At 37.9% G+C, this 473,285-nt stretch overlaps 2 protein-coding genes across 2 annotated transcripts; one reads left to right on the top strand and one right to left on the bottom strand.

The window, feature by feature from the left end:
* The first annotated feature begins 164,666 nt into the window (after positions 1-164,666).
* On the top strand, positions 164,667-456,416 carry LOC5571970 (SKI/DACH domain-containing protein 1). Its single transcript, XM_021850814.1, has 6 exons — positions 164,667-165,753; positions 186,072-187,033; positions 359,822-359,931; positions 443,009-443,983; positions 456,041-456,209; positions 456,272-456,416. Exons 4-6 carry the CDS (start codon positions 443,500-443,502, stop codon positions 456,414-456,416), a joined length of 798 nt encoding a protein of 265 aa, XP_021706506.1. The 5' UTR covers positions 164,667-165,753; positions 186,072-187,033; positions 359,822-359,931; positions 443,009-443,499.
* On the bottom strand, positions 288,130-301,195 carry LOC5571975. The gene is made up of 3 exons (XM_001660021.2): positions 300,970-301,195; positions 300,499-300,911; positions 288,130-289,622 (listed from the first exon to the last, which is right to left on the bottom strand). Exons 2-3 carry the CDS (start codon positions 300,876-300,878, stop codon positions 288,242-288,244), a joined length of 1,761 nt encoding a protein of 586 aa, XP_001660071.2. The 5' UTR covers positions 300,879-300,911; positions 300,970-301,195; the 3' UTR covers positions 288,130-288,241.
* Positions 456,417-473,285: the final 16,869 nt, after the last annotated feature.

Raw genomic sequence — 473,285 nt, 5'->3', positions numbered from 1 at the left:
CCCTCGGGAAATTTAGAAGGAATTCTCTCAGTAATATCTGTATCTGAGTCTTTTGGGAGTTTTTCGAAACAATTCTCGATCAACAATTTTGGAGTTCCTACTGCAATTTTCCGCGAATTTTTCTATGCACTTATCTAGAAATTTACCTGAAGATTCCTTCAGCGTTTCCTTTGGATTTTTTCAGTGAATTATTTTAGGGCAATTCAGAAGCTCCCCTCAGGTAATTACTTTAGGAATTCCTGTAAAGAATTACTCCAAAAGATCTTCAGACAATTATTCCCAAAATTCATCCAGGATTTTTTTTTTTTTGAAAGAGAAGAGGATATCCTGCGAGAAATTTTACAGGGAACTTCATTACAGGGAATTCCACCAGGAATTTCTATGTGAATTCATTCCAGAATTCCCTTGTGAATAAGTTCTAAATTCCGCTGGAAATTTTGTACAGTCAACTCTCCCTTATTCGATATTTTGTATCTCGATATCGCGTTTAAGGTGAAGATGAATCGAAGCCAAACCTCAAATTTTCAAGAGCACAAATCTAGAGAACCGAACACCCGCTTGAGCTGAAAACTTAATCGATTAATTACCACCAAGTTAGTTTTCATGGCTACCACGATGGTCTCTTGGATCGCAGTTATACTGGTTCTGAGTTCTGTAACTCGATACTTCCCTAACTCGATGGTCCCTTCAATATCGAGTTATGGAGAGTTGACTTTACAAGTTTTCGCCTGAAAATTTCTTCAGGTGCAAATCCCATAGGAAATCACAAGAAGTTCCAGAGAAACTTCTAGAGGAATTTCCAAACGAATTCCTAGAGCAACTTCAGTAGGAACTACTAGAAGTACTTTCAGAGGAACTCATAGCAAAACTGCCGAAAAAACTCATGGATCATCATCCGGATGAAATTCTGGGAAATCGTGCAGACGATCTCCTAGCGAAATTTCCCGAAGAAATCCTTGCGGAACATATGTAGGAACTCCTAACTTTTAGTGAAACTGCCGATGAAACTCATGGGTTCACTTCCGGAGGAACTCCTAGCTGAACACCTGGAGCAACTCCTAACTGACCTTCTGGAGGTATTCGTGCGGAACTCAGAGGAATTTTCAGAAAAACTCTTAAGATAACTTACAGACGAACTCTAAGGAGTGCTTCCGGAGGAACTCCTAGAGAAACTTCTTGAAGGAATCCAGAATTGGGAAAACATCTGGACGAACTCCTTCTCAATTCCTAGCAAGAGTTCAGAAAGAAATTCTGAAAGAACTTCTGGAGGAACTTCTAGAGGACTTTCTGGGGTAAATCCTGGAAAATTGTGCAATGTAACTCTGAAGAAAACTTTTAGAAGAGCCTTTGGGAGAAATTTTAAAGAAGCTTGCGGAGGAATTCCCGAACTGGGAATACTTCCAGACGAATTCCTTGCGAAACTCAAAGGGATTTACGAAGGAACTCCTAGCGAAACTACCCGTGGAAATTCTTGCGGAACATCTGGAGGAACTCCTAACTTTAAGTGAAATTGCCGAACAAACTCATGGGTTAACTTCCGGAGGTACTCGTAGGAAATTTTGCGGAGGAACCCCTAGCGAAACTTCCGGAGACAATCCTTGCGGAATATCTGGAGCAACTTCTAATTGACCTTCTGGAGGTATTCGTGCGGAACTCAGAGGAATTTCTAGAAGAACTCTTTAGATTACTTGCAGAGGAGCTTTCAGGAGAGCTTCCGTAGGAACTCCTAGAGAAACTTCTTGAAGAAATCCAGAATTGGGGGAATATCTGGAGGACCTCCTTCCCAATTCCTAGCATAAGTTCAGGAAAAACTATTAGGGTAACTTCTTCTTCTTCTTTCTGGCGTTAGGTCCCCACTGGGACAAAGCCTGCTTCTCAGCTTAGTGGTCTTATGAGCACTTCCACAGTTATTAACTGACCATTTTTGCATTCGTATATCGTGTGGCAGGTACGATGATACTTTATGTCCTGGGAAATCGAGAAAATTTCCAACCCGAAAAGATCCTCGACCAGTGGGATTCGAACCCACGACCCTCAGCTTAGCTTAGCTTAGCTTAGCGCGTTTACCGCTACAGCTATCTGGGCTATTAGGGTAACTTCTAGAGAACTTTCTGGAGTAAATCCCGTGAAAACTTTCGGCGTAACTCTGAATAAAACTTTCAGTCGAATTTTTAGAGACACTCTCAGTAGAAATCTTAAAAAAAACTTGCGGAGAAATTCCCGAACTGGGAATACTTCCAGATGAAATCGTTACGGAACACAAAGGGATTTCCGAAGGATCTCCTAGCGAAACTTCCCGAGGAAATCCTTGAACATTTGAAGGAAGTCCTAACTTTTTACTGAAACTGCCGAAGAAACCCCTGGGAAATTTTTCGGAGGAACACTTAGTGGAACTTACGGCGACAATCATTGCGGAATATCTGGAGCTACTCCTAACTAATCTTCGTACGGAACTCAGAGGAATTTTTAGAAGAACTCTTAAGATAACTTGGGAAGGAACCCCTAGGAGAGCTTCCGGAGGAACTCCTAGAGAACCTTCCAAAACAAATTCAGAATTGGAGAAACATCTGGAGGAACTCCTTTCCATTTCCTAGCAAAAGTTCAGGAAGAACTTTTAGGCTAACTTCTGGAGGAACTTCTAGAGAACTTTCTGGAGTATATCCTGTGAAAACTTACGGTGGAACTCTTAAGAAAACTTTCAGAGGAACTTACAGAAGAAATCTTAAAGAAACTTTCGGAGGAGCTCAAGAACTGGGGATGCTTTCAGATGAATTCGTTGCGGAACTCAAATGGATTTTCGAAGGAACTTTTATAAGAACTTCCTACCGAAACTTCCAATGCAAATCGCAGAGAAACTTTTGGAGAAAAACCCAAAGGAGCAATCAGATGTAGGAAGGCGGAGGAAATTGTGAAGGAATTGCTAAAGAAACATTGAGATGAACTTCCACAAGAAATATTAGAGGAATTTCCGGAAGAACTTCTCGAAAACTTTCCAGAAAAACTTCATGAGGAACTTCCGGAAGATTCCGAAGATAAACTTTTGGGATAAACATCACCGCAACATTCAGAAGAACTCCTAGTGGATCTGCTGGAGAAAAAAACTTTGAGGATCTTTCGGAAGAACTCCTAGGGGAACTTTTAGATGCACTTCTGCAGGAACTTCCGGAGGAAATATCAGTGAAACTCCCTCAGCTTCTTCCGTAGAAATTCGTACGGGAACTTCCAGGGGAACTCCAATAGGAACTTCCAAAAGAACACCTACAGGAACTTCCAGAATAATTCCTATTGGAACTTCCAAAGGAACTCCTACAGGAACTTCCAGAAAAACTCTTACAGGAGCTTCGTACGAGAACTTCCAGAGGGATTCCTATAGGAACTTCCAGAGGAACTTCTACAGGAATTTCCAGAGGAACTCCTACACGAACTTCCAGGGGAACTCCTACAGAAACTTCTACAGGAACTTATATAATATATGTAACCCTTATAGGAACTCCTACAGGGCCCAGATAGCCGTAGCGGTAAACGCGCAGCTATTCAGCAAGACCAAGCTGAGGGTCGTGGGTTCGAATCCCACCGGTCGAGGATCTTTTCGGGTTGGAAATTTTCTCGACTTCCCAGGGCATAGAGTATCTTCGTACCTGCCACACGATATACACATGCAAAAATGGTCATTGGCATAGTAAGCTCTCAGTTAATAACTGTGGAAGTGCTCATAAGAACACTAAGCTGAGAAGCAGGCTCTGTCCCAGTGGGGACGTAACGCCAGAAAGAAGAAGAAGAAGGAACTCCTACAGGAATTTCCAGAGGAACTCCTACAGGAACTTGCGGGGGAACTCCTACAGGAACTTCCAGAAAAACTCTTACAGGAACTTCCGGATGAACTCCAACAGTAACTTCCGAAGTAACTCCAACATAAGTTTTCGAAGTAACTCCTAAAGGAACTTCCAGAGGAACTACTTTAGGAAATTCCAGAGGAACTTCTACAGGAACTTCCAGAGGAAAGATCAGTGAAACTTCCTCAGGTTCGTCCCAAAAAAAACAAACGAGGACTTCCAGAGGAACTCCTGTAGGAACTCCTACAGGAACTTCCAGAAGAACTCCTACAGGAGCTTCCAAAGGAATTCCTACAGGAGCTTCCAAAGGAACTCCTACAGAAACTTCCAGAAAAACTCTTACAGGAGCTTCGTACGAGAACTTCCAGAGTAACTCTTATAGGAACTTACAGAGAAACTCCTACAGGAACTTCCAAAGGAACTCCTACAGAAACTTCCAAAGGAACGCCTACAGCAACTTTTAGAAGAACTCTTATACGAGCTTCTTACGAAAACTTCCAGAGAAACTGCTACAGGAACTTCCAGAAGAACTCTTACAGGAGCTTCCAAAGGAACTCCTACAGGAACTTCCAGAAAAAAATCTTACAGGAGCTTCATACGAGAACTTCCAGAGTAACTCTTATAGGAACTTCCAGAGAAACTCCTACAGGAACTTCCAGAGGAACTTCTACAGGAATTTCCAGAGGAACTACAGGAACTTCTGAAGAAGCTCCTACAGGAACTTCCAAATTTACTTCTGAATGAACTTCTGCGGGACATTTCGGAGGAACTTTCAGTGAAAATCCATCAGGTACTTCCGAAAGAACTCATACGAGAACTTCTAGAGGAACTCCTACAGGAACCTCCAGAAGGAACTACTGGAACTAACTACTCTTACGGGAACTTTTGGAGTAACTTCTACGGAAATTTTCAGAGGAATTCATACGAAATCTTCCAGATTACTACAGAAACTTTCGGAGGGATTCCTATAGAAGCTTCCGGATCTCCTTAAGAAATTTACGGAAGAACCCTAAGAGGAACTTCCAGACGAACTCGTAGAGCAACGTCCGGATAAAATTCCAGAAGTCCAAGCGGAACTATCAGAGGAGCTCCTAGGATAATTTACACCGGATTTTTTTAAAGATCCAGATAAATTCCTAGAGGAGCTTCAGAAGGAATAGCAGAATTAACTCTCGGAGGAACTCGAGTAGAAGGTTCCGAAGACAATGTTGAAGGAATTACTGAAAGATTTTCCGGAGGAATTTCTGTAGATACCACTTAAGTTTAAACAGACGTTAGAAAGTAAAAAGGGCTTGGCAGCAGCTAGAATTTTGGCAACAGTGATATTAGGTAAGAAGGAGAAGTAACTCCATTATATAAGCTGTAAACAATATCACCATAATATCTAGTGTGAACGGGTTTTTTGATACAGTTATATCACGTTGCGTGTACAACTTATAGCCAACTTCGTAGTCTGAACAAGGTATTACGCCGTGGAAAAAACAGAAACCTGAGAATGCTTCTGGTACAAAACTTAATAAAACTAGAAGATTTGCGAATGTTACCTGATTCGTCTTCTTCTCCTTTGTCTTGACCATCGGTGCCCTATGTCATATGTTCCATTCATGTGTTCGTCGCAGTGCTGCATCCACTTTTCAAACAACTCACGTCAGACCCATTTAAATCTCAGTTTGCGGCCTGAATCGTTTCTAAATTTGTAGAAAACATTTAGAGTTTCCAATGAACAGTTTCTTAAAGCCTTTTGTAGAAACATGACTGCTTAAATAATAATACATCTCTTGCATATACTAAAGCATGATCTTGATAGATTACGGCTCCTAACAAAGCACAGAACACACCTCTTAACAAATAAGATCCTAACAAGTGGTCCAACGTTGATCATTGTACATCACCAAGAACAAATCACATCGATTCCATTAGTCTTGATCCATTACTATACACAAAAGAACCTAGATTACTAGAGAAAGCCTAAAGAGTAAAGCAGTGGTATTCACTGGAACGCGTTGTTGGTACGATAAAGAGTAATTTTTACACCAAATCATTGAACGAAAACGAAACAGATTTTGATTCGATTCACTCGATTCAGGCACCACAAACAGCCATGCTACCACTCTTTCTCCCCGAAACAGGAAGCCAAATTTCAACCAACTGATTTCTGATCCAGAGACTAACCCAAAAAAACTTAGCTAAACAAAATGATCTTATCGAAATCGATGTGTGTCCGAATATACATTTATTGCGTAGTGTAAGAGCGAATCTGTTTTCGATCGTCGGTCGTCTCATTGTTCGAATAGGGAGGTAATTGTCGTTTTGATCGTCGTCATCGTCTAGTGTACATTTTCGTTGAATTTTTCTTCGTTATAGCGGTAGGGCTTATTCGGAAAATCGTAGTGAATAAGCATAATATAAAAAACCAAGTATTATCAATCGTTTTTTTTATGGAATTTATTCTTGACAGTAAAAAAAATAGTAATGGAAGCTAAGAATACGGCAAGAATCCAGTCAAAGAGGGTAAACTAAGATAAGAACAATCTTTTTTTTTCGAAATAGAGAATCACAGTATCATAACGGTAAAAACTACTCAATCACAAATGAAACGACGATCAACCTGTAACACAAGAAGGTCTACATGAAATACCATTGAATTAGATAAGCATTTACGGGAAAACATGTCCTCCGTGGGAGGAATCGAAACCGTAACACAACCAACACACAACATTCCTTAGTTGTACGACAAACGAATAAAGCGGGAACGGGCATGAAGGAAGAATCCTACCAAGTCATTGCTCAACCAACCAGTGTAGAAAGTATGTAATAGGTTTTCGAATAGGACAGCCGAGAGGGAATAGTTTAAATGATGTGCATAATTTATGTGTTTATAACTTCGACTCGGACAGATAGATATTCTTGGTAATTCATCGCAACAAATGGGATCTCGGACACAGCAAATCACGGGCGCATAAATAACCAAATATTTTCGCTAGAATCAGAACCAAAGATTTCACAATCGGTGGGAGATTTCAATTTCTTATCATTCATTTGAGGCTTTCGGCTTTAGAGAATAATTCTTTTATTTCTACCCAGAACTTAAGTTACTCTTGGTCAGAGAATTATACTTCTGGATTTATTTGATGAAAAATGAATTTATGTACTGGAGATTCCATGATCTTACTGAAAACATGAAAATGATCAGAATAACAGTTTAAAAGATTTCTATCCACAATTTAAGTAATCAAATTTGTTCTTTGATTCATTTTTTATTGAAAGTAAACTTTTTGTCAATGAGATTAACTCAGGCTTTGAGCAGATAATTTTGAGAGTGTAACTCGACTATCCAGTACACCCACCATGTTTAGCATGGTCGAAAACCACACTTACCTCGTCTTACCATACATCCCTAAAGGTTTCTGCTCAGAGACTGAGAAGGACTTATACTTACAAAGGAAAGGATAAGATTATTGTTTTATTATTCATTTCCCATTAGCAGTGTGGCAAAGATTGAGCAGACCCAGTTTTAATAAAAACGCAATAAAAGGGTAAAAAGTCAAATATTTTCTATTTGATTCGAACTTGGATTTAACTTTGTTTAGAAATCTTTTGAAGTGTATACAAGTTAATAGCAAATCAGACGTTTGAAATGAGACAGTGTTCCCAAAAGTTTTCAGATCCGTAGGAAAATCTATACATGCCATGAGAAACGCGGCCTTAAGGCCCAAACGCAATGATAGCGGAACGGCAACGGAATGCGGAACCGGTTCGCCAGCGTGAACTACAACGAGCTTGTCGATTCAGTGTTGGTTCAATTTCATTCGTTGTCAGCTCAGTCGAGATGGTGTGATTCATACTGGCGAACCGGTTCCGCATTCCGTTGCCGTTCCGCTATCATTGCGTTTGGGCCTTTAGAATAGGTAAGTGGTTGAGAGTTATGGGGTCTTTTATGAATGTTAAGATGTTGTGTTGTAACATCCCTGCAACCATAATTTCGCTTCGATATTTTCCCCCGATTAGACTCAACGTTTATCACAGTACGATTTATTGCATACAAATCAAACAATTTAGCACAGTAAGATATGTTTAACTAGGTAGGCTAACTTGCCAACTGTCAAAAAGCTGAAACAACCTGTCTTATGACAGACCTTGCTTGTATACATTTGCACTGCGAAATTGTATGCGAGATTTGACTGTGATAATAAGAAATTTGGGGTGAGTCTAAATGGATGCAAAAGTCGCAATATCATAAGGACGCAAGATGGTGAGGATACAATTAACCATAACTCGTTATCGAGTTATAGAATCATAGTAAAAGTTGTTTTTCATAGTCGATGGTCCCGTAATTCGATAGTTCCTTAACTCGATGGTCCTTTCAGTACTAAATTGGAGAATTTTGACTGTAGTAATACATACCTGAATGAATCAGGTTGCTGCTAAATATCTCACCAATAATTCTTCTGGGATTATACATTTCTCTAAGAATCCATCCTTTTCCGAAACATTTCTCCATAAAAAAATGATATTATGCCACCTTTGACTCATCGAAAAATTCGTCTACAAAAACCCCTGAAATGCTTCAATAAGAAGGGCTAGTCGCAGGTCGCTTTCTACAGACTTGGTAACTATTTCAATATAAGCCTCTAAAAGTCACTATGGTAACAGGAGATCTATATCTATAGTCCTTTTTTAAGCAAGTCACTTTTTATTTCATTCTCCTCCTTATAGTGAACTCTAGTTTAATCCAGTGATATCAAAGATACCATCGGGCAATCTTATACGGCTTTTCTACAGCTTTTCCGGAATTTCGCCATTCATTACTTCTAGAATGAATTCAGATACTTTTGACCGATAATACCTGCAAAAAATCCTGCAGAGATTATAAGTGTAATTCCATCAGAATTTGATGCAAGGAATCCTTCAGCTGTCCAACGCTTATTTCCATAGGTCCTAATCAAAAAAATCTTCCACTAATTCATTCAGGATTCAGAGATTATTTCAGTAATTCTTCTACAGATTTCTCAAGTTGTTACTCCAGGAGACGTTTCAAAGATTCTTGCTGGAGTTAAAAAAAAAAAAACAAGAAATTAGCTTTAAGGAGTCTTCATTCAAAATTTGCGATCATTCCCGGAAATTTAGAAATTCTTACAATAATCCTTCAATAAATTCGACCAGTGATTCCTCATGAAATTTCTCCAGGAATTTTTCCCAAGAAAATTTATCTATGGATTTCCCCAGCATATCCTTTTAGAATTGCTGTGGCAGTTCTTCTGAAGATTTCTTGAGTAATTTCTTAAACAAATAATTCGAAGATTCCGCAATAGCGCATTTAGGGTTTCACATCAGGCAATGCTAAAACGGCTATTCTTGTATTCTTCTGATTATTTCAGCACAAATTTTTCCAGAAATCATGCAGGATTTTATTCAGAGTTTCTTCTGCTAATTCATCAGAAATTAATTTAGTAATATCTCCAGGAACACTAACTTGTTTTAAAGATTTCTCCAATAATTTCGGGAAAATTTCCGTGGAACTCCCCTGGTTTAATTAATTATGACAATGGTAAACATCTGGAAGAATCTCAGGAGGAATTTCTGTAGAGGTTTCTACAGTATTCTGAATGAATCCTTGGCAAATTCTCGAGGAGTTATGACGGAATCCTTAAAGGGATTTATGTAGCTATGCTTAAAGGAATGTTAGTAGGAGCAACTGAGGCAATCACCGTTTGTATTTATGGAAAATTTCTAATGCGATCCTTAAAGAAATTCTCAAATTAACTTTAGTGGTGCAATTTCAGTGATCTGGGAGAAGTACAGTATAGCCCATAAAAAAAATGCGAAAATCGTCATATCGGCGTGAGATTCTTCACAGGTCTTGTCTCCAGCAAACGCCCATATCAAAAAATAGAATCGGTTCATACCTGGGTAATTGGAGACTTAAACATATTTTCGAAAAAAAACGGCTCATTTTGGAGAGCTTTGATTGAACCTTCATATAAGTGTGACAAGCGGCTCCGTTTTGCTCAAAACCTGTGAGCTTGTATTGATATAAGCTGTCTCTAACCGAAGGAACAAATTTTATCCTCAAAAATCTGTTATAGGCCTCCGTATTTATTTTTTATTCAACTTTAACAAAAAATAAAGGCATATCAAACCGACAAGACGCAAATGCCCTCAAAACTATGACCCTGGCAAAATATTTCATTGTGATCTTGAAGAACACGTTCTCTAAAAACTCCTCCATCCTCTGATACCAAACAAACTAAAATTTTCAACAATGAAGTGTGTTTTTTGAAGGTGGAAAGTTTATCACCAGAGTATACGACAATCAGACGCTGTTTCTAGCTTTGGGCGGAAAAACTCTTTGAACTTATTTGCTTTATTACATTATTTAGGACAGTAAGAAAAATATGACAAAAATTGTCCTGGATAGCGAAGTTGCGTCAAAATATACTACAATAATCAGAAATTACATTCACTATCAAAAACATTGAAAATAACGCCTGTGAATGCTATATTCACGTTCAAACAATTTTCGCATTTTTTATGGGCCATACTGTATCTGAATAATTCAGGCCCAAGTAAAAATGGAACAAATGTCAAAAATGAAAAAGCTGTTTTCGCTGTTAAAATTGACAAATCAAAAAAAAAAACACACAGCTGTTTTATTTTTAAAATAAAAAGGCTGTGTGTTTTTATTTTTTTCCGATTTGATGTTTTCAAGAGCAAAAACTGCTTTTTCATTTTTGACATTTGATTCATTTTTACTTGCATCTTAAATGAGTAGCTCGTGTTAATACTGAATGAATCCAAGAGAGAAACTGAAAAGTGTTCTCAGAGGTATCTTAGGACGCACTTTTGGACATATCCTTGAATGCATTTTATCAAGCATTTGCTGAAAAAATCATTAGTGATGGAATATGGGATGTTCCTTGGCATTACCTCAGAATAAATATAAGAATTAATGTCTAAAGACATGAATTTTAAGATTGAAAAATGCTTCCTTGAAACAATGCAGTATCCTTGAAATAATCCCTAAAATAGTATGTTTAACGTTACAAAATATGGTATTCTGTATGTATTTCCTGGCGAAATTCAAGAGGAAATATTTGTTGAGAACTTCGTAGGTAAGCCTTCAGTAAATTTTTTGAGCGAATAATTAGTTAAACCCATGTAAAGTTCCTTGAAGTAGTTTGTATGCCTTGGGCTTTTAAAAGCAATCTCAGAATCTTGAATCCTGAAGGAACCCTGGTAGATTCCTTGAAGCAATCCTTCAAAAAAGATATTCGTGTTCAGTCGAGAATGGATCAAACCAATGCACGTGTCGGCATGAAGCCTTACTCCTGTTTTATACAATTTATAAAACGTACTTTTCTATTTTGTCAGTACTAATACTTCTACTTGTCAGTTCGACATAATGCATGCCGACGTACTTTTTTATTGAATCTTCTGCCAATATCTTTGTACCGCGATACAACTATTCAAAACTAATTCTAAGTAAGAGTAATATTTTTCCTCCTTATCCATGGATTGCATCATCGACCAAAGGTGACTCAGATCTTTTTCCTACCTCACTAACAAACACCCTTGCCGTTGTGATTGTGGAGATGCAGAGGTATTCTCGGTCTCTAGGAGCAACAATCACACACTAACCTTCCTTAACAATCCCAACTGACTGTAAGGACTTGGCCAACGTCTATATTGCTTAAGTCGAGAAATTGATTAAAGTCACATTTTGTACTCCGTTCTGCTACATTGTACTTTACTCAAGCAGGGTTTACTTCCTTTAGCTTAATGACATTGGGTCGAAAGTACATTTGGTTGAACGGCTTGGAAACAAAATGTCGAAAGCCAAAACGTCGAAAGGATAACACGTCAATGATATCAAGTTACGACAACAATACAAGAGGTCAATCGTTGGGGAGGGATCTGGACTATCAACTTAAATCCTAATCGTTGCATATTGAAGGCTTGAAGATTGTTCAAGAAATTTCACGAGTACACCAAATCAGATTACTTGCACTCTATCATGTTGTTCTAGCATATGTAACCTCCAGTAACAGCATGTGCCATATATGCACTCCCCTTATTAAATGACCCCAACACTGTGTATTGATGTCAAATGTCACTCTGTACGATAAACTGAAAAATCCCAATTCGGCAAAATTACCAACTAAATGTCCTATCGATCATATGCCTTATATGCTGCCTTAAGCAATTGAATTTTGTTTGGCCAAACGTCCATCGCCTAAACGTCATTTGACCAAACGTCATTCGACCAAACGTCATTCGACCAAATGTTAGATTTCTGCCTTCAGTGTGCTACCACAGACAAACAGATGTAACACGTAGACCAATTTCCTTTAAAATCCATAGACCACTTCATATAACCACCATCTGGTTGCCAAGTTGCACGAACTATTGTTATGCACAACAAGAGCTGCAGAAGACGTAAAATATCAAACATGAACTCTGGATTATTTATTTTATTTATTTATTTATTTTAACAAAAATTTTGGAAGAGGGAAAAACCCCTTTGAGTGATTTCGTACCGAAATCTTTCTCAAAGAGGCACAAAACCTCTTCATCTTTTCATACAACATTACAAAACAAGTTAAACATGAACTTAAAACTAAAGGCTCATACGGCAAAAATATGACCATAGCAGAGCCACAAACTGCAACATGAATCCATTGTTAAATGAAGTATGGGTTGACTTCCAAAACAGGATGAGGGAGGGGGTCTGCCAAAAAAGAATCCATCTTCATATCTGAAAATAAAAATAAAAAAACACACACAAAGCACGAGTATCAAGCAATATATGAGATTTCATTCAAAAAACCAAATAAGAGTTTAAGTATATGATAATATCTTGTACCCAGTATATCCCGAATAGATACAGGAATTGGATGACCATAATTTATTATATTATTAAAAAGTTTATTTCTCGGTAGAATGAACCTAGAACATTGAAGTACAATATGATCAATGTCTTCATAAGATTCACCACATTCACATAAATTTGAATCTACAATATTGATACGATATAAATGATTGTTACAAATATAATGATTTGAAATCAATCGCGAAAATGTACAAATAAAATTTCTGGACCCTGGTATATTTCTAAACCAAGGAAAATGATTGACTTTTGGACAAATTGAATAACACCATCTTCCTTTATTACTGGAGTTCCAGCAAGTTTGCCAATTATCAAGGGAATGTATTTTTAATTTAGTATAATGTTCAGAAGGAAAAATATCACGATCATAAGTTATACCCCGATCAACACCAAGTTTAGCCAATGAATCAGCCTGCTCATTACCGTATATTCTACAATGAGCAGGAATCCACACAAATTTAATGATAAATCCTTTACTATGCAAATTGAATAATATTTTTTTCATCATGAATAAAATATGATGAGTTTTGAAATTGAAAGAGATGGAACTCAAAGCACGAAGACAACTCAAGCTATCAGAACATACAATGTAAACATTTGGTGGGCAATCCTTTATCAAGTTACAGGTAAAGTATAATGCAATCAATTCTGCAATGAATATGGAGCAAGGAGATTTTAATTTGAAAAAATGAGCCAAAAATTCATTGTATACTCCAAAACCCGCGATACCTTGAGCTAAAGATCCATCAGTGAAATAAAATTGTGAAGAAGTAATTCCATCAAATTTACGCATAAATAAAATATTGGCAAAAGAAGAATAAAGATGGTTTGGAATTTGTTTCAGTTCATGGAATAGAGAAAAATCAATCAAAGGTTGAAAAGTGTGAATATTAATTTCAAAATTATAAAAACTATTATATGAAATTGGTACAATATTTTCAGATGAGCAATGAATGTAAGATTCCATTATTTTGATCGTTGGGTTAATCTCGAATAAGGACTTCAAAATATTGATAATTGGATGATTATTTGATAAACAATTCATCAAAAATTTACAATTCAGTTCTTGAAATCGAATTTTAAGTGGTACAACACCAGTCAATATTTCTGTTGATTGAGTATGAGTTGAATTCATAAGTTTCAAACAAATTCTCAAACAACGAAATTGTATTTTTTCAAGTTTGATAAAATGTGTTTGCTCAGCACTTCCAAAAGTGAAACTACCATATTCCATTACTGAACGAATAGTAGTTTTGTAAAGTGTAATCAAATCAGATGGATTAGCACCCCACCAAGTACCTGTAATAGTACGGAGAAAATTGATTCGTTTCGAACATGTTTTTTGAATTTGTTTAATTTGAAAGTTCCAATTTAATTTAGAATCAAACCATATGCCAAGGTATTTAAATTCATCAACTTGTTCAATTTCGATTCCATTAAGATATAAATTAATGGAAATGTTCGAATGTTTTCTCGAAAAGATTATATATTTAGTTTTTTGAACAGAAAACGAAAATCCGTTCTCATGAGCCCATGAATCAATATTATTCAAGGCACATTGCATAAAATGACTAATGACTTCTCTACTTTTGCCGCTGATAGAAATAACGTTATCATCAGCAAATTGAAGCAAATAACAGCCATTAGGAATTATTGATGCCATATCGCTGGTAAACAAATTATATAAAAATGAACTTAAACATGATCCTTGTGGAAGTCCAAAATAACTATATCTTAATAATTTTGAGTCTCCATTATGGAAAAAATTCATAATTTTGAAAGAAAATAAATTATATAAGAAATTAGAAAACATACTGGGAATTTTGAAATTATTCATCTTTTCAAACAATAAGTCAATTAGAACAGAATCATAGGCTCCAGAAACATCAAGAAAAGTGGAAACTAAGTCCTGTTTTTTATTAAATGAAAGTTGAATTTGTGAAGCTAAAAGTGAAACACAATCGCGAGTACCTAAATCCAAATTGAGATGATGAAAAAATGTTATTGTTTTCAGCCCACAATTCAAGACGATTCAAAATCATTCTTTCCAAAAGTTTACGCAAACAAGATAATAAACTAATAGGTCTTCTGCTATCAGCTGAAGATGGATCTCTGCCAGGCTTTAGGATACTGATAACTTTGATAAAGCGCCATTCATTAGGAATGATATTTTGAGATAGGAAAGTATTATATATTGAAAGTAAACGAATTTTTCCATCATCAGGTAAATTTTTTAACACAATAAATTTAATGTTATCAATACCTGGGGCAGTATTTTTAGTAATTGATAATGCTAAATTGAACTCGGGTAATGAAAATGGACAACAAAGCTCAGGAAAATAATTTAGTGAACTATTTTTAAATTTAATGGAACGTGGGGAAAAATCAGGACAAATTTTTGAAGCAAACTCATGTATCCATTCTTCTGAATATTCTAAAACAGTAGGAACGGCGGGATCATAATTTCTTAGATTTCTGGCAACAGTCCACAAGGTAGATAAAGAAGTTTCTCTATCTAAATTTTGAACAAAATTTTTCCAATAATTTCTCTTTTTGGATTTAGTTAGTCTTATGAATTGTGCTTCAGTTTTACGATATGCAAAATAATGATTTATGGAGCCTGATTTACGAAATAATTTAAAAGCATCAGATTTAGTTTTGAAAAATTATTGTAATTGTCAATTGGAGATACCGAATCAATAAGATGAATTAATGAAAAGGATACAAGATCAGTAAATTTCGTCCAATTGACATTGTTACATATATCAGGAAGATTAGAGTCATTAACTAATTTACCACGAACAGGATTTTGAATTTCAATTAAAATTGATAAGTGATCACTACCATTGGGATCGTGAATAGTTTTCCAAAAAGATTTTAAAGATAAACTATTAGAGCATAAAGACAAGTCAATGCATGAATGATGATTTGGTGGTACAACAATCCTAGTAAAAGATCCATCATTTAGGATATGTAAATTTAAATCATCGATTAAATCCATAATCAATGAACCTCTACCGTCCGTCTTGTTACTACCCCAAGCAAAATTATGTGCGTTAAAATCGCCTAATATGTAAAATGGAGGAGGAACTTCATTCAATATATTTTTGATTTGCGATAAAGAAAACGTAGAATTTGGAGGAATATAAAAGCAAATAATTGAAAATTCACACTTTTCTTTTTTAATAGAAATAGCAACATATTCAACTTGTGAATGCATTGATAAATCTAAATATTTGAATTCTATATCATCACGAATTCCAATAAGAACTCCTCCATATGAAGAATCTCTATCTTTTCGAATTATATTAAATTTTGAAACATGAAAGAATTTGGATGAATCTAACCAGGTTTCATTTAAACAAAACAAATCTATATTATAACTGCAAATCAAAGCTTTTAATCTATCAAATTTTGGAATAATGCTACGGCAATTCCATTGTAAAATGTTCATATTATTTAAATTAATTGAAGCCATCACAGAGAGAAAAATGAAGATAAAAGAGGACCAAAAGAATTCAATTTATTTAAAATGGTAGCCAAAATAGGTAAAAATAATTTAATTATTTTTTTCCAAAAATCGTTCAATCCCAAAAAATCTACTATTTCTTCTAAAATGTTCAAAATAGAATTATCAGTATCCTCTTTTGCTTTCTCTTCTGATAAATTGTTTGTATTTTGATTTTTACTGTTAGATGTAGGATCTGTCTCTATTTTATGAAATCCGGGAATGTTTTTAGAAGAATTAGTACCATTTAAAGGAGGAAAACTAACATCAAAAGAAGTAGACGGTTGAGGTTCAAAAAATTGATTATGATTGTTAGAAGTTTTATTGTTCGATCTTTTTCTTTTGCTAGGAGGTTTGTAAACATAATTGCCAAAATTTTCTTGGTTAGCAACACCGTCATCATCTGACAAAATTTCAAAAGTATTTGCGGAAGTAATGTTATCTGTCGATTTCATTACTTCTGCATAAGATAGAAGATTTTTATTTTTAATTTTTTGATTGAATTTTGATTGATTTTCAATGTAAACAGCACATTCTTTCAAAGAATTGTGTTTCTGTTTACAATAAATACACAAATTAGATAGGTTTTTACAAGTGGATGAAGAATGAAATTCACCACACTTTGAACATTTTTGTTTATTTGAACAAAAATTTGAAGTGTGACCAAAAAGAAGGCATCGGTCACAATGCATGAGCTTTGGGTAATAAATTCTCACGCGAAAAATTACATTATCAACATTTACGTAATCTGGAAGTACAGATCCAGAAAACGTAATCTTTATGCAATTAGAATGTACATATTTGGAATTATTACCATCAATAAATAATTTCGATAAACGGACGCAATCCAAAATCTCGACAGGAGAAATAGATTTGTTCCGAAAAAAACCTGAACCATGATTCCTAATGTCATCACAATTCAATGATTCGTCATATATAATTCCATTTATTTCGCATGAATCGCAAGGCGCATACACACGATAGGAATTAAAAAACAATTTGGATTCCAAGAGAGCATTAGCTTCATCTCGTGATCCAAAAACTATTCTCAATTTATCTAAAGAAAGTTTTTTGATTTCCTTCACAGATTTATATTTTTTATAAATCTCTGAGGAAATCAGTAAAACATTAATGGGTTTCTCCTTTTTTCGGAAATATACGACAAAAGGCCCAGAAAAACTAGAGGGATAAACTTTTACACGAAAAGGCTTGGTCAAGGAAGTGGATTCTGAACAATCAGTATTTTCTTTAGGGTCTCCCTCATCCCCGTCAGTTTCCATAATGAAAGCTGATCACAGAAATTAAAAACTATGTCTAACGAGAAATACAAGAAAAGGAAAAGAAATAAATAAATAAGATAAAACTATACTCAAGGTTTTTCAGCGAACGAAACTCCAAAACAGCAAAAGTAACGAAAACTTGAAATCCAAATCCTTGGTTTACAACTCTTGAGCGGCAAATTCGGATAAGGCTTCAATTAACTTCGGCAACACCAGTAAAAGTAGTCCAAAAAGGCTGAAACACCAACACCTACGAAGAGTCTTGCTATCTGAAGTTTCCCAACTGCACAGCACGCCAATTACACCTTCTCTTCAAATGCTTTACACACGAAATCCAAATTGTAAAACTCCGGGGTAAAAATTTACCTGAAAGTAGAAACAAATTGACAAGCGCAGAAAAAAACCTGTAGCCCGGTCAAGGCCTACTTACCGAAGATGAATGAACTCTGGATGTGAGGTACGAAAATTGGAATTCTCACTTACCTTTCTTTCCATCGGACGATTTTCCACTTTTATGATTCTTTTGCTTTATGGTAACGCTCCAGAATTAAATTGTACTATTTATGAGGTGTTAATGTAATTCATTGGCTATGAAGAATTTAAGACGAAGAAAAAAGTATAAGTAAGTCCGGCTCTGACTGGGCTGTTGCTTTGTCCCAAAAGAGTTAAGATGAAACAGTTTGGAATCTACTTCTCAGTTTGCACTGAAACTTCAAAGGTTCATATCTCGCGAAAAAAGCATCGAATAACAGTGAACTTTCTATTTTGGCATTGTGCACTAGCAGATAGCTTAAAATAAGAAGATCAGAAACGTTTGTGAACTGTTTCTCCATTGTTCGAATTATTCGAACCGCCTTTTCGAGCCCCTAGCTATGTCCTTGTAAATTATATGGGAATGAATCCTAGAATTTTATCTCTAGAGGCCTTTTCATGTGACAGATCCGTCTATGCATTTGTTTACATCGGTGGAGGACCGGTGCTAACACGGGCCTGTCATTTTCATAGAAGAACTGTCAAAGTGCTTCCCGATCAGCAGATTTGAGACGTCATGTGAATAGGCCTAGACTCTGGTACAGACCAAGTAGGTTTATTTAGCAAAATTTTATCTGTCAAAAATTGTTCTCAAACGTCTGATTTTCTGCATTTTGAAGCGACTCCAACATGTCAACATTCGAAACAATCTTATATGCTATCTCCTCCAATGAATTGAAAGTTAAACACAAATAAAAATGGGTCAATAAGCAAAGCATTTTACGATCCCTGGCCAAGACCAACTCAAGATCTGAGTAGAAATTTATCTAAGTGCTGAGCAGAGCACAAGGGAACGACACTCCTCCTTACACAGTGTTCCTCAATTTTTTTTATAAGCATCACTCCGAGTAGTCCTTGTACATCACCCCCACCCAGATGGAAAATTCGTTTTATTTAAGATTTTATTTAAATAAAACTGAAATTATGCCATAAAACTTTAACACTTCAATATCACCGCGAACTTAATTTACGCCGAAACCAGAAACGTGTACATTCTAATGAAACAAGCATATATTAGCGTACGTAACTGTCCACGAAATAGGAAAAACAATCGAATCATAAAACCGAGAAAAGCAAGTAACACGATTTTAATTTATTTTAAAGGAAATCTTAAAAACAAACAATTGGTTTAAGAATTTATGTTCTGTTATAGAGGCAGAAATCAACCGAACAAATCGAGTAAGATACTAATCGTATAAGCAGGAAGAAACACCCAAAGAAAGAAAACTACTACAACGACTTGAATCCGTTTTGGTGTTTGAATTGGCGCAGTATAAAACACAATATACACACGTCGGCAACGGCAGTAAATATTCTTATGATCGTAGAACATTGAATAAAAATCATTTAATGTCGCAAAGTTGAGCACTAGTAAAAGTCGAATCGAACAAACTCTCATCACGAAACTGTAAGACAAAGGGCATTTTTTACGGACTTTGTTGCACTCAAACCAAGCTCCTCACTGAATGTGGGAAACTCTGTCCGAGCACACATTCGCAAAATCTCTCATTTTAAGTAACCAGTCAGTCGCATAAAGATTTCAGTCGAGAAGAATTTTCAACTTTTTCGGGGTATTATTCACGAGAGGCAGAATCCATAGCGAAAACGTGCGCGGTTTAGTATCATCGCATGATCAACATGTGTTCAGTGTATTGAATGCTGCTATATGAGAGAACGGAAATCGGCAAAAGGAAGGAACGTGACAGCCACAAAACTTTTTTCATAAAAAACTACTACAATACAAGGGAAAACCAATATTGATAACATTACTTTTAAGTGAGGTCGGAAGAGCGAAGATAAAGAAAAAAATAAATTTTATTACTTTACTATCATGAATTCGAATGTCGATACATTTTCTTGAAATTATGATGACATCCTTGAGAATACACCCATAACAACAGTTTTCGTTTACCAAATAGGTTGCACACTTGCCGCAATTAGTACGAATTTCAACCAAACTGGATCTCGTATGTAAAACTATTATATACTTTTTTCGCCACAATAATTTACACATTTGAATAGTTTCAACATCTTTTAATAATCTACCTTTTAAGGCCTGTACTCGAAAAATAAAAATGAATCAGACAAAAGTGTTCGCCAAAAATGTATTTTAAGTCGGATTTTCTTGAAACTTTTAGGGAATGACCTAATACATATGGATTATGTTTCGGCATAATTTCTTCATTCAATGTCCTTTCCTTCGCTAAAATCCCGCACCTTTCCCTTAGGACCCCATACTACATTTTGTGCAATGGTGGACCCAACCTTTGTGGTCACTTTCATCCATGCTTTCTTCAATTTCAGCTCGATTTCAATTTCAGCTTCACTGTAGCCTAAAATCTTTCCACCGGACGAATTTCTGGTAAATATGGGGAGTTGGCGGTTTTTGTCTCTGTACCAATCCAACGTCGATCGCGCGTTATGGCATGATGCCAGATCCGACCAAAATAATGTTTCGCCTCCGTGAGACCGCAGGAAGGGCAACAGACGCATCTGGGGGCACTCGATGCGATAAATTTCGCTGTTGATAATACCCGATTTAATGTACGGTTTACTCAGTTTACCACATTGGCATATGGCCTGCCAGCGCAAGTATTTTTTTTGGCAAATTTATCCATTTTGTTTTCTTCCCTATGTCTTCCGGAACATCAAACCGTGGTTTGGTAACGTAGAACTCCAGCCCCGGTATCTGCTGTGCGTCAGCCTAGATGTAGGTTTCGTCATTCATAACCACATATTTCGGTTTCGTTAACAACTCTCGATACAGCTTCCTTGCACGGGATTTTGGCCGCTTTGCTTTGATGATCTTCTTCTTGGCATTAACGTCCTCACTGGGACAGAGCCTGCTTCTCAACTTAGTGCTCTTATGAGCACTTCCACAGTTATTAACTGAGAGCTTTCTTTACCAAAGTTGCCATTTTCGCATTCGTATATCGTGTGACAGGTACGATGATACTCTATGCCCAGGGAAGTCAAGGAAATTTCCATTGCGAAACGATCCTGGACTGACCGCGAATTGAACCTAGACACCTTCAGCATGGCTTTGATTTGTAGCCGCGGACTCTTATCACTCGGCTAAGAAAGGCCCTTCCAGTGCCTTCAGGAGCTTGAACACACGAAGTCCAGCTGGTTTAATGGTTTGCTGAACGAACCAGGCGAAACACTTGGCCTTTAGAGCCGCGTCGCGAATCAAAAGGTCCGGATTACACTTGAAATAATCCAACACCTTCTGGGCTTTCACAGTGTCAGCTGTCTCCGATTTTCTTTCACTTCCAGCCCGCAGCTCGGTCGTCTGGAAGTCTTTAAAAGATTTTACCACCCGAAAGACAATTGTATGGGTGATTCCCAGTTGTCTTCCGATCCATCTCATGCTCGCAGTCGGATTTTCCATGACGGCGCGCAAAATTCTCCGGCAATTTTCTTCTTGTTTCGATGCCAGCTCAATAATCACTGAACCGTTTGTTATGAAATTTTGCACATGTAAACACTCATGTACTTCACATGCAGTATTCGAAAAGGAAAAACCTCACTTTCAATTTTAATGCTCGTTCAGAGTTTTGATATTTAAAATATTTTTGAAATGTAACTCATCTTGTATTATTAACTATGTAAATACCGTTAACTGTGAATAATTTATCATTCATCCTCGTAAAAAGTTCGAATATACGGTGCGATATAGAAAAAAAAGCTTGTCGAAAAATATTTTATAAATTGAGGAGACCCTCTAAAAGTCCTCCAAAATTCACCAGCAAATTATTAGCAGGAACAGAGAAATTCGAAAAGTCAATTGTACCGCTCAATCTCAATGTCAGCAGTATTTTTTATGAGATTTTCTACTTATAATCTGGAATGATCCGTATCTAACCTAAATTATCTTTGATATTTTTTTGCGAAAACTTCGTCAATTCTGCTAAAATTAGTTGAAAATGAGGAACAGACATGTCTTTTGAGTGTACTTGCTAAAGGTATCGGCAGGTTCATTATAACGTCTTTAAATGATTTTCATAAACATTAATTTTAAGAACACCTATTGTTAGGGGTCCGTGGGATGTGAGACAAAAAGGGTCGTAGTTTAAAAAAGATTGGGAACCACGGGACAATATCATATTTGAGTTTCAATTTAAAAAATGGTTCGAAATTTGAACCTTGATACCTTTGATCATGTTTGACATGTACTTAGTTGACACAAACGCCACATAGGTTTTACTTTTACACACTGGGATTGTCCCCATCTGACATTTCGGAATGTACACGGAAAACAAAATTCACCTAAAATTAGAGTTCAAACCAAAGTTTGGGCAAAATCTCAAACACCCGAAAACAATGGAAAAAATAACGCTTAACTTTACTACTTATAGTATCTACTCATAAACAAAATCCATTGAATATGCGAAACTTGTCGCAAGTTTTATAGTTCTTAACATTTTTTAATCCCAGTACTTAAATTCTGGAGAAATAGGGTCCTAAAGTCCTATTCCAATTTTAGTACCAAACGCTTAAGCTTAGGCCAAAAACACATGTTTACTCAATGTTTAATGCTTTCCGTTTGTTTGAGTCCAAAAACAATTGTTTTTTTTAGATTTTGTCACACCCCTTGGCTTAAACTCAAAATTTGGGTGTATTTTGTTTTCCGTGTCCCTTCCGAAAAAGTCAGAGGAACAACCCCAGTGTTAAAACTAAAACCCCCGTGGTGTTTTTGCCGACTAAGCGAACGTTAAACATGATCAAAAGTGTCAAGGTTCATTTATGTGACTTCTCTTTTGAAGCAGCTGGCTTCTAGAATGCCCCTTCTTGCAACGATCATATCTTTTGATGGATAAATTATCCACAGAGGTCGAAAATATGATTTCTGTTCTACACTGGAACTGTCGTAGTATTATGCCTAAATTAGATAGTTTTAAATTTTTAGTTAGTAATTTACAGTGTGATGTTTTTGCGTTATCAGAAACATGGCTAACACCTGATGTGACCCTTTCTTTCCATGATTTTAATATTATTCGCCTGGATCGATCGTTGCATGTCAGGTGACTATCCGAGGCAAAAGCATCAATGTCGCCTCCATATATCTCCCTCCGAGATCTGCGATATCTCGCAGAGATCTCTCTCACACTGGGGAAGTTACAGGAGTGGCACCTCCAGCTCAAGATGGAAGTCCTAGGGATAGCCTTTTAGACCTCTCAATATGTTTAAGCTTGTTATCGCTGGATTGTTCATGGAGGGTAATCCAGGATCCCCATGGTAGCGATCACTTGCTGATCGTAGTTTCAATTTCCAATGGAACACAACAGTCTTCATCCATCGATCTCGCCTACGACCTCACGAAACACATTGACTGGGGAAAGTACGCGGAAACGATCATTGATGGAGAACAAGCGGTAGAAGTACTTCCTCCGTTGGAAGAGTATCGATTTTTATCTGAGTTGATTCTCAACAGCGCGCTTCAAGCACAACGCCGTCCTGTGCCAGGTCCGTCGGTTCATAAGAAGCCTCCCAATCCGTGGTGGGGTGACGAGTGTAAGGAACTCTATCGCGAGAAATCTGCCGCGCTTAAAGACTTTCGGAAACGTGGTTCAATTGACAACTATGAGCGCTATTCTTCCTTTGAACACAAGTTTAAAAGCTTGGTCAAAGCGAAGAAAAGCGATTATTGGCGTCATTTTGTGGAAGGATTATCACGTGAGACCTCGTTGAGAACGCTTTGGACCGTCGGAAGAAGAATGCGTAATACATCGTCGGGTAATGAAGATCGAGAGAGCTCTCCTCGGTGGATTGTCGATTTCGCTAAGAAAGTTTGTCCGGATTCCGTCCCTGTTGATTGCGTGCGACGAGATATTCCGGTGGATAGGGACGCCATGGATAGACCATTTTCGATGGTTGAATTCTCACTTGCTCTCCTTTCATGTAACAATTCCGCTCCAGGAATGGATCGAATCAAGTTCAATTTGCTTAACGATCAACGCTCCGTCATCGTAATCATCGTTATCATCGAAACTTCAAAAGCAGTTTTTCTGTTCAAAACTAAGAATTATTCGATGAAAATGTGTTCACTGTGTTTCGGTTGGAGATCAGAACACAGTGAACACATTGTCCTGTAAATTTTCTTGATTTCGAATGAAAAAACTGTTTTCAAAAATTCCCAAATTAATGACGGATCCTGCCCCCTTAAGGGCCTCCCTGACGTCGCAAAGAGGCGCCTATTGAACTTGTTTAATCATTTTCTGGAGTGTAACATTGTTCCGGATGACTGGGGGCACGTGAGAGTAATAGCCATCCAAAAACCCGGGAAACCCGCGTTGGACTATAATTCGTACCGTCCAATTGCGATGTTGTCGTGTATTCGCAAGTTGTTAGAGAAGATCGAAATGGCATGCTGTCAGATACGCAGTTTGGTTTTCGCAGAGCCAAAGGAACGAACGACTGTCTTGCGCTGCTTTCTTCAGAAATTCAACTTGCCTTTGCCCAAAAGGAACAGATGGGTTCAGTGATTTTGGATATCAAGGGTGCTTTTGACTCAGTTTGTGTTGATGTCCTCTCAGATAAACTCCACGCAAGTGGCCTTTCATCAATTTTGAACAATTTGTTGTCCGACAAGCATATGAGTTTTATTCATGGCAACTTGTCAGTTTCACGAATTAGCTACATGGGTCTCCCTCAGGGGTCATGTCTGAGTCCCCTTCTTTATAATTTTTATGTGAGAGACATTGATGACTGTCTCATGGAAAATTGCTCGTTAAGACAGCTTGCAGACGACTGTGTTGTTTCTGTCACAGGACCAACAGCAGCCGAACTACAAGGACCCTTACAAGATACTCTGGACAATTTGTCTACTTGGGCCTTAAAGCTGGGTATCGAATTCTCTGCGGAGAAAACTGAGATGGTTGTCTTTTCAAAGAAACACAAACCTGCCAAGTTTCCGCTTACACTCATGGGTAAGACAATCACTCATAGCTTGTCTTCTAAATATCTCGGGGTCTGGTTCGACGCCAAATGCACCTGGAGGAAACACTTTAACAGGAACATGGTGGGGAGCCCATCCGGAAGATCTGATCAAGCTTGTCGCTCTTAGAGTACGGTAGCTTTTGCTTTCAATCCGCGGCGAAAACACATATGCTGAAGATACAGCGGATTCAGTACCGCTGTCTGCGCATCGCGCTAGGCTGCATGAACTCGACTCACACAATGAGTTTAGAGGTACTTGCAGGAGTACAGCCCCTGACAGATCGTTTCGCGGAGTTAACACTCAGGTTCCTCATCCGTTGTGAGGTTCTCAATCCATTGGTTATTGAAAACTACGAAAAGCTGCTTGAACATAACCCTCATACTCGTTTCATGAGTGTGTACTACTGGTATATGACGCTGGCCCATCTTCGGTTAACACCAATCGTGATAACTTCCTAGACTTCGACTGTTCCTCTGTAGTATTTGATGTGTCCATGAAGCAAGATATCCATGGTATAGCAGATCACTTTCGTTCATAATTTATCCCTCCCATGTTTGCAAGTAAATTAGGACATGTCAGCGAGAACCGACAGTTCTTCACTGATGGGTCAAAAATGGATGATATCACTGGTTTCGGTGTTTACAACGTTTTTCATAGCGCCTTCTTCATGCTTCAAAAGACATGTTCTGTATATGTTGCTGAGCTAGCAGCTATACATTACGCCTTAGAGCATAAGTTCTCTTCCACCCGAGCACTTCTTCATTTTTTCCGACAGTCTAGCTCTCTGGAGAAATGGGTAGATGGCTGCATTCCATATTTCCACAGGTGTCGAAAAAACCATGGTTTAAGGGGTTGGGCATGAGCCGTGATTTCATTCGTGTCATGTGTCGGCTTATGTCCAATCACTATTCGTTAAGCGCGCATACCCACCGTATTGGGCTCTCAGAAAGCAATCTCTGTGTTTGCGGCGTGGCTTACCAGGATATCGAACATGTTGTGTGGGGATGCGGTGAGCATCGTGGCATCAGATCTGAACTGACTGAAACTCTCCGGATCCAAGGAAAACAGCAGAAACCTGTCAGGGAAGTCCGCCAACACTTCTTTGATTTGGAATATATGAATTTAATCTATCTGTTTTTGAAGCGTATCAATATCCGAGTTTGATTGTGTTCGTGCCCTGTCTTTCTTTTTCCCCTTCAAATTGTCCTCTTCTCGTCGTGTCTCCCACAAACCGTTTCTGTTTAGTTTAGATTACAGATCTGGTCATCCTGTCCCTTCAAGCTTAATCAGCTTAGTAGTCTAAGTAGCTTAAGAAATCCCAAAAAATCCGTTCCTTCCCTGTTACAAATGTATTCACTAACCTTAAAACTTCCGCATACTAACATAGTTTTTAAAATAAGTTCAATTTTCAAAATATAAATAATGTAAAAAAAAAAAAGATTTCGGCTCTGTTACGCTCTACGGTACCTGAACCTGCCAAATAAACGAGATAAGTAAAAAAGTAGGCACTGTCTCATTGGGTTTGTTATTCCAGGAAGAATAAGAATATCCAGATTGGGCTACATTTGGTCGGTCGGTTGGTTCTTGTTCCATTCGCTCTCTGTGCGCTTCACTACTAGGGTCCTACCAGTCAGTGAATGGATAATGAAGTGCGAGGGAAATTCACATGGGAAGATACTACTCGAAAGCATTACACGATGACGGTAGAACAGAATTGTTTACACGGTTGTAACCAAAGTTGAATGCACCTTTATCTGTTTCATCTGCTGCTGCTAGACCGAAGTGGGCATTTCCAACACGATGTTTATTTTGTTTGCTGATTGGTTCATTTGTTGATGCTCATTTCTGGCTTTCTGATGATGGTATGACCTAACTTCAGAAAGGAAATTGAACAAAGGAATTCTATGTTAGTTAGTAGTATGACACTCCATGTCAGAAGAACCAGGATTCCATTTGAGTAATTAAAAAAAATGACAATATAAGGTACTGTATAATAATCTTACATTTTTGTATATATAGCTGTACAATAAAATATTAATACAGTTTTCATGTTGAATTTAGTTTCGAGATGATAATTAAACTTTTGCTTTTGCTTTTGCTTCTGCAAACCTTGAGCGTCTGTACTCCATGTTAGGAGCGGCTCACAACAGCGTCTGTTCCCCATGTCAGGGGCGGCTGATCATCGTCCGAGTGCCAGAGAAGGACTCTAAGCTAAACTGCGCACTATGGTCCTCCGAACATTTAGGGGGAATGGTCCTCCGGAAATCTAGGGGGTTGGTGTCAGGCCCTGCAAGCCAGCCGTAAAAAAATCAAGCAACGAATAATCAACGAGAGAATACGAACCGGGACAATCGGCGAAGACCACAGCGACGTAAAGGGACTAGCGATTGGAAGCTCGGTACGTGGAACTGTAAATCTCTCAACTTCATCGGGAGCACACGCATACTCGCCGACGTGCTGAAGGACCGTGGATTCGGCATCGTAGCGTTGCAGGAAGTGTGTTGGAAGGGATCAATGGTGCGAACGTTTAGAGGTAACCATACCATCTACCAGAGCTGCGGCAATACACATGAGCTGGGAACAGCTTTTATAGTGATGGGTGATATGCAGAGGCGCGTGATCGGGTGGTGGCCGATCAATGAGAGAATGTGCAAGTTGAGGATCAAAGGCCGGTTCTTCAACTTCAGCATAATAAACGTGCATAGCCCTCACTCCGGAAGCACTGATGATGATAAAGACGCTTTTTACGCGCAGCTTTAACGCGAGTACGACAGTTGCCCAAGCCACGACGTCAAAATCATCATAGGAGATCTAAACGCTCAGGTTGGCCAGGAGGAGGAATTCAGACCGACGATTGGAAAGTTCAGCGCCCACCGGCTGACGAACGAAAACGGCCTACGACTAATTGATTTTGCCGCCTCCAAGAATATGGCCATTCGTAGCACCTACTTCCAGCACAGCCTTCCGTACCGATACACCTGGAGATCACCACAGCAGACAGAATCGCAAATCGACCACGTTCTGATTGATGGTCGGCACTTCTCCGACATTATCAACGTCAGGACCTATCGTGGCGCTAACATCGACTCTGACCACTATCTGGTGATGGTCAAACTGCGCCCAAAACTCTCCGTCGTTAACAACGTACGGTACCGACGGCCGCCCCGGTATGACCTAGAGCGGCTCAAGCAACCGGATGTCGCAGCGGCATACGCGCAGCAACTCGAGGCTGCATTACCGGAAGAGGGTGAGCTGGACGAAGCCCCTCTTGAGGACTGCTGGAAAACAGTAAAAGCAGCCATCAACGATGCAGCTGAGAGCAACGTCGGGTACGTGGGACGGAGTCGACGGGGGCCCAGATAGCCGTAGCGGTAAACGCGCAGCTATTCAGCATGACCAAGCTGAGGGTCGTGGGTTCGAATCCCACCAGTCGAGGATCTTTTCGGGTTGGAAATTTTCTCGACTTCCCAGGGCATAGAGTATCTTCGTACCTGCCACACGATATACACATGCAAAAATAAATGGTCATTGGCATAGTAAGCTCTCAGTGAATGTGGAAGTGCTCATAAGAACACTAAGCTGAGAAGCAGGCTCTGTCCCAGTGGGGACGTAACGCCAGAAAGAAGAAGAAGAAGGAGTCGACGGAACGATTGGTTCGACGAGGAGTGCCAGGAGGTTTTGAAGGAGAAGAATGCAGCGCGGGCGGTCATGCTGCAGCAAGGGACCCGGCAGAACGTGGAACGCTATAAACGGAAACGGCAACAGCAGACCCGCCTCTTTCGGGAGAAAAAACGCCGCCTGGAGGAGACGGAGTGCGAGGAGATGGAACAGCTGTGCCGGTCTCAGGAAACGCGTAGGTTCTATCAGAAGCTCAACGCATCCCGCAACGGCTTCGTGTCGCGAGCCGAGATGTGCAGGGATAAGGATGGGAGCATTCTGACGGACGAGCGTGAGGTGATCGAAAGGTGGAAGCAGCACTTCGACAAGCACCTGAATGGTGCTGAGAGCACAGGCAATGAAGGACGGGACAACGGAGGAAATGCCTTCGTCAGTACTGCGGAAGATGGAAACCAACCAGCCCCCACTTTGAGGGAGGTTAAGGATGCCATTCACCAGCTCAAGAACAATAAAGCTGCTGGTAAGGATGGTATCGGAGCTGAACTCATAAAGATGGGTCCGGAAAAGCTGGCCATTTGTCTGCACCGGCTGATAGGCACAATCTGGGAAACAGAACAGCTACCGGAGGAGTGGAAGGAAGGGGTAATCTGCCCCATCTACAAGAAAGGCGACAAGTTAGACTGTGAGAACTTTCGAGCGATCACCATTCTAAATGCGGCCTACAAAGTATTATCCCAGATCATCTTCCGTCGTTTGTCACCCGTAGTAAACGAGTTCGTGGGAAGTTATCAAGCCGGCTTCGTTGACGGCCGATCGACAACGGACCAGATCTTTACTGTACGGCAAATCCTCCAAAAATGTCGTGAATACCAGGTCCCAACGCATCACCTTTTCATCGATTTCAAGGCGGCATACGACAGTATCGACCGCGTAGAGCTATGGAAAATCATGGACGAGAACAGCTTTCCCGGGAAGCTCACGAGACTGATAAGAGCGACGATGGAAGGTGTGCAAAATTGTGTGAAGGTTTCAGGCGAACACTCCAGTTCGTTTGGATCCCACCGGGGACTACGACAAGGTGATGGACTTTCGTGCCTGTTGTTCAATATTGCGCTAGAAGGTGTTATGCGGAGAGCCGGGCTTAACAGCCGGGGTACGATTTTTACGAGATCCAGTCAATTTGTTTGCTTCGCGGATGATATGGACATCGTCGGCCGAACATTTGAAAAGGTGGCAGACCTGTACACCCGCCTGAAACGCGAGGCAGCAAAAGTTGGACTGGTGGTGAATGCGGCCAAGACAAAGTACATGCTAGCTGGTGGGGCCGAGCGCGATAGGGCTCGCCTAGGTAGCAGTGTTACGATAGACGGGGATACGTTCGAGGTGGTCGACGAGTTCGTCTACCTTGGATCCTTGCTGACGGCTGACAATAACGTTAGCCGTGAAATACGGAGGCGCATCATCAGTGGAAGTCGGGCCTACTATGGCCTCCAGAAGAAGCTGCGGTCAAAAAAGATTCACGCCCGCACCAAATGTACCATGTACAAAACGCTCATAAGGCCGGTAGTCCTCTACGGGCATGAAACGTGGACGATGCTCGAGGAGGACTTGCAAGCACTTGGAGTTTTCGAACGTCGGGTGCTTAGGACGATCTTCGGCGGTGTGCAGGAGAACGGTGTGTGGCGGCGAAGGATGAACCACGAGCTCGTCCAACTCTACGGCGAACCCAGTATCCAGAAGGTGGCCAAAGCTGGAAGGATACGATGGGCAGGGCATGTTGCAAGAATGCCGGACACCAACCCTGCAAAGATGGTATTCGCTTCGGATCCGGTTGGTACAAGAAGGCGTGGAGCGCAGCGAGCTAGGTGGGCGGATCAAGTGCGTATCGATTTGGCGAGCGTGGGGCAGAACCGAGGATGGAGAGATGCGGCCACGAACCGAGTATTGTGGCGTGAAATTGTTGATTCAGTGTTATCTGTGTAGATGTTAACTAAATAAATGAATGATAATTAAACTCTATCATCTTACTGATTACTACTTAACCCTACACACGTCAATCAAAATTAATTTTTAATATTCTTTCAATTCTATCACCCTTGATGAATATTTGAAGAACGCCCTGCTCTTCATACAACGTTGAATATAGGTAACAAAAGGTAAAATAGTAAAAGAACCTTTGCAATATGCCATTCCATTTTTGTATGCATCGACGCGCCCCATCTAACCACGAAGAAAACTAGAAAGTTACCTGTGTCGGTTCCTTTGTTTAGCAGCTATTTTTGGATACATTGACACCAACTTGTGTGGCAGTACCAGAACAAAATATCCTTTCCATATTGGTGGTGTCACCGTGAACCGGAGACATTTTGTTCACTTTTCACATACCAACAGATCTGCATGAAACAGAAATGAACCAGCTTCTGGCTAAAAATCTCTCTGATAAAGATAAAATAAAATAAAATAATCTGTATGGCAGCGTCCATTTATTACGTAACGCTAAAATTTGAAATTTTGGACCCCCTCCCCTCCCCTCCGTAACGCTTTTTGTATGAAAAATTTCAAATTTTTATATGAGCCGTAACGCTTGAGCCTAGTCCCCCCCTCCCCCTAGAGCGTTACGTAATTTGTGGATGCCGCCTATGCCATAGTAAAGAAAAAGATAAGAATAGGTAATCAAGTCAATTTAAAAACAAATATTTTTTATGTGCACCGATCGAAGTTGTAAAATAAGAAACGATATAGAATTCTAATGGTTCCATCGCTCAAAAATGTACTATTTTAAATGAAACGATTGTGCTATGCGGCCTTTTTTTATCTAACTAATACTCTACATTTTTTAATATCATTTTTGCTATCTCAATTAACTTATCCTAAACTATCTCAATTAACTTATCCTAAATATATAACGCATTAATCGTGGTAATAGAAGATTGCAACGATTTTCGTCCAAAATTATAAATAATTTTATTCTACATTTGTTCCAATGTTTCAAAATTTGATATTCAATGTAACTTATTCGTACTATACCAGGGAGCGAACTTCAAATCGCGTGGAAGCACTTGTTTTTTTGCTAAGAAAGATCTATATTTCAAATTTGGTGAGATTTTTTCAATTTTATTGGTCAACAATCTGCAGAGCCATGATGACTAAATTTGCCCCACTGATCAATGTCTCGTTGCTTCACGGTACCCACGGTAAGCTAAGAAGCCACACCTAACCGACGAACAACTGTTTTCCACCCGAAGTTGGTACGTTCTGAATATCATATCTGCGGTTTAGTCCTGGAAAAGTTACACTTCCTTCGACGACGACGACGACAACACCATCAATGTTGCTTTTCTCCACACAATGGCGCACGAAAAAACCATCAGCAACAAAGAGTAGCTAGCTATACGATACGATACGATCCGGCGTGCTTAATAAAAGATTGTAAAGTTTCACTTACAAAGTCCACCCAACCAACAACCAAAACGGGAGCAACAAACAACGCCAACAGTCCATCGCACAGTGGCGGAAAGCCGGACAAACTTCCAGCCTCGTTGGATGAATGTACGGCTCGTGCTGGAAAAATCATCATTTTGCAACTTGTTGCATAATAGTAGTTTACGGAACAAGTTGCAGAATGATGATTTTTACAGCACGAGTCGTAAATTTTTCCTACGAGGCTTGCCGAATAGGATAATTACAACGAGTGCTGTAAAAATCGAGTTCTGCAACGAGTTACGTACAACATTTTTTGCAATTTCGTTGAATACCACTTGAGGGTATCAGAAATTATATCGGAATGTATTCACCATTATTTTACAATTTCTGAAAAAAATATTGTATAATGATTAATTACGCAACTCAAAACAGTTGCATAATGATAAAGCGTTGCGTAATGAGTCATTACAACGCTGATTTCAGTTGCGTAATGACTTTTTTGCAATTTCTAATCGTAATAGGCTGTTTTTCATAACGCCATTCTGTCATGAAACGGCCTACTTTCCTGCACTGAAGTATGCAGTGTGGGAATATTCATTACGCAACTGAAACCAGTGTTGTAATGATTCATTACACAACGCTTTCTCATTACGCAACTGTTTTGAGTTGCGTAATGAATAATTACACAACATTTTTTCAGAAATTGCAAAATGATGGTGAATGCATTCCGATATAATTTCTGATACCCTCAAGTGTTCTTCTACGAATTTGCAAAAAATGTTGTACGTAACTCGTTGCAGAACTCGATTTTTACAGCACTCGTCGTAATTATCCTACTCGGCAAGCCTCGTAGGATAAATTTACAACTCGTGCTGTAAAAATCATCATTCTGCAACTTGTTCGGTAAACTACTATTCCCGCACTGTATACTTTTTAGTGCAGGAAAGTAGGCTGTTTCATGACAGATTGGCGTGATGAAATGCAGCCTATTACGATAAGAAATTGCAAAAATAACTATTATCCACTTATTAACAGAAAATCAAAAAAAAAAAAAGAAAAATTTAATAACATGCTCTTGATCTTCAAACAAATGTTCAGGCTAGGAATTAAGCTCTGTTGAGGATTCAAAATACATTTTTTAAATGATTTGGTTTTGTCCGAATTTTCTATAGATGGTCGCCACTGTACATCCGGTTGGACTGGCCGGTGGTGGTGGCCGGATCTGCTGCTGTGCCGTTTTTCGGTGTGCACTTTTTGCTGTTCCTAGTTCTGGACGGTCAGAAGTTTTGCACTTGAGCACGAGACATTGTTGGGACGGAGGATTTTTGTTGGTTTTGCTGGAGAGGTGTTTGCGCAAGTGAAAACTTTGCGAAACGATACGAGTGATAATCAGAGAAAAACAGATTTGTTGGTTTTGCGAAGCTTCACGGTGACGACAGGAGTTGTTTTGTTGTTTTAGAAATTAGAACACCTTTGGGCCAGGTTTCGAAACGGGATAGTTAACAGAACTACAGGGGAAAGGCAAAATGATTGAGATAGGCAAAATTTTGCAAATTTCAAATGCTTATAACTTTATGAAAAATGGATGAAATTGGATGCATCTGGAAGCAGTCGACGGCAAATTTGGTCCAGTTTTAGGAACTTTCTTGGCCATGCATATTGGCCACTGGACACCGGAGATGTTCCGGATTTTCTGAGGTCATGTCCAAATGTCATTTTTTCTGTCGCTTCTATTTTTGTGCGGTGTAAAGTTCGATAGATGTTTGCAATTTTCCTAGAAACTAGAACTAATAGGAAGTTGAATGCCGCCGGACGCATTAAGATTGGTTGGAAATCTTCAGAAATATGACCATTTCCGTAAAACTGGTTCTTGAAAGCATGGTCAGTCATGTTTGTATTTCCAATCATGTAAATATTATCCGGAGCTATATCCAAGCGGACACTAACCTTAAAAATGATGATTCCTGCAGCATATTCATAACCATTAGATGCACAGACTACACTATAGAAGGTTCCAAGTACCCTGGGGGAAGTGGTCAATTAGGAACATATCCGGAACCATATCAATATGGGCATCAAACTTCATGATTTTTAAAGGTTATGCTTTCCGAAGCATTTCCAGCATCACCGGCTGCCATGACCACTTTATAGTAGGTTCCAGGTACCCCGGGGAATGTGGCCGATTCGGAACATGTCCGTTCATCTGTTTAGAATCACATTCTACCATAAACAGTAAGATCCATGGGACTTGGAAAATGGCGATCATTTTCAGAACCACATGATGTAATAACCACTCTATAGTAGATTCCAGGGGCTCCTAGAGATGTGGCCAATTCGAAACATGACCTCATCCCCCAGGGCCCATGGAACCTACTATACAGTGGTCGTATAAATAAGTTGCGATGTAAATACTTCTATTAGCATCACCTTCAAAAATCTTGATGTTTATACCCATATTGATGTGTTTTCGGGCATGTTTTGAATTGGTCACATCCCCCGGGGCACCTGGAACCTACTATAAAGTGGTCATGGCAGCCGGTGATGCTGGAAATGCTTCGGAAAGCATAACCTTTGAAAATCATAAAGTTTGATGCCCATATTGATATGGTTCCGGATATGTTCCTAATTGACCACTTCCCCCGTTGTACCTGGAACCTTCTATAGAGTGGTCTGTGCATCTAATGGTTCTGAATACGCTGCAGGAAACATCATTTTTAAGGTTGCTGTCCGCTTGGATATAGCTCCGGATAATATTTACATGATTTGAAATACAAACATGACTGACCATGCTTTCCGGAACCAGTTTTACGGAAATGGTCATATTTCTGAAGATTTCCAACCAATCTTAATGCGTCCAGTGGCATTCAACTTCCTATTAGTTCTAGTTTCTAGGAAAATTGCAAACATCTATCTAACTTTACACCGCACAAAAATACAAGCGAAAGAAAAAATGACATTTGGACATGACCTCAGAAAATCCGGAACATCTCCGGTGTCCAGTGGCAAATATGCATGGCCCAGAAAGTTCCTAAAACTGGACCAAATTTGCCGTCGACTGCTTCCAGATGCATCCAATTTCATCCATTTTTCATAAAGCTAAAAGCATTTGAATTTGGGCAAAATTTTGCCTATCTCAATCATTTTGCCTATCCCCTGTATGTGCTTATTTCATTTTACAAAGGTGAGATTATTTGGCCCTGTAGGGTGGGTCACAATCTTTTGGGTGTACCGGCAAAACAGCAAAACAGAAAGTGGCCAAATTTGAACACGAACTAAATTTGATCCATCAAAACGAGTTTTATCGTAAATTTGATTATGTAAATACATTGAACACCACTGTATGAATTCCATATTTAATAAATGGTTAATGACTAGCAACGTCTAACAAGGACAAAACGTTGAATGACAAAACGTTATAAAAGAAAATTTCAGAAGACGCGAAAGCTCTAGGACGCGAAAGAAAAAAAGTTTGCATTGCAGCGCCACCTATGCGGTGACATTTCCAACTAACATTTATCATTTAATTAAAGAACAAATAAATTCAAGATAAAAGTCTCTTTTGACACCAAACCGAAAAAATACACACTTAAAGTGCTAGAGGTTTTGTCTGGCTAAATTATGCATTGTGCATTATATTTGTAAAATCAAATCAATGTTTGTAGTCGATACAACGAGCGATAAGGGCTGTATTTTTTTTTCCAGAGAGAAATTTCCTTCAATACTTAAGTTACAGTCAATTCTCACTAATATTGGGATATATTTATGAATTTGATTTTGGAACTTATTTGAATTAATTTACACATAGTTCAAACTAACATGTTGAGATCGTTTAGTCAAACTTCTGGTAGTTCATCAATCTCGTGGCTGCTACTTTCGCTCGAACAACATCCAAATCTCCATGTTGCATATAAGAGAATGTGAAATAGAGATAAGAGCTATAGAGTGCGAATGTCGCTGGTGTTCCTTTTGTTCTCACTCAGAAATTTTTTGGATACATAACTGTCAAACTGCATTATTTATATAACAAAAAAAAGGCAAACAAAACTGATTGTTTTGAATATCAAGTAGTGCTGTTTTTATTTAACATAATTTTTTTCCATGGACCTATGCAGAACGGTGAATAAGCCTTACAAATTATTTACATAGCTCTAGTATATATGAAACTAATGAAACTTGCCACAGGCGGAGCAGCGATTTTTTTTACTTGACGATCTTTAAATATGATGTCTTCGGCAAAGTTGTAGACCATTCAATTTCAAGCAATTCTGCCGATTTTTTTTTGTGTCGCTTAAATTGACCGATTTTGAGCTTTTTACCTGCGGTGACATAGGGTGGTCCAAACAAAGCTGGTTTTCTGCCTCTAGCGTTTTCAAATCTCATCAAAGTAGTCTATTAAATACTTTAAGAGCTTTGAAAAATGCGTAATTTGGTGATTGAAGAAACTAGCAATCTCCTTCAGTTTGGAAGTTATTATTGTTTTTCTCACAAAAACATGCCTACTTTGAGAATCTCTGATTGGGGCAAACATAAAAAATATCAAAATAAAATTGTATATCATATCAAAAAATTACAGATGTGTTATTTTTTTATCTCTAATGAAATGCCTTGAAAAACAAAGGACGTTTAGCAGAAAAACTTCAAAAGCTTTTGAAATAAAATACATATCATCAATATTTTTGCATGAAAATTTTCGTATTCCTAAGTTCTAAAGGTCGTTCATAGACTACTTTGACGAGAAACCTGAAATAAGAAAGATAGGGCAATAAAACTATTTTGAAGATTTTCATCATATGTATTTTTTTATTACAATTAACTCTTCCTTACTCGATATTCCGTATTTCGATATCGAGTTAGATAACCATAGTAAAAGTTGGTTCCCATGGCTACCTCGATGGTCCCTTGGATCGCAGTTGCACTGGTTTTGTGTTCTGTAACTCGATACCTCCTTAACTCGGTCCCTTCAATATCGAGTTAGGGAGAGTTGACTGTATTTTGCATTTTAAGCATGGAAATAAAATTTTAGATAAGAATTATCTTCTACAAAATTGTTTATAAAAATGTAAGTTTTTATATTGTGTTATTTAAAACTAGGGTGGTCCACAATATCGCATAAATAGTATAATCAACTTTCTTATTTGCAAAAATAATAGTATATACTCTTTTTCAAAGTAGTAGAACATCAAATTTTGATCAACTTTACCAAAAAAATAAAATTGTAGCTCAAAGTTTGACCAATCTAAAGCATTTTTCCTAAATCATCGTAGGGTGTTCCAACAAAAATAAGTTTTTCAACTCTAGTTTTTCTAATAATACTTCTCGTCAAAGTAGTCTATGAAAGACTTTTAGAACTTAAGAATACGCAAAACTTCGTGCAAAAATATTGATGATATCTACCTTAGTTCAAAAGTTATTGAAGTTTTTCTGTTAAAAATCCTTTGTTTTTCAAGGCATTTCATTAGATTTACAAAAATAACTGTTGGCGTAGGGTATTCGGCTTCTTTTAAGCAATACCACCGATGATGTTGGTGATATAAGCGCTAAAAGCTAAGTTCATTTAATTAATTCTTGGTTACATTTCTAGGATAGTTACGCAGTAAACTTACATATTTGTCCGCTATCCCACTTGTGGCCAACAAAAAATATAGTTTTAGCTATTCTGCTGAGTTTCGCTCTAAAATTCAATCTATTAATTGCTGGTCATTTAAAAGGTGTACAATATATACTTTTAGGTTACAACCAGGCTCGTTAACTTGCAGAATTATGCTGTCTTTATAGGGGCTTAAAAATCTACATAAGATTCGGAATTGAATTCAAAATATTCATATTTTTAATATTACTACTTACAATAAAGGAAATTCAATATTATTTGCCAAAAACTGCTTTTAAACTAAATTAAATGCTGAAATAACTTCTCGCTAGCTACAACTGACTCATAGAGGTGTTGATATCTATTTTCATTCTTTGATACGTCTACCTAGATTCGTGAGTAATGACAGATGTCAAAAGCTAGCGCACTACGTTCGTGTCAGACCGAGGGGTATCCAATGGGACGTTGCTATCCACCGTAACAATAACACATCTGTAATTTTTTGATACGATATACAATTTTACTTTGTCTTTCGAATGCCGAATATATTTTTTATGTTTGCCCCAATAAGAGATACCGTAAAACGGGGTAACTTTGATAATGCGGGTAACTTTGATAGTGCGTAACCCACCACATACTAAACGAAATATCATAATTTCTGTTAATCAGTTAAGAAAAACGAATGCAAAACTAAAGAATATTAGTATGCCACTTCATGTAAGAGCGGTTTTCATCTGAATAAAGAACATTTTAGGTTTTTTATACGAATTTAAAAAAAATACACAGTTTTATCGTTTTCGAAACGCTTACAAACAATCTGTTCTACGATCACTATTTGATGTAGTTTTGAATAGTTGGCCACTTAGCTTCGACAGCCTAGTTATCATAGAACTTGAATACGGTCTCAAATCTCTTAGCGAAAAGCATTTTCACAAACCTGGACCATTTTTGTATTCTAAGTCAGAAATTTCCATATAACGTTAAACGCCTATAGGTATGCAATGCCCTACAAATGTTCGTTATTCATTCAATTTTGTTCGAATCATACTCCATTATCAAAGTTACCCCAAAACAAAAAAAAAACAACTTTCGATTATATGACAAATTATATATCAATTCAAAATAAATCTTTTGCCAATTTATTGACTGTAATCGATAGCTAGGATACCAGTACTTGTTTTAAAAATATAAATTGTAAATCTTTGAAACAGCATGCAAAAATATTCAAGCTTCCTTCGAAAAAACTATCAAAGTTACCCCGTTTTACGGTACTCACAATCAAAGTAGGCATGTTTTTTGAGAAAAAAACAACAACTCGCAAACGGAAGGAGACAGCGAATATTTTCATTCACCAAATTATGCATTTTTCAAAGCTCTTAAAGTGTTTCATAGACTACTTTGATCAGATATTTGATTTGAAAACGCTATAGCCAGAAAACCACCCTATGTTACCGCAGGCAAAAAGCTCAAAATCGGTCAATTTAAGAGATACAAAAAAACTTTTTTTGGCAAAATTGCTTGAAATTGAATGGTCTACAACTTTACTGAAGCTTGGTGGGATAAAAGTTCGACCTTAGTGGTATGATCAAAGTTACCAGAAAAACAATAGCAGTTGAAACCAAATAAATACCATATAGTGAACCTTCATCATATTGGCTTCATATATTGACAAACTTGTGTCAACATATTTACCCAATTTTAGTTATAACAGTTTCAAAAGTTATTGTCTTAAACAAACTTTTGCCCCACACCGCGGCAAATTTTCATCAAAAAATTTCCCCAAATAGGATTAATTGGAATATACCTAAAAACAGTGTTTTTTCGCAAAATTAAGTGGAAATGCAAAATTTTTGTAATATTTTGTGCCTTTGCGCAATGCAATGTGCCTTTATCGCGAAATTTGAAGATACTATGTGGCTTTAGGGCAATTTGCAATTTTTTTCCGTGAGGTTATACATGAGTCGAACTTTTGCCCCACTATGGGCCAAAAATTGTTTTCGAGCATTTATGCAAAAACTAATACACCTCAAAGCATCTTTATGATAGGCCTAGAAACGCCCTTAGGGGTCGTCCATAAATGACGTAGCATTTTAGGAGGGAGGGGGGTCTTCACGAATTTGTGACGATGTGTGACGAGGGGAGGGAGGGGTCCCAGCTTACGGACGTAGCATTTTGAATAATTTCGGTAAAAAGGTTAACGCTGAAAAAAAAATGACAAACGGTTTTTTTTTATCAAACTTCTTTGTCTGAATTATTAAACTTAGTTGTAAAATTATAATTCAGCTTCAAAACATTAATATAATAAGTTTAAAAATTTCTTATTAATTTCACTAAGAAATTTTTAATTTTCCTGAAATCAAACAGATGTTGTGAAGCTTTAAATATTTATGTAAATATTATATAGTATTCGTGTCCAACCTATTTAATTTGCAAATAAACAAACTTAAAGTTCAGTAAGTTAAGTAAAAATCGATGCTTTATCGACTTGGATTGTTTTTCCATTTTTTAACAAGATATAGCATCAACCGTTGAAGTTCAATTCATATTTTCTGTTGGAACTTTATTTCCTCAATAGTATATTATATGCTCATTAAAGAAAATATTAACGTTATTATAGTAAAACAACAGTACGTTCAATGTTGCAGGAGATTTCCACTCAGTCCACTCAACGATTTGTTTTGATATATCATTGCTCTTGATGGAAAAGCCTGGAAGATATTGAGGACATCAAATACGAGTGTTATTTTTAATGTGTTAATTGTTCTATCATTAAGTTTTCTAAATCACTCAATAATTCAGCAAACGAGCATTTTTATTATTTCATTATGTCATTATGAGTTGTGTAAGAATATTTCAGTATGGGTGACAATGATTAAGTTTGGTTGAAATATAAATAAAGATGATTGTAAAGAAATAGCTGATTTTTGAAATATTCCAAATATTGCAATTTTTTTCTCTCTATCTGGTAACTTTTTGCTGAATGGATTTGAATTTAGAAAATAATGACGGAGATCCATTCCAAATTAAAGAATTTTGTTGATCATGTTTACTTAAATCTGTTTCTTAACCACGAATAATTTAAAAAAATCCTCTTATTTTGAACCCTTATTCCTTGCTGTTAGTTTTATTAATCTGCACAAGATTTTTTATCTTTTTTTTTCTACATTGAATAAACTTGTTCTAGGTTTTAACAACATCAAAAGTACTACATATCAAATTTAACGCAAATTTAATCAAATTAAATTTAAACTGGGAACCAAAATTATGTAACTTAAACAGAAAATAAGTTGGTTTAAACTGTTTTCCAAATGATTTTTGAGCGCTACAGTATATAAAACTATCATTTGTCAGATTTTCCTGACGTTTCAGTCAGTACTTAACATCAATTAATATCAAACTTTTGAAATTTTGGATCTAATTTTCGGTTTAGCCCCGCGCGAGGAAAACAAATAAAAAAATTGAAGGGGGGTGCTTGATATACTACCTTTTTTCCAAGGGGGGGTATCAGATTTGTGACTAAATGCTACAGGGGGGAAATATTCAGCGAAAAAATGCTACGTTATTTATGGACGGCCCCTTACATAGGATATTGATATAGATTTTATCTATATATGGTTTTTTTTAAGGCACTCTGCTCGTGGCCACTACTGTGCCGGAATCAGCTGATCTGTAGGTTCTTCTTTACCGATACAGATCTATTTTCAACTTATCTATATTTACATCTTATTTTCACTCTCTCCTACTCTTTTACTCTCACACCGAGCAGGTAGGAGAGAGCTCTGTTGTTAGTGAGGCTAGCTGCCTGCGAAGAGGGTCAGTTTGTCTCAGTCACCATCTGATACTGACGGAGGATGGATGTGCTCCCCAAAGCACGGTCCTCCGTGAGGCGTCTTCTGGTGGCTGGACGGGTTTTTTTTTGTGGAGGGGCTGGGATTCGAACCCATGACCTTCCGCTTATGAAGCGAAAGCGTAACCTCAAGGCTACAGACCCCCTTAATATATGGTTTCATGCAATTAAAGTTTGACCAAAAATTACAATATTCACGTCAAAAAACAACAAATTGCCATAAATTTTCCAAATCTCAATCGATTATTATGAAATTTGGAGTGGAAGTTTCTTTCTCGAATAGAATTTGGACCACCATTACATATATAAGTTTTGTTTTGAATTGAGCTAGAAATCTCAAAAAGAAACTCTTGCCTCACTCGAACTTTTGCCCCACTTAAAAAAAGACACTACACTTTAATGTTTCCTGTGGGCTATTTGCTCTTTGAAGGAAGCACCACACTAGACAACGGACTAGCATGCAACTTTACTCTATACTATAATTTCTACAAATCAGAATGCAAGTTACACCATTTCTATGAAAACGTGGACCACCTTAATTTTCAATAACACCAACCTGTTGCGTTCAGCCCTCTATTCAACATTATATAAGAGGGTTTACATGGAGGCATTTTTATAAATTATCGGACAGGTTTGGGCCGGAAGTTCACCGATTTGTATGAAATTTTCACCAGAGGTAGAGCTCGTGCATACATGAACAAAAGTGAAAAAAAAAATTATGGTGGCCTTATTTCCCGGAAAACTCTAGATTAATTTTCACGATTTCCCTATATACCTGAAACTTTAAAAATTCATATCTTCTGAACTATGCATCGTAGAACAAAAATCTTTTAGTGAAATCGAATTTTTTTTTCTTAGCAATCCATAAAAATATAAAGAAAAAAACATGTCTCGGAAAATTTTTCATCATGGAGAAAATTGTCGGACTAGTAGCGGAAAAACTATCGTCTGTATCATGACAACTTTTCGAAAACATATTTTTTGTTTCATCAATCCGTACTATAACTTTCGTCCATAGACGCCAAAGTGGTATCTTTTGGGCCGGACACCCAACAGACCAAAGGAGAGTGCTCCGATTGACGAAAAGCTTCTTCTGACTGGAAAGGGAAGAATGGTTTACTGCGTTACACTTCTTCTTCTCCTTCTTTCTGGCATTACGTCCCCACTGGGACAGAGCCTGCTTCTCAGCTTAGTGTTCTTATGAGCACTTCCACAGTTATCAACTGAGAGCTTACTGTGCCAATGACCATGTTTGCATGCGTTTATCGTGTGGCAGATCCGAAAAGATCCTCGACCAGTGGGATTCGAACCCACGACCCTCAGCGGCTATATGGGCTATATGGGGGCCTACTGCGTTACACTTACAATGCTTGTAAATGACTGCCGCCGTTAGCGCACGGTTATGAGGCCCACAACCCGAGCAAAGTCGAATAATAACCGCATAACATAGTGATAACACGTTGTACAGCATGATTTATTTTTGTTATTTTTTTGTTATCAATACAAAGACTCTTGTTATTAACGATTTTTAAGCTGTCAGATCGAGGATACCATCGACGGGTGAATTACGTCAAATGTTTGTTATCATAATTCGATCTTTATAACTAATTGATAACATAATGAGTTATCAATGAGGGAAATTGGCTGTATAACAAAACTTGTTATCAATGTGTGTCAAATGATAACACAGTGAGATATTTATATGATATCTTTAGTATAAACTTTTGTTATCACGTTTGTTATGTTACCTGCTTATTCAACCAAATTGATAACAAACTATGTTTACAAATGCTTGTTATCGGATAACACAACTTGTTATCATTTTGTTACTCAACTTTGCTCGGAAATAGAACACATTTTCCTATGGGAAGTGTGCGGGTGGTCGGTCATCGGTTTATCAGTTCTGTCGCCTAAACGGTAAAAGATACCACTTTGCCGTCTATGGACGAAAGTTATAGTATGGATTGATGAAACAAAAAATATGTTTTTGAAAATTTTTCATGATACAGACGATAGTTTTTCCGCTATTTTTCAGAAAATTTTCTCCGTGGTTAAAATTTTTCCGGAAGATGTTTTTTTTCTTTATATTTTTAATGGATTGCTAAGGAATTTTCCTTTCCATTTCACAAAAAGACTTTTGTTCCACGATACATAGTTCAGGAGATATGATTTTTTTAAGCTTGAGGTATATAGGGAAATCGTGGAAATTAATCTAGAGTTTTCCGGGAAAATAGGCCACCATATTTTTTTAAATTTTACTTTTGGTCATATATCCACGAGTTCCACCTCTGGTGAAAATTTCCGATAGTAAAAAAAATCCCCATGAGGTATGACCAACTGCTCAGCAGGCAAACATGGATTTCCTGGCGGTAATAATAAATAAGTATTTTGTAAAAATACTTAAAGTTTTAAAGTGTAATCAGTGGTTTTCTTCAACCTTTTGTGTTCAGTCTACTGACTCTTTGCCATTGTTTCTCAATTTCTTCTCAGGTAAAATTTTCTCAGCAGTTCAAATAGTGGTTCTCTTAGGGCCGATTTCTTCACCTTCGCTTAAGCCGTAAACCACGTTTACCCATATGATTAAACTAGGTTTAAGGCCTAAGCGGGGGTGAAGAAATCGGCCCTTAAACAAATATACTTTAATAATCCCTCCATAAATTTGAAGAAGGGAAGAAAAAAGGTTGGTCTTTTTCATAGTAATCCTCAAATAAACAATAAAAGGTGTGAGCAAAGCCAAACTTCTTCCTAAGGAGTGTATCGAAAAGTAGTCGCAAACATTCAAAACGGTATATCTCAGAGCATAGTTCATCTTTTTAAAAGCTTTTTTCACGCAAATCTTCATCATGTCATTAAATTTTAAAGCAACTAAAAAAATATTGAATAATATGCAGTCCTAATATAAATACAACAAGGTTTATAAAGCATAGAAAATAAAATCTTGCACAAAATTACATTTTTGAAGTGTTTTCTGAAGATTCGATGATTTGTTTATTTGTAAATGTATATCAAACAAAATAGGTTGAAAAGCTTATTCTATCGGAAAATATGTTTACTTCACACAGCACGTAAAATGGATTTCGAAAAAATAAATTATTGCTCTAAGAAAGCTCAATTATTGGAATACGGTCGGTTTTAGAAAGTCACTTTTGTATAGTCAACTTTTGAAGCTCTGTCATATACAGTGGCAATTATATAGAGTACATTTTTGTGCTTACGTTACTTCATAAATATGCAAAGAAACTTTTCCAATCAAAAATTATTTTTTTATTCGTTACAATCGTTCGATATTACCATTAACGTGTAGAAAGAAAAAATCAAAAAACGAGGTCCCTAAAAATCGACTTTTTTCGATTTTTGTATTTGCTCTCAAATGCTTGTTTATGCATTTTTCGAAATATTTTTCACACTATGTCATGAGAGTTGTGGCACAGAATATATTAGCATGAACAAAAACCATTTTTTCTTAAAATATAACACATTTATTAACATATCATTTTTTTCAGAGGTGTGCAAGATTTTCATCGACATCTGTTAGTAATTTGCAAATTTATCATACAAAATGCCACTTCATTGAAACAATATCACCGCATCATAATTTTTAAATACATTGTAGAGCATTTCTGATCAACAAATTGTTAGTAGGTTCAACCCAATATTTTTGAGACTATTTTGAATGTTTGCGACTACTTTTCGATACACTCCTTAATATTACATACTTTAGAGAGATGAATCAAGGGATGTAAGTCTCTCGAGCAGAGACAATAATAATAATAGTACAAACTTGAGAGAATGATGTTCACCGTGTAAACACAAGAGGGCAAAAAATTCAAAATTTGCTTCAGTCCAATACCCATTCTGTGATATGGGTTCGGCCAAAGATAAATGGCTCCAAGCACTATATTTCTTTCGTTTGAGCTAAGCATGGATGATGTGGAAGCATACGATGGATGATGTTAGGGCTTGTTGAAAAAAAAAATCCTTTATCAAAGCAGCGAAGAATATCACAATAAAGTTTTAAGTTATCTGAAAACGATGGTTCAGAAAAAGAAATCTTAGCACTGATTGATGAACTAACAAAAGTTTTACGAGTTGGAAGTGAAATTTTAAACGGTGAAAACCAACGCAACACCACTCCCAGTGGAATGGCTTTTGGATGTCCAGGTTTTACGACTGGAGATTTAATTTCTTTTACCCATGCACTCGAATAGAATGGCATTTTCTTCTTGATGGCAAACACTGAATCACAACCCAACAGGGGTAAAGCCTGCTCTCGCTACAGTGCTTCTTGAGTACTTGCACGATTTCACTTCTAGAGCTTTCGAAAATTAAGCCAGTGCAGATACTTTTACATCATCTGTGAATCTTAAAAAAAAAACTTATTTTAAAAAATATCAGAGCTCAGAAATGTACTGAACCGACCGGAAATGAATTTTAGAAACTTTGCTATAAAAATCGAATCGCCAGATCGTAAATAAATTCTCCAGAGTGCCTGGACGCCTGCTCTGCAATGTGGGTTGATCCGGATCAAACGACCTATTGTAGAAAGCACCACATACACAGTCCGTAATTGCATATCAATCCCATGTTTGATGGATTTTCCATTCACATAGGACAATTATGCTTTCACGAACAGTATGTCCTACTGTCGGATTGTGTTTCCTGAGCTGTATCATGTTGAAGCGTCATTCCAGCTGGCGATTTCCTGTTTCTAGAGGAACATTAGGCTCCGACGACTCAAAAACATCCAACTGGTTTTATTGCTCACTTTTATTACACTAGTAGGGCCTCATTCCGAGGAGTGGACGCTAGACCACTCCTGATTCGGACGAGTGTGTAATTGAATTGCGTTTAGCTTGTTTCGAAAAGCTGATTTGCGAAATCTGTTCAGTTGCTTTGTGGTTTTAGGCTTGAAACGGTTATGAGCTAGAAGGAGTTTAGTTAAGCATTAATTATTATCGAGACGCAGGGCTAGTAGCAGAAAAACAAAAATAAAGTGGATATAATGACAAAAATAATTGAAATAATTATCAAAATAATCAATTAAAAAAAAAGAAAATGTTTTAATTCATTTAATCCAGATTGTTGAAACAAATTAAAAAAATCTATGGAAAAAAACGTTCTAGAAACGCGTTTTTGGTATTTTCCTAAACAGTCAACTTTGCTAAATAAGAAAAACAAAATTATTTTAAATTATTTCTAAGTCAAATAGAAAAAATAAATCTCAAAAAACTGGTAATACTAAATTCAACTGAAATTTGTGTGGAATCACAAATAGACCCAAGAAATAATTGAGATACGTATTCCATAAGATTTTATTTGTTAATTCCCTCCTTTTTCCTCTTAATCTCTCCAGAACAGATTCCTAGAAGAAATGGCTGAACAGGAACATTCATTTACAAACAACAGGACGGAAAACAAATTCCCCTTGTTATCTTAGTTTTATTTCCCAGCTAATGGAGTAAACTCAGTAAACCAACATCACATGAACGAAACAACACAACAAACTTGTTGCTCGGCTCTTGAATATTCTTCGCTTGAGTCGATACAGAATAACACTTGTGCCGAATGCTGACTGACACATGAGAGGGCAACCAATGGAAAAGAAACTTTTCCTCATAAGATACACATATAGGTTTTTGCAGTCGTTCTCGTTAAATTAAATCACTAACCATGTTTCCAGTCCTGCGACATAATGACTGAAAATGTATTTTTCCTTCCTTCTACTAGCAATGGTGCTGAGGGCAAGAGGCTAATAGAGAACTATTCCGTTACTCCCGAATTGCTCATTTTTGGCTATATGATGGTATGGGAGATGTAAATGAGTCCAAGCACCAATTAATAAAGTAAAAATGTGTTGAAATAACAAACATTATAATTGTAGTTAAGAAAATGGTACCGTTCTTTTGACATTATTTTCACATTCTTCAACTTTGAGGATTTGTAGCTCCAAGAAATATGCAAAGATTTCGATAATTCTTGCATACCATGCACCCCCGCTAATTTGAACGGTACCTCATGCAAACCATCGGGGTTCATTTTTAATTTTTCCTTCTAGTCACACAACGCACAACAGAAAATCGTACGTCTGGTTACCACTTTGGCTGTTTTATTTTGATTTTGTTCTCCGTTCCATGAGCAAAATGACGTTTGAATCTGAATGATGTGCAAATTAGCAGGGCACAAATTAAAAAGTGTTCAGATTAAATGTGGTCAAATTCCCGGTGTATCTAAGTTGTATAACACTCTCAAGGATAATACAAGTTCTATTCACATATGTCGTTAGCGTTCCTAACTTCTGAATGCTAGAAGTGATAAGCGTTAGGAGCTCTAAGTATCTGAAAAAAGGGTAAAGGCATTCGTTGTGCAACCCAAATCCGAAGCAAAGCAGATCTGTTTTTTTTTTCCAAACATCAGTTAGCTTAAGTCGCAGTTGAGTTGAAGATAAAGTTCTCTCATGATACTGGACCCATTTTAACAGGAAAAAAAGGAAGCGGCCAAGTTTCAGATCGAAAAAGTTTCAACAGCCTCTCTAGTGGTGGAACGAAGATTGTTCGAAAAGTTTTCAGCGGCGGTAATAGTGTTGGTAAGCAAACTTCACTCAAAAATATAAAATTAACACCAAAATTTTCTTGCAGCTTCACAGCATCTGATCCTATCTAATCTAATAAATGTTCTTCTCTTCTGCACTAATTGAACGTCCATAAAACACCACCCTTTACTCCCTCGTGATCCGATCAATCGGTCGGACCAATGCATGGAAATTTATTCACTCGGATTAAACCGGATGAAAGCTCACGGCAAGGCTTTCGCAATCAACTTCCTGCTGTCTAGGGTAGAGCTCGAGTATTCCCATACACTTTTCCACACTCGTTCCGTTCGCTTTTGAAAAGAGTTTCGCCGGCTGTGCTGGCTTTGGCTACGTAACGTTACACCACCAACTTCCATCCGTATGAAATCCAATCCTTGCATCATGTTCCTCCTGTGGGAGAGATCAAACTAGAAAACTTTTGCGCTTCTTTACTTCCATTGACTTGCCATCCACCGCGTAGGGTGTGGCTTATTTATCGAAAGTTCTATAAAGCAAAAGTTTGTGTGCTCTGCTGACATCAAACCACATGTATAAAGAGCAACATCAAAGTGTGCGCCAAACAGATTTGAAGGTGTCGCAAGAGGCTTGAAAGAGAATTTTCTAGTTAAAAATTTCAATATTTTTTTTCTTTTAGCACAATTTCCTCCAATACAAGCAATGAAAAGTTTTTGGAATATCAAATTTGTCTAAAAGTAGAACTAGAATGAGTTAGAAGTAATTATTGCGATTTTTTTCACCACTTAGACTTTAGTGATCTAAATTTCGTCTTTCTCAGATTTCGCCATTGATTTCACTGCCCCTTTGCGATCACCGCCGCCCATGCAATTATCCTGGTTTTCATGAGAGCAATTCTCGCTGAAACCAGGCCGCCATCGGCACCCATCGTTAGAATTCCAATTTTATGTCACTGATCGCTAGTTTTCGATAAAACTTAAGGGTGGTCCTTTCTGTTTTCTCAAATTGGTGGACCCCTCGTACGCCAGCTAGCTGAACAGTTTGCGAAAAAGCCCATTTTAGATAAATCTAGATCTTTTTTTTCTGGCAACCCTGCCTGTTATTAAGTCGTGCTCTTCCGTCGCTCCAACAATTTTTGCGTCAATCTCATCGAAACCGCCACCCGAAATCGCTTAAAGTCGCATCAAATCGTCCGCAACCGCTCAAACATCCTCCCACAGCAGTTTAAAGCAGCGTTCAGTCAGGTAGGATTAGTGAATCCAAGTTATTCCGAGCTGGCTAGAGCGTGGTTTGAGAAAAACTGCCCACCGCCATTGCCCAAATAAATTATCTCCCACCTCGCCACTCTCCATCTGTTCTGACCCGCTACTCTGTGTACAAACATCGCTCGTCCCAACTGTCGTATTCTTTCAAAATAAAAACTATTTTCTTTAAATTTTGCGACATCGGCCGAATATTATATTTTTCTTTTTAAAACGATCCCGACCACAAACCGTCCGCGTTTAAATTCGTCATTAGACTGAAGTTGCGCATCGACAGATCCCAATGCGAGTCCTAGTGCGCTGCCGAAAACATTCCATCTCCTTTCCTCTTTCGCTTCTTCATTTCTTCCACCACCATATTCCAGTGCTGTCTCTATCGACGCATTTCTCTACTGCGTCGATTCGGCTCACTCGCTCTCATTCGTTCTTATTGTTAGAATGCATCTTCGTGTTGATCTTCTATCGTTTGTGCTCGGACCGGACGTGAAAACTGTCGTGTGATGCTTAAGATTACACTGAAGGAAATACACTAACGGTTTTTATTCGTGTATACAATGACAATTGAATTTGTGTATTTTCATAATCATCGATCGTAAATAATTTATTACTGTTTTTCCATTTGCTCTATAATACTACATTCGACTCATGACCAACGATACATCTTATTTTTAAGCTACAGCCAAGCCATTACAATTCTACAAGCTAATCCATCTGGTCGATTAGTATTTTATAAATAACCTCATGGCATCTCCCTAACAAGACAAACAAAAAGAAAAAAGTGTCTGAACTTGTATTATTTTATCTGCATTTAATAGGATTATCTGTTTCACAACCTTGAGAAATATTATTTGAATTTATCTGTTGAACAATACATATTTTTTTATTAAAAATTGGTAGTTATTTTTTTTTTTTACCTATTATCATATATATTTTACTAATCGATGGCAAAATTTGAATTTTATTTTATTAAAAAAAACAATCAATAAGTACATACTACTTATCAACGCCTCTACCATCGATTTTATGAATGTTCAAAATGAAATAGTTGCTAAAATAATCTACTTGTATTCATTGCAAAACGATTTAATATTTCGTTTCCTCCAAACAGGTCAAGTCATCTATCATATCAGTTCTACTTACCATTATTTATAAAGCCCTTTTGTTATATTTAAGAAATCACAGGTATAACAAATAATAATATTGAAAGAAATAGCTCCTTGATGTTTTCCAATACTTTTGATTTTTATTTTACGTAAACTCGAATTTTTTTCTCGATAAAAACATATCGAATAATTCATTGTAAAATCTAGATGTAATGTCAGTTAACATCTTGCTAGTTTATTTTTCATGTTAAGTCTTATTTTATCGGTAACAATATATATTTGATAACAAACATATTACAAATATTACCTTAAAAAAAAATACTTCACACGATCTCTGGAGATTCCTTCCATACATTTAGACTTGTTTGTTTTGTTGTACTTTTTTTCAAAAATGTTACTGAATTGAGTCCTCTCAAATCTTACATACCCGGTATTTGCATGTCATCTTAAAATATTTACTCTGTTTGATATGAATTTGAAATTCTCCTCAAAGAATAAATTGAGATATTTATCACTCAATCCATATAGAAAATCAATTTAGCGAGCTTGCCAGACTAGCCGATCTATTTTTAGTCCAGTTCATCCTGAAAACTTTTAGCAAACCAAATCTATGACTAAGTTGTGATTATTCAGAAATTCTTCTCCGTTTATTTAATCAAAAGTTAAAAAGTTCAAAGTTACACTACATATCAATTTTGTTTAATCAAATTGTGTTCAGCGGTGTCATTTTTAATATATGTAATTTACTAATTCCATGCCGTTCATTATTCTCTTTTATTATCATACGAATTCAAAATCTTCCTAGAAAAGTCAATTGAGAAAATAAATGCTGAAGCCGGATAGAAAATCAGTTCAACGAGCTTGCCAGGCTGGCTGATTGATTAAAATCCAGAACAAAACTTCAGTTATTAAATTCTGTTTACTTAATAAATTTCATGTTTATCATAATCTTTAGAAATATACGTTTCAGACAATTCAAATGTTGTTTAAACAAATTTCACTAATCGATATTCTCTCAAATGTATTTGTAATCTGGTGTTTCCATCTATTCCATAAATTGAATAAAATTTCTACGAATTTTAAATTCTTATAGATAGAGATTGATAGACATTGGCTGATCCTAGAGATGAAATCAATTTAACGAGCTTGCCAGGCTGGTCGATTGACTTTAAACCCAGAATCAAACCCTATCCAAAACAATCTGTTCAAATATCATTCAAACCCGAAATGTATTAAGAAGTTTCATGTTTTTATCTATCTCTTTCGTATAAATTGAAGTATAGTACCTGCAAAACTGTGATAAATGATAATAAGTTTAAATTTATACAAAATCAAACCTTTAACATCCTGTTGTTATAAAACAAACAGTAAAGTTTACAGTATATTCAACACTCTACTTTTGTTATATTTATTATTATTTTATTTTTCTTTAAGGCGAAGTAGGCCGTAATTGAAATTTGTACGCGTCGTTAAGGCGAAGTAGGCCGTCATTGAAATTTGTACGCGTCGTTGATGATTGTTGCTAATTCATCTCACGATTTCGAATCAAAAAAATCAGTTGGTTTTGCACTGACACAGCTGAAAAAGTATCAGCATTCTTTATACATGTAAGCGCGTACAGTGATACTTTTTCAAGTCAATATAAGCTATCAAGACTGAGTTTTATCACTTTGAAAAGCAAGCTGAAAATTCATCATTGCTGCCAAAACGAATGACGGGCTACTTAGCCTTAATGATTGTTGCTAATTCATCTCACGATTTCGAATCAAAGAAAATCAGTTGGTTTTGCATTGACATAGCTGTAAAAGTATCAGCATACTTTATGCATGTTAGCGCGTACAGTGATTCTTTTTCAAGTCAATATAAGTTTTATCACTTTGAAATGCATGCTGAAAAGTCATCATTGTTGCCAAAACAAATGACGGGCTACTTAGTCTTAACTGCACGAATCCACTCATCTGCATCTGCAAGTACCACTCTTCTTCTATTTTTTTCTTTTTTTTTTGCGAAACACTATGCAGGAATAGTCCATTTTACGAGACGTTTTTTGAACAGCTGATCGCTTGTTTTATGAATGAAATTTTGACAGTAGGCGGTGTCGTAACGTGTGAAAGTAACAGCAATAGCATCAGTGTTGCCGTATCGTAAAATGGACTATCCGTTCATCTGTATAGTTTGAAGTAACCCACTCGCTCTGCTTTTCAAATATGTTTTACTTACTCTCAATTTTTAAGTACCATGCAGGAATCCGCTCATCTGCATAGTCAGCAGTAGCCCACTCGCTCTGCTTCTTTTATTTATTTTTTTCTCTTTCATTTCTCTTATCTGTTTTTTTTTGCCAAGCACTATGCAGGAATCCGCTCATCTGCATAGTCAGCAGTAGCCCACTCGCTCTGCTTTTCAAATAGTTTTCTTTCTCCTTTTTTTTTTTCTTATTATTATTATTATTTTTTTTTTTTGCAAAATACTATGCAGGAATCCGCTCATCTGCATAGTCAGTAGTAGCCCACTCGCTCTGCTTTTTTTTATTTTTTTTTCTTGTTCTTTTTGCCAAACGCTAAGCAGGAATCCGCTCATCTGCATAGTCAGCAGTAGCCCACTCGCTCTGCTTTTTAAATAGTTTTCTTTCTCCTTTTTTTTTCTTTTTTTCTTATTATTTTATTTTTTTTTGCAAAATACTATGCAGGAATCCGCTCATCTGCATAGTCAGCAGTAGCCCACTCGCTCTGCTTTTCAAATAGTTTTCTTTCTACATATTTTTTTTTCATTTACTAATTATTTTATTTTTTTTTTTTGCAAAATACTATGCAGGAATCCGCTTATCTGCATAGTCAGCAGTAGCCCGCTCGCTCTGCTTATATTATATTATTTTTTTTCTTGTTCTTTTTTTTTGCCAAACGCTATGCAGGAATCCGCTCATCTGCATAGTCAGCAGTAGCCCACTCGCTCTGCTTTTCAAATAGTTTTCTTTCTGCATATTTTTTTTTTCATTTACTTATTATTATTTTTTTTTTTTGTAAAATACTATGCAGGAATCCGCTTATCTGCATAGTCAGCAGTAGCCCACTCGCTCTGCTTCTATTATTTTATTTTATTTTTTTCTACTTTTTTTTTGCCAAACGCTATGCAGGAATCCGCTCATCTGCATATTTAGCAACAGCCCACTCGCTCTGTTGCTCAAATATTTCATTCATTTCTATAATTTGTTAAAGTGCTATACAAAAAAATCCGCTCATCTAAACTGCCAAGCAAGAGTCCGCTAATTCTGACCTTAAGGAAAAACATTAACTTCACAAACACCATCATCGTACCAGTAACCATTCATGCCTGTATATCAAATCACTACTTTCAACAGTAAATTTTCGTTTAAAATAAATACAATAATTTTCCCTCTGGTATCTTATAGTAACTTCGAAAAAATTTATAGAAAGCCGTCTGAGATTATTTTCATTCATTACAATCATTCCTTGCTCAAAACATAAGGCCTTTCAAGCAACTATCGAAGCATTTTTTTTAATTACCATGCAAAAACATAACATTATAGTTATGAATTCAAATATAGCATTTTTAATATGATTCTCATAAAATTCATTGGTATTTTTTTTTACCGTGAGCGGAAATACAAACCTAAGATGCAGTACCAAATGCAATAGTATTGCTTTTCTCTGGAATTTTGCTATGAACTTTAATTGCTGCTTATTGCATAAGACTGAGAAATACTGTATCAAAATAGTATGAATCGGCTTAATAGTTATTTTATAACAAATGTTTGAACACAACGAACGGAATCTGATGCACTAATAGCAACTGCTTTCAGTTTCTTTTAAAAGTTAATAAAAATCAAGCACAAATACCATGTTGCACCCTATTCCAAATTCACCATCTTTTACGTTTTTATTGCCAACATTATATTTTTCTTTTCTTTCAATAGCACTGTCTGCTTCATTGAACTGCCTGTTCCATGACGAAATTATTTATCAATGTCTCTACGAGCCTAAGTGCAATTGTTTTATGTTATAAAATTTGATTTTCTTTATGATAAATTAACTGAAAATGAGGTGACATATTATAAAAATAATAATAAATGATAATTAGAAATCTCTCTGAATATTTCCTTCTTGAAACAGTCTGACCAATCTCGTCAATATTACGTCACTATTCAATGTTGAACACCTTACCTTAACTCCTCTACCACCTTCCAGCACCTATTCTGCTTTTCAACACATCAAGCGAATAAAACCGACGACCGAAATTTTAATCAGCTCGTTTCAAACATAAACCATCTTCTTAACACTTCACACCATATCACTTGTAAAATTGAACATACCGACTGCGCCATGTCGTATTCTTTCAAAATAAAAACTATTTTCTTTAAATTTTGCGACATCGGCCGAATATTATATTTTTCTTTTTAAAACGATCCCGACCACAAACCGTCCGCGTTTAAATTCGTCATTAGACTGAAGTTGCGCATCGACAGATCCCAATGCGAGTCCTAGTGCGCTGCCGAAAACATTCCATCTCCTTTCCTCTTTCGCTTCTTCATTTCTTCCACCACCATATTCCAGTGCTGTCTCTATCGACGCATTTCTCTACTGCGTCGATTCGGCTCACTCGCTCTCATTCGTTCTTATTGTTAGAATGCATCTTCGTGTTGATCTTCTATCGTTTGTGCTCGGACCGGACGTGAAAACTGTCGTGTGATGCTTAAGATTACACTGAAGGAAATACACTAACGGTTTTTATTCGTGTATACAATGACAATTGAATTTGTGTATTTTCATAATCATCGATCGTAAATAATTTATTACTGTTTTTCCATTTGCTCTATAATACTACACCAACATCAACTGCCATCGTTTGCCGAGCATATACCTCCTCCGAACAACGTCATATTTGCATTAAGCACCCTGCTGTAACCAAGATCAAGCCAATACACTACTCCTGATCTTGCCCATCTTCTCACTCAACAATCCGAATAGACCACCGCAGTCCCACCAGAAATAATCCGTGGTAATTTATCGGTTCCATTGATCGGATCTCATCGTAGCCATTCATTCAACGATCGACGAAGGTAAACAAACATTGTGCCGTCAACCATTCCAAGAACCGACACTTGTGTGAGTGCAGTCATTTTCGCATCTGTCCCTGGCAGTGTTGCCAGTTTAGCGGCTAACATCGATAACGCTGTAACGCTTGAGTGACGCTTGAAATTCGATTACGTTTTTTTAAATCGACAGTTGACATTATGGAAATTTGCAACAGCTGCGCAGTAAGCATGACCTCGTCTGAAGTGGTGTGCAGTGGCTTCTGTAAAGCAAATTTCCATTACAAATGCGTCCACTTGTCGGAGTCGTTATATAAGGATATTTGCGGAAATGCTTCTTCTGGCTTTGCAAGGGATGTTGCGAAATTATGAAAAGTGCTCGTTTCAAGAATGCTATGACATCAACGCATGCAGCTTCTCTAGAACTTCGAGATGCATACCAGAAGGTGGTTCTAGTTCTGAAGGCGGAAATTAAAAATAGCCTATTGGCCGAGTTGAAACAAGAGATCCAAGGAGGATTCAACAAATTGTCTCCTGCTATTCTTTCACCAGTCCCACGTCGTTTCCAGTTCAGGGATCGGAACACACCCAAGCGAACTCGTGATGAAGAATCCGCACAATCTTCGGAGCAACCATCGAAAATATTCTGCGGCACCGGCCAATCAGCTGGGAGTACATCAGAAGGACTGGCAGCGAATGTTGACGATAAGTTCTGGGTGTATTTGACAAAAATATCACCCGAAGTGTCTGAAAGTGATGTTCAGTGTCTTGCTCAGGATCGACTAGAGACTGCCGACGTTGTTGTGAAATCGTTGGTACCTAGAGGAAAACCGCTTTCGATGTTGTCGTTTGTATCCTTCAAGGTTGGTGTACACAAGGATCTCAAATCAAAGGCTATGGATCCTGCTACCTGGCCTGAGGGGATACAATTCCGTGAGTTTATCGACCACGATAGCAATGTTCGGAATTTTTGGAGACCAGCGCTGCGCTTAGATCCGGGAGCAGTAATGCAGCCACAAATCGCTCTTCAGTTTTCTACGTAGAAGAACATCATTCCGTACTCCAAAGTCGTCCATCTTGCTCGGCAAACTCATCTCCGAATTATCTGACGTTGTATTATCAGAACGCCAGAGGCATCCGTACTAAAACAAACGAGTTGTTCTTGAGGCTTTCGTCATGCGACTATGATATCGTGGTCCTCACAGAAACATGGCTGCACTCAAATATATCCAATTCGGAACTCGCTACAAGCTATTGCATATTTCGTTGTGATCGGAGTTCGGCCAGCAGTGACCTTCAACGTGGTGGCGGAGTTTTAATTGCGGTTAAAGCCTCTCTCAACTGCAAGTCTGTGGCATTGCAAAACTGCGAGAACCTCGAACAGGCTGTTGTATGCATTAAACTCCAGAAGTCGTCGATCTATGTATGTTGCATTTATCTACGTCCCAACTCGCATGTCACTTTCTACTCTGCACACTCCTCAGCAATCCAGTGCATATGTGAAGGCATGTCGGAAGTTGATACGATCATCGTCGTGGGCGATTATAATCTTCCTCGTCTAAGCTGGGAAACCGACGACGATATTAACGCATTGCTGCCCTCTAACGCATCATCCGAACAAGAAGTCGTCCTAGTTGAAACGATGGTAGCTTCGGGATTGCACCAAATCAATAGCTTGCAAAACACGAACGGCCGAATACTCGATTTGGCATTCGTCAACGAACCAGGTGATGTTGAGTTAATCAAACCGCCGGCACCTCTCCTCAGGATTGACAACCACCATATGCCGTTCGTTCTTCGAATCAACGCAGAAGATCATCAATCGCAGTACGTTATGGATTCGAATCAAACTACGATTGACTACGATTTTCGTCACTGCAACTTCGCGGATCTCAACACCGCCATCTCCTCCATCGATTGGACTACGCTGTTTCACGGTAAGACAACAGATGAGACGGTACGTATGTTCTATGATACTCTGAATGGGATTCTCAGCGAAAATGTACCGCGAAGACGTCGTAGATGCCAACCATTTAAGCACCCTTGGTGGACTTCCGAGTTACAGAACTTACGGAATGTCCTCCGGAAGTCTCGTAGGCGTTATTTTCGGACAAGAACGGTTGTTAATTATGACAATCTCCGTTCAATAGAAAATCGATATAACGAATGCCAAACGGAAGCATTTCGGGCCTATATTTCACGACTGGAGACGACTGCTAAACAAGACCCTTCTTCGTTCTGGAACTTTATTCGTAACCGCAAACGCTCAAATCGGATACCAGCTGAGATGACACACAATAATTGTTCCGCTAACTCTCCTGAAACATTAGCTGACATGTTTGCAGATTGCTTCGAAAACGTTTACCGTAACAGCTCGCCACCGTTTATTCCCGATAACCTCAGGCAGTCTCCTGTGTTTGATATAAACTTCCCGCTGTTAGAATTAACTCAACACGATGTTTCATCAGCCTTGAATGAACATGATATTTCCAAAGGACCAGGAACCGACAATCTTCCTCCAGTGTTCCTAAAAGAATGTTCCGCATCTCTGCAATTGCCTCTATGCATTATTTTCAACAGATCGCTCCGTGACGGCACTTTTCCGCAGCTGTGGAAAATAGCTTCAATAAGTCCAATTTTCAAATCTGGTTCCAATCGGATTGCCGAGAACTACCGCGGCGTTTCCATTCTGTGCTGCGTGGCTAAAGTCTTCGAAAGCTTAGTTCATAACGCTTTGTATGCAGCTGCTCAACCGTTAATTTCAGATTCGCAACACGGTTTTGTTAAAAAGCGATCAACCACTACGAATCTGATGTTGTTCACTGATTTCGTATCGACGGCCCTCGAGAACAGACAACAAGTTGATGCCATCTATTTCGACTTCTCCAAAGCTTTCGACAGAGTTCCACATGATCTCGCTGTTGCAAAGCTGAACCATCTGGGATTTCCACGCTGGATTACTGATTGGCTCCATTCATATCTGACAAACCGTGAAGCATTCGTCAAAGTAAACGGAGCAAAATCTCGAAATTTCGCTATTACATCTGGCGTGCCTCAAGGTAGCGTCCTAGGGCCACTGATTTTCGTGCTGTTCGTGAATGATCTCTGCTTCCGGCTTAAATCACCCAAAGTGCTGTTTGCCGATGATCTGAAAATTTACAGAACCATTTCGTCCCTTCTCGACTGCTGTGCTATTCAAGCCGATATTAACGAGATTCAGCTGTGGTGCGTTGAAAATGGAATGGAGCTGAACACCAAGAAGTGTAAACAAATTTCTTTCACCCAACGCCAGTCCCGAATCGACTTTGAATATTTGGTGGGCCCAGATATCTTGGAGCGCATTGAATCCATCCGCGACCTTGGTGTCATAATCGATTATAAACTGCAATTCAACGAACATATCAGCATCGCCACTGTCAAAGGATTCGCTGCCCTCGGATTCATTCGACGTAGTACGAAACATTTTCAGGATATCTACGCTTTGAAGTCGTTGTACTGTGCGCTAGTTCGAAGCGTTCTGGAATATGCCGTTTGTGTGTGGTCTCCACATCATACTACGCAGATCATACGAATGGAAAGAGTTCAACGTAGCTTCGTTCGGTACGCTCTTCGCCAGTTGCCTTGGGCAAATCCAACTGATCTGCCGGATTACAGAAGCCGGTGTAACCTCATCGCTTTGGAAACGCTCTCTGCCAGACGTACAAAACTACAGAGACTGCTTGTTTTCGATCTGATTGTAGGAAATGTCAATTGTCCGTCGCTGTTGGAAAATGTGTCCCTGTATGCTCCGTCTCGTCAACTACGTGAACGTAATCTGCTTTTTGTTAGACGCCATAGGACTTCATACGGTTTTCATAACCCTCTAGATAAATGTTTTCGTGCGTTCAATAATGTGAGTGTTGTGTTCGACTTCAATATTTCAAAGTTTGTTTTTAAAAATAGAATAAGGAACTTAGAGTAAGATACAGTCTGGGGAATTCATTTTTAATTCAAGACGGTGATAAATAAATAAAAAATATGTCCCATATTTCGCTTGGAACACATAGCTAACTTAGTGGCATCGTATAGAGAAAGCATATAGCTTTCATCTGAACTCGATAAAATTTTGGCGGCCATTTTGAATTTGGCCGCCATCTTGAATTTTGTTAGAAAAATCGATTTTTCACCATTAGCGCACCGCTAGTTTTGAGTTCTGAGATCACCATCAGAAAGCTGAGGAAAAATGGCGTAAGATAGGCTACAGAAACTAGGTGAGCAATGGTATTTACCCTATCAAATGAACGATTTTCTAAATCATGTTATACGATTTTGACGTATATGGCGAGTGCAATCAATACAAACATCATTTTTTGTAGAACAAAGAAACAAGTTTTTAACCTTGCGTTGCGCTAATGGTGAAAAATCGATTTTTCTAACAAAATTCAAGATGGCGGCCAAATTAAAAATGGCCGCCAAATTTTTTTCAAGTTTAAATGAAAGCTTTATCCTTTCTCTATACGATGCCACTAAGTTTGCTATGTGTTCCAAGCGAAATATGAGACATATCCCGTGAAGAAATACCCAAGATTTATCTAAAAATGGGCTTTTTCGCAAACTGTTCAGCTAGCTGGCGTACGAGGGGTCCACCAATTGGAGAAAACAGAAAGAACCACCCTTAAGTTTTATCGAAAACTAGCGATCAGTGACATAAAATTGGAATTCTAACGATGGGTGCCGATGGCGGCCTGGTTTCAGCGAGAATTGCTCATGACAGTTTTTCCGGCCGGCCTAATGTTTACCTATTTTTTCTTTGTTCTCGACTCACCAGCTGGTCTTGTGTACACAACAAAACCAGCTGGTCCTTCGATGTTTACAATCATCGTCATTGTCCTCATGATCCAGCTGATCGTGTTCTCGTGTCAAAACCAGCTGGTAGTGACTGAAATCAAGGATGAAAGAAAGATGGTGTTTGAAAATGTACAATCAGTACATTATTGGCAGCTTTTCAATTTCGTCATGAAAGTCTAATCATTCGTGAAAATTACAATAACTCCAAGAACCATTTGTGATTTTCATGTGTTTAACAATTAGTTTTTAAAAGATTTCCCTTAGAATACAAACGCGAATTTATTCATGTTTTTTCGTGCCTTTTCAGGGCTTTACCAGTCTTTCTTGAGTTCCTGCTGGGATTTCCAAAGAAAATAATTTCCGGGATTACACACTTAATTGTCAAATTTGTACTTGGCCAAACAAATCAACGAACTTGGCCGGTAAATCCTAATTTGACTGAATTCTTGTTGAAATTTGATACTTGAACCAAATTGACAGATGTGAAGTGCCGAAAATTGGTAGTTTGTACTAATTACCGAAATTCAGTAGTTTATTTTCACAGAGCATCCGGCAAACGAATAAGTTTACCGGAAACTTGAAAACACGTGAGCGGTTCCACAGAAAATAACTTTTTTCCCAAATTTCATTTTTATATTTTTTGATTTGGATGAAATTTTGCACATGCTTTCTTTATGCCCAAAAATGCTTTTTTGCATCATCATCGGTTCGCCATTTTGACTCTAGCCTTACTTTTGAGAAGGGCCTAAGAACAAAATCCCTAATAATTTTCAAAAAAATCATAACTTAGAAACGGTTTGTCCGATCAGTTTGGTGTCTTCCGCAAAGTTTTAGGTTATTGTTGGGACTATCTGGAAAAAATATACACTGTAAAAAAATGTTGTAATTTTTTATATTTCGAAAATAAAGCTTAAAAATCAATTTTCTCAAAAATCGTATATTATTGATTTTTTAAATTTTTTTATATGTTAAAGTAGACAAAAAATTAAGTCTTTTGCAAAGTGGGTCAAGATGGTGAAATCATGGACAAAAAAGTTATGATTTTTTAAAAAAGGTGATTTTTTGAAAATGGTCATAATACACTTTTTAAATGTTTTTCAACTCGATTTTATGAAACTACGCAAAATTTACATCAAAAAAGGTATATGGGAAAATCAGGCTAACTTTTACCGTTTTAAAGATACAGCTATTTTAATACAAAATTATGATATAATTTTCAATTTTCGGTCATTTTCGAATGTTTTTTTGAGGCGCATAAGCCTAGAAATTTGTTCATTGGCTGAAAGAGCAGATAATTTTTGACTAAAATGTTGGAGAAAAGATTGATTTGGTAATTTCTTCATTATATGAAGCGAAATAAAAAATGTGCCCTGTAAATATGATTTATTTATTTTTTTAACGAAACACAACTTCAACATTCAACATTATGATATTTTGATATGTAATTATCAAGAAAATATGGAACAAAATGTTAAAAGTTAAAAAATAACAAAATAACGAATATAAAGCAATCAATGCGTGAAATGCATTTATATCGATTTAACATAATGCAATATTTCCATTCAAAAACAAAAGCTTCATGAATAGAGGAGTAACGTGCCCAGTTGTCTCACACAAATATACCTGATGTTTTCTTAAAGTACAGCACGTTGGTATATTTGTGTGGTCGGACAGTAACGTACCTAATAGTTGATTCAAGTACCCATGTTGGTATAAAAAAGAACTGATGCAGCAAAGACACAAGCAAGTGATAATCAAGTGAAAAGTAAAAGATAGCTTAGAACAATGAAGTATAAAATGAACACCATCAACAAAGGTTGTGAAAATGTGTTTTCAAAAAAATGTTCAAAAAGTTACCGAAATCTCATGGAAAGTAATATTGCCAAATTAGTTGAACTAGGATTTGCAGATGAAAATCAGCTAAATAAACAATTTAAAATTTGCGATTTGTGTCGTTTACAATTGGCCAAAAGAACAGCATCAAGCAGTGATGACTTATCAAGTAATGAAGAGGAAGATGTTTGCATGGAAGAGGAAACAATAGAAGCATCAGCATCAGCAACTTCAATACAGTCAACGGATTCCAATATGAATATTAGGAGACATTAGAAGCAACGTCAGCAACATCGATTGAGGCAACGGATTAACTATTCAGGGAACACAAAAATACCATTCATTTATTCCAGTTTCCGTAGATAAAATAGAAGTCAGGCAATTTTCAAACTGTAATGACAGTAAAAAAATTGTAAACATTATGAAAAAGTAAGAAATCTGTATCAAAATAGGACGCTCCATCATTGTTTAAGACAATGAAATAAAATGCTTTCAGAAAAAAAAATATTCTTTTTTTTTATCAACTCGAAAAACATCCGAAAACAACCAAAAGTTGTGAATTTTCAGTAAATTTAATTTCAAAATCGCTGTATCTCGGAAACGGTAGCAATTAGCAAAATTTTCTCATGTACCTTTTTTGTTGCAAATTTTGCGTACTTTGTTGAATGGTTTGTCACAATGAGTGTCGGCATACTCTTATTTATGAATTATTTGTGTTTTACTTATTTTATTTAAACACATCTTTCCTATACCTTTGTTTTTATTATTAAAGAAATACTTTGAATGATTCGACACTATGAGTGTAGATATGCAAAGGTTTTACTTTTCAACGAACTGTTAATGGTTTGCCACTGTAAGTGTCGGCATAAGACTGTTCTGTGATGCTCCAGCCAATAGAGTTTTTTTTTTATTTTCATGTAACTAAAATATGATGACAGCTTCAGGAATGGTGCGTTCAGCTATTTGTGCAACAAACTTTGAATGGTTCGTCACTTCAAGTTCATTCTTTTTTCACTTCATCTTCGACATTATTTTCTTCTACTGGGAAATTTCTCATATCAATTAAAAATATTATATTTAAAGGCATGTTTAATGAATCAATAATTCAAAATCCAATTTGCTACGGGTACATGTTATATGGTTTTATAAACGAAACCTGTTGAAGCCATCTCATTTATCCTGACAGGGATCATGCACAAATTACGTCACGCTCCAAGGGGGGGAGGGGGTCGAGCCAAGCGTGACATGTCTTACAAAATTTTCGCAGGACTCATACAAAAAGTGTGACAAAGGGGGGGGGGGGGAGGTGGTCGAAAAAGTTGAAATTTAGCGTGACATAATTTGTGTACCATCCCACAGCTGAAACAGCATAAACAGAAGTGTTGCATTTCTTAGTCAGTGATGGCTATGATGATTTTAAGGGTAAGTTTATCGATCGACAACAGTAAACTTTCCCGGAATCAAATTTTTTCTTACAACGCGTAATATATAAATTCTGAAATTTTTCAAAACTCCTAGCCTTTTTTGCTTTAGGTTCTTTTAAGTGGTGCTTCAAGTATGAAAAGATTTATGTGCGAAGTTCCTCAAGAATGTGTCATGCGAAGGAAGGAGATACAAAAAATGTTGAAGCATGTAAAGGGCGAATACGAAATTATTGCGACACCGAAAATGTCATGGCAATTTTCTTATAATGTTTAGAATGAAAACAAAATTTTAGTGTAGTTTTATACATATATTTACTTCAAAAATCAAAAGAAAAGTTAATCGATGGAGCCTTGAGTATAAAATTGAAGGCATTTTCGCTTGATGCCCTCCATCAAAGTCTTTACAGTGTCATCCGGTACCAGTTTCTCAGTTTTTTTTGCGGATTTATGTCCTTTGGAACAAAATGGACAGAATTGGCCTCATACCACTCCAGGATACTTTTAGAATCTGGCTAAATCTGGCCAAAATAGCGGAGCTTCATCGTGCTGCTGCAAGAACGGAAAAAGGGGCTTCTCGAGGCACTCAGATTTGCAAAATTGTCATGAAAATCACAGGGCGCAACATTCTTCTTCTTCTTCTTTCTGGCGTTACGTCCCCACTGGGACAGAGCCTGCTTCTCAGCTTAGTGTTCTTATGAGCACTTCCACAGTTATTAACTGAGAGCTTTCTTTGCCGATTGACCATTTTTGCATGTGTATATCGTGTGGCAGGTACGAAGATACTCTATGCCCTGGGAAGTCGAGAAAATTTCCAACCCGAAAAGATCCTCGACCGGTGGGATTCGAACCCACGACCCTCAGCTTGGTCATGCTGAATAGCTGCGCGTTTACCGCTACGGCTATCTGGGCGCAACATTGTTGCAACCTTTTCATCTCGCGATTAATCAGTTACTTTAAACACAAAACCAAACTTGTTTTATGGATGCTGTCCGATAATGTGTCAATGTTTACCAACAAGGAGAAAGTTCTCAAAAATTGCAATACGAAGCCCAGAAAATTGCTGCGCACGTGGTGATCGATCATTGTCATATTCTATTCAAGTGGTGATAAACTGATGTTGCGGAATAAAACTGTTGCAACAAGAATGAGAGATGGCAATGTCTTTGTTGCTGCTTTTTTGGTGACAATCCATTCACTGCTGAATGCACAACTCCTTTCAAAAAAAAAAGTGTTATTAAACATGACCAAAATTAATGAAAGGACGTTATTCTCTTATCAGCAGGTAAAATCAACTCACCTGTAGAAAATCTGAACTGCTACGGCAAATGAAATGTAATATGTTGTTAACAAAATATTAATAAAATCCTAAATTTGTTTTACCAAATTAGGATGATAGTGTTGTCTAATAGCACAGAACACCTAGATATAAGAAATTAATGCAATGTTTGGTATGATACTAATAATGAAATTAAAAAAAAGAAAGGACGTTTCTCCGGAATTCTTACCGTTAATGATGATAATTGCATCGACATGAGCAATCAGTTCGATGCTCTAAACATCAAATCGAGGAAGCGAAGAGTGCCACCAATCGTGATCAGTTGTTCCAAATTTAGAGGATTTAGACAGAAGATCTTAAACTCCATTAGGATAATCACGGTTTCCTTCCAAATGGCAAAGAAAGGAGACTACCGCTTTTTGCCGGAAACTCTTAAAGACCTCGAACTTATTCTTTGATGTTTTGAATCTCACGAACTTTTGGTTTAAAGACCTTAGGAAAATTAAGCCGCACCCTAATCCACACTGTCAGGATGAACCGATATGTGCGGCGATGTTTGAGAAGTAATTGAACAGAAAATCGATACTTTTCCTTTCGATGTGCTCTCCGTTGGATAAATTCGATGATTGCAATATGGATGTTTTATATATTCATGAAAATGGAAAAGAGATAACCAAACTGTCTCGTTCGTAACCGGTCGCAGTGGAAATAATTTGCCAAGCTGTTGTGACAGATGGCATTATTCACGACGATGTTTCAGTTTCGTTACAAATTCCCATCCATTGTTCCTCTGCAAGGGAAAGCCCAATGATGGACGGTTCGACTAATGGGTAGTAACGAGATGGAAATTTTCCACGCAATTCGAAACTCCGGACCGAATTAATGGCCGGTAGCCCACCTCCACCTTTGCGGAAAACAATATGCCACTCTTTTAGATTACACACTATACACCTTTGTCGGTTTCGCATTCGAATAAACACGCAAGTTTCCTCCTCGGGAAAAAAGGACTTCTTTGCTTGGGCGGCGTTCTCCCAGAGAGGACCGCATTCCGATGAATGGGCGACTGGAAAGATTGTTGCGTGCAGATTATAAACTCATTGTACAACGTGATTGGCACAAATGGAGATCGTTAGCCCTTCCTCCTCTTACAGTTACAAACACACGAATGCCTACCGAGGAGATTAGCTGATTATGTTAAATGACCAGCAGGTGTAGGATGGGGTCGATGATGAATGGCATGTTTAATTGTTTTAGCTTCAGTCACGTGCGAGGAAGCTACGGGGACAACGTTATACCAAGAAATTTATGTACAGTTATTTGCGTTGAATTTGAATATGCAAATATTAAATTTTATAATGTTTGTGTAGTAAAATCTACACGGTACTTCCATTGATCTGTAAGTGTTTTTTTTTCTTTAAATGTATCACTCCAAGCATTACATTAATTTCGTATATCTAGGTGTTCTGTGTTAGACAACACAATCATCCTAATTTGGTACAACAAAATTGAGCTTCAATTAACATTTTGTCAGCAACATTCTTCTTCTAGGCATTAACGTTCTCACTGGGACAGAGCCTCATTCTCAGCTTAGTGCTCTTATGAGCACTTCCACAGTTATTAGCTGAGAGCTTTCTTTGCCTAAGTTGCCATTTCGCATTCGTATATCGTGTGGCAGGTACGAAGATACTCTATGCCCAGGGAAGTCCAGGAAATTTCCTTTACGAAAAGATCCTGGACCGACCGGGAATCGAACCCAGACACCTTCAGCATGGCTTTGCTTTGTAGCTGCGGACTCTAACCACACGGAAGGCCCCAACATATTGCATTTGATTTGCCGTAGCAGTTCAGATATTTTACAGATGAGCTGATTGCCCCTGCTAATAAAGGAGAGAAAAAAAGTTTTTAATTTACTTGACCAAACTTTACCTAAATTTATAACACATCAATCGTGGCATTTGAAGATTGCAACGATTTTTGTCTAAAATTGTTAATTATTTTATTTGTCATTTGTTCAAATGTATCAACGTTGGAAATTCTATGTAACTCATTAGTACTATACCAGGGAGGAAGCTTCAGAATTATTTTAATTCTATTATTTTGAATCCTTTTCAGAACTTTCTTCCTGGTATTACAACAGCTAGTCTATATAGATACAGCATACAACAGGACTGGCCTGAAAATTTGTTTAATGATCGAAAGCTTGTTCTTAAGACAGAGTTTTGATTTCTTATTAATAAAGGGGATAGAGACATTTCACATATTTATTGCATTTGGCTTCAATGCCCTCAATGTGATTTTGAAAATCAAATTGTTATCTAGCATGAGCCCTAGATACTTAACTTTATCTGACCAATTTATTGGAACCCCTCTCGTGACAACATGTCTACTTGAAGGTTTCAAATAAAGAGCTTTTGGTTTATGTGGGAATATTATAAGTTGAGTTTTGGAAGCATTAGGATAAATCTCAAAATTTTGCAAGTATCAAGAAAAAATATCCAAACTTTTATGCAATCTACTACAGATGACACGCAGGCTTCGTCCTTTGGCGGAGAGGCCTGTGTCATCCGCAAACAAAGATTTTTGACATCCCTGAGGTAGCTCAGGTAAGTCAGATGTGAAAATATTGTATAATATTGGTCCCAAAATGCTGCCTTGAGGAACACCAGCTCTTACAGGAAGCCTTTCAGATCTGGAGTTCTGATAATTAACCTGAAGTGTACGATTTGACAGATAACTTTGAATTATTCTAACAATGTACGTTGGATAATTTAAGGGTTTTAAATTTTACGATCAAACCTTCATGCCAAATACTGTCGAATGCTTTTTCTATGTCTAGAAGAGCAAGACCAGTAGAATAGCCTTCAGATTTGTTGGAACGGATCAAATTTGTTACACGTAAAAGTTGATGAGTGTTCGAATGTCCATTGCGGAATCCGAACTATTCATTGGCAAAAATTGAATTTTCGTTGATGTGGACCATCATTCTGTTCAAAATGACTTTTTCAAAAAGTTTACTGATGGAGGAAAGCAAACTGATTGGACGATAGCGAGAAGCTTCTGCAGGGTTTTTGTCTGGTTTTGAAATTGGTACATCCTTAGCATTTTTCCATTTGTCAGGAAAATATGCTAATTGAAAACATTTGTTGAATATGTCAACTAAAAATGATAAGCTACTTTCTGGAAGTTTCTTGATGAGGATGTAGAAAATTCCATCATCGCCAGGAACTTTCATATTTTTGAATTTTTTAATAATAGTTCTCACTTCTTCCAAATCAGTCTCCAAGGCATTCTCGAAAACGTTCTCTTGATTGTGAATATTTTCGAAGTCCTGAGTAACTTGATTTTCAATTGGACTAGTAAGTCCTAAATTAAAATTGTGCGCACTTTGAGCTTTTTCGCAATTAGTTGGTAATAATTTGTTTTCCTCTTTCAATGCCGGTATTGGCTTCTGAGGTTTTTTCAAAATTTTAGATAATTTCCAAAAGGGCTTACAGACATACTCTCCAATTGAGTCCAATTGAGAAACTTATTTTCAAAATTTTTGTTTCTTTATTGTGCAAAACGTTTCTTGATTTATTTCTGCAAATCCTCCAAATAATATTCATAGCAGGATCGCGAGTGCGTTGAAATTGCCTTCTCCTCAAGACGGATCAAGACTTTAAGATCATCGTCTACAATCACGGATTCAAATTTTACTTCACATTTTGGAATTTCAATGCTCCTGGGTCCAACAATGGAATCTTTCATGGTGGTATCTTCCTTCACTGGACAGACGTTTTTAGCGTGAGAAGAACCTCCGCAAATCATCTCTTCGGGTGACTTATAGTCACTTGAGAGATTTTTCTAGACAACTTTGAACAAACGTTCAGTTTTGTCTTTATAAGTAGAAAATTGTGTTTCTTCTCTTCAAGATTTTTGAGAAGATTTTCGCGATCTTTAAGAGTTTCCGGCAAAACGCGACAGTCTCCTTTCTTTGCGATCTGGAAGGAAACCTTGATTCCCCTAATGGAGTTCAAGATCTCCTGCCTAAATCCCCCAAATTCGGAACAACTGACCAGGATAGGCGGCACTCGTTGCTTTCTCACTTGAATCAAAGAGCCTAGGCTAGAGGCTGCTTCGATTTGGTGTTCGGAAAATTTGTCTAGAGCATCGAACTGATTGCTCGTTTCGATACAATTATCAACATTATTCATTTCGCCCTTGGAAGAATGTTCGTATTCCGGAGAAACGTCCTTTCTTCCATTCTTGCCCCGTTTAGTGACAGTTTTAAATCCCACTTTTTTGGAAAGAAGTTGTGAATTCAGAGATTCACCCTTCCTTTTGCTTGTTGTTGGTACGATTTTTAGTTAATAATCGAAAGAAGACGTGACATTCGAGAGGTTTTTTCCCAAGACGGTGTCCAAGAAGGATTACCACCGCTAGCTTTTGCCAACGGGTCCAACGAAAAATCGAAGGCACGGGTCCAAACAAGGATCGTAAAGGAATCAATAGTAGAAAAAAATAGTACTGAAAAGTTCTGTTTTAGTAGCACTGAAAAGTACCGTTTTTAAATTTAGCACTGAAAAGTACTGTTTTGTTACTTTAGGTAGTTTTTAAGAAAACTTCCAAGAGCAGAGAGAATTCGTGTACGCACAGCACGAAGGTACGATGCGCACTGTCGTGAAGGTCTGATTTGTCACTTTCTTGCATGTATGGCGACCGACTATTCCTTCTCCACACTACCTACGCCAGTTGGTCCGTAGACGGTCCATCCAAGCTTCGACCTAACTGCTATCGGCTCCTTCGGTCGGCCAATACGCGATTCGAGCGGCGCGTACAGATGGATATCTTTCAATCCGATGAGTATCTGCGGTGCGGCTTGATGAAAATTTGCAATCGGTATTCCTCGAAGGTGAGCGTACTATTTTACCACTTCCGATACAGCCTGTGTGTGGTGCGGAAGCTTCAATCTTTCCACCGTGTGGGTGTTCTTAATATGGAATATGGATCCTCTAGCAGAGATAAAAAGACTCACGCACTGCGAATCCTTCTCGAGCCGGGAACTATGGCGGTCTATATCACTCGGAGTGGCTGCGGAACGCCACGTACTCCTAATCGGCTGAACATCGCGGCTGATCAACGTGACTGGCATCATGCGGAAAATGACAGTAGGCTTCGGTTGCATTGCGTGGATGTTGCTGTTCAATACGGCGACTGGCCTGGTGAAATGAAGCAAAAGATTGTGGCGCTCCCCGAGCAAAGTTTGAGATCATATTGAAAACTAATTTTGATGTTGTGATGTCGCGAATTTTGATAACTCAGTTTGCTGACATTTTGGTCGTTTTAACGGTTAAAATATCAAAACTGAGAGCAGATAAATGTTCCCATGAAATCAAATTGGAAACTATTTTTGATATCAGTTACAGTAAATTGAAAACTGTTTCTGCTATCATGAAGGGGAAATTGAGAACTCATTGAGATGTACATATTTTCGATTGATATTGAAATGAGTCTGCTACAAAATAAATCCTTCGTTTTTAAATTTAGTGTATACATGTAGCAAGTAGAAGCATTAACCTAAGAATGCTAATGTCGCTAGTGTTCGTGTTACCAACATCTAGTTTGCCACGCGCTGGCAGCTTTTTAAATCATTCACTACAACATGGCATCGAACAAACTTTGAAAAGATACAGTTAAAGGTGATAATAAACTAATTCAGTTTTGTGAGAACAGCGCCATTAGCGTTCTACTACTAATATTTCTATTATGTAGCACGAATAAATTTATCTATCTATCTTTTTTTTTTCCTTACTTTTATTTGTTTAGGCACTCCGTGCACTTGGCCACTACTATGCCGAGTATCATATACAGAATTCTATTTATATCCTTATTGCTATTTTCTCTCATACCGAGCAGGTAGAGGAGAGTGCTGCCGTTGGTCCAATACATATCCATGTCAAAGTCCATTGGTGTGCGGTGGTTCATTTTGCCATGTTTACGTGTGAGGCAACAGCCTACAAAGAGGGTCAGTGTGTCTCAGTCACCATCCGATACTGACGAAGGATGGATGTGTTGCCCAACACACGGTCCTTCGTGCGGCGTCTTCTGGTGGCTGGACGGAGTTTTTTGTGTGGGGGGATTGGGAATCGAACCCATGACCTTCCGCTTACGAAGCGAAAGCGTAACCTCGAGGCTACGGGACCCCCCTTATCTATCTATCTATATAAATTAAAATGGAAAGTTGTTTGTATGTCACGAAATGGCTTCCGAACGGGTCAACGGATTTGAATGATTATTTTTCCGTTTTGTTTGTCAAGTGTTCCGACGTGTTTGTGTGTATAAAAATCCCAGGATTTTCATCGGGAAATATCGGGATATCAAATATATCAATGATAAATTGATAAATATATCAATGATAAATTGATATCAAATTATGAAATCAACTTGTTGCTGATAACAGAATAAGTTTTCGACGTGCTTTCTTGTTGATGTTGGACTTTTCTCGGGTCCTTACATCCTTCGACATTGCAGTGGAAACTGAGTTTACAGCCGGCCGATCCGCTGACACAACTTCCACTTGCGAACTGCATCTCATCGATCGGTGAGCTGAAGTCTCTGGAAGCGTTCGCAATTCCGGATTCGGTGATCCACTCTGCCGCAAATCCTGCAAGGCTTTCTCTTTCTCGCGGGTGAACTTGAACTTCTCTTTTCCACCGCATCGTGAGCGTGCATATGAACCAATGCACGAGTTCACTAATTTGACGTTTGAGCGGTGCCGTATTCACTCGTTGCCATGGTCACATAAATAACACGGCACCGCTCAAACGTCAAATAATGAACTCGTGCATTGATCCATAGCGATAATGGACCTATGCACGGGTTCATTATATGACGTTTTAGCGGTGCCGTGTTATTTATGGGACCATAGCAACCAGTGAATTCGGCACCGCTCAAACGTCAAATTAGTGAACTCGTGCAAAGGTCCATAGGCCCGGAGAAGTGGATGAACTTGTCATTCATTTTTCTGTCAAATCTCATACAAAATCTACTTTTTCTTTGACAGAAATTCACTCTAGGTGAACCACTTCCCCTGGCCTATGTGCTCCGCTTGTCGCTTTCCCTTTCTTCGGCTGGTAATCTCCGGATCGGGACCCTTCTCCGTACGCTACTATCTCGCTTGCGTCCTTGAGGATGCTCAACAGGAAGTTTGACAACGTGCGCAACGTCACCACTTTGCTCCCACCCACTCAAGCTGCATTCCTGCTGGCAGCTTCTCTGTTAGCTCTTGTATGAGCATCGGGTTCACCAGATGAGTGGTCAATCCAGTAGCCTCAAGATGATCGGCAAGCTGTTGGACTACACTGAGGCAATAAACCTTAGGTTTTCCATAAATCACGAATAATAAACCAGTAAAATATGGTTTCATTGAACGCTTAAAAATTTCGCCTGTGGAATCATAAGTTTCATAAGTGAGATCTATGAATTCTTTATAATTCAATATTTGAAATAATTCTCATAGCAATCGCTAGCAGAACTGCTCCGCTTTTGAAGCTGGGTACAAGTTAAGTGGAATTTAGGAACATGTTGCAGAGCATGTCAATTTTTGAGCATGCCTGAAGTAAAAGGCAAATGTTATCATTGATTGATAATTCAAATTACATTATTATTATTGCGTTCATTATTTAGACATTGAGTAATGAAATTCTTCACCAAAATCATAAGTTAAACTTACAATTTTTAACACTAAACGTTGTGGCGCCAAATCATTATAATTCCTTAAGAAATTATTAACACTCTCGAGTCCCTTCGAATCTCGCAGAAGGTTACGGCCTTTCGTGTTTACTGTTAAACATTGCATTAGATGGTGTGATAAGAAGAGCGGGGATGGACACAAGTGGCACGATTTTCAGAAAGTCCATCCAGCTACTTGGTTCCGCCGACGACATTTATATTGTGGCACGGAACTTTGAGACGTTGACGGGTACGTTCATCCGACAAAGGGCTCAAACCAGGCGAATCGGACTGAACATCGAAGTGTCGTAAAAGCAAGGGGCTCAAGAGAGGACACGGCACGGTCCCTTCTTCGAGTTCATATTGACGGTGGTGAAATTGAGGTGGTCGAAGAATTCGTGTACTTGGGCTCACTGGTGATCGCCGACAACGACACCAGCAGGGAAATCCAGAGACGCATCGTTGCTGGAAATCGTGCCTGCTTTTGACTCCGCAGAACTCTTCGATTGAGTAAAGTTCGCCTTCGCACTAAGTTAACCATCTACAAGATGCTGATTAGACCGGTACTCCTCTGTGGGCACGAAACATGGACCCTGTAGTAGATTAAGGTTCTTTGATAAATTTGAGAAAAATTATGGGGCTAAATCTTCAACGGTTAATTGTTAATAATGGTTTAAAAGTAAAACATTAAAAAATAAAAAAAATACTGTAATATCAAAAAGGAATATTAATACTAAAAAAGTATTGTTAAAATAGTTGGTAAATATCCCATGAAAATATTTGCAGTTGAACAAAATATAAAACATGAGTAGATAATTTTTGAGCGTGTTTGATACCGTTTTGATTCATATTACGGACACTTAAGGCTTCAGTAAAGTACAACTAATCACTACACATATAAATTGAATCGTTCTGTACAAAACTTTAGCGTAATCAGGCCTTGCAAACACTTAAATTTCGATTGGTGGGCGAAAATTCGGATTCCACATCTTTAATTCATTTTAATCAATAAAAATGTTCAGTCACTCGATGATTTTTATTCCCGACACAACCACACTTTCGCTTCATATTTCGGACACTTTGTTTAGAATTCCGGACAGCTCTTGAAAAACACAATCAGAATAATCGAATTATTAATTAAACGCACTAATCCGTAGGAAAGACGTCAAAACTAGTTAAACATTGTAAATTTTCATAGATTGCTATGTAAAATGTTTATAAAAATCATCATTCAAATTGGGAACTTTTTGACGGCGCATTTTGAAACATTTCGAGTGAAATCTTTCCCATACAAAGCAGTGTGTCAGGAATTTGAAGCTGTCCGGGATTCGAATCAAAACGGTATTAAACTAGAAAACATAATTTGTTACACGAAAGAAAAATGGCAAACGAAAGAAAACGCGTTGTGTGTGAGTGACCCTCTTCCGAACCATCTCTGCAGAGAGGCAGAGAGCATTACTAGTTTAGAAGAGGGAAAAATTCGGATTGCAAACGGATGACTAGATGATGGTTGGTATATGAACGCCTCGGGTTGAATAGAGCAGAGAGAATATGGTATAGGCTTCGTAGGCGAATGTGAGTGTGTGGGTAGACGGAATGACGAATTGATGCTTCGGAAAGCATCAAACGAGGCTGCTCGTAACTGATCCTTATGTCGAATTCGTTTTTGAACCTAGGTTGGAACTGGCGCAACCCGTTCTGAATCACAGTTTCAACCCCAACCCGATTCAGGTTCGACCGAAGTACAATTTGCTTGACGTTCGTTTGTTTATGTGTTGATCACCGACCCAGTTCCTAAAAACGAAAACGACATTAGTGTAGGGGACGCACTAGCGTTTATGATGAGAGTCGATCATTCTGTTAACTAATGTCATCTCGATAGGACGTTGTTATCGGTCGTTGTTATTTCGCGGAAGATTTATTCCACGTGGCGGTAGAAAAAATTCAGTTTTTGCCGGATATTTTATGGAAAAACGGCCCAGTGTTACGACAGACCCTACGTGCAGAGGATCAAAGCGCCCTAGGAGAAGACGGATGAATCATGAATTGCACAAGCTGCTGGGAGAACCAACCATCGTTCACCTCGCAAAAATTGGGAAGTTCGGTGGGCCGGGCACGTCACCAGAATGCCGGATAAAAATCCGGTGAAAATGGTTATCGAAACCAATTCGACCGGCACAAGACGACGTGGTGCGGGGAATTCCGTTTTGTTTTGTTGCATGACCCCACTTTTAGCACTGAGAGGGATTCTGGAAATTTTCTCCAGGTTTCTGGAAATGTTGACTAGTCTTGCACATAAATTTAGCTTTTTCAAAAGCTTCAATATTATTTAGATCACTTTTGTTCAAGTGATCTAAATGATATTTTTGATAAAGCCCTTTCCGACCTGGGGGATGCGAACTGGATATCAACAAGCAGCCAGGCTGCTGTCAAGCTAAATTTTTCATGAAAATGATTCGAGTATGCCTGGTAGTGTGGGGTAATTACCTTGTCACGCTAAAAAATGTTATGCATGTTATGTAACACAAAAACTTCCAAATTTTGAAAAGAAAACGTTATACTTGGTTTTATTTATGCATGAGTTTATAAAAAGTCTGGTAAAATATATTTCTCACTAAGGTACGGTCAGAAACTATCTGATTCAGTCAATTTGTTGGACTAATTACCAGCATCAATCTGCAGTAGTTTTGTGTGATGTATGTTAAGTGTGCACCTTGAAAATAGCTTCCTGTGAGATAAGCAAACAAGCAACGGTTAGCACTGGTGGAAAAAGTTTTGTTCAAATTGAAAGGCCAAAATGTTGGAGTTCACACCCCTTAGTTTCCAACAAATGCCTAATTGGGCTCTCTTTTTCATTTTGATTAATTGGACTGGGGAAAAACTAAGTACATTATTTATTTATACTCTTCAAGATGTTTGAGAAGAAGTTCGTGATCTTTAAGGTGAAGATAAATTGAAGCCAAACCTCAAATTTTCAAGAGCACAAATCTAGAGAACCAAACATCCGTTTGAGCTAAAAACCTAATCGATTGGTCACCACCAGCTAGTGATCAATCGATTAAGTTTTCAGCTTAAACGGATGTTTGGTTCTCCAGATTCGTGCTCTTGAAAATTTTAGGTTTGGCTTCGATTCATCTTCACTTTAAGAGTTTCCGGCAAAACGCGACGGTATCTTTTCTTTGCGCTTTGGAAGAAAACCTTGATTCCTCTAATAGAGTTCAAGATCACCTGCCTAAATCCTCTAAATTCGAAACAACTGACCACAATTGGCGGTACCGCCGTGCGGGGTGACATGAATCTCATGGCTAGTGGGAATGCCAAAAAACTAATCTGTGACCATTTATAACGTATTCTTGAAGCTTGACACATTGTTTTCGTTATTCTGGCATTAGTTTGCTGTAAAAATATTGGCCCAAAGTCACCCTTGTGGACCAATGTCACCCCGCACGACGGTACTCTTTGTTTGCTCACTTGAACCAAAGAGCCTAGGCTAGAGGCTGCTTCGATTTGATGTTCGGAAAACTTGTCCAGAGCTGGGAGGGAGAAACCAATTCAAAATTTCTGTACGCCATAGTGAGCCGAGATTCCGCTGTCACGAACTGTCACTGTGAGCCCAGATCTCAAACATTGGACTAACATGAAAAAAGCGCGTAACTGATTAAAACACATTTTCGCATTTTATCAAAAGTGCCAAAAATCGAATGAAAATCAATTCATGCACATAATGTAAGTAATGTCACGTGAGCACCTTTGAATCTGATTGAATATAAAGCATGGAAAAACGTACCGTCAAACGGGGCTTCTTTTGACATAATTTCCACATTCTCCAACTTTGAGGATTTGTTGCTCTAAGAATTATGGATAGATTTCGATAATTCTTGCATATATCTTAGTCGTATATGTGCGTAATAAATGTGCAAAATATGAGGCAAATCTATCAAGAAATAAAAATATTGATTGAATAGCGAAAAAAATGTATCCTTTAAAACAAAAAAGGGGCTACTTTGGACACTTTTAGAAATTAATACAATTTGATGATAAAATCATTTGTTCTCATAAATTTTGAACAGATTCTATAGATTATCGTCCATTATCGTGTTTTTGAATGTTTTTTCATTGACAAACTTAATTTAGAAAATGATAAAGCTCGTAAAAATTACACATATATAACACTTTTTTTACAAAACATGCTCCTCTCAATTTTTAGATTGTAACTGCAAGTTTGCCTTCTTTTAAATAGAACTGTCAGTTACGAATGCTTCACTGTTTGAGTTCATACACACGAATTATGTAACTGCCAATTACTGCAATGATTAATGAGTTTTGTACAAAAAACATCTGTTCTGATTCTTATTGTTATGTATATATATGGAGAAGGATATCATAAACTCCTATAATTAAAAGTATTTTTCATTGAAAGTACAACCCATAAAGTAAAAGAATAATGTTTCGCAAGATCGTGAACAATGAAAATTTAGCTTATCTTACATGCATTTTGGTTCTCAATAGTTTTAAGATGACGTAAGAGTAGTTTATTTGTAGCAGATGAAGTACGCAATCGCTTTGTACTGAGGATTATCGATTTACATGATAAAGTTGTGAGTTTACTGTTTTTAAGTATTGAAATATACATGTTTTATGGTTATCCACTGTTCTGAATCCTTAGTTTAATTTTATTTGTGTTGTAAAATATACAAACCAACATTCTAAACTAAAATAAAGGTCGTAAAATTAAGACCTTTGATCGATTATTTTTCAAAACAACAATTTTCAACATTAAATTATCAAAAATTTCTTTGAAATATGAATATTTGATAGTTTTGTGATGCTCACAACAACTTTGCACGATATGTGAAAAATTATAACAAAGATTACATAGCAAATGTTTTGTACCATGCGATTTTTGTTCGGACTTTTTTGATATATTTTGTTGTTTATCCTGTTATTGTTGATGTTGTTCCAAAAAATGTTCATGCCTGATTGTAGAGCATATATTGGTTAATAAAAGTACTGAAGACACAAAATGGCTCAGATTAATATTTATGCTGCAAATAAATCCAGAACGCGAGTGTCCAAAGTAGCCCCCGGAATCAAAAGTAGCCCCGTCTGACGGTATCGTTTTACTTTTTTTTTTTTTTTTTAATGAAAATGAATATTTAGTGCATAGAAAACTGTGACCCTTTTTTCATGTTTGTCAGGAAAGATCGAAGGTACACAACGAAAAAAAACTAGCGATTTTACCCAAGCCTGCCTTGATTGTTGTTGGCTAGCTGGAGTTATCTTGCAGTTAAAAAAAAACGTTGTTTTATATTTCGTGTGTAGTATCTGTGCCTCCCTCCCAGGTCCAGAGCATCGAGTATCTTGAGCAAGGATGGAAATCTAGTGATCATGACAAAATAAATGATGCATCGCGGTTGTTCTTTATCATGCGAGCATAGCAACAATGATAAACCACCAGTCGTCAAGACCTAACAACAAACTCCGCTCCCCAAAAAATGAATCGCTCGGCATGTGTGCTAACGATCAATTGTTAGCAAACCTAAGTCATAACTTTTCGAGGATTTTAAAGCTTTTATTCTGCGATCTGTCTTCTGGCATGCCATTTCTGATCAGAAAATCAACCGGGCATGGTTTTGGCGGAAAATTATGCCGTGAACGCATTATGATTCATGTTAATCACAACATGTTACAATATCTGACAAACGGTTTGTCCCGCGACATACTGTGTATCGGATGCTCCATATATCAAGACTAACAATTCAAAAGGCCTTATCTCCAAAAAGTAAACAATGAGAATAATACAATCTTGTTTTGTCAAACAATAAATCAAATTTAAATTATGAATTTAAGCATTGTATGTTAATTTATCATCCAGAAAGCCGATGAATAAACTGATTTACAGCTATGAATATTCATTACTATCATTTTAGCAAAAAATCCTGCTAAAAAATGAGTCAAAGGAAATGAGGCTTTTATTTCACCAAAAGCTGTGCAGCCCTTTTCATTTGTGCCCATAGACGCCAGCCGACGCTGATGAGGCCTGTGAGTTGACGCCTTTGTTTACTCTAAAATGTGTTGAGGCCTTCTAGTTGTGGCTTGTTTTTTCATCATCTTCTGATGTGGCCTTTTGAAAATCATTCAAAATTGATGATGAAATAAGAAATTTGAAGTGTAGAAGAGTGTTAAGTGGTGAAGTAAAGTACATGGAGATCCCTACAGCAAGAGAAGATTCGTGCGGTCGTATAAATGTGCGATTGATTGAACCCTTCGTCATCCATGATTATTATGTATGTGGTACGCGAGTTTGTCGTCGAGAAAGTGTATGGAAATATTGGTTCAATTGAAATAATATTGCAATTGAACGTTATTTTTCATGCAATTGAAACCAAATCGTGTTTTTGTTGATAAGTTGTGAAGTACAGACAGGCTGACACAGGTATTATTTGGTAGTATGATACAAAATACATCAGTCTACCGGAACCCGACGGAAAACTTGATAATGTTCGCCGTTTAGACAACCACTGTGTAAAATAATATAAGGAGCAGTCGTTCCGTAGTATAACCTGCATCTACTTAGTGAATTTAAAACGTTTTTCGCAATCTACATTGCAATTTTGATGTTTGTTTAACAGGCCTCAACTCGGTTTCCGTCAGATATAGAAATGAGGCCTTTTTGAGAAAAGGCCGCATTTGCGATGAATAGCCTGGTTAGCGGAAAATGAGATGGGGCCTTTTAGAAAAATGTTACTTTTTCAACTTTTATGCATATTTTTAAATGACTATTGTATGTTTTAGTAAGAATAGGCTCTTATACACTGAAATCAGCAGAAAACCGATTTGTTTACATTTTGGACTTGAGGCCTTTTCAATTGTTGGTCTTGATATCCTTACTATGCGCGCGTAGTGAGCTGTTCAAATCATGCTTCTGCAAGAGCGACGGCCATCTTAGACCATTAAAATACTATGTTGTTAGTCGCTAGACGCGATTTTTTCCATCCTTGATCTTGAGAAACGTACTTTCTTCCATTCTTGCCACGTTTTGTGTCCGTTTTACAACCCACTTTTTGGAAGGAAGTTGAATTTCAGACAATAAGAAGTTATTTTTACTTCTACGTCGAAGCTCATCGTTTCAGATAGGGAAAATGGAAACGAGCGCGAACAAATTTTGGCACTTGACCGACCTTGCTTCTGAAGCAGTAATTTGTTTAATTTATTCCTTCTTGCCCGTCAAAAAAGCCTGCGAAATCAATAGCTTTGTCATCAGTCATTCGCTGATGCTACCGCCTGTAGGAGACATTTGTGAGACCGGATCGCAGTGCTATCTGATGATATTTTCCACTCTACGTAAAAGCTAAGGGCAGCCATGCGTCTCCATTGAAAGAGCAGCATTTCGCTCACACCACGAAGCTTAGACGATTCAATGACGAATGGTGATCCATCTGGAGTGAGTTGGTTGGTGCACCACGATCCACACATAAATTCAGTGTTGTGCTGTGGATAATCACAAAGGCCAGCACTACCTCATCAATTGCATGCGTTTGAGTACGTTGATGTGCTATGCGGCTTATGGGGTTTTCCTCAGCCCAGTGGTTAGAGCCTGCGGTTGCTAAGCAAAGCCATGCTGAAGGTGTCTGGGTTCGATTCTCGATTGGTCCAGGATCTTTTCGTAATGGATATTTCCTTTATTTCCCTGGGCATATAGTATCATCGTGCTGGCCAAACGATATACGAATACTAAAAAGGGTAACTCTTAGTTAATGACTGTCGAAGTGCATTCAGAACAGTATGCTGAGAAGCAGGCTCTGTCACAGTGAGGACGTATTGCTAATAAAAGAAGAAGTGCTATGCAGTTGTTACCTATCTATCGGTCAGAAGAAAAAAATCGACTCAATGACGTCACCGACTCATATTTATACACCCAGCCAACAGAGCAAGGTTTGAATAATTCATTGCCACCCACACTAGGTTTAGTTGGGGAGGAGATTCATGGCAATTCCTAGTTTCGCAGCTGGTCGGGACCGTATACATATTGCGGAATTATCAGCACACAGCTTTTTTACACCTCCTAGTAATTTGGATTATGGGTAAGCCGTTATGTGCACTAATACCTTACCATTGTAGGGCTGGTAGCAAGTATCTTTTCAGACACTTGGTCAATATTTTAGTACAAATCTAAAAAAAGGGTCTAATTTCAATGTTGCCCGGCATTAAGAAGCTTCCGACGTCGTTATTATTTGTTATAATGATAAGAGTATCAGTACTAACACATTGAGAATGCTACTGATCCCAAGTTGCATCTGTTGGTTGCAGCCGAGGCGCAGTTGTTATTGCAATATCGGACAACTGCGGGCGGTCAATCATGTTTATACTCTTTGTTCAGGGAAGAAGTCTCTAAAGCTCCTATATTCAAGACACTACCAGCCCTGTACCATTGAAAGTAGACGCTTCGCTCGCTCGAGCAACCCTTATCCATTGTGGGTTCCCATTCCATCCACAGCACTTCAGATAAACGATGTGATAACGTACACCAAAAGCCACCCATTTGTAGGTCAGTACTCGGTCCCGATTCGGCTGTACGGTGCGTGGCTGCGAATATCGAGCTCAGCTATCGCACTCAGCTGATGAAAAGTGGCACTTCAGGAAGGTTTACCTCCATGCTCCATCATTACTCTAAGCGGATAGTGATTGCTGGCCGGTGCCATCATCGTGGCTGTGAGCTACCGTCTGTTTACCCTCCATGAAACATATTCGCATTAGGTCGAGTTGGGAATGTATTGGGCGTTTGATTTGGTCAGCCAGCTGGTCTACGGTTCATGCTTTCGGGAAACGGTCGCGGGTTGGGATGCATCAATGTCGATTGTATATACTTTGGGCTCTTTTCGCAACCGGCACAGTAGGAGCCCATTTAGTCGCATCAAAAAAGGTGCAAGTATTCCGGAAGGGGGGTAGGTTCGAATGGCGTTTCGATTGAGAATCTCTTAGGCTCTAAGTGTTGTAAATTTCTTCGACTTCCAATGGCATAGAATATCTTCGTGCTTGCCATACGAAAAATGGCGAACAAAAGCTCTGAGTTAGAAGCTGTGGAAGAGTACATGGAAAATTAAGCTGAGCTACAGGCTCTGTCTCAGTCAGAACGTAATGCCAGAAACAAGAAAAAATACGCACAACATATTTAACAAAGATAGTAGCCCAAAAATAATGGGTGAGTCGTGTATGAAACACGTTTGAAAGATTGGCGTAGGACACAAAATTATGGCAAAGTAATCAAGACTGGTTCACAGTTCGAACAATTTGTCACGAGATTTGGATGCCGTGTTGAAGCACAGAGCAAGAATTTAAATCCCATGATGGGGAATAAGTTTACATGAACAAAAATAAAATGAAAATGACAATTATGCGTTGAATCCTAATTTATAGTGATCGAAACATGGATTGAAGTACTTAAGATGTACTGCTGCCGATTGTACTTGAACTCCATTAGGATTTCCTTCTAAATCGCAAAGAGAGCCCAATCTGGTATTCGTCGAAAAGGGTGTCTTCAAGAATATTATTTAGAGCACTTTACCAAAAGTATTATTTATATCACTTTTGTTACTTAAAGCTTTAAGAAAAGCAAGATTTGTGTTGCGATGTCCGTGTGACATGGAAACTTTTCCAGAAACCTGGAGGAAAGTGCCTTCGGTGCCAAAAGTGGGGTCATCGTACCAAACTTTGCCGCATGGATGCTCAATGCACGATTTGAGGAGGTTCTTCTTACGCTAAGAACGTCTGTCCTGTGAAGGAAGATACCAAAAAGTTTGTATGCGCAAATTGCGTGGGCAACCATGAGTCTAACTTTTGGGATTGCCCTTCGCGCAAACGAATCATACGTGCTTAGAAGAACGGCATAGACCTGTGCGCCGAAATATTTTCAGTCGGCGGCGGCGATTTTTGCATCGGCGCGGGTAGCGTCATCGGTGGTACACCGTACCGTGGAAAATCTTCGACGGCGGCGTACATCGGCGTGAGAAAAAATGAGCATGAAAATCTACAAATATATGAACATATGGTTCAAACAACGAAGAAGTTGGAAAATCCCATATCCTATACCTGCATTACAAATTTTACTATTATATTGTTTATCTTTACTTGAATGGCTTTTCGCCCTTGGCACACGTATTCAAAGGAATCAAAGGTGGCCCAAAAACAAAGATAGTTATTTATGTGTATATACAAAATCCTGAAAATAAAATACTCCAATAATACTTCCAATACTGGTTAACATCCACTATCATACTAAGATACAATACTTAGCCATATCATTCAAGCTTTTATGGACAACGTTGCGGAATGAATCATTTTATTTTGTTCAAATTATATTAGAAGTTTGGTAGAATTTTACTGGAACTATTCAAGGAAAGCATTTTTCTTGGCATTTTTTTTTTGAATCGCCTTATCATCTCATATCTGTAGAATCATTCATAGTGCTTTACAGTTATGAATCACATCTTCGAGTAACAAGGTTGACATTTTATTTTCTTCTTACAAAAATTAACCAAATTCTATTTTAACTGTTTGCAAAGCTGTACGAATGATAGGCTTACGTATATAACACTTTTTTTTTGAAGTAATCTAAAAATATAAATGTTGAGTGTTAATGTATTTCATTAAACGTCGATCCATATCTTTTTGGGTAATTGTTTCTTAGAATGATACATATATTTAAACTGGAGTACTAAGTTTGCTTATCTTCAATAATATTCAAAGAAATTCTTAGATTGCTTTTGTGAGAATTTCCATAAGTATTTTTTTTTGACAGGAAGAGAGTGAAGAACTAAGCAAACTGTATTAAAATTCACATTAACAAAGTTAAAAAAATACTGGAAGAAAATCTCAGAAGGAATTTCTGAAATAAAGTTTAAAAAAGTACTTGGAGAAATTGCTGGTGAAATCCCTGTGAGAAGTTTCAAAGTAGTATTTCTTTTATGGAAAAGACTTACGGGAGGCCATGTTTAGCCTAGTGATAACGTCCGCGACTACAAAGTAAAGAAATGCTGAAGGTGTAGGGTTCAATTTCTGGTCGGTCCATGATGTTCTCATAATCCAAATTTCCTTAACTTAAGGAGATATTTTTGAGAAACTCTAGGAAGAAAAATGAGAAACAATATTGGAGTTTGTTTAAGGAATTCTTGCATGAATGCTCAAAGCAGTTCTTGATGATTTTGTTTTTGAGATCTTTTCTGGAAAATTTCTTTATTTTGATAGTCTAGTCTGCATGCTATAATTGAAAAACTTAAGGAAATCCTCGATGAAATATATGGAAGAATTGTCTCAGGAATCTTACGTACTGGAGAGATTCCCTAACCTTGCAGTTGTTGCTCGGTTTGTCATAGTCAAAATCACCACGCTGCTGTTGTGTACCAATAGAGCGAGGTTTTGCTAGCGATATTGTACTAAATACAACAGCTCGGCTACTTAAATGTTAAGTAATAGCTAAAATAATTCTTGGATAAATTTTCGCAAGAATTCCTGTAGAAATTTGTGCATGCTAGTTCGAAAAAATCCGGATGGAAAATTCTAGCAGAAATGTATGGAGAAATTACACAAAGAAAGAACTTGTGGAGAAATCATTGGAGGAATCCCTGACGAAATCCAAGGAAAACTAAAGAAATATCCCTAGAAAAAAAAACATTTAAGAATTATTGGAGGAACTCCTTGAGGAATCTTGAACGAATTTCCTTTGAAAAAAAAGTCCAGAAAAAAAAAACCTTTGGTAGGATTCCTTAAGAAATGACTTAGAGATATACCTGGTGAACCTTTGGAGATACAGTTAGAGGAAATCTTTAGGACATCTTTGGAAAAGTCAATGTGTAGTAATTTATGAACCCTCCTAGTTCATCATGGTGATCTTTGAGAAATTTTAGTTTTGGCGGAGAGCCGGATCCTATTCTAATTATTTTTGATACACAAAATTTCAGACAATTCGGGCAAGAAAAACCTCTCAAGACGATGTTTTTCTCACAGATATGATAAGTTGAAGAAATTTTTGTAGGTATCCTATAAACAGCTCTATAAGAGTTGCTGAATGAATGTTTTATTTAATTACCAAAGGATATGACAGAAGTATCTATAAGGCTATTCACAAAGAAATCAACAAGGAAATCCTTTCAGAATTTCTGAAACAATATTAGAATGATTTTACATGCAAAAGGTCAAACACATGGTGGGAGTTGAGGAGGCGTCAGCTGATCAACTGTTTTCGTCATTTGAAACAAAAGTTTTTGAAACTTTAGGTGTTTCAGTTGAAACACAGCTTGGTAAATATACTTTCATAGCTGCCTATTTGCCTTTTCAATGCTCTAAACAGCAAGTTAATTTCCTCCAAATTGACTTGCGAAAATTGACTTGCGAAAATTGACTCGCAATTAGTCAAAAATTTTTGTCATTGGTGACTTTAATGCCAAACATCGGTCATGGAATAATTCTCAAAGTAATTCCAACGGCAGAATTTTATTTGATGAGTGCTCTTCAGGATATTTCTCAATTCAATACCCTGATAGCCCTACATGTTTTTCCTCTTCTAGAAATCCATCTACGATTGACTTGGTCTTAACCGACTCTAGTCACCTTTGTAGCCAACTGGTTACTCATGCTGATTCTGATTCTTCTCATGTTCCTGTTACATTTCAAATATTCCATGAAGCGATTCTCAACCCTATCAGCTCCACTTTCAACGAGCCGACTAGAATCCATATATCGATTGTATTCTGGATGTTAAACTTTCTTTACTAACAAAACTTGATATTGACAATGCTTTTGAAACTTTAACAAATTCCATTGTTGAAGCCAGGAGCATTGTTATTCCGAAATGTGAAGTAAAATTTGAATCCGTGATTATAGACGATGATCTTAAACTCGTAATCCGTCTTAAAAACGTGAGGAGAAGGCAATTTCAACGGACTCGCGACCATGCTATGAAAATTATATAGCAGGATTTGCAGAAAGAAATTAAAAAACGCTTTGCATAATTCAGAAACAAAAATTTTAAATATAAAATTTCTCAATTAGACCCTGGCTCCAAGCCCTTTTGGAAATTATCTAAAATTTTGAAAAATCCTCAGAAGTCAATACCGGCATTGAAAGAGGAACACAAATTATTACTAACCTATTGCAAAAAAGCTCAAAAACTTGCTACGCAGGACTTACTAGTCCAATAGAAGTTACTCAAGACTTCGAACACATTCTCAATCAAGAGAACGTTTTCGAAAATTCCTGGGAGACTGATTTGGAAGAAGTGAGAACTATTAGGGTGCAGAGCTACTTGGGCACTTCCATAATTCACTTTGGCATGGGGGGTTTTTCTCGATCGAATTATCTAAAACTTTACAATAAGAAGCACTTCAATACGACGCATATTGAGGCAAAATATAAGCTCAGTAGCTTTCAAAAAACACCATTGCCGAAGTGAATCAAAAGTGCCAAGAATCCCTATTAGAAAATTCAAAAATATGAAAGCTCCTGGGGATGATGGAATTTTCTACATCCTCATCAAGAAACTTCCAGAAAGTAGCTTGTCATTTTTAGTTGATATATTTAACAAATGTTTTCTGTTTACATGTTTTAATGGCAAATGGAAAAATGTCAAAGTGAACCTAGTTCAAAACCAGACAAAAATCCTGCAGAAGCATACAGCTATCGTCCAATCAGTTTGCTACATCAGTAAACTTTTTGAAAAGATTATTTTGAGCAGTCCACCTAAACGAAAATTCAATTTATGCCAATGAATAGTTTGGATTCCGGCATAGACATTCGACCACTCATCAACTTTTACGTGTAACAAAATTGGTCCGTTCCAACAAATCTGAAGGCTATTCTACTGGTCTTGCTCTTGACGAATTCCATGACAAATCGGTCAGTCACAGAATTCGACCATCTTCGATTTGGATTAAATTTTGCACATGGTTTTGGTATGGTAGAATAAGTGTTTTCCATATAAAAATTTATCATTTTGACTCAAGTGTAACTTTTGAAAATGGCCTATAAATTTTTGCATGCAACTTGTTTGAAAAATTCTAACTCCGAAACTGTTGATTTTAGAGAAAAATGTTCTATCAAGAAGTTGTAGTGAACTGTTTGGACTATAAGAAAAAAATATACACTGAAAAAATGTTTTATTTATTTTCATAGAAAAATCAAAAATAAAACTTGAAACCCCATTTTTGACATTTTTTTATATTTTCACCATAGAAACTTGATAGTAAAAAGATGTTTAGGACAAAGTTCAATGATGGAGAAATTTTTAATCAAAAAGTTTTTCTAAGAACACTTCTTGGTCAATTTTCAAAATTTTGATTTTTTGTCAAAATAAATACGTTATGATGATACAGTAAGTATCTTGAAATGATTCTAAGCCATAATGATAATAAGAATAATTTTAAATTACACAAATATCCCATTTTTACTATTTTTTAAATTTTCAAGCATCTTGAAATGATTCTAAGCCATAATGATTATATCAATAATTTCTCTAGAAGTAACCATTTTCGAATTATATCGAGTTTAATGCAAAAAATATTGTTTAAATATAAAAATAGGCCATTTTCATAAGTTATTCGCGTTTATCCATTAGTAATAATACGTTTTCGAGAATAGAGACCATATTTCTTTCCACTTACTCATTTTCCTTGATGGAGAACCACGAATAACTAATGAAAATGGCCCATATTAATATTTAAATAATTTTTTGCATTAAACTCGATATAATTCGAAAATGGCTACTTCTAGAGAAATTATTCATATAATCATTATGGCTTAGAATCATTTCAAGATGCTTGAAAATTTAAAAATATTAAAAATGGGGTATTTGTGTAATTTAAAATTTAAGTTTTATTTTTTATTTTTTATGAAAATAAATAAAATATTTTTTCATTGTATATTTTTATTTAGAATTTTTCAAATAAGTTGCATGCAAAAATTTATACGCCATTTTCAAAAGTTACACTTGAGTTAAAATGATCAACTTTTCTATGGAAAACACTTATTCTACTATACCAAAAACATGTGCAAAATTTAACCCAAATCGAAGACTATCGAACACGATTTTTATTTTTTCGACTCATTCTGGATGCAATTTGTCTTTTTTAGACATAGCGAAAGCATTCGACAGTGTTTGACATGGAGGCTGGATTGTAAAATCGAAAACTTTTATTTTCCAACGTATACATTGTTAGAATAATCCGAAGTTATCTGTCAAATCGTACATTTCATATTAATTATCAGAACTCCCGGTCTGCAAGACTTCCTGTAAGAGCAGGTGTTCCTCAAGGCAGCATTTTTGGACCAATATTATACAATATTTTCACATCTGACTTACCAGAGTTACCTCAGGGATGTCAGATATTTATATTTGCGAATGACGCAGGCCTCTCCGCTATAGACGAAGCCTGCGTTTCATCTGTAGTCGATTGCATAAATGTTTGGATATTTTTTCTTCATACATGTATATTTGGAAGATTTCTCCTAATACTTCCGAAACTCAACTAATAATATTCCCACATAAACCAAAAGCTCTATATTTGAATCCTCCAAGTTGTTACGATGAGAGGTGTTCCGATAAATTGGTCAGATAAAGTTAAGTATCTAGGGCTCATGCTAGATAAGAATTTAACTTTCAAAAATCACTTTGAGGGCATTCAAACTAAATGTAATAAATATGTAAAATGTCTCTATCCCTTTATTAATAGAAAATCAAAACTTTGTCTTAAGAACAAGCTTTTGATATTCAAACAAATTTTCAGGCCAGCCATGTTGTATGCTGTACCAATATGGACTAGCTGTTGTAATACCAGGAAGAAAGCTTTGCAGAGAATTCAAAATAAAATTTTGAATATGATTCTGAGGCTTCCTCCCTGGTATAGTACCAATGTGTTACATAGAAAATCCAATGTTGAAACATTGGAACAAATGTCGAATAAAGTTATTGATAATTTTAGACAAAACTCGTTGCAATCTTCTGTTGCCACGATAAATGCGTTATATTTCTGGGTTTAGTTAGACTAAGTTAAGCGTTTTGTTCTCATATAACTCACCTGTGAAAATTTATAGAAAGTTTTCTAAAACGTAGTCCAACGCCAAGAACGTAATAGCATGTATTGGAGTCTACTCTCAAACACACACTGCCTGTTGGATGGGTGATGTGAGCGAACGGGCAGTCAAGTATCAGAGCTGGAATTCAACGATGCCGATGTTGTTGTTGTTGATGCTGCAATGAATGAGAAAATTAAGAGCCGAAGGAAAACAAACATGATCGGCTCTGGTTTGATCATTGTACGGAAAAGAAAAGTTTATAAACGATAGTCGACGGCGATGTGTGCGTGGGAGTAATGTGGAAGCGATACCTGATATTCTTAAAGTTGTGACTGCTTCAACCTGCCTATATTCATTCTGAAGCTGTCATTTTTTTATACTAGCATGGAATGGTAGAATGGTAGAAATGCTGAAATCCTTATCTACCGGAAAGTTTATGCAAACATCACCATTGATAAACTGATTGCCGATCAACATAACCTTCCGGTATCGTCTGTCCCCTTGTCAATTATGTTGATTTTTTTCATCCATTATCGACTTTCTCCCCTAACGATGCGATTCGTATCCCGCGCTTTCAATGAAAACGCTATCAAATTTTATAGTACCACTTTTATTCGTACGCACGACCAGACCATGTATCCATCCAATTAAATCTCGCGTCGTTTGAACAAGCTTCCATTATCCTTGCCTTCGGGATCATTGGTCCCAGTGGGGAAACGTTCTGTTTGTACTGGAAGCTTTGCTCAAATTAGCTCAATTAAATGTATCGGCTTACCTCTGCCTTGCATTCTCGGTAGAGTTTCATATACAGTGGAATGGATTTGTCGGTTAATCCATTTGGATCGAAAAATCGAAATCAAAATCCACAACCAGCCGAACATAAAAGGTCCGCTGGGGTGCTTCCTTTCCACACACCAACAACGCAACGGCTCAATTGATTGTTTATAATATTTTCCCCAAGTGAGTCAACGAGTGAACTCGTTCAATGTTCCACCGCATGCATGCAAACGATTTGTAGTTGAAGCCAGTCAATGGCTGGTTGGACTTGGAAAATGTTCCATAGGTGTGCGCAGAATTTTGTAACAATTTGAATGACCTTGACTTACTGATTCTTGGTATCCAGGGTTTTCTTCCAAATCACGAAGATAAAGACTGTCGTTTCTCCGGAAACCCCGCTTCAAGACCGCGAACTACTTCTCAAACTCACAATGCAATCTTGAAAGAAGAGGTAATCCCCTCAATAATAGGTACTTCAAAGCATTCCTTCAATAAGGACTGTTCATTTTATAAAGTGGACACCTTGTGCATGCTGTATCTTTCTTATTAATCAATGAAATTTCAATCGGTTTTTTTGCACATCGTTCGACTAGTATTGTACAATGTTGTGATAATAAAAATTCTCCAAAATAATTAAATTTCACACGAATATGGAACAACGATTAGATCGGTCGATTTTTTGAGGTTATCAAAATCAATGATTGTAAGAAATTGGCTGGAAAATTCGATAATTTATATTTTCTATTTTCAAAAAAGGCTTGTTCTTCGAAAGCATCATCAATCAGAAGCCTGATGGAAAAAATCAAGTTATTTTTGGAGCAACAATTTTACAGATTTAATAAAATCAATTTTCCCGTATATTTTTAATTTTTTTTTTTTAAATTTGATGGGAATTGATATGAGTAGAATTTTTTGTGTAAAAGTACGTCCTGACGGAAGTCCTAATATAGTATTAATATGAAAAATAACTTACGCCTTTATAGAGTTACTTAGTAAGCCCCACGTCACATTCAAAGCACAACAGAAACACAATTGTTTTATTCTTAGAAGACCTATCAAAGTACATTGACAATCATCAAAATTGGCAACACTGCTGTAATAAAATCGATTTTATTTTCCACATATTATTTTCATAATATGTTATTCTGAGATTACCAATTGAAAAATTCGGAGAAAACTGTTTACAATTTGCTGTAGATCGATAAATATGCGTACATGATTTTAAAAGTATGAGACTTTTTAGTAAAACTACCATAAACAGTAAAATTTATACTTAAGACTGTAGTTTAATCTCACGATTTAGCTTTCGTTTATACTAATATAGTTTCTTTAGTAATCCAAACTAGTTTTGAACACGCTTTTTACTTTTCTCTTTTGCTGGGAGTGAAAGGATGGTGTATCAGCAAATTTGGCCATAAATGGGTAAATCACTAAAGTTACCTAATGTCATAGAATGGTGGAATATAATTGATATTTTAAAGCTTTACCTGTAGTAGAATAGTAAAGGATACAAACATAAAATTTGTTCATAAAAATAAGGATTTTTGTTTTGCGAAAAATAATGTTAAACTTTGACGGACAGCTTTTTTAAAGAGTTTTTGGAAAAACTATTTAGCTCTTCAACCAAAAGCATTTTCAAAGATTTTATATTTTCATAGCGTTTTAGAATAATAGGTCAACGATACACAGAAAACCGATTACGATGTTATCAATAAATAAAAAAGATATAGCATAAACAAAGTGTCCACTTTATAAAATGAACAGTCCTTAATTCCCCAGTCAACATTTTGGTTGGTATAACTTTTGTTATACAACATTCTATATAAACCAATTCAAACGTATATAATGCATGAAACGGCAATATACCTACCAAAGTGGAGGCTACTTGGCACGAGACTCAGACTCTCTGCGATCAGATATACGACGCCACAAAATTTGGAGGAAAATAACAATAAAGGGAGTCTATAGAAGCAAATGATGGAAATGAAGAACGGTTCTATCGATCGATGACTGATATTGGGAATTAACACGCAGTCAGAGATGGTTTGTCTCTATCATGTGTGCTCACACATGTTAGAGACAAACCATCTCTGACTGCGTGTTGATTCCCAATATTAGTCATCGATCGATAGAATCGTTCGGTTGATTGCCGTCAGTATAACAGCACATTGAAGCCTCCTGTATTTTGCCTGTGTTGGTATCAAAGCTCAAAGCTTTGAGCCAACCCTTTTCCAGTAGAGAAGCTAGGCAAAATACAGGACGCTTCGATGCTTGCTGACTTTTAAATGGTTTGCTCAACTTTCACCACCTAATTAAATTTCAATCTTGTCGCTCCCTTGCGACGCCTATCCACCTATTCATTTCCATCATTTGCTTCTATAGACTCCCTTTAGCTTTGAGTTCCATGACCGCTACACTGCCCATAACTGCATAACAGTCACATTCGCCATTTTTGACAAATTGGAGTTAATACCATGGAGAGTCATCAAATGATGAAAACTTTCGATCAACTTATTAAAATCTGTGAGATTGTTCTAGAAAATTCGAAAAAAATACCAAGTTGTTTTGTCACATTGATAATTAAGGAGTGTATCGAAAAGTAGTCGCAAACATTCAAAACAGTCTCAAAAATATTGGGTTGAACCAACAAACAATTTTTTGATCAGAAATGCTATGTACAATGTACAATGTATTTAAAAATGTATTTAAAAATAATGATGCGGTGATATTGTTCCAATAAAGTGGCATTTTGTATGATAATTTTGCATACTAACAGATGTCGATGAAAATCTTGCACACCTCTGAAAAAATTCATATGTTAATAAATGTGTCAAATTTTAAGAAAAAATGGTTTTTGTTTCTGCTAATATATTCTGTGCCACAATTCTCATGACATAGTGTAAAAAATATTTTGACAAATACATTAACAAGCATTTGGAGCAAACACAAAAATTGAAAAAAGTCGATTTTTAAGGACCTCGTTTTTTGATTTTTTCTTTATTCGCGTTTATGGTAATATCGAACGATTGTAACGAATAAAAATTGTTTTTTGATTGGAAAGGTTTCTTTGCATATTTATGAAGTAACGTAAGCAAAAAATTGTACTCTATATAATTACCGCTGTATATGACAGAGCTTCAAAAGTTGATTATACAAAAGTGACTTTCTAAAACCGACCTTATTGCAATAATTGAGCTTTCTTAGAGCAATAATTTTTTTTTTTTTGAAATCCGTTTTACGTGCTGTTTGAAGTAAACATATTTTCCGATAGAATAAGCTTTGCATCCTATTTTGTGTGATATACATTTTATTCAATACAAATAATCGAATCTTCAGAAGACACTTGAAAATTTAATATTGTACAAGATTTTACTTTCTATGCTTTATAAATCTTGTTGTATTTATATTAAGGCTGCATATTATTCAATATTTTTTTAGTTGCTTCAATATTTGATGACATGATGAAGATTTGCGTGAAAAAAGCTTTAAAAAGGATGAACTATGCTCTGAGATATACCGTTTTGAATGTTTGCGACTACTTTTCGATACACTCCTTATAACCGCATAACAGTCACATTGAGATTATAAATGAACCTCGTAATGTAATAGCAATGAAATATCTATCAGAATTATTTTCTGACTATTCACCTAGTATGAGATATGAGTTGTACAAAATATCAGCCTCAAATAACCACTTTTGAGTGTCTGGTAATTTTTTGAAATTTTAGTTTCCTTCCATACTGCCATGAAATGCACACTTGGTATTCAATTTACTCAATGCCTACTTTTATCGAATGTTACAAATATGTATGAGATTTTGAGTTCGATCTATCAACACTGCCTGACGAATGTATTTAACAGTAACAACGTTACTCTAACCCTTAAGAGCGCGTGGGCAAACACTATGATCGATTTCACGAATTGCTTGCTATTTCCATATAAACTTTGAAGGGCTTGTGCAGTCTAAGTTTTCATTCAAATGAGCTCATAATTTTAGAGGACACTCAGAATTTGATTTAGAATCGAATGAGCAAAAACGATTTTTTGAACCACCTTAATGGTTACCTCCAAACGTTCGCACACCTCCTGCAGCGCTACGGTGCTGAATCCGTGGGTTTTCAGTATTTGGAGGGTCATAGTGTGCAGTTTAGCTTAGAGTCCTTCTCTGGCACCCGGACGATGATCAACCGCCCTTTACATGGGGAACAGACGCTGTTGTGAGCCGCTCCTAATATGACGCTCCTGGTTTGCAGAAACAAAAGCAAACCCCCTCTTCCCTGTCAGCATACAACCAAAATTCCCACCGGGTTTAATTACCCGATTTTCCCTAAAGTTACTCGTAACCCGGCCAGTACCACGAGGAGGTAGGGATAGAAGTTGCTGGGCAAAAGGCTAAGGACCACACGAAGGGGTTTATTTTATTCCTGCAGGTACGCGAGGTATCAATCGTACGCTATGCCCAGCCATTTACCGTGCCGATTTGTAATGATGTACCGTAAAACGGGGTATCTTTGATAATGCGGGTAACTTTGATAGTGCGTTACCCACTATATACTAAAAGAAAAATCATAATTTCTGTTAATCGGTTAAGCATAACTAAAGAATATTAGTATTACACTTCGTGTAAGAGCTGTTTTCATTTGAATTGAGAACATTTGATTATATACGAATAGCAAAACTCGATACGATTTTAGCATTTTCGAAACGCTTACAAACAATCTGTTCTACGATCATTATTTAATGTAGTTTTGAATAATTGATCACTGATCTTTGACAGCCTAGTTATCATAGATCTTGAATATGGTCTCAAATCTCTTAGCGAAAAGTATTTTCACAAACTGGGATCACTCTTGTAATCTAAGTCAGAAATTTCCATATAACGTTAAACGCCTAGAAGTATGCAATGCACAATGAACGTTACGTAGTTTATTCAATTTTGTTCGATTTAGGGTGATCAAAGTATTTTGGACAGAGCGTTACGCGTATATAATTTAGCCATTAACGGCAAAATCAAATGGAAGTGGCCAAATTATATACGCGTAACGCTCTGTCCAAATTACATAAATCATCCTATACTCCATTATCAAAGTAACCCCAAAACAGAAAACCAACTTTCGATTATATTTAAAATTATATATCAATTAAAACTAAATCTTTTGGCAACCTATTAATGGCAAGCGATAGCTAGGATGCCAGTACTTATTTTAGAAATATAAATTATAATTCATTGAAACAGCATGCATAAATATTCAAATTTTCTTAGCTTAGCTTAGCTTAGACTGACTACACATATCAATGGTTGCTATTCCGTGATTGACCGAGGTCAGTGAAAATGCACAAAGAATCAACTAGAAGATCGGCTGGGATTGGCCATAATCTTCTTCAGTGTGCATAATTCAGTGCCTCTATTTATTCATGGTCAATAACGGCGCCGGCCACGTCCTTGCAGTCAGGTGGGATTGGGGGAAGGAATGTTAGTGTGTAACCTTTGCTATTTGGAGACCGTGTTTGATTCTGCATCTCCACAAAGGTTACTGGGAGGGATGTTTGTTAATGGGGAGGATCGTTGGGTCACAGGATTCACTTTGATAAGCGATTAGACCATGATAAATAATTATTTGTGAGCTATAAATATGCTTATATGTAAATATAATATTTTCATTTGGTATGAACAATATTCATTAAAAAAATTATGCCGACACTTGAGGTGACGAACCTATCAGAGTTTGTTGAATAAAGTGAACCTTTCGCAAGTCTACACTCGTAGTGTCGAACCATTTAAAGTTTTTTTTCAATTACAAAAATAAAAGTAAAAGGAAAAAGATGTTTTGAGAAAAAAAAATTGGACGTAAATAATTTATGAATCAGAGTTTATGTCGACACTCACAGTGACGAACCTTTCATAGTTTGTTGAATAATCATATTTAAGTCTCACCGTTGTAACGATTAATGGTGCAATCATACATATTTTATAGATTAGAAATAGTAGCATGAAACGAGCTCACCAATTGATCCGTCATCCTCGTTTGCTCGGCTATATAAAAACACACAGAGAAAATAGGCGCGCGACCCGAGAGGGAAAACAACTGACGACTGCTCGGGCTTTCTTGACGCACTGCCCAGGAGCAAGCGTCAAGGTCGAAAGATCAAAAAGAACTTATCGAACGCGGCACTTTTTCACTTACCCTAACCGAACATACCGATCACGCCAATGTCGAAGGATCAAACACAACTAAATGATCACGGCACTTTTTCACTTTCACTCGACCGGCGCGACATGTTTGATCCTGCCCTCATCGCCGGCCCCCGCAGGAGCAAGCGTCAAGGTCGAAGGATCAAACACAACTCATGCATAAATATTCAAATTTTCTTCGAAAAAACTATCGATGATACCCCGTTTTACGGTACCTACGAAATTCATTGAGGAATGCCTGGAGTGATTTTTGATACAATAATTGGAACTGGGAAGATTTCCAGAAGTTATTTATAAAATAATCCCAGAACTGGAGTAATTTCTAGAATTTGAAAAATGGGGAACATATGGATGCATTTCTGGTGATTTTTCGAATGAATCGTGTGATGAAATCCCAGGGAAAATAATTATGTAATTTTCTGAAGAAGCTCGTGATCAAATTCTTGGATTTTTTTAAAGTATTTTCACGGAAGAGTGTTTGAAACATCAGCTGAAAGTATTTCGCATTATAAATGTTGTAGCTTATTAGGAATTGTTCGCATACGAAAATTGCATCGCCACACCTTCTCTGGGTGACCAGTCATCGTTCGTCAGCACCAGCTTTTTATGTTGATCATCTTGGCTCCCTTCGGAAAGGTGCCATTCCATTCTTCCGACAACCGTAAAAGGTTGGAGTAACCCATGTATAAAAGCAGAATGATACACGCTCTTGGACTCTTATTTCCTCGAAAACACGACGCCTGCCGTCATCATCAGCGAAGTAGTGGACAATAACAAACAGAAGAACTTTCGTCTCGAGTACAGTGAATTTGAAATATTGTAAGAAGTGAAATAAAGTAATAATTAATTGAAAAAGAAAATTGGTTCTGAATAGTACGGTTAGTAAAATAAAGAACCGTGAATTTTCCTGTAAATTCGACTAGTGCTTCAACATGTAAATAAAGAAATAGAAGAAGAAACATCTGATCGTGTCAACCCCGTTGTGTGCAGTGGTGGGTAAAAAGTGAGCACAGAAACACAGTCGTTTGCTCTTTGGTGTTATCGAACAGGAATGTTAACCCTCTAATACCCAACCCCGCCTTTAGGCGCGCTACACTTTGGAATTTTGTATATTTTTTCGTAGCTCGGAAATCAAAATGTTTTTATTTTTGGCTTATACTTTGACTCATAACAGGCATATTAGAAAAGTTTTTTATGATTTTTGAAACTTTTTTTGTATTTTTAGAAATTGTTTGAAAAATTGCATTCTTATATGACCTACAAATGCCTGGGGTTCATTTAACGTGTACAGTGATACCTCCATGAGTCGATGTTCCATGATTCGATATCGACTCATGGAACCATACTAAAAACATAATTTCATGGTTACTATGATGGTCCCTACAAGCAGCTTTCCAAAGAATTGCTGTTCCATGACTCGATATTTCCATGAGTCGATGGTCCCTTCAATATCGACTCATGGAGGTTTCACTGTAATATAAAAAATCGTGCTTTTTATATTTTTCTACGATCAACCTATCACAAAATAAGAGCCTGGTGGTATTAATATAATTTCAAACCTGTTTTTCCGTTAGTTACACGGAAAATAAAATATGCTCCGAAAAAAAAAATAAAAAATGTTATGTTTTCAAAAGTGCCGTAAAAATTTAAATTTTTATTATTGCCAAAAATCAACAACCAGAATAGGCTTCAAGCAAAAATGAAAAAAGCTAGGGATGCTCAAAAGTAAAAACCAAAATTTAAAAATTTGCGAATAAAAATAAATAATTGCCTAAAACGTGTTTAGAACGATTTTAGATAACGAAAAATAATACTTAAATCGAAAATAAAAATTTGGGTATTAGAGGGTTAATTTTTCCGACAAGGAATTTTCGTAGAAATTTCAGAATATTTTTCTCCGAGATAGTTTTAAAGGAATGCGTTAAATTTTGCCACCTCCAAGAATATGACTCTTCGTAGCATCTGGATCACCACAAACGAAATTTCAAATTGACAATGTTTTGATCGATGGACGGTACTTCTCCGATACTACCTACCGACGTCAGAACCTATCGCGGCGCTAACATCGATCCATGGACCGATGCACGAGTTCACTAATTTGACGTTTGAGCGGTGCCGAATTCATTGGTTTCCATGGTCACATAAATACGGCACCGCTAAAACGTCAATAGTGAGCCTGATTTGTTTTTCGTCCCTGGTCTAACGTGTCGTAATAATCATTCAAATCGGCCCACTAAGCGTGTGCTTAGCCACCTGACACAACCGAACGTCGCCACTGCATACGCACAGCATCCTGAGGTAACGTTGGCGAAAAAGGGAGAGCAGCTGACTCGCTCATCCAGGACAAAAGCCCCGCTAGAAGAAGCGGGATGTCAAAAAATTGAGCTGCTACATATTTCACAAGAAGTGCAATAGTTCTACGAGAAATTTGACGCATCTCGAAGAAGCTTCGTACCGCGAGCTAAAAGGTGGCCCAGACAACTCGTTCATCCATACAAAACACACCACACTTGTACTACACTGTGCATGTAATCGTCTGATTGATGAGTTTTCTTGCATTAAACGCTTCTTTCGGAGTTCATTTGTACATTTCGTTTCGTCCCGTATACTCGTACAAAGTAAGTCGAATCAATCCGTAGCAGATGTTAAAACAACATTTATTATCATATTTTATGCACTCGTATAGTGGGTCATTTTTCATCATATAGAATATGCGCATATATCGCCTCCATTTTTGTACGTATAAGGCCCTTACATGATGTTCTATACGTGGAAATGTACAAATATAAGCATCGCATAACGCAAAAGGTGATCGCGTTATGTGTGCATTTTGGTTGCCTGGGTGAAAGCAGTACTATGACGAACACCTGAATGATACGGAGGACACAGACGCAGAGGGTCACGACAGCGGAGAAAATGTGACGTAGTCACTGCGGATGAAGGAAACCAACCTGCTTCCACACTGAAGGAAGTTAAGAATGCTATTTACCAGCTTAAGAACAACGAATCGGCTGGTAAAGATGGTATTGGAGTTGAACCCATCAAAATGAGCCCGGAGAAGTTGGCCGTTTGTCTGCGCCGGATTTTTGGCTGAATCTGAGAGACGCAACAGCTACCGGAGGTGTGGAAGCTAGGGGTCATATCGTCCCCTTAATGCTACAACTAGATAACTTGAAAATTGGAGGTTTTGACTTGAGTATACCAAAATATTGGTCTTAACTAGCTCTATAACATATCCAAAGCTCATAATCGTGTGATTTGAAACAACAAAGTTATAGTATATTTTCAAAACTAGATATCTCAACGTAGAACAAACGTATTTTGTGCTAAAACTAGGTAACTCGAGTTACCTAGTTTGAGCTCTGAAATTTGCTCTCATACCATTATGCTCATTTTGGGTGCTACAACTGGATATCTCATAAAAAATTAAGAAACAACTAACTACTACGAAAACAAAATGGAAAACTAGTCTCGTGTAGAGCTCCTGCAGTATCTATATGGTCATAAATTGGTCAACAATTGAATGAAAAACTTCGAAATTATTTATTGTATGCTATTTTATTACATATTTATGAGAAGTTAAATCATAACTATTCATACAAACATAAATTTGAATATATTGATGTGAGTTTCGGTCATTGAACTAAAAATAGCAATTTCGAAAGATGTGCTTCATTTCCGTACACAATCTTTGAATGTATCGGAGAGATAATAATTGTTTTCATTGCATGCTTTTACTTGAGATGAAATTGAGCGTCTTCGACATAGATGTGGGTAATTTGAGTTAGAGTTGATTAGCTAGACGTCAATTAATAAACGTCTTAATATGTCTAAGGCTTATACCATTTACTGTGCTGGTCTTAACGTGCAGCAGCATACCTGTTTTATTGTATGTCTGAAGGTATGGTCGGCAAAAACAAAGAAAAATAAGTGTAGTTTTAAGCCTGATTCGCTGCTAACAAGTAATTTCATGGCCTATCTTGATGCATGGGAAATTCCTGCAAGGAATCGATCAAGAAAGCGCTTTTTCTGATCGCAGTATGCAGTTGAATAGAGATGTCAGTTCAAACGGGCCATCAGCCGCTGTAGAAAATTTCTGCAAGGAATCGACGAGAAATTTCTTTAGTGATTCCTGTTCAGCAGCAAATCAGGCTTTAGACACTAATGTGAAAGTACGTATGATTGTCTGCAATATATCATTGAAAATGAACTGGAGTACAAAATCATGCAAGACCAAAACTATATTTTGTCCACATTCAATTCAAATGGACTGCCGAACGCATTCATACTATCAATTTTTTATTGTTTTTGATTATGATTTTGTGATCAAAATTAATTTTCTCACAAAAATTTTGTTAATAGTGTTTAAAAATTTGACGTACCGTCAATGTTCAACGGTTTCGAACCATTGTATTTGTTTAAACTCGTGCATGGTTAAATATGTATTATTTCACGAAAACAATGCTCACTAAAACAGTTCCCGTTTGTCTAATTCAGCACCTTGGAGAAATATTTTTTGAACATCGTTCGATACAGGAAGGTATCCGGTGACTGGAAATCCTCCATTTAATGCTTATTACCATTTAAGTGATGCAAATCATCTTAAAAGATATCAATTATGTAGCATTTGAGTTATTTTTATGCATTGGTTTAAACTAGGTATCTCGGAATATGAAAAAAACATTGAATGATTGTACATGCTACAACTAGACAACTCGCAAAATTTTCAAATTATGATTTTTTTTCTCGGTTAAAAATAATTCTGATGCCTGAATTTGTACATGATAGAAAAAAGCATGAGATAATTAACGTATGTATCATAAAATAAAATTAAAGGAACACTCCGGAACGGAAGACCATGTCCTTGAAAAACGGTCAAATTTTCAAAGTCGTAAATCTCAAAACGTCGATTTTCGAGTTATCTAGTTGAAGCATTAAGGGGACGATATGCCCCATCTACAAAAAGGGCAACAAACTGGAATGTGAAAACTTTCGTGCGATCAATATTCTAAATGTTGTCTACAAAGTGCTTTCCCGGATTATCTTCCGTCGTCCATTACCAATAGTAAATGAGCTTATGGGAAGTTATCAAGCTGGTTTCATCAACGGCCGCTCGATAATGGACCAAATCTTCACTGTACTGCAAATTTACCAGAAATTCCATGAATACCAGGTCCGAACGTTTCACCTGCCCTCTTAGAAATAATGAAAATGACTGTGAACGTAATTCTGCTTATGATTGAATGACACATGATGTAAGTAAGTGATGGAACGACACAAAAACGTGTACTTGAGGATGCATTGAACAAAAAACATAATTTTACTCGTTAAAGGGCACGAAAACGATGGAACTGTGATCAACATTTCCGAATCAGACAGTAACGTATTTAAAATTCGACACAAATTTACGTCATTAGGCTCGCTTCTTCTATGTGCATCCCTAAAATCGGGCTACAAAGAAAGTCTATCGTCAACAAACGATAGGTTGCCAATAAGGTTTCCCGAAAAAGCTACAAGCAGTAAGATTTTCACTTGTGAAGAAAAAGATGGGTCTCTCGCTCCCCGTACAAGCCAAGTAGACCGCGCCATCAATACCAATGAAACACATTAAGTTCCTGCAAGTGAACCTCCATCATGCAAAAGGTGCTTCTGCTGTTATGAGTCGGAGGTTCAAAAAGGAGAGACTAAGCGTGGCACTACTCCAAGAACCATGGTCTAATAAAGGGAAAATACTAGGTATACAAACGCAGAACTGTAAGTTGTTTTATGATGAGAAGCAGAGTTCACCTAGAACTGCTGTTTTAATAGATAAAACACTAAATTGCTACCCCATTACAGAATTCTTCAAACGGGACATGATTGCGATCATGGTCGAGGTACCAACTTCCAGAGGAAAAACTGAGGTCGTCGTGGCTTCAGCTTACTTTCCGGGTGATACTCCTGAGGTGCCTCCTACTGAGATCGATTCTCTTGTTCATTACTGCAGAGCAAACAACAAATCATTCATCATTGGCTGTGATGCCAATGCGCATCATACCGTGTGGGGTAGTACGAACATCAACAGACGAGGTGAGTGCTTATTAGAATATCTCTCATCTAAGAGTATAGATATATGCAATAAGGGAAACGAACCAACTTTCTCAAATGCAATTAGACAAGAGGTCTTAGATTTGACACTGTGCAACGGTGCAATTTTTGAACGAATAGCAAATTGGCAAGTCTCTGAGGAGACATCATTGTCAGATTGTAACAGTTGAAAAATCAGGCGTTTACTGTTTGCCAGAAAACGCCGAAATTAAAAATCGATGAATTTTATAGCGAAAATAACCATGTGTAATCGGGCAGCTCGAATGTATAACAGATTCATTCGAATAACCTACATGTAGGCGTGAGCACTTTAAAATACTAAAAAAATCTACCTATGATCAAATAACTTATATGGGGCACCAATGTATTGGGGTTCGCGACGAGATTTGGACAAAAAACTAAAATTCAAAACGAGACAGGCAATCGGGAACAGGTTCAATAGCATATTGGAGGAAGAAGGACAACTGTTGATAAAAAAAGGAAAATGATGAACTTCCGCCAACGATCGCGTTCGTATTAGTAAAATTTCATGGTCAGATGGGCCATATCTATCTCCAAATTCTTAAAACTCGTCCATTTCTAAACTTCATCTAGAAGCGACAAGTTGGTCCAAATTATTTTCACCAAAAAGTTAGTGCGTTCATAAGAAAGTTAGTTGAAACCTCTGAAGTTTATACTTATACAAATAAGTTAAAAAGTAAGGGAAAGTTTAAAGCAAATAAATAAAAAAAACAGTATTTCAAAGTGAATTATCAAAATAAAAGGTGAATTTGTGTAGTGATATAATCACCGGTCAGGTAAAACTTGTAAAGTACATGGAAGATGTGAAAATAAGTGTACAATGTTTTAACTATAGATTTGAGGTTTTCAAACGTCACGTTTAGAACAGAATCGCAGACTACGCTGAAAGCGAGAGCGGTAGCAAACAGAAAAGGTACCGTGAACGTACCATATTTGACGCGGGTCCAAACTTGACGCATTTTGTAATTATTTTTATTATAAATTAATTCTAGTTCAGAATAGCATTCAAAAATTTATTCTTTAAGCTTCATTTACATGTTATTGAAAGATTTCAATCAAAAAAAGTTTATTTTTTATTAATAATAGGCAAAAAATACAAATTATTGGAAAATGCATCCGACAAGTGCGTCATTTTTTTCATTCCTTAGTGAATGTGCTAAATATTGTTAATCTTTTTTCATGCAAATATTGTGCTGTTTTACAGCAATATCATCAACAAGAGTCCGTAATATTCTTTTATTCATAAATTGACGTCGAAATTTTTCTATTTTTAAGGTTTAAGACATATTTTTGTATGAAAATCTTGTGCGTCAAATTAGGCACACAATGTTCCTAATTATTTGCTGTTTTGTTCAGCATGTTTTGTTGAATCGAAAATAGGAAAAGAAATATTTATGGTGATTGCATTCAACAAAACCGTCCTCAGAACAACCCAATGCTTTATGTAATCACATGTAAAGGGTCATCCATAGATTACGTCACGTTTTTGGAAAGAGGAGGAGGTTCAAAGAAACGCCACGATTCATACTAAATATTCGCACTTTTCATAAAATAAATGTGGCCAAGGTTGAGAGTGGTTGAAAATTGAACAATTTATCGCGGTTTATGGACGTCCCCTAATGTTTCAAGGAAGCTTCAATAAATGCGTCAGGAGGAGGTGAGGTGTAGGTTCAATGGTTTGTTTTGTATAATTTATACAATAGGGGGTGTCCATGAGATACGTGTTACAAAAAAATACCATTTTCTAGAAAAAAAACCCGCCCATCCGCCCTACGTCACACTTTTTATATGGAGCCTTCAAAAAAATTATATGATTCGTCACATCTTGCAGAACACCTCCTACACCCTAATAACATGACGTACTTTATGGATGACCCATATATGGTTCTCGAACTATTTCGAGGCCCATACTGCCGTTATTTCTACGCATATTTGTCCCGCGGTCCATAAGGGTGACATAGAACATGGGACAAGTAGGCGTAGTTCACGTGTTATAAGTAACGAAAATTCTCAAACGGACATTTTTGGAACCGGTTGTTTTCGTTCTAGTTTTTGACCAATTTGTCCTTATTTTAGCAACTACCTTTCCCGTTCCAGCGCAACGTAGTTTTCAAACCTTTCCTTTGTCTGATATCGCGACGAAAATATATAAACTAAACAACAATGCTTAACTATGGATTGAACTCAATCGCCGGTTTTATTTTCTACATCAACTAAACGCATAGCAAAAGTACTACCGGATGACGTCATTCAAAACCTTTTCCAAAGCTTTTAACTTTTATGTCCACTCTAAAGCACTTTTTTCAATTAATTGAACTATTGAATACTGAAACTCTTGTATATTTTAAACTTTAGCAATTATTTGTAAGTGCGTCAAATAAGGAACAGAGTGCGTCAAATTAGGCACATTGAAGAATTGATGCGTCAATTAAGGAACCTAATGTGTTCCACAAAAAGTCAATCAAACATGAAGAAAAAAACGTTTAATATTTTTTTACTGATTTTTCCCTAATTCTATAATAGTTGAGCTAGCATGTGTTCAAATTTCAACAAAATCGGAAAGATTTAGACGATTTGACAAGTGTTTGAATTTAGAATTTTCTTAACCGCGTCAAATATGGTACGTCCACGGTAGTATTTTGTGGCTTTAAATGTTGGGTGTGTGTTAACTGTTGTGTGGCTTAGCCACACCACGTGGCTTTTCCTTTGGTCTGGATTTTATCCACAGTAATTGGGACCCTATCCACTGACGGGTGGAATATCGCTTTTTACGATCGAGACGCTTCCCACGACGCTTCTCAAGCACGTGGCCGATCGTACTCATCCTCGGTAATCGTGAGCCTGGCGTGCCGACGCAGCATACGGCGTCGCAGGCGATCCGACGTGAACAGAAGACGACGCCATCGACGGGCACGAGCCGATTCTGGCACGAGATGAGGTTGGTGTAGCCAGCACCTGAGATTCACCTGCACGACGAGCGAACCCCATTATCCGGCGGTCAACAGAAACGCCTAGGATCCCAGCAACGAGAGCAGTTCAACGAACGGCCGCAACGTCATCAGGTACCGATAGTATTAAGCCACAACCACACCCCTAGGGAAAAAGTAATAGTAAGCCAAATTGTGCAAATGCGAGAAGTTGATAATACATGTAGGCCTAAAACACACATTGAACGTTTAGCGGTGTATTGAGTTTTAATAGTAAGGAGAATTTGCCTGTTTAGTCTTGATCGGTCCGAATAGGATTGAGAGAGATTTGATATTTCTACGGTTGAGTATTTTCGTTGGTGCAAGTTCCGATTTAGTACAAATGGTATCAGGGGTTTGAATTTGAGAATCTAATAGGCTAGAGAACCTGCCCTGAGTGCTTCTCTCGGGTTAGTCGGGCACGCAACTACAGTACTGGCATCCTTGTTAAGCGCAAGGTTGGCGCAAAAGTCAGTACCGGAAAAAGGTACTATTAGAAAACACTCTCACTTTACAAGATCATAGACATATTGTATTTGAATGGAAGGGGGAAATCGTCCAACAAACTTATTCAGAAACCCAAGGAAAACTAACTGGGATCAATATCTCCTGCACTTGAATTCGAATTTATTTACAGAAGGTGGAAAGATTGATTCAGTTGAGAAATTGGATTTGCTTTCCCAAAAGGTAAATGATCAGATTAAAAACTCTTTCAACTTAAGTTGTCCTATCAAACAATCATCCTCAAATAGGGACGTTCCGTGGTGGAACTCTAAATTGGAAAATCTACGGAAAACTTCTCGTAAGTTTTATATCCTGCAAATAAAAAATAAAATAATATGTTAATCAGTCCACAGTTCGGGAAGTCTCTCCTCTGTGCCTACGGTATCCAGTATTTATAGCTCAGAAATTCCGTAGGTACGAACAAGTAAAAGGTACCAGAGTCATTAAAAATATCATTTGAGATAGGTAGACATGACAGTCCTTTCCCCTTTAGAAACATTCTATCAACTCTTTAAAAAGCCGCCTTCACGTTACAACAACGAACAATCGAAAATATACCCAACAAATTCCACAGCTGTAACTTCAAAGTATTTATTTTATGACTACAACAAGACATTCAAATCATTGGATTCATACTGCTTTGCTCAACATTACATTTGACAACACTAAAGAACAATTTCGTTCATCTCAATATAGCAATCGCTTCACAAAAGAACAACTATGTTCACAATATACGACAATTTCGTCAGCTCTGAAGAACAATTTAGCACAACTCAAATTGGTAATTTCACCACACTCAAATAAATAAAATTGGAAAACTCGCCACCTCAAAGAGAAACGATAATTTCACACATTTCCATGATCCTCGTCGCCACTTTTATATCCTGCAAATAAAAAATAAAATAATATGTTAATCAGTCCACAGTTCGGGAAGTCTCTCCTCTGTGCCTACGGTAGCCAGTATTTATAGCTTAGAAATTCCGTAGGTACGAACAAGTAAAAGGTACCAGAGTCATTAAAAATATCATTTGAGATAGGTAGACATGACAGTAAGATGTTCAATAAAGCTAAAAGATCAGCAGATTGGACTTCTTATCGGAGAGCACTAAATGAGTACAATAATGAAATAAGAAAATCTAAACGCAGATCTTGGATTCTAACATGTGAAAATATAAGCAACACACCGGAAGTCGCAAGACTTCAAAGGGCTCTTGCAAAAGATCACACGAGCGAACTAGGAAATCTAAAAAAAGTAAGAGGTTGTTTCCAAGATACGACCGCCAAGTTGACGTTGGATAACGTTAGCTTCTTCTAATTCGTGGCTTGAGACCGTCACGAACTTATGAAAGATTTCTAGGGGAAGAGCACCAATTTTCGACCCAACACTGCTTTTCGACCTTTTCATACGATTTTGGCCTACTTTGTATCAAAATCCGAAAATGGTCACAGAATTCTTGTAGGTCAAAATTAGTGCTGATACTGATAAACATCTCATCATTTTCACACTATTTGTTGCATGTCAAATCTGACCTATTATGGACATTGTGTGAGCGGTAACTTTTGCTCTCCAGACAAATATTCCGGTTGAACGTTAGTTCCACGCATGATCCATTAAGATTGGTTGCTTTAGTGCGTTCCGAAGCCAGTTTGAGGTTTAAGTACTTGTCCATGAAGTCCGCTAACTCCATGTTCTCCTCTTTGCTCAAATCGATGTTGAAGTTTCCTGTCACGATGATTGGCATGGTCTCCTTTAGGTATTTGAACAAATACCGCGCCATGAAGAACTTCTTCTGCTTCTTCGTTCTATCCGGGGAAATGTAAAGATAAACCAGTAGTGCCCGACAATTCATTGTAGTGATCTCGGCAGCGTAGATGTCACCATAATCATCTGACAAGCCCAGCTCTACATTATAACTGGTGCAGAGTTTGCGGATCGTGTGCGGCACAGCTGATCCGCAAGTTGCCATTCCAGCATCTGGCTGTGAAATCGCGCAGGACTTCTTGATCAAGACCGATCTGCGATTCCAGAGCTCGGCCATCATGGCCCTGCAGAAAGCGAGCGTGGCCTAACTGGTCGGTTTGTTTGAGGACACCAACCTGTACGCGATCCACGCCAAGCGTGTCACCATCATGCCGAAGTACATCCAGCTGGCTCGTCGTATCCGTGGCGAAAGCGCTTAAATTGCATTGAAGCACAATTTCAAACTACAACCCTTTACAGGACCACAATTGATTAATTAAATAATTTAGTTATCAATTGTAATTTCGAATGATAAGTTTTCAACGGAGATAAATGGCAAACAAAGTTTTATCTAGGTTCCCGTCGCACAGGTCGGGCGGCGGTAGCATTTTTGCAGTCTTCTCTGTGTGTGTATTTCGATTCGACAATTTCTTACCAAATCAAAACGTCAACAAAGCTGTTGCTGATAGGTTTTAGCTCTTTGTTCGCCAAGTTGATACTGATCGCTCTAGCATGCGACGACAGTCATAACTAAATGCGAGGTAATGGATTCTTCATTCAAGTGCCGTTCGCGATTTATCCGACTCATGCACACACTGTCGACGATTGTCAGCGCGCGCACAATGGGAATTTTATTTCTTAACACTGTGATTCTCGCGAAGCATTATTTAGCCGTGATAAATGATTGCATGCAAATTACTGACCAAAATCTGAATCAATCACATCCAGTCACCAGTAATGTCGCTCTTCACGGTGTAAAATTCTCACAACTCTTTCAAAATGAAATGGTCGTCCTGAAAAGGACGGTTGGGGCTAATCACCGTCGATCAAACTGGGTTGTCAATCCATTGTTAGACAGAAACACACCAAAAGATTACCAAAGACGATAAAATCGAAATGCGGTCGGTAATTTTGTGCTTCCTTGTTTTCGTTGGTTTTCTCACTCCTCCGACGGCAATTTTCAAGGTTTCTAGACGCGTTCTCCACGAATTTAATGGTCTAGCTTGATGCCCATGGCCTTGATGAGCGATTTCGCGGAACCCGCAGCATTTAGCTTGGATTGGGAATAAACAAGAGCAGAAGCAGCGGAAGCGACGAATGTGTAAAATTTATTCCGATAGGAGTCCTTCTCCAATTGCTGGTCGACGATTGACTGATGTGCGCGGGGCTCATTGAAGCTTGGTTGGCTTTGACTGAAAACGATAGAATAAAGAGGAGTAAGAAGAAGACCGAAAGGGGCGTTTTCCTTTGCATGACGAAAGTGGCTAAGATATCGAGCAATGATGTCTGTGCTAGGACTACACAAGAAAAATGTGCTTTTCTATGGAAAATAAGACATGCCTTGATATTTATCAATTTTTCAAAAGTTTATTTATGAAAATAAATAGTTTTAATTATAGGAGCCGATTCGTAGAAAGATTTCCAATATTCAATGGTTAGCTATTGATAATCAATAGTTTATTTAGTATGAAGGAAAATTTCTGGTGCCAAAATGATGAAAATTGTTCTATGAGAATTTCTTTTCAGAAGCATTCTAAATATGTCGCAATTTTGTTACATATGTTCTCATAAAATATGGCAAGTCTAAGAAGCTGTTGGAAATGACACTCTATTTTACAATCGTTGTTAAATGTAGAGCACTCACCCCGACGGCACTGCAGCTGCATCCGCGAATACAGTATCAAATTGTCGTGCCATCAATTATTCATGACAAATTAAAGTTTGAAGCTGTGAGATTGATTGAGAAATATAAGATGTAATAAGGTCGGGAATATTATTCTTTTAACTCTTTTCAACACATTTGATGGCCCTGAAAAGCGCCGATTTGCTTATACGACGAACCAGCTAAATGTTTCAAGACGTGGATGGCGCACAAGACCAGCGGGTTGTGGATCACCGGGCATAAGTCGAAATCTGGAAACGATGCTCACTCTTGAAATCTTGTGCGATTTCACCAATCCGACGCTCGATTAGCAGCAGCTCCTTGGATCAGCAACTCAGAGGGCCTGCGGTATTTCGTTCCTAGCGGGCTTACTTCTTGACCACCGAAGCTGAATTTATCACGAGTCGAAATCTGCAAGCGCGGATAAATTTGCGGTGGCAATGACGATGGCTTGAGCGCTTTTCCGAGCGGCAGTAGTTTGCCGCTCGGAGAAGTTCCAAAGCGATCGTCATCGCCGCTGCAAATCAATCTTGCGTCTTCCTCTTCCGACGACACAAATTGAACTGTGAGGCGGGTGCAAAGGCAAAGCGAAAATGACTCGCCCGACCGTGTTCACAGTCCGACCGCAAAAAGAAGAATGAGGGAAGAAGCAGGGTGCGGTGCGCTTTTATAGTGGGAAGCGGAACCGAAAAATGTGCTTGAACGTGATTGGTTAGATAAGAAAGGGGTCAACGTTTTACGATTTTTCAATAGTTTGTTGCTAATAATCAATAGTGTCCTCCATTTGAATCAACGCGTAGATAAATTTCCAATCGATTCATGGATAAATATTGAAAATCTATCGATAAATGACTGAGTTATTAGCGGTCAAAACCTGACCATTTTTCGTTACATGCTCAATTTTTCGTTTTCCTGAATTGTACCCCCATATGTTGCCGTAAGACGTTATCCAACGTCAAAAAGAAGATGGAGCTTTTACAAAAAATCCTAATGAAACGTTAAAATTGATTATGGAAACTCATTTTCCTGGATCGATTTTGTGTGCTGATCCAAAAAACGGTGGATCAGCTGAAGGTGAAAGATGTTTTACACATACACCTCAAAAATCTAATGAAACAGCAAACGCTGGACCAGACCTGGCTGACAAAATCTTTACGAAAGCTAGAGTAGTCAACGCAGTGAGATCTTTTCAGCCTTACAAATCTGCAACCGGACGGGATATTTCCAGCAATCCTTCAAAACGATGAAACTAAGCTGATTCCGCCAATAATTGAAATTTTTAAGGCAAGTCTAAAACTCAACTATATTCCACATGCGTCTTGTCTCCATGTCCGTCTAAGGCAAGTCTAAAACTCAACTATATTCCATCTTGTCTTGTCATCTTTATTCCCAAAATAGGGAAACGAGATAAAACGCACCCTAAATCATACCGACCTATCAGTCTTTCATCAGTTTTACTGAAGACTATGGAGAAAGTGTTGAACGATTTTATCAACTCTAATTACATGAACAAGCATCCACTTTCAGAGTTCCAATTCGCTTACCAGACAGGTAAGTCAACGGTTACGGCACTTCATACAGTGGTATCCAAAGTAGAAAAAGCTTTTTGGCAAAAGAAATAGCACTCTGTTCTTTCTTAGACATTCAAGGTGCTTTCGACAATGCATCCTATTCGTCTACGGCCCGTGCCATGAAGAAAAGGAACATCGATACAAGTATTATTAAATGGATTCACACCATGCTTGTTAAAAGGGAAAGCACTTCAGAGTTGGGAAATTCGTCTACCACAGTGTGGGCAACGAAAGGCTGTCCACAAGGGGGAGTTCTCTCGCCACTTATGTGGTCCTTAGTAGTAGACGATCTTCTAAGAAGCTTAGAGGAAAAAGGTTTCGAGAATGTAGGCTTTGCTGATGATATTGTCGTTATAGTGAGAGGAAAGTTTGACAATATAATTTCAGAGAGGATGCAATGGGCTCTAAATTTTACCCAGTCATGGTGTATACAGGAGGGCCTTAGCATAAACCCATCAAAAATTGTAATTATACCATTTACTAGGAAAAGGAAATTCAATCTGCAAGTGTTTATGCTTGGAGGACTGAAAATTCATTTAAGTAAACAGGTCAAATATTTAGGAGTGGTACTAGATGCCAAACTGAATTGGAATGCGCATATTGAGTATGTGATCGGTAAGGCGACTAGTGCCTTCTGGATATGTTTTAAAACATTTGGAAGAAAATGGGGTTTAAGACCAAAAATGATCATGTGGACTTATACTTCCATAATTCGTCCAAAACTAACATATGCTTCTCTTGTGTGGTGGCCAAAAACGAAAGAGACTACTGCACAAGCAAAGCTAACAAAACTTCAACGACTTGTGTGCATTGCTATAACGGGAGCTATGCACAGCACACCTTCAAAATCGTTGGAAGCAATTCTGAATTTGCTGCCTTTGCACGAATATGTGCAATTAGAAGTGGAGAAGAGTATGCTAAGATTTAAACAATTTAAAAACTTCAAGTCAGGAGACCTTGTAGGTCATCATTTCAATGTGAGCCAATGATGAATATGATTGGAGACTGAAAGAAACCCGAGGTTAATCATGACATTCCCTTCAATGTATGTGATACATCACGTATAGACTGGGAAGTCGGTGGTCCCTCAGTCCGCTCCGCTTCCATAAAATTCTTTACAGATGGCTCAAAAATTGGAACAAAGACGGGAGCAGGAATCTTCGGCCCTGGGGTACAAATCTCAGTGGCAATAGGCCACTACCCAACGGTGTTCCAAGCGGAGATTTTCGCAATCACGAAATGTGCAAATGTTTGTTTGAAAAGGAACTATAAACATGCAAATATCTGTATTTTTACAGACAGTCAAGCGGCACTAAAAGCATTGAGTAGTTATAAATGCTCTTCAAAACTTGTCTGGGAATGCATTCTTTCACTGCGAGAGGTGTGCCAAGAAAACTCCGTAAATTTATACTGGGTTCCGGGACACTGTGGCATTGAAGGCAATGACAGAGCAGACGAGTTGGCAAAACAAGGTGCAAACTTACAATTGATTGGACCTGAGCCTTTCTGTGGTATATCAGATTGTTTCATAAAAATGGAATTAAAATCTTGGGAAGAACAAAGGGTGATGGCCAACTGGTTGGCCACCAAAAAGTGTGCTCAGTCTAAGAGATTTATAATTCCAAGCCCTTATATCAGCAAAAAGCTACTAGAACTCAACAAGAAAGTTCTATGTACATATACTGGCCTAGTAACCGGACACTGCCCGAGCAGATATCATTTGAAAAACATCGGCCAGCTTGAGAATGATATCTGACGTTTCTGTAACATGGAACGAGAAACCTCGGAACATCTGCTCTGCAGTTGTGGTGCTTTGTACAAGCGCAGATTCAAATTCCTAAACAATTGTTCTTAGCAACCTAGAGAAATTTGGACTGCAAATCCTGGAAAGGTTGTTGGTTTCATAAACTCAATTCTTCCTGACTGGGAAAAGACGCGTCTTTGATTGTTCACTCGAAAAATGGTGATCAACTCTGAGATGCGAATAACAAACAGGGGTATACCACAAAAGTTCAACTCAATGGACGCAGTGGTTCTACGCCCCAACAAACAAACAAAAAAAAAATGTGCATCCCTAAAGATGTAAATTACATGATTTTTTGCGAGTTTGAACGATAGAATCGAGCGCACACAAGACTAATAAGAGCAATGATGGACGGTGTGCTGAATAGAGGGAAGATTTTGGGTGTTTTGGTCGTTCGAAAACCTGCCGGGGACTTCGATAGGGTGATGGATTTTTGTGCATGCTGTTCAACATTACTCTAGAAGGTGTCATGCGGAGAGCTGGGCTTAACAACCAAGGTATTATTTTTTTCAAGATCCAATCAATATGTCTGCTTCGCGGATGCTATGGAAATTGTCAGCAGAAGATTTGAAACGGCGACATTTGAATCTTATGGAACACTATTGTCGGCTAACGATAGAAATACGAATCATTGGTGGAAGCTCTAGAAGCCCTACCCACGCCCATGGTGTGACCTATCCCACACCGCTTTTTCTACGCGAAAATATGATCCGTGGTATTAACGGACGAGCAAAAGCAACGAGGTATGTATGTTCTACTAACCCCACGCAAGTGCAGCGCACCATGTGGCTTATGTTATTAGGCTATTCGGCTTCGCGTTTTTTCCCCATTTACTCGGTTGGGATTTTTACGATCGTCAGAGGTTTTGTGCGCTCCAGTGAGAAACGTTTCCTGCTGTTTTTTCCCTCACCAACAATTATGTACTATAAAGCTATACAGTAATGTCTAATACATTCGCAACTATTTTTTCATGTTTCATACGAAATGTTCTACTTTCATGGCTTAGATTTGAATTATTTGTTATAATTAATAATTTTCATAGATCTTCAGGCATAATAAGAAGTTTCACATATGTATTTGAGTTATTTTTTCTTATCACTAGGTAAAAACCAATGAAGGTTTGACTAGAATAATCTTTTTGGCAAATTTTAATTATTAATACAATTGAAAAATAAAAGTATAGCTTTGTGATCTTCTTCATGGCATTATGTCCTCACTGGGACAGAGCCTGCTTCTCAGTTTAGTGTTCAATTTTGCACCTTCACAGTTATTAACTGAGAGCTTTCTTTGTCAAAGTTCCCATTTTCGCATTCGTATATCGTGTCCAGGGAAGTTAAGGAAATTTCCATTACGAAAAGATCCTGGACCGACCAGGGATCATACCCAGACACTTTCAGCATGGCTTTGTAGCCGCAGACTCTAACCACTCGGCCAAGGAAAGCCCCTATAGCTCTATGATATCTTCAGCAATGTTGTAGATTTAGTCGAGTTGAATAAGTATGCTTGAGAAAATTTTTGTGTGGGACTTTCAGATAAATCATTTAGCCAAAAATGCTCAAAACCATGTGTTAAAATTCAAGTTTTATCTGACTTTTTTTTATAAACTTAATTCGAATTGGTTCATAAATAACAGAGATCTCGTCTACCATAGTTTATCATTTAGTATGGAAAACCGAAAAAAAAATGCAAATGTATTGCCCAATACTGTGTGTATTACTTCATGATGTACATCAATTGCCCGGTGCAATGATACCTCGGTGAATTCCGGTCCCGATTTGAATCAAACCGGGGTGGGTTTGAGGTTGTTTTGTTTTCGATTTGTGTGTATGGTGTTAAAAAGTTGCTGTAGCTCCTGTGCTTCCGAAACGGCCAATGACGGCGACGGTGGAATCCATCAAATGCCTCACCCGTGTGGTTTGTTTGTAGCGATCAGAACGGTTGGTCATTGTTTGTTGCCATGAAAGGCTTGATGGGAGTATTAATCAGCGAAAGTGATATCAAACACTGAAACTATCCGAGCGGTATGACTAGAGTTTTGTTCAGTCCCCACTAATGGTTAGAATGTATCGATCGTTTCACTCGGCAATATGTTGAATGAGATTCAAATGTTTATCGTACAAATGTTTTAACAAAATATTGTTGACCACAGACAATCCAAAACCTTCAAAGATACAGAAGATGCAAAGAAAAAAATCTGTTCTCGTATCCGTGAACAGCAGACGTGAACTCATCAACAAGCAAAAATACACCGTGAACTAGATGGTAGTTCATGGTGTAGTTTTGACAGTTCACGTTTTCCAGAATTCTTTTTTGAGCGTGTGGATCAGCCTATAGATGAAAACCAGCCTACAGTCGATAACAAATATAATAAAAACAAAAACATTTAAAGATTAGACATTTCTAGTCTAGTGGCTGGTTACTTGTGCGAGGAAATAAAAATACAATTATACCCAGGTAGAGGTATCAAAAACAAACTTTTCCATCAGCACGGATTTAGATATTTCTTTGATATTCACGAAAAGCTGAAAACATGCAAAGTGCGCTATTATATCTTAGTATTTTATTTAAAAGAAAATGGTTCAGTTATGGTTTGTTTTGCGATTCTTATTTTACCGAACCACTGGTTTGTTACCAGTGGTTCGGTAAAATAAGAATAGCAGTGGTTCGATAAAATAACTAGCAGAAATATAATTTTACTTTAATGCTCTCAATAATTTTCCAAACCTGTACACTTCTTGGTAACCTTGGCTTCGTCAATGATTTTAGATCATTCCACTGCTGTACCTCTGGTCACTACTGGACTCCACAATGACAAAACACCTAAGGTTTCTTAAGTTTCATTGGCACAATTTTTCCATTTCGTACTACATCACTGAGTATTGATAGCATAATAATAAAATTGCAAAACCATCGGCTAATGAATTACTAAAAAATAATATTTCATAGTAATAAATACAATATGACCTACGTCTGAATCGTATCATCATTTTCACATTTTTTTCTTCACATTTGTCTAAAAAGTTGTGTATGGGAAAGTTATAGATATTGTTAAAACCTACAACTTTGGTGAGGGCAGCACATCGATAAGTTTAAAATATTGTATGTTCTGCTTCTACTTCTTCTTCTTGGCATTAACGTCCTCACAGGGACAGAGCCTGTTTCTCAGCTTAGTGTTCAATAAACACCTCCACAGTTATTAACTGAGAGCTTTCTTTGCCAAGGTTGCCATTTTTGCATTCGTGTATCATGTGGCAGGTACGATTATACTCTATGCCCAGGGACGTCAAGGAAATTTCCATTACGAAAAGATCCTGGACCGACCGGGAATCGAACCCAGATACCTTCAGCATGGCTTTGCTTTGTAGCCTCGGACTCTAAGCACTCGGCTAAGGCTTGTATGTAACAGGCGAGTTTCTAGTTTTAAAGTGTATTTTTGAAGTAAATTTTCTAAATTAATAAACAATGACATTCTTACAGTTTTTGCAGCAAAAGTTGCCTAATGTCTGCCCTCTCGGATTGAGCTAAAAGAAAAAAAAGTCGAACCAACTCCTAGAGTTAAATGATGATTTAATAGTTTTTCACTTAAATTTTCTTATAACTTCGAAATCACAAGGATTACAAACTTACAATGATCAGCAAAAATGTATATCACTACTTCCACTACAACTTTTCTGAAGACCACATCCACGTGAAACTGTAAAACAAAAAAGTGAGACCAAAAAACTGATTATTCGTGTCACCCAAAAACTTTCAGAATCAGTTTACTTAGCTCAAATGAAGAGTTAAATCAAAAGTGTCTTCGACAAAGTTGTTCATAAAAATGTTTTCTAAAAGTTCGCAGAAGGTCGTAACCACAAATTTCCTCAAACTAAACAGTTTGAGTCAAAATTTAAACCTAAATAAGGGCCACTCTATTATTATTTTTTATTTGAAGATGCATAACTCAATTATGAACAACTTTTCTCAAAACATCATACGTGCGTACTTACAAATTACGCTTATAGATAGAATATGGTAAATTTGGTTTACCATAATTATATGAACTCACTTGAGCGTAAACCTTGTTGATTTATCGTCAAGAGATTACTGGTTACGTATGTTGATCTGATGACCTAAGCTCAACAGAGCTCAGGGATAAGCCTAGAAAGCAGTTAGGCTTCAAATTTTGTAGAATAGGTTTGTTGGAGTCTGTTCGAGTATAAACCTTATCCATTTGTCCATAACGCGGGTAGATCACATTTTCGAGGGGCGTTACGAGGTAAGATCTACCATGTTGTACTCGTGTTGTGTATGTTGTTGTATGTATCTGCTCGTGTTAATACTGATAAATTATGATCGGAAGAGTATAAGAGAGTAACTAGTAACTAAGTCCACCTATTTGTCCTAGATGATGAGGAGGTCGAAGTGGAAAATCACTCAATCAGCATCTGAGGTATCAATTCATTAGACAAGTTCCGAGTTCAAGTGCTTATCTTTGGATAGGTAAACGATTCCGAATCAGTGGAGTACCAGACCTCCTACATTCTAAAATAAGCTTCTTTTTTCGAGGAATCTAAATGTCTAATGCGATGAAACCTGTTCACAATTGCAAAAAACGACTTTGAACCTTATAAGTAGAAGTAATAATTTGATTCGCTTGCATGGTCAAAATCAGTATCATTCAATCAGCTTAGTGGCTGAACCTGTATTAGGGGCGCGCTTTTGAGAGTTTAATCAGGTCCGTCGCACTCGGGTTCAGATTGGGTACCACTTTCTAGTACTGCATTTGGTCCCTTGGAACTGCAAAAGGTACCCATGTTTGACAGATTGCAGTACACTTTTCACGGCATTCTATATTACCTTATGAGCCATAAAATTTTGGGCAACTGCAAGGGACATGGAGGTCTTTATTTTGTCTTTGGTTTAATGGTGACAAACTGTTTTCTCCATAAGGTATCCAGCTTTTTACGCTGGCTATAAAACTGTGAGGGGTGATTCAATTTTGTCATTAATGAGCCTCTGTACGTGCCATAATTTTTTTTGTTCTCGTGACTTTTACTGTGCGCCATGTGTTGGTGCTGTCTCGCTCTCTCTCACGGGCAACTTGAAAACAGGGCACACAGTAAAAGTCAAATGTTTTATAGCATGCATAGGCTCATTGCCAACACATTTTATAGCATGGTCTTAGTAGGCTTAGTTTTTTATTTGTTGATCGAGCTGTCAATAATTTTCACTGTATTTATTTTGGAGTTCAACTTTATGTATATCGAAAAAAGTAAATTGAAGATTAATCATTTATTTCCAGTAACTGCATTCTTTTTATACAAGACCAAAGGACCTTTAACAAGGGAAAAATGTTACTAACATTAATAAAAAGGAAGTGGAGCTTAATCAAATAAATTACGACATATCTTATTTAACACACCATATTTGGCCCAACTATTCGGAATGAGGTCTAGATAGTTCCAGTCGAGTTATGTTACCGTTTATAAATCATGTGAACTTTTTGGGAAAAGGGTATCAAGCCAATAGTCCAGGGGACGGTGTACTTTAATGTGTTTGTATTTCTAAACAAACATAACGGCCAGTCCTTCCTCATCCAATCGTGCTGATTTTCTCCAATTAGTGAGCATTATGCTAAACTCGAGGCCATTTTGGTCAGAGTTCATCAGAATGAGATGCTTAGAATATGCAAGAAAAAAATGTTCTTCGATGTTCGAAAATTTTTCTAGGTTAGTTCTATGTTGGTTCTAGTTCTATGTTGGTGATGTGCCTCGTTATGCATAACTAACATGGTGTAACATCAGCATAGTATTTCCGTTTGTGGCTTACCATAGAACTTTCCATGGTAGCATGTAGGAAGGTAAGGACGGTTCTTTTTCTGGTTCATGATACGTCTCAGTGAACGCATCAACGTAACATTTAGAACGCAAGAGTTCGAAAAAAGATAGTTTGGAATAATCAAGGCCGCACATAGAGATGTCTTATTTAGTAATAATAATTCATAATTTCATTACAGAAGCACTTGATTCGTTCATCTGTGTAAAACAGATAAACGTTCAATCATCAGCAATCATCAAAAATGAAAAACCAGTTTTTTCGTTCAAATTTAAAGAAATCCTCATGGAAATCTATCATTGCATTACAGATAGCAAGTGCAAAAACTGGTTTTGAAAATTTGTAAAACGATGATGGTTATTTTCCTCTTAAATAAAAAAAAAAATAATCCTCAACAATTTCGGTACCATTTTCGTAGCTCCACCGGCAGCTCATTCACATGCATATTGAGAGCACCTATTGTACAGGCACAATTGAAGTCAATTCCTCTCACATGGTCACGAAACCAGAAATAATAGAACCATTAGGATATAATGATAAAATGGGAAATATTATTGTTTTCTCTAATACACAGCTAACATCAAAATGAAAATATTTGACGTTACCAACATAATAGTAGTTTACGGAACAAGTTACAGAAAGATGATTTTTACAGCACGAGTCGTAAATTTATCCTACGAGGCTTGCCTAGTAGGATAATTATGACGAGTGCTGCGAAAATCGAGTTCTGCAACAAGTTACGTACAACATTTTTTGCAATTTCTGAGAAATTGTTGTGTTATAATTCATTACGCAACTCAAAACAGTTGCGTAATGAGAAAGCGTTGCGTAATGAATCATTACAGCACTGGTTTCAGTTAGGTAATGACTATTCCCGCACTGCATACTTCAGTGCAGGAAAGTAGGCCGTTTCATGACAGATTGGCTTGATGAAAAACAGCCTATTACGATGAGAAATTGCAAAAAATTAATCACAACTCGCAAAGCTTACTAGGGTAACGTATATAACTTGGACATGCATATAATTTGGACAGGCTGGTCGTTCTATGCTCATATGCAATGAGATGAAAAGCAATTTATGTACGTGAAATCATGTATTGTATTATTAATACACTATGCTACTTATTGATGATGGCTATTTTCATAACAATTACAAATTGGCTTCAAAAATATTAAAATTGTAAATTGTATCAACAGAACATCTGTGAAACCCACGAATGCAAGAGGATGTACAATTCAAGAACATACATGAAACCCAATAATAGCGCTCGGAATTGGCACTCATAAAAAGTTTAAAGGGTGCAATATGATAAAATATGTCTTAAATTGAAGCTAAGTTAATCCAAAATCTTACGGTTTTTGTTCAGTTGATATAATCTGATGAACCGCTCTGGAATGTCGCATGCATGCATACTTGCAGGCGTATTTCATGGATCTGATGATATTTACTTGCATTAAATGAAATTATTGATTATCACGAATATACACTTCCAATAAGCGAAAAAAATGCATAAGTCACATGCAAACCCTTAAAACATTATGATATGACCTTTCTTTTGAGAAACTATTGAATAGTTATTGAGATAACGCCCCTGTCCAAATTATATTCACATGAGGGTGTCCAAATTGTATATTTGATGTCCGAAATGTATAACAGACAGGCCGCTAGAAAATGCTATTTTGGCAGCTAATGCTACAGTTTGTAAGCTTTTTCTCCCCAGAAACTCAAATTATAATGAGACATTAAGCATATAAGTATCATAACGTAACAAAATATTAGTATCTAAGGCAGTTAATCGATCGCCGTTTCCAGACATATCCTTAGCCTGTCCAAAATACATAATTTACCCTACGACCCAGCTATAAAAATTATGGTGTACCCAAGAAATGTCAGAGAGGGGTGAATCAAGGTTTATAGCAAGCTAGCGTAAAAAGCTGGATAAATAGCGGTATCTTTTACTAAACAGACTCTATGCAAAATGGTAAAGAATGATAATTGTACAAACAAAAATGTTTACTTCATTGTTTCTCAATAACGGCTCGGTAATTAGTTATTGATTTATGTCCAATCGCAAATTCTTCTACAGTGCTCATTTATTATCTGAACAGGCAATATTGCTTCTTTCGGCACGAAAGATAACACACATAAACCATGGCTACTATGTTTACCTAATTTATTAACGTCAGAAAGGTCACTGATTATCCGTGTACACTTGAATAGGCCTCTGCACTGTTTTGATTTTGTATGGGATTTTGATTTTTACTGGCCTTGTTGTTTACAAATTTTATGAAAGAGTGAAAGGGAGAGATACATTTTTGTGCAGAGCCCTATTCCGGAATTCGAAGGTGTACTTGAACAATTTTAGATATGAGTTGAACGGAACACATTATAGATCATAGTTGTTTGATCTTAAATGAGCATAAATTGCAATGATAAAAATCCCGATGTGCATTGGTTACCTATATTTGTGGGCTCAAGAAGATATACTTTAGTTCAGTGGTTCTCAACCTTTTCAGAGCCTCCTTTGAAGCTTTAAAAACGTCTTGCGGATCCCAAAAGACGGTTTTTAAAATTAACTTTTCTGGAAGTACCGAATCTCTCAAAATGATTTACCTTTCCAATCGTTACGTGATTGACCATCGCCAGAAGCGCCACACTGTGCTGAAGACGAAAAGCGAGGTTTTCTCAACTATGCTGTGTAAAATACAGCTTTAAAGCACGGAATGATTATTATTATTATTTATTATAGAGGTTTTAACTGATGTCATTCGCCTCTGGGCGGAATGATGATAATGTATACTCTTTGTAGGGGAAGTCATAGATTTGATATCTTGGATGTAAAATCCGTCATAAAACACCATTTATCATCGGAAACTCCAAAAAATCAAAGGAAGAACAGCAATGACCACGGAGGGGAGTGTATTATTCTAGATTAGTAGCTTCTTCAAACTTTCCATATCATAAATGATCCGTGATCCTCACGGAAATATGTATCTACTACCACAATTTGGATTTGAATGTGCGGCCGCCGTTGATCGTTCTCCATCCTAAAATAGCAAGCAGTTGAAATGAAATAGAAAAATAACAAATACTTTTCATTTCCATGTTCCGAAAAACAACAACAACAAACAATTTTTGATTTTCAGATTGATTGTATCGGTAGCTTACTTTTATCCAACCATAAACATAACACAGCGGAACATGATTTTGCCTCAAAGACCAAATTATGTGTCTCTGAAGGTTTTTGATCCGCTGAATCCAAATCTGACTTCCTTGCTCCAAATCTGACTGATTTGCTCCAGCATGTCACAATTTTTAGATATACCTCAGGCTAGCTTGTAAGGGATTTATTTCGATAAAGTTGACTTAATCTAAAATGCTCAAAACTTTTGGAAAATTTTTTTTAATTCACAAATTTTTACATAAGTAGACAGAATAAATGTTGATTAACTGATTTTGACATTGATTGCCATGAAATACAATTTGCATGCTCAATGGCTGTCAATTAAATAGCCCCCAAAATGGTAATATTGTTATATAAATCGAGCTATATCTCAAAATTGTGACGTGCTAGAGCAGATCTGAGGTAAGATTCGGATTCAGCGAGCCAAAAACTTTCAGAGACACATAAAATTATCCTTGAGACAAACCATAGGCTAGTTTTTGTTCCGCTGTGTAATTATAGTGTATGCAAGAAATGACAGTTAGGGGTGATTTAATTTTTAATTTTGAAGATCACACTACACAGTAAAAAATAAATAAATCAAATTTACTTGGCACGTAATTGTTTATGATAATCATGTAAAAGGGGTTGTAACTGAACATGCAACTTTAATTAATGTAAACTGTCTCATTGCATTCGAAAATGCTTGCAATCTTGAGTGAAACTGAAATATTTCATGATCTTACATCCAACATTCGCCAATATTGCATGCTATCTTGTATCTTGAAAGTGAAATTGCAAACAAGAATGCTCGGTTTACATGATTCTAAGCTGTATATTCTGTTATATATAATGCACCTAAATCGACGGCTTGTCATGTCATGTGCATTATTTATGATTGAATTTTCAGCTTGAAAATCATGTAAATCGAGCCGTTTTGCATGCAACATTCTTCGAGAGAAGACGTTTCGCGTTCAATATTAAGGATTTTGGTAACAATGTTGATAATAGATGTGTTTATAGGTTTTACTATTGAGCAATACAGGAAAAATGGCTTTGCATGATTGAGGTAAAAATTAAGTTAAGTGTAAATCTAAGACTTTTTTGGTGTGTAGATAGAATTTGAATGGGTGTTCGTTGAGTAATAAGAACTGACTTGCAATCCTTAACTAACAGGATCACATTGAAGATATTTCCCAGTATTTGCACAGTTGACAGAAACAAAATAGGTTTTCTTCAAAATTATTCATCTATTAAGAAGGACGACACTTGCTCACAATAGCTTCGCGGAACACCTGAGAACTATTCACGGCCCCCTATGGGTTCGCGGACCACCGGTTGGGAATCCCTGCCTTAGTTAATCACGGAGGATATAGCTACCAAGATGTTCCCTTGGTTTAGCACAAGTTTCAATGTTCCGAGTATACTAAACATTCATAAAAATTACCAAACTTAAGATGCGTGACCTCAACTTAGCTTAGCTTAGCTTAGACTGACTACACATATCAATGGTTGCTATTCCGTGATTGACCGAAGTCAGTGAAAATGCACAAAGAATCAACTAGAAGTTCGGCTGAGATTGGCCATAATCTTCTTCAGTGTGCATAATTCAGTGCCTCTATTTATACAGGGTCAATAATGGCGCCGGCCACGTCCTTGCAGTCAGGTGGGATTGGGGGAAGGAATGTTAGTGTGTAACCTTTGCTTTTTGGAGACCGTGTTTGCCTCTGCATCTCCACAAAGGTTACTGGGAGGGATGTTTGTTAATGGGGAGGATCGTTGGGTCATAGGATTCACTTTGATAAGCGATTAGACCATGATAAACAATGATTTATGAGATATATACATGCTTATACGTAAATATAATATTTTCATTTGATATGAACAATTTCTATGTAGAGGAAAATTATGCCGACACTTAAGGTGACGAACCATTCAAAGTTTGTTGAACAAATACCTAAATGTAACATTCCTACAGCTGTCAGGACGAAAGCATGTGTTATTATATTTTACTCATTTGAAAAGGAACAAAAAACTCGATTAGTTGGGACATCATAGAACACTCTTATTCTTATGCCGACACTTACAGTGGCGAACCATCCAAAGTTTGTTGAATAAAGTGAACCTTTCGCAAATCTACACTTGTAGTGTCGAACCATTCAAAGTTTTTTTTTAATTACAAAAATAAAGGTATATAAGAGGTGTTCTGAAAAAAAAAATGTTAAACATAAATAAATCAGAGTTTGTGTCGACACTCACAGTGACGAACCATCCATAGTTTGTTGAAAAATCATATTTACATCCCACTTTGTAACGATTGAATGTGCAGTCATACATATTTTATAGATTAGAAATAGTAGCATGTAACGAGCTCACCAATTGATCCGTTATCCTTGACTGAGCAGCCACAATACACTTTCGGCTTCACTCGTTTGCTCGGCTATAAAAAAGCACTCAGGAAAAAAAAATAAGCGCGCGACTCAAAAAGAATAAAAAAAAAACTGTTCGGGCTTTCTTGACGCACTGCCCAGGAGCAAGCGTCAAGGTCGAAGGATCAAACAGAACTAACCGATCGCGGCACTTTTTCAGTTACTCCAACCGAACTCACCGATCACGCCACTTTTTCACTTACTAGACCAACGCGCGACATGTTTGATCCTGCCCTCGTCGCTCGCCCCGGCAAAAGCAAGTGTCAAGGTCGAAAGATCAAACAGAACTCCCAAACTTAAGATGCGTGACCTCAAATGCATAAAATTTCAATTTACGTAAAACGAGGTTACGTAAACATAGGTTTGGGTGTATTTTCATAACATCTGTTAAAAAATACTTTTTTTTAGATCTATTGGAGAAACGTAATCCATTTATTATTTTATTAGTTAATTACACGCCATCTTCTGCCTTAAAAAACTTCCTGGTCACCTTAACGGCACACTTTATGCATCGTAACGTTAGATAAAAATAACAGCCCAAAAATGTATAGTCAGCAAAGTGCAATCAGAAAGGTACACAAATCAAAACCAAATCCAGTCAGCGTTTCTCGTATGTAAATCCACGTGCAAGCAAAAAAAGGGCAACTGATTGCAATCATGACCCTCCCCAACGCTAAACATCCATTACTGGCATAATTTTCCGCGAACGTTGAATTCCCTTGGAGGGCTCCAAAGAACGAAACACTTTGCATATGATTCCGCTTATTCATCGCTTTGCGCCCACCCATCATCGGCAGAACATTTGCGCCATTATCCTGGTGCAAAATCAATCATGACACTTCACTTTCTGGTTTCTCCCCACCCTCCCAACCTTTTTCCACTACTTGCACGGGAGAAGTCAAAGAACTAAATGCCAGCTGGGGATGGGGAACGTAATAACGACTCCTACAACGTGTATGCTCCTTTGTGTGTATGTCCATATTTCCATATTTTAGTTGTTTTTGTCAATCTGAAATGTATGTACATGATATTCATAACCTTATGGTTATATTATGCATGCATAACCTTTTTTGTTCTTCTTTGGAACCCTTTCATGTTCACGTCTTGGAAGAAGACAGGCAAACGGAGCTCCCCAGACCGTTATTATCAGAAATAAATAGCCATCAAAACTTTTAAAACCAATTTGTAAGAATGTAAAAAATCGCTTTCATTTTACTTAACCTGACTCTGATATATAACGCATCAATCATGGAAATAGAAGATGGAAACGATTCTTGTCTAAAATTCTTAATGATTTCATTCAACATTTGTTCCAATATTTCAGCATTGGATATTCTATGTAACTCATTAGTACTATACCAGAAAGGAAGTTTCAGAATCATTATTTTCATTTTTTCGTTCTACTACTATCGCAGTGTGCAGACGTGAAATAATCAGCCGAATAAACCTCTATCTAAACCTGTGAAATATTAATCAATGCGTAATAAATCATACATCATAAGACGTTGTGAGCAAAATCCAGTTGAATGGTGTACATTACGTCGGAGTACACGCAAAGTGAAGTGAATTATCATCAATTTAATTTCATCGCGATAGTGAAATTACGATTCGCTTTCAACTGAAAGTGCCTACAGAACAAAGCGGCCAAAGCAAGCAAATAAATAATGCGGAAAAGGTTCAAAGTGACGCAAGAGGAAAAAGTTCCCAAAAAACACTGGACTGTATGGTGCGAATTAAACCGGCGCTACAGCAAACTAATCAGCAAACAAAAAAAGAGGTAAGAAATAAAATTAATCCGTCCCAAATGGGTATCAAGAGTGTGCGAAATGGCATGAATGGATCAATTGTGGTTGAATGTGGAACAAAAAATGAAGCCGAAGGGCTATTGGACAAAGTAAGAAATGAACTGGGAGAAAACTATATGGCAGCAATTGAGCAACCAAAAAGACCAAGGTTTAAAATTATTGGTGTTGAAGATGAATTGTGCTTCCTTCAAAGGGCATAAATGCCCACTGGAAGCATTAACGTGTCAGTGTCTTTCATAAATATGATTCTGATGAGCTGAGAAATATTTAAAAAAATCAGAATAACATTGAAAATGATCAATTTTTGAAAATTTTGAAGACGCTGAAGCATCGTAGGGGTGTTTATACGGGATTCACGCTTATTTGTGAATCAGACTCAAGTATTTTTGAGCAAATTTAGCGTAAAGGAAGACTTTACATCGATTTTGATAGTTGCAGAGCCACAGAAAGTGTTGATATATTTCGTTGTTTCAAATGTTGTGGTTACGCTCACAAATCACAAGATTGTAAAAATGGTTTACATTGCGCAAGATGTGCCGGGAATCATGATATAAAAGAGTGTTCGTCTGAACAAGAAAAATGTATAAACTGCGCAGTTTTAAATAAGGACAGGAAAACAAGACTAGATGTTGATCATACTGCATGGAGCTCTGAGTGTCCAATCTACTTGAGAAGGTTAAGACTATCAAAACAGTATATTGATTATAATAAATAGCAATCAAAGGATGTAGCGGATATTATTTTGTTGAATATTGCTGGAATAACTACACATTTTGACGAATTGGAACTTCTTGTAGATTCCAAGAAACCAAAATTGGTTATGCTTACTGAAACACACTTGACAACTGATATAGATATTGCGGCATTTAGCATAAGAAATTACAAAATGTGTTGCTGTTATTCAAATTCGAGACACACTGGTGGAGTTATGATGTATATTCATGACTCTATAAAATTTCATGAAATCAATAATTTGATGAAAGGAATGAATTGGTTCTTAGCAGTTAAGATAGTCAAAGGACTAAAATTAGGAGTATATGGTTTGCTCTATCGTTCCCCAAATGGCAATAAAAATGAATTTTTAGAATATTTGGAACTAAATTGGTTAGAAAATACTCTAGACGATAATCAGATGAACTTGATTGCGGGAGACTTCAATATAAATTGGAAGGACTCAAGTGACAGTGAGAGCCTGCGCAACATTACACAGTGTTTCAATTTAAATCAGAGAGTAGAAGATGCAACAAGACGTACAAGACAGTCCGAAACGATGATAGATTTAGTTTTTTGTAATAATGACGATGTTAAAGTTTCAATTGAAGAAAACAGCAAAATATCTGATCATGAAACATTTCGAATTGATCTTGGTCAGAATGATGGATGTGTTGAAGATGTTTTGACAATAAAATGCTGGAGAAATTATTCTAAAGATGCATTACTAGCATTGTTGAGAAATAAAATGTCTCATGAGAGTGCAAGATTGTTAGATGAAAAAGCTGACGTTTTAGCTACTGTTCTTAAGGAAAGCGTGAACGAACTTGTTAAGGTGAGAAAGATTAAATGTCGATCCCGAAAGAAATGGTATACAATAGAACTAAAAAAACTGAAACATTCAAGAGATGTAGCTTATAAAATAGCAAGCCAAAGTTGGGATGATGTTGAATGTTGAATACACTCAAAAAACAGATAAATTTAAATAGAGGCAATAGTAAACAGCTATGGAAGACGCTTAAAAATTATGGAAAAATAAAGAGAATTCAGCTAATTGTATAAGTTTCAATGGGTCAAGCGTAGAAGATGGTAATGAAATTTGCAATAAATTTAATTCGTACTTTGTTGATAGCGTTCAAGAAATAAATAGCAGCATAGAAAACGTTCCTGATACCTATAATGATCAAAATGAACATTTATCAGATCAATTGAGTGTATTTCGACAGATTTCTCTGGATGATCTCAGAAAAGTAGTATATAGCATAGGTAACTCATCTGGTGTTGAAAACGTGAATCTTCAAGTACTGAAGGACTCGTTTGAGGTAACTGGCGAATTTTTACTAAACATTGTTAACGAAAGTCTCGAAATTGGCAAATGCCCACAAAGTTGGAAACAATCAGTTGTTGTACCAATTCCGAAAATACCTGGAACAACTAAAGCGGAAGAATATAGACCAATTAATATGCTACCGATCTATGAAAAAGTGTTGGAAGTCATCGTAAAAAATCAGTTGTTGGATTATTTGAACAGTCAAAAGATATTAATTGAAGAACAATCTGGGTTTAGACAAAACCACTCTTGCGAATCAGCTCTTAATTTACTTTTGTACAAATGGAAAAGAATGATCGAAGAAAAAAAGTCAATAATTGTGTTGTTTCTGGATCTTAAACGAGCATTCGAAACAATTTCACGCCCTATCATGTTAAACACTTTGCGTAGATATGGAGTTGCAGGAAAAGTCCTAAGTTGATTTGAATCATATTAATCAAGTCGGACACAAATATGCCAATATAACGGATCAAATTCATTGCCCAGAGTAGTTCCTTTAGGAGTACCGCAAGGTAGTGTCCTTGGACCATTATTATTCATTCTGTATATAAATGACATGAAAAAGGCTGTCAAGTATTGTGATATTAACCTGTTTGCAGACGACACTGTTTTATTCATTGGTGAAATCGACGGATTGGAAATAGAAAGAGTAAATGTATTCAAGTATCTAGGTGTTTATATTGACGATAGACTAACCTTCAAAGAACATATTGATAATGTAGTGAAAAAAGTGGCAAGAAAATATGGTATGTTATTACGTCTGAAAAGTCAGCTTACATTTTGGAGTAAATTGTTTTTGTATAAGTCTTTAATTGCGCCTCATATAGATTACTGTTCATCTGTTCTTTTTCTGGCGAGTGATATACATCTGAGGAGACTACAGAAACTTCAAAATAAATTCATGCGATTAATTCTTAACTGTGATAGATATACTCCAATCCAAACAATGTTAGATACACTACAGTGGCAATCTGTTAAGCAGCGTATAATATTTAATGTTCTTTTGCTCATTTACAAATTGACGTAAAATAAGTTACCAGACTACCTCAATGATATTATTGTAAGAGGAAGAAATATACACCAACATAGAACGAGACGAATTGATGATTTGCGTGTTGTACCCTTCACAATGTCTACGAACCAAAAATCGATATATTATAACGGAATACGAATTTATAATCAGCTACCATTGGATATAAAAAACGCAAGATCGATTCAAGAATTTAGAAGAAAATGTTCTGAATGGGTGAAGAATAGTTTTAGTATAAGATGAAGAATGTATGAATTTGTAAACTTGTAAATTATCATAAGATAAATAAATGAACTATTATTATTATTCATTTTCAAAATTTTATTTTGAATACTCTGCAGAGCTTTCTTTCTGATATTAGGTATAACAGCTAGTCCATATTGGTACAGCATACAAATGGCCGGCCCGAAACATTGTTGGAAGATAAAAATCTTGTTCTTAAGACAAAATTTTAATTTTCTGTTAATGAGTGATAAGAACATTTTATGTACCTATTACCTTTAGTTTGTGAGTTATTTTTGAATATCCAAACGTTTTGCAATTTACTACAGATGACACGCAGGCTTCGTCCTTTGGCCTGTGTCATACGCAAACAAAATTTTTTGGATGTTAGGGTATTGAATTGAAAAATAACCTGAAGAGTATTCATCAAATAAATTTCTGCTGCTGGAATTACTTTGCGAATTATTCCATAAGTGATGTTTTGCATTAAATGACGCTTATGAATGATGATTGCAACTACCCCACAGGCCCCATCAAGTCGATCATTACGAAAAACAAAAAAGTTTGGATCTCTTTTGAGTTTGAATCCAGGTTTGAAATAAGTTACGGTATTAACTGCTTGATGGCTATATATTATTGATAACAACAATCTGGTGGACACCGTGAGGCAATAACGTTAAAACCCAACCTGTTCGGTGCCATAGCTCAAGCAAATATGTGCGGTAGCTATGTCCGGCAGGCGGGTAGGCACGACACACAGGTCCTGACTGTGACAACACCGAACCGAACCGAAGGTATTCTCAACCGTAACAAAAAATGAAACCGGATACCGGCCCGACAAAGACGAACTGGGAAGACCTTCTTTCTCTCGGTTAGTCACTCAGTCAGTCAGTCAGGTATCAATGGTCGGGAAAAACTTATTTGCATGCTTTCTTCCTCCTTTATTGCATTTGAAATGCCGGCAAATGGCCCCGGAGACGAGCCAGGAGCCAGTAAGCGATATTCCTTCCTGGTTTGATGAATGGAGAAATATTGAACCTCAGCTGGCACTTTTGCGGAGTTGAAGTAGGTTGTCTTGTCGTGGGGATTTCTTGAGCACCCCCTTAGGGAGGGGGTATTTTCCATATGCAGTGCAATACACATGTGTCCCATCGTATCGGTGATGGCATTTTGAGCCGACGATGACACTGAATATATCTACTGCTCTTCCTGAATGGAACTTGAGCGATGAAAAATGTCATATCTGTCGAGACGACGGATGCTTGAGAGCGGAGAAATACGAACATGACAGGCTTAATGCTTACCCAGATTTCATGGGAAACTGTTCGACGATAAACTACGCCTTGACTCTAAATGCAGACTAGATTGACTTCTCTTTGGCCACAGTGCCACATGCCACTTGCAGCTGAGCCTATCCAGAAATGATTTGGGGATTCCATAAGTAGTCTACTTCTTTCTCCATTGGTTCATCGATTGGTTTTCGGCGAGAAATAAAACCAATCGATGAACCAATGGAGAATCAAGTTCGCGGCGATTGAACCATAGAAACCATAAGTAGTCTACGAGTGTCTTCATGGGCCTTCTTCACGGAATCTCCCTGTTTTTCACTTTTAAGTCTGTCTCACTCATTTGATAGCTGGCGTCACTCAACTGCTCCCAGAATTATCAGATTTTCCTCGACCGTGGTCGAAGCTTCATGTCCCTAGAGATTCACCAGATTTGTAAGCGATTTTGCCTTTCTTGTTCACCTTGTATACTAAAAGGCGTACTACAGAAGAGGGTTTGCGATGTGACCAGACAAATTGATATGATGTCCAGTTTTTAACCTGTTGTTACGATGAGAGGAGTTCTAATAAAATGTCCAGATGAAGTATGAAGACTTATGCTAGGTGAAAACTAAACTTTGAAAAATCACATTGAGTACAATCAAACCAATTTTAATAAATATATCAAATGTCCACTCTTTGAAAAAAAAATCATAACTACCTATGCCTTAAGAACAAACTCTTGACCTTCAAACTCAGGCCCGGATTTGGGGGGGTGCCGAGGGAGCAAATGCCCCGGGCCCCCCGATCAAGGGCCCCCCCCCCGAGGAATGAAAATTAATGAAAATTAAATAGGGTTAAATGATTTATTTTTACATTACCGTAATTTCGGGTGAAATTGATCATTTTTCACTGTTTTCTTGGTATGCTTTCTAAAATTTTATCAATATTATACAACTAAATGCAGGAAAACAAGTACGACGGTGAACCTAATTGGCTCATGCACCGAAATTTTCTAACAAATGCGGTATTAGTACCAAAAATCAGCTCTAAAATTAAAAATCGTGGGATCCCATTTCGGGGTGAAATTGATCACTTGTCAATGTGATTATTGTTAGTTTTGAAATCAACCCTACATACTTAATTTGGGCCTCCTGAATTCAAATATGCTTGCCAAATTCTTAACGAGACAATATTTATGGAAATAATCAATAATTAAATTTCAAGAATACCACAAAGGCCTAAATGAAGGCAATTTCCAAAGGATTTCTGTACGTTGTAGCAGAAAATCAAATTTTACAACAAAACGAGCAAATTGGTAAGATTCGATAGTAAAATCTGTTTTGGAGATATATTTTTAGCATCCTCACAAACTTTCAGGTTTACACCATGTCCAACTCCTTGTTTAGAACTATAAGTTTATGGATGGCTATCAATTTCACACCAAACTTGATTCTGGAAATTTACATTATTTTCATAAAAATAAACATTCTGTGACACAAAAAACTTCACTTTACACAAATATACATTATTTGAGACAAACACCGTTCATTTACTATAGGTTGTATTGAATTTGGTGCACTATTAGTAAGAAATAAAATCGTTTGACACGGTGATCAATTTCACCCTACTGATCAATTACACCCGAATTTACGGTAATGATTTTACATTTCAAATAAAAATTCAATATGATTTCTAACAGAGATATTCTGCCATGAGATTATTTTATTTGATAGTTAGTAGCTAATTTTATACGATGATCATATGAACTATTCCGTTTCACTGAAAATTCTTCTATTCTCTAATGAAATTTAAAACTTTTCTCTGGTTAATATACAGCAAATTGACACAGCTTTTTGGAAAGATTCTGTCAAATTAGCAGTGCCCTATGCTAATTCATACATTCTTGATTGTACCATCAGGATACTGAAACTACTATTCTATCGAACACATCTGAATTATACCAGAAGCACGATATTTGTATATATTACAATTTTAAATTGTTACAGGTTTTTTTTATTTCATATTATTATTTCCATTGCTTTGTTTTAAAATTGAAATTTTTGCTTAGAGCTTCAAATTTACCATAAATTTGACCAATATCTACAGAATTTAAATAATTACAGAATTTATAGCATCATCTGCAATTTGTCGTGCATAGTTCTTCCAAACTTTTGAATATCTGGAACATTAGAATTATGAAGCAAGGAACTTAGTCATGAGCCTTGGGGAAAGCTCATACATAGTTGACCGAGAGTGAGCCTATGTGCTTTCTGAAAGCATTTGCTCCTTGTCCGCAAATACTAGTTGAATATCTTATTAAAGTTAGACAATCGTGTGTTCCTTTGCTGTTAAGAACAACAAATTGAGTATTTCAAAGCATACTGTTCAATGCAATAATATTTTTTTGACAATAAATGCAGGAAATCAAGTATTTCCTATTTATTTAATTGTAAAAGTAGATATATATTTAGGAATAGCATTTTTTTTTCTACAGTTTCATGGCGCTTTGTTTCTACTAAAATCTTCTACTTGTAACACTAAAAAAGACTTAAGTCTTACGTTACATTATTTTCACAATGAATAAATAAAATAAAATAAATAAATCATTAAATTTCTACACAATAAAATAAAATAGGTTAACGATTTGCTTATTGCTTCAATAATGCCTATCAATCAAGTTCATTTATTGGAAATATCTGCGGTAAAATTGAAAAAAATATGAATATAATATTTGCTATTGTTATTCAAGTCTCGATTAATCAGATAGTCTTCATTTCAACTGAAATATTTTTAATTTTGGACTTGATTGAAAACAATTCAGTCAAAAATCAATCTAATCATGGGCTATGTGTGACTTTTCAAGAATTTTATACAGATGGTTTATTTTACATAACATTCAAGAAGTGATATGGATATAGTCAAATTCGAGTAATATTACAATTGTTTTGATTTTCCCGGATTTTTCATTTTCATTGAACTTAACTTTTATATGCTTAGCGTTTTCCGCTCATTTAGTGCCAAGGGCCCCCGTCAAGAGATCTGACCCGGGCCCCCCGAAGCCCAAATCCGGCACTGTTCAAACTATTTTTCAGGCTGGCGATCAAAATCATTCTCTCATGATTTGAAGTGATTTGGATGAAGTTTGGTTATGGGAACCAAATTATTCTGGAAAAAAAACAAACCTTTTGTATTCAGTTAGAGGACTGCTCGCCATAATAATCTATGGAAAAGTGAACAACGTCTTCTCGTGTGCAATCTTCTCAGCTGCAACTTTGCCGAAGACCATTTCTACGTTTAGGTGACAGATTTCTACGTTAGGTGGCAAGAGACGGTTGACTGCTTATTTCTTGAAAAAGTCCAATACACGGAACCGAAACAGTGGGCTTAGCTAAACAAGCCGTTTTAAATTATAAGACTGAGAAAGCCATTAAATTACAACTATACTCCCAGTCGCAACACCATCACTAATTCAGTTATAATGACATGAAAACTTTATCGAACATAGGTTATTATAAAACTGATGCAGGATGTAGTTAAAACAATTAAAAAAAAGAAAAAGATATATACATTGTTGTATAAATACAACTAAATATGTTTCAATTATATTAAAAAATATCAAACCCAGTTAAACGCGTTCGATAAAAGGTATTATGAGAATTAATTATAATACAGTCTAATATACAGTATTGAACAAGCAATTTAAAATTTGGCTTATGTCGCACATATCCATTTTCAATCACTTGCACTTAGTCAATAGTTAAGTGATGATCATAACATTCCGCATTGTACCTTAGCTTAGCTTAGCTTAGACTGACTACACATATCAATGGTTGCTATTCCGTGATTGACCGAGGTCAGTGAAAATGCACAAAGAATCAACTAGAAGATCAGCTGGGATTGGCCATAATCTTCTTCAGTGTGCATAATTCAGTGCCTCTATTTATACATGGTCAATAACGGCGCCGGCCACGTCCTTGCAGTCAGGTGGGATTGGGGGAAGGAATGTTAGTGTGTAACCTTTGCTATTTGGAGACCGTGTTTGCCTCTGCATCTCCACAAAGGTTACTGGGAGGGATGTTTGTTAATGGGGAGGATCGTTGGGTCACAGGATTCACTTTGATAAGCGATTAGACCACGATAAATAATTATTTGTGAGCTATAAATATGCTTATATGTAAATATAATATTTTCATTTGGTGTGAACAATATCTATGTATGGAAAAATTATGCCGACACTTGAGGTGACGAACTTATCAAAGTTTGTTGAATAAAGTGAACCTTTCGCAAGTCTACACTCGTAGTGTCGAAGCATTCAAAGTTTTTTTTAATTACACAAATAAAAGTAAAAGGAAAAAGATGTTTTGAGAAAAAAAAATTGGACGTAAATAATTTTTGAATCAGAGTTTATGTCGACACTCACAGTGACGAACCTTTTATAGTTTGTTGAAAATTAAAGGTGCAATCATACATATTTTATAGATTAGATATAGTAGCATGAAACGAGCTCACCAATTGATCCGTCATCCTTGAGCAGCAACAATCCACTTTCAGCTTCACTCGTTTGCTCGGCTATATAAAAACACACAGAGAAAATAGGCGCGCGACCCGAGAGGGAAAACAACTGACGACTGCTCGGGCTTTCTTGACGCACTGCCCAGGAGCAAGCGTCAACGTCGAAAGATCAAAAAGAACTTATCGAACGCGGCACTTTTTCACTTTACTCGACCGATGCGCGACATGTTTGATCCTGCCCTCATCGCCGGCCCCCGCAGGAGCAAGCGTCAAGGTCGAAGGATCAAACACAACTCTGATCATAACATTCCGCATTGTAAATCAATTACTCTTGTTTTTCTAATGAACAAGATGTCTAATGAACAGAAGTCTAGGATAAAAGGAAAATTTTAAAATAGTGTAATTTTTTTTTGAAAAGAAATAAAGTTTATCAAATTGTATTACAAGTTTGTTAAAAATGAATAAAAAAAAATATTCAAAATAAATGTAACACAGTTGATAAATTTTTGTTATATATATTTTTTGTGTACATAATGACCTTCAACAAAATTGTATCATAATAAGATTTGCATGTCATGTTTTGGTTAAATTTTATTATATTGTAGTTATGCTCCTCTAGTCGGAAAACTTGAACACGCTATCCAGACTCATAAAAAAATGCATATGGAAATATTATACAATCTGAAATATTTACACCCAGATTCTGCGTATTTTCGAGACAAAGTGCATATTGTTATCGAACTCGACACTTGTTATGCAATCATTCTTTTTTTCTTTATTATCGAGATTTTTTTCTCTTTTCACACACTCTCATAAGAGCGGTTCCATTTGAATTTGAATGTCGGTTTACTTTTGTATTTTTTGATTTGGCTGAAATTTGGCATATGCTTTCTTTATACCCAAAAATGCCCATTTTTACCCTAGCGTTACTTTTGAGAAGGGCCTATGAAAAAAAGCCATAACAATTTAAAAAAAAATTAAAACTAAGAAACTATTTGTCTGATCGGTTTGGCGTCTTTCGCTAAGTTTTAGGTTATTGTTCAAACTATCTGGAAAAAATATACACTGTAAACAAAATGTTGTATTTTTTTTATTTCGAAAATAAAGCTCAAAAATCCATTTCCTCAAATTTAGTTTTTTTTTTTGACTTTTTTTATTTTTTTATATTTTAAAGTAGACAAAAAATTGAGTCTTTTGCACAGTGGGTCAAGATGGAGAAAAATGTTATGATTTTTTTTAAAAAAAAGGTTGATTTTTCAATATGGTCTAAATAAACTTTTTGAATGCTTTTCGATTTCATGAAAGTACGTAAAATTTGCAACAAAAAAGGTATATGAGAAAATTTTGCTAATTGCTACCGTTTCCGAGATACAGCGATTTTAAAAACTTTTGGTAGTTTTCGGATGTTTTTCGAGTTGATAAAAAAAGATTTTTTTTTCTGAAAGCATTTATTTCATGTTCTTATACAATGATGGAGCGTCCTATTTTGATACAGGTTTCTTACTTTTTCATAATGTTTACAATTTTTTACTATCATTACAGTTTGAAAATTGCCTAACTTCTATTTTATATACGGAAACTGGAATAAATTAATGGTATTTTTGTGTTCCCTGAATAGTTATTGCTTTCGAATATTGTTCATTACGCTGCTCCTTGATATGTTCATACTCTGTTGTAGTTGCATAAGAAAAGAAAATTTGTGTTAGTTGCTCCTCCTTTCGCTTTTGAGCCCAATCAAATGATTCCTTCACGCAGAAGAATTTCTGTATGTTAAGATTACAATCCTGTCAATTACTTTCACTTACGCACAAATAGTTGTTTCGATATAAAATTAACTTACGCCAACACTATATTAACGTCAAATCAAATACACACACTTCTTTGATTAAGCTATCCACTTGTACTTATAACAATTATAATTTTGATAATTATCACTATTCGGAAACATTCACCTCCCTAGACTTCAAGTCATGCTCACAAATCTACTTACTTCTAACTTGCAAGGAATAGTGTAGGTGCTAAGATGACCACCTCTCACGCAGGAGACCACATATCAAGTTTGTCAACTCGCCCTTTGTTTTCATTTTTGCAATGTTTTTTTAGATCGATAAAGCAGCACCGAATCTTTTCAGATATGTTGATAAAGCAGAACAAAATGCTGAGTAAACATTGCAAAATATTGTAAACTCAATAAAATTCACTTTGAGTCAACTAAAATATAGTTAAATTTTGACGTTTGACGTTTGTAAATTCAATCAAAAATATAGTTGTCAACAACTATATGGTATAGTTATGTTTAAAATTATACTGTCAATTCAACTATATTTTTAGTTATCTCCAAATTAACCTTAAAATATAGTTAAATTGACCGGAAAAATGATTACAAACACTATATTTTGTTCTCCGTGTTGGCATTTTTGATGGGATGTTCACGTTCTTCAGCTAGACTAGCCCTTGTAGCTATGCGTTTTATTGTTCCCCCTATTGCATCGCAAGGCCTTTTGTCATGGGATGTTGTGAAAAATTGCCATACAACATCTATGTCATAGTTTTTCTTAAATTGGCAAAGACTAGATAAGTTCTTTCTATTTTTATATTGTGATGCAGCTCCATCGGACATGAAATAAATTTTATGGTAGGGGGGCACGTTACTCCCCTACTCATGAAGCTTTTGTTTTCGAATGGAAATATTTCGTTATCTTAAATCGATATAAATGCATTTCACGTATTGATTGCTTTATATTCGTTATTTTGTTATTTTTTTACTTTTATCATTTTGTTCCATATTTTCTTGATAATTACATATCAAAATATCACAATGTTGAATGTTGAAGTTGTGTTTCGTTAAAAAAATAAATGAATCATTTTTACAGGGCACATTTTTTATTTCGCCTCATACCATAAAACATTACCAAATCAATATTTTTTTCGAACATTTTAGTCAAAAATTATCTGCTCTTTCAGACAATGAACAAATTTCTAGGCTTATGAGCCTCGATAAACATTCGAAAATGACCAAACATTGAAAATTATATCATAATTTTGTATTAAAATCGCTGTATCTTTAAAACGGTAAAAGTTAGCCTGATTTTCCCGGATACCTTTTTTGTTGTAAATTTTGCGTACTTTCATAAAATCAAGTTGAAAAACATTTAAAAAGTTTATTATGACCATATTCAAAATTCACCTTTTTTAAAAAATCATAACTTTTCTGTCCATGATTTCTTCATCTTGACCCACTGTGCAAAAGACTTCATTTTTTGTCTACTTTAACATATAAAAAAATAAAAAATTCAAAAATACGATTTTTTAGAAAATTGATTTTAAGCTTTATTTTCGAGATATAAAAAATTACAACATTTTTTTTTACAGTGTATATTTTTTTCCAGATAGTCACAACAATAACCTAAAACATTGCGGAAGACACCAAACTGATCGGAAAAACCGTTTCTAAGTTATATATATTTTTTTTAAATTATTAAGGAATTATTTCTTAGGCCCTTCTCAAAAGTAAGGCTAGAGTCAAAATGCATTTTTGGGCATAAATAAAGCATGTTCAAAATTTCATCCAAATCAAAAAATATAAAAATGAAATTCAGATTTCTCGAAGGAGGGAAAGAGAGCGTTTTCTGATTACGTCACCGTGCAATCTTATTTTGTACGCTCTCTGAGAGCAATGCTGTGCGATGCATACACGGAGAACAAAATATAGTGTTTGTAATCATTTTTCCGGTCAATTTAACTATATTTTAAGGTTAATTTGGAGATAACTAAAAATATAGTTGAATTGACAGTATAATTTTAAACATAACTATACCATATAGTTGTTGACAACTATATTTTTGATTGAATTTACAAACGTCAAACGTCAAAATTTAACTATATTTTAGTTGACTCAAAGTGAATTTTATTGAGTTTACAATATTTTGCAATGTTTACTCAGCATTTTGTTCTGCTTTATCAACATATCTGAAAAGATTCGGTGCTGCTTTATCGATCTAAAAAAAACATTGCAAAAATGAAAACAAAGGGCGAGTTGACAAACTTGATATGTGGTCTCCTGCGTGAGAGGTGGTCATCTTAGCACCTACACTATTCCTTGCAAGTTAGAAGTAAGTAGATTTGTGAGCATGACTTGAAGTCTAGGGAGGTGAATGTTTCCGAATAGTGATAATTATCAAAATTATAATTGTTATAAGTACAAGTGGATAGCTCAATCAAATTTGATTTGACGTTAATATAGTGTTGGCGTAAGTTAATTTTATATCGAAACAACTATTTGTGCGTAAGTGAAAGTAATTGACAGGATTGTAATCTTAACATACAGAAATTCTTCTGCGTGTAAGCCACTTTGGTTTCTCTACCTTCTTGAAAGAACAAAGATCAACCACTGTTGAACATACCTTGTTTTTCTTTCTACATAAAATCAAGCGTGTGCTGGAATAAGGGCTTGAAGAATGGCATGATTGATTTCTCCTAATCGATTCTCTCTTCTGTGATTAAAAGTGACAAGACGCAAGTTTGTCAGCACTATTACACATTATTCACAGAAGAGAGGATAACTTAAACGAAGAAAACGATATCTTTGATTGATTGATTTGATTGATAAGTGATTTGATTGATAAGCGTGTTGTTTCATAATACACTAAACAGCTATACAGCTCTGTAAAAAAATCTTCCTCTCTCTGTCGCTCTTCTACAAAATGAAAACAATAACGCCAGTAGAAGTCAAAATAACTTACCAATACGAACAGTTCAATGCCCCTATGGCCATTCCTCATTGATCACATACATCCCAATGTTCTACAGGAGAGGTCCGGTTCATAGCACATGTCTGCTTGTATTAGATGGTGACGACAAGCACACTAAAAATTGGGTTGCGGCTTACTAGACATGACGTCATCTTCGTCAACTTCGTGAACTTTCGGCTCGCCGAAGTTGGCATCGCACAACTACCACTTCAAAATTGAAGTTATCACTAAACTTATTTCATAAAATATTTTGTAGTGTGAACTTCTCCTTCTTACTACTCCATGCAAACACTAATCATGTGGTATGTCTGTTAAAAACTGTACAACATTGAAATATGTGCTATATGCGAACATAGAGCCAATATTGTGCATATTCATTGCCCGTAGGTATGCATCAAGCTAGAAGTATCAATATGTGTAGGGTGCAGAACTACTTGGGCACTTCCATGATTTACTTTGGCATGGGGGGTTTTTCTCGGCCGAATTGTCTGAAACTGCAATAAGAGCGCTTCAGTAAGACGTATATTGTGGCAAAAAAACTGCCGAAATGATTCAAAAGTGTATCCCTATATGCATATGAAGAGCTATTATAATGCCTAAATACATGTCTGATGCTGGTTTGGATTTTTTCATGCTCCTGGTTATTTAGATGATTTTATTAGAGGAAGAATAAAAAAGTGAACGGATTTCGTTACTATATTATATAATCTAAATGCTTTTATCCACAGGAACATTAATCCTTATTCAAGACTAGCACATATTTAAGTAGGATCATAAGAACCCAATACGACATCATCATTAATTGGATTCCTGAAACCTATCCACCTGTTGCTGGAATGCGTCATCTCAGTGGGTTCCCCAGTTTATCAGAAGGGTAATTCGGTGCTTTTTGTTCCACTTAATCTTCCCAGCAGTGCAGTCTATTTTTACCTTGACCTCCTGTACTTCCGCGCCATCGTTGCAGCCCTTGAACTTTACCTCTGCTGCTAGTATATTTCGGGAATCCAGTTTTATTTTTAGAACCAGAATCAGCAGCAGCAGCACAGCAGCAATGTTCCATGTGCCGAAAAGCATGCAGTTCAAACATCAAACTCCAACTTCCGACCGGCTGAGTCTGGCTTTCGTCGAGTTTTCTATGAGTTTTCCATCGTCGATTGAGAGAGTCATTCCCGATGAGAGTCGGGTCGTGTCATGGGCGTTGCCAGGATTTCTATACGAAGGGGAGGGGTGAACGAACCAAATTTAGTTTATATACTTCACATAAAAATTACGCTTTCTTTGTATGAATTAGCGTACTAAGTAAGTTCTAATGATTTCAAACTTTTGCACGATACATAAATTTTATTGAGAGATGAACCCAAACTTTTGCACGATAACTTGAATTATTGATCTAATAATTTGGAACAGCTTTCAGATTTTTCCGCCAAAATTTTGCAATATTCAAAGATTATGAGGGGATGGGAGGGAAATGTTGACGTGTAACTTCTTCTTCTTCTTTGTGGCGTTACGTCCCAACTGGGACAAAGCCTGCTTCTCAGATTAATGTTCTTATGAGCACTTCCACAGTTATTAACTGAGAGCTTTCTTTGCCGATTGACCATTTTTGCATGTGTATATCGTGTGGCAGGTACGAAGATACTCTATGCCCTGGGAATCGAAAAAATTCCTTTACTAAAAGATCCTCGACCAGCGGGATTTGAATCCACGACCCTCAGCAAGGTCATGCTGAATAGCTGCGCGTTTACCGCTACGGCTATCTGGGTCCCTTAACTGGCCCCCTGACGTGTTACTTACTTAGCTTTTATAAAGCATCATCATCATTCAGCGTCCGACAGTCAATCTGAACGGAAGTGTTAGTTGCGCGATTGAAATCGTTTATCAGTTTTTGCGTTGTACACAGTAGTGCCAAGCCATTCCGCGTCCCTGAGATCAGTTTCCCGCGCTTGTCAACCTCATCGGTGTCACGTTGTTGCAACAACCTTTGGCCAGCAACCTGCGGCCCATAGCAGTTGCTGCAAAACCACAGCAGATGGCGCCGTCCGTCTTCAACCAACATGGCTCCCAGTCCATTTATAACCAGCAATCCAGTAATCCGAAATTTTGGAATTGCCAGAACACGCCCCGGTAGAAATCATCAGCGAGTTATGGCTGGCCAAGCTGAAACTCCAGAAGGTGTTTCCCATCAGAAGGGAACCAGGAAGCACCCGGCGAGATCAGCTATACCTGGTGCATATCGAAAAGGGCTCTCCCTTGTGAAAGTCCGGCACCTCTTAGAGATGGTAGTCGTGTGGGAGAAATACCGGCTAAAGAAGAAGGATGACACGCAATGTGTGGCAAGTACCTTGCGCTCGGCCATGGAGCGAAAAACTGCCACTTGCTTTCATGATGCGGCAAGTGTACTGGTGCGCACCAAATCGAGACATGAGCCCCAATGGACGAGAGTGCGGAGCCAAAGTGCGTCAATTGAGGAGCACAGCACGTCGGCAGACACCGAAGCAGACCAAAGGGGGCCAAGTACGAGATCCAGAAGAAGAAACTGCGTGGACGTGAAAGGCGTCCTCCTCTTCCACCGCTCATCGAGGGAAATTTTCTCGCGGCTCTGGTACCAAGTACCAAACCATCGCCAGCAAACTCCCAAGTCGGAATCCGCCGGCCATAAGCCATCCGTCCAGCAACGCTTCGTGACAGCCGCCGCAGCTCCATCCGTGTCAACCATCCCACCTCCCGGCTGGTCCAACCAGAGACGTTCCCCAACCGTCGACCCGTCAAGCTCGTAAGCCTTGACCGGTGCGACCCAATCAAAATCATCGCGGCGTACTGCCCGATACAAACTACCATCAACGACGGAACATTGGCGGCCCTAAAACAAGACCTCATCAAGCTGACTCGGCGGCAGGGGCAGTTCATGCTGGCTGGTGACCTGAACACATGGCACGAAGCACCCGGCGGAACAGAAATGGCCTCATCCTACAACAGGATCTGGAGGAAGCCTACTACGCTATCCTGAGCCCAAATTCGCCCACCCGCCTGAGCCGGTCCGGGGCTCACTTGACCATCGATGTCTTCGTAGCCAACATGGACGGCAATATGTCCCAGCCGATCGTTCATCTGAACCTCAGCTCGGACCACTACTCGGTGGTGGCTGAAGTTGGTTTCCTGATCAACCGGCATCGAGTAACCCCGTGTTGTGTCGACGCCAATATCGGTTACGGGGCTCTCCTGGTGTCCATTGAAGGCGTCGATAGCTGCAGGGCATCGAAGAGGTCATCTCCGTCGACCGAGAGCAGCACATACCAAAATTTGGTCAGGTGAGCAACACCCTTTGTATCAATCGAGTTATTAAAGAACTTATTCGTTTTTGTAACACCTAACATAGGCAGTACCAACACACTGGTCTGCCTACGTTAAACAGCGAAGTTAATCGCATTTCAAAAATTATCAAGGCCAGAATTGTGGACCTTAGAAACGAAGATTTTTCTAACAAGATCCACTCTCTCCCCCAGATTGTGCTAGACCATTCTGGAAGATGACCAAAATTTAAAAAACCAAACCCAGGCCCATTCCACCAGGCCATGGTGTATAAGCTGCACCGATACAATCTTCCCATCTAAGGCGGATCCCTATCGCTGTTCGCTTACAACACCTCAGTCGTCTATAGCGGTAGATACACGGTAGATACTCCAAATAGGCCTGACTGTCTTGTCAGATTACTTGAACTGCTTGAAGATCTGTATCAACTCGGTGAAGACTTTGGGGGATTTGGAGTCGGGGAAGAGGATGACCTGGATCTTCGCCGCGTTAATACATATTGATGGGTAACGGGCGACTCACAGGGTTTGTAGACGGGGAGGGGTTCTCTAGTCTTCTTATTTGCGGGTTTTTCGACGAACAGCTATTCCACGGATGAAGGTACACTCTACCAATAACAACGTGGAATCAGCCACAGCAGCAGATGGGAGTTGTGAATAGCGGCCAGTGGAGTTCTCCCTGGGTTTCTTAGCGGTTTAAATCCTCTACTGAGGGCACAAATTCACTCGCGGTATTCTCTTCGACCGGCGGGAAATAATTTCAAGGGCAAATTCCGGGCGCAAATATCGGGAATTTTCGGGACGGTGAATAACACTTGCGTTCACGTTCACTTTCCTTATACATCTATTGAGCGAGGCAAAAAATTGGTGGCACAATGGGTCGATCTATATGCGTTCTTCTATACAAAGATAGCAGTAGTGAACTCATACGAGCAAAGCAAAAAGTTCGTGTAATTTAGAACTGCGCAGAACTTAGGGGAAATAAATTTAATTCTATTTACGTCATACCATTACCGGCCACCTTTGAAAAACTGTTTTCAAACTTATAAAGAATTCACAATCTAATACTACAAATGATCATATACAAACTAAAATTCAGTTTTCAGCGGCACACTCCAAAGGACATATCTTGGAGACAGCTCTCTTCAGTATTCCGGAGGGTGTACGAAGCGTAACTACACGGGTCACGCCATCAGGTCCAGGGTGGGTTTCGACGACGCGGGCTAAAGGCCAGCGTGCAGGAGCGAGGGACTCATCCTTCAGGATGACGATATCGCCAATGTTGACTTGGTAGCGCCTCGGGTTGAAGCGGTACTGTTGGTTCAACTGCTTTAAGTACTCGTTGCGCCATCTGTACCAAAAATTCTGGGCATATTTCTGGAGCTTTTCGTATTGGTTGAGGCGATTCAGAGGTATGTTCCGCACGTCAGCTTCCGGAAGTGGGCGGATCATATTCCGCACAAGGAAATGTGCTGGAGTGAGAGCACCCAAATCGTTCGGGTCGCTCGATAGCGGCAGTAATGGGCGAGAATTCATGCAGCCTTCGATTTTTATGAGCACTGTCGTCAATTCTTCGAAAGACAGTAGTGATGATCCGAGCTGACGAACGAGGTGAATCTTGGCAACCTTTACAGCGGCCTCCCACAGGCCCCCAAAGTTGGGAGCACGTGGAGGGATCAGGTGCCACTGGATGCCATCTTCGGCGAGACGCTTGCTGATTTGGTCGCTATCGGGTCCGGGCTGGAGCATCTGGTACAGCCTGTGTAGGGCATTCTTTGCCCCAATGAAATTTGTACCATTATCGGAGTACAGTTGCTGGGGTCTGTTCCTTCTCCACATGAATCGATCAAGAGCCATCAAGAAAGCGGCGGTGCTCAAATCACTGACGAGCTCTAGGTGAACTGCCTTTGTACTCAGGCAGATGAAGACACAGATGTAGCACTTTCGAGCAGCAGCTTTGCGATGAACGGGCTTGAGAAAGACAGGACCGCAGTAATCAACTCCGGTACAGAGAAAGGCTTCATTTGCTGTAACTCTGGCAATCGGCAGCTGGCCGATTGGCTGCTGAATTGGCTGAGGGTTCATTCTGCTGCACTCGTAGCAATTCCGGATAGCACTCCGGACAGCTTTCCGGCCGTTCAATGGCCAGAATTCATCGCGGACGACCGAAAGAGTCATTGCGATTCCACCATGGACGTATTTGCGATGATAATGTTGGAGAAGAAGTCGGGTGAAGGGATGAGATCCGGGAATCACGATCTGGTGCTTGACGTCATAGGAAGCGTCCGCTAATTGCAACCGGCCACCAACACGAATCAGTTCTTCAGTGTCCAAGAAAGGGCTTAACAAGCGGAGAGACGATTTGTTCGATACAGTGAATCCTTTCTTCAACCGCTGAAGATCATCAGGAAACGCTTCACCTTGGACGAGTTTCACCAACGCTAATTTTGCCTTTTGGAGCTCCGACACGGAGAGCACTCGGCTAGAATTCCGCTGCTCCTTACAACGGGAATTGTGACAAAATCGGAAGCAGAATCCAATTACGTTGAGGAGAGTCCGGTACGAAGAGAATTTCTCGAACAGTGAAGCAGGGATATGAGTTTGGCTGGCTAGCATCACACCTTTCTTCAGTTCCAGCTCCTCAACAGTGAATTTGTTTTCAGGAAAGTGTTGCGTGGGCCAGGCTGACTTATCCTCGCGCAACCACGTTGGACCGTACTTCCAAAGTTCACTGCTAATTAGTTCTTCGACGGAAACTCCACGAGAAATCATGTCTGCGGGGTTTTCTTTCCCGGAAACATGGTGCCAGTGAGAACCAGAGGTCGTAGCTTGGATTTCAGCGATCCTGTTCGCTACAAACGTTTTCCAAGTTCGCGGCGGGGATTTCATCCACTGAAGGACGATTGTCGAGTCAGACCAGAAAAAATATTCGGAGAATTTCATTTCGATGGAACCAACGATCTTTTCGAATAAGCGAGCGGCAAGGAGCGCCGCGCACAGCTCAAGACGCGGGATGCTGAGTGGCTTCAGAGGGGCCACTTTGGATTTTGAGGCCAGGAGACTCACTTGAACGTGTCCATCGGCGGCCTGAGAGCGTACGTATATGCATGCGCCGTATGCGACTTCAGAAGAATCGGCAAAGCAATGCAACTCCGCGACGTGGAAACCTGGGGCAAATGCAAATCGTTCGATGCGAAAGTTGGCAAGGCCGGGTAGTTGTTTGCAGAATTCTGCCCACTTGCGTTGAAGATCTGGTGTGACTATATCGTCCCAATCCAAGGCAATTAACCAGAGGTGCTGCATTAGAATTTTCGCCTGTACGACGACGGGAGATATTATGCCAAGAGGGTCGTAAAGCTGAGCTATGGCGGAGAGAATGGTGCGTTTGGTCGGAGATCCTTCTTTCAAGATGACGGAAACGTCGAAACGAAATACATCAGCCTCGGGTTCCCATAGTATTCCGAGGGTTTTGATGCTTTCTTCGGGATCGAACTTCAATGCTGATTGCGTCCCGAGTAAATCGGGAGGAAGACCCGCGAGTACTGAAAGCGAATTTGAGCACCACTTGCGGAAACGAAATCCACCCTTCTGTAGAAGGCTGGTCAATTCTTCACGAAGCTGGATGGTTTCCTCGATACTCTTGTCACCAGAAATGAGATCGTCTACATACACGTTCTTCTTGATGGCCGTGCTCGCTTTCGGGAATGGGCTGCCTTCGTCATCTACGAGCTGTAGAAGCGTGCGGGTGGCGAGAAATGAGGAGGGGGCGAGGCCATAGGTTACCGTGCTCAACTCATAGGTCTGGATGGGTTGTGACGTATCAAAACGCCACAGTATTCTCTGAAGTGAGCGATCAGCTGGATTCATCGAGACTTGGCGGTACATCTTCTCAATATCCGCCACCAGCGCTATCGGAAATGTTCGAAAGCGGACAACGAGATTGAGGAGTTCGTCCTGCACCACTGGTCCAACAAGTAGGGAATCGTTGAGCGAGTAACCAGAGCTGGTCTTTGCAGACCCGTCGAACACTACTCTCACCTTCGTGGTGGTGCTCGACTCTTTGATGACAGGGTGGTGTGGAAGATAACAGGCTTTCAAACTGTCATTCTCAGCTTCCTGGACAGGATACATGTGGCCCAGAGTGGCATACTCCCTTTCGATAATCTCAGCTCTAGGCTCTTCAGCCTGCGAATAGCAGACGGTTTCGATGCTCCTACCATTTGATCGTGCTCAGGGTGTTTGGGCATCCGAACGACGTATCGACCGGTCGGGTCGCGAGAAACTGTTTCGCGATAAAAGTTCTCGCAATGCTGCTCATCGACGGAGTAGTTCTGGCCATGAAGTTCCTCGATGCGCCAAAACCGCTCTAGCTGCTCAGATAACGAAGTAACTGTCGCCACATGACAAGTTACGGCGGGTTGCCTGACTGATTCTCCTGGAATTTCGAACTTTCCAGCTACGATCCAGCCGAATACGCTTTCAACAAGCAAGGGACCTTGTTCGGGCAAACGGAATCGTCCATCTCGGAGGAAAGAATAAAAGTGAGCAGCTCCGATAATCATGTCAACTCTTTTAGAAGTGTTGAAGTCGGGATCGGCGAGAGGGAAGTTTTCGGGAATGCTCCATCGGGTGGTGGAGAATGACGCTGCGGGTGTGTCACTGGTGACTTTGCGTAGTACCAGAAACTCCAAGGATTCGCTGAAGTCCGCCAATCGGGAACGTATTTCAGCTCGAACTTCATGCTTTGCGTTCGTAATTGTGCTATCGACGCCTGCAATCGGGACATTGACAACTTTGCGAGGAAGATGGAGTAACTGGCAGAGTCGTTCGCTGATTGCGTTGGGCTGGGATCCTGTATCCAGCAATGCACGGGCGATATGTTCTTGGCCGTAAACGTCAACGACGATGAGCACAACCGTTGTCAAGAGCACGCTGGTGTTGGACGACTTGGCAGTTGAAACAACTTCCGGTATCGGGGTAGCGGCAACAGCGGTTACCACACTGGAAGGTCCAATTTCAGCGCTGGGGGTGGGCTTATCCATTTCAGACGGTCCTGGGTGGATCATCGAATGATGTCGTCTCGAGCAGTGCTTGCAGTTGTACTTCGATCGACAATTGCGAGCAAAGTGGTCAGTGCGGAAACAGTTACTGCAGAGCTTCTTGTCTGTTACCACCTTCATACGCCCTTTCGCGTCCATTCCATTGAACACGGAGCAGTCGAAAAGCGAGTGCCTCTGCTTCTCGCAAGCAGGACAGGTCGGGAAGGACTTCGTTGGGGCTTCCATGGCGGCATTCGAACTCAATCGTGGCGGGTTGTGCTTCTTCTGGGCGGGAATTTGACTGGTTGGCTTGGAAAATGAATGCTGAGGACGGTTGATAGAAATGTTTTCCAGAACACGGGCTCGCTTCTGCAGAAATTCGACCATCATGGTGTAAGTTGGCTGAGCTTCCATCGCGATGAATTCCTCCCAAGCAGTGAGAGAAGCGTCGTCCAACTTGTCCTCCAGTAATTCGATTAAGATGGAGCTAAACTGGTCGACGGGCTCGCCTAGTTGTTCGAGGACCTTGGTATGGCGTTGGAACTCATCCACGATCCGATGCAGGGCGTCAACGTTGTTGTTCGCAATCTTCGGATGTTTCAGCAGTGCTCTAATGTGCTTCTTCCGGAGAATAGCCTTGTTAGAGTAGCGATTGACAAGCGTAGTCCAAGCGACGGAGTAATTTTGCGCCGTAATCGTGATCGACTGAATCAGGGTGGCAGCCTCACCCTTCAAGGCCGCTCGAAGATAGTGGAATTTCTGGACGTGGGAGATCTCCGTCGAGGAATGGATCATCGACACGAACGTATCGTGGAACGTGAGCCAGTTATTGAAGTCTCCGTCGAATTCTGGCAGTGAAATCGTCGGCAGCTTCACATTGGCGAGAGTAGATGGGCCAGCGGGTGCAACAGAGGGTGCCGCAGAGGCAGACGCAACGGGAGCAATCGGAGCTGGCATCTTCGATACTAAACCGGCTTTTACGCGGAAATAAACCTCTTCGACCCTTCCACGTAATTCCAGGTTTTTCTGCACAAACTCCTCGGCATCGTCCATTTCCTCGTACTCTTCTTGGATCGTTTCGTAGGCGCTCCAAACTTTTTCTAGGCGGTCCATGCGATGTACAATTTCATGCTGATGTTGATCGGGAACATATCCTTCAAGAAACTTGTCCAGACGATTGAGTGACTCGATGGCGTGCTTCAGCTTCAGCTCTTTCGCCTTGCGTCGCTTATCATCCGCCATGGTGGCAGTTCACTTCCAACACTGCAGAGCTGAAACGGGCAGAGAGGACACAGGAAGTACCGCAAAGCGGAGGGTTGAGTAATTGGAATGGTACTCGCCTGGTACCTCCAATCTCAGGAGGCCTTGTATTGAATACAATATCGAATGTCTGCAGCAGTCGGTTGTTGAAGTTTTCGGATGAAAACGGTCTGAAGATCCGGATGGCACTGGTACACGAAGATAGGGTTTGGTTCCGATGAACTAAAAACAGTCGAAGAGAGACCCAGAAGTACCGCAACAACGGCAGTAAATTAATTGGAAAGGTACTCACCTGGTACCTCCAATCTCAGGAGGCCTTGAACTAATCAATTTAGTGGCAATCACCCTAGATTGCGATCGAATATCCTCACAGCAACGAAGTTGAGGTTATGTAACAGAGCGAAACGTGGTCCGGGACGGGAACACCAGTATCCTGGTCACGGCACCAAAAAATGATGGGTAACGGGCGACTCACAGGGTTTGTAGACGGGGAGGGGTTCTCTAGCCTTCTTATTTGCGGGTTTTTCGACGAACAGCTATTCCACGGATGAAGGTACACTCTACCAATAACAACGTGGAATCAGCCACAGCAGCAGATGGGAGTTGTGAATAGCGGCCAGTGGAGTTCTCCCTGGGTTTCTTAGCGGTTTAAATCCTCTACTGAGGGCACAAATTCACTCGCGGTATTCTCTTCGACCGGCGGGAAATAATTTCAAGGGCAAATTCCGGGCGCAAATATCGGGAATTTTCGGGACGGTGAATAACACTTGCGTTCACGTTCACTTTCCTTATACATCTATTGAGCGAGGCAAAAAATTGGTGGCACAATGGGTCGATCTATATGCGTTCTTCTATACAAAGATAGCAGTAGTGAACTCATACGAGCAAAGCAAAAAGTTCGTGTAATTTAGAACTGCGCAGAACTTAGGGGAAATAAATTTAATTCTATTTACGTCATACCACATATTTTTCAGCTGGTGAGGTATGCTGTCAAGACATCCAGGCCTCGTTGAAGTTTTGCCGTAAGCGCTCTGATCACTCTTCCGCTGTAGACGATGGAGGTGTCATCTGTGCCTCCTGTGGGTGCGGGCATGTCGGAGGTGAACAGACTGAATAGCAGGAGCCTGAGGATACTGCCCTGGGGAACGCCTGCGATGATGTCGTGCGCATCGGAAGTTGCTTCATTTAGCGAGACCCGGAAGGTCCTCGCTGACAGACAGTTTTGGACTATTTTCACCTGGTAGCTGGGAAGATTGTACTGGTGAAGCTTGAACACCAGGCCATCATGACAGACCTTGTCGAATGCTTTTTCAACATCGAGCAGAGCCATGACAAAGGTTTTGGATACCGACTTGTTCCGTCTGAGGATGTTGGTGACTCGGGGCAGTAGGTGCACGGTTGATCGATCGCGTCGGAAACCAAACTGTTCCTCGAGCAGGATGTTGTTTTGCTCAACAGAAGCAAGAAGTCGGCGATGAACTGCCCTTCCGAAAAGATTTGATAACGCTGATAGAAGGCTGATGGGGCGATAGCTTTTGGAAGCGGAAGGATCATTACCAGGTTTACTGATGGGGATAACTTTAGCTGACTTCCAGGACTATGGGAAGTAGCTAAGCCGGAGACACTGGTTGAAGATCACCGCGACCACCAGTTGATCATAGAACTGGACACTAAAGTGTTTGAGTTTCAAGTTCATGATGCTATCGAAACCTGGGGCCTGCATATTTTTGGAGGACTTTAAATAGGTCGACAGTTCGTCAGTTGTGATCTCCAACTCCTCCAAGAAGTCCTTGGGAATCTAATGGAGGATGTTTGCAAGCTCATTAACAGCAGCTTCATGCGGACTGATGATGTTGCGTCCAAGATAATGTAAGCTGACGAAATGAGGACCTATTTCGGCTGCCTTCTCAGCAATTTACCAGGCCATTGTTATCTAGTGGAACCAACGGTGGAATGGGCCTTGGTTTTGTTTTTAAATTTTTTGTTAGCTTCCAGAACGGCTGAGTACAGTCTAGGAGAGCATGGATCTTATTATAGAAGTTTTGATATCTGAGGTCCAACATTTTATTTTTTCCTGTTCAGATGCGCCACTGAGACCATTACTTTGATTTATTGTGGCATTACCCGTATCCTTAGTGTATAGTGCATGCCGCATTACTCCATTTCCATTGATAGGTGATGAAACATTGATTACTGTATAGTTCGAATGTGATGAAAAGGTCCCGCTATTTACACCCTTCATAGAGACTTATATCTCAGCGAAGGCGCACCCTTAGCAAACATAATCAATTTGATTTCTAAGGAACCAAATAGGTACTACTGATATATGACCATGCAACGGAACTCTAGTCTCATCCTTGTTTCGCTTTTAGTTTAGTCTCAGAAAAAAAGGGCTGTATGCTAGTAGCAAAACCGCATCAAGCTAGAAAATTTGTTTAGTAATCAACATTCACTAGAATCCTTGAATAGGGTCCTAAAGCCCTGTCCCAATTTTAGTGCCAAACGCTTAAGTTTAGGCCAATAACATATGTTTATTCAATTTTCTAATGTTTTCCGTTGGTTTGAGTCCAAAAAACATTTTTTTAGATTTTGTCACACCCCTTGGCTCAAACCCAAATTTTGGGTGTATTTTGTTTTCCGTGTCCCTTCCAAAATGTCAGATAGGAACAACCCCAGTGTTAAAACAAAAACCCCTGTGGTGTTTTTCCCGACTAAGCGAACGTCAAACATGATCTTAAGTGTCAAGGTTCATTTATGGACCGAATTTTTAAATTAAAGTTTAAACATGATATAGCCGTTATTTGAGCGGGAAAAAAAATGCTAAAGTAGTTGCAGTAAGATGCTCTCTCGTGTTATTGAATAAAAACAAGATTTCATTAAACATTTTAGGACCCAATTACCAGAACATATTACCCTAGCCCGACAAACAAGATGAGACTAGGGTTCAAATTGGCAGATCTTACCCCGTAACGCACCACGAAAAGATGATCTAACAGCGTTGCGAGTAGTTTTGTTGGATATTAAACCGATTCAATTATCTAAGAGTAGAGATCAAACATAATAGCTCACTAAAATGTGGCCACTTTATTGTAAATTTGAGGTATCCTACACGGGTAGAAATCAGAATCCAAAAACAAGATTATGACTCATGATATCATGATGCTAGTGTGTTTTCATCTTATGAAAATACACCATGATTTGGACTCATGATATCATGAGTCAGATTGCCATTCCGCAACACACGCGTTAGGTTTTTGTAGCTGATTGCTCGGAATTATGATTCAAACGCCAAAAATGCTGAGTCGCGCATCCGTTTATGATCGACAAAATAAAAAAAAAAGTTAAAAATAGCATACATTGAGATTCAAGCCAAGAACCTTCCGATTGTAAGCCTCGTACTCTACCACTCAACCGCTTCGTCATCTTGAATTAAGCGTGATCGATACGAATGAAATGAAGCAAAGTGCACCGCTTAGTGTTTTCACACTGGATGTTACGCTTATGAGGAATCATGATAATGACTCCAGGAACCATGATTTGTGATCCTGATATTATGACCTAACCAATGTATGAATTTCATGGTTTGTAAATCATGGTGTGGGGATCAGATTTTTATCCAGAAAATTATTATTTGTAGGATTTCAAATGCATGATGCACGGTTATCCATTTCAATCGTTTCCTCAAAAATATTACTCTGACGCAGGTTTACCAGATGGTATACCTTGGGAGGACATGTCCTCCTTTTTCATATAATGTCTTCCCGTCCTCCTTTCAGTTTAAAATATCCTCCTATAAATATTAACTTTGTTTACAATGATTTCGACAGCACTGTTCCCTTAAAAGCTTATACGTCCATCAAATTTGCACTGGGGGTACAAAGCGTTTCATATTTTCATTCGTTCCCGAGCTCCCGATTCGTTTCTCTATTTCAATGTGCTCCAGTCCAAAGGTTCAGTGGAAATAAATCAGGCATCTCTTTCATTCTCTCTATGTCCTCATGTGATTGCAGACATGACGCCAAGTTTGTCATTGCCTTAGAACGCTAGCGAATGAAAGAGACGACTAGTTTCCTTCAACCGCACCTCTAGACTCGTGCACATCACTTCAATTCCCTTCATCGAGCTGTCAAAAAAAAAAAAAAAATCAAAGCAACTACCTACTGAAACATTTTCGGGTGTACGCGTATGCGATCTCTTCGTCATCGGAAATTTGTAGAGAAATAACTGCTGTTTGCCGATATTCAAGTGTTTAGTTTTTGTTATCATCGTTTTTTTTTTTGTTTTGCTACACGAAGGTAAGACAAATTGTATGACCATAAATAGTTTTTACTTGAAGTTTTTTTTTTGAAATCTATAGCAACATGCAATCGATGAAACGAAAATGCAGATTTTCGGAAATTGGCAGGTCGAAATATCCCTGCTTCGTCAATGGATCGGATGATTACTCAGCAAGATGCGCAGTGTGTGAATGCACAGTGGACGTCGGCAATAAAATGTTCAAAATTGACGAAACGCTCAAGATAGTTCCTTTTGTATCGGTAGCTACGGATGCCAGTAATCACAAAGCAGAGAAAATGTATCCGGTTGTTGTGCAGTTCTTGGAATTCGAACAAAACTATTAGTACTAGATTTGTCAACATTGCCAGATGAGACATCCTAGACTGTTGCTCAGTTTTTGGTTATCACTTTGGAGAAACATGATCTTAAATTAAAAGTAGTTGCTTTTATTGGTGACAATGCAAATGTTAATTTTGGAGGAATTAACAGGAAATCAGGTCGTAACATTTTTACTCGCTTAAAGCAGCATTTAAACAATTCAGGATTAGTTGACATAGGCTGCCCTGCTCACGTTGTCCATAATAGCGTACATCATGGTATAGATCAGGGGTGGTAAATGACTGGACAATGCGTACCATTGGTACTTCGCGTACCTGCAGGTATAAAATAGATCCCATCTGTGGTCCTTAGCCTCTTGTCCAGTAACTCCTATCCTCCTATCCGTGGTGCCGCCTGGGGTACGAGTAACCGTAGGGAAGATCGGGTAACCAACCCTGGTGGGACCTTGGTCGTATACTGACAGGGAAGGGGGGCTCCTCTCTTCTGAGGGTGTAGCTTATCAGAGCGTCTGTCCTCCATGTTAGGAGCGGCTGATCATCGTCCTAGTGCCAGCGTGGGACTCTAAACAGTGCTGTGCACGATGATCCTCCGGCGAGACAGGGGGTTGGTGCAGGCCTTACAAGCCAGCCGTAAAAATCATCAGTACAGGAAGCATACAATGTAAATTCGGACCGGAACAATCAGCATAGACCCAGGCATCGAAAACGGACTAACGATTGGAAACTCGGATCATGGAACTGTAAGTCTCTCAATTTCTTGGGAAGTACCCGCATTCTTTCCGAATTATTGAGGGTCCGCAAGTTCGACATCGTAGCGCTGCAGGAGGTTTGCTGGAAAGGGTCGACGGTACATACGTATAGGAATGGTTATACCATCTACCAGAGCTGCGGCAACAGACATGAGCTGGACACAGCTTTTACCGTGATGGGCGAAATGCAGAGGATCGTGATTGGGTGGTGGCCAATCGACAACAGAATGTGCAAGTTGAGGATCAAAGGCCGTTTCATCAATATCAGCATAATCAACGTGCACAGCCCTCACCTAGCAAGTGACGATGACGATGAGGACGCTTTCTACGCGCAGCTGGAACGTGAATACGACGGCTGCCCAAGCCATGATGTCAAAATCGTTATCGGAGATCTCAACGCTCAGGTTGGCCAGGAGGAGGAATTTAGACCGATTATAGGGAAGTTCAGCGCTCACCAGCTTACGAACGAAAACGGCCTTAGACTGATTGATTTCGCCGCCTCCAAAAACATGGCCATACGTAGTACCTACTTCCAGCACAGCCTCCCGTATCGGTACACGCAGAAGAATTTCTGTATGTTAAGATTACAATCCTGTCAATTACTTTCACTTACGCACAAATAGTTGTTTCGATATAAAATTAACTTACGCCAACACTATATTAACGTCAAATCAAATTTGATTGAGCTATCCACTTGTACTTATAACAATTATAATTTTGATAATTATCACTATTCGGAAACATTCACCTCCCTAGACTTCAAGTCATGCTCACAAATCTACTTACTTCTAACTTGCAAGGAATAGTGTAGGTGCTAAGATGACCACCTCTCACGCAGGAGACCACATATCAAGTTTGTCAACTCGCCCTTTGTTTTCATTTTTGCAATGTTTTTTTTAGATCGATAAAGCAGCACCGAATCTTTTCAGATATGTTGATAAAGCAGAACAAAATGCTGAGTAAACATTGCAAAATATTGTAAACTCAATAAAATTCACTTTGAGTCAACTAAAATATAGTTAAATTTTGACGTTTGACGTTTGTGAATTCAATCAAAAATATAGTTGTCAACAACTATATGGTATAGTTATGTTTAAAATTATACTGTCAATTCAACTATATTTTTAGTTATCTCCAAATTAACCTTAAAATATAGTTAAATTGACCGGAAAAATGATTACAAACACTATATTTTGTTCTCCGTGTACACCTGGAGATCACCCCAACAAACTGAATCGCAAATCGACCACGTTTTGATTGATGGAAGACACTTCTCGGACATTATCGACGTCAGAACTTATCGCGGCGCAAACATCGATTTGGACCACTACCTAGTGACGGTTAAAGTGCGCCAACGACTCTCCGTTGTGAACAACATTCGGTACCGACGCCCGGAACGACTCAAGCTACCCGAACTCGCAACTGATTACGCGCAAAGCCTTGAAGCAGCGTTGCCGGAAGAGGGAGAGCTCACCGAAGCTCCTCTTGAGGACTGTTGGAGTAGTCTCAAAGCAGCCATAAACAACGCAGCGGAAGGTGCCATTGGGTTCGTGGAAGCAAATCGACGGAACGGTTGGTTTCGACGAGGAGTGTCAGACGGTTTTGGACGAGTAGAATGCAGCGCGGGCGATGATGCTGCAACAAGGCACCCGTCAAAACGTGGAACGATACAAACAGAAGCAAAGACAGCAAACCTATCTATTCCGGGATTAAAAGCGCCGCCTGGAAGAGTTGGAGTGCGAAGAGATGGAGCAGCTGTATCGTTCTCAAGAAACACGAAAGTTCTACAAGAAACTAAATGCATCCCGCGAAGACTTTGTGCCGCGAGCCGAAATGTGCCGGGATAAGGATGGAGGTATCTTGACGGACGAACGTGAGGTGATTGAAAGGTGGAAGCAGCACTACGATGAACACCTAAACGGCGCAGAGGAGGAAGATCAAGACAGCAGGAGGAATGGCTTCATCAGTACGGCGGATGAGGGAGACGTGCCAACTCCCACAATAGGTGAAGTTAAGGATGCTATCAAACAGCTCAAGAACAACAAAGCAGCTGGAAAGGATGGTATTGGAGCGGAACTTATTAAAATGGGCCCGGACAGGTTGGCCACTTGTCTGCACCGATTGATAGCCAGGATCTGGGATACAGAACAGCTACCAGAGGAGTGGAAGGAGGGAATAATATACCCAATATACAAAAAGGGTGACAAGTTAGAATGTGAGAACTATCGAGCGATCACCATTCTTAATGCAGCCTATAAAGTGCCTTCCCAGATCATCTTCCGCCGTCTTTCGCTACTGGCAAGCAGATTTGTGGGAAGTTAGCAAGCCGGTTTTGTGGATGGGCGATCGACGACAGACCAAATCTTTATGTTGCGGCAGATCCTCCAAAAGTGTCGCGAATATCAAGTCCCTACGCACCACCTATTCATCGATTTCAAAGCGGCCTATGATACCATCGACCGCGAAGAGCTATGGAAGATTATGGACGAGAATGGTTTTCCCGGGAAACTGACTAGACTGATTAAAGCAACGATGGATAGTGTACAGTGCTGTGTGAAGATATCGGGTGCATTATCGGACCCGTTTGAAACACGCAAAGGACTTCGACAAGGCGATGGTCTTTCCTGCCTCCTGTTCAATATTGCGCTAGAAGGTGTTATGAAACGGGCGGGCTTCAACATGCGGGGCACGATCTTCAATAAATCCAGCCAGTTCATTTGTTTCGCTGACGACGTGGGCATTGTCGGAAGAACGTTCCAGGTGGTTGCTGAACAGTATACCAAGCTGAAACGTGAAGCAGATCGGGTTGGATTGAAGGTAAATACGTCGAAGATGAAATATCTGCTGGCTGGAGGAACCGAGCGCGATAGAGCTCGCATAGACAGACGCATGACGATCGACGGGGTGGTGGACGAATTTGTCTACCTCGGATCATTGATAACGTCGGATAACAACTGCAGCAGAGAAATTCGAAGACGTATCATCGCCGGAAGTCGTGCTTACTATGGACTCCACAAGACCTTGCGGTCTGGTAAACTTCACTTCCGTACTAAGTGTACCATGTACAAGACGCTAATAAGACCGGTAGTCCTCTACGGGCATGAGACGTGGACAATGCTCGAAGAGGACCTGCAAGCGCTAGGAGATTTTGAACTACGGCGCAGTTTTGATGATGTTAAGTTGTATGACCAGTTTTGTAATCTGTCACAGTTTGTTAAAAGTCAGGACGAAGCTTTTTTTATCATATGGTTCATAAGTAAAGTAGTGTTTTTTTTTTTTCAAACCATGAATGTTTTTCGGAACTGCTTCGAATTTCGTAATATTTTTTTAGTATTTCAGCATATAATACTCAAAGAATTTTCTCATTGATTAATTCACAATAGCCAAATGAACGCGGAAGGCTTCGTATTATTTCTGTAAAGTGCGAAGCTAAAAATAAAATATCTCACTGTTGTTCGTAGGCACGCTTAGGAGAGTCGAATTGGGTATCTCAGAGAGCCGAAGGAGGTTCAGGGTTGTGAAGGAGAAAATGGGGTCGTGACGGACTTTGGTTTCATGTAGGCCGATTGCGCTGCAGAATCGTTACCCGTTCTGTGGCGTAGCTGGTTAACGCGCCCAGTCTAGCGTATTGGGAGTCGTGGGATCGAAGCCCACCAGAACGATTCTATTATTTTTCACAATCTTATTTTTCAATTTGTCCAAATTGACTTTTGTGTCTGCTAACTTCAAGTATTTTCAAAACACCGTCAGCTGGTTAAGCCGTAATAGACATGACAAGCCTAGTTGAGTAAAGTAAAGTAACTCAGTATAACTAAAGAAATGACATGCATTGATTTCCACCATTACATTCAGAAGAACGATTCCTTACTGAGCGCTATCGGGAAATCCGATAAATATGACTAATTTCTAAGTACATATTGTTAGGAGCTAGTTCATACGAAAACAGCATTTGAAACGCGGAAAAATGAAATTGTTATTGCTGTGTGCGTTTGAAATGCAAATATCAAATGCGGGAACACCAAACGCGGTAAGATTTTTCACAAGAAATGCGATGTCAAAGATAGATTTTTCTTGCTAGGGCGGCGGTGATTTATGTAATCGTTGCTAGGTGTCCTTTGATTATTTTGTGTTACCGCATTTGGAGGACATTTACTCAACACTTGCATCTGAAATGCAAACAGCAATATAAAACTAAAATACACGTTTTGTAGTATGAGTTTTGTACCGAGTTGTGTTTAGCTGAGTAGCGGAACGCGAAGATGCAACATTTTTATGTATTAAGGTTTGCAGATTAGTATGTTGCAGAGCATACAAGCTTGTTGATTGTTTGTTGTATTGGTTTGTTTACATGTGACGCATTTCAAGGGTGTTGGCGATTTTATTAGTAGAAGGAGAGATGGAGTAAGAACGTTAATTTTAGCTCGGTTCGCTTTGGCAACGAGCCATAATCCAATGGTTTTTCACGATACCTACGTTCCAAAATATTGCAAAATAGTTTATTGATGATATCATATATTTTATTGCTGAATGTACCGGTAAATTTTAACTGCATAAAATGATAGAAGGACAATATGGATTGATTAGAATTTCATATTATGGTTTATTATATCATATTGTTTTACATTATATTATATTACATTGTGTTATTTTATATTATTTCATTCTACATTATGTCATACAGTAAAATCTCCGTATCTTTATAGTTTGTGTCTCGATATATTCATAGTAAAATCTTGTAACCGTGGCTACTTAGGAAGTCCTTTTAATCGCTATTGCACTAAATTTGTGCTCTCTCGATGGTCCTGTAAATATCGAAACATAACAAATATAACATACTACAGTTTAATATATAATACTTGAATATCGAACTTATCATCCGATTTTTTTTTTGTTATTAACTGCATTGTCTTCTAGAGTTCGTTAAGCACACTAGCACCAATTGTCTCGTTTAATTTTGTCATATTTATACATTTATTTTAATTACCAGTAGCGGCAAACATTATCTCGTTTTCAATGGAATTATCTACAATCATCCTTTTCCTTGAGTTTATTTTCTTACCTGTCCAAAAATAGGCTTTGTCTATCTATAAGGAAATACAGTTTAACATTCAGGTTTTTCTAGATAGCAGTTGCCACATAACTACCTCGCAAATCAGTCCATTGCGGTGATACACACTATCATGAGTATAATACATTAATCTAGAATATTACCAGTACATAAGCCGTCTTTTTACACCGCACATCAGAACATGTTGTAATTTTTCATTTTCTTTGTTTAGAATTAAATTTCCTAAATTTCTCAATTCCATTTTTATTCATACAGTATGCACCCAATATAACAATCCTCTTTTTCAGACAATCGGTGAAATGCATTTTTAATTTAAAAGTTGAAGTTTAAAGTCTCATCATTTGATTAAGTTTGCTTATAATTTTAACCATTATTTCAACAATTGTATTCCAGATGCTGACCGCCGGAAGTAAGCTGCACTTAAAATTCATATATTTCTAATTAATTTTATTTTCAGGATATATCATCAAGAGAAACACATGACCCTTGAATATTCTATTGTTACATCAAGTATGTAAATAACTCTTCTTTAGGGGTTCTAGGACAAACCTTCAAGTTGCTGCAAAATTTCTCATTTATGGATACTATTATATTTTTGGGCTTTTGGCCCTTCATACAATTCAATTCAATAATAAAAATTGACACCGCTATCCAGTGGAACCGCATGCAGAGCAACAAGATAGATTGGTGGCTATCTACAAACATACATACATACATACATGGTCGTTGTATTTTTTACAGGCTTGTTGGAACAATCTGTTATTATGTATTTAATATTATTCATCCTTATTTCATAGATTCTCGGTCAAACCATCGAGTTATAGCATAATTTCCTATATTTTTTATTTTTTTCAATTATTGTATTAATTTTATTATATAACAATCATTTAATTCAATCATATAACATGGGTGATATTGGGAGGGTGCATCAGGGCATCATTGAAGTTAGAGCTGGACAATGGAGTGGAGTGCCAGCAGGAGTCAAGGGTTGAAGTAATCGTAACATCCTTGTAGATGGGTTCTTGTATCCCAACAGTTGTAATGGATTTGACGCGCCCTTCTTATAACAAACCATCCCGTGGATAACTTGACAGGTATTGCAAATTTCATTATACTCTCCGTTGGATCATATTATTGGAAGGAGATTCTCTATTTCCCGCGGGTTTCGCGTAAGTGTCTCTGCTTACGGGTCCGCCACACCCCATTTTGGCCCTTCATACAATAGTATGTTGAATTCAGTTTGATAATGAAAATTGACTGTACTGTTAAGTGGAACCGCATGCAGAGCAAGACTCAAGCTAGGATGGTGGCTACCTACATACATACCTACATACATACAATATACACGTTTTATATTTGTCCTCCTTTTTGAACAGCTCTGGAACCAAATGTCCTCCTTTTGTAAGATATCATCTGGTAAGCCTACTCTGATGCGATTTTCCTAAAATTCCATGATGTAGTGGCCGCATTATAGCCGATTCCAGGAATTACTTATCCATGACGAAGAAAAAAGCAGCACAACGCCCTTTTCACCCAACCTGACCCATTGATCCACCGGAACAGCTCCGGCCGAATCTATGACAAAAGGTCGAAAGACAAAAAGTCGAAAGGACAAAAGGTCGAAGGACAAAAGGTCGAAAGGACAAAAGGTCGAAGAACAAAAAAGAAGGGACAAAAGGTCGAAAATCTTTTTTCAAAGAAGGAAAAAATTCCCACCATGCAAATCGTTTTCGACCTTTTGTCCTTTCGACCTTTTGTCTTTCGACCTTTTGTCCATAAACCGCTCCGGCCACAGTAACATGCCCCATATCTCTTCGCCACTTTTAGATACTAGATATGTGTACGAATATACTGACAACAAATAATTGAAATCCGTTATACATTCGCTGAGCAGCAAGAGCTTTATATTTTTTTTCACTTAGGCCTATACGGGTTAATCAGGACCAATTGCTTTCAAATCTAGCGTATTTTCCGGGTCGGCATTCGTCAACCACAAGCAAAATTCAAACTTTCTTCCAATCTCAGATATTTTCACTTCACTTTCACTAATTGAACATTGTCACAAAAATCAGAATTTCAGAATCACAAAAATTAAGTATTTTCAGAAAATTCTAGAAATTTGCAGTATGCATGAAAAGACAGAACTCAAATGAATCAACAATTTAGTTTTATGTACGCAACAAAATCAAGAAATTCTGAAAACACTCTCAACAAACTTTTTGTTTTATAAGTTCTAAGTTATAAGTTGTCAAGATGTTAACTATACGTCCATTAAAACTACTCTCTAAATAAGCTACACAATATCTTGCTCTTCTAGGCCGACGTTTGTGTTTTTCATACATCCTGAAAAAATCGATTTTGTGCTGATATCTGCTTCATTTTCTCATACTTCATGATACATAGATAGTCTTAGTCTTGAGGAGTTTCTGTTTGAATAAATCATTCCAGAAGCAGATTTTCCGGCATGTGTTAAAGTTACACCCCTGTTGTTGTCTAGAACAGCTCTATTTTGTGCGAACCGTACTCAATTCTGTGTAAATTCGTTTAAACGTGTGAGACTTTTGGAAACTTGATACCAAAACATGGGGGGTCACCCTTCCCTGTTCCCCTCCAGTAAAAATCTTAACTACGCTAAGAAATACCCACTAAGAATTTTCGCAATTTGTGCAATTATTTCTTAATGATGAACAATTGGGTTATTTAGCCATGAAAAATTAACAGTTTTTTGTAGCTTGACCGATAAAGCACATTTTTCTAAGTACAACAAGACTTCATTGCGCTTCAATATATGATATTATGATGCGGTGATTCAAAAGTGATTTCTACGATTCTATGACATTTCCCGGAAAACCATTTCCCGGAATGCCATTTCCCGGAAATTATTTCCCAGAATGACCCGTTTCCCGGAAACCCATTTCCCGGAATGCCACTTCCCGGAATGCACTAAAAAAAACTTTCGGGGAACCCCAATATTCTTAGCGATTAACGAGCAGCTGTTCAGCAAGACCCCAGCTAAGCATCGCAGGTTCCAATCCCGCCGGTCGAGAATTTTTAGGAATGAAACATTCTTCTACTTTTGACGGCATAGAGTTTGTTTGTCAATTGGCGAAGAATTTTCTCAGTTAATAACTTTGGGAGTGCTAATATGAACATAGAGTCGAGAAGCAGTTGAAACGTCATGCCAGTAAGAAAAAATAGAAGACGATGATATCAATTCAAACACTATCACAGCATAAAGTTCAAGCTAGTGTTTCATTCCGAAGGTGCGGAAGGAGTTGAAGGAAGCGTCACAAGCCATATAAAATTGACAAGAAAGGAGTTCAATATGTAAAAAATGTGCGCGACATAATTTGTGTGTAATCCAGGGTTGCAAAAAGTCATGAAATTCACGCTACCAAGCAGAGTTAATCGCAGTCAGCGAAGCCAGTGAAACCGAAAGCTTAAGGTGCTGTAGGCATAATGCCTAGAATGTAGTAAAACACCCGTTGCTAAAGGCAACCCAAAACTTCTGTAGCAAAATGTTCTATTATCCGGAGCATATTTCCCCCATTTACAGCCTTCGATGACACTAAGCGATGTCATTCAAGCTTACTACTATTACCATTCGCAGCCCTGATATAATCCAATTAATCAATAGAATAACCTTAGTTTGAAAGAAGGGAAATTTTCTGATGTTCAATATTAGCAGTCTTCTCGCCAAAAATTTGGAAGAACGGCAAACTTCTAAAACAAGGGTGATTCTTTATGAAAATGCAATAGCTATAACAGGAATGTATGTTGATGGGTTTATTCATCAGTTTGAACATTATTAATTGTTCAAACAGCAAAACTCGAAAGAACAGCGTACAGTCACCCCACAGTTATGGATAGCACACAGATATGGATCGGAGTTTAGTTAAAACGAGAATATTTCATCAAATACAGGTGCAATTTTGCAGAACACATTTTACCTACGTGAACCATAAATCTGTACAGCATCATAATCAATCGTAATATGCTTAAGTATATTTTTTCCGTCTGTAAGAAATAAAATGTCAATCGTATTCCCAGAAGCGTTGATTCATAACTGTGGGGAATTGAAACCCATACCACAGTTATGAATCAAAGATAAGACGATTCCGAAAGAAACGCCAAAACGTATGCTTTCACTAACACATCATTCGTTTACCTCGCAGATAAATTGCTGTTATAGTATTTTGATCCATAATATGAGTCGATTTGATCCATAATACGGATCCTCCTCTCTCACTAATCCACATCTGTGAGGTGGACATGATTTGGGATTTCTATCGAAATCGACATTTTTTGGTAAATAATCGCGAATTTTGATGTGTATTATCAAAAACAACTATATTCTGCAGTGTTAGGAAGGTAATTTTGATTCGTACAGCGTCACCATGATTTTTAATCATACTTTGTTCTGAAAAACGACCCTTAGTTGATCCATAACATAACCTCGATATAATAAAAAAAACTAAGAATATGTTGGATAAAATCATTAATATATATTTTTTCAAAATATTTATTAATAAAGCTAAAAGCATGTTGTCTGTTGCTAAATTATTAAATTTTTAAATAGTTTTATTAAACATGAAAAACAAGGATGCAATTAAGCATGCAATGAAATGTTACCGCCGTGCGGGGTGACTTTGATCATTCTTTTCGATACATTTCGTGGCTGGAATGAACGTCGAAAAACTAATCTTTGACAATCTAGTGACTATTTATAAAGTATTCTTGGAAATTTTCCCATTCTTTTCGTGGTTCTCACATTACTTTGCTTTAAAAAATGGTATAGAACCGGAAATTACTTATTTTATTTACCATTGAGTAGCTTTCCGGGAAACGGGTTATTCCGGGATATGATTTTCCGGGAAATGGGTCATTCCGGGAAATGTCTTTCCGGAAAATGATGTATCCGGGATACGTCTTTGCGGGAAATGGTATAGAACCGATTTCTACTAATATACTAATAATGATACTAATTTCAAACATGTTTTAAAAATAGTTCCAGGTCACGGAAAATTGAGAAACTTTGGATTCTAGTTCAATTTTAAACGTAGATTCAGATTATGTAATAAACTGGATACCCTTAAACAAGCCAATTTTAATTTATTTAGCACATCAGTTAATTTACTCGTTTTCGTCTGCCAAAGGGGTAAACGCCCCATTCTACTCCCTCTTTGGCTTCGCCCATGGGTCGTGCATTAACGGTGAGTTCCCCCAATGTGCGTGACGTGGTCTCTCCAAATCGTGTTCACGTCATCGGAGCGAGAAGCGCGAAGCGGGACAACACCAAAACAGAGAGCGCGAGAAAATGAGACGATTTCGCAAGCACCATAGGATTGAAATGGTGGGAAAAGCATTTTCCGCCAACGCGGGACCCCCTCTCATATTATCATCTGTTCGCTGTTGGGGTTCGTTTTGTTGGGTGGGTGGTGAAAGTCTTCGTCCTCGTCTTGATCGACGTCGCTGTCGTTGGCGCCGTGGTTGGTTAGTGTTGTTTCGAACACGACGCCGAACACGACGCGTGTAAAAGTGAGCCCCTTCGGGAGGAGACCCTGTTGTGCACTTTTAGGGGTGCAAGGCAGTTGTTCAGCAGCTCTTTTTTTTCCTGGTCGGCCGGTCGGTCGGGAAAGCGTCGGAATCGGGACAGGGTTGCGAAAGACCGAGGCCGAGTCAGTGTTTGGAGGAAAAATCGTTGCAATTGAATGAAGTAACAGTTCGCGTTGGATTGTGTCTTATCGGTGTTGGGAAATCTTTGTGATCCGATTATTTCGGTGTCGATTTGGTTTTTCGTGGAAAACGTTTTGATTTTCGGTTGATTGTGAAGATATTTAATAAATACAAATAATAGATGTTCAATTAGTGCTTAGTGCAAAATAGAAAGTCCTATAAGCTTACCGCTTGCGTAGAGTGCCCTTTCGATAGCTGTTATCTGCAAAAGGTAGTGTAAATGTGATAAGCATACATACAATATTCATAACGTGGAGAACAACGGCAAAATTTGATCGCAGTGCTTGATGAAGAAGCCGCTTCTTGGAAGGATGCCATCCATGCCGGGAAGCAACAATGTGTCGCTGTTAAAAACGATTACACTGCAATCCCAAGAAAAGCCTTTCTGATGTGGGGGAGGTTGGAAGTACGTGCATTTTTAATAAGAAAGCTTGACTCGACGATGAAAGAGCCTTCTTCAGGTGTTCCTCGGTGCGAAAGTGTTGAAAATTGTGCGGCTTGTATCTGTATATACGACCAGAAGTAACGGAGCATGTTATTGCGTATGGTTGTCGTCGTCGTTTCTGCTGCTGTTTCTGCTGCTGGTGGGAAATCCAATTAGGAAGAAAACGATAGTTTACCTGGGAGTTGAGAACAACAACCTGGAAAATTTTCCTGAGGCGTTTGCGTCTTGCCGAGGTTTTGTGCTGCAGAGGGAATTGTGAATACTTTGTGGAAGGGAAATTACGACATCATAGATTTTATGTGAGAGAAGAAATTTGATGATGAACGAAAATTGTGTTACCAGTGAGTGCAGACTGCGTTCCAGTTCTTGTGGATACCTGCTGTGAGCGTGGAAAACTATCAGGTCAGTAAGCGCATTTTGCGTCGGATGTACAATGAATAAAATATGTCACAATGCACGGAACAACATTCATCCTTGTCGAGTTTTTCTTTTTCGTTTCAATGGCATTCAATCTTTAATTAAGCTTCTAGTACCGGAAAGCTTTACGGTTTAAAAGAATTTACAATAAGAATACTTTAAAGAGTTTAATAATACAGTTTTTCCACTGACAAGGTTGAGGATCTATTGACTATTACTTCTGCTACTGAAGCTGATCGTTATGGGTTCAATCCTGGAATCGCTCTTCGTAGCAATTCTCTACCTCAATTCAACACCAATCATTATCTTCTTCTTTCTGGCGTTACGTTCCAACTGTGACAGAGTCGTCTTTTCATCATACTTCCACAATTATTAGCTGAGCGTTTACTTTACCAACTGCCCTTTTTTGCATTTGTATATCGTACACTAGTTACGAAGATACTGTATGCTCTGCGAAGTCTAGAAAATTTAACACCCCGAAAGTTTCTCGACCGATGGGACTAGAACCCACGACCATCAGCTTGGTCTTGTTGAATAACTGTACTGTTGAATACTTAGTGCCGTAGCGTGCGGTTGACCAGGTTAGCACCCGCCAAGGGCACCAGTCTACAGGGGGCGCCAAAATGCGTGAATAAATTGGTAAAATCTTGAAGATGCATGGTAAATGAGGGCTTCTTATTAGTAACAATTTCAAAAGAATTATTGGACATGAAATTGAAATATATAAAACAAATTCTGAATTTTGTTTAACAAAATATGCAATAGGCATTTCAAAAGATATAGGTCATTCCTTGTATATTTTTTTTTAAACTTGAAGCTCATATAAGGCTGATACAAATATTAATTTTCTTTTATGTCCGAGACCACTTGGATGCCACGAGTGGGTGGGGGGTGGAGAATAATACGGAACAAGAAAAAATGCAAAAAAACTTTTTTGAGTTTTTATTTTTAACGATCGTTGAACTTTTTTCAATAGTCCTCTGGATTGTCATTTTACCTGTTTTTACTGCGAAAGCTGACAGTTCTGTCAAAGTGTGAGCCAATCGAGCAGCGAGAGCTTTCAAAGCGTGAGCCAAACGAACATGCGTTATGTTTGTTCTGGACTTTTCTTGAGGAGTAATGTAATCCGCTTGACATTATTTCGGTGAGAGTTGTTTTGCATATAGGGTGTCCCAGAAAGTATGGGCACGACTTTACTATACTGCCATTTCGAAACTAGTGAAGATAAGAATCTGATTTTCACGCATATTAATCTCGCACTTATTAAGAGCAGATTTTGAATTTTGAGTGATTTTTTTCGCTACCTATTTGTATATGGTGTAACATTTCTGGAAGCTCATCTTATCAGGTTTGCACAAATCGCGTTATATCCGAGCGACTTTGTTGAACAAAATTTGTGCTAGTTCATAAAGTACGTACAATAAAAATCTGAAAAAAGGTATTCATCATTGCTGATACGAATAATGATCAGACTATCATTTATTGTAATGGAAATTATTAACTTAAGTATATGAAATTCGAATAGAAACTAAGAATCCGTTTTCTGCCGCGGTCTGTTTTTAAAAGGGTCAAACAAAGTCCTTGTATGATTTTGTAAATTTATCTTATGTGGAGAAAAAAATTATCGATTTTTAGAATTCTATAATTTTTTCAAGTGTTTTCAAGCAAAGTTGAATAAAATTTTAAACAGAAATTCTTGTGGAACATCTTCGATACAATGTACTTGAACTCACCACATCGAAGGACTTCGATAAAAACTTTTATTATTAGTTAAGTTCCAACAAAACACAAAAGTATGGTCTGTGCTGACTAGATAAGAATTGATTTTTTAATGTCAAAAATTTTAATGTAAAATGATATTTTGTCAAACAAAATTTTCACAGGCATGATTTGAAATGCCCCAAGAAAAAATCCAAATATATAAATATTTTTTTTTTGTTTGGAAAAATATTGTGACATTCTTTATCAAAGTCGTGCCCATACTTTCTGGGACACCCTATAGAGCAAAATATATCATGTATTTATTTTTTTTGAATTTTTGTCTATGTAATATTATTTGTTGATTTGTTCTGATGTTTATTAGTTTGGAAATGTTGCTCAACGATCTATAACGGAACAATATACACTTTTTAGCAATGAGGAAATCATGTTAATGTTACAATATTTTTCTCGACGCTGCACAGTGCGTTGAATGTATGGAGATGCGGGACAAAAATCAAAACTGGAAGATCAAGCCATTTGAGCACCTTTGTATGGAAGGGAAAGTTGTTTCTGGTCGAAAGAGCTACAATTTGCATAAATGACATATAATATATGCATAATCGCAAAACTGTCCTTAGCGCCAATTTCATTATTTTTCCAAAAAAAACTCGCTATTTGTACTTTTATTGCTCATAATAATGCAACAAGTTATTTGCAAATACGTCTCTTCTCACTCGTAGCTAAACAAGTGACTTATACGCATTTATGCAAAAAAAAATCGCTTTTTTTGTTTATTTGTCAGCTTTTAATATAAACTTTGAATAAAATCGTGAAAACTACATTTAAAATATATTATTTCAAGCATAAACGTGCTCTGGTGTTATGTTTGGTTGAGCCAAGACCACATAGCGTTGCAAGATTTTCGGATCATTTACCTTTTCCTACTTGTGCTGGCTAAGGAGTATACCAATAAATAGTCAAAAATCTCGAAAAGTTGCAGTAAGTTGCAGCTGTATCTTTCAGACCTCTTAGAGGACACTCTAAGAAACGGTTGTGCTACTTTTCCCCGAATGTCGGTTCCCCGAATGTCGTTTCCCCGAACGCCAGTTCCCCGAATGCCTGTTCCCCGAATGTCCCGTTTCCCCGAATAACCCACTTCCCCGAACAGTTTTTGGCAATCACAATTGTCATAACTTTTTACATTTCAGGTAAGTGAACGTACTGGTCATCTGATATGCACCCTTCTTTATTTGATTGGCGGTTCTTAGGAATTTTACCGTCCTCAAAATTTTTGGCAACATGTGTATAGTCTAGAAAGACCAAATACCTCCTTCTTTCGATTGCCTATCGTTCTTTCTAGTTCACCATCTTGCTACTAAAAACTATTAGAGCTCCTATTCGAACAGTACCACTTTTCGGGGAACTGGGTCATTCGGGGAAATGGCATTCGGGGAAAAGGGTCATTCGGGGAACTGGCGTTCGGGGAACCGACATTCGGGGAAACGACATTCGGGGAAAAGTAGCACAATCCTAAGAAACATGTCTGTGAGTGATTTAGGGTGGAACTCGGTGGAACTTTTTTTGAATCGATAACACTGCGGAACACGTTTTTGTTTCAAGCACAGTGAATAGATTGTCACCCAACACCCAGCAACTAAGACATTGTCATCTCCTATTCTTGTTGCAACAATGTTATTCCCCAACATCAGTTAATCACCACTTGAGCAGAATATGACAAAGATCGATCACCATGTGCGAAGCGATTTTCTGGGCTTCGCATTACAATTTTCGAAAACTTTATATGTGTTGGTAAACATTGGCACACTATCGAACAGCATGCATAAAACAAATTTGGTTTTGTGTTTAAAATAACTTATTAATCGCGAGTTGAAAAGGTTGCAACAATGTTGTGCCCTGTGATTGTCATGACAATTTTGCTTCTGATTGTATCCCTATCCGCAAAAGTATGGATAAACGGGTTGTGAGCGACTTGCTTTGTTGTTTGTTTTTCGTCTCCTTTGATGACAATTTGATTCACTGTTCAAGCATCAAAATACCACTATTTACTTAGTTAAGAATTGATGAATCCATTATCATTTTCATAAATATCATAGCACGTCTAGTTTTTGAGATATTCACTGTTGAAAATGCAAAATTTTACTATATCATACAACTTGCGTACAAGTTTGCCAGCTTGTATGGCCATTTATTTGCCTAATTTGCCACAGAGATCAAATTTCATGTGTTAAACAACACTTACCATAAGAGTTCATGATAGTGTCGGTGCTCAAAAGTTATTTTTTGCAATTCCGTTGCAAATCAGCCTACTTTTTATCAAGAGAATTGACAACATAACGGCCTACTTTTCCTACCAAAAAAACAGTGCTGAAAAGTGCTACGAGTGATTCAGTATCGAAAAGTAGCACTTTTCAGTATTGTTTTGGGAGTAATCAGAAAGACGTCAGATTGCATCCATACGTCATTTATTCAATTGTTCTCAATGTTGAACCGAATTGAGTCGGATTCGAATTGTAGATTTGGATTTATAATCAGAAGCTAGTTTATTGTGAGGGATTCTGAGTTGAAATAGGATGTACCTATAGGAGCCAGTAGAATGTGTAGATTCACAACATAACAGACGGGAGCTTTATGGGGCGATTTGTCTATTGAAAGTAGGGCAGTAGTTGAATTGGTCCCAAAATGATCAGCACGTTCCTACACGGTTTGTGTAGGAAGATTGGCACATGAGAAATAACTGTACAACACAGAATAATATTTCATGCGGCATCATACCTTGTCCGTTCACGAATTTAAAATCTACGTAGATCAGTTTAATTTCGAGTGATGCGTGAAAATTTGGGACTGTCATGTCTTTGGTCATACTGCTGCATCACAGCCTACCTGATTGAAAAATATCGAGTCGCTGTGGCACATGGTGCCATGTGGATTCTCTTGTGTTCCTTAAAATGATCTAACTCAAACGGCATTTTTCGTAATTGCAAAAAATGTTGTATGCAATGCGTTCCAAAACTCGATTTTTTCAGCACTCGTCGTATTTATCCAACTCGGCAAGCCTCGTCGGATAAATGTACGACTCGTGCTGAAAAAATCATCATTTAGGAACTTGTTGCATAAATAACTATTTTGATGGTTTAGAAAAGTATTGTATTTTGCCATATAAGAGAAACGAAGAATTTTGTATGGAGACTGCAAGCATGTTGGGAAAATCGATTGAATCTAAATTCAATCGTTCAATTTCAACCAAATTATATTTAAGATGGAAGTTCAAGCCCTATTACAAAAAAGTTTGATAAATCATACTTTAAATTTTATGTAAACATCAATAAAACCAGCGTTTTATACACTTTTGGCGACCTGTAGCTAAAAATTGTGACGTGCTGGAGCATTTCTGAGAACAGCATCAGATTCAGCAACCCCAAATCTACACATAATTTGGTTCTTGAGTGTAATCGAAGTTACATGTTAGTATTTCATAAGTTTGATTTCATAGCCAACTTATCATACCGATTTCTCATATTCAAAGCTAAAATTGATATGCTTATCCCATCAAATATACCTTACTAACCTTCAGTCATGTTCTCTTTTAGATTTTGATTGAATACATTGGTTTCAATACTCTCCGTGCTAGTTGAAAGGAATGCTGAAAACATGCGACAAAATTTAGTTTTTTCTGCTACTCCAACAACTGTTACTTTCGACGCTTGTTGTAGTAGTTTTAGTGATTTGTATAGCTAATAAATACTTGTTTCAATAACGGATGATATCTTTAAACACTTGTAGATACTTATTATCGCCGGATAAAATAACTTGAAATTTGATTTTTGTCTATGGAGTAACGCACTGTGCAGCGTAATAAAAATCACATATTTGCATGTCTCAAGGATCAAATTATGTGTCTCTAGTTGATTTGGGTTGCTGAATCTGATGCCTTTCTTAGATTTATTCCAGCAGTGCGCATCGTACCTTCGTGCTGTGCGTACACGAATTCTCTCTGCTCTTGGAAGTTTTCTTAAAAACTACCTAAAGCAATAAAACAGTACTTTTCAGTACTACAAAACAGTACTTTTCAGTACAATTTTTTTCTACTATTGCACTGTGTTTTATTTTCTCGATTTCATGCGCTTTTTGAATAGCGCCCAAACCGTTGATTTTAGCGATATAGTTTGTTCGGAGAAGTTTCTTGGTATATTAAAGCGCATCTTTTGACGAAAAATGTTTTGTGATCCATCCACCTAACAGTGAGATAGAAAAACTATGTTTTTCAAAATCTTTAGATAGACATATGGTGTCTTCGGCAAAGTTGTAGAATTGGCAATTTGAAACAACTTTGTCGAATACACGATTTTTCTATCTCTTATACTTTTTGAGATATATGCCATTGTATGTGAATGGCCCCTAAAAGTCATACTTTTTATCATAACTTTTTTCCAAGATTTTTAACATTTTTTGTGTTTTCTACAAAGTTGTTTGTCTTTTGAAGTAGCAAAGTTATTCATGAATTACTCATTTTTCAAGGGGTAGTTTTGGCCTCAATAACTAGGTTCGGCGCAAAATGGCGCAGACAACTCTTACAAATCATAAAAGAACCATATTTCCTCTTTCGGCATTTGATAAAAACTTTTGTTTATAAGCGTCTTTGCATGGGTTGTTACTATCAAACAAATAAGCCTTAACATTTTTCATGTCTTCTACAAAGTTGTTGAACATCTTGAAACGCGTGTTTTTGCTAAACATCACACCTCTCTATCTCTTTAAATAAAAGAATTATCAGTCGAATTCGTTTTAATAAGCCTTATTTGATTGATAGTAACAACCCATGCAAAGACGCTTATAAACAAAAGTTTTTATCAACTGCCGAAAGGAAAAATATGGTTCTTTCATGATTTGTAAGAGTTGTCTGCGCCATTTTGCGCCGAAGCCAGTTATAGAGGCTTAAACTACCCCTTGAAAAATGAGTAATTCATGAATAACTTTGTTACTTCAAAAGATAGAGCAATAATATGTTCAGCAAAAACACGGGTTTTCCCATGACAAACACAAAAAATTTTAAAAATCTTGGAAAAAAGTTATGATAAAAAGTATAATTTTTAGGGGCCATTCACATACAACGGCATATATCTCAAAAAGTATAAGAGATAGAAAAATCGTGTAGCTTAGCTTAGCTTAGCTTAGACTGACTACACATATCAATGGTTGCTATTCCGTGATTGACCGAAGTCAGTGAAAATGCACAAAGAATCAACTAGAAGTTCGGCTGGGATTGGCCATAATCTTCTTCAGTGTGCATAATTCAGTGCCTCTATTTATACATGGTCAATAACGGCGCCGGCCACGTCCTTGCAGTCAGGTGGGATTGAGGGAAGGAATGTTAGTGTGTAATCTTTGCTATTTGGAGACCGTGTTTGCCTCTGCATCTCCACAAAGGTTACTGGGAGGGATGTTTGTTAATGGGAAGGATCGTTGGGTCACAGGATTCACTTTGATACGCGATTAGACCATGATAAATAATTATTTGTGAGATATAAACATGCTTATATGTAAATATAATACAGTCGACTCTCCACATCTCGATGTTCTACATCTCGATATCTCTCCCTATGTCGATGATTTTTTCGGTCCCTTCATTCTGCATACATTTTCGCTCTCCATATCTCGATATCCTCTTTGTCTCGATATCTCCTTATCTCGATGGGATTTTCGCCCCCAAATTTCTCTCCGTATGTCGATATGCCCATTATCAAAGGTTACTAGACTAGATTTTAGAGATTCAAAACAATTTGCGAAGACGAAATGACGTCTGTTTGTTTTCAATTTTCTTGGCAACGAAGTGATTTTCAATCTAGTATTCGTTAAAAAATGTTCTATGTCTCGATCTCTCCCTATCTCGATGGTCCCTTCGATATCGAGATGTGGAGAGGCGACTGTATTTACATTTGATATGAACAAGGAAAAATATGCCGACACTTGATGTGACGAACGTTTCAAAGATTGTTGAATAAAGTGAACCTTTTGGAAGTCTACACTTGAAGTGTCGAACCATTCAAAGTTTTTTTTTAATTACAAAAATAAAAGTAAAAAGAAGAAAGTGTTTTGAATAAAAAAAATTTAGACATAAATAATTTATGAATCAGAGTTTATGTCGACACTCACAGTGACGAACCATTCATATTTTTTGAAAAACCATATTTACGTCTCACCGTTGTAACGATTAAGGGTGCAATCATACATATTTTATAGATTAGAAACAGTAGCATAAAACGAGCTCACCCATTGATCCGTCATCCTTGAGCAGCAACAATCCTCTTTGAACTTCACTCGTTTAATATACTATATAAAAGCACTCAGAGAAAATAGGCGTGCAACCCGTGAGGGAAAACAACTGACGACTGCTCGGGCTTTCTTGACGCACTGCCCAGGAGCAAGCGTAAACGTCGGAAGATCAAAAAGAACTAATCGAAAGCGGCACTTATTCACTTTACTCGATCGACGCGCGACATGTTTGATCCTGCCCTCATCGCCGGCCCCCGCAAGAGCAAGCGTCAAGGTCGAAGGATCAAACACAATTAACGGATCATGCCACTTTTTCACTCTCACTCGACCGACGCGCGACATGTTTGATCCTGCCCTCATCGCCGGCCCCCGCAGGAGCAAGCGTCAAGGTCGAAGGATCAAACACAACTCTATAAGAGATAGAAAAATCGTGTATTCGACAAAGTTGTTTCAAATTGCCAATTCTACAACTTTGCCGAAGACACCATATGTCTATCTAAATATTTTGAAAAAATAGTTTTAAATCTCACTGCTAGGTGGATTGATCACAAAACATATTTCGTCAAAGGATGCTCTTTGATATACCAAGAAACTTCTCCGAACAAACTATATCGCTAAAATAAAAGGTGGTAATCTTTCTTGGACACCGTCTTGGGAAAAAACCTCTCGAAGGTCACGTCTTCTTCGTCACGTTTATTCACTAAACATGCTATCAACAACAAACAAAAGGAAGGGTGAATCTCTGAATTCACAACTTCCTTTCAAAAAGGTGGGATTTAAAACTGTCACTAAACGTGGCAAGAATGGAAGAAAGGACATTCCTCCGGAATGCGAACTTTCTTCCAAGGGTGAAATGAATAATGTTAATAATTGTATCGAAATGAGCAATCAGTTCGATGCTTTAGACAAATTTTCCGAACACCAAATCGAAGCGTCGGTGCCAAAAGTGGGGTCATGGTACAAAAAATGTCGCATGGATGCTAAATGCATGATTTGTGGAGGTTCTTTTCACGCCAAGGACGTCTGTCCAGTGAAGGAAGATACCACCAAGTTCATATGTTTTAATTGTGGGGCTAATCATAAGTCAAATTTTTGTGATTGTCCTTCACGCAAAAGAGTCGTTGAGGCTCGTGCCAGGCAGATGAAATATAATATTCGTTACGATAACGGTCGTTTCCGGACTGTGCCTGGTAGAGTATCGAGCAATACTCATTTTTCAGTTAATGATCGCTTGATTAGGAATCATACCCTTCAGGAAGATCATAATCATGCTCATTCACAAACTAATTTTAATCCGACGGGTAGCCGTTCGAATCTTTCAATTTCGAATGTAGCTACCCACGAGAGTAGGAAAGTATAGAAATTTGACGTTTTCTATCATGTACCCTCCATTTGATTCCCATGTAATCCGGCTCGCAGCTGACGTGCCTATTATAAACCCACACGGAAATGCTAATTATGGACCCTCTTGTATGGTTTCATTTACAAAACTGTTCAAATATCTGTATTTATGCACCTCAAACCAAATGTTTTGACTGAAACTGCCCCGGTGGATTTGTATGGGAATAGGGTTGCTTTGAGTGTTAATTTTATGTTATTCTGTAGGGGATCTATAATACGCAAAGCGTCCATAACCGGCATCAACTCCTTAACTAAAAAGAACAGCCTCTGATTAAAAGAAGGAAAAACACTGATGAACGTGTTAGCCATTTGAAATAGTAGTAAAAAATACAATTGACAATGTTATTTCGGCTTAACGACATTTGGTCTAACGACCTGCTCCCTATTAAGATGAAGTGACATTCATCTTGAACAGGTGGCCTCAAAATAGCTACCATTAATGCTATTTTGCTTTATTGGTGTGTGTGTAGTTATACACTTCATAGCCTCTTTTAGAGTGGACTCCCTAAGTAACAATGACAAAACCTCTTTTCTCGCTCTCTTTTATTATGACGAGTAATACTGAAGCTTTTTGAATGTTTTTCACCATAGATCGCAAGACAATATCCTTGGCTAACGAATCATACAAAAAGCGCATCGTAATATGTAAATGAGGCTTAGATATTGATGTAAAATAAAGCAAATAAAGCAAGGCTGTCAATGTTAGATAAGTCGTTTAGAGAAGTTCAGCGAGATGTGTTGAAAACTGTGTGCTTATCGTCAAATTGAGGAATAAGGAAGGTATATCGGATATGACTGGTTTAGATAATTGGACAGATTTAGGACACAGCCGTTCGAAGCAATACAATGAATCTGTAGCAATAAACATCATTCAATAATGTAGCAAACTATGAATAGTGTTGTAGGAAAGTTTAAGAATTCCAATATTAACATAGCACAGCATAGCATAGACTGACTGTACATTAGGGTGCGGCTTATTTTTCCAAAGTTCTCAAAACCAAAAATTCATGTGCTCTACTGAATTTAAATCACATTAAAAGAGAAACCTCAAAATTTGAGCCAAAAATATCAACATTTAGAGGTGGCGCAAGCGTCTTGAAGGTGAATTTTCAGGTTATAAAAAATGACCTTCAATGAAGTATACATAACTTTGTTCTTTTTCAATCGATTTTAAATCTTTTAGCATCAATACCTTCGAAATTAAATTGATGAAAACTTTGTAGAACGTCAAATTTGTCTAAAATCAAAACAAGTAATAGTTAAAAGTAATTTATTCCAAATTTGTCCTCATTTTACTAAAAAATTAAACTTTGTTTGATCATAACTTCATGAATACTCAACCGATTCCAAACCTTTTTACATGGTTTTGAAGCTAATTTAATTGTTTTCAAAACTTTCATACATCACATTTCACTTAAAAAAATGTCTTGACCAAGTTATTCAGCAAAAAATGCACAAAAACTTGATTTTTAACGAAAAACGCCAGTTTTTTTTTTATTTTTGCCAGTTCAATATTATGTCTAAAGCTGAAACTTGTATTTCTCATTTTTTAAACCTTTTAGAAGGACTTTGCAACAATTTTTAAATAATTTTGAAACAAAAATATATTTGCATATGTTAAAAATGTATGCACAATTCAACTCGTAATTAAGGCAAGATGCTTAATATATTTAAGTTTTATGGTAAAAACGCAATTTGCAGCGAAAAAACATAAATAATTTAAAGAAATTTGTTTTTTTTTTCATAAAAAAATCATGTTTTTGTTGAATAACTAAGTCAAAACCATTTTTTAGAAAAAAAAATGTCGTATGAAAAGTTTGAAAACAATTAAATTTGCTTCAAAAACATGTTAAAAGATTTGGAATTGATTGAGTATTCAAGAAGTTATGGTCAAACAAAAATATTTTTTTTTAGTAAAATGAGGAAAATTTTGGATTAAAGTATTTTTTACTTAGACTAGTTTTGATTTAAGATAAATTTGATGTTCTACAAAGTTTTAATTAATTTTATTTTAAAGATAATGGTGCTAAAAGTTTTGAAATTGATTGGAAAATAAAAAAGTTATATTTACTTCACTGAAGGTCATTTTTATAACTTGAAAATTCACCTTCAAGACGCTTGCGCCACCTCTAAATGTTAATATTTTTGGCTCAGATTTTGAGGTTTCTCTTTCAATGTGATTTGAATTCAGTAGAGCACACGAATTTTTGGTTTTTTGAACTTTTGAAAAATAAGCCACACCCTACTGTACACGTCAATGGTTGCTACTCTGTGATTGATCCGAACTGGTAAGAATTGCACTTCGATCCAAATAAATATGGTATGGGACTTTCCGCTTACTCTCGTAGTTAGCAGCTCTCATATTATTGATCAATAACGGCACCGGCCAAGTCAGTTTGGTTGTGGAAGGCATGTTAGTGTGTAGTGAATGTTGCTTCTAGAGACCGAGAATACCTCTGCATCTCAAAGGAGAGAGGAAAAGATTCGGGAGTCAGCTTTGGTCGGTGATGTAATCCCTGGATAAGGAGGTAAAATACGGCACTTGCTTAAAACTAGTTTTGAATAATTTATCTGTTCAGTCGAAAGCATACCGCCGTCGCGTTCGAACGTTTTTCTGTATAGCTCTGAACTTATCGAATCGAGTTTCTTTGTTGCGCTCCGAAACAATCAACTATCGTCTAGTGTTCTACGCTGGGGCCGATCCGGTGTCGGAGCATTTTGCATTGTCTCCCGGAAGATAACTTGGGCTGCACACAGGTGCCCATTGTTCTCTGTTGGTTGAAAGGGAATCCACGTGGTGTTGCTAGTCGTAACCTTAAAGCGGTGTTTTTTTGCCTTTTTTGCCTCCCAGACTAAGTGCGACTCGCGTGCAGGTGTTCGATGATCCACTGAGTTGAACACAGTGGTCTCCAATTTGCTAAGACGGACTACAGTGACAGTGTGAGGGTGTTGTTCGAGCGCAGGCCTAAGTGAGTTGTGTGAGAAGCAATCAATTTGGCGTAAGGTGGTGTAAGTTGGTAACCGCCGCTCTGCCAGTATGGACCTGGCAAGCGGCCAAAATTTTCGCCCTGGGGATCCAGGAGGGCCCGGAGGTGGGCACAAGCTCGGTTTAAACTGGCGTCAAGGGTAGTACATGAGACCCACACTCCCAGCGTTTATGGACCGGGATGGTACTGCGGGTTCGCTCCAGTACCTTAGGATGCAGACCACGGCTGGAACGATGCCTCAGGATCCTTTCCTGCTGCGCATATCTGTTGAAAAACACCTCGGAGCACGGATTGAGGGAGCGTTCAAAGAAAAACGGGGAATGTCGTATGTGCTAAAGGTACGTAGTTCAGCCCAGTTTGATAAACTGCTCCGTATGGAAAAACTGTGTGACGGAACCCCGGTATCCATCAGTGAGCATCCCCAATTGAACCAAAGACAGTGTGTTGTCTCTAATCAGAATGTTGCTGGTCTCAGCGACGAATACCTGAAAAGCCAACTTGCTGCACAAGGAGTGAAGGACCTTCGTCGAATACGGCGCCGTCTTCCGGATGGTTCGTTTATGAACACACCGACGATCATTCTAACAATCAGCGGCACGGTCATCCCAGAACACATCGACTTCGGATGAACAAGGTGCAAAACGAGAAACTACTACCCGTCCCCGATGCTGTGCTTTCGTTGCTGGACTTTTGGGCACACCGGTAAACGATGCACTGAACCGAATCGTATCTGCGGCCGATGCTGTAAGGTTCACCCGGAACATCAAGCCCCTGTTTCTACGCAAAACGGAAATGAAGTAAGTACATCGTTTCGTCCAGAAGAACTCCCTAGCGAAAACCAGGACATGAACAGATTTGTTTGCTCCGAACCAGTCTTCTGCAAAAATTGCAAGGCCGAGGACCATTCTGTATCTAGCCGGAAATGCCCTATCTACCTAAAAGAGGTAGAAGTTCAGAAGATAAGGGTTGACTGTAACATCTCTTACCCTCAAGCTCGTCGCGAATTCGAAGCACGTCAAAACGCCAGTACTAGTGCCGTTACCTTCTCCGGAGTTGTCGCTGGTAGTAAGGACGTGGAGATTGGAAGTCTCAAAGCAGCTATCCGACAGATGCAGGCAGACGCAAAAGCTAAAGACATGAGGATGGCGGAAATGAAGACCGCTCTTCGAGGACCAAGCGTTGGCGAACGCCTAGATATGGTTCGTGAACACGGAATTATTGAGCAGCTGATCAAGCAAGTAGCCGACCTAACTGCCACTGTTCAAAAATTGCAGCAGACGATAGAGCTTAAAGACGAAATCATCTCTAAGTTGATGGTCGAGCGAAAGTGCACAACCCTCAACGAATCACCAACGGCCTTCTCGATTGCGGATTCCCATGGAGAAATGCCAGTTTCGCAGGAATCGAATGAAGTTATCCCGGCAACCGCAAACCCAAAATTGAATGCGAAAGTTCAAAAATGGATCGACCAAACCACCTCAGGCAGCAAGAAGAACTGTGTATTGCCGAAAGATACAGGGACCACTGTGACTAAGGCTGACAAACGGCATAAGAAACCAAACAAAAACTCCACTGAGGACAGTATGTCAACCGACGAAAGTATTGCCTCTGTGTTATCGCACCGAATAAACAACACCAACATCTCCATACCTAATAAAAGGAATCACGAAAAGACGGATTCCAGTAATGGTTCCGACAATGCTCTCAACCTGCGGCGGAACACCAAGACCCGTAAGCAGGGAGAGAAAACAAAGAGTAATAGAAAGAAGTAAAACCCCCAACCTGCTCAGTTCCACTAAATTAACGGCTCCCACACAAGTGGTAATACTGATACCAACACTTTCAATCCTTCATATTACATCGAACCAGATACGATAAAGGATAGAACTGAGCAGACGTACGAAGAAATACCAATTATTGAAAATAGTCAAACAGTACAGGCTCCGGATAACGGGGTCACCGACAGTATGGAAGCTATACCACGTTCGAATATATTCACTACCAGTGGGACGCACAAGGGCGTCAAAACCCGTTCCCCACAATCCCCAATTTTGAGATTGGACAGTCAGGGCCCCGTCGGTGCGGAAGCCAAAGCCGTACCGGAACCGACGGACAACATCTGGCGTCCAGTTTCAATTGGAAGAGGGACGCACAAAGGTGTCAAAACCTGTTCCCCTATGGACAGCGCTGGAGTCAAGTCAACAGATTATATACAGGATACCCTGGCCTTTAGGCAAAGGGCGAAGTTCGAGACGCCAAATCCCTCGAAGGACTACGAGGGAGTCAAGCTATCCACAAGAAGATACCCACAACGCAACCGTCGACCCCCAGATAAATTTACAATGGAACGTCCTGTCAGCAAATCTCCACTAAATGGACCATTTCCAGCACTAGGACCTGAGGCCAGCAATGCAGAATTGTACGACATTCTGCACAAAGTGAGATATGGATATTCTGCTGACATCGTCCCTACAACCTCTCACAGCTCAGGCTGGACCTTCGAAGCTTCGCAACGACAATTCCCCAAGAACCTGGATCGATGCCCCGTTGGACCTCGAGGCCCTATCGCTAGCCACGAGACGATAGAAGACAATGGTAAGTCCGACTGCTTGACTGACAACACCGCTTTTTTCCGCACCATCGGCACAGTCCAGCCTTTGGCAGACAACTGTCACAAACCGAACCATTCTAGCCATCCCGAGTCACAAAACCCCAATGAAATATCCCAATGGATCCCAACCATTTCTCCCCCTTTTTGCGCTGTCGGGACATCTCTGCCTTTGGCGGGTGGAACACTACCACCTCCCACTGGTGGAGCTCTATCTCGTTCAGCAACCCCCACGCTCTCACACACTGGCTCTGAAATCCCTCACAACAATCTGAACCGAAATCAAACTACACTCGCGGTTCAATGGAACATGAACGATTATTTCCACAATCTGCCGGACCTCGAGATGATAGTCGATCGGCTCCGTCCTATCACTCTCGCGATACAGGAGATTCACCGTGTAACCGTGGCACGAATGAACAAAACATTGAGGCAACAGTACAAATGGTATGTTAAAACTGGCAACAATATATACCAGTCAACGGCAATTGGAGTATTGGCAGATATTCCTACAGAAGAACTTGAAATCGACACGGATTTGCCCATCATAGGAGTCCGCATTCCGTGGCCCTTTCCGGTTTCAATCATCTCCTTTTACCTCCCAAACGGGCGAATCCCGGATTTGGAAAACTGCTTGAGAGAAATACTCGATCAAGTGCCAAGTCCTGTAATCCTTCTCGGCGACGCAAATGGACATCACATGGCATGGGGCAGCCGCCACAACGATGCCCGCGGGGCTATCATTACTGGACTAGCCGGCCAATACGATCTTACGATTTTAAACGATGGTTCTTCCACATTCTTACGTGGGAACACCGAAAGTTCTATTGATATATCTCTCGTTTCGGCCCGATTAACAAACCGTCTTCTTTGGGCCGTGGAGCAAGATCTCCACAGCAGCGATCATTATCCAATTTCTCTAACATTGGAAGGTACATCAACCCCGCAAACGACACGACGACCCAAATGGATGTTCGAACAAGCGGACTGGCCGGCCTTCCAAAGTGAAATCGATGTCAGATTAGCCTCCTCTCCCCCAGAGTCGCTTGAGGAATTCGCTGATCTATTACGCTCCACCGCATCTCAAACAATTCCGCGAACCAGTCCAAAACCCGGTCGCCGGGCACTCTATTGGTTGAATGAGGACACATGGAGAGCTGTCAAGATGCGCCGGAAAAAATTAAGAAAACTACGGAAACTACAGAAAAAACTTCCAGAGGAGCATCCTGATCGCACCAAGGCGCAGGAGGAATATAGCGCATCCAGAAATGGCTTCCGTCAAACAATACGAAATGCAAAAGAGGCATCTTGGACAGAATTTTTAGACGGGATAAACGAGGAGCAAACGGCATCCGAACTCTGGAGAAGAATAAACTGTCTTCAGGGGAAAAGACGGATGAAAGGCCTGGCCCTAAAGGTAGACGGACTGCTCACGCGAGATCCTGCTAGCACAGCAGATGCCCTGGCGGACCAATTCCAAAAACTTTCATCTTTCCAGCGATACCCTGAAAGCTTCAGAAACTTGCTGCAATCCCCGGAAACCGCAATACGTGATTTTCCAGTGCCTCCTAACAAAGGACAAAGTTTCAATCTTGAGTTCACAATTGATGAATTGGAGTTCGCTCTGAAAAAATCTAAAGGCAAATCAGCGGGGCCAGACGAAATAGGATACCCTATGATCAAGTATCTGCCCCCTAGCGGTAAACTGGCACTACTGAAAGGCATTAATCGTAAATGGCTTTACGGAACTCTTCCGGAGACATGGAACCACAGTCTGGTTATCCCGATTCCAAAGAACTCGGGTCCACCGTCGGATGCAGGTAGTTATCGACCAATCGCACTCACCAGCTGCCTATCCAAGGTAATGGAGCGGATGGTAAATCGGAGATTAATTAGCTTCCTGGAAGACAAACGCTTATTGGACCACCGACAACACGCTTTCCGATCGGGTTTTGGGACAAGTACCTACCTGGCTGCACTAGGGCAAATTTTGGATGATTCATTTCAAAAGGGCGAACATGTCGAAATCGCCTCGTTAGATCTGGCAAAGGCCTATAACAGGGCCTGGAGTCCAGCAATTCTCCAAAAGCTCGCTAATTGGAACATCTCTGGCAATATGTTGGCCTTCGTTAAGAATTTTTTGAATGGGCGTACGTTTCAAGTTCTGATTGGGAATGAACGGTCAAAAATTTCTTATGAAGAAACAGGGGTGCCACAGGGATCTGTCCTTGCTGTTACTTTATTTTTGGTGGCAATGAGCGATGTATTCTTGGCACTTCCTAAAGGGGTCTTCATTCTAGTATACGCCGATGATATCCTTCTCTTAGTAAGCGGTAAGCATCCTAAGAGTACAAGAAGGAAGTTACAGGCAGCAGTCTCAGCTGTGGAAAGATGGGCCAAAAAGTAGGATTCGAAATGGCAGCGGAAAAGTGCGCTCGCATTCATATTTGCAACTCTAACCACCGGCCCCCAGGAACAGTCTCCATAAATAAGACCCCGATACCGATCAAAAATCGAGTAAAAATCCTTGGTGTTACCCTCGATCGGAATCTTTCCTTTCAGGCCCATTTCAAGAACGTAAAGGTGTCCTGCAGAAACCGGGTCAGTTTAATGAGGAGTATATCAACGAAGCGCACTCGAAGTAATCGAACTACGCTGAAGAACGTGATGGACGCCGTAGTATGTAGTCGGCTATTATACGGTATTGAAGTAACCTGCAGGAATTTGGATGAGCTAATCAAGCACCTAGCGCCGATCTACAATAAGTGCATACGTCACGTGTCAGGACTGCTTCCGTCAACTCCTGCTTTGTCAGCATGTGCTGAATTGGGAGTCCTTCCCTTTCGGCATAAAACTATCCTCGCTCTCTGTAACCGTACGATATGGTATCTAGAACACACTAAAAATCAAGGACCGGTTTGCTTCCTAGCAAAGCAAGCAAACCTGGCCCTTGCATCGGTGGCCGACGTGCAGCTTCCACCGGTGGCTGGGCTCCACCGAAGGGGACCACGAAGCTGGACGGCCAAAGCCCCTAAAACTGATGGAACCATACAAACCAGTTTTCGTAAAAAGGCCACACCTGAGAGAGTGAAAGCACACTTCTACCAGAGGATTTCGGAAGCCTATAAGAACCATGAAATTAGATTCACCGACGGTTCGAAGTTAGGAGATCAAGTCGGTTTTGGGGTACTGAGCGACCAAATTGAACTATCCTACAGCTTACCAAATGGCAGCTCAGTTTTTTTCAGCTGAAGCAGCGGCCATTCATCAGGCAATCATATCCCCAAATGACAAGCCACTTCTTATTGTAACGGACTCCGCCAGTGTCCTGGCTGCAATTAAATCACCAACTAATAAACATCCATACATCTAGGACATCCAGGTCGCACTGGATCGGACCAAGAGAGAAGTAGTTTTTATGTGGGTCCCGGGCCATTCCGGAATCGCTGGGAACGAAAAGGCAGATGCACTGGCGGGGACTGGTCGAAATAGACCACGTCTAACAAGAAAAATTCCCGGAGACGACATCAAGACATGGACTAAAAACAGGGTCTGGAATGCTTGGTCCCAAGAGTGGCGACAGGAACGAACGCTATTTTGTCGTAAGGTCAAAAATACAATCAATCCATGGAAAGACCTACCTAACAGAAGAGAGCAGGTTGTTCTATCAAGACTGAGGACTGGGCACAGCAGAATATCTCACGACATGAGTGGAGAAACAGCCGATTTCCGTCGACATTGCGAATCGTGCGGAGAACGATGTACTATCGAGCATGTCATAAGCAACTGTCCATCTCTCGAGGATTTAAGAAGGATACACGACATCACCAACGTGGTCAGAGCGCTTCAAAATGATCCGTCATTTGAGAGACAGCTGATAAATTTCTTGAAGGATGCAAGAATGTACAATTGTGTTTAAGTTGGAATTCCACAATAGCAGACTAGCAGTTAATTGCTCAATTCTACGGCTAAGTGGTGTTCAGCCAATACCTCGATCGAACACACGAATCCTCTATACTAACAACTCCCCTTTCCTTTAACAAGCACCGTACAAAACAACACAATTATTGTAACTATCACACTATCATAAGACACTTTGACAATTGGTGTATTTTGTAAAGCCCTTATTTTCACACTAGTTTTCACAATAAGTATCTACACTTAAGCGATGCTCTGTAATAACAAAAAAAATATCTGTGGAACTTTGTAATCTGGTGGTACCCTTAAGGTAGCTCCAGAATTTGTATTTTTTTCATATGGTGATGAACCAGCCACGGGCTGAAAATCTCCCTAATAAAGCTAATAATAATAATAATTTATCTGTAAAAATATAATGGTAGATATTGGAAGAAGATTAAAAAAGTACGTCGTCATTCATAATGTCGAACTATTCAAAGGTTATTTATATGAAACAGCAATGAGGGCTCACGTCGACACTTGTAGCGATGAACCATCCATGGTTTATTTGAAATAACATTAACGAAACGTTGCCAAAATAGAAAAAAAAGATTTATTATAAGCATGAAACGAGCTCACCAGTTAACAATCCATCCTTGACTGAACACGAATATTTTTTAGCATTCATACAACGCGAACAGAACACGATTTGTCTTGATTCCCTCACACTCCCGAGAATGCAACGGAATCGAAAGACCATACACTACTCTGTAGGGAAACTTCAAAAACTCCAATATTTGAGATAATGTCCTACTTATGTGCCACCGGTGGAGCATTTGCTTTCACATGTTACTTAATCATCAACGTACATATATCTTCTAGAGTTATTTAAAAGATTACTTAAAGTTATCTTGCATTGATTTTTCATGAATTCTCGTTGGAAAATTTTGGAAGATGAGACTTCCGTACGGATTCTGGTGTAATTTTCGTAGGTTCCAGAAACTCATCCAAAGATTTGCACAGGAAAAATCCAGAAAGAATTAAATGGGTTTTTTTTGGTAAAATTCAGCCAGAATTCTTGTAGAATTCCTTAAACAGAAAGCACCCAAATGATTCATAAATGTTAATTATTCATTAATTCATTATTTATTCATTAATATTATTCTTAATTTTACTGTAGTGGGTTTTTACTCTTTGCGAGTGTTTCATCTACTTTGCATATCGAATATTTTTATTGCATTAATTAGGTCTGTCTATTCTTAAATAAACCTTTTTCTTCTTAAAGAACTTCGTTTTGAATTTAATGCCATTTGAGTCGGCTTGAATATTTTTTTATCTCATACATCAACCGGTCGATGGGGTAAAGTAAATTTACTACACGATTATTAATTCTGCTCTATTCGCTGTTTACTTTCCAGGACCAAATGACTCATTACAACGAAGAACAGCGTACAAAAACAGACAATTAAACTTCGAATCGTTTTCCACTTGGCAAGTGCTCTTGAAACCAATTTTCTGCTCGAAAGTTCCCATCTCATCTCAAGACGAGGACAAGAAAATCAGCGAGGACAAAAGCTACAAAAAGAATATTCCGCCTGACAAGACAACACTGAGACAAGTTGATTCTAGCGGAACCGAAGAAAAATCTGCGACAATTTTTTTTTTCTTTCTCTCGTCGTCTCAATTGAAATTAAAATCTTTCCACCAACGAGACAACGTCGGAAACAGCTGGGAAAAATCGATTGATTGGCACACTGCTTAGGAAAATCATTTCCCTTCGCTAGAAATTGTGACCAACGGCAGACAACGGGAAGAAAACTGCTGAGTGAATTTCTGTGTAACAATCGTTATTTTTTGTCCTGAGTTTTTGTTGTCCTCGTTCAACCATCAACCATCACAGAAAAGGGATCCACAACAGGACCAGAAGAAGGCACACCAGCTGATCAGCACACTCAAAAGGTGAAGAGAATCCGCCGGAAGAAAGGTGTGGGAAAAAAGTCGTCGGAAGTCGCTGTGATAAGCTTGAAGTTTCTGTGAAAGGAAAAGTGATAAAAATGGCACCGCAGTCGTTTTCTCTCGTCTTCGCTCCTAAATATTATGGGTTTGAATGGCCTTTTGCTTCTTGAGCTGGGTGTCGTCACCGATAGCAGTCCGTAGGCCACGCGACTTGTTTGTAAATCTTGCCGTAGTACATAGTAGTTTGTCACTTCCTAGAAGAGCAGGTCGAAGGGGAAGGCGCGTTTGTTGAGTCGGAAAACCGGAAGAAAGAGTTTCGGGGGTGGTTTGTAACAGGAAGGAAACTTGTGAAGAAGCGAATCAATATTGGGGACTGTTTGCTGTGCGGATTGAGCACTTCGCGGGAAGGATACTTCCGGGAAAGGTGAGTAAATGTTGTTTCAATTGATTTGAGAGTGTGGAAATATTTTCATAAAGAATTATTGTAATTGGGATCCTTAACTTGATGGTTCAGGTAGCGGGGGACGGTGGGGTTGATCTTTGGGAATTGGAAGACGATTTTCACTTTTAAAGTGTGTTCAGTGCGCATCGTACCCTCGTGCTGTGCGTACACAAATTTTTTCTGCTCTCGAAGGTTCTTAAGGTGGAGATGAATCGAAGCCAAACTTCAAATTTTCAAAAGCACAAATATGGAGAACCATACATCCGTTTTAGCTGAAAACTTAATCGATTGGCCACTAGCTGATGGTGACCAATCGATTAAGTTTTCAGCTCAAACGGGCGTTTGGTTCTCCAGATTTGTGCTCTTGAAAATTTGAGGTTTGGCTTCGATTTATCTTCACCTTAAAACTACCTAAAGCAATTAAAACATTACTTTTCTGTGCTACTTTTTTCTACCTATTCTACCTTTTTCGATCTTGTTTCGACCTGTGCTTTCGATTTTTCGTTGGACACGTTGGCAAAAGCTAAGGCCCCAAGCACAATGTGAACGGCAACGCGGTACAACGGCAAAACGGCATGCCCATCTTGATCTACACTTTACTTATCATTCCAGTGTTGACTAAATGCTTTTCAACGTTGACTTGACAAGTAGAGTGTAGCTCAATATGGGCTTGCCGTTTTGCCGTTGTACCGTGCTGCCGCTCACATTGTGCCTGGGGCTTAACGGTGCTAACCCTTCTTGGACACCGTCTAAAGAAAAAAAAAAACACTTAGAAGGTCTCTTCTTCTTTCGTTTATTCGTGATTGCACGAACAAATGGAGGAGTGAAATTCTGAATTCACAACTTCCTTCCAAATAAGTTGATTCTGGAACTGTCTCGGGGTAGGAGTTAACTACAGTGGGATTCCGTTTTTGGCATGCTCCGTTTTTGGCACCCTTCGATTTTGGCAACATTTTTAAAAACCATCGAAATTTGTTATTGTTTGTAAATATTATTGTACCTGTTGCTTTTGTCATTTGAATAGTAAGTCAGCTTCTCACTTACTACATTCCAGAGCTCCATTTTTGTCGATATTCCCCCAAATCACATCAACTACTAAGTGACCAGTCCACTTGTGTCTGCCATTGGCTATGTCGCTGTGCTTCAGATTTGGAACAGCTTGCTTAAATAAAGCACAATCACTGACAAAAGAGCAACAAAAAGTCTTTGACTCATACATAGTTCCAATCACAAATTTCGTCTCCCCTTTTTAGTTCACTGTTCTTATTATTAAGGAATTGTAAACATTGTGTATATATATATATATATATATATATAAAAACACACCTCAGTAATAGAAACAAATAAAGCAAAATGTCGTGTATCATATTTTTATGGAATTTCATAAAATAAATTGCGTTATTCTAGTGAATTGCAGAAGCGCCAAAATAAAATCCAGAAAACGTGTGCATATTTTACTATAAGGTACCGTAGGGCAAGTGGGTAATGGAATTCGCATAGTTAAGATTCATCAAATTCTAGAGACTTTAAATTGAAACAAATGAGGTTGTGTATATTTTTTGTTTGACTCCCACCAAATATAAGCAGTATGCTGAAATTGATTTTTCTGTAAAATTGAAGAAAAAAATACAGAAAAAGTTTTTGAAAAATGCCTCCTTACTTTTCACTTGCCCCACAAGTTGGATTTATGAAAAGTTTATCGTTTTGAATAATAAATCCAAAAACCAACAGTTATATTTACGATTTCTATCCCAATGAACAATGACATACGTAACATGCAAACAAAGAACATTTTATTCTTGTCACTTGAATTTTCTTTTCTTTAGTTATGTTTGCTGAAATGATTCGACAACATTATAACTTTCTAATGTTAATTTTTACATTATGGTACAGCAATTGCATTTCTGCTCTGTAGAATTTCCACCGCTCGTTATTTGTTTTTAAGAAAGCCGGATATGACATCGAATAACTTTTCGGGAGAAATCAAATGGACTCATTATTTTGGGTTTTACTATTTAGTACTATTTAGTATTTAGTACTATTTAGAACTACGTTCCCTCTTTGTTAGAGATTCTGTAAGACGTTAGATTTTTTAAGATACGATCCTACATTCTATACAAGATTTTAATCAAGGATACGGGTCTCATAAAATAAAAATTATGTTCCTTACGAACAGAGTCAATGAGTACTTGTTTTTTTTTTTTTTAATTTTGAATCGTGGTTTACGGCTAACCAGCCGAGTGGAAGTTTAACAACTACCGAAAGCAAAACATTACATCTAGTTTGCAATTGGATTAAATGGACAAATTGATGTGAAGTTTTGCGAAAAAGTTACACGTCTTCTCAGTGCGAATCGAATTCACGACACCCTGATCTCTAGTTAGGGCGCGTTACCACTACGCCATGAGAGAACTCATGAACTTAGAAGTTAACCTGAATCCGATTTCAGCTCAATAATCACGTGGTTCTTTTTCGCAAAGTGCACCTCTTTCGGAAGAATCAGAATCCCATCCAAACACAACGCTTTATATATATGAGCAATTCCACCGAACATGATGAATTTTTTTTTAATTTAATTTTTGTATTTTTTGAATCGCCTGAAAATTTGCATATAGATTCTTTATGACCAAAAATGCCATTTTGCACCTTCAGACCGCCATTTTGAACCTCGCCTTATTTTTGAGAAGGGCGTATCGGAAAATGCATAGCAAATCTTTAAAACACTGTAACTCGAAAACGGTTTGTTCGATCGATTTAAGATCTTCTACAAAGTTGTAGGTATTGATTAAGACTATATGGAGAAAAATATGCACGGTAAAAAAATTTACAGATTATTTTTTATTTCAAAAACAAAATTTTAAAATCGATTTTCTCCAGAAACGCAGTTTCGATTTTTTTTTATTTTTGGATGTGTTTTAGGGGACAACTTATGTGATTTATTGCACAATGTTTCGAAATGGAAGAATTTTGGGCAAAAAAGTTATGATTTTTTAAAAAATTACAGATTTTGAAAAAAAAAATCGAAATAGAGGAAAACAATAATTTTTTATGTGATTATTTGAAAGTACAGAAAAATTTCAATCGAAAAGTACTTAAGTAAATTTTTTCTAGGTTGCATCAATTTCGAGATATACTCATATTTATATAAAATTTTCAAATAAAAAAAGTAAAATAGGCCCTTTTCAAACATATTTCGTGTTTCTCCATTCCAGAAATATTTTATTTTGATTGAGTGAATCGTAGCTGAATTGTTTATTGTTTGATCAAAACCTATATACTAAAGTATTTAAAAAAGTATGCACGGTAAAAAATATGAACGAAATTTTCAAATGAAAATTTGAAGTTCATTTTTCTTAAAAACCGCAAAATTGATGTTTTTAATTTTTGGATATGTTTTGCAGCATATTGTTTGTAATTTCTTGCGCAATGCCTCAAAACGAAAAATTTTTGGATAAAAAATAAATTATTTAAAAAAATAAATAAAACAAATTTATGTAAAACGATATTTTTGGTGCGTTTTTTTGAGTACAGAAAAATAACTTTATATTTTTAAATATGAAAAATTTCTATCGAAAAATATTCAAGTAAAATTTAGCTGAGATGCATCACTTCCGAGATATACACGGTAAATCTAAACGTGGCATTAAAAATGTGATTCTATCACAACGGTGTACCTTTGGTCCCCAGGGCTAAGCCCGGCGAATGGGTAAAGCCCTCTCATCGCGGCTAGATCGTACAACCATGGAGAAAAAGTTTGTTTTTTTTTTGTTTTTTTTTTATATACATACTTCTATTTTTTTTCTTAATTATATCAACTACTTTCTTGTTATCGTCACAGCTCGAAAATTGTCTAACTTAAATTTGTGTTTCAGAGATAGGGATAAACGAGTGATATTTCTGAGTGCATTGAACTGTTTTTGCACTTGAAAATAGTTGGTTAAGTTCCTGGGCAATAATATCATATTCCTCAGTAGTTGAATAACAAAAGAAGATTTGTGTAAGCTGCTCTTCTTTTCGATTTTGAGCCCAATCATATAGTTCCTTGGCATTTTTTTATCGGATGTTCATGTTCTTTGGCAAGACTGGCTCTGGTAGCCATACGTTTTAGTGTCCCTCCTATGGCATTTTTTTCAATGATGATTGCTACAGTGATAAAACTTGACAACATAGCGCATTATTTTTGTACCCATGAAGTACGTTTAAAAAAAGCATCGTTTTTCTTTTATTCATTTACCATGTCCAAATGTATGGGAAAAATGTGTTTGTTCATCATACCTACTAACACAGGCAAAAGTGATGAAAACCCTTGTGGAGCCTGTTAAGTAGAATGCCTGTAAATATACAAAAATGAGTAGTACTGTTCCTTTTAATTCTACTATTGTATCCTTCGACAGATACGCGTATTTCAACCTCAACTGTAAAGCCGTCTTCAGTGTTGTGTACTTGACTTGACTTGGTTTGTGTTGTTAAAATCAAAATAAAATTTTCCGGAATGGAGAAACACGAAATATGTTTGAAAAGGGCCTATTTTTCTTTTTTTATTTGAAAATTTTATATAAGTATGAGTATATCTCGAAATTGCTGCAACCTAGAAAAAAATTACTTAAGTACTCTTCCAATGCATTTTCTGTACTATCAAATAATCACATATTGTTTCCTTTATTCCGATTTTTTTTTAAAAATTTGTAATATTTTATAAAATTATAACTTTTTTGTCCATAATTCTTCCATTATGAAACATTGTGCAATAAATCACATAAGTTGTCCCCTAAAACATGTCCAAAAATAATAAAAATCGCAGATGCATTTTCATAGAAAATCGATTTTATTTTTTTTTATTAAAAAATCTGTCATTATTTTTTACCGAGCATATTTTTTTCCAAATAGTCCTTAACAATACCTACAATAACCGCAAAATATATCCAAAAATTAAAAACATCAATGTTGCGGTTTTTAAGAACTATTAGCTTCAAATTTTCATTTGAAAATATCGTTTATATTTTTTACCGTGCACTCTTTTTTCAATACTTAAGCATAAATGTTTTGATCAAACGATAAACGATTAAGCTACGATTCGCTCAATCAAAAATTTTTTTTTCTGGAATGGAGAAACACGAAATATATTTGAAAAGGGCCTATTTTTCTATTTTTATTTGAAAATTTTATATAAATATGAGTATATCTCGAAATTGATGCACCCTAGAAAAAAATTACTTGAGTACTTTTCAATTGAATTTTTTCTGTACTTTCAAATAAACACATAAAAACTATTGTTTTCCTCTATTTCGATTTTTTTTTCAAAATTTGTAATTTAAAAAAAAAATCATAACTTTTTTGTCCATAATTCTTCCATTTTTAAACATTGTGCATTAAATCACATAAGTTGTCCCCTAAAACATATCCAAAAATAAAAAAAAAATCAAAACTGCGTTTCTGGAGAAAATCGATTTTAAAATTTTGTTTTTGAAATAAAAAATAATCTGTAAATTTTTTTACCGTGCATATTTTTCTCCATATAGTCCTAATCAATACCTACAACTTTTTAGAAGATCTCAAGTCGATCGGACAAACCGTTTTCGAGTTACAGTTTTTTTAAAGATTTGCCATGCATTTTCCGATACGCCCTTCTCAAAAATAAGGCGAGGTTCAAAATGGCGGTCTGAAAGTGCAAAATGGCATTTTTGGTCATAAAGAATCTGTATGCAAATTTTCAGGCGATTCGAAAACGGCGTGGAACCGCTCATATATATCCAATGCCTAGTCCGAGAGCGCATTATTTTTTTAGGTGTTGAAATAGCACACTACACCAGCCAGCAACTGCGCTGGCTGAGGTTTCTATTGTGTGGGCTTCCAATGGGTCACGACGTTCTCAAACGACCGGTTACGGAACATGAGTCCGTTACGGAACATGACTTGGATATACAGTGGGATTCCGTTTTTGGCATGCTCCGTTTTTGGCATGCTCTAGTTTTGGCACCCCCCGATTTTGGCAACAAAATGGATCCGTTTTTGGCAACATTTTTAGAATACCATTAAAATTTGTATACTATTGTAAATATTATCATATCTGTTGCTTTAGACATTTTAATAGCAGGTCAACTACCTATGGATTACATTCCAGAGCTTCATATTCGTGGATATTCCCCCAAATCTCCAACTACTAAGAGCTCCAGTACGCGCTTATTAACTTCGAGATGGTAATTGGTAATGCATTCTCAATGACGTTTCATGAGGCCATTAATCTCCACCAGTATCTCAATTAGAGATCAATCTCTTTTTTAAGGCATTCATAATGAGTGACCAGCCCACTTGAGTCTGCCAGAAGGTGATAAACTAAAAAAAATCAAGATTTTGAACAGCTTGTTTGAACTAAGCACAAGATCTTTCTGCGTCAACTATTCAGAGCTACGTTCTCTCTTTGTTCAAGATTCTTTAAGACGATAGATTTATTAATATACGATCCAGAATTTTATACAAGATTTTTAATCAAGGATATGGGTCTCAACATAATTAAAACTTTTCTAACGTGCTGGGTCTATGAGTTGTCTAACTGTACCCTGGAGAATGCTTAGGGGATTCTTGGTTCTTAGAGGACTTCTCAAAAATTTTACCGGGATCTTGAGAACATTTGCAGATTCCTAACGGACACTGAGGGTTCCTTGGGGGTCCTGAGAATGTGTAATTGGCCATTGGGGATTATGTCCAAAATCAGATGATTCCTAATAAACTCTTAAGATTTCAAGAGTACCCTGTAAATTCATAGCGAGGCATATTTTGAGTATTCCTGGCGAAATCTTGGGGATTTTTAAAAGATTTCCAAATGAATGTGAGGAGTGATAGGGGTAGCCTAAGAATAATAAACTTTTGAAAATTTTCATCGGTGGCTTGAGAGTTTTCAGCAATGTCGCAAGATGTTAATTCCTATCAATATCCTTAGCGAGATCCAGCGAATTCTAGGCGAGATCCTACGGATTCCAAGAAAGATGCTTCAGATTTCTAGCGTTTTTCTGTAGATTCCTTACGAGCACCTGGAGATTTCTATCAGGCTCTTGAGGTTTCATTGCAGGATCCTGTAGATTTCCGTTGATTTAATAAGGTAGGTGTACAACATGATTGTGCTACTTTTCTCCTAATGTCATTTCCCCGAAAGACCCGTTTCCCCTAAAAGTGATGCAGTTCACAGATGTACAAGAATAGTTTTTAGTGACAGGGTGCTGAACTAGACAGACCAATAACAATTAAAACAAGGAGATATTTGGTCGTTCTAGACTAAACACATATTGCCAAAAATGCTGAGGACAGTAAAACTCGAAATAATCGCCAAAAAGGGTGTATATCCGATGACCGGTTCGTCCACCACATTAAAATGCAACAATTAGTGACAATTATGAATACTAAAAACTTATCTGGGAACTGGGCTATTCGGGAAAAAGTAGCACAACGTAAAACACATATAAAGCTCAATTAAAACTCATTTCAACTGAAATTTATAAGAAGCTTGTTTGTGTATTCTACAAAGTTACGAGTCGTGGATCATGAGATGTAGTTGTTTATGTTTACTTTTTTTGACTGCAATCAATCATTCATTATGAAATGCTTTACTTTATCAGAAACATAAATTAAAGGAGCAAATTTTAACCTGCTGAATTATGGTCAAATTTTATGCTGAATCCTAGAAGTTAAAACTGATTTTTCATGTTCAATAAATTAAAAAAAAAATATCATGCCGTTTTGTAATACCCAGCGCTTTTGTTTTGTAATAAAGTCTTTGTAAGAATACAGTTATTTTTTTTTTTCTTTTCAAGAAAATACCCAGTTTTTGAATAAAGATCACTTATGCAATTATTGATTAACATGGCCCACTCATACAGAAAATTGCTTCGAAGTGAACCGTTCCGAAGTCTCGATGCCATATGGGCCATAAGGATGATGTAATAGTAATGTTTTCAAAACCAATCGTTGAAACATAAAATTTAAAATATGGGTTCCGATTTTGGCACGGTTCCGTTTTTGGCAACTGAAAATTTCGACTTTGTTGCCAAAAACGGAATCCCACTGTATATAGAAAGCGTTGTGTTTGGATGGGCATCAATAATCAATTGGGCATTATGTCCAAAATCTGAAGATTCCTAACAAACTCATAAGATTTCTAAAGCGTCCTGTAAATTCCTAGCGGGATAATGTGGATTTTTAGTGGTATTTTGAGCACATCTGAAATTTTTTTTGGGATTTTGAAAAGGTTTCCAGAGGAATTTTTGAAGCTTGAGAATTATAAACTTTTGAAAATTTTAATCGGAGACTTGAGAATTTTCAGCAATATCGCAGTGAAATCCTAAGCGAGACCTTGAACATTCTAGGCGGGATCCTGCGGATTCCTAGCAAGGTGCTTCAGAGTCCAAGCATGTTCCTGTAGATTTTTTACGATCACCCAAAGTTTTCCATCAGGCTCTTGAGGTTCATAGCAGGATTCTGTAAACTTGGTATTTCATAAAGTAGTGTTATAACATATATCAAGCGCACTTATTTCAAATAAACATGATTAGAAGCTTGTTTGTGTATTCTACAAAATTACAAGTAGGTATTTATGGAATTTTGTCAAATTTTACGCTAGAGCCTAAAAGTTTAACTGATTTTCAATGTTCATTAAATAAAAAAATTCAAGCAGTTTTGTCATACCCAACGCTTTTGTTTTGTAAGGGCCTCTTTGTAAGGATATAGAAATAGAATTAATTTTTTTTTTTGAATTCTTACACAGTATTAAGAAAAAATTTCCAGTTCATGAATGAACGCCATTTATGCGATTATTGATTTCACATGACCTACACATACAAAAAGTGTGCACAAAGCTTCTAAGAAAATCATTGAAGACATTTACGTGATAAAATTATGTAAAACGTTTGTCACTATTAACATTACGGGGCTATAGACTCATGCCATAGTCAATCTTAACGGAAATCTGCTTCAAAGTGAACCGTTCCGAAATCTCGACGCCATATGATCCATAAGCATGATGTTATTACATTCACATGATGTTTTCAAAACCAATAGTTAGAAAATTAAAATAAAAAATGGTTTCCGATTTTGGCACGGTTCCGTTTTTAGCAAATGAAAATTTCGACTTTGTTGCAAAAAAAAATTTTTTGCAATTTCTCATCGTAATAGGCTGATTTTCATCACGCCAATCTGTCATAAAACGGCCTACTTTTCTGGACTGAAGTATGCAGTGCGGGAACAGTCATTACGCAACTGAAACCAGTGCTGTAATGATTCATTACACAACGCTTTCTCATTACGCAACTGTTTAGAGTTGCGTAATGAATCATTACAGAACAAATTTTCAGAAATTGTGAAATGATGGTGATTGCCTTCCGATATTATTACTGATACTCTCAAGTGGTCTTCTACGAAATAGCAAAAAAAAATGTTATACGTAATTCGTTGCAGAACTCGATTTTTACAGCACTCGTCGTAATTAGCCTACTCGGCAAGCCTCGTAGGATAAATTTACGACTCATGCTGTAAAAACCATCATTTTGCAACTTGTTCCGTACACTACTATTTACATCAGACTTACCTGAGTTACCTCAAGGATGTTCAAATTCTTTGTTAGTAGATGATACAGGCCTATCTACCAAAAGACGAAACCTGTATGCAGGGCCGGATTTACAAATGTGGGGGCCCGGGAGCCATAATTTTATGGGGGTCCTTTTCCCAGAAAAAAAAAAAAAAAAACATTTTGATATTTTAGCATAGACTAGATTTTTGTAATGTTTTTATAAGGTTTTCATTACCAGAGTCAAACTATTTTATAACGTTAACAAATACTTCAAATCCCCTATGAACGTACACCAATTTGAAATTTAAATTAATGTAGGTAATTTTTTTGTTATCTACATAAATAAAAATGGAATGGTTTTTGTATGTCACGAAATGGCTTACGAACGAATCAACGCATTTTAATGATTCTTTCTCCGTTTTGTTCGTCAAGGGTTCCGACGTGTTTGTGTGTATACAAATCTTAGGATATTCACCGAAAAAGTTGGAAAAACGAGAGTGCACGGAACTGTCATTTTGTATGGGACGATCCATAGCGTTTTTCAACAGCCTACTTGATGGCAAGACGAAGTTTGCTAGTTTTAAATATTTCTTAGTAGATTTTATATGTTTACAGATTAAATTCAATGTATTTTGTCAATGCCAATCAATGTTAATGTTAACAAAAAAATCGTTTGATGATTCTCTTCTCATAGGTTTCTTAATTCAAACTTTGCTTATTGTATCATGTTTAATATTCAAGCTGTTGGACAAACAGAATTATTTAGCAGTTTTGAGTTGAAAAAATGGCTGTAGGGCTGGTAGCAGGTCTGTATCTAGAGACTTCTCAACAAACATTTCCACGGAATAAGAGTTGAACCAACCACTATTATTACCACTATAAACTATTATTCAGCTACTAATGTTTGTTGGATAGGTTTCTATTTTAACGAAAGTCTCTGAAAAGACTCTATTTTGAATGGAAGATCTCTAAGATCTCTATTTTATTCAAAATGATCTCTAGAGTATCTTTTTCCCTCATAAGGATTGCAGTGAATCCTAATGCAAAATTCTACGGGCTCCAGAGAAAAAAAAATCAACGACTTCAATGCAGCCTTTCAGCACATTCTTTAAGAATTTCCTCTCACATGTCATGTCATGGAAAAACTTCAAGAAATCTTCAAGTAATTTTTCCAGAGATTTCATCTAAAATACTTTCAGGAATTCTTCCAGCGATTTTGCAAAGGATGCTTAAGACATTCTCGAAGAAAATCTTGAGCACTCCAACGATTCATCTCCAGTAATTTCCTCAGGGATTACCCCGATTTTTTTTTTCCAAAGACTATACTAGGAGTTTTGAAGCTATTTGAATTTTTTCACTAATCCTTCAACCGAATTCTAAAGTTTTTACTAAGGAAATCGATGGAAGAATCACCTGATACAATCATGGATGACTTAGTAGGCCTTCCTTGAAAAATATCTAAAGAAATCTATGGAGAAATTCCTGGGTAATTTCTATTGATATCCTTATTAAAATCCAGGTTACATTCTTTAGATATCCAAAACCAAATTCTTGAAAAAATTCATTACATAAATTCTTGGGGAGTTCCACAGGAAATAATAACTAAACCTTCGGAATTATCTCTGAATCTTTGAAAAATTACTTAAATTTTCACGAAATTCCTAAAAAGAATAACGAAAAACTACATACAGTAATACGAGCAGTAACACTGTTGTTATGGCGTAATAAAGAATGACAAAAGGTTAAATTTTGTTTTTCTGTTTCTGTGTAGTTTTTGATTCCGCTCCTAAATGCTTACCTTTGACAGATACGCGTATTTCGACTACCACTTGCAGTCTTCTTCAGTGTCAGTTACTGGTATCCACTGTGGATACGAGTAACTGACACTGAAGAAGACTGCAAGTGGTAGTCGAAATACGCGTATCTGTCAAAGATATGCATTTAGGAGCGGAATTAAAAGGTACACGGTACTCCATCTACTTTTATGTTCTCTATTGAGATTCTGCTCAGAGGATTCGAATATATTAATAAGAGTATTTTTTCAAGCTAGAGTTCTCTAAAGTTTCTATATTCAAGGAACTTAAACGCTACCAGGTCTGCAATGTGATCTATAGAGTAATTATCAAAATAAATAATTAATTAATTAAGTCCTATTATTTGATATGCGGATATATAGATGAATATTTTGTATTAATAATTTTACATATTAGAGTTTATTTCCAAAAATTTCGCCCATTATTCAAAAAAAATAATTTTTCAAATCATATGATGCGTTTCCGAAAAGTATGTACTTTTGCATTGATTCTAATTATTCGTGAAAGTATAGTTAAACATATTTTTATTGAGATTTGTGGGGGCCCCTCGGCCCCCCGTAAATGCGAACCTGCCTGTATGTCATCTGTAGTATTAAAAATTTTGGATGTTTTTCTTCAAAATTAAAATGGTACTAAGTAATAAAAAATAAACAAACAAGCGAAATAAAATAAAGCCGTCAATTATTTGTCCATCAATTCAAATTTGTTTATCAATAATCTAATTGGTCACCGTTTCCTTTAAAAATAACACGAAGTTTCTACGTCCAACGTCAACTCCTTTAACTTTTTTCTAAATTGATTTCAATTTGTAATGTGATATACAACGTTATGGTCACCACTCAGCTCCGGTCACTGGATGGTTTAACAACAAACATCGCTTCTTTCTGGCTTTCTGTAAAGGAAAAAGGTGGACATTTTCCACTCTACTCTAGGTTGTGTCGTTCGAAGCAGAAAATCCATCCACCACGACGCTAGGCAAGAAATAAATCGTCGATCGACCTCGGCTGTGTGATGTGTAAACAAGTTTCTCCCTCTCCGGCCATTGGGTTTGGCTGTTGTTCACGAAAAGTCACGAGGGCGTGGTGGTCACTGGGCAGTGGTGGCGAATGAACACGATTATTTTAATTAGTGGGTTCCCTACTCTCCGGATATCCCTTCGGGGAGGGTTTGTCCTTGGCTAGTTAGAAACGAGCTTGTCCCGTTCAACAGATCGATCTCGTCTTAGGTCAGAGCGTCAGAACCAAGACGGGAATACAAGAGCCATGTAGAAACTGCAGCGTAAGGCGTTCGATTTATTTCCTTGCCGTCAGGTTGTAAAATATTGTTAATTTCGATTCCTTAACGTCTTTCTGGGAATTTATGGGATCTGGTACGTTTTAGATGTTGTTTATTGCCCTTCAACTGACCATTTCTGGTGGCTAATTGATCTTCAACTCTAAATCTTGCAATGTGACATCGAAGTCAAATAAATAACAGTTATAAGTTGGTAATCAAATTGATATTTATTGAAGAAATAGTTATTGCAGGATGAACACATTCCTTACATGATACTAAACAACGCTGTTAAAAGAAGTTTTACTGCCATATATGGATTTTGAAACTGCATTTTCGCTCCGTGCAACACAAAAGTATATTTTTTATAGGTTTATCAATCTAAGAATAAACTTGACAATAAAAACATCAAATATTTTGCTTGAAAATCTGCCAAATGATTTTTTACATAACATAACGTCCCTACTGGGACAAAGTCTGCATTGCAGATGAATAAGATTTCACAGAATTTTCATGTTTTAAGTAAATTCATGTGAACCCAAATTTTTGCACGATGACTTGAATGATTGTTTCATTGACTTTGAATAGTTTTCAGATATTTAAACCAAATATTTTGTGGGTGCTCTTCAAAGAATATAAGATTACGAGTCTAATGACACATTGATTTGAAATGTTGGTTGATCCAATGCTGAGGAAATAAGGCATGTTTTTTCTATATGTTTCATAAAAACACAAATGCTTTGTGCTTTAAATATGGTGAATGATTCAGTATGGTAGTCCAGCCAAAACCCAATTCTCGTATCAGCTAAAAGAATGTCATCATCCTATAAACATGACCAAATTTGCACTTCCAAGTAGTAACACTTTCTATCTTCTACCAACCAACCAACCAACGTAAGTTGTTGAAAGAAGTGCTAAACACGGAAGCATTAATGTTTTCATTATCACCAGACGACGGAATGACGAGCGAGAAGTATCATCATCATCGTCGTACGATGGCGACTTCGTCTGGTGACAGATGGTACTTTCTACTTAGTTGTTGGGTATGGCTTCGACAACATCTCATACGTGCCTGCCTGCAAGTGTTTCGAGAGCTTTCCGCCAGGACGGTAACAATGTGACGGAAAGGCAAGGTTGACGGATTTTTTTTACATTTATGAGCAAAGTTTCGTGATGCTGTGATGCGATAGGGCCATCATCGTGCTCATGCTTACATAATTACATCACAGATAAACACACGTAGTACCCTTGTTTTAATCCATCGTTTAATTCATCATCATCATCTGCTGAGTATTATACACGATCTGTAGAAGACGCTAGAATGAAAAGTCTAACACGAAGAAATACGTGAGCCCCTAGATATAAGGTTTTATACATATCGAATTTAAAATGATCATTTGATGAGTGGTCAATGGATATTTCGTCAGTATTACGTCTATTTGTCTGTGGTTACCTGTGAACCGCTGAAAAAATGAAACAGGTGGCATCTTGTACAAGGATCGTAGAGCCAGTCAAATGAGACCCTTACTGCCAAGTGCTATAAGAGTAAGAGGGGGCATCCGTAATTATTTAGTGCGGATAATTAGTAAATAGAATTAGTTGTTGCAACCCGGATGGAGGACTAACGTTTGCAGCAGAATTTTCTGGTTTCACTTCCTAGCTATACATTTTTGTTGGTAGACCCAAAAAGCCGTAGCGGTAGACGAGCAGGTAGGTAGGTAAGGTAGACTTTGAGGGTCGTGGGTTCGAATCCTGCAGGTTGAGGCTCTTCTCAAAGGAAGTTTTCTGGACTAACCAGCGTACAAAGTATATTTGTATCTGCCACACGATATTCCCATGCAAAAATGATCAACTAGCAAATAAAGCTCTCATTTAATAACTGTGGAAGTGCTCATAAGAGCACTAAGCTGAGAAGCAGGCTCTGTTCCAGTTGGGACATAAGAAAGAAGATTAATTTTCCATTAGAGAATTTTAAACACTTATATGGGAATCTAATTTTGAAAACATTTCCGATACAAAATGATTAAACATTTGAAGGCTTTGAATTCGAAACATTAAATTTCCTACCTTTTCTAAGAATTTTCGAAATAAGTTCACCAAGATATCAACTAGGTCCGAGCTCTAAAGACAGCAAAGAAAAAAAAAGTTCACCAAGATAGATTCTCAACAGTTCGTCTCAAACAACCCCCCGATTGTATCGCAAAACGGCCGCGGTAAGGTCAACCGAAGTATATCGTTCACATAAATCCTAGCCACATTAACAGCGCTCAAATGTAGACCAAATAGTCGGTTAAATGTGGCATTCCAACCAAGATATCAGATATCAGCGAACCCCGCCGCAGGTAGTAATGTAATCCTCGAATTTGACTTCTAACCCCACAATTCCGACAAAATACTCGCATACCGAGCCTATCAGATAAGCTCTTCTACCATGGGCGTAGCCATGATTTTCGATAGGGCGGGGGCGAATGACCTCAAAGACATTTTCATCAATTGTCATGAAATGACAAGTTATGACATTTTTTATATCGTTTGTTTGAAACAGGGCAGACAATTGTCAGATTCGTCACCACCTGGTGACGAAATTAAAAAACCTCTTCATCCAGTATAATAACTCTGGCAGGTCGTCGTCTCGTCATCGACGAAAGAATGCACGACTAACTCCAATCCAAAATCGTCAACGAGCAAACTTTTCTTCATTCCGTTTGCTACCCTTACTCACAAGAAGCAGGCGTTTACTGTATATTCGCTTGCTACGCATCAAACAACGAATGCCATCACATAATTGCTTGCATTGGCAACTGAACCCGCTCTCTCAATTGCTCTGTTGGTGAGCGCGTGGAATTGACGAATCAGCGATCGTTTGTTCGATTCCAGACGTGTTTTGTTTTGACGTAGGACTACGTCTTTGTTTTCTATATTGCGGTGCACTTTAAATGTACGGAAAATGAGGCATGTAACGAATTTAGGGGAGATTTTGAACGTTAATAACTCAGTTGTTTATGAACCAATTATTACGATTTTAGTATCATTCGATCAGAAATGTATCTACGCATCGTAAGTAATTTATCCGATAAGTGAATTTTGTTGTTTAACTATTGAAAATTTGATAAATGTTGACCCCTTTCTTATCCAACCAATCACGTTCGAGCATTTTTCGACGGTATCGCTTCCCACTATAAAAGCAAGCGGGTCCCTGCTTCTTCCCTCAGTCTTGTTTTTGCGGTCGGACTGTGAACACGATCGGGCGAGTCATTCTCGCTTTGCTTTTGAACCCGCGTCACAGTCCAATTTGTGTCGTCGGAAGAGGAAGACGCAACATTGATTTGCGACGGCGATGACGATGGCTTGGGCGCATCTCCGAGCGGCGAACTACTGCCGCTCGGAGAAGCGTCCAAGCCATCGTCATCGCCGTCGCAAATGAATTTTGTGTCTTCCTCTTTCGACGACACAAATTGGACTGTTTATCCGCGCTCCCACATTTCGACTCGTGATCGGTGGTCAAGAAGCAAGCCCGTTAGGAACCAGAAGCCCTCAGAGTTGCTGATCCGAGGAGATGCTGCTAATCGAGCGTCGGACTGGTGAAATCGATCAATATTTCAAGAGTGAGCATCGTTTCCGGATTTCGACTTGTGCCAGGGAATCCACAACCCGTTGCTGTTGTGCGCCATCCACGTCACGAACCATTCAGCTGGTTCGTCGTATAAGCAAATTCCCCGTTTGACCATGGCAATCAACTGATAACATCCCGTAGTGCTATTTATCTGTGACCGTATCGAGGCTAAGAAAGCCATCGGCCCTTGTCAGGGCCATCAAATTTGTGGAAAAGAGTTGAAGGAATAATATTTCCGACCTTATTACATCTTATATTCCTCAATTAATCTCGCAGCTTTGTACAAAATTTAATTTGTCATGAATAATTGATGGCACGACAATTTGAGACTATTCGTGGACGCTGCTGCAGTGCCGTCAGGGTGAGTGCTCAACATTTTACAACAATTGTAAACTAGAGTGGAATTTCCGACAGTGTCTTTGATTTGCCATATTTTATGAGAATACTTCGATTACGAAAATCATCACATGTAACAAAATTGCGACATGTTTAGAATGCTTTTGAAAAGTAATTCCCATTGAACAATTTTCATAATTTTGGCACCCATGGATCAGAAATTCACCTTCATACTAAAGAAAACTATTGATTATTAATAGCGAACTATTGAATATTTAGTAATTGTCAACTCTTTCATTCATGTTCGACTAATTCCTCACGCATTATCATTTTCCGCAATTTTCAAGTAATTCTAAGTCCAACTCATTATTGGCACATATGCATTTCCCAGATTGGTCGATTAGAAAGAGAAGAGCACGAATGGGAGGAGCATAATCTGCTAATCTAAGGGTATATAGCATGCTTCCTTCGTTGGATTCGACTTCTGAGCTGGCAAGAGCTCCTCCGATCCTGTGCAGCGACGTCCGCACCTGCTGACCTTCAAGCTAGCGATCCAGCGTCTGGTGATCGGTGGTCAAGAAGCAAGCCCGTTAGGAGCTAAATTCCAGAAGCTGATCCGAAGAGAAAAGAGCAGCGAATCAAGCGTCGGACTTATGAAATTGCTCAAGATTTCAAGAGTGAGAATCGTTTCCAGATTTCGCCTTGTGTCCGGTGATCCACTACCCGTTGCTGTTGTGCGCCATCCACGGACCATGGCAATCAACTGATCAATCCCGCAGTACTATTTATCTGTGACCGCATCGAGGCTAAGAAAGCCATCGGCCATCAAATTCGTGGAAAAGAGTTGAAAGAATAATATTTCCGACCTTGTTACATCTTATATTCCTCAATCAATCTCACAGTTTCGTACAAAATTTAATTTGTCATGAATAATTGATGGCACGACAATTTGAAACTATTCTTGGATGCCTTACTGTGCCGTCGAGGAGAGTGCTCAACATTTCACAACGAATGTAAACTAGAGTGGCATTTCCAACAGTGTCTTTGATTTGCCATATTTCATGGGAGCATTTTGATTATGAAAATTATCACATGTAACAAATTTGCGACATATTTAGAATGGTTTTCAAGAGAAATTCTGATTGAACAATTTTCATAATTTGGGCACCCATTAATCCGAAATTCACCTTCATACTAAAGAAAACTAGTAAATGTCAAGCATTCCAACTATTCATTTTTGATCAATTTCTCCCGAAATATCATTTTTCGCAATTTTCAAGTAATTCTAAGTCCAACACATTATTGGCACAAACCCATTTTCCAGATTGGTCGACTAGAAGAGAAGAGCACAAATGGGAGGAGCATCATCTGCTAATCTAAGGGTTTAAAGCATACTTCTTTCGCTCCTCCGAAACTGCTTAGCGAGGAGCACCTCGTAGCCAGAAGCCTGCTGAGCTGTTGATCAGCATCTGGTTTATGAGATTTCGGCTCGTGATAAACTCATCTGTGGTGCAGTCAAGAATCAAGCCCGTTAGGCATCATTACTAATATTATTAAACAAATCGAGCGTCCGGCTTGTGGTATCGCTCAAGATTTCAAACTTAAGCTACGTTTTCAGATTTCGACTTCAGCCGTGTGATCTAAAACCTGTTGCTGATGTGTGCCATCCACACCACGAAACATTCCACTGGTTCGTCTTATAAGCAGAGAACTTATACAAATTTCTACACTTGCGTTGGGGATTCTTCGTTTAACCATGGCAATCAACTGATAACATCCTGTAGTGCGATTCATCTAAGACCAAACCATAAGATCAACAAAGCGATGACTGAAGCTTTCATTATAATCCTCGAATAATTTCCTATAGATACATTGCTATTAAATATTCTTTAATTAGAATTACTTAGATTTTGCTGCAGCGTACTAATCAAACCTCAATCACTACTGTTCTTTCCAATGCTACCATATATTTCATAGGAGGTTACTAATATAATTTCAAAATGATCATACAACCTGAAGTGAAATTTCACATTTTCATAGATAAATATGACAAATTCATCGGATAAAGATAATGTATATTTGGGACATGATTAAACGTACACTTGGTTGCAAATCGTTATATGCATAAATATTTACGAAAATTTCGAGCACTGAAAACAATATGAAGTCAAAACGAGCAACAAGAATGACATCAAATTCAGTTAAATTAACAATCATGGTCCTACGTCACCAGTTCGTACAACCCCATAGGGATGTACCCTTATAGTTTTTTGTCGAAGACACGACTAATATTTTTAGTCGGCTCATTGCTCCTAAACGAAATTCATTCATAACGAAGGAATCGTATTTGTTCGTCATGACGCCGAGCGTATGTGACTGGATCTCTGTGGCAAATGGTAACCCGTGCTGGTTGGGTGACGATGACGATGCTTCTTTTAGTTTCGTTGCCGACATTTTTCCATTTGACGGCGACGATTGATTGGGATTTGAAGCTGTCCAGTAGGGTGCGGCTTATTTTTCAAAAGTTCTCAAAACCAAAAATTCGTGTGCTCTACTGAATTCAAATCACATTAAAAGAGAAACTTCAAAATCTGAGCCAAAAATATTAACATTTAGAAGTGGCGCAAGTGTCTTGAAGTTGAATTTTCAGGTTACAAAAAATGACCTTCAGTGAAGTACACATAACTTTGTTATTTTTCAACCGATTTTAAAACTTTTAGCATCAATACCATCAAAATTTAATTTATGAAAACTTTGTTGAACACCAAATTTGTCTAAAATCAAACCAAGTTTTAGTTAAAAGTAATTTATTCCAAATTTTTCCTCATTTTACTAAAAATTTCAACATTGTTTGACCATAACTTCATGATTACTCAACCAATTCCAAATCTTTTTACATGCTTTTGAAGCTAATTTAATTGTTTTCAAACCTTTCATATATCAAATTTCACTAAAAAAATGTCTTGACCAAGTTATTCAGCAAAAACTGCACAAAAACATTACTTTTTAACGAAAAATGCCAGTTTTGTCAAATCTTTGGCAGTTAAATATTGTCTCTTAAGCTGAAACTGATTTTTCTCATTTGTTAAACCTTTGGGAAGGACTTTGCAACAATTTTCAAATAATTTTGAAACAAAATTATGTTTGCATATGTTAAAAAATATATGTACTATTCAACTCGTTATTGAGGCAAGATGCTTTACATATTTAAGTTTTATAGAAAAAATGCTATTTACGGCTAAAAAAACTTAAATAATCCCAAGAAATTTGATTTTTTCATTGAAAAATCACGTTTTTGGGTAGTTTTTGTTGAATACCTAAGTCAAAAATATTTTTTAGAAAAAAATGTTGTATGTACAGTTTGAAAACAAATAAATTTGCTTCAAAATTATGTAAAAAGATTTGGAATCTATTGAGTTTTAATGAAGTAATGGTCAAACAAAAATGATTTTTTTAGCAAAATGAGGAAAAATGTGGATACAAGTATTTTTAACTAAGACAAGTTTTGATTTTAGACAAATTTAAAGTTCTACAAATTTTTTATGAATTTAATTTGAAAGAAAATGGTGCTAAAAGTTTTGAAATCCATTGAAAAATAACGAAGTTATGTGTACTTCAATGCAGGTCATTTTTTATAACTTGAAAATTCACCTTCAACACGCTTGCGCCACCTCTAAATGTTAATATTTTTGGCTCAGATTTTGAGGTTTCTCTTTTAATGTGATTTAAATTCAGTAGAGCACACAAGTTTTTGGTTTTGAGAACTTTTGAAAAATAAGCCGCATCTTACTGTCCAGGAATTGAATCGAACGGTATTTGAAGGATTTCTCCAGATCATTCTCCAGAAAGCATTCGTCTACAAATTATACTATAGACGGCTTCGAGAATTTCTAATATTTTTAAAAATATTTCTTTTTGATTTCTTTCAGAAAGTAGACTCGGAATTGAGGGAGTTAGAAGCAGGGAGTGTACACTCCCGTACCAAAGTTTGGTTTCATCTCTAAAAACATACAAAATTGTTTTGTTCGTATCTCTGGTATTACACATCTAAATAATCTCTTTTTGGCGCATTCGAAGAGCAATGAGTTAATCTTACGTTTTCCAAAAAACGCACTGAAAAACATGACTTATTTTTTTTGCAATGGATCGACCAAAATTTTCAATCTACCTACAGCAATCTAATAACAGTAATCTCCTATTCTTTAAAGTGGAAATTAAAGCCAAACCTCAAATTTTCAAGAGCACAAAACTTAAAAACCAAATAATCAATCAAGCTGAAAACTTAATTGATTGGTCGCCACCAGCGAGTGACCAATTCATTGAGTTTTCAGCTTGATTGATTACCTGGTATTCTAGATATGAGTGCTTAAAATTTTGAGAGTTTGGCTCCGTTTAATCTTCGCCTTAAAGAGCACTAGCAAAATTTTGGCAGAAAAATTTCAAAACTTTTAATTATTTATAAAATAGTAATGTAAGTCATCGTGCAAAAGTTTGGGTTCACTAGATTTTACCAATTGTGTGCGCCCCATTGTTTACGTTTAAATATACCACTAACAATTGACATTGGTTGAAAACGGCTGAGATCAAATTTATCAAAAACTTGTCTTGAGATATCGTCAGAATATTGCTTCAGACAATAATCTTGCTAATTCGGTTGAGATTCTGCCTTTAGTCCAAGAATTCCTCATCGGATTTTTTTTTCTGATGTTTTTTTTAGAATATGCTCAATCAAATGCATCCAAGAATTAATCTAAGCATTAATCAAGAACAAAACATGGAAACACATTTTTGATTTCATTTTTTTTTCTGGGTTTTAACCATTATGGTCATTCGCTCAACTTGATTTTATTAGGGACCTCTTTAAAATTCAAACAAATTTTTCTCAAAAGCTCTTCCTAAGCATACCATATTCTATCAGCTGTTCATGCAAAGTTATGAAATTTTTCAAGAACCTCTTAAACATTTTGCCTAGGGTTTGTTCTAGGATTACTGCTGAATTCCTTACAATAATTTCTAACAACCAAAATGTAATGGACTTCAAGTAGAAATGCATTCATATATAAATTGCTGATTAAAGTTTGTGTGAGATTCAGTAAAAATCATACAGACTTTTCTTTAGAAATCGCTGGATCATTTTCAAAAATCTTCATTAATTGTCGGAAAAATGTTGGTATAAATCCTGGAAGAAATCCAGACAAAATGTTTAAAAGGAACTGTTTTTTGGAGAAACTCTTCATAAAAAGCTCCTCAAAAATGGCATAGGGCTATTTTCTGAAATCCCTTTAATAATTTATCGTGCAACTTTGTAAGGATTCTTTTTGTTACCTACAGGAATAGCTCAGATGGAATCGTCGAGAATTCTTATATGGAATGCTTTGAGTATTTTCTGAAAGAGATCTCAAAAAAAAATTGGGAAAAATTTCTAGAGAAATATTTTAAAGTCCTGAAAGAATTCCTGCTGTAATTCTTTGGGGAAGGGATACTTGAAGAAGTCCACGTATTTTGACATCAAATATGGGCTTTATCGTGTACTAAGGGCCCATTCACAAATTTCATAACGCTGAAGGGGGTGGGTGAGTATCCTTGAGATGTTACAGCTCAAACAAAATTTGAAAAATGTTCATACAAACTGTGTTACGAGGGGGTGGGTGGGTATCGAAAATGGCCATTTTTGGCGTTATGAAATTTGTGAATAAACCCTAAATCGACTTGACGTCTTCAATGTCGTGTACTAGACATGTGACACGTGTTCCACTATACAGCTCTATGTTTTATTATTTTAAGAATACATACTTTAAAATCATCGAAGGAACTTTAAGGAGACAATAAATCCAATCAATCACCTGAATCATAAATTATTTAAACGTGTATTTGCAAGAAACATATTTCTATGTTTCCATCGGCCAAAGAGGGAGGGTCAACGGCTCCCCCTGTCTTCCTCTAGCTACGCCGATGTCTCCAATCGCTGCTTCCGGCGGTCGGTCTTTATTGATGATGACGAGGACGACAACGATGACGAAGGCAACCGCGTCAACTGCCTAAAGGGGGCTATCCACGAGTGCGTTCCATTCTGGTGGCATTCCATGACCGACCGGCGCGCTTTGTATCGATTTGTTGCTGTCGCTGATGTATACAGCTTTGCCTAATCATCTAGGTAGGCCAAACATTTTCTGCGCCTACTTGGATGAGGGGGTGGAATGGATATTGGTTCTTTGGTAAAGTCTGTTTCGTAACATCTAGCTAGATGAACAGGTGGAGATTTCTTGGAACATTGGAAATTTAGTTGAATATGGGATTCGCTATTATCATTTTTCTGAAAAAGAAACTCTCAAATATGTATTTTTTGAGAATATGATTTTTGCATGATTCTTAACCCTGCACAAACTCGTAGAACTCCTTGCTAGCCTCCGTTTTGAGGGTTCTTCAGGGTGAATTTGGCATTTATAATTTTATTTGTACAATGCCCACCGGAGAAGCACGATTTTGGCTCTACTGCTTTCAGGCAAATGAATGTATTTATTGGATGGATCATAATAGTACCTTGTTAAAGTAGTACTCAGTCAGCGTGCTAGCTGCCTCTTCAATAAATTGGGTGTCAACCTACTTTTTAGGAGTGCCGTGGAAATTTTTTTTCTTCGTTGCTGTGATATTTAAATAATGTAAATGTCTTTGAAAGCGTTTCCTCTCAGGACCTATGAATAATTGAAAAATACTTATGGCTAAACCTGATACCGTTATCTTATATAGTTATTACATGACATCTGTATTGGAAACTATAAAAATTAGTTGAATTGGCGAGAGATTTATAACAAATAGTAGGGAAAAAGTTGATCAAAAAGAAAATTTGGGTCATTTTTACCCGATCTGATCCACCGGAATAACTCCAAATCGGTGACCTTTACCCAAAATTTTAATGGCTATTAAAAACTATCGTTTCCACTACTCGTTACATAAGGCACACTGCACAAATCTATGCAGCCATGAAACAATAGTTGAAGCAAAAAGTAGACCTAATTGTTCCGATACTTTCCTGTTCGTTTCACGACATGCAGATTCAGATTCTATCGTGAACCACTTTGCTCAGCTCGATCTGTTAAAATATCCCAAATACTTCCTTTATTAATAAACAAAACTTTCCCGGGCCACAAAAAGCGATAAATGGTATTTTAATTCTGGCCATTCCTGAACCGAAAATTTCGATCCGAGCCAATCGGTGCAAACAGAGACACAGGTACACTGCTTTCTGGGCTTCTTCCGATCGGGCAGCATAATTATTTGCAGGAAAAGTTTTCCAATCGAGAGCCTCCTATAGCGGATGGCAAATTAATTTCAGTTTTGAAACTTTTCTCTTCTCCTCGTCACCCCAGGAGTGTGACGTTGTCTAGTCTCGTCCGACACCACCACCGACCGATACTGTGAAATTGAAAAATACCCTGCGGCTCCACCAGTTAGCCGCCCGCATGGCCAGACTCCCCATATTGAATCTGATTAAAGTTTTGATGTCGATTCGGTGCGGTCTTGCACGAAGCGGAAGAAGATTAGCGCCATCCATCGTACCGTACCGTTTTGTTTCAGTCTATTTAAAACGCGATTTTTACGAGCGATTCTGCACATTACGTACCCAGGAGTGGTAGCGACTGTGTTTTTTTTGTTTTTAACTTTTAAGTCCTCTTGTCTAAAAAAGATATAAAACACAAAGCAAAAAAAAATCCCTGGCGAATTGTAATAATTATATTATCGCAATTTATCATCAACTTGGTGCGTTAGTAAATTTCCATGTTTGCATTGTCGATGTATTCACAAGCATCATGATTGTAAAAAAAAATGCGAATTTGTTTTTTTTTTTCGGATTTATACTTACATCAATTTTCAATTTCATTCAAATAATCTGTGCAACATTGTAGATTACAAATTGACTGGGGCTGATTTTTTGTTCATTTCATGATTTTGTTCAAGGTATTTAGAAGGGAGGTAATCCAATGTGTCAGATATCCCATTCTGCCATTTTGAAATGCCAAGTGACAGTTGGTAAGTTTGTTTTGGTTGTTTGGATATCAGGTGTATGTCGTGACGAAGTAGTATATATTGTTTCTTTTACACCAATATCTTTGTCGAATATGCAGCAAAGTATCTTCCTTTACTGTGTAATGTACTGATAGTAGAATGACTAAGAACTTACGAGTTAAAGTTACAAGAATACAACCGTCACCGTCAGACGGCAACACCGTGGCACATCCTCTCTTTCATCGGTGGACCGTCGGTGGAGGGTGGCTCTCACCCGCAGAAATATTCGAAATTTCCACATGTACATGCGTTACATGCAATTGTAAACTAAATATTTGGTAATCAACTTTTCTGCGACTCAAAACACCGGGATTCCGTGGAATACTTCATCAACGACGAAAGTTTGATTCGCGACAAAACAGCTCATCAATGCTGAAGACAATTTTCACTTGGTTTCTGTCATAGCAACCTGGTTTTTACGCTAAATCATCCGATCAAACTCTACACGTTTAAAAAATAGGCTTTGTGATATCAATAGTCCTGTTTTTCTTTAATTTGCACTAATGTTTAATTTTAAGAAACAGCTCTTGAATTCAACGTTGCATGTTTCGATTTAAAATTCAAATAAGGTATAGATTCAAATTTTTAGTCTTCGACCCTAACTCGCTTCTATTAGAAGGGAATGAATTAATCTCAATCACTTTTTACAACGAACTGTCAATGATTGCTTTCATACAAGAGCCATGAAGTTTAAAATCAACGACATTTCACTGCAGACTGGCCCTAACACAAAAAAGTTGTAATACGCAACGAGGCACCCCTTAGATGTGTGCCTTAGGATAAGAAAAAAGCTCTTTCAAAATTTCAACTCAATCAAATGCTCCACCAGCTGGCGCATTCAATTCAAAGTTTGTATGGAATAAATATTCGTTTTAAACATACTGAGTAGTGTTTGATCCTTCGACCTTGACGCTTGCTCCAGCGGGGGCGGGCGATGAGGGCAGGATCAAACATGTCGCGCTCGGACGAGTATAGTGGAAAAGTGCAGCGTTCGATTAGTTCTTTTTGATCCTTTAACCTTGACGCTTGCTCCTGGGCAGTGCGTCAAGAAAGCCCGAGAAGTTGTCAGTTGTTTTCCCTCTCAGGTTGCGCGCCTGTTTTCTCAGTCAAGGGTGACGGATCAATTGGTGAGCTTGTTTCATGCTACTATTTCTAATCTATAAAACATTTCTTGGTAGACTTTTTTATGGCACTGAGTTGAATTTTTAGCTGTTGTCAAACGAAAACTAACTACTGAGAGCTATATGACATTTAACCCAAATTTGAGTCAAAGAAGGCCAAGTAAGGTTAATTTGTAGCTCCGTGTAGTGCAACAGATATGGAAGTTGGTCCATAGTTTTAGAACTTGTCAAATCATGGTGATTGGTGGCTTGAAGTCAAGAAATCAATCGAAATTGCTGATTTTTTATTATGTAGATAAATCGCATGTTTGTTCGATTAAGTTGGTGTATAGGGGAGCTAGGGGCAAAAAGGACACCTTAAGATATATCGGTTAAAATCATGACTGATTAGCACAAATATTGAAGATTATTCCAGTGGCAAACGCACCTTTTGCTTTAAATGATGTTTTCGATTGTTTTAAAAAATGTAAGACATAAATGTTGGTTTGAGATTTGTGAAAATGTCTCTTCTTATGAGGTTTTTTAACGAGGCACGGGCCACTCGTATGGGGCAAGAATACCACCAGAGTAAAATGCAACAAATATTACACAGAAAAAAAATCCGTTCTCGTATCTGTGCACAGCAGTCGTGAACCGTCAACAAGCAAAAATACACCGTGAACTAGATCATGTATATATGAACGCGTTGCCTAGTTCCGAGAACATTCATGTAAACATGATGGTAGTTCATGGTATATTTTTGACAGTTCACGTTTTCCAGAACTCTTTTTTGAGCGTGTATGTTTAAAATCTCTTTTTTTTTAGGATAAATATATTTTTCACGGAGAAGTGTTTGAAAAAATAAGTTTTACAATATCGCTTGGAATACTTGGAAAGGACGCTATTCCGTCCAGGATGATAAGGCCCTACGTTGTGATTTGACCGATGATTCCGGGCAACGAAGAGAAACACCATGAACTGACTACTGTACTGTTTTCTTGCCCATCCTCCGAGACGCAGTGCTCCTGCTCGGCGAGGGATACTAGAAATACACACTACATACACAGTTCGAACGAAACGTGTAAATTTCTGAGACATATAATGCACATAACTGGAGCGTGGAATATCATGGATATTTACATGATATGTCAAGTAAACTTCGATTATATGTCATGCAATGCAGCAGGATCCTGAGTGGTTACATGACATATAACACATTTTTACATAATTTCAGGCATAAATTTATATGACGTCATGTTTACATTGCCTAAATGAAGTTTACAAGACGAGTAATCTTCATTATTTTTACCAGTGTAGATTCAATTTGCGCTTCTCTTTTATAGGGAAGCAGTACGGGAAGAAAGAAAAAAGCTAAGCACACGGTAACTTGTAACCAATCCCAGCTCTGGGCCTTTTGCTACACAAGAAACGATCAATCGAATGGCAGTAGGCTGATGCTGGGTTGAGCGCTATTGCCCTGCTATGGGAGAAGCCTACCGCGGTGCTAGATCGAACAGACACTTTATTTTGTTCAATTACTTCCACTAACATTTAAAATAAAAAAAATGCATCCAGTGGATTCTGAAAGTTTGTATCTTGCCATATAACATATGTAGCGGAATTTGGGGCAAAAATACCACCTTAAGCAAATTGTTCACTAATTTTATCCTCATGATGTTAATTTCGCATCTTTTCATAAGCACTGTGCCATTAAAAAGAAAATAACTTCGAAAGGTATTAATTTTAGAGCTTCTCAAATATCATCCAAAATAACCTATTTTTCAAAATTATGAGGCAAGACAATGAATGAACATCGCATGTAATTCTACCTATAATAAAATTTTCTTTATTTCCTCTTAATATGATTCTACCCCATTACCCCGAATGCCATTAACCCGAACGCCATTACCCCGAATTCCAAATCCCCGAACGACCCATTACCCCGAATGACATTACCCCGAATTCCAATATTATGGGGAAATGTCATCAATATCATCATGTCAAGATAATTGTAAATTCGGGGAAATGACATTCGGGGTGATGGAATTCGGAGTAATGGTACATTCGGGATAATAAAATTCGGGGAGATGGCATTCGGGGTAATGGGGTAGAATCTCTATAACAAGGTTCATCACATGCGGAACTCTCTACCTGAGAGAGACTTGCGAAGATGAAAAATATCAACGTCATATGCAGCCCAGATTCCCCTCTCACGAAACGTCAAATGCAGCCCACCGTTTTTATGGCTGAAAAAGTGAAAAGTATTGTGTTCAAAGTAAATTGTTATTGAAAACCTCAGTCAGCGGAGCAGTTTTTTCCAAAGTTTCTGATAAATCTAAGCAGAAGATTAATTATTTCTAATGTCTGCTACGTTTGCTGGCATGAAATTTCACTCAAATGGCTATTTATGATTCGATGTGATGCAAACTCAAACATTTTTTGCTGAGAGGTTCATGTGAGGGTTTGAACGGCTTGCGCATAATTGGTATAAACACAAAGTGGAATAAGAAAAAAAACTCAGCAATCACAGAAAAAGAAGACCGTCTTCGTCTCAGCTCTCTACTAGTCAATTTGAATAACTAAAACAGTTATTTTTGTCTCTATTTAATACGATATGTTACGGGGGACATGTACAGTGCCGTAGCGTGCGGTTGGCCAGGTTGGCACCCTACAAGGGCGCCAGGCCTAAGGGGGCGCACAAAATGCGTGTTTCATCTAGGACATTTTTTGGAGCTACAAATTTAGTAATAGCGTGCTGGAGTAAAGGTATCTAGAAAAAAACAATCATAGAAATAAACAGGAGAGGATTAATGTTGCGTCACAGACAAAGTTGCGTTATTCGTCCTATATAATTTATCACAATCACTCTACTCCCTTTGCAATTTCTCAGCTGTCGTTCAATGGATAAAAGTGAAATACTGTAGTTAACGAGTTTATATTATGTTCCAGCCATCAATGAAAAATCAGCTTCATTCCATTGGAAACCGCTAAGCAATTGTGGTGGGAAGAAAGTGGTTGGCAGCGTCTAACTGAAGACCTGACTGTAGCTCTATTCATAAACATGGTAGATTTAAACTATTCCTGGAACGATCTTAGAATAAATTTTTGGAAGCATCTCAAAAGGTGTCAGGCTTTGGAAAATTTAACGATTATTGACACACGAGCCATAATCTCTTGCATCCTAATCCGCCTGCATTTATACAACACGCATGACATTTATCGTTCGTTGAAGATAACGAGCCATGAACGAAAACAAGACAGACACACACCACCCCCTGTTTGGCGCCGATCACTGTGTGTGTCAACACTTGTAACATTCGCGGACCCACTCTCATTCTGATCAAGAAACAGAGGCGAATATTTTTTATTTTCTGTGCTATGTTTGCAACCAAAGGGGTGTTCAATGGTCTAATAGATTATAATTAGGTTCTTAAAGGCAGCATTACCAGAAAATATAAAAAATATTAACAAATTTATGCAAAACATAAATCATCCGAATGGCTCGATACTGTTGCAGACTGTGAGAGTTACTGCTCTTGAACGCTCTCGTGTCACGTTCCAAACGAGAGAGTGAATGTTTACATTCATAGGGCTCTTCGATTGCGATGTGCCACAAACTGTTATGGCCCGCGAACTGTTACAACAAAAGTCCAAATACTGGAAGGTAATGAATGATTTGTCAGTAGAAAATTCCTGAGATACGGACTTATCAATAAAAATTCATTCAATAATATCGGATTCTCACACGACTCGGCAAATAATTAAAGATTTAAATAACCGGTAATATCCCATATCATAAAGAATACTCGCGCAACGTATCAAAAGTACCTATCTAACATTGAGAGGCTCTCTTTGTTTACTTTCTCTTGAATCAAAAACTGAGTCACATCAACCTCCTATGTTGCGTTTTTTGTATGGAACGCTAGACAAGGAAATTACCTTTCGATCTATAGTGAAAAACTTCCCAAAAGCTTTAGTATTCCACTGTTATAATCGAAAGAGAGGAGAGAAAGTAACCACAAGCGTTATACCATTGCCATAATTTGGTCTAAAGTCAACATTTTTTGCATTAATATGTAGCATTATTTTAATATAGCATTATGCTAAGCGTTTAGAGTGAATATACAGTTATGCTGTCATACAAGATTACATAACCTCATTTTTTTATTTATTTATTTTAACTCATGAATTTTGAAAGAGGGAAAAGCCCCTTTGAGTGATATTCAAGTGAAATCTTTCTCAAAAAGGCACAAAACCTCTTTATCTTTTCGAATAACGTTATAATATAATATATATATATATATATATATATATATATATATATATATATATATATATATATATATATATATATATATATGTATATATATATTAAGTAAAGGCTCTCCCGGAATCGATCCATAGCGGAGCCGAAGTCTTCCATGTTCAAAAAGTATGAATGTTCACAAGCACGTATCCAAAGAGCCAATCGATTAGATGGGATGAATGCCAAGTTTGTTGTCTCTGAAAGTAAAACCAGAAAAAAAAACAAACGAGCAGTATCATGCACGATAAGAAATTTCATTTAAAAATTTGTATAGAATTTTCATGATAGGGAATGAATGATTTCCCAGAATGTCTCGAACTGACACAGGAATATCAAGACCCAAACTAATTATATTTTCTAGTAATTTTTCTCTAGGTGCATCAAAACGACAACATTCAAAAACAATATGATCTATGTCTTCATATGACTTATTACATTCACAAATATTTGAATCTGTGATATTCATGCGGTACAAATGACTACTACAAATATAATGATTAGACATTAATCTGGAAAAAGAACAAATAAAATTACGTCCAACAGGAAGATTTCGGAACCAGGGAAATACTTTAACTTTCGGATTAATGGAATAACAATATCGACCTTGGTTACTTGTATTCCAAGAAATTTGCCAATCATTTATTGAATGTTTTTTTCAAATTAGTAAAATATTCCGAATAGTTAATACCGCGTTTATATATTGGTCCACGAAAAACACCCAGTTTTGCCAATAAATCAGCCTGTTCATTACCATAAATATTGCAATGAGCTGGAATCCAAACAAATTTAATAACAAATCCTCTAGAGTATAAATCATATAATAATCCTTTTATTGATAAAACTATATGATGGGTTTTGATGTTAAAGCTAATGAAATTTTAAGCTTGAATACAGCTCAGGCTATCTGAACACACCACAAATATATTAGGTGTATAATTTTTTATCAAACTGTATGTAAAATATAAAGCTGTTAAGGTGAAGATAAATCGAAGCCAGAGTTGAAATTTTCAAGAGCACGGATCTAGAGAACCAAACATCTGTTTGAGCTGAAAACCTAATCGACTGGTCACTACCAGCTAGTGACCAATCGATTAAGTTTTCAGCTTGAACGGATGTTTGGTTCTCTAGATCCGTGCTCTTGAAAATTTGAACTTTGGCTTCGATTTATCTTCACCTTAATTCAGCTGTGAAAATGGAACAAGGAGATTCTAATTTATAAAAATGAGCCAATTGAAAGTTATATACATCAAACCCAGCCACATTTTCAATTAACGATCCATCGGTGAAAAAAATCTGATCATTATCTACCCCAATAAATTTACGTTTAAATAACAATGGGGCATAACGGGGATAAGCATGGCAAGGAATTTGTTTTAGTTCTTCAAGTAAAGATAAATCAACAATTGGTTGAAAAGAATGAACATCCATGCTATATTCATGAAAATGTACAGATACATTTGGAATAATATTTTCTGCAGAACAATAAATAAATGAATTCAATATTCTGTTAGTAGGATTAATTTCAAACAAAGATTTTAATGTATCAATTATAGGATGTTCATTTGAAAAACAATTTATCAAAAATTTGCAATTTAATTCCTGAAAGCGATACTTGAGGGGCATAATACCAGCAAGAATTTCAATAGATTTAGTATGGGTGGAATTCATCAAATTTAGACAAATTCTCAAACAACGATATTGTATTTTTTTCTAGTTTAGAGAAATGAATTTGAGCAGCGCTACCAAAAGCAAAACAACCATATTCCATTACTGAACGAATAGTTGTTTTGTAAAGAGTGATCATGTCATTAGGATGTGAACCCCACCATGTTCCAGTTATCAATCGAAGAAAATTTATCCTTTTTGAGCAAATTTTTTGGATATATATTATATGATTATTCCACTCTAATTTCGAATCAAACCATATACCAAGATATTTATAATCAATAACTTGTTCGATTTGTTGATTATTAAGATACAAATCAATATTTATTGGAGAATGTTTCCGTGAAAATAATATGAATTTTGTTTTTTGAACTGAAAAGTTGAAACCATTGTTATGAGCCCATGTATAAATATTATCCAAACAAATTTGCATAAAATGACGAATTACATCTCTACTACGACCAGAAATAGATATTACCTTGTCATCCGCAAACTGTATGAAATAACATCCATTTGGAATAATGGAAATGATGTCTCTGGTGAATAAATTGTATAAAAATGGACTTAAACAAGAATCCTGTGGTAAACCAAAGTAACTATAACGGACCAATCTGGAAGATCCATTATGAAAAAAATGCATTATTTTGAAGGAAAACAAATTGCACAAGAAATTTGAAATAATGATTGGAATTTTACAATCATTCATTTTTTTTAAAAGCAAATCAATTAGAACGGAGTCATACGCACCAGAAACATCAAGAAAAGTACTAACAACATCTTGTTTTTTATTGAACGACAGTTCAATATGTGAAGCTAGAAGATAACCTCATTAAACGCACTCGAATCTGTAATAAATAAGTAAGACGATCGAGCACGTTCGCACTCGCTCATTACGTTTTGTGGGATATGGAAGAATAATGAAATGACTTTCTTTCATCTCGAACCCCCATTTCATGATCTAAGGATATATGTATTCATTCAAAATTGTTATATTTTATCTATGAGACTCTTTTGTTCATAAGGAGCGAGAGGAAATGTCGATCAATTTGATGTTTCATTTGGTGAGAAAAGGAAATCAATCGCCGAAGAGAATTCTTGCTATTCGTAATAACTGTGGCTTCGTTTATAAGGAACTTTTTCCTACCTTATTACATCAGCAGCTTTAGCACAGGACACCAACGCGCCAGGCATCCAGCACACCATCATCCTAGTTGTGGGTTCGAATCCTGATTCCAACAAAAAAAATCATTAAGCTGGTAAAGAAAACCATTGAAAGGTAGACAATGGATTCATTGTTTTGTTTATTTTTAACGCAAGCCCTAAACGTACATTATTTTAAGCCAGGCCTGCCCAACGTACGGCCCGCGAATAGCTTGAAGATATTTCTTATATCTGACCCCTTCATTGCTCTAGAAGGTCTAGAACTAGATATTTGAACATTTCAAGGATTATTTGAGAAGGCTGATTGTATTGAATATTGTATTTAGTAGATTCTCTACATTTTTTATCTATGAAAATTTGCTTGATTTCTTAAATGTTGGAAAATGTTCCATTTAAAAAATACTAAATTCATGAGGATTAAATATGCACGAAGAATGTCGCCAATAACATTCTTCACTATTATATGGACAAAACTGAATGTTCGAACATAAGATGTCGGCAAAAATATTAAGGCCGATCGCTATCTTATTGAATCATAAGTTTGATTTTTAAAAACACTTGAGCATCAATTTTATACATGAGAAGGATTATATCCAATATTAGGCAGATCCAGAGGCAGGTTAACAGCTTTTAAAATAGAATACAGGATGCTCAGATAAATTTCACGGACAACATAGGCAGGATTCTCACAAAAAGCAATTTTGTAGTAGGATTTTACAGAATGATAGCAATGACCATTAGTGTGGGACAACATTTAGATTCTCGCTCCAGTCCACTTTTTGAATTGCATTTAGGTCCCATACCAACTGTGCAAAATTTCAGCTTGGCAAAATCTGACGAAAATTTCTGATAGAATTCTGATGATGATTTTTATAAAATGCTGAGCAACATTCTTACAGAGTTGTGAAGGATTTCTAAAAGAATCCTGTGCTGGATTCAGGCGTAATCATAAGCGCAATTTTCACAGAATTATCTAACTTACCATAGAAGTAAATAGTATTGATATATCCCCAAAAGATTTTTTTGTAAATTTCATTTCACCCAACTTTTTTTTATTTTTGCATTAAAAAAAAACTTTGGCCCGCCGCACAATATTGTTTCTGAGGTTTGGTCCGCGGTTCAAAAAGGTTGGGCAGGTCTGTTTTTAGCTAATATACATCATGAACCCTAAATATACAAACATAAATGCTTTAGTAGGGCTTGTGCATTAAAACTGCTTTACCAAGTATTGCATTAATTTGGGTGTTGCAGGGCCCTTTCCCACTTTAATTATGCTTTATAAAGCTCTTGAAGGTTATGTCACTTTAAAACAAAATTGATAGCATACTATAGAGCAAACATAAAGTATTCATAGATAGCTTCATGGTTACTTGGGTAATGACCATGCAACTCTAAATCGTATTTCACAACACTTCGCGACACGCAACACGATTAATCCCGCTCACGTCTCCCGCCTCTACAGGAGCAAGTTACATGACCAAAGAATGAAATACTACTCTAAATAAGATATCACATAGATTTGGCTGAAAAACCACTAAAATATCACTGTTTTTCTTTGTGGTAAATGAGATATGTAAAAACTTCTACAAAGGTGCATGGAATGAGTAAGATTGAAAACCACTGTTCTAGAAAAACAATGGTAGAGGAATTAATCGAAAATATCTATAAATAAAGTTGCGGCATTCTTTAGTCGAATGGTTAGAGTTTGCGGCTATAAATCAAAACCAAGCTGGAGGTGTCAGGCCGGTCGGTCCAGGATCTTTTCGTAATGGAAATTTCCTTACCCAGACAACCAGAAATCGCATGAAAGTTCACGTTAAAACTCGTTTATTCATACTAATTACATCAAACCCGCAAAACACCGTGGATAAACTCGTCAGATTAATGAGTTTCCTCGCATAAAACAGTTTCTTCTGAGTTCATTTGTACATTTTGTTTCGTCCCGTACACTCGTACAAAGTAAGTCGCATCAATCCGTAGCAGCTGTCAAATCAACATTTGTTTCATAAGTTAAGTCGCACAAGATCACAGGTTAGTTCGGTAGGATATTTATACACTCGCATTGTATGTTATTATCCATCACATAATATATGCACGCATATCGCCTCCACTTTTGTACGTAGAAGGCCTTTTCGCGACATCTTATAAGTGAAATGTTGCACATACAAAGCCTCCAGGTGATTTCGTTATACGTACATTTTGGTTGTCTGGGTAACTTCCCTGGGCATAGAGTATAATCGTACTTATCACACGATATACGAATGCGAAATCACAACTTTGGCAACGAAAAATCTCAGTTAATAACTGTGGAAGTACTCATAAGAACACTCAGCTGAGAAGCAGGCTCTGTCCCAGTGAGGACGTAATGCCAAGAAGAAGAAGGAGAGATATCTGAATGTAGAGAAGAGTGAAAAATGTATAGTTTTCTTAATATTTGTATCGAACATCCAATTCAAAAATCAAATTAAACTAACGCATTTGATTTGTGGGATGGGAAACGCGCTTAGTTACGATGACGATTTCCTTCGAAAGAAAAGTAAAGCCGTTGGTCTCGCGATGAACTAACCCAGTGCTAAAAATCTCGTTAATAAGGATACAAAACGCGCTGAATTTTGTACATAGGGGCCCGTTTCTAAGATTCGACGAAGCCCAAATCCGGTATTGCCGATGAAATAACCTGGAAAAATCAACGTAGGAACTTTTGTACGGTTTCTTGGAAAAATCTTCAAAAACTTTTGAATGGACCTTTCAACAGCATTATAGACACTGATGTTGGAATCTTTAGAAGATCTGGGATATCTTCAATTTTTTTTTCTTAGACTAACCTCTTGTAGGAGTTACTGGAGGTAGTAGCGCTGGAGTGTTCAAAGGTTTCCCGGATCAAATTCTGGAGAAATTCCTCTTCATTGGAAAGTCGCCCTAAGAATTTTTGTCAGAACTGATGAAGGAAACTTCAAAATAATTCCTGAAGCTTTTCCTCGTGAAATCCGACAAAATAATCTGGAAATATCGATGGAATAGTCGCGTAATATTCTTTGAAAATTCCCTTGAAGCCTCTAGAATCTTGCACCAAGCAGGATTTACTGCAAGCAGAAAATTACTTAAGAAATCATTTTGGTTGAAATAGAGACTCTAAAGTCTAAAGCTTCCGTTAAAATAGAGATTTTATAGGGACTTGCATTAAAATAGTGACCAAGTCTCTAAAAAGAGACCTGCTTCCAACCCTGCGTACCTACTGGCGTCCGTCGGAGTGCGGCGATCGACGAACAAAACGTGGTCCAGCTGGGTGTCAACTGGTACACTGCTAATGCGAACCAGCTGTTCCAACTGCTTGCTGCTCGGTTCGTTCCCCATGCCGCCGACGATGGTAGCGAAAGCGTTGAAAGCGTTGGTGGAGACGCCTGGTGGTGAGTAATTTCCACGCTAATTGTTCAAATCTGCTTCAGTAAAAAGGCAGTCTGTTAACTACAACCACCGGTTGATGCAGCAGAATGACGCAATACTGTGGGTAGACGTTTTAGAGGTTTTGTTTGCTTTAAATTAATGATGATGCTGATGATGATGTTGGCGATAATTATCGCGTTTCGTATGAGCTTAAATTATTGATAGAGAAAGGTATTAAGCGTACCATTGAAGTGTCAACATATTGGTTTGTTTGGTAAAAAGCCTAGGTAACCTTGTCTGGAGTTGACATACAAAATTAATCGATGGTTGTATACTATAATCATTTAATCTGATAAGTGAAAACACGATTGATTGGAAAGACAAATTTAATGATACAAAAGACATTATTGATGATATGTTCAGGATTGGCTACAATCAATGAAAAAAAAAACTATGAGAAAAAAGCCAAGTGGGTACAACATTTTGATCGTAGTTACGTCTCTCTGGGAATAGAAATCTGACCAAAAAATGAAACTTCTACGCTATGATTATTGACTATAAACATTGTGATGAAAAACATTAACGTTTTGAAATACAATTTTCACCCATTTTTGTAATTACAAGCAAGTGAGCTCTAAAAAGTCTGGTCCGCCAAACAATTTTCTTTCTGGAATTTGTCACGCGGCTCGAAAAGGTTTTGTTGGCCTGGTCTATGCGATTATAAAACTCCCATTAGAAGAAAAATATTTCACTTTTTGTTAGTGCCTTGGTTACGCTGAAGTTCTAATGCAGATATCAATGTCGTAGAATAGTGTAGACTATCTTTTAAACGTTTTGACATTTTAAAATCAGTCAGTTGTATTAGTTATTTCCTCCAACTAGACATGCAAGGAATTTGTCAGATGCCTGTTAAAAACGCATAAAATTCGTCGAACGAATAATATGTGTCCAATCGAAGAGGTCATTCCTCTCAGCCAATCTATTCACTTCCGCCAGATTTGAGCCGGCATTTGGTATTGCATGATTAATATCCTCGACGTGACTACCATGCCGTGACATCCGTGATGGCCACATCGCCACTCCGATCCATCTTATTAATATATTTATCAGTGGTGGCACAAATGTCAACAGATTCGGACAGCAGTCGAAAATTCGTTCCTTGTCGGATGTGGGTCGTTTCGAGTGGAGTTCCATAATTTTCCATTCATACGTGGATAGCAGCTAATTGCAACCTAATTGACATATCGTCGAACAAAAGATCAGGCTAATGAACAGCTCCAATGATAGCATGTTACCGGCGGCTTCTCTCGTCGCTTCCGCCCTCGTAGATGAGCGTGTTTGCACACGTGGTTTGTGCGGTTTCTGCTTGATTAGAAGATTATCGGTATGGTAAACTCTATAATGCCTACGTTGTGTTCAGTGCCTTTCAGGTAGATGAGGACACCAAAGAGGAGTAACAGGAATGTTGTTTATGCTGCCGGATGGAAAATTGTTTTAAAAGGCGAAGGTATCTTTGGACACACACAAATATGTCCAATACAATATGTCTCGTCAAGTATCGAGTTCAGCAATTGTTTCCGGTTATCCAAAAGGTGCTTTAAGTGAAGACATTAGAATCTACAGACGTAACCAGTGGGATTTTAATAAGGTTCATACTCATACAAACTCAAACAAGCATAATCTGTAAAGTTTGGAGGATTCCCTGAATGAATCTCTGTAGAAATTCGTGTAGGAATCCTTATAGATAGAGATTACCTGGGTGAATTGCTGAATCAATGAAAGGCTTCTGGGTTAGTTGACGAAGGGATCATTGATGGACTTCCTGGGTAAATTTCTGAAGGAATCCATGAAGTGATCCCTGGAAGAATCACTGTTAAGAATATGCGGGAGAAATCGCTGGAGAAACCTCTGCAGAGATATTTCTGGAAAAACCCCTGAATAATCCTTAGAGGAATTCATGGAGAAACATCTTAAGGAACCCATAGAGAGATGTTCCAAGATAAATCTAGGTAGAAATGTCCCTAATGTAATTAATGGAGTATTTTTAATGATATTCCTGGAAGATGATTCCATGCTTATTCTTTGGAGGAATTTCTAGAGGAACTCTTAAATAAATCCCCGGAGGAATTTTCAGAAAGCCAGAATGAATTTCTGAAGAAATTTCTGAGGGAATCCATGAAAGATTATCTTTAAATTCCTTGGAGAAATTAACGTAGCGGATTTCCAGGTGGAAAGTCTGGAATTCCTCGAGGAATCTCTCAAAAAAATCTTGAAGTATTCTCTTGTAGAATCCCAGGAGGAATTTCCTTGTGGAATGCCTGGAGCGATCGTTGAAGGAATCCAAAGAGCCCTGAGGAGTACTACCTGAGGATATCCCTGCAAGTATCTTTGGAGGAATCCATGAAGGAATTTCTGATGAAATATCTGGAGTAATTCTCGAAGAGATTGTTCTAGTGTAACCTCTGGAGAAAGCTTTCTCCAAGACTCTCTGCAAGGATCCGTATGGAGATATTCCAAAATAAGTCCTTGAAGAAGTCTCCGGTGGAATTTCTGAAAATCAGGATATATCGCTTCTAGAATTCCTGGAGGAATATCATTGAGGACTCCTGGAACAATCCTTGGAAACATTTCTGGAGGAATCGCAGTAAACGAACTTCTGGCAGAATTTTTGAAGGAATTGCTTTCTGGAGCCCAATGGGGGCTGGTCTCAAAAATCATAGTAATCAAAAGTTCTTCCCGAAAGAATCCCTGGAGACAACACTGTAAAGATTACTGTAGATTATCTCGGAAGGATTTCTAGTAAATTCTCTTGAGAAATCTTCGAAAGATTCCGTTATAAATCTCATGAAGAGTCTCTGGAGAAATTTCTTGAGACATGTCGAGAGGAATACTTAAAGTAATTACTGAAGGAACTTTTCCTGGAGCCGTAAAAAGTCCCAAAATTGCGTTTGCGGACAAATGTTCTCATTTGTCAGTGACAAAACCTTTTATTTATAGGTATAAAACATGAATAATGGCTTATTCAATGATGCCATTTCGCTATGTTACCAAATTTTCCTAATTTGACCAAACAAAAATTATTACGGGTACACTGAAACCTCGATTTACGAAGTCATTTTTATGGAAAGTCAATTACACGTTTCTTTTTTACGAAGTTCGTTCATTGAGTCAATACGATGAAATGTAAAATTTAGTTTTGAAATGTCTAACGACGAGCTTGTAGAAGCGGCGAAACGACTAAAATCGGAGAAAGCCCCTGGTCCCGATTGAATACTGAACGTAGCGTGGAAAGATGCCATCCTGGCAAACATGTTCAGGGAGGTGTAGCAGAAGTGCCATGACAAAGGTAACTTTCCAGGAATATGGAAGATCCAGAAACAGGTACTGCTGCCAAAGCCAGGCAAGCCACTGGGAGATCCAGCCTCGTTCAGACTCATTTGGCTTCTGGAAACGCTCGGAAAACTCCTGGAAAGAATCATTTTCAACAGGCTGACGATGGATGAGCAAACGGCAGAAAACAGAGCTACTGCTAGTCAGCAAGTCGGTAGGCAGTACGAGGCGTCTGCTAGCTAACGTTTCATTATCGATACTTAGGTATGGAGTTCTTGCTTGGGGCAAGGCACTAGAAACAAAACGGAGCCACGAAAAGCTAAACAGAGCGTTTTGATGGCAGTGCGAGTCGCGAGTGCGTATAAAACGATATCGTCAGATGCTGTATGAGTTATAGCCGGTATGATCCCCATTCGCATCACTTTGGTGGAGGATATCGAGTGCTACCAACGAAGAGATTTCAGAAACGTAGGGAAGATCGCCAGAGACGGATCTATGGCGAGGTGGCAGCACGAGTGGGACTGCGCGGAGAAAGGAAGATGGAGCTACCGGCTCATCCTAAACCTGTCGACGTGGATGAATAGGAAGCATGAAGAGGTGAACTTCTATCTATTAGGTCATGGATGATTCAGAAAGTAACTCCATAGATTCGGGCACGAAGAGTCGCCACACTGCCCAAGATACGCGGAAGTGCGGAACGAAATGCTCGGAAGCAGCGACGGAGATTTAAACCTCGACAACATCGTGCAGAAAATGTGTCAACACGCAAGTACGTGGCACGCGGTGAACAGAGCGATAACGCATATCATATCGATGCAACAGAAATGGCGAGAAGACCAGAGGGTGTCGGGCCGCGATCGGTGATGGGTAGTCAGGGCACCTGTGAACCGGAAGCCTTCCTCCACCGGAACCGCAGAACTGAGTCCGGCACCATACCGACCACCATCGAGTCGGAGTAGGCTTGATCCTCCGCCGAGGGCTAACTAAGTAGATCGCGAAACAGCACCGCCAAACGGTCGTTTCCCTCCACCGGCATCGCAGGACCAACCTCGGCATCTGCCCGGATAGCATCGGTTCGGGAAATCTTCCACTGTCGGGGAAATCTTCATCAGATAGGATAGATCCACCGTCGAGGACTATTCCGAGTAGTCCGTAGCGAGTTACCGGATTGAGTCGTCGGAGCGCTAGTGAGCCGGAAGCCATCCTCCATCCGGAATTGCTGGGGCGACTTCGGCACTATACTGGCCAACAACAGAATGAGAACATCGCCAAAGGTTACCGGTTTCGGGAGATATTCCTCCATCGGAATAGGCTAGCTTCACCGTCGCGAACTACGCCGAGTAGTATCGATCACAACGAATCGCCGGCTTCGGGTCGTCGGGGCGCTTGTGTACCGGAAGTTCTCCCCTCAACCGGATTTGCAAGATCAACCTCGGCATCCAATCGGTCCGCCCGGAGAGCTTTTCGAGCAGCGCGGTTAAGTCCAGAGAACCAACAAGCATAGGAGCATCTATCATTAAAAGTCTCACATGGCCCAGGCGTGCGGCCGTCCCTAAAATGTAAGTGACAGAGCAGAGACAAATTGTAGCTGGAGCGAATAGAGCCAGAGCACTATAGGCGATCAGGTGGCCAATAATCGAAAAAATGATTGTTCTGATAGGTTTTTCTTGTACACCATTCCATAGTAAACACTTCTTTTAAGATATTCCTGGAATATAAGGGCGGGATCTTGTATAGTTTAATTGATACAGTATGTCAAAGTTAGAGTTTTTAGGAAAAAATCAGTGAAAACACAAGGTACACATTGAATACAATATACTGCATAATCGTAATATTTTATACAGATCTTTACACACTGTCCGAAAGCTTATTCAAAAAGCTCTCTTAGAAAAATAAACTGAAATAAAAATTCGTACCTTAGGTCGGAAAAATGCGGGGAGTGCACTGAAAAAAATATATTTTATTTTTTATCGATATTTTACGCATTCCATATTTTTTTGTCCCAAGTTGTCCCAGGCTAAAATTTGTTTCCAAGGGAACTTTTAGGTGTAAATAAAGGATCGTAAAGAATTTAGCTGCTTATCCAATATTTTTAACTATTTTCCATTAAAAACAGCTAACAAATAATTCAGAGGATGACTGAATATAGCTAAATCATTCAAATCATCATTTCTATGTAAGTTATAATATTTTTAATGGTTTGCACAACGTTAATCGCATAAATGGCTTATACACATCATTAGTGACAAACTTATTATTTCGCTATAGGCCCTATTTAAAAGTTAGTCTCGAAAACTGGTTTTTGAAAACAAAACATAAAATATGTATCACAAAACTCATGAATACGACATGAGATGAAAAAAATATTTTTGGCCGCCAGTCTGTATGGAAACCGGCCATAGTGCAGAGGTGACGAGAAGCGTAGAGGCATCAACAAGCCCAAAGTCCCCTGAAGTAATACCATGAGGTAGTTCCGGGGGGACATCGGACATGTAGTTCAAGCCAAATTAAGATGGCGTGGAACAGAGTCGTATTCCCCTTTCTTCTCAGTACAATACTCGAGACGTGCATCCGTAATAGACCGTTAAGTGAGAACCACAGAGCACATAACATAAGTGGAACTCGAGCTCAAAAAGTGGCACCCACTTTAATATTTGCATGCTGGTATAAGGGCATCGGAATAGGCCTATTCAAATGACGTCTCAAATCAGGTGATCGGGAAGCACTTTGACATTTCTGCTATGAAAATGACAGGCCCGTGTTAGCACCGGTCCTCCACCGATGTCAACAAATGCATAGACGGATCTGTCACATGAAAAGGCCTATGTCAAAAGTGTTATACCACCAATACATCAATCGACATTGCACATTGGGCCAGACCGCAAAATTAGATGAAAAAAAATTGATTATGAAGATGATTTTTTAGAACAAAACTGTCTTCGGCAAAAATGTTACATATGATGAGGACTACATTTTGACATTCAGTGACATTAGGGTGGTCGTAATACTCTAATTAGGGTGGACGTAACACTCTAATTATTTTCATCGTACAGCAGAATAGCGCCCAATTTTAATATTTGGTAGTTGGCCGACGGGCCACTTGTGGCGCTCGCCTCACTTTTGTTCGAGTTTGACGTTTGCTCACTACCGCCACCTAGTTCACGGTTGGCCAAATGAAGTATTTTTAGCATTGGGCGTAAATATTCACGTGACTATATTTTGAATTGATAATTATTCTAGCTGTTACGTCTGTTTGTCTGTGTTTGAACTGTTTTATAAAGTTGTTCTCTGTTAAATTTTGAACAACTTTGACCAAGACGCCAACCTTGTAAGTCTACTATGGCCCTTGCTATGGTGCTTTCAATGTTGCAGGGTGAACACGCGGATTTTGTATGGCGTGGTGGTTGAAATATTTCACTGATATATGTCATCCAATTTCCAGGAAGTGGAAGTCAATTGCAACTCAAATTTATTGAGTTTGAACCTATTTTATACCCTGGGAGTAGTAATGACTTTCTAGCTCGATGTCAGATAAACCAGCTTAAATTAATTTGTATGCTAAATTATTTATATGAATAGGATTTATTCGTGTTGTTCGGCATATGCGGCAGAATAATCACAGTGATTGACAATGGAAACAAAATATTATTCAATACTTTTAAGAAAAACTTACAATGAAAGGAGATATATTAATATTTTTATCGCCAATTCAGCCTGATTTTTGCCTATTAGTTGCATTTCAAGTCAGCCTAAGCCGCAAGTGTTCGGAATATGAATCTAAACATTAAGTATAATATGCTAAAAAATATTCAGTTTAAAAGTTTTCAACCAAATTATGTTTAGAACTTTACAGTAATGTTCAACACGCAGAGAATTGACAGCTATTCATGAGCATGAGCATGAGCATAGATGACCGTACAATTCGCAGTTGCTACTCCATGATTGACCAGAGCAATCGAAGTTGCACAGGGATTTAGTGAATGGGGCTTGGGATTAGCTTACCATTCTTCAATGTGCACAAATCGAGAGCTCAAACTTTAGAAGTCAATAATGGCGCCGGCCACGCACGCAGAGAATTGACAGCTATTCAAAATAATAAATATTTTTGTTGTTTTCAATAAGTGTTTTCGATTTGTTGTAATAAAAAAAAATGTTGAAACAACAATGAATTTTATCAGAACAATCTAGCTTTTCACTCTAGCTATAAAACAGCGGGGGGTGATTTGACTTTGACATTTCTTGGCTATCAATTTTATAGTTTAGTCTTAGTAGGCGATAATTGAAGATTGTTGATTGAAATGTCGATGGTTTTCACTGGATTTGTTTTGCTGCTGCGGTTTTTCTGTGCATATTGCAATGCCTACTCCATTTCACACAAAAATTTATTGAATGAAAATGGTCATAACTCATAAACGAATGAATATAATCACTTAATTATTTCACCAAAATACGCGTTTCAACTAGTTCTAAATCTTTGTAGAGGATGTAATTTTGATAGAATTTAAAATAAAAAAGATATGGGCAAAATATCAATTTTTCATGGACTACCCTATCCTGCATCATTGAAAACTCCATAGGAAGCTTTCAGTAGGGAGGCTACAGTAGACTTACAAAATTAGCGTCTTGGGCAAAGTTGTTCAAAATCACACAAAGATCAACTTTATAGAAGTGTTAAATTGCAAAGCATAAAAGTTGCAAAAATATTTCCGTATTTTGTTGGACCACCCAAATGTCACTTAATGTCAAAATGTAGTCCTCATCATATGTAACATTTTTGCCTAAGTGTTCTAAAAAATCATCTTCATAATCAAAATATTTTTTTTTTTCATCTAATTTTGCGGTCTGGCCCAATGTGGCATTGTATTGAAATGAACCAAAGATAACATATATCCAGAGTGGCAACGTAGGAAATGGAAATAACTAATTATGGTACAACTTTAGAATGAGATTTACACCACTCGTATTCGAGATAATTTAGTCAATGTATTAGATATCCATGTTGTTATGCTAGAATTATATTCTTTAGGTGAATGAATGGAAGGATTTTCGAAAGCAAAAGCTTTTTCACGTTACAAAACAGGAAGTTTTTTGATAGGAAATAATATTTTCGAAACGATCACATTCTGTGGTTATGAAACATGAGTATTAAATAATATGGCAGAAAAAATTACATTTTATGAAAAAATAAATATATTTTATCTTCAGCCCTTGCTTTCCAACGTTGTCGACCGTTCCCCGATCTTAATGTCTGTAATCTTCGCAGCAACTGGTCTACTGATCGAATCATATGTTTTTTGTATACTCTTGTTAATGACAGTTCGATGTCTTCTATACTATATATACCACTTGCCAGCAGCTGAAAGTGGGTACAACTTTTCAACTCGCTTTCTCTTCGGAGTTCCACATATGTTATGTGCACAGAGCCTAAACCCCATTAGCATAGTTTTTGCACGGATTTTTTTTGCACGGCCATACAAAAAAGTTTTCATACTTTTTTTCCGCCATTTTTTGCATGAAACGGCAAGAAATGGTGTCACTTTTTTCGCACGGTTTTTGAAATTTGAACTGAAAACTTGTTTTGCACGGTACGCATCCCCCATGCAAAAACAGAATCGAGTGCAATAAAAATAAATTACTCACGAGAAGACTCAAAAGGTAATCTATTTTGTTCGAACTTAACTCCTTCGTTTTACGAACTGATTCAGTTTACTAACCCCCGATCGTGGCCGTGCGATTAGTGTTACCGAGCATTTAGCCGCATCAAGTCAAGGAGTGCAGATTCGATTCCCGCTTCAGACCGGAAAACTTTTCGTCAATGTATTGTATATGTTTTCTCCAAAGGGCAAATCATCCACTGGAAGCATTAACGTGTCGGCGTTAACACAAAATTATGATGTTACACTGATGTTCTGAGCTGAGAAGCAGGCTCTGCCCCGGTTAAGACGTAAAACCGGAAACAAGAAGAAGAATTTTATGTTTGGTATTTGGCATGGTGTCTATGTGTATCTGGATGGAAAATCATGAATTTTGAGCTGTCGCATGATAGGACTAAATAATGATCTGAAAATATCCACATCACACCCTACCGGAACCGGTTCCGGAATTTTCTGACCAAATCCGGCCAAATCTAATTGTTGATACCCGTGATGGTTTTGTAAATCGGAATAAAAAATCATAAAATTTGAACCGTCGTACCTATGGGAATTAATTTCTGAAACAGGTTCCAGGTGCCCTGTGTCCAGGGCCATACTTACAAAAAATGACCGTTGTACATTAGTGAATCGAGAAAACCTTCAATAAACACGGCACCGATTAGTCAAATTCCGAATCCTTGAAAAGTTTACAGTTATTCAAAAGCAAAACTCTGATAAATATTAATGTGACATAATTAATGGGTAGTGCATGCAGCTTTCCATGTTGTACCTGTCAAAATGTTTGCTCTCAATTCCAGTGCATACAATTCAATTAAACAACTCAAAAAATGAAAGTTCATGCCTTCCCCCCTCCCACATAAGCTTGTTCAATCAATGAAAAATGTTTCTGAACATTAATAATCGTTTTCACGATACACCAGAATCACGCGATCTGTGCGCTGTTGGTAAGTAGAAACACTAGCTATGATGACATGATTTAGCTATTCCACCCACGCTAGTGAGCACTGTTGTACAACACTGCGCTCATCGAATTACAATTAACCTTCAATTATCGTTCATTATCGCGGCTGAGTATCCATTCTGCGGTTGTTTTCCACCTCGAGTTAGGAGACTGCTTTCCACATCTACTACGAAAAAAAACGGGCACGTGAAAAAAAATCTCGTTCACGAACAGTCCCGTCGATAAAAATCTCAATAAGGAAAAATCATTCGCTTGAATGGGTTTTTATGATAATTAAATTTGCTTCAATTGAGCACACTGTTCAGATTGGGTCCCGACGAATGATTAAAAAATGGAACGAGTTCAATTTAATTTCTGTGTCTCTACCCACCCGGCTTCAATCTTTCTCCGGGAAAATCCTTTAAAAGAACCATCAACCCCTAATAGAGACAGTCGTAACTGAAGAGGAGCGTCATCATTGCCTTAAGCCTTTAACGAGATAGTTATGACGACGATAGAGATATAATGCATGCTTGGCGTGTCAGTTTTGAACGGTGGAATTCGAGGGCTCACACGTGTCAGAGAGAATCGCTATTCGCTGATGCCGAGAGACTAGGTATAGCCCTGGGAGGGAGAAACCAATACAAAATTTCTCTACGTCACAGTGAGCCGAGATTTTGCTGTCACGAACTGTCACTGTGAGCCCGGATCTTAAACAATGGACAAACATGATAAAAGCGCCTAATTAGCCAAAGCATATTTTTGCATTTCATCAAAAGTAGCAAAAATTGAATTAGAATCAATTCATGCACATTCAAAAGTAACATCACGAGAGCATCGTTTATTCTTATTTAATATAACGTATTGGAATGAGGCTCTTTTTACTGTTTTCAATAAAACTGTGGCCCATTTTCAATGTTTGTCCAGAAAGATCAAAGGTGCACGACAAATGAAAACTAGCGATTTTCACCAAGGCTGCCTTGATTGTCGGTGACAAACTGGAGTTATCTTGCAGTTTGGAAACATTTTGTTTCAAATTTCGTGTGTAGCATCGGTGCCTCCCTCCCAGGTATAGGCTACGCAGGTGCAAGGATGTTGGAAAATAGTCAGGCGTTTCGAAATAAATTGTCTGCGGATTTATCGAATTGAAACCGCACTAAATATTTGGCAGATACGCTAAGGCCCTTCATTTCAGTTTTGTATGGAATTTCGGGGAGGGATATCTAATAGCTTAGCTTAGCTTAGCTTAGACTGACTACACATATCGATGGTTGCTATTCCGTAATTGACCGAAGTCAGTGAAAATGCACAAAGAATCAACTAGAAGTTTGGCTGGGATTGGCCATAATCTTCTTCAATGTGCATAATTCAGTGCCTCTATTTATACAGGGTCAATAACGGCGCCGGCCACGTCCTTGCAGTCAGGTGGGATTGGGGGAAGGAATGTTAGTGTGTAACCTTTGCTATTTGGAGACCGTGTTTGCCTCTGCATCTCCACAAAGGTTACTGGGAGGGATGTTTGTTAATGGGAAGGATCGTTGGGTCACAGGTTTCACTTTGATAAGCGATTAGACCATGATAAATAATGATTTGTGAGGTATATACATGCTTATTTGTAAATATAATATTTTCATTTGATATGAACAATTTCCATGTAGTGGAAAATTATGCCGACACTTGAGGTGACGAACCATTCAAAGTTTGTTGAACAAATACCTAAATGTAACATTCCTACAGCTGTCAGGACGAAAGCATGTGTTATTATATTTTACTTATTGGAAAAGAAACAAAAAACTTGATTGGTTGGAACATCATAGAACACTCTTATTCTTATGCCGACACTTACAGTGGCGAACCATCCAAAGTTTGTTGAATAAAGTGAACTTTTCGCAAGTCTACACTTGTAGTGTCGAACCATTCAAAGTTTTTTTTTAATTACAAAAATAAAAGTAAAAAGGGGTGTTCTGAAAATAAAAAAAAAAGTGAAACATAAATAATTCATGAATCAGAGTTTGTGTCGACACTCACAGTGACGAACAATTCATAGTTTGTTGAAAATTCATATTTACGTCCCACAATTGTAACTATTAAATGTGCAGTCATACATATTTTATAGATTAGAAATAGTAGCATGAAACGAGCTCACCAATTGATCCTTTATCCTTCACTGTGCAGCCACAATCCACTCTCAGCCTCACTCGTTCGCTCGGCTATATAAAAGCACTCAGAAAAAAAAAAGGCGCGCGACCCGATAAGGAAAAAAAACTTAACTTTCTTGACGCACTGCCCAGCAGCATGCGTCAAGGTCAAAGGATCAAAAAGAACTCGGAATTTCGGGGAGGGATATCTAATAGACTAAAAATTAACTTGTGTGAAGCAGCCTGTGTAAAGCTGTGTTAGCTTAATGTCAAATTGCCATAGAGTTCTAGCAAAGACAAATTAAAGACCTCCATGTCCCAAAATTTCTTGGCTCATAAGGTAATCTAGAATGCCGTGAAAAGTGTACTGAGATCTGTCAAACTGGCGTACGTTTTGCACTACCGAGGGACTAAATGCAGTACTACACAGTTCGAACGAAACGTGTAAATTTCTGAGACATATAATGCACATAATTGGAGCGTGGAATTTCATGGATATTTACATGATATGTCATGTAAACTTCAATTATATGTCATGTAATCCAGCAGGATCCTGATTGGTTACATGACATATAACACATTTTTACATGATTTCGGTATTAAACTTACATGACGTCATGTTTACATGACATAAATGAAGTTTACATGACGTGTAATCTTCATTATTTTTAACAGTGTAGAAGTGGTACCCAATCTGAGCCCGAGTGGGACGGACCTGGTTCTAGGACAGTCACGAATTCCGCGGGTATTTAACTAGCCTTTCAATCTACAACTGTAGCCAATGATCCTCGAATGATGAAGTCGAAGTTCCATAAAACGTGTCATAACAGTTAGTTTTGACATGGACGTTTTTCTGACTTGCTACTTTCGTTTTAAATTTTGCATCACCTCTCTAATATCAAACTTACAATCTTAGCGTTAGCGTTAGCGTAATTACGGTATACTTCGTAGATTGGATACTAGCAATATTGTGCATTCAGATTAACTTTAGACCGAAGCTCATAAGAGAAATGAAATATCACCGAAAGTTCGCCGAAGTTCGGCGTCGGCATTCTACCAAAGTGCTACGCCAACAAAGGCAATCCTCACACTTAGACGACATCAATTTATTAAGGAGTAACATCAATCCATCAATATATTGATTTCGTCTAATATCCGCTATTAGGGAAGGGTGGATATAAAAAATGACCATTTTTAGCGTTATGAAATTTGCGAATGAACCCTCACACTAATTTTCGAAGGTTTATAAATTACGTCCCGCATTGGAGGCAACATATCTGGTCTAAATTACGTAAAAGCTGAGAAAGTTGCTATGCAGTTTTAAGGCACGATCATTTTTAATTTGGGACTCACTAGTTCAATTGAAAATCAAGTTATAAACAATTCGGATTCAGATATGGACATTTAACCACTCATCAACTTTTACGTGTAACAAATTCGATTCGTTCCAACAATTCTGAACCTGCTGTCAAGGAAACAAAAATTGTTGAAATTCTTTTCACAACGAAATATCAAGATACTTTACCGTGACAATCGACCACATTCACATTGAATTTCAAAGGTATTATCACAACCTGTCCCATCCAATACGTGTAATCGCTATGTAACACTTACAATCTGATTAGCGTGGAATGTTACTCTGGGGAATCGTAAAACCTCACTACCTACATATGTTCCTGAGCAGAGCCAATGTGCAACAGCTGTGTGGTGTTAAAACCTCCTTTCTCCAAGTGTATGCTGAACTCAAGCTTATATTTTATTCAGCACCTCGAGCATAACTAACCATAGCGCAAATCTTGTAATCGAAACGATAAAAATACGTCATACCAAGATGCTCGGTGTGAATGCTATTCCACTAGATTAAACCGATCGTATATCATTCAAGCAAACCACTATCTATAGCGATTCATGAAACAAAATGAAATATCCGTCTCGTACGAGGTTGCTATTTTTGGCAGTGCGCGATTGATGGTGGGATTGATAAAACGATACAGGATTCCAGTTTACCTCGAATGTGACAGGCAGAAACCGGGACCAGACGGCAGTGACGTTCCAAATACGATTCCGTTGTTGGATATGTTTTATTGATTTCGAGATAACCTCATTTCGTCACAAATTTACGTGTGCCATTCGCATGCAAATTAATGGTGTAATTAATTTCAATAAATCCTTATCACACTGTCAGGCAAATATAATACCGGTTATTCGATGGCAACCAGCATGTAATCATCGATCCACTGCATCACGCGGTTCAGCGAATTCAGGCTACGACAACAAACGTTACATAATTACCTGTGTCTGATCAACTACTTTCGGGATTGGCTCGAATGGGCCCTCACATTTGCGAGATTTCAGCTGCTGTCGAGTTTTCCAATGGAAATGATGATTGTCTGTGCGATACCACAACCTACAAAGGGTATTTTTCAGTTCATGCTTGGAGAGCTGTGCTTGTAATTACGTGGCGTGTGAATAGGGAAAGGATATTACAAACTCAATCAGCTGATAATGTTTGTAGGGTAACTGGGTGTAATACGCCCCAACGGAGCAATACGCCCCTCTACATTTTCACGAGATACAGTCACCCCACAGTTATGGATCAACTAAGGGTCATTTTTCAGAACAAAATATGATTAAAAAACATTGTGACGCTTTACAAAACAAAATTACCTCCCTAACACTGCAGCATATAGTTGTTTTTAAGAATACACCTCAAAGTTTACGGTTATTTACGAAAAAGTGTCGATTTCGATAGAAATTCCAAACGATGTCCACCCCACAGATGTGGATCAGTGGGAGAGGAGGATTCCTATTATGGATCAAATCGACTCATATTATGGATCAAAGCATTATAACAGCAAATTACCTGCCAGGTAAACGAATGGTGTGCTAGTGAAAGCATACGTTTCGGCGTTTATTTCGGAATCGTCTTATCTTTGATTCAGAACTGTGGTATGGTTTTCAATGCCCCACAGTTATGAATCAACGCTTCTGAGAATACGGTTGACATTTTATTTCCTACGGACGGTAAAAATATGCCACAGCATATTATAATTGATTGCAATGCTGTACAGATTTATGGTTCACGTAGGTAAAATGTGTTCTGCATAATTGCTACTCTATTTTATGAGATACCGTAAAACGGGGTAACTTTGATAGTTTTTTTTCGAAGAAAACTTGAATATTTATGTATGCTGTTTCAAAGAATAATAATTTATATTTTTAAAACAAGTACTGGCATCCTAGCTATCGATTGCAGTTGATAGATTTCCAAAAGATTTATTATGAATGGATATATAATTTTTCATATAATCGAAAGTTGGTTTTCTGTTTTGGGGTAACTTTGATAATGGAGTATGAATCGAACAAAATTGAATGAATAACGAACATTTGTAGGGCATTGCATACCTCTAGGCGTTTAACGTTATATGGAAATTTCTGACTTAGATTACAAAAGTGGTCCCAGTTTGTGAAAATGCTATTCGCTAAGAGATTTGAGACCGTATTCAAGTTCTATGATAACTAGGCTGTCAAAGGTAAGTGACCAACTATTTAAAACTACATCAAATAGTGATCGTAGAACAGATTGTTTGTAAGCGTTTCGAAAATGCTAAAATTGTGTCAATTTTTAATATTCGTATAAAAAGCCTCAAATGCACTTGATTCCAATGAAAATAGCTTTAACATGAAGTGTCATACTACCACTCTTTACTTTTGCATTTGTTTTGCTTAACTGATTAACAGAAACTTCGTTTTTTCGTTTAATATGTTGTGGGTCTCGCACTATCAAAGTTACCCGCATTATCAAAGTTACCCCGTTTTACGGTACCCCAGTTTTAATCCAACTCTGATCCATATCTGTGTGCTATCCATAACTGTGTGGTGACTGTATCTTAAATATTCGCGGAAAAATGATGATGCGCATATATGTTCTTTGAGAAGTATAAACAATCAATAGAAATTCTAAAAATATCGAAAATAAGGTTTTTGGTTTAAAATTTTGCTTCTGATAAGCAAACCACAGGGTGAATGGAACCCATTCGTTGCTATTGTACTTATAACGAAAACTTTTACCGGAAGACGAATGCTAATGGACCCCTTCAAGCTTTGCAGGTGGTGGAATTCTCCATGGGAATATTTCTACAACGCTGTGAACCTTTTTTCTATGTAAGGGGCATATTGCCCGGGTTGTTTTGAAACGTAAACATTGGAATCGTTTAGAAAAAAAAACATCTTGTTCATTTTTTTGAACCAACATGGAAAGAGAAAGTTGCGTGCAGAGCATGACCAACTAAATAAGCAACACATTGACATAAAAAACTTTAAAAGTGATGCATTTGCGTTAAGTTACCAGCGGTTTTGAATGTGTAAGGATTCTATTAGCGTGCATTAGTGTAGAAGGCACGGAATTATAGGGTAATACTGGATTGAGATGGAAAAAAAAAATCAATTCAAATTCCAAGCAATTTATAGTATGTCAATAATTGAACAAAAACCAGCCCTACCATTCTCTCGTCGTGTATATCAAAACCCGAATACAATTATGGGGATCCTATGATAGATTTCAGAGATAATCATGAAAATGTGGGATTTTTGACGGAAATGCAAAATGGGATGATAAGGAATTTAGAATTTCGTAGGTAAAACCATATTTTGCCAACAACAAAACATAATCTTTTTGATCAATAACTTTGATGTTTTCATTCAATTTTATAGGTTATGTTCAATCTTAATCAGATAATTCATCAATATTATGGAGCTTGGAACTCCTGCAAACGCAAACCGTTTTATTTCAACTGCTAAATCTTTCATAGTTATTAATCCTATTTGGGAGCTATCTATACATCGTAAAATTGTCCTGAAATGATTTTTATAATTATGTGCAACAGGATCATTAACTATATACACTACCCGCCATAAGTATGGAATCGCATCATTTAGTATTACATCACCTTAGTTGAATATTGCAGCACCCCGAAAAGTTTAGCATCACCCGTTAACTATTACACTAAGAGATGGTACACAAATTAGTCACGCTAAATTTCGACTTTTTCGACCCCCCCCCCCCTTTGTCACGTTTTTTGTATGAGTCCTACGAAAATTTTGTAAGGCTTGCCACGCTTGGCTTGAAACCCCTCCCCCCCTTGGAGCGTGACGTAATTTGTGCATGACCCCTAATGACGCAATATCTTGGAAACCTTACTTACTAGAAAGCTTCGGTCTTCAGCAAAGTTGTTCAGAAGCTTTACGGCGTTCATCAGCTGAAATTTTGAATGCGCCATTTTGCCGCTACGTGGCGCTATTGAGCATGTACTTTGGTCATATTCTAGCAGGCTCTAGCTCATGAACCTGATCACCTAAAACGTCCGTGTCTTCAGCAAAGTTTTTCAGAAGCCTAAAACCAATGTGAGGCAGCAATGATTGGTTAGCAATTTTGTGGCTACGTGGCGCTAGTGTGCATGTATGACTCAACTTTAAGGCTATTGTTCGCGTAGAAACGTTTGCCTTATGGAATTTAGTAATTTCTGAACGTTTTTCAGAATTTGTTCTTTCCACAACTTTTTGTTCTGAGAAGATTTCTTCAAACATGTACGTTTTTTAGAAACATTGCTTGTTTTTTTTTTTTTAGAAACGCGATCTTTCGGTCTGTCTGATCGTGCTTTACTTTTGTGCTCTCCGCTTAGCTTGTGGCACTGGATTGCACGAACTTCGGTAGATTGATTAACACAAACTGTATTTGCAATGTTACGCGTGGAGAATCCTTTCAAGTGTAAAGCAACGATGGTACAACGGTTTTTAAATGAAATCTCAACCTTTCAACCCATAGTGTTTTATTTAATTCAATTCAACACCAAATGGAATCAAACAAAACCTCGTGTGATTTACCCGGCACTAGAGATGAAACTAATTTGACACAACTTTGTACGTACTGTTGTCTTGATTGATGCGCGCTGCATGAACTTCACTGTTTTCACTCACACTATCAGAACCCCGATTGTTTAGTGAATGTGTGTTTGTGTCCTATATATTATGCCATACGGTTTGAAGATCAAATCCAGTGCTGGGAATGGTAATAGTAGTAGGCTTGAATTTCGAGAAAATCACGTGGCTCTTCCCAGTACAGTAGTTCAAAAATATGAATCTCATCAAGTACCCTATTTTGGGTGCATGAATTTTCCAAATCACAAGTGTCATTAAAGGCTCCAAATGCGAGAAATGCAGCGGAAAGCGGCTTTTTGCCTACAGCAGCGATGGGCGTGAGTTTCACTGGTTTCGCTGACTTTGATTTGCTTTGCTTGGCTACTGTAGAGTGAATTTCAAGATTTTTCCCAACCCTGATCAAATCCATGGATGTAGACAACAGGGTTTTTTGCTACTGAATAAAATCAAAAGATTAAAAAGTTCAGCTGTCCTTTGTTAATGTAGCAGCAAAATTCATCCTTGAAAATTGCAACTCTTTAAATGTTATAAGACATAAATATTTTGGGTGGTGAGGATCACGGGTAAAACATATTTAGATATTCTAAATACAGACTGGTAAAATGGTAACGTCTGTGGCTACAAAGCAAAGCCATGCTGAAAAACATAAGCAAAAATAGCTCTTACCAAAGTCAATAAATATGGAAGTCCTCAAAAAACACTAAACTGAGAAGCAGGGTCATCATAATGAGGACGTTAATACCACGAAGAAGAATAATACACACTAGGTGTGGCAAAAAATGAATCAAATGTTGCACGTTCTGAATTCCATACTTTTAACTACAACGTTGTTAAAAATACTTCCCAGATCATCAAGGTAATCGAAATTGCCTAATTTAACATGTATATAAGCACCGCGTAATTGCAAAAGTGAGATGCTTCTAATTCCTCTCACGTTTTTTTACCACTTTGCTGAGGACTTTCTTGGTGATCTTGATCATGCAATATTGTTAACTCAAAAAAAAATTAGGGAGTCTGTAGTCTTGAGGTTACGCTTTCGCTTCATAAGCGGAAGGTCATGGGTTCGATTCCCAGCCCCTCCACAAAAAACCCGTCCAGCCACCAGAAGACGCCTCACGGAGGACCGTGCTTTGGGGAGCACATCCATCCTCCGTCAGTATCAGATGGTGACTGAGACAAACTGACCCTCTTCGCAGGCAGCTAGCCTCACTATTAACAGAGCTCTCTCCTACCTGCTCGGTGTGAGAGTAAAAGAGTAGGAGAGAGTGAAACTAGATGTAAATATAGATAAGTTGAAAATAGATCTGTATCGATAAAGAAGCTACAGATCAACTGAGTCCGACACAGTAGTGGCCACAAGCACGGAGTGCCTATATATAAAAAAAAAATTAGAATTACGAATCAAACATTGCTGCGTTCAGTTGCTCTTAGTCTTTTATACAACTAAATCATAAATACAGAAATATTTCTAACCAATCAGTGCTGCCTCAGTTTGTTTTAATCTTCTGAACAACTTTGCTAAAGACACGAACATTCTAAGTCGTCAGGTTCATGAGCTAGAGCTTGCTAAAATATGTCCAAATTACATGCACACTAGTGCCATGTAGTGGCAAAATGGCGCATTCAAAATTTCAGCTGATGAACGCCGTAAGGCTTCTGAACAACTTTGCTGAAGATCGCAGCTTTCTAGAAAGTAAGGTTTCCAAGATATTGCGTCATTAGTGTAATAGTTAACGGGTGATGCTTAACTTTTGGGGGTGCTGCAATATTCAACTGAGGTGTTGCAATACTAGATGATGCGATTCCATTCTTATGGCGGTTAGTGTATTTGCAATTTACGATTTCTAGAAGCTATGCAAAGGAACTTCGTGAATAGCCTATCATATAAGGATCATTTCAAAAGTTTTTTTTGTTTGAATAGGAGAAATGGCCAATATACCCTGTAAATAAAACACTACACTTTACGTATTTGCATACAACACACACTGGCATGGTCGGAAAAACACTGAAGAAAAGTGTTTCAGTTTGGAGCGGAAATCTAACGCACACTCTATAGCACAATGCGCTTTGTTCCCAATGAGGCCGCGAAGTTCCTCAAAAAGAGCTCAGAAATGACATGTTTACCATTTCATAGGATTACCACTTAAAGAATCAATGGCTTCAAAATCATTTCGAAATAAATGAATTAATCCTATTTACTGAGAGTTTACCAGTGTGATCAAACGAGTTTTGAAAATAGTATGAAGGAAAATCCCATATTTTCCTTTCAGTTTTACCGATTGTCGAGAATAGACATTTCTGGTAACGTTTACTCACTAACAAAATAGACCCCTTAAATTTTACAATTTAGTTTTTCTTCACGGAACAAGCCAAAAGTACATTGGAATATTTTACGGCATATATTGAATGAGTTTCGTAACTTGCAAAAAGTAGAAAAGTCAATCCCTTAACACCCCATTTATTTTCAAAAAAAGACTTTTTCCATGAAAGTTGTTATAAGTCGAAATCTAGATAAAATTTTCAAATTTTTTGTCTGCATTGCTGTTTTAATGAAATATACTTATCTTCTAATTTACTCATATATTTTTTTAACATTGTTTCATAGTTTTGTAATTAAATGTATTTAGCCTTTAATTTCGAACGAAAATGGTTTGAAAAGTTTTCAATATCTAGACTTCATAATACTTTATTTTAATAGATATCCCCTATCACATTATGCAGCTCACAATCCTCCGGACAAATCAAGCATTTCAGATGACTGATATATCGACTTTCGACGTTTGTGTAATTTGTCAAACTTGATGAAGAAGTTCAATCCCTCAAAACCCAACGTGCTCCTAGCACCCCATTTTACGGTATGTTTTTGTTATGCTAATTTTAAATATTTCTCTGGGCTATGGTATATTGGCACGCTTCGTAGTGGTATTATATTCGAGTGCCCTTCAAAATTGAACAAATATGACTGGTTTATTTATTTATTCGAAAATGTCAGTTAATGAGGGGTAAGCTGATACGACAACTTTTGGGCTGATAGCTCCCAAGTGTATAGAAAAGTAACTCATGCCTGACAAATGAGACCGAGAAGAAGCTGAACAGGAACCACGTTTTAATAAGGATTTCTTACTCTAAACCGACCAGACAGCTCTCAAAGCATCTTTCTAAAAGAACATTAGGCATTTAATAATTTTCTTCAGAAATTTCATCAAAAAGCAATTCAGGTAGGGTAACCGTCCTATTATGGAGGACTTAAGCACGGTGTTGAAATTTAAATCGTATTTCAGTGTCCAAAACCTAAATATTATAGTATATTGCAATGTGAAGTGTTAAAACTATCCTTTATCTGGAGTACAGTTAAGTAAAAAAGTAAATTTTCGAATCAAACGTACATTTTTTTAACATAAATCTGAAGCGCTTCCTATGTCCTGTTATTGCGGTATTTCGTCCTATTATTACGGTAGTGCCGTCCTATTATTGCGGTATACCAAAAACCATAGATTTTATTATATTCAGTATACATTCAATGCCACACAATGTTCTAGCATTGAAATTATGCTCCCTCCATGTTAATGACACTGCACGGTACTTTCAGTTTGTGTGACTTTGGACATATCTATAAAGAAAACTAATTCAAACTAACTTTATGTCACGATTCGAAAACAAATCAATAGAATCGAATGATTTTCTGCCGGTTTCGTCTCCTCTTCCGTCGTAGCTGGACAATGTAAAGGTGAAGATGAATCGAAGCCACCTTAACGTAAAAAGACAAGGTTCTTCCAACTGAGACCACTAGTCGCTGTATAAGGAATGATATTTTTGACTTAAGTATAATCACAATGTCGGTGCTTTTAAAAATTTGTTTCACTAGTTTTCATTAATCCAATGCAATTTTTAAAGATTTCTTTCTTGCGATCATTTCGTATATTAGTTTTTCAACGCATTTTTGGCATGTGTTCCGATTTTCAATCAGTTTACGTGATTTTTCGGTAAAACATACACAATGTTTACGATATATTTGTAAATAAGAGCATATACAGGGTAAACATAAAAAGAAATCTTTTGTTTGACTAAATAAATGTATGAATGACAAAAAATTATGTCACAAAATAGTATCCTAATAATATAATTGATGTTTCCAGCAATAACATTTAAAACGAATATTGAAACATCGAATTTTTGAATGTGATTTACAGATACCGCGATAATAGGCAAAAAGCTATTTTCATTGTCCTATTATTGCGGTATATGCTTTTTCTCAAAAATATATAACTTTTATTCAAAATTCAATTTCTATCATGTAACCACATCCATACTGAACTGATATACCAGCTGCATATAATTGTTTTGGTTCTGAACTTAAAAATTCACGCTTACGAAAACCCGTCCGTAGATAGAGGGACTGGTTAAAAATATAGGCTTTTCTTGATGCATCATTTAAAACTGTTCTTCCAACGATCAAAATCGTTTTATTTTCAAAGCATCTATCTGGTACAGCTTGGGATTACTATGAGCTTTCATCATCATCTATAATATCCATAGAAAATAGAGTTTTCGATTTATAATGAGGGTTTAATTCTTATACCGCAATAATAGGGAATACCGCAATAATGGGCAAATTACCCTATTTGCTTAAATTTTGCTTGAGCTGTTAATTCGAAAATTTCTTCAGAATTTTGTTTCCAATGATACCCTCAGAAAGTTTCCCAAAGGAGTCCTCATAGAAGTGTTACAATATTTTTCTAGGAATAAATGTAACAAGATAAAAATATCACTGATGACATACATAATAATTCTTATAAAGGAAATTTTTTTGAAAGCTCGTCGGATCTTCTCTGAATTCTTGAGAAAGTCTTGGGTTCTTGGGTGAGTCTTCATAGAAAATATTGAAATAGTATTTAAAAATTAACCTATTAACCTACGGGAAACTCCTGGGAAATCTCAAGTGCAACTCTTAGAGGAACTACAGGAATAATTGTGGTTTTAACACTGAACAAATTTTCAAATTAAAAAATCAAGTAGAATTTATCTCAAAAATATTTCGAAATATCATTGAGAGAATTCCTTATTAATGAATAAGTTTATTAGGAATCCCTGCTTGAATTTATTGTTAACTTCCTGGAAGAATTCCTTATAGATTTTCTGGAATGATTCCTGGACAAACTTATGGAGCAATTTCTGGGATAATATTCGTTCTAATTCTTGAAGGATTGGTTCTGAAAACCACACAGAAGAATTTCTTTATGTTGAGATTACTATTACTCTTACTTTTACAAATAGTTGTTTCGAAGTAAAATTAACTTACGCCAAGTCAAATCAAATATTCACACTTCATTGATTCAGCTACTTATATCAATTATAATCTTCATAATGGCCACAAATAGAAGAATGCATGGTGACGTCACGAAAAAAATTTCTTTACTGTCCCTCTTTCATCACGCTCAATTGACTGCCCTGCTCTTTGACATTCACTGCTGGCATTGTCAGGGGACTAACACGGCTGTCATCCTGCATACATTTCGGCGCTTCCTCTCATCATTTTGGTACTTCGCGTTTTGGTCGTTTTGGTATCCACTTTCTGGTCGGTTTGCCCTAAAGTTGCTCCTGATTTTCGAGTATACGAATCATACGCCGCTAGCGCTAGATTCTGGCCATTAAGGCGAAGAAGGCCGTCATTGAAATTTGTACTGGGTATCGATGATTGTAGCTAATTTGTCTAACGAATGCGAATTGAAGAAAATAACTTGGTTTTGCACTGACATAGCCAGTGCTGGAAAAGTTCGCATCACGAAGCAGCTCACGAGTGTATACCAACGCATAACAAACATCACAGCTTCACGAACTAGCTAGGTGTGAGTAAGTCCGCACCCGTCTGCTCGGGAGAGCATGTCAAAAGAAGTAGCAACAAGCTCGGGAACGTTTACTTGCGAGTAACCGAGCAAGCTGTGATTTATTATGGTTTTGGCAGACAAATTAATTGTATAGCCATCAAATCGACAGTAAACTACTAGTTTGAAGTCAAAAACACTTGGAAATAATAAATTTTGGAGGGGAAGCAGCTTTATTCCTAAAAGCACAATATGACTCTGAACAGCTCCGAACACGATCACGAATCACTTTAGCTTCGGCTACTCGGGAGCACGACAAATGCGAGTAAACCAGCGATCTGACGCTCGGAAGCGTATGGTTTTGTTTTTGTTTCAGTTCAGCAGAAATGTTCGCCACTTTCCATCACTGGACATAGTTGGAAAAGTATTAACATACACTGAAAATAATCCACACGTTCGATCCTAATTCTTTTCAACGTGGATCTGTCGTGTCGAATTGCAAGGTGAAATGACGTGTAAAACTTGTGATTCTGTAAAGGATTGACTTCGGTTCGATAGCAAAGTCTTTTACACATGATTTGAACGTGTTTGACAATGGCGATATCCATCACTTGTAGAACTAGTTTGCCTATCTTGACAAGGACTCACATTTGCCATCCAAGCGCGACGTGCTTAATGACATGTTATTTTTGGAGAAACCGGGTGCCTGAAATCAGAAAATTAAGCAATCGCTAATAAATCGTACTGCGAAGTTTTCGATAATTTGTAAATTAACGTGTTTTACATTTGAATTTGGATTGCCGATAGCGACTGGTTTTACACCATCGTTTGATGTGTTTTACAATTAGTGAAATTTCACGTGTGAAACACATTGATCCAGCTTGTAGAATGTTTTCAGTGTACTTTATGCATGAAAGCGCAAGTAGTGATACATTTATTAATATTACTTATGGTGACTGAGTTTTATCATTTCAAATTGCAAGCTGCAAAATCAACATGGTTGTCAAAACGAATGACGGGCCATTCACATTAAATCGTCGTATAAGGCAATCCATGAGACAGTTGCGATCAGCTGGATTTTCATTAACAATGAGATTTTGACATTTCGCGGTCAGAGTGACCGTTCGATTACAAAAAAAAAGTTAAGCTCTGATAACACATGTTTTGTTTACCCTTCCGTTTCGGTTGCATGCACACTTTTAGCTGTTAGTCCTATCGCGGGAATTCCTCATGGATAGCCTTAAGCCCCAAACACAATGTGAACGGCAGCACGGTACAACGGCAGAACGGCAAGCCCATCTTGATCTACACTCTACTTGTCATATCCATGTTGAATCTGATTGAATCGACGTTGATCAAAATATTGAACTGTCATTCAAGTCGGTGTTGCCGTTTTGCCGTTCTTGCCGTAATGCCGTTGTATTGTGTTTGACCCTTTATTCGATGACGATTTTCATTTGTTGTTTAATGTTTACGCATCAGCGAGGCATTATTGATGTCTCCTAACCATAACGTTAACGTTAACGGACATTTTAGGTAGATAACAATACAAACATTATTTCTTATTCATCTGGCTTGTAACGCAGGTACGTTTAGTAGTATTTTCTAGAAGAAAATTTAATGGGGTATGGATCAGGTTGTTCCTGTTCAATGTTTGCAATCTTTCGAACCATAAAAATCCGTCGGAATGTTAGGCTTCGTGGCGTGAGCTGAAATGTGCAGGGATAAAGATGGGAACATTTTTTTGAACGGACGCGAGGTGATCGAAAGATGGAAGCAGCACTGCGACAAACACTTGAATGGCGCTAAAAGCACAGGCACGGAGGTTCAAGGCAACGGAAGAAATGACTACGTCGGAATGTTGGACAATAGCAACCAACCAGCTCCCACTTTGAGGGAAGTTAAGGATGCCGTTCAACAGCTCAGTAATTATAAGGCAGCTGGGAAGGATAGTATCCGAGCGGAACTCATTAAAATGGGCTCGGAGAAGTTGGTCACTTGTTTGCATTGGCTGATAGTCATCATCTAAGAGCTACCGGAGGAGTGGAGGCAAGGGATTTTATGCCCTATCTACAAAAAGGGCGACAAGCTAGAATGTGAGAACTATCGAGCGATCACTATTCTTAGTGCCGCCTACAAAGTATTATCCCTAATAAATAAAGCGCTCTCGGCTAGGCATTGCATTGCAGGCTGTTCATTTAAGAAAGTGGACACGTGTTTTTTACAGTAAACTGTTTATTTTCGAACAAATTCATGAGTTTACCTAAAATACATGGAAATCAACGTAATTTCGATCAAATTCACATAAATTTGAACATTTATTGAGCATTGCTGGAGAATGCTCTTACTTTTCTTTTGATGCCTCCCATAAAATTCTGCACAACTTTTTTCAGAATATTTCGAACTGCTTTTTGAACTGCTGACCACATTTTCTTGAAAAAATCGATGGAGCTTGCTTCTCTTCCATCCTTCTTAAGATGCCGTTTGATTATTGCCCAATATGTTTCAATGAGGCGTAGTTCTAAGCAATTTGATGGATTCTATCATTTTTTTACAAATTCGACTTATTCCTTCTTGAGCATCTCCAAAGTAGCTGAAGCATAGTGAGCCGATGCTAGGTCTGGCAAAAACAATGGAGGCATGGTATGCTTTCAGTAGATGGGCAGAAGCCATTTTTTAATGCATTCAGTTCTGTAATTTTCGCCGTTGATTGAACTTGTCGTGAAATATGTAGTACTTTCATACCGCAGGAGCAAATTGCTTGCCATACCAAATCATTTTTCCCAAATTTTTCTGTTGGGATGTATCGTACGTCGTCAGGAATATCTGTTTTGGCCACAGCGTTGAAAAAAATCAATTTGGACACTTCGCGATTTAAGCCAAATCTCGGAACGGCAGTTTTTCTGTACACCATTTGTGCAGAAAAAAATTGAGAGTTGCCATGTCAATTCGACCCATCGTTTAGAATTTATAATTTTTTTATGTCAACTTTTGTCTGCTGTCAAAATAAACACTTGAGATCACACTGAAAAAAAATTTTATTTGTTTTTTATGGAATTTTTACACCAAAATGCTAATATTTAGGTGTCCACTTTCTTAAATGAACAGTCCTTACAATAGAAAGCGTTGTGTTTGGATGAGCATCTAATTCTTTCGAAAAAGATGCGCTTTGCGAAAGAGGACCATGTGATTATTAAGCTGGAATCAAATTCAGGTTAACTTCTGCGTCCATGAGTCCTCTCGTGGTCTAGGGATAATGCGCCCTATTTAGTGAACAGGGAGTCGTGAGTTCAATTCTCACCGAGAATAGGTGTAACTTTTTCGCGAATTTCACATCCAATTGTGAAGTATATGTAATGTTTAGTTTTACGCCTTCGGTCCACATCATCTGTGAATGTATTCTCTGCGTCATTCACGTGCTCATCGTAGTGCTGCTTCCATCTTTTGATCCTCTTTCGTCCATACATCGAGATGATCACGTCCATACTGCCCATAACTGCATATTTGTCACATTCGACATTTTTGACCATTTCGAGTTAATACCGGGGAGAGTCTTCAAATGACAAATACTTTCGATCAACTTACTCAAATCTGTGAGATTGTTTTAGAAAATTTGAAACAAGCACCAAGTTCTTTTGTCACATTGGCAATTGTAATCGCATAACAGTCACATTGAGATTATGCATGAGCTAATGCAGTAGCAACGAAATTTTTATCAGAATTATTTACTGACTATTAACCCAATATGCGATATGAGTTGTACAAAATGTTAGCCTCAAATAAGCACTTCTGAATTCTTAGTGATTTTTTGAAATTTCAGTTTCCTCTCATACTGCAATAAAATGCAAACTTGGTATCCCATTTACTCAATGCCTACTTTTGTCGAATGTTACAAATATGCAGCTATGGGCAGCATATCCATAGACGGTCCCATGAATGAATACTTGAAAAAAATCTTGGGAAATCCCTAAGGAACTTTATAGGAAGGCTCTTAGAAAAGCTCTAAGCCAAATTTTCTAAAAACGTTGAAATGTTTATGGAGCAATTTTCAAAAATAAGCCTGGAAAAGTTTCAGGGACTTTGATTAGGTTTCAGATTTTCGAATATATTGTTTTTTTTTTTTTTGAGGAGTTCCTTAGGAACCCTTAGAAGATTCCTTGAAGACATCGGGTTTCTGTTGCATTTTTATACATCATAGTCATCATTCTGGATAAAGTACCTTGGTGTCAATCAAGTGCAAACATAATCTATCATTCATGATCCTGACAGCAGCCGCGTCTTGTGTAACAATTCCGTGATGCACAACCAAACAAAATCAACAGTGTCTCATGTAGTTAATTATGCCATCGAAAACCATCCAAGAAGTCAATCAACTGAAAGTTGAAAATTCGTTTTTTTCGTTTCGCTACTCCTGTGCGGTTGTTGATTTATCGCGTTAGGTCTTAGCCGAGGAAGCGAAAAGTAGGTGGAGTCGAGTAAACAGCAGTATTTTCCCACGAAAAGTATCTACACTTCAAGTGCGTATGATGGAGCAAAGCGGATAAGACTAAGTGGAAAAGCCTACACAAAGAGGCTCATCTAATGTCATTATATGGCGCCCTAATTCAGTAAGCATCCACTTTTAGTGCTTTTCCCCCCGTGTGCTCGTGGGATTCACTCAGGAAAAGGATAATTTATTGCACGTAATTAGAAGTGTCACAGCTGGAAATATATATCTTCATCTTCACCGTTATGGTTGGAAAGTTCTCAGTTTCTTTCACTTAGCGGAACGACTCCCTCTACCTTTCTACGACCTCACAAGCCTCACCAGTTGTTAAATTTTGAAAATCGCTCCTGAAAACCGTAGGGCCACCGTTGAATTTCATTTGCAACAAAATTACAGTTATTTTTGCCACGGGATCCTCTGACCTGTTGAATATTGCACACGTAAATGGGATATGAGTACAGGTTTATGACGCCCAAAAAAGGTATGGAATTACATCGACCTACACGCGGCAGACCTTTCTTTAGCCGTAAGCGACAGACACCACAAGAAACGACGTTGAAGGGCAGGGTCGAATATGGCCAAAGTATGTATGTGGCTTTAGGACATTTCGTCGAATGACATTTGGTCGAATGACGTTTGGTCGAATGACATTTAGTCGAAAGTAAATTTGGTCGAAAGGACATTTGGTCGAATGGACATTTGATCGAATGGCTTTGAAAAATGTATTTTGGTCGAATGATGTTTAGTTGAACGGAATCATTTGGTAAAAGTGATTATTGTTTCCTAAGTTTTGCAAAGTTGATAATATAACGTATTCTTTTGAATTACCTGAATCATAAACTGTTGTTGAATTAATAATGGGACATTTTATGTAGTCTTATTTTTAAATTTAATACACCTTTTTATTTGTAATTTTAAGTTATGCCAAAATCTAGGATTTAAATGATTATTCAAATGTACTTTTCATTAGTTTTTTTTTGTACATTGACTGAAATATTTAGCTCTAGTGAATTTATTATTCTTTTAAAATATCATCATTCTTTGAAAAACTACTCAACAAGGTATGTTATTACAAAACGATGTGAACATAATGTTTTATTTATTTATTATTCTTTTGAAATATCATCAATCTTCGTAATGAAGATCAGCTTATCTGATGGAAGCATTCGTAGAGAGTGCTCGGTATCTTTTTTTGAATTCCGGGTCTTGCAGCTCACGGACGTGGGTAAGAATTTTGAATGCGGAAATCAGAACTCTTCTTATGGCCAATTGGCTTATTGTGACTTCCAGCTTCATAACATTCCTCAAGCAAATATATGGCTTTGCCGACAGTGTTGGTGAACAACAGAGTTTGCAGTAGAAGCTTTTGATTATTAAAAATGAAAACTGTGCTAATCCTATTTATCGGGTAAATGAAGACGAGTTGACTGAGGTGAAAAAAGTTGTCTTGTTTCCATTTGAGATCAGTTTATCTCGAATATTATGCCTGAACAAAAAATCAGCATGAAACATAAAACACGCAAGAGGTAGATTTATACCTTAGAAGAGCGTCCAACAAATTGAATATCAAAGTTTTGCTAATCGCATAAAGATTGTTGGTAACATGACTGATACTTTTTCAATTATTCAATCACTCTTGCATTAGCGACAAAATGCTATATATTATTTAGACTCGAGCACTATTTTTACCACGACATGTCGGTTTGACCAAATATCATTTTCTATCTGATTGAACTAAACCTTTTCGACCAAATGTCCATTCGACGAAATGTCTGTTCGACCAAATGTACTTTCGACCAATCGTCATTCGACTAAATGTCATTCGACCAAATGTCTTTCGACCAAATGTCATAGATTCTATGTATGTGTGTACAAGTTTAATTAAATGCCCCTTGACCATCGCCGTCGCTTTTCATTCGAAGCGCGGATCCTACATAGTTAAGGAAAATTGAATTTTAAAATTTTAACTAGGTTCACCTTGGCCGCCACGCTCGACCATTTGTTTACTTAGTCGGTACGGCCTTGCGCCTGCGATGGGTTGTTTATTTTTGTAGAAAAATTAACAGGTGATAAGATTCTAAAAAGTAAGTTTAAAAAGTTTACATTTTACTTTGCTTTAGCTTTATTTTAGCTTTATTTTAGCTTTGCTTTAGCTTTGCTTTCGCTTTGCTTTAGCTTTGCTTTAGTTTTGCTTTAGCTTTGCTCTAGCTTTGCTTTAGCTTTGCTTTAGCTTTGCTTTAGCTTTGCTTCAGCTTTGCTTTAGCTTTGCTTTAGCTTTGCTTTAGCTTTGCTTTAGCTTTGCTTTAGCTTTGCTTTAGCTTTGCTTTAGCTTTGCTTTAGCTTTGCTTTAGCTTTGCTTTAGCTTTGCTTTAGCTTTGCTTTAGCTTTGCTTTAGCTTTGCTTTAGCTTTGCTTTAGCTTTGCTTTAGCTTTGCTTTAGCTTTGCTTTAGCTTTGCTTTAGCTTTGCTTTAGCTTTGCTTTAGCTTTGCTTTAGCTTTGCTTTAGCTTTGCTTTAGCTTTGCTTTAGCTTTGCTTTAGCTTTGCTTTAGCTTTGCTTTAGCTTTGCTTTAGCTTTGCTTTAGCTTTGCTTTAGCTTTGCTTTAGCTTTGCTTTAGCTTTGCTTTAGCTTTGCTTTAGCTTTGCTTTAGCTTTGCTTTAGCTTTGCTTTAGCTTTGCTTTAGCTTTGCTTTAGCTTTGCTTTAGCTTTGCTTTAGCTTTGCTTTAGCTTTGCTTTAGCTTTGCTTTAGCTTTGCTTTAGCTTTGCTTTAGCTTTGCTTTAGCTTTGCTTTAGCTTTGCTTTAGCTTTGCTTTAGCTTTGCTTTAGCTTTGCTTTAGCTTTGCTTTAGCTTTGCTTTAGCTTTGCTTTAGCTTTGCTTTAGCTTTGCTTTAGCTTTGCTTTAGCTTTGCTTTAGCTTTGCTTTAGCTTTGCTTTAGCTTTGCTTTAGCTTTGCTTTAGCTTTGCTTTAGCTTTGCTTTAGCTTTGCTTTAGCTTTGCTTTAGCTTTGCTTTAGCTTTGCTTTAGCTTTGCTTTAGCTTTGCTTTAGCTTTGCTTTAGCTTTGCTTTAGCTTTGCTTTAGCTTTGCTTTAGCTTTGCTTTAGCTTTGCTTTAGCTTTGCTTTAGCTTTGCTTTAGCTTTGCTTTAGCTTTGCTTTAGCTTTGCTTTAGCTTTGCTTTAGCTTTGCTTTAGCTTTGCTTTAGCTTTGCTTTAGCTTTGCTTTAGCTTTGCTTTAGCTTTGCTTTAGCTTTGCTTTAGCTTTGCTTTAGCTTTGCTTTAGCTTTGCTTGCTTTAGCTTTGCTTTAGCTTTGCTTTAGCTTTGCTTTAGCTTTGCTTTAGCTTTGCTTTAGCTTTGCTTTAGCTTTGCTTTAGCTTTGCTTTAGCTTTGCTTTAGCTTTGCTTTAGCTTTGCTCTAAAGTGATCAACTTCACCCCTGAACTACCTGAAAAGAACTCCGATAAGAATTTTCGGAGATTTCCATAGAGTGATGCCTAGGAATTTTCTAGGCGAATTGTTGGAAGAGTCACTGTCATAAGAATTCTATTCAGAAAAATTCTGAAAGGAATACTTTAAAAAAATGCCAAATAGTATTTCTTAGGACACTTCTGCTTAGAAAAATTATTGGAGGTATTCTTGGTAAAATATAAGATAATTTAACATTATACGTACTTTCTGTGTGATTTTATTACAGAATGATTTTAAAATTCATGACAGAACTTATGAATAAGATTATTATTTTACGTTTTTCTGGCCCAAGCCTTAAAAGTATGATTTATTACCTTATAAAATAAATTAGTGAAATTTTTCAAAAAACTTATTAAAAAGCCCCGATTTGACATTCCGAAGGTATCTCTTTGAAATTTTAAGAATTTTTGAAAATAATATTGAAATGATAACAAAATAATAGTTTTCACTGTATTTGATGGACAAGGAATATGCCTGAAAAAAACGTTAAAAAATAAGTGCTTCAAATGAATATTCGCAAAAATTATAGGATTTACGGAATACTTTCCTTGTGTTTTGGTAGAAAATTTGCATCAGAGTTCTTATATAAATTTTTGGTAGAGTCATTAGATGCAATCTTTGTGATTTTTTTGAAGACATTTAATAAAAATTTTCCAAGAAATGGAACATTTCCTTCAAAAATGTATGTAGGAGTTCCTGATGAATCATCAGGAATAAGCAATAAGGACTATCTGAAGAAATTTTTAAAACAGGGAACAATTACAGGCGTGAATCTTGAAGGAAAAATTTGTTAAATATCAAAAATTTTGAATTGGAAATTATATATTAATGAAAATATTTAAGAGGATACTACTTTCGACAAAAAATAAAATTAAAATTACATGTCAAATCGGTCAGTTACAGAACCCGACAGAACCCGATTTAGGTTAAGTTTTGCACACGTTTTCGCTATGGTAGAATTAATGTTTTCCATAGATAAATCGATCATTTTGATTCCAGAACAATTTCTGAAAATGGTTTATGAATTTATGTATGTAATTTATTTGAAAACTTCTAGCTCTGAAACGGTTGACTTCGGAGGAAAATGATCTATGGAAGTGAACCATTGAAGCAACATAATAGAAATATACACTGAAAAATGTTATTCTTCCATATAAAAATATTAAAAAATAAAAGTTAAATCATGGTAACAGATACTGTAAAAAAAATCTTCTGAAAGCCTGTATCGTTGATATCACTAGCGCCGCCACACAACGCAATGTACTGCGTCAATCAGTGGTGAATAGAAGTATCTTGAAATGTTTCACATTCACCACTGACATCGTCACGGGAACTTATTGATAACAGCGCCACCACGATGTTACTACTTGTGTTGGCATTTAAAATGACCGTTAATCCTGCACAGTTTTGTAATCGGACTTGAACGTCTGTTATCTGTGGTCAAATTTTTTCATGTTTTTTTTTTGTTCAAGCTATGTTAAAATAGAATCTTGGTGGAGACTTCTCTAATAAAAAGTTTTTCTAAGAACAACGTTCGGTCGATTTTCAAAATTTTGGTTTTTGGTAAAATAAATAATTTTTCAACAACATCTTGAAATTTTTATGAACCTTAATGATTATCATTCTCACTTATCTACAAGTGGTCATTTTCGAGTTATTTGAAGTTTAATGCAAACGTTAATAAACTAATTACAGTCGCCTCTCCACATCTCGATATCGAAGGGACCATCGAGATAGGGAGAGATCGAGATAGGGAGAGATCGAGATGAGGAGGATATCGAGATGTGGAGAGAGAAATTGTATGTAGAATGAATGGAGCTAAGAAATCATCGACATAGGAGAGATATCGATATATAGAACATCGAGATATGGAGAGTCGACTGTAATTAAATGTGTTATTTTCTATTTTTCTTTAGTAATTCGCGATTCTCCCTCTTGGGGATATCCGCAGGCACTCAATTTCCGAATCTAAGCTAAATGACATTACGTCGTTTGAACTGTTGAAGTTAGTTAAGAAATAATTTCTTCTTCTTGGCATTACGTCCTTACTGGGACAGACCCTGCTTCTCAGCTTAGTGTTCTTATGAGCACACTTCCACAGTTATTAACTGAGAGCTTTCTTTGCCAAAATTTCCATTTTCGCATGCGTATATCGTGTGACAAGTACGATGATACTCTATTCCCAGTGAAGTTATAAAATTTTCCATTACGAAAAGATTCTGGACCGACCGGGAATCGAACCCATACACCAGCCGCGGTCTCTAACCACTCGGCTAAGGAATGCCTCAGGGGTTTGTTGGACTTCAAATACTGAATCAAAAAAAGGCAAACAAGTCATGTTCAACAAGTTCCCCATCATGATTCAACATATGTCGAAACCGCAGTGGAAGGTGTGTATTTTGTGGAGCCATAAGTTGTTTCACCTACAAAAAATGAACTGCCTACAAGTACCAGTGGTTGGTATGGAGCGAAACTTTTGCGTTTCCCGCTTGTGTTAATCCCATCTTTCTGCCGCAAACTTCGCTACCATTATTTCTATTGTTATGTTTGGTCCGCAAAGCACAGAATACAAAAAGAAAAGCTTGGGATTATTTACCCATCCAGTTTCAACAACGACGACATGTGTATGACTGACTGTGAATAAAATGTCGAACGAGGAAGAAAAAAGTTCTTTTGTTTGATATTCATCACGTTCTGTTTGGCAGGCAGGGTGTGTATATTTGCTAGCTTGATCAGTCAGTCGGGGGTGAATATTATATGTTGTGTGTGTTTTCAGTCTTTCTAGTTGGTTGAGCTCCACACATATTTTGCTTTTGGTACACCGAACAGAGAGGCACAGATGAATGGACGTAGCACTGTGGAAATTTCCATATCCTAGTACTTTTACAGTTATATCATTCACATGCTATCTTCCACTAATAGTCTATCATACTTAAACTATTCGTTCATAGCAATAACTAGAACCAGAGACGGACAAGAAATCGTTTCCCTATGCTTCAATTGTCCTATAATTGTAGCCCACCTTTTCTAACGCCTGATACATAAGCAGTCTGATAACCAAAAAGCAAGCCTCTCTGCAATAAATTACCTTACTCCTATATCTCCCCGCATGAACGGGCGTATATACAGGGGTATATCCGATCTACTGTGGCCAACATCAATTCATCTCCCTTTCTCTCATTATTCTGCATTCTACGGTAGCAGGCGCCATTGTCGCCTATAAATAGAAGATCACCAGAACTTACACTTAGGGTGTCTGTGTCCCAAGCATTCATCTGGTTGGTTCCTTGTGTAAATGCAGCTGATCGGGCGATACTGGAGTAGCAATCACAGGTGGCCAGTCAAGCTCAAGCTCAAACTCCTGCCAAAAAAAAAAAAAAACAAAACAGATGCCTCTAAGATTTTTTTTGGCGAATTCTTCATGACATTACGACTAGTATTACTGCATGTTTTTTTTTCATTATTTTCTCCAGGAATTAATTCAAGTAGGTATTTGCCTAAAGTTTGCTTAAGTTAATTTGTACTGTTTTTTTTTAATATATACAGTACTGGACAGAATAAAGTACGCATTGGCCGTTTTTCCATACAAAATGGTCAAGTTTGGAGATCTGAATCTCAGCTTCTAGTGGTCCAATTGATCTGAAATTTTCACCACAGCCTAGATATAACATAGATTTTACTCAATTGGAATATCACTGTATTTGAAACACAATCTTTTGAATTTTTTAAAATCTCTCAATTTGCGAAAAATTGCATAATTTTATTTTGAAAATATTTTGAAAACAATCAGTTTTACCGAAAAATTATGTTCTGCAAACTTGTGTGTCTCATCAAATTGCAAATTTTTCCAGAAGGACATATTGCTCTAAACATTTGCATTTAAAAATTATTTCTATTTAAAAATTTTGTCATTTTTATAAAAAAATGAGATTTGCGATAACATAAAAGTTTGTTAATGAAAAACTATGAATTTCTAGCCTAGCAAATTTGAGGTTACTTTCAAGCTGCGGTAAAAATTTCAGGTCAATCGGACATCAAGAAACCGAGATATAAGCCTCCAAACTTGACTATTTTGCATGGGAAAACGGCCAATGCGTAGGGGGAGGTCCCCCAGTGCCGGACAGCACCCAATACCGGACAAAGTCGAAACATTGAGAAATCATGGTCCAATCAAGATGGTGTACTAGTAGAAAAGAAAGCTAATATGTAGACTAATGTTTGCGTAGAATAACCCATCCTTGAAATATGCATGCCTTTTTAAAAAAGTAGAAAAGTTTGTAAATCTTTAAAAAATTGACTAATCCACTTAATTTTGAGCTTATTTAGTAAATATTTTGAATATGAAAAAAATACTTTGGATGCCGTAATCATGATCGAACATAATCCTAATTTGATAGTATGCATGTATTTTGTACCATAATTGAACTCAATATGGACAAATTACAGTTTTGGTTAAGCACCTCCTTCCCTCAGTTTCGGACAACTTGATTTGTTATATGATATCTTTGTAATTATTGCATCAGTGTCTCAGAATACTTTCATTTTTCATGGGTTCCGTCGATCATGGTATCAAACATGCAATAAAATTAAGAAGAATGAACATTCTGAACAATATCGTAAAATGTGCTATTTTTCATCAATTATGAAAGAAGTTTTTAATAGGCACCCTGCAAACTAAGAAAAACTCAAATTATTCTTGTAAATGTTGCAAATGCATTGAATTGGTAATTATAAACTATTCCTATAGTGTACACATTCAATGATGTTCAAATTTACAGAATTCGAGGCATTTGCAGATCGTGTCCGGTATTGGGTGCCACCTTTCGAGATCGATCAATTTGGTACTAAAATTCATCATTAAAATGCAGTGTCAAAATTCATATATATATTTTCAAATAAATTTTTCTACACTATATAAATGATAATATTTATCATAAATGGGTAATACGAGCCCATAAAATCCATATTTTTCGAATTACGAATTTAGTGGCATAAGTGTCCGGTACTGGGGGATCTCCCCCTACTTTATTCTGTCCAGTACTGTATATATAATATATTTGAGACTAAATATGATTATTTTTCGGATTTTTTCCTTCAGATCCGAAACATTGCTAATCAGCATTTTGGATTATTACCTTACATAACCAGAAGGATGCTCTTAAAAGAAACATGCCTGCTGCTAGGGTGCTGGCCATTCTTGAGGCCAACTCTTTCCCTGCATTGAGACAACAGATGGATCGCAATATTCATAGTTTATGAATGCCTCTTGCCACCCTTTGGTGTGGCATATTTGATAAGTGTCCTTTGGCTTGCTATTCATCTAACATTTAGAGTTCAATTCCCAATAAAAAAGGTATTGACAAAAAAACATGATAAACATAAACACAAGGTGGAACCCCACAAATGTTTTTAATTATTGATTAATTTTTTTTCTATCTTTATCAACGAGATTTTTAGCCCTGGGCTAGTTCATCTCGGGACCAACGGCTTTACTTCCCTTCCGAAGGAAGTCGTCACTGAAATTTTTAGTGACTATGTCGGGGATGGGAATTGATTAATTTTTTGAAGGTCGATAAAGCAGAGGATGCCCGCTATTTTGGTATCGAAATTTTGATAACATTTATCGAATATTCTTTATGCATAGTTATTTTTTATGAATTTATGACGATCGCTTTCGATTTGTTATATAAGCGTCTCGGTATAAAAAAATGTGAAGAAATTTAAAGATATGGTTGAACGGTTTATGGTTGTCAGAATTAGCCGAAATTCAATAACACAGTAGAATTAATGGATCTGATAGATGGGCAGAATTATTCAAAAGTTTCAATACAGTATTTTAAGAATATTTTTTCAGAAATTTATAGAAGACCATAATAGCTTCCAAATGGTGGAGCGAAAAATCTGTAGAGCTGTTGATAAAGTAGCACTTAGTTTTTGGATTAGTTAACCGTCCCTTTTTTATTTTTGGTGTTTCCGACTATGTTATAAAAAAACATTTAAAGTGTAGGTGTTTAGGATTTACTAATGGTGGTCTGAAGGATACGGAATTTTGTCGCACAGGAGTGTAATTGAACCGAATATTAGGCGAATAATATTTCAACGTATTTGTTGAGAACGTTTATGGTCTCAAAATAGTAACCTCAGTATCATGGAATTCTGTCACACAGAGGAGTTAGTAGATCAGATTATTAAAGGAAATTGTGAACACATTTTAACTTATAACATGTCAGGACGAACCTACAATTTTCAAAACGCTCGTTTGTAGCAATTATCGAACCGATTATTTCAGCTTTTATTGAAGGGAAATAGTTGTATCAGCTTTAAGCATTGGCGCAATTCGCATAAAACCTACCACGTTTTTGTGAGATGCAGATATATAATTTATTTGTTTTTTTTTTGCACAAAGCTGATCAAACCAAAAACCTCATTCACTGGAAAAACCGCAATATCCATAAACAATTATCAATTCTTGAAAATCATCTTAGACAGCTGTAGTTGTTTGCAAACTAATCAGTTTTCGTAATTCTATAAGGTGAACTAGAACTCCCTTCGGAAGATGATCGATTACTCGTGCAGTGGACAATTGGTATGGAATGACCCATATACTGTAAGGTGAGACAGGGCAACATGAACACCCTAAGGATAGGATGTTTGCTGAATGTGACCTTATTTTAAATTTCATGTAACGTTTTATACAACATGTTCTCCATCATCAAAGAACATAGCAGGTTCAAAAAAAAAAAAAAAAATTCCTATGAATTAAATGACTAAACAAAAAGATGTTTTTCAGTCGGCCTAAATATGATGTGGGGCAAGTTAAGTACCGCTACTGGGCAAAAGGGCACTGTTTTTAAAATTATTTCCTTTATATACTCTAAAACTCTCCAAAAAGCTTGAAATGATGGTTGATAATAAAAAATACGGTCAAAATATTGTTAGACGACAAAAGTCTTATTTTGCTCCGATCATTTGTTATAAGAAAAGTCTATGTTTTCAGTTTTTTTCAGTTTTCAGTTATTATTTCTAATAACATTCATCAAGCATAGTAGTTGGATGAACCTCATTTTTTTTAATCCATTCCATCAGTCTCAAAATTGAGGGATGCTCATCTTGCCCCGTCCTCCCTTACGTCACAACCAGAGGCGCGCACTTCGTGTTCCTTCGTGTATGACGTTTCATACTAGCGCCTTCTGCAGGCCTTGTTGCACATAATAACAATTGGTGTTACGACTGTTTGCCTATGAGCGAGGTACAACATTGTGAAACGAGAAGGGACGGGAGGCTTTTATGTAGTGTGAAAGTCGTCACATTGCTTTCGGTTCAGTTTGATCCAAATATAGACTTCCGATTCCGTTTTGGCGACAGATGGAGTCCGCCTCCTTCCCTATTAGTTATTGTCATGGGGGTGCCCCTGCAGGGTTGACTAACTTTCATGACAATGACTAGTTGGCACAATTCTGCACTCCCCAGTTGTGTTGTGTATGGTCGAATGCCTTACTAAATGGGTGGGAAACGGGGGGAGAATTGTGCCGTTGACCGTTAGACCCTATCATTTTGGGCCGGAGGCTTTTTGAAATCTTGGAAGTTCCTGTTTTTCTTCAGGATGTTGTCGAGGCATAAAAAAGAATGAAAATTTAGCTCTTCCCAGACAGCCAGTGGAACCGGGATTGATGAACTTCGCTGTTTAGACTACACGGTTTAATGCGCGGTTAATCCTATTATGCTGTGGTGAACGTAGATTCCGGAAAAAAAAATATGGATAGTGATGGACATTAAATGATAAACTATGGTTAGAGTTGGTCTTTGTGGTTGTAACGGCAATGAAGTATGAAATACAGGGTGTCTGTAAATTATCGGTAAAAACAAAACAAGGTAGTAATCTTTTCCATATTATGGGCCTTATTTTATAAGTCGAGTCGATCAAAAACGACTCGACTGGAGTCACTGTCGACCAAATATTTCGCTCGACTCGGCTCCGTCACTCGAGTTTATCGACAGTTGTCACTTTATGTGACTAGATTACTATGGGAGTCGACGGGTGACATCTGAAATATGCATGCTAGCTTTGATCGACAATGACTAAAGATGAGTCACATGAAACCGCTCGATTTACAAAATAGACCCCTATATTAATTCACGAGCGATGTTTTGCATTAAAGTCACAAATGACAAACATTTTGACTTATTGCGAGTTATTTTTTGCAAGTCAGTATGAAGCAAATTAATTTGCTGCCCAGTGTATAGAAAAGGCAAATAGGCAACTATGAAAGTATATTTACCAAGCTGTGTTTCAACAGAAACACCCCAAGTTTCAAAAACTTTGGTTTCAATTCACGAAAACAAGTTGATGTTTTATACGCTTATGAATAATGATAGCAACTCCACCACATGCTCCATCCAGGCGATCATCACGATAAACAAAAAAAAGTTTGGTTTGGGTTTGAGTTTGGATCCAGGTTCTTTTTTTTTGCTCATCAGAGATTTCATAAAGCTTTTTCCCGATGAAATTTATGCGAGAGGATGGTTACTATTTTCACGAGTATCAGCGAGAAATTGGAACCCTGAATGAGGTATTATTACCTACTATCATCGAAGTGTGAAGAACACGGTTAGGCTTCCGAAAATCCCAGGCTTTTGTGTTGAAGCTTCCGAAATTAGGCTTCCTAAATGGGTGCCCATTTAATGGACGATCGAATCCATTACACGTATGATGCCATTGTGGCACTAAGGGCTCTTTTGGCACGGGTTTTCCGCAACGTCAGCATAACTACGGTAGTGGTCTTGGTGGATGGATGGGGAAGCAAGATTCCCATGGAGATGTGTGCTGCACACTGGTCAAAAAAAAAATAAAGTTTGGCCAAAACTAGTTTTATCGTTTTAATAATGTGTATCCTAAAAATTCACCTTCAAGTTGCTTGCGCCACACATTGGTCCAGTTTTGAAAAAAATCATGGCATAACTTGCGCATTCTCAATATTTCACTATTCTTAGCCATTACATGTGTTTTGGAGCATGATTTAGGGTTACACGGTGCTCCCCTGACCGTTCTTATCAGAAAAAAAATCTCCATCAAATCTGAGCTCACCAGTCGTTTTCTATAGCTAAGCTTCATGTCTGGGCAAAATTTCAAAAAAATCGTAGGGCCCGTTTTGAAGTTACGCCCTTTTGATTGTATAAGTCCACAAATTCAAAGGAAATCTGAGGTATTTCAACGGATTTTCATTGGCCGTGATTATCAGAAGAAATAAACCATTAAGATTTGGTTCAAAGTAAGTGTTTTTAGTTATTTGTAACCTCTGGGCAAAGTTTTGAATAAGAAGATCGTCGAAATTTTGAGTTACGCCCTCTTCAATAAGTGATCACCAATTTCAAATAGATTAATTAAGCATTCTAATACCGGTAAGCATGTTCAAATGTTTTCAATGACACATTGCAATTACATGGCTTCAAAGTCTTTCACAATTGTCTGATTTTTCAAAGGCTCAAGCGATATAAGACATTACGGAGCCAATTTTATCATGTAACCAAATTAGTTCTTATTCAACTATATTCTGTATAGTTTGATGGAGCAATGAAATCAGATTATTTAACATGCAATTCAAAGAATACTTTCAGACTTGAGTTTTCGGTTATGAGTAGCAGGGTATGGAATAAAATGAAATTAACGATCTAGAAGGCAACGATACAAAATGGAAAAAAATAATGCAAAGTATTTAATTTCCGTTATTATAATGCAATTTATTGAAATATTGAGTTTGTCTTCACTAATTATAGCAGCGGGTGAGTCTTTACTTCACAGGCAAAGTTAGCGATGGAAAACATGAAAGTTTACAGATAAATCATCATTTTGTGTAGGATTCAAACTCTGTTATGGTTTAGCAGGTGTGTATGGATTAGCAGGTTACCTACACAGCCTCAGAACAATTAAATATTTTCCGGTAACAAAAACTGCAGGTTAAGTTTTCTTTTAATTATAACCCCAAATATCATGAACCTGAAGAGCATAACCTCGAGTTCCAGTTTCTAGAATGGCTTTACTTCGAATTCCATTATCACGGGGCAATGTCATTCAAAGTAAATATAAATTCGGGATAACAGCATTGGTGCGTTTATGGTGATGACTCTTGTGTTAATGACATTCGGGGAAATGAAACTCGTGATTATGGGGTGGAATATTTTCAAGAGAGGTTTGATTTGAGTATTGACTTTTATGGAAGACATGTGAAATTAAGCTCTGCAAGTGCTATGATATTAAAATAAATAAATCCAAGCAATACTGGATGTTTCTTCTTTTCTTAAATGTATTTCAAGTATTGATACTTACTCTTCACGAGTTGGCTTCAGAATGGGTTGATTCATTTATACAATTCTTTCACTATTGTATTCCAGGATCCAGGGCACACAAAAGAATTGATAGTGGTCTAGAGAGCCACAGTTTGGCCAATAGTGCATTACTCAGCAATTGAGGTTTAAGTTCTAGGGCAGTACAAAGTTAGCCAGAATAGCCGAGAGCAGCTAATTTGGTTATAACAAATAACTAATAATAACAAAGACTAATAATAACAATATGAACTTGGCTCCGTAATGCCTTATATCGCTTGAGCCTATGAAAAATTGGTTCATTGTGAAAGATTTTGACGGCATGTGAGTGCAATGTGTCATTGAAAACATTTGAACATGCTTACCGGTATTAGAATGCCTAATTATTCTATTTGAAATTGGTGATTTTAATACTTAAGCGAAGTATGCACTTCAACAGAAAAGTAATTGCCTATCTCGATGCGTGGAGAATTTCTTGCAAGAAATGGTCAAGAAAAGCATTTTTCTTTGATCGCAGTACGCAATTGTAAAGAAATGTCATTTCAAATGGAGCTCACTGTAGAAAATTTCTTGACCATTTCTTCCGCAGAAATTTTTACTTTTCTTGAGCGGAACAGCATACTTAGCTTTACACTTCAAAAAGGGCGTAACTCAAAATTTCGACGATCTTCTTATTCAAAACTTTGCCCAGAGGTTACAAATGACTAAAAACACTTACTTTGAACCAGATTTTGATGGTTTATTTCTTCTGATAATCACGGCCAATGAAAATCCGTTGAAATACCCTGTACCCCCGCTAATTTGAATGGTACCTCATGCAAACCATCGGAATTCATTTTTAACTTGAACATCTAGTCACCCTAGAATCGTGTTTCTCTTTCGCTGTTTTGTTTTGATTTTGTGTTCCGTTTCACAGCGTTTCATTTCACTTTACTCCGTTTCATGAGCTAAATGACGTTTAAACCATTTTTAATCTGAACGACGTGCAAATTAGCGGGGTACAAATTAAAAAGTGTTCTGATTAAATGTGGTCAAACCAACGGGGGTACCCGGTATCTCAGATTTCCCTCTGAATTTGTGGACTTATACAATCAAAAGGGCGTAACTTCAAAACGGGCCCTACGATTTTTTTGAAATTTTGCCCAGCCATGCAGCTTAGCTATAGAAAACGACTGGTGAGTACAGATTTGATGGAGATTTTTTTCTGATAAGAACGGTCAGGGGAGCACCGTGGGTTGAAGACTCTATTTTGGGCATAGTCACAATTTTTGGGTTGTCATAGGGCAAAATTCTAACAACAATGCTGCTTTTCATACGTTTTTTGGCTCTCAACTTTTTCAAACAACTATCGTTTAGGCATCTCTTGGCAAGAAGAATTTTCTTCAATCGATTCCTTAGTCTTGAACGCGCGTTTGAGCAAGATACCTCCGCGGAGAGTGGCGGGGAGCGATTTGTACGGTATAAAGACGCTCTTCTTTAAATATTTGAAGACCTCCAACAATGAGTATTAATTTAATAAGGTTAACGGCACTTGAATATAAATTTGCATACGAAGATGTTGAATCTATATGAGAATGAGTTGTCGACCAGAAAAAAAAATATGTTTTTTCACGGGTTTTGGTGAAATTTGATAAGTTGAGTTTTGGAGGTTTTAGGTTTTTCGACATGTGCACCCATTTAACGTCTGAATATGCAGTAATACATGTTTATTTTTAACTTCTCGTACATATTCTAAACTATCTGATGTAGTAGATGAATGTTTGACTTTGTTTTTAAACTAAAAACTAAGTATGGAAATGGGGTTTTAGCCAGCTCTTTAAAAATCTGGACCAATGTGCGCCACATCAAATTTTAAATTTTTTGGGCCCAAATTTTGAGGTTTCTCTTATTATGTGATTTGAATTCAGAAGTGCACAAGAATTTTGGGTCTTGAGAACTTTGTTTTTCAAGGTAATGACAATATCTTAAAAAAACATTTTTAATAGTTTTGGCCGCCTCTTCATATGGAGACCGACCATTGTGCGCTGGCCGATAGGAGTGTTCACTCTGTATGGACACGTGTTAGATTTTTGTTGCTGACAGTTCTTTGGAGCAGTCAGTGATACCTACGTATAGGGACAGCCCCACTAGCGTATGATTCTTTTGTGCTATTACACATTTTTTGGTGCTCATACGACTGGCCTGAAAAAAAAATCAGGACGAGGTGGCAAGCTGATAAAAGTGGCAAGCCCCGAGGGTAAACGTACCGTCATGACAGCTGGCTCTGGATAACAGGGCTGATGATGAGACGGTGTGGGGGCGGCTATTAAACCATTTTGTGGGCGTTGTATGATATATGGGGTCGGCGAATCATGGCAAGATATGATCTATTTATACGTGGCGCAATGTGCGAACCGTAGGATTGGAGTTTTGTTGTCTGAGCCTCGAGGGACTGCTCGAAAATGCAGACACACCTGATGATTTGCTACATTTGTACCAACCTGTGCTGAAAAGGTATAGTTCTACCCAGCGCAGATTGGAATTCGTGGTTGAATTCCTTTTTTCTTTTTGCTTCTACGTAGCAAGTGGAACCTGGCTTTCTCCATAAATTTAAATGTTGTTCAAACATGTCTACAGTTGTTAGACGAGAAATTTTATATTTTTTAATCGGAGATGTAAATCTTATGCTGTGTTCACTAGGTTGAGAGAAAGTCCCAAGTTAGATTATTTGATCCTGTGTAATATCTGTTGAATAAAATGGAATGCATTGTGACTACCAGATAAATTGAATAAGAGAACGATGCACAGATTCAAATTGTTCTCTATGTAGGTAATCCTCTAGATCATGGGATCCCATACTTTTTGGATGCGCTACCCACCTAACCATCAATCGTAATATTTGCGACCCATCAAAGAAAAACAGCAAGAAATAAGTGTGCATGATATAATAACACCGTGGTTTTAAAGTTTTAGTGTTTTATTCATTTCGTTCCTTAAAATTAGAAAAATATTGAAACGCAAAATGAAGTAGCTCTTACACTCTTATGTAACATTTTTTTAAGTTCGAAGAAAGTTGTTAAACGTGCTATCTTCTCTTCAGGAATACTCTCTAATTGCCAATAATTGAATAATCGATATTGCTGGCAAGGCTCAATCTAAAAAGATTTAGTCAAAGTTTTCAAAATTTCATGATTATGACCGAAGCATTATGATTTCTGAAATAACTTTGAAGATATGAACTGAAATCAAATTATGTATTTGTTTTAAAATTCAGAGTACCGTAAAATGGAGTGAAGTTGATCACTTTTGAGCGATTCTGTTGTATAAATCCTAGTAAAATGCATGTATTACCATCCATATATTATTTTAAACCTCTGGTTGGGCGCTTATCGAATTATACAAACGAAATTTTGATTGAATATTACCATAATTAACAGAAATATTTTACAGAAATAAAAAAATGAGTTTTTTTTATTCCGGGGTTAAGTTACCAACGACTGTGATAGATTTCCTAAAATAAAGGCATGTGCTATTTACTCAATTTGGGGTCACTGAATCTGAATTAGGTCTCAAAAATCTTACTACTTATTGATAAAACGGACAATTTTTGATTTGAATGGTTTGAATTACAGAATACCCCACAGTAAACACCTAACGGTATGCAATTTTCTTTGAAGTTAGCTCACAAAAAGAAAATTTTGTTTCTCTGAAAATGATTTTTTTTATTCAAAACTGGGTTCACAGAACATATTTGGAATATATAAAACTTTTTTTCACAACACAGGGTAGCAAAGCTCAAAGCTTTGAGTCAACCCTTCTCCAGTAGAGTAGAGAATGCAGGACGCTTCGATGCTTACTGACTTTAAAATGGTTTGCTCAATTTTCACCACCTATAAAATTTAAATCTTGTCGCTTCCTTGCGACGCATATCCACCTATTCATTTTCAATCACTTGTATAAAAAAAATAAATTATAGACTCTCATTACCTTCGAGTCACATGACCGCTATGGCCATACCAAAAATAATTTAAAAACAATCACGGTCGATATCCCTAATCAACATCGGTATATTATTGGAACAGTTGATCCAGAAGACATCGAAATAAAAATGTATAAAAACATTGTTCAGCAATAAATGAGCATTAAGAAGGGGTCACACTTTAGCCAAATATTCGAAAAATGGATAAAATATCCGAAATCCGTGTTGAGCTCCGAATGCATTTCAAAGTTCAATCAAATATTTAAAAAAATATCAGGTACAATCATAACTGATGCTTTATCTATACTCATTAGATAGCTGTTTAGAAAATATCCATAGTCAGCCTCCAGAAATATAGGATTGTTTTGAGAAACAAGTTTGCTGTTCCACATAAGAAGAGTATAAATGTCTATGACAGAAGTAGTTAAAAAGGTTCACCGCAAGGTATACCGCTGACGATGGAAAGATATCGAGTTGATAAAAAATGATAAACTTAAAAAAAAAACTCTAAGTTTAATAATTGTGGAAGTGCACATTGAACACTAAACTGAGAAGAAGGCGCTGTCCTAGTGCGGACGAAATGCCAAGAAGAAGGAGAAGAAGACACTCGAATCCAAAGATCCACACTGAAATACCAATACCAAGATTCACACTGTCACCATACGAACCACATCACAGTCCCAGAATCCACTCTGAAATCATAAGATCTACATAAAAATTCCGATATTTGTACTGGAATAAAAGGATCCACACTGAAATATCAAAATCCACACTAGTATCCCTAAATCCACATTGAAATTCTGCGATACCTTCTGTCTTAGTATTGTATGGGATACATGCTTTTGTATTTGATGTCAGAGACCTTATTAGAGTTTTCTTACGGTTTTAAGTAAAACAGCCTTTCACTTTGGATGCAAGTAATCAACTAGCTCGACTGAACGTCGAGAGCGGGGGTCTACCCCGTTTGGCATAATGCCGTATGGCATAATGCCGTTTGGCATACAGTCGTTTGGCATAATAGCTGTTTGGCATAATGCCATTTGGCATAACGGTCGTTTGGCATAATCGCCATTTGACATAATAGCCGTTTGGCATAATTGTGAAAAACATTGAATTTGATCAAATTCCTTCCATTAAGGCCCAAGTAAAAATGGTGCAAAAGTCAAAACTGAAAAAGCAGTTTTCTCTTTTTAAATAGATAAATCGAAGAAAATAAAAACACACAGCTCTTTTTTTGCCAAATAAAAAGGCTGTGTGTTTCTATTTTCATCAATTTGTTGTTTATAAAGGAGAAAACTGCTTTTTCTGTTCTGACTTTTGTGCCATTTTCTCTTGCGCCTTAAGCAATATGAACTGCTCACGATCGTACATTCCGTTGTCAGTTAGTGATAGGACATACTTCTAATCATCATTTTTCAAGGAAACCAATATCCAATAAAGCTCTTTTGGAATTGCATCATACATGACTTCCGGGGTCATTAAGTCCGGGATATTATGGCGCATTTTTAAGGTGAAGATGAATCGAAGCCAAACCTCAAATTTTCAAGAGCACGGATCTGAAGAACCGAACATCCGTTCAGGCTGAAAACTTAATCGATTGATCACTAGCTGGTGGTGACCAATTAATTAAGTTTTCAGCTCAAATGAGTGTTCGGTTCTCTAGATCCGTGCTCTTGAAAATTTGAAGTTTGGCTTTGATTCATCTTCACCTTAACAAAAATATATCCAACGCCTAAGCTATTCCATGTCATTTGAAAAAAAAGGAACATGAAATTTGATGACGCATCTTATGGAACGGCATATTACTGTACCACTGCAGTATCTTCCTTTTTCAAATTATGCCAAACGACCATTATGCCAAATGACTATTATGCCAAACGACTGTTATGCCAAACGACTATTATGCCAAACGACTTTATGCCAAACGACTGTATGCCAAACGGCATTATGCCAAATGGCATTATGCCAAACGGGGTAGACCCCTCTGTCCCAGTGGTGACGTAATGCCAAGAAGAAGTAGTAGTAGCAGTTCTCTTTCAAGAGACTTGGTCATTATTTTATTGCAATTTTCTAAAAGGTATCTGTTTTTAATTGAAGATCTCTAAAATGTCTCTTCTAACAAAAATGGTCTATGAACTCACTTTTTCTAAATTTCAAATTTATAGAGAGAGAGTCCAGAAAACCTTCAGTTACTTTCCCGACTATTCCTCAGGTCCAGATAAAAAAGAGTTCTTTGCAAAGGTCCAAGCCTGTTAGTTCGTTTTTGCGTGCCATCGGAGTGATTTTCTATCACAGTTTTTGCGTGTCGATGCCGAGATTGTAACTTTTGTCGAGGAACTGGTGAGCTCGTTTCATGCTTGTGATAACACAAATTTGTATCATGGCAATATCACACTTATTTAATTGTATTGAACAAAATACTAAGTGGCCTAAATCTGAATGGTTTTTCATTTCTAAATTTTCTGTTTGACATTTCTCTTAATAGTTGTATATAGGAATGTTGTAAATCTAGTTAAAATCTACAATTTTGCCGAAACCCAAATGCCGATAATTTTCAAATCTTGGCAAATTACAAGTTTTTAAGGGTTTTTTTGAAGTGATTTTTCTCAATTTTTAAAAATTAATTTCTCAACAGTTTTTGCCTAATGCCTTTCGAATGACGCTAAAAGAAAAATTGTATCGAACCGACTTCATTCAACGAATTATTTACGGAGCACTTTGCTTCAATACTTGAACAAGCCGATGTGGGCGACAATGAATTACAATCAGCTGCTAGGGACGTACCCTTAGATTTTCTAATTCTAGACTCGTTCACACTGCCCATAACTGCATATTTGTAACATTCGACAAAAGTAGGCATTGAGTACATGGGGTCTGGGTCATTTGGCATAAACCCATTTGCAAGGTGTCCATCCATCCGGGAAAAGCGGGAATTACAAATGACCGGGAGAAATACGGGAAATACCCGGGAAATTCTAGGACACACCAAGAAAAAGCACTATAAATTTTTGCCTGAATGCTAGAGAAATAGTTAACGGTTTCTGGTATAGTTTTTAGCCAAATAATCGTTGGTTTCAAGAGAGAGACAACAATTATTGAGATCCTTGAAAAGTGTTTAGAAGAGTAGTTAGGGATTACTGGCAAGTGTCTTGATGAGATGTCTTTTGAATTTCTATGGCATGTTTTTGATGATATCTTTTCAATAATCCTAAATGGAATCGAGGCGATAACTGATCAGTTACTTGAAAGATTTTTGGAAAAACACTGACAAAAAATCTAGTGCTTTGCAAATAAGATTTTTAGTAGTTTTGTAAAAGAGTTTCGACGATTTTTTCTTGATATTTTGAGCAGATTACTAGCGATTGGAGTAAAACTGAGATTGAAGATTTTCAGAAATTGAGTGGTTTCCCAATGAAATTCTGGACACATTCATTTAGAATGCATTTTGGTGGATTCCTGAAGAAGTTTAGTTTGGGTTACTAACATGACTGATCCGTGATCTATAACCAAGTCCTAGTTTGATCCTTGACAAAATTTTATATGAGTTTATGTAGATTTACAGTGAATTCTTCCTGTCATTCTAAGCATTTTCCTTGTGAAACCTTCAATAAATTCATGGAGAGCTTTTTGATAGATGAATAAATGGCAAGGTCATCTAAGTATTCTTGGAAAGATTTTGTTTATTTCTTGATAACATTCTTGGAAAAATATTTGATTCCTGGTGAGATGCTTATTTGTTATGTCATTATTTTTTGCAAGCAATCAGTCAAATGTTTTTTTTTTTGTGAGGTGCCTATCGCTTACATACACTGTATAATTCCAATTTCTTATGAATTTATATTGGCTGCACGCAATTATCCGTATTTTGTCCATTTCGATTGAAAATAAGTACCTACCTTATTTCTACCATTGCAATTATTTTCTGCGAATTCAAAAGTGAAATGCAATTTTCAATAAAAAAAATTGAATTAATACATTTAAAGAGAATCTCTTACTTAAGGTTACTCTTATTACCTAAGCAAACTTCAAGTTTTGAAACTACATGAAGGTTTGCGTAAAACATCTTTATTGCTGGTCTGTTAGACTTTTAATAACTCTATAATAGATGTTTGTCCAAAACCATTTCAAAATTTAAACGGTTTCTATCCAACTGTATTTTGAAATTCTTCATTTTATTATACTTAGATAGTACCTAAATACAGTCCTAAAAATTTTATGACAACACAAAAAAGTGGCAAATGTTTCAATTAGTTCTGTATTATTTAATATTTGACATTTAAAAGCAAACAGCTGGAGAACCTACAAAATCCTTCTAAACATTAAAGATTAGATTCAAACAATCCTCTTCTCTGTTGAATTCAATATTTACGGTACTGCAATAGTGTTGCTAATATAATCCAACCTTTCACAACTTATAGCATAAACATAAAATGGTGTTCTGATGTTAGGGTCCATTCACATATTTCATAACGCTGAAGGCGGTGGGTGGGTGTCTTCAAGATGTTACAGGTCATACAAAATTCGGAAAATATTCTTACAAAATGCGTTATGAGGGGGTGGGTGGGTGTTTAAAAATTTGTGAATAAATCCTTATTGAACTACATAGAGTTTTGAAAACTTGTTATTTGGAAAAAAAAACTTGTTAAGGTACCGTGGGGCAAGTGGGTAATGGAATTCGCATAGTTGAGATTCTTCCAATTCTAGGGACTTTAAATTGAAACAAATGAGGTTGTGTATATTTTTTAGCTTGACTCCCACCATATATCAGCAGCATGCTGAAATTGATTTTTATGAAAAATGAAAGAAAAAAATACAGAAAAAGTTTTTTTTTAAAATGTTTTTCAGCCCCAATTGGGGCAAGTGTAAATTTTACCGTTTTGAACAATAAATTCAAAAACGAACAGTTAAATTCACGATTATTATTAGCTATAACACTTGTTAAGGCTTCCCAATGAACAATAACATAAGTAACATGTAAACAAAGAAAATGTTATTCTTTTCACTTCATTTTTCTTCTGTTCAGTTATGCTAGTTGAAATGATTCGACAACATTATAACTGCAACATTTCCAATGTTAGGTCTTACATTATAGGACAGCAATTGCATTTCTGCTCTGTAGAATTTCCACCGCTCGTTATTTGTTTTTGAGAAAGTCGGATAACTCTTCGGGAGAAATCAAACGGAATCCTTCAATAACGTATTTGGGGTCTTTTTCATGTGGATAGACCTATACCCCATTTTTATGTTTTGAACTAGGTTTACATAGACATTCCACGAGATTTCCGTGTGTTCTCTAATATTGCAACTTTTCAGTCAACGTCTTCCTTTTAATTGGCTGCCCGAAGTAGACATATTGATATTGTAATGTTTGGCAACATCTTTTAGAGAACTTCCATGATTTCTAATAGCTTTTAACGCTTGATTATAGTGTTTCTTGAATTATCAGCACGCTATGTTTTTCTATGATAATTGCGAATCATGTGTACTTATGGGTACTTAAAGAGAAAACACAAATTCAATCTCTAATGATAAACTTTTCACTTGCCCCATCTGATAAGAAAATTGACGGTGTTTAAATTTAGTTATTTTTAGGTCTTCCGCAACTTTTTTCCACTGAAAATATTGAAATAAGATTGTACGCCGCCAACTTGTTACGGAGTAACAGTTGACAGGTTAACAATTTTTCACTATATTATGCAATAATGGCTGAAAAATCTCAGAAATCTCTTGCCTATCGTAATGTTCTCAATGACCTCAAAGGTTTACGCATGAGTTTAAAACGTTAATTCACATTTTCAGTAAAATATACCAATTGTTTTCACTTACCCCATTTACCCACTTGCCCCGCGGCACCTTATTTGAAAATATGTTTTTGAAAGCCATAGTATATTTTTTCCTTCAAGTCAAATTAAATATTAAAACTTTCTGTTGAACATATTAAAAAATATGAAGTCACAGAACCATGATGTCATCCGGTTCTAAACTTTCGGGCATCCGGGAAAAATCCGGGAATTGGAACACTGATTTAGAATGGACATCCTGCATTTGGCATAAGGTCATTTGGCATAACGCCATTTGGCATAAAGGACCTCTGGCATAACCGCCATTTGGTATAACGGTCATTTGGCATAATTTTGAACTATGTGAAAATAAAGGGTCATTTGGCATAACGAACATTTGGCATAATATCAAACCATCTGACCCTTACTTGTCATTTGGTATAATAATTCAGATACTCCTTTTTTCACATAGCACTGTTGTAATATTACGCAAAAGAATAGGCCTTGTTAAAAAAGAAGGGCAAATTCCTATATAAAAAAAATAGCGCATCACATCGCTATAACAATAACCCTCGAAAGAACACCTTATGTTTGAAAGAAGGGTAAATCTCTAGATAAATATCATGATTAAACAGGATAACAGAAGATGAACTAGGGTGTCAATCAGTGACGCGATATTTCTTAATTTGAAATTGAAAATTGAAAACAAAGTCTTGACTTTGGAAAACAGAAGAAAAAATGCAGCAACATTGCTGCTACAATTATCTTTTCAATAACATCTCGTGTTCAAACGAACCCGATCAACCAGTGCACACTGGTCCAGGAAGCTAAGTTAGGCGGACATGAGGTTTTCGTCTCGATTTATTGATTTTAGAACCATAGTTGCTTCTGAGAATATGTTCAGAACTTTCAGTACTACAAAGTGTACGCATCAACTTTTTTTACCGTGATCGCAAGAGTGACGTATACGCCAACTATTTTATTTTAACGAATCGTGAGTTGGTATGTTCAGCATAGTTGTTGCAAATGATCAGAGTTGCTCAATATCAGTCAGCGTATGACTGATTTACTAAAATTATCAAGATCTGTTGTGAGCTATCAATATTACTTTGATTTGGCAACCAACAGCAGTGATGCGACATCGCTCTCTAGAGCGTAATCTATTCAGAATGAGTGATCACGTGGCAATTCTCCAAGCTAATCATGTTTTTCAGTGACCAACACATAGTTTCAATTCATCTGCAGCATTATCAAAAATATCGTATTGAGAGTTGGCATTTTATTTGCTTAATTTAAAATAAAAGTTAACCCATCAGTGATCATCATAGTCTATCGCTATCAATGCATTGGTGACATGATGTTGATGTGATATAGAATGATCCAAATTGTATCGCAGTCGGCCTGTACAAATCAGCAAATTTTAAGCGTTGATAGTGACAGCGAGCAGCTCTGCAAATGATCATAGAAAAAACTTTGCTGAACAAACTTTTTCTCGGTTTTGCTTAAAAGCCGAGATAATTGAGTATTTGTAATAAAAAATCGTTTATCGCTCTTAAAGCAAAGTATGCACTTCAACAGAAAAGTAATCGCCTATCTCGATGCATGGATAATTTCTTGCAATAAATGCTCAAGAAAAGCATTTTTCTTTAATCGCAGTACGCAGTTGAAAAGAAATGCCAATTCAAATGGAGCTCACTGTAGGAAATTTCTTGACCATTTCTTGGGCAGAAATTTTTACTTTTCTTGAGCGAAACAGCATACTTAGCTTAAGTGTTTTAATTTTTTAGTTTTATTAGCCTACTATGTTCAACAAAGTTTTTATACTTATCATTTGCTACATCTTTGCTGAACATAACTATGGTATATTTCTTATGGTTTTCATGTTATTTGAGATTTTCATCTTAAAATTTAATATTTTGTATGCCTTGTTTCTCAATCATGAGCACCTGAAAAAATAAATCTTTCCACCTAATGATTTTTGTATTCGAGCACCTCTAATCAAAATTAAGAGAAGATGACATTTTTCCATCTTGTTTAACCTTCCAGTCGTCGCACGGTTTGCCACCGTCAGAACCACCGCGCTGCTATTGTGAACGAAAAGCGAAGTTTTTTCAGCAGTGTTGTACAAAATACAACAGCGCGACGACTGAAGTGTTAAAATCGTTTTTACTAATAGACGATATGAGATAAATCCATATTTATTGAATACTAGTGGTCCCGGCAAACTTCGTCTTGCCATCAAGTAGGCTGATGAAAACCGGTACGAATCATCCCATAAAATGACAGTTCCGTTCACTGTCGTTTTTCCGGCTTTCCCGGTGAATGTCCTGGAACTTTTATACACACAAACACGTTGGAACCCTTGACAAACAAAATGGAGAAAGAATCATCCAAATCCGCTAACCCGTTCGTAAGCCATTTCGTGACATACAAACACCATTCCATTTTTATTTATATATAGATTCACACATGCTCAACTCACAAAAGTCATGGCTATCTGAGCACATCAAATCAAAGCTAAAACGTGTATTTATATATAAAGAAAAACTACATCGTTTTTCAGTTGTTTTCGATTAACTTGCAAGCTTCTGAAAGTAATTCATCATATTTTCCTCTACCGGTATTTCGTATATTGCGAGATCATCGGGTAGGAATTCAACAAAAGTCTATAAAATACATCTACAAAGTTTACAGTCCGATTGAATTCGGTGGCATAATTTAACCGGAATCTTCTGATGGATTTACCGCATACCGGACATACCGCATTTATTGTGCTTCTTCGGCGGCTTGCCGAAGAAGAGTATAAATAAATTATTATAAAACAGATTCAGCTGTTACTAAATAAAACAAAATGCTAAAATCTTTAATTTAAGTATGTGCAGAAAATATATTGAAATTATGCCAAATGACCCCCATCTTTCACTTAGTTAAAAATTATGCCAAATGTCCGTTATGCCAAATGACTGTTATGCCAAATGTCCTTTATGCCAAATGGCGTTATGCCAAATGGCCCGCTCCTGAGTAAATGGCATACCAAGTGTGCATTTTATGGCAGTATGGGAGGAAACTAAAATTTCTAAAAATTACCAGGAACTCAAAAGTGCTTATTTGAGGCTGAAATTTTGTACAACTCATATCGCATACTAGGTGAATTTTCAGAAGATAATTCTGATAGAAATTTCATTGCTATGACATTACGAGGGTCATTTATAATCTTAATGTGACTGTTATGCGGTTATAATTACCAATGTGCCAAAACAACTTGGTATTTTTTTCGAATTTTCTAGAACAATCTCACAGATTTCAGTAAGTTGATCGAAAGTATTTACCATTTGATGACTCTCCATGGTATTAACTCCATTTTGTCAAAAATTTCGAATGTGACTGTTCTGCAGTTATGGGCAGCACAGTAACTGAGGATGATGTTATATCAGCATCGCAGAAGTTGAAGCATTCGTTCTCACCTGGTCCAGATGGGCATACCAGTTGTGGTATGTCGTCGTTGCGCAGCTGCCTTAGCTAAGCTTCTTGTCGTCATTTTTAATCTCTCCTTTGATCAAGGAAAATTTCCTGCGCTGTGGAGACAATATTTCATGCTCTCGGTTTTCAAAGTTGGAGATCGTCGATACATCAAAAACTACAGAGGTATAACGAGGATCTCAGCAGCATCCAAGTTGTTTGAAATCTTGCTAAGGCAAGCTGGCAACAGCACGGATTCATTCCCGGTAGATCGATTGTCATCAATTTGTTGGCCTTTACTACTACCTGCGTCACGGCGATTGAACAGAATACTCAAGCTGATGTTGTCTATACTGGTGAACTAGCCAGACAAGGACAGTAAACTATTCAAACAAGGACAGTAAATCGCGCAGCTATCCATGCGCATCACCCCGTTAACTCCAATTCTTTCCCAAGTGTAGGATCTTAGTAGTCCATGATGTTAGTAGCTTGACAAGAGACTCTAGTAAATAAATCATTATAAGTTACATCACCAAACAAACCAGTCTCGTCTCTACACCAAGAACCTGGCGTTTCCTCTCGACAACCGCCCTTGAAAAGACGCCGTGATGACGGTTCGGTTTCCAACAAACCTCTAAGTCAATTAATTCACTTTGAATTCTGTCGCAAAATTCTAGAGGGTGCAGACAACCTTGAAGGACTCTTTCGCGACATATCCTCAGATTGTCCAAAAAATCTTCTAAGAGAATCTACTTTTAAGTTTCTCTATCGAGATTCTGCTCAGAGGATTCAAACATTAATCAGAAAAATCTTTTAAGGTTTAAGGCTGGTTTGCTACTGACAAGAAAAGGAATCGCCTATCTCGATGCGTGGAAAATTTCTTCCAAGAAATGGTCAAGAAAATCACATTTTTCTGATCGCAGTACGCAGTTGAGAAGAAATGTCACTTCAAAGGGGGCTCTTTGTAGGAAATTTCTTGACCCATTCAGTCAAAGAATTTCTTTACTTTTCTTGAGCGAAACAGCATACTTAGCTTTATCGAGGAAAAGCTTCAAGAACTCTGCTAGTGATTTTTCCACAGTTTTCTTTGGAATACTTTTAGTAACTCCTGCATGTATCTCTCCAGAATTTGCTCCAAGAAATGCATGAGCACTCCAATACTACTTTAGGTAATTTCCACGGGGTTCAAAATCTGTTCCACTTAGAATTGGCAACTTCTTTTAAATTATAGTGGTGCCTCTAGTTGCCATAGAGCAAACTTATTACAGGCTTTTGTTCCGGAATAGTTTTATTCATGATATAAATTTCATAGAGATTTTGCAAAAGTTGTCGAAGATGGAACGCGTAAGATGTGAGAAAATTTTTCACAATTACGTAGAAAACCTAACATAGTCGGGAGAAATGATTGCAAAAATTCTTTAGATTTCAAACTCCGTATCAATAAGATGATGCAATTTACAGAACTGCTGTTGCTTACAAATTAGCATTTGTGCTAAAGGTCCATTTCACATAAGGACGTTTAGCATAACAGACGCTTCGCATAAACCATACAAGAGCAATTAACAGAAGGCATATAACTCTCATTATGCGGAATTTCTATTATGCCAAACGTCCTTATGCGAAAAGTCATTATGTGAAATATCCCACCCTCGTTTTCATTCGGACAACTGAGCATCTATGTTGTAGCTACACTACAAGTCCCCTTCGTAGAAAATAGAACATCAAACGCATGTAAAGATCCGCATCAAAATTTAAAATTAATGTCGAATACCAAAAAAAGGAAAATCTGTGATTCAGCTTTAACTGCACAGACGACATCTTAACTAATGAAGGCATCCGAGTGTTTCATTTATAAAGGTCGATACAGATACAGATAGGTACATCGTTTGATTATTTGATATAATAACTTTCCTCAAATGCATGTTGAAGTATTCATTTAAATTTAAAATTTAGTTTTATGTAGGCATTTATTTAAATTCTACAACATAAGATCAATTGAAGCTACCCCAAAAATTTACAAGAGTATAAATCTTGATACAGTGTTTTGAGCTGAAAATGTGTTAAATTGGCCGGGTCTACCCCGTATGGCATAATGCCATTTGGCATAATGCCGTTTGGCATACAGTCGTTTGGCATAAAGCCGTTTGGCATAATAGTCGTTTGGCATAACAGTTGTTTGGCATAATAGTCGTTTGGCATAATGGTCGTTTGGCATAATTTGAAAAAGAAAATTCTGCAATGGTATACTGCCCATAAACGCATGTCAGTCCCATGTTTGCTGGATTTCCTATTCACATGGGACAATTATGCGTTTATGGGCAGTATAGTAATATCCAGGGCCATAAGATGCGTCATAAAACATTATGTTCCTTCTTTTTTCAAATAACATGACATAACTCAGGCGTTGGACACTATTTGTTAAAAAAATGCGCTATAATATCTCGTACATAATGGCCCCGGAAGTCATGTATGATGCAATTATAAAAGAGTTTCATTATATGTTGGTTTCCTTTTAAAAATGAAGATTTTATGTATGTCCTATTAATAACTGACAGCAGAATGTGCGATCACGAGCAGTTTATCAAAACCTCCTTTGCCTAATGGAACGAATTTGATTAAATGCAATGCTATTTACAATTATGCCAAACGGCTATTATGCCAAATGGCGATTATGCCAAACGACCGTTATGCCAAATGGCATTATGCCAAACAGCTATTATGCCAAACGACTGTATGCCAAACGACTGTATGCCAAACGGCATTATGCCATATGGCATTATGCCAAACGGGGTAGACCCGAGAGCGGTATTTATTCAGAGTTTGTATATAATAAATATGTGTTCATAGCACACCACTTCATTCTCATGTGTTTGTATCATAAATAGATAAAGGGGTTCTACTTGTATCTGGTCATTTCATGGACTCCACAATTCTCACCCCAATAAAAGATTCCGAATGCATTTTAATGCACTCAGTTATTTTGATTGCTCACAATATTTCAGATCTAGCAATTCATTTATTATTCAACTCGAATGCGTTTTACGCTTATATCGATTATAGAATTCAAGTAGTTCTTGTCTTATTCTTGTCTAATAGCCGTTTGGACCTTCGTACCACTGGAGATATTACACCTTCGTTTCCGGCCCCTTCTTTCTCGACTTCCAGACCACGACGCTTTCGTGTCGCAACGCCATCTTCTCCATATCCAGGAAAATCTTCCTCATTGGAAATCGAACGGGCACGCTTGTAATTCTTCCTGCATGGAGTCGTCAGGTTTAGCGGTGTTGGCTTCGCTACTGTCTTAGGAATCCTTAAGGTGCAAGAAAAAATGGCACAAAAGTCAGAACTGAACAAGCAGTTTTCTCTTTTTAAAACAACAAATTGAGGAAAATAAAAACACACAGCCTTTTTATTTGGCAAATGAAAGAGCTGTGTGTTTTTATTTTCTTTGATTGGTCTATTTAAAAAGAGAAAACTGCTTTTTCAGTTTTGACTTTTGCACCATTTTTACTTGGGCCTTAATTGTCCTCTGTGGGCCTTTGCCACCACGTTTCCAATTAAGATCTGAAAAACAGTCGGAGAACATGGTCTTACAAATTTAGCCTCTATCCACCTAGTTAAATCCTTTGAATTGTTATATTTATACCATATCGTTTCCCCTGTTTTTAGCTTGAATATAGGATCTACGGTAGCCATGGATCTAGTTCGATTACTCGTCGTCTTTGGATTAACACCAACTTCACTATAGTTAGCATCGTTATTGATTTTTGGTACATTTGCTTTCTTAGGATTTATCAAATCTGTTATAGTTTTAGGTGTATAGTTGAACACTTTTTCCGAAGGGAAACTTCCCTCTTTTGTCAAACAGCTATTTCTGTAGTTAAAAAGATATATATTTATTTGGTCTTCCATTTGTAGGTTCATTACTTCTTTGTCTAACAGGAACTTTAAAAGTACTTCTTTTACTAGTTTTACGGACCTTTCTGCTTGTTCATTGCTTGCCGGATGATATGGTAGGCTTTTCATAACTTTAATTCCCTGTTTCTCCAAAAAGGAAACAAATGCATGAGAATTGAATGGAGGCCCTCCATCAGTAACTACTACGTCTGGTAGACCAAAGCGGACAAACAGAGCAACAAACTTACGAATCACTCTCTCAGCGTCTGTACCGTATTTCATCCAGTCCAACTCTATCCACTTTGAAAAACTATCAACAATTAAGTAGATGAAAAAACCGAATTTAGTACTGTATCATTTAATTCCACTAGAGTTTGTATCCTTTGATAGATACGCGTATTTCGACCTCAACTGTAAGGCCGTCTTCAGTGTCGTGTACTAGACTCGACTAAGTCTTCTTTTTCTTTTTGGCATTACGTTCTCACTGGGACAGAGCATGCCTCTCAGCTTGGTGTTCTTATGTGCACTTCAACAGTTATTAACTGAGAGCTTTCTTTGACAAAGTTGCCATTTTCGCATTCGTATATCGTGTGGCAGGTACGATTATACTCTATGCCCAGGGAGGTCAAGGAAATTTCCATTACGAAAAGATCCTGGACCGACCAGGAATCGAACCCAGACACCTACAGTATGGCTTTGCTTTGTAGCCGCGGACTCTAACCACTCGGCTAAGGAAGGCCCCGTGGATTGCGTTACTACATTGTGAACCCTAGGCTTCTAATTTATATATTGATCTTGAGATTCCAGTGTGATTTGTTGTTTTTCAGTTTGGATCCTGGGACTGTACTGCGGATCGTAATTAGTCAGCGTGAATCTTGCAGTGTGGATATTGGGATTCCAGTGTGAACCCTGGTGTTCCAGTTTGAATCCTGGGATTATAACGTGTATTGTGGATTTCCAGTGTGGAACCTGAGATTTTAGTAATGATATTGAGATTCCAGTGTACACCTTGGCATTCCAGTGTGGATATTGCGATTTCAGTGTGGATTGGAGCATGGATCCTTGGTTTCCATGAAATCTGGGATTCCACTGCGGATGCTAGGATTGCGGTGTGAATTCCCAGACTCCAGTGTAGATCCTGGGATTTCAGTATGGGTACTAGATTTCCGGTGTGGGTCCTAGAATTTCAGTGTGGATGTTGGGTTACCAATTGAGTCTCCAGAGTGGATTCTTGGATTCACTGTATGGATCGGATTCGACAGTATGGATTTTGAGATTCCAAAGAGTATTCGACTCGACTTTTTTGCGCTTTTTCGGTTACACAGCAGTATTTTTCCACCTTACAATGTTTTCTATTGTAACTAATGAATATGTTAAGTAGTGGTTGCTGTTACTTACTTGTAACAATGTGTGCTGCTTGGGTCTGGTATGCTAGTGTGGATTCTGTTATTCCAGTGAGGATTCTGGCATTCCAGTGCGAATGGAAATCCAAGGAGTCCTGTTAGAATCCCGGGCTTTCAGTGAAAATTTTAAGGGAATCCTGTGAGATTTATGTTGAAATACTGTGCAAATGTTGAGGAAATACTACGTAAAAAGTAAGCAAATTGTGTAAAAAACATTGGGATTCCAAATCTCGTTAATAAAGATAATAATAATAACATTGGGATTCTTGTGAATGTCATGTGGGAATCTTCCGGAAATTCTGAGAGGACCCGGCGTGAGTTCGAAGTGTATCCTGTGAGAGATATGTGCCAAACAATTTGAATTCCTAGGAGAATCCTGTGAAAATCATGAGCGGGTGAATCATGTAAGAATCTAATAAGAGTCATGAGAGAATTCTCTGACAACCTTGTGTGAAATACTACAGGAATAGTCATATGGGAATCCCGTGATGATTCTATGGGCATCCTGGGGAAATTCCAATGAAAATTCTGGGGTTATCTGAGGAATATACTTAAATTCCTATTGAATTTGGTTTTCATTAATTTCAAATCTATCTATAAATAACTTGTCACTTTTTAATACGTCATAGCGCCTTCAAACATTTGCGAAAAAATAAGTCTTCTTATTTTTTCACTATTTTGCGATCGTATAACCCACTGTGTTCTGTAAAAGAAATTGACCGTAGATTTCCATATATATGACGGTTTTTCCATACTAAACTGGCTCTTAAACAAAAAAGTTGTAAAACTCAACGGGGCACCCCCTAGATATGAGCCTTAGGGTAAGAAAAACGCTCTCTCAAAATTTCAACTCAATTGGTTGCTTCACCAGCTGGCGCATTCGATTTGAAGTTTGTATGGGATATTCATTTCAAATATATTGAGCATTGACCCAATGTCACTGTTTCGTTCCGTATACTAATTGTTCGCGTTCAAATAAGCCCAGAATGACAAATACACTAGTTGATACCCAAATGAACATAATTGCAGAAGGTTGTAACTGGATTTAATCTCATTTTCATTACTCTTTCAGTTGTTGAAAGTTAGGCTTAGATCAGCACTCCCGTACAGTCACTTATATGCATGCGACATGTGCCTCAGCTCGCCCAGCGTCATAGGTGGCTATGATGCGATTAGTGGCTACCTCCAAGCTATGTTGAAGAAATACAAGCAGTGTTGCATGATATACTTCAGATAGTTAAAACACCAACTTTATTAATTTTGATCATGGTACAATCTTCTACAATATTCTTCGCTATTACATCAAGTAGTGTTTTTGACATTCTGGGTTCAATTGAACGCGATCATCAATTTTCCTGAACCAAACAGTACATGATGGGCTGTTGCTCATAAGTTTGAGCTGAAAATCCCATATTAACTTCAATTCAAATGCGCCAGCTCATGGAACGACCAAATGAGCTGAATTTTTCAGAAAGGCTTTGTCTAACCCCAAGAAATAATCCTGGGGGGTGCCCCGTGGAATCATACAACTTTATTTTTCTCCCATACTGAGCTGGGCTAGTCTATTGCATACTCTTACCATATTGCGATACTCCAGAAAGAATCAGGTGATCAGGTACTAAGAATGTAAAATAATTCGTACGTTAATAGGCTACTAACGGTTTCAGACGGTTTATTTTGGTTACTATTCCATGATTGATCGGAACTGGTAAAAACTGCACTTTCAAATGAATATTCTCGAAGTGTACTTTTTGCCAGATTTTGATCAATGACGGAGTCATTACAGTCAGTTGAGATGGGGAGGGTGTAATGTGTAATGATTGTTGCTTCTAGAAATCGAGAATACCCCTGCATCTCCACAATCACCACGAAGGAGGTGTTTATTAGTGAGATCTGGGAATCACCTTTGGTTGGTGGTGCCACAGGATGCGATCCATGGATAAGGAGAAAGAATACGGCTTTTACTTACATTGAAAAAGAACTTCGCCATTCATAATGTCTAACTATTCAAAGGTTAGGGGCTGTCCATTAATTATGTAAGGGTTTATGGGGGGAGGGTGGTTTTGAAATTTCTTACGCGCCATACAATTTATTTTTAATTTTCATACAAAAAACCTTATCATGGGGAGAGGGGGGTTGAAAAACCCCGAAAATTGTCTTACGTAATTGATGAATCACCCCTTAGTTTTAGTAATGATAAAAAATATACGTGTGAATCAAAATTATATAAAACTGGAACAATGGTTTGTGATGATGATGATGATGATATAGGCTGCCATCTATTGTAGCAAGGTATCCACCAGTAGCAATGGCCTATTCTAACAAAACAATTTGTTCAAGATTGTATAACTATTCGTATTCAATCATACTCCTGTCTGAAGGGCCCAAAAAGGAATGGCGGACCCGTAAGCAGAGACACTTACGTGAAACCCGCAAGGAAAAAGAATCTCCTTCCAAAAGTAAGTTCACACGAACAGTCGTACAATCAAGCCCTTGCTTGTCAGAAAGACCCAAAAGATGGGAAGAAGAAATGTTAGTGATAGGAAGTTGACAGTTTCACTCTTCCTATCCATCTCGCTTCAATCGGATGCCCTGATGGTCCCACCCAACCCAAAATGCATATAACATTGGAAATATAATCAAATAACACAATTCATCATGAAAAGATCTCACCGTTTTTTTTTATCCTTGTAGTATTTTGAAGCTGGTCGTCGCAACGATGTCGTCGAACTATTTCACCATTAGCTATAAAGTATCATTTATGCGAAACTGTTCAAAAACCGAGAAAAAAAACAACTTCTACTCCTCCGATAAAGCGATACGAAAATCAAATCCACTTGTTGGGCTTCTCAAACTGCACTGCCCGAAAACCGAAAAAAAACTTCCTTCCAACGAACCGAAAGCCAAAATAAAACACTTCTGCTATGCGGAAACTGTACCCGCTTGCCGGGCTGCTCCAAATGAAGATCGAACGGTAGAGTTGCCAAAATCGAACGGGCACTGTATTAAATTTGCAACACTCCAATTGAAGACCACTGTACATGCCCAGTTTTCTAATCGTACCGTCATCTTGCTCATACCCGCTTCTCTTTCCCGCTTCCGAACGATCACTTTAATCGCTTTAATCAGTTGGTGTGGGTAAGACTCGCAAGCAAAAATTCTCCACACATTCACCTCTCTCACCACACCACGTCCACCCGTCCTACCTTTCACTACCACTACTACTAAGACCGCGTTCACTCATACACTAATCGCTTCCCCCGCGCATGCTGTCGCCAATCATTTTTTTTTCACATCAATTCCACTTTTTTAAATTCTAAATTTTTAACTTTTAATCCATTTTCCAACTGAAATTTAACTTGCACTCGCGACTTTGCTCTTTTCTACGTTCGGATTTGTATTTTTCGTCGATTTTACTTTGATATTTCCACATTTTTTCATTATTTGAGTACCACGTTAAAAATGCACAACCTTCCCTCAGCCAGTGCTCTTTTAGTCCTAAAACTGGAACAATGGTTTGTAGTGACAAACAATCCATAGTTTGTTTGAAAGTTACATAACGATAGCGTTTCTATGATATAAATGTGTGTTATCAAAAGCATGAAACAAGCTCATTAGTGTTCATCCTCGACTGAAAACGAACAAAGTAATGTCCCGATTTTGTCAGCCCCATGCTGCATTTGGGGTTGACAAAATCGGGGAAGAGCTAAAATCGGGATTTTTTTTTTCGACAGGTTAAAAGTTTTATATTAACTTGAGAGATTAGTTTTATGATTTTGTTAATATAAACATTGTTTTTTTTTACTTCCGATTTCTACGTACCGTAGTCCAAGGTAACATTGATCAGTTTCTTGGATAATTAGTTCAAATTAGTTCAAATTGTAAAATTTCGGTCTTAAGATGATTGTATAGACTTGGTCAAGGTCATAATTGACTTTATGCACCCAATATTACCAGTATAACCGTGTTTACTTTGATGAAATCAAATAATAAATTTTAGGCTGACAAAATCGAGCAAAAAAGGATGCTAAAATCAGGGGTAGACAAAATCGGGGGCTGACATAATCGGGTCATTACTGTATCTTCTCACACTCGCACAACGCGAACCGGACACGATTGATCTTGATTCCGTCTCTCGCCCCATGGAAGCATCCAATATAATCAAATAACCACACTACTTTCAAGGCTTGTCCCGGGATTAAGAATAAAAAAAAAGTTAAAAATTGAGTTTCAACGAGTTTATTCAACAAAAAGTTTGCAAGTTGCAAATTATTCCAATCCATCTGAACATTAAAAAAAAGAAACAATTGCAATAATCGTAAATCATCGGAGAAATCAAGCCATTTTAACAGCAATGTTGCGCCTATGGTCCTCCATCTCTTTGGTGAACGTAATGGCCAGGACTTTCCGGTAGATGTCTATCATGTCCATGTAGTTCTCCCCAGGGTATGTGTACATGTACCGGTTAGCAAACTGCTGCAGCATGGTCAACTTGGCCGCATCGTCCGCGTCACCATCCTCGAGCAGCTGGTTCAATGCCATCAGATGTTTGAGCGGGACCGGTGGGAGTTTCTTGCCGGCTGCCTTCTTGCGGCGCGCCTTGGCCGCGTCACACGAGTCACAAATGCAATCGAAGTGGTACATGGTGAGCGTTTGGCGCCGTTCGTTATCGGTGTTCTTGATGGCCAGGGGTCCGTAGGAGATTTGAATCTGCTCGTCCGCTGCTATGGGTCGGAGGGCGATGAGCTTGAGCTGGTCAAAATGGACGGCCGCAAGCGTGTTCGGGTCGCAGGAATGGTTACAGACGGAAGCAATCGAGAAGAGCTGGTTGGTGAAGTTCTGTCGGGGTCCAATGATTAGGAACCCGATGATACGCGTGTAGTCCAGGAAGGACCGAAGCATGAAGTCTTTCTGGGGTTTGGTGACGACGAGGGAGCGCACAAGTGGATGCTTCATGTAGACTGAGTAGTAAACGGCCGCGTAGAACCGGAATGAATCCTCGTACAGGAAATTGTTAGTCGGAAGCTTTACTTTGTGGAAGATTTTGAATTCCTCCAACGGGTCGTAGTTCGAGTAATCCAAGGTCAACGGATCTGCTCCATCTCTGCCATTCGCTTCACAGAATTTCATCATATCTTCCAGATTATCCTTGAAAAGGGTCAACCCATAGAAGAAAGCTCGGGGACCCATTAAAATTCGACTGCTTCCGTAGGATATGTGATGCAGCTTCTCACTTATGCCACACTCGAATCTGTGACTGTACTTCAAGTCCTCTTCCAGACACTTCTCGCTGCAGTACATGATCGAAACACAGTTCGGACATGGAATCAAGCTGTGGAAGTTAGCGATCGAGCAGCGATTGCAATTCTGGTACTTGAGCTCTGGACTAATCGCTGCCATCCAGGCTTTTTCATGCAGGATCACGTCACCTGCTTTGAATGGGCGCTCCGCCACCAGAGACCTCCCGTAGATGGGCAATTCCTTCTGGACAATGCCGGCAGCCATAAAGGGGCGCTTAGGATGGGATTCGACTTTCATTGCGAGCGAAGGACATCGCATTGCCAACTTGGAATGGCCGGTGGCAATCTTCTCCTTGCTGTTATGCTCCCTCGTGAGCAACTTGGGCATCAAGCGTTCCGGATAATTGTGTTTCTTAGCGAGAGCAATGTTGGCCAAACTGAGCTCGTACTCCCCCATGTCGAAGTAGATTGCCGATCTAGAAAGAGAATCAATTTAGTTTAGCTCACCCATATCAAAGCAAATACCTTCAATAAGCGTAGCCAGGGATTCCATTAGGCAATAACTTGACTGCCCATACTCGCATAACAGTCCCATTTGAATTTTTGTCACTTTTGAGTTTTCTTCATGATTCATGTTTATTATTAGTGTACTTCATGGTATCATGCATAAAATTGTATCTTTGTATGGACAAAATGCGAAAAAAATACCAAATCATGTGCGTCCCATATTGAAAGTACCTGCATAACAGCCCCACTAGTAGATTACGACGAAATTCAAGTAAACCTATGCCTATTATGATTTCTGTAATCTTGCATCCATAAGAAAAAGAAATGCTACAAATTACAGTGTTTTGAACCTCTCCACTCCATAACAAATGTTGTTTTTCATTTTTGTCTAGAATGCTTCTGGTGCGATTTGCGATAGAAACATATCTAATCCTTATGAGAGTCTAAATTAAAAATAAGATAAATAGCTTCCCCCAACTTTCGTCTTCTGATCAATTACCTATCAACGAAATTTCCGGAGGGTTCATCTTTCTAACGACATGGAGGGGAGGCTTTTTGGGCCGACATGGGAATTAGCATATCACCACTGGTATCGTCGACTGGTTATGCAGTGCAATATCTAATGCTGAGAATTAAGAATGTCCAATGAAAAGCCAACATTATGGATCTAAGAAATGTCCAACTGTTTTGTCGAAATCAGGCTAATCAAAACTTACCCGCCTGAGTACCTGTGTTTCATATTCACCAACGTGCTTAGGGGCAGTGCAGGTGATTCAAAAATACTTTTCCTATGGGGCCCAGATAGCCGTAGCGGTAAACGCGCAGCTATTCGACATGACCAAGCTGAGGGTCGTGGGTTTGAATCCCACCGGTCGAGGTCTTTTCGGATTGGAAATTTTCTCGAATTTCCAGGGCATAGCGTATCTTCGTACCTGCCACACGATATACGCATGCAAAAATGGTCATTGGCATAGTAAGCTCTCAGTTGATAACTGTGGAAGTGCTCATAAGAACACTAAGCTGAGAAACAGGCTCTGTCCCATTGGGGACGTAACGCCAGAAAGAAGAATGGGGCCGGCCGGAACGCTTTTATCAAACCCAGAAATGTCTTGAGGACTGTTTCTATCACCACCGTATTGTTTCATATTAGCATAGCATAGCATAGACTGACTGTACTGCCCATAAACACATGTCAGTCTCATGTTTGCTTGGATTCCTATTCACATGGGACAATTATGTGTTTATGGGCAGTGTACATGTCAATGGTTGCTACTCCGTGATTGATCGGAACTGGTAAGAATTGCACTACGATCCAAATGAATAAGGGATGGGAGTTTCCGCTTACTCTCGAAGTGCAATTTTAGCAGATCTAATATTATTGATCAATAACGGCGCCGGCCAAGTCCTTACAGTCAGTTGGGATGGGGAAGGAATGTTAGGGTGTAATGATTGTTGCTTCTAGAGACCGAGAATACCTCTGCATCTCCACAATCACCACGAGAGGGGTGTTTATTAGTGAGGGAGGAAAAGATCTGGGAGTCACCTCTGGTCGATGATGCGATCCATGGACAAGGGGGAAATATACGGCTTATATTTAATGCTAGTTTTGTATTTTTGTCTCCTGAAGTTTTTAGTAGACGATTTAAAAAATACGTCAACATCTATAATGTCGAACAATTCAAAAGATGTTTTTATTAATGACGAAAACTGAAAATTACATGTATATATTTTAAATTATATGAAACAGGAATAATGCCGACACTTGTAGTGACGAACCATACATAGTTTGTTTGAAAATGACATATGAGTATTACTGTGCATTTTGTCTCGATATGGTAGAAGTCTTAGGAAATACGTCAACATTCACAATGTCGAACAATTCAAAAGATAATTTTTAATAATGTCAAAAAGAGAAAAATATATGTAAATTGAAATTGTATAAGAAAAAAGCATAATGCCGACACTTATAGTGACGAACCATACAAAGTTTGATTTAATATTACATAAAAGTTACGCTTTCAAGAAAAAATGTGTTATCAGAAGCATGAAACGAACTCACCAGTTGGTAATCCATTCTCGACTGAACACAAAACTGACACTAACAGCAAAACTTCTTGGCGTACCGAAAACAAACCGTCTTGCATGGGCCTTCTCAAATACCTACCCAGCAAGACGCTCCAAATCAGGACAAAAAAAAATCTCCGGCGACGAAAACACGCGCGAAATTGTGAGTAAAATCTATCGGACGACGCAAAACCGAACCACCGAACTGTCCTGCTTGGGCCTCACAAAGCACTACCCAGCAAGACGCTCCAAATCAAGGAAAAAAAAATTCTCCGGCGACGAAAACGCGCGAAATCAAAACTGTCCTGCTTGGGCCTCACGAAGCACTCCTCTATCACCACCGTATTGTTTCATATTGTATAATAAGTATTTTTTTTGTTTTTTGTATGGTATTCAGTTGGAGCTGCCTGACAGCTTAACTTGTCAAGGCTGAACCCTCGGTCTGTAGGGTTACCAGACGTACTCTTTTTAGAGTACATGTACTCTTTTTTGCCTTTAAAATTTCTGTACTATTCTTTTTTGGTAAAAGGGGTCCAGTGTACTCTTTTCCAAATATTGATCGACAATTGGCTTGTTTAAGGGTATCCTGTTTTTTACATATTCTGATTCTACGTTAAAAACTGAGCCAGAATCCAAAGTTTCATAATTTTCCGTGTCCTGGAACTATTTTTAAAACACGTTTGAATTTAGTATGGAAATCGCGTTTGAATCACCCCTCGTCAAATTTTACTCCGGGATGAGCTGTCATTATGTAAATGGAAATGTCATTGAGTCGACGGAATTAAATCTATTTTAATCATTTAATATATCAAAATTAAGATATTAAAGCGCAATAAAATCGTGTTTCACTTGAAAAACTGTGCTCTTTCGATCAAGCTACAAAAAACTGCGAATTTTTCATCACTAAACAACCCAATTGCCGAACAAATTATTAACTTGTCAAAGAAACCAGATAAACCTCCACAGATTTTCGATAAATACTGGCTAAACCGAGTTGGTAAGAAAAGCTTAAAAATTAGTAGAAAGAATTGATGCTCAAATTTATCTCACAAATACAGAAATAAGTGACCTAATGATAATACTATTAATAAACAATTAATATACTATTGATTTCAAGTTAAACATTTGAGTGCATTTGAAGGCCCAAGCAAGCTAGATCGGTTTTTGCGTCGCCGGTGAGACGTCTATTTTTCTGCCACGCGTTTCGTTTGCTGGGCAGTGCATTTTAAGGCCCAAGCAAGCTAGTTCGGTTTTCGCGTCGCCATGTGCATATCAAGTATGCTGATAAAGTTGCTTATGGTTGCTTAGTCAGGGATGAAGGATCAATTTGGTGAGCTCGTTTCATGCTTTCATTTTTAATGTATATTTTATTGTGAAACACTTTTTAATCATGACAACGATAGAAAAGTCACTTTTATGTATATTTTTTTAACAAAACATGAATGTTTTTTCACAATAAGTGTCGGCAAAGACTATTGTAATTGTTTAAAAAGTATTCAAATACACATACCTTACCTTTTATCCAAAATTTTTCATTACACAAATCGTTTTGAATGGTTCGACACTGAAAGTGTAGACTTACTTGAGGAACACGTTGTCTGTAGTGACTAATAGGTGACTGTTTGAACTATGGCTGCATGGATCGCATCACTTACCAAGGTGAATCCTGATTATGTAGCTTTTGAACCCTTCCCACTAACAAATTCCTCCCTGTGACAACCATGGAGATGCAGAGGTGATCTCGGTCTCTAGTAACAATGGAAGTCACACTAATAATCCCACCTTTCCCCGATGACCGTAAGGACGTGGCCGGCGCCGTTATTGACTTTATAATGCTTGGAGTTCTCGAAAGTGTACATTGAAGATGGAAAGCTATTCCCAAGCTACATCTGTTGGTTCCTTGTGGAACTTCGATTATTCTGGTCAATCACGGAGTAGCAACTACGAATTGTACGGTCATCAATGCTTATGCTTATGCTATGCTTATTGATTTCAAGTTAAACATTTTTCAAGTGATTTTGAATTTGAAATCGAAGCCGATTTGTAACAGTTTAGTTTAAGCACATTTTTAGAAAATGTAGTTTTCGCGAGACATTCAACGAAAAATAAAACCGTGGAAATAGTAGGGCTTAATTCTGAGCTATAGTCTCGAAAACATGAAAACCAATCAAGCTCGAAAGCAAATCTATCTTTCATAACGTTTTAACGAGTCCTTAGTAAAACTTTAATTAAAGACTTATGCCTGAGCTCCTACTAAACACATTAAAAAGCAAACGTTATTTGAAAGACAAAATTATTACATAAACTCGAACAACTTCTTGTATTATATACGTTTTATTATAAATGATAACAAAATGATTCACTCATAGTCAATATTTAATAATAGTAAGCAAGCATATTATAAAATCGGAGAATTGGGTCCTAAAATTTTTAATGAAATCTTGTTTTTATTTAATAACACGAAAAAGCATGTTATTGTAACTACTTTAGCAATTTTTCCCGCTCAAATAATGGCTATAACATGTTTAAACTTTAATTTAAAAATTTGATTCATAAATGAACCTTGACACTTTTGATCATGTTTGACGTTTGCTTAGTCGACAAAAACACCACAGGGGTTTTAGTTCGACCACTGGGGTTGTTCCTATCTGACATTTCGTAAGGGACACGGAAAACAAAATACACCCAAAATTTGAGTTTAAGCCAAAGGATGTGACAAAATCTAAAAAAATGTTTTTTGGGCTTAAACCAACGGAAAACATTAGAAAATTGAGTAAACATGTGTTTTTGGCCTAAACTTAAGCGTTTGGCACTAAAATTGGGATAGGGCTTTAGGACCCTATTGAAAAACCTTCTTGTGAAATCTATAATGAAATATTAAGAATAGTGTGATTCATATATAGGGAATGTGGCAGTGATTAGGATTATGAATTGTTTGCATTAGTTAAGAGAAGATAAGTCGTCATTTCCATTCTTTTCTTTTCGAAATTTATATATTGGTTGTCATTAGGTTTAATGAAACCAACGACCTAACAATTTAAAAAAATCGCCGTACATGAATATAAGGACAATCTAAAATTGCATTTTTAATTTTTGAGGGTAGGCGAAGTGTACTCTTTTGTACTCTTTTACTAAGTTGAAAAAATGTACTCTTTCCGGTGAGAGCAAATATGGTAACCCTATCGGTCTGGCTTTTGCCAAGTTTCCCCTCTACCAGGACCAATACTCAGACGGACTAGGCAATGGCACATGCACACTGCTTTTTTATTAGTATTGTGACGTGATAGTTTTTGAAAAGTACCCATATTCCCTTGCTTCTGAGAAAAGGAAGCATTGTGAAAATCAGCAGCTCCATCAGAATTTGTTTGAAATAGTAGTGTAGTAGTGTCATTACTAATACTGTCTAGTCGAAATGGTTTCGAATAATTTGTCATTCAAGTGCTATTCTGATTACTCCTGTCTTTTACGTAAAATTAGAGTATTAAATGTCAATTGTCGTCAAGTCTGAACAAAATTAGGCTGTTTAGTAGTAGTTCTAGTTAATTTCGTTTTTGTTGTTAAAAGAAGCTGAGATCGAACATAAGGGTACACTTGCTAGTTTCGAAAAATTGTTGAGCAGACAAGGAAAGCGACTTTTTTCTTTAAGGATATATGAACGTAATGACCAGTAAATACTTTTAACAACAAAAACGAAATTAACTAGAACTACTTGCAAATTTTGCGAAAATGAAGCTGGAATTAGATTATTTATACCGCTGTTACAAAAGAGGTATTTCTTATTATGGCAATGTAATAACCATATTAAAATAAGATTGTCGCCTTATTTCTACTCAGTGAATTTATTAGTCATTTTCCTAAGAGTTCCTAAGTATTCCCTACGTCGTATATTAGTGCGTCTATGCCATATGAATTATAACGCGGCTTTAAGCAAAAAAATGCCAAAATGTGATACCACCACTACAGGTTACGCCTTTGGTTTCCATCATATGGAATAATGGATTATGCCCTCCCATCGCGGCAAGGTCGCATAACCAAGGGGAGAGTCATTGTACATTGTTAGAATAATTCAATGTTATCTGTCAAATCGTACACTTCAGGTTAATTATCAGAACCAGTGAATCAAATTGTCATCATGATAGACGAAAAACAAACAACAAAGCAAGTACGCTCACAACCGTTTGTCGCAACTGTTGCGGATAAGGACACAATTAAAAGCAAAATTGTCATGACAATCACAGAGTACAACATTGTTGCAACTTCTTGAACTCGCGATTAATCAGTTATTTTAACGTGAAGATGCATCGAAGCCAAACCTCGAATTTTCAAGAGCACAAATCTAGAGAACCAGACAACCGTTTGTGTTGATAATGCTACTCACTGGTCACTCGCTGGTGGTGACCAATCGATTCGATTTTCAGCACGAACGGTTGTCAGGTTCTCTAGATTTTTGCTCTTGAAAATTCGAGGATTGGCTTCGATACATATTCACCTTAAACTCAAAACCAAACTTGTTTAATGGATGCTGTTTGATATTGTGTCAAGGTTTACCAACACGGAGAAAGTTCTCGAAAATTGCAATACGATGCCCATAAAATCGCTGCGCACGTGGTGATCGATCTTTGTCATATTCTGTTCAAGTGATGACAAACTCATGTTGTGGAATAAAATTGTTGCAACAAGAATATGAGGTGACAATGTCTTTGTTGCTGCGTGTTGGGTGACAATTGATTCACTGATCAGAACTCCAGGTTTGAAGTACTTCCTGTAAGAGCTGGTGTTCCTCAAGGCATCATTTTGGGTCCACTATTATACAATATTTTCACATCTGACTTACCTGAGTTACCTCAGGGATGTCAAAAATCCTTGTTTGCGGATGACACAGGCCTCTGCGCCAAAGGACGAAGCCTGCGTGTCATCTGTAAAAAAAATTGAAAAAAAGTTTGGATATTTTTTCTTCATACTTGCAAAAATGGAAGATTTCTCCTAATGCTTCCAAAACTCAACTAATAATATTCCCACATAAACCCAAAGCTCTTTATTTGAAACCTTCAAGTAGACAAGCAGGCTCTGTCCCATTGAGGACTTAACGCCAGAAAGTAGAAGAAGAAGTAGACATGTTGTCACGATGAGAGAGGTTCCTATAAATTGGTCAGATGAAGTTAGGGGCTGCCCATTAATTACGTAAGGGTTTATGATTTCTTACGCACCTTGCAATTTATTTTTGATTTTCATACAAAAAATCTTACCATGGAGGGAGGGAGGGTTGAAAATTGCCTTACGTAATTAATGAACCATCCCTTAAGTATCTAGGGCTCATGCTAGATAAGAATTTAACTTTCAAAAATCACATTGAGGGCATTCAAGCCAAATGCAACAAATATGTAAAATGTCTCTATCCCCTTATTCTGCTAATATCTGCTAATATCAACGCACCCCCTAGCCATGGCCAATCTGCGTTGTTTACACAAACATCCCTATAAACCCCACGCTGGGAAATACGTTTACCGAAAAAGGCGTTATGAGGTTCTGCACTGCATTCTTGTATTGGATTTACTTTAATGGCATTGTTGTTAGCAATTCACAAAAAAGTGAAAGAGAAAGAAAACATGATTTGTGCAGACAGAGCCCCATAGGCCATGTTATACCAGTTAGCACGCCCGACGCCCACCGATGAGGTAGGCTCGAACCATCGTCCCGCCCTTCTACCTATTTTTGAGATAGGTAGTTTTGTCAGGGTGTAAATAGTTTTTAAGTCTGAACCAAATTTGACTGTTATATTGGATACTTCTCTCATTTAGCTGGAGGTTGCTGCAATCCTTCGTTGGTCCGTTGGTTCCGACGATCGTTCCCGTATCCGCGTTTCCTCGGCCATTACGCTGTTTACATTGCATTGTTGTTCATGGTAGTGGCGGGTTAAATATGAAAACAAGGATAGGGAGAGAAGAAATGTTAGTGATTGTAACATGCTTTATTGCAGTATTGGCCTACACTGAAGTCATACAAAATTCGCTCTTTGGATTCCCACGATAACAATCCCTGAAACTGATTATGAACCACATAAAATTTATCCGATAGAGCAAAAATCTTAATGTTTCAATTTAGGACAATCCAGCTTTATTGCATGTCAGAAGTTCTTGATGATATTCTCACAACGGCCATTCAGAATGGTTCGACGAATGTAGATAAAAGATCATTATGATAAAAATAACGTGACGACATGTTAGTTAGCTCAAAAAGATTATTGTATTTGCAACTGATAATTTAAATAGTTAAGCTAAGGGTCGGTTATTGTATATAATTTTATAGATATGGAGAAGTATAGCACGAACGCGAAGTAATGACCTTCCACTCCATCTTCAAGTGCTCCCCACAAGCCCAACACTTCATTCTGGCACTTTAGAACGTCCATGTTGTAACTTGTTCACACAAGAAATCTGCCTCTGTTCTGCCGAGTTGGCAGAACGCGCCCCGTACCCCATTCTGAACAAAGGACAGGATTCAACTAATATCATGGAACCTTAACTACAAATACAAAAGCTACTTCTATGTTATTTCCACTACTACGCTCACGATAGTTATGTTATGATCGTTAGAATAAAAACGGTAGAGGTTACTACTACATAACAGAAATACTACCCAAAGAACGCTAATGTCGCCAGTGTTGGTGTGGATGCAAGGTAGTGCAAAAATGTTTAGAGAATTAAATAAGTTATAAATTTCAGCATTCTGTTCAAACATATTATATTATTTTATAAAAGACAGTAAAGAATGAAACATTTCAGTAACAACAGCGCCATTAGTTTTCTAATTATTATTCATATATCAGTAATACTTCTCTAATTCCGCTACAACCTTACTAGATAACGCAATATTGTAAAATGCCGTAAATCAGCACATTTTGGAATATTTCTCAAACATTGGAAATTATTGTTTATGATGTTTTTAATTGCAATTATGAATATACAAAAAACAAATAGCGGTATGGGCATCGGATTTAGGCGATGCGCTGAATTAGGGCAACCCACAGTATTGGTCTTATACCAAGGTAAGTATTACTACGTTGTTAGTAAACCTAATATAAAAGTCTATTTTCAATGTGTGAGACGCAGAGACCACCCGCACCCACTCTTGCGCCTCGTGGACTATTGAAAACGACTTGTGTTTATTGAACTAATACTACTATTAGAAATAGTGCTACTGATGAAGGTGATCGTTGGTTTCCCAGTCTTGTTAGTGATTTGAGTGTTAGTAGAGACTGGTAGTAGGCCCTGCCGGTCCCTCCAGCATTACGCGTAGTTATCTGGTGTTAGATCATGCGACAGTAACTAAACTCATGCTGAAGGTGTGATAAATCAAGTGTAAAATATATTTAAGCATTGCAACACATGTCATTATTGTTGAAACTTGCTACACTACAACAGTGGAACACCCGCCAGCCGAACCGGACATACTACGGTACTTTCACGTGATTAGAAGAAGACACCATGAATACAGAATAAAACTATAACTATCTTTATTGTGGTTAATAATTACACGGAACACTTTACTTCGACCTGATAGCCTCACTACTAAAAAACAACAAAACGATCAGCGCGCCAATTCGGTTGACACCAAGGGGCAGCACACTCACATTCAAATCACTAGACTACAAGGGGTCGGACACTACCTTTCTCCCAACAATTATATAACTTAAACTACTAGATTAACTTACATTTTATAAATTATAATTACGATTAATTTTCGCGATCAATAAACATTAGAGTAATTTCACAATATCAACAATATGTAATGCCAACTTGATTAATCACCGTCAATCCCATCACCCAAGGGCAGGGATGTAAAATGTCTCTATCCCCTTATTAATAAATAATCAAAACTTTGTCTTAAGAACAAGCTTTTTATATTGAAACAAATTTTCAGGCCAGCTATGTTGTATGCTGTACCAATATGAACTAGCTGTTGTAATTCCAGGGCTTTCTTCCTGCAGGGAATTCAAAATAAAATTTTGAAAATGATTCTGAAGCTGAAAATTAAAAACGTGTTTTTTTCTCTTATAAGCAGGTGAAATAAACTCACCTGTACAAAATCTGAACTGCTACGGCAAATGAAATGTAATATGTTGTTAACAAAATGGTAATAAAATCTATTTTTTACCAAATTAGGATGATAGTGTAGTCTCACACAGAACACCTAGATATAAGATATTAATATAATGTTTGGAATAATACTAATAAAGAAATTAAAAAAAATCGTTTAGATCTATTCAGCTGCTTAGTACCAAGATACTCACTTGGTTAGCAATGGCTTTTAGGGAAAGATCATAAATTAGACGAGAAATAAATTCAATGATTAGAACGATACTAAAGGAATAAAAAAATGATCTGTAAAAAATAACTTTAATAGCTTTAGGTTAGGTCACTACTTGAATTGTGGGATCGATTTCAAACAAATTTTCTTATTAAATTTTAAAAATTGATTATTTTTCACATTTTATAGTAAATAACTATGTGTTGAAAGTCACCCCGTTTAAGGGTAATAAGAATACAGTTATGAACTTCTTGTTGAATGTTTGGAGATATTCTTAGAAAACATACTTCCTTAAGTCACTCATGGTAATCACCAGAAGCTTCCGTAGGGTGAATCCAAAGAATTGCTCAGAAGAAATATCTAGAGTCATCTCTTAAAGGATTATATTGAGATCAACAGCACATTTGCTATTTTTTAAAGTATTTTGCATGATCCCATCCCCCTGGCTACGCCCATGATCCCTTCTCAACTCACCGATTAGCGTAACCGATTCCCAAATCCTCCGAATCGGGCCCATCCGCCCAGCAAATGCTCTCGTTGTACTTTTCCAGCGCTTCGAGGTAATCTTTGGCCAGGAAGTGCCGATTTCCTGCTTGGCGAACATCGGCCGCCCTTTTGTTGCTCTTGATCAAATCGGGAGCGACCGTTTCATCGATGAAGGGACCATTTTTCAGCACATAGTTCCGATAGGCGACCACATCGGACTTGGCCAAATGCGGAGCCAGGCGGAGGAACTCGGTCGTGTACAGGGACATGGGCTTCTGATTGATACGAAGGGCATGGGCCAAATTTGAGGGCGATTGGCTCTGCTGGGCGGCCATATAGGCGTAGAGTAACTCGGTTAGCGCATCCATCCTTCTGCAGCAGTTCCGCGGGTTAAACCGGTTCTGGAAGATGAGGATGTTCCGTTTAGATTTGTGCGATGCGCCAACGGCCGATACTTACCAAACAATTCGACGGGATGGACTTGATTCGCTCAAATACGTCCACTTTCACTTCACAATCTGTATTTGATAACGGAAATATGATCCGGACACAAATGCACCATAAGCATATAAATCTACCGGATAACGTCTACGACTCTGGATGCGATGAAACGAATGAAACGTGCACACGGTGCTGGATTTACACAAACCAACCGTTTGTTATGAAGGGGAACGGAGAGAAGGCTCATCTTTTCGAACGACAACAATAACTGAGGGGTGTTCATTTAGTTGTGAGCACGACTTGCCAAAATAATCGGTAATAAATGTAAATGCCAATCACGCATTTAAGAATTAAGAGAAAATTATATCAAAATTAAATTATATTAAACCATTAATACAAATAATTAATATATTTAGAAAAATAAATATCAATTGGGAACACATTTGAAACTGTATCAGTCAACATTATAATAAATTTTTGATGTATATTATTTTATAAAGGCACCCCTATCAGAGTGCAAATCGAAATCTGTCCCATCTATCGCTGTTTCTAGCAACGGTTCACAAATTTGCGCGCGCAAGAAACGAACGCATGAGAGCGAAAACGAACACGCATGCAGGCGAGAGAGTGGCATTAGGGTAGCCAATATAGCGCTAGCCGAGAAACATTTTATTTAGTTTCTCGCACTTTTATGTCGAATTCGTTTTTCAACCCAGGTTGGAACTGGCGCAACCCGTTCTGAATCACAGTTTCAACCCCAACCCGATTCAGGTTCGACCGAACTACAATTTGCTTGACGTTTGTTTGTTTATGTTTTGATCACCGACCCAGTTCCTAAAAACGAACACGACATTAGAGTGAGGTGGGGCAATGCAAGTTGCCATTTTTGAATTCGTATATCGTGAGGCAGGTACGATGATACTCTACGCCCAGGGAAGTCAAGGAAATTTCCATTACGAAAAGATCGTGGACCGACTAGGATTTGAACACAGACACCTTCAGCATGGCTTTGCTTGGTAGCCGCGGACTTTAACCACTCGGCAAAGGAAGGCCGCTTAAAATCTACAAGTTATCTGTGAAATTAGTGAAATTTGCCTGATTGTGCGATAAAAGTGGCCAAATTTCACATGTTCACGATCTTACTCAGCTGAGAAGCAGGCTCTGTCCAAGTGAGGACGTAATGTCAAGAAGAAGAAGAAGAAGAAGAAGAAGAAGAAGAAGAAGAAGAAGCAGAAGAAGGTACGGTGAAAGCACATTGAATTTATTATATCTTGCGTTGCGGTCCAACTTCTCGATGGGCTGTATTCGAGAATAATGTTACTGGAGAGCGATTCTCGCTGAAACCAGGTCGCCATCGGCACCCATCGTTAGAATTACACTTTTATGTCATTGATCGCTAGTATATGCTAAAACTAAAGGGTGGTCCTTTCGGTTTTCTCAAATTAGTGGACCCCTCGTACGCCAGCTTAACACTTTGCGAGAAAGCTTATTCGGCTTATCTTGGAGTTCAGAAATAGCATTTATTCTTTCATTTATTTGGTCTAGAACCGTTGATTATTGAACAATCAATTGACAGCTGAGATCAGATTAGAATGAAAGAATCTGATTGTTTTTTCAACGATGGCCTCATAATTCATGGTAAAACAAATCATTTAACTGCTTAAAACCAAGATGGCGTCGAATTTCAAGATGGCTGCTAGATTTGTCAGTCTCAAAATGATGCTACTGCACAGTTCGAACGAAACGTGTAAATTTCTGAGACATATAATGCACATAATTGGAGCGTGGCAAATCATGGATATTTACATGTTATGTCATGTAAACTTCAATTATATGTCCTCAAATAACCATGGAGCATTATATTATTGCATATATAATGCAGCTGCATTGTCGTAAGCCTACCATTAAAGTAGTTGAAAAGTAGAAAAGGGCCCTTTTACAGTTGCACTAATGCAAAAACGACGATTAAGCAATGAAGCAATTTATAAAGTAACATTAGTGCAGCAGTGCAATTTATAAAATGATATTAGTGCATTGATATATTTGTAATGTAGAGTTAATGCTTTATTGCTTGACAACTCTTGAAATATGTCGAATAAAAGCAATGTTACATCAATGTTGTTGATATGCAGTAGAATACGTGCAATGTTGTAATGCTTGTGGTTACTTGGGTCATGTAATCCAGCAGGATCCTCTGTGATTACGTGACATATAACACATATTAACATGATTTCAGACTTAAATTTACATGTTTACATCGCATAAATGAAGTTTACATAACGTGTAATCTTCATTATTTTTAACTGTGTGAGTTTTGGCATTACGTCTACTTTGGGACGAAGCTAGCTTCTCAGCTGTTCCATTTCGCTAATTTTTCACTGGGTGGCATTTAAAACGATACTCTTTGGCTAAGAAAATCAAGGAAAAAAACATAAAATTTCCTCTATAAATAAATACAGTGGGATTCCGTTTTTGGCAACAAAGTCGAAATTTCCGATTGCCAAAAACGGAACCGTGCCAAAATCTGAATCCATCTTTTTCATTTTATTTTTCAACTATGTATTGAGCTTGAGCTTGAGCTTGATTGGCCGCCCGTGGATGCACTCCAGTATCGCCAGATCAGCTGCACTTACACAAGCAACCAACCGAATGACTGCTTGGGACTAACAGGCATCCTCAGTGTATAAGTGCTGGTGATCTTCTCTATTTTTAGGCAACAATGGTACCTGCCACGTCAGAATGCAGACCAATGAGGGGAAGGGGGAGGAATTGATGATGCATTGAACTGGCTCCCACGTAGACCGTATATTCCACTGCATCCACGCCAGTTCATGCAGGAGTGTATGGATTGGGGGAAAGGCATGGCAGAAAGGTTTGCTTTTGTGGTTAGCAGACTGCCTATGTATCAGGCGTAAGAAAGGCGTGCGCGTGGAAGTAGGAAGCGTTAGGGAAACGGTTTCTTGTCCGTCTCTGGTTCTAGCGTTTTGCTATGAACGAATAGTTTTGAGTGTGATATAAATATTTAGAATGAAAGATAGAAGCAAGTGAGAGATATACAACTACAAAGTACGAGGAAAGGGACCGGCTTGGGATTGAACCCATGACCTTCTGCATATGAAGCAGAAGCGGTAGCCATTAGACCACCAACCCCGTCTTTATTTTACAACTATGTATTGATTTTGTAAACATAATTAAAATTTTATTACATGTTCGTTATGGAACCATATGGCTTCGAGTAATGTGGCGAAAGCTTGTTATATCAGAGCCCTTCTGCAAGGCAATATAGATTGTTCTACATTATTTACTCTGCATGCTTGATATAAACATACGCAGCAGATGTCTTCGAACACACTCGTTCTTAAGCACTCCTACTGCGATGACGAACTCAACATGAACCAATACGCAGTATTTCCCGTCTGTTCAACAAGTGTTATTTTGTGTTTGATTTTAATGTGTCACGGGAAGCTATTAAGCGTAGTTTTAAACGTGTATTTTGTTACAGTTATACCTCGATATAACGTAAACTCCTTATAACGTAACTTGATATAATGTAATTTTTACCTCGATATAATGTAACTTTTTTTGGCTCCCATTTATTATTCCAATTTTTATTGTAAACATGATTCATGAACTACAAAAAAAATTCTTTAACATTCAAACACCAACCAATACTAAATCAAAGCAATGCAAGCGTTTACTATCACTGAATACAGTCATATATCGATATTGAGTGAGCCGTAAGCATAATTAAGCAAATATTTTGTCATTGCTGTACATTTGTATTCATCATTCTTCTTTATTTTTGTTGCATTTATGCTCCTACTGGAACCGAGCCTGCTACTCACTACTCTCACAGACCTGCTACTATTTCACCTATAACAGACTCATCTTAAACTCTGCTGATATTCATGTATAAAACTTAAATCATATTCTTTAAATAATTCCGGCAGGCATCTCCTAGAAATTCCACTTGTTAACCCTCCTGATATTCATGTTTAAAAACTTCTAAGATTTTCTTCAGAAATGATGCCAGGGATTTGCCAGACATTCGTTCATAAACCTGAAAAGCAATTTTTTTTGGATTTTCTCCATCAATTTTATTATATTGTTTTGCAAAACTTTCTCGAAGTATTTATGCAAGAACCTATCTATGTACTACTTAGATTTTTTCAAGAATTCTCTGTGGAACGAAATCCTTCATTGATTCCACCAGGAGTTTTTTTAAAAGTTCTCAATGATTCGTTTTCTTTAAGTTTTTCAAGTAATTCTTGAAGTAATCATCTAGAGAGTTTTTGTGGATTTTTTTTATAACACAAAAATACAGGTATACCTCGATTTAGTGGACCCTCGATTATATGGACCCTCGATTTTATGTACTTCGATTTTATGTACATTTTACCTCGATTTTATGGACATTAAATTTTCATGTTTTGTTTTATGTCGTTTTACCATTTCTAAGCATGCGTTTTGTAAACTAAAAAGTTTCTAGGGTGTTTCCATTTAGTGCGCTATGCTTATAGAGTGGTGGGGTCCAGCCTGTCAAAAAAAAATCCATAAACGTACAACAAAGCCTTTACAAAATGAGAGGAGTTTTAAAACATGACGGCTGCGGTGAGACTTCTTTAGTCCTTTTTGTACATTCAAGGACTTTCTATTCAAATTTTGTTCCAACCAGCGAATACTCTCTGCGTAATGTAAATAAAGGGTTATTTTTGATATGTTGCGATTTATATAAACGAACTCCATTTTCCACAATTTCGAATTTCTCATTCGTCGAATTTATAGCATTTACAGATTTTCCATGCGCTTTTCCAGAGTTTTCTAGAAGAATTCCTTTAAAAGTTATTTAATTAGATTCACCAAGGATTGCTTAGCAGATTATTTTGATTATCGTTTATCATTTATCAGGATTTGTTTAGACAAATCCATTGAAATTATTATGGTATTTTTTTTTATTACTGGAAGTACCTCTTGGAGCTCTACCATTAGTCTTTTTGCGGATTCTTCCAGAGGACAGAACATTATTTCCAATGATTCGTGAACAAATTAGTCCAGATGAATGTTTCAATTAAATTTTCCAGGTGCCTTCGAGAGTTTTCCCTGAAACAACTTCGAAATTCGTCAATCAACATCCTCAAACTTTTTTAAAGATATTTTCAAAGTAATTTATCTTGAAAACTTAAACAAAACTTTATTCAAAATATTTGTTCTCAGATACGTGCATTACAAGACGTATACTGACGAAACTGGTCACACAGGAACATAATGAGAAACTACGAAACGGCATTCTACAAATCTTCTTCATTGAAAGCTTGTTAAAATATTAATTCTTTCCCATTCTTGTTCCATAAGAAAATATTATGAATTTCATAAAAGCTTATTATTATAAGAGCATATTATTTCATTGTTTTTTTCCATAAGAATGATTTGAATGCTTTGTGCATTTTATGAGTTATCCAATTATTTTGATAATTTTGACGAAAATGTTCTAAATCAACTGGCCATACGTATACCATGTGTCATCGCAGCAATCACCCGATTCTCCATGAGATGATTTTTTTCTAGCAATTCACCAAGAGCTGTATGTAAAATTTGAAAATCAGATCTGTTTTCATAGACGATTATCTCGCAGATATATCTTGAATTGGTGAATTTGGTCGCTATAAAAAAAAAAAAAAACAGTTATAAAAATAACGATTATCGTTTTACAAATAATCTAAAACATTTATTTTGCAATTCCTTTGCATATCAATCAACTTTTTATAAAGCAAATAGGCAACATAATAGCCTGCTTTTCCTATCAACTGAAAGACATCTTTTCGATGCTGAAAAGTAGCACTTTCCAGAACTGTTTTGGTAGGCGTCAACTAAATATCTTAGTCTCTTCATACCATTGCAACAGATTCTACTTCTGCGATTCAACTCAGCGAGCCTCGTTGGATAAATGTAACTCGTGCTGAAAAAATCATCATTTTTCATCTTCTTGCATGAATAACTATTTCATTTCAAATCGAGGCAATGATCACCAAAATCTGTCATTACACTGCGTTTGCTATCTGACATGCAGTGAAATGATATTGGTAGAGTTTTCTTTGAAATTGATCAAAATACTGGGTTTTTGTTTTAGTGATTCTTGAGTCTTAAGTAGATTTTCATTTTGTGTGCTTCGTGGCCGTGCGGTTAGTGCCACCAAGCATTTAGCCATATCGATCTATGGAGTAGTGGTTCCTTCAAAGCATGTCAATGAAGCAGGTGCCCATTTTTGTGAGGATGCAGAGAATAACCTAGCATAGCCTTAAAATTCTGAATCATCAAAGTTACGTAGCAAGGCCCCCTCCTGTTTGAAATGCTGAAAACATGGTCTATGTTGTTTATGAATGATCATCTACGATTCTTTAGGAAAATATCATGGAATTTTTTTGGATTCCTGCAGCAAATTGCCCACTTAGCTCAAAACCTTAAATTTCCTTCCGAAGTCATTCATACATACACTTTTATAACGAGGGGAGTACCTCCAGACCATATCCTTTAGTTTTTTCTTTATTTATTTTTCTTTTCTTTATTTGAGCCAATGCACAATGGTCGGGCTCCATATAAAGGAGCGGCCAAAACTACCAAAACACTTTTTTGAGATTTTTATGATTTTTATAATTTTAAAATATATCTCATGTATTATATTATTATGATTCTTAATTGAAATTTGACTAAAATTTAAATTTCTTTGACTTTTATGACGTCAAACTGACTGAAGTCAAAAAATTGAAAAATGTTACAATAAAATCAAGTACAAAATTCATATTTAAGGAATGCAATATTTTCCCAAAGTTACACACTACCTGAAAGCTTATGGTTCAACACTTCTATCGAGCATGAGGATGGAAAAAAATATTTGGTTGAAGTTTTTATACTGTTCAATATTACACGTTGGTAATTTTGATGATTTTGAACATAAAAAAACAACTCTTGTCGCGTCATGTCGCCGCCATTTCGAATATTGCACTTTAAAATGCATCCTTAGATCTTACAAAAAACGTTTAAATTTTTTGCAGAAATTTGCTGATTTGCAAGTTAGAGCTATTTGAATAATTCAATATTTCCATACATTTTGACGATTTTCTTCATACAAAGTTGATATAAAATATATTTAACCACTCTTCATACATATTTTGATCGAACTCGTTAAAATACAAACAAAATTTGTGCTTTCAGCCAAATTTGATTGCATTTCTAATAAAAAAAAACTTTTTGAAAAAAGTTATGTAATATGTGAATAACCCCTTCTGACACGATAAAAACGCCAAATAACATATTCAGATTACATATTTCATCGATTAAGGCGATAAAACTAGTTTTGGCCAAACTTCGTTTTTTTCCGACCATTGTGCAATGCTCAAAATATTTGTTATCCCTAACCTCGGTCAAACCGCGATTATCTAGGGTTCCCTTAAGCAAACTTTTCGATGTAAGGAATTATACGAAATTATAATATTTTAAATCATTGGGACATTCATTCAAAAATTCTGTCAAAAAAATTACAAAAGGATTTGTTTAAAGAGTTTTTGAAGTTCTATAATTGCATGCTAGAAACATTCATATAGGGGAATTCGGGGCATAATTGACACATCAAGCAAATGTTTTTTTTAAGACCGTACAAAAACATTTTTGTTTCAATTTACTCCCGGCTAGTTTTCAAGTTTGATATTTGGACGACGTGCTACATTCATTCATGGTAATAAAAATCATATAATATGCCAGAGAAATGAGAATGAAAATTAGGTCCAAAACAAGGCTGACAAAAAGGTATCGGAAATGGAACACTTGAATGAAATTGAATAATTCCAAAATATTTCATGTCTGTCTGTTGTTCCGATGTGTAAAAAGGCTCTTCCTCTATCATAAGAGCTAAAAAGAACTTAAAAAGCGTTTTTTGCTCAAAAGTTAGATTATTCTACCGCCTTATTTAAATGCCAATTTGAAGCTGAGAAAAACTTAAACTCAAATTTCAATGAACAATTTAAACAAAACATAAACTTTTTTACCGTCGAACATTTCAAATGCAATACAGATTTCATGCAATGTATGAGTTTTTGATAAAGTATGCATTTTCTCAGAGATTGAGGAGGTGTTCATTTCACCCCGGGTGTTCATTGTGCCCCCTATTCCCCTACTGCTCAACTTATTTTTTTCTAACATATCTGAAAGATCTCATTAAGGAATTTCTTTTAGAGTTTCTCTGAGTGTTCGAAGATTCATCCAAAGATTTTTATTGAATACCTTTATTTTTAGAATTACTTAAATAGAGACGTAAAAATAAACAAAATAAAATAAAGGGAAAATATAAAAAAAATACCCAGAAAAAATATCGAAAACATATGTAGGAAAATATGAAAATGCCTGCTAGGTCAATAATATTAGTTTAAGACCAATTTTCTCATTAAACAATACATGTTGAACGAAGTTGATAAAAAAATATTATGCTTCGATATAACGTAACCTCAATATAACGTAATGAAAATAAAAATCGAGTTACGTTATATCGAGGTATTACTGTATTAAGATTTTGCCATATTGTACGTTAAGCTTAAGTTTTGTCATTAGGGTGGTAACTTACCTGTTGACTAAATCAATAAATAAATAAAAGATCCGCGTAAAATCTCCAGAAATACTGAAAATACCATTTAAAATTCACATTATTCCGTTAGGGATTAACAAGATGCCCTCGCATTGTTAAAAGTTTATTAGGAATCACCAGATTTCGGGCATAATCCCCAATAACCATTTAAATATTCCCAGAATCCCGCGAGAAACCTGCAATGTCCAATAGGAATCTGCAGACATCTTCAAGTTTCCGTTGAAATTTATGGGAAATTCCAAAATTATAATGATTATTTTATGAGAACCGTACACTCAAGAAAACAGCCCCCTGGAATACACGTGCAGTTGCACATTCCTTTTTCGATTTTTCAATTTCATTGATTCCATTTGTATCATATAAGCAGTACATTCTTACCAAATACTCACATTAGTTTGGCTCTTACATATCATTTGAGTCACACTCAACGTGCGTGCAAGCTTTATACCGTTTCAATGCACATTGTGTAAACAAAAATGGCAGCCATGGAATGTTTTTCGTAGTTGCGCTCTGGAGTTGTGATTACCTGATTTGTACTTAGCTACAATAGAATGTATATGAAGTAAAAATGGCGAGCTATCTTTTGCGGTACCACAATACTCAATATATTATTTCATCGGAATTAGTAACAACTTCCAATCTTAAATTGTTAAGGAGTTTGGAAGTTAGTTGTTATTTCATTAAAAATATATCTTATCCATGTAGCAAAGCAACCCTTCAAGTGATGTGCATAATAAATGTATTTATTTTTGTCAAGTTCATTGATTTCATTTGAGTTAATTATGCTTTCAATGCAAACAAAGATTTGCAATAGTGTATTGATTTCGCACATACTCTCCACGTGCAAACCCCCATTGCAAAAATCCATGTAGGTTGGCACATGAATCAAATGGGAACTTTATCTTAAAATTTTTGTGAAGTTTTCCTAGAAACTGTCAGAGAAATGCATTGATAAACTTCTGTTGAAAATTTTAAGTAATGCATTCCCAAAATCGCCTTGAGGCTTGAGGCATTGCTGAGGACACTTTTGGAAAAAATTCAAAATGCTCCTAGCAATGATTTCTGGAGTAAACCTTGGAGAACCCCAAAGATTCTTAATGCTATGAGTATGTGGGATCCCGAGCAAAGATGGGTAACAAAATGATAACAAGTTTTGTTATCTGATAACAAACATTTGATAACATAGTTTGTTTTCATTTTGGTTAAATAAGCAGGCAACATAACAAACGTGATAACAAAATTTTTTACTAAAGAAAACTTATAAATATCCTATTGTGTTATCGTTTGAAACACATTGATTACAAGTTTTGTTATCCAGCCAAATTCCCTCATTGATTACTGATTATATTATCAATTAGTTATGAAGATCGAGTTATGATAACATATATTTGACGTCATTCACCGGTCGGTGGCATCCTCGATTTGACAGCTCAAAATTCATCGATAACAAGAGTCTTCGTATTGATAACAAAAAATAACAAAATAAAATCATGATAATATCTTGTTATCACTATGTCATGCGGTTGTTATTCGACTTTGCTCGGGATCTGTCTCTCCTTATCAGGTCCCATGATGGATTCTTAGAAGAATATCTGGATGAATTTATTGTAAGATAACATGCCATCTCCTTGGCATAAACATTTTGGCAGATTCCTCACAAGTCATTGCGGATTGTTGGCTGGTTGACCTAGACTACCAAAAATTTCAAGAAATCTACCACGACAAAATTATTTTATAAAAATGAATACTGAAAAAAAAATGAAAAATTCACACATAAAAATTATTTCTCATCAAAAATCTTTGTAGAAGTAACTATTGAAGTCGCTAAAATTTCTGAAAAAAAAAAACTCACGGAGTATCGTCAAGCTACCATTCACCGTGCATTTAAGAAAAATCTACACTTCAAAAAATTAAATTATTTTTCCAAATCATTTAAAGCGAACTAGAATACCATTACTAGGCGTACATTTATACCATAATTCAGGGAAAAATATATAACTTCCGATGTATAACAAGAAATACTCAAAAATTTTGTTTACAAATGTAATGTTAAGGTCGGCTCGTACCGTGCTATGTCACCATTTACCGTGCGTATAGTTTTCGTCATGATTTAATTTCGTATCTTGAAGAGAGTGTTTCGGAGAGCCCAAGCAAGACGGTTTGTTTTTGGGACGTCAGGGGATTGCTTTTCGTTTCGCGAGTTTTGCTGGGCAGTGTTTCGGAGAGCCCAAACAAGACGGTTCGTTTTCGGGACGCCGAGAAGTTTTACAGTTCGCGTTGTGTGAGTGCGAAGAGATATCCGTGTTAAGTCGAGGATGGATTACCAACTGGTGAGCTCGTTTCATGCTTATAATGACACATGTTTTCATGAAAACGTTATTTTATTTAATGCTCAAATAAACTTTGAATGGTTCGTCACTACAAGTGTCGGCATTATGCCTGTTTTATATAATTTCAATATACATATATTTTCTCTCTTTAACATTACTAAAAACATCTTTTGAATGGTTCGACATTATGGATGTTGACGTATATATTAAACTCCTAGCAAAAACTTTTCATCTCGAGACAATAATGTACAGCGTTACTCTTCTGTAATTTTCAAACAAACTTTGTTTGGTTCGTTACTAAAAGTGTCGGCATCGTTCCTTTTTCATATTATTTAAAATATATACATATATATTTTTCTTTTTGCCATTACTAAAAACATCTTTTGAATGGTTCGACATAATGGATGTTGACGTATATTTTATATCTTCTACCGAAAACCTCTCGAGACAAAATGCAAAACTAGCTTTAAGTTTAAGTTGTATTTTTCCTCCTTATCCATGGATCGCATCACTGACCAATGGTGACTCCCAGATCTTTTCCTCCCTCACTAATAAACACCCTCCCCGTGGTGATTGTGGAGATGCAGAGGTATTCTCGGTCTCTAGAAGCAACAATCATTACACCCTAATATTCCTTCCCCATCCCAACTGATTGTAAGGACTTGGCCGGCGCCGCTATTGATCAATAATATTAGATCTGCTAAAATTGTATTTCGAAAATAAGCGGAAACTCCCATCCCTTATTCATTTGGATCGTAGTGCAATTCTTACCAGTTCCGATCAATCACGTAGTAGCAACCCTTGACATGTACAGTCAGTATATGTTATGCTATGCTATTTAATTTCGTATCTTGAAGAAACGTTATTAGTGGAGCAACTATGTTGCTAGTAGCGCGCACACAGTTTTAAGGGTATTAAAACCTTGTTTACAATGGAAGCCATAGAAAGTTGAAAAAATTGCTAAATTATTATTTTTTCTTTAAAATCGTGATTGGAGGTTTGATTGTATTGTCCAAATCATTCCAAATTCACTCAAAAATTAAATATGGAGTAGTTAAATCACGACATAACAATATATCCAATATTACCCAATAATTTCAAGCCTTTTACACTAATGCACGGTAATAGGAACCATGAATATTAAAAAGGGTCCATTCACCGTGCATTTGTGTTTCGACTGAAACACAATAAAAAAATCTAATTTGCATAAAATTCCATAGTTCATACGATGAAACACATGTAACTAGAAGTATCTACAGCGAAAACTTATTGAAATTTTGAAAAATTTTATGCTCTAACGTTAAAATGAAAAATGTTTTTACTAACAGTTCTAAAAATCCCAGTATTACACAGAATTCACATGATTTTGACTACTAGAACCAGGTTTTTCAGAAGGCTTTGTGACAAGAACTACTTCATTCCATCAGTGTTACCTTATATTGTTAGAATTGCAACCCCTGACAGTGAGTAGCCCTCATTTTAATTTCTCACAGTGTGCACCTTCTGTGCTCTTCTTTTTACTACCTAAGATGTATAAGGTAAACATTAGTATTATAAGATAACCCTGAATACATATCGACACGTTTTATTGAGTTCCGTAAATCCGTGATTTGTTCCGTGTTCTTGTGACCATCCGAAACTATTTTCATATATTGCCGACGAAAGAATAATTTGTGAATATTGTATGAATATTCTGTAGGAATTTGTATGTGTGCACGGTGAATGGAGGCCGCATGGTGACTGGTGACTTAACGGTAATTTCTTGGGCATTTGAAGACGCTATTTTTGATGCAATTCATTGAGGATGTTTTTCTAGGAGAGTCTCAAGTTCCTGGAGTAGTATCTGAAAAAAATCTTAAATAAGTCTCTAAAGAAATCTCGAGATAAAATCCTAGAAAATTTCTAAATTTTTCCATCCGCCAATCAATTCAAATTCAAGCCTAAACTAATCCAAATCCAATCTGAATCCAATCCGAATCCAACCCAGTCAAATGGACCCCGAGTATGTACATGTTATAATTAGACTAGATCTGGTCATGTAATAGTTTTTTCTTCTTAGTTATAACATGTGCTACTTGGAACCCTCCTCATGCCAATCAAATCATCAGACTTTTTTTTTCAAACCGTTAACAGTTAACTTGACTGGTTACCTTCTTGTCCACTGTAATATATTGAGGAAGTTTTATCAATTCTTATCAAACATTAACATGGTGCCAATAACATCACTACCAAAATCTTCTTCAACTTTGTCGACCGTCACATTGAATTCCATTTAAATCAGTTTACATAATTGCACGAGAGAACGAAACAACAGTATTAATATATGAATCATGTGTTGGAATCTCCTGTACAGTCATGGTTTTTTTTCTGATGGTGTAAATAAGGCAACACCGCAACAGCCAAAGTTTATCTTTCTGTGCAAATATTTTTCTTCACTCCCACTCCAAATTTAACACTCACGCTAGCGAAAAAATATAAACTCGCCAACACACAACAGGTTTGTTTGTGGTTCCAATGATTCGGTAGTGATTAAATTATCGGTGCAAATTGACTTGAATTCGGCTGGACGAGAATCAAGTGCAATGTAGGGTGATGTGCTAGTATCCATCGTATTAAGCATTGATCAGTGAGAACTGCAATTTTCCCAGTATTGCAGTGAATGATGCTGACACAAACCGATGCCAAACAATTCTTTCTTAAAACGGCTTCAGCATTGTACAAAAACATTTTGATAAATCTTGATCTCTTCTTGGAAATATTGCAAAGAAAATGTATCTTACCGTATTTTCAGTCCGTCGTATCGTTTTCAACTCCGTCGCAATCTGTTTCCAGATTCGTCTCACAACTTACGGCTCACTGTGTGTATTGAATGGTTAAAACACAACATATCAACGCTATAATAAAATGTTTTACTAGAATATATAGATCTACTGGAATCTCCCTCCATTCCTTTAGCATGATGGAATATACTAATTTCCTTCAAAATTCATTGTTCGTTATCAAATTTCAGCCCAAACATATGAACACAATTCCTTTTGACCGTACAATTATGGCATTTGCTCACAGTACAGCGAAAACAACACAATCAAAGAAACCGTATTTTTACGTCGAGCATCGTGCACACATTGATGCGCACAAGCTTTTTTTTCTCAGTACGACGGATAGAACTTTGTTTACATTCTCAATTATACGCGGCGGTTGAGGAAATTTCGTAAAATTTGATAATTTATTGAAGTTTTACGGCGTGTGATTGGAATGAAATCCTTCAGTGAAGAAGTACGAAGGTTTTCCATAGTGAAAATAAGTGCCCGGCGTAGTAAGTCACCCACGGGGGGCGGCAAGAAACTTGTGTTGGAAAGTGGTGTGGCTCAGTCGATCGCTAAGCATTTCTCTCAAATCGTGTTCGTCCATGCGATTTCGGTGAAAAAGTGCAAAGTGGATAATTGAACTGAAGTTTTTTACCGAAATACAGTAGTTTTATTGCATTTTTGGTTTACAAGTGTACAAACCATAACAGCTTTCACAAAATAACACTTGGATAATGAATCTATGTTGCAGGTAAGTTTGAATATCCGCCGTAGTGGAACATTTAAAGTTTGATACGACGAATAGTAGCGCTTACGACGAAGAAGAACAAAACCCTACTTAAGTTTACATTGCACTTGTGTCAGTGGGAAATACGTTTTTTCTGGTTTCAACTTTATAAGGCAGTCATACAAGCTCAATTGTGAAATTTGTTCATTCCCTGAATCAACAATCTTTCCACAGATTATTGAAGTACTCGCAGCCAACCAGATTGTAACAACGTTTTCAACCAAATTGGCTGTGCTTAACTCAAATGCTCTCAAATCATAGACTTTGTTTGTCTGAGTCAGGTCTGAGCCCCTCGATTCCTAGCCACATGTCTTCCCGAATGATAAGGACACAAAAAAAAAAACCACTGCAGCTTCCGTCAAGTCATGCCAACGACCAACCACGACTCAGCGGAAGGAGAAGTGGTTCCACTTCCTTTCGGAGTGAGTGCAATTGTTCCGTTTGCTCGATTCATTTATCTACTTTGGGGCCGCCAAGTGGAATGTGTTTGCCTAGGGAAAGGGACTTGGCTGCAAGTTGTGTCAGAGCTTTTCTTTGCGTCCTCCTGACGCGAAGAGGCTCCCATCCAACCGAGAGGGCCATTGATACTGACATTGATTAGTTGTTAGCGTTTTGTTCCCCGCAGTTATGGTGGAGCGAAAAATCTGGACCTTAGCGTAACAAGGGAAATCTCTTTGAATTGATTTCCGGAAGAATAATGGGCGTCATTTGTACGCTGAAAAGAGTATGGATTTGTGCTTGGTGCATGTTCGATGAATTTGTTTGTGATACCGGTGGCGTTTTCATAATTTAAAGTACACGTACAAAGCTCTTGAATATCATAAATCGATTCTACCCGATTACCCCGAATGACATTACCCCGAATTCCAATATCGTGGGGAAATGTCATCAATGTCAAGATAATTGTGAATTCGGGGGAATGGCATTCGGGGTGATGGAATTCGGGGTGATGGAATTCGGGGTAATAGTATGATCGGGGTAATGAAATTCGGGGTGATGGCAATCGGGGAAATGGCATTCGGGGTAATGGGGTAGAATCCATAAATCATTAGATCTTATTATAAACATTTTCTGTTGACCACAGAGAAGCAATGCTTGATCAATTTTCAATTCTTAATGCTCAATTCAAGTTTCGACCTCAAAGCTTTCTTTCATTTTTCATTTATTTAGCTAACATCTAAACTGATAACCCTGAACCAACAATTTCACGCCACAATACTCGGTTCGTGGTCGCATCTCTCCATCCTCGGTTCTGCCCAACGCTCGCCAAATCGATACGCACTTGATCCGCCCACCTAGCTCGCTGCGCTCCACACCTTCTTGTACCAACCGGATCCGACGTGAACACCATCTTTGCAGGGTTGCTGTCCGGCATTCTTGCAACATGCCCTGCCCATCGTATCCTTCCAGCTTTGTCCACCTTCTGGATACTGGGTTCGCCGTAGAGTTGGCCGAGCTCGTGGTTCATCCTTCGCCGCCACACACCGTTTTCCTGCACACTGTCAAAAATCGTCCTAAGCACCCGACGGTCGAAGACTCCAAGTGCTTGCAAGTCCTCCTCGAGCATCGTCCACGTTTCATGCCCGTAGAGGACTACCGGCCTTATGAGCGATTTGTACATGATACATTTGATGCGGGCGTGATTTTATCTTCCGCTGATGATGCGCCTCCGTATTTCACGGCTAACGTTATTGTCAGCCGTCAGCAAGGATCAAAGGTAAACGAACTCGTCGACCACCTCGAAGGTATCCCCGTCTATCGTAACATTTCTACCTAGGAGAGCCCTGTCGCGCTCGGCCCCACCAGCTAACATGTACTTTGTCTTGGCCGTATTCACCACCAGTCCAACCTTTGCTGCCTCGCGTTTCAGGCTGGTGTACAGGTCTGCCACCTTTTCAAATGTTCGGCCGTCAATGTCCATATCATCCGCGAAGCAAACAAATTGACTGGATCTCGTAGAAATCGTACCCCGGCTGTTAACTCCGGCTCTCCGCATAACACCACCTAGCGCAATATTGAACAACAGACACGAAAGTCCATCACCTTGTCGTAGTCCCCGGCGAGATCCAAACGAACTGGAATGATCGCCTGAAACTTTCACACAATTGTGCACACCTTCCATCGTCGCTCTTATCAGTATCGTGAGCTTCCCGGGAAAGCTGTTCTCGTCCATGATTTTCCATAGCTCTACGCGGTCGATACTATCGTATGGCACCTTAACACTTCAGTCGTCGCGCTGTTGTATTTTGTACAACACTGTTGAAAAAACCTCGCTTTTCGATCACAACACCAGCGTGGTGGTTCTTACGGTGGTCAACCACGCGACGACTGAAAGGTTAAAATCGATGAAAAAGTGATGCGTTGGGACCTGGTTTTCACGACATTTTTGGATCTGATCCGTTGTCGATCGGCCGTCAACGAAGCCGCATTTAGAATGGTGATCGCTCGAAAGTTCTCACAATCTAACTTGTCGCCTTGCTTGTAGATGGGGCATATTACCCCTTCCTTCCACTCCTCCGGTAGCTGTTCTGTTTCCCAGATTGTGCCTATCAGCCGGTGCAGACAAATGGCCAGCCTCTCCGGGCCCATCTTTATGAGTTCAGCTCCGATACCATTCTTACCAGCAGCTTTGTTGTTCTTGAGCTGGTGAATGGTATCCTTAACCTCCCTGAAAGTGGCTGGTTGGTTTCCATCCTCCGCAGTACCGACGAAGGCATTTCCTCCGTTGTCCCGACCTTCATTGCCTATGCTCTCAGCGCCTTTCAGATGTTCGTCAAAGTCCACCTTTCGATCACCTTACGCTCGTCTGTTAAAATGCTCCCCTCCTTATCCCTGCACATCTCGGTTCGCGGCATGAAGCCGTTGCGGGATGCGTTGAGCTTCGATAGAACTTGCGTCTTTCTTGAGACCGGCACAGCTCTTCGCACTCCGTCTCCTCCAGGCGGTGTTTTTTCTCCCGAAAGAGGCGTGTCTGCTGTTGCCTTTTCCGTCTATAACGCTCCACGTTCTGCCGGGTCCCTTGCTGTAGCATGACCGCCGCGCTGCGTTCTTCTCCTCCAGAATCTGCCTACATTCCTCGTCGAACCAATCGTTCCGTCGACTCCGCCCCACGTACCCGACGTTGCTCTCAGCTGCATTGTTGATGGTTGCCTTCACTATTCTCCAGTAGCCCTCAAGAGGGGCTTCATTCAGCTCACCCTCTTCCGGTAATGCAGCCTCGAGGTGCTGCGCGTATGCCGCTGCGACATCCGGTTGCTTGAGCCGCTCTAGGTCGTACTGGGGCGGCCGTCGGTACCGTACGTTGTTAACGATGGAGAGTTTTTAGCGCAGTTTAACCATCACCAGATAGTGTTCAGAGTCGATGTTAGCGTCACGATAGGTTCTGACGTCGATAATGTCGGAGAAGTGCTTTCCATCAATCAGAACGTGGTCGATTTGTGATTCTGTCTGCTTTGGTGATCTCAAGGTGTATCGGTATGGAAGGCTGTGCTGGAAATAGGTGCTATGGATGGCCATATTCTTGGAGGCGGCGACATCAATTAGTCGTAAGCCGTTTTCGTTCGTTTGCCGGTGGGCGCTGATCTTTACAATAATCGGTCTGAACTCCTTCTCCTGACCAACCTGAGCGTTTAAATCTCCTATGATGATTTTGAAGTAGTGGCTTGGGCAGCGGTCATTCTCGCGTTCGAGCTGCGCGTAGAAAGCGTCTTTATCATCATCAGTGCTTCCGGAGTGAGGGATGTGCACGTTTAATATGCTGAAGTTGAAGAACCGGCTTTTGAGCCTTAACTTGCAAATTCTCCCATTGATTGGCCACCACCCGATCACGCGCCTCTGCCATCACTATGAAAGCTGTTCCCAGCTCGTGTGTGCTGCCGCAGCTCTGGTAGATGGTATGGTTACCTCTAAACGTTCGCACCATTGATCCCTTTCAACACACTTCCTGCAGCGCTACGATGCCGATTCCGCGGTCCTTCAGCACGTCGGCGAGTATGCGTGTGCTCCCAATGAAGTTGAGAGATTTACAGTTCCACGTATCGAGCTTCCAGTCCCGGTTCGTATTCTCTCGTATATTCGTTGCTTGATGTTTTTACGGCTGGCTTGCAGGATCTGACATCAACCTCCTAGATTTCCAGAGGACCATTCCCCCTAAATGTTCGGAGGGCCATAGTGCGCAGTTTAGCTTAGAGTCCTTCTCTGGCACTCGGACAATGATCATGGGAAACAGACGCTGTTGTGAGCCGCTCCTAACATGGAGTACAGTACGAGGAGGTGAGGATAGGATTTGCTGGGCAGGAGGCTAAGGACTGCACAGAGGGGTCTATTTTATTCCTGCAGGTACGCGAGGTACCAATGGTACGCCAAAGATATTCAGCAGTTCAAGAGTTATCTGGCGATGAACAATCTAATATAGAATTCATTCGCTATTTGGCGCTAGTTACATATTTTCTTCAATCGTCTGTATCTCAAGATCCTTATCAGCTAGAAGGTTGGTATCTTCGGCAAAGCTGTTCAGCAGATCAAACGCTATCTGGCATCAAGGAATAAGATTGGAAATTCATCTACTAGGTGGAGCTAGTAAAAAGAAATCTTCAATTTTCTCTAACTGAAGCTCCTTAGCAGCTAGATGATTGGTGTCTTTGGAAAATGTATTCAGTAGATTGAAGGCTATCTGGAGATGATAAAATCTGATAAGGAATTTATTATCTAGGTGGTGCTAGTAACAAATTTTCTTCAATTGTTTGTACATTAAGACACTTATCAGTTAATTGGGAGTTGTATAGAAATTCCCCCTAAATGGTTTATAGCGTTATTCTAGAAATGACTTGAGGTATTGAATAAAAGGAGTAATTCCAAAAGTATTTCTTTAAGAAATATTTGGATGAAGTTTTCAGAGCATTCTTGAGAAAATTCATCTAGAAAAATCTGGATAAAATTCTGGAGGATTTTTTAAAACCATACATGAAAATATTTCAAGAAGATTTTCTGTATAGAATACTAAAAGCATTTTTAAAGTTTGTCCAGGAGTGATGTCTAATGAAATATCTGAAGAACAAGTTAGATGAAATTTGGAACAATCCCTTGAAAAAATCGTAAATTGATTCCTAAAAATACATCGACCTTATTCCTAAATGAAACCTTTTGCTTTTTTCTGGTACAATCCCTGAAGGGATTTGAGAGGTGAATGCATAACTCATCGAACTCTTATAAAAATACTTGGAAGTGGAATTCAGGTAACAGTCCTAAGCTCATGAACTCATGTACTGTGCCTTTAAAGCAATCAAGCTTTAGAATATATTGAGAAGTTTATGGAAGAATTCAAATTACCCGGAGCAGAAATTGAAAACAAACTCTACAAAAATCTTTACAGGTATCTCTAAACATTTTTTGCAAACAAGTTGCAGAAGTTAGCTGTGCTATTATATTCACCAAAATGTTTTTTGTTGAGCGAATTTGACGGATAGTGCTGACAATTTTTGTTGCACAGGATTATAGGAATGTAGCGCGGTTGTTGCACCATGGTCAGATTCATTTCTCGAGCGCGTGCACGAAAAAAAACTAGGAAAATGTCATCGAATAATTAAAGTTAAAGAAACAATCTTAGAAACATTTTCGGAAGAATCTTAAACTTCCGAGGAATTCCAGAAGAATTCTGGAGCTCGAGCCCAAGGAAATCTTTGGAAGAATCTTCTGAAATATCCGGTAGAGTTGCATCAGAATTTTCGGTAGAAACTTCCGTAATATTTCCGAAAAAATATTTAAGAACATAATTTCCAGGATTTTAAAAGAAATTCCGATGAGTTACATTTTTTTTGTTGGGAAGGTTAGTGGCTTAAGGCGTCCATTGGATTGAACTTTTGTGTTTTTTCGAGATACACTTAGATGTATCAGAAATAATCCCAAGATTTCCAGAACAATCCCAAACGGTGTTTTGGTGAAATTCAAGAGGATTTTAAGAATGAATCTCTGCGGAATTTCCAAATAGATTATAGAGCAATTTCCTTATGAATAATTAAGGTTTTTTCTAATATGTATAACAATATTATGATTCAAATCAATTAGTTGTGTAGCATTGGATTTCACTGTAGAGACAACTCGTAGCATCAATATTGCATAAAATCTATAAACACCCACCCACCCCCTTCAGCGTTATGAAATTTGTGAATGGGCCCAGTGTGCCTTCTTTCTTTCGCTCTCCTTCACAACTCAGCACGATATACCTCTGGATGGATTGGTGAGCTGTCTGGTTGTTGTAGATGAACAACTTATCGTGTAGCGCGACATCGCATCTCAACTCACCAAATATTCGGCCAGTTGAGATTAAGGTGAAACTCCTTTGAATCCACTAATAACTGCATAAAAGTAGTGGTACACAAAAAATATTCTCATATTTTTTGGTGATAGTGAAATTATAATGGATAAGATGTTGTTGCCAGTAATCGGTACCTCAATTTGAGTCTTTTCCCCTTCGACTAAATAAGATTGCTTGATGTCGTACGTAAGCATCAACGTATCTGACAGCCCTGCAAGTGAGCAGCTGGCGTAAAATTAGAAAAATAAAAAAAGCGAAATGTTGTGATCAAGTGATTGTTTTTAGCACGGTTTGGTGAAATTTGTTTTCATCAGAAATCCACCAGGAATTGTTCTTCAATTAACAAGTAGTGAAAGTAAACTGTGTTGGAGGTTCTACGTTTAGTGAAAGTGGTAAAATTCGGCGAAAAGTGTTCTTCGTTCGCAGGCGGATAAGTGTAAACAATTGTAGCAAAGTTAAACGTCCGCGTTGGAAATTAGCACGGTTTATGAAATTTCCACCAGCTACTAGTGTTAAAACTGCGGAAATCGTGAGGCAATAGTGTTCTGATGCCTCGTTAGCAATTTGGGAGTGAACTAATTGTAGGTAAGTGAAATATTTTGAGAAATAATGTGGACTTCCAGAAATGTGTTTGTATATGTGAGGAAGCCATTTTCACTGCCATGACAGGGATTCCTTCCTATATGTCCTTAACAACAGCCCTGTTCTGATCAATAATCCTTTTGCTTGAAATTTGTGAATGAAACTTTTTAGCTCGATTGCCACACACCCTGCCTTTTGCGAAAAAGCCCATTTTTCGATAAATTTCAGATATTAGAAATCTGAGAAAAAAAGAACTGAGTAAGAACAGCAATGGGGTTGGATGAAAAAACGCTCAACACGTCCAAGGGACAAAATGTCGAAAGGAGAGAATTGGAAGGAAACGATAATTTATTGAAAGTATGATTCTCTTCTGAAAGAATAAATAATTCACTGTGCCAAACTTACGAACGAGGTAAAATATGAAATTAGAAGAACAATTCCAAACTGCTGTAGAAAATTGGCTGCATTTGACATTTTGGCATTCGACGTTTTGTCTTCCGACATTTTGTCCCTAAACCGAGCAATGGAATTTAGGTTATGGAAAAAGGGTCGAAAAATAAAAGAGACAATTCGATTTTTTTTGCTTGGTGCGAAATTATACCTTCTTTTAAACAAGATTTTCGATCTTTTCTTCCTTTGTTTTTGCTCTTCGACCTTTTATCCTTTCGACCTTTTGTCTTTTGATCTTCGGTCTTGTCATAGATTCGTATTAACCCTAGGAAATGAATAGCTTTCTAAATCACGATTTTGACGTACATGGCCAGTGCAATCAGTGCAAACATCATTTTTTTGTACAACAAAGTAACAAACTTTCAATCGTTGGTTCTTTCTTCAAGTCAAGTGCAGAATTGAAGCATCATTTAAGTGAAAAGTTCTGGCGGCCATCTTGGATTTCGACACCATCTTGTTTTTAGGAAGTTGAATTTCCGCTTATTCCTCTCATTCTGCTTTTTCCTGGCGTTACGTCTCAACTGGGCTAGAAAGTGCCAATATAGAAACATAACAGGCAGGAGAAAAATAAGAGTAAAGCAATGAAGATATGAAGACAAATTTGGTGTCGCAGCGTCCACCAACCAGCTTGTATCTAGTATTCACTTTAGACTTCTTCGAAGATTCCTCGAACATTTCTCTTCAATAACGATCGTTACCTTGTATAGCAAAAAAAATCAGTTATTTCGACACTGAATCATATGTTTTGAACTTCTTGACAGTAAGGGAAGACTTAGAACGTTCCATATTATTTCATACTATCTGTTGTACTACTTGAAGACATCTTTCTTCCTTATTTTCTGGCGTCACGTCCCTACTAGGACAGAGCCTGATTCTCAGCTTAGAAATAAACTTTTTTTTAACTAAGATGAGTATTGATTTCAAATAAATTTGATGTTCTACAAACTCTATGACTGTAATTCTTAAGAGCATTACGCTTAGAGCTTCAGAATTAGTTAGAAAATAACAAAGTTATGAAGGATTCACTGAACGTCATGATTTGTAACTTTAAAATTCACCTTCAAGTCGCTTGCGCTACTAAATATTAATATTTTTGGCTCAAACTTTGAGGTTTCTCTTTCTATGGGATTTGAATTCAGAAGAGCACACGAAATATTGGTTTTGAAAACTTTCGAACTCTATAGAACACTTATCGTAATTGCGTACAGCGACAAAATTTTCACTTTATGAATTTCTTTATATATTCTAAAACTGTGATATCAAGTCTATTGAGGTTTCATAAGATTCAATAAGTATAGTTGATGGTGTATTATAACTTTGTATATCGAATAAAAACATATGCTTCACATGTAAATCCCTTGTTCTAAACTCCAGGACATTTTATATGACTTAGAACATCTCAAAACTGTCATAACTTGTAAATATAAGTTCTCAAAGATTCAATGAAAGTGGTTGATCTTGTGACGTAACGTTCTATAAGATGAGAAAACTTCTGGATCAGCTGCAGGTATGAAGTTATGATTTCTAAAATAGTTTGGACATCTGATATTCTCTCAATCACAATCATAAGATACATTAAATTAGAAATAGTAACAATAGAACTTCAAAGGCACTTACGTCATTTAGCCAAATTACGACTGACGTAGGGCTTTCTCTCGTTCTTTATCGAAGAGTTTTTCCGCAGAAATGAAAACTAAACGCGACTTTCCGTGTTCACTTTCTTTGCCCGTTCTGGCACGAGAATTGTTGAATTTTTAATCCATCAATCAAAAGGTTGATACAATATTTACCCTGTCGAAAATAAAATTCTCAGCCTTTTGCTTCGAAGACTATCGTCGGTCGTTCGGCTGGAAAGAAGGCTCCGGGCATTGGTGGAGATGCCGATCGGAGCTCATTCCATATTCATATATCATGTGTTTGGCAATTGTGCCGTTTTGTGTTTGCCGTTGTTAGTGGAGCGATTGAGAGATACGGTGAGGAGGCTCATTTTTAACAGAGCCATAAAAACCATATTAGGGCGGAGAAGACCTCACGGAAGCGTTCAGGATTTCCTTCCTTGGCAACAATGAAGTGGGAAAGAAATATTGGCAGGTTGGCATGAATAATGGGCTGCGCTTCACCACATGAAAGCAGCAGATGGTCAGGGAATTTGGTGAGTGAATTTTTAAATAGTCCCACCTGGGCCATACATGGAACTACGATATTTTTAGGATTAGATAATGAAAAATAGAAATAGAACAGCATGCCTCACCTAGCATATTATGAGGAGATAGGCAAAGCACTTATATTCACCATGGATTATTTTGCTAGTAGGGCTGTTTTAGTCGAAAAATGAAAATAAGAGTTTTTTTAAGGTGGAGTTTAGCGCCTTTACCCTAACGAATATTCAGATCATTCCAAATATGTTTTTGAATTTCTATTCCAATTCATACCCAATCCAACCCCAATCAAAATCTAATCCAAATCCAGAAGGGCCTTAAAAGTTTTGAGAAAATCTTATATTTTTTTTTTAATATGGTAACGACTGTTTATTGCGTTCTTAAACGCTAACAAATGGCGCCAGCGGCAAAAAGTACGGACAACAACCTTTCGAACATTCAGTTTCTTTCACTGGCCGCCAAACAGCGACACTGATGTTTGTATTCTACTCACTGATCGCGCTACGCGGGATTCTCAAATTTCTCAAACTTCCAACACACGCGCAAGGAAGAATAGTAGTGGAGAGCTGTCAAAACGTATTCGTGATCAAACGTCAACATCACACCGCAAAATCGCTAGTGTTTGGAGGTGATTTTAACCTCTAAATTGCCAAATAACCTCCAAATCATCACCTCCAAGTTAGTTCTAATAACCTCCGTTATATGAAATATGGTGGCGCGTCGATCGTCGCAAGTTTATCGTTAAACAAAAATAAATAAAATAAAAATAATGAAAGCAATTAGGAAACTGGATTGAAAAAGTAGTGATTAGAAATCAAGCGTAATGTGAATAGATAACTTTTTATGTTTAGTTAATCTGCCATGGTGTTTTCTTTGCTTCGGGATTTCGATTTTACTACCACTGAAAAAGAGCCATCTATTGCCTTTTCTGTTTTGAATATCACCCTACACTGAAAAAAATCCACACGCTTGATCCGTGTGTTTAAAATTATGGATCGATTCATGAACGTCTATGTCGATTTGTTGTGATTTTCTTACAAACTTCGTGTGTATTACACATTCAAATCTTCAGTTTTGCTTCATGGACTGATTCATCAACCGACAACATGAATTTCATAGTTTTCCACATAAGTTTCTAAAGTTTTCCATTTCAAATTCGTATGCGTCAACCTATGGGTGCTATGAATCATCACCCAACACGGATTCAGTGTGTTTAACTTATGATTATCTTGTGTCATGATCATCATGTTCAAGTTGGTCGATTTGAAATCGATGAGCTTGCTGTCGATTTCCGTGTTCCAAATTTTTAAATTATTAGTGATCAACCCATAGCGAACTAAACTGCGGATGGTCCTCGTGTCGAACGACAGTCATCATCATGTTCCAAAGAGAAGAGGCAAATTCTGAAGCTGGAAGTGTTAGAGGAAAATTTGTGGATTCGTTTTTCTTTCTATTAGTGAAGATGTCCGAGTGAATATGAGGAGTTCATTCTAATTTTCTATAAATAAAATGCATTACTTCCAGCGTTGGATATAATGTATCGTGTTAGAGAAAAATCGGATTCCACTAACAGATTTTCCTAGCTTCCAGCTTCGAATAATATGAATATGCTAATCCTGGGCTTCCCAAATTATGGATTTGCGGCGCCCCACTTGTTGCTGACTCACTTGTTTGAAAAAAAAACATTCAAGTGAGCTTGCGACAAGCAGAGGAGCCTCGAATCCATATTTTGGGAAGCAAGATTTCTTCTATCAAATTTCTTCTTTCAGTCTCATGACATTAATGTTCTATCACACATGACTATCTAAAGCCACTACATTTCGAATTCAATAAGCAAATCAGTTGGTTTTCATGATTTAATATTTAGACATTCATGTTTGTTTCTCATGACAACCTAATGTTGATACACATGTTATTATACCGTGAAGTCAATGACGAAATCCATATGGCTACCACACTCATGTCATGTGGTTTACCTCATTGCGCAAATCTATAAGTAAAACACACGACCTTGGCGTGTAGATTTTTCTCAGTGTATAAACACGATAAAGCGTGTCTTTTCTAATACTTTGGAAAATTTTCCAGCTAAAATAACGGCTATATCGTATTTCATTTCAACTTTAATTTAAGAAAATTTCTATTTACTGGGTCGAAATTTTAACCTTGACGCTTTTGATTATGCTTGACGTTCACGTCGTCGACAAATATACCACATGGGTTTCATTTTGACACTGCACGGCAACCCGACCAACCAGTCTTCATTATTCTTTATAGATCTTTGACCAACGATGGCGATCGCTAACGGTTCAAAACGAATCTATATCGATCGCTATCGTAAATCACTGACTGGTTGACCGGGGAACGCGGATCTACTCAATTCTGAGTTGTTTTAACGCAAAACCGTAGTTGAGCCCAATAACCCAAATTTGGCTAAATTTCCAAGGCCTCCATTAGGTACTTTGCCTTTGAAGCCATAAGAAAAATTTACTTAAATTTGGTTGATTCAACGCAAAATTGAGTTCATTCAACCCAAGCTTGAGAATAATGCATTTTACCCAAATTTAGCTTATTGGGCCAAACTACCCCCATTGAGTAGGTGCAGCTCTCTCTGTTTTTGACAAATCCAATCCAAATCCAATAATCCAAATCCAATCCAAATCCAATCCAAATCCAATCCAAATCCAATCCAAATCCAATCCAAATCCAATCCAATCCAATCCAAATCCAATCCGAAATCCAATCCAAATCCAATCCAAATCCAATTCCAAATCCAATCCAAAATCCAATCCAATCCAATCCAAATCCAATCCAAATCCAATCCAAATCCAATCCAAATCCAATCCAAATCCAATCCAAATCCAATCCAAATCCAATCCAAATCCAATCCAAAATCCAATCCAAATCCAATCCAAATCCAATCCAAATCCAATCCAAATCCAATCCAAATCCAATCCAAATCCAATCCAACAAATCCACATCCAAAATCCAATCCAAATCCAATCCAAATCCAATCCAAATCCAATCCAATCCAATCCAAATCCAATCCAAATCCAATCCAAATCCAATCCAAATCCAATCCAATCCAATCCAAATCCAATCCAAATCCAATCCAAATCCAATCCAAATCAATCCAATCCAAATCCAATCCACCAAATTCCAATCCAATTCCAATCCAATCCAAATTCCAATCCAAATCCAACCAAATCCAATCCAAATCCAATCCAAATCCAATCCTAAATCCAATCCAAATCCAATCCAAATCCAATCCATTCAAATCCAAATCCAATCACCAATTCAATCCAAATCCAAACCAAATCCAATCCAAACTCCAATCCAAATCCAATCCAAATCCAATCCAAAATCCAGCAATCCAAATCCAATCCAAATCCAATCCAAACCAATCCAATCCAATCCAAATCCAATCCAATCCATCCAAATCCAATCCCAATCAACCAATCCAAATCCAATCCAAAATCCAATCCAAATCCAATCCAAATCCAATTCCAAATCCAATCCAAATTCCAATCCAAATCCCAATCCAAATCCAATCCAAATCCATCCAAATCCAATCAAATCCAATCCAAATCCAATCCAAATCCATCCAATCAATCCAAATCCAATCCAAATCCAATCCAATCCAATCCAATCCAATCCAAATCCAATCCAAATCCAATCCAAATCCAATCCAAATCCAATCCAAATCCAATCCAAATCCAATCCAAATCCAATCCAAATCCAATCCAAATCCAATCCAAATCCAATCCAAATCCAATCCAAATCCAATCCAAATCCAATCCAAATCCAATCCAAATCCAATCCAAATCCAATCCAAATCCAATCCAAATCCAATCCAAATCCAATCCAAATCCAATCCAAATCCAATCCAAATCCATCAATCCAATCCAAATCCAATCCAAATCCAATCCAAATCCAATCCAAATCCAATCCAAATCCAATCCAAATCCAATCCAAATCCAATCCAAAATCCAATCCAATCCAATCCAATCCAAATCCAATCCAAATCCAATCCAAAATCCAATCCAAATCCAATCCAAATCCAATCCAAATCCAATCCAAATCCAATCCAAATCCAATCCAAATCCAATCCAAATCCAATCCAAATCCAATCCAAATCCAATCCAAATCCAATCCAAATCCAATCCAAATCCAATCCAAATCCAATCCAAATCCAATCCAAATCCAATCCAAATCCAATCCAAATCCAATCCAAATCAATCCAAATCCAATCCAAATCCAATCCAAATCCAATCCAAATCCAATCCAAATCCAATCCAAATCCAATCCAAATCCAATCCAAATCCAATCCAAATCCAATCCAAATCCAATCCAAATCCAATCCAAATCCAATCCAAATCCAATCCAAATCCAATCCAAATCCAATCCAAATCCAATCCAAATCCAATCCAAATCCAATCCAAATCCAATCCAAATCCAATCCAAATCCAATCCAAAATCCAATCCAAATCCAACCAAATCCAATCCAAATCCAATCCAATCCAATCCAAATCCAATCCAAATCCAAATCCAATCCAAATCCAATCCAAATCCAATCCAAATCCAATCCAAATCCAATCCAAATCCAATCCAAATCCAATCCAAATCCAATCCAAATCCAATCCAAATCCAATCCAAATCCAATCCAAATCCAATCCAAATCCAATCCAAATCCAATCCAAATCCAATCCAAATCCAATCCAAATCCAATCCAAATCCAATCCAAATCCAATCCAAATCCAATCCAAATCCAATCCAAATCCAATCCAAATCCAATCCAAATCCAATCCAAATCCAATCCAAATCCAATCCAAATCCAATCCAAATCCAATCCAAATCCAATCCAAATCCAATCCAATCCAATCCAAATCCAATCCAAATCCAATCCAAATCCAATCCAAATCCAATCCAAATCCAATCCAAATCCAATCCAAATCCAATCCAAATCCAATCCAAATCCAATCCAAATCCAATCCAAATCCAATCCAAATCCAATCCAAATCCAATCCAAATCCAATCCAAATCCAATCCAAATCCAATCCAAATCCAATCCAAATCCAATCCAAATCCAATCCAAATCCAATCCAAATCCAATCCAAATCCAATCCAAATCCAATCCAAATCCAATCCAAATCCAATCCAATCCAATCCAAATCCAATCCAAATCCAATCCAAATCCAATCCAAATCCAATCCAAATCCAATCCAAATCCAATCCAAATCCAATCCAAATCCAATCCAAATCCAATCCAAATCCAATCCAAATCCAATCCAAATCCAATCCAAATCCAATCCAAATCCAATCCAAATCCAATCCAAATCCAATCCAAATCCAATCCAAATCCAATCCAAATCCAATCCAAATCCAATCCAAATCCAATCCAAATCCAATCCAAATCCAATCCAAATCCAATCCAAATCCAATCCAATCCAATCCAAATCCAATCCAAATCCAATCCAAATCCAATCCAAATCCAATCCAAATCCAATCCAAATCCAATCCAAATCCAATCCAAATCCAATCCAAATCCAATCCAAATCCAATCCAAATCCAATCCAATCCAATCCAATCCAAATCCAATCCAAATCCAATCCAAATCCAATCCAAATCCAATCCAAATCCAATCCAAATCCAATCCAAATCCAATCCAAATCCAATCCAAATCCAATCCAAATCCAATCCAAATCCAATCCAAATCCATCCAAATCCAATTCCAAATCCAATCAAATCCAATCCAAATCCAATCCAATCCAATCCAATCCAATCCAATCCAATCCAAATCCAATCCAAATCCAATCCAAATCCAATCCAAATCCAATCCAAATCCAATCCAAATCCAATCCAAATCCAATCCAAATCCAATCCAAATCCAATCCAAATCCAATCCAAATCCAATCCAAATCCAATCCAAATCCAATCCAAATCCAATCCAAATCCAATCCAAATCCAATCCAAATCCAATCCAAATCCAATCCAAATCCAATCCAAATCCAATCCAAATCCAATCCAAATCCAATCCAAATCCAATCCAAATCCAATCCAAATCCAATCCAAATCCAATCCAAATCCAATCCAAATCCAATCCAAATCCAATCCAAATCCAATCCAAATCCATCCAATCCAATCCAAATCCAATCCAAATCCAATCCAAATCCAATCCAAATCCAATCCAAATCCAAATCCAATCCAAATCCAATCCAAATCCAATCCAAATCCAATCCAAATCCAATCCAAATCCAATCCAAATCCAATCCAAATCCAATCCAAATCCAATCCAAATCCAATCCAAATCCAATCCAAATCCAATCCAAATCCAATCCAAATCCAATCCAAATCCAATCCAAATCCAATCCAAATCCAATCCAATCCAATCCAATCCAAATCCAATCCAAATCCAATCCAAATCCAATCCAAATCCAATCCAAATCCAATCCAAATCCAATCCAAATCCAATCCAAATCCAATCCAAATCCAATCCAAATCCAATCCAATCCAAATCCAATCCAAATCCAATCCAAATCCAATCCAAATCCAATCCAAATCCAATCCAAATCCAATCCAAATCCAATCCAATCCAAATCCAATCCAAATCCAATCCAAATCCAATCCAAATCCAATCCAAATCCAATCCAAATCCAATCCAAATCCAATCCAAATCCAATCCAAATCCAATCCAAATCCAATCCAAATCCAATCCAATCCAATCCAATCCAAATCCAATCCAAATCCAATCCAAATCCAATCCAAATCCAATCCAAATCCAATCCAAATCCAATCCAAATCCAATCCAAATCCAATCCAAATCCAATCCAAATCCAATCCAAATCCAATCCAAATCCAATCCAAATCCAATCCAAATCCAATCCAAATCCAATCCAAATCCAATCCAAATCCAATCCAAATCCAATCCAAATCCAATCCAAATCCAATCCAAATCCAATCCAAATCCAATCCAAATCCAATCCAAATCCAATCCAAATCCAATCCAAATCCAATCCAAATCCAATCCAAATCCAATCCAAATCCAATCCAAATCCAATCCAAATCCAATCCAAATCCAATCCAAATCCAATCCAAATCCAATCCAAATCCAATCCAAATCCAATCCAAATCCAATCCAAATCCAATCCAAATCCAATCCAAATCCAATCCAAATCCAATCCAATCCAAATCCAATCCAAATCCAATCCAAATCCAATCCAAATCCAATCCAAATCCAATCCAAATCCAATCCAAATCCAATCCAAATCCAATCCAAATCCAACCCAAATCTTAAACTTCATTAGCAATATTCAAAATGATTTTTTTTCCACTGGAGGTTTTCAATCAATAAATTTTGGCAGTTCAAATTCATTGCTACTAAATAATTATTTCACCTCCGCTTCCGAACTGAAAATGCTACACAAAGAAACTTCATCGTTCATTATTGTCGTTTGGCTTTAGCTCTGCATGCTGCTATGCCAGCCAGAAAGAGTAAAATACTCCAAATGAACTTAAAAAGAAGCTGTTTCGTTTCACTATAGAACAACAGCAACAGAGTATTTCGATTGGTAGGACAACAGGTGGCGCCCAACGGCTCCAACGCGATGAAAAATGACTCTTAATTTGGGGACCAGAAAAGTTCCGTCGATTTCCGATTGGACTTTTCTCTTTCTTGGAACAGTTTCGGAATAAATTCATTACGAGTTAAGCTTCAATACGCAGTTGAGCTGGAGAACTACCTCCCTCATTTTGGTTCATCAACCGTGAGTGACTTTTGGGAAATTGGCCCTCGCCATAAATCTTATTTGCTCTGTAAATTACGTCCTCCAGCTAGGTGGAGGGTTAACATCAAAGAGCTAAGCTGGAAGTGCGGTTACGAAATGAAATGTTGAGCCACAGATTAGCGGACGAAAGTGAAGAAATTCCAATAGATAATATTTGTCAGAATTAAAATATTTTTGAATATATTTTAATCAGCAAAAATTTAATTTTTCATGTTAAATAATAAAACAATGTTGAATTGTTTTATAAAAAAATCTTCGATTTTTTACTGTCATACATCTTTTGAACTGAATTGAGCATCTCTAGAAATGAGCTTCAATCAAAATTCACTTGTAGGGATACTATACTCAGTTCATTTAAACTTAATTGCTTTCAAAAGGGCACGAAACCGAAATTTTGGCACGTTAGGTTACGAATGTTTTGCAAATTCAAATATTTACGATTCCTTGAACTGCCAATTTTTTATCAGTAAAATGAATATAGTGAATTTTCTTCAAAAGTTATCACTAGTAGTTTCGACTAGGAAACGCTAATCTCCATAATACAACAGCGCATTCTATCTTTGCGGTAGATCACAAATATGCTTTTAATAACAAATAAAAACACAACAACAAATAATGAAAAAAAAAAAACTAAGTTTCTTTTACGCATGTCTGTGATTAAATTCTACACCAGTGTGGTCTTAGTGGTAGACAAATTAATCTGCCATGTTCTTTCGCGAGTGCTCACCGTCAACGTTACATCGTCATCAAAACGGCATTTCGCGTTTTGGGGCCACGACTTGTTCGCGCGTCCATTTGCATTAGCATCAAGGGGAATTAAGTCGTAAGCTATGTGGCTACAATCCACTGATTGCTAACAATGGTGCCACCACCGCACGAGCTCACCCTTAAGAAATTAGAACTAATGAAAGTTTTATACTTTTATGGAAAGGAAAATTGGAACTGGCAGTCATTAACGTTGGAAAGGCTCTACAACGAGAAGAGTAGTCCCGTTCTGTTAAACCTAATCTTTATAAATTTTAAATATCAATGAATAACTTAGCTTAATTCAATAAAACTGTTACTTCCTTCAAGTATTTTGAAAATTTATATTGTTTAAGGCTTTCCCATATAAAATATCGTACAAAAAATGCATATTGGACAACCCTAGAAATAAACGATTTAATTTTATTTTTTGTTTTTAGGGATGCTCAAAATAAACAAGGAATGTTTCGTAATCCCACTCCAATCAAAGGTAAAATATATTAGTGGAAGCAAAATGCGTTAATATTCCGCCAGTCAATAAACTCTCCGCTGGTCGTTCATTGCCTGGACCAATCATTCATCGTCCCAATAAGCTATCAGACGACTGTCCGCCGGTAATTACGTTGGGGAGTTTGGGGCTGCCCTCGAAGGCCATACAGATGACGACCGACCATATTTGAAATGGCTGTCACGACGAGGGGCAACGCTCCGTTCGGTGGCTGGTGAATGGTAGACGCCATAATGAATTAGATATGAGCAAGCGAAAGCTGGGCACAGATTTTGACAAGGTCATTCATAATGGAGTTCAATGGACTGATCGAACAACTCCCAGAAGATGACGAACAGCTGAACGAAATCTTAAGGTTTTTCATATTGGAGCTCAATGACCAATAATGGGTGGATACAAACATGTTATAAATTTGTAATGTTTTGTATAGACTAGTTACTTGTGAGATGTGCATGTCATTCGTAATACAAATTCTAAAATGCGCAATTGACAAAGCATGCCTTGATTTGATAACTGTGGCAGTTCTAATAAGAACACTAAGCTGAGAAGCCGGCTCTGTTCCATTGGGACCGTTACACCAGAAAGATGGTGACAAACGTTTAATGCCAGTTCACCTAAAATTACAGTTATTGGAATCGTCTGTTAAAACAATCACGTACATGGTACGGTTCAGCAACAAGTGTCTCTGAAAATGCACTCCGACTCGGGTTTGAACTTCCTGTCAATGCAATATGATGTGCATAGCAAACAAATCTCAAATTCCCAATGAAGCCTGCACCAACGTCACCTTCCGGTAGCAAAAGTTGTACCATCGACTGTCACCAGTAACTTCTGTGGGAAAGCGTGAGACCTATAGAGCTTGGCTATTCGTTCGAATCCAATAACGCAAATGAAATATGCGTCGGCCATGCTCGTTTATGACACGAGTGGGAATCGAGTGCCAAAGACAACCTCCCCCGTATGAATCGCCTTGCATGTGATGTTCTGACATATCTAAGCGGTGGTAATCCGTACCTGTCAGTATAGAACAACCCTTGGGAGCTAACGAACCATGTGCGTCAAGTTGAACGTGGAGTTGATGTTGTGTAATCAACAGACCAACAGACGTAACCACACTTTAACAGATTTAAGCTTTAAAGATTTTCATTTGAATTTCTGTATGTCTATAAAACATCCATATGTTAATGTCACCGACAAACAGACGTAACACCGAAGAAATTTTCATCAACCACTTATTTAACCATCATGTGAACTGGGAAATGGATTGTGGTAGAATTTGATCTAAGTGTAACGTCTGTTTGTCTGTGTTAATGCTGTACTGATGAGACAAACGGTGCAATGCAGTTGGTAGTCTTTGATGCATGAATATATTTGCACTTTGCAGTGTTTTTAGATAAATGAGGTAACAAAATTAAGGTTTATTGACATGTTGCTCTTGGAATGCTGCAAACTCTGCAGTGATACATTTGTTCAGTGCAAATATAATTTATTGTACAACATAGAAACAATTTTCCAATGGTTGGTGTTTTCTACGAGTGGAGAATAGTGGTGAATTAATTAAAATAAAAAAAATCTGACGACCATGTTTGATTTTGACTCCATCTTAACTCCTCTACCGGCAGCTTCATTTTTTACCACCAAAAAAAATATTCAAATCGCGATAACTTTTTTGTTTCTCGATTTTTTTTCACAAGAACTCAAAAAAATCTTCTAGTTTAAGATGTCGTGTCGATAATAATCATTGGTGATCTGGTTTTGAAGATAAGGACTGTTCATTTAAGAAAGTGGACACGTATTTTTTAAAGCAATTTGTTTATTTTCGAACAAATTCATGAGTTGTCTTGAAATACTTGGAAATCAAAGTAATCTCGATCAAATTCACATAATTTTGAACATTTATAGAGCATTCCTACATAATGCTCTGACTTTTCTCTTGATGCCTCCCATCGGATTCTGCACAACTTTCTTCGTAACTTTTCTTTGTGTTGCTTACCAAATTTTCTTGAGAAAATCCATGGAACTTGCTTATCTTCCATCCTTCTTAAGATGTTGTTTGATTATTGCCCAATATTTCCAAATGGGGCGTAGTTATGGGCAATTCGGTAAAATCTGCCATGTTTCAACAAATTCGACTTTTTTCCTTCTTGATTATCTCCAAAGTAGCTGAAGTATAGTGAGTCGATGCCAGGCCTGGCCAAAACAATAGAGGCTTGTTATACTTTCGGTAGATGGGCAGAAGACGTTTTTAAATGCATTCAGTTCTGTAATTTTCGCCGTTGAATGAACCCGTTGTGAAAAATGTAGTGCTTTTCATACCGCAGGAGCAATTTGCTCGCAATAAAAAAACTTTTTTCCCAAATTTTTCTGTTCGGATGTATTTCACGTTATCATAAGCATCTGTTTTTGATACAGTGTTGAAAAATTGGAATTTGGACACTTAGCGATTTAAGCCAAATCTCGGAACGACAGCTTTACTGAACACCATTTGTGCAGAATAAATCTGCGTGGCGCCATGTTAAACCGACCTATCGTTTGGAATTTACAACTGATTGATGTCAACTTTCTTCTGCTGTCAAAATAAACACTTGAGTACACACTGAAACAAAATTTGAATTTTTTCCTTGGAATTTTCACACCAAAATGTTAACAATCAGGTGTCCACTTTCTTTAATGAACAGTCCTTATTCTGATGTCCCTTGGGGGCCCGACATTTTCCATATAAAATGTTTTTGGCGGCCATTTTGTTTTTGGTCAATTTATCATAAAAATAAAATGTGTACTAAACAATACCAGATAATAAGGAGCTACTCTGAAAAAATCATACAAATCGGTTAAGTATTCTTGGCGTAATCTGAAAATTACGACATGAGATTTTTTAGAGTTTTCAAGATTTTTATTTGTCCAGGGTGGTACCAGAAACATAAATGCTCATTACTCAAAGACGGCTGCCCCAAATTGCTTCATTTTTTCACATCATACTCACATTTATGTATCATTTCGAGGAGTGAAAATCCGAATACGATAACAATTCTGTAGCCTGAGATATTTACGTAGGTACGTAAGATCCAGATGACCAATTATAAATATCGACACAAGAAGAGTTTTTTGAGAACTTTTGAAAAAATGGTGCAAACATTTCTAGAAACAAGAAAGTTATCCAGATTTGAATATTTTTTAGCGGTAAAAAATGAAGCTGCCGTTAGAGGGGTTAATTTCAAGTAGTAAAATAAGTTTTTTTTTCATCTTGTTAGAATTCAGCATGTTGAATTTCGAGCCAACCACTAAAACAGGTTATGAATACTCCTTTTCTCATTCTTCTTTTTCCTGGCGTTACGTCTCTACTAGAACCGAGCATACTTCTTGTTCTTCTTGGCATTACGTCCTCACTGGGACAGAGCCTGCTTCTCAGCTTAGTATTCTTAAGAGCACTTCCACAGTTATTAACTGAGAGCTTTCTTTGCCAAATGTTGCCATTTTTGCATTCGTATATCGAATGCAAAAAAGGAGAAGTCAAAGGAAGTCAAGGAAATTTCCATTACGAAAAGATCCTGGACCGACCGGGAATCGAACCCAGACAACTTCAGCATGGCTTTGCTTTGTAGCCGCAGACTCTAACCCCACGGGCAAGGAAGGCCCGAGTTTGCTACTCAGCTTATTATTTTTTTTTTATAAAAACGGATTATCAAATAGGTATTTTATCTAACAATGCGTTTTCGATAATATCACATACAATATATCTTTGAATTCAGGAATAATGACTGAATGAATTCTATATATGAAAACCGTCTCATTGATTGAAATGAACAAACAATTTTTTAATCATATACATTGTTGTTCATTGAATGAAGTTTATCCCTTTCGGGACGGACCATATTTGAGTGATTATTTCAAAATTTACCTTATAAACTCATCTACGTGAAACTTTCTTTATTTTGGCTATTCTATCAATCTATGAACTTTTTAGGGTCAAATTCAGAGCAACACAATTGTGCTGGTCCGTCCCCAAGGCGGTCAATGTTCGATTTTTTTTTTAATTTTCTTTTTAAATTGTTCTAGTCATACCTTTCTGAAAAAATTTGGACCCGTATATTTTTAATTCGTCATCAGGGTGCTCTTTCATGGAATAGGGTAACCCAAAAATTCAGAAATAATTTTGTTTTTTTTTATGTGCATAAAATAAAAAAAAAATACTTTAATTACATGTGTTTAATATAAATGATTTTTTTTATAAATGGATCGAAAACAATGTACGAGATATGAAAAAACTTCATATGACTTTTTCGCTTAAATTCAAGAACTAGTCTACGTCATAGAAAAATGGGTAAACATACATGTGTGAAAACTTATTGTCTCAACCAAACCATCTTGGTTTTGCTTTATTTGTTTATATCCTCAAAAATTGTATGAGATTTTTTTCTCAAAAATAATTTATGGAATAAAAATTAAAATTGGAAGTAATTATAAAGCTTCGAATTGTTTAGTGGAATACTTATAAATAAATGAAAACCAAATTTAGTACTGTACCATTTAATTCCACTAGAGTTTGTATCTTTTGACAGATACGCGTTATTTGACCTCCACTTTAAGGTCGTTATCAGAGTCATGTACTAGACTCGAAAAGTAAGTTTATTTTTTTAGAGACACTTGGACCCTTGCCCGACAGCTTGGACGTTGATTACCAAGACGCATTCTTAAGCGCAGATAATTACCATCAAATTTCTTCTTCTTTCTGACGTTACAGAAGCCTGCTTCTTAACTACTCATGAGAACTTCCACAGTTATTAACTGACAGCTCTTTTTGTCAATCGACCAATTTTGCATGTGTATATCGTGTGACAGGTACGATCATACTCTACGCTCAGGGAAGTCGAGAAAATTTCCTTTACGAAAAGATCATCGACCGGCTGGACTCTAACCTACGACCCTCAGCATGGTCTTGCTGAGTTTACTATTATGGCTAGTTAGCCTCCAATATCAAATTTACTTTATTTTATTTTTTACATCGAGTATTTAGCTTGAAATTGAATTTACGTCATTATAATATTAGTTTTAAGTACTTGGTAGGAGTGAAAGAACTAAGACGGATAGCTAACATATAACAGGGAATTCAAAAATCCTTTTAAAAACGCATTGTCAAAATCAGGTCATTAACCATATTAAAGCATGAATTTGCTTTTTGATATTGTTACATGTATTTCAGCTATTTGAAAAATTACATGGCATTGTCAACATTATAGAAAACAGACAAAAAAACCGTAAAAAATGATCAATTTCACCCGAAATTACGGTACCTAATTTTTTTTTAACCTAATACCTAACCACACTTTCATTGATCCCCCCCCTCTCCTCTAAATGATGAACGTAATTTTTTAATGACCCCTGACCATACTCGTAAGTTTTGTTTTCCTTTTCGTTTCGGTTACATGGGTACTTCTAGCTGTCAACCCTACCATGGAAAGTTTCCTGGTAAGCATTATGCACGATTATGACCTTTGAAGAGAGCATCAAACGAATCAACGGACTAGCATGCAACGCCAAATGACACAGTTCCTGACAAAAAACCGAGCTGAAGCGGGAATTTGGCCCGCTAGATCGATGCAGCTACTTACTTTGCAACACTATACGCACGGCAATGAAGTCCAGATTTTGTTGTTTTTTTTTTTTTTTTTTTTTTTTTTTTTTTTTTTTTTTTTTTTTTTTTTTTTTTTTTTTTTTTTTTTTTTTTAAATTTCTTTATTAGTATCATTCCAAACATTACATTCATTATTTCTTATATCTAGGTGTTCTGTGTTATTAGACAACACTATCATCCTAATTTGGTAAAACAAATCTAAGATTTTATTAACATTTTGTTAACAACATATTACATTTCATTTGCCGTAGCAGTTCAGATTTTTTACAGGTGAGTTGATTTCACCTGCTTATAAGAGAAAAAAAAGTTTTTAATATACTTAACCTAACATAACCTAAACATATAACGCATTAATCGTGGCAATAGAAGATTGTAACGATTTTTGCCTGAAATTATTGATTATTTTATTTGACATTTGTTCCAATGTTTCAACACTGGATATCCTATGTAGCTCATTGGTACTATACCAGGGAGGAAGCCTCAGAATCATTTTCAAAATTTTATTTTGAATTCTCTGCAGTTCTTTCTTCCTGGTATTACAACAGCTAGTCCATATTGGTACAGCATACAACATGGCTGGCCTGAAAATTTGTTTGAATATCAAAAGCTTGTTCTTAAGACAAAGTTTTGATTTTCTATTAATAAGGGGATAGAGACATTTTACATATTTGTTACATTTGGCTTGAATGCCCTCAATGTGATTTTTGAAAGTTAAATTCTTATCTAGCATGAGTCCTAGATACTTAACTTCATCTGACCAATTTATTGGAATCCCTCTCATCGTGACAACATGTCTACTTGAAGGTTTCAAATAAAGAGCTTTTGGTTTATGTGGGAATATTATTAGTTGAGTTTTGGAAGCATTAGGAGAAATCTTCCATTTTTGCAAGTATGAAGAAAAAATATCCAAACTTTTTTGCAATCTACTACAGATGACACGCAGGCTTCGTCCTTTGGCGGAGAGGCCTGTGTCATCCGCAAACAAAGATTTTTGACATCCCTGAGGTAACTCAGGTAAGTCAGATGTGAAAATATTGTATAATATTGGTCCCAAAATGCTGCCTTGGGGAACACCAGCTCTTACAGGAAGTCTTTCAGATCTGGAGTTCTGATAATTAACCTGAAGTGTACGATTTGACAGATAACTTTGAATTATTCTAACAATGTATGTTGGAAAATTAAAATCTTTCAATTTTACAATCAAACCTTCATGCCAAACACTGTCGAATGCTTTTTCTATGTCTAGAAGAGCAATACCAGTAGAGTAGCCTTCAGATTTGTTGGAACGGATCAAATTTGTTACACGTAAAAGTTGATGAGTGGTCGAATGTCCATGGCGGAATCCGAACTGTTCATTGGCAAAAATTGAATTCTCGTTGATGTGGGCCATCATTCTGTTCAAAATAACCTTTTCAAAAAGTTTACTGATGGAGGAAAGCAAACTGATTGGACGATAGCTAGAAGCTTCTGCAGGATTTTTGTCTGGTTTCAAAATTGGAACAACCTTAGCATTTTTCCATTTGTCAGGAAAATATGCTAATTGAAAACATTTGTTAAATATATCAACTAAAAATGATAAGCTACTTTCTGGAAGTTTCTTGATGAGGATGTAGAAAATTCCATCATCGCCAGGAGCTTTCATATTTTTGAATTTTTTAATAATAGTTCTCACTTCTTCCAAATCAGTCTCCCAGGCATTTTCGAAAACGTTCTCTTGATTGAGAATATTTTCGAACTCCTGAGTAACTTCATTTTCAATTGGACTAGTAAGTCCTAAATTAAAATTGTGCGCACTTTCAAACTGCATAGCAAGTTTTTGAGCTTTTTCGCAATTAGTTAGTAATAATTTGTTTTCCTCTTTCAATGCCGGTATAGGCTTCTGAGGTTTTTTCAAGATTTTAGATAATTTCCAAAAGGGCTTAGAGCCAGGGTCCAATTGAGAAATTTTATTTTCAAAATTTTTGTTTCTTAAATCTGCAAAACGTTTCTTGATTTCTTTCTGCAAATCCTGCCATATAATTTTCAAAGCAGGATCACGAGTGCGTTGAAATTGCCTTCTCCTCACGTTTTTAAGACGGATCAAGAGTTTAAGATCATCGTCTATAATCACGGATTCAAATTTTACTTCACATTTTGGAATTGCAATGTTTCTGGCTTCAACAATGGAATTTGTTAAACTTTCAAGAGCATTGTCAATATCACTTTTAGTTTCTAAAGAAATGTTAACATCAAGATTAGAGTCAACATACGTTTCATATATATTCCAGTCGGCTCGTAAATAATTGAAAGTGGAGCTGATAGGATTGAGAATCGCTTCATGCGATATTTGAAATGTAACAGGGACATGATCAGAATCAAAATCAGCATGAGTAACTAATTGGCTACAAAGATGACTAGAGTCGGTTAAGACCAAGTCAATCGTAGATGGATTTCTAGAAGAGGAAAAACATGTAGGGCTATCAGGGTATTGAATTGAGAAATATCCTGAAGAGCACTCATCAAATAAAATTCTGCCGTTGGAATTACTTTGAGAATTATTCCATGACCGATGTTTGGCATTAAAGTCACCAATGACAAAAAATTTTGACTTATTGCGAGTTAATTTTCGCAAGTCAGTTTGAAGCCAATTAACTTGCTGTCCAGAGCATTGAAAAGGCAAATAGGCAGCTATGAAAGTATATTTACCAAACTGTGTTTCAACAGAAACACCTAAAGTTTCAAAAACTTTAGTTTCAAATGACGAAAACAGTTGATGTTTTATACGCCTATGAATGATGATTGCAACTCCCCCACATGCCCCATCAAGTCGATCATTACGATAAACAAAAAAGTTAGGATCTTTTTTAAATTTGGATCCAGGTTTTAAATAAGTTTCGGTAATAACTGCTATATGCACGTTATTAGCTGTAAGAAAATTAAACAGCTCGTCCTCTTTACCATTCAGAGAACGAGCATTCCAATTTAAAATATTTAAATTATTATTTGGATCCATTAGAAAAACGTAATCCAATAACAATTTTATTTGTAAATTTTACACCTACTTGGACTGCTTCAGTCATAGTGGTGGCTTTGAACATTGCATCAATCATTAGATTCAATTGTTCAGTTAGAAAATTAAAATCAGAGGCAGACATATCATCTGATGATTTCCCATTGGAATTTTCGGTAGACGAAGAAGCGGGGTAGGAGTTACCTGTGGCGGTAGGGTTTTTTCCATTTGATTTGAAACAAGTAGAATGGGTACTCATGGAACGAACAGGGGAAGAGTTCAAATTACCTGCTACGATATCGGCAAAGGATTTACCGTGGGTAGATACATTCGAAATTGAAAGATTCGAACGGCTACCCGACGGATTAAAATTTGTTTGTGAATGAGCATGATTATGATCTTCCTGGTGGGTATGATTCCTAATCAAGCGATCGTTAACTGAAAAATGAGCATTGTTCGATACTCTACCAGGCAAATTCCGGAAACGACCGTTATCGTAACGGATATTATCCTTCATCTGCTTGGCACGAGCCTCAACGACTCTTTTGCGTGAAATGCATTCCCAAAAGTTAGCTTTGTGAGGGCCCTTGCAATTGGCGCATTGAAATTTTCTGGTATCTTCTTTCACAGGACAGTCGTCCTTAGCGTGAGAAGAACCTCCGCAAATCATGCATTTAGCATCCATGCGACAATTTTTTGTACCATGACCCCACTTTTGGCACCGACGGCACTGAGTGGGGTTCTGGTAATTTCCTCCAGGTTTCTGGAAATGTTCCCACGTCACACGGACATCGAACATAAGTTTAGCTTTTTCTAAAGCTTTAATATTATTTAGTTCTTTTTTGTTAAAGTGAACTAAATAATATTCTTGAGAAAGCCCTTTCAGAACAATGCCAGATTGGGTTCTCTTTTTCATAATGATTACTTGGACTGGGGAAAATCCAAGTAAATCATTTATTCCATCTTTGATCTCTTCAGGTGACTTATAGTCACTTGAGAGACCTTTCAAGACGACTTTGAACAAACGTTCAGTTTTGTCGTCATAAGTAAAAAATTTGTGCTTCTTCTCTTCAAGATATCTGAGAAGAAGTTCACGATCTTTAAGAGTTTCCGGCAAAACGCGACAGTCTCCTTTCTTTGCGATTTGGAAGGAAACCTTGATTCCCCTAATGGAGTTCAAGATCTCCTGCCTAAATCCCGCAAATTCGGAACAACTGACCACGATAGGCGGCACTCTTTGCTTCCTCACTTGAATCAAAGAGCCTGGGCTAGAGGCTGCTTCGATTTTGTGTTCGGAAAATTTGTCTAGAGCATCGAACTGATTGCTCATTTCAATACAATTATTCAATTCACCCTTGGAAGAAACTTCGCATTCCGGGGAAGCGTCCTTTCTTCCATTTTTGCCACGTGTAGTGACAGTTTTAAAACCCACTTTTTTGGAAGGAAGTAGTGAATTCAGAGATTCACCCTTCCTTTTGTTAGTTGTTGATACCATGTTTAGTTAATAAACGAGAAAGACGTGACCTTCGAGAGGTTTTTTCCCTAGACGGTGTCCAAGAAGGATTACCACCGCTAGCTTTCGCCAACGGGTCCAACGAAAAATCGAAGGCACGGGTCCAAACAAGGATCGTAAAGGGATCAATAGTAGAAAAAATAGTACTGAAAAGTACTGTTTAAGTAGCACTGAAAAGTACCGTTTTTAATTTTAGCACTGAAAAGTACTGTTTGTGTAGCACTGAAAAGTACTGTTTTATTGCTTTAGGTAGTTTTTAAGAAAACTTCCAAGAGCAGAGAGAATTCGTGTACGCACAGCACGAAGGTACGATGCGCACTGGAGATTTTGTTGTTTTTTTTATTTATCTTAACCGCCTGAGGCGGAATTCGATTAAGTGCAGATTTCAATTTTTAATATATCAGTCTCAACAATAATCTAGGCTCCAGAACTTCATACATTGCTAGTACTGCAAAAGCTTAAAGTTTGCCAGTTTAAAACGCATTTCGTAGATCAACATAATAAACAATATTTTTGCAAGTAATACCAGCATGGGCTGCATACATCAATAGTACGCCATTTAAAAGACTCTGCAGTTCAGAAGCAAATAGTAAGTAAAGGTTTTAAGCTCCAGTTGTCCAACTTCATAAATATTATAGCAGATATTGAACCAGCATGCATTGTAGAACACCAAAATGGATTATCGATTCAACATGGTATTGACAGATTATCAAAGCAAAGGGACATTCAAATATTACGTTCATTGTTTTTAAGTCTATCTAAATCCTTCTTATGCTCACTATCACGCTTTTTCCCAAGCCTCTAGTACATGCACTGTCACACCTTCGTACACCCCCACTCCCCTAAATGATAGACGTAATTTTTGAACGTTCCCCAAAAATTTTACTGCTTCTTAAACTTTGTTATGTGCGATTTAAGACAATAAATGTGATTCTCAATCTATTTCAAATATGGACTTATAAAAAAGGTTTTTAACCAAAGCTATGGTTTTCTGTTACATAGTTTGTGTTCGGTACATATTTTTTATGTTTCGTATGTAATCACTCATTCATGTTCCAATACTATATAGAACCAGATTCAACCACATAACTTGATCAAAATACTGAAAATGAAAATTGGTAGTCCACAACGAACATCGACCGAGTAAGGGCCGGCACCAGCACAATTGTGCTGGTTCCACTTTGTCTCTCCAGAAATTTTTGCTGTGGGAATCAATTCACATTTGGTCTTCACCATTTCAAAGAATGACTTTTTCACTCTCGATGAACTAATTTACAATGACGTCACGCTGCTTCTTCCATCGGGAAGAACACCTTTTACGGCGGGCCATGTTTACAAAAAATGAACGATTTCGTTGTGCATTCATCCACTTCATGTTCATCCGGTGAACATTTGTCGTCCGGATGTTGGTCCGGATGTCATTTTATGTAAACATTGCCCGCATTTAGAGAAGAAAAGAAAAAGAAAGTCGAGGATAAAAGAAGACCGTGGATAAGTCCATTAGTACCTGTGCATACCTAGAAAAAACGAATAGTTGAAAAGTTGCGACAGATAAAACTTTTTCAATTCTTACGATGTTTGTTTACATTTTGTTTACCCTGAGCTGGTGTTTTCTAAACACGATGTAAACAAAAGTTTTTGCGCTTAATTACAAGTATCGATGATATTTCAATGATCGAAATCAAAAAAGTTTGGTAAAACAATGATTTATTGGCTTAAAGAATCATTCAATGTCATTGGTGCCGAACAGCACAATTGTGCTGGTTCGTCCCGAAAGGGTTATACATTGCGCGTTGGGACATAGTAGGTCTTGTAGTGATATCTATAGTTTAAATGTAAATGTTTAAATGTAAATGTTTAAATGTAAATGATTGGCCACAAAATCGATTCGTTTTGGCATCTTTTTTGAGTACCATTGAAATTAGTATACTTTTGTAAATATTTTCGTAGATATTCTCCCAAATCCCATCCACTTTTGAGAACTCTCGTAAGTGCCTATTAACTTCGGGATGGTCATTGGTTGACAACGTTTCATGAGGCCATTGATCTCTATACTGGTAGAGCTCAACTAGAGAACAACCTCTTTTCTTAGGCATTCATACTGAGCGACCAACCCACTTGAGTCTACCAGAATCTACCTTGTTTCTTCGGATTTCGAACAGGTTGTTCAAACAATGCGCTAGCTCTGACACAAGAACAAAAAAAGTCTACACTTAAGAAAACAGCCCCCTAGAATACACGTGCAGTTGTACATACTTTTTTTTGATTTTTTTCTATTTCATCAATTCCATTTGTATCATATAGGCAGTACATTCTTACCAAATACCTCACAGTAGTATGGCTCTTACATATCATTTGAGTCACATTCAACGTACGTGCAAGCTTTATACCAGAGACAAATGCCGTTTCAAAACACATTGTGTAAACAAAAATGGCTGCCAAGGAATGTTATTTTTTTTTTTTTTTTTTTTTTTGGTTTAGAGAGACTTTACCCAGAAGGGGCATTCGTCTCTATCCAAGGAATGTTATTCGTAGTTTTGCTCTGGAGTTGTGATTACCTGGTTTGTACTTAGCTACAATAGAATGTATATGAGGTAAAAATGGAGAACCTGAAGAATCGAAATCAAAGAAACTATTGTGGTACGGGAAAGGATAGCCAGCAGCAATGTTACAAGAAACGATACAAACAGATAGACAATAGTCGTTTAGTGACGATTTGAACATCAAACATGTGACGTCATTCCTATCGTAGCATACACATAAGATCTGGATCACTAGATCATTTCATCAAAAAATTTGATCGAGGTGGATAGGAAGACCTCGTCAAGTAGCTGTAAGTTTTTGGAATATATAACCTTATTTATACCGTATACTCCCGTTAATTTGAACGGTACATCATGCAAACAATCGGGGTTCATTTTTAATTTGAACATCTAGTCACCCCAGAAACGTGTATCTGGTTATCTCTTTTATTGTTTTGTTTTGATTCTGCGTTCCGTTCCACAGCGTTCCATTCCACTTTACTCCGTTTCATGAGCTAAATGACGTTTGAACCATTTTTAATGTGAACGATGTGCAATAGTCCATTTTACGAGACGTTTTTGAACAGCTGATCGCTTATTTTATGAATACCGTTTTGATTCATATTACGGACAGCTTTTAATTCCGGACATTCTTCTTTGTATGGGAAACATTTCACATGAAATGTTTCAATTTTTGCCGTTCAAAAGTTCGCATTTTCGAAGCTTGTTTTAATAACCATTTTTCATAAATATCTATGAAAATTTAGAATGCTCAACTTCCTTAGACGTCTGTTTACTGGATTCGCAATTTCAATCGATTATTTGACTTCTGCATTTGCGATTTTCATGAGCTGTCCGGAATTGGAATCAAAGTGTCCGGAAATCAAGGCAAAAGTAAGGAAGCGTCCGGAATAAGAATCATGGGAAGTCCACACATTTTTATTTATTTAAAATTATTCATGTTGCGGAATCAAAATCTTCACCCACCATTCGAAAGCTAAGGGTTTTGAAGGCTCGATAACGCGGAGAAATCATACAAACTGATTTATTTTGTATGCTTTTGAGTAACACTTCACTGAGGCCTTAAGTGTCCGTAATATGAATCAAAACGGTATATTTTGACAGAAAGCGGTGTCGTAATGTGGGAAAGTAACAGCAATATCATCAGTGTTGTCGTTTCGTAAAATGGACTATTAGCGAGGCACAAATTAAAAAGTGTTCAGATTAAAGGCTCCCCCAAATCTACGCAACTTTTTACGGCGACAGCGACAAATAATCACCACGATTTCGCAGATGTTTTGCTGCATGCACTGTTTGATAAGCGCATCTAAACCACAGCGACGCGATTTCGAAGCGATTCGCGTCGTGTCAGTCAAGATGGTTTCATAGAAGAGTGCTTGCAGCGAAACAGCAACGAAATCGTGGCGATTTTTTGTCGCTGTCGCCGTAAAAAGTCGCGTAGATTTGCGGGAGCCTTAAATGTGGTTAAGCCAACGGGGGTACCCGGTAATGTGAATCGTGAGTAAAGGTATTATTTTTCACTGCCATTTCCCAATTAGTTTTCCCAATAAGTTATAGCCGTAACTTTCCTTTTCAACAATAATACGTTCAATCAATGTGCTTCTTGAATTTTGAGTGGTTAAATGTAGTTTAATCGTGCTTAGTACCCCCATGATTGGAACATTTACCGTATAGGCAAATATAATGCGCCACCATCATAGAGGTCGCTGGGGAAGGAGAAAAATGTCACTGAAAATGTTTGTTTACGCCTGAAATTAAATTTTTGAACTCAAAAAATAGGACATAACCAGGGCTGGCATCTCCTCAGTGAAAACAGAAAAACACAAAGAGCGCGCACTTTGTGTTGATCATGAATTTGAGTGCAGTGCGACAGCTACACTTTCTCACTGGTTCTTCCCTCTTTGACGCCTCTTTGTGTTTCTGCTCTCGCTGCAATGCATCCTTCGACACAAAGTGTTGATGGAAAATGGTGAACACACACTCTTTGTGTGGCTCATTGAGTACCTACCGAATGCTTCTATAGGAGCTTCTATTGGAATATATGGGAGTATTTTTGGAACGGGACCGACGAGTAGATGCCGGAAATCGATGTCCGTTGTCGTTTTGGAATCCAAGATGGCGACTTCCGGTTTGCAAAAATCCCTTCAAACCCATGCAATATGGGTAGTTTTGGAACGGGACCGACGAGTAGATGCCGGAAATCGATGTCCGTTGTCGTTTTGGAATCCAAGATGGCGACTTCCGGTTTGTGAAAAGCGCTTCAAACCCATGCAATATGGGTATTTTTGGAACGGGGCCGATGAGTAGATGGCGGAAATCAATGTCCGACGCCATTTTGGAATCCAAGATGGCGACTTCCGGTTTGTGAAAATCACTTTGAACCCATGCAATATGGGTATTTTTGGAACGGGGCCGACGAGTAGATGACGGAAATCGATGTCCGGTGTTGTTTTGGAATCCAAGATGGCGACTTCCGGTTTGTGAAAATCACTTTGAGCCCATGCAATATGGGTATTTTTGGAACGGGGCCGACGAGTAGATGGCGGAAATCAATGTCCGACGCCATTTTGGAATCCAAGATGGCGACTTCCGGTTTGTGAAAATCACTTTGAACCCATGCAATATGGGTATTTTTGGAACGGGACCGACGAGTAGATGCCGGAAATCGGTTTGAAGCGCTTTTCACAAACCGGAAGTCGCCATCTTGGATTCCAAAATGGCATCAGACATCGATTTCCGTCATCTACTCGTCGGCCCCGTTCCAACAATACCCATATTGAATGGGTTCAAAGTGATTTTCACAAGCCGGAAGACGCCATCTTGGATTCCAAAACGACACCGGATATCGATTTCCGCAATCTACTCGTCGGCCCCGATCCAAAAATACCCATATTGCATAAGTTCAAAGTGATTTTCACAAACCGGAAGTCGCCATCTTGGATTCCAAAACGACAACGGACATCGATTTCCGTCATCTACTCGTCGGCCCCGTTCCAAAAATACCCATATTGCATGGGTTTGAAGCGCTTTCCACAAACCGGAAGTCGCCATCTTGGATTCCAAAACGACAACGGACATCAATTTCCGGCATCTACTCGTCGGTCCCTTTCCAAAAATACCCATATTGCATGGGTTTGAAGGGATTTTCACAAACCGGAAGTCGCCATCTTGGATTCCGACAACGACAACGGACATCGATTTCCGGCATCTACTCGTCGGCCCCGTTCCAAAAATACCCATATTGCATGGGTTTGAAGGGATTTTCACAAAGCGGAAGTCGCCATCTTGGATTCCAAAACGACAACGGACATCGATTTCCGTCATCTACTCGTCAGCCCCGTTCCAAAAATACCCATATTGCATGGGTTTGAAGCGCTTTCCACAAACCGGAAGTCGCCATCTTGGATTCCAAAACGACAACGGACATCGATTTCCGTCATCTACTCATCGGCCCCGTTCCAAAAATACCCGTATCGCTTGGGTTCAAAGTGATTTTCACAAACCGGATGTCGCCATCTTGGATTCCAAAATGACGTCGGACATCGATTTCCGTCATCTACTCGTCGGCCCCGTTCCAAAAATACCCATATTGCATGGGTTTGAAGCGCTTTTCACAAACCGGAAGTCGCCATCTTGGATTCCAAAACGACAACGGACATCGATTTCCGGCATCTACTCGTCAGCCCCGTTCCAAAAATACCCATATTGCATGGGTTTGAAGCGCTTTTCACAAACCGGAAGTCGCCATCTTGAATTCCAAAACAACTACGGACATCGATATCCGACATCTATTCGTTGGTCTCGTTTTAAAAATACCCATGTTATAAGGTAAAAAGAGCCAAATTGTGTACACTTTGAGCATGTTTTGCCAACACACTCCGTCAGCATTACTCTTTGCGTAATCGCTTACACTCTCTTTCCTACTGCGTGCCCTCATTGTGTTCGTGTTGTTACACTTTGCGCGCGTCTGTCTCCTCTTTGTGCAGTGGTTAAATTCTGCTCTTTGCGCGCATTGTGCGAGTTGATGCCAGCCCTGGACATAACACTGCGGAACACGATTTTGTCTCTAGCACCAAAATACCGCTATTCACTTAATTAAGGCTAGCTGAATCCATTGCCGTTTTCAGAAATATCATAGCACGTCTAGTTTTTGAGATATTTACTGTTGAAAATGCGAAAATTCACTATTTCAGCCAACTTGCATGCAAGTTTGCCAGCTTGTACGGCAATTTATTTGCTTAATTTGCCACAGAATTCAAAATTTATGTGTATAACAATACTTTCCATCAAAGTTCATAATACTTTCGTTGCGAAAAATTTATTTTTCGATGCTTTAGAATATTATTGTATTTTTCCATATAAGAGAAATGAAGAATTTTCTATGGAGACTGCAAGCATGTTGAAAAAATCGGTTGACACGAAATTTAATCGTGAAATTTCAATCAAATTATATATGAAATGGAAGTTTAAGTTCTATTTTGTATGTTTGGTGGATTAGATTACAAAAAAGTTAAATAAATTGTACCTCAAATTTCATGTAAACATCAATAAAACCAGTGTTTTATACAACTTTGGCGACCTGTAGCTAAAAATTGTGACGTGCTGGAACATTTCTGAGAATGGCATCAGATTCAGCAACTCCAAATCTACTAGAGACACATAATTTGATCCTTGAGACAAGCAAAAATGTCATTTTTGTTACGCTGTGTAATCAATTAATTACTGAACTATTTTACATTGGCATAATCATTATGACCCTTTATTCTTGCGTTACGCGTGATTTCACAATAAATTTAACCACTAGGGTAAGAGCACCAATATTCGACCCATTCATACGATTTTGGCCTACTTTGTATGAAAATCCGAAAATTGGCACAGAATTCTAGTGGGTCGAAAATTAGTGCTTTTCCCCTAACAAAGAATCTGGAAGTTTATAACCTATGTTGCCAAATATAAATTCTCCAATTTTATCCCACTAATCGTACATGAGCACTGACCGGATCTGTACATTTTCGAAGGACTAAAAGTTTATGTACAGTCATACCTCGATATAACGTAACCTCTTAATAACGTAACTCGATGTAACGTAACTTTTTTTGGCTCCCATTTATTTGGCCAATTTTTATTAAATACATGATTTATGAACTACAATAAACATTCTTTAAGATCACCAATTAATTTTAACTCAGAGCAATGCAAGCGTTCACTATCACTGGTTACAGTCATAAATCGATATCGAGTGAGCAATTTATATTTTAAAACTAACATTTTGTCATTGCCTAGGTCATTGCTGTTTTTTTGTATACATCATTCTTTTTTTATATTTGTTGCATTTACGCTCCCACTGGAATCAAGCCTGATACTCACTTCAATTTCCAATTGAAACTTTATAAATTATTTATTTAGACTTTGCATTCAAAAAGACTAGATCACACTCAGATTAGACTTGTGTGACGCCGTGCTGCCATCGCCAATCCATTCAACGTATATTTGATATATTTTTTAAAATGCTCAAGTAAATATTTAGCTATTGCTTTAGCAATTTCTACAGATCTATCCAGTAAAAACTCGTACAGGTGTTCGTCCAAAAATCTGAAAAACAATCTTCTCCGAATATCTCCAGCAACTTCATTATGCTTTTCGGTAGAAACTTCTACGAATATTCTTGCAATAATTTCAGATTTTATCAGGAATTCCTTTTGAAAGTTCTTTAGGATTTTCAAGTAATCCTTAAAGTATTCGTCTAGAGATTTTTCTACGGATTTTTTGTCAAACAAAAATATATTCAGAAATTCGTCCAAAAACTGATCACGTTCCCCAGATCCCCCGGAGAATTCTCCTAGAATAATGCCGACAATCCCACCAACTTTTCCATGGAAAATCTATCAAGGATACTTCTTGTTTTTATGAAGTTTTCTAGCGATTCCTTCATGAATTCTCCTATAGATTTTTTGGAGATTTCTTGAGAAATTTATTAAAAAATTTCGTCAATAAATGACAAATTGATTTATTTTAAGAGCCAGTTCGCGAGAGCCGCAACCCCTTCTTGTATTGATGTTCTTCGATCAGGCTGAAATTTTCAGGGATTGTTCTACTATATAAAAGATGATGTTTTGCAAAATTTTAGATTTTTATATTAGGGGGAAGTGGGACAAAATGACCCCCAATGAGTTCATGTCACTAAACATGCAAAATCACAAAAACTGATATAACTATAGTAAAACTTCATGGATTACGTTTAAATTTGGCTTGATTACTCTACGTTATATAAACTTTGAGATTGGCATGGTATATGAATGTTAGATTTAAGAATTGAACATGCCTAATAAAATGTGATGAACTGATGTATGTATTTTGCTTTGAATTGAGAATAAAGAGAGTTGTTGATCTGAAGTCAAACCGATCGGTGTCGGTTTTGCGTTTGTTGAGTAATGTTTCGATATCGTAATCCGAATATTGGGTGGTAAAAACTCGGTAAACTAACATGAATTTTAAAAGTACTTCAAATCGAGAAAAACAAGTTTTTCATAAAAAATTTAGTGATTTTCAAATCGATTTTTTTCTTACCAACCGAACTAGGTCAAAAAACTAAATATGACATTTTGTAGGGCAACTCATGGGCTTTCATTTGAGGTGTAATCCAAATATGCCGTTCCAAAAATTTTCGAAAAAAATTTTTTTTTTCGGGGTAGTGTTTTAACTTGAGCCATTTTGCGAGTACCGCAACCGCCTTGTTAAGAGAGGTTGTATTGCTGTTCTCCGATCGAGCTGAAATTTACAGGAGTTGTTTTAATATATAAAAGAATATATTCCGCAAAATTTCAGATTTTTATATTAGGGAGAAGTGGTACAAAATAACCACTAATGATATAATATATAAAAACATACAAAATCAATTAAAGTGCTTTAATAGCGATAGTAAAAATGCACGAATTTGCATGAAATTTGGCATATTTACTTAACGTTATATGAACTTCAAAATGAACATGGTATTTGGATTAAAAAAATATTTCAAATTGATAAAAAAATCTGTTTTATTTTTGTTTTAATAAAATTAGTTTTTTTCAAATCGACTTATATTTTTGTCAACCGAACTAGGTCAAAAAACTATATATGAAGTTTTGTAGGGAAACTCAGGAGCTTTCATTTGCGGTGTACCGTAGTGAATCAAAATTCAGACGGTAACAATATCCGCCCAGACAACCAAAATGTACGTATAACGAAATCACCTGGAATGAATAAATAAACGAGTTGTAACGTGACCTTTCATGCAATTTCTGGTTGTCTGGGCGGACACTCTGATAATATTTACCAATAAAATGCTAAATTGACAACATTTATACAACTATATTGGAAATAGTTGTTTTTGTAGTTATTACGACATATTGGACTTTCGAAGGTCTGTTCAACAAACTCATCAATGTCCCCGATGAGATCAGCTCAAAGGTATAAATTTATTTGTTAGAGATAATCGTATAGCATATTTTTATTACTTACATTTGGTCTCTTACTAGGCAAACAAATTCAAATTTTTAAATTTAATATAGGGTAATTCAGGGCGCTATCTGTTATTATTCAGTTTTAATAAGCATGTAGTAATAATACATAAATTATAATTCACTTAATAAACGATTTTGCATTCACATCGATCAATCAACAATGAGAAAGTATTTTTTCAATTCTCATTCCCCCACTAGACATTTCCCCCACTCATTCGCATGGATGGTATCTATGCGTTCGAGGGGCGCTTAGATGGAGGCAATCGTCGCAGCAGTAGTGATTGTAACACAATAATACACAAAGTTATAGTTCAAAAGTTTAGTGACACCGCATTGAAAAAATATGCTGTAAATATAGTTTAAAATAGTAAAAAGAGGCTGTCCGGAATTGGAGCCCAATGTTTTTGAATCCGGACATTGTATTAGAATTGTATGTTTCGATGCCGTAAGTACACAATTTTCAAATAAAACTGGAATAATACTTTGAACATCATCAACACATGAGTAATATGTAATAAGAACAATACTGTGCGGCGTTCATTGAACCAATCAGTGATGATTGCAGTTTAAACCACCAACATGTCTGTCCAAAAAACTAAATCACAAACATTGCTTACACAATATGTGTTCATTACACGGGAAAAAATTCTGTTATAAAAATAACTATTTTAGCTGACTACGCCCATTCTTGAAACTACCATGGAAATTCAGACCAATTTACTATGTTTACGGTACACCCCCACCGCATTACTGGTAAATTTGACAGAAATAATTTACAACAATCTGATTCCGACTACAGACATGGTAAAATCAAGCGCATTTCTGGTCTGCTGAAAATTGCCGGTGCGAGCGCTTGAGTAAAAATGGTAGTTTTTAGCGCACATTTTTTTTGCGTGTACTATTCAAAAAGAAACCCATTTGGCAGAACTACACTTTTTATGAGGGAAAAGTGGGTCAAAATGACCCATAAAAAATTTGTGTCGGAAAACTCACAAAATCACAAGAACTACTGTAACGTTTAAACGGATTGTACTGAAAAATTTGTTTTTTGTAAAAACACACAATTTTCCGTGGAAAAATGCAATTTTTAACAATCTTCGTCTCTCTTTCACTCTTTCGAGGAATTTGCAAACATCAAGGCTAGTAAGAGTCAAAATTCCATTCAAGATATAAACAGTACAGTGTCTCATAGCAGCCATATATGCAGTCAGTCTAAACTAAGCTTAACTCAATTATTTACAAATTGATCTCTAGCAAACATACCATCATACACACATACATGTAACCCTCCCAATCAAACCCATAAAACATTATCCAAATTAAAAAATTGCGGTAGTTGATTCCCATCCAAGCAGCGTGAGAAGAAACAACGCTTACTACTGAACCGCCGAAGCAGCTAACGAAAACATTGATGCAATGACTTATTGTTATCCATATCCACCATCATCACTTTTGCAAGAAAGTGACATTTCTTTCAGATATGGCAGCGGCAACACGGTATGATATAATCGGTATTACAACTACCGACAAGAGGCCTCCATACGCTGCTCATACCGCCCGTATTTTGATTCACCACGGTACACCGCGAATGAAAGCCCTTGAGTTGCCCTACAAAACTTCAACCTAGTTCGATTGACCAAAAATAAGTCGATTTGAGAAAAAAAACTAATTTTACAAAATAACAGGTTTTTCTCGATTTGAAACATTTTTCTATCCAAAATGATCATTTTAAAGTTCATATAACGTAAAGTAAACATCCCAAATTTCATACAAATTCGTGAGTTTTTACTATCGCTATTCTTCTTCTTTCTGGCGTTACGTCCCAACTGGGACAAAACCTGCTTCTCAGCCTGGTGTTCTTATGAGCACTTCCACAGTTATTAACTGAGAGCTTTCTATGCCAATTGACCATTTTTGCATGTGTATATCGTGTGGCAGGTACGAAGATACTATATGTCCTGGGATGTCGAGAAAATTTCCAACCCGAAAAGATCCTCGACCGGTGGGATTCGAACCCACGACCCTCAGCTTGGTCTTGCTGAATAGCTGCGCGTTTACCGCTACGGCTATCTGGGCCTCTACTATCGCTATTATAGCAGTTTAATTAATTTTGTAATTTTTTATACATTAAATCATTAGTGGTTATTTTGTACCACTTCTCCCTAATATAAAAATCTGAAATTTTGCGAAATATCTTCTTTTATATAGGAAAACAACTCCTGTAAATTTCAGCTCGATCGGAGAACATCAATACAACCTCTCTTAACAAGGCGGTTGCGGTACTCGCAAAATGGCTCAAGTTGAAGCACAATCTCGAAAAAAACATTTGTTTCGAAAATTTTTGAAACGGCATATCTGGATTACACCTCAAATGAAAGCCCATGAGTTACCCTACAAAACGTCATATTTAGTTTTTTGACCTAGTTCGGTTGGTAAGAAAAAAAAAAACGATTTGAAAATCACTAAATTGTTTATGAAAAACTTGTTTTTCTCGATTTTAAGTACTTTCAAAATCCATATACCATGCCAATCTCAATGTTTATATAACGCAGAATATTCATGCCAAATTTCAACATAATCCGTGCACTTTAACTATAGTTATATCAGTTTTTGTGATTTTGAATGTTTAGTGACATGAAATCATTGGGGGTCATTTTGTCCCACTTCCCCCTAATATAAAAATCTAATATTTTGCAAAACTTCATCTTTTATATAGAATAACAATCCCTGAAAATTTCAGCCTGATCGGAGAACATCAATACAACTTCCCTTGGAAAGGGGGTTGCGGTTTTCGCGAACTGGCTCTTAAGTGTTCATCATAACAAAATTCTTCAAGTTTCATAATTGCCTGCTAGAAATTTTCATGGACGGCTCAACATTATTTTTTTTAAGGATTACTGAGAGATCTCGTTTATGAATTCCTTTTAGAGCTTCTTCGAGTGTTTAATTATTCATCAAACGATATTTCCAGAATACATTTCTTTAAAGATTACTGCAATAGAGACGTAACAATGATAATAAAAGAAAAACATAAAACACGGGAAAATTTTGAAAAAAGTGTTGAGGAAGATTGAAAATAACTGCTAGGTCAATAACATCAATTTTAGATCCATTTTCTCATAAAAAATACATGTTGAACGCAATTTAGAAAACAAATATTTTGCTTCGATATAACGTAACGAAAATAAAAATCGAGTTACTTTATATCGAGGTAGGGTAAATTATGTATTTTGGACAGGCTGAGGATATGTCTGTCAAAAATATAAAAAGAGTTTTCAACAAAAAGTCAAGCCCCGATATCTGTCCGAATAAGTCCGAACTGTTTTGTAAAAAATGTACAGAAAAAGTCATTTATTGAATGAATGGTTACTATGTTTGAATAAATTATTACGCGTTACAAGAAAAATTTTGATTCCTGGAAAATCAGGAGAGTTTGAATGGGAAATTTCCCACGAAAAAGATCATAGACAGCCTTGCTCGTTGTTAGGTGTGATTGTTTTGATTGAAGTGACATTGCGGATCAAATTTGGGAAATTACTGAATATAAGACTTAATCATTATTGAGCCATGATACATGATCGACATAATAGTATTACATTGCTCATGTCTATTCAACTACAGCAGTTCCTGCCGGGGGACGCAATTCTGCTTGATTAATGCATTTAGTTTCGACATATTCTATTGCGGTACCATATTGAATCGCATACTTGAAAACCCGTATAACATATGGAATCTTTACCAGTAACATTGTCAGCTATATGATTCCGTGTTTTTGGTCCATCGCCCATTGATTGGAAAGCAAAGTGCAACGTTGAAATCTCTAATCAAGAATCGAGTGTCTATCACACAAATTTCTAAATATTTGAGTCCCACATAAAAGACCGGATCTTTTAACAGCATTGGACATTTTAAAGCTGCCGTAGGAAGCCTTCTTCGGTGACATAGTTAACCTAAGTTTTGATTTTGATGACGTCTCATGTAGCGACAAAGTTGGTGATCTTTTTTTTATCAATTAGCTTCAACGCACACTGTGTGACTTTTGTTCTGTGCGGAGATAGCCCACTGCGCGTTATTTCCGCGAAGCAATCCAAATTTTTAAATTTCCCCGCAATATATAGATCAAAAATAGAATTCCATCAAACTGTATGGTATGGTTATTTTACAAATGTTTCATTTCGTACTACTTTTTTCACCTCTTGTCTCCAAAGCTGATCATAACTAGTATATAACAGTCGGAATGTGAATCTCTGTTAATACGTTATGAAAATGAAGAAGAACGAAACTGTGTATGGGGATAACAACATGCACCAACCAATTGGATTTTTACAACTTGTTGCTATCTGATCATACCGTCGTGCTGGGTGACATTGGTCCATAAGGGTGACTTTGGGCCAAGATTTTTACAGCAAACTAAAATCAGGGCAATGAAAACAATGTGACAAGCTTCAAGAATACGTTATAAATAGCCACTGAATGGTCATGGATTAGTTTATTTACTCTTGTACTAGCCATGAGATGCATCGAAAAGGGCGGTCAAAGTCACCCCCTAGGCCCAATGTCATCCCGCACGGCGGTACTTGAAAAGTTAGTTGTTTACTCAGTCTATTATTTTCCCCTAAATACCATTCCGTAATCCAACCACGTGGAGCCAAATTATGTTGTCAAACTATGACCAAGATTCGTACTTTGCCAGAAATGGTTTTTCAACAGCTCAATTTCCACGCACCGCAGCCACAGAGCTTGTGTCGTTTACAGCCCCCCAAAAATGGTATTGCGATTGTGAACTCCATTCCATTTTTTCCGCTTCACGCACGTCTTCGCGCCATCCGCAGCCGATTCGCAGTTCCAAGAACTCACCGGAAGAAATGAAATTGTGTTGTTGTTGTTTTGCCACCCCCTCAGGAGTTCGGCTGAATTTGCATAATGCTTCCCCGACTAGCAAACACGACCTGATGGAAGAAACACGATTATAACGGAATGTGTTTCGCTGACAAAATTTGCACCAAATAAAACAAGAATATCCTCTTACATTTATAACAAAATTATTACAGAATGTCTTCCAAAATAACAATATTGTTTGCAAATGCTGTTGTTTATAACTTGGGATGTTGATTGCAATAATTGTATAAATGCCATTTCATAAAGGAAAACAAAACATATTGTTTCAAATCAGTTACAAAAAAATACAACATGTATAGCCATGTTATTACAACATTATAGCAACTTCTGATGTTTTTAACTACTGTTGATAGAAAACACATATTGTTATGTGATTCTGATCGGGAACCACCGATAGCTTTTCCGAGGAGGGCGAATTTTAATCTTGAGGTTTCTCGAACCCCCGCCGATTGGCGTCGGTCTTTAATCTGTCCGTGATTATTGCACGAGAAGAGCGAAAATCCTCACTCAACGTGAAAATTGTCGGTTCGGAAAATTCACTCACGACTCCACTCGGACTCGGCTTTCCCCAAACCGCCCCCCCCCCCCCACGAAAATCGGCACGGGCTCAAAGGGCTGTAATTTATTTTGTTTGAATAATAAATATTCATTACCTGGATCGCTTGGCCTATAGATCCTTTCCATCTGCCCCTTCCGTTACAGTTTGCACGCACAGATTGGAGGAAGCATTTCGTAATACTTGGAGTTTTCAACGAGTTCGGCAGCGGAGCCTTCCCGGAACGAGGACGCGCAGCATGCAGCCAGATATAAAGGTGAGTAAACAGAAAGCCATTCAACCGTGGGGATGCTTTATGGGCTGGCGCAGGGGTTCTCAAATTTTGTAACTTGTGATGATGTTATATCTTGATATCGACATGTAAGCATTTCTGATACCATCCGCACCATCTTTGTTTGAGATGGGATACTATGAAGGTCATTTTCCTTTCTTCAAATATGTGACAAAGTTAAATTTTGGTTGAAAGAAGTGCTGAATCGAGAGGTGGTCGGAATCAATCTATGTTTCTTCACTGGTTCGACGATACCAGCATCCGTTACCAACCTCATCGCCACGACCGCATAATTCCGCTTTTCCATGGTCGGCACCATCCAGAATTGTCAGATTGCAGACCGCTTTCCTCCTCAAGATTCCGGCGGATGTCTCGACGTCCACTAGACTTACAGCACCGTCCTTACCCGGATATGTTCGGAGCATGCGACCACGCTGAATTAGCTCTCAGCTACTCTTTTCATCTACTGGTGTTTTGACCGATTGACGGACTCCACTCGAGTTGAGCATCAGAAAATAGCTAGGAGTTAACAATTCCCGCTCCTCGCTATCTCAACGGCCGCGAGTTCATCATATGCTCTGCTTATGGTTACGGATCTAATCTGTGCTCTCAACTTGGGAATGTGGAATGCTGAAGAATTTCGTTCACAACCATTTCGTTGTCGACGTGACGAAATGTTCGATGGTACCAGTCCAGCAACAAGCCAGCTACCGGGTGTCCTTTCGGCAATATTATCGGAAACTTGGTGTCCTATTCAAGGCAATCTTTGGCAGCGATACGACTGTCTACGCTAGTGGTTCTCAACCTTTTCGTAGCTGCGACCCCCTTTGAATACTTTTAAACGTCCTCAAAGGTGAATGTTCTTGAAATCAAATTCAATCAACCAAATGCAAGAATCATGCTATGATCCTTTGGATGAGTTTACTAATAATTTTGCCAGGAATGTAGATTTCTGACTACTAGCATCTTTTCAAAAGTATGACAAAGAACCTCCATAAACAATGTTGACAAAAATAATGCAGGGCAAGTAGGATAAATCCCTTGTGCATATTTAATTGTGAATTTTTCTCCATCCGAAGGTCTGAGACTCTGCAGTATATCGCATTTATATGAGATTTTAGAATAGAGTGGAGAAAACTTGTGACAACAACGATTCACTTTAAGATGGTGAAATTCTATCGGCCGAAACTTTGTAATTAAAACGTATTTTCAAAACAACGCATTTCAGCCCAAATATGAGCTCAGTATCTTGCAAAATATCTTGCCAATGTGTAACAAAAGCGCAAAGAATAATATACATTCTCGAACATTCCAAACCCCACTAGCTTCGCAACAAAAATATTCCCAGGAGTCAATAGATTCCTAAATCCCTGTACCAAATGCTTTAGGTTAGGCCAGAAACACATATTTACTCAATATTTAAATGCATTTCGTTGGTTTACGGTAAAAAAATATTTTTCACCTGATTTATGAGATTTTGTCACACCCCTTGGTTTATACTTAAATTTCGGGTATATTTTGTTTTCCCTGTCCCATCTGAAATGTCAGATAGGAACAACCCCAGTGTTAAAAACTTCAGCCCCTGTGGCATTTTTGTCGACAAAGTGAACGTCCAACATGATCAAAAATGTCAAGGTTCAAATTTGAACCCATTTTTTTTGAATTAAAGTTTAAATATGATATAGCTGTTATTTGCGAGGGAAAAATTGCCAAAATCAGTGTTGTGAAAAACACAATTTCTCATAACTCACGTTTGAAATTTTTCATGCAACTCAGCAGTCAAAAAATCATGGATGAGTTGGCTCACACCTTTTTGACTCATTGTCTCGTATTTCAACAGTTTACTCCCACACGACAATAATTTCTTGTAAGTCTGGTAAAATTATAGTAATCCTTTCTAACGCAAGCAACAACAATCGGCTTTCACGAGTTTTTGACGGGTTTTGCGACTGAATCATTTTTTACGATTTGAGTTGAATAAGTTATGTGGCATCAAAATCTCTAGCGTGAGATTTGCCAAGCAGATATCAAATGAGTTTGCTCTCACGGGAGAGCGTATTGATTGAGATTTGAATGGGTGTCTATCAACACTGGCCAAAATAGTAACAAGAGCACGCCCTTTCGTGTTATTTAATAAAAATAAGTTTTCATCAATAAAATTAGGACCCAATTGAAGATTTCATCAGAAATCGTCAGCTCTGGATGCTCTGCATTAAACATTTTAAGAGACTTGCAAATGGGCTTCTATGCTCTGTTATATTCTTCTGTGGGAAGAATTTGTCAAAAGTTTCGCCAAGAAATCTACGAAAGCTTTATCAGATATCCGTGAGGAATCTTCGCAGAAATCTATAGAAGATCATTGCGACAAAAATCGATCAAAAATTTTACTTGAAAACTTAATGAAAGATTCACAAGACTTCCGCGAATGTTTTTTTTAAAGCTGTTAAAAACATGCTTTGTTCACTACCAACCAATAAAGCTCTGATAAATTTTTGGAGGATCTTGCCAGGAAGCTGCCAAAATCTGCCAAGAATTAAATTATTTTGAAGATCACACTGAATTTAACTGGAACGGATCAGCGTTGAGTAACCATGTCAGGCTTGCTATGTAAGCCGACAGAATGACAATGAAGATAACTTCCCAGTATTAGGTATCACAATTGAATTAAACAAAAAAAATTACCGCTTAAAGCTATGTGAAAGATGCAAAATTTGCAACTGTGTCATTAGACAGCGTCCATTTATAATGTAATGCTAAAATTGGAAATTTATGACCCTCGTCCGTAACGCTTGTTTTTATGGAAAATTTTAATTTTTTGTATGAGCCAAAACGCTTGAGCCTACTTCTCCTCTCCCCCTAGAGAGTTACGTGATTTGTGGACGGCGTCTAATATATTAGGAGCAGATTCCTCATATCAAGAGAAACGACATTTGTTCTCAATGGCTTCACGGACCTAATTCGACAGCTTCCTCTTCTGTGTCGACATAATGCTTCTTCTTGATGGAAATCCTGAAAAATCGGGTTTCAACTGCGCGGCTTGTGACCATCCCGATGAGGATGACTCTCAAATGGTATTTTGTGACCACTGCCAGTAGTGGTACCATTATAGCTGTGTTTGCGTCACGGTCCTGTCAAAAGTGCAATGAAGGTGCAAGTGGTGATTCCAGTTCATCGGAATTGCAAGAGGAGTTGAAGAAACTCGAAGCGGAGAAGAATAAGTAGAAGCGAAAGATGGACAAAGAGAAGATGTTCGAAGAGGCGCAAATGAAGAAGAAGATCGCAGAAGAGCAGACTCATCAGAAGAAGCTTGCTGAAATGTGGACGGAGATGGAGGAAAGGCTGAAGTAACTGAAGCTGAAGCGGAGTGAAGTGCCAACAGAGGATGAAAAGGAGTTGGATGGAGCAGTTGGGGGCAACGAAGCGGAGAGTTCGAAGAACCGGTCGCTGAAGACTATGAAACCGGAGAAAGTGAAGCCAGGGAAAATGCTCGAGAAAGGAAAGTCAGGAAAATACAGCCTGGGAAAACAGATCCGGCAAAAATGAGTCTAAGTTATCCTAGAGGAGCCTATCGCAAACATTCGACGCCGAAAGTTACCCAGAAGCTTGCTTTGGAGTTGGAGGTCTATCAAGTCTGCCAAAAAGTTTCCTGATCGGTCTCGAAGCGGATGAAACGCCCTTCGGACATCTGGCAACCTGGAGGAGTGGCCAATGTTCATCAGCAACTATGACACGTCGCGACCACAAGAGTGCCTGAAGGAAGATGCGCTGAAAACGGTACGGAGTAGGCTGCTCCTGCCGAAATCAGCGCCGAAAATCATCGAGACGCTGCGTATGCTGTTTGGCCGACCAGAGCGTCTGCTGAACACGCTGCTATTAAAAGTACGCAATGGTGTGCAACCGAAAGCAGATCGACTGACGAGTTTCATCAGTTTCGGTATATTAGTTCTGTAGCTTGCCGATCACCTGGAAGCTACCGGGCTAACTACACATTTGGAGAACCCGATGCTAATCTAGTATACGGCGGTATACGGCGAAGCATCATGGTTTGCAGAGCTACCTTCAAAGAGAGTCCAGGAGTAGAGCGAACGAAGGCTATGTGCACGCACACGATACAGCCTAAAACCGAAGTTTGAGTTCACCGGTAAAGCAGTGGACGCGCGCAGAATTTGCGGCAAAGTGGACCACCGAATCCGCAACTGCGAGAAGTTCAAACGGTTCCAGCTCGCCGAATGTTGGGAAACGTATGGGAAGGATTCGCAGTGTGCGAGCCTCCTCATCTCCGCTAGAGGATCGGAACAGCGCATCTTTGTCAAGGGTGCGCACACCGTCGGAAGTTTAAAGGTGCCGCATCACACATTCGACGTGTCCAAAGTGGTTCAGCAGTTTGCACACCTCCAAGAACTACCGATCGTTGGCTTCCAGCAAACTGCCCCGCAAATAGTAATCGGAATGCGAGATGTTCGCCTGTCGGCACCACTTGAGTCACGGTTAGGCTGCCCCGAAGAGCCGATAGCGGCCAGGTCCAAGCTTGGATAGACGGTGTATGGATCAATCGGCGGTGAGGAATCATCGGATACCACATGTGCACCACCGTGACGAACCGAGATCTCCACGACTTGCTGAAGAGCCACGATATGCTGTAGGAGTCCGGTAAGAGCGAAAGAAATTTTGAAGAAAACGACGAAGCGGATCGGTAACCGATTCGATACGGGACTGCTTTGGAAGTACGATGACCCGAAGTTCCCCGATAGCTACCCGATGGCGGTCAAGCGTCTGAAGGGCCTGGCGAACCGTCTCAGGAAGGGTCCAGATCTCTACGCCAAAGTCCCATCGATGATCGCTGAGTATTTGATCATAGGGTACGCACGCAAAGCAACACCGTCGGAGCTAGTGACGTTCGACTGCAGCAAGGTGTGGTATGTACCGCTGAACATCATCAACAATTAGAGGAAGAAGAAGTTCCGCTTGGTGTGAGACACTAGAGCAGAAGTAAAAGGCGTGTCGCTGAACTCCAAGCTACTGAAGGATTCGGACATGCTGACTGCTCTGCCGGCAGTGACCTGCAAGTTTAGAGAGCGAGCAGTTGGATTCGGTGCAGACATCAAGGAGATGTACGTGGTGACTTTCGGATCCACGAGTGCATCATGCTCTGCACAATATGTGAAGAATTTGAATGCGATGGAGTTTGCCGGACAGTTTCCGGAGGTAGCGAAGGCGTTCGTCGAGAATCACTTCGTCGACGACTCCTTCTATAGTGCAGATCGGTAGACCAAGCAGTGAAGCAAGCGAAGGAAGTTCGGCATGTCTACACCGAAGGCGGCTTCGAGCTCCACTACTGGGTCTCCAACTCCGAAGAGTTCCTGATACAGATCGGAGAAGGAACAACGGATCAGTGTGTTTGGTTCAGCGAAAATAATGAGTCCGACACCGAGCGCGTTATGGGAATCGTGTGGAACTTTGCAAGCGACGAGTTTTCATTCTCCACTAAGTTGAGAGACGATTTGGAGCCTTTCGTCTCCGGCCAGCAGCTGCCGACGAAAAGGATTGTGATGAGCTGCGTAATGAGCTTTTTCGACCCGCTTGGCCTACTGTCCGTCTTCACGTTTTACGCCCAGATGCTGATCCAAGACCTGTGGCGAAGCGTATGCGAGTAAAACCAGCCGATCGACGGAGATTACGCACTTCTCTACGTAACAACTGGATCAGAAGATTCCCAGAGGTCGATGTCGTTCGCATTCCCCGTTATTTCTTCCAGGGTGGCCGTACCCTATGCTAAAGCAGCCATCAGCTTCACGTTTTCGTCGACGCAAGTCAAGACGCATACGGTGCAGCAGTATACGTCCGCATCGTGACAATAAACGGGCCGTTATGTTCCCTCGTGATGTCGAAGTCACCTATCAATCCCCCGACCAGAGCTGCAGGCAGCAGTCCTTTGAGCACGACTGGCGAATTCTGCCGTCGACATTTTTCCCTCGAGGTGAAGCAACGCTTTATGTGGTCCGACTCGAAGACTGCCTTGTCGTGGGTCCACTCCGATCACCGTCGGATATAAGCAGTACGTGGCGTTTAGAATCGGTGAAATCCAATGGATGATGAGATTTGCGGAGTGGCGCATGGATGCCAATAAAGTACGTTGAAAAGTTGACAGTTTTGACGGGCCGTGGTTCCGTGCCCCAAAGTTCTTCTACCAACGGAAGAGAAATTGGCCAGAGCAAGAGCACATCACTGCGAATGTCTCCGAAGAAGTTCGAGCCAGTCTAAAGTTCCATGACTGAACCGACGGTGAATCCACTGCGGTTCTCGAAGTGGAAGCCTACCACCTCGTCATGTACGTGTAGAGGCCGAAGACCTGAATAATTCATGGCCGCTGACGTACGTCGGGTTAGAACTAGGAGTGGAAGAATTGTTGACGCCGAACCACTTTGTTCGTGGTGTAAGTGCAATCGAGGTGGAACAAGGCGTTCAACCGAAGGACCAAGTTGCACCCGCCGTTAGCTTGTGGTGATCTAGCGTACATCGCTGACGAAGCCGTGCGGAAGAACTGGATCCGTGCAATCGCGACCGAGTTTCCTGGGAGCCATCCGAAACTGGCAAGCCATGATCAAGACAACGAAGAGAAAAGTTCCGAAGGCCAGTGACAAAGCTAGCGGGGAGGTGCAACAGTAAATCCGGTGCGGGCAAGGACCCTCACCAGATTAACGGGTAGGGGTATGTTTGCACCGCCGCTCACAACATACGCAATGGCGTATCTGTCTGCGTACCCCATAGGCCTTTTCATGTGACAGGTCTATCTATTTGTTTAGCTATCAATGGAGTATGTTGGGTAAAAAAGGAAGAGATAGAAGGTAAATAAACAAATAGACGGATAAGAAGCAAAACAAAGACGTTATCTTTCTAAGTGGTAGGGCTCCTCAGATATCTGCAAACCACAATTCCGTGCTCACTGGTGCCGTCTGGTGGCAAAATTTCGAATCAACTAGCTCAATGGTAGTCCTTAATTTACTGAACATTTTTTTCGAAGACGCCATTTTCTAAAGAGACAGGCTTCTAAAATATCTACAAACAAAAGTTAAAGTTTGATGCCCACTAGCGCCACCTATCGGTCAAATTACAAATTAATTGAGGTACCATCAGATATCGCTCTACCTGAAGACCCCAAGTTTTAAAAGCATCTGGATTTTGAAATATACCGCTTTAAAATTGTGGTCCACCTTGTATAGTGCGTTCATTATTTTGCGACAACCTACATTTGTTGATTTTACCGCATTATAAAGCGCATACTGTAAACAAAAACTGTCAATTATGATGATTCTTGAGGAATACATTTTGGATTGGTATTGATAGTTATCTCTGTTGTGAAATGATAGCATATAAATCACAAGTATTGTCCCACTTGCGATGCTCCCTGAGTTTGACAACCACTGATTCGGTGAAGCGCGTGGATTGATTTGGAAGCTTTAAGCGTTTGAGAGGGCTTCCTGCTTCGCACCTCACAATGGAAACCCATTCAATGCACACAATGTGAGATGTAGGCAAGCATTGGAGCAGCAGCAGCAACCAGGGTTGGCACATACAAAGATTTATTTGTATGTTACAGATATTTTTGAATATTTTGTGAGTATTTATACAAAAAAAAAGAACATTGTATAAAAATATAGGTACACAGATTCTTTACATAGAATTCTTACAAAATTATACAGATTTATACAATTTTTTTCCAGAAAAATATTTTTTTGTTTTAAAAACCTTAAAATTCAAGCTGAGATCAGACACTTCTGCGTTGGAGTTACAAATTATTGGTTTTTCATTTAATTTCTTGTGTATTTCTCATGACTTTACCAGTTTTAGAGGGATACAGATTTAAAGTACAGATATTTTACTCCAGGATATAGTATCTGTCTATTCAAGGTTTTAATATAGCCACCCTGGTAGCAGCCCCAAAAGAGGCAACCAACTTAAGGGTTATAAAAATAGAAACCACGCTTTTCTTATGGCTGATGTGGTGGTTGTTGTGTATATTTTACGATGCTGGCTGGAAGCAGAATTTGACGCCCCAGTTTCGGTGGGTGGGCATCAAGATTGGTTTGTCGCAGCCGGGGACAGATTGAGATAAAGTGGATTTCAATTTCAGGGGCAATTGATGTGCCGGAGGATCATTCCGAGCGTTGAATGCTCGTTTGTGGCGGTTGCAATCGATTTGTGCGTTTGTATGGTGGAAATGTTCGGTGGTTTGGTGCGATTGAACGGAAACATCAAATCGGATTTGTTGATTGTGTCAAACTTAGATTCTTCAGAATGAAGTGGAAATGCTTCTTGGAGAAAACTGATAAAACGATGATTCAGTTGCGAGTTGATTCATGATCCAATTCATGTCCAGCAATGGAAGAATGGCCAGCCATTTAAGGTTTACTGAGGTTACTAAATACACACAGTTTTTTCAATTTTAGTTTGACTAACCTCGACATTGATTTGCCGAAGCAAGAGCTTTGATAGAAGCCTGGCTATTTGAACAGAAGTATTATACTATGCAAGCCACATCTTCTTCTTCTTCTTCTTGGCATGAACGTCCCCACTGGGACAGAGTCGGCTACTCAGATTAGTGTTCTTATGAACACTTCCACAGTTATTAACTGAGAGCTTTCTTTGCCTAAGTTGCCATTTTCGCATTCGTATATTGTGTGGCAAGGATATTTTCAAGGATATTTCATTTACGAAAAGATCCTGGATCGACCAGGAATCGAACCCAGACACCTTCAGCATGGCTTTGCTTTGTAGTCGCGGACTCTAACCACTATGCTAAGGAAGGCCCCATGCATGCTGCATATTCCCGTAAAAAAAATAAAGAATGCACTTTTTACCAAATGGGTAAAACTGATGCAGTCTAAACTCATGCAACAGAGTCAAAATCACCTTTAATAAGTGTTCAGTTGAGCCTTCCTTCCTAGTGGCTACAAAAAACCCTGTTTAAGTCGTCAAACAGTTCGGACGCGTTTGTTAATTGCTCCAGCCCACCTGTGCGCGTTTTCATTTGTCATTAAATTTTTATTACATCAGCTCTAAGTTGCTACACAAGTGCCGTGCGCGATATTGTTTATAATCGAATCAGTTTTTAATGAGTTGCGAAATTTGTGCTTACGACACTTCTGTCATGTGTAGGCTGCCCGCGGAAGTTTCATGCAAACTGCATTGGTGTCACCGTGCAGAGTGGTTCACTGCGGAGAAGAGACAGGAAGGTAGTGGACCAATGAGAATATATACCGAGGTGAGGAAGAAGACATTTAGTGTGCGTGACATCCGTGTACGGTGCAAAATGTTTCACTACTACAAGCGAGCGAGCTCCCATAAGAAGCCATGTAAATTAGTGACGTAGTTATTTTTGTTTACATTTTTTCTCTTTACTAATACATACCCTTTGCTTCTTCTTCCACACCTTAGTATATATTCTCATTGGTAGTGGACGTTAACTCTTACGTAGGGTAACTGGGGGTAAAACGCGCCCCCTAAGGAAGGAAGCGTTTTTAGCTATGAAGAACATTATTATAAGCCTTTTTTTTATTCATTATCTCATAGACAAACATGTTTTCTATCAAATAGTAGAAACAGCCATCCATTTTCTTTTTTCTGGATTTTATAAATCAATTTTTATAAAATGCTTGCTTAGGGGCGATCCATTAATTACGTAAGACAATTTTCGGGGTTTTTCAACCCCCCCTCCCCCCATGATAAGATTTTTAGTATGAAAGTTACAAATAAATTGTATGGCGCGTAATAAATTTCAAACCCCCCCTCCCCCCATAAACCCTTACATAATTAATGGATAGCCCCTTATCTGCAGTTTTATTTTTTGCGGGGTAAAACGCGCCACCTGCTCTCGGCGTTAGTCATTCGCGCGCACGCATGCGCAATCATGCTTGCAAATACGTTGCATACATGAGGGCGTTTGATCAGATGTTATTGTTCGATTATAGTATACATGCTGATTCGAAAAATGTATATTTGTAAGGTTCGAATTGGCACGTAACTACAGCTTGGCATTACGTTTGCTGGAATTTGAATTCAAACGGCTGTTTTGGTGTTATGAAATAGGAGTGGCCGTTTTGCCCCACGAGTTGATTGAAGTTTAAGTCTTTTAATACGCTTTTTAAGGATAAATTCAACACTTTTTTCGTATGGAATAAGAACTATGGGAGTGCACAAGTTGATTCTCGGTGATAGTTTCAAAAGTTTTGTTGTTTATCGACCTGAAAAATCGTCTAGAAAATAACACAAAATTACAACGAAAACAGCGAAAAACGTTTTTTCGAGTATTTCACGATTTTTGCCAAGAAAACACTTAAAAATATATATAGAGAAGCATATCAATACATTTTCCATTATATCGGGTGAAAAACAGAGTCCCAAAGCACGTCGTTCGTTCAAAACAAGGGTGGCGCGTTTTACCCCAACGGCGCATTTTACACCCAGTTCCCCTACCACCATGCTGTGAATCCTGTCAAGAGCTAATTCAGGCGAAATTGGATTTTAACGGACTATTGGAGCAACAAAAAGTTCTCGAGAAACAGCTGAATGCCAATACGGAAGTGATGCACAGACTCTCGCTTCATCAAGAAAAACCAAGTTTTGTCCATGAAGCTATTGAAGGTATGGAGATTTTGCTTACTAGCGTGAGAAATGAACTGGCAGCAATAAATAAAAACAGTAGCTTGGCTGGGAGTGTCGTTGCCATCAAGAATCATATTACCGGCCTTCTTGATACCGTAATAACGGCAACTACTGAAAATATGTACTCCACGCCACAGATAACAGATGTTTATGCTAGAACAAAAAAATTCTGAAAACCTGTGTAAATATTCAAATTGAAACTCCTTTGAATCACTAGCGCCGTCATACAGTGAATTGCGTCAATCAGTGGTGAATATCAGTATCTTGAAATATTTCATATTCACCACTGACATCGTCATGGGAACTTAGCGATGACAGCACCACCATTATGTTGCTACTTGTGTTGCCATTCAAAATGACCGTTAATTGTCTTACACAGTTTCACAATCGGACTTCAACGTCTGTTATCTGTGTCCACGCTAAAAACGGTGACATCCGATATATCTACTGAACGACGAAATTAGTCATTTAAATCAATTATCAATTGACACAGTGGCAAGTTGCGCGATGGATGCAAATCCAATGCTGGGGCTGGACATCCTCGATGAATTAAAGTCTTTGTCCGCAAATATATTGACAAATAAAAATACGTCGGCTCCACCATCAATAGAATATCCAAGTTTGGAAGCCGAATTGAATAATAAAATTGCTGAAGTGTCAGGATGGCGCCTACTTGGAAACAGAAAAGTTTGGAAAGCCGATTGGACGCAATATGACATGCGCATAAGCTTTCACAAAAGGCAGCAAAATATGGCCGATAAAGCGAAAAAGCGTAGAAAGTGGAGAATCAGGAACGCTAACAAAAATTGTAATAAGAACAACATCAACAACAACAACAACGTGAACATTAATCACCATTGCCATAATAATGTCCCATCCAAAATTCATCACAAAGTAAGCAAACAACAGAATTACAATCACGGAAATTTCGACTTCAACATTAGCCAGAAAAGGAGTCATCAACTTCCTCCTGACAGAGAGCTTCTTGCGGCAGCGAAACGTCAATTCTCTAGACCGCCAACAAATTATCGACCAACCATGCAGTTTTAAAAAGGTGAAATTTTAAACTCATATCCGGCGAGGGAGGCGCCCCGGCAGTCCGTTGCAGTACCACCCCCGAACTGGACGACGGAAAGACCTTCAACTGGTGGATCTTGTGAAGCATGCGGTGCATGCCGGCATTCGTGTTTTCTACGGAATTGACGGACCCCTCAGAGGCAGAAAATAATTCAATGCAACCCGGTGAAGCTAATCAGCACTTGGTAACAAATAATAATGACAATTCACCGTATGGTTTCGCAGACTTAAATAACGAACTACCAATAATTTCTTCTGAAACATAGCCAACTGAAATTTTAATCTATTGTCAGAACTTTAATCGCATGAAAAGTGCTTTTAAAATTAATGAAATTCATAAAAATATATTAAGTTCATCGTACTCAATCATTTTGGGAACAGAAACAAGTTGGAATGATGATGTGAAAAGTGAAGAAATTTTTGGTAGCAATTACAACGTATTTCGCAATGATCGTGACCTACTTTTGACACAAAGAAGATCGGGCGGAGGAGTCGTCGTTGCAATATCATCAAGTTTCAGTTCTGAAATCATTGCTTCACCTAAATTTAAAGAATTTGAGCAATCAAATATTGGTAATGAAACTCATATTTTTGTATCAGTTTACTTTCCCCCAGATCAGGCTTGTAAGTCAAAATACGAGAGTTTTTTCCTGATAGCAGAAGAAATCATAACTCAACTTCCTCCCGAAAACAAGGTGCATATTTATGGCGATTTCAATCAACGTAATGCAGATTTCATTCCTGATTTTGAAAACGAGAGTATTCTACTCCCTGTTGTTGGCGATAATGAAACTTTGCATTTTTTTTTTGACAAAACTGCATCCTTAGGCCTTAATCAAATAAATCACATAAAAAATAAACAAAACTGTTACCTAGATTTTTATTGACAAATATGCATGAAGATTTCTGTGTAAGTGAGTCAATTTCACCATTATGGAAAAATGAAGCGTTTCACACGGCAATAGAATATTCTATGTTTATGCATATTAATCATACTCCTCACGAATATGTGTATGAGAATATTTTCGATTATAGTAGAGCCAATTATACTAATATTAGACTGAAACTACCCGACCAGAACCACATAACAAGATTATAACACATTTCTATCAGCCCTAGTTAAAAATTACAGAAGTTGATAAAATTTGGTTATCAAGATGGCTTTGTTTTCAACTTGTTATATTTTTAATAACACATTTATAACAAGATTTGTTATAGTTTTGACATCCCATCTATAAGTTAATTGCAAATAACATCCGATGTCATAAACAGTAACATAGTTTGCAATAATTTTGTTATTTTGTAACATCCTTGCAACACATTCTGTAATAATTTTGATATAATTGTAACAGGGTTTGTTATATTTTAGATTAATTTGGTGCAAATTTTGTTAGAATTTTTGTTATTTTAACTACTAACGGTACATGTTTATAACAACTGGTGATATAAAAACTCATATCAGGGGAACGCATTCTGTTATAATCTTGTTACAGAAGATATAAAAAACCAGACGATTTAGAAAAATATTTGGTTATTTGCGACCAACTCAATTTAGCCATTTCTACAGCACTTACCGAGTACAACATAAAAACTGAAAATAAAATAAAGTCATGTCCGAAGAATTTTTTCAATCACGTTAAAACTAAACTAAAATCGTGCAATTTTCCATCAACAATGACTTTGGATGGAAAAGTAGGAAATAATTCTGAAGATATTTGCAATATTTTCGCAAATTTTTTTCAAGACAATTATTACACATTTTCGGAAAACGATCGGGATTATTCTTACTTTTCACATTGTGCTGACTTTCCGAGTGATGTTGGCGTTAATTCTATAAATGTTCTGGACATTTTGTTTGGTCTTAAAAATATGGATGCCACTAAAGGATCAGGGCCAGATGAAATTCCACCCGGATTCATAAAAAACTTAGCAACTGAACTCACAATTCCATTATTTTGGTTATTCAATATGTCTCTTCAAACTGGCCAATTTCCAAAGGTATGGAAAAAATCATTCCTCATACCAATATATAAATCAGGTAAGAAATCGGACAGTCGAAATTATCGCAGTATTGCTATTATGTCATGTATTCCAAAACTTTTCGAGTCAATTGTTTGCCCAAATAAAAACTCGTATAACAAACGCTCAACACGTCTTTTTCAAAGGTCGTTCGACCACTACGAATCTTCTTGAATTTGTGAGTTACTCACTGAGTGCAATTAATGAAGGTTACTTCGTAGAAGCTCTTTACACTGAATTTAGTAAAGCATTTGATAAACTGGACATTCCAATGTTGCCTTTCAAGCTTGAAAAAAATGGGAATCGAAATGAGTCTCCTTACGTGGATCAAGTCCTATTTAAACGACCGTCAGCAAATAGTAAAATTCAATGGGAAAAGATCAAATCCAATGCATGTTACATCTGGAGTACCTCAAGGCTCACACTTGAGCCCTCTTCTTTTTATTTTATATGTTAATGACGTTTCTTATATTCTAAACAAACTGAGGGTCCTTATATATGCTGACGACATGAAGCTATTTTTAGAAATTAAAAATAAAAATGTGATACAATAAGAGACTTAGGAGTTATCTTAGACTCAAAACTTTCATTTGTAGATCACTATAATGCAATAATTCATAGAGCAGGAAATATGCTAAATTTCATAAAACGATTTGGCCAACACTTTCGTGATCCTTACACATTAAAAATACTTTATGTTGCATATGTAAGATCAATATTAGAATATTATAGTATTGTTTGGTCACCTTACATAAAAAAAAACATGAAGAACGTATAGAATCGATACAAAAGCAGTTTTTATTATACGCACTACGTAATATAGGCTGGTCAGTACTTCCTCTACCATCAAATGAATCACGATGCATGCTTCTTAATATGAAATCACTGAAAGTGCGTCGTGATTATGCTATGGTTTCTTTTGTTAACGATATTATTTCACAGCGCATTGATTCTGCTGATAAACTTTCAAAACTGAATTTTTATACTCCTACTCGTCACTTGCGCAATCGTTACTTGTTCACAGTCGGTCATCATCGCAAATACTTTTTTGATATACAAAACAATAGTAACTGAGGAATGTATTATGGATAGAGTATACTCAACAAATTTATAGTATACAAACACATAGATATTAAGAACACAATGTAATTTAGAATGGTCTACAAAATGCTTGACGTCAAATAAATAAATAAATAAACAAAGCAAAATCACGCTGGTTGGATTTCCGGTCGTGCTAGTTTTTTTTTTTTTAATGTAATTTTGTTTGACTCTCTCGGGTATATGTCGTCACATGATATACATATGAATGCGAAAATGGTAACTATTGCGAAGAAAACTCTCAGTTAATATCTGTGAAAGTACTCATTGAACACAAAGCGTTTGTAGATCTAAAATGCATTATGGCCATTTTTGAAAGCATTTTGACAAAGAAAGCTTTGTTACCACAACGTTGGTGGAGATGTGTAGATGATGTGTTAAGCATTATCAAAAAGGATTATTTGCCAAGAATTTTAGAACCAATTTACAGTATCCACAAAGATATAAAATTTACTCATGAAGAGGAAAAGGATAATAAACTACCATTTCTGGATTTGCTTATTTCTAGGGAATCATTTCACTTTGACTTTGAAATTTACCGGAAATCAACTAATACTATGCGAGTTATCCCGGTACTTCCAGCCACACTTATCAACATAAAATGGCGGCTTTTCATCATATGATACATGGAATGCAAACCTTTAAGTGAAATGGGAAAATTGAAAGAACTAGATTATATCTTTGAGACGGCTAGGGTCGTATTTACGTATCATACATAATTAACAGATTTTAAATTAAAACATGAAACGAGCTCACCAATTGATCCTCCATCCTTAACTGAGTAGCCACAAAGCACTTTCAGCTTGGGCCCCACGAAGTACTGCCCAGCAAAACAAGCGAAACGAAAAAAAAAAAAACACACAAACTTTTACTGCGTCGCCAACCAAATAAGATTGCTTTCTCCTAAATCATCGAGCCACGAGGTACCTACCTTCCTCCTAATTAATAAATCTTGAAAATTATCATATAAAGGCTCAATAATCATCAATCTTACTCTACGACCATATCCTCATCAAAAACCAAAATTTCATCGTTTGACGACGGTTCTGGTCCAGTGATAAATATACCAGCATCTTTGTGTTCATCCCTTCCCAAGATTTTCAACCATTTTCATTTGCATCAAGCTTTCAGAATGGCCGTAATTTTACTACTGCTGCCACTACTCCAGGTAGCGCTCCCACCCATTCAGCCGAACACGGGAGAAAACCAGGATTTTAAGTGTCATTTTCGCGCGATGGCTATTAATTAAGAAAATATGCGGTAGGGTAGAACCCAATGCCTTCGTACCGATGATGATGACGATGGTAAAGGCTGTAAGGACCTAGTTAGAAGGCATTGAATGTTGTCAGCAAGGCTTCCGTGGTGGCGAACAGGACAGTCAATTGGCGGTTGGTGGCTTGGGACATCGGTGCGAAATTATGCAGAAGGGAGTGGGGAGCAACTTTAAATTAATTGCTGTCCCATCAGGCTTAATTGACGGTAAATGATTTTTTACCTTGTGAGTGGTGCTTCCGATTATTTTACTCCTGCAGATAATTTGTTCATGAGCAGAAAAATCGATGGTAAAGTAAACTGAATCAATACAGTAAAGTAAAAAAAAAAAAATTACGAGATTTTTTCGTGTTTGGTCACTAATGAAGCATTCCGAATAATTTCACTTAAAAACATCTGTAGACAAAGTTTTTATTCTGAAATAGGGTCATCATTTTAAGTAAGTTGCTCCATGTCTTTTCGGTTACCCTTCGTCAGATAGTTCATTACAGCTTTACTCTCAATTCACAACGATCGCAGCCCATTTCCTATACGTCTGCTCAAACTTTTTGTGCTTCCATAAATTGCACGCACTCTACCGACCAACATTTCCTTCGAAGTGATGCTGCACCGGCTTTCTGTTATCAGAAAAATTAAAATCTCACTTCCCCTCGCAACTTCTCCCCCCCGAAAAAGCGGTGGCCATTTAATCTTCACTTAGCAGAAGCATCCTCCGGCTGGTTATTCCTGCGGTGGTTTCCATCTTGGGTGTCGTACGCAGCGAGATTTCCACATCGTTGCGCTTCTTGCACCCAACTGTTACGAACACAAAAAATAAGAAAGATTTCCATCCTCAAGAAAGTAAAGCTTTCGCTCTTTTCCCGCTGGCAGTACACGCGGGACCATACGTGAGGCACGCTGTGTCTGAAACCGTTATTAACAAAAAATGACCGTCTAGGGTAAGTGTACCAGTTATGGCCATAGTGGTTCCCTATTTCGCCATACGTAATATTTTGAATGCCTTCCCACTTTGAAAAGTTTTTTGTGTTTCAGCAGTAAAATATAGGATATATCTTGATGTTAAAGCATTCAAAAAGATTAAAAATGTAAAAGTTCTCCAAATTTTGCATATGGCCAAATAGGGAACCACTATGACCATAACTGGTACACTTTCCCTATTCAGAATGAATGCACAAAAAAAAAACATGCTCCTTCTCGACAAATGCGAAATCAAATTACAGTCGCCTCTCCACATCTCGATATCGAAGGGACCATCGAGATAGGGAGAGATCGAGATAAAGAACATTAATTTAATGAACACTAGATTGAAAATCACTCCGTTACTAGCAAAATAATAAACAAACAGACTTCATTTTGAGTTTTCAAGTTTTTTTTTGAATCGCTTAAATCTAGTCTAGTAACTTTTGATAATGTTCATATCGACATATGGAGAGAAAATTGGGAACATGAAATCAACAGGAACACATCGATATATGGAGATATCAAGATAAGGAGGATATCGAGACATGGAGAGAGAAATCGTATGCAGAATGAAGGGACCGAAGCAATCATCGACATAGGGAAAGATATCGAGATGTAGATAAAATAAAATAAAGTGGGCAATAGTTTCTTTTTGAGATTTCTAGCTCAATTCAAAATAAAACTTATAAATATCATGGTGGTTCGAATGCTATTCATGTTAGAGACTTTCACTCCAATTATCATAAAATTCGATTTAGATTTGGTAAAGCTGTGGCTGTTTATTGTTTTTTGATGTTAATTTTCTATTTTTTGGTAAACTTTCATTGCATGGAACCAAAAAAAGATAAACTCTTTTCCAATATTTTGTGGAAAGCGTTATCTTCAAATTTAGCGAATACTGCCTGATCGTGCGAAAAATGTCACAAAAATTTTTACATTTCCACTTAGTTTTGCGAAAAACTGATATTTTTGGGTATACCGTGCTGAATCAAAACCCGGACGCTTAAGCCGACAGCAATGCTTAAACTTAGATTTAGGTATGTTTGGTGGAAATATTCTCGTAGTGTTATTATTCAACCTATTTTTACACTTCAGATCTTCATGAAAGTGTACAAATTTTCGATACTATTCATGATTTTTACAAGTAAATCAATGAAATATTGAAGCGCGTCTTGTCTTTAAACCCGGACACCTGATCAAAAGATGTTTTTAAATCCGGACATTTTTGGATCAAAATCCGGACACCTGTGTTTTTATATGATATTTTTGCACATCTTTTCAAGAAAACCATACAAATTCTTCGAAACAATACTTTTTAATCAATTCGACGTTTTTCCCTATACTGTCACAAAGAACAACACGTAACTAATGTTAATGATTTCATTACCTGAACTGAAGCGCGTGTGGCTTGAACTCGTTAGCGTGTGGCTGGAATCGCAGATATACACAATTACATTACACCATTTTTCAATAACTCGCAACACTTTAAATGTATATATTTCAAGTCTTCTCTTGTTTTATATATCAAAAACATCATTTACACTAGTAAAAAGTGGATCTTCCACACGATGTCCGGATTTAAAAACACTGACCCGTAATCCCGGACAGGCATAATTCACAACAGCTATGTTAAAAAAACATTGAAAGTATATCTCTGTATTTAATTGTGTTCAAAACACTACATAAAAATATTCTTCACAAACTCTTTCGTTCAAAGATCTAAATCATCAATTAACATGGCCCACGGAGGAATGACGTCTGACAGAAACGATTAAAGTGTTGTTATTTTTATTAATTATTTGGCATTGTTAGCTAGATTGAAAATTATAGTATAATTATCTTCAATGTTTTAATTATAGACTATGAAAAAATCCCAAACATAAAAACATTCAAATTATGTATAAATTAATCAATATTATTAAAGTGTCCGGATATTGGCACCGTCCGGATTTTGATTCACTACGGTATGGAGGAAAGAGAGGCACCATTCATACATTTTTGAACAATTTCATTTACGCTTCAAAACAATGATACCTAAAATAAGGCTTTTCTGAACCAGTTTTTAAACAATTTTGATTCATTTTCTCAAATTAAACAACACACAGAGAATTTTAGTAATGTCAAACTGATTTATGTGTCATATATTTTTGCAAAAAAGGAGGAAAAGTCATCCCAACAGTACTTCTTCAAAATTGTTCTTTAAATACTATAATTATATACAAATCATTTCTAGGTTCAGATGAGCTTGATTTTGTGTGAATCGTACTCAATTTTGTGTCGAATTCCGTGAAAATTTGCTGTTTTGTTCCTTATCTGAAATAAGCATAGAGTAAGGTGGGGCAAAAGTTCGACCAAAGCTTCCAGGAAAACAATAGCAGTTGAGACAAAACAAATACTATTCAGTGAACCTTTAACATATTGGCTATAATTTTGCTGAACAAACTCGTGACGGGTCAAGTTTAGTCTTAAATTAAGCAAATAAAATGTCACTTTATTAGTACGATAATCTTGATAGTGCTGCAGACGGATTGAAACTGTGTGTTGGTCATTCCATTTTTTGGGTGTGCTAACGTAAGAACTTCCACTATGTGTGTTGGTCACTGAAAAACATTGATAGTGTCACTGAAAAACATTGATAGTGTGGTTAATTACCACGTGATCACTCATTCTACAGTGATTGTGATCTAGAGTGCGATGTTGCATCACCGTAGTTGGTTGTCAGATCAAAGTGATATTTATAGTTCGAAACTGATATTGATAGTTTTAGTCCATTAGCCATCAGCTGATATGACTGATACTGTGCAACTCTGCTAATAACTCAGTCATTTATCGATAGATTTCCAATATTTATCCATGAATCGATTGGAAATTTATCTACGCGTTGATTTAAATGGAGGACACTATTTGTGACGCCCAGATAGCCGTAGCGGTAAACGCGCAGCTATTCAGCAAGACCAAGCTGAGGGTCGTGGGTTCGAATCCCACCGGTCGAGGATCTTTTCGGTTTGGAAATTTTCTCGACTTCCCAGGGCATAGAGTATCTTCGTACCTGCCACACGATATACACATGCGAAAATGGTCAATTGGCATAGTAAGCTCTCAGTTAATAACTGTGGAAGTGCTCATAAGAACACTAAGCTGAGTAGCAGGCTCTGTCCCAGTGGGGACGTAACGCCAGAAAGAAGAAGAACACTATTGATTATTAGCAACAAACTATTGAAAAATCGTAAAACGTTGACCCCTTTCTTATCGAACCAATCACGTCCAAGCACATTTTTGGATTCCGCTTCCCTCTATAAAAGCGCACCGCACCCTGCTTCTTCCCTCAGTCTTCTTTTTGTGGTCGGACTGTGAACACGGTCGGGCGATTTATTGAATTCGATTTCATTCTGTTTTCGCTTTCGAGCTGGTAAGAGCTCTCCCAAACCTGCTCAGCTCCTCGCTACCACAGGCCAGCTGTTGATCATCAAGCGACGGCAAATCCAGCGTCTGGATTGTGAATCGCTCAAAATTTCCTAATGGACTCGCTCTTCCAGAATTGGCCCTGCAGGAATCGGGGCGCAAAGGCAAGTTTGTACGAGATGGTTGAAGAAAATCGACCAAAGCCGCTAGTTGAAGCGCACATCGTCATCCGCACCGTAAATCTCATCGGGCGAGGAGGATTGCAACCAGTGCGCCGCCAAAATGTGTCCGTGTTACGCAAATTCAACAATTCAATCGGCCCTTTTCAGAGCCAACAAATGTGTTTTAAAGAGTTATTTGTGTAATATTCCCTAATGTGTTCACCACATACTTGCTATAATCTCTTAATTCAGTTGATTTATTACGAATAATTGACAATACGGCAATTTGAGGATGCTACCGAGGACGCTGCTGCAGTGCCTTTGGGATGCAATTACAGCATAATGCTCATCTTGTACATCCCTTACCAAGACATCAGTTTCATATAGCCTATTTCCCAGATAAAAAAAAAAACGAAGAATTTGAAAGGAGGAGCATCACCTGCTATTCTAAGGGTATAAAGCATCTCTTCTTCGTTGAATTCGGTTTCATTCTGTTTTCGCTTTCGAGCTGGCAAGAGCTCCTCCAAACTTGCTCAGCTCCTCGCTACCAGAGGCAAGCTGTTGATCACCAAGCGGCGGCAAATCCAGCGTCCGGATTGTGAAATCACCCAAGATTTCCTAATGGACTCGCGCTTCCAGAATTGGCCCTGCAGGAATCGGGGCGCAAAGGCAAGTACGAGATGGCTGAAGAAAATCAACCGAAGCCACTTGTTGAAGCGCCCATCGTTATCCCCACCGCAAACCTCATCGGGCGAGAAGGATTTCAACCAGTGTGCCGTCAAAATGTATCCGTGTTACGTGAATTCAACAATTCAAGTTTTAAAAATATTTCTCCCGTGAAGCGCAACATTATTGGCAATACTCACAGCAGCAACAGAACTGTCGGTGAATTAAATAATAGTTTTGGTGAAATTATTAGTGATTTGCGGTAAATATTTTACCAAAATCAGTGAAATTCCACCTAAATTTACAATCATTAAGCTGCTGCAAATCCAATGTCCGGTTTGTGAAATCGCTGGCTACGAGATGGCTGAAGAAAATCAGCCCAAGCCGCTTGTTCAGGCGCCCATTGTCATCGCCATCGCAAACCTTATCGGGCGAGAAGGATTTCAACCTGTTCGCTGGCGAAATGTGTCCGTGTTACTCGATTCTCGCAGTTCAATCGGCCCTTCTCAGGGCCAACAAATGTGTACTAAAGAGTTATTTGTGTAATATTTGCTAATGTGTTTACCACATTCTTGCTATAATTCATCTCGTAGCATCATACAATATATGATTAGTTATGAATAATAGACAAAACGACAATTTGAGAATGTTTCCGAGGACGCTGCTGCACTGCTATTGGAATGCAATATATTTTCTATTGTTAAGGAATGACTCAAATATTACGTAACCCAAAATCAATGGAGAAGAGTTATTTTGATTTAATTGCTCCAAATCAACAATGATTAAGCATGGACCAGTGCACGAGTTCACTAATTTGACGTTTGAGCGGTGCCGAATTCACTAGTTGCCATGGTCACGTAAATAACACGGCACCGCTCAAACGTCAAATAGTGAACTCGTGCATCGGTCCATACACTGAAAAATCAATTCTTCAATATAATAACCTAAGCTTCTGAATACATGTAAAGTGATTGTTTTGTATTAACACAAAATAATAACACACAATGTCTATAACAAATCAGAATTGATATGCAACAAATAGTGTGAAAATTAATTGGATTTTTAGCAGTAGAAATCTTTCATAGGTTCGTTACGGTCTCAAGCCAGGAAATAGAAGAAGAGGCTAACGTTATACAACGTCAACTTGGCGGTCGTATTTTGGAAACAACCTCTTACTTTTTACAGTTGTAAAAGAAAGGATTCTAATTGAAAGGTTCCGCTATTTATACCCTTTGGAGAATGTAGTGGGTACACTCTCCCCAGGTGCGCCCCTTTATCAGTTATAATCGGATCCCTTGATAAAGCCAAGAAAATTACACCGATATTGCCCATGCATCAGAATCATAGTCCTTACTTCTTCAAACTAGAGAACTAAATAAATAAAATATTAGAAAACAAATTGTTGTATTCGAATATTTTTTTTCCTTGTGTCAAGATCTTTCTCGGCAACCGGGAAAACCGAGACTTGTCACTTTCAACAAGGTTTAAAAATGTAACAAGGACTAAAAAATGTTCCTTTGATTACTATAATATCCTGTTCTATTCGTTTGAAGCAGTCAGGACTAGGGTTCACTGGTAGATCTTTACCCCATAACGCACCACGAAAAGGTGATCTACCCGCGTTATGGGTCACAAGATAGGCATATTTGTATGAGAGTTTTAGAATAGCCTTAGGAATATGATGCTATACACATTATTTTTTTATCTCATCATCGAAATATCTTCAAATTCACAATGAAAATAGTTAGATGTCACATCTATTGAATTTGGATTGTGAGTATTTTAGTTTTTCTTTTGTCACTATTCTTCATGTCACTATTAATTTTTATTTCTTGATGAAACATTTTCAAATTCATGATGGTTTCAGACACACCGTGGCAAGGCTCGGAGGAACAATTTTCTTATTGTGGCTGCTGCTTCTTGGGAGCAGAATCCGAGGATACGAATGAAGAAACAGAAGCGCTGCCACCAACCAACCCATAAATCATCGCCGATTATCTTGTACGGGTTGCTCCCCGTTCCGGAACACAGTGCAGTGTGGCACAAAGGCTGAAGGATGAGCTGTTCCTGGGTTTTCCAAAGAATGCACAAACGGTTGCAACAAGCTCAAGAGACCGGACCGTGGGTTTGCATAGTTGGTAAATAATTGCACAGCGCGGGCGGTCGGTGAAGCAACTCTGCGTGGAGCTCAGCTGTTTCGAGTAGAATTTTAATTAAGACACATGGTTGTGGTTTTGTCGGTGGAAAGAAGGCATCCCGAATAAATATGGAAATATGTACGGTGGTTGGGTTTCGTTGGTGAGCAAAGGTGAAGAATCACTTCGAGTGGAATATTTTCTCGGCTGTGAATAGTGTATGCAGGTCACTCAAAAGCTTAGTATTTTTTTAAAGTTGGTTAAATGATTGTAAATAGTTATTCAAAGTGACAAGAAGGCCAGAAGGCCGGTCTCAGAGGCACGTTTCCCGCCAATTGGAAGATTTGAGACATAGCCATATTTGAGCCTATTCCAACATCTGCCCAACAGGAACGGAGAGAATGTAGCATACCACAAACAGTGCCTTAATATTGAGGAATAAGGAAATAAGGAATAAGGAATAAGGAATAAGGGAATAAGGAATAAGGAATAAGGATTAAGGAATAAGGAATAAGGAATAAGGAATAAGGAATAAGGAATAAGGAATAAGGAATAAGGAATAAGGAATAAGGAATAAGGAATAAGGAATAAGGAATAAGGAATAAGGAATAAGGAATAAGGAATAAGGAATAAGGAATAAGGAATAAGGAATAAGGAATAAGGAATAAGGAATAAGGAATAAGGAATAAGGAATAAGGAATAAGGAATAAGGAATAAGGAATAAGGAATAAGGAATAAGGAATAAGGAATAAGGAATAAGGAATAAGGAATAAGGAATAAGGAATAAGGAATAAGGAATAAGGAATAAGGATTAAGGAATAAGGAATAAGGAATAAGGAATAAGGAATAAGGAATAGGAATAGGAATAAGGAATAAGGAATAAGGAATAAGGAATAAGGAATAAGGAATAAGGAATAAGGAATAAGGAATAAGGAATAAGGAATAAGGAATAAGGAATAAGGAATAAGGAATAAGGAATAAGGAATAAGGAATAAGGAATAAGGAATAAGGAATAAGGAATAAGGAATAAGGAATAAGGAATAAGGAATAAGGAATAAGGAATAAGGAATAAGGAATAAGGAATAAGGAATAAGGAATAAGGAATAAGGAATAAGGAATAAGGAATAAGGAATAAGGAATAAGGAATAAGGAATAAGGAATAAGGAATAAGGAATAAGGAATAAGGAATAAGGAATAAGGAATAAGGAATAAGGAATAAGGAATAAGGAATAAGGAATAAGGAATAAGGAATAAGGAATAAGGAATAAGGAATAAGGAATAAGGAATAAGGAATAAGGAATAAGGAATAAGGAATAAGGAATAAGGAATAAGGAATAAGGAATAAGGAATAAGGAATAAGGAATAAGGAATAAGGAATAAGGAATAAGGAATAAGGAATAAGGAATAAGGAATAAGGAATAAGGAATAAGGAATAAGGAATAAGGAATAAGGAATAAGGAATAAGGAATAAGGAATAAGGAATAAGGAATAAGGAATAAGGAATAAGGAATAAGGAATAAGGAATAAGGAATAAGGAATAAGGAATAAGGAATAAGGAATAAGGAATAAGGAATAAGGAATAAGGAATAAGGAATAAGGAATAAGGAATAAGGAATAAGGAATAAGGAATAAGGAATAAGGAATAAGGAATAAGGAATAAGGAATAAGGAATAAGGAATAAGGAATAAGGAATAAGGAATAAGGAATAAGGAATAAGGAATAAGGAATAAGGAATAAGGAATAAGGAATAAGGAATAAGGAATAAGGAATAAGGAATAAGGAATAAGGAATAAGGAATAAGGAATAAGGAATAAGGAATAAGGAATAAGGAATAAAAGGAATAAGGAATAAGGAATAAGGAATAAGGAATAAGGAATAAGGAATAAGGAATAAGGAATAAGGAATAAGGAATAAGGAATAAGGAATAAGGAATAAGGAATAAGGAATAAGGAATAAGGAATAAGGAATAAGGAATAAGGAATAAGGAATAAGGAATGTTGGTTGGTGGAGATGAACCAGCCACGGGCTGAAAATCTCCCTAATAAAGCTAATAATAATGTTGGTTGATGAAAATATAAAAAGGGATTCTCTACTCACAACATGCTGATGTTAGTGATGTAATGCATGTAGAAGATAACGTCCTAGCCTGACTTGCTTTGACTGAATGGAATATATAAGCGAAACAGCCTAAGTTTGAATACCTCACACCTTAAATTTAAATTGATTTAAATCAATAATTCCCTTGTAAATTCATTACACTGGCATATATCCAACAACTACAGAGTAACGTTCTCGATGAAACTCAGCTCCATAATTATCTCCTCCAAAGCACAACCCTCCGTTTCAAGCTCGTCAAGCGATTCTTAACCCTAACTGACCCTGAACCGTCGCTTTAACCGTCGGTGGTGTCATCCTGATAGGGATCTAATTATACGTTAATTAATTCATCTTCATCGGACCTTTCTGCCACCGAGCGTCGGTAATCTCACTTCATCCGCCTCGGTCTATGACTAGATAAATACACAAGCTTGCTAATGGACGACGCTCTTCGTCGTGCGTTGATCCTCAAGCAAATAGACTCAGCCAAGCAGCCAAGGATCCCACAACAACGGCGGCTATAAGGATTGGAAATCGGATACGCGCTACCGCCAGAGCTAAGATACGACCGACGCGTCGGGCGACTTGTCTTCAAGTCATCATCGTCGGTTCTGTGCAGCTCAGGCGTGGATACTTTCGTCTTATCATGCTGCTCTCAGACGGAAACGGCGACAGTATGGAAAGGTTGATTCCTCGTGCCTGAATGTAGGCAATTTGTCAACGGGGAGTACGGAAATCAATTTTCCCTCACAATTAGAGGTTGCAATAGTGTGGTATGGTGGGAATATGGAGCATGGTATGCTTTCTTCCTATCGTGCGGATTGATTCGATGCACTATTGGCTAGAATCGATCCAAGATGACTCAATGGGAAAATTGATTCAATTTTTGAGATTGAATTCGCTGTCGTTCACTTTCCAGCCAAAGGTGATTGAAACCGGTTATAAAGTGCACTGGAAAATTAATAAATACACAGGGTTCGATAGGTCTCCAGCCAGATTGGGATAATGGCAAAAAAGGTACCAGAAGAAGCCATAAACAAAGAGGCAAAACAATTGAAACTTTTTGTAATCGCATTAAGAGCTTAATATACCCTTTTCGCCTCGGTGGAGGGGAGTTTTCCCATTACAAATTTGAACCGCCTTTCCATTCCGCAAATCGTCATTGCTAGCACATTTCCAGCGCCCATGATTTACTGTTATTGTGTCTATAACTCTCGCGATAGCATTGGGCGCTTTTCGAATAAATTAACTGTATGTCAAACATCCATGTATACAATGATTTTATAAATTCTGATTTCTTTACAATTTGTACATCAATTTCTCAGTTCTATTTAATTTCCCGATAAGCATTGACTAGATTCTAGAATATAATTAACCGGAATTCTAAAACAACCATTTACAGTACTTCATACCACCATGAATGAACAGTTTTTCTTTTACATTATTAGAAACACTGAAAGTTCATAACATAGAAAGGAGTAATTACTCGAGTAGATACTCGTAAAAAATCCTTCGGAAATTTAATCCGAGGTCATTTCCATGACTTCTAGAGTTTTCTTTTCAGCGTTTTATTTTAAAATTGTTCTCGTTGTTCCTCCAAGCACTTTTCAGAATTTCCTCCCAAGGCTTCTCCAGAAATTCTTCCAGGGTCAGGGAACTCCTCCGAGGACTTTCTCCAAGAATTCCTCAGACGATTTCCAAAAGCAGTTCCTGAGAGGATTTCGTCCAGGAATTTCTATGGGGATTTACACCAAGAATTCATCCGAAGATTTACCCCAGGATTCCACCGGAGATATCATCTAAGAATTCCTCCGTAAATTTTCACCATGAATTTCTCAGGAGATTTTCAATAGCAATTTCTCCGGAGACTTCATCTTGGAATTTTCTCCAAAAACTCCTCTGGCGATATGCTCCAGGAATCAATCTAAGAGTTTCCTTCAGGGATTCATCCGAGGATTTTCTGCAGAAAACCCTTCGGAGATTGTTTCCAGGTATTCCTCTGGGGATTTCCCTCAATAAATCTTCTTAAAGTTTTCACAAGGAATTCCTCCGGAGATTTCCTTCAGGGATTTCTCAAGGAATTCCAAAAGCAAGTCCTTGGAGGATTTTGTCCAGAAATTCTTCCAGGCTTTCCTCCAGGGATTGATCCGATGATTTCTTCTAGAAACTCCTCCGGGGATTTCGTCTAGGCATTCCTCCAGAAACTGCTCCGGAAATTTCCTCCAGAAATTTTATCGCGAATTTACTTCAGGAATTCCTCTGGGGATTTCTCCCAGGAACTTTTCCTAAGTTTTTCACAAGGAATTTCTCCAGAGATTTCGTCAAGTAATTCCTCCGGAAATTTCTTCAGATTTGTTCCGAGTTTTTCTCCATGAATTTCTTCAAAGGTTCTCTAAGATAAGGAGTGTTTTGGAAAGCCCAAACAAGACGCTTCGTTTTCGGGACGCCGGGAGTTTGGTTTTCGTTTCGCGGGTTTTGCTGGGCACTGGGCAGTGTTTTGGAAAGCCCAAACAAGACGATTCGTTTTCGGGACGCCGGGAGTTTAATTTTCATTTCGCGTGTTGTGCTGGGCAGTGTTTTGGAAAGCCCAAGCAAGACGGTTCGTTTTCGGGGCGCCGAGAAGTTTTGCTGTTCGCTCTGTGTGAGTGCGAAAAGATATTCGTGTTCAGTTGAGGATGGATTACCAACTGGTGAGCTCGTTTCATGCTTACGATAACACATTTTTTCATGAAAGCGTTACTTTTTTTGTAATATTCAATCAAACTTTGTATGATTCGTCACTACAAGAGTCGGCATTGTTCGACATTATGAATGTCGACGTTTGTTTTAAAACTTCTACCAAAGACTTTTCTTCTTGAGGCATAAATGTTCAATAATACTTTTATGTAATTTTCAAACAAACTATGTATGGTTCGTCACTACAAGTGTCGGCATTATTGCTGTTTCATGTAATTTAAAATAAACGCATATATTTTTCTCTTTTCGCCATTGATAAAAACTTCTTTTGAATGGTTCGACATTATAGATGTTGACGTTTATTTTAATTCTTCTACCAAAAACTTTTTGAGACATAACTTAAAACTAGCTTAAAGTATAAATCGTATTTTTCCTCCTTATCCATGGATCACATCACCGACCAAAGGTGACTCCCAGATCTTTTCCTTTTCCACTAATAAACACCCTTCCCGTGGTGATTGTGGAGATGCAGAGGTATTATCGGTCTCTAGAAGCAACAATCATTACACCCTAACATTCCTTTCCTATCCCAACTGACTGTAAGGACTTGGCCGGCGCCGTTATTGATCAATAATATTAGATCTGCTAAAATTGCACTCCAAGAGTAAGCGGAAGCTCCCATCCCTTATTCATTTGGATCGCAGTGCAATTCTTACCAGTTCCGATCAATCACGGAGTAGCAACCATTGACATGTACAGTCAGTCTATGCTATGCTATGCTATGCTATGCTATGAATTTCTTCAAAGGTTCTCTAAGATAAGCTTCGAAGTTTCTCCAGGAATTCCTTTAGAGTTCTTTCCGAATTTTTGCAGGAAATTCTACCGGGAACCCCTTTAGAGATACATAGCTTCGGATTTCCTTCATATATTCCCAAGGAATTCTTTCAAAGTTCCTCCAGATATTCCTCGGAACTCCTCGAGGAATTCCTTTGGTGATCCACCGCAATTTTTTTCAGAGTTCCTCCGCCATTTCCTCCATAGTTTCTTCCGGAATTCCTCCGGAATTTCTCCTACAGAAATCTCTAGGAGCTCTTTCAGGCATTCTACCGAATTTCCTGCTATGTATCTTTCAGGATTTCCACCAATAAACTCTTCTAAGGATTTTCACCAGGAACTCGTTTTTGGATTTCCTCCAGGAATTCCTACGAGGGTTTCCTCCAGGAAACCCTACGAGTATTTCCATCAGAAATTTCTGTTGGAGAACAGGTACATCACACACTCTTGCAGCGAAGATGTCTGGAGGCAAACATAATGTAAGATAGAGTAAGATAATGAATTGTAATATATACCGAGACATGGAATAGAAGAAGCCTGCGTTTAGAACGGTGGTCACGTGGCAGCCTGAAAAATCAAAATCACATCTTCAAACGTACAAATTATGATTGCATATCTCAACCTGATATTGAAAAGATGTTCAAAATTCGATTGTGATTGCCGACTTTTGATTATTTTTATTTCTCATCATCTGTCAGATCATATTTTGATATTGATTTGTTGGTCAATCAAGAGTATGCCATATATTGTTTGATTTTATAATATCTTAATAAGATATTGTTTAATACTTATCCATACTATTTTTTGATTTTACTTTTGATCTTTTATCTCTTATCTCCAACAAACCAATAGCAGATTATGATCGTCAGTAATTATTTCCGAACAACAAAATATGATCTTGGTCAGCTTTTTCCACCTGCTCGGGTTGTAGTTTGTAGTTATATTTCAACATTTTCTACGTGGATTTCATCCAGAAAACTCATTTAGGCTTTTCATAAGAAATTCGTCCGTTGGGTTTCCTACAGGAATCCCTCCGGAAATTAGCTAAAAAAATTCTTCCAGGAATTTTTTTTAAATTTTCTCGAGGACTTTCTTCGGGGTTTTCTCCATAAATTCTTCCAGAGATTTCATCCAGGAATTTCTCTAGAGACTTCCGCCAGGAATTCCTCCGTGGATTTCCTCCAGTGATTTCCTCTAGCAATCCCTCCGGGGATTCGCTCCAAGAATTCTTCCAGAGATTTCCTCCTAAGATTTTTTTTTCCAAGAACTCCTCCGAGGGGATTTCATCCAGGATTTCTTCAGGGGATTTTGAAATTTTTTTTCCGTAGATTTTATCTAGGACTTTCTCTGCGGATTTTCTCCAGGAGTTTCTAAGAGATTTTTTCAGGCGGTTATCTTTTCTTTCCGGGGGATTTGCACCAAGAATTTATCCGAAGATTTCCTCTAGGAATTCCTCAGGGGATTCCCAATTGCAATTCTTGAATTTCGACAAGAAATTTCTCTGCGGACTTTGTCCAAAAAATCTTCCAAGCTTTCCTCCAGGAATTGCTCCGGGGAATTCCTCCAGAAGCACTTCGTGAATTTCATCCAGAAATTCCTGCGGGAATTTATCCCAGGAACTCCTCTTAAGATTTTCATAAGGAATTCTTCCGGGAACTTTACAAGAAATTCTCCGGGGATTTCCGGGGAGCTCCATGAATTTCTTCAGATTAGCTTCAGAGCTGGGAATTCCTACGGAGCTCCACCGAGAATGCTTTTGAATTTCCTCCATGGATGTTCCAGGAGTTCTTTCAATCTCCTCAGAAATTGTGGGTTGCTTGATTGACAACCATAGCTTCAAACTGAGCTGTCAGTTGAAGTTGATGGACCATTGTGGCCCACGCTTTACCTTAAAACACGTTAGCATTAGGGTGTCCCAATATTTCACTTTGTTAGAAAACTTGGAAGCTCAACCTGCAAATGGTAGCTATGGATATTACAATCAAACTTTTGTATGTACCTAATGCTAACTCTGAGAAATGACGTTCAGAGGTTGCCCCATAGAGATTTTAGAAAAAGGGCCGATTTTTGTGAATAATGTCAAATAAATATTTCTATTTTAGCAAAATTTCATAAAACCTGTGATTTTTATATTTTTATACACTCCCGTGCAAAAGTTTGGGTTCACTCCCTCAAAAACATACAAAAGTGTTCTGTCCATATCTCTGTGATTACACGTCCAATTGAAACTCTTTAAGTCGCATTCGAAAGGCAAAGAGTTATTCTTACTTCGTATGTATTTTTCCAAAAATATTCTTTGAACTTTGTATACTAAATTTATACTTAAAGTGGTGACATTTTTCAAAAAACACACTGAAAAATCATATCTAATTTCCTCAGCAGTGGGTCGACCAAAATTCATTAGAATCGTTATCTTATATTATTTGAAGAGACCCCACGACATTTTGGCGGAAAAATCTGGAAAGTATTCAAAATCAATGAAACAGTCAGTCAAGTCATCGTGCAAAAGTTTGGGTTCACCCCTCAGTATGATGCAAATCGTGCAAAAGTTTGGGTTCACCTGAGCCACACGAACATCATTTTTGTCAATATCTCTGCCATTTGTCAACCGATTTTAAAAGTTTAAAGCTTTTTTGAGCGCAAACAATGGCGCGTACATGATTGGTTTGAGATTTCACAGATTTAAGTAAGTTCAGGTGAACCCACTCTTTTGCACGATACACCATACTGAGGGGTGAACCCAAACTTTTGCACGATGACTTGACTGACTGTTTCATTGATTTTGAATATTTTTCAGATTTTCTCGCGAAAAATTCATGTGTGCTCTTCAATGAATATAAGATTACGATTCTAAAGACACCTTGTTTTAAAATTTTGGTCGATCCAATGCTGAGGAAATTAATAATGCTTTTTCAGTGTGTTTTTTTGAAAAATGTCACAACTTTAAGTACAAATTTAGTGTATAAAGTTCAAAGAATGTTTTTAGAAAAATACATACGAAGTAAGAATAACTCTTTGCCTTTCAAATGCGGCCCTAACAGTTTGAATTGGACGTGTTAGCACAGAGATATGGATTGATCACTTTTGCATGGTTTATAGGGGGTGAACCCAAACTTACGCATGATGATCTAGAGGGATCTAAACTGTCTTGGAAAATTCATTTGACTGTATATTTTGCACGAACACTTTGCACACTGATTTTTTAAATGTTCGAAATCTATGATTTTTTCAACAAATTTCTATTTTATTTTGTCAAAAAGGTGGGTATCAAACTTGACGCTTGAATTATTCTTTATTCACCGAAAAATGGGAAAATTTTGTAAGGAAAAACTTTGCCGAAGTGATCATTTTACCAATTTTACGCGTTTTAGAGCTGAGGACAGAAATGCGTTTTTGCAGAATACCATACTGTTAAGGCGTGCAACGAGGATTTGCTCTGGTGAGCATGAACGGAACGATCTGTTGATCGTCGGCTAACCTGTTGCTTGCTGCAACAGGTCACAGGACCGATAGCTCAACTGGAAATGGACTTCTGATGAGTCAAGCCTTCGAAAACGCTGTTTTGGCTTCCACTGGTGGAGGAGAAAAAGGCGATTTGATTCACTTGACTACTGTATTCTCTCTACTACAAAGGTTTAAAAGAAACTAATCTTAACTGATTGATGATTCAAAGATCACTGATGGTATTTTTGCGCATGCAAGCTGCTTATATAGGCGACAGGTAAACAAACGCATGCGCAGCGGAGAATGATGGAAACTTCCACTGCCTGGACGATGCTGCAGGGGGTTCGCTGATGTTGATGATGGTTGTGCTGGTGGTGGTGCAATCTGTTTGGTTGGCGCGTTCACGCTATGCATAGCTGACTAGATGGATGGTGAAACGAATGAGCAGAAAAGAGATGCAAATTGTGATTTTACGGAACAATATGGCAACAGTGGGTTATTTTCCGTTCTCTGTATAATATTGCCAACCGGGTAGCGAAATGCGATGATGTTGATGATGAAATATTCCGCTGCTACCTGATGCCAGCGTTTCTCGAAATGATTTATATTATATTGTCGGGGGACATGTCCTCTCCGCATGTAGCGAGTATAGAGCTTAGTGACATTTGAACACACGTAGACTAGCATACGCTCGTCAAACACAGTTTGTTTTTGTTTTCCTCAAAGAAACTTGCACACGCTTTCCAGACTCATCAAAATGCATATGGAAATATTACCCAATTTGGAAAAATTACACCCGGATTCTGAGTGTTTTTCGAGACAGAGTGCATATTGTTTTCATCTAAGGTTCACAACTACATCTACACTAGAGCACCCATACCATTGGGCGTGATAACCACTATGCGACCTCTCACAAGAATGAAACAGGGGCAATTGAACATGACATGCTCCGCTGTTTTCTCTACACCAGCACAATTGGGGCAGGAGATTCCGAGTGCTCGAACCTATGCAGGTACTGTCTATAGCAACCCTGTCCTGACAGAAACTGCGTCAGGTGGCAGTTCACTTCCCCATGGTGTCTACCATAGCAATCTGAGACTTTTGGTAGTCGATGAGTCCATCTACCCATTCCTGCTGCCATCTTTTGAGCGTTTCCTCTTTACACGTGTTGCGGACTCCTCTGGTACCCCTTTGGTTAAGCATTGAACATCTTCCTTGATGATGAGCCCGATGGGCGTCATCCCACCTCTTTAGATACCGTCCGGTATGCACTTGCTACTCTTAAGCACATTAACTTGTACATGCTTTCCAACCGCTTTAGGTTTCTGCTCGTACTAAGCGCTTTTTACCAGATTGGTCCTCCATACCTTAGTATTATTATTATTATTATTATCTTTATTATCGAGACTTTCAGCCGGAGGCCCATACCTTAGTATGGATAGCGCCACGCTTGCCAGTAGCTTACGTTTGTTGGCAATTACAGCAGAGCTGTTAGACATCATCCTCGAAAGCGCCGCTATAGCCGTTGATGCCCCTTTACATGCATATTCAACGTGGCTAGCGAAGTTGAGCTTGTCATCGATCATTACCCCAAGATGCCTAAGGGATCGCTTGGACTTTGTGGAGCAATCCCTACCGACATAAGCACCCGTTGCTCGGACTTGCGGTTGTTGACCACCACCACCTCAGTCTTGTGACGGGCCAGTCCTAGTTTTCTAGACTTCATCCATTCCTCGACTATGGAAATAGAGTGCGCTGCTGTCAACTTAACTTCCTCCATCGATTCACCATAGACCACTAGGGTGATATCATCGGCGAAGCCAACAATCTTAACATCCGTCGGAAGGGGCAGCCTCAGTACGTCATCGTACATCGCATTCTATAACAGCGGGCCCAGGATTGAACCTTGCGGTATTGTAAATTGTGCACCCTATCGGACGCGACGATTTGTAATCGTCGCCAGCCAAGCAACCGCTGTGAATTTGACTTTTCGCCAGTCTTACCAACACAATGGCAAATCACCTCCTTTGATTTATTTCTGGCATTTGACATTTCACCAGTCCTGCCAACACAAAGACAAATCACCTCCTTTGATCCCTTTGATTGGTTTGCTGGCGACGATTTTTTCAGTCTGTTCGAAAGTTGGCGGCGCGTTTTGTTGCGAATGAAACAGACAATACTCCCGCGGTAATTCGAACGCTTTTCTGTCCCTCCTCTGTGTCATACAGTAGAATCCTACCATCAACATAGCTTTCTAGAAGCTTACACAACTGCACCGGTACCTTGAGGCGGTGAAGCGCGTGTGCTATTGCTTCCCAGCTTGCGCTGTTGAACGCATTCTTCACATCCAGAGTGACAACCGCGTAGTAACGGATGCCGCTCCTTTTATGCTCGATTGCCACTTCAGCTGTCTGACCGACTGGATGGCGTTCAGAATAGATTTACCTCTTCTGAATCCAAACTGGTTGTTGGACATGCCATTTGCACTCTCCGTATACGGTACTAGCCTGTTGAGAATCAACCTCTCTAATAACTTGCCCGTCGTATCTAGTAGACAGATAGATCTATACGCCGACGGGTCACCTGGTGGTTTCCCCGCCTTTGGTAGTAGCATCAATTTTTGTCGCTTCCATACATCCGGGAAGATTCCTTGATCAATGCAGCGTTGCATCGTGGTTCTGAACATGCCTAGATCCGCGTTCACTGTACCGGGATACCATCGGGTCCCGGTGCCTTGTTTGACGCGAATGATTTCACGACTTCTGCCAGCTCTTCATTCGTCACTCTCGCCACTGCTTCTCCTTTATCTGCCGCATACGGCGCTGGAGGCCATGGGCTTATGGGATAGTGCTGGAAGAGTACATCGATTATCGATCGCAGCAACTCGGGCGACTTCTCTTGGGGCGCTATGGCACCTTTGGTCTTAGCCATTACCACTCTGTAGGCGTCACCCCATTGACTAGAATTGGCACTCTCGCATTGACTATCAAAGCATGTCCGTTTTCGAGTCTTAATTTCTTTTTTGAGAGCCAACTTTGCCTTTCTGAATGCTGCACCGCGTACTTCTCTTTGTGCTTCTGTGCGTACGCGTTGCATTCTTCGTTTAGCCCGGAGGCAGATTGCTCGAAGATTTACAGTTGATTCGCACCACCAGTACACTGGCGGCCTGTTGTCTCTAGGAGGGGCTTTCCTTGGCATGGATGCATCACACCCTCGTGATATCACAGCAACCAGCTTCGCCGTCGAAGCGCGCTGTTTTCCATCCTCGGACTTGGGTCGAGTTACATTGCGCTGCCTTCCGCCCGCCTGGTATTATACTATAGCGAATCGATTGATCATCGCTATGAGTGTACCCGTCATCAACGCGCCAGTTCATGGTACCTGATTCTACCCCCTTACCCCGAATCCCATTACCCCGAATGCCATTAACCCGAACGCCATTACCCCGAATTCCAAAACCCCGAACGACCCATCACCCCGAATGACACTTCCCCGAATTCCAAAATCATGGGGAAATCTAATCAATATCATCATGTCAAGATAATTGTTAATTCGGGGAAATAACATTCGGAATGATGGAATTCGGGGTAATGGTACATTCGGGGTTATGGAATTTGGGGTGATGGGTTTCGGGGAAATGGCATTCGGGGTAATGGGGTAGAATCGCAGCGGGTACCCCACTCCACTGCCCATGCATGAAAATCGCCAGCTATCACTACTGGCTGCCGATTAGCTAGTTCGGCTATCATCCTGTCGACCATGTGGGAAAATTCCTCAATCTACCACCTTGGGGGCGCGTAACACCTGCAATAGAACACACCGTTGATTTTTGCTCTAGCAAAACCGTCATTTGAGCTAGAGACTACTTCTTGGATTGGGTATCGTCCTGTCGTCCCTATAGCTTCTAGCTGTTGAGACCTATCCGTCACCCAGTTCCCGTTGTTGGCTGGTATGCGGTATGGGTCCGATTGTAACACCACGTCAGTCTTGGTTTCCGAGACTGACTGCCAAAGTAGCTGCTGGGCTGCATCACAGTGGTTCAAATTCTGTTTTGGCTGCTTTGATACTCCGCTTGTGCCCGGATATTTGGGTCCGCCCGTTAAGTGTCCGTTGTCTGCTCTGTCGACACATATTAGGCACTTAGCGATTTTCTTACAATCGCTTGCTCTATGGCCTTCGGTGCCGCATTTTCTGCACATCTCACTTCTGTCGGGACCTTTGCAACTCCACGACTTATGGCCCTTCCCGAAATACTTGAAGCAAACTTCAGGAGGCTGTTGTATGCTCAGCCGGCAAACCGACCAGCCTACCTTGAGTATGTATTAACGAAAATTTGCTGCTAGCTCCACCAAGCAAATAAATTCCATATCAGGTTTTCCCGATAACACTTGATTTGTTGTACAATTATGCCGAAGACACCAATCTTATAACTAATCAGGATTTTTAAATATAAAAGATTGAATTAAAAATGATGCCAGCTCCACCTTGCAGATGTATTCTCAACAAGGTTTGGCACTGGCAGATAGTCTGATAGTCTGATCTGCTGAACAACTTTGCCCAAGACACCACCCAGGTAACCACTAAGCATTTGAATAAGCAGCACAGCAGACAGCTTACAACATTTCAGATGCTTTCTGTCATATCAAAGCAGTTTGATTGCTTAGCCGTCTCAAATCAGCAGAAGCACTGCTATTTAAAATCAATCTGTTCTTAAGAAGCATGTCTACTGCAAGAGCTTATTTTTGTTCTGAGCAACCGAGATGCTTGTTTGTTGCGATACAATTGCTAAAAAAAAGAGTAAAGCACATAGGTTACGATTTGACAAAGCGTTTTGTCTCTTTCATACCAATCGCTAGTTTGTGTGTATGTTTCGGTAACCTGGTTCGCGGCTATGATGCGAGAAGAGATTTCACAAAGCACCCAACTTATGGAAAACCACGCAGAATACCGAAAAAACATCAACAACTACGTTGCCGCAAATGGTTTTCGAGTTTTGGAAGGAATTAGCTCATGTGTGATTTGTAGCTCCCAGACTCACATTTTTTCAGAAGGTGTACGCTAAGAATAAATGTTATCATTTTACAAAGGAAGCAACATATTATAAGTTGAATCAACTCGTACAAGATACTACGGATAATTACAAAGTCCACACGCTTTCCTCTTTCACTTTCTTCAACACATGCCAGTATATCGATCATTTACTGGCTATACAACATTTTCAAACCTCAAAAGGGTTAGCTTAAGTAGGGCACAAATTCATCGCTCGTCACCCAAGCTTCCGTAGCAGTTCCTGCTGCGCGAAGCATCAGCATTAAAAAACTTACAATCGCCAGATTCTCAATACGAATCCCAAACCTGGATCTGAGCAAAAACTTCACCACAACAACACCAAGCTCCAATAACAGAAACCATGACACGAGAGAAAGAGAAGAGAAAGGGGGTCAACATTTTGTTTTTCTCTTCGCACACCACCAAGGCGTTACACTTTTTTGACAGTTAAATGCAACGTTCCTGAAGGTGTAGCATTGAAGCAGCCCGTTATTTCGCCAAAACCTGCATTGGGGAAGCACTAATGACAGCTATACGCTTGATAAGCATTTATTGCTTTGCCGTGCCAACGAATATAATGCTGTGTGTATGCTATTTTAAATGCTTCATGGTTACTTGGGCAATCTTCTAGCTTATCAGGTTCTTGGGATATTCGTTGAATGGATGATATGGCAGATTCTCGTACCCCAAGATTATCCGGAATAACCATATTCCCGATTTCATCGGACTAGAAGAGTTTTTTTGTAAGTTCTGAAAACTTGAACAAAGTCCATTAAGAAATAAAAAAGTTATGAAAATTTTAGAGTGTTTTTCAGCATGTGAAAAAATTTCACTGAAAAGTATTTTGGCTGGTTGAAGGTGAATGTATTCTTAAATAGACTTACGATAAATTGTATTACTGGTAAAGGTTTTCCGAGTAACGGCATAGAATCAAGTTTTATATCTTAAACAATTGATCTCAACTAGTTCACCTAAAAAAATAAAATACCAATCGCCCTATACTGGCCAGCTTCGGTACAATATTTCTCCATAAAGTGATTCTCCTGTAGAAAAACTTGCACTCGGTTACCTACCAAGCCTTATGCTTCATCTACCACTACCCTCCAGTTGTCGGGCGTTTATTTCGGTCCACAGAAAGAAAACAAGAAATTTATGCAAAAAAGTTTGTGCTTTTTCGTTTCGGTTTCTTCACAACACCGACTGCCATAGTGAGAGTACCAACCTACTGGTACTAAAGTGATTGTAATTTTTCACAGTCGATTCAAGCGCGATGAACTTTTGGTTAGGTTCGCCAAACCAAAGAAAATCTATTCCGGATCCGGATATTCCACGGTCGCGGACATGGCGGGGTTAAGAGGGCTGGTTGCAATAAATTTCACGGTTTGATTCACGGGAAGACGGCTTGCTTATTCTTGGCGGGTGCCGTTGTTAGCAGAAGCGCAGCTGTACAATTGGTGGCGAATTGGAAGCAACGGATTCCGGGAATTAACTCGGTAAATTATCCTTGCGCTTTTTCTGGTTCACACTCTCTGGACTCTGAACGCTGGGAAGCATATTGGGGGAGTGGTCTCATTATGCAAATCGGGAGGATTATTGTAGGATTTCGACTGGAATGGCTTCCAATTTGGGTTACGGCGGTCTTGTTGCCGGGGGATTTGTGGTTATTTGTAAGGGTCATTAAAGATTAACTTTTTCAGATAATTGCTTCCTCAATGCCATTTATTGGGCTTATTTTGCTTACACTGGATCGATTAAAATAAAACATTAAGACATAAGTTTATAAAATTGAAAGAGATTGCATTGTTATCTCCTAAACTCTGCTTGCCAGCGATGAAGTTAGGAACATTTGTTTGCGTACAATATGGTGATCGAGTAACATTGCTTGTCTGGGTAGGCGTCAAAAACCGTAGGTGACTCCAAGATCCCTACTTATCCCACTAACTCAATATGCTTCCCATGACAACTGTTGAGGTGCAGAGGTATTCTCAGTCTCTAGTCACAATGTAGACTACCATTCCTTCTCTTCCATGATGACCGTGAGGACGCGACCGACTTTTGAATTTTGATCTTTGAATTTGTAAACCTTAAAAATGTATTTGTATTTTGTATTTGTATTTGGACTATAGGCTGTAAGCCCGTTACCCTTACTTAAAATTAACAAACAAATTTCTTAGTAGTCTCTTAAAAATATCCTTAATCTACTACGAATTTCATCACTAGTCATATTAATAGAAATTACATCCTGTAGTCTGTTGAAGTCATTCATAAATCTAGCTGTAGGCTCATGCCGGGTGTAGTTTCTCGACCTCAATGGGGGATCAAACACCCTTCTGCGGCGAAGTGAAACTGGACTGGTGTTAAAACAAAGCCGATCGTACAAAAGTGTACTCCTTATGCGTCCACTCAAAATATTGCAGAAAAATACAATGTCTGCGATCTGATGTCTGTTGCTTATGCTGTCGATATCTACAAGGCGGCAAAGTTCATCGTAATCAGGCATTTGCTCTCTAGTCCATCCTAGGTTTCTCAGCGCAAATTTCACGAACTTCCTCTGGATTGCCTCAAGTCTTTGCACATGTATATCATATTGGGGACGCCATACAACGCTCGCAAAATCAAGCTTAGTCCTAACTAGGTTGGTGTAGATTGTTAAAATAGCATGAGGATCATCGAAATCTCGGCCAAAACGTCGGGTCAGCGCGAATAGTTGAAGTGATTCCTTAACAACTGTGTTGATGTGGTCGTTAAACGTTAAGCACTGATCCATCGTCACACCTAGATCTCGAACAGTTTCTACGCGCCGCAAGATCGTGTGTCCCAAGCTGTAGTCAAATATAATTGGTTGAACTCTTCTTGCGTATGTTATTACAGAACATTTGCTTGGATTAATACTCAGCCTATTCACGTCGACGAAGTTGGTCACAGCGCGCATAATACTGTCTATTTCCTCGACGTCAAAAGCCTTGCTCATATCTGTATATACACAGTCAACTTGGTATCCCTTGGAGACAAAGTCGGTGACTATGGAACTGAACTCACACAGGTTCGTCACAACTGACTTACCTTTGAGAAAGCCATGCTGTGCAGCAGAAACACGTTCACTGACACGTTCGTAGAGATGGCAGTACACTAATCGTTCGAACAATTTTGGTGTCGCGGACTGAATTGCTATTCCTCGGTAGTTCTCAGTGTCTGAACGTGAGCCCTTTTTATGAACCGGAGTTATGTGAGAGATTTTCCAGAGATGTGGAAAATAGCCGGATGAGAGCGATGAGTTGAACAGAATGGATAGTGGTTCACAAAGTTCGTCCTTGAATTCTTTGAGAATCTTTGCTGGCAATTTGTCCGGACCTGCTGTTTTGCTTGAATCTAGATCTGCCAAACCTTGATTCACTTCATCTTGAGATAATTCCATTACATCACCATGCGCGTTGATTGGAGGATTATAGTCGTTTGGAATATCGTCGCGATAAACACTCTTGAAGTATTCGGCGAAAAGTTGAGCTGTGTCTTGTCCATTTGCGGAGGATCTGTTACCATACTTCATGACCTGTGGAACTCCTGCGTTCTTACGCCTACCATTTACGAATTTCCAGAATGATTTAGGATTAGCTTTGATCCCATTTTGAATCTTAGAGATGTAAACTTGATACGCTTCTCTGTGCAGCACCTTGAATGTTGCCAGAAGTTCTTTATACGAGGCAATGTTCTCCGGGGATGGATTACGACGCTTTTTCTTAAGTGCCTTCCGCTTATCTTTAAGGACTTGAATGAGAATCGGAGAGAACCATTCAGGATATCGGCTTTCCCGAATCGATCGACTTCTGGAGAATGGAGCAAACCGTGAAAATATGCTGAACAACACGAAGTAAAACGACAAAACGTTGTCTATTATGTCGTTATGTTGCAAACGTTAGTCTATTATGTTGCTAACTATTGCGGAAAATTCAAGTTCGCAATTCAAAACGTCGAGTGAATTAAGGAATTCGAGCATCGACGCGGCTTGCTGATCATGCGTGTGCGAATTACGTTCATACTCTGATTGAGAAATGAAAACATTGCTCCATGAAACATCTCTTATCGCTTCTTTAACAGACGCGACATTCATCAACTCTAAATTCAAATGAGTTTTAGGCATACCGGCTTCCAATTCGCGTAGAGTATCTGTAGCTATCGTCAGTTGCATCGCGTAGTGGTGAACTTCGTGCTTGATTATCGGGTCGGTAACAACAGCTTGACAGGACTCGGTGTCAGTGGTGAATATGAGATCCAAATAGTTATTGTTTTGGTTCGGCAAATCACACACTTGCATAAGTCCAGCCGACAGAAATCCATCAACAATGGCCATTTCACTTTGCGTAGTAATCCGATCGGGTAAGAGAAAACAATTATTTCCTTCTTGAAAACGCTGATTCCATTTCAAATTCGGTAGGTTGAAATCTCCAAATACAAGCACGACGTCGTGCGGGCCAACGGTCTCAATGATGGACTCAACAAATTGGGCGAACGATTGATAACGGTGAACATTTGAGGTAGGTGGAATATATCCACAGCACAGGAAAATATTTCCATTCATTGTGTCTATTCTTACGCATATCGCTTCATTATTTTCAGCGCGTGCAAACTCACGGCAAACGAGACGACGATGAACTGCTATCAGCACTCCTCCACCGGAATGTTTCTCACTATTGTTTCTGTTCCTATCGCATCGGTAGACGGAGAAACATGAATTGAACAGCAAACTATCTTGCACAGAAGAGTCCAGGTAAGTTTCACTGAAGGCATACGCATCGTAGTCCAATTCCAACGATGACAAATACAGGCTTTTTTGCCGATCGCTCCCTCTAATGCTGTTCATATTTTGATAGTAAATGTTGACGGCTGCTTTTTCATTTACAGGCATCTCTAAATTCGATGATTGCGACGTGTGGTACATTTGTGTTCCTGTTTCATCCGTGAGGGTAGGTAGTCCTTCAGCATTATAACATCTCGTGTGTGTAAAATTCGTTTCGCATCTTGTTTCAGAGAGTCCGTCATCATCGTTATTATTGCTGCATTGCGACCGCCGCTCGGCTGGGAGGTGCAAGTGGTGTTGAGAAAAAGTCGTTTGATTGATTTCGCTGACGCTCAACTCGAAAAATAGCAGGTCCTCGTTCAACACCAACAAATTCTCGGAAATAAATTCCCTTTTGCCAGTTTTCTGGCTGCATTGCTTTTTCTTTCCACTTCATTCCCATGCCAATTTTAAATGATACGAAGGAGAGCTGATTGATCTCAACCCCCCTACGGACCAACTTCACTACCTCGACAGGCACATTCATATCCAGATTCCGTTGAACCAGATTAGAGATTTCCTCCACAGTGGCGTATGGGGAAAACCTCGACAAGAACAACCAAAACTTGGACTCTCTTGCAACCGATTGTACAACAGGGATGGGCAAGGCAGGGTCTGGCTCTTTGCTACCACAAATCGCCCGAGGTGCATCTTCATCGATCTGTGGCGGATTGATTTGGATGCGTGGGCGTTTTGATGACCTGGGTTGAATGGCAGGCCAAGGTGAGCGATTAGGAAGATCCTGCTGTTGCTGTTTCCCTACTATTTCATTGATTTTTTCGGTATTCCTCTTTATCTCACCCCGCAAATCATCCAACAGCTGATTTTGTTGACTCATCACAGCTTGTAGTAGATCATTTGTAGAGTTAATAGCACCACGAAAACGCGTGCTACTCATCAACTTTCTGCAAGCTGGACACATCCAATAGATCAGCGAGTTTGATCTGACCTCCTCCCATGCACTCGCACTGAGGTGTGAGCATTTCAGGTGGAACGTAGCCTTGCAAAACCCTTGACAGGTCACTACATCACTTTCATCGGTAATTGAAACTGCACAACCGTGACAACGTTCCTCCATAATGCACTTCTGATTACTGGATCTTTGAGTGAGAATTTTCGGAACACTACTAGTCGCGCCAATGGATAGATGGACAATTGCCTTATAGATCACAAAACTACAATTTAAAAATCTCAAAAACACGTAAAAAACGTAACGAAACTATTCAGCGGAATGGATACTACAACCATAAGCTTTGTTTACAAACAATCATACAAATGGTAGAAACTACGATTTGTACCATTAGGACTTGATTCTGTCCATTTTATAATCGACCACACCTGGAATCGTTTTTTTGTAACAAAACAGCTTCTAGAGAAAAGTCCTTCAATCGAGCACATTTGCACCTGAACGGATATTTCAATCACTTTCCCGGCATCAGTTCCATCGAGTTGAGTGGAAAACTCAACTTGAGCGAGAAAACAGCAAAGCTGCAAAAAATATGGCACAAACGATGAAGAAAAACACTGATTAAATATCGTTGTTTACTGTTTATACACTTCTTTTTGACGAGAGTTCGGAATCGTTCGAAAGGAAATGTTCGAGCAGTTTAGTGAACTTCTGTGGCAGCTGATAGCAGAAAACCGGCTGAAGAGAATTGAAGTGTGATTTTTACACCGACGAAAAACACTTATCCGCATTATCAAAATTGAGTTAATGTAAGTAGAATGCCATCCTCAAGAAATTGATGAAATTACACTACGATACCGGTCAGGTACCTCGCCGGGCGACCCTTAAAATCTCCATAAATTGCATTATTTTCATTGTACCCATTCTGAGTTTAATCTGCTCTCATGCTACTTTTTTACGACCGGTTTCGATGCTTTGATCTTGTGAATGGCGGCAGAGCTCTCTTGTGCGAAAAAGCATCAAGTAGCTGTGAAAAGAATGGCAAACAGTGTTTCAAGTGTGGCCCTGTGCAGAAAATCTTCCGAAGCAAGTTCACGCCGGGTTCGAGTTGGGCAACGTTGGGTTCTTTTTTTATCGCACAATAAATTCACCCTGTCAACTCTGTCGTGCGATGGCACCAGGGTCCTCTGCAACTTCAACAGGTTGCTAAAGTTTTGCTCTTGATGGTAAAATGCTGAAAAACTATGCGAAATACGAAGAGTGGGAAAAATTGCGACGGACAATTACCGGACTGTCACACGGTGTCATCCAACGTTGTGAGTTAGGAGTTTGTCGTTGTATCTTTGGAGGGTTGTGAAAAATACAGATCCGGATAATATGTCTAACAGGATATAGTAACTTAGCCTACAAGTTGCAGAATGATGATTTTTACAGCACGAGTCGAACATATGTCCAACTAGACTTGCCGAGTTGGATAATTACAACGAGTGCTATAAAAATTGAGCTTTACAACGAGTTGCGTACAACATTTTTTGCAATTTCGTAGAAGACCACTTGAGGGTATCAGAAATCATATCGGAATGCATTCACCATTCTCCTGCAATTTCTGAAAATGAGTAGCCAATGATTCCGATGAGCCGATTGAACATTTTTGGATGTGTGTAGGGTTGTCGCAAATTTAAAAGTAAAATCTGAAGAAGAAAATCTGTAGCATAAAAAAAAATCACTCGGATAATTTCAAGCAGCAAATCTGTAGCATAAAAAAACACTCGAAAAATTTCAAGCATAATTCTTAAGAAACCTCTGACGCAAAATGCTTAGGGAAATCTTTGGCAGACTCTCTGAAAAAAAAAAATCGCAAGGGAAATAGCTGAAATAATCTCCTGAGTTTAGCTCCTAGGCTGCTCAATGGGAGATTTGTGGGTTGGGAAATGCTGAGCACAGGGTCGCTTATTCTTAATAGCACCGTTACGTTGACTAAACCGGTCACTCACCTTTAGCAGGAGCTGGATTCTAACCGCCAGCTGTCAGTTCCGTATGAGGGGAAGGAAACCAACTATTTTCTGGACCAAAGTCAGCAGAATTCAAGGTGAAAATCGTATTTCTCCAACGGACTACCCAGATCGAGGCGTGAATGCCCCTTTTTGGGCACGGGAAAGCGAGCAAAATATCAAAAGGGTGTATATAAACCAATTGTGGGGTTTTCAAATAGAAAAATAACCACCAAAGTTTCTAACTTACATGCCTACATTTATTTTGCCTCTTTGGGCCCTAAAGAGAGAGACATCATTGGTAAGGTGTACTTGCGATTTTGGTGAGGGTGGTTGGTGCTGTACGGTGGCTAGCTTGTTGGTCGGTGGTGGTAGGCGGTGGCATGCATGCATCGGAGGGGTGGCTTTCACGGCGGTAACAAATGGCTTGACTGGGGTGGGTTTTCGACGAAGGCTGAACGCTGCCGCAGAGAATGCGTTGGGAACCTCTGCGCAGAATGATGGGGTTGGTGGCTTACACGGACGCAGCAATACTAACGGCGAAGCTGGTTGATGGAGAACGCAGACGCAGACAATGCGTTGGAAACCTCTGCTATGGCCGACTCAATCCACAATTCGGCTTAAAGGACTGCCGATTCCCAAAATGGAGATGGTGGGGAGTGGTCTTCAAAGGAAATCTTCCGTCCGCAATTCCAGAATCCTCCAGGTGGCTTGGGTTCAGGGTATTGTAATAATGTCCGGTTTAGACCGGCCCAAAAGGCCTTGGGAAATTCTGTGGATGCACAAAAAGAAGTCCTCCGGTTTGAGAACCCGAAAGTCAAAACGAAAAGGCCCAGAAGTGGACCTATCCCGGGAAATTAGCACACCATAAAATGTCTCTCTCTTCCTTCACCAAACTATTTGATTACAATAGTAACAAAAGAATTACCTAAAAAATTTTGAAGTCCTATTCAACTATAGGAATTAATTGAACCTTTTGTTTGATGGTTCTATTGTTTTAGCTATAACAAAGACACATTATAATTACAATCACATAATACATTTTTTGTAACTAACCGTACTTTTAACTATTTATCGTACTTCTTAACACTTGCCGTACTATTAGCTTTAAGTTTTAACTAGCTTTTAAGTTTTAACTAGCTTTTAAGATGTTTTTAAGAATACACGGCGCGCACTACTATTATCTGTGATAGTCACGAACAGAATGAAATACATTTCCCCTGGAATTCTTTGCTTGGACATTAATCAGCAGAAAACATCCGAAGTTTGGCAACTCACCCGAAGTGAGGCCACTCAGATTTAGGTTGGCAACATTTCCGCGCAGGGATCATGTTAGGCCGACTACATTTAGGTAACTCAAACCGCTGCCAATAAATGACGCAAGTTTCGAGACAACGTAACGTGTGTTACTATAATAACGCCTTTAGCTCTGCAATGACAGCAAAAGGTCCCGCCAGTGAGGCTGTCATTTCAATTTTTGAATCTATGATTTGGAGTGGGAATTGGGAACACACTAACAGGCGGGTTTAATGTACAGGGATGTTTAAGGAGGAGCCTACAAACTAAAAAATTTGGAACCGACGGTTACATGAGAATTTCTGATGTGAAATCTGGAATAATCTCTGGAGAAATCCCTGGAATATTTCCAAAAGAAATTTCTTGAAGAATTCATGGAGGCATCTCTGGAGAGGTTTCATGAGGACTCCTTGGAAGTTTTACTGGAGAAATCTCATGAGAATTTCTTGAGAGCTCTCTGAAAGAATCCTTGTGATTTTTTTTTCGTGAAGAAATCTTGAATTCCGTGAGGAATCTTAAGAGAAATTCTGGGAGAAATCTCTGAAAAAATTCTGAAGGAGCCTGGGAGAAAATTCCTGAATAATCCATGAAGAAATATCTGGAACAAATTGATGTAGAATACATGGAAGAATCTCTGAAAGCGTTCTAGAAATAATTTAAAAATATGTTTAGAAGGAATCTTCGGAGCAACTAAGGGTGAAATTTCCAGTAAAATTCCTGTCGGTAGCATCCCTGGTAGAATACCTGCTGCAATTGTTTCAAAGTCATTGGCAATTCAATTCTAGAAATGTATCCAACATTTCCTGAGGGATGTATTTTGGCAGATTTCTGCAGCAGTTTTGCCTGGAAATTTTCACAAGTCAAAAGTCTTCAAAAGTATCAAGGAATTTGTGATGCATAACAAAAAATTACTAAAAAAATGTGTTTACAAATGTCATGTTAAGAAATATACGAAAAACCGAATTTATGTACTATACCATTTAATTCGGCTAGACTTGACTTCGAGTCTAGTACACGACACTGAAGATGGCCTTACAGTTGAGGTCAAAATACGCGTCAAAGGATACAAACTCTAGTGGAATTAAATGGTATAGTACTCAATTCGGTTTTTCATTTACTCAAACGAATAGATCAATAGTAAAAATTCTATAATTCTTTGCCGTTTTTCTGCTTGCAGAATTGTGAAAAAAATGTTCCAGAGGTACAAAATTCTGAAGTTATCTTACCTGAGAAAATTTAATATTGCCGAAATTAGCTAGGAATTCCCTATTTAATCTAAAAAAATATAGAAGGTATCAAAAATTCTTGAAAAATTATCCAAAGTTCATTCAGCAATCGTGCAGAAAACCATTTAAGAATATCCCTAGAATTTTGTCAACAATGCCGTAAATATTTTTAGTGGTTCTGATTAATACGAATTGTTTTAGAAATTCTTTAAATTATTCCCTACAATTCACAATGAATCACAAAATATCAATGGAAATTCGATTAAATTATTCTCCAGGAATTATGGAAGCAAAACAGAAGTTTTCCACAAAACTGGTAGTTCATGTATGATCTGCATAAATGGGTCGGTTCTATGTCTTTTTTTGATTTCCATTATAGAAATCATGAAAAATGGGAGAGGAAGAGATTAGTTTAAGAATTATAAATGTGAGCCAAAGGTTCAACGTTATATGCTAATAACATACTAAAATGCATCTTGATTTGAAAAAAAAAAAAAAAAATAACGTGAAAAAACAATTTACTAAGCCATGACCCTCATCTGCTAACACTTATTATCATCATGTTCAAACATAGTATTCAATTTTGCCCCACCCGTTTTACCTTACTCCGGTGTACCTTATAGCGTTAAGAACTCATATTTACAGAAAAAATGTCGATTAGTTCGATTAATTGAAAAAAACTGGTCGATTAATCATTATCGATAATCGACATTCTTGAACTGTAATCGATTATCAACTAATCGATTAATTGAGATTTTGCGACAACCCTAGATGTGTGTATCGTGTGGCAGGTATGAAGGTACTTCATGCTCTGCGAAGTCGATAAAATTCCCAACTTGAAAAGACCGATGGGATTCAAACCCATGTCCCTTAGCTTGGTCTTGCAGAAAAGCTACGTGTTTACCGTTATGACTATCTTGGCCTAATGAACATAACCCTAGGATATCGAAATACCCATAACCGTTTCCGTTATGCCGAATTAGAAAAAAAATGACAATATAACTAATCAGCATACACGTTTTTGAACCAGTTTAAACATATCCCCAGGAATTTGTCCAGGAAAACCTCCTGAGATTCCATCACGAGTTCCTGTCGAAGTATGTTTTCATCAGCCATTTGTCTTGACACTCATCTATAGATTACTCCAGGGATTCCACTAGAGATTTCGTCAGAGATTCCTCCGAGAATTCCTTTAGGAATTTCTAATAGGAGAACTTTTGACCGTTACTAGATTTTTTAGGCCTGTTCTGATAGGGCCCCACATAGGGTGTTTTGTGTATTTTTGACAGTGCGTTACGCGTATATAATTTGGCCACTTCTATTTGATTTTGCCGTAAATGGCCAAATTATATACGTGTAACGGTCTGTCCAAAATACTTTGATCACCCTATACCTTTATCAATTCCTCCAGTAATTATATCCGGTGTGCCTCTAGGGATACCCCCAAGTATGATTACAGGGATTACTGCGGGAAAATCTCTACAAGGATTCTTCTCGAGATTTGGCGAGGAGTTCCTCCAGTGATTCCTCCATAGTAGAGTGTCCATTTCCCGGCCATTTTGCTCGTCCCGGGATAAAAATCTATGCTTGTCCCGGAAATCCCGGGATCAATCAAACATTCAATAAAACTAGCATTTCGGTTGAAATGGAAGTACAAATTCAACAATACATTTTTTCCAATGAAATAAACAGATAATGTAACTTCAGGAATTTCGCCAAGAATTTCTCCTGGAAATTTCCAAACAATTATTCCAGGGATTGCTCCAGAGATTCTTTCATAGATTTCTCCAAGCATTATTTAAACGTTTTTTCCTGATTTTCCTATAGAGGCATTATTTAAACGTTTTTTTTCCTGATTTTCCTATAGAGCTTCCTCCAGAAATCTTACCAGAGACTACTCCATTACTCCAAGGATTCCTCCAGGAAAATCTCTACAAAAATTCTTGGTCCCCTTCGATGATGCCATAGAAGGCTTTATTAGGAATATAAAATACAAATGCGATTTTCATAGCATTTCAAGACGAAGGACAGCCCACTTCGGCAGAATATATGAGATATTTGCAGGCTGAATATTGTGTAATACTTTGGAAAGATATCAAGTACACCGTTTTGTCTTCCGAACAAACTCATATTCCGAACATTGTGTGTCGATTTTTTTAGAAATGTTTCGCTGAAATGTGTCATCATATTATCAGGAAATGGCAGTCAATTACAATTCAGTTTAAACGTCTTCAAATCTATTTTATACCTCGGGAGTAGTGATGATTTTTAAATTCGAAGTAAGTAAAACTAGCTGAGATGAACTTATTTGCGAAATTATTAAGTTGAATACGATTTATTCACGCTGCTCCAAATTTAAATTAAGATGCTCGGAATATGAGACAGAATGAACACAGGGTTCGGCATTTGAATCAAAATGTTGCGCCATATTTTTACTAAAAAAAAAACAAATCACAATAAACATTTCAGTCGGCACATCCAACTACAGACACAGCGAAGAAATTTAAACTTTCATAAATATCAGCTAATTTATGTTTTTTGGATACATTTGAAGTCACTGTTGGCCTTAAGTGTTCTGAATAAATTCCTATACAAATCCCTCTAGAGATTCCCTCATGAGTTTCTCCAAGAATTTAATCAGAAATTATCCTTAGGCTTTCTCCAGGGAATCCTCCAAGATTTTTTCCAGGAATTGCTCGAGAAACTCCTTTACTGAAGAAGTTTTTGAAAAACCCCTGGATAAATTCCTGGAGGAATCGCTGCAGAAATTATTTAGGTTATCTCTGGAGGAATCTTTACAAAAATCTCTTGAAGAAATCCTCAGAGATCCCATGATGATCCCCTTTATATGGAGAAACTTCTGCAGTATTACAAGAAGGAATTCTTAGATCAATCTCTAGAAGAATATCTGGGAGAATTCATTGGAAACATCCTTTCATAATCTCTGAAAGATGCTTGGAAAATTCTTGAAAAAAAATCTTGCAGGAGTCTCTGGATGAATACACGAGGAAATCTCTGGAGGAATTCCTGAAGAAATCTCTGAAACAATTGTTAGAGGAAACCATGTAGAGATATTTTCAGAGTAGTTTTTGGAGTAATTCCTGAAAAAAAATGCTGGGTAAATCTCTGGAGGAATCCCTGGATAGATTTTCCTGGAAGAATCCCTTGACAAATTCGTATAGGAATCTCTGAAGATTACTTGGCTTAATTGCTGAGTGAACCAATGAAAGGTTACGTGGCTTTATTGATGAACGATTCTTTGATTACCTACTTGCTTGACCTTGCATAAGGAGTGTATCGAAAAGTAGTCGCAAACATTCAAAACGGTATATCTCAGAGCATAGTTCATCTTTTTAAAAGCTTTTTTCACGCAAATCTTCATCATGTCATCAAATATTGAAGCAGCAAAAAAAAATTGAATAATATGCAGTCTTAATATAAATACAACAAGGTTTATAAAGCATGGAAAATAAAGTCTTGCACAGAATTACATTTTTGAAGTGTCTTCTGAAGATTCGATGATTTGTATTGAACAAAATGTATATCAAACAAACTAGGATGAAAAGCTTGTTCTATCGGAAAATATGTTTACTTCACACAGCACGTAAAAAGAAATTCAAAAAAATAAATTATTGCTCTAAAAAAGCTCAATTATTGGATCAAGGTCGGTTTTAGAAAGTCACTTTCGTTTAATCAACTTTTGAAGCTCTGTCATATACAGCGGTAATTATAAAGAGTAACATTTTTTGCTTAGGTTACTTCATAATTATGCAAAGAAACTTTTCCAATCAAAAAACATTTTTTTTTCATTACAATCGTTCGATATTACCATTAACGTGTAGAAAGAAAAAATCAAAAAACGAGGTCCTTAAAAATCGTCTTTTTTCGATATTTGTATTTGCTTTAAGATTCTTGTTAATGATTTTTTCAAAATATTTTTTACACTATGTCATGAGAGTTGTGGCACAGAATATATTAGCATAAACGAAAACCATTTTTTCTTAAAATTTAACACATTCATTAACATATCAATTTTTTCAGAGGTGTGCAAGATTTTCATCGACATCTGTTAGTAATTTGCCAAATTATCATGCAAAATGCTACTTTATTGAAACAATATCACCGCATCATCATTTTTAAATACATTGTAAAGCATTTCTGATCAAAAAATTGTTTGTAGGTTCAACCCATTATTTTTGAGACTGTTTTGAAAGTTTGCGACTACTTTTCGATACACTCCTTATTGGCCGCCGGACACCAGAGATGTTCCGGATTTTCCGAGGTTATGTCCAAATGGCATTTTTTCTGTCGCTAGTATTTTTGTGCGGTGTGAACTTATAGAAACTAAAACTAATAGGAAATTCAATGCCGGTGGACGCATTAAGATTGGTTGAAAATCTTCAGAAATATGACCATTTCCATAAAACTGGTTCTGGAAAACATGGTCAGTCATGTTTGTATTTCCAATCCTGTAAGTATTATCTTGAGCTTAATCCAAGTGGGCACCAAACTTCAAGATGATAGTTCCAGCAGCATATTCAGAACTATTAGATGCCCTGACCACTTTATAGTAGGTTCCAGGTGCCCTGGGGTGGCCAATTAAGAGCATGTTTGGACCATATCAGTATGAGTATCAAATATCAAGATTTTCGAAGGCGATTCTACCGGAAACAGTTCTAGAACCACCGACTGCCGGACTACTGTATAACAGGTTCCAAGTTCCCCGTGGGATGTGGTCATGTTCCGAATTAGCCACTGGAATCTACTATAGAGTGTTTATTACATCTTGTGGTTCTGAAAACGCTCCACATCTTCCAAGGGACATGGAACCTCCTGTTTAGTTTAGTTTCATGGTAGATTGTGATTCTAAAACTACTTCCGGAAGCATTTTTTTTTTTAAATATTGAAGTTTGTTACCCATATTGATATGACTGTGAAATCGACCACTTCCATCGAGGTACCCGAACTATACAATGGTCATGACAGCCGATGGTTTTGGAAGTTCTTTCGGAAGCATCTAGAATATGATGCTTCCTAATCTAAATCTTGTTATTTGATATCTATATTGATGTAATTACGGACATTATTTGAATAGGCCCCATCCCTCGGAGCCCCTAGAACCTACTTTATAGTGGTCATGGGAGTATGTGGTTTTGCAAATGTTTCCGGAATCATCACTTTCAAAAATCTTTAAGTTTGATGTCCATATTGATATGGTTCCGAACGTGTTCCTAATTGGCCACTTCCCCCAGGGCACCTGGAACTTGGTATAGAGTGATCAGTGCGAATACAACCTAGGAAAATTCGGAACATTTACGATGTCCTGTGGCCAATATGCATGGCTAGAAACTAGACCAAACTCGACGTCGATTGTTTCCAGGTGCATCCAATTTCATCAATTTTTCATAAAGTTATAAGCATTTGAAATTAGGCAAACTTTTGCCTATCTCAATAATTTTGCCGATTCCCTGTGTCTCCTACAAATTCGCTTGCTATTTCGTTTTTAAAAAAATCTCACAAGGTTTCGCCCAAAACGTACTCGAGAATGTTACTATCGCCCAATGTTAAGAAAACTATAAGGGTACATCCCTAAGGGGATGTACGAACTGGTTACGTAGGACCACGATGGTTAATTTAACTGAATTTGATGTCGTTCTTGTTGCTCGTTTTGACTTCATACTGTTTTCAGTGCTCGAAACTTTCGTAAATATTTATGCATATAACGATTTGCAGCCAAGTGTACGTTTAATCATGTCACAAATATACATTATCTTTATCCGATGAATTCGTCATATTTATCTATGAAAATGTGAAATTTCACTTCAGGTTGTATGATCATTTTGAAATTATATTAGTAACCTCCTATGAAATATATGGTAGCATTGGAAAGAACAGTAGTGATTAAGGCTTATTCAGCATGCTGAAGCAAAATCTAAGTAATTCTAATTAAAGAATATTTAACAGCAATGTGTCTATTGGAAGTTATTCGAGGATTATAATGAAAGCTTCAGTCATCGCTTTGTTGATCTTATGGTTTGAGAGAAATATTATTCATTGCTTGGCAATGTGATAAATAAAGTCGGAAATATTACTCTGTTAACTCTCTTACACACATTTGGTGGCCCTGAAAAGAACCAAAGGCTTTGTTAGCTCGGATACTGTCATATATGCATCGCACTACAGAATGTTATTAGTTGATTGCCATGGTTAAACGAAGAATCCCCAACGCAAGTGTAGAAATTTGTATAAGTTCTCTGCTTATAAGACGAACCAGTTGAATGTTTCGTGGTGTGGATCAGCAACAGGTATTAGATCATACGGCTGAAGTCGAAATCGGAAAACGTAGCTTAAGTTTGAAATCTTGAGCGATACCACAAGCCGGACGCTCGATTTGTCTTATAATAGTAGTAATGATGCCTAATGGGCTTGATTCTTGACTGCACCACAGATGAGTTTATCACGAGCCGAAATCTCATAAACCAGATGTTGATCAACAGCTCGGCAGGCTTCTGGCTACGAGGTGCTCCTCGCTAAGCAGGTTCGGAGGAGCTCTTACCAGCTCGAAAGCGAAAATGGAATGAAACCGAATCCGGCGAAGGAAGCATGCTTTAAGCCCTTAGATTAGCAGATGATGCTCCTCCCATACGTGCTCCTCTTTTTCTAATCGACCAATCTGGGAAATGCATATGTGCCAATAATGAGTTGAACTTAGAATTACTTGATAATTGCGGAAAATGATAATGCGTGAGGAATTGGTCGAACATGAATGAAAGGGTTGACATTTACTAAATATTCTCTAGTTCGCTATTGATAATCAATAATTTTCTTTAGTATGAAGGTCAATTTCTGATCCATGGGTGCCAAAATTATGAAAATTGTTCAATCAGAACTTCTTTTCAAAAGCATTCTAAACATGTCGCAATTTTGTTACATGTGTTCATTTTCGTAATCGAAGTGTTCTTATAAAATATGACAAATCAAAGACACTGTCGAAAATTCCACTCTAGTTTACAATCGTTGTGAAATGTTGGGCACTCACCCCGACGGCATTGCAGCAGCGTCCACGAATAGTCTCAAATTGTCGTGCCATCAATTATTAATAACAAATTAAGTTTTGTACGAAGCTACGAGATTAATTGAGGAATATAAGATTTAATAAGGTCGGAAATATTATTCTTTCAACTCTTTTCCACAAATTTGATGGCCCTGACAAGGGCCGATGGCTTTCTTAGCCTCGATACGGACACAGATACATAGCACTACGGGATGTTTTCAGTTGATTGCCATGGTCAAACGGGGAATTTGCTTTTACGACGAACCAGCTGAATGGTTCGTGACGTGGATGGTGCACAACAGCAACGGGTATTGGATCCCCGGGCACAAGTCGATATCTGGAAACGATGCTCACTCTTGAAATCTTGAGCGATTTCACTAGTCCGACGCTCGATTAGCAGCAGCTCCTCGGATCAGCAACTCTGGAGGCTTCTGGTATTTGGCTCCTAACGGGCTAGCTTCTTGACCATCGATGCTGAATTTATCACGAGTCGAAATGTGGGAGCGCGGATAAATTTGCGGCGGCGATGACGATGACTTGGACGCTTCTTCGAGCGGCAGTAGTCCGCCGCAAATCAATCTTGCGTCTTCCTCTTCCGACGACACAAATTTGACTGTGACGCGGGTGCAAAAGCAAAGCGAGAATGACTCGCCCGATCGTGTTCAACGTCCGACCGCAAAAACAAGACTGAGGGAAGAAGTTGTTGTTGTTGTTGTTGTTGTTTGAGAGGGACTTTAACCCGAAGGTCATTCGTCCATCTCTGAGGGAAGAAGCAAGGACCCGTTTGCTTTTATAGTGGGAAGTGATACCATCGAAAAATGCTCAAACGTGATTGGTTGGATAAGAAAGGGGTCAACATTTATCAAATTTTCAATAGTTAAACAACAAAATTCACTTATCGGATATATTACTAAAGATGCGTAAATACATTTCTGATCGAATGATACTAAAATCGTAATAATTGGTTCATAAACAACTGAATTATTAATGTTCAAAATCTCCCCTAATTTCGTTACATGTCACCCCAATATAGAAAACAAAGGCGTAGTCCTACGTCAAAACACAGGCGTGTAGTGTGTTGTTGTGCATTGGGTGAAGTTTCGTCTTCTACTTATTTGCGTTTTTTGAGTAGTTGAACTGTCGGTAGGGGAAAAGTTAAAGAGCAGTGAATAGACAATCAAGCTACAATTTCATTGCAATGTTTTTTTTTTTAATTGTGTACATTTTGTTAGTATCGCAAAAAAAGGCAAATCTCTCCCGACTTCTTTTGGTTTGAGTCGTGGTTACGGGTAGAATGGCTGAGAACAAACTTCATCATAAAATAACAGCAATAAACAATCTTTGCAGGCTCATGAAAAGTATTTGGTGATGATGAATTCCGATGTTCCTTGGGGGATCGACATATCCCATACAGAATTTATTTTGCCGCCATTTTGTAGACAATTTATCAAATTACTAAAACATGGGCTATACAATGTCAGGCAATAAGGAGCTTCTCTGAAAAAAAAGGCATTCAAATCGGTTGAGTTTTTTTTAACGGCACTCTGTGCTTGTGGCCACTACTGTGCCGGAATCAGTTGATCTGTAGCTTCTTCTTTACCGATACAGATCTATTTTCAACTTATCTATATTTACATCTTATTTTCACTCTCTCCTACTCTTTTACTCTCACACCGAGCAGGTAGGAGAGAGCTCTGTTGTTAGTGAGGCCAGGGTTGCCACATATACAGATTTATCTGTATTTTACAGATTTTCTCGAATATTTTGTGACCAAGAATCTGTATGTACAGATTACAGATTTCTCGGAAAAATACAGATATACAGATTCTGTATACAGAATTTTGCCAAAAATTATACAGATTTATGCAGTTTTATACAGATTTATGAACCAAAAAGAAAATACATATTTTAGAAAACCTTAAAATGTAAGCTAAGATGTAGCAATTCAGCGTAGTAGTTGCAGAAGATTGGCATTTCCTTGAATTTCTTGTGTTATTCTCCTGACTATCTCAAGTTCTAGTGATACAGATTTAAAATACAGATATTTTGCTCCACGATACAGAAATACAGATAATTCAAGGAAAAAAAAACAGATTTTCATGTGGCAACCCTGAGTAAGGCTAGCTGCCTGCGAAGAGGGTCAGTTTGTCTCAGTCACCTTCTGATACTGACGGAGGATGGATGTGCTCCCCAAAGCACGGTCCTCCGTGAGGCGTCTCCTGGTGGCTGGACGGGTTTTTTTGTGGAGGGGCTGGGAATCGACCCCATGACCTTCCACTTATGAAGCGAAAGCGTAACCTCAGGGCTACAGACCCCCCTAAACCGGTTGAGTTGTCTCCTAGAAATTTCAAAATTAAAATGTTCTGTATTTTGATGTTTATAAGATCCTAATACGGCCAGAGTAATACTACAAACATAAATGCATATTCCTAAAAAAAATGAACTGTCGCACCAAATCGCCTCATTTGCCATAACTGAATGTGAGAAAATATCTGTGGCCCTGAGATAGCTACGCGTCGCACCCCCCCCCCTCCCCCTCAAAGAATTTGATCATAATTTACGCATAATTGAAATATTGAAAACCAAAAAGTTATCACGATTTGAATATTATCTTGTTTTTAAAACTTTTTGAGGCACAAATCTCCCATTGGTAGGGGAACGTGCCCCTTGAGCCGATTTTCTGAAAGCTGTATGAGCTTTCTCCAAGGCTCATGTCTTAGTCACATTCTTTATAATTTTAATGTTCCATGAACATGTCAAAATTCCCTTGATTATCTACTTGGGCTAGTAATTTAGGGATTGGAGAAAATATAACTGTATAGAAATTGTGTAGAATTGGGTTAATATTATGAAAAATTGTAAGTTTTTGTTAAAAATTGCAATAAACAAAACCATGAAAATATCAGAAAAATAATTACTGAGAACTTTCTGTGTCAGTTGATCATTTTTATATTCTTTTATTATTCAATTGACATGTAGCTATATAATAAATAGAATCAACATCACAGTATAGTTTCTTGTACATGTCATTAAGTTTCAAATATATGTTGCAATTGTCATGGAATGGAAAACCTCACTCTAACAAAGACCGCAAGCGATATTTACGCTCCAGTGAACGCGTGTCTCCGGTCCAGTTCCGGTGCCTCTAGCCGACCCCCCCACCCCCACCCCTAGCTTAGAAGGCACAAAAGAAAACAACACAAATCTCTGGCAAATATAAACCGACAAATACTGTGTAGTCCAGTCAAAGCAAAAATCACTCTCCCGTTGGCGATCATTAGTCTATTGTGTCAGAACGAAAGCTGTCCGTCGCAGTCTTGAAGCAGTCCCCACGAACGGGACCGACGAAACAACAATGCATAACTCTATTAAAAACGATATGTATAGGGGGAGACGGGTTCTCGAATGCACTACCTGAGCTTTTCTTTGACCATACCTGGAATATTCTAAATATAAATCCACAATTTTCTATGTTAAATTAAATGAACGATCATGCGCCTCCATAAATTTATTCTGACTTGAAATACGGTGTCACATTTTCGATTATGTATTATCAAGGTTGCAAGTTCTCTTTTCCTGTCCTTACGTCCCAACTAAGAAAGAATCTGCTTCTCAGCCCTGTGTTCTTTTGAGCACTTCTAGATGTGGCCACAGTTATTAACTGAGAGATTTCTTAGCAAAATGGCCATTTTTGCATGTGTACATCGTATGTCAGGTACGGAGATACTCTATGCTCCTAGAAGTCGAGAAAATTTCTTTACTAAAAGATTCTCGACCGATGGGATTCAAACGCATGACCCGCAACTTGGTTTTGCTGATTACTATTCACGCACTTTTTTTTTGTAAAGTTGCTTCTATGGGTCACTGAACACACAAATTTGTTCGTTTTCATTAGATATGAATAGTCAAGAATTGTTTGAATTATCCAAATGCACAAGAAAGGTTACAAATTTTGAAATCATATTTTTTACAACATATTAACGTAACATATTTGCGAAATACCGTAGAAAAAAATAAAGTACAAATGTGCACACTCATAAAAATAAGTAGTAATAATATATTCTACTCTGTGAAATTTTACCTCACCAGATTGTTTAGTACTGTTCTCCCCATAAAGCCAACCAACTCAAGGCAAGCCATTTCACTGTCAACCAACTGTATTGCATCTAACACAGTCGTTGTCATTTTTTGCTACCGAACCGCACGTGGAAAAATGCAAGCCTTTCCGCGTCACGACAAATGGGGATTGAGACGAAGAAATGGGAAAAATGTGTCAACCGAACGTCAATAACTGTGTTTGTGTACATGTGTGTCTGTGCCTTGACTCCTGAATGCCACCTCAGGAAATGGAACTTCTTGCAGCCAGACTGGGAACTGTGCGATGTTTCAACTAATTTTATACCCCTTGTCCCTCGAGTTTCCTCTCATCATCATCTCTACACTGGCCAGAACCGTCATTGTCGGTACCGACGACGATGACGACTTGGGAGCATTTCACCCATTTGGCAGGGGGTGGCTGCCCCCTTTTCCTGGCCGGTAAATCCTTTTCCAGCGACATGCACAATAACAATAACGCTTTTAGAGGCAAGCCACATGCGGAAAAGTTGCCAACGAAATGGCTTTTCCCCGAGACAAGGTTAGTTCTCTGGGTACTCTCCTGTGGGACAGCTCGAGCGTCTCCTCTGTGACACGATCCTCCCTAAGCTTCCATTGTTTGAGATGGCTTGTTTATTTTAGTTGCGGACGAGGAGAATATTGGCTCACCACTAAAATGGGACACCACAACGAATGGACCTCCTAGGTGAGAAATGAGTGCTTTCGTGGGCGACAGGTTCAAATGCGACCGGATTACGAAACGTACAAACTTTGATTTGGTAATTTTCAAAGTAGGTACTTGTTGCACTGCTGATTCAAAGTTGTGATGAATTTGCGAAATGAGAATGGGCATTGTGCTGTGATGATTGTATGTTTTCTGATGTCTGAATAGTACCATAATGATTCAATTGGAAAGTTATTATCTAGTACCGTTATCTAGCATGAAATTGGTCATTAGGGAGAATTTGATCAGGTCAGTATAAAATAGAAATTCATTAATTGGATGCTGAATGTCTCGTTGCCATAATAAACATTATATTTTTTATAGATGTTTATGATGATGTGTTATGATGATCTTATACTATTTTATTTTTATAAGGAGAGGTATCCATAGAAATATTTTAAGTATTTATTGGTGAAAATAATACTGTAGGAAATAATAACAATCCAGTGGTGCTAAGTTTAAATGCAAACTTTTTGAAATTATACTGAAATTCACCATGAAAATAGCAGATATTTAATTAATGGCTCAACCCTTTCCTCATACTATGTAGTTGTATCTTTCACTTACTTCTAACTTACACTCTTAATCTATCACACAAACTATTCGTTCAAAGCAATCGCTAGAACCAGAGTCGGACAAGAAACCGATTCTCTACACTTCCATACTTTCATCATTATAGGACGCCTGATATATAGGCAGTCTGCCAAGCCTTTCTGCCATAAAATTATCTTACCCCTATTCAACTCCCGCATGAACTGGCATAGATACAGGGATATATCTGGTCTACTGCGGTCCATTTTGAAATGCAACATCAATTTCTCCCCTTCCTTTCATTGGTATGCATACTAACGTGGGAGGCGTCATTGTTGCCTAAAAATATAAAAATATATATATCCCAAGCAGTCATTTGTTTGGTTCCATGGAATTCAATATAAAGCCCAGATAGTCATAACACCCCCATAAATATTTAGCCATCAAATCGATGAACAGTGGAATTGCTATTAAACTAAACGGAAAATTTACCGCACATGCTTATCAATCTCATTAAACATGATCTGCTTCCGTGTGTATCTCTCCCATACCGCAACATTTGCTGACACTGATTATTTGCCACTCGAAAAATGGTATGCTTCCGAAATTTGACAGTTCTATTTATGACGATGAGAACGATGACGCAATAAAAGTGCGGTTATCATCAATTCGGAATCTGAATAACGGGGTGACGCGAAATCTGAATCTGCTTTCGGGGTTTTCCGAATAAGGGGGCAGGATCCGTCATTGATTTCGAAATTTTCAAAAGCAGTTTTTTTTGTTCAAAATCAAGTAAATTTACAGGAAAATGTGTTCACATTTTCTATGCTCCAATAGAAACACAGTGAATACATTTTCATCGAATAGTTTTCTGTTTTGAGCAGAAAAACTGCTTTTGTAGTTTCGATGATGACAATGATTACGATGACGGAGCGTTGATCGTTAACACAATTGATTTTAGGGTCCAATTTATGTGAGTGTCATCCACAGCAGCATATCGCTATATTGATTGAAATATAGGTGAAATTCATGGTACGCCACCGTGTCCAATACTGCTAAAATGGTTGTTTCCGTAATCGTGATCGACTCAATGTAGGTTAAGTTGAACTGTGGGAAACTATTTCATTAATGTACTATTTTAACGACGAGTCTAAACAGACATATTGGAAAACGCTAAGCCACCCAACCAACAAATTTGTTCGCATAACAGAGATTACAACTCAATAAAGTGTACACTAGAGTGCGGTTTATTTTTCCAAAGTTCTTAATACCGAAAATTTGCGTGCTTATCTGAGTTCAGTTCACATAATACGAAAAATTTCAAAATTTGAGCCAAAAATATTAAGATTTAGAGGTGGCTTGACGGTGGATTTTCATGTTATAAATATGTCTTTCGGAGAAGTTTACATCACTTTGTAATTTATTATGTCAATTTTGTAAATGTTCACGTCATCCCCTTTAAAAATAATTTGTATAACGCCAAATTTGTTTAAAATCAAAACTAGTTTTCTCCAAATTTTTCCCCGTTTTACTGTAAATTATCAACTTTTTTGACAATAACTTCATGACTGCTCATGAAATTTCATATTGCATGTTTTTGAATTTTTGAGCATCGATAACAAAAAGCCATAAGAAGCGAAAGGAAGGCAATCTTAAGATATCTGGGCATATTAGATGGTTTTTCTTCTTCTTTCACCATTGTTTTTTTATTCATCACGTTAGAAATACAACACTATTCACTGAGTTGACTTCTCATTCACAAAATTTTCGTCATCTTCGTCAACGACGTCCATCAGATCATCTAAGGTTTTTTTTTCCTTTGTGGGGACATGATACCACTGTTGAAATATTTTACTGTATGAAATAACTATCTCCACAGCTATTGGCGTGCATCCCAATCAGGTACTACGTTTCGGATAAAATTTAGTGCCTGTGTTGGATGATAGTGCCGAATTTTATTAGGCTCTAGCAAGCCTTTATCTAAATATCTACAACGCTTGTGGTATAGAGCAACACACTTGCACAACAAATGTTCAGTGCTCTGCAGAAATGGTACAAATCTTCTGGCAATTTACCTATAATTTTAAGGTGACGTTTGCTGGGGCAGTCGCCTGTTAATAAGCCAGTACACAGCCATTCCATGTAAAACCAATTTAGTAGGTCACCGAATTTCGTGAAAATTTGCTATTTTGTTCCTTATCCGAAATAAGGATACACGTGTTTTTGGATTTTTTTATTAGGGTAACTATTTCCAAAATAGGGTGACCAGAAAAACTGAGATTTCGCATTTTTTTAACATTATAACTTTCGAACCGGTTGACCGATTTCCAATTTTCTAGGACAAAATTAAAACAAATAATTTTGACTTTAGATCGTGTTTATTAAGGTTCGCAACCTCAGCGTTTGATAGGCATATGGTTCGATGAATCGTTTTGACTGACGAGAGTCCATTGTGTTCGTCGAGTTAAGTTTAATTTTTTCCTTCATCCAGCTCTTTAATTGCATTTTCAAGGCACAAGAGGCCCTTCCGAAGAACGGTTGAGGCTCGATAAATTACATGGAAGAACCTTGTTCTGCTAACTGATCAGCTTTTTCATTTCCTTCTATTCCACAATTTCCAGGAACCCAATAAAGATTTACCCTATTACCATAGAACACCTGCTGCAGTAGCTTGGTACACTCCCAAACTAGTCTTGATGTGTAAGTTCTTGACTCCAAAGCGTTCAAGGCTGCTTTGGTATCCGAACAAATACATATATTAGCATTCCTGTAGCGCCTTTTAAGACAAATGTCAGTGCATTCAAGAATGCAAATCGCATTTAGAATCCTAGAATATCATAAAGTTTCGCACTACTTCAGGGTTACTCTCAGATTTTTTCAGGGAACTCTCAGATTGAGCCAGAACTTTACGAACAGTTGCTGTAATTTTGTACCAACTATACAACTTGAAATATTATTGGTAAGCTTGAGGATTCTCGTCATTTTTTTGATTTTATTGGCTCTTGGCGGACGATTGCTATCAGAATATTATGCAACCTTTCAATAAATTTTTAATATGACAATATGTAACAAACCACAAGTAGTAAATGGTTTGAAAATAACAGATTGAAAATTGCTTCAAATTAAATTTTCCTAAAATTATGTTTTCTGACCTCCCTATCCTTAACAGTTCCTCAGAATCATGAACAGGACTTGCTCAGAATCCTGAGCAAGGTTTGCTCAGAATCCTGCTTAGTACATGCTCAGAACCCTGAGCATGAGTTGCTAAGAACCCTATGCAGGATTTGCTCAGAATCTTGCAGGGTTTGCTCAGAATCTTGAGCAGGATTTGCTAAGAACACTGAGCAGGATTTGTTCAGGATCCTGAGCAAGATTTGTTCAGAATTTTGAACAGGATTTGCTTAAAATTCTGAGCAGGAATACCTCAGAATCTTGAGCAGGATTTGCTCAAGATCCTGAGCAGGATTTGCTCAGAATCCTGAGCAGGATTTGCTTAGAATTCTGAGCAGGATTTGCTGAGAATCTTGAGCAGGATTTGCTCAGAATCCTGAGCAGGACTTGCTCAGAATCCCGAGCTAGATTTACTCACAATCAGAACCCTGAGTAGAATTTGCTCAAAATCATGAGTAGGATATGCTCAGAATCCTGAGCAGGATTTGTTCAGAATCCTGAGCAGGATTTGCTCAAAATTTTGAGCAGGATTTGCTTAGAATTATGAGCAGGAGTTCCTAAGAATCAGGATTTGCTCAGATTCCTGAGCAAGTTCACTCAGATTCCTTTAGCAAGATTTGCTTAGAATCTTGGGCAGGATTTGCTCAGAATTCTAAACAAGATTTGCTCAGAATCCTGAGCAGAGTTTGCTCAGAACACTGAGCAAGACTTGCTTAGAACCCTGAGCAGGATTTGGTCAGAATCCTGAGCAGGATTTGCTCAGAATCCTAAGAAAGATTATCTCAGAATCCTGAGCTGGATTTTCTCAGAACCTTAAACAAGACTTGCTCAGAATTCCTGAGATTGATTTGCTCAGAATTTTGAGCAGGACATACTCAGAATCCTTAGTATGAATTGCTCAAAAGCCTGGGAAGGGTTTGCTCAGAATCCTGAGTAGGATTTTCTCGAAATCTTCATCAAGATTTGCTCAGAATCCTTAGCAGGAATTGCTCAGAACCCTAAGCAGGATTTACTCAGAACACTGAACAGGATTTGCACAGAACCCTGAGGAGGATTTGCTCAGAATGCTGAGCAGAATTGGCTCACTATCTTGAGCAGAGTTCACTCAGATAATTCAGCAAAATTATCTAAGAAACTTGAGCCGGAATACATTTGTATCCTGAGCAGGATTTGTTCTGAAACCTTGACTGAAATCTGTTCAGAATTCCAGGCAGGTTTCTCTCAGAATCCTAAATAGGAGCTGCTTAGAATCCTAAGCAGGATAGTAATAATCCTGAGGATGATTCCCTCAGAAACATAAGCAGGATTCTCCGAAAATCATTGGCAAAATTTTCTAAATGATTCGGCAATTTTTTTTAGATTCCTGTCCTCTCAGAATGAAAAATTCTTTTGAGTATTACGTTCAAATCTAGCTCAGTATTGTGAATGAATTCTGCACATGATTCTGAGTGAACCCAGCTCAGGATTCTGTGTGAAACTTACTTAGGTTAAATGGTTCAAATATCCTCTTTAAGGATTTTTGTCATTTTGTCGTAATAAGATCCAAATTTTAAGGGCTTTCGGCTTACTGTGAGGATGGTAACTGAACAATATATGCTAGCCACCACCATGAAAAAGTCTGCCAAATTTTAACTTTTTCGGTTTCAAATCGTATTGAAAAGTTGGTTGCAAAATGAGGGTGGTTCAAAATACTCGAATGGATCAGATCGAATGCCATTTTTTATTGACAGCGAAGAGTCATCAACCAAGTGTCTCCATCAGTTTGCTCTGTGGCATGGAAACGCTTGTTCGTAAATAAAAATCATCGGAAAAGCTTAAAATTTAAGCAAAAAGTGAAAAATTGTTGAATTTCATTGAGACGTTAAGGTAAAATTTACGAGTTTGTGTGCTATGGTTGTTGTGGCTACTCTTGGGTAAATATATTGTTACATCGTTTGGCAAAGAATACAAATTGAAAGGTTCTAGGAATGATATTACGAGTCGAGCCATTTTACCCCATCAGTGCGTATTGGGCCATGTTCCCCTGTTTGCTGTTTGCTGCTAAGAAATCTGAGCGAATCCTTCTTAGTGTTCTGAGCGAATGCTGCTCAAAATTCAGTCAGAATCCTAAGAAGGTACGTGTTTAGTTTTAAATCCTGAGAAGGATCCTCTTAGGCTGTAATTCTCAATACTCGGCCGTATTTTTTGAGAATCCTTAGCAGTGTATTTTGAGAATCCAGATTCTCGCAGTGTGTTTTGCCGTGGTTCTCAACTTTTTTTTTTTGCATCTGTGGTCCCTTTAATGTTTGATTCCAATCCCACGGGCTACTGGAAATGATTGTTTTTTAAATTAAAGTTTATTGGCACGAAAGATTTCTTTGAATTTAAGTATTGAGTCTAGTGGTGAAAAGTGTCACTAATAATTAAAAAAAGTATTGAGTCAGATAAGTTTATTGAAGTTATTTCGAAGTTAAAGCTCCAGATGCTCAATAAGAATCTCTCAAATAAATCTGAAATCTTTAAAAGATGAGCAGCAGAAATCTGTCAAAGATCATGAAATGAATCAAAGGATATTCTTGATATGCAAACCATAAGCTTTGGAGTTTACCACATGTGTTCATGTGTGAAATCTTCTTTGATCCTCAGTATAAATTAACTGAGAACATGAATTAACTGAACATAACAGCGATTGTTAGTTAGAATATATTCCATCATGTAATATTTCCTGAAGAAGTCCAGAAAAGTGGTCGAAACGTTGAAATCAAATAAGTTGTTTGGTTATTCCGAGACTACTCAGCCGAAACTGGCATGTTACATGTAGCGATATAACACTAATTCAGTCGAACGAACTCTACCATTCCATTACTCTAAATAAATATATCCAGAACGCTTCTTCGTCGTCCTCACTGGAAAAGAGCCTGCTTCTCAGCTTAGTGTTCTTATGAACACTTCCACAGTTATTAAATGAGAGCTTTCCTTGCACAAAGCTGCCAATTTCGCATTCGTTTATCGTGTTCCAACACTAACACTTCTTCTGAACCCTAGCAAGAATTTTCTATAAAAACTATGAAAATTTTATAATTTTTGTAATGGACAACATAAGAACTAATTGTAAACCATGAGAAATATGGTTTTGAATTTTGACAGGTATTATCCGAGGATCATGACAGATATCAATCATGAATATTATCAGAAAACTATGAAGGGTCACTATTATGCTGGCAGATGTCAATAATCTCATCAAAAATTCTTCTGATAACTTCAAGAGGATTCCGCCAAAAAAAATGCTTGTCGGTCCCATTAACAGGTCGACACCGACCACTAGGGGTCCGCCGACAGCCGGTTGGGAAACGTTAGTCTTTAGCAAGACTCTCTCATGAACCAGAATCTTAAAATATGACTGGTCTCATAACGATCGTTAAATGAGGTGTCTAAGGCTCTTATGTATTCGTATAGGTGTATAAGGTATAACTTATACTGAAATAAGAAGTATTGCACAAACGTTCTAATAATCTAGAATTAATTTCAAAGAAGTACTCGAAATCTTAGAATTCAATTTATTTTTTTTTACTAGTTCATTTATTTGGGGCTCAAATGCGTGTAACGCTTTACGGAGCCGAAGTTCGTATTTTGTACTATTTACAATTTATTTACTTTTTCATTTCCAAAGTTAGTATGGGATGGAGCCAGGGTACTCGTGGCAACTCGAGGTTAATGGTCACAATTTTGAAAGGGAAGGACATGGTAAGGATTGGGTTTAGGGTTCGCTGCAGCTCATCCGGGAGGTATAGCGTGGTAGCTCTATTATCGTGTCATGGCGTTGATACCAATTTCTTGCCGGTATTCGTCTGCCGGATGGCCAGGATCCTCAATCCAACACAAAAGGGACAACACAGAGAAAAAAAAACTGGAGAAGAGAACACAAGAGAATTAAACTTTTATAAAAGACAAGCGAAGGAAATCGTAAATTGCGACCATATAAATGAAATCGCGGGTGCCCAACACATCTCTAACTGGAACATAGGGTTGTCTACCTCGGGCCGCAAGGGTATCCAAAAGTTGTGCTCTGGAGGCGTCCATATCCGGGCACTGCCAAACTACGTGATCGATGTCATCATAACCGGAACCACACCTATTACAAATATTGCTCAGCGCGAGGTTAATCCTGTGTAGATGTGCATCTAGCGAGTAATGGTTGGACATAAGTCTTGACATCACGCGAATGAAATCTCGACTTACGTCCAAAACTTTCCACCAGGCTCGCAAGGAAACTCTAGGAATTATGGAATGTAACCACCGTCCCAGTTGGCCATTTAGGCGCTTTGCCAATCGTGAAGAGAACTTTGACGTACTAAATGAAAAAATTCATCGTATCAAATTCGTCTATCATAAATCTCACCTTCCTCAGCGCCCACCTTTGCGAGAGAGTCCGCCTTCACATTGCCATAAATTAAGCCATGTGAGGGGACCCATACAAAGGTTATCTTATATGATCTTTCGACCAGTACACACATCTGCTCTCTTATTTTTGTAAGAAAGTAAGATGCATGCATTGCAGGTTTCATCGATCGGAGTGCCTCAATAGAACTGAGGCTATCCGAGAAGATGAAGAAGTGGTCTGCGGGCATGTTTGAGATCATCCCCAAAGCGAAGTTGATTGCTGCCAGCTCAGCAACATAAACCGTGCAAGGTTCCTGAAGTTTTCGAAAGGCGGAAGAGTTTTCATTGAAGACACCGAAGCCAGTGGATCCATTGATGCGGGACCCGTCAGTGAAATATCTCCTGTAGGAATCGACATTCTGATACTTTGCGTTAAAAATACGTGGAATCGTTATACATCGAAGTTGATCTGGGATTCCATGAATAGCTTGTTTCATGGACAGATCGTATTCAACAGAGGAACTGTCATTGGTGAAGTGTACACGTGGAGCGTTATAACATGGAAGACTTATGTCAGATGACATGTAGTAGAGATAAACTCTCATGAATTTTGACCGAGTATTCAGTTTGAGCATTTCTTCGAAGTTTTCGATAACGAGTGTGTTGCTCACCCCACACTTAATAAGTATTCTTAGCGAGAGCTCCCAGAATCGGTTCTGTAGTGGTAAAACCCCTGCCAGCACCTCCAGGCTCGCATTGTGAGTCGAATGCATACAACCTAAGGCGATACGCAAACAACGATATTGAATTCGTTCCAATTTAATAAGGTGGCTGTTTGCTGCTGAGAGAAAACAGAAAGAGCCATACTCTAGAACAGAGAGAATGGTTGTTTTATAGAGTTTTAGGAGGTCTTCCGGGTGAGCACCCCACCATGTTCCGGTAATTGTTCGTAGAAAATTGATCCTTTGTTGGCATTTTTCCGTTAAATACCTAGTATGGGTTCGCCAAGTGCCTTTTGAGTCAAACCAGACCCCAAGGTATTTTGAAGTCAAAGACTGGTCGATGTCTGTTCCCAATAGCTTAAGCTTTAGTTGGGCTGGATTCCGCTTCCTAGAAAATACAACCAGTTGAGTTTTTTGCGGCGCAAACTCGATCCCTAAATTTCTAGCCCAAGTGGATAGATTATCAAGGGAATGTTGCAATGGTCTTTGCAAGATTTCCGCTCGTGGGCCCTTCATAGAGACCACAGCATCATCTGCAAGTTGTCTAAGCGTGCATGGTTCTTCCAAACAGTTGTCAATATCTTTAACATAAAAATTATAAAGCAAGGGACTTAGACATGAGCCTTGGGGAAGACCCATATAGCTAATTCTGGAAGTTGTCAGTTGACCGAGAGTGAAACTCATGTGTTTTTCTGACAACAAATTGTATAAGAAATTATTCAACATTCCAGGTAGTCCACTATTGTGCAGGCTTTCTGACAATATTTCTATGGAAACTGAATCAAAAGCGCCCTTAATGTCCAAGAAAACTGAAGCCAATTGCTCCTTGTCAGCAAAGGCTAGTTGAATATCTGATGAAAGCAACGCTAGACAATCGTTTGTTCCTTTGCCCTTGCGAAAGCCAAATTGAGTACTGGAGAGCATATTGTTTGATTTGACCCAGTGATCGAGTCGCGATAGGATAATTTTTTCAAACAATTTCCTTGAACATGATAACATAGCGATCGGGCGGTACGAATTATGATCAGGCGCTGGTTTCCCAGGCTTTTGAATAGCTATTACTTTGACCTGTCTCCATTCAGGTGGAACAATGTTGTGTTCCATGAATGAGTTGAACATGTCAAGCAACCGTCTTTTAGCGATATCAGGGAGGTTTTTAAGAAGATTGAACTTAATCATATCGCGTCCCGGAGAGGAGTTGTTTGATGAAAGAAGAGCCATAGAAAATTCCAGCATAGTGAATGGTCTGTCCAAAGAGTCGTCTCTTGGAGTTTCCCAAAAAGGCGGATGAGCTGGAACTGAGTCTGGACAGACCTTTTTTGCGAAGTTGAATATCCAACGATTGGAGTATTCGTCACTCTCATTTGAGGATGAGCGGTTTCGCATGTTGCGAGCCACTCTCCAAAGCGTCGTCATTGAAGTTTCTCGTGAGAGGCCATCGATGAAACGTCGCCAATAGCTACGCTTCTTCGCTTTAATAAGATTCTTCAGTCTTTTTTCGAGCTTCGAGTACTCTAAATAAAGTTCTGAGGTACCATATCTACGAAAAGCTTTAAAGGCGTTAGATTTTTCTCGATACAACAGAGTGCATTCATCATCCCAACCAGGTGTACGTGTACGTTTGAAGGATGCACTTGGAACTCGTTGCTTTTGGTATTCTAATGCACTTTTATAAATCAATTCTGTTAGGAATCGATACTCATCCAACGGTGGGAGAGTGTTGAATGATTCGATACCAAAAGTTACCGCTGATGCAAATTTTTGCCAATCGATATTCCTAGTGAGGTCAAAAGGAACCTGAATTGACTGTTCTGACCTTTCACAATTAGTTCTGATAGAGGTTATTATGGGCAAGTGATCACTACCATGGGGAGAATTCAATTTAAACCAAAAAAAAATCCATCGGGATTTCAGATTTTCTATGGTCATAAGTAGGTCAGATGAAATTTACTCTTGATTTCAGACATGAATAAGCAAATAGCGAATCCATACCATAAACCTTCAAATGGCAGTAACTCAATACAAAATACGTACTGGGATTGCATAACTCGTTACAATCCATCAAACGATTCCCATTTGTGATTCAAATAATTAAAATAAAACATTCTTCCACTCGAAGCTCGTAAGACATGTAATCGAAGAACCTGGTTAGACAGGAAATTTCTTCGAATGTCTTCCCGCTTCTCCAGCCCAAACAGTATTACCGCGCTAGACATTGCCGCGGCAAGCAAAAGTACGTTCTATGTAAATATACTAACGGACAAAAATAGCTCAGACCAATCGTACTTTTTCCCTTCTACCAGGTTAGGCAGCGCCTGATGGTTTTTCTGCCGCCTGGTTAATATTCAATGACGAACAACGAACAACAGTGCAAACACAATGATAAGCGATTTCGGCCTACCTCCATGGCTGCCTCAATAGATGGTCCTTCTGTGCTCTGCTATATGGAAATGGGATTGTGCAAGATTATGGGTGGAGTCGGTTGGGTGACACCGCTTTTGTTTAGATCGAAATTGATTCGCATAACAGAAACACTGAATTAATTGGATGCTTATCTTGATTGAAAAATTGTACATCTTGGAACTCAGTTCTGATCAACAGTATAACTGCTCGCAATTTCCAACAAAATTCGTAATTGATTGGTTAAAAAAATATACACATAGTGCCATCTTTTGTCAGTGCCGCAAAGCTTATCTAGCAAAGACACAAACCACAGTTTTCTCTTCGTCGAAAATTTTTCCTCACTCTACAACAGCGAGTCGGTTTTCCGGCTCTCTTTCTCTTGGCAGCATGGTCGGGCACTCAATCCGTTAACCCATTCCTTCCACCGAAAAATATTTCACGTGAAAGAGATGGTGGTCGACCACGAGAAGCATTAAGGAAATTCTCTCAACGTGGAAACTTTTCCGAGAACAACAGTTGGCACAATCGAGGAAAACTTTTGACACGAGCAGAAAGCCGGTTCGTGCAACTGGTTTCCACTTGAAGTACGTGGACTGATTTCCACTCCCACTTCCTCAAGCCATCATCAACCGAGTAGCAAAGAGGTTGTTCATCGATTTTCCGACCGTCACTGTCGTAACCTACATAAATTCGTTTGGCTGAACGGAGAGGCAGGACCTTTATTTGGGAACTTACTAAGAGTTCGCAATTTGATGAGCTGCATGACGCGTGGAAGTGCGTAGTTCAAGATGATGTATAACTTTTCCCGCCTAATGAATAAATATGGGGGATGGTCGCTAATTAAGGGTTTAGGCTTCCCATTTTTAGTGAATTTATGATGGGAATGGAGTCCTTGCATGTGTGCTGTTGGATGAAAAAGTCAATGAATGAGAGTGAAAAGTATGAATGACTTAGGGGGAGATCCTACCCAAGTAACCACCAAGCTGCAAATGCATGCATTATTTTTGCTCTACAGTGGAATAAAATGTATGCGATATAATGCTTTTTTTGTCTCATAGTCACCTTTAAAGTAGATTTAAAGTTGAAAAAGGCCCCACAATAGTTGATTTATAGCTACATCGGCAAGCCACATGTCAGCACTTTGTAATGCACTATTAGTGCATGTCAATGAATTGCTTTTGATAAAGTAGAATAAATGCATATGCTGTATAAGAAACTTAAGAATGTACAATAAAAGCATCATGGCATATAGCAAAAAAAAAAAAAATTAAACGATTAAAACCAAACATATATTCACTCCATATATTTTTAGCTTTCATCATCAAGTTATCTGATTATGTTATGTTATTGGTTACTGCCGTGATTCCATTTGAAGCAGCGAACTTGCAGTTGTTAAACATCATCAATATAATTTAACATTTACCTGCATTGAGATTCGAACCTACGTTGTTCCTGAATATCGATGGAAACGGCTTGCGCGCTAATGCTCTCGTCCGTTGGGGATACACATTAGAGGCAAGAAAATGCTCAATTTAAATTATGCCTTTTTCTCAACTAGTATGGTTTGGATATCAAGAAATAAACCATTCCATATTGTTTTGATTTTCATTAAGCATAGCTATGGACCAATGCACGAGTTCACTATTTGACGTTTGAGCGGTGCCGTGTTATTTAAGTGGCCATGGTAACCAGTGAATTTGGCACCGCTCAAACGTCTAATTAGTGAACTTGTGCATTGGTCCATGGACTAATGCACGAGTTCACTAATTTGACGTTTGAGCGGTGCCGAATTCACTCGTTGCCATGGTCACGTAAATAACACGGCACCCCTCAAACGTCAGATAGTGAACTCGTGCATCGTTCCATGCTCACGTAAATAACACGGCACCGCTCAAACGTCAAATAGTGAACCTATGCATTGGTCCATTTGATGAATTAAAACCACCCCTACTTCGCCGCGATTACTATTTATGTGCCACAATACATTCTGGACTGCATAACAACACTTCTTGTCGTTCTGTTGTGCAGTTTGATTCATTGAATCAGAATTGCGATGGATCTTTTTCGTGAACAATGATCGACTCATCTTCGCGATCCAACATTCGCCAAAATTCATTTTTCATTTTTGCGTCACGAAGAGCATCGCAAAAATAACGAACGGATGCAACGCGAAGAAGCAAAATGAACACACCGATAAGTGGTTCGCGAAGCCTTTCCACTCGTAGGAGTCATTTATTCACGCGCTGTTCATTCTCGTGATTCATTGCAAGGTTGCTTCTTCTCGTAAAGTCAAGCAAACACTCCACGCTAAGCCAGCTCCACGCAGCGCATGTGTTGAAACTACATAGAATGAGGCAACCAATGCAGAACTGGCTGACTGAGTGAAAATTCTGAGTAGGTCGCACTCATTCTGTGAGTTGCCGACGTTTTGGCCTTCGGCTGTCCGGGATCGATGGAAACGGAACTGTCAATGATATCCCGCGTGGCAGCAAACAGTTGGCCGTTGGTAAGATGAGGAGTTTTCTAAGATGTTTTCTAGCGAAAAGCCGGAAGATGGTCGCAAATGCGAAAGTTTTTTCCCCATTTGCTTCCGCTTCGGAAAATCTTTAAAATTGGAATGTTTTTTTTATGTTTTCAGAAGCAAAACAAAAATGGAAACGGATTCCGCATTTCAAGCGTTCCTTCTCTGTGCGCAATTCACTCATTCAGTTTTGTTTACCACCGTTTGCACACAGCCTTTTTGCACAGAATCTGTGCTGCACGAAAAGAGGCCAATTTTGTGCGCTCGGTACTCATTTTTGAGCGGAGCAAGTTTAGCGTGATTGTTGCAAGCCGGCATGAAGATGATCGAAATGAATATTTTCCTGTTCTTCGCAAAGAGCAGGCAGCGTAGATCGTTCTTCTTCTTCTTTTCTGGCGTTACGTCCCCACTGGGACAGAGCCTGCTTCTCAGCGTAGTGTTCTTATGAGCACTTCCACAGTTATTAACTGAGAGCTTACTATGCCAATGACCATTTTTGCATGCGTATATCGTGTGGCAGGTACGAAGATACTCTATGCCCTGGGAAGTCGAGAAAATTTCCAACCCGAAAAGATCCTCGACCGGTGGGATTCGAACCCACGACCCTCAGCTTGGTCTTGCTGAATAGCTGCGCGTTTACCGCTACGGCTATCTGGGCCCCAGCGTAGATCGTACCGTTCACATTATCGAGCGATGGAAAATCACCCGATGATAGCGTCGGGAGAAACGGCGATCCGAAAATGAAACACGAACGAATGAAGCGCCCGAACGGTTGTTTGTGTTTAATCGCAGATTCTGGTGCGCATCGTACCTTCGTGCTGTGCGTACACGAATTCTCTCTGCTCTTGGAAGTTTTCTTAAAAACTACCTAAAGCAATAGGCCAGGGGAAGTGGTTCACCTAGAGTGAATTTCTGTCAAAGAAAAAGTAGATTTTGTATGAGATTTGACAGAAAAATGAATGACAAGTTCATCCACTTCTCCTGGCCTATAAATCAGTACTTTTCAGTGCTACAAAAACAGTACTTTTCAGTGCTAAAATTAAAAACGGTACTTTTCAGTGCTACTAAAACAGTACTTTTCAGTACTACTTTTTCTACTATTGATCCCTTTGCGATCCTTGTTTGGACCCGTGCCTTCGATTTTTCGTTGGACCCGTTGGCGAAAGCTAGCGGTGGTAATCCTTCTTGGACACCGTCTTGGGAAAAAAACCTCTCGAAGGTCACGTCTTCTTTCGTTTATTAACTAAACATGGTATCAACAACTAACAAAAGGAAGGATGAATCTCTGAATTCACTACTTCCTTCCAAAAAAGTGGGTTTTAAAACTGTCACTACACGTGGCAAGAATGGAAGAAAGGACGCTTCCTCGGAATGCGAACTTTCTTCCAAGGGTGAAATGAATAATTGTATCGAAATGAGCAATCAGTTCGATGCTCTAGACAAATTTTCCGAACACCAAATCGAAGCAGCCTCTAGCTCAGGCTCTTTGATTCAAGTGAGGAAGCAAAGAGTGCCGCCTATCGTGATCAGTTGTTCCGAATTTGGGGGATTTAGGCAGGAGATCTTGAATTCCATTAGGGGAATCAAGGTTTCCTTCCAAATCGCAAAGAAAGGAGACTGTCGCGTTTTGCCGGAAACTATTAAAGATCGTGAACTTCTTCTCAAACACCTTGAAGAGAAGAAGCACAAATTTTTTTACTTATGACGACAAAACTGAACGTTTGTTCAAAGTTGTCTTGAAGGGTCTCTCAAGTGACTATAAGTCACCTGAAGAGATCAAAAATGGAATAAATGATTTACTTGGATTTTCCTCAGTCCAAGTAATCATTATGAAAAAGAGAACCCATTCTGGCATTGTTCGGAAAGGGCTTTCTAAAGAATATTATTTAGTTCACTTTAATAAAAAGGAACTAAATAATATTAAAGCTTTAGAAAAAGCAAAACTTTTGTTTGATGTCCGTGTGACATGGGAACATTTCCAGAAACCTGGAGGAAATTACCAGAACCCCACTCAGTGCCGTCGGTGCCAAAAGTGGGGTCATGGTACAAAAAATTGTCGCATGGATGCTAAATGCATGATTTGCGGAGGTTCTTCTCACGCTAAGGACGTCTGTCCAGTGAAGGAAGATACCACCAAATTCATATGCTGTAATTGCGGGGCTAACCATAAGTCCAATTTTTGGAATTGTCCTTCACGCAAAAGGGTAATTGAGGCTCGTGCCAGGCAGATGAAAGATAATATCCGTTACGATAACGGTCGTTTCCGGAATTTGCCTGGTAGAGTATCGAACAATGCTCATTTTTCAGTTAACGATCGCTTGATCATGAATCATACCCATCAGGAAGATCATAATCATGCTCATTCACAAACTAATTTTAATTCGTCGGATAGCCGTTCGAATCTTACAATTTCGAATGTATCTACCCACGGTAAATCCTTTGCCGATATTGTAGCAGGAAATTCGAACTCCTCCCCTGTTCGATCCATGGGTACCCATTCTACTTGTTTCAAATCAAATGAAAAAAAACCCTACCGCCACAGGTAACTCCGCATCTTCGTCTACCGAAAATTCTAATGGGAAATCACATGACATGTCTGCCTCTGATTTTAATTTTCTAACTGAACAATTGAATCTAATGATTGATGCAATGTTCAAAGCCACCACTATGACTGAAGCAGTCCAAGTAGGTGTAAAATTTACAAATCAAATTGTTATTGGATTACGTTTTTCTAATGGATCCAAATAATAATTTAAATATTTTAAATTGGAATGCTCGTTCTCTGAATGGTAAAGAGGACGAGCTGTTTAATTTTCTTACGGTTAATAACGTGCATATAGCAGTTATTACCGAAACGTATTTAAAACCTGGATCTAAACTCAAAAGAGATCCTAACTTTTTTGTTTATCGTAATGATCGACTTGATGGGGCATGTGGGGGTGTTGCAATCATCATTCATAGGCGTATAAAACATCAACTGTTTTCATCATTTGAAACTAAAGTTTTTGAAACTTTAGGTGTTTCTGTTGAAACACAGTTTGGTAAATATACTTTCATAGCTGCCTATTTGCCTTTTCAATGCTCTGGACAGCAAGTTAATTTGCTCCAAACTGACTTGCGAAAATTGACTCGCAATGAGTCAAAATTTTTTGTCATTGGTGACTTTAATGCCAAACATCGGTCATGGAATAATTCTCAAAGTAATTCCAACGGCAGAATTTTATTTGATGAGTGCTCTTCAGGATATTTCTCAATTCAATACCCTGATAGCCCTACATCTTTTTCCTCTTCTAGAAATCCATCTACGATTGACTTGGTCTTAACCGATTCTAGTCATCTTTGTAGCCAATTGATTACTCATGCTGATATTGATTCTGATCATGTCCCTGTTACATTTCAAATATCCCATGAAGCGATTCTAAATCCTATCAGCTCCACTTTCAATTATTTACGAGCCGACTGGAATATATATAAAACGTATGTTGACTCTAATCTTGATGTTAACATTTCCTTAGAAACTAAACTTGATATTGACAATGCTCTTGAAACTTTAACAAATTCCATTGTTGAAGCCAGAAGCATTGCAATTCCAAAATGTGAAGTAAAATTTGAATCCGTGATTATAGACGATGATCTTAAACTTTTGATCCGTCTTAAAAACGTGAGGAGAAGGCAATTTCAACGCACTCGCGATCCTGCTATGAAAATCATATGGCAGGATTTGCAGAAAGAAATCAAAAAGCGTTTTGCTCAATTAAGAAACAAAAATTTTGAAAATAAAATTTCGCAATTGGACCCTGGCTCTAAGCCCTTTTGGAAATTATCTAAAATCTTGAAAAAACCTCAGAAGCCTATACCGGCATTGAAAGAGGAAAACAAATTATTACTAACTAATTGCGAAAAAGCTCAAAAACTTGCTATGCAGTTTGAAAGTGCGCACAATTTTAATTTAGGACTTACTAGTCCAATTGAAAATGAAGTTACTCAGGAGTTTGAAAATATTCTCAATCAAGAGAACGTTTTCGAAAATGCCTGGGAGACTGATTTGGAAGAAGTGAGAACTATTATTAAAAAATTCAAAAATATGAAAGCTCCTGGCGATGATGGAATTTTCTACATCCTCATCAAGAAACTTCCAGAAAGTAGCTTATCATTTCTATTTGATATATTTAAAAAATGTTTTCAATTAGCATATTTTCCTGACAAATGGAAAAATGCTAAGGTTGTTCCAATTTTAAAACCAGACAAAAATCCTGCAGAAGCTTCTAGCTATCGTCCAATCAGTTTGCTTTCCTCCATCAGTAAACTTTTTGAAAAGGTTATTTTGAACAGAATGATGGCCCACATCAACGAAAATTCAATTTTTGCCAATGAACAGTTCGGATTCCGCCATGGACATTCAACCACTCATCAACTTTTACGTGTAACAAATTTGATCCGTTCCAACAAATCTGAAGGCTATTCTACTGGTCTTGCTCTTCTAGACATAGAAAAAGCATTCGACAGTGTTTGGCATGAAGGTTTGATTGTAAAATTGAAAAACTTTAATTTTACAACATACATTGTTAGAATAATTCAAAGTTATCTGTCAAATCGTACACTTCAGGTTAATTATCAGAACTCCAGATCTGAAAGACTTCCTGTAAGAGCTGGTGTTCCTCAAGGCAGCATTTTGGGACCAATATTATACAATATTTTCACATCTGACTTACCTGAGTTACCTCAGGGATGTCAAAAATCTTTGTTTGCGGATGACACAGGCCTCTCCGCCAAAGGTCGAAGCCTGTGTGTCATCTGTAGTCGATTGCAAAAAAGTTTGGATATTTTTTCTTCATACTTGCAAAAATGGAAGATTTCTCCTAATGCTTCCAAAACTCAACTAATAATATTCCCACATAAACCAAAAGCTCTTTATTTGAAACCTTCAAGTAGACATGTTGTCACGATGAGAGGGATTCCAATAAATTGGTCAGATGAAGTTAAGTATCTAGGGCTCATGCTTGATAAGAATTTAACTTTCAAAAATCACATTGAGGGCATTCAAGCCAAATGTAATAAAAATGTAAAATGTCTTTATCCCCTTATTAATAGAAAATCAAAACTTTGTCTTAAGAACAAGCTTTTGATATTCAAACAAATTTTCAGGCCAGCCATGTTGTATGCTGTACCAATATGGACTAGCTGTTGTAATACCAGGAAGAAAGCTCTGCAGAGAATTCAAAATAAAATTTTGAAAATGATTCTGAGGCTTCCTCCCTGGTATAGTACCAATGAGTTACACAGATTATCCAATGTTGAAACAATGGAACAAAAGTCAAATAAAATAATAAATAATTTCAGGCAAAAATCGTTACAATCTTCTATTGCCACGATTAATGCGTTATATGTTTAGGTTAAGTTAGGTTAAGTATATTTAAAGCGTTTTTTTTTCTCTTATAAGCAGGTGAAATCAACTCACCTGCAAATAATCTGAACTGCTACGGCAAATGAAATGTTATATGTTGTTAACAAAATGTTAATAAAATCTTAAATTTGTTTTACCAAATTGTTGTCTAATAACACAGAACACCTAGATATAAGAAATGAATGTAATGTTTGGAATGATACTAATAAAGAAATTAAAAAAAAAAAAAATCGCAGATTCTGTTTTGATGCCTACGAAAATCCATCGTGCCTCACGTTTCCGATCGTTGTTCAGCAACATTGACTTCCTGTAGAATTGTACCACTCACAAGCTTCCAACCGGATCTTCGGATTCGGATTAAATACAACTGAGAAAATGCACCATCTTATATGGAGGAAATAGGGTTTCAATGCTAGTAATGGACCCCTTAGTAGCTGAAATTCATTCTAGACGCTTTTCCGCAATGATATCTCAGATGCATATACGTTTTGTGGAGTTTAACAACAAATTCAATGTCTTTACTTCATAGTACGTCTATGAAACATACAAAATCATTCGATTTCTCCAGCGAAATATGTATTTGAAAAACTGTTGTCCGAATGCCTATTATGGACCCTCCCGGGGTCCATAATAGGATTGTTTACAAATTTGACGTTGCGTATTACGGACCCTCCATTTGATTCCTATGTAATCCGGCTCGCTGCCGACGAGCCTATTATGGACCCACCTGGAAATGCGTATTATGGACCCTCTTGTGTGGTTTCATTTACAAAACTGTTCAAATATCTGTATTTATGCGTCTCAAATCATATATTTTGCCTGAAACTGCTGACTAACAATGTATTCGAAGTTCCCCCGGTGGATTTTCATAGGAATAAAGTTGCTTTGAGTGTTAATTTTATGTTTTTCTGTAGGGGGTCCATAATACGCAAAGGGTCCATAACCGTCATCGACTCCCTATTTAAGGGTCGTTTTAGTCTTATGGTAACGTCCGCGGATACAAAGCAATTGGATTTGGAACTTCCTTGGGCATAAACTATCACTGTTCGTGTCATAGCTTAGCTAGCTTAGCTTAGACTGACTACACATATCAATGGTTGCTATTCCGTGATTGACCGAAGTCAGTGAAAATGCACAAAGAATCAACTAGAAGTTCGGCTGGGATTGCCATAATCTTCTTCAGTGTGCATAATTCAGTGCCTCTTTTTATACAGGGTCAATAACGGCGCCGGCCACGTCCTTGCAGTCAGGTGAGATTGGAGGAAGGAATGTTAGTGTGTAACCTTTGCTATTTGGAGACCGTGTTTGCCTCTGCATCTCCACAAAGGTTACTGGGAGGAAAGTTTGTTAATGGGGAGGATCGTTGGGTCACAGGATTCACTTTGATAAGCGATTAGACCATGATAAATAATTTGACGCGAGCAAAGGATCAAAACATTACTAACCTGCTTCGCGATCGGCGCCACAAATTTATCATGCCACGCGAGCGACGCGCAAAACGATTGATCCTGCTCACATCACCCGCCCCCGAAGGAGCAAGTGACGCGAGCAAAGGATCAAACACTACTCTAAACTATCACTGTTCGTGTCATAAGATATAAAAATGCAAATTTTTTCTTTATATTAGAAGGCAATTTGTAAAAATTGTTAAATTTTGTTCAATGATTGATTGATGATTGATTAAATTGTTGACTTATGATTAAGATTATGATTACTGAATAAAATTAGCGATCTTTATGATTATGATTATGATTAATGATTAAAACATAATATTTCAATGATTATGATTAATGATTAATGATTAACTTTTGATTTGTTGTGATTAATGATTAACATTTTTGATTAATCATAATCATGAATCATGATTAAATTTATGATTAATCTTTAACGCTCTGGACTATACCTAACTTTTGCATACATTCCCTTGCAAAAGTTTGGGTTCACCCCCTCAAAAACATACAAAAGTGTTTTGCCCATAACTCTGTGATTACACGTCTAATTGAAGCTCTCTATAGCGCATTCGAAAGACAATACGTAAAATTTACTTCGTACATATTTTGACATCAACATTTTTTGAATTTTGTTTACAATTTTTATGACATTTTTCAGAGAATACACTGAAACAAACATGACCAATCTTCTCAGCATTTTATTGACCAAAATTTACAATTGATGCGTCATTAGAGCCGCAATCTTTCTTTGAAGAACACTAACATAATTTTGGCGGAAAAATTTGAAAACTAATCAAAATCAATGAAACAGTCATTTAAGTTATCGTGCAAGAGTTTGGGTTTACCTGAGCCGCACGCAAGTCATTTTTGTCAATAATTCTGCCATTTTTCAACCGAATTCAATAGTTTATAGCTCACTTCCACGTAAATAATGGTGCGTTCAATATTGGTATGAGATTTCACAGAGTTTTTGTGCTTTAAGTAAGTAGGGGAAGGGGTGGTAAAATGAACACCTTAAGGATATCACCTTGTTTCTGATAGAAAAATGAGGAATTTGTATAGTTCTATCGCACAACATCAAAAATAGCGATCTTATCTATAGCAGCGACACAAATTCAGACTTAAATAGCTAAATTTTCACATATTTTTATCGCCAGCAGAAAATGATGCAAATGCACTATGCGGGTAAAATGAACATCATGCAAAAAACATAAGCAAAACAAATGTTTCTGAAAATTTGCATTGCATTACCGAAAATATATCTATCGATGATTGTAACCCATTCAAAAATAATTCTAAAGGTACCAGATTTGACATCAAATCATAACGATATTCACCTCACTGAAAAACTTCAAAACTTCCGAGCTAAAAGTTACATCAGTTCTATTTTTTAAACGTGGATTTCTAAAATCTTAACTTTCTGTGAAATTTCCACTTCAATTGACCTCCGTATCAACCCGAACATTTCGATTTATGCTCTAAATCGTCCGTGCTTGATAAAAAATCATCGAAATTTGTTTTTTCTTGGGAAAAGGCATGGTGTTAATTGTACCACCCCCTATTTTATTAACATTACGGCTGTGATCCGTTTAACTTTTAGTTAAAATTTGACAACTCGATAGTTATTTCCCCTCCGGTTAGAAATATCCCTGCTCTGGAGCATGGTTAAACTTGACAGTGCGAAAGTTATTTTCTACTCCCGTGAAATTGAGAATAACTAACCATCTGTCAACTTTGTTCTGAAATAACTACTCGACTGTCAAAGCTCGAATGGGTCGACCGCGAAGTTCAATTTAACCATTTGAGGAGAAAATAACTATCGAAATGTCATATTTTAACTAATTGCCAAGCAAACTGGTGAAACGGTTCAAAGCCTAAGTTTTCAGACTTCCCCGCCGAGCTTTTGCAAGTTCTCCTCAGAAAATATAAGATCACTATTCTAATGACAAATTGATTTGAAACTTTGGTCAATCCAATGTTGAGAAATTCCGCCATCTTTTGCCAGTGTGTACTTAAAAAATGTAATAACTTTAAGTAAAAATTCAGGACACAAAATAAAAAATTAAAATTACTCATGAAGTATGAATAGTTCATTGCCTTTCGAGTGCGAGTTTCAATTAGACGTGTAATCACAGAGATATGAACAAAACACTTTTGTATGTTTTTAGGGGGTGAACTCAAACTTTTGCACGGGACAGTATGTGTATTATTTTTTATGAAATTTTCACCTCTGAATAATTCTTATGGGTCAAAGGAATGCAATAAGTTTTTCGCTATGACAACTAGAGCACACAAATATATACGAAATGGTCAAAAAATATGTGGAACAAACCTTACCAATTTTTTACTAATTTCACTAAGAAGCTGTGACGAGGTAATTTTTTTGTTTTGGATTTTTAGATCCCTCGTGGGCTTTGTCACTACATTGTTTTTTTTTTTTTTAAGTTTTTTTTGTATGGACCTATACCACTATCCCCCTTTAGATGGCCACTTACGATGGCCGCCCCTAGGTGAGTGTGAATGTAGTCATCAATAATGTGTTTAATACGTTGTTGTTCCTAATAACTTGATTGATGTGCTTATACCATCAAAACGCTTTTTTTCAAATATTGCAATTGATTGTTTCTTCATTATTTCTTATTCATAAGTGGTACATGTTTGAGGTTAATTTGTCAACGTTTTTATTTGACACATTCCAACTACGCAGAAGTCAATCAATTTGTCCATTCATAATTCGCCAAGGCTGCTCCTAAATTATTCCCGCGACCAACCACTTTCTCCCGCCATTAATCACGAGTATTTATCTTCATTACATCCGCAGGTCACCACCGCAGTCAGTCGCCACCAGGACTAATTGTTACCGCACCTCCCTGAGACTAGGAAAAAATATATGCGCCGACAACACGGTTGAAGATTAATGACCAATTAATTTGCTCCGAGACCCTTCCAACAAACCCTCGTCACACCCTCTCATCGTTTTTACTTCACTTTCACTCATCGGCCGCCCTTCGAGTGCTCCTGGATGGCAATGACTCTTAATTTGAGGACGATACCGCCGTTTACCGTCACGAATCAGCAGCCACAAAACGACTACGACTATGACCGCCTTTTAGTGGGGACCATTCGACCTTACCAGGATACCTAAAAACGTGGCGCTTTACGTGCGCAGGCTGCCATTCATAAGCAAAAAAATATATAAAAACCATCCACTCAAATAACGGGAGCAAAACATCTTCATTACCGCAGTCGGAGAGGCCAGGGAAAAAAGAACAACCGTGTTTCGCCGGTTGGACAGTTCAGCCGCGCCGGTAGATGACCAACAAAATGGCCAAACATCATCATCATCACCAACATCACCCCCAGAACACGAACCGGTCCCCTCGGCTGCGCTACATGACCTCCCACTCCCAGTCCTTTATGAGCGAATGCGGCGAAATGACCGAGATGATGTCGCTGGACGAGTCGGACAATTTGCTGGACGAACGCTACGGAGTTTCCGGCCCGTCCATCCAGGTCATCAGCGGTTCGGCATATAATGGGGGTTCAGCAGGCCCTAGCAGCCATCAACAGAACCAGCAACAGCAGCAACAACAGCGGATGGAAGAGTTGGGTATAGGGTTCAGTGATGGGGGTTACAACAGTAAGCTGCTTTCGCCGGCGGTGACGATTGTGGAGATGACCGCCGGTGGATTGCTCCCGAATGCCGGAAATATGCGGAAGAAGAATTTCAAAAACAAATCGGCGGCTGCAGCGGCGATGGCCGCCACCGGAGAACAGGCTTCGCTCAACGCAATCGGTAAGTGAATTCTGAATATGCTTATTAAGGTGGCTCAAGAATTCCGTAACAACGCCCATTCGAAGCAAGTTTCCTCTTTTGACGGTTCATAAAATCTATGGAAAATCAGTGATATGAAACATATTATCAAAATCCAAGAAATTGCTTTTATTCACATTTTGTGGTCATAGTTCATGCAACGTTCAATCGAAACAAACAAGTTTGCTAAACATTTTGCAATCCCTCTCCCAGTTATGGTCATATCAAACATTTAATACCCAAATTGTTTTTTTTTTGTCGCTAAAATCGATCTAACCACGTTCTGGACAAGATTTTTTTTTTCTTCGCGAATTTATGAATTTTGGTGTTTTCAATTTTTGTTTGAACATCCTTATAACATCCCTATATGATTTTATACGTTATAATTGTATCTTGTAGTCGAAGTTTCATAGCATAAAACATAAAAAAATGAAAGCTTTTTTATTTTTTTGTTTTTTCGTTCTAATTTTGTTGTATAATTTTTTATAAAAATTAATGGAAATCATTTTTTGACCATAATGAGGCAAAAGTTTGAATCAGCAGAGCAAATACCAAATTGCCGTGAATCGCAAGTCAGTCCCATCTGCATTTTCGTCAAAATCGAGTTGAGTTCAGTTTTAACATATCTTCCAATGCTTTTTCAGCTGCACTAATGAGATAATATGATTTGTCGGAAAAAATAAGATCTCATAATGAAAAGTAACCGCATATCAGTCCCACTATAGATTTCCGCACCATGTTACACAAAATTGAACCGTTGTTTGGTCATCTTTTTATTTTTCTCGTGAAGATATCGTAGTGAAAAGCAAGTTGTTAAAGTTTCATTCAGATTTGAATATGTTCCAATCCTCTGGAATTTTTTGAACATTCGTATGGAAATCGAGTTTGGAAACTTTACAGCCCATTTTCAGAAATGCCTACTTTTTACAGATGGGACTGACTTGCGATTCAGGGCAGTATATATCTCCGAATGAATCGAAATGCGCCTGATTATGCGGAAAAAGTCACAAATATGTCACGTTTTTTCTTAGTTTTGCCACTAACGTGTTTCTTCTGGTATGTTACAAAAATAACCTATGTTGAGTATTTATTTATGAAAACTTAGTGTATATTTTTCTGCAAATTTAGGTTTATAGCTGAGAGAGAGGGGACAGCTCACTGACAGTTGGCATGTTTTCTTGCCTTCTTTGACTTGGGTTGGCACAACGGTTAGATTATCTTATTTTGGTCAAAATCATATTCACTTCTTGTTGTTTGCTTTGGAAATGAAATGTATATAAACAATCAATAGCAAATTGCCAACACACAACTAATGAAATGAAATAAGGAAATAATTGAAGAACACCTAGAAATTTTAATTTCGCTTATTTGAATTTTGACGTTTTTTCACGTTCTGCCCTTCAAATGTACGGTTTTCCAGTGACAGTTGATAACAGGTTCCCTTTACTTTTGGGAGCTCGCAATCTAAGCCAGCTGTCTCCTCTCTCTCAGGTTTAAAGTATTCCTGTGATAAAGAGTGCATCGTGGAAGTCATGGCAATCGTGTATTTGTTGTTCGTTTTGTCGTGGCGTCGTGTAAGAATTGTGTTGTGCGAGAAGATATTCGTGTTCAGTCAAGAATGGATTACGAACTGGTGAGCTCGTTTCGTGCTTATGATAACACATTTTTTATCGTCGCAACGCAACCTCTATGTAGTTTTCAAGCAATATGCATCAATATCCGTCATTTAAAGTGTCGACATCAACCCTTATTATTACTCTATAGAACACAGAGCAACAACAATGGCATTATTGCGTGTCTCATGGATCAAATTATGTGTCTCCAGTAGATTTGGGGTTGCTGTATCTGTTGCCGTTCTCAGAAATGTTCCAGCATGTCACAATTTATAGGTACAGGTAGCCAAAAATATATAAAATACTGTTTTCATTGATGTTTACATGAAATTTGAAGTATGATTCATCAAACTTTTTGTGAACTTATGCACCAAGCATGTAAAATATGTAAATTGATTTTTCACATATGAATGCCGTCTCCATACAAAATTCTTTGTTCTCTTAAATGGCAAAATACAATACCGTAAATTCGGGTGTAATTGATCAGGAGGGTGAAATTGATCACCGTGTCACGCGATTTTATTTCTTACTAATAATGCACCAAATTCATTGTTACCTATATTACATGAACGGTGTTTGTCCTCAATAATGTATATTTATGTATAGTGAAGTTTTTTGTGTCCCAGAATGTTTATTTCTATGAAAATAATGCAAAATTCCAGAATCAAGTTTGGTGTGAAATTGATAGACATCCATAAACTTCTAGTTCTAAACAAGGATTTGGACATGGTGTAAACCTAAAAGTTTGTGAGGATTCTAAAAATATATCTCCAAAACGAATTTTACTATCAAAACTCTTACCAATTGTTTTGTTGCATTTGCGTTTTGTTGAAAAATTTGATTTTCTGCTACATAGTAGAGAAATCCTTTGGAAATTGCCTACATTTAGGCGTTTTTCGCGGTATTCTTGAAATTTAATTATTGAGTACTAGTGGTCCCGGCAAACTTCATCTTGCCATCAAGTAGGCTGTTGTAAACCGCTATGAATCGTCCCATACAAAATGATAGTTCCGTTCACTCTCGTTTTCCGACTTTCCCGGTGAACATCCTGGAACTTTTATACACACAAACACGTCGGAACCCTTGACGAACAAAATGCAAAAAGAATCATCAAAATCCGTTGCTCCGTTCGTGAGCCATTTCGTGACATACGAACACCACTCCATTTTTATTTATATAGATAGATTTCCATAAATATTGTCTCGTTAAGAATTTGGCGAGCATATTTGAATTGATAAGGCCCAAATTAGGTATGTATAGTTAATTTCAAAACTTACAATTATCACATTGACAAGTGATCAATTTCACCCCGAAATGGGATTTCCCGATTTTTAATTTTAGAGCTGATTTTTGGCACTAATATCACTTTTGTTAGAAAATGTCGGTGCATGAGCCAATGAGGTTCACCGTCGTACTTGTTTTCCTGCATTTAGTTGTATGATATTGTTGAAATTTTAGAAAGCATACAAAGCAAACAGTGAAAAATGATCAATTTCACCCGAAATTACGGTAGTTTTCGAAACCATAAAAAAATATTTTTGGGCATCAAAAGTATTATGGACTGTATTGAAAATAATTGTTATTTACATGAAGTTTGAGTTCTGTGGCAATTTAAGCGAATAAATTGCCATACAAGCTGACAAACTTGCATACAAGTTGGCTGAAATAGTAAAATTTTGCATTTTCAACAGGTAATATCTCAAAAACTAGACGTGCTTATGATACTTTTGAAAACGGCAATGGATTCAGCAACCTTTAATTTAGTAAACAGCGGTATTTTGATGCTTGAGACAAAATCATGTTGCGCGGTGTAATTATTATATATACCTTTTCATGTGATTACTAACAATAACCTTGGAAAATTTCGATATTTTGAATGTCGACGTATTTTCTCAAACTTCTAAAAAAAAAATTTCACCTCGAAACAAAAAAAGGAAAACCAATTTTTCCTCTGTATCCATGATATGGCAGCGTCCATTTATTACGTAACGCGCAAATTGGAAATTTTTGACCCCCTCCCCCCCCTCCGTAACGCTATTTGTATGAAAATTTTTAAATTTTTGTATGAGCCGTAACGCTGGAGCCTACTCCCCCCTCCCCCTAGAGCGTTACGTAATTTGTGGATGCCGCCTATGAACAAAAAAGTTTCGTATTTATCTCTTACCATGCGTGAAAATGACGGCCTGAATACTGGCGGAAGGTAACTGAGCCGTTACATTGGAAAAATATGTTTGTTTGAAATTTATATACAATAATTTGTTGAAACTGCCATTAGTTTAGGTCCCACTTGTTTCTGGGGTATCTTATTGTTTCAGGCTTTTTTGATGATGCAAGGCGAATTTTCGTATAGATTGCTGATTTCTGAGTTTTTTGTATGCAACTGGAAGTGTTGACCAGAAAATCGAAGTGCTATATTCCTGAAAACAGTAGTGTTCATGCAGAGAAATGTATGTTCAATTGTCATTTTTAGCATTACACGTAACAAATAAACGCTTGCATTAATTGGATGCAAAATTTGTCAACCTCCATGGTGTTGCATGACTCTCAAGCACCACGCTGGTGCTGTGTACGGAGAGCGAGGTTTTTCCACATGTGTTGTGTAACATACAACAGTATGAACACTAGAGTATGAACAAAACAGGAAGTGAGTTTGTTTAAAGGTTGTCAAACCGTTCAGCAAAGTTACTAGTTTTTATTATAAGCATATTTTTGATGAAGATTCATGTTCATATATAAACGGTCTATGAATTGTAACCACAGTAATATCACAGGGTGTCCGCAAATTATCCGAACAGCACAATATTGGAAAGATGATCTCGCACTGAAAACAATGAAAAATGAATGTCCATATACCTTTTATAATACATCTATATGTTAACACAAAATATAACTTCAAATGTTTTCGAAATGATTGCTTGTTACTGAGATAGGCAAATTTAAATTTTTTGGAGACGTTTTTTCTGAGGGGCGCTTGTTATAGTGGAGATATATTATCCCTAAAATCTAAAACAAATTAATCCAAATGACCTATTTTTATTTGAAGTTACCTGCAGTTTAGTGGCTTCAAGTTACAATGGAAAGAGAAAATTATACGGTTCAAATCCAGTGGATTCTATACATTTTACTCTTCCGTCATAAAGCTCGAAAAACAGCTCCTTTAAAGACACCTCAGTATATTTGACTTGGTTTTGCAAATATTTGAAATCGGAAATGTGGCAAACTTTCTTCTTAAGACTATAATAAGCCAACGTTTAAAATCATGCAAGAATATTGAATTAATTATGCTTGATTGTGTAGAGCCAAGTCTTCAAAGTTTCTACGGATAATTTGCGGACACCCTGTATGTGTTACACTGTGTAATTCACTTATTCTGTTATGGCTTAAGCACTACGATCAGAGGTGCATTGCTCTTTTGAGTTATCTTTTCCTTTTTTGATAGTAACACTCTTCAAACATAATTGAACATGTTTATTTAGCTATTATATGATAGCCGTGAGTTCATGTTTTTGTTAGATGTGGTCCTACAAAGAGTGGTACGTCTAATGCTATCTAATGCTTTAAATCAAGGATCCATATGCAATCAAGTTTGGAAATCGCTAGGGTAGAAGTACCAATTATGGATATAATACCAATTATAGCAATAGTAGGAACAATTTTTTATTCGATTTTTGAATTTTCGCTGTTTTTTTCTCCAAAATTACCACTCACATTTGAAAGGTAATGTGAGCTCATTTATGCTGTTTTGTATCATGTTTTGGATTTTCAGTGCATTTCGACTACTTTTCTAAAATTTGTTTGCTCCCATGAACCCATAGCGATAAATTGACTTGTAGTCAAAACTCCTTGAGTCGATATCTGAAGGGACCATCGACTCATGGAAATATCGATTAATGGAACATAAATGACTTGGAAAGCTGCTTGAGGGGACCATCATAGTAACCATGAAGTTTCGATTTTAGTATGATTCGACGAGTCATGGAACGTCGACTCATGGAGGTTTCACTGTATTATGTATTTAACACAAAATTTCTGGAAAATTTTATAAGCAATTACTTTATTACTTATTAGCGTAGCAGTATCATTCGCTCTGGATGGCATTTGAGTTTCTTTCGTAAAAAAAAGTAAAAGAGATCAATATACAATTAATAAAAAATGTTTGATGAGGTTTTTTTTTACATTTCCCCATTTCATATTTTAATTTAAAAGTACTCTATGTACCCTAACGAATTCGTCCTAAGGTTATCTCGTCAAAATCGGTCGAACTGAGCCGATTATTTGAAACTTCTATGTCGACACCCAGTACTGTAAAAACTGTCATTCTTTTTTCGCAAGTCCAATTGAATTTTGAGCGCATATGTCGTAGAGAACTTGTCCAGTCTTGTGCATCTCACATCAAACAAATCCTTCATAAAGATATATACATTTCAAAATGCCTAATACATTTTCTTATTTATGATGGATATCCAAAAAAAGATAATCCTTGAAAAAAAAAATAAAAGTGAATATTTTTGAAATTGTTTTCCAGAAACTCTCTATACACAATTTCTAATTATTTGTTTCAGAAATAACACTAACAGCTACTTCAAAAATCAAGAATTACTCTTATATCACTAGTACTGCTACAGAAGATCATATAGGAGCTTTTCTGTGGAATTCCTTAGAAACTTTTAAAAGTTATTTTCTCAGGAGCTGAAGTATCTCTTCAGGTATTTTTCCAAGTGGCATATCTAATTTTTCTTCAGCGATTGACTGCATCCTTCAGTAGTTCAACTATGGATTACTCTGAAACACTTCGACAAATTGATCTACGGTATCGGAAGGAAATTTCCTTGGAGGATTTCCTGAAAAGAGTTCTGAAGGTATTCTAGAAGAAATGTATTGAGAAACTTAATTTTTAGGTTTTCTAAGAAATCCTCAGAATAGAGAAGTTCGTATTTGAGTTTTGAATCTTTCTTGTAAAAAGTTGATGGGTTGTTCCTTTTTCTCTGTGCGGATGAGCCATAGCGACCATTATTTTGAACACTTGTGGCATTACCCGTTTCCTTAGTGTATAGTGCATGTCGCATTATTCCAATTTCATCGATAGGTATGGAGTATCGATTTCTGAGTGATGAAAAGGTCCCGCTATTCACTCCTTCCATAGAGGCTTGCATCTCAGCAAAGGCGCACCTATTATCCCTTATAATCGATTTGTTTTCTAATGAATTACATCGGTTGTACTGATATTTGACTATGCGACGAAACAGCTCAGTCCCATCCTTGTTTCGCTTTTAGATTAGTCCCAAAAATACTATAAAAAAGGGACTGTGTAGTAGCAGCAAAACCGAATCAAACCACAAAATTTGTTTAGTAATAAGCATTCACGTGAGTTTTTAAACAGTTCTGGTTGAGTTAGTATTCATGATTATTGTCGGGACTGACAAACTCAAAGTCTTAAATCATATAATAAGTAAAATAGATACAATTTCAGAAACTGATGTCAGTAACAAGGACTTTGTATCACTGCACAATTATTGCAAAATCATGATGTTTGATACGTCGCAAACTAAGTTCTAGATTCGCCTATATATTCGCCGCTTGCACCAGGGAGCCAGTCATCCATAATAACTCAGTTTGAAACCAGGTAATCCTGAATCTTCTGAACTATTCTTCTTTAGACTTGATTTGCATATGCATGAAGTTCGTTAAGTCGCAAGATAGGTCTTACCCCAATCGGTTTTTGTATGACGATTTGGTTGAAATGTTTCGCTGAAATATGTCATCAGATTACTAGGACATAGTTGTCAATTAGAATTGAATTTTAACGTCTTCATATCTATTATATGCCTCAGGAGCTAGCGCAGATACATTTATTTGCGAAATTATTGTTAAAAAAATTTAAGTCAAATTTTGATGGACAATTGAAACAAAAAAAACTTTTATACCCTCAAACATTTCAAATGCAATACAGATTTCATGCGGCGTATGAACTTTTGATGAAGTACCGTCAAGCTACCATTCACCGTGCATTTAAGAAAACAAAATCGCTTCAAAAAATCAAATATTTTTTCCAAATGACATAAAGTTACCTGAAATACCACTGTGAAGCGTGTAATACACAAAATTAATCAAAAGTCATGTGTACAAATCTCATGTTAAGGTCGCCTCGTACCGTTCTATGTCACTATTTACCGTGCGTATGGTATTCGTCGTGATTTAATTTTGTATCTTGAAAAAAAAAAAAACGTTGCTGGCGGAGCAAATACGTTGCTAGTAGTGTGCGCACTCATTATTAAGGGTATTCAAATCTTATTCTACAATAAAAGCCATGGAAAGTTGAAAAAATGGCTAAATCATTATTTTTTAAATTAAAATCGTTATAGGAGGTTTGACTGTATTGTCTAAACCATTTCACATACGCTTAAAAGCTGTATACGGAGTAATTAAATCATGACATAACAAGAAATCCAATATAACCCAATAATTCCAAGCCTTTTATTCTAATGCAAGGCAATAGGAACCATACATATTGAAAAGGGTCCATTCACCGTGCATTTGTGTTTCGACTAAAACACAATAAAAAAATCTAATTTGCATAAAATCTCTTTGTTCATACGATGAACATCTTACTAGAAGTATCTACAGCGAAAACTTTTTGAAGTTATGAAAAACTTAATACTCTAACGTTAAAATGAAAAATGTGAATTTTTGGCGTTTCTACTAGAAGTTATAAAAAATCCCATTATCAAACAGAATTTACATGATTTTGACTACATAAACAAGAGTATTCAAAATGTTTTGTGACAAGAACTACTTCATTTCATCAGTTTTATCTTATTTTTCTTACAAATTTATAATTTGTGAAAATTGTATGAATATTCTGTTGGAATTTGTATATGTGCACGGTGAATGGAGGCCGAACGGTGACTGGTGACTTAACGGTATGCTTATTCTCAGATATTTAGGCGGTGTCCATTTCGCCCCGTATGTTCATTATGCCCCTAATCCCCCTACTTTAATCAAGGCCCCTGAAGCCGAATATGATGTTGAATATGAACATTTTTTTTTAATCGTAATGAAATTTTCTCAGCAATGTATTAAAAATGTAAAAGTAAAAACATTTCCTGGAAAATTTTCCACCATGAAGAAAATTGTCTGATAAATAGTGGATAAACTATCGTCTGTATCAGTAAACATTTTCGAAAAAATATTGTATGTTTCATCAATCTATACTCTCACTTTCGTCCATAGACGCCAAAATGGTATCTTGTTCCGTTTAGGCGACAGAACTGAAAAACCGATGACCACCCGCACGCTTTCCATATGAAAATGTATTCTACTATGGGCCTCAGAACCGTGCCCTAACGGCGATGGTAACTTATACGCATTGTAAGTGTAACGCAGTAACCCATCGTTCATTCTCCAGTTTAAATAAGCTTTTCGTCAAACGGAGCACTCTCCATTGGTTTGTTGGGTGTTTTATGTGCTCTTTGTCCTTAACCTTTAGTATTAAGGTATTAAGGCTCGACAATTTTTATGATACAGACGATAGTTTTCCGCTATTTTTCCGACAATTTTCTTCACGGTGATTTTAAATCACTGTTTCTCAACCTTGGGAACGGCGAAAAAACAACTCGCAGTAAGGTGTTCGTTTCAGCGTGCTTTCTTCATGATCGGGGGTTCGCGGACCCTCTGTTGAGAAACGTGGGTTTAAATGGATTGCTGAGAAAATATCCTTTTAAGTTCAGTTAAAAACTTTTGTTCAACGATGCATAGTTTAGAGGACATGAAATTTTATAGCTAGAGGTATATAGGGAAATCGTGAAAAATCATCTAGAGTTTTCCGAGAAAATAGGCCATTATAATTTTTTTTGAATTTTACTTTTGGTCATATTTCCACGTACTCTACCTCTATTAAAAACTTCTTACAAATCTAAGAACCTCCGGCCCAAACCCGTCCGATAATTCAAAAAAAAATACCCAGCTAACTTCGCGCAGAAATCAAAATTTTCACATATATCAGCTAATTTTTGCCCACCAGGTGCATTTGAAGTCACTGTTGGCCTTAAGTGTTCGGAATATGAGTCAAAACGGTACATACAAACAGTTATGTGTTATACAGAAGCATCTCCTCACCTGTATTATATCACAATTTTTATGAACAACGTTGCCGAATACACTTTGGATCTTGATTTGCGCTTACAATGTGTCCACAAATTATCCGTACAACAACTCTCTGCAATCAAGCGGAATAAATTCATCATATTTCATGTTTTAATACCGTGACCAATTTTATTCTTAAGCGGTAAGTTTGATACATATACGATTTTAAGTTGAAATTATTAACTGTTTGTAAAATCAGGCCAAATGTGTTGAGTAGTCTTAGAGAGAGCCGTTTGTCGAGCTTTATGACGGAAGAGAAATGTTCCTAGAGCTCACTGGATTTGCACCGTATAATTTTGTACTTCCGATTATAATTGAAGCCTGCAGGTTACTTCATATAATAATAGGATTGTGGATTTATCTATTTTAGATTTAAGGGAGAAAAGAGCTGTTGTATGGCTAGCGGCCCTTCTTCTTCTTCTTTCTGGCGTTACGTCCCAACTAGGACAAAGCCTGCTTCTCAGATTAGTGTTCTTATGAGCACTTCCTCAGTTATTAACTGAGAGCTTTCTTTGCCGATTGACCATTTTTGCATGTGTATATCTTGTGGCAGGTACGAAGATACTCTATGCTCTGGGAATCGAGAAAATTTCCTCTACGAAAAGATCCTCGACCAGCAGGATTCGAACCCACGACCCTCAGCATGGTCATGCTGAATAGCTGCGCGTTTACCACTACGGCTATCTGGGCCCTTAGGAAAAACAAAAACCGCAGAAAAAACGAGAACGTAAAATCAGAAAAATGACCTCAAATATTCGCTTGAATAATCGAAATCTTACAGTATCTTACTTCATTTTAGCACCGTGCTGTTCTCAGCTTAATTTTAAGTTTACAACAATTTCAGATAGGGGGGTCTGTAGCCTTGAGGTTACGCTTTCGCTTCATAAGCGGAAGGTCATGGGATCGATTCCCAGCCCCTCCACAAAAAACCCGTCCAGCCACCAGAAGACGCCTCACGGAGGACCGTGCTTTGGGGAGCACATCCATCCTCCATCAGTATAAGATGGTGACTGAGACAAACTGATCCTCTTCGCAGGCAGCTAGCCTCACTAATAGCAGAGCTCTCTCCTACCTGCTCGGTGTGAGAGTAAAAGAGTAGGAGAGAGTGAAGCTAGATGTAAATATAGAAAAGTTAAAAATAGATCTGTATCGTTAAAAGAAGCTAAAGATCAAGTGAGTCCGGCACAGTAGTGGCCACGAGCACGGAGCGCCTATATATATATACATGTATTTTGCTATTGGCTAATCAAAAATGTTATGTTTTATTTTAATTTTTCCGAATAAGTTGTTTATGGTTAAGGTGTAATTCTAGTTTAAGTTTACAAAAGTTGCTGAAGACTGCTCGCCAATAATTTTAAAAAATTAAGGGAGTTGCAGGCAAATTAAGGGTTTAAAATAGGTATTTTCAAGTTATTTTCCTCCACCCAAAAATATGGTATCATCCTGAAATTTAACTTCCAGGATCGAGCTCTAATGAAAAGTTTTCAAAAATTTGCTGAGGAACGCAAATACAAATTATGACAAACCAAAAAGTTTGATTTAAAATGTAAGCCCAAATAAGTTTTGCTTTATCCTTATTTTTTCAAGAGAGATGCAAAACTCGATTACGATCAACTTCTCTAAAGACATCATGCGTCTAAAATCAACGAAAATAGAGAAACAACTCTTTTGTCATCAAGATCAAATATTTAATGTTATCCTTTTGGGAAATTGTTGGATGTGTCATTAGAGGAACACTTACAATTAATGCTTAATTGTAAATGATAAATTTTTGGCGTAGTTTAAAAATGAATCTTTGCAAAACATATTAATATAATACCGTGTCTTGTGGTTTAAGAATGGAAGGTGAAAGAATAGATTGGGAATTTGAAATCGCCAATCAATGGGGCCGCAACCAATCAAATCTTCTGAATTGTCCTAATCTGATTTTTTCCAAGCCATTGAAAATTTACCCATTAAATCAAGACGCGTTTTAGAGTTCACTTTGATCACTGCTAGGATGGATTTTCTTCATAGTTTAATGTTCAATGCTTAAAGCGTGAAAAGGCTGTGCATAATGATCGTTTTTGCGTTATTTTTTTCGTGAAGTCACCTGCCAACCAACCCTTTCTTAAGAATGGTGAGCTAACCCCAAGACCCATTCATTTGAATCTCTGTTCAACTTCGATTGTTCTGGTCAATCATGGAGTAGCAACCATGAATTGTACGGTCATCTATACTCATGCTTCATCCACGTCTATATATGCCCATACTTACCATTTCTGCTTATCTATCAAATTCGCAGGTCTCCAGCTGTCGGTGGACCGGGGAGGTCCGCAGGAGTGGGGCGAAGCAACCCGCAGCTACGTGAAGGCCCAGCGACGGCACGCCGGAAGGGCCACATTCCAGGGCCAGGTGTACAATTTCTTAGAACGCCCCGCCGGCTACAAGTGCTTTGTTTACCATGTCGCAGTGTAAGTACATCATCCTCTCTTCTACTGGGTATTCATTTATAGAACATGTCACTCGGCATTAGGTGGGGGAAGTGTGTGGGAGTTCGTGGGGGCATCGATTTTTCAATCATTCTCAAGGTTTGCAATCTGATCGCTGCTGGTTGTTGGAAAGAGGCTTGCCAATTGTTGCAAGCGCGATTGTTGAATGGAAGGCCTTCGGGTGTCTGAACGAAGAGGGAACTCGAGACAAGACTGCGAGTGGACAGTACAAGAGGTCATGTGTAATCTGTATCGATTTTTCATCAATATTTATGAAGGCTGCAAGGGAGGGTCACCCCCTGGATGAGTATGAATTTTAAATAGTTTTGTGTTACGATTCGCTGGGCGAGGTTGCCACCAGCTGATTAAGGTTAGCAATAGTTGATTTCCTGAATACGAAAACAGGCTAAATGTCAGACATTGTTTTCAGTAGGGCCAAATCCACGTCATTTTCATCATTCTATTATTATTATTAGTTTTATTTACGAGACTTTCAGCCCGTGGCTGGTTCGTCTCGGGTAATAAGCCGTTTTATGAGACGTTTCGAATCATATGGTTTCCGTTTGTTTATCAACTTTGAAAGTTTCTGGCGGGCCGATTTATTTACGTTTCTTCTAGCACTACATTTGGAAGGAGCTTGTTCAACAATGGCGCAGGTGGCAATGCAACAAAGTTTGTAATTTTCGCATGTAAAATTGAAATCAGCAGGCAGGGAAGATATTTTTCATCTACAGGTAACATAATACATGTAAACCGGATAGAAACATGCGCTGAAAGAGACGGGGATGTGATCGCCAACAAAATGTGACCAGCGCCATTCAGATATCATGCTAGTTTTTTGAACAACAACAATGAGCGGCCCGCCACAAAACGTCACTCAAATGTCTCGTAAAATGGCTTATATAGAACAGAGTATAAGGTTTCTTAGTCAATCTTAGTCATACAATAAATTTACTACTAATATTAAAACTACTTAAAAACTATTGTATAGTGTTAGTCAAAAGGGGCCGTACATTATGTTTTAAGTATTAAGTTTTGTCCGATTTCAATTTTTGCCGAATTTAACCATCTTAATTTCCATTTAAGTAGCCAGTGGTCGTGTTTTTTAAAGAAAATAAAGTTCAAACAGAGTTTGAGCTGCGACTGGTGATAATTTGGGGTGGGACTTACGACACCGGGAGATAGTTTCCCGGGCTGCCCAGGTTCCAAACTCATTTCGGATGTCATTAAATAGTTCGGCATCCTTCAGAAAGTTGATCACCTGCATTTCGGAGACTGCGTCATTTCTGAGGGCCATATCAATATCAGTGATGGCATGACTTTCTCGAAATTCATCTAACGCAGGGCAAACACTAATAATGTGTGCGGTCGTATTGCGCTCACCACAAGAGTCGCAATACAAACGGAATCCGGATGTCCCACCCAAGATTATTATAATGTCAGGTTTACCGATCTTAGCAGTCAGTGGGTGCGCGGTGTGGTTAGCTGCGGGGAAGGCGGAAGTGACAGCTGGCGAGTTGGCTAGCTGGCGGGTTTGTGTACTCAACCCTTTCTATGGGGTTGTTAGGGAATGTTTATTCCAACAAACATAAACACAGTGAAGTGAAAATTTTCTCCAGCATTTTGTCGCGAATCAAATTTTCGTCTTTAATGTAGTATTCCGGTGTTTTGTGTCGAAGAAAAGCAGATTATTTGAAAAATTGGTTTACAATTGCATGTAATGCATGTAAATGTGGAAATTTCGAATAGTGCAGCGGGGGAGAGCCACCCACCACCGATGGTCTACCGATGAAAGAGAGGATGCGCCACGGTGTCGCCGTCTGACGATGACGGTTGTATTCTTGTAACTTTATCTCGTAAGTTAAGTCATTCTACTATCAGTGCATTACACAGTGAAGTAAATTCAGATACTTTGCCGCGTATATCACACAGATGTGGGTGTAAAAGAAACATTCAATACCTACACCATGCATCTGATATCCAAACAACCAAAACAAACTCGCCAGCTGTCACTTGTCATTTCAAAATGGCGGAATGGGAAATCTGACACATAGGGCTACCTCCCTTCTAGATACCTTGGTCCCACCGCTCATATTGTGGGAAAGTCTACTATGACCGATTCGAAGTCGCGACAGAACTATTTTTTCTCTACGGGAGAATTAAGCACCACGCACTCGTGATGCTTTTTATTTTTCGACAGAATAGGGTCCGCTCTTGCCGCCACTCGTTGGACCAGGCCTGGGAGGGATGCACCGATACTACACACGAAATATGACACAAAGTTATTTCGAACTGCAAGAAAACTCCAGCTTGCCAACGACAATCAAGGCAGACTTGATGAAAATCGGTAGTTTTCTTTTGTTGTGTTCCTTCGATCGTTCTGGACAAACGGAAAAAGGGCCAAAGTGTGTATTTCATTTTCGTTTTTATTGAAAAAAGTAAAATTATGCGTATTTGAATACTTTATATTCAATCAGAATAGAAGGTGCTATTGTGACATTACTTTTGAATAAGCATGAATAGCTTTTCAATCGATTTTTGTCTCATTTAGTAAAATGCAAAAATGTGTTTTAATCGATTACGCGCTTTTATCATGTTTGTCCATTGTTCCAGATCTGGGCTCACAGTGACAGTTCGTGACAGCAGAATTTCAGCTCACCTTGACGTACATAAATTTCGTATAGGTTTCTCCTTCCCAGGACCAGGCGATCCAGATTTGATCTCTCAACCACAATTTGACATCGTCGCCGGGGAACTTTCTGGTCAATAATGGGCTACTACGGCCTGTTCCTGCCAAAATATCAGCTCGCTCGTTACCAGAAATCCCTGAGTGGCCTGGCACCCACATAAAAGTAACGTGTGCCTCGCCACGGTCGAGAATGTCCTGAATTCCTTGAACAAAAGGATGCTTGTTACTCGGGGATTCTACAGCTGCCAGAACACTGGCTGAATCCGTCACCGTCAGAATGGGTCTATCACTCGGTGTATTGATGGCTTGAAGAATGGCCGCTGTTTCAAGAAAACGGAACAAACATCCGGCAGGCTGAAACACTGCTCATCGTGATTGCCGATCACTAATAAGCCAACTTTATCTGGGGGAAAAATAAACTTCACTTCGTTACTTCTTTAACAACGGCGTATATTCAACCGGACGGGGAGAAAGTGCGATAATAACTAATTCGCTCATTAAGTGTGATATACCAATCGGGATGCGATCTTTTGATAGATGGGATGCTGGGGAAGGCCCTTAGAGAGATTGGGAGCGTATGATAATGATGATCATGGGTGTGAGATCTGCCGCGGGTGATAGTGTGGAGTGAATTCACAAATTTTGTTGGGGTTTGTCGCGCATTCTTTGTAATCTGAGCCAGAAAGCATGCAAAATAGGACTTAAACTTTCATTTCAGATATAATTTGGTTGAAATTATCATTTAAATTAAATCTATTTTTTCAACATACTTGCAGTCTCCATACAAAACTTTTCGTTTCTCTTATATGGCAAAATACAATACATTTATAAAACACCAAAAAATAACTTTTGAGTATCGATAGTAGGGAAGGTGTACCGGTATTCGCCATGTTCCAGCAATTCGCACCCCGGATTATATACCGATTTACGACACATATGGTTGCCAATTGTTTAGTGTTCGCTAAATTGCTCTAAGATGCTCCGGAAACATTCTTGGAAACCGCAAAATTTTCTCAGTAAATAATAGAATAAAAAAAAATCATTTTCCTTAAAATTGTTGCTCCTTTGCTCCTATTTGTTGCCATGGTGTTCCTGATTCGCCACCCTCCATAAGAAATCAACGTAGGTGGCGAATTAAGGAACTGAAATTGAAATCGTGGTGAATACTGGTGCAAGTGGTCCAGAATTTGCCACCCCCATTTTTAATACAAAAACAAAGTTTCTGATTAGTTTTTATATTTTCCCTGCTGATCATGGATTGAAAGCTTTCGTTTAATATTTTGACAGTAACCAAAGGTAGTTTGTTTTATGTATAAACAATATTTTTCCTTAGGGTGGCCAAAACTGGTACATTTCCCCTATTATGAACTTTGCTGATAAGTATTGTTATGAACATATAGTTTGAATTGCAAATAAAGCAAATATATCGCATTACAAGCTGGCAAACTTACATGCAAGTTGGCTGAAATAGTCAATTTTTGCATTTTCAACAACCAATATCTCAAAAACTAGACGTGCTGTGATATTTTTGAAATCGGCAATGGATTCAGCAACCCTTAATTAAGTAAATAACGGTATTCTGATGCTGGAGACAAAAACGGTTCCGCAATGTTATTATCGTATTGTTAATGTGAAGTGGCGTGTAACTCAAAGAATCATTGGAACCATCTTTGATATAATAAAAGTAGTGTCACCTTTCCATGTACATTTTCAAAACAAGCAAAAAAAAAACAAAATAAATGAAACGGTTGTGTTAAGCATATTTTTATGTTAATACATGTTAAATGCAATAGATTGACTAGTATTGAAAATCGAAATCTGCTTCTTAATCGTACTTACCAAAAGAACACATTTTGATATCATTACAACAACGGATGTTCTATGTTGGATTATAGCATATTCTTGTTATGCACCGGCACGGTGACAGGTTTTTCTACGATTTGTACTATGTTTGTTTTAAGAACATTTGCCGCGTATTATAAAATCTCATCACTCTACAAAAAGTTTTTTATTACAAGATTACTGATTCAATATTTAGATTTAGAGATGGTGCGAGCGTCTTGAAGGTGAATTTACACCTACAGTGTAGTCGCCATAACTACGTTATTTTCCAACCAATTTCAAAACTTTTAGCACCAGAAATTAAATTGATAAAAAACCTTGTAGAACAAAAAAATTGTCTCAAATCAAAACTAGACGGGGATGAACCAGCCTCGGGCTGAATTTCCCCTTAATAAAGAGTCAATCAATCAATCAAAACTAGTCTTAGTTAACCCGTATAGGCCTGAGTGAAAGCAAAAATTCTAAAACCCTCACCGCTCAGCGAAATATAAATGGATTCAAATGATTTTTTGTCAGTATACTAGCACACATATCTAGTTTCTAAAAGTGGACAGAGGAACACGGAAATATTCATGTTGCCAGAGTTATTCCGGTGAGGCACTGGGTCAGGTCGGGTAAAAAGGGAACTATGCTGCTGTTATACGCATAAATGTCCCATGTTCCAAAATATGAAACCGAGAAAAACGCGGTTAAAGATTTCGCACATTTATGCTCCGTATTGGTGAAAGTTATGACAAATTCGAATGATTTCTTCATAACAATATTAGGCAGTGGGTGTTCTTTATAGTCAAAAACTGTTTTTTTTGCGAAAGAGTTTGAATTTTGCTCTGAAATTCAAAGTGGGACGGTTATGCCTAGAAATACCGCGTTTTGGGGGAATTTCTACGCATAAGAGTCCCACTAATTGTAGCAAACCGATTTCGACCAATCAAATTGCTCTTGATGGTAGCTTTGACGAGAGTTTTATACCGAAAATGGAAGATTTGTATTGTAAAGCCTATGTTGTAGGTCCATACGAAGGCTCTTGTGGCATGTAGCAAAGTGGAGCCGTATATGGGTATGTGAATCAATGTGGTTATACAGGTTGGTAAATGCTGGGCAGTGATGCGAGGGCGGAAAATAGTCAAAAAACTAACTTGCAGTACTATTTCCCAAAATATTTTTGTATTTTTATACGATAATTAAATAGTCTTTTTCCAAAGTTTCATACAAATTGAGTGAAAATTGAATTTTTCAGAGCATTTTGAAGAACATGACCAACGTAATCGTATTTTTTGCTCCTTTGTAAAATATATGGAGAAAACCAAATGAAATTCAATTTGGTTTTCAAATATGAGCACACACTCGCATACATATGACACTAGTCTTAAATTGAAGATTTTTCAATCAAGTTTCGGTGAATCATAGACTCATATTGAGCACACGTGCGCAACATAGGCTTTCTGTTATTTGACTAACCGGATTGAATGTGACAATTCTGAGTACGGTAATATATCAATGAGTTTAATGAATACTTTTGTGTGAATGCTAATCAAAAGGCATATTTAATACAACGATACTGAAGGATTCCATTTCCAAACTATTTACTAACTGGACTCAAGAGCCGTATGGCCTGACAAAGCCAAATAACATGTTGATAACATATAATTCTGATATATTAAGAAATCACTTAAAAATAGTATAACCATACAATGCAATCATAAATGTTCTAGAGCTGATGTATTTTTACGGCTCCATCCCATTACCCCGAACGCCACTACCCCGATTGCCACTACCCCGAATGGGTCATTACCCCGAAAGCCATTACCCCGAATGGGTCATTACCCCGAACGCCACTACCCCGAATGAGCCATTACCCCGAATAGTATGAGATACAGTGAAATATATTGTTTTGCGGGCAAAAATGCGTCTCTAATGAAAACTGGTAATTAATGGCGCGTAAAATTCGTCGGTAAAATGTTCGTCATATATTTTCCCTTCTTTTTTATGTTAGCTCTTCTTTCGAAATACATTGTTGGCAACTATTCTCATTCTTTCGGAGACGGTACCTTTTTATCAGCCCAGTGGGCACTTTCGCAGTTCAAAGGTTCGTTTACAAATTTCACCTACCCACCCGTTCGTACCACTTTTTGTATGGACAACATTTTTTGTCCCCTTCAGCGTTACGAAATTTGTGATTGGGCTTTTGATAAAATAAGGCGTTTATTGACTAAGAGCTCTCCTTGTCAACTTACCATTATTGTACATGTTCTATTGTCCCTGGGCATAGAACGTCAAGGAAATGCTCAATGCATAAGATCCACCACCGGAGGAATTTGAATTCATAATCCTTAATATGGTCTTGCTGAACAGCTGCGTGAACACAGATATTTGAACTTCTTGGTTGTGTCCATATTTCAATTTTGTTTTAAAGCAAATATTTTCCTTTCTTGTGTATACATGTTGTGTCATAGCATGATATGACATATCATATTGTTACATATCACGTTGATACAGTGATCATTCACGCCATAGCTGCAAACATTTCACCAGAAATTTCCCCTTCTTTCTTAAATAGGCTGTTCTTTCAAGTTTTCGTTGGACAAGCTAGTCATTAATATTTCCATATAGAACAGCTTTTTCTGAGGAATATATCCTCAAGTGAATCCTCATATAATTCTAATCAGTAATTTTCCCTTTCTTTCATCTTCTTGTATTGAAACAGACAGGTCTCTTATGAATTTGCTCACCGCTTTGCTGTCATCATCATTTCTTCAATTCACAAAAAAAATTGTGATTATCTCATCGATATTCAAATTAATAATCCCACAAATCAACGAAAGTTTTTACTGTAGCGGCAATCAAAGGCCGCCGTTTTTCTAACATGTACAAGTGTATTAACGTTTCCTTGCTTTAGTGGAACGGTTGTCTATCAGGTTGGTTTTTAAGCGGGTTCCATAGACGAACACTTGCAGCGATTATCTCAGGGTGATCTTCCATTACCACCGTTTACGAAACAAAATCTTTAAGGAGATCTCAATACTAGTAGCCCGACACCTACAATGAGTAAAGGAAGTGGGTTCCAACGTCCAATAAGAAACTTTACTACATCCTAATTTTGTGCATATTATAGCTATCCTTTGCATAATAAATTCACCCTTCTTTTCGAAATAGGCTGTTCTTCAGAGCATTGCAATGTGGCTGTGTGAATCTCACCAAAATTAGAGGACAAATCGAAATAAAACTTAGTATCCAAAAATTATTAGCTAAAAAAATAGCTGCTTTTATATCTTCTAATGTTTGAAATATAAATTGTTGAGCCACTCGTTAAATACTCATAAGGAATCGTACAATTATCTCTCCACTCTCTCACTAGAATAAGTTCCAAATTTTATGCATTCGGGGTAATGGCGTTCGGGGTAGTGACCCATTCGGGGTAGTGGCGTTCGGGGTAATGACCCATTCGGGGTAATGGCTTTCGGGGTAATGGCGTTCGGGGTAGTGGCATTCGGGGTAGTGGCGTTCGGGGTAGTGTCATAGAATCATTTTTACGGCTGCATTGCAGGGCCTGACGCAAACCCCCTAGATTTCTGGAGGACCATTCCCCCCTTATGTTTGGAGGGCCATAGTGCACAGCTTAGCTTAGATTAGAGTTCTTCTCTGGCACTCGGACGATGATCAGCTGCCCCTGACATGGGGAACAGACGCTCAAGGTTTGCAGAATCGTGGGTTTCCTGTCAGCACACGACCAAAGTTCTCATCTGGGTTGATTACCCGATCTTCTCTTAGGTTGTTCAAACCCCGGCCATTACCACGAGGTCAGAGAATTTGTCTCTATCATGTGTGCTCTTCCCACCAGTCACCACATGGTCCAGTTAGAACTGCATTTTCTTATTAGCCAAATATCATATACATAGGAGAAGGTTTCGACCGTGATTGTTTTGATGATAGAGACAAATTCTCTGACTGCGTGTCAATTCCTAATATCAGTAATCGATCAATAGAACCGTTCGGTTGATTGATCAGTATAAGAACACATTGAAGCCTCCTGTATTTTGCCTGTGTTGGTAGCAAAGCTCAAAGCTTTGAGCCAGGGAATCCAGTGTGGATTCAGGGAATCCAGTGTGGATTCAGGGAATCCAGTGTGGATTCAGGGAATCCAGTATGGATTCAGGGAATCCAGTGTGGATTCAGGGAATCCAGTGTGGATTCAGGGAATCCAGTGTGGATTCAGGGAATCCAGTGTGGATTCTGGGAATCCAGTGTGGATTCTGGGAATCCAGTGTGGATTCAGGGAATCCAGTGTGGATTCAGGGAATCCAGTGTGGATTCAGGGAATCCAGTGTGGATTCTGGGAATCCAGTGTGGATTCTGGGAATCCAGTGTGGATTCTGGGAATCCAGTGTGGATTCAGGGAATCCAGTGTGGATTCTGGGAATCCAGTGTGGATTCTGGGAATCCAGTGTGGATTCTGGGAATCCAGTGTGGATTCTGGGAATCCAGTGTGGATTCTGGGAATCCAGTGTGGATTCTGGGAATCCAGTGTGGATTCTGGGAATCCAGTGTGGATTCTGGGAATCCAGTGTGGATTCTGGGAATCCAGTGTGGATTCTGGGAATCCAGTGTGGATTCAGGGAATCCAGTGTGGATTCTGGGAATCCAGTGTGGATTCTGGGAATCCAGTGTGGATTCTGGGAATCCAGTGTGGATTCTGGGAATCCAGTGTGGATTCTGGGAATCCAGTGTGGATTCAGGGAATCCAGTGTGGATTCAGGGAATCCAGTGTGGATTCAGGGAATCCAGTGTGGATTCAGGGAATCCAGTGTGGATTCAGGGAATCCAGTGTGGATTCAGGGAATCCAGTGTGGATTCAGGGAATCCAGTGTGGATTCAGGGAATCCAGTGTGGATTCAGGGAATCCAGTGTGGATTCAGGGAATCCAGTGTGGATTCAGGGAATCCAGTGTGGATTCAGGGAATCCAGTGTGGATTCAGGGAATCCAGTGTGGATTCAGGGAATCCAGTGTGGATTCAGGGAATCCAGTGTGGATTCAGGGAATCCAGTGTGGATTCAGGGACTCCAGTGTGGATTCAGGGAATCCAGTGTGGATTCAGGGAATCCAGTGTGGATTCAGGGAATCCAGTGTGGATTCAGGGAATCCAGTGTGGATTCAGGGAATCCAGTGTGGATTCAGGGAATCCAGTGTGGATTCAGGGAATCCAGTGTGGATTCTGGGAATCCAGTGTGGATTCTGGGAATCCAGTGTGGATTCTGGGAATCCAGTGTGGATTCTGGGAATCCAGTGTGGATTCTGGGAATCCAGTGTGGATTCTGGGAATCCAGTGTGGATTCTAGGAATCCAGTGTGGATTCTGGGAATCCAGTGTGGATTCTGGGAATCCAGTGTGGATTCTGGGAATCCAGTGTGGATTCTGGGAATCCAGTGTGGATTCTGGGAATCCAGTGTGGATTCTGGGAATCCAGTGTGGATTCTGGGAATCCAGTGTGGATTCTGGGAATCCAGTGTGGATTCTGGGAATCTAGTGTGGATTCTGGGAATCCAGTGTGGATTCTGGGAATCCAGTGTGGATTCTGGGAATCCAGTGTGGATTCTGGGAATCCAGTGTGGATTCTGGGAATCCAGTGTGGATTCTGGGAATCCAGTGTGGATTCTGGGAATCCAGTGTGGATTCTGGGAATCCAGTGTGGATTCTGGGAATCCAGTGTGGATTCTGGGAATCCAGTGTGGATTCTGGGAATCCAGTGTGGATTCTGGGAATCCAGTGTGGATTCTGGGAATCTAGTGTGGATTCAGGGAATCCAGTGTGGATTCAGGGAATCCAGTGTGGATTCAGGGAATCCAGTGTGGATTCAGGGAATCCAGTGTGGATTCAGGGAATCCAGTGTGGATTCAGGGAATCCAGTGTGGATTCTGGGAATCCAGTGTGGATTCTGGGAATCCAGTGTGGATTCTGGGAATCCAGTGTGGATTCTGGGAATCCAGTGTGGATTCTGGGAATCCAGTGTGGATTCTGGGAATCCAGTGTGGATTCTGGGAATCCAGTGTGGATTCTGGGAATCCAGTGTGGATTCTGGGAATCCAGTGTGGATTCTGGGAATCCAGTGTGGATTCAGGGAATCCAGTGTGGATTCAGGGAATCCAGTGTGGATTCAGGGAATCCAGTGTGGATTCAGGGAATCCAGTGTGGATTCAGGGAATCCAGTGTGGATTCAGGGAATCCAGTGTGGATTCAGGGAATCCAGTGTGGATTCAGGGAATCCAGTGTGGATTCAGGGAATCCAGTGTGGATTCAGGGAATCCAGTGTGGATTCAGGGAATCCAGTGTGGATTCAGGGAATCCAGTGTGGATTCAGGGAATCCAGTGTGGATTCAGGGAATCCAGTGTGGATTCAGGGAATCCAGTGTGGATTCAGGGAATCCAGTGTGGATTCAGGGAATCCAGTGTGGATTCAGGGAATCCAGTGTGGATTCAGGGAATCCAGTGTGGATTCAGGGAATCCAGTGTGGATTCAGGGAATCCAGTGTGGATTCAGGGAATCCAGTGTGGATTCAGGGAATCCAGTGTGGATTCAGGGAATCCAGTGTGGATTCAGGGAATCCAGTGTGGATTCTGGGAATCCAGTGTGGATTCTGGGAATCCAGTGTGGATTCTGGGAATCCAGTGTGGATTCTGGAATCCAGTGTGGATTCTGGGAATCCAGTGTGGATTCTGGGAATCCAGTGTGGATTCTGGGAATCCAGTGTGGATTCTGGGAATCCAGTGTGGATTCTGGGAATCCAGTGTGGATTCTGGGAATCCAGTGTGGATTCTGGGAATCCAGTGTGGATTCTGGGAATCCAGTGTGGATTCTGGGAATCCAGTGTGGATTCTGGGAATCCAGTGTGGATTCTGGGAATCCAGTGTGGATTCTGGGAATCCAGTGTGGATTCTGGGAATCCAGTGTGGATTCTGGGAATCCAGTGTGGATTCTGGGAATCCAGTGTGGATTCTGGGAATCCAGTGTGGATTCTGGGAATCCAGTGTGGATTCTGGGAATCCAGTGTGGATTCTGGGAATCCAGTGTGGATTCTGGGAATCCAGTGTGGATTCTGGGAATCCAGTGTGGATTCTGGGAATCCAGTGTGGATTCTGGGAATCCAGTGTGGATTCTGGGAATCCAGTGTGGATTCTGGGAATCCAGTGTGGATTCTGGGAATCCAGTGTGGATTCTGGGAATCCAGTGTGGATTCTGGGAATCCAGTGTGGATTCTGGGAATCCAGTGTGGATTCTGGGAATCCAGTGTGGATTCTGGGAATCCAGTGTGGATTCTGGGAATCCAGTGTGGATTCTGGGAATCCAGTGTGGATTCTGGGAATCCAGTGTGGATTCTGGGAATCCAGTGTGGATTCTGGGAATCCAGTGTGGATTCTGGGAATCCAGTGTGGATTCTGGGAATCCAGTGTGGATTCTGGGAATCCAGTGTGGATTCTGGGAATCCAGTGTGGATTTTGCGAAACCCAGTGTGGATTTTAGGAATTTAGTGTTGATTCTTGGAATCCAGTGTGGATCCTGGAATGATAATGTAGATCCTGGTGTTCCAGTCTGATTCCAAGTGTTTCAGTGTGGATCATAGTATTCTAGTGTAGATTGTGTTGCTGCATTGTGGATCCCTGGTTTCTAATGTGGATATTAGAATTCCACTAGGTTTGTTGTATTTTTGTGTATATCTTGGGACTGTTGTTCCGAATCTTGGTATTCCATTGTGGGTATTGAAATTCCTGGAATTGAATCCTGGAATTCCAGTTTAGATCCTGGGATTGTAACATAGGTCATGTAAATCTAATCTGAAACCTGAGATTTTAGTAGGGACCTTGAGGTTTCAGTATCTTGATACTCCAGTATGGATCTTGCGATTTTAGTGTGAACCGCAGGATTGGAACATGGGTCCTTGGTTTCTAATGTGATTGCTGGGATTTCAGTGTGGATTTTAGGATTTCATTGTAGATATTTGAACACCAGTGAAGATTATGCATTTCCACTGTAGACTTTTGAAATTCACTGCGGATCCTGAGATATTCCAGTATGGATTTCAGATGTGGATCCTAGAGTTTCATTGATGGATACCAGTGAAGAGTTTGAGTTTCCAGTGTGGATTCTTGAATTCCAGTGTTGATCCCTGGAGTAAAGCATAGATCATGGATTTCTAGTGCGGATTTTGGGATTCTAGTGTAGATGTTTGTATTCCAGTGAGGATTCTGGCATTCCAGTGGGAATTGTTAAATGGTTACCCAAGGATATACTGAGGGAATCCTGTTGGAGTTATGTTGAAAGTCTGTGCAAATAGTGAGCAAAAAGTTTTAAAATACATTGGAAATCTAACGAGAATGCTGAGATTCTTGTGATGGCCCTGTTGTAATCTTATCTTATAGTTATATGGCAAACAGTTAGTATTCCTGAGAGAATCACGTAGAAATACTTTGGGAATTTGGATTGGTCTTATTGGTAAGAGTCAATTGTAAGAATTATTTGGGTATTGTGTAGAAATACTGCGGGAATTGTCAACATTATGAGAATTCAGTGTGTTTTTGCATAAGCATCCTGGAAAAATTCCAATGGGGATTTTGTGATATTCTTCGAGAATCCTGAGGGAATCCTGTTGGAATTCTGTGCGAAGCCTTTAAGATTTCTGTAGAAACAATATGTAATTGTTAGGAAGTCCTTAGTGGTTTTTATTCAGGGTTGGGAAAAAATCTGAAATTCACTCTACAGTAGTCAAACAAAGCCAATCACAGTCAGCGAAGCCAGTGAAACTCACGCCCATCGCTGCTGTAGGCAAAAAGCCTTGAAAATTGCAAAACACCCGTTGCTAAGGGCAACCCAAAATTACTGTAGAAAAATGTTCTATTTCCCGCTGCATTTCCCGCATTTAGAGCCTTCAATGACACTACTGATTTAGAGAAATTCATGTACCCAATATAGGCTACTTGATGAGATTCACGATTTTAAACTACTGTAGTGAGAGAGCCACGTGATTTTCGCGAAATTCAAGCCTACTACTATTACCATTCCCAGCACTGTTTTTATTACGACAAAAAATATCATATTCGTGGAAATTTGTATAAGTGTGTACCCCGTAACTATTTGATACAAACGAGCCTGGCGTAAAATAAAGGAGGAGAATGCGACTACTGTGGCTATGTGTGTATGAATATATGCATGTTTGTATGTGTAAACGAGTATGTGTTGTGCATGTACGTGTATGTGATCGTGTGTGTTTCGTACGCGTGTCACATTCAGCATCATTCTGTGGTGTAGTTTTCAAATAAGCCTTGTTTTGTTATTTATATTTATGGTATCATGTTCTTACCGTTTACATTATGTTTGTCATAATATCTTGTAACTTTTTAATGCACCATATCACCTTTAAACATTTGCAAAAATAATCAAGTATTTTAATTTTTTCAATATTTTGCGTACATATGACCCACTGTGTACTGTGACAAAATGTGACCGTAGATTTCCATTTAAATGACGGTTTAAGTATTCTCTAATCATAATGCGATACTCCAGAAAGAATCAGGTGATTACTACAACTGTGAAATAATTCGGGCGTTAATGGGTTAAATAACCTAAAACGGCTGAAACTGGCCAAACGGGCTTTAAATTTCAAACAATTGCTTTTAATGGCTTAAAAGAGCTCAAAATGCATTAAAAGGCTTAAAACGACTTGAAATGCCTTTAAAACGGTAAACACGGTTTAATACGATTTAAAATGGCTTGAAGTGGCTACAAATAGCGTATACAGTGAAACCTCCATGAGTCGATATTGAAGGGACCATCGACTCATGGAAATATCGAGTCATGGAACAGCAATTCTTTGGAAAGCTGCTTCTAGGGACCATCATAGTAACCATGAAATTATGTTTTTAGTATGGTTCCATGAGTCGATATCGAGTCATGGAACATCGGCTCATGGAGGTATCACTGTATTGTCTTAAAATGGGTTATTCAAACGGCCTAAAATAGCTTCACACTGCTAAAAACGGCATAAAACTGCCTTAAACAGCTTAAATGACTAAAAATGGCTCCTCGTACTTTGTAGTTGTATATTTTTTATTTGCTAATATCTTTCCACTCTAAATCTATCACAGTTGATCTAATCGTTCATAACATTTCCTAGAACCAGAGACTGACAGCAAAATCGTTTCTCTACGCTTCCATTCTTCCATCATTATAGCACGCCTTTCCTTACGCCTGATACGCCTGATACATAGGCAGTCTACTAATCAAACAGCAGGCCTCTCTGCCATAAATTTACCTTACACCCTTCCCGCATGAACTAGCGAAGACGTAGTGGTATATACGGTCTATTGTGGGAGCCAGTTAAATGCATCATCAAATGCATCAAATGCATTCTGACGTGGCAGGCGCCATTGTTGCCTAGAAAATAGAAGATCACCAGCACTTATACACTGAGGGTGTCTGTTAATCCTAAGCAGACATCTAGTTGGTTCATTGTGTAAGTACAGCTGATCCGGTGGTACTGGAGTAGCAAACACGGGCGGCAAATCAAGCTCAAGCTTAAAACATTTTTGTTTTTAACCAAAATTTTGTCATTTTGTCAGCTTTTGTCTATGAAAAGATCTGAATTTCCAACACAAGTAACTCACAGCATAGACTGGAGGAATCTTTCGAAAAATAGTCTTTGTATAAAATGGAAGAACATCTGGAATGCCCTATGGGTCGATAAATAATTTGTGGAAACTCTAGAGAGAACCCTTATAGGAGTTTTCACAGAAATCCCTAGAAGAATCTATGGAGCAATTTTTGGAGGTAAACTTGGTTGAAGTCCTGATTTTTTCCCGGATTTCCAACGGATTAGATATACACGTTTTTCAATACAATACAAAACAATGTCAAAAAATTACATTATTTATGAAGTGCATGAAGAAATTGCAGGATAAAGTTTTGGAGGACTTTTAAGAGTTTATTTATGGGAATCATTGGAAAATTACTTTGAAACAAATCCTGAATGAAGTTTGGATGATTTATCAGAGAAACAACTGGAGAAATTCCAGAAAAATTTTTGGATGACAATCTGCATAAATTCTTGATGGAAAAAAATCTTTAAGGAATATTTAAAGAGTATGGGCATGAGCATGATTGACCGCCCGCAGTTGCTTCTTCCGTTATTGCAAGAACAGCTGTACTTACGCAGGGAACCACCATACACTACTTGGGATCATTAGCATCCTCAATGTGTAAGTACTGGTGCTCTCATTATTATAACAACAATAATGGCGCTGGCTGCGTCCGAATGCAGGTCAATTTTGGGATGAAATGAAAATGTTGACGTGTTACTTGCTTTATGGAAGCCGAGGAGTCCTTTACACTTCCATAAGTAGACACTGGGAGTTTGGATATGGGACAGGGTTGATGAAGGGATTCGTTTTGGTAAACAATATAGGGGGAGATCCCCCAGTACCGGACAGCACCCAATACCGGACAAAGTCGTAACATTGAGAAATCATGGTCCAATCAAGATGGTGTATTAGTAGAAAGGGAAGCTATTATGGAGACTAATGTTTGCGTAGAATAACACATCCTTGAAATATGCATGCCTTCTTAAAAAAGTACAAAAGATTGAAAATCTTAAAAAAAATGACGTATCGCCCTAATTTTTAGTAAATTTAGTAATTATTTTGAATATGAAAAAATACTATGGATCACGCAAGTATGTTCGAACATAATCCTTATTTGAAAGTATGAATGTATTTTGTACCATAATTGAACTAAATATGGACAAATTACAATTTTGGTTAAGCACCTTCTGTCCCCCAGTTTCGGACAGCTTGATTTGTTATATTATATCTTTGTAATTATTGCACCAGTGTCTCAAAATACATCCATTTTCCATGGATTCCGTCGATCATGGTATCAAACATGCAATAAAATTAAGAAAAATTAACATTCAGAACAACGTCGTAAAATGTGCTATTTTTCATCATATAAGAAAAAGGTTTTTGATGGACACCTTACAAACTGATACTTATTCAAATTGTTCTTGCAAATGTTGCAAATGCATTGAATTTGCAATTATATACTATTCCCATAGTAAACACATTCAATGATGTTCAAATTTACAGAATTTGAGTCATTTTCAGATCGTGTCCGGTATTGGGTGCCACCTTTCAATTTCAAGATCGATCAATGTGGTACTTTTTTTTTTTAATTTTCTTATTAGTATCATTCCAAACATTACATTCGTTATTTCTTATATCTAGGTGTTCTGTGTTATTACACAACACTATCATCCTAATTTGGTAAAACAAATCTAAGATTTTATTAACATTTTGTTAACAACATATTACATTTCATTTGCCGTAGCAGTTCAGATTTTTTACAGGTGAGTTGATTTTACTTGCTTACAAGAGAAAAAAAAAACGTTTTTAATATACTTAACCTAACTTAACCTAAACATATAACGCATTAATCGTGGCAATAGAAGATTGTAACGATTTTTGCCTGAAATTATTGATTATTTTA

This window comes from Aedes aegypti, chromosome 3, assembly GCF_002204515.2.
Source record: "Aedes aegypti strain LVP_AGWG chromosome 3, AaegL5.0 Primary Assembly, whole genome shotgun sequence".
Classification (NCBI taxonomy): domain Eukaryota; kingdom Metazoa; phylum Arthropoda; class Insecta; order Diptera; family Culicidae; genus Aedes; species Aedes aegypti.
The sequence above is the reverse complement of the archived record's forward strand: the minus strand, read 5'-3'. Positions and strand labels throughout refer to the sequence as shown.

Bases quoted from the DNA above. Each gene is read 5' to 3' on its own strand.
- LOC5571970 (XM_021850814.1), top strand. From the start codon at position 443,500: ATGACCAACAAAATGGCCAAACATCATCATCATCACCAACATCACCCC. The intron at 443,984-456,040 runs GTAAGTGAATTC...TCAAATTCGCAG, and splicing joins GGCTTCGCTCAACGCAATCG to GTCTCCAGCTGTCGGTGGAC. The intron at 456,210-456,271 runs GTAAGTACATCA...ACTCGGCATTAG, and splicing joins TTTGTTTACCATGTCGCAGT to GTGGGGGAAGTGTGTGGGAG.
- LOC5571975 (XM_001660021.2), bottom strand. From the start codon at position 300,878: ATGGATGCGCTAACCGAGTTACTCTACGCCTATATGGCCGCCCAGCAG. The intron at 289,623-300,498 runs GTGAGTTGAGAA...TTCTCTTTCTAG, and splicing joins GGAATCGGTTACGCTAATCG to ATCGGCAATCTACTTCGACA.